The sequence below is a fragment of the Heptranchias perlo genome, chromosome 21, assembly GCF_035084215.1.
Source record: "Heptranchias perlo isolate sHepPer1 chromosome 21, sHepPer1.hap1, whole genome shotgun sequence".
NCBI classification, from domain to species: Eukaryota; Metazoa; Chordata; class Chondrichthyes; order Hexanchiformes; family Hexanchidae; genus Heptranchias; species Heptranchias perlo.
The window spans coordinates 4,076,168-4,652,883 of NC_090345.1; the positions used below are offsets into that span (position 1 = coordinate 4,076,168).

Sequence of the window (576,716 nt, forward strand, 5' to 3'; positions counted from 1 at the left end):
GTCGGAGGGTCAGTGCTGAGGGAGCGCTGCACTGTCGGAGGGTCAGTACTGAGGGAGTGCCGCACTGTCGGAGGGTCAGTGCTGAGGGAGCACTGCACTGTCGGAGGGTCAGTACTGAGGGAGTGCCGCACTGTCGGAGGGTCAGTGCTGAGGGAGCGCTGCACTGTCGGAGGGTCAGTACTGAGGGAGTGCCGCACTGTCGGAGGGTCAGTGCTGAGGGAGCACTGCACTGTCGGAGGGTCAGTACTGAGGGAGTGCCGCACTGTCGGAGGGTCAGTGCTGAGGGAGCGCTGCACTGTCGGAGGGTCAGTACTGAGGGAGTGCTGCACTGTCGGAGGTGCTGTCTTTCAGATGAGACATTAAACCGAGGCCCCCTCTGCCCTCCCAGGTGGATGTAAAAGATCCCATAGCCACTATTTCGAAGAAGAGCAGGGGAGTTCTCCCCGGTGTCCTGGCCAATATTTATTCCTCAACCAATCCCACTTGAACAGATGATCTGGTCATTTATCCCATTACTGTTTGTGGGATCTTGCTGTGCGCAAATTGGCTGCCAGGTTTCCTACATAACAACAGTGATTACTCTTCAAAAGTACTTCATTGGCTGTAAAGCGCTTTGGGATGACGTGGAAGGCACAATATAAATGCAAGTTCTTTCTTCTTTCTTCTTTCTTGACACTCATTGTCGGGACCCACTCACTGAGAACGGGTACAAGGGTGAAGTGCTGGAGGGCGACTGGTATCAGTGGAACTATTATTGCAGCAGAGAATTGGTACCTTCAAATCAAATAATACTTTCCCGTTTCTTCCATCTCTCCCGCAGCTATCGGCCGGACGCTGATTCCCCGCTACTTCCGCAGCATCTTCGAGGGCGGAGCCACCGACCTGTACTATGTCCTCAAGCACCCAAAGGAATCATTCCACAATAACTTTGTGTCGTTGGACTGCGACCAGTGCACGATGGTCACGCAGCACGGGAAGCCCATGTTCACCAAGGTACAGCCCGACTCGGGACCCCGCAACCGCGGCCCAGCACCCCCTCGCTGCTGAGGCTCACAGCGGGAACGGAGTGGGGGGGGGGGGAAGGAGGGAACGAGTTGCAATTTGTCTCTTGTCCGGGACGGGACGGGACGGGGACGGGGGGGTTGGGGGTTTGCACCTCCAGACGCGGATCCCTGCCCATTAAACGAGGCCGATTGATTCGCGTGGCGTCACAACAGCTCGAAGGAGCGGCCCCTCTCCCAGCAGTGGCAAGTTTCCATTCCCTGTTTCCGTGCTTGTGGCCTCTCTGAGTGTATTTGCCGAATTAAGATCAACTTTGCGCCGTGGACCCAGGAATTGCATTGAGACTGACCTAAACTCAACTCATAGGACCCCCCCCCCCACAGTTAATGTTGCCAAACCTCCAGGAATCAAAGATTAATCTCCTGGACACTGCTGCCAGCAAAACCCGGAAGAAAAATCATAGGGGCCTTAAAAAAAAACTTCACGAAATGTTCTTGGAACATGTTCGTTTATATCGGAGACGGGCGAGAAAAAAACTGTTTGACCGGGTGGGGGTTGGAGGTGGGAGGTCATGTGATAAAACCTCCAGGAATATGGCCAACCAGAGTTGGCAACCCTACTTACAGCCAATAAACAGGTGAGATTATTGTACTCAAACCCAGGTCCCATAGGGTGAATTTTCAGAGGTGGGGTCCATGTTTTTTTTTTGGGGGTTGAGGGTGTGACACCTTTCTCTTTCCTGTCCCCTCTCTGTGGCATCCAGGCGAATGGGTGGGTGAGTGGGCGAGTTAGATCCAGGCCTCTGCTGGTGCTACTCTGACACCGAGCACCATCAGGCACATGAGAAGGGTCCAGGAGCCAACAGTTCCATCATTTGCGCATCCCTCCCCCCCTTACCGGTTGTCCCCTGGCACCCAGTGGCGTAGCGCACTGGGACGCTAACACGTCGTCCCATCTTTGCAGGCTAATGTTCTGACCAACTCTGGCACACAGTCGACAGGGTTTGATCAAGAAGGTGGCCAGCTGCCATCTCCTCAAGGACAACGAGGGATGGGCAATAAATGCCGGCCTTGGCAGCGACGCCCACATCCCGAGAATGAAAAAAAAAAATCAGGGGAGGGTGTGTGAGAGTGTTGTAATTGATGGTGAGGTTTATCATAGAATCATAGAAATTTATGGCACAGAAGGAGGCCATTCGGCCCATCGTGTCTGTGCTGGCCGAAAAAGAGCCATCCAGCCTAATCCCACTTTCCAGCACTTGGTCCGTAGCCCTGTAGGTTACAGCACTTCAGGTGCACATCCAGGTACTTTTAAATGAGTTGAGGGTTTCTGCCTCTCCCACCCTCTCAGGCAGTGAGTTCCAGACCCCCACCACCCTCTGGGTGAAAAAAATTCTCCTCAGCTCCCCTCTAATCCTTCTACCAATTACTTTAAATCTATGCCCCCTGATTATTGACCCCTCTGCTGAGGGAAATAGGTCCTCCCTATCCACTCTATCTAGTCCAGTCATAATTTTATCCACTTCAATTAAATCACCCCTCAGCCCCTCTGTTCCAAAGAGAACAACCCCAGCCTATCCAATCTTTCCTCATAGCTAAAATTCTCCAGCCCTGGCAACATCCTCGTAAATCTCCTCTGCACCCTCTCTAGTGCAATTACATCCTTCCTGTAATGTGGTGACCAGAACTGTACACAGTACTCAAACTGTGGCCTAACTAATGTTTTATACAATTCTAGCATAACCTCCCTGCTCTTATATTCTATGCCTCGGCTAATAAAGGAAAGTATCCCGTATGCCTTCTTAACCACCTTATCTACCTGTCCTGCTACCTTCAGGGATCTGTGGACATGCACTCCAAGGTCCCTCTGTTCCTCTACACCTCTCAGTATCCTCCCATTTATTCTGTATTCCTTTGCCTTGTTTGCCCTCCCCAAATGCATTACCTCACACTTCTCCAGATTGAATTCCATTTGCCACTTTTCTGCCCATCTGACCAGTCCATTGATATCTTCCTGCAGTCTACAGCTTTCCTCCTCACTATCAACCACATGGTCAATTTTTGTATCATCTGCAAGCTTCTTAATCATGCCCCCTACATTTAAGTCCAAATCATTAATATATATCACAAAAAGCAAGGGATAGAACATAAGAACATAAGAAATAGGAGCAGGAGTAGGCCAATCGGCCCCTCGAGCCTGCTCCGCCATTCAATAAGATCATGGTTGATCTGATCCTAACCTCAAATCTAAATTCATGTCCAATTTCCTGCCCGCTCCCCGTAACCCCTAATTCCCTTTACTTCTAGGAAACTGTCTATTTCTGTTTTAAATTTATTTAATGATGTAGCTTCCACAGCTTCCTGGGGCAGCAAATTCCACAGACCTACTACCCTCTGAGTGAAGAAGTTTCTCCTCATCTCAGTTTTGAAAGAGCAGCCCCTTATTCTAAGATTATGCCCCCTAGTTCTAGTTTCACCCATCCTTGGGAACATCCTTACCGCATCCACCCGATCAAGCCCCTTCACAATCTTATATGTTTCAATAAGATCGCCTCTCATTCTTCTGAACTCCAATGAGTAGAGTCCCAATCTACTCAACCTCTCCTCATATGTCCACCCCCTCATCCCCGGGATTAACCGAGTGAACCTTCTTTGTACTGCCTCGAGAGCAAGTATGTCTTTTCTTAAGTATGGACACCAAAACTGTATGCAGTTTTCCAGGTGCGGTCTCACCAATACCTTATATAACTGCAGCAATACCTCCCTGTTTTTATATTCTATCCCCCTAGCAATAAAAGCCAACATTCCATTGGCCTTCTTGATCACCTGCTGCACCTACATACTAACTTTTTGATCCTCTTGCACTAGGACCCCCAGATCCCTTTGTACTGCAGTTTCTTGCCATTAAGATAATAACTTGCTCTCTGATTTTTCCTGCCATAGTGCATAACCTCACATTTTCCAATATTGTATTGCATCTCCACCCACTCACCCAGCCTGTCTATATCCCCTTGTAGGTTTTTTATGTCCTCCTCACTCTCTACTTTCCCTCCCATCTTTGTATCATCTGCAAACTTTGATATGTTGCACTCGGTCCCCTCCTCTAAATCGTTAATATAGATTGTAAAGAGTTGGGGACCCAGCACCGACCCCTGTGGAACACCACTGGCTACTGGTTGCCAGTCCGAGAATGAACCATTTATCCCAACTCTCTGCTTCCTGGTACTGAGCCCTGCGGAACCCCACTGGAAATAGCCTTCCAGTCACAAAAATACCCATAGACCATTACCCTTTGCTTCCTGCCACTGAGCCCATTTTGGATCCAACTTGCCACTTTCCCTTGGATCCCATGGGCTTTTACTTTTTTGACCAGTCTGCCATGAGGGACCTTGTCAAAAAGCCTTGCTAAAATCCATGTAGACTACATCAAACACGTTACCCTCATCGACTCTCCGAGTTACCGCCTCAAAAAATTCAATCAAGTTAGTCAGACATGACCTTCCCTTAGTAAATCCATGCTGACTGTCCTATAATTACTCGGTCTCCTTTCCTCCTTTCTTAAACAACAGTACAACGTTAGCAGTCCTCCAATCCTCCGGCACCATGCCTGTATGCAGTGAGGATTGGAAAATGATGGTCAGAGCCTGCGTTATTTCCTCCCTTGCTTCTCTTAACAGCCTGGGATACATTTCATCCGGCCCTGGTGATTTATCTACTTTCAAAGATGCTAATCCCCTTAATACTTCCTCTCTCACTGTGTTTATCCCATCCAATATTTCACACTCCTCCTCCTTAACTGCAATGTTTAGTACAGAGAATATTATAATTAACACTTGTAATGAGGGTGATTCATTGTTATTATTTATCCTGTCACTGGTCCTGTTGCTAGGTGTGTGTGGAGGGGCGGTTATATCTGGAGTTCATGTTTGATGATATGATGAGGATTAAGACCTGGCATTTTAACATCCGGCAGCACCGTGAGCTGATCCCACGCAGCATCCTCGCTATGAATGTGAGTATCTCCTTCCCCAGCCTGGTCTCTGGCTCCTTCTTCACACTCAGATCCGGGAACTCTGGTGCTTTTTTCTCAGCGGGCTGTCGCACTGGAGTGCCTGAACTAGGGAAGGATATCCCTCTCCGGCACTAACATCCCTCACCTTAATAAGCACTGAAATCCACAAGAACACGTCCTTCAAAGATTTGGTTCCTCTAAACCCAGTTCAAATACTTTCGGTGAGAGAAAAATCCCAATTTTGCCCGGAGGGGGACAAACAATGTTTTTTAATGTCGGCTCCTTGCAAAGTGATTTGAACTCCTTTACGTGAAAATACGATTCACGTGCGAGAAGTGAGTTAACCCGGTAACTCACAAGTGCCAAATTTGCGAGTGCATTTTGGTTAATGCCACAAGCTTGATAATATAATTTCCCATGGGTACCTATGATCTCTTTCTGTCATAAATGAATTCAGTAATTGATTAGGTGGAAGGGTGAAAAGCTCAGGTTAATGGTTTTCCTCAGTCCCCATGCTGATTACCTGTTGGGGTTTAAGGGATTAGGATGTTTAAACTTTGAACATTCTCTTCAAATTAATCATTCAAGGAAAAATTCTTCCAGTATTTAACGTGTGATGTAATCTCCATAAATGGATCATCACATCACCAATTTATTTTGTTGAGTTTTGCTCTAAGACAGGCCCTAGCTCAAGTCTCACAAACTTTGAGATTCTCTTGAGTTACTCACTAGGGAAGAGGAGCTGAGAAAGTTCCCTGTTGCCTTCCTCCTGGTTTTTGTCTTCGGAGTACCCTCTTCAAAGCCAAGGATCCCCACCTACCCTTTACAATGGGAGGGGGCCGCCCGCACTCATCAGACACAAGTACCCCGCTGGACATCAGTATTCAGAGCTGGCGCTCTGGTCTCTGCTCACCGGGGCTGTATGGAGTGGGGCTTAAACCCACCCCTGAGCTAGTGGTCACTCCGTCCGGACATGAGTATCCCGCTGGGATGTCACCCCAGTATTTATGGACCATATTCTAGTCTCCACTCGCTGGGACTGTCTGGAGTGGGGCTCGAACCCTTCACCTGACTCAGAGGCAGGAATATTACCCCTGAGGAAGATGCTTGCTCTTACATCATCACTAAAGGTGTAAAATTCTTTGTGGTACTGGTACACGCTGACTTTTCAAAGTGACAGCCCATTGATGGCCGTGTACCATTGATGGCCGTGTACCATTGATGGCCGTGTACCATTGATGGCCGTGTACCATTGATGGCCGTGTACCATTGATGATACCGGTCAGTAAGGGCGAATGAATAACAGCCAAAAAAACCCACCAAACTCTGAAAATAAACCTGTGACTCTGCTCCGAGTTTCTCGTAACCTGGGGGAATCTGTTGTTTTTGTATTAATCCAACCCAACCTCACCAACCTGCTCATTGATTTTCATTCCTTGTCGTTAACAGTCCCAGGACCCACAGATGCTGGACCAACTGTCAAAGAACATCACGAGATGCGGACTTTCCAACTCCACCCTCAACTACCTCCGAGTAAGGGCAAGTTTAAAGCGAAGCGTCCTCGCTTAAAAATCTATTAGGGAGAAACTGGGCCTCTTGCTGACATTTTAATCCGTATCGATCGCTAAATCCTACATGTTCTGAAGAATTTTACAATTTAAAGAAAATTTCAGCTTCCAGCTGAATCTTTTTAATCTTTAAGGCAGCGGTGATATCCAGCATTAGTTCATCATCTAACAATAAAATCATTTCCCACTTCCAATTTTGTCACCTTTCACGGGTGCCAGCAGTTCTCTGGTACATCGTCCAAACGGCTGCACTTAAGGTGTGAGCCGCAGACAGTGTGGAGCCAGCAAGCTATTTGACCATGGAAGGCATCAGAGTTGGATGCTCTGGCATGCAGCAACTAATTGCGGCGACAGAAAAAACGCATACCCAACGAGGCGAGTCCTTTCGGATTCCTCCTGTGCCCCCCTGACCCTCAGCCACTGCTCCGATTCACCACCGTTCTCCCACTATTCCGGGTGAGAGAATCCCAGTCTGTTACAAGACTACCAAGTTAGAGGGACCCAGTCCCCACAATAGCGAGCTGTCTTTTCATTAGAGAGCGGCAGACTTTAGCTGCATGGTGGCCAATTTGTTGAGCGCTGCACCACCAGCGATATCCCACGGCAAGAGCTCCCAAACTGTGGCTCCTGAGCTCCAGCCCGCAAAGCGAACAATCTCAGACAGGAAAAAAAAACCCCTCTGGTCCGTTCAGCCCGTCCCACACAACTGCAACGCTCTGTGTATCACAACGTGTACACTGCCCACCCCAACCCGAAAACCATGTAATCTGGGAGGGGCGAAAACCAGATAACAAACTCAGGCCAATTTGGGGGAAAAAATCTGGGAAATTCCTCTCCGACCCCCCCCCCAACTTAGGTGATCGAAACCAGTCCAGGAGGTCACTCTGGCCCTGATAATTCTATGCACCTGCCCCTTATACGAGGGGATCTCCACCCCAGCCAGAAACAGGTCCAGCTCTCACTTGAAGCCGGCAGCCTGATCCAGAGGCCCACTATTCTCTGGGGAAAGAACCACCTCCCGACATCTAACCTCGATCTGCCCTCGTACAAGGCCCCTGGCCTTCTTACTTGTTGGTTTATCTTGTTTGAATCTGGGGTCCTGGAAGCTTGGAATGAGCTGTCCTTAGTGCAGGTACCTCGTGGTTGGGTACAGTAGTTGTGTGGTTGTGGTTACTGGACCAGCAGCCAAGAGGTCACGAGTTCAAATCCCACCATGAGCAAGTTGTGAAATTGAATTTAATAAATCTGGTCATTTGTGGCTTGGCACCAGTAAAAATGACCATAAAACTGTTATATTATCATTAAAAAAACATTGTTAAATTGTCTTGCTGCAAAAGGAACTTGCCTAACAAGTGGCCACCACCAATAAAATAAGTATTTGTTTTCACTTACCATCCTCTGGAGCCAGGAGGAGCAGGTCCGTTCATCCGTGCTCGTCAGCCCTCCTGAGGACCGACGCTGGCCCACGATCGCTCCCCTCCATGTTCTTCTCCACCCCGCCCCGCCCACCTTCCAGGACTTACCTTGAGGCCACTGCCCGAGAGGCAAGCAGCCCAAATTGTATCAGGTGACAGGAGTGAGCTGCCTCTGGAGGCACAACAGGCATCTGCAACTCACCCCGATGATTAAAATGAGACCCGAGGCCCAATTTCGGGGCGGGTCTTGGACCTTCCAGTTTACACGCGTGCTGGGAGCGTGCCGCCATGTTATCGCGACCACAACGATGTTTTACCCCTTTGAGACTTTAGTTACCGGCTGATGATAAGGCACAATGTCCTGACAGAGTCTGCACATCTCCGTGGAGATTAAGGTGGAAACCCAATATCATGTACCAAGACGTGTAACTGGTCCTTCTCCTCTTTGTCTCCTTACGTCCCCCCTTTATCCAATTCTGCTTCTTCCTCCTCACCCCCTCTTCCTCCTCCTGCCATTCCTCCTGCCTCCTTCTCTTCTTTCCTCTTCTCCTTCCGCTCTCCCTTGCTCCCTCGTTCTCCTCAACCCCCGGCAGCTCTGTGTTATTTTAGAGCCAATGCAGGAGCTGATGTCCAGGCATAAAACCTACAGCTTAAGCCCCAGGGACTGCCTCAAGACTTGCCTGTTCCAGAAGTGGCAGCGGATGGTGGCTCCCCCTGGTAAGTGAATGAGAGGCTCTGTGACTCTTTAGTTGGTGCCTTTCTGTGACAGTGAAAGCAAGTGAGAAAAAAATTCCCACGTGGGGTAGAAACTGTACATCATTACGCGCATTTTACGGGGCGTGAAACAGCGCAACGAGGGACAATTTCAGGAGACAATGTCCCACACCTAAAGGACCTTAGCGTATCAACTGTGTCTCAGTGGGCAGCACTCTCACCTCTAACTCAGAAGGTTGTGGGTTCAAGTCCCACTCTAGGGACTTGAGTACAAAATCTAGGCTGACACTCCCAGTGCCAGTACTGAGGGAGAGCTGCACTGTTGGAGGTGCCGTCTTTTGGATGAGATAAAACCGAGGCCCTGTCTGCCCTCTCAGGTGGACGTAAAAGATCCCATGGCACTATTTTGAAGAAGAGCAGAGGCATTTGGGCCCCGACTATTCCCAATATATATCAATGATTTGGATGAGGGAACGGAATGTAACATTTCCAAGTTTGCAGACGACACAAAGCTGGGGTGGAATGTGAGCTGTGAGGAGGATGCAAAGAGGCTCCAATGTTATTTAGACAAGTTGGGTGAGTGGGCAAGAACATGGCAGATGCAGTATAACGTGGATAAATGTGAGGTTATCCACTTTGGTTGTAAAAACAGAAAGGCAGATTATTATCTGAATGGTGATTAGATTGGGAAAAGGGGAGGTGCAACGAGACCTGGGTGTCCTTGTACACCAGTCGCTGAAAGCGAGCATTCAGGTGCAGCAAGCAGTTAGGAAGGCGGCCTCGCTTCCTACATTACAACAGTGACTACACTTCAAAAGTACTTCATTGGCTGTAAAGTGCTTTGGGACGTCCCGAGGTCATGAAGGGTGCTATAGAAATGCAAATCTTTCTTCTGCCTCTGAAATGTAATGGGCCAGGTCATTTTCAGGCGTCCCTGTCGACTGCCTACAACAGGCATTAGGCCCTGTTACATATGTAAATAAGATCATAAGAACATAAGAAATAGGAGCAGGGGTAGGCCATCCGGCCCCTCGAGCCTGCTCCACCGTTCAACAAGATCATGGCTGATCTTCTACCTCAACGCCATTTCCCTGCTCTATCCCCATATCCCTCGATGCCTTTAATATCTAGAAATCTATCGATCTCTGTTTTGAATGTACTCAATGACTGAGCCTCCACAGCCCTCTGGGGGTAGAGAATTCCAAAAATTCACCACCCTCTGAATAAAGACATTTCTCCTCATCTCAGTCCTAAATGGCCGACCCCTTATTCTGAGACTGTGACCCCTGGTTCTAGATTCCCCAGACAGGGGAAACATCCTCCCTGCATCTACCCTGTCGAGCTCTGTAAGAATTTTGTACGTTTCAATGAGATTTCTTTTTTAAAATTTTTTTATTATTATTTAAATTTTTTTTTTATTAAATGAGGGGTCTAATGCCTGTTTTAGGCCCCCGTGCTGAGATTGGTCTGCGAGGAGTGGGGCAGGAGTCAGTCCTGCTCCGCCCAGGATTCTTCAGCGACTGCTGCGGCCTCAATACCAGTGGCGTGGGGCACAGCACCGCGGTGAGATTGGGTAGTTCCGCATCTGACACGTGCTGTACCTGCCCTGGGAGTGGGTCGGTGCTGGCACTGGGTGCCGCCTGAAATGGGAAAATGTTCCATTCCCCAACACGAGCATCTCTCACCCGGACAAAAGGAAAACTGACCCGGGAGAGGGGGGAGGATTTACCAATTAGGCAGGTTTAAGGGATTTTTAAAAATTCGTTCATGGGATGTGGGCGTCGCTGGCGAGGCCGGCATTTATTGCCCATCCCTAATTGCCCTTGAGAAGGTGGTGGTGAGCCGCCTTCTTGAACCGCTGCAGTCCGTGTGGTGAAGGTTCTCCCACAGTGCTGTTAGGAAGAGAGTTCCAGGATTTTGACCCAGTGACGATGAAGGAACGGCCGATATATTTCCAAGTCGGGATGGTGTGTGACTTGGAGGGGAACGTGCAGGTGGTGTTGTTCCCATGCGCCTGCTGCTCTTGTCCTTCTAGGTGGTAGAGGTCGCGGGTTTGGGAGGTGCTGTCGAAGAAGCCTTGGCGAGTTGCTGCAGTGCATCCTGTGGATGGTACACACTGCAGCCACAGTGCGCCGGTGGTGAAGGGAGTGAATGTTTAGGGTGGTGGACGGGGTGCCATTGATAAGATCACTCGTCGTCAATTGATACCGATTCCTTGTTTCGCCAGCGGAACCAGCCAGACAGGCACCGAGTAAACGCAGGAAAAGGAAAATGTCCGGGGGTAGCACCATCAGCAGCGGCACAAACTCCAACACCAACAGCAACAGCAAAAAGAAGAGCCCGGCCAGTAGTTTTGCGCTGTCCAGTCAGGTACCTGTAAGCATCCACGTTTCTTTGGCCTTCACTCACTGAGCTGTACGAGGACAGGAAATCACCAGATTTTCCTCTCTTTTTCTGGGAAATTCTCTTTACAGAGTTTGGATTTGATGGCGTTGTTTTCGCTTCGCTCTTTCCCGCCCAGCGTCGGCTTTGAACACTGGGCTGATGACCTGCTGGGCACTCCCTTGCCTGGGCTGACCACTCAGGCACCTCACTCAAGGGACCTGAGGGTGGGTCCCGCACCCAAAGAACCAGCAAGAGTCAACGCCTTCAGGAGAAGGAGGGAGAAAATTTAAGGGGAGGAATAATAAATAGCAAAGAGTTGGTGTATCAGGTGCTCTGGTGATTGACCTCAGACCCAGTGGGATGAGTTTCTGGTCATCTGGGTTGCTGGAGTGAGCAGGAACGTCACTGAGGAAAGGCCTACAGAGAGAGAGAGAGACTGTCCACCAGGCCTGGTCTCAAGCTGATTACAGGGTGGTACTGGCAGAGACTTGGGAATAGATTGTCCGCCTGCCCTCTTAACAATGTGTTGTGTGGATGGGAGGAGTTGAGGGGGGGGAAAGGATCCTAACGGTGGGGAGAAAACTTTAACAAATTGGGCCATGGGTTCCATCCCTACGGTCATTGGGTGGACTCATGTAAAAACCATAGGTGAGATATGATTCTGTGTCAGTGTATCTGGGTGTGTGTCCGGGGTTATGTGTGTGTCAGTGTATCTGGGTGTGTGTCCAGGGTTATGTGTGTGTCAGTGTATCTGGGTGTGTGTTTGGGGTTATGTGTGTGTCAGTGTATCTGGGTGTGTGTCCAGGGTTATGTGTGTGTCAGTGTGTCTGGGTGTGTGTTTGGGGTTATGTGTGTGTCAGTGTATCTGGGTGTGTGTCCAGGGTTATGTGTGTGTCAGTGTGTCTGGGTGTGTGTTTGGGGTTATGTTTCTGTGTCAGTGTATCTGGGTGTGTGTTTGGGGTTATGTGTGTGTCATAACGGTCTGCACCTGGCAGGGCCGGGGCCGCTGTCCTAGGAGGAGTGTTTGCTAGTGCTGTTGGGGAGGGTTTAAACTAAAGTGGCAGGGGGTTGGGAACCTGAGCAGGGAGAGAGAGGAAAGCGTAACAGGAAGGGACAGAAGGTATGGAGTAATAGGTAAAGTGTTAAAAAAGGAAAAAGCAGGAACTAAGCGTCACAAAACAGATTTGAAAGTTCTTTATCTGAATGCACGTAGCATTCGTAATAAAATGGACGAGTTAACGGCACAAATAACTACGTATGGGTATGATCTTGTGGCCATTACAGAAACATGGCTGCAGGGTGACAACGACTGGGAATTAAATATGCCAGGGTATTTAACAATCAGGAAGGACAGGCAGGAAGGAAGGGGAGGTGGGGTGGCTATGTTAATAAAGGAAGGAATCACTGTAATACAGAGAAATAATATTGGGACAAAGCATCAAGATAATGAAACAGTTTGGGTGGAGATAAGGAATAATAAGGGAAAAAAAACATTAGTGGGCGTAGTATATAGGCCTCCTAATAGTTGCAACTCTGCTGGAAGAAGTATTAATCAGGAGATAGTCGGGGCATGTAATAAGGGAACAGCCATAATTATGGGGGATTTTAATTATCATATTAACTGGACAAATCAAATTGGGCAGAGCAGCCTTGAGGACGAGTTCATTGAGTGCATCAGGGATGGATTTCTTGAGCAGTATGTAACTGATCCTACAAGGGGGCAGGCAACCTTGGACCTGGTCCTGTGTAATGAGTCAGGATTAATTAATAATGTCCTAGTTAAGGATCCCCTTGGAACGAGCGACCACAACATGGTTGAATTCCATATCCAATTAGAGGGTGAGAAGGTTGATTCTCAAACAAGCGTACTGAGCTTGAATAAAGGAGACTATGATGGTATGAGAGCGGAATTGATTAAAGTGGACTGGGAAAATAGATTAAAGGGTAAGACGGTACATGAGCAGTGGTGTTCATTTAGGGAGTTATTTTACAACTTTCAAAATAAATATATTCCACTGAGGAAAAAAGGGTGTAAAAGAAATGACAGCCACCCGTGGCTAAGTAAAGAAATCAAGGATAGTATCCGACTAAAAACAAGGACATATAAGGTAGCCAAACTTAGTGGGAGGATAGAAGATTGGGAATTCTTCAAAAGACAGCAAAAAGTAACTAAAGGATTGATTAAGAAAGGGAAGTTAGATTATGAAAAGAAATTAGCAAAAAATATAAAAACAGATAGCAAGAGTTTCTATAGTTATATAAAAAGAAAAAGGGTGGCTAAGGCAAACATAGGTCCCTTAGAGGATGAGACCGGGAAATTAATGGTGGGAAACATGGAGATGGCAAAAATGCTGAACAAATATTTTGTTTCAGTCTTTACAGTAGAGGACACTAAGAATATCCCAACACTGGACAAACAGGGGACTCTCGGGGGGGAGGAGCTAAATACGATTAAAATCACTCAAGAGATGGTACTCAGTAAAATAATGGGACTCAAGGCGGATAAATCCCCTGGACCTGATGGCTTCCATCCTAGGGTCTTGAGGGAAGTGGCAGTAGGGATTGTGGATGCTTTGGTGATAGTTTTCCAAAATTCCCTGGACTCAGGAGAGGTCCCGGCAGATTGGAAAACTGCTAATGTAACACCGTTATTTAAAAAGGGTAGTAGGCAGAAGGCTGGAAATTATAGGCCAGTTAGCTTAACATCTGTGGTGGGTAAAATTTTGGAGTCTATTATTAAGGAGACAGTAACGGAACATTTAGATAAGCATAATTTAATAGGACAAAGTCAGCATGGCTTTATGAAGGGGAAGTCATGTCTGACAAATTTGCTTGAGTTCTTCGAGGATATAACGTATAGGGTGGATAAAGGGGAACCAGTGGACGTAGTGTATTTAGACTTCCAGAAGGCATTCGACAAGGTGCCACATAATAGATTATTACTTAAGATAAAAAATCACGGGATTGGGGGTAATATTCTGGCATGGGTGGAGGATTGGTTATCGAACAGGAGGCAGAGAGTTGGGATAAATGGTTCATTTTCGGACTGGCAACCAGTAACCAGTGGTGTTCCACAGGGGTCGGTGCTGGGTCCCCAACTCTTTACAATCTATATTAACGATTTGGAGGAGGGGACCGAGTGCAACATATCAAAATTTGCAGATGATACAAAGATGGGAGGGAAAGTAGAGAGTGAGGAGGACATAAAAAACCTGCAAGGGGATATAGATAGGCTGGGTGAGTGGGCGGAGATTTGGCAGATGCAATATAATATTGGAAAATGTGAGGTTATGCACTTTGGCAGGAAAAATCAGAGAGCAAGTTATTTTCTTAATGGCGAGAGACTGGAAAGTACTGCAGTACAAAGGGATCTGGGGGTCCTAGTGCAAGAAAATCAAAAAGTTGGTATGCAGGTGCAGCAGGTGATCAAGAAAGCCAACGGAATGTTGGCTTTTATTGCTAGGGGGATAGAATATAAAAACAAGGAGGTATTGCTGCAGTTATATAAGGTATTGGTGAGACCGCACCTGGAATACAGCATACAGTTTTGGTGTCCATACTTAAGAAAAGACATACTTGCTCTCGAGGCAGTACAAAGAAGGTTCACTCGGTTAATCCCGGGGATGAGGGGGCGGACATATGAGGAGAGGTTGAGTAGATTGGGACTCTACTCATTGGAGTTCAGAAGAATGAGAGGCGATCTTATTGAAACATATAAGATTGTGAAGGGTCTTGATCGGGTGGATGCGGTAAGGATGTTCCCAAGGATGGGTGAAACTAGAACTAGGGGGCATAATCTTAGAATAAGGGGCTGCTCTTTCAAAACTGAGATGAGGAGAAACTTCTTCACTCAGAGGGTGGTAGGTCTGTGGAATTTGCTGCCCCAGGAAGCTGTGGAAGCTACATCATTAAATAAATTTAAAACAGAAATAGACAGTTTCCTAGAAGTAAAGGGAATTAGGGGTTATGGGGAGCGGGCAGGAAATTGGACATGAAGCTGAGTTCGGATCGGTCAATGCCCTGTGGGTGGCGGAGAGGGCCCAGGGGCTATGTGGCCGGGTCCTGCTCCGACTTCTTGTGTTCTTTAGATTTGTGGTTGGGATCAGATCAGCCATGATCTTATTGAATGGCGGAGCAGGCTCGAGGGGCCGATTGGCCTACTCCTGCTCCAATTTCTTATGTTCTTATGTTCTTATGTGTATCTGGGTGTGTGTTTGGGGTTATGTTTCTGTGTCAGTGTATCTGGGTGTGTGTTTGGGGTTATGTGTGTGTCAGTGTATCTGGGTGTGTGTTTGGGGTTATGTGTGTGTCTGGGTTGAGTTTAACCGTGTCTGTGTTTTGAATATTTGCACCCGTATGTCAGTATGCCTCAAATTTAAAATTCTCATCCTTGTGTTCAAATCCCTCCATGGCCCCTCCCTATCTCTGTAACCTCCTCCAGCCCCACAACCCTCCGAGATCTCTGCGCTCCTCCAATTCTGGCCTCTTGCGCATCCCCGATTTTAATCGCTCCACCATTGGCGGCCGTGCCTTCAGCTGCCCGGGCCCTAAGCTCTGGAATTCCCTCCCCAAACCTCTCCGCCTCTCTCTCCTCCTTTAAGACGCTCCTTAAAACCCACCTCTTTGACCAAGCTTTTGGTCACCTGTCCTAATATCTCCTTATGTGGCTCGGTGTCAAATTTCGTCTGATAATCGCTCCTGTGAAGCGCCTTGGGATGTTTTACTGCGTTAAAGGCGCTATATAAATGCAAGTCGTTGTTTTGTTTAGGTGTTTCTGTGCACACGTGTGTTTATTGGGGGGTCCGTCTGTCTGTCCTGTCGCGAGTTGTTCCTGAAATGAGCTGAGGTCACCTCCCTGTTGCAGGACGTGATGGTGGTGGGTGAGCCCACCCTGATGGGGGGCGAGTTCGGCGACGAGGACGAGCGGCTGATCACGCGGTTGGAGAACACCCAGTACGACGCGACCAATGGCATCGACGACGAGGACAGCTTCAACAACTCGCCCGCGCTGGGGGCCAACAGTCCCTGGAACAGCAAGCCCCCATCGAGCCAGGAGAGCAAGTCGGAGAACCCAACATCGCAGGCTTCCCAGTAAAGATGTACCGAACGTCGCTCGTTCAAAACCCGAAATAAATCGACCTGTCAAAGTAACCACAAGGGGAGGTACCAGGGAATTCACACCCCCCCCAACTTGTGCAACCAATAACAAAAAGCATCAGTGATTGGTCTCTCCTTCTTTCCACTCTGTCACAACCGTGATTATTGGATATAATACCTGCTTCTATTTTTTTTTTAGCTAAAAAGTATTTTCCTCTAACTCTCTCTTAAATACTAAAAAAAAAAGTGTTAAAAAATAAGTTGTAACTGAGAAGGATTGAAGTCTACGATTCCAGCTCCCTCCCTCCCTCCCTGCCGACCATTCTCTCGCCTGGCGCTGGGCGGGAAGAAAATTGGTGTTCTGGAAGGTTCCACAGCTGGCAGAGTGGGCAAACGCAGCACCTGTGCCGTACGGGCCAGGATATTTCCAAAGGTCGATTTCCCGGTCTGTCTTGAATTAGCTGGTGTCAGCGGGGACGGCAATATAGTGGGGTGGGGTGGGGTGGGGTGGGGGCGAGGGGGGGTGGTGGGTGGGTGGGTGGTGCTACGATGGTCCTCGTCCAGGGGTCCTGCTCCTCATCGCTATCTGGTGACGCCTTACAGGGAAAGTGCCCGTGCGTGGATCTCGGGTAAGGGCGGGACTGAGCTTGGCTGTGATGCCCCCAGTGGTAGAATAGCACCCAGACACACACACACACACAGACACAGACACAGACACACACACACAGACACACACACACTGCCTTAGATCGCACGAAGAATGGCCGCACGGACGGGCGGCTGGTGCCTGTGGAACCGTATCCCAGCGAGAGACAAGTGAGGAGGGGGACAAAAACTAGGGGGCGGGCCAGGGGCGGGGGGCGGTCAGTTACCGGTATGCAGATTTTCCACTGCCTCCCCACCCAAATGACTGCTACAATCCACCCCCCCGCCCCACAGAACCTGCCTCGGAGGGAGGGAGCTATCAACACAGAGGTCTACAGTAACATGCATCCTGAGCCTCAAAACCCACGAGTTTGTACAGCACCAATAGACTCCACAGTACAAGGACCTGCATATCCTTTGAAGGGGTATTCGTGATTTTATCGCATGGTATTCAAAACAAAAATTTAAGCTTTTTTTTTGCTATAAAAGTATTTATAGAAATTGCAATGACATTCTCCAGAGTTCCAGTAGGTTTATCCAGTGAACAGACCAAGGAGATCCCAGGTTCCACTCCCGGACCACACTGTGTTAGGCGTCTCGCCCAGAGTGACGGGAGGGGCCCTACAATTGGCCTCAGTACACCTGGGTTAGAGGGGAAAACATACTGGAAAATAAACATGTGTATGGCTGTTGAGTGAGGACACAGGATCCGGCTTGGTTATGATAACCCCCTCGGTTAAATAGCCTGCCTGGGTGAGGTATCGTCGACCGATGGGCCTACACACAAAACATTAAGCTGCCTTTTCTCCTTTCAGATGCTGACGGGCCCTTCCACTGCTTTCTGTTAATATTTCAGATTTAGACACTTGCAGGCTTTTCCTTTCAATTGTCCATCTTTGGCAGTGCCTGATCATTATATTCTGGAGGATCGTATCCTGCCGAGCTTTGTTTTAATCCAAGATGCCTCTCACAGTTCGGGGCGCAAATATTTCCAAATCAACGTAACAAACAATTTTTCTTTTTAACGTGCGCTGTGAAACTGTTCAAGGAACGCACTCGCTCCCGAGACCTGACCCAATTCCCCATTTGTTCAAGGGTCTTCTCTTATTTAATTTAAAACACTGAGACCGAGTCCAGTGTTGTGGACCTGGGACCCCCACAGAGTTCCAGTGTTGTGGATCCTGTGAGCCGGGATACTGGACCACGGAGAGCTCCTCCGTACCTGGCAGTACCTGGTTAAACCTCAGCAGTACTTCAGCAGTCTCTTTGCATTTCTGTAGCATCTTTCACCATCTCGGGCCAGCCCAAAGTGATTCACTGCCAATGAAGTACTTTTTGAAGTGTAGTCACAGCTGTAATGTAGGGAAAGTAAGTGAGATGTCTCCCAGTGGTGGTAGAAGATGCAGGTCCATATTGGACAATCAGAATCTCTACCGATGCGGATTTCTGAGTATAAATACAACAGAAAGAAATAGAAAAACATTCAGGATCTGAAATAAGAACAGGAAATGCAATAAGTTACAGCACATTCAGCAGAAAACACAAGTTAAGGTTTTGGGTACAGACTTTTCAGAACCCTGTTTCTGATGTGGAGCTTTATTAGATTCAGAGGAAGGCTCCACACCTGAAACATTAACCTGCCTTTCCTCTTTACAGATGCGGACGGACTTGCAGTGTTTCTCCAGTGTCTTTTATTTCTGGATAGTGAACGGTTTTCACCCCTGCCTCACCCCGGTCAAAACGTATTCCGAGTGGGACAGTTTCGAACCAGATCTGAGCCCTCGCACTGTTGATTTATGCCAGTGCAGTAATCTTGCTAGATCCAGTAGGCGGTGCTGACATTTGTTACAGAGTCTGCTAACGCCCACAGTGGGACTAATTTCCGAATGGGTCCGGGGCGGGAGGGGTGGGGGTCATAATTTCTCGTCTGCGGGTTATGCATCTCCGGCAGGTGAGGCTCCGTGCCAGGGAACGCATTCAGAAATGCGGCATTATCCTGCCCACACCCTAAAATGTTGGGCAACAGAATCACTAAGCTCAGTGATTGTAGCTCAGTTACTTCCGTGTTAAGTTAGCTGACCTCAGCCTGGGGCCGTGATTACATTGGGAGCCCAGCGTCCCTGGGTATGGGAGGGGAAATCAGCCGGGGTCCCTGCTCCCAGATCACCGTCTGGTCAACCCCTGCTGAAAGGTTCGTGCATGTTGCACATCAGACTTGATAGTGCTGCCTACGTAGTTGAATAGCTTGCTGGCACACATGAAAAACGGCATGGAACTTAAATGCCATTTAAGTTGCCTGTGGAATTGCAGCAGGGCATGAATCAGTCCCCTCCTGAGAAGGAGAACAAAACAAAGTAAACATTGGGGTGAAAGTGTCTTCTGTGCATGTTCATGAGTAATTCTGAGCAAGGGCTGAATTACAGGTGGTGATATGGGACAGGTGGATAGCAAGTGCTGAGGCCAACTTTCTGCACAGTCTCTGTAGATCTGTAAATGACCCGGTGCCATCTGTTCACCTGACCCGTGGCCTATCGAATTGCCCGTTTTCTGTCTCTAGTCTGCGTACGAGAGAGACTGTAATAAACATCGAGCAAAATAACTGGCTCACAGATTCAAACTCAGTGATAACTGCAGAAACTTTTAAAATCTGTACTGAAGGGCTGGCTGCTCCTGACACGTTCAAAATCAACAAATAAATCCATCCTGTGCTATTGGATTGTGTTAGTGACCTTGGGAGGGGCTTAACTGCACCAGCTATTGATGTAGACAGCTGCCAAGCACAGTATGCATGCACAAACTCTGACCATACCACTATCAGTCAGGCTTGTCCCCTTCCCCGCGCCCCCCCCATCTCACCCCAGCCAAGGGGATCCAGCTTCTGAAATATATAGATCTTTAATAGTACCTTTTTAAAAGTTTTTTTTGTTGACATCGAAGTTTTGCCTGAGTGAACTTTACCTGCCGCATTTAACCCTTGGTACCTCTGAACAGAGAGAGCAAGATGGAGACAGAGAATTCTTGGCTGCTTGACATGATTTTCTACTTGGCTGTAAATCTGTAGAGGCAGTAAGAATATAAGATGCACATTGTCTTGTTTTATACAGCAAAAGAAATCTGAAAAAAACTTTAAAAAAAGAATTAAAAAAAGGTGGAATGCTGAACCCTTTCCCCTCAGAATTGTTTGTAATGTTTTTTAATGTTAACTCGTGTAGGGGGAATGTGTTTTATTTTCTTTGTTTTGAAGCCTTTTCTTGTTCCGTGTATCTCTGCTTGTATATTAAACGCTAGTACTTAATGATCTGTATTGCCGTCATTAAACGTATTGTAAAACGTACAAAAAATGTCTCTGGAATTTTCTTTTCGTCGTTAAAAGAGATTGGGAAAAAATGAGAGTGCATGGAATTGGAGGTAGGCTTTTGATTTGGGTTGGAAATTGGTTGGGAAATAGGAGACAGAGAGTGGGGATAAAGGGGACGTTATCTGATTGGTGGGATGTGATTAGTGGTGTCCCCCGGGGATCTGTTCTGGGGCCTCAACTTTTCACCATATTTATTAATGACTTGGACGAAGGAATAGAGAGTTTTCTATCCAAGTTTGCAGATGATAGTAAGTTAGGAGGGACTACTAACCCACTATCATCTGTCTATGTCCCTTTGCAACTTCCTGCTCCCATGGGCATAGACAGATTAGGCGAGTGGGTAAAACTATGGCAAAAATGGCGTTCAATTTGGGCAAGTGTGAGGACATCCACTTTGGACCCCAAAAAAAATGAATTGGAGCATTTTCTAAATGGTGAGAGGAGCAAAGAGATTTGAGAGTCCAAGTACACAAATCATTAAAAGCCAGTAGACAGGTACAAAAAGCCATCAAAAAGGCCGATGGAATGTTGGCCTTTATCTCTGGAATACAAAGGGGAGGAAGTTATGCTTCAGCTGTACAGAGCCTTGGCTCAGACCCCGTCTGGAGAGACTGCGTTCAGTTCTGGGCACCTCACCTCACGAAGAATATATTGGCCTTGGAGACGGTGCAGCACAGATTCGCCAGAATGGGGGGCTTAGAGGGTTAAATTTTGAGGACAGGTTGCGTAAACCTGGTTTGTATTCCCTCGAGTATAGAAGGTTGAGGGGTGATCTGATTGAGGTGTTTAAAATGTTAAAAGGATTCGATAGGGTAGATATGGAGAAACCATTCCCTCTGGTGAGGGAATCAAGAACAAGGGGACATGATCTTAAAATCAGGAGTGAAATCAGGAAGCATTTTTTCACACAAAGAGTATTAGAAATCTGGAACTCTCTCCCCCAAAAGGCTGTGGATTCTAGGACAATTTAAGACTGAGATCGCTAGATTTCTGTTAGGTAAGGGTATCAGGGGATATGGATCAAAGGCAGGTCATTGCACTTCTGGGCTGGTCACGGATTCTGAGGTTAGATTATAGCCACTGTGTTCTGGCTGATATCCCCGGCTGAACCCAGTCAAACTGGCTGCTTCCTGCTCCTCACTTAATTCTTTTTAACTTGGTGACTGGTTCTCACAGGTTTCTCAACACATAAATAACCTGGGAATGGTGACCAGGATTAAATGCAGAGCCACTGGCCAATGAGCACAAAGTTCAGGGATAGGATCAGCTGTTCCTCGGGAGATTGTGTAAGTGAAGGTTTGCTCGTCTCTGCTGATGTCCGGGGGGGAACAGCAATGCCTCGATGATTCACGCAGTTTAACAGCGGCGAGAACTGAGAAAATCCAGGAGTCTGTTTGTATCAAATGTATAATAAAAATACTGGGTTTCACTTTTTGATTCACTTATTATACAATGGAGACACTCTAACCTCATGATCAGAAAATAATTACAGTTGGGGGAGGCACCCAAATCCCCATCTTGCATCCCACCTCATGTCAGTGAACATGCATAAGGGACTGAATTCTATTGGAAGTTCGCTTTGGGCACAACTTAAGTGTGAGGACAGTTATATGATTCAGCACTGAGTAGAGAGTTTACCCTGTACCATGTCAGCGTACATGTGATTGTGGGAAAGGGCTGAAAGGCTGACTGAGTTATTTGCATGTGGCCTCAGTCAAGCTGCACTTAGGTTAAGAGGGAATCTTTGAGCGCAAATGACCAACCCTCCTTCCCTGCACTTACTCCAGCAACATGTCTGGGGCCTCAATTTGCGCACAGCAAGGTCCCACCAACAGTTAAATCACCAGATAATCTGTTTTTGGTGCTGTTAATTGAGGGATGAATGTTGGGCAGGACACCGGCAGAATCGTCCTGCTCTTCTTCGAACTAGGCAATGTGACCTTTAACATCCATCCGAAAGGGCAGAAGTGGCCTCGGTTTAACATCTCATCCTGACTGATGTCTATCTTCACACTATCAGTGATCGGGCCAACCATCACACATAGAATCATAGGATTGTTACAGCACTGAAGGAGGCCATTTGGCCCATCGAGCCTGTGCCGTCTCTTTGTAAGAGCAATCCAGTTAGTGCCGTTCCCCCGCTCTTTCCCCGCAGCCCTGCAAAGTTTTTCTCTTCAATATTTATCCAATTCCTTTCTAAAAGCCACGATTGAATCTGCCTCCACCGCCCTATCAGGCAGAGCATTCCCGATCATTAACTTTAATGGTTGCAGATATTGCCCTTTTGATAACACAAATAAGACTTCATAATCAACCTATTTCCTGGTTGTGTTCACGTTGCTAATTCAGGAATGTTGGACTGTTGTTTCTGTCTCTGCTTTTATTGTAAAAAGGACAGGTTAATTGGAGTTGAGAAACGGACCATTCCAACTTTCCAGTGAGTCGGGCTGGTTGCAGTAACACCCTCTAAAAGCTAAACAGGCTGTAACGCAGATGAGAAAAATCAAGAAATGCTGTTAATCGGCACCAAGCTGGTGATTCAAGATTCCAGGTTCAATCAGGGATGTGCAGTTGCCTGAAACAGATCCATCGGGGGCAATGTGGACAGAGATGGAGAGACATCTCAATCCCAGGAGCCTCTCCCAGGAACTCAGCTGCCAGGCTCCTCACAGGCTCCAGAGACAGAGGCCCCAATATTTACGAGGGGGGGCGGCGAGGGGGGTGAGGGTGAGGCCGAAAACGGGCGAAGAACGAGCAAGGCCGGGGACGCGGAGGTCCTGCCGATCCTAATGGCAGGGCCTCATTTGCCTCCTGAAGGTGGTTTCTAGTTTTTCTTGTGTTTTCAGTCCGGTGGGAACACGGACCAAATATAACCAACTGTCCAAGAAGGAGTGAACGGTGAGCGCAGGCAGTCTGACCATTTTGTGAAGACAATGAAAGATAACTTCTGAAGTGACTTTTAGCGAGTGTTAAATGTATTTATTGATTGACAATAACAGTATAAATCAGGACATGCATCTGAATGACATTAAAAGGGTACAAACTTCCTTCAACCATCTGGTAAACCAGCTCTCTTACACTGCATGGCTTGAGTCCCTGTAAACTCTGTCTCCATCTTGCGATTTTGATGAGAATTTAAAATGCCACCTCCTTTTCCAATTGAGAGCTGAGAAATATAGGAACAGGAGGCCATTCAGCCCCTCGAGCCTGTTCCACCATTCCATTAGATCATGGCTGATCTGTATCTTAACTTCATCTATCCGCCTTGGTTCCATAACCCTTAAAACCCTTCATTTGTACAATAGATGGACTCATTTCACATAATATCCCCAGGGGACGAAGTAGTACACCCAATACACCAGTAACCATGTAATATCTAACACCAACTACACCAGTTTCACACAGTAAAGCTGTAAGAGCTTCATAATCAGTAACTGCTCATAAAAACACTGCAGGCAAATTATTTTTAGTGTCACTGCCCTGAGCAGAGGTTACAAAGTTGGTTAAGACTTCAGGACAGAATATTGAGATAATAGAAAACTACTCTTTTGCCTTAGTGACTCACATATTCTCTGGATGTTAAGATGATTTAGGGAGGAATTGGTCAGGAGGTGTCTTTGCACATTGTAAATATTCGCAGATGCCCCTCTGGTGAATGCTGAAAACGCTCTTTCTGATCCGTTCATAGTTTCACTGACTTTCCTAATTTAGCGTCCACATCGGGACTAGAAACAGCTCTTCCCCCTTTATTGGTTACAGCCAAAATATCACAAGGAAAAGTGGCTGAAGAACAGAATAAAGGCGAAGGATTGGAGGTTGGAACAAGTTTTTGAAAGGAGCTGTGGGGGTTAGTGCTGAGATGATCAGTGACTGGGTGTTGTCTCTCAGCCCTGGTCTGCTGATAACTTGGTTTTTTCTCCCTCCAGATGCTGGGTTTCTGCATTTCCAGCGTTTTCTGCTTTTACTTCGGTGGCATTCCCGGTTTCTTGAAGATCTCAATCAATCCCTGTTCGAATTCCTCCTCACCCACAGGGGAGGAACCAGGGAGATTTGGAGACTTATCTCACACAACGTCAGAGGTAGCTCGCCATCAGGCAGTTTGAATTCCTGGTTTTCCGGAGGGAGGCGGAGAGCAAAGCTCACGTGGTCCCACCGTCGGAACGTCGGGGAATTACCGGTTAAATCGGCCTCCACTTCCACCCCCGGTCTGAAACAGAAACATCAAAATCAGTCAGGACAATCCTGGGATGAAGAGACACCCGGAGGAAGATCAACACAGTGTGCACCGTCTCCTGGAAAACGGCCAACACTCGGAACTCTGGATTGTTCCTAGCACAGACTGAGATTTTATATGCCCCCCAGTGAGGGTCTTAATATCATGGGTGAACTTGAAATTTCCGTATTCTGGAAAGCGGGAGAGTTACGAAACTCTGGGAATAGTCCATCGGTGTCGGGGAGCCGAGGATTCTGAGCTATTTTCGCTCGGTACCTGTTTCTCTCACTTTCCTTTTGGTCCTTGTCTGTTTGAAAACTCCACCATGGGAAAGTGCCTCTCCGCTTCTCCGATTCTCTTTTGAATTTTTACTCCTGAATGATCCGTCTGCGATGATGCCTTTGGCTCCATCGGAATTCGAGGTGGGAGAGTTTTGGTGGGGTGGAGTGAAACACGGTCAGTTTGCTGGGCTCCAACTGTCCTGAGTTCAGGGATGGAATTGGTGGGGGAGGTGCGGAGGAGAGTGTGAACCAGCACCCCCTTTTTACCCGAGGGCTGATTGGGGTAAAAGGATTAAGCTCCAGCCTTTGCTGCGATGGTTTGGTGCCATTTCTCCATCGTTGAACCTGGTTCTCAATTGTTTGCAGGAATCGCCCGCTTTCCGAAGTGGTTGAGAAATGAGAGTTGATATCAGCGGCGGGTTGGGGTTTCCGGAGGGGGGAGAATAAAACCCCCCTCGAGCACCTCGTCTCCCAGCCTCGGGAAAGGTGACTCAACAGTTTAACACAGAGAGAGAGAGAAGATTGAAACCCAATAAATGATGGACAGTCAGCGGTGTGTGTGAAACGAAAACAGGTTCAGGTTTGGGCTGTGACCCTTCATTACAGCCGCGAATAGAATTTACCCAAATGTTCCAGTAAGATTGGGAAATACACAGAGACAGGGGGGAGAGAATCAACAGATATCCTGATCAGGACACGGAGTGAAATGACCCTCAAACACTTTCATAGAAAACTCTTCAATGAGGAATTCCCCCGCCTCTCGTTAGATCCTTTTGATCATCTCTCCTAATCTTTGATTTTGTGGATCAGCACCTGGATTTCCCGATGCACAAACACAAACACGAGGGGCGGGACTAAAAACACAAACACCAGGGGCGGGACTAAAAACACAAACACTAGGGGCGGGACTAAAAACACAAACATTAGGGGCGGGACTAAAAAACACAAACACCAGGGGTGGGACTAAAAACACAAACATTAGGGGCAAGACTAAAAACACAAACACCAGGGGCGGGACTAAAAACACAAACACTAGGGGCGGGACTAAAAACACAAACACCAGGGGCGGGACTAAAAACACAAACACTAGGGGCGGGACTAAAAACACAAACACTTGGGGCAGGACTAAAAAGCACAAACACCAGGGGCGGGACTAAAAAACACAAACACCAGGGGTGGGACTAAAAACACAAACGCCAGGGGCGGGACAAAAAACACAAACATTAGGGGCGGGACTAAAAACACAAACACCAGGGGCGGGACTAAAAACACAAACACCAGGGGCGGGACTAAAAACACAAACATTAGGGGCGGGACTAAAAACACAAACATTAGGGGCGGGACTAAAAACACAAACACCAGGGGCGGGACTAAAAACACAAACACCAGGGGCGGGACTAAAAACACAAACACTAGGGGCGGGACTAAAAACACAAACACTCGGGGCAAGACTAAAAACACAAATACGGGGGGTGGGACTAAAAAACACAAACACCAGGGGCGGGACTAAAAACACAAACACTCGGGGCAGGACTAAAAAACACAAACACCAGGGGTGGGACTAAAAAACACAAACACCAGGGGTGGGACTAAAATCACAAACGCCAGGGGCGGGACAAAAAACACAAACACTAGGGGCGGGACTAAAAAACACAAACACTAGGGGCGGGACTAAAAAACACAAACACCAGGGGCAGGACTAAAAACACAAACACCAGGGGCGGGACTAAAAACACGAACACTAGGGGCGGGACTAAAAAGCACAAACACCAGGGGCGGGACTAAAAAACACAAACACTAGGGGCGGGACTAAAAAGCACAAACACCAGGGGCGGGACTAAAAAACACAAACACCAGGGGCGGGACTAAAAAACACAAACACTAGGGGCGGGACTAAAAAACACAAACACTAGGGGCGGGACTAAAAAGCACAAACACCAGGGGCGGGACTAAAAAACACAAACACCAGGGGCGGGACTAAAAACACAAACACCAGGGGCAGGACAAAAAACACAAACACCAGGGGCAGGACAAAAACACAAACACCAGGGGTGGGACTAAAAACACAAACGCCAGGGGCGGGACAAAAAACACAAACACTAGGGGCGGGACTAAAAAACACAAACACTAGGGGCGGGACTAAAAAACACAAACACTAGGGGCGGGACTAAAAAACACAAACACCAGGGGCGGGACTAAAAACACAAACACTCGGGGCAGGACTAAAAACACAAACACCAGGGGTGGGACTAAAAACACAAACGCCAGGGGCGGGACAAAAAACACAAACACTAGGGGCGGGACTAAAAAACACAAACACCAGGGGCGGGACTAAAAAACACAAACACTAGGGGCGGGACTAAAAACACAAACACCAGGGGCGGGACTAAAAACACAAACACTAGGGGCGGGACTAAAAAACACAAACACCAGGGGCGGGACTAAAAAACACAAACACTAGGGGCGGGACTAAAAAACACAAACACCAGGGGCGGGAGTAAAAGAAGTTTTCTCGGCCTGCCGGTGGGACGTAACAGGAAGGGACAAGGGAACACTGGGGAAGGAGCTGTAACTTCAGGCCCTCCAGCACTGCTCTCCAAATCCTGGGCCGCAGACCATGAGGGATTGGGGGAGGGTGAAACAGGAGACCTCCCCCCAAGCTCAGGACTAACACGAGCCATTTCAGCTTGGGCCGATAATTCGATCGTCAGGATCGATATTCTTGCTGTGCTTTGTACATTAATGCCTGTATTATGTGACACAGAGACCTCTGGGGCATTGGGCACATTCTGCTCTTTATAAACTGCTTCGAAAGCGTTTACAGAGCTCAAATGCTGGACATTTTTGCAGAATTCCCCAAATATCCATTTACATCCATTGCTTGGCGCATTCTTGCCTCCGAGGCAGAAGTTTGTTGGTTGAAGCCTTGTTGCACCTTATCTCAGCTGAAACTTCGGTGTAGTACTGAGGGAGTGCATGGGGGACGGAGAGAAAGGGTGAGCGAAAAGAGCAGGAATGGGCAGGGAGAAGGGATGGGTCGCTGGGCGAGAGGGGAAGTCAGGAGGGTGCTCCTGATGTTTGTATTTTTATCAGCCCCTCTCCTGCAAGCCATGTATGAGTTATGCCACATACTGCAACCCAACTACAGCCGATCCCCACCATAGGTATCTCACTGCCAGTTGCTGTAAAACTCTTAACTGCCCGAAACCTTGATGATAACTTTACCCCAGGTGCCAATGGGAATGTCAGCAACACCACCCAATCAGCTGTGCACAAATGCATAAAGTAAATCACAGATGCATTGTCTGCCAATGCAAAACATTTCATCCCCTTCCCCATGGACAACTGGAGATAGTGTGACAGTGTGACGTGTGACGTGTGACAGGACACTGCAACTTTACAGAACGGCTGCATTCCCTAATATTCAAGGAATGATAGATGGCTCCCATTTGACCAAACCTGCTCCCTTGATCAATTCCAACCAACAGAAAAGGATTCCCTCACTCAACGCCCAATGCATTCAGTGAAGTGATGCTGTACAGGTAGACTATATTTCAACTAAACTACGCCACAGCTATGGGACCCTCCATATCAGTGACTCATCTGGATTTTCTTATCTTTTAATATTGATATCTTCATAGAATCATAGAATGGTTACAGCCACTCAGCCCATCAAGCCTGTGCCAGCTCTTTTTAAGGGCAATCCAGTTAGTCCCATTCCCCCGCTCTTTCCCCGTAGCCCTGCAAATTTTTTCCTTTCAAATGTTTATCCAGTTCCCTTTTTAAAAGCCACGATTGAATCTGCCTCCACCACCCCCTCGGGCAGTGCATTCCAAATCATAACCACTCGCTGTGTAAAAAGGTTTTTCCTCATGTCACCTTTGGTTCTTTTGCAAATCACCTTAAATCTATGTCCTCTGGTTCTTGACCCTTCCACCAATGGGAACAGTTTCTCTTTATTTACTTTATCTAAACCCTTCATGATTTTGAACACCTCGATCAAATCTCCTTGCACCTTCTCTGTTCCAAGGAGAACAACCCCAGCTTCTCCAGTCTATCCACACAACTAAAGTCCCTCGTCCCTGGAACCATTCTAGTAAATCTTTTCTGCACCCTCTCTAAGGCCCTCACATCCTCCCTAAAGTGCAGTGCCCAGAACTGGACACAATACTCCAGTTGTGGCCGAACCAGTGTTTTATAAAGGTTCATCATAACTTCCTTGCTTTTGTACTCTATGCCTCTATTTATAAAGCCCAGGATCCTGTTTGCTTTTTTAACTGCTTTCTCAACCTGCCCTGTCACCTTCAAAGATTTGTGCACATAAATCCCTAGATCTCTCTGTTCCTGTACCCCATTTAGAATTGCACCATTTAGTTTATATTGCTTCTGCTCATTCTTCCTGCCAAAATGTATCACTGCACTTTTCTGCTTTAAATTTCATCTGCCACGTGTCTGCCCATGCCACCAGCCTGTCTATATCCTCTTGAAGTCTATCACTATCCTCCTCACTGTTCACTACACTTCAAAGTTTTATGTCATCTGCCATTTTTGAAATTGTGTCCTGTACACCCAAGTCCAAGTCATTAATATATATCAAGAAAAGCAGTGGTCCCAGCACCGACCCCTGGGGAACACCACTGTACACCTCCCTCCAGTCCGAAAAACAACCGTTCACCACTACTCTCTGTTTCATGTCACTTACCCAATTCTGTATCCATGCTGCCACTGCCCCTTTTATTCCATGGGCTTCAATTTTACTGACAAGCCTATTATCCGGCACTTTATTAAACGCCTTTTGAAAATCCATATACACCACATCAACTGCATTGCCCTCATCGACCCTCTCTGTTACCTCATCAAAAAACTCAATCATGTTAATTAAACATGATTTGCCTTTAACAAATCCGTGCTGACTTTCCTTTATTAATTCACACTTGGCCAAGTGACTGTTAATTCTGTCCCGGATTATCATTTCTTAAAGTTTCCCCACCACCGAGGTTAAACTGACTGGCCTGTAGTTGCTGGGTTTATCCTTACACCCTTTTTTTGAACAAGGGTGTAACATTTGCAATTCTCCAGTCCTCTGGCACCACCCCCCGTATCTTGGAGACTAGTTGGTGGAGAAAAATGGAACACACCCTGCTGGAAAGTGCTGTGAAATATTCCCCTCATGGATTTAATCACTTAGGGAATTATCAAAGGAGATACTTCTGTAAAGTTTCTTCTCCATCAGTTTTGCCTTTAATCTGATTTTACGGGTGTGGGACTCCTCAATTCATTCTCAGCTCTTGCATCATTTTGCTGGTGTTTGTGTCACTGGATCACTCCCAGCTTCAGTGTCCACTTCTGTCTTTTTGTACCCCTTAAGAAAACTGGCATAAATTAGTAGAGTTAATCAGAGACCCTTTTACATATCTGTAAAATGAAGCACTATCCATTTATATTGAACGGAAATTTCTGACACACAATGGGGGCCATCGGGTGACGTTATTTAAAAAGTTGAAAAGTCGATATTCTGGGGGAGCTTTCTCACTGTGTAACAAAATCAGTAGAGTAATGACTAACTTAATTGGAGAGGTATGGACAGTAGAGAATAACACGAGGGAAAGAAAGACAGAAAAGGCACAACACGACAAAAAGGAAAGAAAAGATAGAAAATGAATGATAGGGTCTAAATTCAACATCGTTGTGCCAATTTTACGGTCATAAAACGGGCGTAACGATGACAAATTTAGCAGTCCACACGGACTGCAGCAGTTCAAGAAGGCGGCTCACCACCACCTTCTCAAGGGGCAATTAGGGATGGGCAATAAATGCCGGCCTCGCCAGCGATGCCCACATCCCACGAACGAATAAAAAAAAAAGTGGGAAGGCCCGAGCCACTGCTAAATTCCGCAAGGCCTTTCTTTAGGCGGTCATGGCAGTAGCCTGAAACTAGCGTTGACCTCATTTCAACATTTGAATGAGGCTCCTACGCCCGTTTCGGGGCCTGTTAGCAAAATTGGTTAAGGAAAGTCGGAGTTGTGTTGCCGCAAGGTCTGACTACTTTTCCAGGCTCTACAGCGACCTCGCCAGGGGTCGTTAAAGAGACCTCTGGAGGCCGCGTTAGAAGCCTGCAGGTAAGTTTTTTCAACTCACCTTAACGTGGAGCCAGGAGGAGCAGGAGTGCTCTTCCTGCCTCCACATGAAGACCGTGACCCGCACTCGGCCCGATCACCTCTCCCCTCCCCCCCAACCGCCCCCCCTCCCCGGACTCATCGTACCACGACCGACGAGCCGCACCGCCACGCCCGATTGGTGCCCGCAGCTCTCCGTAATTATGATGACGAGGTCTGAGGACCAATTTAGGACGGTTTTCGGGCCTTTGCGCTCTGGCGTGCCCTGGCTGCGCGTCACACAGATCGCGCCTGATTTCGGGCGCTAATGAATTTAGGCCCCACTGTCCCTACACATCGTGACTGGGGGAATCCATCGCCCCCCCCCCATGGCGGGTTCTTCAGTCCATCTGTGCAACTTCGGTTACGCCGTGTTTCCAGAGTTTCCGCGGCTCTTCCGCCAAAGCTACAGCAAACGAGCGAGAGAGGCCTGCGGACATTCACCCCCTTAGTAATGGTATCACAGAAAGGTCAAATGAGTTCAGAGGAACACATTTGTGACTCGGGTTTCGAAATGCTAATTTGAGTTTGCGGTGTATTTATGTGGTAGGAATAACTTTCTATTGAATGTAATAGATTTTATAGCCTAGGGATGCTCATCTCACTGAAAATAGTAAACAATTTTACAACACCAAGTTATAGTCCAACAAATTTATTTTTAATTCCACAAGCTTTCGGAGGCTTCCTCCTTCCTCAGGTGAACGGTGTGGAAATGACATTTTCGAATCCTTCGCATTTTAAAATCACAGAACAATGCCTGGTGATTACTGCCCGTTGCCAAGGCAATCACAGTGAGCATTTGTTCACTGGTGGGGTTACGTGTAGCGTGACATGAACCCAAGATCCCGGTTGAGGCCGTCCTCATGGGTGCGGAACTTGGCTATCAATTTCTGCTCGACGATTTTGCGTTGTCGTGTGTCTCGAAGGCCGCCTTGGAGTACGCTTACCCGAAGGTCGGTGGTTGAATGTCCATGACTGCTGAAGTGTTCCCCGACGGGGAGAGAACCCTCCTGTTTGGCGATTGTTGCGCGGTGTCCGTAACACGGGACGCAACCAACAGAGTACCCTTCGTCGTCCAGTACTTCCCCGGAGCGGAGAAACTACGCCATGTTCTCCGCAGCCTTCAACATGTCACCAATGATGACGAACACCTCACTATGGCCATCCCCACACCTCCACTACTCGCCTTTAAACAGCCACCCAACCTCAAACAGACCATCGTTCGCAGCAAATTACCCAGCTTTCAGGAGAACAGCGTCCACGACACCACACAACCCTGCCACGGTAACCTCTGCAAGACATGCCAGATCATCGACACAGATACCACCATCACACGAGAGGACACCACCCACCAGGTGCACGGTTCATACTCCTGTGACTCGGCCAACGTTGTCTACCTCATACGTTGCAGGAAAGGATGCCCCAGAGCATGGTACATTGGCGAGACCATGCAGACGCTGCGACAACGGATGAACGGACACCGCGCAACAATCGCCAAACAGGAGGGTTCTCTCCCTGTCGGGGAACACTTCAGCAGTCATGGACATTCAGCCACCGACCTTCGGGTAAGCGTACTCCAAGGCGGCCTTCGAGACACACGACAACGCAAAATCGTCGAGCAGAAATTGATAGCCAAGTTCCGCACCCATGAGGACGGCCTCAACCGGGATCTTGGGTTCATGTCACGCTACACGTAACCCCACCAGTGAACAAATGTTATCTGTTTTTAATATAATGGGTCATTGACTGTCTTCCTTCTCTCTCTCTCTCCTTTTTTTGGGGGGTTTGTATATTCGGTGGCCTTTTTAGGTGACACCTTTCTGTCTGCTCACTGTGATTGCCTTGGCAATGGGCAGTAATCACCAGGCATTGTTCTGTGATTTTAAAATGCGAAGGATTCGAAAATGTCATTTCCATACCGTTCACCTGACGAAGGAGGAAGCCTCCGAAAGCTTGTGGAATTAAAAATAAATTTGTTGGACTATAACTTGGTGTTGTAAAATTGTTTACAATTGTCAACCCCAGTCCATCACCGGCATCTCCACATCATCACTGAAAATAGACTGCGGAATGTGTTTTGCAAAATGTTCAACTCCCTCATTGATTGGTTCACAAAGAAGAATTTCTGTTTCACAATGTAGCATGTCCAAAGTCATGCCTCAATGTTCTAAGTCAAATTCCAGGGTTTTATGATGCGTCCCAGGCAAGTTTTTCAAGGTCAATTGTAAACAGTCCTTGTGGGAATGGAAATCTCATCAGGACAATAGAGGGACATTTCAAAAGGCATCACATGGTGCATTCAAATTCAAGAGGCAACTTGATTAACATTTGGCAGCAGCAACAACAATGACAACTTGGATTTCTACAGCGCCTCTAACATTGGAAAGCACACCAAGACACTTCACAGGAGCGTAATTTGACAAAAAATTGACACCAAGCCAAAGTAGATATTAGGAGGGGTTTTAAGGAGGGTCTTAAAGGAGTAGAGAGGGGGGTGGAGAGGCAGAGAGGTTTATGGAGGGAATTCCAGAGCTTAGGACCCAGACAGCTGAAGGCACGGCCGCCAATGGTGGAGCGAAGGAAATGGGAGATGCGGAAGAGGCCAGAGTTGGAGGAACGCAGAGTTCTCGGATTGTTGTAGAGCTGGAGGAGGTTACAGAGATAGGGAGGGGCAAAATCATGAAGGGATTTGATCACAAGGGCAAGAATTTTAAATTGATGGCTTAGTGGACCGGGAGCCAATGTAGGTCAGAGAGCACAGGGGTGATGGGTGAACGGGACTTGGTTCAGGTCAGGATACAGGCAGCAGAGTTTTGGATGAGCTGAAGTTTATGAAGGGTGGGAGATGGGAGGCTGGCCAGGAGAGTGTTGGAATAGTCGAGTCTGGGGATGACAAAGGCACGGATGAGGATTTCGGCAGCAGATGGGCTGAGGCAGGACGGAGACGGGCGATGTTACGGAGTTGGTAATAGGCGGTCTTTGTGATGGAGAGGATATAGATCAGAATCTCAGCTAAATGTTGAATTTAGTCTCCACTTCAACTTGAGTTGAAAGGTTTATACCCTTGGGATCTATATTGATCCATTCGCCTCTGTAAATGATTGATCCTGATATGGTTTAGGAAATTGTGCAGCCAAGAGCTGAGAGTGGTTTTATTCCCTTCTGTGGGCACCCTGGCTTGAACTCGTGGTGGCCACATTGGCATATTCTGGTCCCGTGCAGTATGTGACTGGTCAGCCTGTAGCCAGGTACTCTGTGCGTCCAAGTACTTACATAGTCAGCAATTCTGTCTACATATTCCACCCTAATCACACTCCTATCACCGCCCAAACTCTGCAGACTCTCCACGTCCCAGTGAGTTGACTTAAAAATTCTGATTCTTGCTTTCAAATCCCTCCATGGCCTTGTCCCATCCTACCTTAGAGTTTTCCCCTTGTCTTACATCCCCACACTTACCTCCACTGCCCTAGCTCTGGGCTTCATCTTGTCCTCTGCTCCCTTTATTCTGCCATTGATGACCTTTGTTTGGCCTCTAAGCTTCCTCTTGGCGCCCTCCATCTTGCCACCTGCCTCCATGTTTTTAAAACCCTCCTCAAAGCCTTTTTTCCGACCGTGCCTTTGGTTCCCTCTCAACTCTTTCTGTTTTTCCCTTTTCCCCTCCTGCTCAGCATCCACTCTTTTGCGTTCCTGACATTTTGTGCTTTGAGATGTTTTCCTGTATGTGAAGAGCACGACCGAAAGGCAAGTTGTTGTTGTTACTGTAGATGCCCCTCTCATTGTTGGTCATGTGATCTCATTAAAGTATAAAAATCTTTAAAATATTAAGAAAAAATTACAGCTTTAAGTCAAGGAGTGTTTATTATTCAATCTCAAGCAAAACATATTGAAATTCTGTAAAATTGATCCCAGTTATCAAGTATTAAAATGGCTCCCTCAGTCTCCCCTTCACCCTACAATCCACAGATTTTTAAAACCTGCGTTTGGCATCATTTAACCATCATTTCCTCATTGATCTTGTCTTCTCTCCAGCTCTTTCCAGCCCTGGTGGTGTCCAGCAATGTGTGTCTTGGTCCTGGGCTCCTCAATAATAAAAGCTTGTTAATGTTTAATGTTTGTCTTTTGTATGGATCATTGTAAAAAATATAGTGCTAGTCCCATTTTTGTTGCTGGAAAAATCCAGATATAAATGGATATGTTGACACAAGAGCTGATGCACAGTTAATCAGGAGCATCAGATTCCCCTGCACCTTAAATCTCAGGGGAAACGTCCATTGCTGGCTCGAGATCCATCCAAACAACTTCGAAAAATAAGTTTTCCGGAAGCACACCCACAATACCGTATAAAACGATAAATTTTGCACACTTGTAGTGCAAAGCCTCATCCGTCTGGGGCGGGGACCGAGAATTCACAAGGGTGCTCCCCCTTGATCTTCTGTCCATTAGTTTTAATGGGGAGGCATCCCCATGATTTCCCAGTATGGGTTCTGAAAGACAATGCTACACATCGAGAGCACACACTCATAAAATTTACACTATAGTCTGACCTCCTTTATCTATGTTCCAAAATCACTTCTACCAGTTCTCATCAAATAAACACAGACCATTAAAACTGCAGTAACCAGAGACAACAGGGTGGTGGATGGGGTGCCAATCAAATGGGTTGCTTTGTCCTGGATGGTGTCGAGCTTCTTGAGTGTTGTTGAGCTGCACTCATCCAGGCAAGTGGAGAGTATTCCCTCACACTCCTGACTTGTGCCTTGTAGATGGTGGAAAGGCTTTGGGGAGTCAGGAGGTGAGTCACTCGCCGCAGAATACCCAGCCTCTGACCTGCTCTTGAAGCCACAATATTTATATGGCTGGTCCAGTTAGGTTTCTGGTCAATGGTGACCCCCAGGATGTTGATGGTGGGGGATTTGGTGATGGTAATGCCATTGAATGTCAAGGGGAGGTGGTTAGACTCTCTCTTGTTGGAGATGGTCATTGCCTGGCACTTGTGTGGCACAAATGTTACTTGCCACTTATCAGCCCAAACCTGGATGTTGTCCAGGTCTTGCTGCATGCGGGCTCGGACTGCTTCATTATCTGAGGGGTTGCGAATGGAACTGAACACTGTGCAATCATCAGCGAACATCCCCATTTCTGACCTTATGATGGAGCAATAGAAGCCAAATCATAATTAGACTATATGTCACTCTTCATGTCCCCCTGTCGCCACTGATCCCATCATGCTACAGGTCCTTTTTGTTCTGACACTTAGCAGAGTTTAATACAGGGTAGAAATCTGTCTGTGCCTCAAGCCCAACCTCAGAAGAGGCCGCTCTATGTGTCGTTTCCTGATTTAGTTTTCAAAATGAGACTGTTAAATTAGTGCCAAATTATGGATGGGTTTATGCTGTAGGTCCAGACTCACAGTAAACTAGACCATACCTCTTTCAATTTCCCACCAGTTTGAGCGGGATTTGAATCATCCAGTAGTGAAAGGCCAATATTGCGTTATGCCTCTCAACCCTTGTCAATGAGGTACAAGCCTCACATTGGTTTTTGGTTTGATTTTGTCCCTAATTGGTGCAAGGATACAGACTTAGAAGGATTAACGAAGCAGGAAGGTGCTCCTGGGATAAATTATGTCCACTCATTGTTTTTCCATTATGTTCTCAATCCACAGATACTGAAAGAAGAAATTGAGGGCCTCTCTAAGAGGCAACGCTTACAAGAATTCTCCCTTTTCCAACTCACGGCCAGAGAAGCGAAGTCACGAACAGGGCAAACCTTTGGATCCTGAAAGGAGACGAGAAGATGGTGGGTTTGGAGCACCTGATAATAAGGAGGAACAGACACAGAGGGAAGTACGTGATGCTCTGGGGTGAACTAGAGACGCAATGAGAATCCTGTCACAAGTTAAGACACCGTGCAGCCAGAAGGCTCAAATCGTAATTGGATTAATGTGTCACATTTCATGTCCCCCCTGTCTCCACTGATCCCATTGTGCTATAGGTCCCAGAATATAACTGCCCAGAATCCACCCAGATCTGGAGCAGATTAAAAAAAAAACTGCAACTGCTGGAAATCTGAAATAAAGCAGAAATGGAAGAACACGGCAGGTCAGTCAGTATCTGTAAGAGAAAAAATGGGTGAATGTTTTAGGTGTGAAACCCTTGATCAGAACACTCAGGTCGACCATAGAATAGCATCTGACGATGGATTGTCAGATGGTGTAGGTAGCACACCAGGCAGGAAATGCTGAATGGCCATGTACTTTTATTTTTTAAAGATTTGTTCTCGGGATGTGGACAATCCCTGGCAAGGCAGTATTTATTGTTGTTCCCTAGTTACCCTGAGGACATTCAGAGTCAAATACACAGTGTGGGACTGGAGTCACGTCTTGGCCAGACCGGGTAGGGGGCGACAAGTTCCCTTCCCTGGAGGACGTTAGTGACCCAGTTTGGTTTTTACAACAATCTGGCTGCTGTGATGGTCATTTTCTGATGCCAGCCCAGATCCGACCAGATTTATTGAATACAATTCCATTGGGTGACCATACCTCCAGTGAGCCAGCAGTGCTGGGCCATATGATAAGCCAAGTATAGGATTTGAATGTTTTGTGATTGGGGGCAAACTCAACGGAGGTAAAATTAAGCTTTGGCGGGGTCGCAGAACTGGCGACATTGGACCGGTCTCCCATTATATACCCCGCCTGCTCTTCCATTCCATTGAAGGGCGGGTGATCCGCCCCTGCCAGTTGATCGCCTCTGCCTACGTTAAATCTTACCTCTGCTGTCCCTACGTGAGAAGGCAGCACAACGAGAACTTAAATCGAGTGGACGTATAACCTCTTCAGGTTGAGGGTCCTTGCTTTCAGCCGTGTTGTTAGGGAGAGGTCACTGAATGGAGGTCAAGTAACTCCTCACAGGGGGCAAAAATTGGAGGAAGTTATTCTGGGCCGGTGTCTGCACCATCTAGTGATTGGCTCAGCAATAGCAGCGGGAGGGACTTGTTGCCTCTCAGTCAAGGGGAGGGAGGGGAGTGAGAAAATAAAACAACTTACAAAAAACAGAGACAAGAACTGACAATCTACAATATATTAAAATTGATAAGTGGACTAGGCGTTTCATGGAAAAATGCTATGTAAACATTCCTGTGGAGATTCTCCTGTTAACGTGTCTGCAGGTAGTTGTGATGCTTTCCTTGACACTTCCCTGTAATGCCAGTATGTGGTGTCTAATGTTAAGCTCCAGGCCTCCCACTATTAGTGACATTGTGTAGTGCTTGGCTTCCATCTCCAGTACCATCACCAGTGATGCTGCTGTAACTGGCTTCCATCTCCCCTGTCCTAGATGTGTTTAGCCTGTTTTGTAAAAAAAAAATGCACCAGTTCCAACTTCTCCTCTCTGTATCACGGGCCCTGGCCCCTGGCTGTCCACCCTCACCCAGGCCCAGTTCTGCTCTTTGGAGCTCACCCCCCTCCCGCTCCTGAAATCACGAGCCTCAGCCACCTGACCTCCGACCGACCGCCCACCCACACCCCTTCCCGCTCCCAGGATTGCAGGGCTCCAGCATGTGCCTCAGGCGAACTGCCGTCCTCTGCTTCTTCCTGCAAGTCAAAAAAAATGGCTCCCCCAGCTCTGTAAAATTTAGGCTTGGCCTTCGACCCGTCGTCAAGCTCTGGACTCACCGTTTAGCTTCTAGCTCACTCTCGTCCTGCTCTCTGGTGTTCAATAAATAAACAAATGGCTTTCCACCTTCAGCCTGTGGCCTCGCACTCAGGCCTGCTCCCAGGTGTAAATAATTTATAAAATGGCTCCCTAGCTTGTCTATTGCTGTGCCAATTTGCCTCAGTATTTTTTCAGTCTTTCCTTCCAGCTGTGGGCTGTGGCAGTTGTAACTTTTGTTTTAGGCCTTGCCCAAGTTTCCAGGCCATAGGCCTTGAGCGGTAATAGTTGCTTTCATTTATTGATTGTAAACAATTTTACAACACCAAGTTATAGTCCAACAATTTTATTTTTAATCCCACAAGCTTTCGGAGGCTTCCTCCTTCCTCAGGTGAACGGTGTGGAAATAACATTTTCGAATCCTTCGCATTTTAAAATCACAGAACAATGCCTGGTGATTACTGCCCGTTGCCAAGGCAATCACAGTGAGCAGACAGAAAGGTGCTCACTGTGGCATAGAGACAGGAATGGGGGCAACAAAGAGGTCGGGGTTATGAGAGAAACCTCAAGGGAACTGCAGATAGTTGGAGAAACGGGGAGAAGAGGTCAGGGAATAGAGAGAGACGGGCAGGTGCAGATTAGCTGATAGAGAGAGGATGAGAAGAGATTGAGAGAAATAGAGACATCACAGGAGAGAGAGAGAGAGAGAGAGACAGATCAGGTCTGGAGTGGAAGTGCAGGGAAGATTTACAAGGACTTTACCAAAATTGAGAGGATGTATCGATCAGGAAAGATTGAACAAGATGATAAAGACTAAGATAGAGAACTTTAAGATTATGAAGCGGTTCAATAGGATGAATGAGGAGAGACTGTTCCCACTTGTGGGTGAGTCCAGAACAAGGGGGCATAAATATAAGATCGTCACAAACAGATCAAAGGAAGAATTTAATTACTCAGAGAGTGGTGAGGATGTGGAACTTGCTGCCACAAGGAGTGATTGAAGCAGATAGCATTGATGGGAGGGGATAGGGGGGCAGACTGGGGAGAGGTAATTAGAGTGGGAGGAGGGTCTAAACTCCAGCATAGACCAGTTGACTGAATTAGCTTTTCTGTGATGTAAATTCTATGTAATTCTATGTAATAGGTGAGTGGGAAAGAGAGTTATCGGGGGACAGAGAGAGAGAGAGAGAAATCAGAGGGGACAGAATGAGGGAGACACAAAGACTAGGGATGGAGGACGCAACGTGAGAGAACTACGATGATGCGTAGAGAATGTCCCAGTATGGAGTCTGTGCTTCCTGTGGAGAGCTTTGACTGACACATGAGGTAGGCGCTCTCCGCAGACGCACGGGTGTGCAATGGACACAGAGGGTTCGCTGAATTGCGAAAGAGGGTTCTGTGCCCATTTCCCACTGAGTTGCATTTCTGCGGCTGCTGCATTTTGTGGTGCTAGTGTATTCGCTCTCATTTTTGGGTAAACTTTACACTTTTGCACCACCTGGATCAGAGCAATTTTTATTAATTCTCATGATGTGGGCGTCGGTGGCGAGGCTGGCATTTATTGCCCGTCCCTAGTTGCCCTTCAGAAGGTGGTGGTGGGGCTTTTTCTTGAACTGAGTTCATTGCTCGGCCACTTCAGAGGGCAGATAAGAGTCAACCACATTGGTTTGGGACTGGAGTCACATATAGAAACATGGAAAATAGGAGCAAGAGTTGGCCATTCGGCCCTTCGGGCCTGCTCCGCCATTCAAAATGATCATGGCTGATCGTCTAACTCAATACCTTGTCCCCACTTTTTCCCCATATCCCTTGATCCCTTTAGCATTAAGAAATATATCTATCTCCTTCTTGAACACATCTAATGATTTGGCCTCCATTGCCTTCTGTGGTAGAGAATTCCACAGGTTCACCACCCTCTGAGTGAAGAAATTTCTCCTCATCTCGGTTCTAAATGACATACCCCGTATCCTGAGACTGTGACCCCTGGTTCTGGACTCCCCAGCCATCGGGAATATCCTCCCTGCATCTAATTTGTCTAGTCCTGTTAGAATTTTATATGTTTCGATGAGATCACCTCTCATTCTTCTAAACTCCAATGAATATAGGCCTAGTCGACCCAATCTCTCCTCATATGTCAGTCCTGCCATCCCAGGAATCAGTCTGGTAAACCTTCGTTGCACTTCCTCCATGGCAAGGACATCCTTCCTCAGATAAGGAGACCAAAACTGCACACAATACTCCAGATGTGGTCTCACCAAGGCCCTGTATAACTGCAGTAAGACATCCCTGCTCCTGTACTCAAATCCTCTTGCAATGAAGGCCAACATACCATTCGCCTTCCTAACTGCTTGCTGCACCTGAATGCTCGCTTTCAGCGACTGGTGTACAAGGACACCCAGGTCTCGTTGCACCTCCCCTTTTCCCAATCCATCACCATTCAGATAATAATCTGCCTTTCTGTTTTTACAACCAAAGTGGATAACCTCACATTTATCCACGTTATACTGCATCTGCCATGTTCTTGCCCACTCATCCAACTTGTCTAAATCACATTGGAGCCTCTTTGCATCCTCCTCACAGCTCACATTCCACCCCAGCTTTGTGTCGTCTGCAAATTTGGAAATGTTACATTTAGTTCCCTCATCCAAATCATTGATATATATTGTGAATAGCTGGGGCCCAAGCACTGATCCCTGCGGTACCCCACTAGTCACTGCCTGCCACCCAGAAAAAGACCCGTTTATTCATACTCTCTGTTTCCTGTCTGTCAACCAATTCTCAATCCATTCCAGTTGATTCCACCCAATCCCATGTGCTTTAATTTTGCACACTAACCTCTTGTGTGGGACCTTATCAAAAGCCTTCTGAAAATCCAAATACACCACATCCACTGGTTCTCCCCTATCCTACTAGTTACATCCTCAAAAAACTCCAGTAGATTTGTTAAGCATGATTTCCCTTTCATAAACCCATGCTGACTTTGTCAATCCCGTTAATGCCTTCCAAGTGTTCTGTTATCACATCTTTTATAATAGACTCTAGCATTTTCCCACGACTGATGTTAGGCTAACTGGTCTGTAATTCCCTGTTTTTTCTCTCCCTCCTTTTTTAAATAGTGGGGTTACATTTGCCACCCTCCAATCTGTGGGAATTGTTCTAGAGTCTATAGAATTTTGGAAGATGATCACCAATGCATCCACTATTTCCAGGACCAATTCCTTTAGTACTCTGGGATGTAGATCATCAGGCCCTGGGGATTTGTCAGCCTTTAGCCCCATTAATTTCCCTAGCACTATTTTTTTTTACTAATACTGGTTTCCTTCAGTTCCTCCCTCTCACTAGACCCTTGGTTCCCTAACATTTCTGGGAGGTTATTTGTATCCTCCTTTGTGAAGACAGAACCAAAGTATGTGTTTAATTGTTCTGCCATTTCTTTGTTCCCCATTATAATTATAATTTCCCCCATTTCTGACTGTAAGGGGGAAATTACTTCACTAATTTTTTTCTCTTGACATATTTATAGAAGCTTTTACAGTCAGTGTTTATGTTCCCTGCTAGTTTACTCTCATACTCTATTTTTCCCCTCTTAATCAATCTCTTTGCCCTCCTTTGCTGAATTCTAAACTGCTCCCAATCCTCAAGCTTGCCGCTTTTTCTGGCAATTTTATATGTCTCCTCTTTGGATCTAATACTATCCCTAATTTCTTTTGTAAGCCACGGTTGAGCCACCTTTCCTGTTTTACTTTTGCGCAGACAGGAATGAATAATTGTTGTAATTCCTGCACGTGTTCTTTAAATATTAGCCATTGCCTATCCACCGCCATCCCTTTTAGTAAAGTTCCCCAATCTATCCTAGTCAACTCACACCTCATATTTTCGTAATTTCCTTTATTTAGATTCAGGACCCTAGTTTTGGATTGAACTTCTTCACTCTCCATCTTAATGAGAATTCTATCATGTTATGGTCGCTCTTCCCTAAGGGACCCCACACAACAAGATTATTAATTAATCCTTTCTCATTGCACAATACCCAGTCTAGGATCGCCTGTTCTCTAGTTGGTTCCTCAACGTATTGGTCTAGAAAACCATCACGTACACACTCCAGGAATTCCTCCCCCACAGTATTATTGCTAATTTGGTTTGACCAATCCATATGTAGATTAAAGTCACCCATGATTATAGTTGTACCCTTCTTGCATGCATCTCTAATTTCCTGTTTAATGCCCTCCCCTACATCTCCACTACTGTTTGGGGGCCTATAGACAACCCCCATCAACGTTTTCTGCCCCTTGGTGTTTCTTAGCTCCACCCATACAGATTCCGCATCCTGATTTTCTGAGCCAATATCCTTCCTCACTATTGCATTGATTTCCTCCTTTACTAATAATGCTACCCCACCTCCTTTCCCTTTTTGCCTGTCCTTCCTAAATATTGAATACCCCTGGATGTTCAGTTCCCATCCTTGGTCACCCTGCAACCATGTCTCCATAATCGCAACTATATCATACCCGTTAATAGCTATCTGCGCTGTTAATTCATCTACCTTATTGCGAATGCTCCGTGCATTAAGACACAATGCCTTTAGACTTGTCTTTTTAAGATTGCTTGTCATCTTAGTTTTATTTTGCACTATGGCCCTATTTGTTTTTTGCCCTTGTTTTCTCTGCCTTCCACTATTGCTTCTTCCCTTTCTGCCTTTTGTTTCTATCCTTGTTTCCCCCTCCTCTGACTTCCCGCTCAGGTTCCCAACCCCCTGTCATTCTAGTTTAAACCTTCCCAACAGCACTAACAAACCCCCGCGAGGACATTGGTCCCAGTCCTGCTCGGTTGTAACCCGTCCCGTTTGTACAGGTCCCACCTTCCCCAGAACCGGTCCCAATGTCCCAGGAATCTAAATCCCTCCCTCCTACACCATCCCTGCAGCCACACATTCATCCTGTCTATTCTCCTGTTCCTATACTCACTAGCACGTGGCACTGGGAGTAATCCCGAGATCACTACCTTTGAGGTCCTGCTTTTTAATTTATCTCCTAACTCCTTAAATTCACCTTGCAGGACCTCATCCCTTTTTTTACCTATGTCGTTGGTACCAATATGGACCACGACTACTGGCTGTTCACCCTCCCCCTCCAGAATGCCCTGCAGCCGCTCCGTGACATCCTTGACCCAAGCACCAGGGAGGCAACATACCATCCTGGAGTCACGTTTGCGGCCGCAGAAAAGCCTATCTGTTCCCCTTACAATCGAATCCCCTATCACTATAGCCCTGCCAATCTTCTTCCTCCCCTCCTGTGCAGCAGAGCCACCTGTGTTGCCCCGAACCTGGCTCTTGCTGCTTTCCCCTGATAAGCCATCTCTCCCAACAGTATCCAAAGCGGTATATCTGTTTGAGAGGGAGATGGCCCCAGGGGACTCCTGCTCTACCTGCCTAGTCCTTTTACTCTGCTGGCGGTCACCCATTTCCTTTCTGCCTGTGTAATCTTCACCTGCGGTGTGACCACCTCACTGAACGTGCTATCCACGATAGTCTCAGCATCACGGATGCTCCACAGTGAATCCACCCGCAGCTCCAGCTCCGAAATGCGGTTAGCCAGTAGCTGCAGCTGGACACACTTCCTGCACACTTGGTCGCCAGAGAGACCGGTCGTGTCCGTGACTTCCCACATAGTGCAGGAGGAGCATATCACGGGTGTGAGCTGTGCTGCCATGACTTGCCTTAGATTTACACTGCGTTCACCTCTCCGACTCTCGTCCTGCTCTCGGGACTCTCCTTTTACACCGCGCTCACCTCTCGGACTCTCATTTTACACCGCGCTCACCTCTCGGACTCTCCTCCCGCTCTAGGCCCAGACCAGGTAAGGATGGCAGGTTTCCTTCTGTAAAGGGACCTTAATGAGCTGGGAGCTCCCAACGGGCAGTGAGGATTGCTTGAGATCCAATGAAAGAGCTGTAAGTTTGAGTGGGGACTTGACATGGGTGAAGAGTGAGTTTGGAACAGATTGATGGACATCACTTTGTGGCATGGAGTTAGAGAAACCATCTGCTCCGTCCATGGTACTGATCTTGCCAGATCCCTCGAAGTACACTTTCTTCTTATACACTTGTTCCCATGTCCTGCAGGTAGTGTACAGCTGCTGCCAGGGATGGTGAATCCTTCCACATACCTACCTCGCTGTGGCTCAGTGGGCAGCACTCTCACCTCTGACTTCAGAAGGTCGTGGGTTCGAGTCCCACTCCAGAGACTTGAGCCCAAAATCCAGGCCGACACTCCCAGTGCAGTACTGAGGGAGTGCTGCACTGTCAGAGGTGCCGTCTTTTGGATGAGACATTAAACCGAGGCCCCGTCTGCCCTCTCAGGTGGATGTAAAAGATCCTATCGCAGGGGAGTTCTGGGGCCAATATTTATCCCTCAACCAACATCGCCAAAAACAGATTATCTGGTTGTTACCACATTGCTGTTTGTGGGATCTTGCTGTGTGCAAATTGGCTGCCGTGTTTCCTACATTACAACAGTGACTACACTTCAAAAGTACTTCATTGGCTGTGAAGTGCTTTGGGACATGAAAGGAGATATGTAAATGAAACTTCTTTCATGCACTCGTACATCCACTTTACCAGCGATCAAACCAGCAGGGAGGGAGGGGGAGGTCAGGTGACCACAGATTCCATTTTGTGTTGGGATTTTTTTTCACTTTGCGTTTGCCTGGAACTTCTCCAAGCCCCGCACTCTGGCAAAGGCTAACAAATAGTAAAAATTCCTTTTGAATCTTTATAACGGTGGAACAATTCTTGCCCCCCTCCTAGTCAGTCACTTACCACTGAGCTGCTCGGCTAACTCCTTGCACAAAGCCAAATATGCACGGGCAGCTATGAGTAATCATTTATATGAGCTTACCCTACTCACTGCACTGCTGGTGCCGGCAGCTTGGCAAAAAAAAATCCTAAACTTAGCCTGGACCACAAATTGGCCCCTATTGAGGAGCCCAGTAGGACATCAGATTGCTAATATCGCCACATTGTTTAACAGTGCCCAGTCTCCTGGCCTGTGTCACCACCCAGCCTGAGCAACCTCCAGTCACCGGTGCTCCCTCGTCACTGTTGCTGTTCCTCCTCCAGAAGCTGGACAATCATTGGCATCGGGGAAGTCAACTCAGGAGGAAGTCAGCATCCGCCCAGTGGAATTGGAAGCATCTCCAGGTGTTTTCCCATCTGGCGCATTGCATGTCTGGCCGAAAGAGAAAGGTTGCAAATCTTATTAAATTATTGCTCAGGGTCCAAGTCCATTCTACAAGACTGAAAAGAGTAAAACAACAGCAACTTGCATTTATATAGCGCCTTTAACGTAGTAAAACGTCCCAAGGCGCTTCACAGGAGCGTTAGCAGACAAAAAAATTGACACTGAGCCAAAGAAGGAGACATTAGGACAGGTGGACAAAAGCTTCGTCAAAGTGATAGGTTTTGGATGAGCTGAAGTTTATGGAGGGTGGAAGATGGGAGGCCGGCCAGGAGAGCATTGGAATAATCGAGTCTAGAGGTAACAAAGGCATAGATGAGGGTTTCAGCAGCAGATGAGCTGAGGCAGGGGCGGAGACGGGCGATGTTACGGAGGTGGAAGTAGGCGGTCCCGGTGATTGGAGAGGATATGGGGTCGGAAGCTCATCTCAGGGTCAGGTAGGACGCCGAGGTTGCGAACAGTCTGGTTCAGCCTGAGGCCAGTGGTCAGGGAGAGGGGGGTGGAGTCCATGGCTAGGGAATGGAGTTTGTGGCGGGGACCAAAGAAATAGCTTTGGTCTTCCCAATGTTTCATAAGAGAGAATCTTGGTTCATCTCTCTGTCATTATCTCTCCGTCTCCCTCTCCCTATAGGTATATAAACCCTCTACATAGAGACAGTTTAGGGCTCAGGAAGTAGTGGTTAGGTGATGTTAATCATTAGCAAACCATAGATTGTCAGATGCGGAAAAAAAAAGAAGTTGCATTTATATGAGGCCTTATCGTGTTCTCGGGGCGTTGCATGCATCTTCACAGCCAATGAATTATACTTTGAAGTGCCGTCCTCGTTGTTATGCAGACAAAGTAAGTAGTTCCACAGTTTTGAAGTCATGGGAACAAATGAATTAGAGGAGATGGAAGTGAATTTCTATCTTGACACAGCACAGATGCAGCGAGGGGAAACAGCATCACGGACAACATTTCGAAAGAGCAAGAGAGAAACCAACAAAAAGCATTAACCACAACAGTGTTGATAGAAGATGCAAAAAAGGTCGCCAAAGAGTGTGTGGAGACTGGTGAAGGTGCAAGAGAGATTTACAAGGATGATACCAGAACTGAGAGGCTGGGGCTCTTTTCTCTAGAAAAGAGAGGGCTGAGGGGTGACATAATAGAGGACTTTAAAATTATAAAGGATTTTGATAGGGTAGAAAATGTTTCTGCTTGTGGGGGAATCCAAAACCAGGGGTCATAAATATAAGATAGTCACTAATAGACCTAATCATGAATTCAGCAGAAACTTCTTTACCCAGAGAGTGGACTAGAAAGTTATCATAGAATCATAGAGCACAGGAGGAGGCCATTCAGCCCATCGTGCCTGTGCCGGCTCTTTGAAAGAGCTATCCAATTAGGCCCACTCCTCTTCTTTCTCCATAATCCTGCAAATTTTTCCTTTTCAAGTGTATATCCAATTCCCCCTTGAAAGAATCTGCTCCCACCGCCCTTTCAGGCAGCGCATTCCAGATCATAACAACTCGCTGCGTAAAAAAAATTCTCCTCATCTTCCCTCTGGTTCTTGTATCCTCTGGTTACCGACCCTTCTGTCAGTGGAAACAGTTTCTCCTCATTTACTCCATCAAAACCCTTCATGATTTTGAACACCTCGATCAAATCTCCCCTTAACCTTCTCTGCTCTAAAGAGAACAGTCCCAGCTTGTCCAGTCTCTCCACATAACTGAAGTCCCTCATCCCTGGAACCATTCTAGTAAAATCTCCTCTGCACCGTCTCCAAGGCCTTGACATCCATCCTAATGTAATTTGCCCAGGATTGAACACAATGGCCCCGAATTTGCTCAAAAAAATAACGGTGAGGTTAACAGGGCTCACCGTTACCTCAGTGCAAACGGTAGAGTAGCTTCCGGCAACCGCACATGCGCAGTTAAACGCGGAAATCCGGAAGTTCCCCTGCCAGATGCCCTGCTCGTCCAGAAGCTTCGTGGGACGGTTATCTCGCTGGCTGGCTGCCCGGTCAAATGGCTGCAATGGAGCAAAGTTGCTCTCCTGCCCAGCTGGAAACAAATTCTTTTCCCCAGAGGAAGCTACGTCCAGTGTTTTTAGACTAACCAAAATTTTAACGGGACGGTAAGTCCTAGTGACTGCCTAACAACCTCCCTGGCACTGAAAATTTACTTTTACGAGGAGTCTCGTTCCTTCAGATTTTAATTGTTGCTGCACATTTTTTTTTTAAAAAGTTTAAATTTAAATTTTTTTTTTACTTTTTCTTTCTGTCACTTTTATCTCCGTCTTTTAATTCAATATTTCTTACCCTCTCTTTATTTCGCTTTCTCTAACTGGCTTTACATTGAATTCACTATTCTAACTAACACTTCCTGGTTCTGTGTCTGCGCGGCCTGTTAATGATGCTTCAATCTGATTGGTAAAGGGGATACACACTACCATGTGCCTCTCACACAGCTCACAGGTGCCCGGGAGAGGGTGCTGCACTGAAAAGCCCGTGGGTAGTTTGGGGGTAAGTTTAAATCTTATGAGCGGCGGGAGCTGATCATTTGCCGCTCAGCGCAAAATCTGGGCCAACATTCCAGCTGAGGCCTAACCAGTGTTTTATAAAGGTTTAACATAACTTCCTTGCTTTTGTACTCTATGCCTCTATTTATAAAGCCCAGGATTCTATGTGCTTTTCCATCTGCCTTATCAACTTGTCCTGCCACCTTCAAAGATTTGTGTACGTAACCCCCAGGTCATTCTGTTCCTGCACTCCCTTTAAAACTGGACTATTTAGTTTATATTGCCTCTCCTCATACTTCCTTCCAAGTTGCATCACTTCGCACGTCTCTGCGTTAAATTCCATCTGCCATGTGTCTGCCCATTTCACCAGTCTGTCTCTGTCCTCCTGAAGTCTGTCACTATTCTCCTCACTGTTTATGCTGATAAGGTTAGATGAAGTAGGGTGGGGGGAGGCTCGTGTGGAGAATAAATGCTGGCACAGACCAGTTGGGCCGAATGGCCTGTTTCCATGCTGTAAATTCTATGTAATTCTATGTGATGGAAGGTTCACCAATCAGATAACAAGCCTCTTCCTGTATCTTGCCCAGAATAGATTACTGACATTTAACGGTGAACAGAGTCTGTTCTACAGAGTGGGATTCACATAAAGATTGACAGAGATTGGTTCTTTGACTGTTTACTGGTACCATTGTGCAAATTTAACGTCCTGCGCCCCAAGAACGACTGACTGGAAATTAGGTCGGGGCAATTATCAGGCGTCCCTGTCAGCCGCCAACGATAGGTAAGTTATTTTTAAAATTTTTTTAAAATAAATCTTCCCCAACTCCACAGTCGCCCCCCCCCTCACTCTCCACCCCCCCCCAACCCCGTTGCCCTTGCCAACCCCTCTCCTGGGACTTGCCTCACTGGCAGTGGCCCAACCTTCAGTATTTGCAGCAGACGAGCTGCCTGCGGAGGCGCGACGGCCACTGGCAGCTTGCCTGTAAAACGTTAATGAGGTCCGAGGCCCAATTTTAGGCAGGCCTCAGGCCTCTCGGCTGGGGCGTGTGCTACCTCTGCGTCATCAAGCCTGGGCCCGAAAACCAGCCCAAACTAATTTTCACCCCATTATCTCTTGCTGCTTGCTTGGGCTCTTGTCCATTTTGTCAAGCTCCATTTATTACAAGTAACAAAAACAGCCGCAGTGGTTTCTTTGGTTCTATTTTAGTGTTTGAGGGGAAGCACCTCCCTATTTTCCCCTCCCCCACCATCTCCCCAGATCGTGAACGGGGGTCGGGGGAGGAGTTAGGTTGCCACTCAGTCTGGTTTTGTACTGAATAACTTACTTTCAAGAGAGCCAAAAAACCAGATACAGAGAGGCTGGAGACCTGAAATTGCTGGGCTGAGGAAGGGGTATCAGATTGGACGCTTCACCAGCGGGAGTGGGACCAGAGTTTGAAGTGGATGCTGGAACCATCGGGTTTTCACTCCATTTCCCAAGCATCCAAAATCCCGATAGGTGGAGACGGTGGCGGAGGGAGGAGGAGGGCTGGACGTCTTTCATCTGCATCCCGCTGCAGTCTCGGCAGTAGTTTGAAGACATGTCTGGTGGGCGTTCCTCGGCTATTTCAAGGATTCTTTAAAAAAAATTATTATTCATTCTCAACTCAGGCACTGGCAAAGCCGACATTTATTCCCCCTCTCTGATTGCCCTGAGAAGGTGGTGAGCAGTTTTGATACAATTGATTGGTTTTCTAGGTCACTTTGGAAGGTAATTAAGAGTCAACGATGTTGGCATGAGACTGAAATATAGAATGGGTCAGGTTTCCTTCCCTAAAGGACATTAGTGAACCAATTGGTTTTTATGACAATCCGACAGCTTCATGGTCACTTTTACTGAGACCAGATTTTTATTTTTTTTAAAAGTTGAATTCAATTTCTTAAATTGCCCATGGTGGGATTTGAACTCACACTGATCTGAATTATTGGGTTAGACCGCTGGGTTATACTAAACTAGTAACATAACCACTACACTACCATACCTAGCACCGCCTGCACAGGCCCTCTGTTGCCTGTTTACAGTTGTGGCCCATTTATCCTAAATATTAAAATGACTCTGTCCCCAGGATTTTTGGACAGGGCGAATGGTCTGAACAGCCAGCGGCCAGATGTCCTGCTCCTCCTGTATTTCCGGTGGCGGAGTGGGTACTCGCTAATTTCAAGCTCTGGAATTTTTTTCTTCTTTTTTCTGCCAATTCCCCTCCTCCTCCTCCTCCTCCTTCCCCCCTCCTCCTCCCTCCTCCTCCTCCTCCCTCCCCCCTCCTCCTCCCTCCCCCCTCCTCCTCCTTCCCCCCTCCTCCTCCCTCCTCCTCCTCCTCCCTCCCCCCTCCTCCTCCTCCTCCTCCTTCCCCCCACCGTTCCTGAAGGTGTTGACTTCCTGCTGGTAACATTGGGGCAGGACTTCTGCTCGCACATTTGTCCCCCCGTAGTCCCGAGCCAAGAGGGAGCTCGTTGTTGCAAGGGCGGAAAATTCTGGAGGTGCTGAAAACCCCCAAAGAGGAGAAGAGGACATTTGTTTTTGGAGGCCTAAAATGGTTAGTGGTTGGGGACTATACTGAGGGAGAGGAGCCCATCACTTGGCCCTCTCCCTCCATCCAGTCACTTTGGGGACTTATTGCCACTACCCCAGGAACTACTGCCACCCCTCTCCTGGCAGTCCCTACAGCAGCAAGAAGGGAAATCTGGTAGCTGGTCACGGCCCACCTCCCCACCAGCATCTACATGTAGCAGACAAGGATGGGGCAGCCCGCTGGGGCAGGGAGAGCAAAATTTAAGCAGTGGTAAGAACGCAGCGGTAGGCCTGACTTTCCCACTTTTCCCGACGCTATTCCAACTGATTTTGGGGGGGCCAATTGAGAAGGAAAGTCCAGCCTTCCCCCCCACCCCACCCAACCTCCCCCAATCTCCTCTAGGAACTAGGTTGAGAAGAGGGTCTGGTTTTTGTCCCTTTCCAGCTGATATCTCTGCATGTGGCCAGTGCTCGCCCTGAACTGCGTTGTGGTTTTGAAACAAGAGAGCGTTTAATTACACATTAGCAACGAAAGGAGAATTCCAGCCAGGGACTGAGGGAGGCGTTATCTGTGAAGGGAATAAATTTTCAAACGTCATTGTTTTGCTTGACAGCAGTTAATAGGCTTTAGTTAAACTGTAACCAACAACCTCCTTTTAAAAACAAAAGATTTAAGTTTGTGTATGCATAGTACCTGTTCTCTCCTCTCACACTCCGAGACCTCGACCGCAATAAGTCCAGGTAACATAGTTTACAGGAAAGTAAAAGTTTTTTTCTCACTTATTGTAAATGATATTTGTTGAATATTAATTTGTATATGAGTTTGTACATGTGCGTGAGGTGGAATTCAGTGCAAGCATGTGTGAGTTACCTGCTCTTTTATGCTCATTGATTTATTTTTTTCTTTCCGCGATTTTCTCCTGAAAGCACCAAAACCCGTCGGGTATTCCCACAACCCTTGCTGCGTCACCCAGGTAACCAGTTTTAATGTGTGAGCCCCACGAGTGGGTGTCGATAGGACTGATTTTCCCTTTTCCTTGGGTGGCGGCCAATTGTAGCCCCCCCACCAGCTGTCTCTGGCGAGATCACTGAGTTCAGCAAAGACCAGGGATCAAACTCGAGCCTTCCTGCTTTTGTATAGTTTATTGACACGTTACAGGCTGCACCTACCCACTAAGGCAACAGGGGAGTGCTTGTTAGTACTAGACACAGCTCACTTCTTTATTTTCTTGTTGTGTTTCTTTGGACCATTGGACCCTTAGCAGCAGAAATGCAAGGAATGCTTTCAAATGGTAAGGAAGTTCTTGCTTAATAATGTACCAGAGCCTGAGTGAGCTCGCAGTGCAGAGAACTCCTCGATGACATTTCTGCGGTCCAGTTACACTCTCCCACTCGAGGATTCCGGTCCGTTCCCACAATGTGCAGTGGGTAAAGGGAGCCATGCGCTGCTCCCACTCCTTCACATCATGTCAGACCTGGGAATTGTTACGCTCGACTGGATGGTGTACTATGGTTGCCAACTCTGATTGGACGTATTCCGGGAGATTTCCTCACATGACCTCCCGCCTCCAACTGCCCCACCCGGTCAAACAGTCTTTTTTCTCATCTCCAATATTTTAAAAACTAATAAACGAAAGCGTTCAAAGAAAATGTAAAAGACATAATTCTTTTTAATGCCTCTATGATTTTCTCCTGGGTTTGCTCACAGCAGTGTCCAGGAGATTAATTTTTAATTCCTGGAGACTGCAGGACAATCCTGGAGGGTTGGCAACCCTTTTGTGTACTGTTGCATTGGACCAATGCATACCAACATGGAGGGTGTTGGTTTGTACTTTACAAGGTTACTGAAATGAGCTGTTTGTGAAATGTTGTCAAATGGTTTCCCGTCAAAATGGCAAAGGGAGATTAAAAAGAAAACCTAACTCTAAAAAAACACCTGTCTCACTTGGATCAAAATGCGCGATTTTCTTTAGCAAATAAAGAAATTTACAGATCTATCATCCTATAATCATTGAGTCATTCAGTCTGAAGGAAAAGATTTTGAAGCCAAGTTGCTTTGCTATCTAAACTGCTGTTGACTCTTAGCTGAGGTGAGGCAGGTAACGATTATAAAGTAATTAAGAAGATTAGCAAGCATTTTATGCCTGGTTTCAGATTTTGTAGGAAGTGTCATATTTGACTTAGTCATTTTATGCAATGGGAAAAGGTTTTGTCCATTGGGAATCTGTACATTGGGATTGAACGGGAATAGGTTTGATCCATTGGGAATCTGTACATTGGGATTGAATGGGAATGGGTTTGATCCATTGGGAATCTGTACATTGGGAGTGAACGGGAATGGGTTTGATCCATTGGGAATCTATCCATTGGGATTGAACAGGAATGGGTTTGATCCATTGGGAATCTATACATTGGGATTGAACAGGAATGGGTTTGATCCATTGGGAATCTATCCATTGGGAGTGAACGGGAATGGGTTTGATCCATTGGGAATCTATCCATTGGGATTGAACAGGAATGGGTTTGATCCATTGGGAATCTATACATTGGGATTGAACAGGAATGGGTTTGATCCATTGGGAATCTATCCATTGGGAGTGAACGGGAATGGGTTTGATCCATTGGGAATCTATACATTGGGATTGAACGGGAATGGGTTTGATTCACTGGATCTGTACAATGGGAGCGAATGGGCTTGCTTTACTTGAGCTGAATTTTTGTACTCAAGCTGAGTTGGACTCAGAAAGACACATCGATGGTTAAATTAGGAGCTTCTCTTTTTTAATTAAGACCAATGACCTGGGCAGTGTGAAGGGATCTTTACTGTGCCTTTAGCCTGTGCTGCACCTCACCCGTGAGTGCTTGGTGGAGTAACGGAGGGAAAGAAAATAACTTGCTTTTATAGGGAACAAAAACAGAAGACGCTGGAAACGCTCAGCAGGTGAGGCAGCATCTGTCGGGACAACACAATCTGATGTTTCGGGCCTGGAATACATCCTCACAACTGGAAGATATTACAGGTGGACATCATTTAATGTCTTGTATAAGTCTTTTATTTCTCTTTTTGTGCATCTTTTTGTCCCATGTGCAAATCCCTTCTGCCATTTAACCATCTCCTGTTCTCCACCTAAGCACATTACCGGTCATTCTGTTTATATTGCCCCTATTTGAGTCGTTCTTTTATTTTTTACCCCCTCTCCCCTTCCCCTTGTTCTGTTCTTTTTAAAATTCTGTTCATCTGGTTGATTTCTCTTTCCCTGCCCTAGATCAGGGTGCTGAAACCGTTTATAACATCTCTACTTAGCCTGGACCAGTAATTGAGCCTGGGACCTGTCTGCTCCAGTTGGCTCTGGCCTCTTGAGCATCCCTGATTTTAATCGATCCACCACTGGCGGCCGTGCCTTCAGCTGCCTAGGCCCTAAGCTCTGGAATTCCCTCACTAAACCTCTCCGCCTCTCTACCTCTCTCTCCTCCTTTAAGACGCTCCTTAAAATCTACCTCTTTGACCAAGCTTTTGGTCACCTGTCCTAATATCTCCTTATGTGGCTCGGTATTAAATTTTGTTTGATAATCGCTCCTGTGAAGCGCCTTGGGAATGTTTTACTACATTAAAGGCGCTATATAAATGCAAGTGGTTGTTGTTGTTGTTGTTGTTGTTGTTGTTGTTGGTGGTGGTGGTGGTGGTGGTGGTGGTGGTGGTGGTGGTGGTGGTGGTAGTAGTAGTAGTGGTATCACGTTAGGTGATGCCTTCAACACACCAAGTCCATGCAGGGGACCCTACCTCCTTTCTTTCTTCCTTCTTGGATTTGCCACGCAAAGCAACAAACCAAACTTAGTTCAGGTTCATTGCCTGATCTTGGGTTTAAGCCAGGGTCACAGTCTGGGTTGCGAGCATATAAATAGTTGAGTGACTGTTTGCAGAAAAAGAAAGCCCATGATAGACACCGGGAACTCAATACTAGGGAAAGCTTAGAGGAGTATACAAAGTGCAGGGGTCAAGTTAAAAAGGAAATTAGGAAAGCAAAGAGAGGGCATGAAAAAATATTAGCAGGAAAAATTAAAGAAAACCCAAAGATGTTTTATAAATACATTAATAGCAAGAGGATATCTAAGGAAAGAGAACGGCCTATTAGAGACCAAAAAGGTAACCTATGTGTGGAGGCGGAAGATGTGGGTGTGGTTCTTAATGAATACTTTGCATCTGTCTTTTCAAAGGAGAGGGATGATACAGGGATTGTAGTTAAGGAGGAGGAGTGTGAAATATTGGATGGGATAAACATAGTGAGAGAGGAAGTATTAAGGGGATTAACATCTTTGAAAGTAGATAAATCACCAGGGCCGGATGAAATGTATCCCAGGCTGTTAAAAGAAGCAAGGGAGGAAATAGCGGAGGCTCTGACCATCATTTTCCAAACTTCACTGGATACAAGCATAGTGCCGGAGGATTGGAGGACTGCTAACATTGTACAGTTTTTAAAAAGGGGGCGAAGGATAGACCGAGTAATTACAGGCCAGTCAGTCGAAGTATTATAAAGTCTGTTATAAAAGATGTGATAACAGAACACTTGGAAGGCATTAACGGGATTGGACAAAGTCAGCATGGGTTTACGAAAGGGAAATCATGCCTAACAAATTTACTGGAGTTTTTTGAGGATGTAACTAGTAGAATAGATAGGGGAGAACCAGTGGATGTGGTGTATTTGGATTTTCAGAAGGCTTTTGATAAGGTCCCACACAAGAGGTTAGTGTGCAAAATTAAAGCACATGGGATTGGGGAGAATATACTGGCATGGATTGAGAATTGGTTGACAGACAGGAAACAGAGAATAGGAATAAACAGGTCTTTTTCCGGATGGCAGGCAGTGACTAGTGGGGTACCGCAGGGATCAGTGCTTGGGCCCCGACTATTCCCATTATATATCAATGATTTGGATGAGGGAACTAAATGTAACATTTCCAAATTTGCAGACGACACAAAGCTGGGGTGGAATGTGAGCTGTGAGGAGGATGCAAAGAGGCTCCAATGTGATTTAGACAAGTTGGGTGAGTGGGCAAGAACATGGCAGATGCAGTATAACGTGGATAAATGTGAGGTTATCCACTTTGGTTGTAAAAACAGATTATTATCTGAATGGTGATAGATTGGGAAAAGGGGAGGTGCAACGAGACCTGGGTGTCCTTGTACACCAGTCGCTGAAAGCGAGCATTCAGGTACAGCAAGCAGTTAGGAAGGCGAATGGTATGTTGGCCTTCATTGCAAGAGGATTTGAGTACAGGAGCAGGGATGTCTTACTGCAGTTATACAGGGCCTTGGTGAGACCACATCTAGAGTATTGTGTGCAGTTTTGGTCTCCTTATCTGAGGAAGGATGTCCTTGTCATGGAGGGAGTGCAACGAAGGTTTACCAGACTGATTCCTGGGATGGCAGGACTGACGTATGTGGAGAGATTGGGTCGACTAGGCCTATATTCACTAGAGTTTAGAAGAATGAGAGGTGATCTCATTGAAACATATAAAATTCTAACAGGACTAGACAGACTAGATGCAGGGAGGATGTTCCTGATGGCTGGGGAGTCCAGAACCAGGGGTCACAGTCTCAGGATACGGGGTATGCCATTTAGAACCGAGATGAGGAGAAATTTCTTCACTCAGAGGGTGGTGAACCTGTGGAATTCTCTACCACAGAAGGCAGTGGAGGCCAAGTCATTAGATGTATTCAAGAAGAAGATAGATATATTTCTTAATGCTAAAGGGATCAAGGGATTTGGGGAAAAAGCTGGAATATGGTATTGAGTTAGACGATCAGCCATGATCATTTTGAATGGCGGAGCAGACCCGAAGGGCCGAATGGCCTACTCTTGCTCCTATTTTCCATGTTTCTATATGTGACTCCAGTCCCAAACCAATGTGGTTGACTCTTATCTGCCCTCTGATGTGGCTGAGCAATGAACTCAGTTCAAGAAAAAGCCCCACCACCACCTTCTGAAGGGCAACTAGGGACGGGCAATAAATGCCAGCCTCGCCACCGACGCCCACATCATGAGAATGCTAAAGGGATCAAGGGATATGGGGAAAAAACGGGAACAGGGTACTGAGTTAGATGATCAGCCATGATCATTTTGAATGACGGAGCAGGCCCAAAGGGCCGAATGGTCTACCCTTGCTCCTATTTCCTATGTTTCTATGTTTCTAACCTCGGTGGTGGGCAAATTATTGGAATCAATTCTGAGGGACAGGATAAATTGTCATTTAGAAAGGCATGGACCAATCAAGGACAGTCAGCACGGATTTGTTAAGGGGAGGTCGTTTCTGACTAACTTGATTGAATTTTTCGAGGAGGTGACAAGGAGGATCGATGAGGGTAGCGCAATTGATGGAGTCTACATGGATTTTAACAAGGTTTTTGACAAGGTCCCACATGGCAGATTGGTCAAAAAAGTAAAGGCTCATGGGATCCAAGGGAATGTGGCAAATTGGATCCAAAATTGGCTCAGTGGCAGGAAGCAAAGGGTAATGGTCGTCAGGTGGTTTGACTGGAAGGCTGTTTCCAGTGGGGTGTCGCAGGGCTCGGAACCAGGTCCTTTGCTTTTTGTGATATACGTTAACGATTTGGACTTAAACGAAGGGAGCATGATTAAGAAATTTGTGGATGACACAAAAATAGGCCGTGTGGTTGATAGTGAGGAGGAAAGCTGTGGACTGCAGGAAGAGATCAATGGACTGGTCAGGTGTGCAGAAAAGTGGCAAATGGAATTCAATCCGCAGAAGTGTGAGGTAATGCATTTGGGGAGAGCAAACAAGGCAAGGGAATACACAATAAATGGGAGGATACTGGGAGGTGTAGAGGAGGTGAGGGACCTTGGAGTGCATGTCCACAGATCCCTGAAGGTAGCAGGACAGGTAGATAAGGTGGTTAAGAAGGCATATGGAATACTTTCCTTTATTAGCCGAAGCATAGAATATAAGAGCAGGGAGGTTATGCTGGAACTGTATAAAACACTGTTTAGGCCACAGCTTGACTACTGTGTACAGTTCTGGTCACCACATTACAGAAAAGGTGTAATTGCACTAGAGAGGGTACAGAGGAGATTTACAAGGATGTTGCCAGGACTGGAGAATTTTAGCTATGAGGAAAGATTGGATAGGCTGGGGATGTTTTCCTTGGAGCAGAGGAGGCTGAGGGGTGATTTGTTTGAGGTGTACAAAATTATGAGGGACCGAGATAGAGTGGATAGGAAGGACCTATTTCCCTTAGCGGAGGGGTCAATAACCAGGGGGCATAGATTTAAAGTGATTGGTAGAAGGATTAGAGCGAAAATGAGGAAAAATGTTTTCACCCAAAGGGTGGTGGGGGTCTGGAACTCACTGCCTGAGAGGGTGGGAGAGGCAGAAACCCTCAACTCATTTAAAAAATACCTGAAGTGCTGTGACCTGCAGGCCAAGGACCAAATGCGGGCAAGTGGGATTAGGCTGGGTGGCTCGTTTCTCAGCCGGCGCGGACACGATGGGCCGAACGGCCTCCTTCTGTGGCTTAATTTTTCTATGATTCCATGATTCTCTGATTCTATGTTGTGATTTTCCCCCTCGCTGGGGAGAAGTAGCTTAGCACGTCTCTAATTGATGTGAAAGTGGGCAAGTGACCCAAAGTTTGGAGATGTACAGCCACCAACACACACGCTGTCACATTTCATCCATAACTCAAAGATTTTTCTTGTCTACTTTTAACTGTTGTCCCAAACCTGTTACTAACTTTCAGCCTTTCTATTCTTGTCACCTATTTTTTTCACACTTTCATATTCCGTTGAGTTTAGAAGGTTGAGGGGTGATTTAATTGAGGTGTTCAAATTGGTTAAGGGATTCGATAGGGTCGATAGAGGGAAACTATTTCCTCTGGTGGGGGAGATCCAGAACAAGGGGGCGTAAAATTAGAGCCAGGCCATTTAGGAGTGAAATGAGGAAACTTTTTTTTTACACAAAGGGTAGTGGAATTCTAGAACTCGCTCCCCCAAAAAACTGTGCATGCTGGGGGTCAACTGGAATTTCCAAGACTGAGATCCACAGATATTTGTTGGGTAAGGGAGAGAAAGAGAAACCAGGAAATTATAGACCTGTTAGTTAACACCTGTTGTGGGGAAGTTATTGGAATCTATAATTAAGGACAGGGTGACTGAGCTGATTAGAGAGAGCTAACATGGATTTGTAAACGGTGAGTCATGTCTAACGAACCTAATTGAATTTTTTGAGGAAGTAACTAAAGTAGTAGAGAGGGGACTGTCTATGGATGTTGTTTATATGGACTTCCAGAAGGCATTCGATAAGGTTCCACATAAGAGACTGTTAGCTAAAATTAAAGCTCATGGAATTGAAGGCAAATTATTGCCCTGGATAGGAGATTGGTTAGGTGGCAGAAGACAGAGAGTAGGGATAATGGGTATGTACTCGAATTGGAAGGAAATGACTAGTGGTGTCCCACAGGGATCTGTGCTGGGGCTTCAACTATTCACTATATTTATTAATGACTTAAATAACACAATAGAAAGCCAGATATCCAAGTTTGCCGATGGCACAGAGATTGGTGGCATAGTAAGTAGTGCAGACGGGAGCATAAAATTACAAAGAGACATTGATAGATTAAGTGAGTGGGTAAAACTGTGCCAGATGGATTTCAACACAGGTAAATGTGAGGCCATCCATATTGGACCAAAAAAGGATCAATCCAAATATTTTTTAAATGGTGAGAAACTCAGAACAGTGGAGGTCCCAAGAGATTTAGGGGTCCATGAACACAGATCACTAAAATGTAATAGTCAGGTATGAAAAATAATCTAAAAGGCTAATGGAATGTTAGCCTTTATAACCAGAAGGCTAGAATATAAAGGGGAGGAAGTTTTGCTGCAGCTGTACAAAGCCCTGGTTAGACCACATCTGGAGCACTGTGTACAGTTCTGGGCACCGCGCTTTAGAAAGGATAAATTGGCCTTGGAAGGAATGCAGCACAGATTGATCAGAATGTTACCAGGGCTCCAAGGGCTAGATTATGAGGAGAGATTACATAAACTAGGCTTGTATTCCCCGGGAATATAGAAGGTTAAGAGGTGATTAGATTGAGGTTTTTAGGATTTTGGAAGGAATTGATAGGGTGGATAGAGAGAAACTTTTTCCGCTGGTGGGGGAGTCTAGGACAAGGGGACATAACCTTAAAATCAGAGCCAGGCCATTCAGGAGAGAAGTCAGGAAACACTTCTTCACACAGAGGGTGGTAGAAATGTGGAACTCTCTCCCACAAAAAGCAGTAGATGCTCAATTAATACTATTAAATACTGAGATCGATAGGTTTTTGCTATCCAAGGGTATTAAGGGATATGGAGCCAAGGCGGGTGAATGGAGTTAGGATACAGGTCAGTCATGATCTCAGCTGTGAACTAACTGAATGGCGGAGCAGGCTTGAGAGGCTGAATGTTCTACTGCTGTACATCTGCATTCCTGATTCCAGATCACCAGTTCCCCATTACACTCCCTGCTCACTGAGGACAAGGTGCAGGAGGTGTATTCAAAATGTTTTGATTGCCCCTGACCCCATGGAATCCAGCAGAGTCAGGAGACCTCAGGAACAGGGCAGAAACAGAGAGAGAGAGAGCTGCCTCGCAACACCCCACTCCACCCCCACCCCCCCCAATAAGGAATTGGCCCTGAACAGGCAGGCAGGACCTTAGTTTAACATGTCATCTGAAAAAACAACACCTTCAACAATGTAGCATGCCCTTAACATTGAACTGAAGGGTCATTTTAGGTTAGGCGCTCAAGTCACAGAGTAGGCTTGAGTCCGGGACCTTCTGACTCAGAGACTAGATTTCTACTAACTCAACCCTGACACTTATAGAGAAACCAAAAGAGGGACTATTTTTTTAACTAGAACAGTGGCCAGTCAGGGATGCAGTCTTCTTTTAAATTCGTTCTTGGGACGTGGACGTCACTGGCAAGGCCAATCCCTATCTGCCCTTGAGAAGGTTCGTTCATGCCATCTTCCTGTTTAAGGGCAGTTAGGAGTCAACCACATTGGTGTGGGACTGGAGTCACAGTTAAGCCAGATTGGATAAGGACACACATTCTCTAGATTACTACTCTAGTAACATAACCACTAAACTATCTTGTCTTGGGGGTTATAATGGTTAAACTGCTCAGTTAAAGGTGATGTGTTGCAGTTGTAGAGCGGTAGAACACAATTGAATCAAGGCTGTATTGGTAGCGTATGAGATTGTCAGTCATACCTTATGTGGAGCATTGTAGGCAGTTCTGGTCACCTGATCACAGGAAGGATATTATCACCCTTGAGAGGATATGGAGTTGATGAATCATGAAAACTCAGAGAATTTGAAACTCAAGCTAAGAGGAAAGGTTTTAATTTTGACCTTGTTCCCGTTGGAAAGGGGGAAGAGTTATTGAAGTTTTCCAGATTATGAAGAATGACAGAAACACCTTTCCTGATTGTGGGGACGAGCCAGTTTGTTGAAAGCATTGTGGAACTATTCGGAAAGAGAACATTGTGTTTTAAAACCCTCAACTGTCAGGAAGAACCTTTATTTTTCACCAAAAATTAATAATTTACCAAGGAAGGTTGGTAGAGCAAATAGTACCGTTGGGTTCAAGAGACAGCTGAGAGTAAAAATTAATCCATGTGCCGTTATTAAGGTTGAGTAATGCATTCAGGCCAAACTCCTCTGTTTACCATTTGAACAAAGCTCTTCAGTTTTAATTGGGTTAACAATCCCACTAAAGCAGCTAAATTTGAAAAGCTACAGAAAAATTAGAAGAAATGTGAAGAAGTTGGATCAAAGGAAGACATCAGAGAAGAAACTAAAGAAATGATCGGAGGGAAATGTCAAAGATTAGGGCTGAGCGCAGGGAAAGAAATGAGTAACAGTGTCCAGGTGAAGAAATGAAGCTGGAAATGAGGAGGAAAGGTAATCCCCAGCCCCTCAAGACAGGGAATTACAGTATTGCATTTTTATCTATGTTTTTATATTATAAACGTTGTTTATAGGTGCATATATTGAGCTGGGTCAGATTACATAAGGGGCTATTTTAGCCCTCACCCAGCGGTTGGGTTAAGATGATGGGGGGGTGAGCTCGCACTGCATTTCCCGAGCGTTCCCGTCTGCCATCGTTTGGACTAGCCTGAAATCAGGCATAGGAAGGCCGCCCGCCCCAGAGGAGCGGGCCTAATTTAAATGGCAAAGTCGTCTCCAGATGATGACATGGGGACGTGCACGCCATTTTAACCCTGGGCCCGACTAAGGCCCGCACGGCCTCGGGCCTGCCAGCGGAGGCCAGGATCCCGGCTATAGGAGGCCCAGGTAAGTCTCATGTAAAACATTGTTTTTTAAAGGATCCTTTCGGGCCAGCATGATCAGGCGGGCTTCTCCTGGCTCCACCAGAATACCTCGGGTCTCCCCTGCCCCAGGCCTCCCCCCTGCCAGCCCCCCTTCCCCGATTGAAGACTTGCCAATCCTCCCCCTCCCCCAATTCCTTGCTTACCCCGGTAAGGTCCCTGGCAATCGCCTGACCCCCTCGTGAATTTTGACTCCCGCCTGCTCCGGCCGGGAGTCAGTGTTGGGAAATGCACGAGGTCCGGGAGTTAAAATCTTTCAGGCCTCATGCTCCTTGGGACCAATAGTTTCACCGCCTGCTTCAACCCCCGTACTCCTGATTCCCGCCCCGAGTTAAAATCGGGCTATAGACTTATCTCCTGTTGCATTGGTGGTTTGGTGTCGGCAACATGGTTGTGATGGTTAGCTGCTGAGATGGAACTGTATTTAACCTCCCCTGTCCCCTTAAGGCCACGACTCAAGTACTCCCTGTGGGGCGTGGCCTAAATAGGACAGTTAGAGGCTAATTGCAAGGGGAAGTTTCTGTAGATTTTCAATTGGTTGCCAATCACCAGTTCTGGCCCTTAGGGAGAGACCAGGTTACCAAGGTCAAAAAATCTTAATTTTTTAATTAATTCTGGGCGTCACTGGCAAGGCCGACATTCATTACTCAACCCCTAGTTGCCCTGAGAAGGTGGTGGTGGGCCGCCTTCTTCTTGGTTTGCTTGGCCACTTTAGAGTCAACCACATTGGCGAGGGATTGGAGTCACATCTAGGCCCAGACCGGGTAAGGACGGCAGGTTTCCTTCCCTAAAGGGACGTTGGTGAACCAGTTGGGATTTCACAGTAATACTGACAGCAGCTTTTCATTTCAACTAAATTCAAATTCTCAACTTGCCATGATAAGATTTGAACTCATGTTCCCTGGGATTATTAGTCCAAAGTTCTAGTCCAGTAACATAACCACTACACGACCGTCCCCAGCAGCAGGGAACAAGTAACTTTGTTCCTTTTTTAATATATACTTTTGACACTTTGAAATGTGACATCTAAAGTTGCTGGATGCACGATTTATATCGAGCGAATTTTTGTGAATAGATGTTTGGTAAATTAAGAAAAGAAATGAATCTTTAGTAAAAGAAGCATCAGATGCAAATCAAAAAGTGGAAACAAAATGCATCGTTCAGTGACATTTATTTATTTATTTATTTTCTTAGCACAACTGTACATCAAAAAGATCCTCTCTACAGGACCGGACCTCGTATGTTGAAAAGAATCAAACCAGTGTTTGGAAAGAAGAGTTTTATCGTAAACTAGACTTTGTCAAAAAGAGAAAAGGAAGGATTAGCTTCGGATCATTCCCAGTTTCCTTCTCCGTGACAGTCATGGCTCCTCATTGGCACATCGCCCATTCCAGACTGGGATTATTTGGGTTTGTGACTCTTGCGTGTTTTCAGCTGTCTGCTGCCTTTCAAAACTGTGACAGGAAGCAGAACAATTTCAGCAGCATCCCTGAAGCCCGGTACAGCAGCAACCCGAGCCCCGTCTCCGGGGGGATGTTGGTCCTTTACCGCATGGTTCACACATTCCTTGATATGGTCCAACCGAACCCTTTCCCAACAGGTGAGGAGACTCCGATTGTACTGATAGAGCGCCGGGCCACACATAAATGTGACAAAGGAAGGGATGTAAAACAAGGAACCGTCCCAGGCTGCCCCGCTCGTCACAGTATTCATAAATAGTATGGGGGAGGTCTTTGGTGATGACACCGAGCTATGTGGCATGTTGGGGACATCGATGGGATCTGGATAAATAAAGTCAATTGATAAAGGAGTGGCAGATGGATATTAATATGGATAAATGTGAGGTGATGCAGAGTGGAAGAGCAAGCATGAAATGCAGAGAGATCCATCAGCATAAAAACTCTGCTCATCATTACCTCAGTCTGTGCGTGACATTACACACAACAACCCTTTAGTGAAAACTATCCATTTTCCTTTGCAGACAGATAGGGAATGATTTTAACATTGAAAAATGGGGGAGTTGTGGGCGGGGGGGGTGGGATTTCAAAATCGCAACCATTTCAGACCAGGCCCCAACCCGCCCCCAACCCGCCCACTTCCTGTTTTCACTGGGACGGGACAAGGGGTGGACAATCAGCCCGCTCCCAGGAGGCAGGTTGGTGACTAAAACCTTTCGAGGAGACTGCGGGCCTCCATTTTTGCAGAACTTGCAATTTCAACCCCTGGGGGCCGGGATTCCTGGGCCTTCTCCTTCACGCCACATGAAAGGAGGCGAGTAGGCCCGAAACTTCAGGTAAGAGCCTTTATAGCACAGCTTGTGGGCCTGGAGGAGCAGGAGTGCTTCCCCCAAGCCCAACAAGCCTACCTGCAACAACAACCCCCATCTCCGACCCCTCCCCCCACAACGATCACGGACCCCCCCCCGATCCCTGACCCCCCACAACGATCGCGGACCCCCCAATCCCCGACCCCCCCCCACGATCGCAGATCCCCGCGATGACCCCCAATCCCGACACCCCCCTGTGACTGACCCCCGATCCCATCCCCCATGACTGACACCTCCCGTGACTCCCATGCCCACTGGTGCCCCCGTGCCCACCATTGCTGCCGTGCCCACCCATGTCCCAGTGATCCCCATGCCCACTGGTGCCTGTGACCCCTATGCCCACCGGTGCCCCATGCCCACCCATGCCCACCGGTGCCCTGTGCCCACTCATGCCCATCAATGCCCCATTCCTCCCGTGCCCCTATGCCCATCATTGCCCCTGTGCCCACCCATGCTCCCCCATGCCCCGCCCCATCCATACAATCAAAGATTTATCTGGAGACTTACCTGAACACGTCCTCTCCCTGGCTGCTGTCCCGTCCGCCTGAGACCAGCCTGTCAATCAGGCCGGTCAGTCAGACTGCAAACCGACAAAAAAAAAAAGATGTCCTTACATCAAAATTGTAAGGACGTTCGGTAAACTCGTACTAATGGGTTTCCCGTCCTCAATTTGACCCTCCCTTCCTGACTCGGGGTCAAAATCATGCCCATAGTATCTCATCATAGCCACCAGCCACAGAGCAAAACATTGTAATAGCAGCTGTGACTGGAATTGTTGGGGGTGATTATAACCCTTCCCGCTCTGTGGGAACGGGGCGAGTGGGCAGTTAAATTTGCCCGGGTCCCTCCGTCTGCGATTTTAACTCAGGGCAGTGGATGGGCGGCTAAGTCGGCGGGGTCCTGATTGGCATATGCAGATCAGGGTCCAATTGTATCGTAAAGATTCTAGGGTTTCAGCCCCACTCCCCTATCCAAAACTCGACTCCACATGTGATCACTCTTTGTGTGAAGAACTTCCTGACATAGTATCATAGCAGGTACAGCACAGGAGGAGGCCATTCAGCCCATCGTGCCTGTGCCGACTCTTTGAAAGAGCTATCCAATTAGTCCCACTCCCCTGCTCTTTCCCCATAACCCTGCAAATTTTTTCCCTTCGAGTATTTATCCAATTCATCTTGAAAGTTATTATTGAATCTGCTTCCACCGCCCTTTCAGGCAGCACATTCCAGATCAGAACAACTCACTGCGTAAAAATATGTTTCCTCATGTCACCTCTGACCCCTTTGCCGATCACCTTAAACCTGTGTCCTCTGGTTACCGAACCTTCTGCCGCTGGAAACAATTTCTCCTTATTCACATCTGTCCTAAATTTGCCTTTTACTAGTTTGAACCTGTATCCCACTGTGCTACTTTCACAGTTCAGTTTGAAATAGTTTTCTAGATCTGTATATTTCATATTGTTTACTATCTATCTCAGCACATGATGTGGAGATGCCGGTGATGGACTGGGGTGGACAAATGTAAGGAATCTTATAACACCAGGTTATAGTCCAACAGTTTTATTTGAAAATCACAAGCTTTCGGAGGCTACCTCCTTCGTCAGGTGAGGAAGGAGAAAGCCTCCGAAAGCTTGTGATTTTCAAATAAAACTGTTGGACTATAACCTGGTGTTGTAAGATTCCTTACATTTATCTCAGCACAGTCATTGCTGTTCCAGTACAGCTACAACACTGGCCATCTACCTGACAATTTGGCATATTGTCCAGTTATGTCCTGTCTACAAAAAGCAGGGAAAATCCAACCCGACCAATTACCGCCCCATCAGTCTACTCTCAATCATCAGCAAAGTGATGGAAGGTGTCGTCGACAGTGCTATCAAGCGACACTTACTCACCAATAACCTGCTCACCGATGCTCAGTTTGGGTTCCGTCAGGACCACTCAGCTCCAGACCTCATTACAGCCTTGGTCCAAACAGAAGAGCTGAATTCCAGAGGTGAGGTGAGAGTGACTGCCCTTGACATCAAGGCAGCTTTTGACCGAGTATGACACCAAGGAGCCCCGGGGGATCAGGGGGGAAACTCTCCAGTCGCCGGAGTCACACCTGGCACAAAGGGAGATAGTTGTGTTGTTGGAAGCCCTGGACATCCCATCCTCTTTAACTGTCAAAAGCTTGTCACTTTGTTTATGCCAAAACAGCCTTTATTCTTCACTCCACACCAGTGGTAAACAGCGTGAACACCAGTCTCCTGGTTAACTCGATTGAGAGGGAAGTGAGCAAGAGTGTTGGGCATCTAACTATTGGGCCAAAAATTGCTCATAAAATAACAGTGAGCCTAACAACGCTCACTGTTATTAACAGGCAAATCGAAGAGCAAGTTCCTTTGACCGCACACGCGCAGTCAAACGCGGAAATCCGAACTTGTTCTTCCTGAATCATCGGTGATCTGAAAGCTTTGCGTTAAAGGAACCTCGCCGGCTGCAATCAATGGACCAGCGCCAACTTGCTCTCCTGCTCAGCTGGAAACTAACTAATCTTGGCACAAAAAAGGCATGCTGAGTTTTTAGGTCTAAACTAACTTTTAACGGTGCGGTAAGTATTAATGACGGCCAAACAACCTCCCTGGCACTGAAAATTTACTTTTAAAAATATGGAGTCTCATGATTTTAATAGTTTTTGGACATTTAAAAAAAATTTTAAATTAAAAACAATTTTTTTACTTTTTCTTTCTGTCTCTTTTATCTTAGTCTTTAAATCTCACCCTCTCTTTTTCTATCTCATTTTATTGTACATTTACTAACCTTATCGGGCATTTCCTGGTTTTTTGCTTGCTTCACGCTGATTGGTTGAGGGGACAGCCTGGGAGAGAACGCTGCTGCTTTTTTGAACTCGGATCTCGAAGGAAGGCCAATAAGAACGTGGTAACTTAGTGGGTGAATTTAAACCTCAGGAGCGGCGAGCACTTCTGGTTCACTGCTCGGAGCAATTCATGGGTCGTTATTTCCAAGGTGTGTCCGTGTGATTAGTGACGTAGAACTGCTCAACACTGCACACAGGAAATATCCCATCCAGCAAATAATGCCACGGGTAGAATTTCCATTTGTATTTATAAACAAGAATTCCAGTAACTAGGCTGCACCTTCCCTACACCATCATTAGCCTTGTTCTATAAATTAGTTTTCCCTTCTATTTCCTTGTCCATTGTTTTTTGAGAGTCCATGCAAGAGTAAACACCAGTAATTTATAGAACAAAGACACTATCCTGATCTTTCGCAAAATAGTAAAGAAACGTCTGATTCGAGTTACAGCTTTTTCTGTTGAAAATTGCTGGTTAAGTGATACCTGGTTACCTCCAAACAGGATACACTGATCTTACCGGTTCATTTTCACATACTGTAATGTTCTAGTTCTCAAATCAATGCACCCTGTTAATGGTACAGCAGGACACACCTTCTCTCTCTCTCCCTCTCCACCTGCTTCCTTTCCTCAGAACATAAGAAAATTCAAGAATGAAAAGAGACAATTCAGCTCCTCAGTAATTGGCCAAGTTTCATAATTACGGACAGTCAATTCGCAATCAGTTTCATGGTACTATATTTAGATTAGTTAGAAATTTTTATTAATATCTAAAGTTAATTAATTGAGTTTCATCCATGCAGAAACACATGCATATCTACACTGAGTCATACACACTATGAAAGACATACATCACACATAGAATGACGGACTCAGATATACAGAGTCCCACATACAGTGACAGACATGTACACACAAAATTGTTTGAGCCTCTCACACAGAGAAGCACAGTCTCTTTCCCACTCTTTCTGACTTACGTGAAAAGATGATTGAGAATGAATTATGCTTGTTAACAGAGTGTTTCTGTTCTGTAGATATAATCAAATTACTTGTGGAAAACACTGAACAAATACAGCACAACTACATAAAGGTAAGAACAGTTAAACAGTGAGTTTCAGTGTTTTTAGGTTGAGGGGAAAGTGTTGAAATTTGAAACTGTCGTCTTCTTTAATGATCCAACAGTCCCTTAACGAGCACAGGGAGGAGAAAAGCCAATTCAGCCCCTCCGGCTTTCCCACTCACCTGCCCTGACCATTTTCAGCTTGAAGCCAAAGACTAATTTTACTCTCTGTTAATAAGGAATATGCCCGTTTCCATTAACGATGTTTCAATTGAGTCCTCATTCACTGCACTGGGAGGCAATCTGTTTAATTGGGTCCACATCCATAGGGACAAAGATCTTGATTTTTACTCCCGGGTGGGAACGCACCAAAGCGAGCAGCAGTGGGCAGGATCAGCGTCGAGGCAGCCGAAAGCAATCATCAGGCCCTTCGCATGTGTCAGTTACGGGCCAGGGTGGGGGGGGGGGGGAGATTCGATAGGGCCTATTATTGGGCGCGGGTATCGCGATCTGCTATTAACCCGCACCCAATGGCCCTGTGCAGGCAGGATGAGAACTTTGCCTGGCCTCAGTACTCAGCGTCAAGCTGCGTTCAAATCCAGGTCTTGCTCGTCGACTCAATGCAATTCACACTTTACACCAGCAGGGGGAGCCCTAATCTCTTAAAGGGAGGATGTATCTTAAAATCTCTTAAAGGTAGCTGGTACCTGTTATTTGCTAAAAGTAACAGTCTGCTGTCTGCAAGGAGTCTGTTCAGATATCACACATGTAAAACACAGATGCAGGTCCCGTCCCTATGTTTACACACTGATGAGTTATGTTAAATGATACAGCAAAGACTATGGGCCCCAACAACATCCCGGCTGTAGTGCTGAAGACTTGTGCTCCAGAACTAGCTGCGCCTCTAGCCAAGCTGTTCCAGTACAGCTACGACACTGGCATCTACCCGACAATGTGGAAAATTGCCCAGGTATGTCCTGTCCACAAAAAGCAGGACAAATCCAATCCAGCCAATTACCGCCCCATCAATCTACTCTCAATCATCAGCAAAGTGATGGAAGGTGTCGTCGACAGTGCTATCAAGTGGCACTCACTCACCAATAACCTGCTCACCGATGCTCAGTTTGGGTTCCGCCAGGACCACTCGGCTCCAGACCTCATTACAGCCTTGGTCCAAACATGGACAAAAAAAGAGCTGAATTCCAGAGGTGAGGTGAGAGTGACTGCCCTTGACATCAAGGCAGCATTTGACCGAGTGTGACACCAAGGAGCCCGAGTAAAATTGAAGTCAATGGGAATCAGGGGGAAAACTCTCCAGTGGCTGGAGTCATACCTAGCACAAAGGAAGATGGTAGTGGTTGTTGGTGGCCATTCATCTCAGCCCCAGGGCATTGCTGCAGGATTTCCTCAGGGCAGTGTCCTAGGCCCAACCATCTTCAGCTGCTTCATCAATGACCTTCCCTCCATCATAAGGTCAGAAATGGGGATGTTCGCTGATGATTGCACAGTGTTCAGTTCCATTCGCAACCCCTCAGATAATGAAGCAGTCCGAGCCCGCATGCAGCAAGACCTGGACAACATCCAGGCTTGGGCTCATAAGTGGCAAGTAACATTCGCACCAGACAAGTGCCAGGCAATGACCACCTCCAACAAGAGAGAGTCTAACCACCTCCCCTTGACATTCAATAGCATTAACATCGCCAAATCCCCCACCATCAACATCCTGGGGGTCACCATTGACCAGAAACTTAACTGGACCAGCCATATAAATACTGTGGCTACAAGAGCAGGTCAGAGGCTGGGTATTCTGCGGCGAGTGACTCACCTCCTGACTCCCCAAAGCCTTTCCACCATCTACAAGGCACAAGTCAGGAGTGTGATGGAATACTCTCCACTTGCCTGGATGAGTGCAGCTCCAACAACACTCAAGAATCTCCACACCATCCAGGACAAAGCAGCCTGCTTGATTGGCACCCCATCCACCACCCTAAACATTCACTCCCTTCACCACTGGTGCACTGTGGCTGCAGTGTGCACCATCCACAGGATGCACTGCAGCAACTCGCCAAGGCTTCTTCGACAGCACCTCCCAAACCCGCGACCTCTACCACCTAGAAGGACAAGAGCAGCAGGCACATGGGAACAACACCACCTGCACGTTCCCCTCCAAGTCACACACCATCCCGACTTGGAAATATATCGCCGTTCCTTCATCGTCGCTGGGTCAAAATCCTGGAACTCCCTTCCTAACAGCACTGTGGGAGAACGTTCACCACATGGACTGCAGCGGTTCAAGAAGGCGGCTCACCACCACCTTCTCAAGGGCAATTAGGGATGGGCAATAAATGCCGGCCTCGCCAGCGATGCCCACATCCCATGAACGAATAAAAAAAACCATTGAATAAAGGTTGCGCACTACTAAATTCCGCATCCTCCAATCTGCATACCAGTCCTCACCAATTTGTCGATCTCCGTTTGTACCAGGCCTGCGAGAGTTCGTGCACCAAGGTTCTCCGATGATGCACTAGAGGCCTTGGTGCAAGAGGTGCACAGAAGAAGGGACATCCTATATCCGTGGAGGGGGGTGGGGGGGGCCGGGAGAGGGCAAGAGACCCTCCAGACAAATTATCACAAGGCAGTGGGAGGCAGTAGAGGATGAAGTCAATGCCAGGCGCATGGATGCAGTGCAGGAAGAAGTTCAATGCTTTGACACAAGTGGTCAAGGTGAGTGAGGTCAACTCTCAAGTGGCGTCTCCTACCAACTGCACCACTAGCCACATCCATAGATTGCACCCATCACCCACATACCAACAAACTCTTTCCATCAGCACTCAACTCTTCCAATCAGATGCTTCCTCTCGCCCTTACACATTACCACTGTTGCAAGCCGCCCACCCACAATTCACAGGCCACACACACTGGCAACTATTCAACCACGACAGGCATATCACCCAGACACAGGTCCCGCTTTTTTGCAGGAGAAGGTGGTGCATATCAGGAGGCAGCAAGTGGCCGTGGCATTTAGCCCCTCGAGCCTGTTCTGCCATTCAATGAGATCATGGTGGACCTGTGACCTAACTCCTGCCTTAGCCCCATATCCCTTAATACCCTGGGTTCACAGAAATATATCAATCTCAGATTTAACATTCACAAGTGAGCTAGCATCAACTGCTGTTTGCAGAAGAGTGTTCCAAACGTCTCCCACCCTTTGTGTGTAGAAGCATTTCCTAACTTCACTCCTGCACGTCCTGGCTCTAAATGTGAGGCTATGTCCCCATGTCCTAGTATTCAAGTGTAGGAGACCTCCAAAAACAGTTACAAATATCTCAGCAGCCAGAAGCAATAATCCAGCCACCAACCTGTAAATCCTGCATGGTCCCTTTAAATAGCGCTGGTGGGGGGTCCTCCAGACACTCTAAGACACGTTCAGATGGTCGGGGTTAAGACTGTGCATTGAGTTGAGCGTTGAGTGCCAAAATGGGGTCTATCACTTAAAATCAGCGTTGCACACTGATTGTATCCATTTTCTCCTTACTTTACATGCAGCCGGCGTTTGGTATTTGCGCCTGTGCTAACTCCTATACCAAGATGGCGTCCGGCGCATGTCACGCTGGAAACGTGCGTGCGCAGTCAAGACGCCACCTTGGCACCTCGAGAGACCATGTAGCGCCAAAACAGCCATCGCCCCCACCCCCCCACCACCATCCTGTTCTCCTTCCCCCCATCCTCTCAGGACTTACCTGAAGGCCGCTGTTGAGAGGCAGGAGGCCCATATTGGAACGCTGGCAATGGACGAGCTGCCTCCGGAGCGGCGACAGGTGCCGGCAGCTCGGCCAAATTATTCAAATGAGGCCCGAGGCCCAATTTCAGGCTCGCCTCGGGCCTACCGGTTGTGGCATGCGCTCCTCGCGTGCTGTCAGATACGTGCCCGAAAGTTGGCCGTAACCAACTTTTACCTCAACGTCTCTGTTTCTGAGTAAAATGATGCAGTTTTTAAGATCTCTTGATGTCCTTTCCCCAGCCCTTTGTCTTTCCCTAAGCCCAGCAACCAGAAACTGAACACGATACAACACTTTACTTGTGTTAGCAACCATTGCCTGACAAAAAGGTAACACTATGGCTCGTGTGGAGCATAAAACCAACATGGACCTGTTGGGCCGAATGGCCTGTTTCTGTGCTGTATATTCCATGTAATTCCACCTAAAATCAAACAATAAGCTGCCAGTCTCCCTGAATCTGCCATCCCCATTCAAATGTCTGGGCATCAATTACACAAACAGATCTGTGCTGCTGCTCACAGAGAGTCAGAAGTTTTATAAGAAAACGTGCAATGGCAAGTAGCATTACCAGAAACACTGGTTAGTCAGCGTTAAGGGCAGTGGGTGAGGTTGTGTAGTTATGGTATTGCAGTAATGTTCAGAGGTTATCAGTTCAAATCCATGGTAAATCGGGAAATACGGTCATTTGTGGGTGTGCACCAGAGAAACCCAACTGGTTCACCAATAATCTTCAAGATGTGGAGATGCCGGTGATGGACTGGGGTGGACAAATGTAAGGAGTCTTACAACACCAGGTTACAGTCCAACAGATTTATTTGGAATCACAAGCTTTCAGAGATTATCTCCTTCGTCAGGTGAGCACCTGACTAAGGAGGAAAGCTCCGAAAGCTTGTGATTCCAAATAAAGCTGTTGGACTGTAACCTGGTGTCGTGCGACTCCTTACAATAATCTTCAAGGAAAGGAACTACCATCCCGACCCAGTCTGACTCAACCACACTGCCTGGTAAACTTGAAGAAAGGCATTAAAATACAATTCAATGGGTGAATTTAATCACATTGCTTTTTAAAAAATTTAATTCATTCTTGTGGGCGCCGCTGGCAAGGCCGGCATTTATTGCCCGTCCCTAGTTGCCCTGAGAAGGAGGTGGTGGTCTTTTTACGACTGAATGGTTTACTGGGTCACTTCAGAGGGCAGTTAAGAGTCAACCATGGAGTCACATACAGGCCCAGACCGGGTAAGGACGGCAGGTTTCCTTCCCTAAAGGACATTAATGAGCCAGTTGGGTTTTTACGACAATCCGACAGTTTCACGGTCACTTTTACTGAGACCAGATTTTTGTTTCCAGATTTTTTTTTTAACTGAATTCAAATTCTCAGACTGCCCACGGTGGGATTTCAACTCCTGTTCTCCTTGGATTATTAGCCCAGGCCTTTGAATTATTAGTCCAGTGACGCAACTACTATACTAACTATACTAAGTTTGTAAATTATGTAATTTTAAAAATATATATTTTGTTTAAAACCATATTTTGCACAGAAGCCTTTTGACTAATTTTATTGGTTCATCAAAAAACTGTGCTAGGCGACTGTTTACATTGGGAAATGTCTTTAGAAAATGTCTTTGTCGGCAGTGTCAGTGTTAAAATCATTGTAAAAGATCATAACAGGAAGTAAGGTTTGTGCATGAGAACTGTATACGAGATTTTTAATAATAGATCAATTATGACAATCTTCCGTTACACCACATGGAAATGCTTTTCCATTCAGAAGGAAATTTAACCTTCCTGTTATTAACAACTCTGTTGAGGGAAGTGGATTCTATTGGATTGCGATTCTCCGCCCTCCCCACCACAAATATTCCCCCTTTGCCCCCTCCTCCTCTGAAGATGTTTACCTGGAATTTCCGGTTCCCCGGTGTGAATTCCGTGGAACTCCTGGGGGAACAAAGCAAATGGCCGTTTCTTACCGTTTACTCCCTTTCACCGGGGATTGTGCCGGTCGCTCGCCGAAGTTTGGGAAATTCTGCTCCCGTACCACGGGCAGCCGAAGCGCGGCGGTCTAAGTGGCCACGCCTCATCTGTGAGCGAGCAGACTCTTCAACCAGGGAGACCATCACAGTTGATCCCGTACTGATCTCACCCAACAATCACCTCCCAGGAGGAAAGTCCCAGGCTACTTATTTTTTCTCTTCTGTGGGCCAGGGTTACTGAGGTCAGTGGTGGCCACCCAACCCCCTCAGTAATAACCTGGTTCAAAAATTGGGCTTTCCTAATCTGACCAGCTCAGTTCCTCAGTTCTAATTGTTTTTTTTCATAAAATATACTTTATTCATAAAATTTGCAGCAATACATACAATCCAGTTGTCATATCACATTCCAAACGTACACAATACAGATCATACAATTTGCAGGTTACATCAAGTACAGTTCAACGAACACATTATACATAATTACAGTTCATGACACTCTGGGGTGCCTCATTGCATTACATTCAATACAGATTATTGATTACAGATTCATTACAGGTACATTACGGGTTCATTACAGGTACATTACATCAATTTAAATTTTACATTCTGCCCGAGGGGGTTTTTCCCTGATTGCAGCCCCTCGGTATACAATGGCGGGAAGGCTCCAAACGGTTGCCTTTCCCCACAGAGCCTTTGCGGCGGCCGCACCAATCCTCAGTGCGTCCCTGAGCACATAGTCCTGGACCTTGGAATGTGCCAGTCTGCAACACTCGGTCGAGGACAGCTCCTTGCACTGGAAGACCAGCAAGTTTTGGGCAGACCAAAGGGCGTCTTTCACTGAGTTGATGGTCTTCCAGCAGCAGTTGATGTCCATCTCAGTGTGCGTCCCCGGGAACAGCCCGTAGAGCACAGAGTCCCGTGTTACGGAACTGCTCGGGACGAACCTGGACAGATACCACTGCATCTCTCTCCAGACCTTCCTTGCAAAGGCCCATTCCAGAAGGAGATGGGTGACGGTCTCGTCTCCACCGCAGCCTCCTTATTGTTGCGGGAAAGTAGAGTTGAGGTCGAAGATCAGCCATGATCTGATTGAATGGCAGAGCAGGATCGAGGGGCCGTATGGCCTACTCCTGCTCCTATTTCTTATGTTCTTACTTCAAAGTAATTCAAATATATAATTCTGAGAGATAAAGTGTAATATAAATGCAAGTCTTATTGTTAAGTAAGAATTATGCAGAGGAGACACCACATTTAAAAGCCTGTAGACCTTGGGAGGTGAGGAATTCCACAGTTTGGAGGTTCTGGGAAGGACTGGGTTAGAGTGGGACAAGGTCAATGGGGGAAATCAGTCCTGGGCGTTAGTTTTACACGATTTTCTTTCCTATTGACTTCGATGGTACAGAAAATCGGGACTGGGTGTAAAACAGGCCAACGAACCTCTATTGCCCAACTGTACGACTGCCCAAGACCAATCTGACCTCGCTGAGTCTGCTGCTTCGAACTCTAGAACCAACAAATAATCCAGTTTATATCCTGGTCCCATCCAGGTGGTGGAGTATGAGGTCGGCTTCATCGTCTGTGCTGCCATCGGAATTCTCTTCTTCATCCTCATGCCCCTCGTTGGCGTTTGTTTCTGCTGCTGTCGGTGTTGTGGGAACTGCGGAGGAAAGATGTACCAGAAGCAGACTGAGTCGATGAACTGTAAGAGGAGGACCCTGGCTGCCAGCTTGCTCCTGGTTACAACGGTGATATTGTGAGTGGGCTGGTCACCTTTTTCTGAGATTATGGAGATTTTCATAAGTACTTACTTTTTCCACCTTTTCTGGGTGGATCTTTGTGCTCATAAGGGTGTCGAACATTAGCACTGGGAATGGAACACTGTTCCATTTTAGGCAACTAGTGACAGCATCAAACACTCCCAGGGCAGGTACAGCACGGGTTAGATACAGAGTAAAGCTCCCTCTACACTGTCCCATCAAACACTCCCAGGGCAGGTACAGCACAGGTTAGATACAGAGTAAAGCTCCCTCTACACTGTCCCATCAAACACTCCCAGGGCAGGTACAGCACGGGTTAGATACAGAGTAAAGCTCCCTCTACACTGTCCCGTCAAACACTCCCAGGGCAGGTACAGCACGGGTTAGATACAGAGTAAAGCTCCCTCTACACTGTCCCGTCAAACACTCTCAGGGCAGGTACAGCACGGGTTAGATACAGAGTAAAGCTCCCTCTACACTGTCCCATCAAACACTCCCAGGGCAGGTACAGCACGGGTTAGATACAGAGTAAAGCTCCCTCTACACTGTCCCATCAAACACTCCCAGGGCAGGTACAGCACGGGTTAGATACAGAGTAAAGCTCCCTCTACACTGTCCCATCAAACACTCCCGGGGCAGGTACAGCACGGGTTAGATACAGAGTAAAGCTCCCTCGACACTGTCCCATCAAACACTCCCAGGGCAGGTACTGCACGGGTTAGATACAGAGTAAAGCTCCCTCCACACTGTCCCATCAAACACTCCCAGGGCAGGTACAGCACGGGTTAGATACAGAGTAAAGCTCCCTCCACACTGTCCCATCAAACACTCCCAGGGCAGGTACAGCACGGTTATAGATACAGAGTAAAGCTCCCTCTACACTGTCCCATCAAACACTCCCGGGGCAGGTACAGCACGGGTTAGATACAGAGTAAAGCTCCCTCGACACTGTCCCATCAAACACTCCCAGGGCAGGTACAGCACGGGTTAGATACAGAGTAAAGCTCCCTCCACACTGTCCCATCAAACACTCCCAGGGCAGGTACAGCACGGTTATAGATACAGAGTAAAGCTCCCTCTGCTCTGCGCTGAACAATATACCTTAGACCTCAGACTCAGACGAGCGCTCCTTACTGCAGCTCTGTGACATTTGAAATAAATAGAGTGGCTGAAAGTCTGCGATCATTCTGGTGCATTCCCACATTGAGCAGCTTGGTGAAGATCTACGTGGGAAACTGATGTTGAGAATAATCTACAGGGCATCAGAGGCTGACAACCAGCGAGAGATCGATGGAGGGAGGGAATAGAATGACCTGGTGGTCGACCATATTGAGCCACCATTTGCTGTAGCGGGACAGGTAATGGCGTCTGCCGTTGGTTAGACTTGCCCTTTGCACATTTAGATTTCTACATTTTTTGCGTGGCAGGGTGCTGAAAGTGCGAGCCAATAACGTCGCAGCGAGGGAAACAGGGCATCTGGGACCTGAGTGAACAGGGCAAGATACCGGGTATCTCCTTAACCAATCAGATTGAAGGATTGTGAAATAAGCAGCACAAGGACTGAGGTGGAATTAATGTAGTGTAAATTAGAGTGGGCGAGTTCATTGTCATTCAATGAAAGAGAAATAAAAAGAGGGAAGGAAAGATTGGATTAAGAGAAAGAGGAAAAAAGACAGAAAGGAAAAGTAAAAAAAAAATTAAAATTAAAAATTTTACATTTTTAAAATCTCCAACAATTAAAACCTGAAGGAATGAGATTCCACAGTTAATTTTCAGCACCAGAGGGATTGATTGGCAGTAATTAACACTTATCCTGTCGTTAAAGAAATGACTTGTCTTAACTTTCTGTGGCGAGTTTTGTCCGTATTTACCGCGCAAATACAGGATCGTCACGCCGTTCAGTGGTGATGCAGACGGCGAGACGCCGTTTTCACGAAGTTAACGGTGGAACGGCGCAACTCGGACAGGAACGTTTGGATATTTGAGTTTATCCGCGCATCTGCCCCTCGCCTGAAGATGCTGTATCATTTGCACATAAATAATAACGAGCAGCATTAGCCTCACTGTTACATTGACAGCAAAAATCGAAGCCAATATATAATACATTGTTGATAAAACAAATAAATAATTAGAATTGCCTGTAAAGAACTCTTGGGTGTCCTGAGGTGGTGAAAGGCACGATATAAAGGCACGGTCTTTTTCCTCTAAAATGAAGAAACTATGACACTTGTTTTTTTGCTTTCTCCAACAACCCCCCAAACAGCGCGGGAAATGTCTGCATGTTTATTAGCAATGAGCAGATGACAGATACCATCGAGGACAGTGACAAGTTACTGAGCAACACCTTCGCTAACCTGAAGACCTACATCAATACAATCCCAAAAGTAAGTTTTTATTCTGCTGCGATGCTTCGTAACGGGTTAAGATTTAATTTTTGAATTAAGTAACCATGGCAGCCTGGTCCATGCTTCAACTCACCTCCTGTTCCCTCCGAAAGGAGAATTATCTTTATACAAAGGAGTTTTCTCTAACTCATTTCCACACGTGTTACCAACTGCTGCGGAAGGGACATTTCTCAGGGAAAGGCTCTGCCAATGGCTGAGCTGGTTAAGGGCAAGAGGCAGCTCAGCTGTCGTTGAAGCTCCCAGGTGTCACACCCGGTCTGTGCAGAGTTAGTTAACCTCACCAGTGCGGTAGTAGGGGATGCTAAAGAGTTGGCCTCAGCTCCCCGAGGTTAGGAAGGAGAAAATTGGATAGGTTTTCATTCCTGCTCGCTAACCAGTAACACCTGCTGGCAGTGTGTGTGTAATAATAACCGGCTTGGATTGGCCATGATGCCCACCACTGTTGAATAGCCTGCCAACACTCACTATCTAGGATCAGACTTGTGGAGTTGCTGATTGGTCAAGGCACTGGAGGGCAATCAGTGTTGTCACATTTTGGGATCTTTTAACCATTTTTCCATGAAATTGTTTGGGAAAAAGAGTTAGATTTAATGATTATGTTTTAAAGCAAAGTGCATTCACACACGTTTATGAAAAAAGGCACTGAGGTGGAATGTGATTAAAATGCTGGTGAGTTGGGCTTTGAGTTAGTGACTGAAGCAGAGGCCGGGTCAACTTTTAAGAATCGGTTAGATAGGTGATTAAAGAAAAGGGGGCTACAGGGAGATGGGAACAGGGCAGGCACATGGGATTAGGACTATTGCTCGTGTGGAGGATAAACACCAACATGGACTGGTTGGGCCGAATGGCCTGTTTCTGTGTTGTAATTTCAGTGTAATTCTGTAATATAATGTGTTGTATAATGTTTGTATTCCAGGGCTGGGTTTGTATTATAATAAGGGGGAATGGGACCAACTGGATTGCTCTAACAAAGAGCCGGCACGGGCTCAATGGGCTGAATGGCCTCCTTCTGTGCTGTGACCATTCTATGATTCTATATATATAGTCAAGATCTGGGTGTGCTATTTAATGTACATACTCTGGGACTGAGTTAATTATAGAACATTATATATACATATATTCAGGAACTGGCGTTCTTATATAATGTAACTTTCAGGAGCCGTGTATGTGTTAAGATTCAAATTTTTCTTTAAACTCATTTTTTTTCAGCAAATCACAGCCATCACTAATGCCAGCTCAGTCCCAGTAAACAATGTCATAGCTAACCTGGACAGTAAGTAATGATTTATTATTTATTTATTTAGCGTATGCAGGCTTGGCGTATAATTCTGGCCAGCTTCGAGCATTGCCATCACCAGTATATAAAGCGTGTAGGCTTCCAGATAATTTGGTTAGCAAGCGCGATTCAGCGAGGTGGGACATGGTTTGTATTCGTCCGCAAGGACCTTTGTCAATGTCACGAAGGCCTTGTGGGTGGAGATTTGAGACGCACTGTGCCTGTCCAGTTCGGAAGCTCTAACCTACGAACTCTATCTGGTGACTACAGTAATAACAAGTTATGACACAGAATTTTCTGGGGAACATAAAGACACATTGGGGCAGATTGTGCAGCGTAAGTTTACTAGAATGATACCCGGACTTCAAGGGTTAAGTTACGAGGAGAGATTACACAAATTGGGGTTGTATTCTCTCGAGTTTCGAAGGTTAAGGGGTGATCTGATCGAAGTTTATAAGATATTAAGGGGAACAGATAGGGTGGATAGAGAGAAACTATTTTCGCTGGTTGGGGATTTTAGGAGTGGGGGCACAGTCTAAAAATTAGAGCCAGACCTTTTAAGAGTGAGATTAGAAAACATTTCTACACACAAAGGGTGGTAGAAGTTTGGAACTCTCTTCCGCAAACGGCAATTGATACCAGCTCAATCGCTAAATTTAAATCTGAGATAGATAGCTTTTTGGCAACCAAAGGTATTAAGGGATATGGGCCAAAGGCAGGTATATGGAGCTAGATCACAGATCAGCCATGATCTTATCAAATGGCAGAGCGGGCACGAGGGGCTGAATGGCCTACTCCTGTTCCTATGTTCCTATTTACCTCTTCAGTGCTCGGGTACAAAGCATCGCATGGGTGGAGTGCACAATATTGTGATGAAGAAAGGCTTGCTGCTGCTGGAAGCTGAAGGGGATGGTGATATAGATGGGAGGGAAGGGTCTTCATCCCTCCAGCATGAGGAGTGTGCACAGCAAGGAGAGAAAGAAGGAGACAATTTATAGCCCAGTGCTGTCAATGAATATAGATTGACACACTATTTGGAATCATTGAATCAGAGAGAGGTTACAGCATGGAAGGAGGCCATTCAGCCCCTCGAGTCCACGCCGTCTCTATGCAAGAGCAATCCAGCTAGTCCCACTCCCCCGCCCTTTCCCCGTAGCCCTGCAAGTTTTTTCCTTTCAAGTACTTTTCCAGTTCCCTTTTGAAGGCCATGATTGAATCTGCCTTCACCACCCCCTCGGGCAGTGCATTCCAGATCACAACCACTCACTGCGTAAAAATTTTTTTCCTGATGCCACCTTTGGTTCTTTTGCCAATCACCTTAAAACCTGGTCACTTCACACCTGTTCTATCACAATTAAAGAAAGAAAGACTTGCATTTATATAGCGCCCTTCACAATCTCAGGATGTCCCAAAGTGATTTACAGCCAATTAAATATTTTTGAAGTGTAGTCACTTTTGTAATGTAGGAAACGCAGCAGCCAACTTGCGCACAGCAAGATCCCACAAACAGCAATGTGATAATGACCAGATAATCTGTTTTTAATGAAGTTGGTTGAGGGATAAATATTGGCCAGGACGCTGGGGAGAACTCCCCTGTTCTTCTTTGAAATAGTGTCATGGGATCTTTTACATCCACCTGAGAGGGCAGATGGGACCTTGGTTTAATGTCTCATCCGAAGAAACGACAATTCTTGTAGTGCCATAGACCTCATTATAACTGTTCTCCTCTGACAGCAGAAGCCTTACTGGAGTCATAGCTTTGACACAGGGGATATCCCTGATCACCAACCAACCATCCTGATCCATGGCTTTCAGTGATCAGGGCTGGTATGGTAAATTGTCACATGGTCAAAGTGTCAAGACAGCTTCCTCGGTAGCAGGCATTAACGTGCAGGATAAGGTGATATACATCACACACTAACTGCACATTAATACAATGAAAACCATCCCTGTTAATGAAATTGGTTTCTCATCTGGGGCTTTGAGTGCCACATGTTACAACTATTGCTTCGTATGGGAGCTCTGCCAGTGTGTGGAATTAGATAAGCCACTCTCTTTGGTTCCACTGAGACGGAAATGAATTGCATGGCCCAGCTAAAGAGAGCAAGTATCATTGACCTTCTTTATACAAGAGTGAGCTGCTGCCAGACTAATGTGACAAAGGTCACTAGATGCTGCCTGGAAGGATCCATTTGCAAAGGCAGTGGTGACATTGGCTGATGCTCTCTTGGTGGAAGTGGGCTTCAGCTAGTAGTTGACACATTTCCCAAATTGTCTCCAGGGGAAGCACGGCCTTCTGAGGAAGTGACGTGCAAAGAAATCCAAGTAACACCTTCTTGATCTATACACCATGTTGAGTGGGTATCTACATCAAGGAAACTTCTGTGATGCCTCACTATAAGACCCTCCAATCTAGCCGCTTCCATACTCTCTGCCAGTACCACCACATGTATCTGAAACTGGAGTTTCTTCAAAGGAGAGGTGTCACTAATTCTTGGCAGGATGACTAGACTAACAACCTCATAGGCGAGAGGAAAGGAGGATGAAGCATCTTGGGACATTTTGCTACGTTAAAGACGCTGTATTAATGCAAGTTGTTGTTGTTAATGCTGGCTGTCCCAAAGCAAAAGAAATATTTCTTCGACCCGTACTGTGAGAAGATTCTGTTTTTCACACTCTCTTCGTGGATCCAAGTGCATTTTTAATGGTGATTGGTTGGAATGGGATCTAAAGGGGAGGAGGAAAGGGACAAGCAATGGCCATTAATTTTCAGAGATGTTCTGACAGTAAATGTCAGTGATATCCCAGCAGTGAATGTCAGTGATATCCCAGTGAATGTCAGTGATATCCCAGTGAATGTCAGTGATATCCCAGTGAATGTCGGTGATATCCCAGTGAATGTCAGTGATATCCCAGTGAATGTCGGTGATATCCCAGTGAATGTCGGTGATATCCCAGTGAATGTCAGTGATTTCCCAGCAGTGAATGTCGGTGATATCCCAGTGAATATCAGTGATATCCCAGTGAATGTCGGTGATATCCCAGTGAATGTCGGTGATATCCCAGTGAATGTCAGTGATATCCCAGTGAATGTCGGTGATATCCCAGTGAATGTCAGTGATTTCCCAGCAGTGAATGTCGGTGATATCCCAGTGAATATCAGTGATATCCCAGTGAATGTCAGTGATTTCCCAGTGAATGTCGGTGATATCCCAGTGAATGTCGGTGATATCCCAGTGAATGTCGGTGATATCCCAGTGAATGTTAGTGATATCCCAGTGAATGTTGGTGATATCCCAGTGAATGTCAGTGATATCCCAGTAGTGAATGTCAGTGATATTCCAGTGAATATCAGTGATATCCCAGTGAATATCAGTGATATTCCAGTGAATGTCGGTGATATCCCAGCAGTGAATGTCAGTGATATCCCAGTGAATGTCGGTGATATCCCAGTGAATATCAGTGATATCCCAGTGAATGTCAGTGATATTCCAGTGAATATCAGTGATATCCCAGTGAATGTCAGTGATATTCCAGTGAATGTCAGTGATATCCCAGTGAATATCAGTGATATCCCAGTGAATGTCAGTGATATTCCAGTGAATGTCAGTGATATCCCAGTGAATGTCAGTGATATCCCAGCAGTGAATGTCAGTGACATCCCAGTGAATATCAGTGATATCCCAGTGAATGTCAGTGATATTCCAGTGAATGTCAGTGATATCCCAGCAGTGAATGTCAGTGATATCCCAGTGAATCCCAGTGAATGTCAGTGATATCCCAGTGAATGTCAGTGATATCCCAGTGAATCCCAGTGAATGTCAGTGATATCCCAGTGAATGTCGGTGATATCCCAGTGAATGTTGGTGATATCCCAATATAAACAAAATTTCATTGGTGCGTTTAAAATCTCAACTTTTGTGGCTTATAAAATTTACCAACTGGTATCTTGCCTAAATTTGCTGGACAGCAATGGCAACACAATGATATTGTCAAAAAGTTTATTTAAGCAGCAGAATTGCATTTTGTTATACGGTTCAGTCTAATTTTAAATCTGAAAAACCATATGCAAGCATATACTCAAAATGGCACAACTTGTATTAAAATGATTATTACAGTGATATCCCAGTGAATCCCAGTGAATGTCAGTGATATCCCAGTGAATGTCAGTGATTTCCCAGCAGTGAATGTCAGTGATATCCCAGTGAATGTCAGTGATATCCCAGTGAATGTCAGTGATTTCCCAGCAGTGAATGTCAGTGATTTCCCAGTGAATGTCAGTGATTTCCCAGTGAATGTCAGTGATATCCCAGTGAATGTCAGTGATTTCCCAGCAGTGAATGTCAGTGATATCCCAGTGAATGTCAGTGATATCCCAGTGAATGTCAGTGATATCCCTGATGTGGAGATGCCGGTGATGGACTGGGGTGGACAAATGTAAGGAATCTTACAACACCAGGTTATAGTCCAACAATTTTATTTTAAAATCACAAGCTTTCGGAGATTATCCCCTTCGTCAGGTGAATGAGTGGAAGGTTCTCAAATCGCATATCTTATATTAGGCTGGGACACCATCACACCAATCAAAAGATGTCGTTGTTGTTCAAACAGGCCCAGCATATCCCAGCAGTGAATCTCAGTGATATCCCAGCGGTGAATATCAGTGATATCCCAGCAGTGAATCTCAGTGATATCCCAGTAGTGAATGTCCCGTATCCATCTCAATAGCGGGATTGGGAAAGGCTGGGAGCAGATTTCCCATCTTAATAAAAGGGTGAAAAATAGCATGACATTTCAATAATGACTTTTCAAAATTTCCCATGGTTGTTTGTGTGTGTCCCTCCTTCCCTACTGGCATGTTTACACCTGCCCTGGTGAAGTACCTCACAGTGGTGATGGGATCAAATGTGACAGGAAGTTACATTCTATGTTTGTACTAGCTGATTATCACTTCTGTGTAATCTTATTTTAAATTATTTTCATGATTTTCAGATATTGGTTCAGGTCTTGGTGAAACAGTCAGGGAGAAGCTGGCTGAAACGGCATATCCAGCACTGACGTCAATATCTCAGCTGGCACAAGGTAATGGCCACAAGTGTGGGCACACTGAAGAGAATAACATGGCAAATATTTCATTTCCTGATGCTTTACTCTGTATCTAACCCGTACTGTACCTGCTCTGGGAGTGTTTGATGGGACAGTGTAGAGGGAGCTTTACTCTGTATCTAACCCGTACTGTACCTGCTCTGGGAGTGTTTGATGGGACAGTGTAGAGGGAGCTTTACTCTGTATCTAACCCGTACTGTACCTGCTCTGGGAGTGTTTGATGGGACAGTGTAGAGGGAGCTTTACTCTGTATCTAACTTGTGCTGTACCTGCCCTGGGAGTGTTTGATGGGACAGTGTAGAGGGAGCTTTACTCTGTATCTAACCCATGCTGTACCTGCCCTGGGAGTGTTTGATGGGACAGTGTAGAGGGAGCTTTACTCTGTATCTAACCCGTACTGTACCTGCCCTGGGAGTGTTTGATGGGACAGTGTAGAGGGAGCTTTACTCTGTATCTAACTTGTGCTGTACCTGCCCTGGGAGTGTTTGATGGGACAGTGTAGAGGGAGCTTTACTCTGTATCTAACCCTGTACCTGCCCTGGGAGTGTTTGATGGGACAGTGTAGAGGGAGCTTTACTCTGTATCTAACTTGTGCTGTACCTGCCCTGGGAGTGTTTGATGGGACAGTGTAGAGGGAGCTTTACTCTGTATCTAACCCGTGCTGTACCTGCCCTGGGAGTGTTTGATGGGACAGTGTAGAGGGAGCTTTACTCTGTATCTAACCCGTGCTGTACCTGCCCTGGGAGTGTTTGATGGGACAGTGTAGAGGGAGCTTTACTCTGTATCTAACCTGTGCTGTACCTGCCCTGGGAGTGTTTGATGGGACAGTGTAGAGGGAGCTTTACTCTGTATCTAACCCGTGCTGTACCTGCCCTGGGAGTGTTTGATGGGACAGTGTAGAGGGAGCTTTACTCTGTATCTAACCCGTGCTGTACCTGCCCTGGGAGTGTTTGATGGGACAGTGCAGAGGGAGCTTTACTCTGTATCTAACCCGTGCTGTACCTGCCCTGGGAGTGTTTGATGGGACAGTGCAGAAGGAGCTTTACTCTGTATCTAACCCGTGCTGTACCTGCCCTGGGAGTGTTTGATGGGACAGTGTAGAGGGACCTTTACTTTGTATCTAACTTGTGCTGTACTTGGGCATGCATAGTGGGCAAAGTTGAATGGAGCTTTAGTCTACGTCTAACTAGTGTGCTTGAACGTGTGGGCGAAGGCTCCTCATGGTGTGTAGTAATGGGCCTTACAGACCAGGAAGGCCACAGGCTCATTAAATTGCCTGTGCGGCGGCAGTTGGTATCAGACCGGGCCTCAGAGTCACTGAGTGAGGAAAGGAGAGACATTCCAAGGGTCTCTGCTTCTAATTGCTCTCCAGTGCCCACTGGTGGAACGTATGTGAACATTGGATGAGGCCAGCGTCTGCTTTCGCTGTGATGGTCCCCATGGTTCAAAAGCCTGCCGACGGGCACTGCCAACCCTTCCACATGAAGAATAGCCACGTCCCGGGGTAACCAGAGAGCTGCCATCGGCCGTGGGTCTGCACCCTGCCAGAACAGGATCGCTTTGAGAAGGGGAAGAAAACTGAAGGGAAAATGTGCTTTCTGTGGGGAGGGGGGTGGGTTGAAATTTGTGGGTTTATTTAGGTTTCTGACTGGTTCTTTCACCCTGTCACCTTCTGATTGTTTTTATTCACAGATATCAACGAGATGAACGACAGACTGGTGTTTATAAACTCGACAGCGGCAAGGCTGCTTCACCAACAGGGGGTCCTCCAGCGGAACCTGACTGTCATCCGGCAAGATATCAGTGGCACCCTCAATAAGTGTGGTTCACTCTGCGCCAACAGCCAGGACCTCGTGAACAACCTCAAACTCGTCGCCAACTTCAGCACGGTACAGAAACTGCCCGCAACTGGTTTCTACGATTTCGCAGAGTAACGGAACGATTTTTAACTCCGCCTCACTCATCAGTGCTAGAATGTTCTTCCTGATGCTGCAGTCCAGGTTGCTGTGGTGGATTCCTACCAGGCCGTTTTGTCAATGATTAAAATTTGCCCTAGAGGGAGTAGAGTTCTGGGACTGGTGCTCACTGCCGCACAGCAGGATGGGCACAGGTTCGAGACCAGCCCTGCTCAGTCTCCACAATCTCAGTTGTGTCAAGTGTTTGAGATAACATTACCCTGATACCAAGACACACACGGACTGTACAGTACCAGACAGGAGTGAATCGTTCCCTTTTACCCACTGTGTGCTGTACATGTACAGGAGCTGACACTGAGACACACATGGGCAGTACAGTAGCAGACAGGAGTGAATCGTTCCCTTTTACCCACAGTGTGTTGTACAATGTACAGGAGCTGACACTGAGACACACACGGGCTATACAGTCCCAGACAGGAGTGAATCGTTCCCTTTTACCCACTGTGTGCTGTACATGTACAGGAGCTGACACTGAGACACACATGGGCAGTACAGTAGCAGACAGGAGTGAATCGTTCCCTTTTACCCACAGTGTGTTGTACAATGTACAGGAGCTGACACTGAGACACACATGGGCAGTACAGTAGCAGACAGGAGTGAATCGTTCCCTTTTACCCACTGTGTGCTGTACATGTACAGGAGCTGACACTGAGACACACATGGGCAGTACAGTAGCAGACAGGAGTGAATCGTTCCCTTTTACCCACAGTGTACTGTACATGTACAGGAGTGGACACTGAGACACACACGGGCCGTACAGTGCCAGACAGGAGTGAATCGTTCCCTTTTACCCACAGTGTGTTGTACAATGTACAGGAGCTGACACTGAGACACACACGGGCTGTACAGTCCCAGACAGGAGTGAATCGTTCCCTTTTACCCACTGTGTACTGTACATGTACAGGAGCTGACACTGAGACATACATGGGCCATACAGTACCAGAGAGGAGTGAATCGTTCCCTTCCACCATAGTTGCTCCTCCCACTCAAGGAACGCGATTTTATCGTGGGGTGGGATTGGTGCATGCGGGGGCTGGGTGAGCTGTGCTGAGGCCCGGAGAAATTTTAGCTCCCGGGCCTCATTTGCATTAGCAAAATTGGACTCCCGCCCGCTGGAGTACGGAAGCAGGAATTTGGGGACAGGAGGCCGCTGGGAATTTTGGGTTCTCATCCTCATCCAGCTGTTGAAGTATCCAAATTAATATGTGATGTGAATTCTGATGTTCAGATCATTTACATTTACAGGTTCCTGATATGGACCAGGAGATGGAAGCCATGAAGATAATTATGGAGGCTAACCTTCAGTCGATTGTACAAGAGGTACAGCAGTTATCAACATGTCCTCCCTCTCACCAGCTTCCTGTCCTCATAATATTGACTATTTCCCAGATGTTCAAAGTAATGAAGCAAGTTGACAAACTTGGCCCCAGGCAGACTGTTCACTATTGGGAAGTACTGAAATCCCAGGGACACAAGCTAAAAATGGGGAATAGGAAGAAAGTTAGGGGAAGTTTTTCACCCAAAAGGTACCAAGGAAGCAGATTGACAGTATAATTGGGGGTCAAGAGACAATTAGGGTTGAAAAATGTTGCGTGACATGAAACAGAAGAAACTGTTTTTCGCTGAAATTAAACAGAGGAACAAACACATTCTCAGAAATCAAAGGGTTCGAAACCATAAGTTCCTGTGTTTCCATTAACAGATCCAGTATGGTCACTTTCTTGTGTTCTCGTTTAAAAATGAGAGTGGAGGTGGTGAGAAGGTGGGGAGGTGGGGCTCAAATCTATCAAAAAGAACCAAGCTTGTTGAGCCTGATGGCCATTGGCTGTTCCGACATATTCTAATATTCCTTATACATTCTGTCTCAGATAAAACACTACGGGAGTGAATTTCCGGGAGTTTCCCCACTTGTCTGCCCTAACTGGGAAAACCCTGGAAAAACATTCCCGGATATCCATTACTCTCTATAACTCATTCCCAGATATCCATTACTCTCTATAACTCATTCCCAGATATCCATTACTCTCTATAACTCATTCCCAGATATCCATTACTCTCTATAACTCATTCCTGGATATCCATTACTCTCTATAACTCATTCCCAGATATGCATTACTTTCTATAACTCATTCCCAGATATCCATTACTCTCTATAACTCATTCCCGGATATCCATTACTTTCTATAACTCATTCCCGGATATCCATTACTCTCTATAACTCATTCCCGGATATCCATTACTCTCTATAACTCAGTCCCAGATATCCATTACTCTCTATAACTCATTCCCGGATATCCATTACTCTCTATAACTCATTCCTGGATATCCATTACTCTCTCTAACTCATTCCCAGATATCCATTACTCTCTCTAACTCATTCCCAGATATCCATTACTCTCTATAACTCATTCCCGGATATCCATTACTCTCTATAACTCATTCCCAGATATCCATTACTCTCTAAAACTCATTCCCGGGTACCCATTACTCTCTATAACTCATTCCCGGATCCCCATTACTCTCTATAACTCATTCCCGGATATCCGTTACTCTCTCTAACACTCACTGTTAGCTATTACTCTATATCACTGCCAAGTATCCATTACTCTATCACTCTCAGGTGCATTTCTTTCTGTATCTATCAGGTGCTCAATATTCTTTCAGATATTCATTAATTCTCTATAACCCACTCCCAGTTATCGGTTGCTCATAATAAAGCAGAACTCAATCATTAACTACAATTACTCAGTCTCCACAGTCCAGTAAACTCGGTCTCCACAGTCCAGTAAACTCGGTCTCCACAGTCCAGTAAACTCGGTCTCCATAGTCTGCCCAGTAAACATAACACCTTGTCTCAATCCTAACTTGTGTCTGTTCCTTTCTGCAAAGGGTTACAAAGCTTTTAATGACACGCCAGCCCTGGTTGCCAACCAATCAGCCATCACGGTGTCAGGTGAGTGCAGTCCTTGATTAAACCTGTTGTACACTACAAACCTAACCAGTAATGATGCTGCTCCTTGGTGTCACTGTGCACAGTGTGGATGTCAGTAACATTCGATTATTACTTTCCTCTTCTTTGCTGCCCCATGGTATCTTGTCCAATGGGCAGTGTGTAGCTCCAATGTACCGTGTGAGCAAGAGGCATTACACAGCACTGATATATCAGCAATATGTCCTGCTGGTATGTAATACCAATGAGAGCTGTAATGCTAAGAACCATTGTACAATGACATTGTGCTATTCCAATATCCAATGCCAATATATGCAATGGATCAAGAACTGACTACATTCCCGTAGATGGCGAGTTGTTATTAACGGCTGTGGATCTGCTTGGAGACCTGTTACCAGTGGTGTCCCCCATGGATTGGAGTTAGGACCTCTGCTTTATACTATTTTCATAAATGACCTGGATGTAGGTGTTGGGGGAGTGGTCTGCAAGTTTGTGGACGATATGAAAATTTGTGTGAGTGTTAGGACTGCAGAGGGGAGCAGATCTCTGCAAGCGGATTTAAACGCGCTGTGGAAAAGGCCTATCACTGGTGAATGGTATTTAACCCAGAAAAGTGCACATGGGCAGGACCAACACCAAGTACACTTAATGTTTACACAGAACAGAACTGAAATCGGCTGAGAGAGAGAAAAGCGTCAGCTGATGGCTATGGCTTCACGGCATTGATCGTGGCCTTTAGATAATGATGTAGTCTGCCACCATTGGCGGCCGTGCCTTCAGCCGTCTGGGCCCTAAGCTCTGGAATTCCCTCCCTAAACCTCTCCACCTCTCTCTCCTCCTTTAAGACGCTCCTTAAAACCTACCTCTTGGACCAAGCTTTTGGTCACCTGTCCTAATATCTCCTTATGTGGCTCGGTGTCAAATTTTGTCTGACTGCCCTCCTGCGAAGCGCCTTGGGACGTTTTACTACGTTAAAGGTGCTATATAAATGCAAATTGTTGTTGTTGAGTCTGGAGGTAACAAAAGCAAGGATGAGGGTTTCAGCAGCAGATGGGCTGAGGCAGGAACGGAGACAAAAATCTATCGATCTCAGCCTTGAAAGCTCCAATTGACCCAGAATCCACGGCCTTTTGGGAGAGGGAATTCCAGATTTGCATCACCGTTTGTGTGAAAAAGTTCTTCTGAATGGCCTGGGTCTAAATTTGTTGTTCTGGATTCCCCCCACCAGAGGAAATAGTTTTTCAAAACACTTGTCATTTTAAACACCATTTTAAATCACCCCTCAACCTTCTAAACTCAAGGGAATACAGACCAAGTCTATGCAACCTGTCCTTAGAATTTAACCTTTTAAGCCCCAGTATCATTCTGGTGAACCTGCGCTGCGCCCCCTCCAAGGCCGATATATCCTTCCTGAGGGACGGGGCCCAGAACTGAACACAGCCTCTCCAGATGGGGTCTGGCCAGGGTTCTGTACAACTGAATCATAACATTCTCCCCCCTGTATTCCAGCCCCCTTGGGGTAAAGGTCAACATTCCATCAGCCGTTTTGGTTACTTTTTGTGTCTGTGCACTAGTGTTTAGTGAGTTTTTAAAAATTGTTTCATACCATCAATTTTAATCTTGTTTTTGTGAATGTGCAGAAATGAAGACAAGTATAAAAAGTATCGAAAATCAGATACAAAATGCCACGCAGGAGTTTCCGACATCAAGCACACTGATATCAGTCAATTCCCAACTGGACAAGGTGAACAGCTCGATAAATGAGTACCTCCCACAGGTCCAACAGGGAAATCGGTACAGGTAAGATTCAAAAGGGCCGACTGCACGTTCGACCTGATATACCCCACACCACTCACTGTAACACTCTGATATACCCCACACCCCCTCACTGTAACACTCTGATATACCCCACACCCCCTCACTGTAACACTCTGATATACCCCACACCCCCTCACTGTAACACTCTGATATACCCCACACCCCCTCACTGTAACACTCTGATATACCCCACACCCCTCACTGTAACACTCTGATATACCCCACACCCCTCACTGTAACACACTCTGATATACCCCACACCCCTCACTGTAACACTCTGATATACCCCACACCCCTCACTGTAACAATCTCTGATATACCCCACACCCCTCACTGTAACACTCACTTTTATACCCCACACCCCTCACTGTAACAATCTCTGATATACCCCACACCCCTCACTGTAACACACTCTGATATAGCCCACACCCCTCACTGTAACACTCTGATATACCCCGCACCCCTCACTGTAACACACTCTGATATACCCCACACCCCTCACTGTAACACTCTCTGATATACCCCACACCCCTCACTGTAACACTCTGATATACCCCACACCCCTCACTGTAACACTCTGATATAACCCACACCCCTCACTGTAACACACTCTGATATACCCCACACCCCTCACTGTAACATTCTGATATAACCCACACCCCTCACTGTAACACACTCTGATATATCCCACACCCCTCACTGTAACACTCTGATATACCCCACACCCCTCACTGTAACACTCTCTGATATATCCCACACCCCTCACTGTAACACTCTGATATACCCCACACCCCTCACTGTAAAACACTCTGATATATCCCACACCCCTCACTGTAACACTCTGATATAACCCACACCCCTCACTGTAACACACTCTGATATACCCCACACCCCTCACCGTAACACTCTGATATACCCCACACCCCTCACTGTAACACTCTCTGATATACCCCACACCCCTCACTGTAACACACTCTGATATACCCCACACCCCTCACTGTAACACTCACTTTTATACCCCACACCCCTCACTGTAACACTCTCTGATATACCCCACACCCCTCACTGTAACACTCTCTGATATACCCCACACCCCTCACTGTAACACTCTCTGATATACCCCACACCCCTCACCGTAACACTCTGATATACCCCACACCCCTCACTGTAACACTCTCTGATATATCCCACACCCCTCACTGTAACACTCTGATATACCGCACCCCCTCACTGTAACACTCACTTTTATACCCCACACCCCTCACTGTAACACTCTCTGATATACCCCACACCCCTCACTGTAACACTCTCTGATATACCCCACACCCCTCACTGTAACACTCTCTGATATACCCCACACCCCTCACTGTAACACTCACTTTTATATCCCACACCCCTCACTGTAACACTCTCTGATATACCCCACACCCCTCACTGTAACACTCTCTGATATACCCCACACCCCTCACTGTAACACTCTCTGATATGTCCCACACCCCTCACTGTAACACTCTGATATACCCCACACCCCTCACTGTAACACACTCTGATATACCCCACACCTCTCACTGTAACACTCTCTGATATACCCCGCAACCCTCACTGTAACACTCTGATATACCCCACACCCCTCACTGTAACACTCTCTGATATACCCCACACCTCTCACTGTAACACTCTCTGATATACCCCGCAACCCTCACTGTAACACTCTGATATATCCCACACCCCTCACTGTAACACTCTGATATATCCCACACCCCTCACTGCAACACTCTGATATAACCCACACCCCTCACTGTAACACTCTCTGATATACCCCACACCCCTCACTGTAACACTCTCTGATATACCCCACACCCCTCACCGTAACACTCTGATATACCCCACACCCCTCACTGTAACACTCTCTGATATATCCCACACCCCTCACTGTAACACTCTGATATACCGCACCCCCTCACTGTAACACTCACTTTTATACCCCACACCCCTCACTGTAACACTCTCTGATATACCCCACACCCCTCACTGTAACACTCTCTGATATACCCCACACCCCTCACTGTAACACTCACTTTTATATCCCACACCCCTCACTGTAACACTCTCTGATATACGCCACACCCCTCACCGTAACACTCTGATATACCCAACACCCCTCACTGTAACACTCTCTGATATACCCCACACCCCTCACTGTAACACTCACTTTTATATCCCACACCCCTCACTGTAACACTCTCTGATATACCCCACACCCCTCACTGTAACACTCTCTGATATGTCCCACACCCCTCACTGCAACACACTCTGATATACCCCACACCCCTCACTGTAACACTCACTTTTATACCCCACACCCCTCACTGTAACACACTCCGATATACCCCACACCCCTCACTGTAACACTCTCTGATATACCCCACACCCCTCACTGTAACACACTCTGATATACCCCACACTCCTCACTGTAACACTCTCTGATATACCCCACACCCCTCACTGTAACACTCAATGATATACCCCACACCCCTCACTGTAGCACACTCTGATATACCCCACACCCCTCACTGTAACACTCAATGATATACCCCACACCCCTCACTGTAACACTCTCTGATATACCCCACACCCCTCACTGTAACACTCAATGATATACCCCAAACCCCTCACTGTAACACTCAATGATATACCCCACACCCCTCACTGTAACACTCACTTTTATATCCCACACCCCTCACTGTAACACTCTCTGATATACCCCACCCCCCTCACTGTAACACTCACTTTTATATCCCACACCCCTCACTGTAACACACTCTGATATACCCCACACCCCTCACTGTAACACTCTCTGATATACCCCACCCCCCTCACTGTAACACTCACTTTTATATCCCACACCCCTCACTGTAACACACTCTGATATACCCCACACCCCTCACTGTAACACTCTCTGATATACCCCACACCTCTCACTGTAACACTCTGATATATCCCACACCCCTCACTGTAACACTCTGATATACCCCACACCCCTCACTGTAACACTCTGATATACCCCACACCCCTCACTGTAACACTCTGATATATCCCACACCCCTCACTGTAACACTCTCTGATATACCCCACACCCCTCACTGTAACACACTCTGATATACCCCACACCCCTCACTGTAACACACTCTGATATACCCCACACCCCTCACTGTAACACTCTCTGATATACCCCACACCCCTCACTGTAACACACTCTGATATACCCCACACCCCTCACTGTAACACTCTCTGATATACCCCACACCCCTCACTGTAACACACTCTGATATACCCCACCCCCCTGACTGTAACACTCACTTTTATACCCCACACCCCTCACTGTAACACACTCCGATATACCCCACACCCCTCACTGTAACACACTCTGATATACCCCACACCCCTCACTGTAACACTCTGATATACCCCACACCCCTCACTGTAACACTCACTTTTATATCCCACACCCCTCACTGTAACACTCTCTGATGTACCCCACACCCCTCACTGTAACACTCTCTGATATACCCCACACCCCTCACTGTAACACTCACTTTTATATCCGACACCCCTCACTGTAACACTCTCTGATATACCCCACACCCCTCACTGTAACACTCAATGATATACCCCACACCCCTCACTGTAACACACTCTGATATACCCCACACCCCTCACTGTAACACTCTCTATTATACCCCACCCCCCTCACTGTAACACTCTCTGATATACCCCACACCCCTCACTGTAACACACTCTGATATACCCCACACCCCTCACTGTAACACTCTCTATTATACCCCACCCCCCTCACTGTAACACTCTCTGATATACCCCACACCCCTCACTGTAACACACTCTGATATACCCCACACCCCTCACTGTAACACACTCTGATATACCCCACACCCCTCACTGTAACACTCACTTTTATACCCCACACCCCTCACTGTAACACTCCCTGATATACCCCACACCCCTCACTGTAACACACTCTGATATACCCCACACCCCTCACTGTAACACTCTCTGATATATCCCACACCCCTCACCGTAACACTCTGATATACCCCACACCCCTCACTGTAACACTCTCTGATATACCCCACACCCCTCACTGTAACGCTCTGATATACCCCACACCCCTCACTGTAACACTCTCTGATATACCCCACACCTCTCACTGTAACAATCTCTGATATACCCCACACCCCTCACTGTAACACACTCCGATATACCCCACACCCCTCACTGTAACACTCTCTGATATACCCCACACCCCTCACTGTAACACACTCTGATATACCCCACACCCCTCACTGTAACACTCTGATATATCCCACACCCCTCACTGTAAAACTCTCTGATATACCCCACACCCCTCACTGTAACACTCTGATATACCCCACACCCCTCACTGTAACACACTCTGATATACTCCACACCCCTCACTGTAACACTCTCTGATATACCCCACACCCCTCACTGTAACACTCACTTTTATATCCCACACCCCTCACTGTAACACTCTCTGATATACCCCACACCCCTCACTGTAGCACTCTCTGATATACCCCACACCCCTCACTGTAACACTCAATGATATACCCCACACCCCTCACTGTAACACACTCTGATATACCCCACAACCCTCACTTTAACACTCACTGATATACCCCACACCTCTCACTGTAACACTCTCTGATATACCCCACACCCCTCACTGTAACACTCTGATATACCCCACACCCCTCACTGTAACACTCTGATATATCCCACACCCCTCACTGTAACACTCACTTTTATATCCCACACCCCTCACTGTAACACTCTCTGATATACCCCACAACCCTCACTTTAACACTCACTGATATACCCCACAACCCTCACTTTAACACTCACTGATATACCCCACAACCCTCACTGTAACACTCTCTGATATATCTCACACCCTCACTGTAACACTCTGATATACCCCACCCCCCTCACTGTAACACTCTGATATATCCCACACCCCTCACTGTAACACTCACTTTTATATCCCACACCCCTCACTGTAACACTCTCTGATATACCCCACACCCCTCACTGTAACACTCTCTGATATGTCCCACACCCCTCACTGCAACACACTCTGATATACCCCACACCCCTCACTGTAACACTCACTTTTATACCCCACACCCCTCACTGTAACACACTCCGATATACCCCACACCCCTCACTGTAACACTCTCTGATATACCCCACACCCCTCACTGTAACACACTCTGATATACCCCACACCCCTCACTGTAACACTCTCTGATATACCCCACACCCCTCACTGTAACACTCTCTGATATACCCCACACCCCTCACTGTAGCACACTCTGATATACCCCACACCCCTCACTGTAACACTCTCTGATATACCCCACACCCCTCACTGTAGCACACTCTGATATACCCCACACCCCTCACTGTAACACTCTCTGATATACCCCACACCCCTCACTGTAACACTCAATGATATACCCCACACCCCTCACTGTAACACTCTCTGATATACCCCACACCCCTCACTGTAACACTCACTTTTATATCACACACCCCTCACTGTAACACACTCTGATATACCCCACCCCCCTCACTGTAACACTCACTTTTATACCCCACCCCCCTCACTGTAACACTCACTTTTATACCCCACACCCCTCACTGTAACACTCAATGATATACCCCACACCCCTCACTGTAACACTCTCTGATATACCCCACACCCCTCACTGTAACACTCACTTTTATATCACACACCCCTCACTGTAACACACTCTGATATACCCCACCCCCCTCACTGTAACACTCATTTTATATCCCACACCCCTCACTGTAACACACTCTGATATACCCCACACCCCTCACTGTAACACTCTCTGTTATACCCCACCCCCCTCACTGTAACACTCTGATATATCCCACACCCCTCACTGTAACACTCTCTGATATACCCCACACCCCTCACCGTAACACTCACTTTTATATCCCACACCCCTCACTGTAACACTCTCTGATATACCCCACACCTCTCACTGTAACACTCTGATATACCCCACACCCCTCACTGTAACACAGTCTGATATATCCCACACCCCTCACTGTAACACACTCTGATATACCCCACACCCCTCACTGTAACACTCTCTGATATACCCCACACCCCTCACTGTAACACACTCTGATATACCCCACACCCCTCACTGTAACACTCTCTGATATACCCCACACCCCTCACTGTAACACACTCTGATATACCCCACCCCCCTGACTGTAACACTCACTTTTATACCCCACACCCCTCACTGTAACACACTCCGATATACCCCACACCCCTCACTGTAACACACTCTGATATACCCCACACCCCTCACTGTAACACTCTGATATACCCCACACCCCTCACTGTAACACTCACTTTTATATCCCACACCCCTCACTGTAACACTCTCTGATGTACCCCACACCCCTCACTGTAACACTCTCTGATATACCCCACACCCCTCACTGTAACACTCACTTTTATATCCGACACCCCTCACTGTAACACTCTCTGATATACCCCACACCCCTCACTGTAACACTCAATGATATACCCCACACCCCTCACTGTAACACACTCTGATATACCCCACACCCCTCACTGTAACACTCTCTATTATACCCCACCCCCCTCACTGTAACACTCTCTGATATACCCCACACCCCTCACTGTAACACACTCTGATATACCCCACAACCCTCACTGTAACACTCTCTGATATACCCCACACCCCTCACTGTAACACTCTCTGATATACCCCACCCCCCTCACTGTAACACTCACTGATATACCCCACACCCCTCACTGTAACACTCTGATATACCCCACACCCCTCACTGTAACACTCTGATATACCCCACCCCCCTCACTGTAACACTCTGATATACCCCACACCCCTCACTGTAACACTCTGATATACCCCACACCCCTCACTGTAACACTCTGATATACCCCACCCCCCTCACTGTAACACTCTGATATACCCCACACCCCTCACTGTAACACTCTGATATACCCCGCACCCCTCACTGTAACACTCTGATATATCCCACACCCCTCACTGTAACACTCTGATATACCCCACCCCCCTCACTGTAACACTCTGATATACCCCACCCCCCTCACTGTAACACTCTGATATACCCCACACCCCTCACTGTAACACTCTGATATACCCCACACCCCTCACTGTAACACTCTGATATACCCCACACCCCTCACTGTAACACTCTGATATACCCCACAACCCTCACTGTAACACTCTCTGATATACCCCACACCCCTCACTGTAACACCCACTTTTATACTCCACACCCCTCACTGTAACACACTCCGATATACCCCACACCCCTCACTGTAACACACTCTGATATACCCCACACCCCTCACTGTAACACACTCTGATATACCCCACACCCCTCACTGTAACACACTCTGATATACCCCACACCCCTCACTGTAACACTCTCTGATATACCCCACACCCTTCACTGTAACACTCCCTGATATACCCCACACCCCTCACTGTAACACTCACTTTTATACCCCACACCCCTCACTGTAACACTCCCTGATATACCCCACACCCCTCACTGTAACACACTCTGATATACCCCACACCCCTCACTGTAACACTCCCTGATATATCCCACACCCCTCACCGTAACACTCTGATATACCCCACACCCCTCACTGTAACACTCTCTGATATACCCCACACCCCTCACTGTAACGCTCTGATATACCCCACACCCCTCACTGTAACACTCACTTTTATACCCCACACCCCTCACTGTAACAATCTCTGATATACCCCACACCCCTCACTGTAACACACTCCGATATACCCCACACCCCTCACTGTAACACTCTCTGATATACCCCACACCCCTCACTGTAACACACTCTGATATACCCCACACCCCTCACTGTCACACTCTGATATATCCCACACCCCTCACTGTAACACTCTCTGATATACCCCACACCCCTCACTGTAACACTCTGATATACCCCACACCCCTCACTGTAACACACTCTGATATACTCCACACCCCTCACTGTAACACTCTGATATACCCCACACCCCTCACTGTAACACTCTCTGATATACCCCACACCCCTCACTGTAACACTCACTTTTATATCCCACACCCCTCACTGTAACACTCTCTGATATACCCCACACCCCTCACTGTAACACTCTCTGACATACCCCACACCCCTCACTGTAGCACTCTCTGATATACCCCACACCCCTCACTGTAACACTCTCTGATATACCCCACACCCCTCACTGTAACACTCTCTGACATACCCCACACCCCTCACTGTAGCACTCTCTGATATACCCCACACCCCTCACTGTAACACACTCTGATATACCCCACAACCCTCACTTTAACACTCACTGATATACCCCACACCTCTCACTGTAACACTCTCTGATATATCTCACACCCCTCACTGTAACACTCTGATATACCCCACACCCCTCACTGTAACACTCTGATATATCCCACACCCCTCACTGTAACACTCACTTTTATATCCCACACCCCTCACTGTAACACTCTCTGATATACCCCACAACCCTCACTTTAACACTCACTGATATACCCCACAACCCTCACTTTAACACTCACTGATATACCCCACAACCCTCACTGTAACACTCTCTGATATATCCCACACCCCTCACTGTAACACTCACTTTTATATCCCACACCCCTCACTTTAACACTCACTGATATACCCCACACCTCTCACTGTAACACTCTCTGATTTACCTCACACCCCTCATTGTAACACTCTGATATATCCCACACCCCTCACTGTAACACTCTGATATACCCCACACCCCTCACTGTAACACACTCTGATTTACCTCACACCCCTCATTGTAACACTCTGATATATCCCACACCCCTCACTGTAACACTCTGATATACCCCACACCCCTCACTGTAACACTCTCTGATATACCCCACACCCCTCACTGTAACACACTCTGATATACCCCACACCCCTCACTGTAACACTCTCTGATATACCCCACACCCCTCACTGTAACACTCACTGATATACCCCACACCCCTCACTGTAACACTCTCTGATATACCCCACACCCCTCACTTTAACACTCACTGATATACCCCACACCCCTCACTGTAACACTCTCTGATATATCTCACACCTCTCACTGTAACACACTCTGATATACCCCACACCCCTCACTGTAACACTCACTTTTATATCCCACACCCCTCACTGTAACACTTTCTGATATATCCCACACCCCTCACTGTAACACACTCTGATATACCCCACACCCCTCACTGTAACACACTCTGATATACCCCACACCCCTCACTGTAACACTCTCTGATATATCCCACACCCCTCACTGTAACACACTCTGATATACCCCACACCCCTCACTGTAACACTCACTTTTATATCCCACACCCCTCACTGTAACACACTCTGATATACCCCACACCCCTCACTTTAATACTCACTGATATACCCCACACCCCTCACTGTAACACACTCTGATATACCCCACACCCCTCACTGTAACACACCCTGATATACCCCACACCCCTCACTGTAACACTCTCTGATATACCCCACACCCCTCACTGTAACACTCTCTGATATACCCCACACCCCTCACTGTAACACTCTCTGATATACCCCACACCCCTCACTGTAACACTCTCTGATATACCCCACACCCCTCACTGTAACACACTCTGATATACCCCACACCCCTCACTGTAACACACTCTGATATACCCCACACCCCTCACTGTAACACACTCTGATATACCCCACACCCCTCACTGTAACACACTCTGATATACCCCACACCCCTCACTGTAACACTCTCTGATATACTCCACACCCCTCACTGTAACACACTCTGATATACCCCACACCCCTCACTGTAACACTCTCTGATATACCCCACACCCCTCACTGTAACACTCTCTGATATACCCCACACCCCTCACTGTAACACTCTCTGATATACCCCACACCCCTCACTGTAACACTCTGATATACCCCACACCCCTCACTGTAACACACTCTGATATACCCCACACCCCTCACTGTAACACACTCTGATATATCCCAGACCCTCTCTTTAATCTCTGATATTCCACGTCCTTCCTGGATTTTAGGTGGCTGGTGGGATTGCTGTGTTTTATAAATTTCCTGAGTATTTTGGATCACTCTGTCCTGTTATTCCCATATTTCAGGTGGACAGTTGGGATCGTGCTCTCCTGTTTAATTCTCCTGGTTGTTGTGTGTAATTATCTGGGACTTCTCCTGGGAGCAGCGTGCCTCAAACCCAATGAGATTTCCACGGAACGAAGCTTGTTGTCCAACTGTGGAGGGAATCTCTTCATGGCGTAAGAAGAAACTGAACTTTTTAATATTCATTTTTTATTTTGGGGTTGCAGTGGATTCCTACAGCACCATTCACAACCTCGAGGCATCTGAAAGTGCTTTACAGCCACTTCTGAAGTGTGGGTAATGTCGGAAATACAGAAGCCAATTTGTGCACAGCAAGATCCAATAGACACCAATGAGATAAATGACCAGATAATCTTTTTTTAAATTGATGTTGGTTGAGGGATAAATATTGTCCAGGACACCGGGAGAACTTCCCCTGCTCTTTTTCGAAAAGTGCCATGGGATCTTTTACATCCACCTGAGAGGGGCAGACGGGGCCTCGGCTTTACCCGTTTTGCCAGCAACGCCCACATCCCGAGGCTGAATAAGAAAAGAATCCGTCTGGCAGGAGATGTAATAGAATCATTCCAGGATCCTCTCACCCGTCCTGTCGGAGTCACTGGGTCTCCACCCATTGTCCCTCCCCCTCACGGAGCTGAGATCAGCAACCTGACATGTACAGATTCTGAGGCATGTGCCCACTTTTGACAATTCCACTTTTGCTGTGAATGGGTGACATAGTCCTTTAGATAAATGACCTTCCACCTCCAGGGCCCAGGTTCCAATCCGCCCTCAGCTGATGGAATGAATGTTTTGTCTCTGCTGGTTGTGATGTTCCTAATTGAAATGAGTTTGGTCAGTCCCGTCCCAGTTACTAGACCTGTACCACAGAACTGCCCAACACTGATCACCAAATGGCGAACGGGGTCTAGGAGGCCACAAAGCAGGTCCTGTGGGAAATGAAATTGTGGTATTGGGACAGTAAAGAGTGCTCTTCATTGGTTAAGGTTATGGCGTGTAGTTGGGAGAGTGTAGAGGGAGTCTTACCCCATGTCAGACCTGTCCTGGCAGGGTTCGATCAAACAGTGCTGAGCTTTACCCATCAACACCTTACTCTGCTCCAACAGGGGAGTTGGCTTCAGCTTCATCTTCTCATGGCTCCTGATGCTCCTTGTCTTCATCGTGTTTCTCGTGGGCGGCAATGTATATTCGCTGGTTTGCAAACCCTGGTATAATGGTGATTTTTTTCAGGTAATACCCTCGTGTATTTCTGTCTGTTTATGGTATTCTTATTAGAAATCAGCAAACTAGCAGCCTAGGGCCACCTGAAGTAATTCTTCTTGTCTCTTTGAACTAGTGGTGGCTATTGTCTTCAAAATGGTCCTGCAGGCATTTTGCTTCAATCATTCACTGTCTCTACTCCTCATTTCGATCTGTTCAGTGCTTGTCGTCCTCTACCTCTGATCCTTTACTGTTTCTATCCCTTCATCTCCAATCCTTCACTTTCTCCATCACTCCATCTCCAATTCTGCTCACCCAATCCTTCACCAGCTCAATCTCATCATCAAATACAAGTTGTGAATATATATCACCTTCAACATAGGAAAACATCCCGAGGAGCTTCACAGGAACGTAGTCAGGTAAAAATTGACACCGAGTCAAAGAAGGAGACATTAGGACAGGTGACCAAAAGCTTCATCAAAGAGGGAGGTTTTAAGGAGCATTTTAAAGGAGGAGAGAGAGGTGGAGAGGTTTAGGGAGGGAATTCCAGAGCTTAGGGCCCAGGCAGCTGAAGGCACGGCCGCCAATGGGGGGGGGCAAAGGAAGTGGGGGATGGACAAGAGGCCAGAGTTGAAGGAACTCAGTGTCATCTCCAAACCTTCATTGTTTCTATCCTTCCAGCTCTAACCCTTCACTGTCTCCACCCCTCCTGGGGCAGAGAAGAGGGAAGTTTGCTCTGATCTCGCTGTGCTTTATCCAACCTGGGAGTGCTTGATGCTGACACTGGGTGCCTGAAACAGAATATTCACAAGCACTCGCATCCCTCACCCTGACAAACTCAAAATAAAAGGAAATCACAAAAGGGTAAAAAAATAGAAGTTGCCAGGGATTGTGCCAAACTTTTGTTTTGGACTTGGGAGAAAGTCGCAGTTTCACTCATCATTCCAGACGTAGCCCTGTACTGATAGAGGTAAAAAAAAATCTAAATAAAAACAGAAAATTCTGGAAGTAAACAGCCACGCATCACAAGCTTAGCATCGTCTGTGTTCTGATGAACTGAAGACTTCTCTTGTCTTTTCAGTTGCCGACAGATCTGCTGTATATTTCCAGCATTTCCTGCTTATATTTCATAGTTCTATACTGATGGACACAAACCGTTGAATATAGTGAGAGGGTAAAATAATCTCACCAGTCCGTGGTCTACACAACCCTTTGGAAGTCTGAAGATTTTTTTTTAGCTCTCCGGGGGCAATTTTAACTTTTGCCAATAATATAAATGGGCGATATCGGATTGGCCGCCTGTTAAACACCTCGCCGGAGTTTTCTTTCCATTGATTTCAAATAACGGTCGACTGATCCGATATCGTCCGGTTTACACTATCGCCATAAGTTAATATTGCCCCCTCCCTGTGTCTCACTTCTAGCAGTGTCTTGTTCTTACCACGAGGCGACAGTGAGCACAAACTTTAATGACAAAGAGCAGCCCATCGATGTAAAGGAGCGAAACCAAAGGGATGGGGGAACTGAGGGGCATCCAGAACATCAGAAAGGAACAGTCTTCTTTCCTTGTTGTGGACTGCACAGTGTGCAAGAGTGAACTGTACCCCTTTAGCCCTGTACCGAAGATGGCTCTATCTGTTCCATCTATACTCTTCCCCTTGTGTTGCAGATAATTGAGACCTCGGGGCTGATCGCTGACTTCAACTTGGGACAGTTCCTCGGATTGGAGAATACCAGCCTGAACATCAACGGTGTTTACAAGTGAGTAAAAACACCTTCAAAATTCACATTGGGAGCAAATACCTCTCATCTGAACTATCAAGGGCCATTAGGGATGGGCAATAAATGCCGGCCTCGCCAGCGACGCCCACATCCCATGAACGAATATAAAAAAAAATCCCCCCTCCCACCATAAACAGTGGTATTTTGCTGGCGTTGGAGTTAATAAGGAGTGTGGGCGGCCTATCAGGTTACAGCATTGTAGCCTTAATTCCATGTCCAGTGCTCCCTGCGATGTTGCTCCCCCGCTGGGAGCATGGGATCACGGAATTGCCACCTTTGTGTGAAGTTCAGGGGGCGCCTGACCTGCATCGGTGAGAGTTCACAGAGGGAGGAGAAAATAATTCCAGGATGTGGGGCTCTAAGTTATACAGGCCTTCAGTGAGTGGCACTCACCCTCATCTAACCCTGATGTGGAGATGCCGGTGATGGACTGGGGTGGACAAATGTAAGGAGTCGTACGACACCAGGTTATAGTCCAACAGATTTATTTGAAATCACAAGCTTTCGGAGCTTTCCTGACGAAGGAGGTAGCCTCCAAAAGCTTGTGATTTCAAATAAAGCTGTTGGACTATAACCTGGTGTCGTACGACTCCTTACATTCATCTAACCCGAGCAGCCCAAATGTCTCTCACTGCCACTCATTTGCTCTCAGGTAAATTTAAAATGATCCTCCCAAGCTCTAAATATCTCATCCCACACGATTGTTCCCCTCTCTGCATCCTCGCTGTATTGAAAACAAGACTCAATGCACCGTCTCCGACTCCAACTCATTCTCTCCCAGGACCTCAAAACTGTGGACCCCGTCACCTCCCTCGACCGTCCTTTCCCCCTACACTCTGTAGGTTTTAAATCTCAATCTTGGTGTCACCTACTTCCTCATCTACCTGGTCTTCTCTCCCAATCTTTTCTCAGTCTTGTTGCTGTCCAGCACCGTGGGCCTGGTTTCCTCAACAACAGAAATATATATTTCTCCAGTGTTACTCCTGTGACCTCTCATGTGTTCAATTCCTTCTCTGTACACAGTGACTGCCAGAACAACACACCTGTCTGGAAGGCTTTGGACCTAGGCCAGAACTTCAACTTGAATGAACTCTTCAACCTGAGTAAAGTACGTCAGCAATCAGTGGGACCCCAGTTGGATGCTAGCGATGACCCTAAAACCAGATCGGGTTGTTTCAATTACGTTTGGCTAATATCCATATCTTCCGATATGGGTTTGGAGCAATTTTTCAATCTGCGGAAAACTAACTGATTTGGGCTTTGTCACTGGAGGGGCTGCTACTGGTTGTTCTTTGGAGGCTGCAGAAACCCACAGCCCTCTCTTCCACTGTCAGAAGGATTGCAGCAAATTAAAAGTACCCCATCTGCCCCGTTGGCTGACCATGTTTGGTGTGGTAAATAAGCCAGGAGGATTTGGGTGCTGTCCGCGGTTAATTAATCATTCCAGCATTTCTATCATTTTCTGTTTTTATTTCAGGTCTTCAGCATTTGCAGTGTTTCTCTGTGGTTGGAAATGGGAGTGGAGGTTACAGGGAGAGGGATAGACTGCGTGAGGCATAATGCTTCCTGTGTTGCTGGGTTTGGGGGGAAAGAGTTGTCTCTGGAGGACAGCAGGCCAGAGTCGAAAAATGGAGATTGAGGATCGATGAACATTCTGGAGTTTTGCTTGATTCCCTTTGGAGAACTTTCCCTCAGCAGATTAAATGGGTGGTGTAGAGTCCATGATAGGGGAGAGTGTACATGGGCTGTGGGAGGAGATTACATGGGTGGGTAGAGTCCATGATATGGGAGAGTGTACATGGGGTGTGGGAGGAGATTAAATGGGTGGGTAGAGTCCATGATAGGGGAGAGTGTACATGGGCTGTGGGAGGAGATTAAATGGGTGGGTAGAGTCTATGATAGGGGAGAGTGTACATGGGCTGTGGGAGGAGCGGACCTGATTGACCAGGTGACTTTGTTCTATGATTGTTTCAAATGTTTTGATGTCCAGTCACTCACCCAACCTCTTATTCCATTTACCTCATATTGAGTATTATTTTTTTTTCAGGATACAGAGGAAATTACAAACAAATTTGATAAACTGAACATCAGTTTATCCGAGATTACCTTACTGAATGATAAGGGCAAGAAGATCTTGAAGGACTTGTTGAACACTGGGGTTGATGATCTAAACTTCACCAACATCTTGGAGCAGGTGAAGCTCTTTCTTATGGATTGATGTGATGTAGTGCAGTGGTTATGTTACTGGACTAGTCATCCTAGAGGCTAGTGGCCTGATTAATCCAGAGAGAGTGAGATCAAATCCCACCGTGGCAGTTTGAGACTGCAAATTCAGTTTTAAAAATCTGGAAATAAAAACCCATCTGGTTCACTAATGTCCTTTAGGGAAGGAAACCTGCCGTCCTCACCCGGTTCGGGCCGATATGTGACTCCAGCTCCCAAACCAACGTGGTCGTCACTTAACTGTCCTCTGAAGTGGCCCAGCAAGCCACTGAGTTGTATCAAACTCCTACAAGGGACTGCACCACATTCTTAGGGCAACTAGGGATTTTTTTTAAAAATGTATCTGCTGCCGTAAATGTTTTAAGATGTTTTAAGTCAGTTTAGTGACACAGATGTTGAGGTACAAGGTGAAATATGAGGTTAGATTTTAGACGGTGTCAAACTCCCCTAACTTTCTACTTTCTATTTTCCAGCTGGGAATGCCATTAATTCAGACTGAACTGCACATCGCTGAGGAGAAGCTACGGAACCTCTCAAACACTGTGGTGAGTTTATCAACCATCGCGCCATGCACGGGCGACACAGCTTTTTGTTCTTTTCTCAATTACTGTTTTTTTTTTGCAAATTTTATTTTCATCAAGTTGAAGGATGTTCGCGCAGGAGAGTCGAACATTTACCATCATTCCAGAGTCAAACTGAAACACTCTCAGATCAGGTACAACATAGATTAGATACGGAATAAGACAATCCCTACATTGGTTCAAACCCCAGTCAAAAACTTGAGCACAAAATCCAGGCCGACACCTCCGGTGCAGTACTGAGGGAGTGCTGCACTGCCGGAGGTGCCGTCTTTCGGATGAAATGTTGAACCGAGGACCTGTCGGGAGGACGTAAAAAGTCACATGGCACAATTTCAAAGAGTTCTCCCCGGTGTCCTGGGGCCAATATTTATCTCTCAACCAACATCACTAAAAACAGATTATCTGGTCACCAATCACATTGCTGTTTCTGGGATCTTCCTGTGCGCAAATTGTCTGCCGCATTTCCTACATTACAGTGACTGCAGTTCAAAAAGTACTCCATTGTCTGTAAAGCGTTTTGGGATGTCTTGAGGTTTGAAAGGGGCGAGATAAATGCAAGTCCTTTCTTTTTTTTGCCCTGTATTTATCCACACAACACTCGGGTCTCCTCCCAAAACTGGACAATTCAGTTTACAAATGAGGCTGGGTAATTGGCCTCTCCGATGGGCCCTGCTTCTCAAACAGTGTTGAGTAACACAGGCCAGCGATGCAAAGGATGCTGTGTCACTCCTCTTGGAATAACACAATGAAACATGAGACTTACTGCGAACAGTGGCACGGGGGAGCCGCCAGTAAACTGTGTAAAAGACTTTGTCGAGTTACCCCCACCCCGACATCATAACTCTGACTAATTAAAGAGCATTATGAGGGGAGTGTAGCTATGCGCTCGTGATGTCTCACTCTCTGAGTCTCCATATGTCTCCAGCAGCAGCAGCCCAGACAGGTCAGGTCAGCCTCTCCCCCCCCCCGTCCCCCGAGTGGTTAGATTTAGTCTGTCATTGCTAGAGGTCGGGGAGCAGCTTGCCCATTTGCCGAGATCATGGAGCAGTGTAGAGGGAGCTTTACTCTGTATCTAATCCGTGCTGTACCTGGCCCGGGAGTGTTTGATGGGACAGTGTAGAGGGAGCTTTACTCTGTATCTAACCTGTGCTGTACCTGCCCTGGGAGTGTTTGATTGGATAGTGTAGAGGGAGCTTTACTCTGTATCTAACCCATGCTGTACCTGGCCCGGGAGTGTTTGATGGGACAGTGTAGAGGGAGCTTTACTCTGTATCTAACCTGTGCTGTACCTGCCCTGGGGGTGTTTGATGGGACAGTGTAGAGGGAGCTTTACTCTGTATCTAAGCCGTGCTGTACCTGCCCTGGGAGTGTTTGATGGGACAGTGTAGAGGGAGCTTTACTCTGTAGGTTCACTTGATTAATTCCTGGGATGAGAGGGTTGTCCTATGAGGAGAGGTTGAGTAGAATGGGCCTATACTCTCTGGAGTTTAGAAGAATGAGAGGTGATCTCATTGAAACATATAAGATTCTGAGGGGGCTTGACAGGGTAGATGCTGAGAGGTTGTTTCCCCTGGCTGGGGAGTGTAGAACTAGGGGGCATAGTCTCAGGATAAGGGGTCGACCTTTCAAGACTGAGATGAGGAGGAATTTCTTCACTCAGAGGGTTGTGAATCTTTGGAATTCTCTACCCCAGAGGGCTGTGGATGCTCAGTCGTTGAGTATATTCAAGGCTGAGATGGATAGATTTTTGGACTCTAGGGGAATCAAGGGATATGGGGATCGGGCGAGAAAGTGGAGTTGAGGTTGAAGATCAGCCATGATCTTATTGAATGACGGAGCAGGCTCGAGGGGCCGTATTTGTCTACTCCTGCTCCTATTTCTGATGTTCTTATGTTCTTATGTATCTAACCCGTGCTGTACCTACCCTGGGAGCATTTGAGGGGAAAGTGTAGAGGGAGCTTTAATCGGCATCTAATCTAAGATTAACCTCCAGGACACTGCGGTAAGCAACCGGGGAGAATTTTTTAAAAAAAAATTTCTTTGAATGGTGTTATTTATTAGTTAGAAAATTATCGGAAAAATATGGGAAGAAAAGGCTGTTTGACTGACGATCAAGGATCATCCAATTGGGTAATGAAGAGTTTGTTCGCTTTCCAATTGTCCGTGGGAAGGTGGAGCGCCGTGGGGGTGGATGTGTCGGGCGACCAATGGCGGGAGCAGGAGGGCGGTTGGAAATGGCAGGTTAAGTGATAAAACTTCCTGGAATGGAATATTGTGGGGTACAGTATAAATCAGAGTATACTCGGGTAAGGCAGTGTCGTGCTTATGTTACTGGACCAGAAATCCAGAGGCCTGGACTGATAATCCAGAGAACGTGAGTTCAAATCCCACCATGGCAGTTTGAGGATTTGAATTAAGTTTAAATAAAAAAGCTGGTGTCAATAAAAGTGAAGCTGTCGGATTGTCATAAAAACCCAACTGGTTCACTTTAGGGAAGGAAACCTGCCGTCCTTACCCGGCCTGGGCCTATATGTGACTCCTGTCCCACAGCAACGTGGTTGACTCTTAACTGCCCTCTGAAGTGGCCCAGCGAACCACTCGGTTGTATCAAACCTTCTACCAGTGGTTCAAGAAGAAGGCCCACCACCATCTTCTCAGGGCGACTAGGGGATGGGCAATAAATGCCGGCCTTGCCAGCGATGCCCACATCCCGAGAATCAATTAAAAAGAGTTGGCAGCCTTGGATTGGGCGGTGCTGAGGCTGACCTGGGAGTGTTTGACGGGGAATTTGGGGCTTTATTCTGCCAAAGCTAGGTGTCTGAAATGGGAAAACTTCTAATTTCTCCGTGCTAATATCCCTCACAAAACTCACCCCAAAATATAGGACTGTCACCAGATGCTGAGGGTGCATATTAACACACATCCAATCACTGTGTTACAGTCAGACCCCTTCAAAACTGAATTAGACAAAGAGGCAGCAAGCCTGAAGGAATTGAACGTCTGGATCCACAGCAACATGTTGCCAAACATAGTAAGTTTTATGCTGGATGTGTTCACACATTTACTTCAGCGGCACAGCACCGGGACTATGGGAATAAACATGGGAAACACGTCAAGGACTGGAACGTATAGGAAGAGGAAAAGACCTTGAGCCCCAAGACCCCATCCTTTTATGACACATCAACCCTACCTACCCAGTTTCTCATGATATTGTCAGTCCCTTTTCTTTCCAGAAACACGTCTGAAGTTACCGTCACAGTGTAGGACTGATAAGGATGCTGGATGCATGATACTCCCACTGCCCATGGCACCCTGTAATGTAAAGGACAGGGTTGGGTGTCTCTTTATCACCATGAGCTGCTGCCCAGGTCTCCAGGGATCCTAAGGAGCCGGATTCCTATCTCTGGCCTCCAACGAGCCTTGATTTGGGGGGAGCAGCAGCAGCCAAAGTGAACCCAGGAAAGCCCCTCTTGTGAGTACATAACAGAGCCTTAAACAAAAAGAGAAATGCTAGGAATTCTCAGCCGGTCAATCAGTATCTGTGGAGAGAGCAGACAAGTTAATATTTCAGGTGTCACCCTTCAGTACACCCGAAACGTTAACCCTTCTGCTCTCTCCACAGATGTTGAATGAGCTGCTGAGTATTCCGAGCATTTTCTGCTTTTGTTTCCAATTTCCAGTGTTTGCAATTATTGATTTTTATTATAATGGACCGTTTACATAGAATTTTACAGCACTGAAACAGGCCATTCGGCCCAACCGGTCCATGATGGTGTTTATGCTCCACACGAGCCTCCTCCCACGCTACTTAATCTCACCCTGTCAACATATCCTTCTATTCCTTTCTCCCTCATGTGTTTATCCAGCTTCCCCTTAAATGCATCTACACTATTTGCCTCAACCACTCCTTGTAGTAGCGAGTTCCACATTTTCACCACTCTCTTTATTGGCCTTCCCTAGAGACTTACTCCACCATTGTATTGTGTGGTGGGTATGACATGGTGATGCTGCAATTGGTGTCAGTGGCCCTGGGCGTGTTCTCACTGGAGAGAGGGTTGAGAGGTGATATGATTGTTGTTTTTAGGATTCTAAAGGGACTGGATAATGTAGACCACGACAAACTGCTTCACCATATCCAGAACACTAGAACCCATACTTGGTCTCCATACTTAAGAAAAGACATACTTGCTCTCGAGGCAGTACAAAGAAGGTTCACTCGGTTAATCCCGGGGATGAGGGGGCGGACATATGAGGAGAGGTTGAGTAGATTGGGACTCTACTCATTGGAGTTCAGAAGAATGAGAGGCGATCTTATTGAAACATATAAGATTGTGAAGGGGCTTGATCGGGTGGATGGGCTAAGGATGTTCCCAAGGATGGGTGAAACTAGAACTAGGGGGCATAATCTTAGAATAAGGGGCTGCTCTTTCAAAACTGAGATGAGGAGAAACTTCTTCACTCAGAGGGTAGTAGGTCTGTGGAATTTGCTGCCCCAGGAAGCTGTGGAAGCTACATCATTAAATAAATTTAAAACAGAAATAGACAGTTTCCTAGAAGTAAAGGGAATTAGGGGTTACAGGGAGCGGGCAGGAAATTGGACATGAATTTAGATTTGAGGTTAGGATCAGATCAGCCATGATCTTATTGAATGGCGGAGCAGGCTCGAGGGGCCGATTGGCCTACTCCTGCTCCTATTTCTTATGTTCTTAACCCGAGGACACGGCCTGCGTTCGAAGGGGGGTCAATTCAAAACTAATCTGCGGAAACAATATTTCAGTGAGCGAGTGGTCAATCTGTGGAACAGGGGACCTGGGGAGACGATGGGACCAGTTCGTATCGATTCATCCAAACACAAATTAGATCAATTTCTTTCAGAAAATAATATTTTGGGGTACAGTATATGAGTAATTTGAGACCTGACGTGTGGGAGGCTGGGGAGGAACGGGTGACTTTGGACCTCTGGTTCCCAGAGCTCTCCCCCACTGGGGGGTTTCCTCACCTCATGTCTGGGTCTGTTGTCGACTCACTGATTGCTGTGATTGGTCAACAACTCCATTATCGTTGTATCACGTGGACTACCAGGATGGTAGAAGGAGAACTAGATGATGGACCTTGGTCTATTTTTGGTCTAGTAATTCCTATATTTCTGTGGTTTAGGGAGGGGAAAACCAGCCAGATATCCCACTCCTGATCATTAACCAGTCACCCCTGCTGAAAGGCACATTTGTGTGGACACTGGGTCAGAACAGGATTGGACTCCCCACAATCTAATACCCAATCAACAGCCACTGTCTGGACTCACACTTGAAGAATGCAAACATGGAGGAGCTACTGGGGGGTCTGTAAACCAGACCTGAGGTAATAGTTAATACTTCGAAGAGGGGAAAAACCAGGCAAAAATGGGGACAGAAATTCTTTCTCATAGGCCAGAATGTAAATGATTTCTGAGATGAGTTTCGTTGACTGTGTTTGTTTCTGTTTTCGTAGGAAATGTTGAATGAAAGCATTCGGGATCTTCAGCGTGTCACCTCACAGATGGAGGTACACCATTTGTTTGAAGCTGTTCCTTTGATGTTTTACAGATGTCACTTCTTGATCCCTCTCCTCCTCTCCCCTACTCTTTACATCCCTGGCTCAGGGCTGTCAAAATTGGGCAAATGCAACGTTTGAGATGCTCAGCTATGATCCAGACGCCTGGCTGAGATACTGAGCTGCATCCATCAATTGGGCGTTAGGGTCCTCATTCGTAAACACCTTGTGATCGCAATGGGACAGATTTTCCTGTGAGTGGTGACCGATTGGTGGCTGGCACTCGCCCATAGACTTTTCATGGGCTTTTACACGACAAGTTTCTCTGATCGGGCGCTCAGTCCAACATGGATTTTTGCTGGCCAAGGGCGTAAAGGGATATGGAGCCAAGGCGGGTGGATGGAGTTGGGATACAGATCAGCCCGTGGTCTCATTGAATGGCAGAACAGGCTGGAGGGGCTGAATGGCCTACTTCTGTTCCTGTGTTCCCAATTGGAAATCACTTCCTTATCTCCATTGATGAGGCCACTCTGAGTCATTGACATTCTTTGGTTTTTGTTGGAACAAACAAGTTCTGTATCCAGGTAACCGCAGAGAAAACTGTAGCGTCTATAGCTTTAATAGACGCCTTTCACAAGCACAAGGGATGCAGGTATAGCCCTTCCTCCACAACACTTGTTTGTCTCTTGTGTTCCATCCAGAGAAATTGCAACGACAGGATTAACCGGGACACTGCAGCCATGGAACTGCCAACCTGAAGGCAGGGAGGAAGTTAGGAGTCAAATGAGACACTCCTGTTAACTCTCGCAGTGTCCATTATTGTCTGATTATGCCCCTGTGAAGTGCCTTGGGATTTTTTTCTATTTTAAAGGTGTTACATCAATGCAAGTTGTTGTATATATATTGACTGTTTTATACACATTGGCCATATTTTTTTAATTTGCTCATGGGATGTGGGCGTCGCTGGCAAGGCCGGCATTTATTGCCCATCCCTAGTTGCCCTTGAGAAGGTGGTGGTGAGCCGCCTTCTTGAACCGCTGCAGTCTGTGTGGTGAAGGTTCTCCCACAGTGCTGTTAGGAAGGGAGTTCCAGGATTTTGACCCAGCAACGATGAAGGAATGGCGATATATTTCCAAGTCGGGATGGTGTGTGACTTGGAGGGGAACGTGCAGGTGGTGTTGTTCCCATGTGCCTGCTGCCCTTGTCCTTCGAGGTGGTAGAGGTCGTGGGTTTGGGAGGTGCTGTCGAAGAAGCCTTGGCGAGTTGCTGCAGTGCATCCTGTGGATGGTCCACACTGCAGCCACTGTGCGCCGGTGGTGAAGGGAGTGAATGTTTAGGGTGGTGGATAGGGTGCCAATCAAGTGGGCTGCTTTGTCCTGGATGGTGTCGAGCTTCTTGAGTGTTGTTGGAGCTGCAACTCATCCAGGCAAGTGGAGAGTATTCCATCACACTCCTGACTTGTGCCTTGTAGATGGTGGAAAGGCTTTGGGGAGTCAGGAGGTGAGTCACTCACCGCAGAATACACAGCCTCTGACCTACTCTTGTAGCCACAGTATTTATAAGGCTGGTCCAGTTAAGTTTCTGGTCAATGGTGACCCCCAGGATGTTGATGGTGGGGGATTCGGCGATGGTAATACCATTGAATGTCAAGGGGAGGTGGTTAGACTCTCTCTTGTTGGAGATGGTCATTGCCTGGCACTTACCTGGCGCGAATGTTACTTGCCACTTGGAGGGAAGGTCACTGATGAAGCAGCTGAAGATGGTTGGGCCTAGGACACTGCCCTGAGGAACTCCTGCAGCAATGTGCTGGGGTTGAAATGATTGGCCTCCAACAACCACTACCATCTTCCTTTGTGCCAGGTATGACTCCAGCCACTGGAGAGTTTTCCCCCTGATTCCCATTGACTTCAATTTTACTAGGGCTCCTTGGTGCCACACTCGGTCAAATGCTGCCTTGATGTCAAGGGCAGTCACTCTCACCACACCTTCTGCTCTTTTGTCCATGTTTGGACCAAGGCTGTAATGAGGTCTGGAGCCGAGTGGTCCTGGCGGAACCCAAACTGAGCATCGGTGAGCAGGTTATTGGTGAGTAAGTGCCGCTTGATAGCACTGTCGACGACACCTTCCATCACTTTGCTGATGATTGAGAGTAGACTGATGGGATGGTAATTAGCCGGATTGTATTTGTCCTGCTTTTTGTGGACAGGACATATCTGGGCAATTTTCCACATTCCAATTTCCCATATATATATATATATATATATATAGAATATGTTATATATACTGAATGTTTTATATACATACTTACAGTGACTATTACATACATTGCATTGTATATAGACTGACTCTGTTATACATACTATGTTATATACAGTGACTGTTACATACACTGACTGAGGTATATACAGTGATTGTTATGTACACTGACTGAGGTATATACAGTGAATGTTATATACAGTGACAGGTATATACAGTGACTGTTATGTACACTGACTGAGGTATATACAGTGATTGTTATGTACACTGACTGAGGTATATACAGTGAATGTTATATACAGTGACAGGTATATACAGTGACTGCATATATACAGTAACTGTTATATACACTGACTGCGTATATACAGTAACTGTTATATACAGTGATTGTTATATACACTGACTACGTTATATACAGTGACTGCGTATGTACATTGACTGCGGTATATACACTGACTGCGTATATACAGTGATTGTTATATACACTGATTGCGTATATCCAGTGACTGTTATATACAGTGATTGTTATATACACTGACTGCGGTATATACACTGACTGTGTTACATATACTGATGGTTTAACATGCTCTTCTAGGTAATGGTAAACAATACTTTATCGAAGATAGAATCCGCACAGACTGTGCTCCACACGGGAGCTTCAGACATTATTAAAAATGTGAGTATCATACAAGTATTTGTGTGGGATTCTAGAAAATGTCTTTAATTATATGTGTCTATTGAGGGCTAATTAATTTTGTGTTTGAAATGTTTGTAAATTGTACGGTGCAGATCAAAGCACCATTGTACCAGCACAATCCATGCAGTGGTCTGACACAGGATCACAGTGTATCGTCCCTCACAAGCTCAGATCTTGTTAGATATCTGGGCAAGGATTTAGGGAAAATCACAAACAGGAAATCTTCAGCGTCTCTGTCTGGGCTGGATTGAAAGCCAGAGGTGAAAGGGCAGTGTCTGACCCACTGCACCGTCCAGCACTCCTCCACCCCAGACAGGAGGCCTTCCACCTGTCTGACTGGGCTGGATATAAACTCAGGTCCCAGAGGTGAAAGGGCAGTGTCTGGCTCGCTGCACTGCCCAACCCCTTTGTCTGGGGTGGATTTGAATTTAGACCCCAGAGGTGGAAGGGCAGTGTCTGGCCCACTGCACTGTCCAGTCTCCATCAGAGACAGTGAACTTTCAGCCTCTCTGTGTGATCTGGATTCACAGGTCCCGGAGGTGACTGAGCAGTGCCAGACACACTGCACCATATAGAAGAGTGCCCATAGTGAGAGGAATCTGCAAACCATCTATCCATTTTTCTGAACCTTTCAAACATTTTATAGCACCTGAACTGGTAGACTTTGCAGAGTTCAGATTTCACACAGCACATCTGCACAAAGCACATCTGCACAAAGCACATCTGCACAAAGCAGTGAGTGAATGACAGGCCACATGAATGAGAACTCTGGATGGTTATTTAAGGGGTATTCAGGTTGCAGGGCCTTGCCAATGCATTATACATGTTCAGGGGCCACGAAGAGTAGAAAGCCTTCAGATGGCAGACAGACATGGCGCTGCACATTAATGCCGTGTTAGTTAAAACTCATTTCTTTGTTACTCTATATTGCTAAGATGAAGGAACGGTGATATATTTCCAAGGCGGGATGGTGTGTGTGACTGGGAGGGGTACTTGCAGGTGGTGTTGTTCCCATGCACCTGCTGCCCTTGTCCTTCTAGGTGGTGGAGGTTGTGGGTTTGGGAGAAGAAGCCATGCTGAGTTGCCGCAGTGCGTCCTGTAGACAGTACACGCCGCAGCCACGGTGCGCCGGTGTTTATCCCATTTAGTACTGGCCATAGGAGGCATCATGGGAACCCAAAGCTGGCCTGCAGGAACCCTAGCTGGTCATTTCCTGCCTCCCTGGCCCAGGGGCACTGAGATCAATTGTAGCCTGGACTGCTGCTCTGGCTGAGATCAGGTCACTCCGCACAGATTGCAGGTGGGCCCGGTGACCACCCTGGTCAGTATGGCTCAGGGACATGGAAACTTGCAGCTCTCCCCGACTTGCTCGGTACCACACCGTGTGACGTATTCACACACTGACCTGTAGACCAGTTTATCTTCCTTTTGTATCAAATTAAATTCTCGCACCACTGCAGATTTTGAACCTGCGTTCTTAGGATTGTGACCTCCTTTGTGCCAGTGAATGTTTTGAGACTTACCCAGTTCCTGTACAGACCACACCTTGGGTTTGAGACTCCGATGAATTAAGCCCCTTTTAGGTACAAACTAAAATTCTCATTTTTTAAAATAAAAATGAATATGAAACCACCATACTTTTCACCATGGCAGGAATCCAAGATTTTCCTGGACTGTCAGCTCGATTACTTCAGGCGATACGGGAGTTGGGCCAAGACAATGGTAAGGGCAGCACTGTCAGCAATTCTAATCTTCACGGTCAGGAATACTGAGCACACTTGCACTGTGTAACTGAGCACATCTTCTAACCCGAGCACGAGACAGCGGACACCTGGGTCTGAGATACAAAGAGTATAGATACCTGGGTGTGAGTTACACAGAGTGATGGGTGTCTGGGAGTGAGTTGCACAGAGTGATGGATGTCTGGGAATGAGTTACACAGAGTGATGGGTGTCTGGGAATGAGTTACATAGAGTAATGGGTGTCTGGGAGTGAGTTACAGAGTGATAGGTTTCTGGGAGTGAGTTACACAGAGTGATGTGTGTCTGGGAGTGAGTTACACAGAGTGATGTATGTCTGGGAATGAGTTACACAGAGTGATGGATGTCTGGGAGTGAGTTACATAGAGTAATGGGTGTCTGGGAGTGAGTTACAGAGTGATAGGTTTCTGGGAGTGAGTTACACAGAGTGATGGATGTCTGGGAGTGAGTTACAGAGTGATGGATGTCTGGGAATGAGTTACACAGAGTGATGGATGTCTGGGAATGAGTTACACAGAGTGATGGATGTCTGGGAATGAGTTACACAGAGTGATGGATGTCTGGGAGTGAGTTACACAGAGTGATGGATGTCTGGGAGTGAGTTACACAGAGTGATGGATGTCTGGGAGTGAGTTACACAGAGTGATGTATGTCTGGGAATGAGTTACTCAGAGTGATGGATGTCTGGAAGTGAGTTACGCAGAGTGATGGATGTCTGGGAGTGAGTTACACAGAGTGATGGGTGTCTGGGAGTGAGTTACAGAGTGATAGGTGTCTGGGAGTGAGTTACACAGAGTGATGGGTGTCTGGGAGTGAGTTACAGAGTGATGGGTGTCTGGGAGTGAGTTACAGAGTGATAGGTGTCTGGGAGTGAGTTACACAGAGTGATGTGTGTCTGGGAGTGAGTTACACAGAGTGATGTATGTCTGGGAATGAGTTACTCAGAGTGATGGATGTCTGGAAGTGAGTTACACAGAGTGATGGATGTCTGGGAATGAGTTACACAGAGTGATGGATGTCTGGGAGTGAGTTACACAGAGTGATGGATGTCTGGGAGTGAGTTACACAGAGTGATGGATGTCTGGGAGTGAGTTACACAGAGTGATGGATGTCTGGGAGTGAGTTACACAGAGTGATGGATGTCTGGGAGTGAGTTACACAGAGTGATGGATGTCTGGGAGTGAGTTACACAGAGTGATGGATGTCTGGGAGTGAGTTACACAGAGTGATGGATGTCTGGAAGTGAGTTACACAGAGTGATGGATGTCTGGGAATGAGTTACACAGAGTGATGGGTGTCTGGGAATGAGTTACATAGAGTGATGGGTGTCTGGGAGTGAGTTACAGAGTGATAGGTGTCTGGGAGTGAGTTACACAGAGTGATGGATGTCTGGGAGTGAGTTACTGAGTGATGGGTGTCTGGGAGTGCGTTACAGAGTGATGGGTGTCTGGGAGTGCGTTGTAAAGGCCAGACCCCTCACTTGTCAATTACTGTACATCCCCTTTATTTTGTGAAATTCTTGACACTGTTGGTTGTAATTGTGGACGATTGGTTATTAATGACGGTACAATCCCTGTCAGATTCTTGTTCTTCAGTGAGTGATTTTTTTTCATCAGATTACGGAGAATGTGGCTCGGTGCAGACCAGCAGCGGACGTTGTCGATTCTGTTGCCATCATTACTTGCTCTTACCTTTTGGACTCATTGGTAAGAAAGGCAATAGGGGCAGGGTAAGGGGGAGGGGCAGGATAAGGGGGAGGGGCAGGATTGATCCTCTGAACCATCCTTAGTAGGAACTTGAATTAAATCTCAGGCAATGAGGAGAAAATACCCTTAATCTGCTACAACAAGTCTGAACATTTCATGACCCATGGATGTTTGATGGGACAGTGTAGAGGGAGCTTTACTCTGTATCTAACCCGTGCTGTACCTGCCCTGGGAGTGTTTGATGGGACAGTGTAGAGGGAGCTTTACTCTGTATCTAACCCGTGCTGAGGCACTTAGTGCTGATACTGAATGGCCACAATGAGGACGGTGCCCGAGTGCCACCTGAAGCTGTGCGAGGGTTGAGGGTGAGGGCCAGGCTCCACTCTTGGTATTGAAAGAGAATGTATCAACCTCCTACCTCTAGGTGGCAGTGGGCCCTTCACTCACTGACCGACACTTGGCCCCATGTTCTCCCCCATGGGCTCCCTCCATCCCATCTGTGCATTTCCCCATGAGCCTTATATTCACCCTCCCCCCGCACCCTCTGGTCACAACACTCTAGTCTTGTGTGTATCCCCCCTCCTGTCACCCCACCACTGCTGGCGGAGCATCCAGCTGCTCGACTTTCTGGACCTCTCTCCCTAAACCCCTCCTCCCTTCCCCCTCTTCCAGGACCTCTCTCCCTAAATCCCTCCTCCTCTCCCAGGACCTCTCTCCCTAAACCTCTCCTCCTCTCCCTGGAAGTCTCTCCCTAAACCCCTCCTCCTCTCCTCCTCTCCCTGGAAGTCTCTCCCTAAACCCCTCCTCCTCTCCCCCTCTCGCTGGAAGTCTCTCCCTAAACCTCTCCTCCTCTCCCTGGAAGTCTCTCCCTAAACCCCTCCTCCTCTCCCCCTCTCGCTGGAACTCTCTCCCTAAACCCCTCCTCCTCTCCTCCTCTCCCTGGAACTCTCTCCCTAAACCCCTCCTCCTCTCCTCCTCTCCCTGGAACTCTCTCCCTAAACCCCTCCTCCTCTCCCCCTCTCCCTGGAAGTCTCTCCCTAAAGCCCTCCTCCTCTCCACTTCTCTCTTGAGTCTTAATTTGAACTCAGTGAGGATGCAGGGAGGAGGGAGCATGTGCTAAATTAGATAGTTGGAGATCAGGAGGAACAAAAAAAGAAAGTTCACAGGAACCCTGAGTAGTATTTGATGAAATAGAGTTGAGGAGTAATTACATGTATCTGTCTCTCACAGAACGCTTTCTGGTTTAGCCTGGGCTGGAGCATCATATTCCTGATTCCAAGCATCATATTTGCAGTGAAACTGGCCAAATTCTATCGACGCATGACAACTTCAGATGTGTATGAGTAAGTGACGATGGCCCAGTGGGTAGGAAATGATTGACAGAGAAAGACTTGCATTTATATAGCGCCTTTCATGACCTCTGGACCTCCCAAAGCGATTTACAGCCAATGAAGTATTTTTGAAGTTTAGTCACCGTTGTGATGTACGAAACGCGACAGACAATTTGCGCACAGCAAGATCCCACAAACAGCAATGTGATAATGACCGGATCATCTGTTTTTAGTGATGTTGGTTGAGGGATAAATATTTGGCCAGGACACCGGGGAGAACTCCCCTGCTCTTCTTCAAAATAGTGGCCGTGGGATCTTTTACGTCCACCTGAGAGGGGCAGACGGGGCCTCGGTTTAACATCTCATCTGAAAGACGGCACCTCCGACAGTGCCGCTCTCCCTCGGTCCTGCACTGGGAATATCAGTCGAGATTATGTCCTCAAGTCCCTGGAGTGGGACATGAGCCCACAGCCCTCTGACTCAGAGGTGAGAGTGCTACCCACTGAGCCGGGGCTGATATGGGGACAAGACAAAAGGATGCTAATGAGAATCAAAAATTTAACGGGCTCCTCATCCGTGATTGCATTGGTTTCAGTGGCGAATGCACTGCCCAGTGTGGCACTGAGCCATTCACACAAGGACTGCCTGGATTCAGTCCCTGGTCTGTGCTGCAGTGGGAGCGCTACAGTTAGTCTCAGTGTTGCTGAGATACCAGTTTTTTCTTCAAAAAATATACTTTATTCATAAAATTTGCAGCAATACATACAATCCAGTTGTCATATCACATTCCAAACGTACACAATACAGATTATACAATTTGCAGGTTACATCAAGTACAGTTCAATGAACACATTGTACATAATTACAGTTCATAACACTCTGGGGTGTCTCATTGCATTACACTCAATGCAGATTATTGATTACAGATTCATTACAGGTACATTGCAGATTCATTACAGCAATTTGAATTTTACATTCTGCCCGAGGGGGTTTTTCCCTGATTGCAGCCCCTCGGTATACAATGTCGGGAAGGCTCTAAACGGTTGCCTTTCCCCACAGAGCCTTTGCGACGGCCGCACCCATCCTCAGTGCGTCCCTGAGCACGTAGTCCTGGACCTTGGGATGTGCCAGTCTGCAACACTCGGTCGAGGACAGCTCCTTGCACTGGAAGACCAGCAAGTTTCGGGCAGACCAAAGGGCGTCTTTCACCGAGTTGATGGTCTTCCAGCAGCAGCTGATGTCCGTCTCGGTGTGCGAACCCCGGAAACAGCCCGTAGAGCACAGAGTCCCGTGTTACGGAGCTGCTCGGGACGAACCTGGACAGATACCACTGCATCTCTCTCCGGACCTTCTTTGCAAAGGCGCAGTGTCCTTGCTCTGGATCGCTATCCAGTGACTCCTGCTGGAAAATGTGGGGTGTCAGCGAGCAGAGGACCAGGCTCGGCCCAACACTCGATCGACACTCACTCTAGGCTCAGACGTACGAAGATTGGGAAGATACCGTCCAATGACCATCGTGCACAATGTATCACGGCAGGAAGTCAAAACATTGAGGGCAGCGAGAAAGTTTGCATAAAAAAACAATTTACAAGTTATTTTTTCGATAGTGTCTCGGTGCCAGATTCGACCTTTAATCCTAAGGTTGCACGGTGAACCGGTCAGTGTCAAACTATTGGGGTGAAGAAGTAGAACGTTCCAACTGACAATTCGATAAAGCAGCTGCAGTTTTCCGGACTGGAAATGGCAGCACTGCGCTGTGCTGGATTAGATAACCTTTGACAAAAACAGCGGGAAGTACAAATAAAATCTTCTCGATCACACTGCTACCTTGAAGTGCAGATTTTTTTTTTGCCTGCAGCCATTCTTGGACTGGAGTTTTTAATGTCCGAGCCGGCTCACCCTGAACACTGACTCCAGCTCGATAATCGCACCCCATGTGTCGTGTGCAACGCTCACCCATCTTTTCCTTATTGTTTCAGGAACGGCGACGCTCACTTCGAGATGTAAGTAGAACAGTTCATTGACTGAGATTACTGAATTCTGAATTCCCTCGGGATTTTTGGCGCACTGGGATCGTTATTGGAGTGGGAGAGGTGGAAATTGGAACGTGTCATGAGAACAGGAGTGGGCCATTCAGCCCCTCGAGCCTGTCCCGCCGCACATTCAGATCATGGCTGATCTGTAGCTCAACTTCATTTTCCCACCTTGGCTCTGTATCTCTTGATACCCTCACCCAACAAAAATCTGTAGATCTCAGCCTTGAGAGCTCCAATTGTGACCCCCAGCATCCAGAGCCTTTTGGGGGAGAGAGTTCCAGATTTCCTCGACACTTTGTCTGAGAAAGTGCTCCCTGATTTCCCTCCTGAATGATTTTAGTTCTGATTTTAAGATTGTGCCATCCTTGTTCTTGATCCGTTTACTCCAGGTCACCTACCCTTTTGGATGCGCTGGTGCTTCCTGGGAGGGTGGGGGAGGGAGGGGCTGTTCTTCTGTCTGCCCCCTACGCTCCTGAGGTAAGAGAAAGGGGCAGGACTGGCTGGATGATGCTATCCAGCAGAATTCCCCCCCCCCCAGTCCCGCCTCTGTTGCCCCACAGCGTACTGCGGGCCTGTATGAACCAAGGGTCCAGTACCGCCCAGTGGTGGCAGTGGGGCCCCAACCCAAATTTTCCTTACAAGAACGATCTTCCGGCAAAAAGGGACAACTCTTTTCAGCCGGCAGTTTTTCTTCAGCTGGACCCGCCCGTAACTGGCCCAGTGTCGTTGGTCCCTCCCCCAACCTGGCCGGCACCCAATACTGGACAATGGTGCCCGCCCAGGATATTCAACTATCCCCACCCTGAGAATTCACGACAGGCTCAGGGGGGAGAGTCTGGGGCCGTCGGGCGGAGCTCCATGGAACGGGACGGTGAGTCTTCGAGACCACGATCTGGGTGGCGAGGCGGGTGCGCAGACTGAGCATGTCAACACCTGCAGTTCCTCAAAAGCCGGGAACTCGGCCCTGTTCTCTTCTAACCAATCCGGTGCAGTGTCAATCTAGGGGTTGCCTTTCATTTATTTTTCGGGGCGGGGGGGTGAAACTGAGATTTTTTTTATATGTAATTTTTTTTCCAGTTCTCTCCTAAAGTATTTACTGCCCATCCCTAGTTGTCCTGAGACGGTGGCGGTGGGCCCGCCCTCTCCTTGAAACGCTGATAGCAGTTTTGATATAACTGAGTGGCTTGCTAGGCCACGTTGGTGTGGGGACTGGAGTCACATGTAGTGCCAGACCGGGTAAGGACGGCAGGTTTCCTTCCCTAGAGGGACATTAGTGAACCCGTTGGGTTTTTACGACAATCCGACAGCTAAAGGGAATTAGGGGTTACGGGAAGCGGGCAGGAAATTGGACATGAATTTAGATTTGAGGTTAGGATCAGATCAGCCATGATCTTATTGAATGGCGGGGCAGGCTCGAGGGGCCGATTGGCCTACTCCTGCTCCTATTTCTTATGTTCTTATGTTCTTCATGGTTGCTTATACTGAGACCAGCTTTTTAAAACTGAATTCAAATTCCCAAACTGCCATGATGGGATTTAGAACTCCCAGTTCGCTGCGTTATTAGCCCAGATAATCCAGTCTGGTAACATAACCACTACACTACCGGAGGGTTACTGATACCCATGAAACTGTTCACCAAATAAACTCAACACCCTCAGGGCAGGAAAGGAGGAGGGATGGGAGATAATTGGAGAGGAGAGAGACAAATAAATAATTTTACATCTGCTTTGATTTAGGAGGGACGTGCGTAAATAATTCGGCCTTTCTGAAGCCAGACATTGGGATTACATCGCGATACTGAAGGTCTCAGTGCCCACTGACCACTGACCACGGACAATAATCAACCAACCAAAGACTCTACAGCAGCCTCCTTTCCGTTTCAGTATCAGAGAAGTTTTGCCAAAGTGCAGAGAGTTGAGATTACACTGTGTGATTTGAAAGAAACAGAGGAGTTTTGGACAAACGTACAACACAGTCCTCGAACATGTTGTCGCCTCCCAAATCCGTGCCCATCTTTCCCGCAACTCCATGTTTGAATCCCTCCAATCAAGTTACCGCCCCTGCCACAGTACTGAAACAGCCCTTATCAAAATCACAAATCACATCCTGTGTGACCGTGGTAAACTATCCCTCCTCATCCTTCTCCACCTGTCCGCAGCCTTTGACACGGTTAACCACATCATCCTCCTCCAATGCCTCTCCTCCGTCGTCCAGCTGGGTGGGACTGCACTCGCCTGGCTCCACTCTTATCCATCCAGTCGTAGCCAGAGAATCTCCTGCAATGGCTTCTCTTCCCCCTCCGGCACCGTTACCTCTGGAGCCCCCCAAGGATCTATCCTCGGCCCCCTCCTATTTCTCATCTGCATGCTGCCCCTCGGTGACATCATTCGAAAACACCTCAGGTTCGACGTGTACACTGACGTCACCCAACTCCATCTCACCACCACCTCTCTCGACCCCTCCACTGCCTCTGATTTGTCACACTGCTTGTCCGACATCCAGTACAGGATGAGCCGAAATGTTCTTTTGTTCACCTGTTTTTATATCTCCTCCTTTGGCTCGGCCTCAATTTTTTTTGTCTGATAACGTTCCTGTGCAGCGCCTTTGGACGTCTTACTACTTTAAAACGCGCTTTTTATAAATACAAGCCGCTCATATTGTTTTAACTCTTGTAAACAAAGGGTCGGGTGTCATAACTGATCCGGTGCCAATGACACAAATAAAACTGTAAATAAGGAAAATTGCACACTTTTTGTCAACTATATCTGACGATTTTCTCTTTTTTTTAAAGAAAGAACTGTTTTTTTGTTATTTGTGCCAAAGGGTTGGTGTCAATAGTCGGGTGACTTGCAAATGATTTCCCAGTATTTGTACACGGAGTGCAGTGACACGATCAGAAAACAAGAGCAATGTCAGTCAGTGGCTGCAAATTTACTGCTTCATCTGATTTCGACCAGACGTTTATATTTTTTAGTATAGAACGCGGAGCTGGCCTGGTGCTTCAGTGGGCGAGCGCTCTCCCCGGTGCAGTCCTGAGCTGCACAGGTTCGGGAAAGCCTCAGCTTCACTCCCCCGGGATCTGCTGAATCACAAATGGGATAGTGACGGTGAGGCGGCTTGCATTTGGCCTTAGAACCCCTGGGTAGGGAAGAGAAAATTCAGCCAACATTCCCACTCCACAACCATCCAGTGTCTTTCCTGCTGGAGGGTGCACGGGTCTGGGCGTCGGGTGAGGGTAAGGATGGACTGCGATGCCTTCCTTGGTTGAATAACTTGCGGACACTGTCTAGGTTCACGCATTAAGAACGGGCACTGAGGTGAGGTGCTGGTGCCCATCTATCTGTACCCCAGCAAGAGCAAGAGCCAGAGAGGAGGGGAGGAAACTAAGGTACTGAAACAGGGCAGGCAACTAATGTGACAGTGGAGATTTCGGAGTGAGCTGTTTAGGGAACTGAGCTCAACCCAAGACTTTCCCCCCCAAAACCAGGTTAACAGAATCCGTTTAACATCCTCCTGTAACACAAACATTGAGATCAAATCAAAAAACAATCCAAATCTGTTATAAATGAAACAGAAAATCTGTAATTAAATGAATAACCTTAAAAGCAACTATTTTTGTTTACATGTTTGGGCCCCACAAGAGCCCAGATCTGGGTCCTTCTCCCTGGGATCCCTCGAAGCAGTTTGATTTGCTACTCCCGTCACATGTTAACACGTTTGCATTAGATTCCTCTGTTGTTTTAATTAAAATCATTTAACAGAACCGCTGAAAACAGCCCAAATTAGACCCCTCCCAAGCGTTACTATGGGTTCAGAGAGAAAAATAAATAAAATCTGCTTCCTGGACCTGGACCTCTGAGAATCGAACTTGTTTCCTTCGGAGGAACGGAGATGGAAGGGGCAATCCATCCAGGTTTTTAAAAGAGAGGCAGAGGTAATTGTTTTAACACCATGTATTAAGTGTGCATGTGCGGATGCTGAGTGAGTGCAGGACCGAGCTTGTCTGTGATGCTGCCTACAGTCAAATAGCCGACTGACACTCGCAATCCAGGCTCCTCACTTGTGAAGAATGGCCACTTTGATGAGGTAGCGGTGCCTGAGGAACCACATCTCAGCTGGCAGTCAACGTTTTGATGAGAAGTGGGGGGAAGCTATGTGGAGAGAAACCTTTCCCTGTGAGTGGAGATATTGTCCTGACACAGTCCCAACAGGTCAGTGGGATTTTCAGACGTCTACTGTGAACTGTCAGCCAATTTCAGAATCCAGATGCTTCAAACATCACTGAGGGATGTTAATTAAAACAGGCGTCGGATATGACTGGACGTCCTCCTTCAGTGTATGGGGTGTTCAAAGTCTTCCTTGTACTGCGGGCAGCTGGGTTCAGGAAACGTCTAAGTGATCTCTCTGGTACAGTGAACACCAAAACTTTCCGTCCGACACCAGACTCCTAGCAGTAACATTTGGTGCTGGCTTGGTGAATTTATTGATGAAAAGCTGCATTAAATATCTGGGTGTCCCATCTCCTCTGTTCATTGTTTTGTAGCAACATCATAAACACATTCTTTATCAACTCATTTCTGATTTTGCTACAATCAACACACAAAGGGATTCCTTCCCGAGTGGGTGGGAATGGGATTGGAGATTGTAGTGTGGCGATTTAAAATTTCTGTGTCCAGTGTTATTTGTCAGGTGTCAACCTTGGCTTACTTAGCTCAGGGAATCTCGCCTCTGAGTCAGAAGATCGTGGGTTAGAGCCACTCCAGAGACTTCAGCTCCATAATCCAGGCTGAGACTCCCAGTGCCAGTACTGAGGGAGTGCTGCACTGTCGGAGGTGCCGTCTTTCAGATGAGACGTTAAACCAAGGCCCCATCTCAGGTGGACATAAAAAATCCCACGGCCACTATTTTTAAAATTATTCGTTCATGGGATGTGGGCGTCGCTGGCGAGGCCGGCATTTATTGCCCATCCCTAATTGCCCTTGAGAAGGTGGTGGTGATGAGCCGCCTTCTTGAACCGCTGCAGTCCGTGTGGTGAAGGTTCTCCCACAGTGCTGTTAGGAAGGGAGTTCCAGGGTTTTGACCCAGCGACGATGAAGGAACGGCGATATATTTCCAAGTTGGGATGGTGTGTGACTTGGAGGGGAACGTGCAGGTGGTGTTGTTCCCATGTGGATGCTGCTCTTCTCCTTCTAGGTGGTAGAGGTCGCGGGTTTGGGAGGTGCTGTCGAAGAAGCCTTGGCGAGTTGCTGCAGTGCATCCTGTAGATGGTACACACTGCAGCCACAGTGCGCCGGTGGTGAAGGGAGTGAATGTTTAGGGTGGTGGATGGGGTGCCAATCAAGCGGGCTGCTTTGTCCTGGATGGTGTCGAGCTTCTTGAGTGTTGTTGAAGCTGCACTCAAACAGGCAAGTGGAGAGTATTCCATCACACTCCTGACTTGTGCCATGTAGATGGTGGAAAGACTTTGGGGAGTCAGGAGGTGGGTCACTCGCCACAGAATACCCAGCCTCTGACCTGCTCTTGTAGCCACAGTATTTATATGGCTGGTCCAGTTAAGTTTCTGGTCAATGGTGACCCCCAGGAAGTTGATGGTGGGGGATTCGGCGATGGTAATGCCATTGAATGTCAAGGGGAGGTGGTTAGACTCTCTCTTGTTGGAGATGGTCATTGCCTGGCACTTGTGTGGCGCAAATGTTACTTGCCATTTACGAGCCCAAGCCTGGATGTTGTCCAGGTCTTGCTGCATGCGGGCTCAGACTGCTTCATTATTTGAGGGGTTGCGAATGGAACTGAACACTGTGCAATCATCAGCGAACATCCCCATTTCTGACCTTATGATGGAGGGAAGGTCATTGATGAAGCAGCTGAAGACGATTGGGCCGAGGACACTGCCCTGAGGAACTCCTGCAGCAATGTCCTGGGACTGAGATGATTGGCCTCCAACAACCACTACCATCTTCCTTTGTGCTGGGTATGACACCAGCCACTGGAGAGTTTTCCCCCGATTCCCATTGACTTCAATTTTACTAGGGCTCCTTGGTGCCACACTCGGTCAAATGCTGCCTTGATGTCAAGGGCAGTCACTCTCACCTCACCTCTGGAATTCAGCTCTTTTGTCCATGTTTGGACCAAGGCTGTAATGAGGTCTGGAGCCGAGTGGTCCTGGCGGAACCCAAACTGAGCATTGGTGAGCAGGTTATTGGTGAGTAAGTGTCGCTTGATAGCACTGTCGACGACACCTTCCATCACTTTGCTGATGATTGAGAGTAGACTGATGGGGCGGTAATTGGCCGGATTGGATTTGTCCTGCTTTTTGTGAACAGGACATATCTGGGCAATTTTCCACATTGTCGGGTAGATGCCAGTGTTGTAGTTGTACTGGAACAGTTTGGCTAGAGGCGCAGCTAGTTCTGGAGCACAAGCCTTCAGCACTACAGCTGGGATGTTGTCGGGGCCCATAGCCTTTGCTGTATCCAGTGCACTCGGTCATTTCTTGATATCACGTCAAGTGAATCGAATTGGCTGAAGACTGGCTTCCGTGATGGTGGGGATATCGGGAGGAGGCTGAGATGGATCATCCACTCGGCACTTCTGGCTGAAGATGGTTGCAAACACTTCAGCCTTGTCTTTTGCACTCACGTGCTGGACTCTGCCATTATTGAGGATCGGGATGTTTACAGAGCCTCCTCCTGCCGTTAATTGTTTAATTGTCCACCACCATTCACGACTGGATGTGGCAGGACTGAAGAGCTTTGATCTGATCCGTTGGTTGTGGAATCGCTTAGCTCTGTCTATAGCATGTTGCTTCCGCTGTTTAGCATGCATGTAGTCCTGAGTTGTAGCTTCACCAGGTTGGCACCTCATTTTTAGGTACGCCTGGTGCTGCTCCTGGCATGCTCTTCTACACTCCTCATTGAACCAGGGTTGATCCCCTGGCTTGTTGGTAATGGTAGAGTGAGGAATATGCCGGGCCATGAGGTTACAGATTGTGCTGGAATACAATTCAGCTGCTGCGGATGGCCCACAGTGCCTCATGGATGCCCAGTTTTGAGCTGCTAGATCTGTTCTGAATCTATCCCATTTAGCACGGTGGTAGTGCCACACAACACGTTGGATGGTATCCTCAGTGTGAAGATGGGACTTCGTCTCCATGAGGACCGTGCGGTGGTCACTCCTACCAATACTGTCATGGACAGATGCATTTGCGACAGGTCGATTGGTGAGGACGAGGTCAAGTACGTTTTTCCCTCGTGTTGGTTCGCTCACCACCTGCCGCAGGCCCAGTCTAGCAGCTATGTCCTTCAGGACTCGGCCAGCTCGGTCAGTCATGGTGCTACCGAGCCACTCTTGGTGATGGACATTGAAGTCCCCCACCCAGAGTACATTCTGTGCCCTTGCTACCCTCAGTGCTTCCTCCAAGTGGTGTTCAATATGGAGGAGGATTGATTCATCAGCTGAGGGAGGGCAGTAGGTGGTAATCAGCAGGAGGTTTCCTTGCTCATGTTTGACCTGATGCCATGAGATTTCATGGGGTTCGGAGTCAATGTTGAGGACTCCCAGGGCCACTCCCTCCTGACTGTATATCACTGTACCGCCACCTCTGGTGGGTCTGTCCTGCCGGTGGGACAGGACATACCCAGGGATGGTGATGGAAGAGTCTGGGACATTGGCTGAAAGGTATGATTCTGTGAGTATGGCCATGTCAGGCTGTTGCTTGACTAGTCTGTGGGACAGCTCTCCCAATTTTGGCACAAGTCCCCAGATGTTAGTGAGGAGGACCAGTATAAAACACTGGTTAGGCCACAGCTGGAGTACTGTGTGCAGTTCTGGTCGCCACACTACAGGAAGGATGTGATCTATTTGGAGAGGGTGCAGAGGAGATTCACCAGGATGTTACCAGGGCTGGAGCGCTTCAGCTATGAAGAGAGACTGGGAAGATTGGGTTTGTTTTCCTTGGAGCAGAGGAGGCTGAGGGGGGACATGATTGAGGTGTACAAAATTATGAGGGGCACAGATAGGATGGATACTAAGGAGCTTTTTCCCTTCGTTGAGGGTTCTATAACAAGGGGACATAGATTCAAGGTAAAAGGCGGGAGGTTTAGAGGGGATTTGAGAAAGAACTTTTTCACCCAGAGGGTGGTTGGAGTCTGGAACTCACTGTCTGAAAGGGTTGTGGAGGCAGGAACCCTCACAACATTCAAGAAGCATTTGGATGAGCACTTGAAATGCCATAGCATACAAGGCTACGGACCAAATGCTGGAATATGGGATTAGAGTAGACAGGGCTGATGGCCGGCGCGGACACGATGGGCCGAAGGGCCTCTATCCGTGCTGTATAACTCTATGACTTTCCAGGGTCGACTGGGCTTGGTTTGCTGTTGTCGTGTCCGGTGCCTGGTGGTCTGATGCTGGGTGGTCCGTCCGGTTTTATTCTTATTATGACTTTTTTTAAGCGAGATTTTACAACTGAGTGGCTTGCTAGGCCATTTCAGAATCAACCACATTGCTGTGGGTCTGGAGCCAGACCGGGTAAGGACGGTAGGTTTCCTTCCCTAAAGGACATTAGTGAACCAGATGGGTTTTTACGACAATCCGGTAGTTTTGTGGCCACCATTACTGATACTAGTATTTTAATTCCAGATTTTTATTTTAATTAATTGAATTTAAATTCCCCCGTGACGGGATTTGAACTCATGACGCCAGATTATTAGTCCAGGCCTCTAGATTACTGGTCCAGTAACATAACCACTATGCTACCGTACCCTAGATAATGATAACTATTTTGAAGAAGAGCAGGGTAGTTCTCCCCGGTGTCCTGGCCAAAATTTATCCCTTAACCAACATCACTAAAGTAGATTAGCTGGTCATTTATCTCACTGCTGTTTGTGGGATCCTGCTGTGCATAAATTGGCTGTCGCGTTTCCTACAACAGTTCAAAAGTACTTAATTGGCTCTAAAGGACTTTGGGGCGTCCTGAGGTGGTGAAAGGCGCGATCCAACACAGAATCAGAAATTTAAATAGATGTTTTTGCAATGAATATTCCTTTCTTGATGTTCTTATTTTTATATATGCTGTAAAATAAAGTCTTAATGTTTTACGAATTCAAAACAGAAAATACCACAAATACACAGCAGGTGTGTCAGCAGCTGATAAAAGACAGATTATCGGTTTGGGTCCCGACCCTCATGAACAGTTTCCACCCAAAAGATTAACGTGTTTTGTTTTAACAGATGCTGACACATCTGCTGCGGATTGCCAGTATTTTATGTTTGTCTTTTTCATTTTATATTTTTAAGTTTGAGGATTATTTGCTTTGATTAAACAAACTAATGCCTGTTATTGCACAATCCAGCAGCCAATCACCCGGCTCGCTACTACACCGTTTATCAAACTGTTGAGAACTGCAACTAAATCTGAATATTTTTAGAACTAATAATTAAATGGTGACAGTCAGTGATCGGTGGACCAGAACGGCTCGTCTCACTTCTTCACATTCCCGTGTCACTATCGTCACAGCGCTCGGTGACCCGCTGTGTTCTGTCCAAGTGCCAGTGCTGTGCTGGGAGGGATTTACTGAGAGTGGGGATTACGGGAGTGCTCCGACGTCATGTTGCACTCGTAGAAATTCTGTACATGGGCTTGTGGGTTTCTTGTTCAGTTAGTGTTGCAGGGATACATGATAACTTGTGTTAGTAAAGGTCGGGTTTGTGGATACTGTCCTTCTGAGCGGATGTTAAATTGCCTGTTTTGATGGTTCAGTGGGTGGTAAAGGCCACATGGTGCTCCTCAGAGAGCAGCGAGTTTGCTTGGTGTCCGGGTTGACGCTCCTCCCTCAGTCAAAACCAGGTAACTGTTTTGGGCAACAAAACGCTGGAAACACTCAGCAGGTCCCGGCAGAGTCTGTGGAGAGACAGACAGGCGAGTTAATGTGGAACCTTTGTCAAAACTGCAGGATATTACAGATGAACAGCATTCAAAAAAATAACAGGACAAAGGGAAGGGGGAGGGAAACACAGACAAGAGAAGAAACAATGACTGGTAAAATTCTTAATTGGAAAACGGGATGAGGCAGGTAGAAATGGAAGCACAAAAAAAATGGAATTTTCGAAGAAGAGTGGGGGAGTTCTCCCCGGTGTCCTGGACCAATATTTATCTCTCAAGCAACAGCACTAAAACATTATCTGGTTATTTATCTCGTATTTGACCTCTCACATTGAGAAAGAATCTGTCGAGTCAAATCCAAACCAATCCTAAAGTCTGCATATCTTTGAAAATTATGTGTTCAACTGTCTCAAGTTTGCTACTGGGGAGACACGACGATAAACCTTGCAACACTGCACTGGGATAGGCCCTATTTGTGGGATCTTGCTGTGTGCAAATTGGTGCCGTGTTTCCTACATTACAACAGTGACTACACTTCAAAAGTACTTCATTGGCTGTAGAGCGCTTTGGGACATCCTGAGGTCGTGAAAGATGCTGTATAAATGCAAGTTCTTTCTCTTTTCTTAAATATCTCTTTAAAATGCAGCTAAAGGAATCCTGCACCGGGCATATCCCAGTGCAGTGTTGCAAGGTTTATCGTCGTGTCTCCCCAGTAGCAAGCTTGAGGCAGACGAAAACATAATTTTCAAAGATATGCAGACTTTAGGATTGGTTTGGATTTGACTCGACAGATTCTTTTCCTATGTGAGAGGTCAAATATTCAAAATCCAGGATGTCCCTATAACTCTATTCCCGCATATAAAAGAAACTATTTTGTTTGACTCAAGGCAGTTGAGGGTTGGAAAATCTTCATCCAAATATTATTAAAATCAGTACGTCTGTCACTTCTTCCCCTACGTAAACAATCCCGATGGGGTTTTCAATGTTCTGCGTCTCCACACTGACCTGTTATGTGTGTAATTGTTGTGATGCCTGTAGGCGGTACTGCCAGTTTACTTTCCCAGTTTACTGGACTCGGTCCCGTTTAGATGGTCACAAAGTCCTGTTCCCCAATCCAAAACAATAACTGGGCCAGAAATCACACAGAACGGCGAGGCGACACTCACTGCAGCTCCTGCAAATTAACAAAAAATACTTACTGCCGGCTCTGTGGCGTCGAATTGCTTGAATTTAAAACTTTAAAAATAATGTGCGCTATCAACCCAGCCTCCGAGCAGCGTGAGTGGCCGCGCGGCCGGAAACGTCTGTGAGGAGAAAACACGGCCACAGATTCTGTCAGGAAGAGAAGAAAAGTTGGGGCTTTTTCAATGATTTTCCTGATCGCGTTGTGCGATGGCCCTTTAATCCGAAGCTGTCATATCGCCAGCGAACCACTGGGAACAAGCTCCGGATTTCCGCGTTTCACTGCGCGTGTGCGAACTTGCTCCGTCAATTCACCGCTAAAAACGGAGATCGCTGTTCACCTCCTCCGTTATTTCGGGACCAATTTCTGGCCCGTGGGTTTGCGCCTGCATGTAGTTGCAGCCTCAGGCCACCAGATGGTGGGTTGGAGCATCTCAAGTGGGAAACGGGAGACGGTTCAGTGGCAGAAGTGATATCAGTGAAAATATAATATATCTACGAGAGAGAGAGAGAGAGAGAGACACACACACATCACAGTACAGACATTCCCCACCCAGCCTGGGGGGAGAAAAAAAAAAATAGAAAAACCCAGGGCCAATTAGGGAAAAAACTCTGGAAAATTAATCTCCGACATCTTTAGGTAGTCGAACCTAATCCAGGAGGTCACACTAACCTTGGTTTATATTACAGGATATCTCCCACTTGTACGAGGGGATCTCCGCCCCAGCCAGAAACAGGTCCAGCTCTCGCTTGAAGGAATTCAGTGAATCAGCGTCCACCGTGTGAGCCGGCAGCCTGTTCCAGAGGCCCACTATTCTCTGGCAAAAGGAGAGCTGTCTAACATCGAACCTCGATCTGCCCTAACGTTACTTGTAAGTGTGACCCTTGGTCCTCCCCAACCGAATCAGTTGAAATAATTGGTCCATCTAAATACAATCTAGTTCATTACTTTATAGACTTCGATCAAATCGCCCGAGTCTAAACTTCCCTAAAGTACACAGACCCAGCTCTTTAAGCCTACCTAGGTAACTAAATGACCAGATAATGTGCTTTCTTTTTAGTGATGTTGTTTGAGGGATAAATATTGACCAGGACACCGGGGAGAACTCCCCCTGCACTTCTTTGAAAAAATGCTATGGGATCTTTTACATCCACCTGAGGGGGGCAGACAGGGCCTTGGTTTAATGTCTCATCTGAAAGACGGCACCTCCGACAGTGCAGCACCCCCTCAGTACTGCACTGGGAGTGTCGGCCTGGATTTTGTGCTCAAGTCTCTGGAGTGGGACTTGAACCCACGAACTTCTGACTCAAGAGTCGAGAGTGCTGCCCACTGAGGCACGGCTGACACCTTGATCTGGCCGATTGTCCAGGGTGACCTGGAGTGCTGTAGTCCTACCTGTTTCGGACGTTGTTTGACCGGGTCTGGTACACGGGAGTAACTGCAATCCAATCTTCCATCACCAGGTGTGCCATCTTGCTTACCTTCCCTCCTAAGGAGAATAGTCAATCTGGTTGGTGTTAAACTAACTAGACTTTGGCAACGGTGGACAATTGTGGTTTCCTATAATTTATCTTCTGTAGGAAGTTGGGGGGGCCGGGGGGCGGTGCAGAGTGAAGACCAATTACAGGTCAAGCATCAAGTTTTCCCAGAAATTACTACCAATACATGGAATCTACAGCACAGAAACAGGCCATTCGGCCCAACTGGTCTATGCTGGTGTTTATACTCCACCAGGGCCTCCTCCCACTCTAATTACCTCTGCCCACTATCCTTCCATTCCTTTCTCCCTCACGTATGCATCAAGCCTCCCCTTAAATGCATCAATCCTATCCACTTCCAGCACTCGACGTGGCAGAGAGTTCCACATTCTCAGCACCCTCCAGGAAGTATTCAAAGGGAGAATATTTATTTAATCCCCACCCCCCCATCCCAACATTCTCCGCCCCCCTCTACCAGAGGTAGACATGGTCACTTTTAAGATGGGGCGGAGTGAAGCTGTGAGATTGGGACCCGGGGTAGGGGCAGCTCGGTCTGCTGCTCGCTCTGCCCATCCTTCGCTGTCGAGTCCAAAGGGTCAATCTTCAAACTGATTAGACCAGTAAAAATCATGACTAGTTACCCAAGAGTATGGTTTCATATCACTACTCGAAATCAACTAACGTTTCATTAAAAAAATGGGGACTAGGTTTCAGTCAGTTAAAATAGTCTTTTCAACTGTGCCCCAGGTTTGAATCCAGTCCAGACTGATGGGACTGAAAATCTTCACTCTGTCTGCGGACTGTAACGAGCTCCATGTGAAATTAATTTGAGGAAATTCCAACCCAGTTCAAGAGGATCACGAGTCCAGAGCAGAATGTGCACAATTTGGCATTAATTATTATTAGTCATGCTCAGCAGATAGCTGGTGTTTTGGTACAACACAGGAGATTAACATACACTGATTGAGGACAGTGTATCTAACCCGTGCTGTAGCTGCCCTGGGAGTGTTTGATGGGACAGTGTAGAGGGAGCTTTACTCTGTATCTAACCCGTGCTGTAGCTGCCCTGGGAGTGTTTGATGGGACAGTGTAGAGGGAGCTTTACTCTGTATCTAACCCGTGCTGTACCTGCCCTGGGAGTGTTTGATGGGACAGTGTAGAGGGAGCTTTACTCTGTATCTAACCCGTGCTGTACCTGCCCTGGGAGTGTTTGATGGGACAGTGTAGAGGGAGTGTCACATCAGTACACATTTATCCAATCAGCTAGCAGGAAACTATGTTTGAAGTATAAAGACATAATTTCAAAAGTGAAGGCGGTGTCATCAAAACCAGTGTCACATTTTATTTGGAGACTGAGGAAAGCTTCTCCTGATCTGTACATTGGTATAACATCACAAACACTTACTTTAAATTATTTGCAGAAGCAGCAACAGCGATTGTACAAGCTGTAATGACTAGAACATACACACGACCAGGCTATCTGCGGTACAGTGATAACTGAACACTCCTCAGACGATCATCTCTCATCGGCTGAGTAACCACCCTCAAGACCCAAAAAGAAAAGAGTTGCAGGAATTAGTGTTCATTCAAGGTACTGAGGGCCACTGCTCCTTGCAGACATGCAGAAAACAACTGCTTAAATATTTAACTCACGTGCCGATCAAGGGGCTATAGACTTAACATAAACTAAGTCTAAGTGGAGAGCAGCCCCCACCCCCAGACACGGGCGAGCGTCCAATAACCCCCTGACCCACCATTTACATCTCCCCTCTCTCAGATGCTAATTCACCCTGTGTTGTGGCTCCAGTTAGACAGAACCTCCCAACACCGCCTCAAGTGGCCATCCTTCACCGCTGAGCCTAAAGAGAAGGGGCAAGCTATTCAACTTCTTAGGGCATCACACTTCTGTGGGTTATTGTCGCTGTGTGACAATCTTTCCTCCCGTCTCCAAACTAGAGAGTGGTTTGCCAGCGTTGTGGTACTGTATAGTGGCACCCAGACCAATGGTATAGAAACATTGGCGGTTACTATTGGTGAGGTTAGTGGGCACATGCTTAATACCTTTCAGTGACATTGCTGTCTGCTATCTCTGAACACGAGTGTTAACTCTTTGAATGGATTAACACCTGCACTGAAACAGCAAGAGGAATATCAGAGGAACGGGTGAAGCATCTGCTAATAGCACCAACAGTAATTTCCAGATTCACTAATCAGTCCGTTCCCAACACGTGTTTGCAGCCTTCCACGTGGCTGATGGAACGTACGGCCAGAGCGCAGGCAGCGGACTCGATCACAATGCCGCGTCTCTTCCACTTTAGCCTCCGTGGGCTGCTTTTAGACAGGCAGAAGAATCAGTCTAGGCGAACCCCCTTTCATCAAAGGCACGGGCTGTTGCTGAGCTAATGGGTTATCACCAAACAGTAACTCACGCAGTTCTTCACTCGCTCAGATAGCGAGTGTCGGCAGCTATTCCACTGCATGGTGCATCACAGCAGTCTCCGATCCCACCCTCACCCGACATCCAGACACACCTGCACTTTCACGGGGGGCGGGGGGACTCATTGACGAGGCGCAGCAACCCAAGCTGTTCTGTCCCCTCCTTAACCCAGGGGCACTGAGGCCAATTGTTGTCCCCCCCCCCCACCCCGCCGTGCTCAGTCGACTCGGCCTAGACCAGGGATCGAGCCTGGATCGTTCTGGTCGGCCCGGCCCAGTTACACGGGATCTTCCTTACCCACATCTGGTGATCGCAAGGCTCTTTATATTCTGCTTATCCCAACCTAACCCTCCTTCATTTAAAAAAGATAAAAACAGATTATAGAACTGGACAAGGATAAGCAGATTTTCAAAGATTCGAGTCTGAAGTTTGATATAAAAGAGCTGGAACTGTCTACAAATCTAGGAGAGACCAAGAACAGCGATTGTCCTTTAAACATGGATATAAACATTCTGTGGAACTTTGGGGAGCTGGAAAGAGTAAGAATTTCCTCTCTCATTTTCCACCTGACGGACTAAGTTCCGAGTTTGATTCACAGTTCGACGCTGACAGTTTGAGTGCTTTCTAAAAAAAAAATCAGATGCATTTCATCCCTGTTTTCTCGCAGGCAGGGACCCAGGAAGTACAGACGAGGCCTCGCAGGCAGGGACCCAGGAAGTACAGACGAGGGATCGCAGGCAGGGACCCAGGAAGTACAGACGAGGCCTCGCAGGCAGGGACCCAGGAAATACAGACAAGACCTCGCAGGCAGGGACCCAGGAAGTACAGACGAGGGATCGCAGGCAGGGACCCAGGAAGTACAGACGAGGCCTCGCAGGCAGGGACCCAGGAAGTACAGACGAGGCCTCGCAGGCAGGGACCCAGGAAATACAGACGAGACCTCGCAGGCAGGGACCCAGGAAGTACAGACGAGGGATCGCAGGCAGGGACCCAGGAAGTACAGACGAGGCCTCGCAGGCAGGGACCCAGGAAATACAGACGAGACCTCGCAGGCAGGGACCCAGGAAGTACAGACGAGACCTCGCAGGCAGGGTCCCAGCTCACTGGTGGGTGGGGGAACCGTGTCTCATTCAATTGTGAAAGACCCTGAGGTGATGATACATTCAGTCCTTTCCAAACAGTCCCATCTGCAAAGAGCACTTGGACACAAGGGGGAAGTACCTCTGATTACAGATCTATTGCAGGCGGCAACTGATGGTGATAAATGAGGAGTTTTACACGAGACCTAGGGATGGGCAATAAATGCCGGCCTTGCCAGCGATGCCCACATCCCATGAACGAATAAAAAAAAAGATTCTTCGTGCAGTACACGTACAGCCCCGGTGACAACGCCATGTGGGGGGTGTAACTGGGGAGGAAGTTTCACCTCAGTCTGTACCCTCTCTGAAGAACCCAGTCAGATGGGCACCGTGTCTGACGCTATATCCCACCAGCCAGCTCAGGTAAGGAGGACTGAGGCAGGTTACAAACGCACCAAGGGGGCGTCATTTTCTGAGTGCGCAGAGGGGCCGAGAAACCGACACGTAGCAGGACAATCGTCAGTAGCGTGCTCGCCCGCCACTGTCCGACACGCCATGGCCTTGGGCCAAGCTCCCTGCTGGCAACGAGCGTCTAGGTTTGGGATACCACATTGACCAAATCAAAGACATCACACCGCAAACTCGTCCTGTGCCAATAAAAAGGACAAGCTTAGTGAAAAAACACAAGTAAAATCAGCAGTAAACATAACGACATTCAGATAAATACGACTCATTTCTGCACATTGTTCAGATGGCTTGTTTTTAACGCTCGTTGCTCAGTCGCAAGGCCACCCGTTTCCCAACCATCTTCCAAACCCAATCTCTCATCGTACTACGAGCTAGCCCGATGAAAACCAGGACAAGCACAGCACGCCACTTGATTAAAACAGAATCTCGAGGTCGGTCCTTGTCTGAATGCGAGCGCTGGCAAAACTGCTTAATGACCTGCTTCAAAGGCGACGCGCACTGTCCAGTAAAATGGGGCAGGGTTGCTTACATGGTTACTGTCCACCCAGTACTGCCTGCGATGGGAAACTTGCCCACCTCTCACCTGCCTGCCATATTAGCAGTGAGACAGAATGTTTCAGGCAGAGCGAAGGGAGCTTCTAAATGTGATTGCTCTCACCACCACCTCCCCCCCAACTAAAGTTGGGCATCACCTCTGACCACCCCCTGCTCGTTGTAAAATTTGATATTTTTAAACAGAAACATAAACAATATAATCGGGGAGTTTCCGACTTGACCACAGTGCAAAAAGTGCAAACCTTTTTGTATTTCACAGTGTTTATACAGTAGTGTTCACAACGGCTCGTCTGTCTCAGTGCTGGGTTCAGGGTTCAGGGGGTCAGAGGTCCGGGTTTCCGAAAGGTTGGCCGCTTTCTTTTGCCTGGGCGGCGTGGGCGGAGGGAACACCAGCGTCTTTGACCCCGCGGCAGTTTCCGCGCTCCGCTGGTCTTCGCCCCGGAGCAGCACTTTGGCCAGCAGCGGGCGCAGGAGTCCGACGGTCAGCTGGCTCCCGTCGCTCGGGTACGGCCCGGGCTCGCAGGCCGAGGCGGGGACGGGGACGGCTCCCAGCGCGGCCTCCAGTATATCCGCGGCCGTAGCCTCCTCGGGGCACAGCTCCCAAATCTCCCGGAGGTACGGGTCCAGGGCTCGGTGCCGGGAGATCTCGACCAGCATGGCGGCAAACAGTTCCTTCTTCAGCAGAGGGCCCTGTCGGGAGAAAGTCTTGGCCGCCTCCAGCACCCTCTGCCACATCCGGAGGTCGATCAGGATGCGAACCGCTTGTATTATAGCGTTCGGCCTCTCGCTGCACAGCAAGAGCTCGATGGCCATTTCCGTCGGGTTTCCGGGGCAGGCGGCTCTGCCGTTGAGTGCCGGGGGCAGCACCGAGAGCGCTCTCTTGTACAGGGGGACGTTCTCCGGCCCCTCGGCGGCCCCGTAGCTCCGGGAAGCCGCCAGGTGCTGCTGGGTCAGCTTGACGAACTCTGGCAGCCACTCGGGGCGGAACCGGTAAAGCAGCCGGCAGATCAGCTCGAAGACGGCCACCGCTCCGTTGCCGGTCACCTGCTGGTCGGGGGGGAGGGCCGGGCTCAGCACCACCCTCCACAGGTCGGCCGTGGCCCTGGCCGAGAGCAGCCCGTCGCTCCTCGCCTGCAGGTGCAGCGTCTTTTTCACGGCCTTCCACGCCTCCCTCGGAAAGGTGTTGAAAATGGAATTCAAGTAGACCAAACCCTCCCGGTCGAGGTGGCTGCGGAGGAGCCTCGTTATCTCCTGCTCCGTTATGTCCTCGACGTGAGTGGAAAACTCGCTCTCCGATGCGTTTACGATGCGGGATTTGGCTTCCTCCAAGCTGGCGTAGCCTTGCATCTCACCGGCCATGATGTTGCGCAGTTTGGTGCTGGTCTCCTGGTTGAGGCGGCCGGACTTGCTGAGGTGGAGATGGTTCTGCAGGATGGAGCAGAGGGCGAGGGGCGCCTGGAAGGTGGCTTCGGTCTTCAGCCTCTCCACCGTCAGCCTGCTGCTGCTCAGGCTCCGCTTCTGGTAATACTTGCAGGCCTCCTCCAAGACCAGCCGCTCCAGCATCTCCTCGGGCCAGCCCGCCCCCCGGGGGCCGGGGCCGAGCCCCAGGGCGTAGACCCCGTCCTCCGTCACCAGCTCCACCTGGCCCGGCTCCCGGCGGGCGGCCAGAGCCAGGGGCCGGGCCTCCAGGGACGCCTCCTCCACCACCCTCCCCGTGCCGGAGTCGAAGAGGCGCAGCGTCCGGCCCAGGGCGCAGGCCAGGGCCCTGCCGCTCAGCTCCATGGTCAAGCCCTCGGCCGGGGGGCACTGGCTCAGCCGGCAGAGGAGCCGGACGCTGCCGTCGCTGCCCACCAGGCTGACCTCCCCGGGGGCCGCGGCCAGCAGGAGTCCGGCCGGAGAGGGGGAGGCCGCCCGGACGTCCAGCGGCCGGAGGGCGGCCAGGAGCCCGGCAGCGTCCAGCACCAGCCTCCTGAAGTCCGAGTCCCCGGGCCGCAGCCTCCTGGTGCCGAGGGGGCCCCGGGCCGGGCCGGTCAGGGTCAGGGTGTCGTCCAGGGGGCCCCAGACCAGGATGAACTTGGTCAGGTTACCGACCGGGGGCCCGGGGCCGGGCCTGGGGATCAGGTAGACGGCCTCCCCCGCTGCCACCACCCGGTAGGCCGGGCTGTTGTGCAGGAGGATCCGGACTCCCCCCAAACCCACCCCGCCCACCCCCGGGGTCAGGCTCCGGCAGCAGACGCAGTGCTGGGCGGCGGCGGCGGCGGCCGGGTGGCCCTCGGACGGCGGCCTCTCCTCGCACCAGGTGATGGAGCGGCCGTCCCAGGCGGCCGACACCACCCTGGCCCGGGGGCTGTTGCACAGCTCGGCGGCCTGCAGCAACTCCCAGCCGCCGGCCTCCCGGTAGCTCCAGAACTCGGCCCGGCCGCGGTCGGTGATGAGGGCGGTCAGGGTCGGGCCCGGGGCCGAGGCCGGGGTCGGGGTGCCCGGGCCCGGCCGCTCCCCCAACTCCAGCACCTCGAGCAGCCGCTCCGGGCTCAGGAAGCGCTTGTCGAGCGGGGCGGGCGCCGGGCCGCGGCCGGGGAGCGGGTCGAAGCTCAGCAGCCGGCGCTCCCGCGGCAGGTAGAGGTAGAGGTGGCGGAGGTCGGGGCTGCAGCGGACCCGGGCCCGGGACAGACCGGCCTCGGCCCCGGGCTCCGGCCGCAGGATCTCCCGCAGCTGCTGGTGCCGCGAGTAGTGGCTGAGATCCGAGACCCGGCGCAGCGGGGAGCGCCTCATGCTGCGGCCGGGCCCCGGGCCTCGGGCTCTGGGTCGGTCCGGGTCCCGATCCCCACTCTCTCGGTCGGACTAGGCCCCGATCCCCGGTCTTTCGGTCGGTCCAGGCCCCGATCCCCGCTCTCTCGGTCGGACTAGGCCCCGATCCCCGCTCTCTCGGTCGGACTAGGCCCCGATCCCCGCTCTCACGGTCGGTCCAGGCCCCGATCCCCGCTCTCTCGGTCGGTCCAGGCCCCGATCCCCGCTCTCTCGGTCGGTCCAGGCCCCGATCCCCGCTCTCACGGTCGGACTAGGCCCCGATCCCCGGTCTCTCGGTCGGACTAGGCCCCGATCCCCGCTCTCTCGGTCGGACTAGGCCCCGATCCCCGCTCTCTCGGTCGGACTAGGCCCCGATCCCCGCTCTCACGGTCGGACTAGGCCCCGATCCCCGCTCTCACGGTCGGACTAGGCCCCGATCCCCGCTCTCTCCTCAGCCGCTCCCGGGATCCGCCGCTCGCGCGCCAGCCAGCAGAGAGATTGAGCTTCCGGGTCAAAGCGCGCTGCATCAATAATTACCGTATGCAAATTATTAGCAAAATATGCACATTAATTATAATAATTACCGCCCGGACAGGAAACATGCATAATATCTGCATAATTATAGTGAGATGGTGAACATGCTTTGCATTTCCTGTTTATTTGTATACAGTAATTGCATAGAATAGAAACAGGCCATTCGGCCCATCAGGTCAATGCAAGAAATAAAAACAGAAAATGCTGGAAAATCTCAGCAGGTCGGGAGCCTCTGTGGAGAAAGAAACAGAGTCAATGTTTCAGACCTTCCGTCAGAACTGTACCTTCGTCAGGTCCGTGCCGGTGTCCATGCTCCACACGAGCCTCCTCCCTCCCTCCCTCCCTCCTTCATCTCACCCCACCAGCATTTCCTCCCGTCACTTTCTCCCTCGTGTGTTTATCGAGCTTCTCTTTAAAGTTACTTTGTCTCCGTATTTACCAGGGAGTTAAACAAGGTGGGCAGGACATTAGAAGAAGAGATCGAGAAAGATATTAAAACGTTTAGGGTCGGAAGGTGGGGGAGATAATTGATAAACTAACCAGACGTAAGGAGGATAAGACCTCTGGTCCGGGTGGTTTGCATCCACGAATGTTAAAAGCAGTTAGAGAGGAGATAGCAGAGGCACTGTTACATCTATATAAAAATTCATTAGAAAAGGGAATAGTGCCAGAGGACTGGTGGACAGCTAATGTGATTCCTATATTTAAAAAGGAAGATAGAACCAGTCCCGGGAACTATAGTCCAGTTAGCTTAACGTCGGTGGTAGGAAAGATAATGGAATCTTTACTCAAAGTTGTAACAGAAAAACATCTAAAAAATAAAAATATAATAAAGAATAGTCAGCACGGATTTCACAAGGGAAAGTCATGTTTGGCCAACCTTACTGAATTCTTTGAAGAAGTAAGAGAAAGGGTAGACAAGGGTAATGTAGTAGATGTAATATATTTGGATTTTCAAAAGGCCTTCGATAAGGTACAGCATTATAGACTCATGACTAAGGTCAGAGTATGTAGAGTCAGGGGACAGAATGGACAGCAAGCTGGCTACAAAACAGAAAACAGAGAGCAGGGGTTAAAGGTAGTTACTTAGACTGGCAAAAGGTGGGAAGTGGTGTTCCCCAGGGATCGGTGCTGGGACCACTCTTGTTCACCATTTACATCAACAATTTGGATTTGGGAATCGGAATTACAATTTCAAAATTTGCGGATGACACCAAATTAGGGGGTGTAGTTAATACAAAGGAAGGAGTCAAAATGCAAGAAGACATTAATAAACTTGCAGAATGGGCGTGTAATTGGCAAATGAGTTTCAGTATGGATAAGTGTGAGGTGGAGCATTTTGGTAGGAAGAATAAGGAGGCCACAAACTGCTTGGATAATAAGAGTCTAAATGGAGTAGAGGAGCAGAGGGATCTGGGGGTACAGATACACAAATCACTACAAGCAGCGACGCCATAAAAAAGGCAAATCAAGCACTGGGGTTCATTTCTAAAGGGTTAAAATTGAAAAGCAAAGAAGTTATGTTAAACTTGTATAGAACCTTGGTTAGACCACACTTGGAGTATTGTGACCCGTTCTGGTCTCCATATTATAAAAAGGATGTAGAGGCACTGGAGAAGGTGCAAAAAAGATTCACAAGGATGATACCAGAACTGAGAGGATATCCTTATCAGGAAAGTCTGAACAGGCTGGGGCTCTTTTCTCCAGAAAAGAAAAGACTGAGGGGTGACCTGACAGAGGTCTTATCTTTAAGATAATGAAAGGGTTTGATAAGGTAGACGTAGAGAAAATGTTTTCACTTGTGGGGGAGTCCAAAACTACAGATCATCAATATAAAATAGTTGCTAATAAACCCAATAAGGAATTCAGAAGAATTTTCTTTACTCAGAGTGTGGTTAGAATGTGGAACTCGCTACCACAAGGAGTAGTTGAGGTGAATTGTGTAGATGCATTTAAGGGGAAGCTAGCTAAACACACAAGGGAGAAAGGAATAGAAGGATATGCTGATAGGGTGAGATGATGTAGGGAGGGAGGAGGCTCGTGTGGAGCATAAACACCAGCACAGACCAGTTGGGCCGAATGGCCTGTTTCTGAGCTGTAGTTTTGATGTAACTCGATGTAAATGCATCTACGCTATTTGCCTCAACCACTCCATGTGGTAGCATGTTTTGACGCGTCAGGTGAACATTAAAGATCCCGTAATTCCATTCGAAGAAGTATAGAGAGTTCTCCTGTTGTCCCGAGCAACATTCCAAAACCTTCAACCAACACTGACAAAAAAAATTTAACTTGTTATTCATCTCGTTGCGAGATTTTTGTGAGATCTTGCTGTGTGCAAAATGGTTGCCATGCTTGCCTGCAGAACGAAAGTCACTCCACGTCAAAGTAATTCATTTTATGTGAAGAGCTTTGAGACATTTCTGAAAGGTGTGATAAGGTGCTTTTGAAATACAAAACTTTTACTTAAACGGACGGAAGGTGCCCCTTGTACGGTTCACACATTCCTCTGTTGGGTTTCACAAACGAATATTTGCAGAGTGGGAGCAGGTACTTTGTAATCATAATATGGATCTGCACACGTAATTCTCTGACCTCAGCAAACTTGATCAGTTTGTTCCTACAACCCACTCGAGAGGGTGGGAGAGCAACTGGGTCCATGCGACCACTTCCTAAACATAACTCCTGGAACTTCTGCAGCAACCAACCACGAAAAGGAAATGACTATAATCTGACCATTGTTTTATTAACTCTGGTTCAGCTAAATGTCCATTTCTTTCTGCCATTTCCGTTAAATTATGCCTTTTCTAACAGCATTTGAAGAGTAACTAACTCCCACAGTGAGGTTACTTCTCCTTTTACACAAATTATAATCTTTCATGGTGCATTAACCACAGCAACTTGCATTTATACAGTGCCTTTAACATAGTGAAACATCCCAAGGCGCTTCACAGGAGCGTAATCAGACTGACACCAAGCCACACGATAAGGACAGGTAACCAAACGCTTGGTTGTAAGGAGCGTCTTAAAGGAGGGGGGAAGAGAGAGAGAAGATGGAAAGGTTTAGGGAGGGAATTCCAGAACTGAGTGTTATAAGTGGATAGCCAGGTGGTGAAGGATGGAATCCTGGAGCCTGGTCTTCAGTTGTTTCCAAGACTTTATTCACAGAGATCTCCCTTACACACACACACACCCTAGACAAGCTCTCATATAAAAAGGATACAAGAGTCCCCAATTGACACACACCACCTGAATATAATTAACACTAAATGATATAAATCACATGATACATTAACACTTAGGGCTGAGGCAGCTGAAGGCACAGCCGCCAATGGTGGAACGATGAAAATTGGGAATGTGCAAGAGTTGGAGGAGCGCAGAGATCTCAGAGGGTTGAGTGCAGCTTCTACTTACCGGGAGGGGGGGTTCTGCCAGTCTCTTGCTTACAAACCTGACCCTGTTCAAATAAATCCGAGCCAGGGTCATTTGAATGTTTTCAGTGGGCGTCTGCACCATGTCTGTCACAGAATGGGTCACCTGGCTGTGCTTGGGGATGGACGAAATTTGCTGCAGCAGTTTGTCACAGTGTTACACCAGGCCCATGGGGTTCTGAGAGGCAGAACAAAAATGTTTAAAATAATCTGCTTGTTTCTTCTGCTGGCCATTGAATTTTTAAATGCCCCCTCCATCATGGTCCTAGCAATATTGCATGATATAGATATGGACGTGTCCGTGACACTGATCGCTGCTGAGGAAAATACATCATGTAACATACCTCCCTCATTTACCTGGCATTTATAATACACCAGCTTCAACTGAGGGTCCTGGAGACAGAAAATAGTGTGAACCTGAATGGGGAGGGGAAGAATTGTACCAGTGTTAAGTAGTGGGAGAAGGGTTGAATTGAGGGAGAAGAGGGATAATGTGAACTGGGAAGGTTGGTGGAGGAGAGTGTCTCTGTGAAAGGGTGGGGATTTGGATGGGTTTTTGTGAACTGGGTCTGGAAAGGGAAGAATGTCACTGTAAACTGGGGCAATGGGGGGGGGAGGATAACTGGTGAGTGACTCTTGAGGAAGTGATCGTTTGATTAGTTTGTTCATTAATGTATTAATTTTGAAGTATAAAAGTACATAAAATAAACCAGAATGCATCATTTTTAATTATTCCTGGGAGCATATCCTGAGACTCCCTCAAGGAATGGACCTCCAGTTCTCTGCCTTCAGCAATTAAATTCTTCAGGCCTTCCTGTACTTATGTTTTTTCTCCTTTTCAGAACAAGTGAACGAATGCTGTGCATGCCCACAGCTCATGGTACAAAGCCTGCATCACTACTTGTTTTCCTGTTATAGAATTATCACGTTAGCTAATACTGTAATCCATTCCCTCACCTCAGGTTCTGGCCCCTTTCATTTCAAATCTGCTGTCATCACCCCCCTCCTCAAAATATCCACCTTCGACTCCTCTGTTCTTGAAAACTATCGACCCCATCTCCAACCTCCCTTTCCTCGCAAGTCCTTGAACGTGTTCTCGCCTCCCAAATCCATGCCCGTCTTTTCTGTAACTCCATGTTTGAACCTCTCCAATCAGGTTTCTGCCTCTGCCACAGCACTGAAACGGCCCTTATCAAAGTCACAAATGACATCCTCTGTGACTGTGACCGTGGTAAACTATCCCTCCTCATCCTTCTCCACCTGTCTGCGGCCTTTGACACAGTTGACCACACCATCCTCCTCCAACACCTCTCCTCCGTCGTCCAGCTGTGAGGGACTGCACTCGCCTGGTTCCATTCTTATCTATCCAGTCGCAGCCAGAGAATCTCCTGCAATGGCTTCTCTTCCCACTCCTGCACCGTTACCTCTGGAGTCCCCCAAGGATCTATCCTTCACCCCCTCCTATTTCTCATCTACATGCTGCCCCTCGGTGACATTATAAGACATGACATCAGGTTCCACATGTACACTGACGACACCCAGCTCTACCTCACCACCACCTCTCCACTCTCTCTATTGTCAGACTGCTTGTCCGACATCCAATGCTGGAAGAGCTGCAATTTCCTCCAGTTAAACATTGGGAAGACCGAAGTCATCATCTTCGGCCCCCGCTACAAACTCCGTTCCCTAGCCACCAACTCCATCCCTCTCCTTGGTCATCGTCTGAGGCTGAACCAGGCCGTTCGCAATCTCGGTGTTCTATTTGACCCTGAGCTGGGCTTCCGACCCCATATCTGCTCCATCACAAAGACCGCCTACTTCCACCTCCATAACATCACTCATCTCCGCCCCTGCCTCAGCCCATCTGCTGCTGAAACCCTCATTCATGCCTTAGATACCTCCAGATTTGATTATTCCAATGCTCTCCTGGTCAGCCCCCTATCTTCCACTCTCCATAAACTTGAGCTCATCCAAAACTCTGCTGCCCGTATTCTAACTCGCACCAATTCCCATTCACCCATCACCCTTGTGCTCGTTGATCTACATTCCCTCCCGGTCCGGGAATGCCTCGATTTAAAAATTCTCATCTTCGTGTTCAAATCCTTCCGTGGCCTCACCCCTCCCTATCTCTGTAAACTCCTCCAGCCCTACAATCCTTAAAGATCTCTGCGTTCCTCCAATTCTGGCCTCTTGTACATCTCAATTTTCTTAGTCCCACCATTGGCGGCCGTGCCTTCAGCTGCCTAGACCATAAGATATTGAATTCCCTCCCTAAATCTCTCCGCCTCTCTCCCCTCTTTTAAAAAGCTCCTTAAAACCTACCTCTTTGACCGAGCTTTTGGTCCCCTGTCCTAATATCTCCTTATGTGGCTCGAAGTCAAATTTTGTTTGATAATCGCTCCTGTGAAGCGATTTGGGACGTTTTACTACATTAAAGGCGCTATATAAATGCAAGTTATTGTTGATTATACTCAGGGCTGTTTTCAGGTGCCAGGTTTTTGAAGCTATCGTTCAGATTTTGAGAGTTTCTCCTTAGTTTGGTATCAGATTGAACCCGGTCACGGCTCAGTCCTACACCAGTCTCTGTGACACTTCATCCCCTCAGCTAGCTGGGCCTCCATCTTCTGGTGGTTGCTATGGGACCAGTTGCTGTGCTCGGTGTGAGGTCTGTCCTGATCTCGGGCTGGAGCCAAACATCAGGTCAGCGAGTCAAAAATCACAAAACCAACCGAAAAGTTAATTTCACTTCAAAAAAAAGACGGAAAAAACCATTCAAGAATCCTGCCTCAGTCGGACCTCCCGACTAGTCCGCCAGTATCCCACAATCCCCGATGTTCCTCCCAGCCTGTCCGCCAGTATCCCACAATCCCCGGTGTTCCTCCCGACCAGTCCGCCAGTATCCCACAATCCCCGGTGTTCCTCCCAGCCTGTCCGCCAGTATCCCACAATCCCCGGTGTTCCTCCCAGCCTGTCCGCCAGTATCCCACAATCCCCGGTGTTCCTCCCGACCAGTCCGCCAGTATCCCACAATCCCCGGTGTTCCTCCCGACCAGTCCGCCAGGATCCCACAATCCCCGGTGTTCCTCCCGACCAGTTCGCCAGTATCTCGTTCATCGCACAAGCTCCCGTCGGCCCATTGAGCAGCCGTACCTGGAATTATGGGATGTTGGCAGGCTGCCGAGGAGAGGGAGTTTCTAGAATTGTGGGATACGGGGGGGAACTAAATGGCGGGGATTGTGGGATACTGGCAGACTGACGATGTACTAGGGGATTGTGGGATACTGGCAGACCGAGGTTTGACGATGTACTAGGGGATTGTGGGATACTGGCAGACCGAGGTTTGACGATGTACTAGGGGATTGTGGGATACTGGAGGAGCGCCAACGATTGTGGGAAACGGGAGGAGAGTGCTTGGCAGAGTGCCCGGCATTGTGGGATACTGGAGGAGAGTGGCGGCCTGTGGTTGGAAGAGTGGCAGGTTGACGGTGGGAGTGTGTGAGCCGAGGCCGGGTTGGTGACTGGAATGGGTGTGACAGGTAAGATCCCGGGAGCAGGGGACGGGAGGAGACTCTCTCCCACCTCGGGGGGTGGGGATGGCGGATGAGCGAATGGCATCGGCTCCTCAGCCTGGCAGGCTGCAATGAGGAGCGGTTGGGATGAGCAGGAAAGGCCGAGGATTGGGGATCACTGCAGGCCGCGGCCAACGACAGCAGACAATGAGATTCGGTATTCAACTCACCCATTCGTAAAACAATTTCAGTGAAGGATTTACAGCCCGCGCAGAGGTTTTAATTACCAAATAACTATCTAAATCATTCAAATATTGAAGGACACATTGTCAATAATAACAAATAATAACAACCCCCTCCCCCCCTCACTCACCCCCCTCCCCCCCTCACTCACCCCCTCCCCCCCTCACTCACCCCCCCCCCCCTTCACCCCCTCCCCCCCTCATTCACCCCCTCCCCCCCTCACTAACCCCCTCCCCCCCTCACTAACCCCCTCCCTCCCCCCCTCACTAACCCCCTCCCTCCCCCCCTCACTAACCCCCTCCCTCCCCCCCTCACTAACCCCCTCCCTCCCCCCCTCACTAACCCCCTCCCTCCCCCCCTCACTAACCCCCTCCCTCCCCCCCTCACTAACCCCCTCCCTCCCCCCCCTCACTAACCCCCTCCCTCCCCCCCCTCACTAACCCCCTCCCTCCCCCCCTCACTAACCCCCCCCCCTCCCCAACCCCCTCCCTCCCTCCCTCCCCCCCTCCCTCACTAACCCCCTCCCTCCCTCCCTCCCTCCCCCCCTCCCCCACTAACTCCCTCCCCCCCTCCCTCCCCCCTCCCTCCCCCCCTCCCTCCCCCCCTCCCTCCCTCCCTCCCCCCCTCCCCCCCTCCCTCCCCCCCTCCCTCCCCCCCTCCCTCCCCCCCTCCCCCCCTCCCTCCCCCCCTCCCTCCCCCCCTCCCCCCCTCCCTCCCCCCCCTCCCTCCCCCCCTCACTAACCCCCCTCCCTCACTAACCCCCTCCCCCCCTCACTAACCCCCTCCCCCCCCTCACTAACCCCCTCCCCCCCCTCACTAACCCCCTCCCCCCCCTCACTAACCCCCTCCCCCCCCTCACTAACCCCCTCCCCCCCCTCACTAACCCCCTCCCCCCCCCTCACTAACCCCCTCCCCCCCCTCACTAACCCCCTCCCCCCCCTCACTAACCCCCTCCCCCCCCTCACTAACCCCCTCCCCCCCCTCACTAACCCCCTCCCCCCACTAACCCCCTCCCCCCCCCCCTCACTAACCCCCTCCCCCCCCCTCACTAACCCCCTCCCCCCCCCCCTCACTAACCCCCTCCCCCCCCCTCACTAACCCCCTCCCCCCCCCCCTCACTAACCCCCTCCCCCCCCCTCACTAACCCCCTCCCCCCCCCCTCACTAACCCCCTCCCCCCCCCTCACTAACCCCCTCCCCCCCCCCTCACTAACCCCCTCCCCCCCCCTCACTAACCCCCTCCCCCCCCCCCCTCACTAACCCCCTCCCCCCCCCCTCACTAACCCCCTCCCCCCCCCCCCTCACTAACCCCCTCCCCCCCCCCCTCACTAACCCCCTCCCCCCCCCCTCACTAACCCCCTCCCCCCCCCCCCTCACTAACCCCCTCCCCCCCCCCCCCCTCCCCTCCCCTCACTAACCCTCTAATCGCTAACGACACCCCCTCATAAGAACATATGAAATAGGAACTGGAGTAGGCCATTCGGCCCCTTGAGCCTGCTCTGCTATTCAATAAGATCATGGCTGATCTTCAACCTCAACTCCACTTTCCCGCCTGATTCCCATATCCCTTGATTCCCATCGAGTCCAAAAATGTATCCATCTCAGCCTTGAATATACTCAACGACTGAGCATCCCCAGCCCTCTGGGGTAGAGAATTCCAAAGATTCACAACCCTCTGAGTGAAGAAATTCCCCCTCATCTCAGTCCAAAATGGTCGACCCCTTATCCTGTGACTATGTCCCCTAGTTCTGGACTCTCCAGCCAGGGGAAACAGCCTCTCAGCATCTACCCTGTCAAGCCCCCTCAGAATCGTATATGTTTCAATGAGATCACCTCTCATTCTTCTAAACTCCAGAGAGTATAGGCCCATTCTACTCAACCTCTCCTCACAGGACAATCCTCTCATCCCAGGAATTAATCTAGTGAACCTTTGTTGCACTGCCTCTAAGGCAAGTATATCCTTCCTTAGATAAGGAGACCAAAACTGTACTCAGTACTCCAGGTGAGGTCTCACCAAAGCCCTGTACAATTGTCGTAAGACTTCCTTACTCTTGTACTCCAACCCCCTTGCAATAAAGGCCAACATGCCATTCGCCTTCCTAATTGCTTGCTGTACCTACATGCTAACTTTTTGTGTTTCTTGTATGAGGACACCCAAATCTCTCTCAACACCAACATTTAATCATTTCTTACCATTTAAAAGATATTCTGTTTTTCTATTCTTCCTACTAAAGTGAATAACCTCACATTTCCCCACACTATACTCCATCTGCCACCTTTTTGCCCATTCACTTAACCTGTCCATATCCCTTTGCAGACTCTTTGTGTCCTCCTTGCAGCTTACTTTCCCACCTAGCTTTGTATCATCAGCAAACTTGGATACATTACACTCGATCCCTTCATCCAAGTCATTAATATAGATTGTAAATAGCTGAGGCCCAATCACTAACCCTGACCCTTGCAGCACCCCACTAGTTACAGCCTGCCAACCTGAAAGTGACCTGTTTATCCCTACCCTCTGTTTTCCAATCCTCTTTCCATGCTAATATATTACCCCCAATCGCATGAGCCCTTACCTTGAGTAACAACCTTTTATGTGGCACCTTATCGAATGCCTTTTGAAAATCTAAATATACGACATCCACTGGTTCCCCTTTATCTACCCAGTTAGTTACAACCTCAAAGAACTCTAATAAATTTGTCAAACATGATTTCCCTTTCATAAAACCATGTTGACTGCCTAATCATATTATGATTTTCTAAGTGTCCTGTTACCACTTCCTTAATAATGGATTCCGGCATTTTCCCGACGACTGATGTTAGGCTAACTGGCCTGTAGTTCCTTGTTTTCTCTCTCTCTCCTTTCTTGAACAGCGGGGTTACATTTTCTACCTCCCAATCCGCTGAGACCGTTCTAGAATCTAGGGAATTTTGGAAGATCACAACCAATGCATCCACTACCTCTGCAGCCACCTCTTTTAGAACCCTCGGAAGTAGGGCATTGGGTCCAGGGGATTTAATCGGCTTTTAGTCCCATTAGTTTCTCCAGTACTTTTTCTCTACTGATATGAATTGCTTTAAGTTCCTCACTCATTAGCCCCTTGGTTCCCCACTATTTCTGGTATGCTTTTTGTGTCTTGTACTGTGAAGACAGATGCAAAATATTTGTTTAATCTCTCTGCCATTTCCTTATTCTCCATTATAATTTCTCCTGTCTCAGCCTCTAGGGGACCAATGTTTACTTTTGCTTCTCTCTTCCTTTTTACATACTTGGAGAAGTTCTTACAATCCGTTTTTATATTTCTTGCTAGTTTACTTTCATTCTATTTTCTCCCTTTTTATCAATTTAATCGCGAATGACTAACCCCCTAACCTTAAATCATGCGGTTTCAATAGTCACTCCGAATATTAAATTACACTTTGAAACCAGCTGCAGCATCTCTGGACGTTATTGGGGAGGGGGGAGGGGGAAGGTGTGAGGGGGGAGGGGGAAGGTGTGAGGGGGGAGGGGGAAGGTGTGAGGGGGGAGGGGGAAGGTGTGAGGGGGGAGGGGGAAGGTGTGAGGGGGGAGGGGGAAGGTGTGAGGGGGGAGGGGGAAGGTGTGAGGGGGGAGGGGGAAGGTGTGAGGGGGGAGGGGGAAGGTGTGAGGGGGGAGGGGGAAGGTGGGTGGGGGAGGGGGAAGGTGGGAGGGGGAGGGATAGCTGCATGACACAGCAACAGACTGTCCTACCGCGTCACCTGCCACAATTATTACTCCACGGAACTGCAGAACCCCCCAAAAATGGACGGAAGTCCTCTGGAAAAATAGTCCCAGAGGAAATTAGAACACGCATATCCAAAGGGCCACAGCTTTCATGGGATAATGTGGGCATACTGCACACGTGCACTGAGTTAGCTGTTCTCAGCCACGGCGGTGATTGGGTTGCTGTACATGGATCCAGGGATCTTGCCCGAGTGGCCATTCGTCATGTGTCAGTTCGATCCTGTTAACACAAGAACCTTTCATCAGGGGCCACTGCTTAGCGATCAGAAGTGGAACCCACGACCGATGTGCCCCCCACCCTCACCACCGAAGTCTGAAAGATCTTATGTGCTATTGTAGAATCATACAGCGTAGGACGAGGCTACTTGGCCCATCCTATCTGTGTCGGCTCTTTGAAAGACCTGTCCAGTTAGTCCCAGCACAGCCGTTGGAGGAGCTAAATCAGGTTTATAGTCAGAATCAGTTCAGGTTCTGTTAGAAGCTTGGTTTCAGCCTTGATCCAGATGTGGCCACATGAGCTGAATGCTACAGGGGAGTTGAGAGTAGTTGCCTTTGACATCAACATAATATTTGACTGAGAATGGCACCACGTGTCCCTCGCAAGACCAAAGTCAATGGGGGTCAAGGGGATAAAACTTCCAGTAACTGGAGTCACGCCTGACACAGAGGAAACTGGCTGTGGCTGTTGGAGGCTGGTCATCACTGCAGGAGTTCCTCAGAGAAGCAGCTTCTTCGATGATCTTTCCTCTGTCATAAGATCAGGAGTGGGGCTGTTCAGTAACATTCAGAACTCCTCTGATAATGGACTAGCCAATGCCAGCGTACAGCAGGACCTGGATAACATCCAGATTTGGGCTGGCAAGTGCCAGTAATGACCATCTCCAACAAGAGAAAGCTCAGCCACCTCTCCTTGACCTTTGATGGCATCACCATCGTCCAGTTATCCATGATCCACATCCTGGGGGAACCATCATTGACCAGAAACAGAACTGGACCGGCCATATCAGCACTGTGGCTACAAGATCAGGGCAGAGGCTGGGTATTCTGCGATGAGTGACTCACCTCCTGATTCCTCAAAGCCTCTCTATCATCTACAAGGCACAAGTCAGGAGTGTGATTAAATACTCTCCGCTGGCCTGGATGGGGGCAGCTGCAACAACACTCGAGAAGCTCGACACCATCCAGGGTAGAGCAATTCATAGAATCATAGAAGTTTACAACATGGAAACAGGCCCTTCGGCCCAACATGTCCATGTCGCCCAGTTTATACCACTAAGCTAGTCCCAGTTGCCTGCACTTGGCCCATATCCCTCTATACCCATCTTACCCATGTAACTGTCCAAATGCTTTTTAAAAGACAAAATTGTACCCGCCTCTACTACTGCCTCTGGCAGCTCGTTCCAGACACTCACCACCCTTTGAGTGAAAAAATTGCCCCTCTGGACCCCTTTGTATCTCTCCCCTCTCACCTTAAATCTATGCCCCCTCGTCATAGACTCCCCCACCTGCCACTGCACTCAATATCCACCCCTTATGTCACTGGCACACTGGCTGCAGTATGTACAAACTACAGAGTGCACTGCAGCGTCTCAGCAAGGTTACTTCAGCAGCACCTCTTACACATGGAACGTCTCCCACCGAGAAGGGCACGAGCGACAATGTTCTGGGAGCACCGTCCCCTCCAAATCACACACCATCCTGACTTGGAGATATATCGGCCGTTCCTTCATCGTCGCTGGGTCAGAATCCTGGAACTCCCCACCTAAAACCTTCATGGGAGCACCTTCACCACACGGACTGCAGCGGTCGAAGAAGGCGGCCCACCACCACCACCTCAAGGCAACTGGAAACGGGCAATAAAATACGGCCTCTTCACTCACAACTCGAGAACAAATAAAAGAAAAATAATTTAACTTCAAAGCAGGGCCACTATTTATGTGGCGCATGTTTTGTGATTTCTTTTATCACAAAGAGAACTTTGCATTTTCCAATAGAACAGAAATTGGGTGCAATTGTTTCACCCAAAGATATGTTGAGTTGTGGAATACGTGTCCAAGGGAAGATGTTACAAGTATAAATGGATCCCTGAGGGGGTTGGAAGTATTTCTGCAGTAATTAAACTCTCCAAATCTCCAGGAAAGAGGCCTGATCACCAGTACTGACTTGCAGTGTTGCACAGTGTCTCCATCAGAGCTTTGCAAGATCAGGAGCTGGTACAGCTGACCCGGGACCTTCCTGGACAGATTGGGATCGTTGTAAGGTGTAAAAGAGGAAGGGATTGAGGGATATGGGGCAAGATTTCCCTATATTGTGTGTTAGTGACAGAGTAAATATGGTTGAAAGATTCAATCCACTCTTTCTAGTGAAATTATAAAAGCTTTCAAAAAGAGTGCAAACAAACAGCGCCCGGAGGAAATGGCCCTCCATGTTGAGAAGGTGGGATTGTTCGCTGTAAAACAGACTGTCTTATTGGGCCTAATTCTCTTTGCCTGCCCTAAACCCTCAGTATTCTAATAGGCCTGTTTTGCTCATCCTGGCCTCTTTTCCCCCCCCCGCCTCGGGTCTGTAGGAACTGTTTTGTCTGTTACTGATGCTGCTGGACCCCTTTACCAACGACTACTGGATGAGGAAACAGTGCTGGTGGTGATCACGGTAGTAGTTGTGGGACAGTCGCTGTGTGGAACTCTGGCTAAAGATTCCTGGTGCGATACTGAGGTCTGTATAGCAGGCAGGTCCCATATAAGCAACTTGGCCTATGGTGACGAGCTGATCTGAACAGGGGTGGGTTCAGTGACCTGTGTTAGGTGAGGGGAAAAATATCAGACAGAGTTCTTCCTAGTTGCTGTGCAGTGATCCCTTCAGTGACCCCTTCAGTGGATGTTGGTGAGGACAGGGGCTGGTATTCCTGTAAAACATACACTGTCTGTGATGGTGGGGATCTCAGGAGGAGGCCGAGAGGGATTATTCACTCGGCACTCCTGGCTAAAGATGGTTGTAAACACTTCAATCTTGCACTCGCGCTGGGCTCCACCATCATTGAGGATGGGGATGTTCACGGAGCCTCCTTCTTCCTTTAGCTGCTTAATTGTACACCACCGTTTTGTGACTGGATGTGGCAGGACTGCAGAGCTTTGACCTGATCCGTTGGTTGTGGGAGAGCTTAGCTCTGTCCATAGCCTGCTGCTTCCGCTGTTTAGCGTAGCATGTAGTCCTGGTTATAGATTCACCAGGTGAGTGGTACCTCATTTTCAGGTATGCCTGGTGCTCTTCTACACTCCTCATTGAACCAGGGTAGGTCTCTTGATTTGATGGTGATGGAGGAGAGAGGGATATGCTGGGCCATGAGGTTACAGATTGTGGTGGAATATAATTCTGCTGATGGCCCACAGCACCTCATGGATACCCAGTTTTGAGCTGCTAGATCTGTTCTTAATCTATCCCACTTAGCACGGTGTTAGTGCCACATGACACGATGGGGGAATGTCCTCAAGTGTGAAGATGGGACTAGGTCTCCAGGAGGACTGTGCGGTGGTCGCTCCTACCAATACCGTCATGGACAGATGCATCTGCGACAGGTAGTTTGGTGAGGACGAGGTAAAGTTGAATTTTTTTCCTCGTGTTGGTTCTCTCACCACCTTTCGGAAGCCCAGTCTGGCAGCTATCTCCTTCAGGACTTGGCCAGCTTGGTCGGTGGTGTTACTACCGAGCCTGTCTCAGTGATGGACCTTGAAGTCTCCTCTTGTTCTTTTGCCAATTATCTTAAATCTGTGTCCTCTGGTTACTGACTCTCCCACCAGTGGAAACAGTTTATAGAATCATAGAATCATAGAAGTTACAACATGGAAACAGGCCCTTCGGCCCAACATGTCCATGTCGCCCAGTTTATACCACTAAGCTAGTCCCAATTGCCTGCACTTGGCCCATATCCCTCGATACCCATCTTCCCCATGTAATTTCTCCTTAGTCACTCTAGTAAAACCCTCCTTTTTGCTGGGTATGTTTCCACAGGCATCCTCCAGCATCGTACCAGCCTGATCCTTCTGCAGCTGCGAGTCCAGAGGGCAAGTGTCGGTGGGCTATTTGACCATAGGAGGCGTCACAGCCGAGCCCGATCCTGTTTTCACTCGATGTCCGCACTTCAACACGCGGGAACTCTGCCCAATTTCCCTCTCCCTAACTCAGGCAGTGAGGCCAATGGCAGTGCCTCTTGTATGGCTCTGGCTGGGATGAACTAACTCGGCAAACCTGAGACTGTTGCTGGCCTATGTCGCTCGGTTACGCACTGGCTTCATGAGCAGCGCAACTGAGGAGCTTAAATCTTCAACCTGGAAGTGGACCAAAGGTTGGGTCTCAGGAGGAAGCTAAACGAGAGCAGCACAGTAAGGGCACTGTTGTTAATGGGGTCGTGTCTACCAGTCCCTCTAGGGTGAATTACTGATCTCCGCAGGGGGAAAAGAATATGAGAGGATCATTGCCCACACCTCTCACCAGTCAGTCCCTCTGAAAAGAAAGAACTTGCATTCTATAGCGCCTTTCACAATCTCAGGACGTCCCAAAGCACTTTAGAGCCAATGATATCACAGAATCATAGAAAGGTTACAACATGGAAGGAGGCCATTCGGCCCATCGAGTTCACGCCGGCTCTATACAAGAGCAATCCAGCTAGTCCCACTCCCCCGCCCTATCCCCGTAGCCCTGAAAATTTTTTCCTTTCAAGTACTTATCCAGTTCCCTTTCGAAGGCCATGATTGAATCTGTCTCCACCATCCCCTCGGGCAGTGCATTCCAGATACTAACCACTCGCTGTGTAAAAAAGATTTTCCTCATGTCACCTTTGGTTCTTTTGCCAATCACCTTAAATCTATGTCCTCTGGTTCTTGACCCTTCCGCCAATGGGAACAGTTTCTCTCTATCTACTCTGTCTAGACCCTTCATGATTTTGAATACCTCTATTAAATCTCCTCTCAACCGTCTCTGTTTCAAGGAGAACAATCCCAGCTTCTCCAGTCTATCCACGTAACTAAAGTCCCTAATCCCTGGAACCATTCTAGTAAATCTCTTCTGCACCTTCTCTAAGGCCTTCACATCTTCGCTAAAGTAGGTGCCCAGAATTGGACACAATACTCCAGTTGTGGCCAAACCAATGTTTTATAAAGGTTCATCATGGCTTCCATACTTTTGTACTCTATGCCTCTATTTATAAAGCCCAGGATCCCATATGCTTTTTAACTGCTTTCTCAACCTGCCCTGCCACCTACAACGATTTGTGCACATAAACCCCCAGATCTCTCTGTTCCTGTACCCCTTTTAGAGTTGTGCCCTCTAGTTTATATTGCCTCTCCTCGTTCTTCCTACCGAAATGTATCACTTTGCATTTTTCTGCTTTAAACTTCATCTGCCATGTGTCCGCCCATGCCACCAGCCTGTCTATATCCTCTTGAAGTCTATCACTATCCTCCTCACTGTTCACCACATTTCTAAGTTTTGTGCCATCTGCAAATTTTGAAATTGTGCCCTGTACACCCAAGTCCAAGTCACTAATATATATCAAGAAAAGCAGTGGTCCCAGCACTGACCCCTGGGGAACACCACTGTACACCTCCCTCCAGTCCAAAAAACAACCGTTCACCACTACTCTCTGTTTCCTGTCCCTTAGCCAATTCTGTATCCATGTTGCTACTGACCCCTTTATTCCATGGCCGCAATCTTGATGATAAGCCTACTATGCGGCACTTTATTAAATGCCTTTTGAAACACCATATACACCACATCAACTGCATTGCCCTCATCGACCCTCTCTGTTACCTCATCAAAAAACTCTTATCAGGTTAGTTGAACACAATTTGCCTTTAACAAATCCATGCTGGCTTTCCCTCATCAATCCACACTTGTCCAAGTGACTGTTAATTCTGTCCCAGATTATCATTCTCTAAAAGTTTCCCACCACCGAGGTTAAACTGACTGGCCTGTAGTTGCTGGGAATATCCTTACACCCTTTTTTGAACAAGGGTGTAACATTTGCAATTCTCCAGTCCTCTGGCACCACTCCCGTATCTAAGGATGTTTGGAAGATTATGGCCAGTACCCTCGCAATTTCCACCCTTACTTCCCTCAGCAACCTAGGATGCATCCCATCCGGACCGGGTGACTTATCTACTTTAAGTACAGCCAGCCTTTCAAGTACTTCTTCTTTATCAATTTTTAGCCCATCCAGTATCTCAATTATCTCCTTTTTTACTGAGACTCTGGCAGCATCTTCCTTGGTAAAGACAGATGCAAAGTACTCATTTAGTACCTTAGCCATGCCTTCTGCCTCCATGAGTAGATCTCCTTTATGGTCCCTAATCGGCCCCACCCCTCCTCTTGCTACCCGTTTACTGTTTACATGCCTGTAGAAGACTTTTGGATTCCCTTTTATGTTGGCCGCCAGTCTATTCTCAGACTCTCTCTTTGCCTCTCTTATTTCCTTTTTCACTTCCCCTTTGAACTTTCTATATTCTGCCTGTTCTCACTTGTGTTATCAACCTGACATCTGTCATACGCCCCTTTGAAAGAAGTACTTTTGAAGTGTAGTCACAGTTGTAAAGTAGGAAACGTGGCAGCCAAATTGCGCACAGTAAGATCCCACAAACAGCAATGAGATAACTGACCGGGGACAACTCCCCTGCTCTTCTTTGAAATATTTTCACATCGTTCACCTGACGAAGGGGGAAGCCTCCAAAAGCTTGTGAATTTAAAATAAAATTGCTGGACTATAACTTGGTGTTGTAAAATTGTTTACAATTGTCAACCCCAGTCCATCACCGGCATCTCCACATCTTGAAATAGTGGCCGTGGAATCTTTCATGTCCACCTGAGAGGGCAGACGGAGCCTCGGTTTGATGTCTCACCTGAAAGATGGCCACTTTGACAGTGCAGCACTCCCTCCGTACTGTACCGGGAGCGTCAGCATGGTGAAGGTTACAGAGATAGGGAGGACATCAGTACCTTCTCACACACATGAATAAATGGGTTTGATATGTGATACAGCCCTTCTCAGTTCTCCTACTGTCCAGGACGGAGGTATCAATGGTGGGTTTGATTGGCATATTGAGTTGTTTCTTCAGCCACTCAGGCAGCTGTTTCATTTATTGGTGGAGCTTGTGCTCATTAACATGAAGCATCTGCCAGGGCTGGGAGTTTTCCATAACCGGTATTAATGTCAAACACTCCCCGGTTAGATAGAGTAAAGTTCCCTCCACACAGTCCCATCAAACACTCCCAGGGCAGGTACAGCACGGGTTAGATACAGAGTAAAGCTCCCTCTACACTGTCCCATCAAACACTCCCAGGGCAGGTACAGCACGGGTTAGATACAGAGTAAAGCTCCCTCTACACTGTCCCATCAAACACTCCCAGGGCAGGTACAGCACGGGTTAGATACAGAGTAAAGCTCCCGGTGCCCAGTCCTGAGCCTATCTCTGCTGCCTGGTTTTGTGACAGTTTTCCATTTCCCTCACCAGCCATCCTGTGGTCTGAGTTAAATTGCCAATTATCACTGAATTAGGCACAGATTTGTATTGTGCATTCATGCCGGGGACAAATTGAATTGAACTGCCCGAATCCTTTGACGTTGGATAGTTGCAGCCAGATTAGGAGACTTTGAATCATGGGTCTGGGCTGGTTTTGAACCCGGGTCCCAGAGGGACGTGGCTGTGTTTTGAAGGCAGCCTGTTCACAGGGGAAGAGGCTGGTGTCCTACACGTCCTGTAAAAGCAGCCTTGTTTTCCGTGAGACGCTTCTCAGTACGTTTTGTGAATAAAGTAATAGGATTGAGCCTCAGATGACCCTGGTGCTTGTAATTGCTGTCTCATGCTGACAGACTCAGCTTGTGATGGAGATGGGTTATATTCGTTTACCACTTAATCTAAAATTGAGAGCACACTGCTTTGTACAGAAGCATTAAATTATATCACATTTCTGTAAGACGGTCCGATAAATCCCTTGTTTTCTTCAGTATTCTCCCCCACTCTTCTGAAACCGCTGACTGTTGGGATGTTGTTACACGGATGTCGGCTGTCCTGGGGTACCTCACCTGTGAACCTCACCTGTGAACCTCACCACATCCCAAAGCGCTTCACAGCCAGTGCAGTACTTCTGAAGTGTAGTCACTGTGCTGAGGACAATTGCCAGATAATTTGAATAAATGCAGGTTGAATGACTGTTTCTAGGCTGGGACGTGAGGTTTACAAATTTCCCCCTCAAGTTAAACCGTAGCTGCAGGACATGGGACATGGTCCCAAATTCAGGACTGATGTGAGTGATTAATACCTGGAGCTGTCTCCTGGTAGGGAAATGGAGGCAAAGGCAACAGTCATTCAAGAGGCAGCCAGATGCTGCGATGGGCTGGGTGGCCTCCCTCCCTCATTGGTTTCATCTTTTGTGAGGTTGTGCTCGCTGTCTTTGCAAAGGAGACTTTGAGTTGCTAACTGAGGAGCACTCTGAGTTGCCTCCTTTGTCTGAAGCACGCTGTACATGTAAATACAGGATGTTGTTCACAAGATAACGGCTCCAGCTTTTAATCTTCTTGGCACTGGGCCTCCAGTCCTGCAAATTCTTGATTGCAGCCTTTCCGAGATAAAAATAACCAATGCCTCGTGCTAGGGGATAATTGGTGATGAGTTTCCTGAATACCTGAACAGTATATAAGGTTTATTATTTCAAAAACTTCAATCATGTCTTCTGTAACCTTTTTTCCCATGAGAATGAATTTAGCCCCCTCAGTGTCTCTACATAATTAAGTGATTTGCTGCTTTCCCCTCTGAATCCCCTCCCGTAAGGGCTCAGTTGGTAGCACACTCACCTCTGGGTTAGAAGGTTGTGGGTTTGAGACCGGTCTCAAGACTGGAGCACGTAATTACAGTGCGGTACTGAAGGAGTGCGGCATTGTCAGAGGGTGCGACCTTCAGACCAGCCATTAAACAGAGGTCCTGTCGGCCTGATCAGCTGCTTCTAATCAGTGTTAAAGATTACGTAGAATTACATAGAATTTTACAGCACAGAAACAGGCCATTCAGCCCAACTGGTCTGTGCTGGTGTTTATGTTCCACCTTACCTCATCTCCCCCTATCACCATATCCTTCTATTCCTTTCTCCCTCATGTGTTTATCCAGCTTCCCCTTAAATGCATCTATGCTATTCGCCTCAACTGCTCCACATGGTAGTGAGTTCCACATTCTCACCACTCTTTGGGTAAAGAGGTTTCTCCTGAATTCCTTATTAGATTTATTAGGGACTATCTTATATTTATGACCCCTAGTTTTGGGCTTAGTATTACACGCAGAAAAACAGAACGTTTAGCCCTGTAAATACACGCCATGTCTTCACATCATCCGATCAACAGGGAAACACATTTGGGGGTGACGTTTGACTGGGACGGGGACACAAAAGGGGCATTATTAAATCTGCAGCCCGCTTTTCGCCCTGCCCGATAATCAGCTGTACGGTCGGGGCGTATAACCGGGGGCCGGTGCCTGTTTTGTGTCCTGTCCAAGTCGGATTTCTCCCCCATTTGTGCCTGCACTGTGCTTGCAGCATCTGTTTGGTAGCTAAAGGTGATAAGAATTTCGCAATAGAAAATAGAACCGCAGGACATAGGAAATTGGAGCTATTCACAACAATGTGGCCAGTAGAAATTCAAAACTGTGATGTTGATTGAATTCGGACAACTTATTTAACCGCAGCCACTGACTCAGTCTTAATTTTGAATTGACCTGAGCAAAGACCACACATGAACCACACGGGAAGAATTGCTGGTCACTAGTTAGCGACCGGTTAGGCCGTGTGGTTGATAGTGAGGAGGAAAGCTGTGGACTGCAGGAAGATATCAATGGACTGGTTAGGTGGGCAGAAAAGTGGCAAATAGAATTCAATCCAGAGAAGTGAGAGGTAATGCATTTGGGGAGAGTAAACAAGGCAAGGGAATGCACAATAAATGGGAGGATACTGGGAGGTGTAGAGGAGGTGAGGGACCTTGGAGTGCATGTCCACAGATCCCTGAAGGTAGCAGGACAGGTAGATAAGGTGGTTAAGAAGGCATATGGAATACTTTCCTTTATTAGCCGAGGCAGAGAATATAAGAGCAGGGATGTTATGCTGGACCTGTATAAAACATTAGTTAGGCCACAGCTTGAGTACTGTGTACAGTTCTGGTCACCACATTACAGGAAAGATGTGATTGCACTAGAGAGGGTACTGAGGAGATTTACAAGGATGTTGCCAGGGCTGGAGAATTTTATCTATGATGAAAGATTGGATAGGCTGGGGTTGTTTTTCTTGGAACAGAGGAGGCTGAGGGTGATTTGATTGAGGTGTACAAAATTATGAGGGGCCCAGATAGAGTGGATAGGAAGGACCTATTTCCCTTAGCGGGGGGGGGGGTCAACAACCAGGGGACATAGATTTAAAGTGATTGGTAGAAGGATTAGAGCGGAAATGAGGGAAAATCTTTTCACCCAGAGGGAGGTGGGGGTCTGGAACTCACTGCCTGAGAGGGTGGGAGAGGCAGAAACCCTCAACTCATTTAAAAAAATCCCTGGACGTGCACCTGAAGAGCCGTGACCTGCAGGGCTACGGACCAAATGCGGGAAAGTGGGATTAGGCTGGATAGCTCGTTTCTCAGCCGGCGCGGACACGATGGGCCGAATGGCCTCCTTCTGTGCCGTAAATTTTCCATGATTCTATGATCGTAAATACATTCAGAAAGAACATGTTTGTAACGTTGCTTCACATGGTGCCCAGAGCATATCTGAAGTGTCAAAATGTCATACCCATCGTTCCACTTCACTGAAAACCTAGTGACAGCACTGTGGCAGTCATTCACACTGAGAGTGGGGAAAGGAATTGTAAGGAGTCAGAAACCATGGCCGTAATCCATTGATTAATCTGAATTGGACATGATCGAGCCAATGCATGGTCGGGGACAATGTGCAGGGCTGGATTTAGGCAGGTGTAAGTGTATACTAATATTTATAAATACTGGGGATACAGTTCTTGTAATGTACATGCTACATTATTATCACTGGGATTTCAGTGCAGTGTAATGGAGCGTGTGTAAAATCTTCATATTATTTCCATTTAATCTGTGGAAAAGTACCCAGAAGTACAATTATAGATTGTGTGTCCAACTCGGGTTGTGTCTGGAGAGAGTCTTCTGCTCAGTGCTATACTAAGGTGAAATATTGTTGGTTAGAGATTTGTCTCTGTTATAGTGAGAGCACTTTGGGTTGGTCATTTAATATCGCTCAAGTACGTTGCATAACATTAATGCACTTTGGCTTAAACGTGGTCTCTGCCTAAAGTGAATTGGTATGAATGAGCTGTTGACGATCCGGATTCTTTCCCCTCAGTCTGGTTCAGTAAAAACTGAAGTCGAATACATTTTAAAGTTCAGCACAACTTTAATAGCAGGGTCCTTAGTCTGCAGCATTGATTTGGACTCCTGATAGAGTCCCTCTATGCTGGCAGAGCAAGAACAATAAACATACAGAAATCCCCACGTTTTTATACAGATGAATAGGGGTTGGAACATACTTAACGAGGGTCAACACCAATCATAAGCCGGGCATAGGTTGCCATGTGAGGTTACATTATTGCCGGCCAATCATAAATCGTCCATGTGCCGATCATGCTGCTGTTAGACATCAAAGGGGATACTTCCTCACCTTCCAACCTGGAATGTTCTTTCCTGTTCCTTCTGTTCCTTATCTCCCAACTTGGAATGTCTTTCAACTTTGGCTAAGCTCGTTACCTATATTGATCTTCCATAAACATGGAGACATTCAGACCAGTCCTTGAATCACATCAAAGACTCTACATTGATAAGACAATGCAAACCTGCTGACTACGCAAACATATGGCCCAGCAGGAGGCCAGGCCACCTGTACCAATCTCAGTTACTAACTAATTAACCCTTTCTAACCATTTTGCATTCTGCTTCTTTGCCACGTAGGCATCTTAATATTTTACTGAAAACTGACCACGTAGGGATTCTCATTCCCCCCTTTTATCATTTCATGATAACCAATTATTACGGTGCTCACTGGTTCTGCAGGTTCTGCAGCGCAGCAACATTTAAGTAAGCAATAAACTATAAGAATGATAACAATTAATATGACTAGCCCTTGAACTAGAGAAGTCCCAATAGAACACAGACATGTTTCATCAATACGCCTTTGTATCTTATCTGTTCTCAGGAACAGACTCCTTCTAAACATCTCTCAAGTAAGCTGCGAATGTCCTTGGTCAGCTAAACCTATTCATGTTAGTTTGAAAAGGCTAACATAGTCAAATATCATATGGTGCTTTATATTTTGTTTCCAGCCTAACTAGACTGAATGGTACCTTTCAGACCATTTTACACCTGTGAATTGGTGCCCTCCCCATTATATCCCTTAATCCAAATTCTCACTACAATATCCCGTTAGATGCTGTACCTCATCTTAACCAGGTTCCCTTCGTGTTGGCCACCAGTCCGGGTGGAAGAGAGGCAGAGCATCTGATAATCCTATCAAACTATAATTGTCTTCCCTTTTACATGCACCTTACCCCAGCGGGTGCTACTCCCGGTACCATTAAGATGTGTTCTTAGTTGAAACCACAGAGACAATGGGGACATTCTCACCCAGGCTCTGTTTTACTATCTTTGCCAAACCCTTCATCCTCTGCTTACATTTATTACATGCAATGAAAATCAAGAAGCACATTACAACAAACTGCACTACGACTAATACATATGAAATTAATCTAATCCAAAGATGGATCTGTATATTCAGTCCCAAATTCCAGAGGTCATTTCACCAGGTGGTGACTTTAATTTGGTCAATGTCATGCTTAATGTTGTTATTGTCCTGTTGTAGGTTATAATAAACCTTCTGGGAGAGGCGTATCTCCATTCGCAATGCTTCCAAGTATTTAGGCAACAGGGGTGTCAGATACCCAAATGTGTCCTGATATGCTTTTAAGTCCTTTTTGACATTCTCAGAAACTTGTAAGGTGGTGAGGTTATGCCAGTGTATCTCTACCAGTTCCTCGGGTCCAATCCGAACCAGGACTTCAGAAATGGAGTAGAATTCTGGACTTAAAATATCACAAGTTAGATTGGCATATTTAAACGTTTTCAAATTAGTTGTAACACAATATTCGCCTTCTCCCGCATATGCCACTTAAGTGGGTTTTAGATCCGCCTCTAGGGCCTCCATGGTACAGTTAATATCCGGATTGGTACCGGTATTATTAAACCCACACTGTGCTTCTAGGCTGTGTCCAACACTATGTGGACACACAGTGACAGCATGTCTAGTAACACATCCCTTTAATTTTGTTCCAGCCAATCAGCTTAAATCTACGTCCTCTAGTTCTTGAACCCTCTGCTAGGGGAAACAGGTACTTCCTGTCTACTGTATCTGGGCCCCTCATAATCTTGTAATTTTGTATCCATCGTGCAGATATCTTCTAAATATTGTTTCTCCCAATTTTATTGTTAACTGATGGGAACCTAACCCTGAATTTTGGAAATCCAAATTACTATGTCCCTCTTTACTTTAATTTCAGTCCTTTTGATTGGTACCAGTGTTTCCTGACTGTTTCATTAATTAGTTGGTTTCTCTATGGACCATGTGTCAGTGCCTTATTTAAAAGGATTTCTCACTCGCTTGGACCACATTAACCATTTTCCTGTTGTGCTGTTGTCAAGTAACTGAGCCTGTCTGAGACTCATTCTTCACTGTATCTTCTTCATGTATCTCCGCATACTAGCAGCATCTCATAGGAATGAGCTTAGTGTTCTTGGATATTAACTTTCTGCTGGCCAGTCTCTTCTTCCTCATGGTATTTCCGAACATTTTCCATGGCACACATCATATGTCCTGTAGGATTCAGTCCTGTAAAAGCAACTGGTTTGTTTAAAGAGTGGTTGCAATAGCTCACCAGGCCATAGGCCTTTGTAATCATGTTCTTCATCCTGATCTCCGTTTCAGATGATGGCAACATACATTTGTATCTTTTATGTCCACTGTAGCCATTCTTAGGTTTTCAGGTTATCTTATCAAAAAGATCAGGGGTGTCTAGAGTGCTTATCTCCCCCTGCATGGTCCCGATGTCAGGGTAGTGGCCAGGCTATTGAGTGTAGTTTTCTCATTATTCATTATAGGCAAGGACACAAATATCTCCACGAGAAAGCTATCAATTTACTATTCTCAACTACACTTTCCTGACTTCCACTAGATTGTATATTTATGCCAGATTGATTTTTTATCATGCCCAATTCAATGACTTTAGAGAAATTCCCATATCTCCCCACCTCGAGCACTCTGTCTCGGAAGACAACAAATAGGTTAAAACAAAACAAATCAAAATGTTTTCAAAAGAAGAGAATCAGGTTGATATCACCATGCTGTGACATTTGGTATCCGCTGATGTCTGCAGCTAAAGTCTTAAATCTTTAACACCACTGGATCGTTTCCTGCCCCAAATTTCTCCAGCAAAGGTTGCACCGTAACTTTGTAACTACTCTGGGTAATCCTGCACCATCAACACTCACGTGGTCCCAAAAAAAAACCAGGGTCACCTGTTTTAAAAGAAACACAGAAAATCCATTGCGGCTCTTCTTGAGAGCCCACGTGATTAATTTGTCAAATCTTCATTTATTATTTATTTATCCAAAGGAATAATCCCTTTACCCGAAACAAATTCAGAAAACAAAACAGGAGAGAGAAATTGCCTAGTCCCTCTCTCGCTCTCTCTCTGAAGCACGCAGCCTGTCTGAAATAAACACTGTCTCTCCCACATACAGATGTACGCAGGGCTGCAGACTGGAATTTCTAACTCCAAGTCCTAATCTCTGTGTTTTCAAGATGTAACCACATTAAGCAGATATCATTAGCAGCCGCCTGCTAAGATACGTTATATTCCTCTTTTATTAATTTATTAATGGTTTTGGCATGTGTTTCTAGCACTGTAGCTATCCTTTGCAAATATATGGTCAGCATTTGATCCTCAGACAATTCCTTATCTGTATTTTCATTTATCTTTTAATATATCTTTAATGCGAGACCCTAAATCTCTGACCTTTTGATCTAATGTTGTCAAATCAATGGTGTTAACAACTGAGGCAAAGGCAGTTGCTATATCACTTATCACAGATCTTTACGTCTCCATATTTGCCTATCTCTTTTTACGATGTCCACCTCCATTCCATGTCGCTCTTTGTTTTAACACTTGAGTTAGGAGGTGTTGATCTAATTGTTGAGTTTTCTTAGCATTCTCAATGCGAGTTATATAATTTGTCAGGGAAGGTCTCCCCTCTTTGGTCAGATCTTGTATTCTACTATTAATTTCAAATAAAATTGAATAGCCCCAGAACTTGTCAAAACTTCCTTATCATACTGTGGCAGGGTAAAACTGATAGGCGTTTAGTACCCTGTGTCAGTACATAGCTCAAGTAATGGACTTCCAATTGTCTAACCTATGCTTCCTTTTCATATGATTTGTTTCACATTCCTTTCTTAGCAATTTTTCACTGTAGCGTGAAAACTTATATCTTAGTCAATTGTAGCCTTTGGCATTTCCGAGTGATTGGGACAATTTTACTAATATAACCTATACCAATTGTTACCTCATGTTCACCTGTGTTCTGGGCAAGCCTCAGACAGTTCTCAACCGACTGGGTCATTTCTATCTGTTTGAACTGCTCTTGGCATGACAGTCTGGCTTCTTGGGATGGAAGGGGTTAATATTAACTTGCTCTTGTGTTAGGAGTAACTTGATCCTTCTCCATTTGAGATTAAGTTTCCCCCTTCAAAATTTCTCTTCACACAGGTTTGACTGATTTTTTACTTCTCATATTTGTGGATTGCTTTATACTATATTTTTGCACACTATTTTTTCACATACTTTTAGTGGATGTGATTATAATCAACGCTCCGAGCTGTTCCAGCTTTCCGACTTTTCCTATCACAGTGATACCAGATAGTTTTTTAATCTATCCTGTTAATTTTTAACCTCTTTTTAAACCACAGCCAATCACAAAATAAACATTCAAAATGCCAATTTTTTGAAGATCCCATGTCTGGAATTTAACATGCCCACACTTTATAAGAACCAGAATTTAATAGGTCACTTAACCTCAATAACTCCAATTTTAATTCGGCAGTATCAGAATTAAACACACGACAAGACAGATACATTACACAAAGGAAGAAAACACGTAAGACACAGTAAGAAGGGGGCGTGGCCCACAACACCGACAAATAAAACACTGATCAAGACAGGCTTTTTAAAGGGACAGTACACTTAAACAACAGAACCTTTCTTTTTCGGGTCTCTGTCTTTTAAACATTTGTCTAGTCACTTAATTCTATCCATTTTTTTTTTACAGTACTGTCTCCATAAAGCAATTAGTTCTTTGGCTGTGGTACTTCTGTTATTTTTCCAAATTAATTCCTGAGCCTTTTTGGCGGCATCTAAGTTTTATCAATAGTTCCTGTTTATATCCAATCACCAGGAACGTAAACCCTGACTACCCTCAGTGATATTAACCACTGACCTACCGCTTACAAGTTATTCCCTCAGTACGTGCGCTGACCCTCAGCCGGAGCTGACCTTCAGTGATATTCTACCACTGACCTCTTCCTGCTATTTCTGTGTATTCGCCAGACTGACCTGAATCTTGTAAGGACGCCACACGAGCGTTAGCGATTGGACGATTCGTCGTCAGACTGACGGATTGGAGGAAAACCGACGTAGTAAATTAAGACTACTTACATCGGGGCGCCATTTCCTTCCTCCGTGTCTGAGACAATCCGCCTCTTACTCCGCGAACTCTCGGTGAACGACCGTTAAGATCCCCGTACGGGCCACCAAATGACGATCCGGATTCTTTCCCCTCAGTCTGGTTCAGTAAAAACTGAAGTCGAATACATTTTAAAGTTCAGCACAACTTTAATAGCAGGGTTCTTAGTCTGCAGCATTGATTTGGACTCCTGATAGAGTCCCTCTATGCTGGCAGAGCAAGAACAAGAAACATACAGAAATCCACACGTTTTTATACAGTTGGAACATACTTAACGAGGGTCAACACCAATCATAAGCCGGGCATAGGTTGCCATGCGAGGTTACATTATTGCCGGCCAATCATAAATCGTCCATGTGCTGATCATGCTGCTGTTAGACATCAAAGGGGATACTTCCTCACCTTCCAACCTGGAATGTTCTTCCCTGTCCCTTCTGTTCCTTATCTCCCAACCTGGAATGTCTTTCAACTTTGGCTAAGCTCGTTACCTATATTGATCTGCCATAAACATGGAGACATTCAGACCAGTCCTTGAATCACATCAAAGACTCTACATCGATAAGACAATGCAAACCTGCTGACTACGCAAACATATGGCCCAGCAGGAGGCCAGGCCACCTGTACCAATCTCAGTTACTAACTAATTAACCCTTTCTAACCATTTTGCATTCTGCTTCTTTGCCACGTAGGCATCTTAATATTTTACTGAAAACTGACCACGTAGGGATTCTCACTGTAATAAAGAGAGTGACAACACTCTGCGTTGCTCAGCTGGTATTAAGAAAAGTGCACAATTTCTAATGGGCGACATCCTTGTTTCAGAATCCACACAATGGCACAGGTAGAGAAGAAGGGAGGCCTTCTCCGCAAGGCCTCGTCCAACAAGAAGCCCCTGAAAGAGAAGGTGGTTTTAATGTATGACGAAATCTTCAAGGTATGTCTTGCAAAATGTGAATCGATTGAAGATAAGACTGTGCATTTTCATGAAAAGAACTGGGTTGGTTTCTTTGATTTAATTGATAGCAACATACCGTTGATTTGAAAGAAACAATTTGTTCCGTTAGATGGATCTGAATGCGATGCTGTCATGAGAGATATTCATACCTTCTGGGATTATTTGACCCTGTGCACACTTCCTGTCCCCCTTCGCCATTATAAATTCTGATGCCCACATTGGTAATGGATATTGAGGGGCAGGGTGTAATTATAACGTGACACCTTGTCATAGATGGTTTCCATAATCAATGTGGACATCGGAATTTATAATGAAAAAGATTAACAGAAAGTACACACAGGCATCAGACTTCTAAGACATTACTGGTCAGTCTCCTGTGGCGATGCACAAGGGAAATCAAGATCAAGTGCAGCATCCAAGTGAAGCAGGGTTAGAGGCAGGGGAATATTTGGACCAGGATGTGCGAATGTAATACATACATTGTCTTCATTTTTATATTTCTATTATAATTTCCTATATCCACATTTGTAATGGAACTAAAAAAAGAAAGACTTGCATTTATATAGCGTCTTTCATGACCTCAGGTCGTCCCAAATCTTTAGAGCCAGTGAAGTACTTTTGAAGTGTAGTCAGTGTTGGAATGTAGGAAACTATATGTCATAAAAATGAAATACTCTGTAATTGCACCCTCCTGCCAGTGGTGGCTCCACTGATGGGAAGGGAAATGGGGAAGTGCAGATGGGAAGGGAGGAGGTGGACAAGGAGGCAGAGGGATAGAGGAAAAAAGGAGGAGGAGGGTGTGGAGGAGAGGGGGCAACAGAAAAGGGCATGGTGGGAGGGAGATTGAGGAAGGTGGACTGGGGAACAGGGAGGAGAAAGCAAAGGGGGAGGCGCTAGAGGAAGTTTGGACGATTAATGGGGGGCGGGGGGCGCAGATTTGCAGGGGGAGCTGTATCCTGGTAACGTCTTTTAGAAGAAGATTAGAAATTGGCAAAAAAACAGTTATGAGTCTCGAGTAATGTGGTGATGCTATTTCACATAGAATGAAGACCCGTCCAAGAACTGCCCTCGATTCTGGGAGGAACTCTTCCTGATGAAGGTTAGTTGGGATATTTTACCTTTTCACTTGCTGTATTAGGTTGTACTGACCACTCTGTATATATTTTGTCTGGGTCAGGACAGAGTGGCGACTGGGTTGGGAGGACATTATTGTCTATGGAGGGCGGTAGGCCAGGGATTAAATGGTGCAGATGTGAAAATGATTGAATATTCTAGAGTTTAGCTTTGGGGATCAGGGAGATTTTATATCTAACTTTCAATTGGGAGATTAAATGGGTGAGTAGATTCCATGATAGGGGAGAGTGTACATGGGCTGTGGGAGGAGATTTAATGGGTGGGGAGAGTCCATGATAGGGGAGAGTGTACATGGGCTGTGAGAGGGAATTAAATGGGTGGGTAGAGTCCGTGATAGGGGAGAGTGTACATGGGCTTTGGGAGGAGATTAAATGGAGGAGTAGAGACTGTGTTCGGGTAGACTGTAGGCTATGGAAATAGCAGGCTTAATTGGGCGAATGGCCTTTTCTCATTCCGTGCTTTGTTATATCGTGTGGTTTTCCTCTTCAACTCATCCCAACATGTTTTGCGACCTCATCGCTGGAGCTCTCATCCATTAACTCAGTGGCAAAAAAGAAACAAAACCAGAGTTTCCTCCAGTTATCTAATGGGTGAAGGCACCTTTGATCCAGCACTGAGCTGGTTTAGTCCCCACTCTGTGCTCAGTTAAACCAATCTCAGTCAGGGCTGTGGTATGAGCGTTATAATTGATCTCTGCTCCCGGGTTAGGGATGGGGAAAATCAGCTGGGATTTCCTGCTGGAAAGGGAGCATCGGGTGAGGCAGTTCTCGTGACTCAGATTGGAAGCGGATTTGCGTGGGACTGAAACCTACCATTGTCCTCACGTGGTGGAATTGTGCATCACTGTGGTCAGCACCATACTCCTGGTCCTCGACCTCCACCACCCACAGATTGCAGCCCGTTCAGAATGTCACGGCCCTCGTCCTCACTCTCTCAAAGTCCCGCACTTCCGTCACCTCCATCCTCGCCAAGCTCCGCTGGCTCTTAATGGACTTTCAGACCGTTTTCTCTCTTTCGGCTATCTCCCTCTGATTCTCAATCCAAACATCTCCGCCTTGTCTCCTGCGGAGTTGGTGCTTATTCTCTGCTACCTCTACTCTTTTCCCCCCCCCCCCCCCCCCCCCTTAGGTGTCTGCTCTTTCAGCCACTACGCCTGTTCTCCGGAACTCCCTCCCTCAATACCACTGCCTCGCCACCACCTTCCTTTGGAAATGCTCCCGGAGACCCTTCCCTTCGGCCCTCCCTCCTGCTCACCGTCCACCCTCTGCTCCGTTGAAGGAGGAGCCCCATCTGAATGCACGTCCTCGGGAAGAAACAGCTGTGATGTGATTGGTGGTTGTTGACCTTTGTCTCGTGCCCTTTTAGGTGAATCTGGAGTATCTGGAGACCAAGCTGGAGTCTGTGGACGGGGATGAGCTGATGAAGCTGAAGGATAATATTAACAGTCTGTTCCAGCACTGCATAGTGTCCTTAAACGAGGAGCACCAGATCAAAGTGGTGAATGCATTACAGGTAAGCTGTGGAACGGTGGGGCAGATTTACATTTTATATGTGTGGGGACGCAGTGTTATTTTGTTCCAGCTCTTCCTCCTCCTCCTCTCCTGAAGGCGCTGACTCGTGCTGGAGTACGGTTTCACGGACTAACCTCTCCCAAGTGGCCATTCTCCACATGCGAACCTAAGACAGTGAGAGTCACCAGGCTATTCAACCGTGGAGGGACTGTGGTCGACCCGACCCTGTCCCCTCACTTGATGTCCTCACATGCATTTCATGTTGGGTCATGGGGTAGCAATTGGAGCAGGAGCCCTGCCTATCTCCTCCCCCAATCTAGGAGCTCCAGAGCCAATATTAATGCCTGTACTGTTGAGAGCTAACTCAGTACAGACCAGCGAGTGAACCTGGGATCTTTGGTTTCCCTGGCTCGGTTTGTATGTTGCTCTTATTTCAAAGACTCCCGTAACCTTTCTTCTCATGAGAATGAATTTAGTTCCCTCAGTCTCTCTCCGTAACAAAGTGATTTGATGCTTTCCCCTCTGAATCCTCCCGTAAGGGCTCTGTTGGTAGCATACTCTCCTCTAGGTTAGAAGGTTGTGGGTTTGAGACTGGTCTCAAGACTGGAGCATGTAACCCCAGTGCAATACTGAAGGAGTGCGGCATTGTCAGAGGGTGCGACCTTCAGACCAGCCGTTAAACAGAGGTCCTGTCGGCCTGATCAGCTGCTTCTAATCAGTGTTAAAGATTACATGGAAATACACAGCACAGAAACAGGCCATTCGGCCCAACTAGTCTATGCTAGTGTTCATGCTCCACACGAGCCTCCTCCCACCTTACTTCATCTAACCCTATCAACTTATCTTTCTATTCATTTCTCACTCATGTACTTTCTAGCATCCCTTTAAATGCATCTGTAGTACTATTCAGGGAGTTCTCCTGGCTGACATTAACCTACACCACCAAAAAAACAGATTACCTGGTCATTCACCTCTTTTCTGTTCGTGAGACATTGATGAAGCAAAACGACTGCCCACCTAACAGCAATCAATGCGCTTCAAAGTAATTCACTTCTGCAAAACATGTGATGACTTTCTATACAAAGGCAAGGTAATGGATGATATAAAAATTTGTGCAGGTGTATGGACCTTGGTATCACTCCCGTCTCTGAGTCCGAAGGTCGTGGGTTCAAGTCCCACTCCAGAGACTTGAGCACATAATCCAGGCTGACACTCCCAGTGCCAGTACTGAGGGAGTGCTGCACTGTTGGAGGTGCCATCTTTCGGACGAGACGTTAAACCAGACCTGGCTCTGAAATCCCCTCCCTACACGCCTCTACCTCCTGTCCACCTCCACCTTTTCTTTTTCTTTCTTTCTGTCTGGTGCTCCAGGTCAGGGGTAGGTGACATGGGGTTGATTTGTCTTTGCCCCTCGGGTTACAGTCTCTGTTCCTGTTTGTTTCCCCAGACGCTGTGTGCCCTGATTCGCGGGGTCCACCAGAAAAACAAACCAACCTCCGGCTTCGACATTATCAACATGTTAATGGGATTCGACAAAGCCGAACTGCGGATGAAGGTGAGTGTCGGGGAAGGGGATGAACGATAACCCCCAATTCTTTTTTTTTTTATTATCCGTTCATGGGATGTGGGCGTCGCTGGCGAGGCCGGCATTTATTGCCCATCCCTAATTGCCCTCGAGAAGGTGGTGGTGAGCCGCCTTCTCGAACCGCTGCAGTCCGTGTGGTGAAGGTTCTCCCACAGTGCTGTTAGGAAGGGAGTTCCAGGATTTTGACCCAGCGACGATGAAGGAACGGCGATATATTTCCAAGTCGGGATGGTGTGTGACTTGGAGGAGAACATGCAGGTGGTGTTGTTCCCATGTGCCTGCTGCTCTTGTCCTTCTAGGTGGTAGAGGCCGCGGGTTTGGGAGGTGCTGTCGAAGAAGCCTTGGCGAGTTGCTGCAGTGCATCCTGTGGATGGTCCACACTGCAGCCACAGTGCGCCGGTGGTGAAGGGAGTGAATGTTTAGGGTGGTGGATGGGGTGCCAATCAAGCGGGCTGCTTTGTCCTGGATGGTGTCGAGCTTCTTGAGTGTTGTTGGAGCTGCAACTCATCCAGGCAAGTGGAGAGTATTCCATCACACTCCTGCCTTGTGCCTTGTAGATGGTGGAAAGGCTTTGGGGAGTCAGGAGGTGAGTCACTCGCCGCAGAATACCCAGCCTCTGACCTGCTCTTGTAGCCAGACTCTGTTCCAGACTCAGCAATCTGATATTTTAGCTGGCAGAGCTCCAAGGCACTGACTGATGAGCTCGTATGGTTCATCGATAGGATGCCACCTGGGGTGGTATTCCTCCCACTCTGATCCGGATAGCCCTGCAGCCCAGTGCCTTCAGATGTACACTGGTCCTGGCTGGACAAGTGGCACGAAGCCGGTAAACTGTGTGGCTTTAGCCAGTTAACAACAACAACTTGAATTTATATAGCGCCTTTAACATAATAAAAAGTGCCAAGGCGCTTCTCAGGAACATAAATCAGACAAAAAATTGACGTTGAGCCAAAGAAGGAGTTATTAGGACTGGTGATCAAAAGCTTGGTCAAAGAGGTAGGTTTTAAGGAGGGTGTTGAAGGAGGAGAGAGAGGCGGAGAGGTTTAGGGAGGGAATTCCAGAGCTTAGGGTCTGGGCAGCTGAAGGCACGGCCGCCAATGGTGGGGCGAAGGAAGTGGTGGATGGACAAGAGGCCAGAATTGGAGGAGCGCAGAGACCTCGGAGGGTTGTGGGGCTGGAGGAGGTTACAGGATAGGGAGGGGCGAGGCCAGAGAGGGATTTGAACATGAGGATGAGAATTTTAAAATCGAGGCGTTGCAGGACCGGAAGCCAATGTAGGTCAGTGAGCACAGGGGGTGATGGGTGAACGGGACTTGGTGCGAGTTAGGATACGGGCAGCAGAGTTTTGGATGAGCTCAAGTTTATGGAGGGTGGAAGATGGGAGGCCGGCCAGGAGAGCATTGGAATAGTCGAGTCTAGAGGTAACAAAAGCATGGATGAGGGTTTCAGCAGCAGTTAGAATCATAGAATCATAGAAGTTACAACATGGAAACAGGCCCTTCGGCCCAACATGTCCATGTCGCCCAGTTTATACCACTAAGCTAGTCCCAATTTCCTGCACTTGGCCCATATCCCTCCATACCCATCTTACCCATGTAACTGTCCAAATGCTTTTTAAAAGACAAAATTGTACCCGCCTCTACTACTGCCTCTGGCAGCTCGTTCCAGACACTCACCACCCTTTGAGTGAAAAAATTTCCCCTCTGGACCCTTTTGTATCTCTCCCCTCTCACCTTAAATCTATGCCCCCTCGTTATAGACTCCCCTACCTTTGGGAAAAGATTTTGACTATCTACCTTATCTATGTCCCTCATTATTTTATAGACTTCTATAAGATCACCCCTTAACCTCCTACTCTCCAGGGAAAAAAGTCCCAGTCTGTCTAACCTCTCCCTATAAGTCATAGAGTCATAGAGTTATACAGCACGGATAGAGGCCCTTCGGCCCATCGTGTCCGCGCCGGCCATCAGCCCTGTCTACTCTAATCCCATATTCCAGCATTTGGTCCGTAGCCTTGTATGCTATGGCATTTCAAGTGCTCATCCAAATGCTTCTTGAATGTTGTGAGGGTTCCTGCCTCCACAACCCTTTCAGGCAGTGAGTTCCAGACTCCAACCACCCTCTGGGTGAAAAAGTTCTTTCTCAAATCCCCTCTAAACCTCCCGCCTTTTACCTTGAATCTATGTCCCCTTGTTATAGAACCCTCAACGAAGGGAAAAAGCTCCTTAGTATCCATCCTATCTGTGCCCCTCATAATTTTGTACACCTCAATCATGTCCCCCCTCAGCCTCCTCTGCTCCAAGGAAAACAAACCCAATCTTCCCAGTCTCTCTTCATAGCTGAAGCGCTCCAGCCCTGGTAACATCCTGGTGAATCTCCTCTGCACCCTCTCCAAAGCGATCACATCCTTCCTGTAGTGTGGCAACCAGAACTGCACACAGTACTCCAGCTGTGGCCTAACCAGTGTTTTATACAGCTCCATCATAACCTCCTTGCTCTTATATTCTATGCCTCGGCTAATAAAGGCAAGTATCCCATATGCCTTCTTTACCACCTTATCTACCTGTTCCGCCGCCTTCAGGGATCTGTGAACTTGCACACCAAGATCCCTCTGACCCTCTGTCTTGCCTAGGGTCCTCCCATTCATTGTGTATTCCCTTGCCTTGTTAGTCCCTCCAAAGTGCATCACCTCGCACTTTTCCGGGTTAAATTCCATTTGCCACTGTTCCGCCCATCTGACCAACCCATCTATATCGTCCTGCAGACTGAGGCTATCCTCCTCGCTATTTACCACCCTACCAATCTTTGTATCATCAGCGAACTTACTGATCATACCTTTTACATTCATATCCAAGTCATTAATGTAGACCACAAACAGCAAGGGACCCAGCACCAATCCCTGTGGTACCCCACTGGCCACAGGCTTCCAGTCACAAAAACAACCTTCGACCATCACCCTCTGCCTTCTGCCACTAAGCCAGTTTTGTATCCAAAGTGCCAAGGCACCCTGGATTCCATGGGCTCGTACCTTCTTGACCAGTCTCCTGTGGGGGACTTTATCGAAGGCCTTACTGAAATCCATGTATACCACATCCACTGCGTTACCCTCATCCACACGCCTAGTCACCCCCTCAAAAAATTCAATCAAATTAGTCAGACATGATCTTCCCTTGACAAAGCCATGTTGACTATCCCTGATTAATCCTTGCTTCTCCAAGTGGAGACTAATTTTGTCCTTCAGAATTTTTTCCAATAATTTTCCTACCACTGATGTTAGGCTCACTGGCCTGTAGTTCCCCGGTTTTTCCCTACTCCCCTTCTTGAATAATGGTACTACATTAGCGGTTCTCCAGTCCTCTGGCACATCCCCTGTGGCCAGAGAGGTTCTGAATATATGTGTCAGAGCCCCCGCAATCTCCTCCTTTGCCTCACACAGTAGCCTGGGATACATTTCGTCCGGGCCTGGGGATTTATCCATTTTTAGGCCTGCTAAAACCGCCAATACCTCCTCCCGCTCGATGTTAATATGTTCGAGTATATCACAGTCCCCCTGCCGTATTTCTCTGTCTCCGTCGTCAAACCATCAAGTCCCGGTAGCATCCTAATAAATCTTTTCTGCACTCTTTCTAGTTTAATAATATCCTTTCTATAATAGGGTGACCAGAACTGTACACAGTATTCCAAGTGTGGCTTCACCAATGCCCTGTACAACTTCAACAAGACATCCCAACTCCTGCATTCAATGTTCTGACCAATGAAACCAAGCATGCCGACTGCCTTCTTCACCACCCTATCCACCTGTGACTCCACTTTCAAGGAGCTATGAACCTGTACTCCCAGATCTCTTTGTTCTATAACTCTCCCCAACGCCCTACCATTAACGGAGTAGGTCCTGGCCCGATTCGATCTACCAAAATGCATCACCTCACATTTATCTAAATTAAACTCCATCTGCCATTCATCGGCCCACTGGACCAATTTATCAAGATCCCGTTGCAATCTTAGACTGTCCACAATGCCACCAATCTTGGTGTCATCTGCGAACCTTCTAACCATGCCTCCTAAATTCTCATCCAAATCATTAATATAAATAACAAATAACAGCGGACCCAGCACCGATCCCTGAGGCACACCGCTGGACACAGGCATCCAGTTTGAAAAACAACCCTCTACAACCACCCTCTGTCTTATGTCGTCAATCCAATTTTGTATCCAATTGGCTACCTCACCTTGGATCCCATGAGATTTAGGGGTGGAGGCCGCTGATATTGAGGAGGTGGAAGTAGGCGGTCTTGGTGATGGAGCGGATATGGGGTCGGAAGCTCATCTCAGGGTCAAATAGGACTCCAAGGCAGCAAACAGTCCGGTTCAGCCTCAAACAGTGGCCTGGGAGAGGGATGGGATTGGTGGCGAGGGAACCGGGTTTGTGGTGGGGAACGAAGACAATAGCTTCGGTCTTCCCAGTGGTAAATTGGAGGAAATTTCAGCTCATCCAGGACTGGATGTCGGTCAAGCAGAGTGACAACACAGAGGTCGAGGCACTCCTGTGCGCGCTAGGGGGTCTCTAAGCATTGGGTGAACCTGCACCAAAGCGAATACATTTACCGATCGTAATATCGATGGCAACCCGTCCATTTCAAATGGGTCACTGGCCTTGGAGGGAGAGAGTGCTCCTCCGTATCAGGCAAACAGAGACTCTACTCATGTGGATTGCTCAGTAGTTTGGCAATGAATGGTGATGGGTTCTGGCCTGTTTCAGACGCACAACTGAGAAAGAAATTTGTTTTCCATGTGATAATCCTTCTCTCTGACTCCCAGAACCTGATGGAGAGTTTGGACACGTTACTGTGCGGTGAGGGCTCCGAGAGTTTGAAGAGCCTCTGCCTGAAGCTGCTGCTCTGTTTAGTCACGGTGAGAAAAACCTTTCATCAGAGGTGGGGCAGTGTCTCCCCCCGTTCCCCCCCTCCCTGCCCACGATCCCCCCTCCCTGCCCACGATCCCCCCTCCCTGCCCACGATCCCCCCTCCCTGTCCACGATCCCCCCTCCCTGTCCACGATCCCCCCTCCCTGTCCACGATCCCCCCTCCCTGCCCACGATCCCCCCTCCCTGCCCACGATCCCCCCTCCCTGCCCACGATCCCCCCTCCCTGCCCACGATCCCCCCTCCCTGCCCACGATCCCCCCTCCCTGCCCACGATCCCCCCTCCCTGCCCACGATCCCCCCTCCCTGCCCACGATCCCCCCTCCCTGCCCACGATCCCCCCTCCCTGCCCACGATCCCCCCTCCCTGCCCACGATCCCCCCTCCCTGCCCACGATCCCCCCTCCCTGCCCACGATCCCCCCTCCCTGCCCACGATCCCCCCTCCCTGCCCACGATCCCCCCTCCCTGCCCACGATCCCCCCTCCCTGCCCACGATCCCCCCTCCCTGCCCACGATCCCCCCTCCCTGCCCACGATCCCCCCTCCCTGCCCACGATCCCCCCTCCCTGCCCACGATCCCCCCTCCCTGCCCACGATCCCCCCTCCCTGCCCACGATCCCCCCTCCCTGCCCACGATCCCCCCTCCCTGCCCACGATCCCCCCTCCCTGCCCACGATCCCCCCTCCCTGCCCACGATCCCCCCTCCCTGCCCACGATCCCCCCTCCCTGCCCCCGGTACCCCCTCCCTGCCCCCGGTACCCCCTCCCTGCCCCCGGTACCCCCTCCCTGCCCCCGGTACCCCCTCCCTGCCCCCGGTACCCCCTCCCTGCCCCCGGTACCCCCTCCCTGCCCCCGGTACCCCCTCCCTGCCCCCGGTACCCCCTCCCTGCCCCCGGTACCCCCTCCCTGCCCCCGGTACCCCCTCCCTGCCCCCGGTACCCCCTCCCTGCCCCCGGTACCCCCTCCCTGCCCCCGGTACCCCCTCTTGGCCCCCGGTACCCCCTCTTGGCCCCGGTACCCCCTCTTGGCCCCGGTACCCCCCTCTTGGCCCCGGAACCCCCCTCTTGGCCCCCCCCCGGAACCCCCCTCTTGGTCCCCCCCCGGAACCCCCCTCTTGGTCCCCCCCGGAACCCCCCTCTTGGCCCCCCCCCGGAACCCCCCTCTTGGCCCCCCCCCGGTACCCCCCTCTTGGCCCCCCCCGGTACCCCCCTCTTGGCCCCCCCCCGGTGCCCCCCTCTTGGCCCCCCCCCCCGGTGCCCCCCTCTTGGCCCCCCCCCGGTGCCCCCCTCTTGGCCCCCCCCCGGTGCCCCCCTCTTGGCCCCTGTCCCCGGTGCCCCCCTCTTGGCCCCTGTCCCCGGTGCCCCCCTCTTGGCCCCTGTCCCCGGTGCCCCCCTCTTGGCCCCTGTCCCCGGTGCCCCCCTCTTGGCCCCTGTCCCCGGTGCCCCCCTCTTGGCCCCTGTCCCCGGTGCCCCCCTCTTGGCCCCTGTCCCCGGTGCCCCCCTCTTGGCCCCTGTCCCCGGTGCCCCCCTCTTGGCCCCTGTCCCCGGTGCCCCCCTCTTGGCCCCTGTCCCCGGTGCCCCCCTCTTGGCCCCTGTCCCCGGTGCCCCCCTCTTGGCCCCTGTCCCCGGTGCCCCCCTCTTGGCCCCTGTCCCCGGTGCCCCCCTCTTGGCCCCTGTCCCCGGTGCCCCCCTCTTGGCCCCTGTCCCCGGTGCCCCCCTCTTGGCCCCTGTCCCCGGTGCCCCCCTCTTGGCCCCTGTCCCCGGTGCCCCCCTCTTGGCCCCTGTCCCCGGTGCCCCCCTCTTGGCCCCTGTCCCCGGTGCCCCCCTCTTGGCCCCTGTCCCCGGTGCCCCCCTCTTGGCCCCTGTCCCCGGTGCCCCCCTCTTGGCCCCTGTCCCCGGTGCCCCCCTCTTGGCCCCTGTCCCCGGTGCCCCCCTCTTGGCCCCTGTCCCCGGTGCCCCCCTCTTGGCCCCTGTCCCCGGTGCCCCCCTCTTGGCCCCTGTCCCCGGTGCCCCCCTCTTGGCCCCTGTCCCCGGTGCCCCCCTCTTGGCCCCTGTCCCCGGTGCCCCCCTCTTGGCCCCTGTCCCCGGTGCCCCCCTCTTGGCCCCTGTCCCCGGTGCCCCCCTCTTGGCCCCTGTCCCCGGTGCCCCCCTCTTGGCCCCTGTCCCCGCCCCCCCTCCCTTCCTCCCCCCACTGGTGCAGGGAGGGGATAATCAGCAGGATTCCTGCTCCAAATTGCTCACTAGCGACTTCTGCTGAAAAGCATGTAACTCTGACACGAGTAGGGTAATACCAGGAGAGAGTGGGAGGAAATTATCAAAAATGGAAATGTTTAATATAAAAGGTTTTCCAGATTCTCTCACACACAAACTAAATGGTACAAATTTAAAAGGAGTGCCGGAACAGAGAGACCTGGGGTGCACGTACACAAACCTTTGAAGGTGGAAGGACAAGTTGAGAAGGCTGTTCAAAAAGCATACGGGATCCTGGACTTTATTAATAGAGGCAGGGAGTACAAAAGCAAGGAAGTTATGTTAAACCTTTATAAAACACTGGTTAGGCCTCAGCTGGAGTATTGTGTTCAATTCTGGGCATCACACTTTAGGAAAGATGTCAAGGCCTTAGAGAGGGTGGAGAGGAGATTTACTAGAATGGTACCAGGGATGAGGGACTTCAGTTATGTGGAGAGACTGGAGAAGCTGGGATTGTTCTCCTTAGAGAATGTTAAGGGGAGATGCGATAGAAGTGTTCAAAATCATGAATGGCTTTCATAGAATAAATAAGGAGAAACTGTTTCCAATTGCAGAAGGATCGGTAACCAGAGAACACAGATTTAAGGTAAAAGAGCCAGAGGTGACATGAGGAAACATTTTTTTACGCAGCGAGTTGTTATGATCTGGAATGCGCTGCCTGAAAGGGCGGTGGAAGCAGATTCAATAATAACTTTGAAAAGGGAATTGGATAAATACTTGAAGGGAAAAAATGTACAGGGCTATGGGGAAAGAGCAGGGGAATGGGACTAATTCGATAGTTCTTTCAAAGAGCTGGCACAGGCACGATGGGCTGAATGGCCTCCTTCTGTGCTGTACCTGCTATGATACATCATCAACAGGTTTCTTTTTCATCTGTTTTTGCAGGTTACAGATAATATCAGCCAGAATACCATCCTGGAGTATGTGATGATTAACAGTATTTTTGAAGCCATTCTTCAGGTAAATACACACAGCTTCTATTATTACAAAGATTAAATTTGAGTTGTTTTCTGATTGTCCCATTCAGTCAGCGCTGCCTTTCTTGAGATATGATTGGTCTACCAATATTTATCCCTCAACTAACCTCACTAAAAACAGATGATCTGCTCATTATCACATCGCTTTTTGTGGGATCTTGCTGTGCACAAATTGGCTGCCGCGTTTCCAACATTACAACAGTGACTACACTTCAAAAAAAGCACTTCATTGGCTGTAAAGAGCTTTGGGACGTCCTGAGGTCGTGAAAGGCGCTGTAGAAATGCAAGTCCTTTCTTTCGGTGGTGTTTGCTTCCATTGTTCTTCCAGCAGTTTGATGGAACCTCGAGTTTCCTGGTCCTTGCGTCTCAGTGAGACGCAGAACAGGGAGAAATGGGCTGTCTTTGTTTCCCCCTCCCCCCTGCCTTTACATCCTGAATACATTTTTAGGTGCATGTGGGGCTGGGTGGTGAGAATGCTGTGCGTGTAATTAGAATGAAGCTGCATCTTGCCGTACTGCGCTAAACCCCCCCTTTACACCCGGGTTATCGCAGAGACCCTCGAGTCATTTGCGCGAGCTGGTGAGGAGAGGGACTCCCCACAATCTCCGAGTGTTTCTCACACGTGGGTATTTAACGCACGTTCGGTTTAATCCGCATCCAACTGATATAACGCACAGAGATCCGCATCCAACTGATATAACGCACAGAGATCCGCATCCAACTGATATAACGCACAGAGATCCGCATCCAACTGATATAACGCACAGAGATCCGCATCCAACTAATATAACGCACAGAGATCAAATCAACCATGAGCAAACGAGGCTGAAGGCCATGACATTTTTGTACTAGGAACTGACCATCCAGTCCCTCGAGCCTGGTCCGCCGTTCAATTAGATCATGGCTGATCTGTATCTTAACTCCATCTACCCGCCTTGGTTCCATAACCCTTAAAAACCCTTACCCAACAAATCAGTCTCAGTTTTGAAACTTTTCATGAATTCAGATTTACAAAACGATGACAAAACCGTGGACGGGCTGTGAATGGAACCAGAGAGCAGGTTCCAATCACTGTGCGGTATTGGGCGGCAGTGCTGCTGTGTGTCTGTGGGTGGCGCTGTTGGCTGTCATGGGGCTGCAGTACCACTACATTCCTACCGGCGGCGCCGTGGAGGGCAGTGATGCCCGTTAGCTCAGCACTGCCGCCAGCAGGAACGTTGCTGCACTGCAGCCATTTATTCTTGTTAATTCGAAGAAAAACTAGAGCAGAGAGAAAAAGAAACGGATTTTGAAGCTTGTGTGTGTGTGTGTGTGTGCCCATCATCAGAACTGAAGACTGGATTCATCCCATTTACACTGTGAGGCGAAATTCAGAGCATGGCAAAGGGGAGTGGAAATCAGAACTGTTTCCCCCCCCCGGCCCCGAAAAGCTGTTGACGCTGGGGGTCGATTGAAAATTTCAAAACTGAGATCGATCAGTTTTTGTTGGGTGAGGGGATTAAGGGTTATGGAGCCAAGGCAGGTAAATGGAGTTGAGGTGCAGATGCTGCAGGAGTTCCTCAGGGCAGTGTCCTAGGCCCAACCATCTTCAGCTGCTTCATCGATGACCTTCCCTCCATCATAAGGTCAGAAATGGGGATGCTCGCTGATGATTGCACAGTGTTCAGTTCCATTCGCAACCACTCAGATAATGAAGCAGTCCGAGCCCGCATGTAGCAAGACCTGGACAACAGCCAGGCTTGGGCTGATAAGTGGCAAGTAACATTCGGCGCCAGACAAGTGCCAGGCAATGACCATCTCCAACAAGAAGAGGGTCTAACCACCTCCCCTTGACATTCAATGGCATTAACATCGCCAAATCCCCTACCAGCAACATTCTGGGGGTCACTATTGACCAGAAACTTAACTGGACCAGCCATATAAATACTGTGGCTACAAGAGCAGGTCAGAGGCTGGGTATTCTGCGGCGAGTGACTCACCTCCTGACTCCCCAAAGCCTTTCCACCATCTACAAGGCACAAGTCAGGAGTGTGATGGAATGCTCTCCACTTGCCTGGATGAGTGCAGCTCCAACATCACTCAAGAAGCTCGACACCATCCAGGACAAAGCAGCCCACTTGATTGGCACCCCATCCACCACCCTAAACATTCACTCCCTTCACCACCAGCGCACAGTGGCTGCAGTGTGTACCATCCACAGGATGCACTGCAGCAACTCGCCAAGGCTTCTTCGACAGCACCTCCCAAACCCGCGACCTCTACCACCTAGAAGGACAAGAGCAGCAGGTACATGGGAACACCACCACCTGCACGTTCCCCTCCAAGTCACACACCATCCCGACTTGGAAATATATCGCCGTTCCTTCATTGTTGCTGGGTCAAAATCCTGGAACTCCCTTCCTAACAGCACTGTGGGAGAACCTTCACCACACGGACTGCAGTGGTTTAAGAAGGCGGCTCACCACCACCTTCTCAAGGGGCAATTAGGGATGGGCAATAAATGCCGGCCTCGCCAGCGATGCCCACATCCCATGAACGAATAAAAAAAAGATGAGCTGTGATCTAATTGAATGGTGGGACAGGCTTGAGGGGCTGAATGGTTTCCTCCTGTTCCTATGTTCCTTCCTATGTTTTCTGCCCATCTAAGTTTCTCTGTATCATGGTGGCCGTGCTCTCCACACTGAGTGCATTTATGTTTTGCAGAGTTGCTACTTCTCTGATAAGTTAAAGGAATCTGATTGTTTGTGTAGAAGTCGTGTAGAAAGTGTGCAGAACTCCTTTGAGGGAATCAGTGGGCCCCCTGAGCCTTAGAGAGCGTCAGGGACTCTGCAAAAAGGTGCACAGCTCCAGGTGTTGCCCTCTTTCTCTGGGCGCGATAAGGTGCGCGAGGGTGGTCCAGGGTCTTGCTCCCTTTATGTCCCACTCTCGCTCTTTGAGGAAGTGCGCTGCTGCACTTAGGATTGGGAGCATTTTAGAATTCAGCAAAGGAGGACCAAGAAATTGATAAAGAAAGGGAAAATAGAATATGAGAGAAAACTAGCGAGAAACATAAAAACGGACTGTAAAAGCTTCCAGATGTATGTAAAAAGGAAAAGACTGGCAAAGGCAAATGTGGGTCCCTTACAGACAGAGACGGGAGAATTTATAATGGGGAATGAGGAAATGGCAGAGAAATTAAACAAATACTTTGTGTCTGTCTTCACAGAAGAAGGCACAAAAAACCTCCCAGAAATACTAGAGAACCAAGGGCCTGGCGAGAATGAGGAACTGAAAGAAATTAGTATTAGTAAAAAAAAAATAGTACTAGAGAAATTAATGGGACGGAAAGATCGATAAATCCCAAGGACCTAATGATCTACATCCTAGGGTTTTGAAAGAGTGGCATTGGTTGTCATCTTCCAAAATTCTATAGATTATGGAACGGTTCCTGCAGATTGGAGGGTGGCAAATGTAACCTCACTATTTAAGAAAGGAGGGAGAGAAAAAACAGGGAACTACAGACCTGTTAGCCTGACATCAGTAGTAGGGAAACTGTTAGAATCTATTATAAAGGATGTGATAACAGAACACTTAGAAAATAGTAATAGGATTTGGCAGAGTCAACATGGATTTATGAAAGGGAAATCATGTTTGACAAACCTATTGGAGTTCTTTGAGGATGTAACTAGTAGAATAGATAAGGGGGAACCAGTGGATGTGGTGTATTTGGATTTTCAGAAGGCTTTCGATAAGGTCCCACACAGGAGGTTGGTGAACAAAGTTAGAGCACATGGAATTGGGGGTAATATACTGGCATGGATTGAGAATTGATTAACAGACAGAAAACAGAGAGTAGGAATAAACTGGTCTTTTTCAGGTTGGCAGACTGTGACTAGTGGGGTACCGCAGGGATCAGTGCTTGGGCCCCAGCTATTCACAATCTATATCAATGATTTGAATGAGGGGACCAAATATTTCCAAGTAATGTAATATTTCCAAGTTTGCTGATGATACAAAACTAGGTAGGAATGTGAGCTGTGAGGAGGATGCAAAGAGGCTTCAAGGGGATATAGACAGGCTAAATGAGTGGGCAAGAACATGGCAGATGGAATATAATGTGGAAAAATGTGAAGTTATCCAGTTTGGTAGGAAAAACAGAAATGCAGAGTATTTTTTAAATGGTGAGAGATTGGGAAATGTTGATATTCAAAGGGACCTGGGTGTCCTTGTACATGAGTCACTAAAGCTAACATGCAGGTGCAGCAAGCAATTAGGAAGGCAAATGGTATGTTGGCCTTTATTACAAGAGGATTTGAGTACAGGAGTAAAGATGTCTTACTGCAATTATATAGGGCCTTGGTGAGACCGCACCTGGAGTATTGCGTATAATTTTGGTCTCCTTACCTAAGAAAGGATATACTTGCCATAGAGGGAGTGCAACAAAGGTTCACCAGACTGATTCCTGGGATGGCGGGATTGTCGTATGAGGAGAGATTGAGTAGACTCGGCCTGTATTCTCTAGAGTTTAGAAGAATGAGAGGTGATCTCATTGAAATATACAAAATTCTTAGAGCTCGACAGGGTAGATGCAGGGAGGATGTTTCCCCTGTCTGGGGAATCTAGAACCAGGGGTCACAGTCTCAGAATAAGGGGTCGGCCATTTAGGACTGAGATGAGGAGAAATGTCTTTATTCAGAGGGTGGTGAAACTTTGGAATTCTCTACCCCAGAGGGCTGTGGAGGCTCAGTCATTGAGTACATTCAAAACAGAGATCGATAGATTTCTAGATATTAAAGGCATCATGGGATATGGGGATAGAGCGGGAAAATGGCGTTGAGGTAGAAGATCAGCCATGATCTTATTGATCTCGTGGGGCCGGATGGCCTACTCCTGCTCCTATTTCTTATGTTCTTATGAACGTACTGGGAGCACCCCCCACCGCCCTTTCCTCCCAGCACTGTGGCCGTGAATGGGACCTCAGCACCGCAGAGCGTCGTGGGCCTAGAAAGGAATAAGAACATAAGAAATAGGAGCAGGAGTAGGCCAATCGGCCCCTCGAGCCTGCTCCGCCATTCAATAAGATCATGGCTGATCTGATCCTAACCTCAAATCTAAAGAACACAAGAAGTCGGAGCAGGACCCGGCCACTCAGCCCCTGGGCCCGCTCCGCCACCCACAGGGCCTTGACCGATCCGAACTCAGCTTCATGTCCAATTTCCTGCCCGCTCCCCGTAACCCCTAATTCCCTTTACTTCTAGGAAACTGTCTTATTTCTGTTTTAAATTTATTTAATGATGTAGCTTCCACAGCTTCCTGGGGCAGCAAATTCCACAATCCTTCCGATTGTCTGGTTTCACGGGCCAGTGTTGGAATGCAGCGGATTGACGTGCGTCCAGCCTGAGCAGACCCCCAGTACAGGGGGGAGACCAAAACTAGGGGCCATAAATATAAGATAATCACCAATAAATCCAATCGGGAATTCAGGCGAAACTTCTTTGCCCAGAGAGAGGTGAGAATGTGGAACTCGCTACCACAAGGAGTGGTTGAGGCGAATAGTGTAGATACATTTAAGGGGAAGCTGGATAAACACATGAGGGAGAGAGGAATAGAAGGATATGCTGATAGGGTGAGATGAAGTAGGGAGGGAGGAGGCTCGTGTGGAACATAAACACCGGCACAGACCATTTGGGCCAATTGGCCTGTTTCTGTGCTGTAAATTCTATGTAATTCTGTGTGCATTTAGGGCAGAACTGGGTAATGGGCCAGATGGGCCAGTTTCTCTGTAAATAAACACCCAGCATCGGAGAAGCTGCTGTTCGAGGGCCAGAGTAAGAGCTGTCTTGAATATTCTGGAAGAATATGTCTGTCTGCTCGTGCAGCCATCAGATGGCGCCGTGCTCCACGGAGTGTTTTTCACAGTTTCAGACTCATTGATCCTGTTTCATAGAATCATAGAAAGGTTACTGCACGGAATGAGGCCATTCGGCCCATCGAGTTCACGACGGCTCTCTGCAAGAGCAACCCAGCTAGTCCCACTCCCATGTAGCCCTGCAAATTTTTTCCTTTCAAGTACTTATCAAGTTCCCTTTTGAAGGCTACAATTGAATCTGTCTCCACCACCCCCCTCGGGCAGTGCATTCCAGATCCTAGCTACTTGATTTTGCCAATCACCTTAAATCTATGCCCTCTGGTTCTTGACCCTTCTGCCAATGGGAACAGTTTCTCTCTATCTACTCTGTCTAGACCCCTCATGATTCTGAATACCTCTATCAAATCTCTCAATCATCTCTGTTCCAAGGAGAACAACCCCAGCTTCTCTGGTCTATCCACGTAACTGAAGTCCCTCATCCCTGGAATCATTCTAGTAAATCTCTTCTGCACCCTCTCTAAGGCCTTCACATCTTTCCTAAAGTGCGGTGCCCAGAACTGGACACAATACTCCAGTTGTGATCGAACCAGTGTTTTATAAAGGTTCATCATAACCTCCTTGCTTTTGTACTCTATGCCTCTATTTATAAAGCCCAGGACCCCGTATGCTTTCTTAACCACTTTCTCAACCTGCCCTGCCACCTTCAACGATTTGTGCACGTATACCCCCACATCTCTCTGTTCCTGTACCCCCTTTAGAATTGTGCCCTCTAGTTTATATTGCCTCTCCTCGTTCCTCCTACCGTTTGGGGGAATTACTTCCTTTCCATTTCACTTCTCTTGTGAATTATGACCTCCTCAAAGGGAGGACATTAGTGTTGGAGATTTACACCCTTCCCAGTACCACTTAGGGTGATTGAGGAACAGTTGGTGTTGCTGGTGTCTGCCCATTAGGATCTGCAACAGGAGTGCCCTCACTCATTTCATATAACAAAATAAGGGAGGCACTGCATGATATTAATCAGGGCCAGAGTGATCTCCTGGACTAGTTTCAATCGCCTAAGGGGGGTGGAGAGGAATTTCCCAGATTTCTCCCCCTCCCACCCCCCCCAAATTGTTATGATCTCTGAGTTGTGATGATCTGGAATGCGCTGCCTGAAAGGGCGGTGGAAGCAGATTCAATAATAACTTTCAAAGGGGAATGGGATAAATACTTGAAAAGGAAAAATTTGCAGGGGGGGTGGGGAAGTGGGACTTAATTGGATAGCTCGTTCAGAGAGCCAGCACAGGCCCGATGGACAGAATGGCCTCTGTCTGTGCTGTATGATTCTATGAAATTGGCTTGGGTTTTTAACCTGTTATTTTTGCCTCTCCCAGGAGATCGCATGGCTTTCTGGGTGGTGTGCGGAGTCTAAATATTGCGGCCGCAGTTGGGTGGGACAGGCTGGATGGACCAATGGGTCTTTTTCTGTCCCGTCATTGTTCGTGTAACAGAGACAGTCATCTTTAATCAGTGTCAGATTTTCTCAGTTGGAAGCACTCTCTGTGTCTGAAGGTTGTGGGTTCAAGCCCCACTCCACGTGGACCATGTAATCTAGACTGACACCGCAGTGCAGGACAGAGAGACTGCCATGTTGTACAAAGTACTGCCCTTTGGGTGAGAATTTAAACAAAGATCTCAGCCGTCACTTCCAGTGGTTCAGGTGGCCATTGAAGATCCCACGACACTATTTAAGGAAGAGCAGGGAGGTCTTCCGATGTCCTGGTCAACATTCCTCCCTCAATCAGCACCACCAAAAACAAATTAACTGGTCATTCGTCTCATTGCTGTAGTGGGATCTTCCTGTGCTGTGCTGACAAGTTCTGGGATTTTGTTGGATCATTTTCCCACAGAAAGGTTTTGAAACAAAGAGTCACTTTTAAATCTTGGGTTTCTAAATCAAACGTATTGAAACAAAAGACGCTGAGACAATGAGTGGTTAAAATGCTAAAGAGCTAAACTTTGATGTTGTTTCCCCGTAGATTCTCAATGATCAGAAATTCTGTTAGTGTCAGGAATCGATAAACTCCTTGCATCTGCTGTGTTGAGATCTCTGACAGTGAAACAGAAAGCTGCAAGGGGAAGCTGGGGGGGTAGTTGGGAGTTATTTTGTTTGTTTAAGTCAAGTAAGACAACTTGCTAATGTGAGGAAGTGTAGCGTGTTGATTATTTTGTACTATTACACTAAGACAGGCTGGACTGTTTGAATTAAGTGAATCTGACCATAACTGTTGCTCTGTGTGTTTACTCGCTATGAAATAAAGCAGCTTAACGGTTCCTTTTACCAAGTATTTCCTTTGAAGAATTTGGAGTGGCGCACGTGGGGACATGTGCGAAAGACACGGATATCAGTTATTACATTCCAGGGTTACGCTAGTGTATGGTTAGATATTAGGTAGTATGGGTGCATCCCTAAACATAAAGACCCTCAGACCACTTACTGTGGTGACTAGCTCCACTGTAGCACCTACATAGCAGCAGCGACTGCACTAATTCATTCTACGTGAAGTGCTTTGGACCGGTATTATAAAGCTGTGTATAGCTGCCAAGTTCCTTTCTGAAGTTCTGATTGGTACCAACGTGCCACAAATAAGCCTTGTGACAACACTGCAAAGTCTTGATCTGCAAGCCAGGAATTGTACATAAGCCGTTGTCCAAGCCTCTGTAATTAACCTCCACTCCCTTTCCCGTTACTCTTTTCCAGATTCTCTCCGTGGCCTCCAGCAGAGCACAGCACGGCTATGATGCTGTGGTCCTCCTGGCACTGTTGGTTAATTATAGAAAGTACGAGGTGAGCCGTTATCAGCGGACGGGGAGGCGGGAGGCCAATGATTCTCTTCTCATCTCCCTTTAAAGTATCATTTACCGGGGCTAAAAGGGTTAAATTATGAGCACAGGTTGCATAGACTAGGCTTGTACTCCCTCGAGTATCGAAGATTAAGGGGTGATCTAATTGAGGTGTTTATGATGATTAAAGGATTTGATAGGGTCGATAGAGAGAAACTATTTCCTCTGGTGGGACAGTCCAGAACAAGGGGGCATAACCTTAAAATTAGAGCCATTCAGGGGTGAAATCAGGAAGCATTTCTTCACACAAAGGGGAGTGGAAATCTGGAACTCTCTCCCCCAAAAAGCTGTTGATCCTGGGGGTCAGTTGAAAATGTCAAGACTGAGATTGATAGATTTTTGTTGGGTATGGGGATTAAGGGTTATGGAACCAAGGCGGGTAAATGGAGTTAAGATACAGATCAGCCATGATCTAATTGAATGACGGAACAGGCTCGAGGGGCTGAATGGCCTCCTCCTGTTCCTATATTCCTATTAGGTGTCATTCAATAAACAGTTCCCGACTTAAAAGAGAGAGGATTTTTCTATTTTAGGAAGGGGAATATTTTTGATACGAAGTAATTCTCAATATCCATTTAAGAATATCGATGTCTTTTTGTAAAAGACCTGTGTCTAGCGTGAGTCCCTCACCAGTCATTGCACCGTGTCACAGATGCAAATAAATCTTTAAAAAAAGGAGAAAGAAAGCCGGGCATTGCATCTTGATTTCGGACCTTGGGACAGAGATTTACAAGCAGCTGCGGCCTCTTGGATTCCCACATGGAGCGCTTGAGCAGTGGCTTTACAGGCCAGCTAACCGTTACAGTGATACTCCCGTGGGCAGCACCACCGGGACGTCTACTAATGTTTAGAATACCAGCCGATCTCCGGTGGCGGTGTTCGTGATAAATTGGAGAATGGGCCGTTTTATGACGACAAACTGACACCCAATGTATTATTTGACTTCTGTGGAGCTTGTGTTTAAGCTGGCTTGCCCCTTTAAGCTCAAAGTCTATGCACAACCTGGGGTAGTCAGAGTTTAATTGGAAGGTTTCTTGTAGATTTTCATGTCAAAGGAAAATAACCTCTAAGGATTGGTTCACTTTTTCTGTTTCTTGGTATGGTCCAGATAAATAAATGCGAGTTGTTGTTGTTGTAGAGTGTGTTACAGCCCAATTAATGCAGTGTCTGTTACAAACCAGTGTAGCATTACAGCCCAGCAGTGTCTATATTAGAGTCCAATGTGCAGTTCCGATATTACAGTCCAATTAATGCACAGTGTCAGTTACAAGCCAATAAATGTAGTATTACAGTCCGTTTAACGTGATGTCAATTACAGATCAATTAATGTAGTGTTTCAGTTACAATTCAGTTAATGTACGGGGTCTGTCTTACAATCCAGTTAACGTTCGGTGTCTGTGTTACAGTCCGTGAACCCCTATATTGTGAAATTGTCCATTGTTGATGATGAGACCACATTAAACGTGAGTATCAGCTTCTGCCGAACTTTACATCTTTTTCCTGTCATTTTACTTTTCATTATAAATGAGGATTTAACAATGCTTTCACAGGTGCGTTATACAACGAGAATTATGGCGGATTCAGGGCTGCGGCGGGGGGAGGAAACCTGATTGGAGAGGTTCAAACAGAGTTGCGGGAAAGATGGATACGGATTTGGGAAGTGACAACACGTTGAAGGACTTTGGAGAGGAAAGGGAGGTCGGATACGGGGTGGTCGCTGGCAAGGACAGAGGGGTCAAGGGTGGGCTTTTTTGAGGAGAGAAGTGACTATGTTCTGAAATGAAGGGGCTCAGTACCTGAAGAGAGGGAACTAGTTCCAATATCAGCTGGCGTGGGGGCCAGGAAGGGAAGTTGGGTGGCCGGCAGTTTAGTGGGAATGGGATGAAGGGAACGGAAGGTGGGCCTCATGGATGAGATGAGCTTGGAGGTGGCAGAGAAAGTAAAGAGAGACCGGGTTCAGGGCTAGGGTAGTGGGGATCTTGGGGGGGGGGAGGTTTGGTTTGTTGGGGAAGAGGAAGAGGAAGGGGAGGGAAGGAAGGAAGCAGCAAAGGCAGCTGAATGGATGGTCCCAGTCTTAGTGATGAAGAAGTCCATGAGTTCCTTGCACTTGTTGGAAGTGAGAGTGAAGGAGGCCAGGGGCAGGTGAAAGGGTTTAAGGAGACGGTTAGTAGTGGAGAAACAGGTGATCCTGGAGTAGTGGCTGGTTTGGATCGAGGAGACTAGCGATTGGTGTGGTTCAGCCACGCCTGGCAATGGATGGCTAAACCAGTTGTGTGCCAGATGCACTCAAGTCTACACCCTTTGGACTTGAGGGAGCAAAGAAGGGGGGCCATACCAGGGGAAATGAGCAGGAATGGTGGGAGAGAGTAAAGGATTTACTCTGGTACTGTACAGCTCATGTGTTTCAGCGTCAGCTCCGTTTATAAATACAGTACACACCGAGTAATTGGACGAGATTTGCTCCTCTGTGTAATGTGCAATTCATGTGTTTCTCTGCCAACTTCTGGCGTGCAGTACACAGCGGGTATGTGGAACAGTATAGGCCAGAATGACCAGTACCAACCAGTGTGAGGAATAAGTTGCCTTATAAAACATGCTAATTCCACCTCGTCTTTCTGTTGCAGGGGATGGGACTGGTAATCTCACAAGCTCTAACAGAATATAACAGGTTTGTATTACTTGTATAGGGTATTGAAGGAAGTGTGTGTTGGTGGTGTAGACCACAGCGTGTGGTCCTGAGCTGCTTATGGAGCCAGTCTGTCCTCGGCTGATGTTCCAAAGTGTTGGGGGTGCAGCAGCATTAAAAAAAATGTCACAAGACCAGTGATCGAACAAGTGGAGACCAGTGCACAGGAGGGTTTTCTCAACAAATTCTGCTGTGACTCACACATGAGCCAGAACGTTGCAGGTTCCAGTCTTGTGCAAGATCAACTTGTTCAGCCTAAGTGAGACATCAGGGAAAACTGGAGTCCAGGGGCAGGGGTGTCGGGACATGGATATTGGGAGCAGGGGTGTCGGGGCATGGATATTGGGAGCAGGGGTGTCGGGGCATGGATATTGGGAGCAGGGGTGTCGGGGCATGGATATTGGGAGCAGGGGTGTCGGGGCATGGATATTGGGAGCAGGGGTGTCGGGACATGGATATTGGGAGCAGGGGTGTCGGGACATGGATATTGGGAGCAGGGGTGTCGGGGCATGGATATTGGGAGCAGGGGTGTCGGGGCATGGATATTGGGAGCAGGGGTGTCGGGGCATGGATATTGGGAGCAGGGGTGTCGGGGCATGGATATTGGGAGCAGGGGTGTCGGGACATGGATATTGGGAGCAGGGGTGTCGGGACATGGATATTGGGAGCAGGGGTGTCGGGACATGGATATTGGGAGCAGGGGTGTCGGGGCATGGATATTGGGAGCAGGGGTGTCGGGACATGGATATTGGGAGCAGGGGTGTCGGGGCATGGATATTGGGAGCAGGGGTGTCGGGACATGGATATTGGGAGCAGGGGTGTCGGGGCATGGATATTGGGAGCAGGGGTGTCGGGACATGGAGTCCGGGGGGCAAGGATGTCAGGGCGTGGAGTTGGGCAGAGCTGCCAGCTTGGCTCACTGCAGCACTCTTGCCTCTGAGTCAGAAGGCCACGGGCACCAGTCTTGAGCACGCGGTCTGTCCTATATTACCTCCTCTCGGCTGGGACGTTAAATCCAAGGCCCCGTCTGCCTATCGAGGTGAATGTTAAAGAGCCCATGGCACAGTCGGGAGAAGAGTCGGGGAGTTCTCCCTGTGTCCTGGCCAACATTCCTTCCTGAACTGACCCTGTCACAAGCACAGATTTACAGGCCATTCCTCTTATTGCTGTTTCTTGGTGCAGAATGGCTGTCTCCACAACCAGTCACTGCACTTCCAAAACAAAGTAATTCATTGCCTGAAACACTTTGAGATGTTTCGACAGGGTGATAGAGCGTCTTTATAAATGCAGCTCTTGTTTTTCTTAAGGTAATATGTAGCACGATAGATGGAGAGTGTTTTATTGGACTATGCTATGATTGAGAGATGGCCTGTCCTGGTGTACAGTACGCACTAGGTCACTGCAGTCTAGTTCAACACATTCAGAGGGAAAGGGAACAATTGACCCCTGTCTGGTGCTCTAGGGCCCCCTCATGTTCCATTTGCAAGGTAACCTGTACCGATCACTCAGTGGCATACTGGATTCTTGCATCAGTACCCTGTAGCATCGAGCTGGAACCTGGGACATTGTCAGTTTGCTCACACACACAAAACAGATGGGATATCTTTCCTGTAAATTTTGATGTCACTGCATTTTCCTCGCCAAGTTTCCACCCCCACTTTCCTCTCTCCCAAGCCGTTGGCTCTTTGCTGGGATGTGGATACTCCCTGGTTCTTCCTGGGAGTCTTCCCTTGTACACTTCTACAGTAAGTATCAAGACTATTCCACTGCTGGGGAATCGCGGCTGAGCCTGAACACGCCCTCACCCAACACCCACGGACGTGTTCGATCGAGCCATTGGCATCGGGAGCACGGGCTGATTGTCTGCATCCCCGACTGCGGGGCGGTGAGGACGGTCTCAGCATCTCCACTGCAGCCCCGAGTTCAGCTAACGCAGCACAGACCGAGAGGTCAAACCCGCCACGCTTTTGGTCTATGCGGCTCAGCCACTTGCTGGGTGGACTCGCTGAACCGCACAGGGAGGCTGCCTGCACACGGTCTGATGTTTTTTTTTCTCCTTTCCCCTGATTTTCACAGGCAGTACAAAGATAAAGAAGAGGAGAACCAGGGAGGATTCTTCTCGGCTCTGACCAGCATGGTATGGACGCAGTAAATCAGGGAGCGTCTGCTTGCGAGTTTGAAGGCCAACCTCACTTGATGTGAGAATGTACCCCAGGAACCTTATACTCATACTCGCCATTTAAACCCCAAATTAAAGCCAGCCCATAATAATTTGATGATAAGGTGAAAAGAGGGAGAAATAAGGAGACGCAGTTCCCACTGGTAGGAGGGTCGGTAACCAGAGGACACGGATTTAAGATAATTGGCAGAAGAATCAGAGGGGAGATGAGAATTTTTTTTACGCAGTGAGTTGTTGTGATCTGGAATGAGCTGCCTGAAAGGGCGGTGGAAACAGATTCAATAATAACTTTCAAAAGGGAATTGGATAAATACTTGAAAAGGAAAAATTTACAGGGCTATGGGGAAAGAGCAGGGGGGAGTGGGACTAATTGGATAGCTCTTTCAAAGAGCCGGCACAGGGACGATGGGCCGAATGGCCTTCTGTGCTGTATGATCCTATGAGTGCTAGGGGTTGCAGTAGGTTAGAAGCTGTTTTTTTGCTTATGAGACATGGGGGTAATTTTAACCAAACTCACCGGGTGGGAAACCCATGGGATCGAGTGGAGCACTGGTTTTATATCCCACCTAATATTACTCTCCATTAACTTCAGTGGAGCGGGGTGTGAAACTAGCATTGTACCCGTCCCGTCAGTGTCCCAGTGGGAGGTTCGGTTGAAATTGCTCCCATAAAGTCAAGCTCAGACTGAAGGTGTGAAAGTCTCTTCTCTACGTTGTCTGTTAGAGTCCATTATAAAGCTCCCTCTACACTGTCCCATCAAACACTCCCTGGACAGGTACAGCACGGGTTAGATACAGAGTAAAGCTCCCTCTACACTGTCCCATCAAACACTCCCTGGACAGGTACAGCACGGGTTAGATACAGAGTAAAGCTCCCTCTACACTGTCCCATCAAACACTCCCAGGGCAGGTACAGCACGGGTTAGATACAGAGTAAAGCTCCCTCTACACTGTCCCATCAAACACTCCCTGGACAGGTACAGCACGGGTTAGATACAGAGTAAAGCTCCCCCTACACTGTCCCATCAAACACTCCCAGGGCAGGTACAGCACGGGTTAGATACAGAGTAAAGCTCCCTCTACACTGTCCCATCAAACACTCCCTGGACAGGTACAGCACGGGTTAGATACAGAGTAAAGCTCCCTCTACACTGTCCCATCAAACACTCCCTGGACAGGTACAGCACGGGTTAGATACAGAGTAAAGCTCCCTCTACACTGTCCCATCAAACACTCCCTGGACAGGTACAGCACGGGTTAGATACAGAGTAAAGCTCCCTCTACACTGTCCCATCAAACACTCCCAGGGCAGGTACAGCTCAAGTTAAATAAATGACTGGGTAGTAGATGGATTGTGTGACCATTTTGTTCCCGAATTGTGATGTTATTCAAGGGGTAAAGGTGATACTCGTTCTTTGCTCTCTACCCTCCTTATTCCTTTATCAACTTCTCTCACAAGTTGTTGCCTTTTGCTTTCTATCTCTCACTCTGTTACTTCTCATTCTGCTATTTTCTCGCTCTTTGACCAAGCTTTTGGTCACCTGACCTAATGTCGCCTCTTGGGCTCAGTGTCAGCTTTTGTCTGATTATGCTCCTGTGAAGTGCCTTGGGACATTTTACTATCCTTAAAGGTGCTGCATAAATGCAATTTGTTCCACTCTCTCCCTCTCTGTTACTTTCTCTCCCACTCTGTTACTTTCTCACTCTTTATCACTGTGCTTCTTCATCATTCCTTCTGTTATTTTATCACTTTTTTTTACCATTTCATTGTCTTTCTGTTACTTTCTCACTCTTGCTCACCATTGGGTGTTTGGGTGCTCACCACAGACCAGTATCACTGTGATCACAGTGTGACGTTCACAAGAGCCCCTTTTCTCCACCGCTGCCTCTTTCTCTTTGTGCTTGTTTCCGCTTTGTTTCTTCTTGTTCCATCTCGCCCTCCAGAATAAACACTAACAGCTGTTCCCTCTATGTGTGTGCAGGTGGGCAACATGTTCATAGCAGATGCTGAGGAGAAGATTTCAGTCCAGTGAGTAACAATCAGCAAAATATGAATACTTTCTCTCCTTGCTTCTCCTCCTTTTGTTTCATTTCAACCTTTTCTCCCCCTCTGAAGGCATTGGGAGGAATTCTCTTCCGCAGAACCGCGGAGAAGAATGGGGGAAGATTTGGATGGTGAGGCCTGCTGCTGCTTCACCACCACCTCCTGAGATTTCCCGACCTCCCCTGGGTGCCCCCTCCCCACCTGCTGCTTGCAAATAGTGGGGGTGGGGAGTAGGGTAGGGCCTGGGTCCCCGGTGGATTACCCTCCCGTCCGCCCCACTTGTTGTCACTTTCTGTCTTGTGGAAGATGCGGTGGGCAGTGGAACGTAACAGTGATGGAGGGACAGAGCCCTGTATCGGCCTCCGAGTCGAGCCCAGCACTTGGCTGAGACAGTCAGCAGGAGCGTTGCTGCCATCTTCGCAGCACGCCTACCCCTTTAAGGTCCCTGTCCGCCTCTTCTGGTGGTGTCCCCAATGCAGCACCATCGGTATTTTCCATCCTTGCTCCATCTTGATGGTGAATCCCGCTGGGAACCCGCCGTGCATATGGAATAAACCCCTGACCCAGGAAAATGGGCCGGATACAGAAGGGGGTTGCAGAAGACCACCCCGCCCTCCCTCCCACTGGACCCCCATCTCGACGATGAGACCCATCCCCCCATTGACTCCTCACTCAAGTGGCCATTCCTCATGGTCGAGGCTGTACAGTGAGTCTCAGCAGGCTATTCAACCTCTGGAGGGCATCGCATCTGAGCTCAATCGTGTCCTCTGCTGATGTTCACGCGCACGCACAAACGCTCACGCGCACGCACAAACGCTCACGCGCACGCACAAACGCTCACGCGCACGCACAAACGCTCACGCGCACGCACAAACGCTCACGCGCACGCACAAACGCTCACGCGCACGCACAAACGCGCACACGCACACACTCACGCGCACACGCAAACACTCACACGCACGCAAACACACGCAAACACACTCGCACTCGCACTCTCTCACTCTCACTCTCACTCTCACTCTCACTCTCACTCTCACTCTCACTCTCACTCTCACTCTCACTCTCACCCTCTCACACTCTCACACTCACACTCCGCCATCCAGCAGGGGTCACTGTGTCGGGATCAGGCGCTGGTATGTTGGCTGGTCTGTTTTCTTGCCTCTCTAGCCTGGGGTACTGAGGCCAATTGTTGCACCCTCACTGCCACCCTGACTGAAATCGGGCAACTCAGCCCAGAGTAGAGACCAAGCTTGCCACCGTTTGGTTTCAGCTCCGCAGTGACTCACCGACAGACTGGTGTTTGACTTTCCGTCGTCTCGACAGCTGCCGCAGGGTGTGGTCATGTGAGCTCTGTGTGAGAGGGCTCAGGCACCTTCCTCCACAGTGATCGGTTGATCATGGGTGACGTGACGTGACAGCGTGTTGGAGTTTGGCTGTGCCCTTCTGCAAATCTGTGGTGAGCAGGTTTGTACCTGCGATTGCCGCATGACCTGAAAAAAAATACAAAGGCCACTTCCCCCAAAGATGGGGCCAACGCTCTGTTGTCGCATGGATTTCAGTAAAATGTAATTTTTTGTTTAGTAGTTGACGGGACGTGGGCCATATTGGCAAGGCCGGCATTTATTACCCACCCCTAGTTTCCATTCGAAGATGGTGGTGGGCCTTCTCCTGTAGTGATTGTTTTGCAACTCAGCTGCTTACTAGGCCACTCAGGAGGGCATTAAGAGTCAATCAGGTGGTGTGGGATTGGAGACATGCGCAGGGCAGATTGGGCAGGTTCACCAAAGGATGTTAGTGAACCAGTTGTGATGATTTTTTTTTTTATGAGCTTTTGTGGTCCTGTTTTTTGGTTATAGCCCAAAAATGACCAGATTTATCGACAACTTGCCATTGTGGGATTTGACCTCATGACCCCCTGGGATGCTCATCCAGTACCATAACCACTAGTACCTGAACAAACTAATACCTGCACCTGTACAAATGGTGGATGTGTGAAATTTTCAGACTTTGTCCACCACTTGAACTTTGAAAAGCTCCCAGCAACACAATGCTGGATTCTGCCCTCCCGTTCTAGCATTTAGCACAAAGATGCAGCGCTGGTGTGTACAGGTTAGTCATAGGTGTGGCAGAGGTGGGAGCAATTTGAGGGGATGATTTGAGGACACGTGAGAAGGTATCGCACAACAGTAAAGCGCATTGACCATGGTGTGTGGATATTCCAGTGCTCTCCTGGCCGGCCTCCCATCTTCCACCCTCCAAAAATTTGAGCTCATCCAAAACTCTGCTGCCCCGTATCCTAACTCGCACTAATTCCCATTCACCCGTCACCCCCTGTGCTCGCTGACCTACATTGGCTCCCTGTCTGGCCACGCCTCCATTTTTAAATTCTCTTCCTTGAGTTCAAATCCCCCCATGGCCTCGCCCCTCCCTATCTCTGTATCCACCTCCAGCCCGACAACCCTTCGAGATCTCTGCGCTCCTCCAATTCTGGCTTCTTGCGCATCCCCGATTTTAATCGCTCCACCATTGGCGGTCGTGCTTTTAGCCGTCTAGGCCCTAAGCTCTGGAGTTTCCTCCCTAAACCTCTCCGCCTCTCTCTCCTCCTTTAAGACGCTCCTTAAAACCTACCTCTTTGACCAAGCTTTTGGTCACCTGTCCTAATATCTCCTTATGTGGCTCGCTGTCAAATTTTGTTTGATAATCGCTCCTGCGAAGCGCCTTGGGATGTTTTACTACGTTAAAGGTGCTATATAAATGCACATTGTTCTTGTTTGCTTATAGTGCAGTGTCATTGACTTTGTTGAGGGCCACAGTCCCAATCAATGTCTTGCCAGTGACACTTGTTGGTAAGTGCGCACATGGCCGTGGGGTTGAGGATGGGATCGGACTCATCTGTGGTGCCCTCCATGGTCAGATAGCTCGCTGGCGTTCAGTCTCTAGGCTCACGCACAAAGCCCCGCCTCTTAATTAAGAGCACCCAAGACTCTTGCAGTTAAACCTCTGTAGAAGTTAGTGCTTTCAGGAGAAAAATGAGGGTGGGGGGGGGGGATTGAAGAGTAAATATTCTGTTAATCATGAAGTGTCACACAGGGTGGAAGGGTCTAAAGGGAAAGAAAGAACGAACTTGCATTTATATAGTGCTTTACAGCCAACTAAGCACTTTTTGAAGTGTAGTCACTGTTGTAATGTAGGTAACGTGGCAGCCAATTTGCGCACAGCAAGATCCCACAAACAGCAATGACATAATGACCAGATCATCGGTTGAGGGATAAATATTGGCCAGGACACCGGGGAGAACTCCCCTGCTCTTCTTCAAAATAGTGGCCGCGGGATCTTTTTGCATCCACCCAAGAGGGCAGACGGGGCCTCGGTTTAATGTCTCATCCGAATGAAGGCACCTCCGACAATGCAGCACTCCCTCAGTACTGCACAGGGAATGTCAGCCTGGAATTTGTGCTTGGGCCTCTGGAGTGGGACTCGAACTCATGACCTGCTGACCCAGAGGCGAGAGTGCTATCCACTGAGGCAGGGCTTAACGGAGAAATGAACAACAAAAGAAAATGAGTGAAATAGCGTAAAGTGGTGGCTGATGGACTTTCTGCAGCGTTACTGACACATCCGAACTCAACGTCTCTAACTCTGACTTGTAATAAATATATTATCCAACTCTGTTCCGTCTTCTCCACCATCAGTACAACAGACTGACAGGTAATGAAAACATGGAGCTGGCACATTTTTTCCCCTTTCAAGTACAAGCTTAACCAGAAATAAAATCGAAACCATGATTTATATTGTTGATCTCACATTGAACAATTTGGAGCAGACATGGTAATGGAGAGGAAGGTGCAGATCTCACCTCAAACTCTGTGACTGAGCCCCGAGACACCGAGAACGGTGTTACGATACAGTTGTAGATTTTAATCGGGCTGCTAGCAAGGACTGGGTGAGTTTCAGCTGAGACTGAAGATTAGAGGAAGCTTTTCCTACTGGGCAGTGGATGTGGAATGGATTCCTAGTAACAGAAGTTGAGACTGAGACAATTAACTCCTTCTAAAAGAAGCCGGATAAAGACCTGGCTGGGAATGGAAGTGATGGGTTTGCAGCTAAGCTATAGGTTTTCAAACTGGTGTTTGTGGACCCTTGGTGTTTCAGGAGGAGATCCCAGCTTGTCCCCCAGGTCATCAGAATTCTGTTTTTGTTGACTTACCGACGTGTTATTGCTGTGCATTAATTGAAAATGTTTTCTGCAGTGATTGCACTGTTTTAGGAACAGGAGAAGGCCATTCAGCCCTTCGGGCCTGCTCCGCCATTCAATTACATCATGGCTGATCTGCACCTCAACTCCATTTACCTGCCTTTGCTCTGAATCACTTGATACCCTGACCTAAAAAAAATCTACTGATCTCAGCCTTGAAAGCTCCAATTGACCCCCAGCATCCACAGCCTTTTGGGGGGGAAGAGAGTTCCAGATTTCCATTACCCTTGGTGTGAGAAAGTGCTTCCTGACATCACTCCTGAATGGCCTAACTCTAATATTAAGGTCATGTCCCCTTGTGCACCCATCAAGTCCTCTGACTATGACCTCTTGTGTATCCGCTTTTCACCCCACTGTTGGCGGCCGTGCCTTCGGCCGCCTCAGCCCCACGCTTTGGAATCTCCTTCTTTACACCAGCTCTGCTGTGCATCTTGTGGCCAGAACAAAACCTGAGTAACCGTGCCAGCACAGTACTCTGGGCCTAAATTTTGTTCGTTTTGCATCTTCACAAAGGCATTTTACTGCATTTAAAATAATTGAGGTCAAATCCCTTGCCTTGCCACTCCAGGACTCAGTACTAAATGATGGCCTTACCATTGAATATTCTTTCCAACACTTTTTTAAAAAAAGTTGATTTCCGTAAGCGAGCATGAAGTTGTTGGATTGTTGTAAAAACCCAACTGGTTCACTAACGTCCCTTTATGATGTGGAGATGCCGGTGATGGACTGGGGTTGACAATTGTAAACAATTTTACAACACCAAGTTATAGTCCAGCAATTTTATTTTAAATTCACAAGCTTTCGGAGATTTTCTCCTTCCTCAGGCAAATGTTTTACATTTGCCTGAGGAAGGAGAAAATCTCCGAAAGCTTGTGAATTTAAAATAAAATTGCTGGACTATAACTTGGTGTTGTAAAATTGTTTACAAACGTCCCTTTAGGGAAGGAAACCTGCCGTCCTTACCCAGTCTGGGCCTCTATGTGACTCCAGTCCCCACACCAACGTGGTTGACTCTTAACTGCCCTCTGAAGTGGCCTAGCAAGGCACTCAGTTGTATCAACGGTACCAGTGGTTCAAGAAGGCTCACCGCAACCTTCTCAGGGCAGCTAGGGATGGGCAATAAATTGCCAGAAACGTCCACATCCTGAAAATGTATTTTAAAAAAAACATGCTCCCAGGGAGTGGGTCAGCGATGGGGTTATCGAACACTGGCAGCGATTCTCTAACCCGTTCTCCCCTTGAACTCGGCTCCTCGCTGAGAGTGCAGGATCACTGAACTTGCCCGACAGGAGGTCCCCGGTCTGGCTGTGCAGATCGCAGACTGCTTCACGGAAACTGCTCAGAAGACAGTCTCCCCGGGACCACTGACAAATCTTAATAAAAGGTTGAAGACGTTCTTCAGACACCCTGGTGTCACTTGGCCAGTGCCTGGCCCTGTGTAGTACGGAACCGCACAAACCAGTAAGGCCCCAAGTTCAGTTCACGGCCTGCGCTGAGTTAAAAGCCGGGGCAGCAGTTCAGGTGGAACAATTTCCCTCCACAGCCTCGCCCCTCCCTAGCTCTAACCTCCTCGAGCCCTACAACCGTCCGAGCTCTCTGCCCTCCTCCAACTCTCGCCTCTTGTTCATGCCCCACTCCCTTCGCCCCATCATTGGCGGCCGTGCCTTCAGCTGCCTTGGCCCCAAGCTCTGGAATTCCCTCCCTAAACCTCTCCGTCTCTCCTCCTTTAAGATGCTCCTTAAAACCTACCTCTGTGGCTAAACTTTTGGTCACCTGTCTTAATATCTCTTTATGTGGCTGAGTGTCAAATTTTGTTTGATAATCGTTCCTGGGAAGCACTTTGGGACGTTTTACTACGTTAAAGGTGTTATATAAATGCAAGTTGTTGTTGTCGTTGTGTTCCTCGATTAGGGAGGTGAGAAAAACCACAGCCAGAGGTTCCCGCTCCTGATCACTGCCCCGCTGGACAGTGGACGTTAGGTTGAGGACAGGGGCGGCTGTGTAAGGTCTTCCATGGTTGAATAACCTGCCAGTGTTCAGGGTCTAGGCTCGATGGGAATGGCCAGTTGGGCGAAGTACTGGAGGGCAGCCCATGCCTGTGAAACTACCCCAGCGATAATCGACAGCTTCAGGGGAGGAGGGGGGAGAACTGGTAAAATAAAGAGAGAGAGGGACAATGCTGATTGCCAGAGGAGCTGGTGCCTCGGAGGATGTCCTGAGATCTGCAGTGTGGGGGGAGTACAATTAACACGAGCTGTGACACAGCAATTAACCCGAGGGTGATTCAGTGTGGACCACGTGTGCTAATTCAGCCCTTTCGCAGGGCTGAGCTCAACACTGATGGCCACAGACCTCGATGATATAATCAGCAGTTAAACAGAACAAAAAAGGACAAAGCAGGAGAATGTCACTGAATCACAATCCTTTCTAACTGGTTTTTAAATTAGTCCTGATGGTGAGACTCCCTCTTTAACAGGGGTCCTGATGGTGAGACTCCCTCTTTAACCGGGGTCCTGATGGTGAGACTCCCTCTTTAACAGGGGTCCTGATGGTGAGACTCCTTCTTTAACAGGGTTCCTGATGATGAGACTCTCTCTTTAACAGGGGTCCTGATGGTGAGACTCCCTCTTTAACAGGGGTCCTGATGGTGAGACTCCCTCTTTAACAGGGGTCCTGATGGTGAGACTCCCTCTTTAACAGGGGTCCTGATGGTGAGACTCCCTCTTTAACAGGGGTCCTGATGGTGAGACTCCCTCTTTAACCGGGGTCCTGATGGTGAGACTCCCTCTTTGACAGGGGTCCTGATGGTGAGACTCCCTCTTTGACAGGGGTCCTGATGGTGAGACTCCCTCTTTGACAGGGGTCCTGATGGTGAGACTCCCTCTTTAACAAGAGTCTTGATGGTGAGACTCAGTTTAATGCCTCATCCAAAGGGCAGTGTAAACAGAAAGATTCAGAGACAGAATTTAAATTTGCTGGAAAAAAGACAAAGGAACAAAGGAAATGTGATGTAGGTTTTAAGAACAGTGAAAGTTATAGAGAAGGTGAGGTGAGCAGGCTACTTCGTCACAATAGCGAGCACAAAATTCACAAGCCTCGCCCAGTCAAGATGTCACTAACCTGCCCCCCCCCAACACAGGGTAGTGGAGACGTGAATAGACTACTGCAAAAATAATCAATTCTGGGCCAATCGATACATTTAAAAGGAATTAGATCAATACCTTCCCAAAAGTGTTAGAGGTGTTAACACGTCTGTTTGATTTACACAATAGAAAGGATAGAGAGCTTGGCTCTGCACGGATTAAGGACAGAGCAGGCTGACTGATGCTTTTGAACTGTGCTCTTGGGACCATTTCCACAGCACCAAGGCCCTCAGGCAATGTCCTGTAATCTCTTCTTGAAGCAGCTCTGCAATATAAGTAAAGAATTATTGGAACTGTAAGGTCATTCACAGGACACTAGAGGCTAAAGAGCGTGTGGGAGGGGGAAAAGTGGACATTGTAAACGAGTTGATAAATTGACAAAATAATAGGATAACTATAAGTCATGATCGATGCTTTTTGCATTGGACGCCAGCGACTGGCAGAGTCTCCCTGTGGGACTTGTGCTCTTCACTATATTAATAAACGATCTTAATAAAGGTATTAAAAGTAAAATATGTAACATTTTTAGATTAAAAGCAGAAAAAATTGCATTTGTGGAATACTTTGCCAAGTCTGATAAAAGTCTCGAGGCACTTAACGAAGATTGAATTACATTGCGCCGTCATGTTGGCAAACTTGGCAGCCAATTTGATGCACAGCAGGATCCCAGGAATTAAATGATTAGCCAGTCAATCTGTTTACGGTGGTGTTGGCTGAGGGAGATGTTGAAACAGTACTACGTGGTAGGGGAAGGCAGGATGCTCTGAGGACGAGGGACAGACAGAGACCGAGCAGGGGAATCACTAATGGAATTTAACATTGAGGAGTAAAGGAATGAAAGTAGTAAAGCAAATTACAAAATGAAGAGTGTGTACTGTTTAAACGGACGGGTCAGGAAAAAGATTCTGGTGAAACAGTTGATCAGACGTTGAAATTGTGGTCACAGTGCAGCGAGCAGTTGTGACCATCCATCTTCCACCCTCCGTAAACTTGAGCTCATACAAAACTGCTGCCCGTATCCTAACTCGCACCAAGTCCCGTTCACCCATCACCCCCTGTGCTCGCTGACCTACATTGGCTCCCGGTCCAGCCATGGCCTCGATTTTAAAATTCTCATCCTCCTGTTCAATTCCCTCCGTAGCCTCGCTCCTCCCTATCTCTGTAATCTCCTCCAGCCCTACAACCCTCCGAGATCTCTGCGCTCCTCCAATTCCGGCCTCTTGCGCATCCCCGATTTTCATCCTTCCTCCATTGACAACCGTGCCTTCAGCTGCCCTAAGCTCTGGAATTCCCTCCCTAAACCTCTCTACCTCTCCTCCTTTAAGACGCTCCTTAAAATCTACCTCTTTGATCAAGCTTTTGGTCACCTGTCCTAAAATCTCCTTATGTGGCTTGGTGTTAATTTTGTTTGATAATCGCTCCTGTGAAGTGCTTTGGGACGTTTTACTACGTTACAGGTACTATATAAATGCAAGTTGTTGTTGGATAAGCCATTGCTATCTTTGTTCAACTGCTGGTTGTGTGCTTTTTTCCGATCTAGAACCAATGAGGCTATCCTGCTGGCGCTGTACGAGGCCGTACACTTAAACAGAAACTTCATCACAGTATTAGCGCAGGTGAGCACACGGACCCTGCTCCACACCCACCGCCACACGCCCTGTTCAAAATCCACCGAGCCTGCTCTCCCAATGGCTTTGGGCAACACCCAGCACGATAATAGGTCAAATAGCCCAATACCCCTGAACTGTGCCGAGCTCGTTGACCTCTCCCAGGTGCCAGCAGTGCTGCCATTATTGCCTTCAGTGTCCCAGGGCTAAGAAATGGTTTTTAAAAAAATCAGCCAGGGTTCCTGCTCCTGACCACTATCCAGTGATCCCCAGCTGGAAAATGCATGTCAGTGTATTATGGTACAACTGCATGTTATGTTTTATATATCGTGTCAGAGGGCACAGTGCTGTATGAAGAGACTTTCACTTTCCCATAGTCTAGCAGCGCACCATAAAAGCAGCTCCTATAGGGAAGCTCCCCTCAGTTGAATAGCCTGCCAGCTCTCGCTGTCTGTGCTCACAGGTGAAGAATAGCCACTTGACGAGGTACTGGAGGCGTCTGTGAAACCCTGAGCACAGCCTGAGTCAGCGCCTTCAAAACAGATGGGGCGAAGGTTGTAAACAAGAACGTGTAAATTTCAGGTCCCAGTCAAGCACTGATTATTGTGTATGGATGTTCAGCGAGGACATAAATCGGCCCATTCCCACCTCCACAGCTGAATACCCTGCTGCCTCTCACTGTATAGGCTCACAGACAAAGGATGATCACCTGGGGGGGGGGTTATTGTAGGGCATCTAGTGATCCTGGAGCCCGGCCTCCCATCCTCCACCTTACATAAACTTCAGCTCATCCAGGACCCTCCTGCCCGTGTCCTAACTCACACCAAGTCCCGTTCACCCATCACCCCCGTGCTCGCTGACCTGCATTGGCTCCCGGTCCGACAATGCCTCGATTTTAACATTCTCATCCTCCTGTTCAAATCCCTCAGTGGCCTCTCCCCTTCCTATCTCTGTAACCTCCTCCAACCCTATAACCCTCCGAGATCTCTGCGTTCCTCCAATTCTGGCCTCTTGTGCATCCCCCACTTCCTTTGCTCCATCATTGGCGGCCGTGCCTTCAGCTGCCTAGGCCCTAAACTCTGGAATTCCCTCCCTAAACCTCTCCACCTCTCTACCTCTCTCTCCTCCTTCATGTCGCTTCTTAAAACCTACCTCTTTGACCAAGCTTTTGGTCGCCTGTCCTAATATCTCCTCCTTCGACTCACAGTGATGGGACGGGGGTCTGTGTCTGATTCCCCCACACGGTGATGGGACGGGGGTCTGTGTCTGTGATTCCCCCACACGGTGATGGGACGGGGGTCTGTGTCTGTGATTCCCCCACACGGTGATGGGACGGGGGTCTGTGTCTGTGATTCCCCCACACGGTGATGGGACGGGGGGTCTGTGCCTGTGATTCCCCCACACGGTGATGGGACGGGGGTCTGTGTCTGATTCCCCCACACGGTGATGGGACGGGGGTCTGTGTCTGTGATTCCCCCACACGGTGATGGGACGGGGGTCTGTGTCTGTGATTCCCCCACACGGTGATGGGACGGGGGTCTGTGTCTGTGATTCCCCCACACGGTGATGGGACGGGGGTCTGTGTCTGTGATTCCCCCACACGGTGATGGGATGTGGGGTCTGTGCCTGTGATTCCCCCACACAGTGATGGGATGTGGGTCTGTGTCTGTGATTCCCCCACACGGTGAGCTCCTGACTTGAATTGTCCCGCTGTGTTCAGTGCCAGGTGAAGATCGGCACCTCCTCCCAGGGAGTGGAAGAAACACTACATGCCCAATACCCATCTGTTAATGGGGCTCCTTGTATTCCATGAAAGTACTGGAGCCTCGTCTTCTAATTTCATTCCCTTCCCTCCTGTTCTTTTTGGACAGCAAGGAAACAAGCGAGATCAGCATTGATTCCCACTGTGGCCAGCATTCGTAACCAAGCAGGCTGTGAATGGAGGCCCAGAGATGCAGGGAGCAGTAGGACAGCCCAGGGCCACGGATGAAGAGGAGAAGTGCCTGGTCCCCATAAGGACCCTGATTTCGACAGATAGATGCCATTAATAGGGCGATCTTTTAAAAAAAATTAGTAATTGTCAGTGAATGTAAAGGTGCTTCGATGTGTTCGGGATAAAATCTCTGAAGGTCTAACTGCAATGTTCTTGTTTTTTTAAAACTCAGAGCCATCCAGAAATGGGACTGGTGAGTACTCCAACCACACCAACACTGCCTACAACTCCGACCACACCCTTAGGAACCACGCCTCCTTCATCAGACGGCAAGTCTTCCTGAAATTATTTTCTTCCTCCCATTTCCTTCTCCTGAAGGTGCTGATTCCTGCCGGGCTACGGGCTTCTCCAGGGGCCGGTCAAATCCGGTATTTTGCCCAAGTGTTTGTTCTGCATTGCTATTTGACTGCGAGACATTACGTGCGGGGGGTGGGGGTTTGACCCTGTCCTCAGCTCGATATCCCCACACCGATCAGGAATGGGAACCCTCGTTGCTTTTTCCCCCCACCCAGGGCGGGGGTCGCTGAGGTCCGTTTTAGCACCGCCGCTGATGCCTTGGCAGAGGTGGGGCAGCTGAGCACCTAGCAGGGGCAAAACCTGGCATCTGCCTCGTCAGTGACTGACTACCCAAACCACCTGAGCAACAGGGGCGGCGATCGCTAGATATTTTGAGGGGAGTTATTTCGTGGAGCACTTTCATTTCCTGGTACAGACTGGGAGCCGTCGTTTTGTGTTGCGTGCTGACTCCGCTACATAAACAAAACAGCACCAAGGCTGTGGGCACCGCAGGGACTCGGTTTATGGTGTCACAGGGACTGGGACCCTACACAAAATGTCTGCTCCTCCACCACCTCTCTCCGACAGTTTGAACATATACAGGAAGAAAAGGAAGGACAGAACAAGAACAGCCCAAGCGGCTCATTGAACCTGTTCCTCCAAACGATCACAAATGATCGACTCCTGCTCTGTTCTCCACTCAACTTAACCTCGAAAGTGAAAATTTCTGAAAAATGTTACTGTAAACCCCAACGATATTTGAGTAAAACTCTATGATATCTACCAACTCTCTCACACCTATGATCCAATCCTGGCTGGTTCCTTAGAACGGAGAAGATTAAAGGGAGATTTAACAGAGGTGTTCAAAATCATGAAGGGTTTTGACAAATTAAATAAGGAAAAAACTATTTCCACTGGCAGGAGGGTCGGGAACCAGAGGACACAGATTTAAGATAATTGGCAAAAGAACCTCAGGGGAAATGAGGAGAATTCTTTTACGCAGCGAGTTGTTTTGATCTGGAATGCGCTGCCTGAAAGGGCGGTGGAAGCAGATTCAATAATAACTTTCAAAAGGGAATTGGATAAATACTCGAAATGGAAAAATTTGCGGGGCTATGGGGAAAGAGCAGGGGGGAGTGGGACTAATTGGATAGCTCTTTCAAAGAGCCGACACCAGCACGATGGGCCGAATGGCCTCCTTCTGTGCTGTATTATTCTGTATGAATATACACGTTCCAGCAGGACGAGCTAGGTGGTGATTAGGAGTGGGAATTTTTCCCTCCCTAACCCAGGGGAGCTGAGGCTAACTATAGCAGTACAGGCGCTGTCCTGACTGAGACCTTCTGACTCGGTGCAGACTGGGGACTGACCTCTGGACTTTCAGGTAGAATTATGTGTCATTTAATTCCTCTCCATCTCTTTCTGCTGCAGTAATGAATTCTTCAGAACTGGCACTGGATCCAAACCTGCAGACCAGTAACCTTCTCATCACCTTCCTCAAGTATTGCTCCATTGTCATGCAGGATACAAAAGGTAAGGAAAGCAAATTATGTATAAGAGAAAAAGAGTACAGAACATTTTAGTACCGATGTCTCATAGGAGCACAGGAACAGGAGAAGGCCATTCAGCCCCTCGAGCCTACTCCGTCATTCAATTGGATCACGGCTGAACTGTACCTCAACTCCATTTACCTGCCTTTGCTCCATATCCCTTAATAACCCTTACCCAACATCGATCTCAGTCTTGATATTTTCAATTGACCCCCCCCCCGCCCCAGCATCCACAGCTTTTTTGGGGGAGAGAGTTCCAGATTTCCACTCCCCTTTGTGTGAGGAAGTGCTTCCTGACATCACCCCTGAACGGCCTGGCTCTAATTTTAAGGTTATGCCCCCTTGTTCTGGACTCCCACACCAGAGGAAATTGCTTTTCTGTATCTAGCCTATCGAATCCCTTTTAAACACATCGATTAGATCACCCCTCAACTTTCTGATCTCAAGGGAGTACAGCCCAAGTTTATGCAACTTGTCCTCATAATTTAACCCTGGCCCCTCCTTCCCGCCACTGTCGAAGGTGTTGCCTCTTTTCAGTGCTCTGGTTCCACAGCTCTGGGTCATTCCAGTGCTTCACCCGAGTGCCCGTTCTTTGTGGGTGAGCTTGACTGTGAGTGTCAGCAGGGTATTCTACCATGAGGGGCATCACCGCAAGCCAAATACCGTTCACACCCACAGGGGCTCTCTGTCGCAGATTGTGATCGAGAGCAGGAAAGCTGCTTTGACGTTTTTGCTGTCTAACCTGGGGCGCGGGCCGAGGCCGATGCCAAATACTGCTGCCGCTGTTTAGGTTCAGGCAGTACAGCATTGAGCAAGGATTGAACCTGCAACCTTCCTGGCCCCTGTGGCTCAGCTACTGCGGGATAAACTGCCTGATCCGCCCGGGGGGGGGGATCGTTGCCTTTAAAGGGGCTCATTGGCAATGACAAAATGTTGCTGAACCAGATTGCTGCTAGAATCATTGAATCACACAGCACAGAAGGAGGCCATTCGGCCCATCGTGTTTGTGCCAGCTCTTTGAAAGAGCTATTCAATTAGTCCCACTCTCTCCACCCACCCCTGCTTTTTCCCCATAGCCCTGCATATTTTTCCTATCCAATTGTCTTTTGAAAGTTATTATTGAATCTGCTTCCACCGCCCTTTCAGGCAGCGCATTCCAGATCGTAACAACTCGCTGCGTAAAAAAAATTTCTCCTCATCGCACCTCTGGTTCTTTTGCCGATTATCTTAAATCTGTGTCCTCTGGTTACCGACCCTTCTGCCATTTAAGACACTTTCTCCCCATCTACTCTACCAAAACCCTTCATGATGTGGAGATGCCGGTGATGGACTGGGGTTGACAAATTGCCTTGACAACGGGCAGTTGGAAAGATTATCTGTAATCACCAGGTATTGTTCTCTGACTATAAATGCGGTAACCTTCCATGGAATCCCACACTCGCCTGACGAAGGAGAAAGCCTCCGAAAGCTTGTGATTTTCAAATAAAACAGTTGGACTATAACCTGGTGTTGTAAGATTCCTTACATTTGAAAACCCTTCATGATTATGAACACTTCTATCAAATCTCTCCTTAACCTTCTCTGCTCTAAGGAGAACAACCCCAGCTTCTCCAGCCTCTCCACATAACTGAAGTCCCTCATCCCTGGTACCATTCCAATAAATCTCCTCTGCACCCTCTCCAAGGCCTTGACATCCTTCCTAGAGTGTGGTGCCCAGAATTGGACACAATACTGCAGCTGGGGCCTAACCAGTGTTTTATAAAGGTTTAGCATAACTCTCCTTGCTTTTGTACTCTATGCCTCAATTTGGAAAGCCCAGAGGTTTTTTACAGATTATGGTGCAAATGATGGAGAAAATAGTTATTTCAGTGTATTGCACGGGCCCTACTGGGTTTGTGCCACTAATTTCGTACAGGTCCTGACTTCCTTCAGCTTTCTTCCGCCGGCTGTGTGGGGGGCAAACCAGTTTGGTAAAGGAGTCATCAAACTTGGCGCTAGGACCCTGACTTGCATACGCAAAGGGTCCAACACCTGTTTCAGGCACGTGCCCTGGACCAATATGGCAGGCAGCGCACTTCCGGCTCAGAATGGAATATTTACATGAATGCCACCTGCCATATTTGATGCTTTCGCGCCCATTTTATGCCTGTAAATCGTCGTCGGATTTCCAGGCCTAAGTGCGCTCATCGAAACCCAGGAACGCCAAGAAACATGTGCAGGATTTCTTTCATTATCCCGTTTTCTTTCTATACGATCTCTGCGAGTCAGTGCAGCCCTGTCGGAATGGCTGCATTATGGTGCACTTTCAACATTTATGTTGGCTTCATTTCTTTGTGTAGATTATTGGGATCCCTGATTCCTGGGATGCGTGTAGAAATCTCAGCACAGAAGGAAGCCGTTTGACTCATTGTATCTTTGCCAGTGTAGCAGCTTTCGATCCCATCCTCCCCACCGTGTCCTCTCCCAGCAACCTCTTTTTTATTTCTTCAAGCGTTCAGCTAATTCTTCCTTAAACCTTGCGATTGACTCGATTTCAATGTCCTCCTGTATTGGAATAAAGCCTGCATGTTTAACACTTTGCCGGTGCCAGTTTGTTGACGGATATAAATGAGCCTTTGTTATTATCTCCCCGGGAGCTCACTGTGCATTTCAAGCATTGTTAAAGGGCATGGGGCAACTCCATTGAAGTGGCACATAATTCTAAATGCTGTAAAGGACAATAAACGGGCCTGTACTGGTGACTCAGTCTTTCCTTGTTATTGTGGTTTATGCATTCATGCTGCTGCTGCTGGAATGCAGCCAGTTTCTGTGCAGTGCCCTCTCGAGTGACATGAATTGTAAATGCTGCTCCGAGCCCGTAGTCTCCACTCATTATCTACAGCAAACAGTGACTGATCTGGGACAGTGGTAATCGCTCTTCTCATGTGCAAATGTAAAGTGATTTTTGTTTTATTTTGCAAGTTTCCCTCCCCCGTTTTGAAAACTCTGAACCTTGCGCTATGGTACGGGTTCCATGGGCACTGCCCGCCATGCAGCACCCCGCCCCAGTGCCCATTAATGTGTAGGCTTGGCTCAGTGGGGGCACTCTTTTTCCTCTGTGTCAGAAGGTCGTGGCTTCACGTGGCAGTTGAGCCAATAATCTAGGCTGACACTCCCAGTGCAGCACTGAGGGAGATGCCGTCTTTCGGATGAGACTTTAAACATCGAGGCCCCGTCTGGTGGACGTAAAAGACCCCACGGCACTATTTCAAAGAAGAACAGGGGAGTTCTCCCTGCTGTCCTGGCCTACAGTTATCTCTCAACCAACATCACTAAAACAGTTTATCTGGTTATTTATCTCATTGCTGTTTGTGGGATCTTGCTCTGTGCAAAATGGCTGCCTCGTCTGCTGAGAAAACTAACAATGATCAAACATCACAAGTAACTGGCTGTGAATCGCTTTGGGACATCCTGAGGCTGTGAAAGGTGCTATATAAATGCAAGTTCTTTCTATCTTCACATGTGTTCCTATACCTTGAGACTTGACTATTCAGCCGTGGGGTGCATTATAGCTGAGCCCAATCCTATTCCTATACCTACACGTGCACTTTCCAACATGGGTCATGGACAGTGATCAGGAGCAGAAACCTGTCTGATCTCCAACCCCCACCCTTCCTAGCTCACATTCAGGGCTCCCATTCGTTGTGTGGATCAGATTGTTTCCCCCATTCACTGCCTAGAATAGGTATCTCCCTGCTGCCTCGCACGTTTCTCCAGTTTATGCCGTCCATTCTCCTTTCAGATGAGCATCGGTTGAACAGTGCCAAACTCTGCCTGATCATCCTCACCTGTATCGCAGAGGTAAGTACAAAACATCTGTAACACTTCACCCCTATATCACTGCGAGCTCTCACAAAACACCTGTGACACCTGCACCCCCATATTACTGCGAACTCCCCCCAAAACACTTGTAATGCCTACACTCCCATATCACAGCGAGCTCTCACAAAACACCTGTAACACTGTCCCATTAAACACCCCTATTTCAGGTGCAACCCGCTCCCTCTACACTGTCCCATCAAACTCTCCCAGGGCAGGTACAGCATGGGTTAGATACAGAGTAAAGCTCCCTCTACACTGTCCCATCAAACACCCCCAGGGCAGGTACAGCATGGGTTAGATACAGAGTAAAGCTCCCTCTACACTGTCCCATCAAACTCTCCCAGGGCAGGTACAGCACGGGTTAGATACAGAGTAAGTCTCCCTCTACACTGTCCCATCAAACACCCCCAGGGCAGGTACAGCATGGGTTAGATACAGAGTAAATCTCCCTCTACACTGTCCCATCAAACACCCCCAGGGCAGGTACAGCATGGGTTAGATACAGAGTGAAGCTCCCTCTACACTGTCCCATCAAACACTCCCAGGGCAGGTACAGCACGGGTTAGATACAGAGTAAAGCTCCCTCTACCGTGCTGCAACAATATACTTCAGTCCTGTCCTTACAACTCTGGTGACACTTGCCCTATTCCGCCACGATTTGAACCCTTTCTAATTATTTTCTCACTTGGCATTTGTCTGCTCTGTTACAGGATCAGTATGCTAATGCCTTCCTCCATGACGACAACATGAACTTCCGGGTCAACTTGCACAGAATGGTGAGTATCGAGGTTGGGGCTGTACAGTCCGCCGCTGTAGAAATATCAGGCGATGTATTTACTCACCAGGCATTCCAAGGAGCCTGAGGAGAATTCATCATCAAGGGAGAAGGTAACTCGGCATAAGTACCCTCACAGGTCGGCACTAGTTAATACTGGTCAGAATACGGGAACACTGGAGAGTCTCTGCCCATCTGTAGGTACTTAACTGCAAGAATAAAGAAAAACTCAGTGAATACTAAAAATGATGCAAAATTAGGAAGTGCCTGGAAATACAGTACATTTAGGGTTCTGTGAGAAACATCAGCTTGTCCTTTATCAGTTACGGACTGACCTGTATTTCCAGCATTTTCTGCTTTTATTTCAAATTTACCTTCTCTTTTACACTACCCTTGGAAGAGGACAGCTGTTGCAGGAGAAGGAAAGGTCTTATTGGGACATGTGATTATCAGCCTCAGACAAAGCAAGTGCTTCCTATCCCAGGGATTGGTGGGTCTCCTTGTTCTTAATTGTTCTGCTTATCAAGGTGAGGAAAAGAAGATGTTCCACTGTCCCATCAAACACTCCCAGGGCAGGTTCAGCACGGGTTAGATACAGAGTAAAGCTCCCTCTACACTGTCCCATCAAACACTCCCAGGGCAGGTACAGCACGGGTTAGATACAGAGTAAAGCTCCCTCTACACTGTCCCATCAAACACTCCCAGGGCAGGTACAGCACGGGTTAGATACAGAGTAAAGCTCCCTCTACACTGTCCCATCAAACACTCCCAGGGCAGGTACAGCACGGGTTAGATACAGAGTAAAGCTCCCTCTACACTGTCCCATCAAACACTCCCAGGGCAGGTACAGCACGGGTTAGATACGGAGTAAAGCTCCCTCTACACTGTCCCATCAAACACTCCCAGGGCAGGTACAGCACGGGTTAGATACAGAGTAAAGCTCCCTCTACACTGTCCCATCAAACACTCCCAGGGCAGGTACAGCACGGGTTAGATACGGAGTAAAGCTCCCTCTACACTGTCCCATCAAACACTCCCGGGGCAGGTACAGGGTTAGATACAGAGTAAAGCTCCCTCTACACTGTCCCATCAAACACTCCCAGGGCAGGTACTGCACGGGTTAGATACAGGGTAAAGCTCCCTCTATACCTCTCTACCAGCGGGCCTCGGAACCAACCTCGAAAGAACGCTCACTATGACAGTTTCTTGTTTTGTGTCAAATTAGATACGGTTTTGTTCACTAGCAAGTTGATTGAAACTGCTCATACTGGCTTCATGGAGGCTCCTGATAGGCAGTCAACGAGAGACAAATTCAACCCAGAATAAAAGCAAAATACTGCGGATGCTGGAAATCTGAAATAAAAACATAAAATGCTGGAAATACTCAGCAGGTCAGGCAGCATCTGTAGAGAGAGATACAGTTAACGTTTCAGGTCGATGACCTTTCGTCAGAACGGGAAGAAGTTAGAGATTAAACGGTTTTTAAGCAAGTGCAGAGCCAGGTAAGGGGCGGGAGAGGGCCAGAACAAAGCGGAAGGTCTTTGATAGGGTGGAGGGTGGGAGTGATTAAATGACAAAAGGGATGATGGTGCAAGGCAAAAAGTGGGTGGTAATGGGACAAGTGAAGAAACAAAAACTGGGTCTAGAGGAGCTGGTCTGAGAGATGAACGGCAGACTCTGACACCCCTTCCATTCGTAGATCCTTGTCGAAAGTTGCCGCTCTTAGAGCTAAAAGGAAAAGCTGGAAATCGGAAACAAGACCCGGAAACATTGGGAATACTCAGCACGTCGATCAGCATCTGAGGGAGAACAAGAAATTAATGTTTTGAGTGGAGACCCTTCAGGACCCCATCAGAGTTCTCACCACTCATCCCCACTCAAAGTATGACTGTTCTCTTCTCCGATACAATCGACCTGCTGTGTTTTCCAGGGTTTTCTGGCCGCAGCTAGACATTTTTTTTTTGGTTGGTCAGTGCTTTTTCCGTAGGCCCTCAACTTATTAAAACAACTTCATTTTGATTGGAGTTGGGCGAGAATTGCAATAATGAGAAAAGAGTAAAAGCAGGATTTGAGTGTTTAATTTGTGAAGAGGTGAGGGAAGCGGTGAGGAGGCAGAGGGCAGAGTTCATCTCTCAGAAAGGGACCTGCATACTTGAACCTGAGGCCTCTTCGTGTTCCTAAAAATTGGTCTGTTCTTAACTTTTAGCCCATGAGACATCGGAAGAAAGCTGCAGACAAGAATATCCCCTCACGCCCTCTGGTCTGTGCCGTGTTGGGTGAGTGCGTCTCATTAATACCTTTAATTGTTTCTCCTCTCCTTGAATGACCAGATGGTTAAACAATGTCCTTTTTACAAAAAAAAGTAAGATTCGGGACCTAGCATTAACAATGGATGTTAAGAATACTGCCCGTTCTGCTCTGTGAATTGTATTAAAATCCGGGTAATCCGGCGTTGTATAGAGTGCAGATCGGTTCTCTCAAAGTCGGCTTCATTCCGAGGTATGAATGACCCGGGGTGTAGGGACCCCATGCCATCGCAAACCCTAGAAAATGTGCATCTACAACCCTGCGGCGGGGAGCTGGCCCTGCGGCGGGGAGCTGGCCCTGGGCGTTTGCACTCTATCGCAGTTGGGCCTGTGTATTCTACAAAAAGAGACCAGCGTGTCTGTGAAGGCTGACACCCATCACCAAATGTAACAGGGGGATCACAGAGGTCACTCTCCGCAGACAGGAACAAAAATAGATGAAGTGACACATTCAGTAACCCTTAGGGGAGAGTGTACATGGACTGTGGGAAGAGATTAAATGGGTGGGTAGAGTCCATGATAGGGGAGAGTGTACATGGGCTGTGGGAACAGCTAGTATGATGGGCTCAATGGCCTTTCCTCATTCCAGGCTTTGCTTTTTCCTTGCTTTTTCCCCAGTTTTCTCCCCACTCCTCCCCGATGGAGCTGACTCCTGTTGGGATGCGGTCCCCCCCCTTTGCTGGGATGCGGTCCCCCCCCTTTGCTGGGATGCGGTCCCCCCCCTTTGCTGGGATGCGGTCCCCCCCCTTTGCTGGGATGCGGTCCCCCCCCTTTGCTGGGATGCGGTCCCCCCCCTTTGCTGGGATGCGGTCCCCCCCCTTTGCTGGGATGCGGTCCCCCCCCTTTGCTGGGATGCGGTCCCCCCCCTTTGCTGGGATGCGGTCCCCCCCCTTTGCTGGGATGCGGTCCCCCCCCTTTGCTGGGATGCGGTCCCCCCCCTTTGCTGGGATGCGGTCCCCCCCCTTTGCTGGGATGCGGTCCCCCCCCTATGCTGGGATGCGGTCCCCCCCCCTTTGCTGGGATGCGGTCCCCCCCCTTTGCTGGGATGCGGTCCCCCCCCTATGCTGGGATGCGGTCCCCCCCCTTTGCTGGGATGCGGTCCCCCCCGCTGGCCGCTCTCTGATATCTCGAGAAAAATTTGCAGGGCTACAGGGAAAGAGCTGGGGAGTGGGACTAACTGGATTGCTCTTGCAGAGAGCCAGCACAGGATCGATGGATCGAATGGCCTCCTTCTATGTCGTAACCATTCTGTGATTCCCCAAATTGCCCATTCTTCATGTGTAAGGCCAGACGGAAAATGGCGGTAGGCTATGCGACTATTCAAGTGCAACTCTGAATCACAGTCAGGACCGGAAACCTGGGTTGATTTTATTTTCCTCTCGCTGTCCCAGGGTCACTGGGATCAATTGCAGTGCCAACACTGCTTCCTGACCAAAATCAGCTAACTTAGCTTCTGATCTGTGTGCCTCGTGGGTACCACACTGTTCAGATTTACTCGACAGGCTGCTGCACCAGATGTTCGTGGCTCGCTTGCATGTAATTTTCTTTGTCAGCACAAACCTCTTGCTATTTCTGGCAATATATGATGTTACCTAAGAACTGACAGACAGCTGCTTCGCATGAATCCTTAGTTGGAGTCCATTAGAGATTGCAGCGTTCGGGAATGCACTTCCCACAGCACGACTATTCGGCTGGGTGCGGTAGTAGGGGCACGGCAATTGTTCTCAGTGCCCCTGAGCTAGAGAGGGGTAAAATCGGTCAGAGTTCCTTTGCCTGATCGCTAACCAAGATTGAGGGTCACTGAATAGCATTTGAATAGCCTGCCGTCACTCATCACCTAGGTTCGCCCATGAAGAAAAGCCTCTTGCATGAGCCCACTGAGAAATAAAGACGTGCATTTCTACAACACCTTTCACGACCTCAGGATTTCTTAAAGCGCTTTACATCCAATGAAGTACTTTTGAAGTGTAGTCACTGATGTAATGTAGGAAACGTAGCAGCCAATTTGCGCACAGCAAGATCCCACAAACAGCAATGTGATAATGACCAGATAATTTGTTTTAGCGATGTTGGTCGAGTGATAAATATTGGCCAGGACACCGGGGAGAACTCCCCTGCACTTCTTTGAAATAGTGGCCATGGGATCTTTTACGTCCACCTGAAAAGTGGTTTAATGTCTCATCCGAAAGACGGCACCTCTGACTGTGCAGCACTCCCTCAGTACTGGCACTGTCGGCCTGGGTTTTGTCCTCAGGCCTTTGAAGTGGGACTTGAACCCGCGACCTCCTAGCTCAGAGGCGAAAATGCTACTCACTGAGCCATGGCTGACCCCTAACCGAGCGATGTCTGTGCAACTGCCATCCAGGAGGAGTTGGAGCCTTCAGGAGAGGGGGGGAAAGGGAGAAAAAGAAGAAAGTGAAGGCTTCAAATCATTAGCGATCACAGAATGCTTGTGGAGCAGCCCCGGACTTGATGCGGAACTGTGGTGACACCCTGTCTCATTTCACGGTGGGAGAATGCAGTTCATAGCTGGCTTCTGCACATGACGTCTCGAGGCTGTTACACACACTGACACCTCTTGATTGACGTTTCACATACCTCTCTTGACTGCTCTATAAAGGGGATGCGAATTCTACTGAATTATCATATAAATGTGTTCTTTGGGTTGCAAAGGAAGCATGTGTATTTCGGTGCCTGTGTCAGTATCCTGAGCTTAATGCAGCTCATTAGCTTCCCCGCTGGCTCAGTTGATAAATGCACGCTGTGGTACAGAAACATAGAAAATAGGAGCAAGAGTGGGCCTGCTCCGCCGTTCAAAATGATCATGGCCGATCGTCGGACTCAGTACCCTGTTCCCGCTTCCAGCACTCACATTTTCACACGCAGGTCCCAGGTTCAGTTCCAGGTCTTTGCCGAGTTACCTGATCTCGGTTAGGGTGGCAGTAGAAGTGCTACAAATATCCTCCGTGCCCCCTGAGTTACGAAGGGGAGGAATCGGTCTAGGCTCTATCTCCATTTTGATAGAGTAGATAGGGAGAAACTGGAGGGTCAGTAACCAGAGGACACAGATTTAAGGTAATTGGCAAAAGAACCAGGGGGTAATGAGGAGAAATGTTTCCACGCAGCGAGTTGTTATGATCTGGAATGCGCTGCCTGAAAGGACGGTGGAAGCAGATTCAATAATAACTTTCAAAGGGAATTGGATAAATACTTGAAAAGGAAAAATTTGCAGGGCTATGGGGAAAAAGGAGGAGAGTGGGACTAATTGGATAGCTCTTTCAAAGAGCCAGCCCGGTCACAATGGGCCAAATGACCTCCTTCTGTGCTGTAAGATTCTATGATTCCTGTGACTTCCACTACCACTCATTGTCTGGGCTCACTCAGGAAAAATGGCCACTGTGGAACTGGCCCACCTGCATGTTCCAACATCTACAGGAGTTGAATTTTGCATGATTTGTTTTTGTTACTCCAATGCTGTCCTGGCCAGCCAATCACCTTGCGTTCTCCGTAAACTTGATCTCATCCAAAACTCTGCTGCCTGTATCCTAACTTGGACCAAGTCCTGTTCTCCCATCACCCCAGTGCTCGCTGACCTACATTGGCTCCCAGTCCGGCAATGCCTCGACTTTAAAATTCTCATCCTTGCTTTCATATCCCTCCGTGGCCTCGCCCTCCCTATCTCCGTAACCTCGCCCAGCCCTACAACTATCCAAGATCTCTGCGCTCCTCCAGTTCTGGCCTCTTGTGCATTGCCTGATTTTAATTGCTCCACCATTGGCGGCCATGCCTTCATCTGCCAAAGCCCTAAGCTCTGGAATTCCCTCCCTAAACCTCTCTGCCTCTCTTCCTCTCCCTCCTCCTTAAAGTTGCTCCTTAAAACCTATGTCCTTGACCAAGCTTTCAGTCACCTGTCCTAATATCTGCTTATGTGGCTCTTGACAATTTTTCTCTGATTATGCTCCTGTGAAGCGCCTTGGGACAGTTTACTATGTCAAAGGCGCTGTATAAATGCAAGTTGTTATTATCTGATTGATTACATTCACTCACCAGAGCTGCACCATCTCTGTGACAAGATGATTGTCAGACTCACTGGAGATCCCACTGCGATCACAAACACATGGTGTTGCCTTTAAAAGTCCTTCCCACCACTTAATGCCTAGTCAGGCTCGCCAGCTTGTTTGTTTTTGCGTATATTTAAGGACAGCATAAAGCAGTAAATCAGGTGTAAACAGTTCTTATACGCCCCTCAACGATTCCTTCCCCATCTCCCATGGTGTTCTCCCCTCTTTGAGCTGCTGATTCACACAGTTATTCTGGAGCAGTTCTCCCGGGTCTTGTTCAAGTAGCCACACCTCGTCTGTGGAGCTAGACCAGTGAGTATCGGCAGGCTGTCCGAATGTGCCACTGTGGACAAGACAACTGAAAGAATGAAACAACTTGCATTTATACAACGCCTTTCACCACCTCAGCACGTCCCAAAGCAAGTTACAGCCAATGAAGTACTTTTGAAGTGTAGTCACTGTTGTAATGTAGGAAACACGGCAGCCAATTTGCGCACAGCAAGGTCCCACAAACAGCAATGTGATAAATACCAGATAATCTGTTTTAGTGGTATTGGTTAAGGGATAAATATTGGCCAGGACCCCAGGGGAGAACTCCCCCTGCTCTTCTTCAAATAGTGTCCTGGGATCTTTTATGTCCACCTGCAAGGGCAGACCAGGACCTCGGTTTAACGTCTCATCCGAAAGACGGCACCTCCGACAGTGCAGCACTCCCTCAGTACTGCACTGGGAGTGTCAGTTTGGATTATGCGCTCAAGTCTGTGGAGTGGGACTCAAACCCACGACCTTCTGATTCAGAGGCGAGAGTGACGCCCACTGAGCCGCAGCTGACCAACTGAGTCTGAACTCGTCCCCTTGTCCAGGGGTCACCGTTTAACAATTGGAAACCTCCCACCAAACCTCCTTCCGCTCTCTTTCCTCCCCAATCCCCCCCCCCCCCCCCCAGTCCAGGGGTGCTGAGACCCCTTGTAGTGCCCCAACCGCTGCCAGGAGATCAACTTGTCCAGCACAGACTGGGGACTGAACCTGAGCCTGCATGCTGCACACAGCTGATGCATATGCAAATCAAGTTAATTACGGGATACGCTCTCCTGAATCTGAAAAAAAAATTCCAACTCTAGGAGATTCAAAGGGTCTATTCATTATTGCTAGTGGTGAATATATATGAATGAATTATGCTAATTAAATCTAATTTGCCAGCTTGCATAATTAGGCTGTGGCCATTGCTCTGACGCCACACAGGAGCAAAACTGATTAGGGAAATTAAACGCTGTGAAGAGGAATCGAAATTATTCCAGTATCACGGAGATGTGATAGAAAGTGTTGAAGTACTTGAATAATTTGGTGGTTTCTTCATTTTTTAAAATATTCATGTATTTATATTGTAAATAAATGAAATCCATTTTTGATTTATCTTTTTTATTCAAAATGAGCTTACATTTAGCTTTCTAATTATGCCTGTAATACACCGGATCGGGTGTTGTGATGCTGCTAAAACACTGGCTGCTGACACCCCAGGAACATGGCTCTGTTTCCCCCTCCACCCCTAATAACATTGGTTCTGGTGTTAGACCCCGCTGTTGCCTTATTTTCCTATTTTCTCCCTCTCTTTTTTTCGCTGCTGCTGTTTCATGGGGTACGGCACCACGGCGGGGGGTGTCTGGCCAACCTCTGGTAGTCCAGCCAAGTGGCCAAGCTCGTGTCCAGCTCGTGTCAGCCGTGGCTCAGTGGGTAGCACTCTCGCCTCTCAGCCAGAAGGTTGTGGGTTCAAGCCCCATTCTAGGGACTTGGGCACATAATCCGAAATACGGCACCTCCGACAGTGCAGCACTCCCTCAGTGCTGGACTAGGGGTGCACCTCTCAGGTGCATGTAAAAGATCCCATGGCGCTATTTCGAAGAAGAGCAGGGGAGTTCTCCCGGTGACCTGGCCAATATTTATCCCTCAACCAACATCAATAACACAGATTATCTGGTCATTATTACATTGCTGTTTGTGGGATCTTGCTATGCGCAAATTGGCTGCCGCGTTTCCTATATTACAACTGTGACTACACTTCAAAAAGTACTTAATTGGCAGTAATGTGCTTTGGGAAGTCCTAAGGTTGTGAAAGGTGCTATAGAAATGCTAGTTTTTTTTCTTTCTTTCAAACTGTTTGACTACGAAAGACTTGGGATCATAGAATCATAGGTTGCAGCACAGAATGAGGCCATTCGGCCCATCGAGTCCACGTCAGCTCTGTGCAAGAGCAGTCCAGCTAGTCTCACTCCCCCGCCCTTTCCCCGTAGCCCTGCAAAATTTTTTCCTTTCAACTCCTTATCCAGTTCCCTTTTGAAGGCCATGATTGAATCTGCCTCCATCCTCGGGCAGTGCATTCCAGATCCCAACCACTCGCTGTGTAAAAAGTTTTTCCTCATGTCACTTTTGGTTCTTTTGCCAATCACCTTAAATCTATGTCCTCTGGACCTTGACCCTTCCACCAATGGGAACAGTTTCTCTCTATCTACTCTGTCTAGACCCTTCATGATTTTGAATACCTCTATCAAATCTCCTCGCAACTGTCTCTGTTCCAAGGAGAACAACCCCAGTTTCTCCAATCTATCCACGTAACTAAAGTCCCTCATCCCTGGAATCATCCTAGTAAATCTTTTCTGCACCCTCTCTAAGGCCTTCACATCTTTCCTGAAGAGTGGTGCCCGGAATTGGACACAATACTCCAGTTGTGGCTGAATCAGTGTTTTATAAAGGTTCATCATAACTTCCTTGCTTTTGTACTCTATGCGTCTATTTATAAAGCCCAGGATCCCATGTGCTTTTTTAACCACTTTCTCAACCTGTCCTGCCTTCAACGATTTGTGCACATATACCCCCAGATCTCTCTGTTCCTGTACCCCTTTTAGAGTTGTGCCCTCTAGTTTATATTGCCTCTCCTCGTTCTTCCTACCGAAATGTATCACTTCGCATTTTTCTGCTTTAAATTTCATCTGCCATGTGTCCGCCCATGCCACCAGCCTGTCTATATCCTCTTGAAGTCTATCACTATCCTCCTCACTGTTTACTACCCTTCCAAGTTTTGTGTCATCTGCAAATTTTGAAATTGTGCCCTGTACACCCAAGTCCAAGTCATTAATATATATCAAGAAAAGCAGTGGTCCCAGCACTGACCCCTGGGGAACACCACTGTACACCTCCCTCCAGCCCGAAAAACAACCGTTCACCACTACTCTCTGTTTCCTTCCCTTGGCCAATTCTGTATCCATGTTGCTACTGCCCCCTTTTATTCCATGGGCTGCAATCTTGATAAGCCTACCATACGGTAATTTATCAAACACCTTTTGAAAATCCATATACACTACATCAACTGCATTGCCTTCATCGACCCTCTCTGTTACCTCATCAAAAAACTCTATCAGGTTAGTTAAACATGTTTTGCCTTTAACAAATCCATAAAAGTTTCTCCACCACTGAGGTTAAACTGACTGGCCTATAGTTGCTGGGTTTATCGTTACGCACTTTTTTGAACAAGGGTGTAACATTTACAATTCTCCAGTCTTCTGACCGCACCCCCGTATCTACGGATGTTTGGAAGATTATGGCCAGTACCTCTGCAACTCTCCAAGGCTTCTTCGACAGCACCTCCCAAACCTGCGACCTCCACCACCTAGAAGGACAAGGGCAGCAGGCACATGGGAACAACACCATACCTGCACGTTCCCCTCCGAGTCACACACCATCCGGACTTGGCAATATATCGCCGTTCCTTCACCCGTCGCTGGGTCAAAATCCTGGAACTCCCTACCTAAAGGCAAAAAATGGCACATATCCTGGCGAATGGGAAAGATACAAAGATCAACAAAGGGTCACAAAACAGATAGTAAGAGCTATAAAAAGAGAGTATGAAAGGAAACTTGCAAGGGATATCAAAACCAATACGAAGAACTTTTATAGTTATATTAGGAAAAAGAGGGTGGTCAGGAGCAGTGTTGGCCCCTTAAAAACTGGGGAAATGGCAGACATGTTGAATAATTACTTTGCGTCAGTATTTACAGTCGAAAAAGAGGTTAGCATGCCGGAAATCCCAAGAAAACTAATATTGAATTGGGGACAGGGACTCAATAAAATTAACATGAGTAAAACAACAGTAATGAAGAAAATAATAGCACCAAAGAGTGACAAATCCCCAGGACCAGATGGTTTCCATCCCAGGGTTTTAAAGGAAGTAGGTGAGCATATTGCAGATGCCCTAACTATAGTGTTTCAAAGTTCTCTAGATTCAGGAACTGTCCCTCTGGATTGGAAAATTGCACATGTCATTCCACTTTTAAGAAAGGAGAGAGTGGGAAACCAGGGAATTATAGACCGGTTAGCCTAACATCTGTTGTGGGGAAAATGCTGGAGTCTATAATTAAGGATAGGGTGACTGAACACCTCGAGAATTTTCAGTTAATCAGAGAGAGCCAGCATGAATTTATGAAAGGTAGGTCGTGCCGGACAAACCTGATTGAATTTTTTGAAGAGGTGACTAAAGTAGTGGACAGGGGAATGTCAATGGATGTTATTTATATGGACTTCCAGAAGACATTTGATAAAGTCCCACGTAAGAGACTGTTAGCTAAGACAGAGGCCCATGGAATCAAGGGAAAAGTACGGACTTGGTTAGGAAGTTGGCTGAGTGAAAGGCGTCAGAGAGTAGGGATAATGGATAGGTACTCACATTGGCAGGATGTGACTAGTGGAGTCCCACAGGGATCTGTCTTGGGGCCTCAATTAGTCACAATATTTATTAACGACTTAGATGAAGGCATAGAAAGTCTCATATCTAAGTTTGCCGATGACACACAGATTGGTGGCATTGTAAGCAGTGTAGATGAAAACATAGAATTACAAAGCAATATTGACAGATTAGGTGAATGGGCAAAACTGTGGCAAATGGAATTCAATGTAGACAAATGTGAAGTCATCCATTTTGGATCAAAAAAGGATAGAACAGGGTACTTTCTAAATGGTAAAAAGTTAAAAACAGTGGATGCCCAAAGGGACTTAGGGGTTCAGGTGCATAGATCATTGAAGTGTCATGAACAGGTGCAGAAAATAATCAATAAGGCTAATGGAATGCTGGCCTTTTTATCTAGAGGACTAGAGTACAAGGGGGCAGAAGTTATGCTGCAGCTATACAAAACCCTGGTTAGACCGCACCTGGAGTACTGTGAGCAGTTCTGGGCACCGCACCTTCGGAAGGACATATTGGCCTTGGAGGGAGTGCAGCGTAGGTTTACTAGAATGATACCCGGACTTCAAGGGTTAAGTTACGAGGAGAGATTACACAAATTGGGGTTGTATTCTCTAGAGTTTAGAAGGTTAAGGGGTGATCTGATCGAAGTTTATGATATTAAGGGGAACAGATAGGGTGGATAGAGAGAAACTATTTCTGCTGGTTGGGGATTTTAAGAGTAGGGGGCACAGTCTAAAAATTAGAGCCAGACCTTTAAGGAGCGAGATTAGAAAACATTTCTACACACCAAGGGTGGTAGAAGTTTGGAACTCTCTTCCACAAACGGCAATTGATACTAGCTCAATTGCTAAATTTAAATGTGAGATAGATAGCTTTTTGGCAACCAAAGGTATTAAGGGATATGGGCCAAAGGTAGGTATATGGAGTTAGATCACAGATCAGCCATGATCTTATCAAATGGCGGAGCAGGCTCGAGGGGCTGAATGGCCTACTCCTGTCCCTATATTCCTGTGTTCCTAACAGCACTATGGGAGAACCTTCACCACATGGACTGCAGCAGTTCAAGAAAACGGCTCATTACCAACTTCTCAAGGGCAATTGAGGATGGGCAATAAATGCTGGCCTCGCCAGCGACGCCCACATCCCATGAATGAATTAAAATAAGAAATTTCCACCCTTCCCTCAGCAACCTAGGATGCATCCCATCCGGACCGGGTGACTTATCTACTTTAAGTACAGCTAGCCTTTCTAGTACCTCTTCTTTATCAATTTTTAGCCCATCCAGTATCTCAATTATATCTTCCTTTACTGAGACGGCGGCAGCATCATCTTCCTTGGTAAAGACAGATGCAAAGTACTCATTTAGTACCTCAGCCATCCCCTCTGCCTCCATGAGTAGATCTTCTTTATGGTCCCTAATCGCCCCCCCTCCCCCCTTTTACCACCCGTTTACTGTTTACTGTTTACATGCCTGTAGAAGACTTTTGGATTCCCTTTTATGTTGGCCTTCAGTCTATTCTCATACTCTCTCTTTGCCCCTCTTATTTCCTTTTTCACTTCCCCTCTGAACTTTCTGTATTCATTTTGGTTCTCACTTGTTTTATCAACCTGACATCTGTCATACGCCCCTTTTTTCCACTACATCTTACTCACTATCTTCTTTGTCATCCAGGGAGCTCTGGCTTTACTTGCCCTACCATTCTGCCTCGTGGGAATGTACCTTGACTGTACCCGAACCATCTCCTCTTCAACGGCCGCCAACTGTTCAATTACAGTTTTGCCTGCCAGTCTTTGATTCCAATTTACCCGGGCCAGATCTACTCTCATCCCATTGAAATTGGCCCTCCTCCAATTGAGTATTTTTACTTTAGAGTGGTCCCTGTCCTTTTCCATAGCTATTCTAAACCTTATGATACTATGGATCGCTGCTCCCTAAATGCTCCCCCACTGACACTTGCTCCACTTGGCCCGCCTCATTCCCCAGAACCAAGTCCAGCAATGCCTCCTTCCTCGTTGGGCCGGAAACGTACTGGTCGAGAAAGATATCCTGAACACATTTCAAAAATTCCTCCCTCTCTGTGCCCGTTATATTATTATTGTTATCCCAGTCTATATTAGGATAGTTGAAGTCCCCAATTACCGCTACTCTATGGCTTTTGCACCTCTCTGTAATTTCCTTGCAAATTTGCTCCTCTATATCCTTCCCACTACTTGGTGGCCTGTAGAATACACCCAGTAGTGTAATGGCACCTCTTTTATTTCTTAACTCTAACCAAATAGATTCTGTCCTTGACCCCTCCAGGACATCCTCTCTCTCCAGTACTGCAATATTCTCCTTAATCAATACTGCCACCCCACCTCCTTTCTTTCCTTCCCTATCTTTCCTGAACACCTTGTATCCAGGAATATTTAGTACCCAATCCTGCCCTTTTTTGAGCCAGGTCTCCATTATCGCCACAACATCATTATTCCCATGTGGCTATTTGTGCCTGCAGCTCACCAACCTTTTTTACCACACTTCATGCGTTTACACACATGCACTGCAAACCAGTCTTAGACTTTCTTTTACTCTCTCTTCGTCTGATCCCACCTGATACACCACTATTACTTGCTCTAGTGCTATTTTTCTCCCCCGATCCTTTGTGCCCCTTGTTTCTCCTTTCCATTGCTACATCCTGGTGCCCATCCCCCTGCCAAATTAATTTAAACCCTCGACCCCCCCCACAGCACTCGCGAACCTCCCTGCGAGAACATTGGTCCCAGCTCCGTTGAGGTGCAACCCGTCCGGCCTGTACTGGTCCCACCTTCCCAAGAACTGGTCCCAATGGCCCACGAATCTAAAGACCTCCCTCCTGCACCATCTCTCCAGCCACACATTCATCTGCTCTGCCCTCCAATTTCTGTGCTCACTAGCGCGTGGCACAGGGAGTAATCCGGAGATTACTACCTTTGAGGTCCTGCTTCTTAATTTCTTTCCTAACTCGTTAAAATCTGCCTGCAGGACTTCATCCCTCTTTCTACCTATGTTGTTGGTACCAATATGGACCACGACTTCTGGCTGTTCACCCTCCACCCCCAGAATGTTCTGCAGCCACTCAGTGACATCCTTGACCCTGGCACCAGGGAGGCAACATACCATCTTCACAGTGAAGTCCAGCTCTGGTGTCTCCTGGCTTTCGCACGTGTTAGTGGTTAGCGATCAGGGGTGGCTTTCCTGACTGATACCTTCTTTTCCTTTCTCTGGAACGTTGAGCCCAATTGTAGCCCTCTGCCGCCTCTCCCCAAATACTTTCTGAGATCATCGAACTCAGCAAATACTGGGGATGGAACCTGGGACCGCCTGGTCTGTTTGACCTCAGCACCACACTCAGTGCCTTTTGTGAACTAGGCTGTTGTTTTTTTTTCTTTTTAATAACTTTATTCTTCAGGTTTTCAGGATTTAGTGTCACAGGCGCCCAAGTACTGCAACTACATAGTTAATCAGACCTTCAGAAATGAAGTAAAGAGCAATTAATTCTTCTACAGGTTTCTTGTCTGACTGGCTCTCTTACATCTTTATCGTTAAGTTGATGTGAGTGTGTGTATTTATGACTTTGCAAATGGCTGTATCAGAGCAATAGCTCAACATTGCCTATAATTCAAGGGTGGCATCAATCCAAGACCACTCATCAGAAGCACAAATGTTGCCGTTTTGGAGAGATGGAGGAATTGGTGCTGGAGTCAGAAGAAGTTCATGTTTGGAAACCGTCCAAAATCCAGTCAGAACATTGAAGTCTGTGCCTCTGAAGATTTGCGAGTGGACCACGTCCTTGGTCTTGACCCTACAGCAGCAGTGGTGTAAAACCAGCAGCACTATTAATGCTGCCTTGTTAATGCTGTAATGGAAGATACTAAAAGATAAAGAAAAGGAAAGCCTTCCATTTGTAGAGCACTTTATTGCATCTGTCAGCGCCAGTTGATACAACTATAAGACCTGAACTATACTAACATCATGTCATTGGAAGAGCCAGTGAGGCAGAAATGATTCTTCCTGGGTTCTGTCGGCAGATTTCAGCCACAATACATTCCAATGCTTAACTCATTGTGTTTTGCAGATCTAATGGTGGAATTTATGGTCACGCACATGATGAAGGAGTTCCCCATGGACCTTTACGTGTAAGTTCAATGTCATTTATTCATTTCACCCTTTCTGCTAGCATGGGTGCCTCCCCACACCTTCACCAAGCTGCTGCTGCTGCTCATATTAGGGTAATGGTGAGCACCGGAATTCTATATGTGGGGAACATCACCTAAAGTCCACAGGAGTCACTGGGTAACGATCAAGATGGAGAACTGTGGCTGACCCATTTCCCTTTTACACTTATTGTCGCCACAATACAATCTGCTCAACCACTCCCTCATCTCCACTTTTGATGGCCTTATTCCCAGAAAAACCTTTATTCTCTTCCATCTTGGCTGTTCTTCCTGCTTTGGCCCCCAACTTCGTTCCCTCAAGTCCAGGGGGTGCAGACTTGAGGGTATCTGGCACACATCTGATTTAGCCATGCAACACAGGACCTGGCTGGACCGCATCAAGTGCTATCAGGCCTCACTCTCTTCTGCTTATAGTCCAGGATCATGCCCAGCTTCTTTTCTCCATTACCAAGTGTCTACTTAAACTCCTCTCCCCTGCCCCCTCCACCCTCATCTTCAACAAGTACGAGGAGCTCATGGACTTCTTTGTTCATTACATTTAGACCATCCATTCATCTGCCTTTGCTGCTTCTCCCCCTTCACAAAGCCAAGCATCCTCCCAGGCTCCGCCCGCCTCAGTGCTGAACCAGCATCTTAATCTAGTTTTTTTTTCCTATCTCCCCCACACCCTCCCTGAGCTCATCTTGTCCATGAGACCCACCTCCTACTCCCTTGATCCCATTCCCACCAAACTGCAGACCACTCAACTTCCCATCCTGGCCCCCATGCTGCCTCACATTGTAAATGATTCCCTCTCCTCAGGTACTGTCCCCATCCCTTATAAAACCGCTGTCATCACCCCCTCCTCAGAAATCCCACCCTTGATCCCTCTGTCCTTGCAAACTACCACCCCATCTCCAACCTCCCTTTCCTCTCCAAAGTGTTGATGCCTTCCAGATCCGTGTCCATCTTTCTCACAACTCCATTTGAATCTCTCCAATCAGGTTTCCTCCCCTGCTGCAGCACCCACTCAAAGTAAATAATGACATCCTCTTACTGTGGCCACGGTGCATTATTCCTCCTCATGCTTGTGAACTCTCTGCAGCCTTTGACATGGCCGACCACACAATCCTCCTCCAACGCCTCTCCTCCGTTGTCCAGCTCAGTGAGGACTGACTGGTCTCACGCAGTTCCGCAATTACCTATCCAATCACAGTCCGAGCTTCTCTAGCAATGGCTTCTCTTCCCGTCCCCGCACCGTTACCCCCAGAGTGCCTCCTTGGCTCCCCCCCCCCCCCCCCCCCCCCCCAATATCATCTACTTGCTGCCCCTTGGCGACATTATCCGCAGACGGGGGGTCAGCTGCCGCATGTAGGCTGACGCCAGCTCTTACACATTACCACCTCTTCCAACCCTCCGCTGCCTCTGTATTGTCAGTCCGCTTGTCCGACATCCAGTCCTGGATGAGTCGCAACTTCCTCGGGTTGAACATTGGGAAATCCAAAGCCATTGTCTTGGCCACCCCCACCGTAAACTCCGTTCCCTTGCCACCGATTCCAACCCCTCCCTGGCTATTGCCTCAGCTGAACCAGACTGTTCACAACCTCAGTGTTCTATTCGACCCATAGCTGAGCTTCCAACCCCATAGTCCCCTCTCTCTCTCTCTCTCTCTCATTTCTGTAACACCGCCCGCCACAACCTACCTACCTCACCTCATCTGCCACCTCCAGACCCGACTATTCCAATGCTCTCCTGACCGGCCTCCCATCCTCCACCCTTCGTAGACTTTTGCTTATCCAAAACTCTGCTGCCTGTAACATATCCCGCACCACATCCCATTCACCCATCACCCTTGTCCTCTCTGACCTACATTGGCTTCCCGTCCCCAAAGCCTCAAATTTAAAATTCTCATCCTCATATTTAAATCACTTCGTGGCCTTGTCCTTGCCTATCTCTGTAACCTCCTCCAACCCTACCACTCCCCTCCTCTGAACGCTCCATTCCTCCAACTCTGTCTTTTTGTGCAGCCTTCACTTCTTTAGCTCCACCATTGGCGGCCGTGCCTTTAGCCGTCTGAGCCCCAAGCTCTGGAATACCCTCCCTAAACCACTCCGCCTCTCTACCTCTCCCTCCTCCTTTAAGACCCTTCTTCAAACCTACCTCTTTGATCAATCTTTTGATCACCCCTCCCAACCACCGTTTCTTTGGCTCGCCGCCCATTTATTTCTGATTACGCTTAAAGGCTCTATAAATCCAAGTTGCTTTTGTTGTTAATGTAACACTTCCTCTTTCGGCTTGCAGGCGGTGCGTTCAAATAGTTCACAAGCTCATCTGTTATCAGAAGAAGTGTAGAGTACGGTTACATTACACCTGGCGTGAGCTCTGGTCAGGTGAGTGCCATGTTATACCTGGTTAGGTAGGAATATAATACACCTGGGAGGTCTGATCAGATAGGATTAGAGTACACCTGGGAATTCTGATCAGGTAGGAACATAATACACCTGGGAATTCTGATCAGGTAGGATTAGAGTACATCTGGGAACTAAATAGAGGATACACATTAGGTGCTTTACAGATAAAGTATTGAACACCCACATGTAAGTGTTCCACGTTTTGATATTTAAAGAACATTAGCCAGAGTTCTGCCGTTCCACGATTGCCTCGTTCCCCCATACCGTGAGGATGGAGTGGGTTGGGATGGGGATGGAATGGAATGGTATGGAGTGGGGTGGAGGTGGAGATTGGGATGGAGGTGGAGATTGGGATGGGGGTGGAGATTGGGATGGGGGTGGAGATTGGGATGGGGGTGGAGATTGGGATGGGGGTGGAGATTGGGATGGGGGTGGAGATTGGGATGGGGGTGGAGATTGGGATGGGGGTGGAGATTGGGATGGGGGTGGAGATTGGGATGGGGGTGGAGATTGGGATGGGGGTGGAGATTGGGATGGGGAATGGGGGTGGAGATTGGAATGGGGATGGATGGGCGGCAGCGGGATTGCACAGATTACCCCAGTCGGTCGGAGATCAGGGACTTTGTTGCTTTATTTACGGGTTCCTTTGTTCACGTTGGGAAGCTTCATCAAATCCATCCGCGATGGAAAGCAGCGGGGAGGCAGGAGCGGGAGAAGGGAAGGGCTGAGAAGACAGAAGACCTGAAGAAAGAGTCGGGAGGGAAAAATGAGTGTGGGGAAAAACAATGGCCAGGAATAAAACGCGACTGTGGGACAATCGGACTGAGGTTTTGGGGGTGGGTTGTGCAGAGTCTCATCGAGAAGCAGTGGCATGAAAAATTTGGAAATTGCTGATGTTATAAATTTCATTGGGAGATCGTGGTGCATGTGGGTCATTGTGGGCTTTTGCATGTAGTCCTTACCCCACCACAATATTCCCATCCCTTTCGCCTCATTCTGTTGGGGTCCAATTCCACAGGTGCCACTCATCTTCTGGTACTTCACCCAGATTCTCCGTGAGTGAGCCTAGTAAGTCAGTACCAGACCGATAGTGGATCATTGGTTTTAACCTTCCAGATTTCCCTAGATTCTAGAACGGTCCCCGTGGATTGGAAAGTATCAAATGTAACCCTGCTATTCAAGAAAGGAGGGAGAGAGAAAACAGGGAACTATAGGCCTGTTAGCCTGACATCAGTTGTCGGGAAAATGCTGGAATCTATTAAGGAAGTGGCAACAGGGCACTTAGAAAATCATAATATGATTGTGCAGAGTCAGCACGGTTTTATGAAAGGGAAATCGTGTTTGACAAATCTATTAGAGTTTTTTTGAGGATGCAACTAGCAGGGTAGATAAGGGGGAACCAGTGGATGTAGCATATTTGGATTTTTAAAAGACATTCGATAAAGTGCCACACAAGAGATTATTACACAAGATTGGGGCTCATGGGATTGGGATAATATATTAGCATGGATAGAGGATTGGTTAACGGACAGAAAACAGAATAGGAATAAACGGGTCACTTTTGGGTTGGCAGTTGTAACTAGTGGGGTGCCGCAAGGATCAGTGCTGGGGCCTCAGCTATTTACAATATATATCAATGAGATGAGGGGACCGAGTGTAATGTATCCAACTTTGCTGGCGATACAAAGCTAGGTGGGAAAGTATGCTGTGAGGAGGACGCAAAGATACTGCAAAGGGCTATAGACAGGTTAAGTGAGTGGGCAAGTAGGTGGCAGATGGAGTATAATGTGGGGAAATGTGAAGTTACTCACTTTGGTAGGAAGAATAGAAAAACAGAATATTTTTTAAAAGGTGAGAGACTAAGAAATGTTGGTTGTCAGAGGTATTTGGGTGTCCTTGTACACGAATCACAGAAAATTAACATGCAGGTACAACAAGCAATTAGGAAGGCAAATGGTATGTTAGCCTTTATTGCAAGGGGGGTTGGAGTACAGGAGTAAGGAAGTTTTGCTGCAGTTATATAGGGCTCTGGTGAGACCACACCTGGAGTATTGTGTCTAGTTTACCTAAGGAAGGATATACTTGCCTTAGAGAGGGTGTAACAAAGGTTCACTGGATTGATTCCTGGGATGAGAGGGTTGTCCTATGAGGAGAGGTTGAGTAGAATGAGCCTATACTCTCTGGAGTTTAGAAGAATGAGAGGTGATCTCATTGAAACATGCAAGATTCTGAGGGGGCTTGACAGGGTAGATGCTGAGAGGTTGTTTCCTCTGGCTGGAGAGTCTAGAACTAGGGGGCATAGTCGCAGGATAAGGGGTCGGCCATTTAGGACCGAGATGAGGAAAAAATTCTTCATTTAGAGGGTTGTGAATCTTTGGAATTCTCTACCCCAGAGGGCTATGAATGCTCAGTTGTTGAGTATCTCCACATTATGAGTATATTCAAGGCTGAGATCAATGGATATTTGGGTACTAAGGGAATCAAGGGATCTGGGTATCGGGCAGGAAAGTGGAGTTGAGGTCGAAGATCAGCCATGATCTTATTGAAGGCCGGAGCAGGCTTGTGAGGCCATATGGCCTACTCCTGCTCCTATTATGTTCTTAAAGGAAGAAAGACTTACATTTATATAGCGCCTTTAACAACTTCAAAATGCCCCAAAGCACTTTATAGCCAATGAAATACTTTTGAAATGTAGTGACTGTTATAATTAGGAAACGCGGCAATTTGCTCTCAAACAGCAATGAGATAATGACCAGTTAACCTGTTTTAGTGGTGTTGGTTGAGGGATAAATATTGGCCAGAATTCCCCTGCTCTTCTTCGAAATTGTGCCATTGGACCTTTTACATCCACCTGAGAGGGCAGACGGGGGCCTCGGTTTAACGGCTCATCCGAAAGACGGCACCTCCGACAGTGCAGCACTCCCTCAGTACTGCACTGGACTATTCAACTATAGAGGTGTCATAGCCAAGCACAATCCTGCCCTCTTGAGGACTTTCCAGCAGGATCACTGGATAGTAGTAAGGAGCAGAAAGTCAGGCTAATTTTATCCCAGGGGCACTGAGGGCAGTTTTCATGGCCCCACCTCCATGGCACTTGAGATTGCTGTACGAGCGTTAAACACCAGAAATTAAACTCAGGTTAAAAGTGATTAGCCTCTCAATTGGAGTGCTGGCTGTTTCCGTTATTTATAGCCCGAGTTTCTCCGTGACCTTCGCAGTTGAGAAAGCTTGGCTGTGAAAAGCACCTTCCGTTGCAAGTTTTAATTGCAGAAGCACCAGCCTCCTCCATCACCCTTAGTGCGTCCCAGACTGAAGTGGACTGTTAATGACCTTCCGTATGTGTTGGAACGTTCTCCGATCAGAGAGCTGCCTGTCGATCGCGAGGCCACAACGTGAGATGTCAAACCACTGAGATGTTTGCTGGATCAGGGAGGGGCTGCATTCACTTTGCACGGGCACAGTGGGTACAATCCAGGCATGGGGAGAGAGGGAGACGAGAATGGTGAGGGTTCACGCGCCTCGTTCCCATTCAGTCCCGCGGACGCAGTCTGTGCATTTCTGTCCCTCTTGCAGGATGCAGCTCTGTGCAATTCTACCCTCGATCCAGCTGTTGCCTCTCTTGACTCTCTGCATTTCACTAATTAAACTTTGAACCCAGCCGAAACACGCAGTAAAATAGCTTCGTGATTCGGGGCCCCAACCATGAGAGCTAGTGGCTCAGGGGGGACTGCTGTGTGTGTGAGGCAGTTAAGATGAGCCCTTGAATATTAAAATGAATCAGCGGGCACTGCTGTCATTGACAGCGTTGTGGCGACATGCATTTTATGTTGCAAAAAGTAAAACAGGCCTGCATTTCGTTTCATGCATGTGGCAGGGTTGTCCATGCTTCTGAATCATAAGTGCTGAGTGCCAGAACTTCAGTATTGTGAGGCTGTCGCTCACCATAAAGAAGGTTATGGTGAGTGACCCAGGAGAGGGTTAAAGGGAGATTCAGTAGAGGTGTTCAAAATCACGGAGGGTTTTGACAGAGTAAATAAGGAGAAACTATTTCCACTGATAGGAGGGTCGGTAACCACAGGACACAGATTTAACATAATTGGCAAAAGAACCAGAGGGGGAGATGAGGAGAATTTTTTTTTACACAGCAAATTGTTATGATTAGGGATGGGCAATAAATGCCGGCCTTGCCAGCGACGCCCACATCCCATGAACGAATATTAAAAAATGCACTGCCTGAAAGGAGTGGAAGCAGATTCAGTAATAACTTTCAAAAGAGAATTGGATAAATACTTGAAAAGGACAGATTTGTAGGGCTATGGGGAAAGAGCAGGGGAGTGGGACTAATTGCATAGGTCTTTCAATAAGCTGGCACAGACAGGATGGGCTGATGGCCTCTTTCTGTGCTGTAAGATTCTGATGAGATGCATTGCAGAACAGCCAGACATGCCCTCAGTTTAACATTTCATCTAAAGGGCAGCACCTCTGACGATGTAGCACTCCTTCAATACCACATGCTAAGGTCTTGGAGTAGCGATTGAACCCACAACCGTATGACTCCAGCGAGAGCGCTACCACAGCTGACATAGTCTGTCCTTGCTTGAGGAATAGACAGCCATCCAGCACAGTAGGAGCTGATTAAGTTGAGATGGCCAGAAGGGAGTTGGATGAGTTCCTGAATCAGAATTGAGTGAGCGGGCACTTGGGTTAGAGAAAAATGAGGAAAACAATCAGATTGGGTTTGAAATGGGATCTGGATGACGGTGAGTTGGCTGGACCGGATAACTCTCCCTCATTCCTCCAACAGGTCCCTTCCCCCGCCCTTCCTCTCCAAGCTACATGTACTAGAATTCAGAGGTCAGGCTGGTAACGTGTTTCCCTGGGGCTCACAGAATCATAGAATCTTACAGCACAGAAGGAGGCCATTCGGCCCGACGTGCCTGTGCCGGCTCTTTGAAAGAGCTCTCCAATTAGTCCCACACCCCAGCCTTTTCCCCATAACCCTTCAAATTAATCCTCTTCAAGTACGTGTCCAATTGCCTTTTGAAAGTTCCTATGGAATCTGCTACCACCACTCTTTCAGATGGTGTGTTACAGATCTTAACAACCCTCTATGTGGAAAAGATTTCTCCTCATTTCCGCTCTTGTTCTTTTGCCAATTATTTTAAATCTATGACCTCTGGTTACCGACCCACTTGCCAGGGGAAACAGTTTCTCTGTATTTGCTCCATCAGAATCCCTCATTATTTTGAACACCTCTATTAAATCTCCCCTTTAACCTTCTCTGCTCAAAGGAGAACAATCCCAGCTTCTCCAATCTCTCCACATAACTGAAGTCCCTCATCCCTGGTATCAGATAAATGCTACTCCAAATCAGCTGCTGGGAGCCCAGAAGCGACTGTCCCTCTGAGTTTCCCTTCTCCCCCTGTGAAGACGTCCTGCACCAGGCCACCCACAGAGCTGGGGCTAAGAGCCAAGCAGCCTTTCTCGCACGACTGCAGTGCCCATCAGCAGGGCTCCAGCATGCTGTCCTTATGATGCTGGCCCCAGGCTGTGACGTGTGAGTCAGTCATTGCCACCTCTCATCTAGCTGTATTTTCTTGTTACTAGTGAACGATTTTTAACTAAAAATAAACTCATGCTCATGCGTGGAGTTTTACTCACCTATTTCCCCTCTCTTCCTATCCTGTGCTTGCAGCTTTCCTCTCTCCCTCTTTCTCACTAGCAATTTCTATCTTGCTCACACCCCCCGCCTCCCCCTCGTTCTGGCCCCCCGTCTCCCCCCTCATTCTCGCCTTGATAGGCTGCGTTCAGAGGGAATTATTCACCATGGACAATCCTGCTCTTTCGTTCATGACTTTACCATCAGCCCCACCTCTCCTCCCCTCCTTTGACCACGTGTTGCTGGACTGTCCCCAGAAAGCGCTGCTTCCTGTAAACTCCAGGCGCACTGACTCCTTCATGAGCGTGGAGAACTTCGCAACTTAATTAACACTGACATTTCTTCCGTGAATGCAAAAGTCGGTGCAGGGCCACAAGCTTTTATTTTTAGAAATTGTAAAGGAGCCTCTAGGTAGCAGTGATCACAATATGATTGAATTTTGCATTCAGTTTGAGGGAGAGAAGAGTAAGTCTAAGACTCATGTTTTATACTTAAATAAGGGCAATTGTGAGGGCATGAAGACAGAGCTGGCTAAAGTGAACTGGGAACTTAGGTTAAGGGATAGGTCAGTAGAGATGCAGTGGCAGACATTTAATGAGATATTTCATAACACTCAGCAAAGATACATTCCAGTGAGAAAGAAGGACTCTAGGGGAAGGACGTACCATCCGTGGCTAACTAAGGGAGTTAAAGATAGAATCAAATTGAAAGAAAAAGCATACAATTCCGCAAAGATTAGTGGCAGGTCAGAAGATTGGACAGAATATAAAAAACAGCAAAGAGTGACTAAAAGAATAACGAGGGAGAAATTAGAGTACGAGAGAAAGCTGGCTAGAAATATAAAAACAGATAGTAAGAGTTTCTACAGGTATTTAAAAAGGAAAAGAGTAAGTAAAGTGAGCGTTGGTCCTCTAGAGAGAGAGTCCGGGGAATTAATAATGGAGAATAAGCAAATGGCGGATGAATTCAACAGATATTTTGCGTCCGTCTTCACTGTAGAGGATACAAATAACATGCCAGAAATAATTGTGAATCAAGAGGTGAAAGGAAGGGAGGAACTTAAAACATTTACAATTACCAGGGAAAGGATTTTGGAAAAATTATTAGAACTAAAAGCTGACAAGTCCCCAGGTCCTGACGGACTTCATCCTAGGGTCTTAAAAGAAGTGGCTGCAGAGATAGTAGATGCACTGGTATTAATTTTCCAAAATTCCCTAGATTCTGGAAGGGTCGCATCAGATTGGAAAATCGCGAATGTAACTCCTCTATTCAAGAAAGGAGGGAGACAGAAAGCAGGAAACTACAGGCCAGTTAGCTTAACATCTGACACAGGCAAAATAAAAGGTGATCTTATTGAAACATCTAAGATCCTGAGGGGACTAGAAGGGGTAGATGCTGAGGGGATGTTTCCCCTCGTGGGAGAGACTTGAACTAGGGACCACAGTTTAAAAATAAGGGGACACCCATTTAAATCGGAGATGAGGAGAAATTTTTTCTCTCAGGGTCGTGAGTCTGTGGAACTCCCTTCCCCAGAGAGCGGTGGAGGCAGGGTCATTGAATATTTTTAAGGCTGAGTTAGACAGATTCCTGATTAACAAGGGAGTCAAAGGTTATAGTAGGTAGACGGGAAAGTAGGGTGGAGGTCACAATCAGATCAGCCATGATCTTATCAAATGGCAGAGCAGGCTCGAGGGCCTGAATGGCCTACTCATGCTCTTAATTCGTATGTTTGTTAGTAAATTATAATTGCTCTTTTGTCGAGGCAGCAAATCTTTTCCGATCTCAAGTTTCTTGGCCTGTTTCGGAATTGATTGTATCTGAAGGACTGAAACATAATTAACTGAAAGTTCACATTGGTTTTCCTGAAGATATGAAAGAAGTCAAAAGAATAATGAAACAAAGCCACCTGCCACAGCATTAGGCAAAGCTAGTGTCTCTGTGGCCCAATTTATACACGCACTCTGTGATAAACAGTCAGGCTGGTACAGTCGATTGTGAAGACTATAGTCCAGTGCCTGGCACGCAGCAGCCCTCAGCATAAAACGGGTCCAGTATCAGCACTAATTGACGATCTCCCCCAGAGAGGCCACAGGGCAGCTGCTATCGGAGCTTAGGAACTGGAGGAGGCCATTCAGTTAGATCATGGCTGATCTGTACCTCAACTCCATTTATCTGCCTTGGCACCATATCCCTTAATACCCTTACCCAACAAAAATCTATCAATCTCAGTTTTGAAATTTTCAATTGACCCCCAGCGTCAACAGCATTTTGGGGGAGAGAGTTCCAGATTTCCACTCCCCTTTGTGTGAAGAAGTGCTTCCTGACATCACCCCTGAACGGCCTGGCTCTAATTTTAAGGATCTGCCCCCTTGTTCTGGACTCTCCCCACCAGAGAAAATAGTTTCTCTCTATCTATCCTATCAAATCCTTTTAATCATCTTAAATGCTTCTTATTAAACATGGGAAATGGAAAAATGTCACAGTTTTGTAGTAAAGGGACAATTTCTTTTGAGGTTGGGGCTGAAGAACATACGTCCCAATTAGTGCCAAATACTGAAGGAGTGCTGCACTGTCGAAGGTGCCGCCTTTTTGACGAGACATTAAATCGAAGCCCCGTCTGCCCTCTCAGGTGGTAGTAAAAGATCCCGTGACACTATTCGAAGAAGAGCAGGGGAGTTCTCCCCAGTGTCCCGGCCAATATTTATCCCTCAACTAACATCAATAAAACAGATTATCTGGTCATTATCTCATTGCTGTTTGTGGGACCTTGCTGTGCGCAGATTGTCTGCCGCATTTTCTACTTACAACAATGACTACACTTCAAAAAGTCCTTAATTGGCTGTAAAGCGCTTTGGATCATTGAGGTTGTGAAAGGCGCTATATAAACGCAAGTTCGTTCTTCCTTCCGTCATCAGTGGCAGAGCCTTCAGCTGTCCCACCACTGCCCTCTGGAACCCGTGCCAAGCTACACCCCTCTCAACCTTCAAAAGCCTCAAATCTACTACTCAACTGTGCCTCATTTTCTCCTTTCTTCTTTCTATCTTTTTTTACTTTTCTTTCTTTTTTTTTTCTTTTACTTTCTTTCTCTCTTTCTCCCGCTTTCTTTCTCTCTTTCCCTTTTACTTACTTTTCTTTTCCTTGTTCTATCCTTTCTCATTCTTTCTTTCTCTCTCCACCTGTAGTTTGATTAAACTCTCCTCCTGAACTCCTCTTGGGCAACTTCCATCCTGCAGTTTTTGCTGCTTTGCTGCCTGGCTCCAGTTCAGATTGCCTTGCAGCCAAATCTGAGCAGCAACCCAGCACGCACATCGAAGCTCAGTCGCTGCAGCTACATGGCATCTGTTACCACCATCTGCCGCTGTCACTTTTGGCTCCCTTTTGATGGAAATTATTTAGAATCAGCAAAATGAATACCTCACCATGCGTTATTGTCTGAGGTTAGTTTTCAAATTATTTCTTCAGTAAGAGGAAAGGTTTTGTAACCTCTCTCAGAAATGCCTGGGAGTTCTTCACTCAATAAATTACATTCAGATGCAGTGACCGTTCTTATTTGGCAACCATTTGACCATCTTTATGCGTACAGCAAGATTCCACAAACAGCAATGCGATGGATGACCAGTTGATCCGTTTTTAGTGGTGTTGGTTGAGGGAGGAATGTTGGCCAGACTCCCAGGAAGCTCCCTACTCCTCTGAGAATGGTGACCTGGGATCTGCAGCATCCCCCAGAGCCAAGAGGACGAGCGGATATCTGGACAACGCAGTTTAATGTCTCATCTGAAGGACAGATTCTCTGGCAATGCAACACCACCCCTCCTCTTCCCCCCCCCCCCCCCCCGTCTCCAGAATCGTCCTGCATGGTCAGCCTTAAGTTTTGTGCGTGGGAATTGAACTCTCAAACTTCTCACTATTGCTGGCACTGAGCTAAGCTGGCTCAGGGAGTCTGCACCGGTGAGTAGGTAGTGTAGTGGGTCAGTCACCGTCCTTTCGTCTCTGAGGCTCTGTGTTCGAATTCAGCCCAGGCTGCCCATTGTTCACTAATTTGCATTCAATTGACAATCTTACTAAGTCTCGAGGATGCTTGTTAGCGGAAATGGAAATGCCACACTGGTGCAGTAGGGGGGGTTCTATTCTGGGGTTGGGGGTAAAGTATATTGTTGAAGCTGTGTAGAGAGAGCTTTACTCAGCGTCGGACCTGGGAATAGGAACAGGAGAAGGTCAATCAGCCCCTTCTGCCTGTTCCACCATTCAATTAGACCTTGGCTGATCTGTACCTCAACTCCCGCCTTTCCTCCTTGATCCCCTTACCCTAACCAAAATCCATCGATCTCAGTCTTGAAAGCTCCAATTGACCCTCAGCATCCACAGCCTTTTGGGGGAGAGTTCCAGATTCCCACTCCCCTTTGTGTGAAAAAGTGCTTCCTGATTTCACTCCTTAACGGCCTGGCTCTAATTTTAAGATTATGCCCCCTTGTTCTGGATTCCCCCCACCAGAGGGAATAGTTTCTGTCTATCCACCCTATCAAATCCCTTTATCATTTTAAACACCTCGATTAGATCACCCCTCAACCTTCTAAACGCAAAGGAATACAAACCGAGTTTATGCAACGTGTCCTCGTAATTTAACCCTTTAAGACCTGCTATCGTTCTGGTGAATCTGCGCTGCACCCCCTCCAAGGCCATAACATCTTTCCTGAGGTGCGGTGCCCAGAACTGAATGCAGGATCTCCAGATGGGGCCTGACCAAGGTTCTGTACAACTTTACTTGAAATAAAGGCCACCATTCCATTAGCCTTTTTGATTACTTTTTGTACAGGTGCACTAGCTTTTAGTGATTAATTTGCTGCAGTGAACGTCCACTGGGATAGAATTAACGTCATGCATTGAAAAGGAACAGGACAGATTCCTGATCGTGCAGATTGTTGCTGATTCTGGAGGAAAATGGTACAAACCTCATTGTTTGTAAATCTAATGTAAAAGGTCCTAGCTTTGCTGCCCTGTCTGTTAGCCAATCTCTGCCAGGAAACAGAAGTGAAACAGGTGGGCCTCTGCTTCCTTGGGCTGGGGAGAGGTTCAGCCAGAGTTCCCTCCTGACCCCATGCTGGATCGTACATATGTTTGTGAGTGTCTGAGCCCATTAAACCATTTCCTAAGATTAGGCACCCCTATCAGGAGAGTAAGAGAGAAATTCAGGCGAAATGTTGTAGGAATTGTGTAGCTTTTTTGCTTCTTACTGTTCTGCTTCATGTAATTCCAGCGTTGATTAACCTGTTGAAGTTCCTGATGTCGAATGAGACTGTGCTTCTGGGAAAATACAACATCTTTGCCTTGGCCTTAATGGTGAGCCATTATTTTTCAATGTACATTTTATTGGCGTTCTCTGTTCTTGCATTGTCCCCTAGCCAACAGGACAGGGAGATGACTTACTGTGAACTTCTCTAAACAACTGCGATGTTGTTCGGGCCGAGTCAGAATTCTTTACTGTTTACCATTGTGTATGATACGGTGTGACTGACTGACCCCTCAATAGTGCACCCCTGTCACTGTGTGACCGACTGACCCCTCGATAGTGCAGCCCTGTCACTGTGTGACCGACTGACCCCTCGATAGTGCAGCCCTGTCACTGGGTGACCGACTGACCCCTCGATAGTGCAGCCCTGTCACTGTGTGACCGACTGACCCCTCGATAGTGCAGCCCTGTCACTGTGTGACCGACTGACCCCTCGATAGTGCAGCCCTGTCACTGTGTGACCGACTGACCCCTCGATCGTGCGGCCCTGTCACTGTGTGACCGACTGACCCCTCGATAGTGCAGCCCAGGCTGCACTTTGTTCACTAATTTGCATTCAATTGACAATCTTACTAAGTCTCGAGGATGCTTGTTAGCGGAAATGGAAATGCCACACTGGTGCAGTAGGGGGGTTCTATTCTGGGGTTGGGGGTAAAGTATATTGTTGAAGCTGTGTAGAGAGAGCTTTACTCAGCATCTAATCTGTGTTGCATCGGACCTGGGAATAGGAACAGTGCGATAGTGCGGCCCTGTCACTGTGTGACCGACTGACCCCTCGATAGTGCAGCCCTGTCACTGTGTGACCGACTGACCCCTCGATAGTGCAGCCCTGTCTCTGTGTGACCGACTGACCCCTCGATAGTGCAGCCCTGTCTCTGTGTGACCCCTCGATAGTGCAGCCCTGTCTCTGTGTGACCCCTCGATAGTGCAGCCCTGTCTCTGTGTGACTGATTATTGGGACGTTCCCACGGGAACACAGATGCTGCAGAAAGATCCTTCCCCTAGTTCTTGGCTACGATGAAAGCTTGGATCAAGGAAGACATTATGAATGGGTACTGAATTGGCTGTATAATATGAAACAGAGGGTATGGTTATCAGGAGCAGTAATTCTAATTGGACATCCTGCAGAGCCTCCTGAAGTTGGCTACCGAAATCCTGCAGCTCGTAATATTTATTAATGACAATAAAGAGGCACGACACTGCATGGAATGTTAAAGTTAGTGGACTGCAGAAAGTGGTGCTAAAAAGGGGGGTTTTGCAAGTGAAGGATTGCTCTTCAGAGTTACCTAGCAACAAAAACCTAGCAACGGGGCAGCTGAATGTCACACGAGAGTTGACATAGAATGTTTAGGAACAGGAAATGGCCACTGCCCGACAAGCCTCTTCTTTTTCATTCACCTCAAACTCAAAGACCCACCTCCTCACCATCTCCCTCAATCCCTACCCCTCTCCACAAATGGATCCAATCGTCCAGTGAGCCCGTTTAAACTGCCCACAGTAACGTCCTCCCCTGGTAACCTGTTCCACGCAGTTTTTGTCACGTAGAAATCATAGCATCGTAGAAAATTTACGGCACAGAAGGAGGCCATTCGGCCCGTTGTGTCCGCGCCGGCTGAGAAAGGAGCCACCCAGCCTAATCCCACTCTCCCGCATTTGGTATAGAACCAAGAAATTACTACCGGATATCAGCAGGCGATCAGTTCATGCACTTGTGTGTGACCTTCCTCTATCTGCTAATTCAGCAGAGACATTAACCCATTCAGAAGAAACTGGCTGTCGCTCAGGTTGGAATAGCACATAGAGAATGTAGGAACAGGAGGAGGCCATTCAGTCCCTCGGGCCTGTTCCACCATTCAATTAGATCATGGCTGATCTGTATCTTAATTCCATTTACCCGCCTTGGTTCCGTAACCCTTAATACCCTTACCCAACAAAAATCTATCAATCTCAGTTTTGAAATTTTCAATTGACCCCCGGCCTCAACAGCTTTTTGGGGGAGAGAGTTCCAGATTTCCACTCCCCTTTGTGTGAAGTGCTTCCTGACGTCACCCCTGAACGGCCTGGCTCTAATTTTAAGGTTATGCCCCCTTGTTCTGGACTCCCCCCACCAGAGGAAATAGTTTCTCTCTATCTACCCTATCAAATCCTTTAATCATCTTAAACACCTCAATTAAATCACCCCTTAATCTTCTACACTCGAGGGAATATAAGCCTAGTCTGTGCAACCTGACCTCATAATTTAACCTTTTCAGCCAGCGGAATGTCACACGAGCTGGTTTAGCTCTGTAATAACAGCAGCTGGAAATGTCTTAAAGTTTTGGAGATAGTCGGACTATGGCGACACTAACTGAGGTGGTGTAGGGACACGGACCCGCTGAGGAAGTGCAGTGTGTCTCTGAAAATCTCATTGACTCCCACCAGCTGAGACAGGGCAGGGCTGCTCCTGTTGTAAAGTGTTTGCCTGTTCCACCATCCCCTGAAGACTGTGTTGGAATAATTGGACGAAGTCTCCCTTTCGTTGCAGGTCGTCAATTTATTCAATGTGTTTATTACTTACGGCGACACTTTCCTCCCCACGCCGAGCAGTTACGATGAACTTTACTACGAGATAATTCGAATGCACCAGGTCTTCGATAATTTGTATTCAATGGGTGAGTTTAATTTTTTTTTAAACTGAGAAGCTCAATTGAAAGAAAGAAGGAACCTGCATTTCTACAGCACCTCTCACGACCTCCGGACATCCCAAAGCACTTTACAGCCAATGAAGTATTTTTTTGAAGGGTAGTCACTGTAGTAATGTAGGAAACGTGGCAGCCAACCTGCGCACTGTAAGATCCCACAAACAGCAATGAAATAAAATGACGAGATGGTCATTTTTTTTCGACATTGGCTGAGGGACAAATATTTGGCCAGGACACTGGGGAGAACTCCCCTGCTCTTCTTCGCAATAGTGGCCGTGGGATCTTTTATGTCCACCTGAGAGGGAAGACAGAGCCTCGGTTTAACGTCTCATCCGAAAGACGGCACCTCCGACAATGCAGCACTCCCTCAGTGCTGCACTGGGAGTGTCAGCCTGGATTTTGTGCTCAAGTCTCTGGAGTGAGGCTTGAACCAGAGACGAGAGTGCTACCACAAGTCCATGGACCCACACCAGCGAGGCTGAAAACAGTAGGTGGCTTGCCAAAATTTCAAAAGCCCTTAAGAGCCTGTCCATGTTCTGTAAAACCTGGTGTAAGATTTGATTTAGTAAAATTATTCTGCGCAGCCCCACGGGCTGGAGCCACTTACTGGTCTTCCCCTCGATGAGCCTTTCTCTTCCAGTTCAAGTTCATGCTGGGGACTCTGCTCCTTTCCTTTGGTCTCACGATTCCCCATGCGAGTGCTAACACTCCTTGGCCGTGGATCGAAGAGGGAAGAAATCAGGGTCGCAGAATCTGAGGAAAGCTGTCGGCACGCTAGGCCCTTTCTCGTGCCTTATCGATACAATGCCTCCAGCCTCTTGTACGTCTCTTCACCCCACCATTGTCGGCCGTGCTTTCCATTTCTCTAGAACTCTCTCTCCAAACTCCTCCACCCCCACTCCTCTCTCCCTTAAAGCTCATCTCAAGCCTTTGGTCACCTCTCCTAAATCTCTCCTTTGATTCGGCGCCCATTTTGCCCAGGCCCCTAAACTGTGGAATTCCCTCCCTAAACCTCTCCACCTCTCTCTCTCCTCCTTTAAGACGCTCCTTAAAACCTACCTCTTTGACCAAGCTTTTGATCACCTGTCCTAATATCACCTTATGTGGCTCGGTGTCAGATTTTTGTCTGATTTACGCTCCTGTGAAGCGCCTTGGGTCGAGTGCAGCGTTAAAGGCGCTATATAAATGCAGGTTGTTGCTGGACATGTGTCAGACACAAGCTTTTGTGTACATGGATAGATATGAATGTGTTCGCTGATGAGTTGGAAATGCGAGTGACTCACCTCCTGACTCCCCAAAGCCTTTCCACCATCTACAAGGCACAAGTCAGGAGTGTGATGGAATACTCTCCACTTGCCTGGATGAGTGCAGCTCCAACAACACTCAAGAAGCTCGACACCATCCAAGATAAAGCAGCCTGCTTGATTGGCACTCCATCCACCACCCTAAACATTCACTCCCTTCACCACCAGCGCACAGTGGCTGCAGTGTGTACCATCCACAGGATGCACTGCAGCAACTCGCCAAAGCTTCTTCACCAGCACCTCCCAAACCCACGACCTCTACCACCTAGAAGGACAAGAGCAGCAGGCACATGGGAACACCACCACCTGCATGTTCCCCTCCGAGTCACACACCATCCCGACTTGGAAATATATCGCCGTTCCTTCATCGTCGCTGGGTCAAAATCCTGGAACTCACTTCCTAACAGCACTGCGGGAGAACCTTCACCACACGGACTGCAGCGGTTCAAGAAGGCGGCTCACCACCACCTTCTCAAGGGCAATTAGGGATGGGCAATAAATGCCGGCCTCGCCAACGATGCCCACATCCCATGAACGAACTAAAAAAAAGAACACCAGTAACCTTTGTTTTGTTCTGTTCCAGTTTTAAGGTTATCAACGAACAGCGGGCAGTGGAAGGAGCCAGCGAGTAAAGTGACACACGCACTGATCAACGTCAGGTAAGAACACACGAGTAAAGTGACACACGCACTAATCAATGTCAGTGTAAGGAACCCAGGAGTAAAGTGACACACGCACTGATCAATGTCAGTGTAAGGAACACACACCAGTGGCGAGTGGGGACCCATTCACTGGGCTTCCTTCGGTTGGCCCACCTGAGTTTGGGAATGTTTTGGCACAACTGTTACATCACCTGTACAGTCATTAAGCCCAATAATGCACAAATTTTGTACCGCATTAACCGAGTGTATTGTACACTTGCATTTCTACAGCACCTTTCATGACCTCAGGACGTCTCAAAGCACTTCACAGCCAGTGAAACACTTTTTGAAGTATAGTCACTGTTGTAATGTAGGAAACCTGGCAGCCAATATGCACACAGCAAGATCCCACAAACAGCAATGTGATAATGACCAGATCATCTGTTTTTTAGTGATGATGGTTGAGAGATAAATATTGGCCAGGACACCGGGGAGAACTCCCCTGCTCTTTTTTGAAATAGTGGCTGTGGGATCTTTTACATCCACCTGAGAGGGCAGATGGGTGCCTCGGTTTAACTTCTCATCCGAAAGACGGCACCTCCGACAGTGCAGCACTCCCTCAGTACTGGCACTGGGAGTGTCCGCCTGGATCTGGAGTTGGGCTTGAACCCACGACCTTCTGACTCAGAGGCGAGTGTGATACCACTGACACATACTCTGTAAATCCCAGTGGAGCTGATGATGAGGTGGCGAGAGCCCATTAAGCTGGCATGTGCCAGGTGCAGGCTCCCGAGCACACTAAGTGCACTGCGGTACAACCGACCAGTGCGTATCCGACTAGGAACCTGTGTTCAGAGTTTGTGCAGGCCTCTTTATGCCCATTTTTTTTTACTGTAGTTAGACCTACTCCGTATAATGCACCCGGACTGCCGGAACAGCTCAGCGTCTATTAAAATTGGACACTGCAAGGGTGGGCCATTGCAAACATTTAAATATGTTTACCCGTGCGTTGACCTTCCACTAGGGCCTCCTAGATTACCTCCCTCTCGACTTTTGGACCTCAAAAGTCTCCTTTGCTGCTATGTTTTCTCTTCCCCGTCCCCCCACCCCTCACCCTTCCCACGAGAGGCCCTTTATTCTTGAGGTGCCAGCAGCTGATTAAGTGCTGCTGCCACCGGAAATTGCACCCCAAAAACTTCTCCTTTCTTTCTTTCTTTCTTTCTTTTTTTCTCTCTCTCTCTCTCTCTCTCTTCCCTCCCCCCCCCCCCGCCGCCCCCCCACCGAGCGAGGGGTTCCTGAGCAACAGGGTTGACTCTTAATCACCCTCTGAAGGGGCCTAGCAAGCCAGTCAGTCCCATCAAAACCGCTACACAGCGGTTCAAGGAGAAGGCCCCGCCACCACCTTCTCAGGGAAACTAGGGGATGGGCAGTAAATGCCGGCCTTGCCCAAATCCCGAGAATTAATTAGGAAAAAAATAATCCCGCTGGGAGCAAAGTTTAATATATAATGAGCTGACCTTGCATTGTGGGGCGCGGATGGGTTATGGCTGGGCTGACGAATCGAGTCTCTCTGGGGTGTTGGTGGCACTCTTCATGGGTACTGTGTACAGACATTCAGCCAGAGGCTGAACGAGTGTGGTGGTTCCTTGAAATCGTGTTCAGTCATTTGGCGCAGCTCCCCGAGCTCCTTGGATGAGCCCCTCTTTGTAAACGTTATAAGTTGCTCTGCGTTGTCTGGGGACAAAAGGTGTGTGCTTCACAATAACAGCTCAAGTTACAAATTAATTCATCAAGGCACTAATTCAGGCAGCTCATTGATTGGTAAAAATTAATTTAAGATATGGATTCTTGAAATTCAGCCAGTGACTTAATGATTAGATTTAGCCAATAGCATAATTAAATTCTGTCAATAATGCTCTTAATTATTGAATGCAGTCAGTAACTTAATAACGATGTTCAGTTGGAACTAATTTGATTATTAAATTAACTTAGTTACGAAATTCCTTCAGAATTGTGAGTATACTGAATATACTTTGAGTGTTTTACAATCCAAGCTCTTAATGTGTGTACATCAGTCCTCATCCCAATGCTCCAAAACCTACACCCTGAAGCTCTTACTCCCCCATGTTCCTTCCGCCTTAATGTCTACCTTTACTTTTTATTAATGTCCCCGTTTGATCCATTTTAATCTCTGCACACAGCTACTTCATTCCATTCACATGATTTATGTGTTTTTCTTTTAGTAAAACTTTATTACCGATTTTACTGGCGTAAAAAGAGCTACCAATTGTGACTATATAAAAAGAGATTTTCTCACTTGTGGCTGTACATCCCGAGGATACTATTTCTAGCTGTACAGATTCACACTCATTATTTGTAATAAATGAGGCAGTTGCAATCCCATCGACTGCTGTAACGTAATTGGAATAATTCACCAATAAGTTGGTACGGATGGCTCCACTGAAAAGCCACGCTGTTACGAGCTACAGTAAATAGATTGTTTCACATTCACGCAGCACCACTTGATCTCACATCTTCACCATTGCACGCTATGGTCCTCACTTTACTTACTTTTACTCAAGTCAGTGACCTCTCTGAGTTCCACACCGTTCTGCGTACATGTCCAGACGTTATCACAGAATCTGTACGCGTTCAAAGAGTCCCCTGGAGTCTGTCCTGTTTTTCTCACTCTCTGGACCAAGGCATTACTGATGGGTTTGTCAAACTGCAGCAGGATCTGGAGTGCTAGCTGATGGGATGACGATTTGTTGTATCAGGCACTCTCTCAACCTCTCTTCCCCCCTCCCTTTTTTAAGACGCTCCTTAAAACCTACCTCCTTGACCAACCTGTCCTAATATCTCCTGATGTGGCTCAGTGTCAAATTTTGTTTGATAATCGCTCCTGTGAAGCGCCATGGGACGTTTTACTACGTTAAAGGTGCTATATAAATGCAAGTTGTTGTCTTCTGCCCAGAGTGGTGTCCAAGTACAGCTTCAACTCCATCATTGTGGCCCTGTGCCTCCCGCTCGGTTAATGCACTACAAGCCATGTGAGCACATCTCCGCCCCTTCCTGGCACTGGCGCAGTTCATCAGTGAGTCCAATTTTTGAACGACTGCAATCTCCATAGAATGATACTGAGGCTTGTGCTCCAGAACTAGCTGCGCCTCCAGCCAAACTGTTCCAGTACAGCTACAGCACTGGTATCTACCTGACCATGTGGAAAATTGCCCAGGTATGTCCTGTCCACAAAAAGCAGGACAAATCCAATCCGGCCAATTACCGCCCCATCAGTCTACTTTCAATCATCAGCAAAGTGATTTTTGTTGGGCAAGGGTATTGAGGGTTATGGAACCAAGGCGGGTAGATGGAGTTAAGATACAGATCAGCCACGATCTAATTGAATAGCGGAACAGGCTTGAGGGGCTGAATGGCCTCCTGATGTTCATATGTGGACATCACTCTGCACAGATGGCAATATCTGTGGAGTATTTGCTTCCAGAAATGTGGAACCCTGTTTTAATTTAGTACCGTCTAACGCAGAGTGATGGAACCTAGGACCTTGCCTGCCTGTATGCCCCAGACATCACGTGGCACATTTGCTGTCTGAATCGTGACCACACATTAATCTACACATTTGTAACATAAGTGGTTTAATTTCCTCCAGTGTACTCACTCTGATCCGAGTTAAATTATTGAGAGGAGCTGACAGATTTGCTGGCTGGAAGGATTCTATGTGAAGCTAATTTTGACAGTCTCCATCCAGCTCCTAATGGACAACAGCTCACATTATTAACCTGCTCCTGATTCAGCACTGACTGGCAGACTCACTCCGAAACCTCATTGCAGCTGGGGCGAGAGATTGAAAATTGTCACACTGGTGTACTAGGGGTCCCAAACTGAGGCACAGTGTTTGATGGGACAGTGTAGAGGGAGCTTTACTCTGTATCTAACCCGTGCTGTACCTGCCCTGGGAGTGTTTGCTGGGACAGTGTAAAGGGAGCTTTACTCTGTATCTAACCCATGCTGTACCTGCCCTGGGAGTGTTTGATGGGACAGTGTAGAGGGAGCTTTACTCTGTATTTAACCCATGCTGTACCTGCCCTGGGAGTGTTTGATGGGACAGTGTAAAGGGAGCTTTACTCTGTATTTAACCCGTGCCGTACCTGCGCTGGGAGTGTTTGATGCTGACATTGTGTGCCATTAATGATAAATAAATTCCCAGCAGTGATATCCATCATCTTGATTAGCATAAAATTCACAAAAAATGGGCTGGCAATTTCAGTAAATCATTTGGAAAAAAACAGTAGCATCCATTTCACTAAAGGGTCTCAGCAGTCAGTCAATAACCGAGATAATCGATTAGTTAAATTGCCAGGTTCATGATTAACCTCCTCAACTTCCTTAGCCACACCAGCTCGTTCTATGTTCAGTGAGGAGAGTTCTGCTGCAACAAAGAATTGGTGTAATGGGAAGGTGTAGCAGTGCGGGCGGAGGCTGTCCCCGCCCCCAGTGCGGGCGGAGGCTGTCCCCGCCCCCAGTGCGGGCGGAGGCTGTCCCCGCCCCCAGTGCGGGCGGAGGCTGTCCCCGCCCCCAGTGCGGGCGGAGGCTGTCCCCGCCCCCAGTGCGGGCGGAGGCTGTCCCCGCCCCCAGTGCGGGCGGAGGCTGTCCCCGCCCCCAGTGCGGGCGGAGGCTGTCCCCGCCCCCAGTGCGGGCGGAGGCTGTCCCCGCCCCCAGTGCGGGCGGAGGCTGTCCCCGCCCCCAGTGCGGGCGGAGGCTGTCCCCGCCCCCAGTGCGGGCGGAGGCTGTCCCCGCCCCCAGTGCGGGCGGAGGCTGTCCCCGCCCCCAGTGCGGGCGGAGGCTGTCCCCGCCCCCAGTGCGGGCGGAGGCTGTCCCCGCCCCCAGTGCGGGCGGAGGCTGTCCCCGCCCCCAGTGCGGGCGGAGGCTGTCCCCGCCCCCAGTGCGGGCGGAGGCTGTCCCCGCCCCCAGTGCGGGCGGAGGCTGTCCCCGCCCCCAGTGCGGGCGGAGGCTGTCCCCGCCCCCAGTGCGGGCGGAGGCTGTCCCCGCCCCCAGTGCGGGCGGAGGCTGTCCCCGCCCCCAGTGCGGGCGGAGGCTGTCCCCGCCCCCAGTGCGGGCGGAGGCTGTCCCCGCCCCCAGTGCGGGCGGAGGCTGTCCCCGCCCCCAGTGCGGGCGGAGGCTGTCCCCGCCCCCAGTGCGGGCGGAGGCTGTCCCCGCCCCCAGTGCGGGCGGAGGCTGTCCCCGCCCCCAGTGCGGGCGGAGGCTGTCCCCGCCCCCAGTGCGGGCGGAGGCTGTCCCCGCCCCCAGTGCGGGCGGAGGCTGTCCCCGCCCCCAGTGCGGGCGGAGGCTGTCCCCGCCCCCAGTGCGGGCGGAGGCTGTCCCCGCCCCCAGTGCGGGCGGAGGCTGTCCCCGCCCCCAGTGCGGGCGGAGGCTGTCCCCGCCCCCAGTGCGGGCGGAGGCTGTCCCCGCCCCCAGTGCGGGCGGAGGCTGTCCCCGCCCCCAGTGCGGGCGGAGGCTGTCCCCGCCCCCAGTGCGGGCGGAGGCTGTCCCCGCCCCCAGTGCGGGCGGAGGCTGTCCCCGCCCCCAGTGCGGGCGGAGGCTGTCCCCGCCCCCAGTGCGGGCGGAGGCTGTCCCCGCCCCCAGTGCGGGCGGAGGCTGTCCCCGCCCCCAGTGCGGGCGGAGGCTGTCCCCGCCCCCAGTGCGGGCGGAGGCTGTCCCCGCCCCCAGTGCGGGCGGAGGCTGTCCCCGCCCCCAGTGCGGGCGGAGGCTGTCGCGGGCCCCAGTGCGGGCGGAGGCTGTCGCGGGCCCCAGTGCGGGCGGAGGCTGTCGCGGGCCCCAGTGCGGGCGGAGGCTGTCGCGACTGTGGTGTTCCTTCCCCCTCCCCAACAGCTGAACACTGCAGCTCCTGGATATCCGCTGTCTACCTTCACACATGAATAAATTCCTCCTGGGCCATATATTGGAGTATAGCTGGCACAAAGTGGCACAAGTCACCAACATCAGGAGAGGAAGGTGCGGGTGGGGGGGAGAATGGAGTTTTGTTGAGGAGCTATATTCTAAGTAGAAGTAACTCACCACTTTGCGTACAAGTAGCTTTCTGCGGATATCACAGTTAGAATCATAGAATCTTACAGCACCGAATCGGCCCATCGTGCCTGTGCTGGCTGTTTGAAAGAGCTGTCCAATTCATCTCACTCCTCTTTCCCCACAGCCCTGCAAATTTTTCCTTTTCAAGTATTTATCCAATTCCCTTTTGAAAATTACTATTGAATCTGCTTCCACCGCCCTTTCAGGCAGCGCATTCCAGATCATAACAACTCGCTCTGTTTATAAAAAAAAAAATTCTGCTCATCTCCCCTCTGGTTCTTTTGCTAATTATCTTAAATCTGTGCCCTCTAATTACCGACCCTCCCGCCAGTGGAAACAGTTTCTCCTTATTTACTCTGTCAAAACCCCTCAGTTGGAACTGCCCCTCGCCCAACGGTCCAGGTTCTAATTGCAGAGCAGGAAGAGGAGGGATGTCTGTACCCAGAACAGGGCCGAACATCAATTCCATCTGACGGAATCAATCTTACTGCAGCTGTTGCTTTCTGTCTCCCAGGAGCAGTAGGTTCTAGTCCTTGCCTTCTGTGTGTATGAATTTATAAATCTTACATTAGCAAACTATGAAAACACATTAACAGCCGAAAATGTTATTTTAATTATCAAATTTGTTTTCTGCCTGAAAGTTAATTCAGCAATTTGCACAAATGCCATTTAAATTTTATTTAAATGATGACTATTTGCAACAGCGTGAATCAGTATGCAAACTACATTCGATTCTTTGAACCCCACAAGCAACATCTGATGATATTTTTACTCGCGCTACCTGCTCCCTGCATTCTCACTGTGTTGAAATCAAGACTCATCGCACGTCTCCGACTCCATCTCAATCCTTCCCAGGACCTCAGACCTGTGAAACTCCTCACCCTTCTCTGTATCTCCTTGTTCCGACTGGCTGGAAGCTTTTAAAAGACCTTAAGCTTGGTGTCAACTCATTGCTAATTCTTGAATTAGCTCTCTAGCTCTTACAGAGAGGCCATAAATTATTTTAAAAGAGAATTTGATAGTTGCCTGGAAAAAAGGACTATTAAAGAGTGTGGGGAGAGAGGAGGAGAGTGGGATTAGACTGGGTGGGATAGTAAAGGGTGTGGGGAGAGAGGAGGAGAGTGGGATTAGACTGGGTGTGATAGTAAAGGGTGTGGGGAGAGAGGAGGAGAGTGGGATTAGACTGGGTGGGATATTAAAGGGTGTGGGGAGAGAGGAGGAGAGTGGGATTAGACTGGGTGTGATAGTAAAGGGTGTGGGGAGAGAGGAGGAGAGTGGGATTAGACTGGGTGTGATAATAAAGGGTGTGGGGAGAGAGGAGGAGAGTGGGATTAGACTGGGTGTGATAATAAAGGGTGTGGGGAGAGAGGAGGAGAGTGGGATTAGACTGGGTGGGATATTAAAGGATGTGGGGAGAGAGGAGGAGAGTGGGATTAGACTGGGTGGGATATTAAAGGATGTGGGGAGAGAGGAGGAGAGTGGGATTAGACTGGGTGGGATATTAAAGGATGTGGGGAGAGAGGAGGAGAGTGGGATTAGACTGGGTGGGATATTAAAGGATGTGGGGAGAGAGGAGGAGAGGGGAGTTGGACTTGGTGAGATATTAAAGGATGTGGTGTCGCAAACTTAAACTTAATATTACTTATTCTATACAATGCATTAACACCCAAACAAAAGTAAGACAAGCGAGAATTTATTAATTTACCTGTACAAGTGGAAGAGCACCTCAAAACAATGGTTGAGGATACATCTTCGCTGAGTTCAAGAAACAGCTCACGTTTACACAGTTCAGTAACAACGCCCACCTGTCACAGAATATGGGCGTACACGTACATTCTTTATTGGCTCAGGTAGTTAGTCAATCAAAATAGGGAAACCACCCTCCAGTTCCCATAGCCGTCTTAATATTTTGGACGCAGGCCTGGGAAAGTGCTTTTTCCCTAAGAAACTGTCTTTATTATCAGTAAGTCTGTAGCTAGTCTCAAGGCTATTCGGTCATCCATTCCTGTTAGTCAGCTACCTTTCTATCTAAGGGAGGATAGCTATCAGCATGAGAAAACTCAAAGTAATTACACAATTGTGCTTCTGTGTGTTTTCGTGAGAAACTATTATGTGAGTTTTAAAGTGAATTAGCTGGTCAGTTAATATGGTCAAATATCCCTTCATGCATTTCTTCATTCGTGCGTTAGGTGTATTAGAGAGAGTTAATATGGTCAGGTATCTCTTTATGCATTTCCACAGTGGGGAGAGAGGAGGAGAGTGGGATTAGACTGGGTGGGATATTAAAGGATATGGAAGAGAGAGAAGGAGAGGGGAGTTAGACTGGACTGGACTTGTAAAATCAGTTATCTGTGTCGTTTAAAGAGGGCCAGGATCGGGCTCGGCAGTGATGTCCTCTGTCCCAGTGACAACTGACCTGCCCCCACTCACTGTCTGGGCTCGCACATGAAGATCGGCCACTTGTGGGAAGATTTTGGCACCAAACCTCTTAAAGGATGTATTGGCCTTAGAAGGGGTACAACGCAGATTCACCAGAATGATACCAGGGCTTAAAGGGTTAAATGATGAGAGGTTGCATAAGATTGACTTGCGTTCCTTTAAGTTTAGAAGATTGAGAGATGATCCAATCGAGGTGTTTAAAATGTTAAAAGGATTCGACAAAGTAGATAAAGAGAATCTATTTCCTCTGATGGGGGAATCCAGAACGGGGGTTGGGTGGGGAAAGGGGTGCTGGTGGTGGTGGCGGGGGCATTCTTTAATATTACAGATTCGCCATTCAGGGGTGAAATCAGGAAGGACTTTTTCACACAAAGGGTAGGAACCAACGACATAGGTAGAACTAAGAATGGGGTTCTGCTGAGACAGTTTGAGGAGCTAGGGTCTAAATTAATAAGTAGAACCTCAAAAGTAATAATCTCTGGATCACTACCTGAGCCACGTGCGAATTGGCGTAGGGTCAAACTGATCAGGGGGTTAAATGTGTGGCTCAAACAGTGGTGTTGGAGACAGGAGTTTCGATTCATGGGGCACCGGCACCAGTATTGGGGAAAGAGGGAACTGTTCCGTTGGGACGGGCTCCACTTAAACCGGGCTGGGACCAGTGTCCTGGCGAATCAAATAACTAGGGCGGTAGATAGGGCTTTAAACTAAAAAGGGGGGAGGTCAAGTGAGAGGAAATTTAGAAATCTAATGAGAAAAGTCAAGGCAACAGCAGTGTAGTGATTTGGGTAAAGGTAAGCAGAGTGTGGCAGGAAGGGACAGAGAGTTTACCAATAATAGAGCATCCACAAGTAAGGTCAAAGCAGGAAAAAATGGTAAAAAATGAAAATTAAAGACTCTTTCTGAATGCACAGAGCATTCATAACAAGATAGATGAATTAGTTGCACAAATAGAGATAAATGGGTTTGATCTAATAGCCATTACAGAGAAATGATTGCAAAGTGACTAAGGTTGGGAACTAAATATTCCAGGGTACACGACAGGCAGAATAGAAAAGGAGGGGGTGTAGCCCTAAGAATAAAGGATGAGATAAGGACAGTGGTGAGAAAGGATCTTGGCTCGGAAGATCAGGAAGTAGAATTAGTATGGGTGGAAATAAGAAATAACAAGGGGCAAAAAACATTGGGAGTAGTTTATAAGCCCCCTAATGGTAGCAATACCGCTGGACAGAGTATTAATCATGAAATAATAGGAGCTTATAACAAAGGAAATGCAGTAATCACGGGGGACTTTAATCTTCATATAGACTGGGCAAATCAAAGGTAGTTTGGAGGACGAGTTCATGGAATGCATTCGAGACAGTTTCCTAGAGCAATACATCATAGAACCAACCAGGGAACAGGCTATTTTAGAACTTGTATTGTGTAATGAGATAGGGTTAATTAGTAATCGCTCAGTAAAGGATACTCTGGGGAAGAGCGATCATAATATGACAGAATTTCACATTGAGTTTGAGAGTAACGTACTTAAGTCTGAAACTAGAGTCTTAAACTTAAATAAAGCCAATTATGTAGGTATGAGGGCGAGTTGGCTTAAGGTAGATTGTAATATTAAATTAAAGGGTATGATGGTTGAAAAGCAATAGCAAACATTTAAGGAAATATTTCAACATTCGCAACAAATACACATTCCATTGAGAAATAAAAACTCCACAGGAAAAATGATCCACCCGTGGCTAACCAAAGAAGTTAAGGATAGTATTAGATTAAAAGAAGAGGCCTATAACGTTGCCAAAAAAAATAGTAAGCTTGAGGATTGGGAGAGTTTTAGAAGCCAGCAAAGGGCGACCACGAAAAATTGAGAAAAGGGGAGAAAATAAAAGATGAAAGTAAACTAGCAAGAAATATAAAAATGGATTGTAAGAGCTTCTCCAAGTATGTAAAAAGGAAGAGAGTAGCAAAAGTAAATGTTGGTCCCTAAAGGCTGACACAAGAGAAATTATAATGGGGAATAAGGGAATGGCAGATGCTTTAAAGAAATATTTGTTTATCTATATTCACAGTAGAAGACGCAAAAAGCATACCAGAAATAGTGGGGAGCCAAGGGGCTAATGAGAGTGAGGAACTTAATATCAGTAGAGAAAAAGTACTGGAGAAACTGATGGGACTAAAAGCCGATAAATCCCCTGGGCCTGGTGGCCTACGTCCAAGGGTTCTAAAAGAGGTGGTTGCAGAGGTAGTGGATGCATTGGTTATAATCTTCCAAAATTCCCTAGATTCTAGAATGGTCCCAGCAGATTGGAAGGTAGCGAATGCAGAACCATAGAAGAACCATAGAAAAGATACAGCACAGAAGAGGGGCATTCAGCCCATCGTGTCCGCGCTGGCTCGAAGAACAACCAGGTGCCCATTCTAATCCCTCCTTCCAGCACCCGGTCCGTAGCCCAGCAGCTTACAGCACTTTAGGTGCAGGTCCAGGTATTTTTTAAAAGAGTTGAGGGTCCCTGCCTCTACCACCAATTCGGGCAGCAAATTCCATACACCCACCACCCTCTGGGTAAAAAAGTTTTTCCTCATGTCCCCTCTAATCCTTCTGCCAATCAGCTTAAATCTATGTCCTCTAGTTCTTGAACTCTCTGCTAGGGGAAACAGGTACTTCCTGTCTACTCTATCTGGGCCCCTCATAATTTTGTACACCTCAATCAAGTCACCCCTCAGCCTCCTCTGCTCCAAGGAAAACAACCCCAGCCTATCCAATCTCTCCTCGTAGCTGCAGTTTTCAAGCCCTGGCAACATTCTTGTAAATCTTCTCTGCACTCTCTCTCTCTCGAGAGCAATTACGTCCTTCTTGTAATGCGGTGACCAGAACTGCGCACAGTACTCCAGCTGTGGCCTTACCAGCATTTTATACAGTTCCATCATTACATCCCTGCTTTTGTATTTTATACCTCGGCTAATAATGGAGAGCATTCTATATGCCTTCTTCACAACTTTATCTACCTGTACTGCCACCTTCAGGGATCTGTGCACATGCACTCCAAGGTCTCTCACTTCCTCTACCCCTCTCAATATATTCCCGTTGACTGTGTATTCCCTTTAACTGTTTGCCCTCCCTAAGTGCATTACCTCACTTCTCCGGGTTGAACTCCATTTGCCACTTTTCCGCCCACTCCACCAACCCATTGATATCTTCTTGGAGTGTACAGCTATCCTCTTCACCATCAACTACACGGCCAATTTTTGTGTCGTCTGCAAATTCGCCAACCATGCCCCCTGCATTCAAGTCCAAATCATTAATATATACCACAAACAGCAAGGGACCCAACACTGAGCCCTGTGGCACACCACTGGAAACGGATTTCCATTCGCAAAGACATCCATCGACTTTTATCCTTTGTTTCCTGTTACTGATCCAATTGGCCACATGTCCCTGTATCCCATGGGCTTTTACCTTTCTGACCAGTCTGCTATTTGTGACCTTGTCAAATGCCTTACTAAAATCCAAGTAGACAACATCCACTGCATTACCCTCATCAATCCTCCTTGTCACTTCCTCAAAGAATTCAATCAGATTTGTAAGGCATGACCTTCCCTGAACAAATCCATGCTGACTATCCCTGATTAAACCATGCCTTTCCAAGTGACAGTTTATCCTATCTCTCAGTATTGATTCTAATAGTTTGCCCACCACCAAGGTAAGACTGACCGGCCTATAATTGTTCGGCCTTTCCCTCGTACCCTTTTTAAACAATGGTACTACGTTTGCAGTCTTCCAGTCCCCCGGTACCTCCCCTGTATCTAGTGAGGATTGAAAATGATCCTCAGAGCATCCGCTATTTCCTCCTGGCTTCCTTCAATAGCCTAGGAAACAATCCATCCGGCCCTGGTGACTTATCAACTTTCAAGGATTCCAGTCCCTCTAGTACTTCCTCTCTCGTTATGTTTACCTTATCCAATATTTCACACCTCTCCTCTTTAACTACTACGTCTGGATCATCCCTTTCCTTTGTGAATACGGAGACAAAATATTCATTTAAGAACCCTACCCACATCCTCTGCTTCTACACACAAGTTACCCTTATCATCCCTGATAGGTCTCACCTTTTCCTTAGCTATCCTCTTGTTCTTAATGTACTGATAAAACATCTTTGGGTTTTCTTTAATCTTACTAGCTAATATTTTTTCATGCTCTCTCTTTGCTTTCCTTATTTCCTTTTTTACGTCATCCCTGTACTTTCTATACTCCCCTAGGCCTTCTGCAGTATTTAGTTTTCTGTGACAACTATTCAAGAAAGGAGGGAGAGAGAAAACGGAATTACAGCCCAGTTAGCCTGACGTCGGTCATTGGGAAAATGCTAGAATCCATTATTAGGGAAGTGATAACAGGACACTTAGAACATCATAATATGATTAGGCAGAGTCAACATGGTTTTATGAAAGAGAAGTCGTGTTTGACAAACTTATTACAGTTTTTTGAGGATGTAACTAGCTGCGTAGATAAAGGGGAACCAGTGGGTGTAGTAATTTAGATTTTCAAAAGGCATTCGATAAGGTGCCACATAAAAGGTTGTTATGCAACATAAGGGCTCATGGGATTGGGGGTTACATATCAGCATGGATAGAGGATTGGTTAACAAACAGAAAACAGGGAGTAGGGATGAAAGGGTCATTCTCAGGTTGGCAGGCTGTGACTAGTGGGGTGCCGCAAGGATCAGTACTTGGGCCTCAGCTATTTACAATCTATATTAATGACTTGGATGAAGGGACTGAGTGTAATGTATCCAAGTTTGCTGACGATACAAAGCTAGGTGGGAAAGTAAGCTGTGGGGAGGACATAAAGAGTCTGCAAAGGGATATAGACAGGATAAGCGAGTGGGCAAGAAGGTGGCAGATGGAGTATAATGTGGGGAAATGTGAGGTTATTCACTTTGGTAGGAAGAACAGAAAAACAGAATTTTTTTTTAAATGATGAGAAACTATTAAATTTTGGTGTCCAGAAAGACTTGAGTGTCCTGGACAAGAAACACAAAAGGTTAGCATGCAGGTACAGCAAGCAATTAGGAAGGCAAATGGCATGTTGGCCTTTATTGCAAGGAGGTTGGAGTACAAGTGTAAAGAAGTCTTACTACAATTGTACAGGGCTTTGGTGAGACCTCGCCTGGAGTACTGCGTACAGTTTTGGTCTCCTTATCTAAGGAAGGATATACTTGCCTTAGAGGCGGTGCAACAAAGATTCACTAGATTAATTCCTGGGATGAGAGGGTTGTCCTATGAGGAGAGGTTGAGTAGAATGGGCCTATACTCTCTGGAGTTTAGAAGAATGAGAGGTGATCTAATTGAAACATATATGATTCTGAGGGGGCTTGACAGGGTAGATGCTGAGAGGTTGTTTCCCCTGGCTGGGGAGTGTAGAACTAGGGGGCATAGTTGCAGGATAAGGGGTCGACCTTTCAAGACTGAGATGAGGAGGAATTTCTTCACTCAGAGGGTTGTGAATCTTTGGAATTCTCTACCCCAGAGGGCTGTGGATGCTGAGTCATTGAATATATTCAAGGCTGAGATTGATAGATTTTTGTACTCTAGGGGAATCAAGGGACATGGGGATCAGGCAGGAAAGTGGAGTTGAGGTTGAAGATCAGCCATGATCTGATTGAATGGCGGAGCAGGCTCGAGGGGCTGAATGGCCTACTCCAGTTCCTATGTAGCAGGCTTGAGGGGCTTAATGACCTACTCCTGTTCCTATGTAGCAGTCTTGAGGGGCTGAATGGCCTACTCCTGTTCTTATGTAAAAGGTTTAAATACCACAGGGTGCAAGTTAAAAAAAAAATAGGAAGTTATGAGTAAGAAGGGAAGTCAAGCAAAAGCTTTTGCCTAAAGGGTTGTGGACTAAATTTTCAGGGAAAGCATTGAAGCAGACAGTATAAATGAGCTCAAAACACAAGTAGATGTATTTTTACAGAGAGAAAGGATTGAAGAATATTGGTGAGAATAATTACATAAAATTACATAGACTGTACAGCACAGAAACAGGTAATTCACAGGTCTGTGCCGGTGTTTATGCTCCACACGAGCTTTCTCTCTCCCTATTTCATCTCACTCTATCAGCATTTCCTTCTATTCCTTTCTCCCTCGTGTGTTTATCCAGCTTCCCCTTAAACGCATCTATGCTAGTCGCTGCAACTGCTCCTTGTGGTAGCAAGTTCCACATTCTAACCACTCTTTGGGTAAAGAAGTTTCTCCTGAATTCCCTATTGAATTTATTGGTGATTATCTTATATTTATGGTCCCTAGTTCTGGTCACCCCTGCAAGTAGAAACATCTCTTCATCTAGCCTATCAAACCCTTTCACAATCTTAAATACCTCTATCTGGTCACCCCTCAGTCTTCTCTTTAGAGAAAAGAGCCCCAGCCTGCTCAATCTTTCCTGATAGGTATAACCTCTCAGTTCTGGTATCATCCTCTCTATCCTTTTTATAAATGAAGACCAGAACTGTTCCCAATTCTCCAACTGTGGTCTAACCAAGGTTCTATACAAGTTTAACATAACTCTCTGCTTTTCAATTTTATCCCTCTAGAAATGAACCCCAGTGCTTGGTTTGTTTTTTATAGCCTTATTAACCTGCGTCGCTACTTGTAGTGATTTGTGTATCTGTACCCCCAGATCCCTCTGCTCCTCTACCCCATTTAGATTCTTATTATCCAAGCAGTATGTGGCCTCCTTATTCTTCCTACCAAAATGTAATACCTCACACTTATCTATATTGAAATTCATTTGCCCATCACACGCCCATTCTGCAAATTATTAACGTCTTCATGTATTTTGTCGCACTCCTCCTCAGTATTAACTATAACCCCCAATTTGGTGTCATCCGCAAATTTTGAAATTGTACTTCCAATTCCCGAGTCCAAATCTTCTATGTAAATGGTGAACAAGAGTGGTCCCAGCACCGATCCTTGTGGAACACCACTTCCCACCTTTTGCCAGTGTGAGTAGCTACCCTTAACCCCATCTCTCTGTATTCTGTTTTGTAGCCAGCTTGCTGTCCATTCTGCTACCTGCCCCCTGACTCCACCTGCTCTGACCTTAGTCATGAGTCTACTATGCGGTACCCTATCGAAGGCCTTTTGAAAATCCAAATATATTACATCTACATTACCCTTGTCTACACTTTCTGTTACTTCTTCAAAGAATTCAGTAAGGTTGGCCAAGCATGACCTTCCTTTCTGAAATCCGTGCTGACTATTCTTTATTATATTTTCAGTTTCTAGAGATAGGTCTGATTGATCTCAATCGAAATGGATAGTTTTGCTGGATCCAATAGCCTTTTCCTGTTCATACAAGTTGTTACAGGGTAGAAATTCCAGTTGATGAAAACCTCATATGAAATTTCAATGCTCTCATAATACGTTCTCGAGGTTGGCACTCAGGATGTAGGACAAGTACGGGAACTTTGCTTATTGAAAATCCTACGCTTTTGATCAGAATTTTCAAGAGTTGGGGGGGGGGAGAAATTGGAAGGGGAGAAGAAAAATATGTAATAATGAAAGAAAAATCATAAAAGTCTTGGGTATCAGCTTGGCTCCATTGGAAGCTCTCCCGCCTCTGAGTCAGAAGGTTGAGGGATCAAGCCCCACTCCAGACATAATCTGGGCTGACTTTCGAGGGAGGGCTGCGTTGTCAGAGGTGCCATTCTTCAGACTCAACTTCAAACCAAGGTCTCGCCTGCCTGCCTGCCTGCTCAGGTGGATGTTGAAGATCCCACTGCACTGTTCGAAGAAGAGCAGGGGCGATCTCCCCGGTAACGCTTCTCTCCAAACCTATACCATCAAAAACATTTCACCTGGCCGTTCGTTCGCTGTTTGTGGGATCTTGCTGTGCGTAAATTGACTGCCGCGTTTCCTATATTACAACAGTGACTACGTTTCAGAAGTAATTCACTCGTTGCAAAGTGCTTCGGGATATCCTGACGACATGCTAAGGTGAAATATAAATACAGGTTCTTTCTTTAACATAAGACCAGAAAAGCTCTAATGATAAGGTCAGGTCTCACGTCCAACTGCTCCATAGTGAAATTCTACCCTACAAGACTGTCCTTTGTAAATAGTTCTACATCACGTAAGGCATCCCTAGTAACATCCTGTAATTATCTGGGCCACATTCGTTTTGTCTTTGTCTTTGACTGAATCCTGCTGTTTTTTCTGCTCAGCAAGTTATGAGTCTAGTGTCCCGTTGTCTCTTGCAACGAATTCATCTCTTCATAAATAAATCTAGTCTTAATGCACCCATCTGGCTCTCTTGAGCATTTCAGCTAAGAAGGCATGTACAGCGGGCAGACCGTGCTGCATTGCAGCTCACAAGCATGAGCGCGTATTATGGGGTATTTTTTTTGAGTCAGCGTTCCCGCTGCGGTGCTCTGTGCGGCGGATGCGCTCGTTGGAATAGCGGGCGCGCAGGTTAGCGTGGCAGTTCTGCGGCCCCCCTCGATTCTTCCATCTATTAGTTTTAGATGGCGGTGAAGTTACTCTGGCAGAGTGGGAGCAGCTCCAAGGAAATTCCCGACCATAATGATTCAGCCATTGAGCTGAGGGAGGACTGGGGATTTGAGTGTGAGAGAGGGCTGTCTGTAGGACATTGATAAATATGGAGTGGAATCATCAGCAAAGAGTGGATAGGGTTGGCTGGGCAGGTTGGAGACCAATGGTGAGACAGCCCTAATAGTGCTGAAAAAAATTTATTTAAAAATATGAGAAATGAAGGCGTACTCTATATACTTGAGTATAAGTCTAGAGATTTAGGTCAGTCTGCGACTTTGAAAGTAGTGCTTATGTATGGGGAGGGAGGCATCTTCTACAGATGATATTCTGAGGAGCTCACTCCCCTGTTTCTGGCCTGGTCTCACGTTATTGTCAGCCTTGGCTCAGTGGACACCACCCTCGCTCCGAGTCAGAACGTCATGAGACTTGAGCACAAAATCTAGGCTGACACTCCAGTGCAGTACTGAGGGAGTGCTGCACTGTCGGAGGTGCCGTCTTTCACATGAGATGTTAAACTGAGGCCCAGTCTGCCCCTTCAGGTGGGTGTAAAATATCCCACAGCCACTATTTTCTACATTACAACAGTGACTACACTTCAAAAGTACTTCATTGGCTGTAAAGCGCTTTGAGACGTTAGTGAAAGGCGCTATATAAATGCAAGTCTCTTTTTATTCTGAACTCCCAGCTGTGTTTGCCTCTCACCAGCCCAGTAACATGCTTTTCTCTCTCTCTCTGTCACCTTTGTGTGCATTGGTGCTACGGTATGGTAGCATAGTGGTTATGTTACTGGACTGGTAATCCAGAGGCCTGGACTAAAATCCAGAGTCGTGAGTTCAAATCCTGCCACGGCAGCTGGTGAATTTAAATTCAATTAATTAAATTCAATTAATTAAATTCAATTAATTGAATAAAAATCTGGAATTAAAATACTAGTATCAGTAATGGTGGCCATGAAACCACCGGATTGTCGTAAAAACCCATCTGGTTCACTAATGTCCTTTAGGGAAGGAAACCTGCCGTCCTTACCCAGTCTGGCCTATATGTGACTCCAGCAATGTGGTTGATTCTTAATTGCCCTCTGAAATGGCCTAGCAAGCCACTCAGTTGTAAAATCTTGCTATGCTGCAGCAGTTCAAGAAGGCGGCTCACCACCACCTTCTCAAGGGCAATTAGGGATGGGCAATAAATGCCGGCCTCGCCAGCGACGCCCACATCCCATGAACGAATAAAAAAAACATGGAACAGTCACTAGACATATTTCCTGCTCTCTGGGGAGTTATGATAAAGGAAAAGAAAGAACTTGCATTTATACAGCACCTTTCATGACCTCAGGATGTCCCAAAGTGCTTTACAGCCAGTTAAGTACTTTTTTGAAGTGGAGTCACTGTTGTGATGTAGTGATGACTGATGAGGGAACCTTATATGTGAGTCGTAAATGTTATTTTCCAGAGTTTTTTTTTAACTAAAACCCAGGGAGTTGTATTATACACAAATTGTCTTCTGCACCTGTGTGTACGGCAGTCCCGGAGGCTGTTTAAAGACACCGTGCAGCCTTTTGAAGGCAAAAAAAAATTCCCATTTGAGAATTTATTTTTTTAAAAAGCACCAACTGATCTGAACTAATTTAAATCACATTAATTGCGGATTTGTACGATTGACAGTTTAGATTGCTAACCACAGGCCGCTTTCTGTTTCAGAGCCATCATCAACCATTTTAACCCTAAGATAGAGTCGTATGCGGCAGTCAATCACATCTCTCAGCTCTCGGAAGATCAGGTATGGCCTGCTGACATTTTGAAATGTACTTCTGGTTTAGTTTTCTTTCGTCCCTTGAAGGTTCTGACTCTTGCTTTAATTTGGTTCTACATGTGCCATCAGCCTTCCGTTGTCTCAACTGGCCCATTTGTGAACTCGAACAACTATTCTAGCACAGAGGGCATCATAGCCGAGCCCAATCCCGTCCTCACCCAAAATCTACGCGCGCACCCTTCCAGCACAGGTCAGAGGATAGCGATCAACCGTGGGACTCCTGGCCGCCCCCTCCCACGCCCCCTCCCCCTCCCTTGCAATGCCCCTCTCCCTCCACCGCCCCGCCCCTTCCTCCCTCCCCCTCCCCCTCCTCCCCTCCCTCTCCCCCTCCCCTCCCTCTTCCCTCCCTTTCCCCTCCCCTCCTCCTCCAATTCCCCTCACTCTAACTCTCCCTCCATCCCCCTCCCTCTAACTCTCCCTCCATCCCCCTCCCTCGAACTCTCCCCCCTCCCTCGAACTCTCCCCCCTCCCTCGAACTCTCCCCCCTCCCTCGAACTCTCCCCCCTCCCTCGAACTCTCCCCCCTCCCTCGAACTCTCCCCCCTCCCTCGAACTCTCCCCCCTCCCTCGAACTCTCCCCCCTCCCTCGAACTCTCCCCCCTCCCTCGAACTCTCCCCCCTCCCTCGAACTCTCCCCCCTCCCTCGAACTCTCCCCCCTCCCTCGAACTCTCCCCCCTCCCTCGAACTCTCCCCCCTCCCTCGAACTCTCCCCCCTCCCTCGAACTCTCCCCCCTCCCTCGAACTCTCCCCCCTCCCCCCCCCACCCTGTCCCTCGCCCTCACTGCTGCCTCTGTCCTGAGATTTGCTAACTCAGCACCGATCAGAAATGGAAGCTGGGGCCTTTGCCTGTGTGGTTCAGCATCACACCGGGTGCGCACTGAGGTATTCCACCAAAGTACCATCTTCTTTCTATTTCTATATTTGATGAAGTTTTCCCCATATGGAGTTTGAAGGGAACAGCACGGAATGAAATGCTGACGTCTCTACCTCTTGATGTTCGTGTTACTGTGTTCAGCTGACTGGGAGGGGGTTGCTGTGCTTCCTGTTTAAGGGAAAGCTGCCAGCATTTCATCTCTGCGCAAACTGGGTTTCGATGTTTTGAACGATCGGTTTTAAAAGGGCATCCTTTAGAAATCACAGTCGGAGTTTTATTGCACGCAATTCACCCCTGGCTGATTCTGGAAGCATCTTTCGCCCTGCTCCAGGAGAACATTGCAACTTTTTCTGTTTTTAGTTTTATATTTTGTTTCGGTCGCTGACCATGGGGAGGTTAAACCAGGGCAAGTGATTTGCTTTCGCTCGGATTGGCTCAGAGATTGCATTGTTGTTACCTCTGGGACTTTTCATATCAGGCAGCAAACTACACTGGGTTAAAGTAGACACTTTTGGGATGTTATGCTCCACCACTTCACTTGCCCTCTCTGTTTCAAACTCCTTGTGTCCTTTGTCCAATATTCTACATTTCAATTTTCCTGTCGGTTCCTTGATCATTTTTATTGCAGAAATATCTTTTCCTAATGTTTTCTCCCCTGCTGTCCAGACGGCACTGATTCTTGTTGAGGGACCGTCCCACAGGCTGCACCTACCCTCTGGAACCTCACCCAACTGGCCATCCTTAACATACGAGTCCTGACCATGAGTGCGCGGAGATATTCAGCCATGGGGAGCATCATAGCTGAGCCCAACCCTGTATAAAGGAAGAAAGGGCTTGCATTTAATGCCTTTCACGACCTCAGGACATCCCAAAGCGCTTTAACAGCCATTGAAGTACTTTTGAAGTGTAGTCACTCTTGTAACGTAGGGAAACGTGGCAGCCAATTTGCGCACAGCAAGATCCCACAAACAGCAATGTGATAATGACCAGATAATCTGTTTTTAGTGATGTTGGTTGAGGGACAAATATTGGCCAGGACACAGGGGAGAACTCCCCTGTCCTCCTTCAAATAGTGCTATAGGATCTTTTGCATCCATCTGAGAAGACAGACGGGGCCTCGGTTTAACATCTCATCCGAAAGACGACACCTCCCACAGTGTAGCACTCCCTCAATACTGCACTGGGAGTGTCGGACTATATTTTGTGCTCAAGTCTCTGGAGTGGAATTTGAACCCACAACCTTCTGACTCAGAGGCGAGAGTGCTGCCCACTGAGCCTCGGCTGACTCGGTGAAGGTTCTCCCACGGTACTGTTAGGAAGGGAGTTCCAGGATTTTGACCCAGTGACGATGAAGGAACGGCGATATATTTCCAAGTCGGGATGGTGTGTGACTTGGGGGGGGAACATGCAGGTGGTGTTGTTCCCATGTGCCTGCTGCCCTTGTCCTTCTAAACAATTTTACAACACCAAGTTATAGTCCAGCAATTTTATTTTAAATTCACAAGCTTTCGGAGGCTTCCTCCTTCGTCAGGTGAACGATGTGAAAATGAAATCCTCGAAATGAAATCGCATTTATAATTCACAGAACAATGCTTGGTGATTACAGACAGTTTTTTCAACTGCCCGTTGCCAAGGCAATCAGTGTGCAGACAGACAGGTGTTACCTGCCAGGTCTCACAGAATATACAAATCACCAAAAAAAAAACAACAAACAAAAAAAAACAGAGATAGAGAGGTAGAAACATAGAAAAGACAGCAACTGACCCGTTATATTAAAAACAGATAACATTTGTTCGCTGGTGGGGTAACGTGTAACGTGACATGAACCCAAGATCCCGGTTGAGGCCGTCCTCATGGGTGCGGAACTTGGCTATCAATTTCTGCTCGACGATTTTGCGTTGTCGTGTGTCTCGAAGGCCGCCTTGGAGTATGCTTACCCGAAGGTCGGTGGATGAATGTCCATGACTGCTGAAGTGTTCCCCGACTGGGAGGGAACCCTCCTGTTTGGCGATTGTTGCGCGGTGTCCGTTCATCCGTTGTCGCAGCGTCTGCATGGTCTCGCCAATGTACCATGCTCTGGGGCATCCTTTCCTGCAACGTATGAGGTAGCCAACGTTGTCTACCTCATACGTTGCAGGAAAGGATGCCCCAGAGCATGGTACATTGGCGAGACCATGCAGACGCTGCGACAACGGATGAACGGACACCGCGCAACAATCGCCAAACAGGAGGGTTCCCTCCCAGTCGGGGAACACTTCAGCAGTCATGGACATTCATCCACCGACCTTCGGGTAAGCATACTCCAAGGCGGCCTTCGAGACACACGACAACGCAAAATCGTCGAGCAGAAATTGATAGCCAAGTTCCGCACCCATGAGGACGGCCTCAACCGGGATCTTGGGTTCATGTCACGTTACACGTTACCCCACCAGCGAACAAATGTTATCTGTTTTTAATATAACGGGTCAGTTGCTGTCTTTTCTATGTTTCTACCTCTCTATCTCTTTTTTTTTTGTTTGTTGTTTTTTTTTTGGTGATTTGTATATTCTGAGACCTGGCAGGTAACACCTGTCTGTCTGCACACTGATTGCCTTGGCAACGGGCAGTTGAAAAAACTGTCTGTAATCACCAAGCATTGTTCTGTGAATTATAAATGCGATTTCATTTCGAGGATTTCATTTTCACATCGTTCACCTGACGAAGGAGGAAGCCTCCGAAAGCTTGTGAATTTAAAATAAAATTGCTGGACTATAACTTGGTGTTGTAAAATTGTTTACAATTGTCAACCCCAGTCCATCACCGGCATCTCCACATCATGATTGTCCTTCTAGGTGGTAGAAGTCCTTGAATGTGTTGTTGCCTCCCAAATCTGTGCCCATTTTCCCCATAACTCCATGTTTGAATCCCTCCAATCAGGTTTCCGCCCCTGCCACAATACTGAAACAGCCCTTATTAAAGTCACAAACGACATCCTATGTGACTGTGACCGTGGTTAAACTATCGCTCCTCATCCTTCTCGAACCTGTCTGCAGCCTTTGACACAATTGACCGCACCATCCTCCTCCAATGCCTCTCCTCCGCCGTCCAGCTGGGTGGGACTGCGCTAGCCTGGCTCCATTCTTATCTATCCAGTAATAACCAGAGAATCGCTCCCGCACCATTACCTCTGGAGTCCTCCAAGGATCTATCCTTGGCACCCTCTTTCTCATCTTCATGCTGCCCCTCGGCGACAACACCCGAAAATACAATGTCAGGTTCCCCATGTACACTGACGACACCCAGCTCTACCTCACCTGTCTCCGATTTGTCACACTGCTTGTCCGACATCCAGTACTGGATGAGCAAGCATTTCCTCCAACTAAATATTGGGAAGACTGAAGCCATTGTCTTTGGTCTCTGTCACAAATACCGTTCCCTAGCCACTGACTCCATCCTTCTCCCTGGCCACTGTCTGGGGCTCAACCAGACCGTTCGTAACTGTGATGTCTTAACTTGACCCTGAACTGAGCTCCCGACCGCATATCCACTTTAACACCAAGAGTGCCTACTTCCACCTCTGTAATATCGCCCGTCTCCGCCCCGCCTCAGCTCATCTGCTTCTGGAACCCTGATCCGTGCCTTTGTTACATCTAGGCTCGACTATTCCAATGCTCTCCTGGCCGGCCTCCCATTTTCCACCCTCCATAAACTTGAGCTCATCCAAAACTCTGCTGCCCGTATCCTAACTCGCACCAAGTCCCGTTCACCCATCACCCGCTGTGCTCGCTGACCTACATTGTCTCCCGGTCCAGCAACGCCTCGATTTTAAAATTCTCATCCTTATGTTCAGTTCCCTCCAATGGCCTCGCCCCCTCCCGATCTCTGTAACCTCCTCCAGCCCAACAACCCTCCGAGATCTCTGCTCTCCTCCAATTCTGGCCTCTTGTGCATCCCCGATTTTAATCGCTCCACCATTGGCGGCCGTGCCTTCAGCTGCCTAGGCCCTAAGCTCTGGAATTCCCTCTCTAAACCATTCTGTCTCTCTACCTCTCTCCTCCTTTACGACGCTCCTAAAAACCTACCTCTTTGACCAAGCTTTTGGTCACCTGTCCTAATATCTCCTTATGTGGCTCGGTGTCAAATTTTGTTTGAAAACACTCCTGTGAAATGCCTTGAGATGTTTTACTACGTTAAAGGCGCTATATAAATGCAGGTTGCTGTTGTTGTTGAGTTGAGGTAAAAATCAGATCAGCCATGATCTCATTAAATGGCGGAGAAGGCTCGAAGGGCCGAATGGCCTAATCCTGCTCCTGTCTCTTATAGGAACAGGAGTGGGCCATTCAGCCCCTCGTGTCTGCTCCGCCACCCGTGGTCTTAAGTAGGTAGAAATACAGCATGGTTAGACACAAAGTAAAGCTCCCTCTACACTGTCCCATCAAACACTCCCAGGGCAGGTACAGCACGGGTTAGATACAGAGTAAAGCTCCCTCTACACTGTCCCATCAAACACTCCCAGGGCAGGTACAGCACAGGTTAGATACAGAGTAAAGCTCCCTCTACACTGCCCCATCGAACACTCCCAGGGCAGGTACAGCATGGGTTAGATACAAAGTAAAGCTCCCTCTACACTGCCCCATCAAACACTCTCGGGGCAGGTACAGCACGGGTTAGATACAGAGTAAAGCTCCCTCTACACTGTCCGATCAAACACTCCCAGGGCAGGTACAGCATGGGTTAGATACAGAGTAAAGCTCCCTCTACACTGTCCCATCAAACACTCCCAGGGCAGGTACAGCACAGGTTAGATACTGAGTAAAGCTCCCTCTGCAGTTTCCTAACAGTTTGCTTCAATGTAATCCTTCAGTTTTAATTGACTGAGGTTGCATTTGGCTCCTTAATTGCTTTGTTGGCACTGGTGCGACTGCTGTTGTGTGGCAAGCAGACGGGGATACGACTGTGCTATCAGTGCGGCAGGCCTGCCAAGAAACACGTCTGCAGTCAGTTTCTGAGAAATTCTGTGCCCAGCGCAGTTTACTTCCAACATTTGCTGACCTAGTTTGCATAGAATCGTTTAGGATTTGTGCAGTGGGTATGGATGGATACCAGTGAGACGGCTGGGAAGAGATTGCGACTAGCAGTGACAGTGGAACAGATCATTGACAGAATGTAGCTCTTGCAGAAACCGCTTTGAGATGATGGAACCTCAGGGGGGACCATTAATGTGTTTGGGGGAGGGGAGGAAGTGAGAGAAACCATTGTGGAGAATATTACTTCCCTTTAGCTGTTAGACGATGTCCCTTTTTTAATAAATAGTTTCACCTCTTCAGATAAATCATTCACGGTGTGCTGATATTTCACTTTAATGGCGACTGCCTGGACATGCTCGATGAAATCACTCACAGGCTCCAACAACAGTGAGTGACTTCATTGACCCAATAGGGATGAGCATTCACAGAGAAGAAAGATGAAATAAAAGTGGAGTGGAGCATGGGAACAGGAGGAGGCCAATCAGCCTGTCGAGCCTGTCCACCATTCAGTTATAAGGAATCTTACAACACCAGGTTAGAGTCCAACAGTTTTATTTGAAAATCACAAGCTTTCGGAGCTCACCTCCTTCGTCAGGTGAGTGAGTGACGACGGAGGTAAGCTCCGAAAGCTTGTGATTTTCAAATAAAACTGTTGGACTATAACCTGGTGTTGTAAGATTCCTTACATTTGTCCACCCCAGTCCATCACCGGCATCTCCACATCACCATTCAGTTAGATCATGGCTGATCTGTACCTCAACCCCACATACCCGCCTTGGTTCCGTAACCCTTAATACCCTTACTCAACAAAAATCGATCAATCTCAGTTTTGAAATTTTCAATTGACCCCCAGCCTCAACAGCTTTTTGGGGGAGAGAGTTCCAGATTTCCACTCCCCTTTGTGTGAAGAAGTGCTTCCTGACATCACCTCTAAACGGCCTTTTGAAGTTATGCCCACTTGTTCTGGACTCCCAGCAGGGGAAATAGTTTCTCTCTATCCACCCTATCAAATTCTTTGATCATCTTAAACACCCCAATTATATCACCCTGTAATCTTCTACACTCGAGGGTGGATTCTGTACAAAGTGTCCTGTTGTGACTACCCCCCCACCCCCGCCTTTTTCCCTCTTGCTTTTCAGTGATCTATTTTAAGGCCCTTTGTGATCACTGTTTCCTTCCCTGACCCCTCCCCCAGCACACCCCAGGGACGGAGATTATGGAGGGAGATCGCACGTGTCCAAGACTGCCTGCGTTTTCAATCTTCGATTCAGATTTCTATCACTTGTGCTTTTCTTCTTAACCTCATTTTTTTAAAAAAAGGACAGTGTAGCCTTGGAGACGCAAGTCTCCAGCAATGGCTTGAGCCCCAAGCTTTTTGCTGTGACAGCAGCGTCACACTTCAAAAAACAATCAGCCTGATTCCAGTGTGTTAAATAGACAGCGAGCAGATGCAACTAAAACCACATCTGGGCGAGAACCTTTTACAGTTAATTATTTAATTATTTTTGATTGAGAAATTGTAAGTGAAGGTCTGTGGGGCAGGAGAACAACCAGGGCTGAAGATGAGATCAGTGAGGAAATAGATGAGCCCCAAGTTTGGGTTTTGAAAGCCTGTAGATTGTAGGAAGGAGAGGTGAGGAGTTCCACAGTTTTGGGAGGAGCAGTGGTTCACTCTAACAACAGCTTACTGACGTCACAAGCTTTACTTTATCAGGAATCAGCTGAGTGAATGTCACCGATTGGCAGTGTGAAGGGGGAGTGTACAGTAACGCAGCATGGCCTTAACTTTGGGACCCTTACATTCTCACCATTAATTCAGAGACTCTGTGATCGAGAGGAGCTGCAGCATTAGGTTATTAGCCCGACCCGAGGCTGACAGTGCTTTGTTGAAAGGGATGGCGACCCTGAGACATTATCCCGCTCCCTGATCTGGGATGAATGCTTTCTTAAAAAAAAATGGAAGTATTAGTGTGAGATACTGTCAGATGACTGGTGCCCCTGGAACTGCACCCAGCCAGAGGGGGCAATAAGTAGAGGAGGGAAGAAAATGAATTAAAAGAAAGAACGACCATTAGCTTCCTCAATTTGAATTTTTTTAAAAAGTAAGATAAAATTCAGATAATTTATCGATTAAATTCATACATTTAAATGATACCTTTTAAGCTGTCTCTCAAATTTACCTGTTCTTCTTCTTTCCATTTAAGGCTGGGATTATATATGAATATTGTAAAAACTGTGATGAATCCCTTCCAGCTTCGTTTTAAAAACCGTCATAGTTAATGAGTTAGAAACAAAGTCTGAAATTATCCTTGCGCTTGGGGAGTGATAAATCTGCTGCAGGAGTCAGTAAAAACTGCCTGAGCAGGTCTTAACGCTCCCACATACCATTAGCAGCAGTTCTTAATTCACTCATTTCAGACGTATTCTGGCTGGCGCTGTACATTCATTTCCGTAAATGTCTTCCTTTTTAAAAGATCAATTATACCGCCCAACCGTGAGTCTTAAATCACAGAAACAAATTTGCTCTCCCTTTAGGTGCCCTGTTGATCCAGCGCTTTGGCACATTTTGCCCGTATCCTAACTCGCACCAAGTCCCGTTCACCCATCACCTCTGTACTCGTCGACCTACATTGGCTCCCGGTCCGGGTGAACGATTAAAAAAATTCTCATCCTTGTTTTCAAATCTCTCCATGGCCTCGCTCCTCCCTATCTCTGATCCTCCTCCAGCCCAACAACCCTCCGAGATCTCTGCGCTCCTCCAATTCTGGCCTCTTGTCCATCCCCGATTTTAATCGCTCCACCATTGGCGGCCGTGCCTTCAGCTATCTGGGCCCTAAGCTCTGGAATTCCCTCCCTAAACCTCTCCGCCTCTCTCTCCTCCTTCAAGACGCTCCTTAAAACCCACCTCTTTGACCAAGCTTTTGGTCACCTGACCTAATATCTCTTTATGAGGCTTGGTGTCAGTTTTTATTTGATAATCGCTCCTGTGAAGCTCCTCGGGACAATTCACCACGTTAAAGGTGCTATATCGATGCATGTTGTTGTGTGCTGTGCTGTGCTGTGCTGCCGATCAGCCCAACACTCATGCACGTGGAGTTGCTGGTCGCAGCCTGCGTTGTAAGAGGGAGGTGGTTGTTCTTGCAGGGAAGGGAGGGGTGATCTGCCTCTCGCCGTACCTCTCTAGTGTCCAGTGGGTGTCCTCGCACTAAACAGTGACACTGAGAAAAGGAGGGAACGTGTGTGGAAAACTCACAGGCGAGGCTGGTCTGAGTTTCTGCAGTAAACGACGTTCCCCCACGCCAAGTCTCACCCCACGTTCTGCATAGTTCAGCACGTTGCAAGTTGAGGTTTGTGTCTCCAGAATTCACTTTCAGAAGGACATTGACCTGAGACCTGGAAGCAGGCCAGCTGCTGACCTGTCACCCAGAGGAGGGGCAATCCGAAAAGGGCCGAGAAAACAATTTTTTTAAATTATTCGTTCACGGGATGTGGGCGTCGCTGGCGAGGCCAACATTTATTGCCCATCCCTAATTGCCCTTGAGAAGGTGGTGGTGAGCCGCTGCCTTGAACCGCTGCAGTCCGTGTGGTGAAGGTTCTCCCGCAGTGCTGTTAGGAAGGGAGTTCCAGGATTTTGACCCAGTGATGATGAAGGAACGGCGATATATTTCCAAGTCGGGATGGTGTGTGACTTGGAGGGGAACGTGCAGGTGGCGGTGTTCCCATGCGTCTGCTGCCCTTGTCCTTCTAAGCGGTAGAGGTCGTGGGTTTGGGAGGTGCTGTCGAAGAAGCCTTGGCGAGTTGCTGCAGTGCATCTTGTAGATGGTACACACTGCAGCCACAGTGCGCCGGTGGTGAAGGGAGTGAATGTTTAAGGTGGTAGATGGGGTGCCAATCAAGCGGGCTACTTTGTCCTGGATGGTGTCAAGCTTCTGGAGTGATGATGGAGCTGCACTCATTCAGGCAAGTGGAGAGTATTCCATCATGCTCCTGCCTTGTGCCTTGTGGATGGTGGAAAGGCTTTGGGGAGTGAGGTGAGTCACTCGCCGCAGAATACCCAGCCTCTGACCCGCTGAATTACTTCCTCCAACTTGCCCCTCCTCCAGTAAAGGGGAGACTGATTGATTAATGAGGATTTTCGGTTACTGTCCAAGATCCTGGAGCATACAGCAGGTCTAACAGGCTTGGTTAAATAGGTTAACGTTCTGAGTGAGGCCCTTCATTAGCGCGGTTCTGTTGAAGGGCCCTTGCCTGAAACATTAGAAAGGAGAAAGATATTGCATTGATTTGGCACCTTTCACATCCCCAGGACGTCCCAAAGCGCTTCACGGCCAATGAGGTACTTTTTTTTGTCGAGATGTCCAGTTGCTGTTGTGCTGTAGACAAATGCAGCAAGATCCCACAAACAACAAATCAGTTGAATGACCCAATTAATCTGTTTTTGGTGGCATTGGTTGAGGGAGGAATGTTGGCCAGGACACCGGGAGAAAAAAAGAACCATGAAAGTTTACAGCACAGAAGGAGGTGATTCGATCAACCATAAAGCTAATCTTACTGCTCTGCTGCCTTCTGCTAGCCTGTATCTCTCCTTCAAATGTTTATCTTCTCTTTCCTTAAAAGATACAATGGTTGCAGCCTCAAATGCGAAACATTCCATAATTATCCCAATTGACCAGTTAACCGAACCTGCGGGACCAGCCCGTATGTGTAATAATCTAATTGCACAGTTTATCGTTTTCTGTGCTGCATTACCATCATCTAATGCACTACAATGTGTGAACTAATATGTGATTCTCTGAGTTTTAAAAGCCAATGGATTGCAGGAGGAAGAACAGTCTGGGGGAGGTAAGGAAACCTGGTTCAATGGTCCTGAGAAAGAATGAGTTAAGAGAGGAGCTGGGAGATCACCTGCAAGTTCGGTCATTCTTCCTTCTGTTTGTTCTTTCTTTCTCTGAAGGGAAGGCAGCACCCAACAAGTTTAAAAATAGAAAGATTTACGTAGTGCCTTATTGTATCTCCCAGACTTCTGTTGTTATGGAAGTAAACTGTTGTGGAGGTATTGTCAGAAAAGAGATAAGTCAAGAAACTGTGGCTAGGTAACGGCAAGTTTGGGTCTTAAAAACCTGTAAATTTTTAAAAATTTGTTCTGGGGATGTGGGTGTTGCTGGCAAGACCGCATTTATTGCCCATCCCTAGTTGCCCTGAAAAGGTAGTTGTGGCCCTTCCCCTTGAACTACTGCAGTCCTTGTGGTGATGGTGCTCCCACAGTGGTATCCGGTCGGGAGTTCCAGGATATTGACCCGGTGACAATGAAGGAACGGCTGATATATGTCCAAGTCAGGATGGTGTGTGACTTGGGAGGGGAATTTGGAGGTGATGGTGTATCCATGATATTGCGGCTCTTGTCCTTCTTAGTAGTACACGTCGCGTGGCTGGGTGGTCCTGTCAGGGTGACCTTGGCGAGTTGCTGCAGTGCATCCTGTAGGTCATACACGCTGTAGCCACGGTGCACCGGTGGTGGAGGGGGTGGATATTGAGTGCAGAGGTAGGGGTGCCAGTCAAATGAACTGTTCTGTCCTGGATGGTGTTGAGCTGCTTGATTATTCCATCACACTCCTGATTTGAGCCTTGTAGATGTTGGAGAGACTTTGACGGTCAGGAGGTGAGCCACTCGTCAGTACCTAGGCTCTGTCCAGCTCTTGTAGCCACAGTACTGATCTGACTGGTCCAGTTCAATGTCTGTTCAGTGGTGACCCTCAAGATGTTGATGTTAGGGGACTCGGTATTGGTGGTGCTGTTGAAGATCATGAGGAGATTGATGGGTCTTTCCTTGTTTGAGATGGGCATTACCCAGCACTTAGGTGACGCAAATTTTAGGTAAAACTTGTCAGCCCCTAGCCTGCACGTCATCAGGTCCTGCTGTAGGCTGGTATGGCTGTATGGAGCTGAATACTGTGGAATTGTCAGCAAACACCCCATCTCACCCCACAATGACCTTATGACAGATGAAAGGTCATTGAAGAAGCAACTGAAGTTGTTTGGGCTGAGGATGCTTCCCTGAGGAATTCCTGCAGTGATGTCCTGGGGCCGTGACGATTGACCTCTAACAACCAGGACCATTGTCCGTTGTGTCGAGTATGACTCCAGCCACTGGAGGATTTTCCTTTGACTGCATTGACGTCAGTTTTGCTGGGGCTTCTTGTTACCACATTCTGTCGAAAAGCTGCGTTGAAGCCGAGGGCAGCTACTTTTCACCTCTCTTCTGGCATTCAGCTCTTGCGCCCATATCTGGATCAAGGCTGTGATGAGGTCTGGAGCCGAGTGTTTCTGACAGAGCTGAGCATCAGTGAGAAGGTCATTGGTGAGTAGGTGTTGTTTGATGGCACTACTGAGGACTCCTTCCATCACTTTATTGATTGGGAGGAGGCTGAGAGGGTAGTAATTGACAGAGTTAGATTTTTCAGAGTGAGGTAGGTTCTGTAGACTGGATATTCAGAGTGAGGGAGAATGTGTAGATCACCTTTGTGCAGAATGCTGACATGATTTTCCTCAAATGAAAAATGTTCCATTTCAAAGTACTGACATCTCTTATCTTGATGAGCACAAAATTTCACCCAAATATTTGAAAGAAGTCATTCTTCATGCTGCTTTAATCAACCAATACTCTGATTATCCAGAACATCTGGGCAAACAGCCAGTCCTACCAGACCTAGTGATATACAGCAGGACCGAGTAATAGCTTGGGTCAGCACAAACCCGTCGCAGCGAATGAAATGCCAGACTTTTCTGTTGTAGGACTTAGCTCAGGTCACCTTCAACTTCTCCATTGAAATCTGCCTTTCTCTGCCTATAGGGAAATTTCAGTGAGGCTGCACGCCCAGAATGGACTCCCATAGGTAGGGAGCCAGGGTCGAAGATAACTAGCTTCATTTTCTTTGGTCATCCAAGGATGGGAACTTAAGCACGCATTTATCTATATTTAATTTTCGTAATTTTTTATTTGCCCTTAAAACATTCTCTACTATGGGGTGTTTCATTGAAGTGCTTAACTCCGACACATCAAAACTAGCACCTGGTCTAGTCTGAGAGCACAACCAGTTCAACTGACCAATCAAGCTTCGTAATTGCTCTGCCTCTTCTTTAGATATAACATCACCTTTCTGTGATGACCTCGTCCGATTCACCGGGACGGGAGTAACACTCTAAATAGGACTGTTGATATAAAGTTATGCCAGACTCACTGTGCTTAATATCTAAACCAATATATTTAAAAGCCCCACAGGCTTGACTCCCAATTTTAAATTCTACTCTAATCTTATTTATGACGAATTTCTCAAATTCCGCAGTGCCATCCCATAAGAAATCATCAACGTGCTTCATGAAGATGCCTGAAAGTTGTCCGTTATGGTACCAATAAAACACTGCGGGATCTGATTTTAGTTGAACACAACCTATTTTCAGCAAAACAGATCTCACAAAAAATACCCTGGGAGCATCATTCAGGCCATAGACACATTTGTTTAGTTTCCATAGTTTTCCTTCCGCATCTGCTGCCTCTTAGGCAGTTTCAGATACATTTCTCTGAAAATTATCGCCCTGCAGAAATGCGGTTTTTATGTCAATTGATCTACACTCCCATGAATATGTTGCCAAAAGAGCCAAAAAGATTTTTAAGGTTACCTTTCAAGCAGTGGGAAAATCCACTCGAACATCTGTATCACCCAGTTTCTCTTCAAAACCCCCAGCTACCAACCTCGCTTTAGTCTTATAAGTCCCATCTATAAGGACTTTTCCAGTACAAACCCATCTATGCGACAAAGCTGGTTGACCCTTTTCTATTACCTCAGAATAAACTCCCAATTCTTTCCAACTATCTGACTCCCTTTGTTTTGCCCCTCTTACTCATTTATCCTCAAGTTTATTGGCAGTCACCAAAGCTTCACGATCATGAGGACTTCTGCATCTAGTTCTGTTATGTGACTGTTCAGTGGTCTTTGTTTCATTGTCTGACCCAGTCAAGCTACATCTTCTACTTTCACTTCTATGTCTGTAGGGACTGCTACTGCGAGATCTCCCTCTTTCATCTCTAGTTCGATTGTTTTCTGACGTGAGATTGATTTCCGGACTCCCCATCGCAACTTGTACTCCACTTTTGTACTCTCCACTCTTTTACCCCATTCTGCCAGTCCATGGACCTCGCTTCACGGCCATCATCCTGAACGTTCAACCAATATTTTGTTTCAGAAGGGCGGCAGGGAAAAGCCTGGGAACTACAGACCGGTGAGCCTGACATCTGTAGTGGGTAAGTTGTTAGAGGGTATTCTGAGAGACAGGATCTACAGGCATTTGGAGAGGCAGGGACTGATTAGGAACAGTCAGCATGGTTTTGTGAGAGGAAAATCATGTCTCACGAATTTGATTGAGTTTTTTGAAGGGGTAACCAAGAAGATAGATGAGGGCTGTGCAGTAGACGTGGTCTACATGGACTTTAGCAAAGCCTTTGACAAAGTACCGCATGGTAGGTTGTTACATAAGGTTAAATAAGAACATAAGAAATAGGAGCAGGAGTAGGCCAATTGGCCCCTCGAGCCTGCTCCGCTATTCAATAAGATCATGGCTGATCTGATCCTAACCTCAAATCTAAATTCATGTCCAATTTCCTGCCCGCTCCCCGTAACCCCTAATTCCCTTTACTTCTAGGAAACTGTCTATTTCTGTTTTAAATTTATTTAATGATGTAGCTTCCACAGCTTCCTGGGGCAGCAAATTCCACAGACCTACTACCCTCTGAGTGAAGAAGTTTCTCCTCATCTCAGTTTTGAAAGAGCAGCCCGTTATTCTAAGATTATGCCCCCTCGTTCTAGTTTCACCCATCCTTGGGAACATCCTTACCGCATCCACCCGATCAAGCCCCTTCACAATCTTATATGTTTCAATAAGATCGCCTCTCATTCTTCTGAACTCCAACGAGTAGAGTCCCAATCTACTCAACCTCTCCTCATATGTCCACCCCCTCATCCCCGGGATTAACCGAGTGAACCTTCTTTGTACTGCCTCGAGAGCAAGTATGTCTTTTCTTAAGTATGGACACCAAAGCTGTATGCAGTATTCCAGGTGCGGTCTCACCAATACCTTATATAACTGCAGCAATACCTCCCTGTTTTTATATTCTATCCCCCTAGCAATAAAAGCCAACATTCCGTTGGCCTTCTTGATCACCTGCTGCACCTACAAACTAACTTTTTGATTTTCTTGCACTAGGACCCCCAGATCCCTTTGTACTGCAGTACTTTCCAGTTTCTCGCCATTAAGATAATAACTTGCTCTCTGATTTTTCCTGCCAAAGTGCATAACCTCACATTTTCCAATATTGTATTGCATCTGCCAAATCTCCGCCCACTCACCCAGCCTGTCTATATCCCCTTGCAGGTTTTTTATGTCCTCCTCACTCTCTACTTTCCCTCCCATCTTTGTATCATCTGCAGACTTTGATATGTTACACTTGTCCCCTCCTCCAAATCGTTAATATAGATTGTAAAGAGTTGGGGACCCAGTACCGACCCCTGCGGAACACCACTGGCTACAGGTTGCCAGTCCGAGAATGTACCATTTATCCCAACTCTCTGCTTCCTGTTAGATAACCAATCCTCCACCCATGCCAGAATATTACCCCCAATCCAGTGATTCTTTATCTTGAGCAATAATCTTTTATGTGCCACCTTGTCGAATGCCTTCTGGAAGTCCAAATACACTACGTCCACTGGTTCCCCTTTATCCACCCTGTACGTTATATCCTCAAAGAACTCAAGCAAATTTGTCAGACATGACTTCCCCTTCGTAAAGCCATGCTGACTTTGTCCTATTAAATTATGTTTATCCAAATGTTCCGCTATTGTCTCCTTAGGTTATTACATAAGGTTAAATCTCATGGGATCCAAGGTGAGGTAGCCAATTGGATACAAAATTGGCTTGATGACAGAAGACAGAGGGTGGTTGTAGAGGGTTGTTTTTCAAACTGGAGGCCTGTGTCCAGCGGTGTGCCTCAGGGATCGGTGCTGGGTCCGCTGTTATTTGTTATTTATATTAATGATTTGGATGAGAATTTAGGAGGCATGGTTAGTAAGTTTGCAGATGACACCAAGATTGGTGGCATTGTGGACAGTGAAGAAGGTTATCTAGGATTGCAACGGGACCTTGATAAATTGGTCCAGTGGGCCGATGAATGGCAGATGGAGTTTAATTTAGATAAATGTGAGGTGATGCATTTTGGTAGATCGAATCGGGCCAGGACCTACTCCGTTAATGGTAGGGCGTTGGGGAGAGTTATAGAACAAAGAGATCTAGGAGTACAGGTTCATAGCTCCTTGAAAGTGGAGTCACAGGTGGATAGGGTGGTGAAGAAGGCATTCGGCATGCTTGGTTTCATTGGTCAGAACATTGAATACAGGAGTTGGGATGTCTTGTTGAAGTTGTACAGGGCATTGGTGAGGCCACACTTGGAATACTGTGTACAGTTCTGGTCACCCTATTACAAAAAGGATATTATTAAACTAGAAAGAGTGCAGAAAAGATTTACTAGGATGCTACCGGGACTTGATGGTTTGACTTATAGGGAGAGGTTAGGTAGACTGGGACTTTTTCCCCTGGAGAGTAGGAGGTTAAGGGGTGATCTTATAGAAGTCTATAAAATAATGAGGGGCATAGATAAGGTAGATAGTCAAAATCTTTTCCCAAAGGTAGGGGAGTCTATAACGAGGGGACATAGATTTAAGGTGAGAGGGGAGAGATACAAAAGGGTCCAGAGGGGCAATTTTTTCACTCAAAGGGTGGTGAGTGTCTGGAACGAGCTGCCAGAGGCAGTAGTAGAGGCGGGTACAATTTTGTCTTTTAAAAAGCATTTGGACAGTTACATGGGTAAGATGGGTATAGAGGGATATGGGCCAAGTGCAGGCAATTGGGACTAGCTTAGTGGTATAAACTGGGCGACATGGACATGTTGGGCCGAAGGGCCTGTTTCCATGTTGTAACTTCTATGATTCTATGAATAATAGACTCCAAAATTTTACCCACCACAGATGTTAGGCTGACTGGTCTATAATTTCCAGCCTTCTGCCTACTACCCTTTTTAAATAACGGTGTTACATTAGCAGTTTTCCAATCTGCCGGGACCTTTGCCGAGTCCAGAGAATTTTGGAAAATTATTACCAAAGCATCCACAATCCCTACTGCCACTTCCCTCAAGACCCTAGGATGTAAGCCATCAGGTCCAGGGGATTTATCCGCCTTGAGTCCCATTAATTTACTGAGTACCAATTCCTTCGTGATTTTAATCGTATTTAGCTCCTCCCCCCCCCCCCTAGAGCCCCCTATTTGTCCAGTGTTGGGATATTCTTAGTGTCCTCTACCGTGAAGACTGAAACAAAATATTTGTTCAGCATTTTTGCCATCTCCATTTTTCCCACCATTAATTTCCCGGTCTCATCCTCTAAAGGACCTACGTTTGCTTTAGCCACCCTTTTTCTTTTTATATAACTGTAGAAACTCTTGCTATCTGTTTTTATATTTTTTGCTAATTTCTTTTCATAATCTATCTTCCCTTTCTTAATCAATCCTTTCGTTACTTTTTGCTGTCTTTTGAAGACTTCCCAATCTTCCAACCTCCCACTAAGTTTGGCTACCTTATATGTCCTTGTTTTTAGTCGGATACTATCCTTAATTTCTTTACTTAGCCACGGATGGCTGTCATTTCTTTTACACCCTTTTTTCCTCAGTGGAATATATATTTTTTGAAAGTTGTAAAACAACTCCTTAAATGAACACCACTGTTCATGTACCGTCTTACCCTTTAAACTATTTTCCCAGTCCACTTTAATCAATTCCGCTCTCATACCATCATAATCTCCTTTATTCAAGCTCAGTACGCTTGTTTGAGAACCAACCTTCTCACCCTCTAATTGGATATGGAATTCAACCATGTTATGGTCACTCATTCCAAGGGGATCCTTAACTAGGACATTATTAATTAATCCTGGCTCATTGCACAGGACCAGGTCCAAGGTTGCTTGCCCCCTTGTAGGTTCAGTTACATACTGCTCAAGAAATCCATCCCTAATACACTCAATAAACTCTTCCTCAAGGCTACCCTGCCCAATTTGATTTGTCCAGTTAATGATAGTTAAAATCCCCCATAATTATAGCTGTTCCCTTATTACATGCCCCGACTATTTCCTGATTAATACTTCTTCCAGCAGAGTTGCAACTATTAGGAGGCCTATATACTACGCCCACGAGTGTTTTTTTCCCCTTATTATTCCTTATCTCTACCCAAACTGTTTCATTATCCTGATCCTTTGTCCCAATATCTTTTCTCTGTATTACAGTGATTCCTTCCCTTATTAACATAGCCACCCCACCTCCCCTTCCTTCCTGCCTGTCCTTCCTGATTGTTAAATACCCTGGCATATTTAATTCCCAGTTGTTGTCACCGTGCAGCCATGTTTCTGTAATGGCCACAAGATCATACCCATACATCGTTATTTGTGCCGTTAACTCGTCCATTTTGTTACGAATGCTACGTGCATTCAGATAAAGAACTTTCAAATATGTTTTGTGACACTTAGTTCCTGCTTTTTCCTTTTTTAACACTTTACCTTTTACTCCATACCTTCTGTCCCTTCCTGATACGCTTTCCTCTGTCTCCCTGCTCAGGTTCCCAACCCCCTGCCACAGCTTTGATGCTGGGTTAATCGCCTTACGCCTTCTAGTTTTCATTTTATCTGTCGTGCCTAAAGTACCTAAAGTACACTTTCTTTCCGCTGCTCTACGCTTTTCCCTTTCACTTGTTCTTGAAAAACTGTTTGTACTATTTGGATTGTAGATTTCCCCTGGGTCTTCCCCTCTCTTGCTGCTCTCAACTTTATTCCCTTCTGACTCCCCGCTCAGGTTCCCATCCCCCTGCCACTCTAGTTTAAACCTTCCCCAACAGCACTAGCAAACACCCCCGCGAGGACATTTGTCCCGGTCTTGCTCAGGTATAACCCGTCCCGCTTGTACAGGTCCCAATGTCCCAGGAATCTAAATCCCTCCCTCCTACACCATCCCTGCAGCCACACATTCATCCTGTCTATTCTCCTGTTCCTATACTCACTAGCACGTGGCACCGGTAGTAATCCTGAGATCACTACCTTTGAAGTCCTGCTTTTTAATTTATCTCCTAACTCCTTAAATTCACCTTGCAGGACCTCATCCCTTTTTTTACCTATGTCGTTGGTACCAATATGGACCACGACTACTGGCTGTTCACCCTCCCCCTCTAGAATGCCCTGCAGCCGCTCCGTGACATCCTTGACCCTAGCACCAGGGAGGCAACGTACCATCCTGGAGTCATGTTTGTGGCCGCAGAAACGCCTATCTGTTCCCCTTACAATGGAATCCCCTATCACTATAGCCCTTCCACTCTTCTTCCTCCCCTCCTGTGCAGCAGAGCCACCCGTGGTGCCCTGAACCTGGCTCTTGCTGCTTTCCCCTGATAAGCCATCTCCCCCAACAGTATCCAAAGCAGAATATCTGTTTGAGAGGGAGATGGCCCCAGGGGACTCCTGCTCTACCTGCCTAGTCCTTTTACTCTGCCTGGCAGTCACCCATTTCCTTTCTGCCTGCGTATTCCTTACCTGCGGTGTGACCACCTCACTGAACGTGCTATCCACGATAGTCTCAGCATTGCGGATGCTCCACAGTGAGTCCACCCGCAGCTCCAGCTCCGAAAGACGGTTAGCCAGTAGCTGCAGCTGGACACACTTCCTGCACACATGGTCGCCACTGGTAGTGTGCATGACTTCCCACATAGTGCAGGAGAAGCATATCACAGGTGCGAGCTGTGCTGCCATGACTTGCCTTAGACTCTTAGACTCTCTTCCCGCTCTAGGTCTCCCCTTTTATACTCTGCTCACCTCTCGGACTCTCCTGCCTCACCTGTGATGTCGCACAGTAGTTGTCTCTTGTTGCAGGTCTGCTGCTGCTTTTATTCCACAATCTCAGTCTTCTACTCTCAGGTCCACTGCCGCTCTGCGGGAAAAGTTCGGAAAAGCAAGGCAAAGCAGCACCTCCTTCCCCCAACTCCCACACTTACCAAACTCTCAGCAGCACACTGTGTATCCGCACACCATGCAGTTCGCACTGACAGGCCCCTGTATTTCTACAGTTGAGACTCAGATGAGTCAGGCCTGCCCCATCTTCAAGTACCAGATGAATCTAGCTAACCAATTAACTTGCTACAGCAGCTCTCTGCTGAAGCCTGACAGAAACTTAAAAATTTAAACTTTTAAATTGACCTTAAACAGTTGAAGCAATATGCACTAGATTTAAAGAGATTAACCCTTAATCTCACGGGATCCAAGGTGAGGTAGCCAATTGGATACAAAATTGGATTGACAACAGAAGACAGAGGGTGGTTGTAGAGGGTGTTTTTCAAACTGGAGGCCTGTGACCAGTGGTGTGCCTCAGGGATTGGTGCTGGGTCCGCTGTTATTTGTTATTTATATTAATGATTTGGATGAGAATTTAGGAGGCATGGTTAGTAAGTTTGCAGATGACACCAAGATTGGTGGCATTGTGGACAGTGAAGAAGGTTATCTAGGATTGCAACGGGATCTTGATAAATTGGTCCAGTGGGCCGATGAATGGCAGATGGAGTTTAATTTAGATAAATGTGAGGTGATGCATTTTGGTAGATCGAATCGGGCCAGGACCTACTCCGTTAATGGTAGGGCGGTGGGGAGTGTTATAGAACAAAGAGATCTAGGAGTACAGGTTCATAGCTCATTGAAAGTGGAGTCACAGGTGGATAGGGTGGTGAAGAAGGCATTCGGCATGCTTGGTTTCATTGGTCAGAGCATTGAATACAGGAGTTGGGATGTCTTGTTGAAGTTGTACAGGACATTAGTAAGGCCACATTTGGAATACTGTGTACAGTTCTGGTCACCCTATTACAAAAAGGATATTATTAAACTAGAAAGAGTGCAGAAAAGATTTACTAGGATGCTACCGGGACTTGATGGTTTGACTTATAGGGAGAGGTTAGGTAGACTGGGACTTTTTTCCCTGGAGAGTAGGAGGTTAAGGGGTGATCTTATAGAAGTCTATAAAATAATGAGGGGCATAGATAAGGTAGATAGTCAAAATCTTTTCCCAAAGGTAGGGGAGTCTATAACGAGGGGACATAGATTTAAGGGGAGAGGGGAGAGATACAAAAGGGTCCAGAGGGGCAATTTTTTCACTCAAAGGGTGGTGAGTGTCTGGAACGAGCTGCCAGAGGCAGTAGTAGAGGCGGGTACAATTTTGTCTTTTAAAAAGCATTTGGACAGTTACATGGGTAAGATGGGTATAGAGGGATATGGGCCAAGTGCAGGCAATTGGAACTAGCTTAGTGGTATAAACTGGGCGACATGGACATGTTGGGCCGAAGGGCCTGTTTCCATGTTGTAAACTTCTATGATTCTATGATTTAAACCTACCGGTAGCTTTGCCTGCACATCCCAAAATTGTTGCATCCCTCCATTCATCAGTCCCCTCTGGAACATATGTCACCTGTGTACCCACTTTGGGTAATTGTTCTGTGGATGTGATAGCTCTCCCATGTGTCTCTTGATCACTGACATTACCACTGTCCAGCCCTTGATCTACCTCATTCTGTACCTCAGGAACATCTGAGGCACAAGGTACCTCGTTTACTTCTATCAAATTCTCAGAGTCCAAGATTTTATAATTAATTCCAATTGATCGTGAGGAATGAACCTTAACAGTTTGATTGCCATGTTGGACAATTACTGTCTTACCATCATGACCTATTACCTTACCCGGGCCTTTCCATTCCCTATGACCCTCTCTTTTATAATATACCAAATCTCCTGAATTGAACTCTGTTTCAGATGGTCTAATACGATGCCCCAGTGCTCTACAAATTTTCTATACCTTGATAAAAGCCTGTCTCCCTGCATGCATAGCATTTAAATGCTCAGAAAAAAAATGGCACTAATTGTAGTGCCTTCTGGAGCAGGAAGATTATCACAAAGAACAGAAAGTAATTTGTGGTTGCGCCCATAGACTAGTTGGTAAGGACTCTATCCTCCAACTATCTGAAGAGAATTCTTTGCATGAACTGCCTATGCTAGAGCAGTTGACAATTTACACTCTGATCAGCCAAAATTTTATGCACAATGCTATCAATCACAGCATGATTCCTTTCACAAAGACCATTGCTGAAAGGGCTCCCAGCTGCTGTATTCATGACAATTGTATTCATATTCTCTCACACATTTCTGAACTCCGCATTCGTGAATTCACCTCCATTATCAGTCAAAAAACTTTGCTGGTGTCCCAAGTCCAGTCCCTATCCATTTTTCCACAATTTTACCTAGAATAACCACCTTCTCCTCACTATATATTAGTGTAGAAATACAAAATCTCATAGCCAGGTCATTAAAATGTTAGATGAAATCTTTTCTGTCTTTGTCCCATACCTTTTAGATCCATGGCAACTACCTCGATAAAGTCATGTGCTAACAGGACACTTACACTAGGTCATGGGGGTGTCCGTCTATACTTCTTACAGATTTCACAGTTCTCACTGATCTCTTCTGTTAGCCTTGTATACTCCTCATCAACTACACCTGCACCTTTTAGCAGGATTTTTAAAAGTTGACAAGTAGGGTGGGCAAATTGTCTATGTAACTTTAAGACAATTTATTTTTTTTCTCTCTTGTTGCCTGATGCCATTAATACTTGTCTAACACGCTGATGAGAATATTCAGGTTTTATTAAGGGGATACGATAATACCCTGACTGGGTAAATGGCAAATCAACTGATTTCCCAAAAATGATTGCCTCATCGTGTTCCATGCCAAGTTTCATTCTTGCCTTTTCCATAAACGGTTTACCCAAAAGCAGAGGTATCTCTTTGGAGACTACATCTGTACTTATAAAATGGCTTAAACCAGCTATCTTACATGGAATTACCACTCTCCTGAGTGACCTCAAGGTATTGTCATCTCCAAATCTAAAACATGTCGAACTTTTATATTCCTTAACCTTATGTCGATCCTCACTACTTAGTGAATCAAGATAACATTTTAACCAATCTGCCCTGCGTACAGTTAAAGTACATGCATTAACACCGCACAATTAAAGGACTTCGCGACTAATACATTTAACACAGGATTAAAACTCCTTGTCACTAGTATAATCTGTTCAGATTCATTATTATCTTCATTTCTCTTCCTCAGAACTACTTTCTTCATGCGTCATTTCAAAGACCCTACCTCTTCGCTCTGGGCAATTCGCCTCAATGATACTTAGAGCCACATCTAAAGCATCTACTGATTTTTCCTTGGGCATTCCTAGGATTCATTAGCCCATTATTACTGTCCCAATATTGCCTTCTGTTGATATAACAGGATTTGCTGTATCTGCTTTCATCACCAATCTGGCTGAGTTTAATCCTTCCGTCATTTTCCGAGAACTGAACGCCAGTTCGGACCAGTTGCCTGTCCATGAGACACCTTAGCACAATCTAGTAATTTAAATGCTCGTACCGATCCAGGGATTCCCAGTTTGAACTTTGCCAACCTTTTGTACAATTTGTTGTTAAAGTCATTGATATACTCTTCCATTGAATGACAGTTTTCCAAAATCTATCAACTGCTGACCGGGCCTCATAGGCACTTAACAGGTCATCTTTCTTGTAGATTTGATCCAGAAATTCTATTAAAGGTAAAACCTTCGTCATTATCCAAAAGATCTGCATCCATCTCAGAGAATACCTTACTTCTGATTTTACTTCATTCAGGAAGCGACAGTGCCTAGGCTATGCTTTGTTTTCTCTTTGGCAGAGTCGTAACCCGTGTCCACATATCAACCTCATTCTTCCACTGGTCATACGGTTCAAACTCTGAGAACATCGGAGGGGAATTGTACCTTGACGCTTTAAACTTACTTTCCACCATTTTCCACAATGGCCACTAGGCTTTCAAGTTTTTCTTTTTTTTGTCCAAAAAAAAATCGTAGTTTCCAAACTCCACCTTTAGGCAACCATCCTATGCTACCATGTTACAAATTGGATAGCCCAGTGGTGAAGGATAGACTATTAGAGCTGGGGCAGGGGGAGCTTTACTCTGTATCTAACCCGTGCTGTACCTGCCCCTGGGAGTGTTTGATGGGACAGTGTAGAGGGAGTTTTACTCTGTATCTAACCCATACTGTACCTGCCCTGGGAATGTTTGATGGGGCAGTGTTAGAGGGATATTTAATCTTTATCCATCCTGTGCTGTACCTGCCCTTGGAGTTCTTGGTGCTGATAATGCTCGTGAAATATTCTATTCACAAGCACTGACACCCTTCGCCTTGATAAACACAAATCAAGTTCTCTAAATTGGGTTGGTGAGGATCCGTGTCCTTGTGGGAGGTTTTCTGGCTCTCATCCCAGCTGTGACAGCTGACAGCATAGCCTGAATGCTGTTATATTTACTTCAATTCATTTTGAGGAGAAACTCAGTACAAGAGAAAAGAAATTCAAACTGTACTTACTGACATGATTAAAATTAATCTCTGAATATTCAGCTTTCATGGTAGCTATTAGATACAGCTCTCCGTTGGAGGGAGACTGCCATTGCTTGACTGACAGATTAGGAATGATTCTACTAATAGTCAGTGGATTTTACAGGCTCCCTTTGATGTTCCATATTCAATAGGCAACAGCAAGGGCTCGTTGAAATCTTTTCTTTCATCGTGACACTGATTCCCGTACAAACAGTACTGTTACGTTAAAGGAAGACTTACATTTATATAGCGCCTTTCACGACCTCAGGATGTCTCAAAGTGCTTCACGGCCAATTAAGTACTTTTTGAAGTGTAGTCACTGTTGTAATGTAGGAAACACGGCAGCCAATTTGCGCACAGCAAGGTCCCACAAACAGCAATGTGATATTGACCAGATAATCTGTTTTTTAGCGATGATGGTTGAGGAATAAATATTGGCCAGGACACTGGGGAGAGCTCCCCTGAACTTCCTCAAAATAGTGGCCGTGGGATCTTTTACGTCCCCCTGAGAGGGCAGACGGGGCCTCGGTTTAACGTCTCAGTCTGAAAGACGGCACCTCCGACAGTGCAGTACTGCACTCGGAGTGTCAGCTTAGATTTTGTGCTCAAGACTCTTGAGTGGGACTTGAACCCTTGACCTTCATGACTCAGAGGGCCAGATTGCTACCCACTGAGCTAGGAAGTTGGAGTGAAATAAGACTGGTTCCTAAAATGTTGGCCCTATGACAGTACTATTTGTGGATGCTCACTGACTTAAGTACTTACTGATGTTGCTTCCCACCCTTTTGATGCTTACCGTCAACTATGTTTGAGGTGAGTTGAATGGTTTCTCTTATGAATGTACCATGCAGAGCAGTACTGAGGCGCACAGATCAGGAAGGTCTAAGATTCAGTATCTGGACTGTGCTGCGTCAGCCGATGTGAGCCAGGGTTGCAGTTAGGAACAGGAGGAGGCCATTCAGCCCCTCGAGCCTGTTCCGCCATTCAGTTAGATCATGGCTGATCTGTATCTTAACTGAAGTTACCCGCCTTTGCCCCATATCCCATGATACCCTTACCCAGTAAAAATCTATCCATCTCAGTCTTGAAAATTTCATCTGAGCCCCAGCATCCACAGCCTTCTGGGGCAGAGAGTTTCAGATTTCCACTACACTTCCAGTTTGTGCACTGCAGTTGGCAGCAACTTTACTTTTCTTTTAAATATATCTCAACAAAATATCCTAAGCTGTATTGTAGGAGGGACGGTATGTGGTTTGCAGTGCTAGGGTATTGTGGCTGGAGTGTGACCAAATCAGAGAGATAGTCACAGGAAAAGAGAGGAATCGTTTTTTATTTTAATCTGTGAGCAATGCCAGGGGAGATCAACCAGTATCACAGTTTTAAGCTCGTGGGGAAAACAAATTAAGTCTCGAGAATGCAGGGAATAAGTGGGTGGCATTCTCACCTCTGAGTCAGAAGGTCGTGGGTTCAAATCCCACTCCAGAGACTTGAGCACAAAATCCAGGCTGACACTCCCAGCGCAGTACTTGGGGGAGTGCTGCACTGTCGGAGGTACCGACTTTCAGATTGAGACGTTAAACCGAGGCCCCATCTGTCCTTTCAGGCGGACATAGGAACAGGAGTAGGCCATTCAGCCCCTCGTGCCTGCTCCGCCATTTGATAAGATCATGGCTGATCTATGATCTAACTCCATATACCCGTCTTTGGCCCATATCCCTTAATACCTTTGGTTGCCAAAAAAGCTATCTATCTCAGATTTAAATTTAGCAATTGAGCTAGTATCAATTGTCGTTTGCGGAAGAGAGTTCCAAACTTCTACCACCCTTTGTGTGTAGAAATGTTTTCCAATCTCGCTCCTGAAAGGTCTGGCTCTAATTTTTAGACTGTGCCCCCTATTCCTAAAATCCCCAATCAGCGGAAATAGTTTCTCTCTATCCACCCTATCTGTTCCCCTTAATATCTTATAAACTTCGATCAGATCACCCCTTAACCTTCGAAACTCTAGAGAATACAACCCCAATTTGTGTAATCTCTCCTCGTAACTTAAGCCTTGAAGTCCGGGTATCATTCTAGTAAACCTACGCTGCACTCCCTCCAAGGCCAATATGTCCTTCCGAAGGTGCGGTGCCCAGAACTGCTCACAGTACTCCAGGTGCGGTCCAACCAGGGTTTTGTAAAGCTGCAGCATGGCTTCTGCCCCCTTGTACTCTAGTCCTCTATCAATATCCCTTTGTAATTTTACGTTTTCATCTACACTGCTTACAATGCCACCAATCTGTGTGTCATCGGCAAACTTAGATATGAGACTTTCTATGCCTTCATCTAAGTCGTTAATAAATATTGTGAATAATTGAGGCCCCAAGACAGATCCCTGCGGGACTCCACTAGTCACATCCTGCCAATGTGAGTACCTATCCATTATCCCTACTCTCTGTCGCCTTTCGCTCAGCCAACTTCCTAACCAAGTCCGTACTTTTCCCTCGATTCCATGGGCTTCTATCTTAGCTAATAGTCTGTTATGTGGGACCTTATCAAATGCCTTCTGGAAGTCCATATAAATAACATCCATTGACATTCCCCTGTCCACTACTTTAGTCACCTCTTCAAAAAATTCATTCAGGTTTGTCAGGCACGACCTACCTTTCACAAATCCATGCTGGCTCTCTCTGATTAACTGAAAATTCTCGAGGTGTTCAGTCACCCTATCCTTAATTATAGACTCCAGCGTTTTCCCCACAACAGATGTTAGGCTAACTGGTCTATAATTCTCTGGTTTCCCGCTCTCTCCTTTTTTAAAAAGCGGAGTGACATGTGCAATTTTCCAATCCAGAGGGACAGTTCCTGAATCTGGAGAGCTTTGAAAGATTATAGTTAGGGCATCTGCAATGTGCTCTCCTACTTCCTTTAAAACCCTGGGATGGAAACCATCTGGTCCTGGGCATTTGTCACGCTTTAGTGCTATTATTTTCTTCATTACTGTTGCTTTACTTATATTAATTTTATCGAGTCCCTGTCCCCAATTCAATATTAGTTTTCTTGGGATTTCTGGCATGCTATCCTCTTTTTCGACTGTAAATACTGACGCAAAGTAATCATTCAATATGTCCACCATTTCCCCATTGTCAATGACAATATCCCCACTTTCAGTTTTTAAGGGGCCAACACTGCTCCTGACCACCCTCTTTTTCCTAATATAACTATAAAAGTTCTTTGTATTGGTTTTGATATCCCTTGCAAGTTTCTTTTCATACTCTCTTTTTGTAGCTCTTACTATCCGTTTTGTGACCCTTTGCCATTTTTTGCCTTTTTGTATGCCCTTTCCTTATGTCTTATACTATCCCTTACCTCTTTAGTTATCCATGGCTGTTTTTTTTGGCAAGTAGAGTTCTTGTCCATCAGGGGTATAAACGTAAAAGATCCCACGGCCATTATTCAGAAGAAGTGCAAGGACGTTCTCCCCGGTGTCCTGTACAATATTTATCCCTCAACCATCATCACTAACAAACAGATTGTGTCTGGTCATTATCACACGGCTGTTTGTGGGACCTTAGAATAGAAAGTTTTGCCACATAAGGAGGCCATTCGGCCCATCGTGTCCGTGCTGGCTGAAAAAGCGCTGTCCAGATTAATCCCACTTTCCAGCACTTGGTCCGTAGCCCCATACGTTACGGCACTTCAAGTGCACATCCAAGTACTTTTTAAATGAGTTGAGGGTTTCTGCCTCTACCACCCTCTCAGGCAGTGAGTTCCAGACCCCCCACCACACTCTGGGTGAAAAATTTCACCTCAGCTCCCCTCTAGTCCTTCTACTAATTATTCTAATTCTGGCTATTGACCTCTCTGCTAAGGGAATAGGTCCTTCCTATCCATTCTATCTATGCCCCACATAATTGTATACACCTCAATTAAATCACTTTTCAGCCTCCTCTGTTCCAGTGAAAACAAACCCAGCCTATCCAATCTTTCCTCATAGCTAAAATTCTCCAGTCCTGGCAACGTCCTTACAAATCTTCTCTGTACCCTCTCTAGGGCAATCACATTTTCCCCGTAGTGTGGTGACCAGAACTGTACGCAGTACTCTAGTAATGGCCTAACCAATGTTTTACACAGTTCTAGCATAACCTCCCTGCTCTTATATTCTGTGCCTCGGCTAATAAAGGAAAGTATCCCATATGCCTTTTTAACCACCTTATCTACCTGTCGTGCTACTTTCAGGGATCTGTGGACATGCACTCTAAGGTCCCTCTGTTCCTCTACATCTTGCTGTGCACAAATTGGCTGCCGCATTTCCTACATTACAACAGTGACTATGCTTCAAAAAGTACTTCATTGACTTTGAAGCGCTTTGAGACATCCTGAGGCTGTGAAAGGCGCTATATAAATGCAAGTCTTCCTTTTAACATAACAGCACCGTTTGTACGGGAATCAGTATCACAATGAAAGATCTCAACGAGCCCTTGCTGTTGCCTATTGAACACGGAGCGTCAAAGGGAGCCCGTAAAACCCACTGAGTATTAGTGGAATCATTCCCTGTACGAATGAGTACGACAAAACAATAGTTAAAATGGTAAAGACAGGTTGAAATAACAGGAAAGACGAGAGAGAGAAGATGGGTGGAGTGTTTAAAATAGTATGGAGGTGTTGTTCTTTTCTTTGGGGCACCCTTCAGTCCCTTGCCCAAGTTCCGAGCGTACAAAATTGACAGGCAAGCGAAGACCAGCTGGCCCCATAAGCCTGCCTCACACACCATGATGGCTGGAACACCATGACTAGACATTTCCTCCCTCCCTAAATTGGGTGACCCAGGGAGCAATGGAATCCTGCGCAGCTGCTGGTGCTGCGGGGGTTAATGAACATTTAATGTCTTCCACATTGGGAAGTAGCAATCCTTTTGGTTGTCGACAGCAGCCTGTAATCCATAGCCAAATCCTTTATCCCCAGGATGAGTTTAGGAGATTAAAAAAAGAAATGGCACAGGTTCTTAAAAGTGTTGTCACTGGCTGGTGCTTGCTATATAAGTTCTTTCCAGTAATGATTTTAAGAGGAGTTGTCTCTGCTTCCCCGTTTAATCTGTTTTCTGCTCCTTATTCCCGAGATGCATTCAATGAAACATTTATTAAAGCTGTCACCAAATCTTTCCCGTCAGCCCTCTCCTCCTTCTGTTACTTTTCTCTTTGAAGTTCTGTTGATATTTTAATTTCACTTTCCAATTTCCTCCTCGTTCCATCTGGGGCTCAGTCGCAGTGGTGCTGGCTCCCTCTGCTATCTCTCTCAAGCCGCCATTCTTCATAGTGAGTCTAGACTGTGAGTGTCGGCGGGATATTTGACATTGGAGGGCATCATAAAGAAAGAAAGAACTTCCATTTCCATCGCGCCTTTCACGTCCTCAGGACATCCCAAAGCGCTTTACAGCCAATGCGGTACTTTTTGAAGTGTAGTCACTGTTGTAATGGAGGAAACACGGCAGCCAATTTGCACACAGCAAGATCCCACAAACAGCAATGTGACAAATGACCAGATAATCTGTTTTCAGGTGATGGTTATGAGATAAATATTGGCCTGGGGTTGTACAACTACACCTGAGCTGAGATAAAGTGTCCTGTGTATGGCATAGGATGGGCCATTTTAAAATTACTTCATAGAATCATACAGCATAAAAGGAGGCCATTTGGCCCATCGGGCCTGTACCGGCTCTTTGAAAGAACTTTCCAATTAGTCCTACTCCCCTGCCCTTTCCCTATAGTCCTCGCAAATTTTTCCTTTTTAAGTATTTATCCAATTCCCTTTGGTAAGTTATTATTGAATCTGTTTCCACCGCCCTTTCAGATTGTAACAGCTCGTTGCATTAAAAAAAAATTCTCCTCATCTCCTGGCTCTTTTGCCACTTACCTGTCCTCTGATTACTAACCCTCCTGCTAACGGAAACAGTTTCTCCTTATTTACTCTATCAAAATCCCTCGTAATTTTGAACACCTCTATTAAATTTCCCCTTAACCTTCTCTGCTCTAAGGAGAACAATCCCAGCTTCTCCAGTCTCTCCACATAACGGAAGTCCCTCATCCTTGGGCCCATTCTGGTAAATCTCCTCTGCTTACCATCTGGTAAATGTTTGACTCTCGCCTCCAAACTCTCTGATGCAACATTTCCTACCGTATTCTGTTTTATCGATATTTCCGGGGTCAGTGCCCCTTTGAAGATTCCTCTTTGTCCCTTCCAAACTCCAAATACCCAGTTCTGCACATTTTTCCTGCTCCCTGCATTCTCAAAACTTATTTTCTTTTCCCCACGTGCTTAAAACTGTGAATCTCCTCACTCACCGCCTCCCCGCCCTCCTTCAAAATGTAAGCTTGGTAACGCCTAACCACCAAGTCCCAGTTTACCTCGTCCTCTCTCCTACAGTTTTCAGCCTCTGTGCTGTCCAGTACCATGAACCTTTTACCCTTCACCTTGGTTCCTGAAAACAAAATAAAAAGGGACGAGTACGAAGACATAAAAATATTATTGGTCTATTAAATAAAAAAATGAGATGGTAAAATGCCCAGAAGTGGGATGTGGGAGTTGGTGGAGACCAGCGAGATCCCAAGCAACTACATCTGTATTAAGTGTCTGCAACTCGAGGAACTTCAGCTCAGAGTTGTTGAGCTGGAGTCCGAGCTGCAGACATTGCGATGCATCTGGGAGGGGGACAGTTACCTGGACACTTTGATCCAGGAGGCAGTCGCACACCTTAGGTTAGGTAGCAGTTTAGATTCGTTTAGTGGTCAGGGACACGACGGTGTGACTGTGAGTCAGGCGGGTATGGGGATCCAGGATGCAGTGATGCAGGGGCCTCGGCCCTTGACCTTGTCGAACGGGTACGAGGTACTTGCTACCTGTGTGGATAGGAACAAGGGCTACAGGGAAACTGACCACAGCACCGTGGTACAGGAGGCCACTCAAGTGTGAAAAGGAATGTGGTAGTGGTAGGGGACAGCATAGTCAGGGGGATAAACACTATTCTCTGTAGCCGCGACCGAGAGTCCCGAAGGCCGCGTTGCCTGCCTTGTGCCAGGGTTAAGGATATTTCCTCGCAGCAGGAAAAGAACTTGGAGCCTGAGGGGGAACCAATGACATAGGTAGAACTAAGAATGAGGTTCTGCTGAGGCAGTTTGAGGAGCTAGGTTCTAAATTAATTCGCAGAACCTCAAAGGTGGTAATCTCTGGATTATTACATGACCCATGCGCAAATTGGCATAGGGACAAACAGATCAGAGAGTTAAATGCGTGGCTCAAAGAGTGTTGTGGGAAGCAGGGGGTTCATGGGGCACTGGCACCAGTACTGGGGAAAGAGGGAGCTGTTCCGTTGGGACGGGCTCCACTTAAACCGAGCTGGGACCAGCGTCCTGGCGAATCGAATAACTGTGGCTGTAGATAGGGGTTTAAACTAAAAGGGGGGGAGGAGGGGGTCAGGTGATGGGAAATTTAGAAATCTAATGAGGAAAGTCAAGGCAACAGAGAAGTGTAGTGATTCGGGTAAAGATAAGCAGAGTGTGGCAGGAAGGGGCAGAGAGTTTTCCAATAATGCAGCATCAGCAAATAAGGTCAAAGCAGGAAAAAATGGTAAAAAGTCAAAATTAAAGGGTCTTTATCTGAATGAACGGAGCATCTGTAACAAGACAGATTAATTAGTTGCACAAATAGAGATAAATGGGTTTGATCTAACAGCCATTACAGAGATATGGGGCCCGATATTAGCACCCGCTATCGGGTGCGTTCTCGGCGGGGGGGGGCCTCGAAAATCGTAAAATCCAGGATCCCGACCGGAGCCCGCCTCGATCCCACCCACTTCCGGGTTCCCCGCTGACGCGCCGGCGTGCACGTGCAGCCCCCGCTGGTGGGAATCCCGCAGGCAATTAAAGCCAGCGGGATGCCACTTGAGAGTATTTATGTAGCTGTTTCAGGTCATTAACTGACCTGATTAAGGGACTGTGTGTGATTTTGGGGAAACATGGGACTGTTTCCCACACTGGGGGAAACACCCCCAGATCGAATGGACGTGTTGCAGCTGTCAGCCTGTGGCAGCTGCAAAGGTCCATTTGACAGGGGGGGTGGGGAGACCCTCACCCATTGCAGGAGGCCACTCTGTCACTTGGGACAAAGTTTGGCCTCCACCACCCTCCTCCTGACGGTCAAAGTCACCAACCTGCACACTCACCCCGGGGTCCGGAGACATGTACCTACCTTGCGGACCCCCTCAGATGTACATCTTGTGGATGGAGGCTGCCGTAGCTGTAGCCCTCGAAGGGCGAACAGTATCACCAGCCTCGCCGTCCACCTCTGACACGTGGAGCTCCACAACAGAGTGCTGTGACACATCCACCTGTACAGCAGGAGGGAGGGCTACCGCAGAGAGAGATGCGTCGCAGAGGGCACTACCCTCGCCACAGGTTCCACAGACCGAGGCTCAGCCTCCTGGACCTCTCTTAAGCAGCAGTACACACGGAGGCTCAGAGTCACTCGACATGTAGCCGTGGACATCTGCAGCCTCTTTCATACCGAGCTGCTCCTGGCTGGCCCGTGCACCATCTTACTACCTGTCGCTGTCAAAGTCACCACTGCCCTCCCGAACTTCTCCTCCACAGCCTTCCAGGGTGCAACCGGGGACATCGCCGATGTCCCTCAGTCGTCTGCGCAGAAGAGCCCTGCAAATAAACCGACACCCACTCTGCAGTGACACAATGTGTGGCATCAGTGGTGGGTCCTCATAGTGATACCCAGGAGCGGGCATTATTGCACAAACCGGACAGGATTCGCGAAGACATGGCAGTAGTGTTGCCAATATAATGTGTGATGTGAGTTGTTCTGAAATTCAATATAAGTAACAACCATGACAAACCCTCAAACACCCTTGTGCATCCCCTTCATGCTCACGACACGTTTGCCTTACGCTGCCTACTGCACATATGTGATGCATGCCCTGTGGCTGCAGCACAGGTGGTGGCAGGTTGAGTGAGGCTGACCGTGAAAGAGATGCACGAGAGGGTGAGTATGGGATAGAGCCATGAAATCATGTCTCACGAATTTGACTGAGTTTTTTGAAGTGGTAACCAAGAAGATAGATGAGGGCTGTGCAGTAGACGTGGTCTACATGGACTTCAGCAAAGCCTTTGACAAGGTACCGCATGGTAGGTTGTAACATAAGGTTAAATCTCACGGGATCCAAGGTGAGGTCGCCAATTGGATATAAAATTGGATTGACGACAGAAGACAGAGGGTGGTTGTAGAGGGTTGTTTTTCAAACTGGAGGCCTGTGACCAGCGGTGTGCCTCAGGGATCGGTGCTGGGTCCGCTGTTATTTGTTATTTATATTAATGATTTGGATGAGAATTTAGGAGGCATGGTTAGTAAGTTTGCAGATGACACCAAGATTGGTGGCATTGTGGACAGTGAAGAAGGTTATCTAGGATTGCAACGGGATCTTGATAAATTGGTCCAGTGGGCCGATGAATGGCAGATGGAGTTTAATTTAGATAAATGTGAGGTGATGCATTTTGGTAGATCGAATCGGGCCAGGACCTACTCCGTTAATGGTAGGGCGTTGGGGAGAGTTATAGAACAAAGAGATCTAGGAGTACAGGTTCATAGCTCCTTGAAAGTGGAGTCACAGTTGGATATGGTGGTGAAGAAGGCATTCGGCATGCTTGGTTTCATTGGTCAGAACATTGAATACAGGAGTTGGGATGTCATGTTGAAGTTGTACAAGACATTAGTAAGGCCACACTTGGAATACTGTGTACAGTTCTGGTCACCCTATTATAGAAAGGATATTATTAAACTAGAAAGAGTGCAGAAAAGATTTACTAGGATGCTACCGGGACTTGATGGTTTGACTTATAGGGAGAGGTTAGATAGACTGGGACTTTTTTCCCTGGAGAGTAGGAGGTTAAGGGGTGATCTTATAGAAGTCTATAAAATAATGAGGGGCATAGATAAGGTAGATAGTCAAAATCTTTTCCCAAAGGTAGGCGAGTCTATAACGAGGGGACATAGATTTAAGGTGAGAGGGGAGAGATACAAAAGGGTCCAGAGGGGCAATTTTTTCACTCAAAGGGTGGTGAGTGTCTGGAACGAGCTGCCAGAGGCAGTAGTAGAGGCGGGTACAATTTTGTCTTTTAAAAAGCATTTGGACAGTTACATGGGTAAGATGGGTATAGAGGGATATGGGCCAAGTGCAGGCAATTGGGACTAGCTTAGTGGTATGAACTGGGCGACATGGACATGTTGGGCCGAAGGGCCTGTTTCCATGTTGTAAACTTCTATGATTCTATGATTGTATGAGGATTGGGTTGCGTGGTAGTGGCGGGGTGAGTACTGGCGAGGTGAGTAGGTGCAGGTAAGATGAGGATGGGGTTTGAGTGGGTGTGAGGGGTGATGTGACAGAGTAGTGTTGGCAGTGCAGAAGGAGATGTGGGGTGGGGGCAGTGATGTGGCAGACGGAGTGTAGGGGAAAGACTACGTGTACTCACTGTGGCTGAACTACTGAGGTCATTGGACCGCCTCCCGCACTGTGTGCAGGTGGGCGATATGTTGGTGGCGCTGGTGACCTCCTGGCCTTCCTGGTGGCGGAGGCGGGCCGCTTCCTCCCGCCCGCCGGAGGGAAGATCTCTGTCCTCCCCCTCCTCCTCACCCCATGTATTGATACCTGGGGTGAGGCATCATTAAACTGGGAGCAGCCTTCCCCCTGGGCTGCTCCATGCAGTCATCTTTGCTATTTGTTGCAGCATCTGTCAGTGGAGGACTGCCCCTTTAAATAAAGCGCCTCCAGCTGACAGATCTTACTGCGCATGCGCAGTCCGCCCGACGCGCAGATCAGCAGCGGGGAACCCGGAGGAGCAGGTAAGTGGCTCCAATTAGTGCGTTGCCTGCTATAATCGCGCGGGAAACCCACTAATTTCACCGGGCGCGTTACCCACGCGCCTGCTTGCCCACCCGCCAAGAACCCACACCCCTGGTAAAATCGGGCCCATGGTTGCAAAATGACCAAGGGTGGGAATTAAATATTCCGGGGTACATGACGTTTAGAAAAGACAGGCAGAATGGAAAAGGAGGGGGTGTAGCTGTAAGAATAAAGGATGACATAAGGACGGTGGTGAGAAGGGATCTTGGCTCGGAAGATCAGCAAGTAGAATCTATATGGGTGGAAATAAGAAATAACCAGGGGCAGAAAACTCTGGTGGGAGTAGTTTATAGGCCCCCTAACAGTAATTTTTCTGTTGGACAGAGTATTATTCATTAAATAATAGGAGCTTGTAACAAAGGTAATTCAGTAATCGTGGGAAATTTAATCTTCATATAGACTGAGCAAATCAAATTGGCAAAGGTACTCTGGAGATTGAGTTCATGGAATGCATTCGAGACGGTTTCCTAGAACAATACGTCATAGAACCAACCAGGGAACAGGCTATTTTAGATCTTGTATTATGTAACGAGACAGGGTCAATTAGTAATCTCACAGTAAAGGATCCTCTGGGGAAGAGTGATCATAATATGATAGAATTTCACATTGAGTTTGAGAGTGACGTACTGAAGTCAGAAAATAGAGTCTTAAACTTAAATAAAACCAATTATGTAAGTATGAGGACGAGTTGGCTAAGGTAGATTGGGAAATTTGATTAAAGGGTATGATGGTTGATAAACAATGGCAAACATTTAAAGAAGTATTTCAATATCCTCAACAAATACACATTCCATTGAGAAATGAAAACTCCACGGGAAAAGTGATCCTTCCGTGGCTAACCAAAGAAGTTAAGGAGAGTATTAGATTAAAAGAAGAGGCCTATAATGTTGCCAAGAAGAGTAGTAAGCCTGAGGATTGGGAGAGTTTTACAAACCAGCAAAGGACGACCAAAAAAATTGAGAAAAAGGGAGAAAATAGAACATGAAAGTAAACGAGAGAGAAATATAAAAAGGGATTGTAAGAGCTTCTCCAAGTATGTAAAAAGGAAGAGAGTAGCAAAAGTAAATGTTGGTCCCCTAGAGCCTGAGACAGGAGAAATTATAATGGAGAATAAGGAAATGACAGATGCGTTAAACAAATATTTTGTATCTATCATCACAGTAGAAGACACAAAAAGCATACCAGAAATAGTGGGGAACCAAGGGGCTAATGAGAGTGAGGAACTTAAAGTGATTAATATCAGTAGAGAGAAAGTAGTTAAGAAACTAATGGGACTAAAAGCCGATTAAATCCCCTGGACCCAATGCCCTACATCCGAGGGTTCTAAAAGAGGGGGCTGCAGAGGTAGTGGATGCATTGGTTGTGATCTTCCAAAATTCCCTAGATTCTAGAACGGTCCCAGCAGATTGGAAGGTAGCGAATGTAACCCCGGTATTCAAGAAGGGAGGGAGAGAGAAAACAGGGAACTACAGGCCAGTTAGCCTAACATCTGTCATTGGGAAAATGCTAGAATCCATTATTAAGGAAGTAGTGGCAGGACATTTGGTGACTCATAATACAATCAAAGCGAGTCAACATGGTTTTATGAAGGGGAAATCGTGTCTGACAAATTTATGAGTTCTTTGAGGAAGTAACGGGCAGGGTGGATAAAGGGGAACCAATGGATGCAGTATATTTGGATTTCCAAAAGGCATTCGATAAGGTGCCACATAAAAGGTTACTGCACAAGATAAGAGCTCATGGTGTTGGGGGTAATATACTGGCATGGATAGAGGATTGGCTAACTAATAGAAAACAAAGAGTCGGGATAAAAGGGTCATTTACAAAATGGCAATCTGTAACTAGTGGGGTGCCGCAGGGCTCAGTGCTGGGGCCTCAACTATTTACAATATATATCAGTGACTTGGATGAAGGAACAGAGTGTATTGTGGCCAAATTTGCTGATGATACAAAGATAGGTGGAAAAGCAAGTTGCGAGGAGGACACAAAGTGTCTGCAAAGGGATATTGACAGGTTAAGCGAATGGGCAAAAATTTGGCAGATGGAATATAATGTGGGAAAATGTGAAGTCATCCACTTTGGGAGGAAAAATAAAAAAGCAAAATATTATTTGAATGGAGAAATACTACAAAATGCTGCCCAGAGGGATCTGGGTGTCCTCGTACATGAAACACAAAAAGTCAACATACAGGTGTGCAGTAGGTAATCCAGAAGGCAAATGGAATATTGGCCTTTATTTCCAAGGGGATGGAGTATAAAAGCAGGGAAGTCATGCTACAACTGTACAGGGTGCTGGTGAGACCACACCTGGAGTACTGCGTACAGTTCTGGTGCCTTTATTTAAGGAAGGATATACTTGCATTGGAGGCAGTTCAGAGAAGGTTCACTAGGTTGATTCCGGGTATGGAAGGGTTGTCTTATGAAGAAAGATTGAACAGGTTGGGTCCATACTTATTGGAGTTTAGAAGAATGAGAGGAGATATATTGAAACATATAAGATTCTGAGGGGACTCGATAGGGTAGATGCTGAGAGGATGTAGGGTTGAGGTCACAATCAGATCAGCCATGATCTTATCAAATGGCAGAGCAGGCTCGAGGGGCCGAATGGCCTACTCCTGCTCATAATTCGTTCGTATGTATTATGTTACCCCTCATGGGGGAATCTAAAACTAGGTGGCATAGTCTCAGAATAAGGTGTCGCCCGTTTAAGACGTAAATGAGGAGGAATTTCTTCTCCCAGAGGGTCGTGAATCTTTGGAATTCTTTACCCCGAAAAGCTGTGGAGGCCGAGTCATTGAATACATTCAAGGCTGAGTTAGACAAATTTTTGACCAGCAAGGGAGTCAAAGGCTATGGGGAAAAGGCGGGAAAGTGGAGTTGAGGTAAAAATCAGATCGCCATGATCGCTTTAAAAGGCAGAGTAGGCTCGAGGGGCCGAATGGCCTATTCCTGCTCCTATCTCTTATGGTCTTATAAGGGCTCATGGGGTTGGGGTAACATATTAGCATGGATAGAGGATTGGTTAACAGACAGAAAATAGAGAGTAGGGATAAACAGGAGATTCTCAGGTTGGCAGGCTGTAACTAGTGGGGTGCCGCAAGGAGCAGTGATTGGGCCTCAGCTATTTACAATCTATATTAAGACTTAGATGAAGGGACCGAGTGAAATGTATCCAAGTTTGCTGACGATACAAAGCTAGGTGGGAAAGTAAGCTGTGAGGAGGACACAAAGAGTCTGCAAAGGGATATAAACAGATTAAGTGAGTGGGCAAGAAGTTGGCAGATGCAGTATAATTGTGGGGAAATGTGAGGTTATTCAGTCGGAAGAGTAGAAAAACAGAATTTTTTTTAAATGGTGAGAAACTAATAAATGTTGGTGTTCAGAGAGACTTGGGTGTCCTCGTACAAGAAACACAAAAAGTTAGTATGCAGGTACAGCAGACAATTAGAAAAGCAAATGGCATGTTGGCCTTTATTTCAAGGGGGTTGGAGTACAAGAGGAAGGAAGTCTTACTACAATTGTACAGGGCTTTGGTGAGACCTCACCTGGAGTACTGTGTACAGTTTTGGTCTCCTTATCTAAGGAAGGATATACTTGCCTTAGAGGCGGTGCAACAAAGGTTCCTGGGATGAGAGGGTTGTCCTATGAGGAGAGATTGAGTAGAATGGGCCTATACTGTCTGGAATTTAGAAGAATGAGAGGTGATCTCATTGAAACATATAAGATTCTGAGGGGGCTTGACAGGGTAGATGCTGAGAGATTGTTTCCCCTGGCTGGCTGAAGAGTCTAGAACTAGGGGGCATAGTCGCAGGATAAGGGGTCGGCCATTTAAGACTGAGATGAGGAGGAATTTCTTCACTCAGAGGGTTGTGAATCTTTGGAATTCTCTACCCCAGAGGGCTGTGGATGCTCAGTCGTTGAGTGTATTCAAGGCTGAGATGGATAGATTTTTGGACTCTCGGGGAATCAAGGGATATGGGGATCGGGCGGGAAAGTGCAGTTGAGGTCAAAGTTCAACCATGATCTTATTGAATGGCGGAGCAGACTCGATGGGTCGTATGGCCTACTCCTGCTCCTATTTCTTATGTTCTAAGTCGTTCGGTCGCCAGTCCAGGTGCATTTGACCTCACGCTGCCCTTTCTGAGCATTGCTGTCTTGCTACAACGATGTGCTTTGGTCTTTAAGTTATTAGAGAACAGCTGGCATGGGGCACTGGCTGAATAATGTAATCGGAGCTCCTGGCATCTCATTCAGCAAGTTCTAATCTGTATGAAGTAGTTGCTGTGGTTCAGGTTTCCTGTGTTCCTTGTTTCTGGTTCTCTCCCCTCCTGTAAGTTCTGGCTTTTGCTGGGCTTCAGCTTTATCAACAACAGCAACAACTTGAATTTATATAGCGCCTCTAACGTAGGAAAACATTCCCAAGGCGCTTCACAGGAGCGTAATCAAACAAAAATTGACACCGAGCCATAGAAGGAGACTTAGGAGGGTCGACTTAAAGTTTTGTTAAAGAGATAGGAGGAGAGAGCATTGGAGAGGCGGAAAGATTTAGGGAGGGAATTCCACAGTTTAGGGCCTAGACGACAGCATGCACGGCCGCCACTGGTGGGGCGAAGGGAGTGGGGGATGCGTAAGAGGCCAGAGTTGGAGGAACGTAGAGTTCCCTGAGGGTCTATGGACACCAGCCACCCTCCTGAGCAAGACCCATGTGGAGATTCATCACGTGTGAGCCTAAACAGGGAGCCTTGGCTGGTTCTTCAAATATGCCCGGGGGGAGGGTGGAGGTGCAATATGACCTTGATCTGGTCCTCACCTGCTTCTTCTGTTGGGATCACTGGGCAGCGATCAGGAGTGGGAACCCTGGCTGTCTTTTTTTTTTGCCCCCTTCCCTAATTCAGGGACGTTGAGGCCAAAAATGGCAGTGGACCATCTCCACAGCTGAACTCGACATAGACCAGGTCTCTCTGGCTCTGAATCACTGGTGGGTGGTCCATCTGAGACACCAGGAGAACAAAGACCAGGAATTTCATTTGAAAGTTTACAGACCATTTTCACAGACCTGTAATACTAGCTCAGTCAGATGATGAGTACTCTGATTGAATGAGATGTCACTCAGTAGGGTTCCACTTCCGTCTCTCATGCTCCTGCAATTAATACGCGTTGAGTTCCTCAATAAACAACTAGATACAAAAGAAAAGAAAACAGTGATTTGCCCCCACATTGTGCATCAATCCAGTTTCCATTTGAATAACATGAGGGAGCAGCAAAGTGCATTTTCCGACTTAGCAGGTCAGAACAGTTCCTATTTGTGTGGGTAAAGAGGTGAGACTAGTTTTTCGCCATTTGCCAGCTTCTCATGTCCCTGTAGCTGTGATGAGCTTCGTTACTGACAGGAGCATGGGCGAATGTTTACTGTTTTTAAAAAAAAAAGATTGTTTTTGGGCCAAAGTTGGATTAATTCACCGTCCGTGTCTCTAATCTCTTGATAACCATAAATGTCTGCACTGGTTCATGTCTGTGTCTCCTGCTGCACCCAGTTGTAGCCTACCTGGGAGACATGAGATTGTGTTTATCGCACTGCTTCCCCTATGCATGTATGCGCACACGCACACACGTACAGATGCACGCACGTACACATACACGCACGTACACATACGTGCATGTACACATGTCACCATAGTGGCAGAAAAAAAGACCAGGCAAAGTAGGAAATAGTGATCAAGTGATGCAAAGTTTGGGTTTTAAAAGCCTAAATATTGTAGGGAGGAGGGAAGATTGAGGGCAAGAGTAGAGTTCCATAGTTTGGAGGTCCTGGTAAAGAATGTTAAGAGTAGGAGATGATATGAGTGGTGATTTGAACTTACTGAGGGTGCAGGGAGGAGGAAGAGTGTGTAGGGCAGTATATTTGGGGCTTAGGAGGAGCACTGGCCAGGGTGTTATACGTCAGTAGGGTAAAGATGAGACGGACTGCAGTGGAGAGGGAGGTTGGATTCTCGCGATGTGAAAGGTATTTGATAACAAGATTTTTCTTCTGTGCTAAGACAGAGCGTGAGAGAGGTGTAAGAAAACTCTCCCCAGATATACCCTATTCCTGTTTAGATTGAAATGCAGAGGCCAGAGTTAAAAGGGGACTTTGCTGTTAATCCTTCAATCCTTCCCCTAATCACTCGCCATGTGAGACTTGGATTTTGCTTGACTCCAATCCATAACCCAGATGAAAGGAATCACTGATATTCTGCCATGCAATCTCCGAGGTATCTTTGACATGAGAGTTGATTCCAGTCACTAACGTTAATGACCCTCGCCCGTAAGTATTTAAAAGCAACTAAATAAGCAGGATTATAACAGATACAATTAGGATTCTACATCCTGCGGCTAATGTACAGTGGCTGCTGCTCTTACAACACTTTTACATTAGCACTCGGACTCTGGGAGAGCGGAACCCAAGGCAAAGGTCACGACTTCAAAGTGCCACATGCTTCTTCTTGGTGTAGCATTTGGTGTTGGCCCTGGCGCAGTGGGTCGCACTCTTGCCTCTTGAGTCAGAGGGTCGTGGGTTCAAGTCCCACTCCAGAGACCTGTGCACAAAGTCTAGGCTGACGCTCCCAGTGCCAGTACTGAGGGTGTGTTGTCTTTCGGATGAGATGTTAAACCGAGGCCCTGTCTGCCCTCTCAGATGGGCGTAAAAGATCCCATGGCATTGGGAACAGTGAAGTTCTCCCCGGTACCCTGGGCCAATATTTATCCCTCAACCAACATAAATAAGCAGATGATCTGGTCATTATCACATTGCTATTTGTGGGACCTTGCTGTGCACAAATTGCCGGCCATGTTTCCTACATTACTACAGTGCCTACACTTCAAAACATACTTCATTGGCTGTAAAGTTCTTTGGGATGTCCTGAGGTTGTGAAAGGAGCTATATAAATGCAAGTTTTTTCTTTCTTACTCAACCTACTTGTAGCTCCCCCTCTCCACCCCTCCCACCTCCCACACTGCTTTGGCCATGATCAGATACATCAGCAGAGTTCAATCAACAGACTTGGGACCTTCCTGGTCTGTCAGCTACTCACTGCCATAACTACCTCAGCCATCAGGGCACCTTGGTACTATATTTGTCTTCAAGAGTAGGTGACACAGGGAAATAGGTTAGACTGATACAACTTGGCAATGAACTGGAGTCATTGCTCTCTCTGACACTAAGTGATATTTAGAAGATTAACTGCCTTCAGCCACCTGAAACAAACAGTAATATTCTGCACAAGTAAGTAACAGCAGACCTGCAGTTTTGGGTTAGTTGCCAGCGTCACAAAGCAAGTTTTCGGAAAAGAGCCTTCATAACGAGCACAGTGTGTGCAGAGAAATGTCTGGGTGAACTAGAATCACAGCGGCCATCTCGATAAGCCAGAAACCCAGCCATCTCCCCTTGACCTTCAACGGCACCACCGCTGCCGCACTCCTCCGAGGTCATCATTGACCAGGACCTTAACTGGACCGGGCATATCAACATCACGGTTAAAAGAGCAGGGCCGAGGCTGAACGCTCTGTGATGAGTGGATGACCTCCTGACCCCTCACCATCTACAAGGCATAAGTCAGGAGTGTGATGGAATGCTCACCACTTGACTGGATGGGTGCAGCCGTAACCATCCAGTACAGGGCAGTCGGGTTAAATGTCACCAGGCTCAATATTCATTCCCTCCACCACCGGTGCACAGTGGCTGCAGTGTGTACGATCTACAGGATGCATTGCAGCAACTCACCAAGGCTTCTTAGTCAGCACCTCCCTCTCCTGCGACCTCTACCACTGAATAGGACAGGGGAAGCAATGTTCTGGGAATACCACCACCTGCAAGTTCCCTTCCAAGTCACACACCTACCTATGTTGGACATATATCACCGTGTCTTTATTAATTTTGGTCAAAATCCCTCCCATTATGAGAGCGCCATCCATACAAGCATTCTAGTGGTTCCAGAAGATGGCCCACCACCACCACCACCTCAGGGCAACTAGGAGTGGGCAATAAATGTGGCCTTGCCTGTGTCGCACACATGCCAAGAACAAATTTTTAAAAAATTAATTTCTGTGTTCAGATATGGTCATAACTGGAGAGGGAAAGAGTGTCAGTGGGTAAGTTGACTGCCTGGTGTGGTACTGAGCCATCTAGACCACGAGCGTGACAGGTTCCCTCTCAGCTGCAGTGGCTGTGGGAAGCATTGCAATTGGCCTGAGTATTGTTGGGTGGAGAGGGCTACAGTCAGCCTGGACCCTCACTCCTGTTGTGAAATGCTACTATCACCCATGAACCTGTACTCCAAACTCGAGTCATTAGTTCTAAAGAGGAGAAGACTTGCTCGAGTACCAGTGTTAGGGGACTGCCATCCTGGCTGAGATTGACTAACTCAGCAAAGACCAGGGATCAAATCTGGGAACTTCCTGGTCTGTAGGGCTTGGTATCACACCAGGCAACGCAATTACCCACTGGACCATCAGGGAACCAGTTAAACTAATCCCAAAGGGAGACGAGCAGAGACACAGTTATGGGAAGAAAGAGTAACCATTTTTTTTTGGCCATGAGCAACGTTACAGGAGACCAGCTTGTAATTTTGTAAAGACAACAGACTAAAAGAAAAAGAAGGAAAGAATTTGCATTTATGTAGCGCCTTTCATGTCCCAAAGCGCTTTACAGACAATCAAGTAGTTTTAAAGTGTAGTAACTGTTGTGATGTAGCAGAAAAAGAAGTAATCCTGGCTCAACTGATTCCTTTATAACGGAACTAGTTCAGTACAAGTTAAGAAAGGGAATTGAGGTTTATAGAGCGAGCAGTAGATCTGACAGGAGGGTGGGGGGGGGTGAGCTGGAAGAGAGTATGGAGATATTTTGGAGGAGGGAGAGTCCATGATCAATGTAATGATGTCTGTGGAAGGGTCAGCCTTAATGGGCTGAATGGACTTCTCCCATTCCAAGCTTTCCAGTCTTCTTACCAGGTGGAGATTCTGTCTCAGCAGAGCCATTGGGAGGGGACAATATTGGGAAATGTCAAATTTGTAAACAAAAAGCACAAAACTTGTGTAACAGGATGTGACACGGTCATGGTGACTAAACTGTGTGCTGGAGTTTCCTGGAGAACGACATGGGGCTGTTACACTGCACCTTATTCTGTTTCACTCCAGTGCTGCTAATAACGTGAAGAGGTGGTAATGTCACTGCCTAGGAACCATCCATTAGGAACACATTACAGGGATTTGGCCCTGGCTCATGTTCAGACAGCTCGAAGAGGGCTAGTGCTGGCATTAATCAGGAAACAGCACAGCCATGAACATTCATATCACTGCTTCTTTGAACTTTCCCTTCTCATCGCTCCTCAGTTCCAAATAAGATATCCTTCCTCCCTACAGCCCCACTATGTTAAAATCAAGCCTCCGTGGAAGACTGCCAGTCTCTCTCATTCTATGCAATTCTCTTACCTACCTTAGCCATTCCCTCCTCCCACGACCTACAGGCTTTAAACCCAAGCGTGACCATGAAACTGTCAGATTGTCGTTAATGTCCTTTAGGAAAGGAAACCTGCCGTCCTTACCCGGACTGGGCCTATATGTGATTCCAGTCCCCACACCAACATGGCTGACTCTTAACTGCCCTCTGAAGTGGCCTTGCAAACCCCTCAGTTGTATCAAATTAGGGATGGGCAATGCCAGCCTTGCCAGTGACACCCACATTCCGTGAATGAATTTAAATAAACCTAGTCACTATTTTCCGACTTACCTAGTGCTTTCTCTTAGTCTTTGCCAGTGTCAGTTTGGCTCAGGCGGTAACACTCTCGCCTCTGTCAGGAAATTGAGGACTTGAGCACATAAGGGTTTATTTAGCGATCTTGCTCTCCCAGTCGGGAGCTTTGTTCAGTGGAAGTGCAGGTCTGAGAATCAGCATTTGAACTCATCTGGTTGCTGGTCCACTACCAGAACCACTAAGCTCCTGTTCCCTTAAGTTGAGTTATGCAGCCAGTCAAGGCTTCTGTCATGTTGCTATGAGAAACATGTCTGATCTAAGCAACGGAAGAGTATTTCCTCCCCACTGATGTAGCATTCTAATCCTCTGCAATTTGGCTCTCAATTACTGTATCGCTGTGACCAAAATGAGATCATTTAGCGTTGAATTTGAGGCCGGTTTTGTGTTATGGATTCACAGCAAATGGACTCTGGACTGCAACTGCCCAGAAAGGAGAATGTGATGCTTTCCCTTTGTGTTCGACTCAAGTCCTTGGTCCCAGACATGTTCTAACCCAGAGATGTTTTCAACTACACGTGGTCCTCGACTCCTGGTTTAACGCCCCCCCCCCCCAACTCCCCCATGTAGCCCGGGCCACTCAGTTGTAAATTCTTATTCACTGGTTTGTCCTGTTTGAATTTTGTGGGCCTGGAAAGAGTTGTTCTAAGTTCTGTTGCCTCATTGCTGGATAGGTTCCAAACCAGAACACCACGATCTGCTGGTATCAACAACTTGAGTTATATGGGATTGTGGGGTTAAACCTATTACCTGAGATTCGAGGCCCCACAGATGCGATAAGCTTGGATGTTCTGTTCTAACCCATTGTACCAATTCAGTGCGGATAATGTGATGAAAAGCACCGAAGTACTGCAAGGCTGAGCTCGCGCTCTGTATTGTTGGGCATCGAGGCCTGAGGCCGACTCGTGCCTCATATGGCCAGAGATGGATAACGTGGTCAAGCAGCATCTGGGGCATTAGGAGCCTGAGCGTTGACAGTGCGCAAGGCTTATTAAGGCAGCGACTGAGCTATGCTCAGCCTGCCAAGTGTTATATGGAAAGCGGGCGGTTTTGACAGAACCCACCGGGACACTAAATGGAGCTTTCCCTGGTACAACCTCATTAGCAGTGAATGCTGCCTTTAACTGTCTCAACTTTGATTTCTGCTCTACATTTTGTCATCAGTTTGACTTACGCTTACCTTGTTTGTGTAAGTTAGTTCACACTCAGACTCTTAATCCCCCAACAGTTCTGTTGTAGAGGCTTCAATTATTACCTTGTAATAAAAACATGAGATGAATGCCCAGTTAATCTACTGTTGGAAGTGGGTAGGAATGTTGTCCAGGGCACCAGAACTCCCTGTCCTCCTTCCAGTAGTGCCATGAGATATTTAACATCCACCTGAACAAGCAGATGGATCTTCAGTTGGACATCTCATCCAAAGATTTAGCACCTCTGACAGTGCAGCACTCCCACAGCACTGGAGTATTAAACCTAGATTGTGTGCTCAAGTCCAGGGGTGGGACTTGACGCCACAACCTTTCCGACTTCGAGGTGACAGTGCTACCAACTGAGCCAAGCTGGCACATGGTCACAGCATCTAATTGCATTTTGAATAATCCCAATGTTTTTGTTTCTGTTGCTATCATTGAGAAATGATTCCATGCTTTCTTTGGGTAAAGAAGTTTTGCTGATGCATGTTCTAAATTTAGTTTCCGCTGCTTTTCATTTCCATCTAGTCCCACTTTCCTGGCTTACTTTGAAGTAATATTCTGCCTTCATCATATGCATAACCATGTAATGTTTAATATACATACAGTAAAGTCAAAAAGAGATCCACTTTTTTCCTAGACTACACAGTCTGAGCTTCTCTAATCTTCACTCCTACTCTGGTTGTATTACTTCTTAATATCTGCTCTAGATTTCTCTCCACCTCAGTCTTCTCCTGCCCTCCCCTCCTGAAGGGGCTGACTGACGGTTGCCAGGATACGGTACCATGATCACTGTACACCATACGTGACTGGTCATTCTCCATGTATGAGTCCAGTCATTGTATTGGTCCTGTCCACACCCACATGTGGAATGGATGGCAATCGGTTGCAGGAGCTGCTTGATTTTCCCACCCTGTCTCACCCAGCACTGGGGAACTGAGGCGCCCACAACTGCCCCAACTGAAACTAGGGCGTAACTCAGGTTAACCTGAGTCCTTGCTGGTCTCTTTGGTTGAGCATCACGAGAGATGGTGCAATCACACATGGAGCCATTAGGAGAGCAGCCACTCACTTACTAAGTTTTGCCTGTGATTGTAATGTCTCTGTGTTATTGGCTAATACTGGAAAGGCATATAGTGGTGCGGAGAGAGCATCGAAGGTACAGGACCAGGCTTTCTCAGCCGATGTAAAGAAAAGAAAGATAGATCTTGAATTTCTATAGCGCCTTTCATGATCTCAGGACGCCCCAAAGCGTTTTACAGCCAATCGAGTGCTTTTTGAAGTGCAGTCACAGTTGTAATGTAGGAAACTACTCTGGATGGGTGTGTGCCTTCTCAGGGCAGCGGTAACATTCACCTGCCAGGAGTACAGCTTTACAGTAATGGTGCTTCGCAGCATAGGAACAGGAGGAGGCCATTCAACCCCTCGAGCCTGTTCGGCCATTCAGTTAGATTGTGGCTGATCTGTGCCCCGACTCCATTTACCCGCTTTTTGCTCCAGACGCACAGTCCTCTCCCCATCAGCTACACTGCAAAGTGCCAGCTCGACCTAACCTGTAGCACTCTTGCATCTGAGTCAGAAGGCTGTGGGTTGAAGCCCTGCTAAAGGGACTTGAGCACAAGACCTAGGCTACACCTCCCAGTGCAGCAGCGATTGCCGGAGGTGCCATTTCAGGTGAGGCGTTAAGCCAAGGGGCCCCGTTTGCCCTCTCAGGTGGACGTTAAAGATCCCATTGAAGAAAAGCAGACAGTCCTCCCATTGTAATATTGTGCGTGTTGCACCTTTAAAAGCACGATATACGTGCATTTCAGGACCTGATTTTGGGATGTGAAAGAGATGGAAGCTTTGGCATTCGTTTCTTTCAATGGGATCCCAATCTTCTTGTCCCAAATCACAGACATCTCTTGGTCCATGTTGATGCTTTCGGGTCTAAAACAGCAGCTTTAATTCTTTACACTTCTGTTAAATAATTGGATTTATTTTATGTATTCCTGCAGTTACACCTCCATGTTTTGTTATTTATTATGTGCCAGTTTTCTAATGACCTGATTTTATTTCCAAACATCTCAAATAATGCTACGCTTAGGGGAATTCGGGACTATTTTAATTACCGCATGCTCTCTTCTTTCCCAGACAGCACCATATGCAGTCTGATTCAGCAGCTCATTATCTTTATAAATCTGTGAAAATGTAGTGAGGACAGGCTGGTGTGCACTGGATTTTTTTTATTGACCAAACAGGTCACACACGCCCCGGCACATATCAAGCAGCTGTCTAAATTAGTGGTGTGGAGAGAAATGTTCGCATCAAGGACTGACAGGCATCCTGTGCAGCCGCAGTTGTGGTCGATACGGTTTTACAGGCAGCTAAAGGGAAATTGTCTTAGGCCATAAGCATCATTTGGGACAGTAATCAGCCATTAAAGCCCATCAAGCCTATTCCTCTTTCAAAGATCAGCCCCACTTCACCATATTTTTTTTTTAGGTACAGCACAGGAGGAGGCCATTCGGCCCATCATGCCTGTGCCGGCTCTTTGAAAGAGCTATCCAATTAGTCCCATTCCCTTGCTCTTTCCCCATAGTCCTGTAATTTTTTTCCCTTCAAGTATTTGTCCAATTCTCTTTTGAAGGTTACTATTGAATCTGCTTCCACCGCCCTTTCAGTGTAGAGCTCCTCCCCCATTTGACATCACTGTCCTCCTCCTGTGACGTCACTGTCCTCCCTCGGTGACGTCACTGTCCTCCCTCGGTGACGTCACTGTCCTCCCTCGGTGACGTCACTGTCCTCCCTCGGTGACGTCACTGTCCTCCCTCGGTGACGTCACTGTCCTCCCTCGGTGACGTCACTGTCCTCCCTCGGTGACGTCACTGTCCTCCCTCGGTGACGTCACTGTCCTCCCTCGGTGACGTCACTGTCCTCCCTGTGTCCACTGTATAACAGACCCAGAGAGTAAATAGGTGGGAGCCAGTTCTCTCTGTGCCCCCCACCACTCCATTTACTAACCAGGAATCTTGACCTGTTGGCACATTATATACACCCACATTTTCCTGGGCTAATGATTCTGGGATTTAAGAAAGATTTGCATGTTTACAGTGCCTTCGCACTAAAAATCAGCCAGTTTTTATTGCTGATTTAAAACCTGAGTTTTGGGTATTTTTTGGGTTATAGTTTTAGTATCAAAAAAATTGGAGAATTGGTAAAAAAAAGCCTCTTAATTTAGAATATTGCTTAAACTTAAAAGAAGTTGTTTTATTGAGGGAGTTAGATGGAACGAGAAGGGATTGAGCACCGTGATGTCACTGGGGGAGGACCGTGATGTCACTGGGGGAGGACCGTGATGTCACTGGGGGAGGACCGTGATGTCACTGGGGGAGGACCGTGATGTCACATGGGGGAGGAGTTCTACAAAAATGACTGTTCCCTGACTACTTCTGGACTGTTAGTTTTAAAGCATAAAGGCTGCTCCCAATGGAAATTGAAATTGTTGTTTGTAGAGCGGTAGTTTCTGTGAATATTTGGGACTACGTGATTCCTTATGATTCACACTCTTTCAAATATACAGTTTATGTACCTGAACCGATTGAAAAATTATGGTTAACGGCAGATTTTATTTTATTGAAGATCGCTATCGATCAGTACTGCTCTGAACTGTCCTCTCTTGTTCCTTCTAAGCTCCAAATCCCCCTCCTGTCATCCTCTTCCCCCTCCTGGCATCCTCTTCCCCCTCCTGGCATCCTCTTCCCCCTCCTGGCATCCTCTTCCCCCTCCTGGCATCCTCTTCCCCCTCCTGGCATCCTCTTCCCCCTCCTGGCATCCTCTTCCCCCTCCTGGCATCCTCTTCCCCCTCCTGGCATCCTCTTCCCCCTCCTGGCATCCTCTTCCCCCTCCTGGCATCCTCTTCCCCCTCCTGGCATCCTCTTCCCCCTCCTGGCATCCTCTTCCCCCTCCTGGCATCCTCTTCCCCCTCCTGGCATCCTCACTACATTCAAATGAAGACTCGTCACACAGTCTTCTTCTCTAACTCATTCTTTCGCAGCACCTCAAGGCTGTAAACTCCTCAATGCCCTCAGTTTTTCCTCCCGTCCCTCTACATTCCTCAGGGTTTTAAATCCTTGGCTTGTCACCATCGAACCAATTACTACTCGATTGATCATGTTACCTCTGCTACTCTCTTCGCTCCTGACGGTGCTGTGGTTTTAGCCTTGGTATCTCAGTAACCAGCGTATCCGTCTCCTCAGGTGTTGGAAGTGGTCCGCTCTAACTACGACACGCTGACGCTGAAGCTCCAGGACGGGTTGGACCAGTACGAACGCTATTCAGAGCAGCCGAAGGAGGCAGCCTTCTTCAAAGAGCTGGTAAGTCGGCAGCATTCACCGTAGCCGCCCGGACCCATGGCGGTTAAACCCACCCAGGCGCTCCCGCCCTCAATCGGTGCTCCCGGGAGAGGTGACAATTGAAGTTATAGATTGTTTTATCCTCCAGGGTTGATTTAGGGAAACTATTGGTGAGTTAGTACCTCGTTTATTGATCAGCTCCCCCCTCTCCCCACCAAACTCGGGCCATAAGTATAAGATAGTCATTAATAAATCCAATAAGGAATTCAGGAGAAACTTCTTTACCCAGAGAGTGGTGAGAATGAGGAATTTGCTATCACATGGAATGGTTGAGGTGAATAACATAGATGCATTTAAGGGGCAGCAAGGAATAGAAGGATATGTTGATAGGGTGAGATGAAGAGAGGTGGTGGGAGGCTTGTGTGGAGCATAAACCCCAACATAGACCTGCTGGGCCAAATGGCCTGTTTCTGTGCTGTAAAATTCTATGTAAGAATTGTAAGTGGGAATCTAGATCTTGCATGTCCCCTGCACCCCCTGAGCCAGCCACCTTTTTAAACATTTCACCTCATAGACTGAGAGATCCGAGATCCACATAATATTACGGTAACCCCTCCCCCCCCAGTCCCATAGCTCAGTTTGGTAAATGTCCTCCCTTGCGTGTTACTGAGTGGCACTGACCTGAAAGTGCTCGGTTCCCATCCTCGGTCAGTGCTGATTCAATTGACTTCAGCCAGGGTATCAGCAAAGACAGCATGAAGAAGAAAGAACTTGCATTTATATCGTGCCTTACACATCCTCCAGATGCCCCAAAGTGTTTTACAGTCAATTAATTACTAATGTGGGAAACACAGCAGCCAATTTGCACACAGCAAGATCCCACAAACAGCAGTGTGTTAATGACCAGATCATCTGTTTTAGGTCTTGGTTGAGGGATAAATATTGGCCCGGGACACCAGGGAGAACTCCCCTGCTCTTCTTCGAAATAGTGACCGTGGGATCTTTTACGTCCACCTGAGAGGGCAGACGGGGCCTCGGTTTAACGTCTCATCCGAAAGACGGCACCTCCGACAGTGCAGCACTCCCTCAGTACTGGCACTGGGAGTGTCCGCCTGGATTATGGGCTCAAGTCTCTGGAGTGGGACTCGAACCCACGACCATCCGACTCAGAGGCGAGAGTGCTGCCCACGGAGGGGAAAACTCTGGCAAAAAATAAGAGAGGTTTTAGCCACATTCTTTCAAAGTGACACCACTGGAGTATAAACCATTGCTGAGCTGATTCTCTGTCCTCCCGCAGGTCCGCTCCATCAGTCTTAACGTGAGGAAGAATCTTGCTGTGAACACACTGAGCCAGGAGATCCTGCTGAAAGAGTTCTCCACCATCTCCTGAAAATGGCCTGCCCGTCAGTCTTCTTCCCCCACCCTTGGTTGACTAGCACAGCATGACCCGATGACTCGATTTTTTTTTTCAGTGGATTATTGTGTAATGATTTCTTTTTTTAAAAAAAAACGGATTCTGCGCCTGACTTCCTGCGGTGCATGGTGTTTGTGACTGCGACCTGTTTCATTCTGAATTCAAACCAGGCCCGGCCTAACTCCACAGCGAGAGAGGAACCCAAACTGCGGATCTTCGCACTGCGTAACCAAGATGGTCCGCTCGATACCGAGCTGCGTTCAACTTCTTTAGTATTCCCGTGTCGAATTTTGTAGAGCTGAAAGCCTAGGACTGGCGTCACAGCGGAGTGAGGCAAACGTGCATTGCAGCCTCGCGGTCTCCTGAGTATTAGATTTTTTTTTTCTCTCTCCGCGGTTTCCCTCCCTTGGGGTCAAGAGCGACTGGGTGACGAGGTTCCGCGGCAATACGGGCACACGGATCGCTTAGGGTTTCGTGCGTATCAGAGTTATAAAGCCCCACCCCATCTCGCTCGCGGCAGGCTCCCGTGGTAACCCGCGTCACATGTTTACAAGGAAGTGGCCCCTTCCCCTTCCTGACCTGGGAATGAAATCCTGGTGGACAATCTGAACTCCACGTTGGAGAGGTCGGAAGGAGTTGATGTCGGGCCGGGCCAGTTTGCGATAGTGCGCTGTTAGCTGGCTCTAATTTTTATGCTGATCCCTAGTTAATGTGTTTACTGGAAGTGTCGATCGCTGCGCACAAGTGACGCAGCTTCCATAATCTTAGTGTGGAACATGCTTTAAGAATAAAGAGCTGCAACGTATCATCGTTTTCAGACAACCCCCTTTCTTCCAGTCAGGGTTGCGAGTGGAATCCGATTAAAAGTCAGAACTCCCAAATGTTGGAAATCTGAACTGAAAGGAGCAGAAAGTGCTGGAAGCATGCAGTAGGACTGTGTCAGGATCTGAACAGGTCTGTTTTCTGGGTCGCAGTCTGATGCGCAGATCCCCAGTGGAGATCTCATCATTGATTCCAGTCAGTGGTGAGTCAGCTGGGCAGCGATGGGGACCTGCCATTGGCCTCCGCAGCTGTGGGCTGGTGGCAAAAATCAGCAATGGTTTCAAACTCCTGATGCTATCCCGTGACCCCCTGCTGGGAGAGCATGGCGGATGGACCAGGATAGGCTCGGGCTTAGGCTCTCACGCACGGCCCGCGCTCTCACGCACGGCCCGCGCTCAGTAGCATAGTGGTTATGTTACTGGACTAGTAATCCAGAGCACTGGACTAATAATCTGGAGTCATGAGTTCAAATCCTGCCACGGCAGCTGGGGAATTTAAATTCAATTAATTAAATTTCAATTAATTAAATAAAATCTGAATTAAAATACTAATATCAGTAATGATGGCCATGAAACTACCGGATTGTGGTAAAAACCCATCTGGTTCACTAATGTCCTTTAGGGAAGGAAACCTCCTGTCCTTACCCGGTCTGGCCGATATGTGACTCCAGACCCACAGCAATGTGGTTGATTCTTAATCACCCTCTGAAATGGCCCAGCAAGCCACTCAGTTGTAAAATCTCGCTAAAAAAAGTCATAATAAAAATAAAACCGGACGGACCACCCGGCATCAGACCGCTAGGCACCGGACACGACAAAGGCAAACCAAGCCCAGTCGACCCTGCAAAGTCCTCCTCACTAACATCTGGGGACTTGTGCCAAAATTGGGAGAGCTGTCCCACAGACTAGTCAAGCAACAGCCTGACATAGCCATACTCACAGAATCATACCTTTCAGCCAACGTCCCAGACTCTTCCATCACCACCCCTGGGTATGTCCTGTTCCACCGGTAGGACAGACCAACCAAAGGCGGCGGTACAGTGATATACAGTCAGGAGGGAGTGGCCCTGGGAGCCCTCAACATTGACCCTGGACCCCATGAAATCTCATGGCATCAGGTCAAACGTGGGCAAGGAAACCTGCTGATTACCACCTACTGCCCTCCCTCAGCTGATGAATCTGTCCTCCTCCATGTTGAACACCACTTGGAGGAAGCACTGAGGGTAGCAAGGGCACAGAATGTACTCTGGGTGGGGGACTTCAACGTCCATCACCAAGAATAGCTCGGTAGCACCACCACTGACCGAGCTGGCCGAGTCCTGAAGGACATAGCTACCCGACTGGGCCTGCATCAGGTGGTGAGCGAACCAACACGAGGGAAAAACTTACTTGACCTCGTCCTCACCAATCTACCTGTCATAAATGCATCTGTCCATGACAGTATTGGTAGGAGTGACCACTGCACAGTCCTCGTGGAGACGAAGTCCCGTCTTCACACTAAGGACACCATCCAACGTGTTGTGTGGCACTACCACCGTGCTAAATGGGATAGATTCAGAACCGATCTAGCAGCTCAAAACTGGGCATCCAAGAGGCACTGTGGGCCATCAGCAGCAGCAGAATTGTATTTCAGCACAATCTGTAACCTCATGGTCCGGCATATTCCTCACTCTACCGTTACCAACAAGCCAGGGGATCAACCCTGTCTCAATGAGAGTGTAGAAGAGCATGCCAGGAACAGCACCAGGCGTGCCTAAAAATGAGGTGCCAACCTGGTGAAGCTACAACTCAGGACTACATGCATGCCAAACAGCGGAAGCAACATGCTATAGACAGAGCTAAGTGATTCCACAACCAACGGATCAGATCAAAGTTCTGGAGTCCTGCCACATCCAGTCGTGAATGGTGGTGGATAATTAAACAACTAACGGGAGGAGAAGGCTCTGCAAGCATCCCCATCCTCAATGATGGCAGAGTCCAGCACGTGAGTGCAAAAGACAAGGCTGAAGCGTTTGCAACCATCTTCAGCCAGAAGTGCCGAGTGGATGATCCATCTCAGCCTCCTCCCGATATCCCCACCATCACAGAAGCCAGTCTTCAGCCAATTCCATTCACTCCATGTGATATCAAGAAACAACTGTGATGCAGCAAAGGCTATGGGCCCTGACAACATCCCGGCTGTAGTGCTGAAGACTTGTGTCCAGAACTAGCTGCGCCTCCAGCCAAGCTGTTCCAGTACAGCTACAACACTGGCATCTACCCGACAATGTGGAAAATTGCCCAGGTATGTCCTGTCCTCAAAAAGCAGGACAAATCCAATCCGGCCAATTACTGCCCCATCAGTCTACTCTCAATCATCAGCAAAGTGATGGAAGGTGTCTTCGACAGTGCGATCAAGCGGCACTTACTCACCAATAACCTGCTCACCGATGCTCAGTTTGGGTTCCGCCAGGACCACTCAGCTCCAGACCTCATTACAGCCTTGGTCCAAACATGGACCAAAAAGCTGAATTCCAGAGGTGAGGTGAGAGTGACTGCCCTTGACATCAAGGCAGCATTTGACCGAGTGTGACACCAAGGAGCCCTAGTAAAATTGAAGTCAATGGGAATCAGGGGGAAAACTCTCCAGTGGCTGGAGTCATACCTAGCACAAAGGAAGATGGTAGTGGTTGTTGGAGGCCAATCATCTCAGCCTCAGGACATTGCTGCAGGAGTTCCTCAGGGCAGTGTCCTAGGCCCAACCATCTTCAGCTGCTTCATCAATGACCTTCCCTCCGTCATAAATCAAAAATGGGGATGTTCGCTGATGATTGCACAGTGTTCAGTTCCATTCGCAACCCCTCAAATAATGAAGCAGTACTAGCCCACATGCAGCAAGACCTGGACAACATCCAGGCTTGGGCTCATAAGTGGCAAGTAACATTCGCGCCAGGCAATGACCATCTCCAACAAGAGAGAGTCTAACCACCTCCCCTTGACATTCAACGGCATTACCATCGCCGAATCCCCCACCATCAACATCCTGGGGGTCACCATTGACCAGAAACTTAACTGGACCAGCCATATAAATACTTTGGCTACAAGAGCAGGTCAGAGGCTGGGTATTCTGCGGCGAGTGACTCACCTCCTGACTCCCCAAAGCCTTTCCACCATCTACAAGGCACAAGTCAGGAGTGTGATGGAATACTCTCCACTTGCCTGGATGAGTGCAGCTCCAACAACACTCAAGAAGCTCGACACCATCCAGGATAAAGCAGCCCGCTTGATTGGCACCCCATCCACCACCGTAAACATTCACTCCCTTCACCACTGGCGCACAGTGGCTGCAGTGTGTACCATCCACAGGATGCACTGCAGCAACTCGCCAAGGCTTCTTCGACAGCACCTCCCAAACCCGCGACCTCTACCACCTAGAAGGACAAGAGCAGCAGTCACATGGGAACAACACCACCTGCACGTTCCCCTCCAAGTCACACACCATCCCGACTTGGAAATATATCGCTGTGCCTTCATTGTCGCTGGGTCAAAATCCTGGAACTCCCTTCCTAACAGCACTGTGGGAGAACCTTCACCACACGGACTGCAGCGGTTCAAGAAGGCGGCTCACCACCACCTTCTCAAGGGGCAACAAGGGATGGGCAATAAATGCCGGCCTTGCCAGCGACGCCCACATCCCGTGAACGAATAAAAAAAAAAGAAAACGCGGCCCGCACTCGAACACTGTGCCAACTCTCATCAACTAGGCTCACATCTGTACGAGATAGCTGAGGTTACCAGCTGTCCGTGAGACCGTACCCCAGAATGAGTCCGCGACTTTAGGGGAGGAGGGAACTGCCAGGAAGGAGAAAAGTAGGAGGAACGCTTGGAAGAAAACCCGGCTTTCTCTCATGGAGAGAACACTATGGCTTCAAGGCTGCCCCAGGGAGGGGTCGAAGTTGAAACAATATGTTATCTGCATGTTTTCATTTTCATGCTGAAATTCAGGCTAGGAAAAGCCCTGTCATAATATTCAGCCCCCAACTATGTCTCTGTCAGACACATGCAAGTGAACTGTGTTGGATTATCATATACCATGGTGTACCACCTTGCGCTTTAATATACCAATGGGCACGTGTACTGATAATATCATTGTATGGTGACAGTAACATTATACACTGATGGTTTTGTTTGGATTGAAGCTCAGGTCTTCCCGTTCTGTATGTCTCTGTACCCACAACACTTGGCGTACTTACCAACTGAACCATCGGTAAGAGCACGCGAGCGACGGGTTAGAATTTACCGCCCGTCCATAACGAAAGGAAGAGCCAAAGAAAGACTTGCATTTATATAGCGCCTTTCACCACCTCAGGAGGTCCCAAAGCGCTTCACAGCTAATTAAGTACTTTTGAAGTGTAGTCACTGTTGTAATGAAGGAAACGCAGCAGCCAATTTGTGCGCAGCAAGGTCCCACAAACAGCAATGACATAATGACCAGATAATCTGTTTTTTTAATGATGTTGGTTGTGGGATACTGAGGAGAACTCCCCTGCTCTTCTTCAAATAGTACTGTAGGATCTTTCACCTGCGAGGGCAGACAGGGCCTTGGTTTGATGTCTCATCCAAAGAATGGCACCTCCGACAGTGCAGCACTCCCCCAGTACTGCACTGGGAGTGTCAACCTGGATTCTGTGCTCAAGTCATCTTTACTAGATGCAGGGAGGATGTTCCCGATGGCTGGGGAGTCCAGAACCAGGGGTCACAGTCTCAGGATACGGGGTATGCCATTTAGAACTGAGATGAGGAGAAATTTCCTCACTCAGAGGGTGGTGAACCTGTGGAATTCTCGACCACAGAAGGCAGTGGAGGCCAAGTCATTAGATGTATTCAAGAAGGAGATAGATATATTTCTTAATGCGAAAGGGATCAAGGGATATGGGGAAAAAGCGGGAACAGGGTAGAGTTAGACGATCAGCCATGATCATTTTGAAGGGTGGAGCAGGCCTGAAGGGGTGAAGGGCCTACTCTTGCTCTTATTTTCTATGTTTCTAGAGTGGGACTTGAACCCATGACCTCCTGACTCAGAGGCGAGAGAGCTACCCGCTGAGCCACGGCTGACACCAAGACAGGGCCCTCAATGTCTGTCCATCCACTGGATGGTGCAAACTCTCACATCGCCCTTTCCAATCGATAATAATGTGAACTCCTGCAGGAGACCAGTGGAAAGGATGTGGACAACTTCAGGAAAAACTAGGAAATTCCTTCAGACTCGACAAGGCAATCAAGCAAGCTCCTGGGAGTGTTTGATGGGACAGTGTAGAGGGAGCTTTACTCTGTATCTAACCCTGTACCTGCCCTGGGAGTGTTTGATGGGACAATGTAGAGGGAGCTTTACTCTGTATCTAGCCCGTGCTGTACCTGCCCTGGGAGTGTTTGATGGGACAGTGTAGAGGGAGCTTTTCTCTGTATCTAACCCGTGCTGTACCTGCCCTGGGAGTGTTTGATGGGACAGTGTAGAGGGAGCTTTACTCTGTATCTAACTCGTGCTGTGCCTGCCCTGGGAATGTTTGATGGGACAGTGTAGAGGGAGCTTTTCTCTGTATCTAACCCGTGCTGTACTGCCCTGGGAGTGTTTGATGGTACAATATACAGGGAGCTTTACTCTGTATCTAACCCGTACTGTACCTGCCCTGGGAGTGTTTGATGGGACAGTGTAGAGGGAGCTTTTCTCTGTATCTAACCCGTGCTGTACCTGCCCTGGGAGTGTTTGATGGGACAGTGTAGAGGGAGCTTTACTCTGTATCTAACCCGTACTGTACCTGCCCTGGGAGTGTTTGATGGGACAGTGTAGAGGGAGCTTTACTCTGTATCTAGCCCGTGCTGTACCTGCCCTGGGAGTGTTTGATGGGACAGTGTAGAGGGAGCTTTACTCTGTATCTAGCCCGTGCTGTACCTGCCCTGGGAGTGTTTGATGGGACAATGTAGAGGGAGCTTTAATCTGTATCTAGCCCGTGCTGTACCTGCCCTGGGAGTGTTTGATGGGACAGTGTAGAGGGAGCTTTTCTCTGTATCTAACCCGTGCTGTACCTGCCCTGGGAGTGTTTGATGGGACAGTGTAGAGGGAGCTTTATTCTGTATCTAACCCGTGCTGTACCTGCCCTGGGAGTGTTTGATGGGACAGTGTAGAGGGAGCTTTAATCTGTATCTAGCCCGTGCTGTACCTGCCCTGGGAGTGTTTGATGGGACAATGTAGAGGGAGTTTTACTCTGTATCTAACTCGTGCTGTGCCTGCCCTGGGAATGTTTGATGGGACAGTGTAGAGGGAGCTTTATTCTGTATCTAACCCGTGCTGTACCTGCCCTGGGAGTGTTTGATGGGACAGTGTAGAGGGAGCTTTATTCTGTATCTAACCCGTGCTGTACCTGCCCTGGGAGTGTTTGATGGGACAGTGTCGAGGGAGCTTTACTCTGTATCTCGCCCGTGCTGTACCTGCCCTGGGAGTGTTTGATGGGACAGTGTCGAGGGAGCTTTACTCTGTATCTCGCCCGTGCTGTACCTGCCCTGGGAGTGTTTGATGGGACAGTGTAGAGGGAGCTTTACTCTGTATCTAACCCGTGCTGTACCTGCCCTGGGGGTGTTTGATGGGACAGTGTAGAGGGAGCTTTATTCTGTATCTAACCCATGCTGTACCTGCCCTGGGAGTGTTTGATGGGACAGTGTAGAGGGAGCTTTACTCTGTATCTAACTCGTGCTGTACCTGATTTCAGTGTTTGACACTGAGTATTCATTCCTCAGTACTGACATTCCCCACTGTGCTCAGGTCTAAAAATGGAAAGGAAATGTAAAAGCATTGATTGCTGCTGGGAGAGAGGAGAACGGAAGGGAGCAAGTAACGGGGAGAGGAGGACGGAGGGGAGCATCTAACGGAGTGAGGATGTAACAGCCAGGGATTGTTATTGATGTCTTTTACTGTGAAATCAAGGATGTGATTCTCAAAAGATACTTAGGAGGGATTTTGATAGAGTAGATGGGGAGAAACTTTCCCAGCGATAGGAGGGTCAGAAACCAGAGGACACAGATTTAAAATAATTGCCTAAAAGCCTGGGGGGAGATGACGAGAATTTCTTTTATGCAGCGAGTAGTTATGATCTGGAATGCGCTGCCTGAAAGGGCGGTGGAAGCAGATTCAATAATAACTTTCACAAGGGAATTGGAAAAAAACTTAAATGGGAAAAATTTGCAGGGCTGTGGGGAAAGGGCAGGGGAGTGGGACAATTTGGATAGCTCTTTCAGAGAGCTGACACAGGCACGATGGGCCGAATGGCCTGCTCCTGTGCTTTAAGATTCTGTGATTTGATTCCGGTGCTTTTGTGAGGAGTCGGCGGTGATATTTAATTAATGCAGAAGCTGCAGCGGGAGGTGGGATGGCCAACAGCATTCACTGAGTGATCACCCCCCCACAACTGCCTGCTGTTAATTATAGGCTGTGTGTGATATGACTGCACATTTGTCTCCACTCCTGCTCTGCTCGACCTTGGGTATTTTCCTGCACCATGTGTTTCCGCCCTACACCTGGGCTTCTCTGGTGAGAGACTGCTCATTACTGCCACTCACAAAGAGTACTAATGCTTATTGTGCAGCTTTGATCATTTGGTTTCAGCGTCCGCTTCAGAATCTGTAATCTCCGATCACGCCTGGTGCAGCTTGGCAGGGCTCTGAGGTAAGAGAGCATTGCAGAGAATTCTTAACTCACCCACTATCACGGCCCATCCTGTTGCTGGTGGAGTACGGTTCCACCTGCACCCTTTGATATCTCGCCCAAGTCTCTGTTCTTCATGGGCAAACCCAGACGTGGACTGATGATGGGCTATTTGACTGTAGATGGCATCGCAGCCAAGATCAATCCTGTTCTCACCTGACACTCAAATAGTCCGCTGGCTAATAGTGGAGAGGAGGAAGCCTGGTCGACTTTTTCCCCTCGACAGCCCAGAGGCATTGCAATGAATTGTAATTCTTACTGAACCCCAGAGTGTGTGACGGATTGAATGTAGGTCTCACCTTGTATGTGTGACTCAGTCCCACACCCCATGGTGCAATTACCACCTGTGCCACCCATGGAGCTTGCTCCTGCATTTTAAAAACATATTTAAGGAGTGAGCCCTGGTTGCATCATCTGTCGAGCTGGCAGGGAGAGAGGGGTTATTGAGTGACAGTGTGAGGGAGAGGGATTAACATCAGTGGAGATACAGTCAGTAACACGGGGCGCTGGGGGAGAGGGGTTACTGAGTGACAGTGTGAGGGAGAGGGATTAACATCAGTAGAGATACAGTCAGTAACACAGGGTGCTGGGGGAGAGGGGTTACTGAGTGACAGTGTGAGGGAGAGGGATTAACATCAGTAGAGATACAGTCAGTAACACAGGGTGCTGGGGGAGAGGGGTTACTGAGTGACAGCGTGAAGGAGCTGGATTAACATCAGTAGAGATACAGTCAGTAACACAGGGCGCTGGGGGAGAGGGGTTACTGAGTAACAGTGTGAGGGAGAGGGATTAACATCAGTAGAGATACAGTCAGTAACACAGGGCGCTGGGGGGAGAGGGGTTACTGAGTGACAGTGTGAAGGAGCTGGATTAACATCAGTGGAGATACAGTCAGTAACACAGGGCGCTGGGGGAGAGGGGTTACTGAGTGACAGTGTGAGGGAGAGGGATTAACATCAGTAGAGATACAGTCAGTAACACAGGGCGCTGGGGGGAGAGGGGTTACTGAGTGACAGTGTGAAGGAGCTGGATTAACATCAGTGGAGATACAGTCAGTAACACAGGGCGCTGGGGGAGAGGGGTTACTGAGTGACAGTGTGAAGGAGCTGGATTAACATCAGTGGAGATACAGTCAGTGACACAGGGCGCTGGGGGAGAGGGGTTACTGAGTGACAGTGTGAGGGAGAGGGATTAACATCAGTAGAGATACAGTCAGTAACACAGGGCGCTGGGGGGAGAGGGGTTACTGAGTGACGGTGTGAGGGAGAGGGATTAACATCAGTGGAGATACAGTCAGTAACACAGGGCGCTGGGGGAGAGGGGTTACTGAGTGACAGTGTGAGGGAGAGGGATTAACATCAGTGGAGATACAGTCAGTAACACAGGGCGCTGGGGGGAGAGGGGTTACTGAGTGACAGCGTGAGGGAGCGGGATTAACATCAGTAGAGATACAGTCAGTAACACAGGGCGCTGGGGGGAGAGGGGTTACTGAGTGTGCGACACACAGAAACAGGCTGGAGTGTGTGACGCATAATTTTTTCACTCTTGGGATGTGGGCAGTCCTGGCGTGGTCACATTTATTGCCTATTTACCCTGAGAAAATGGTTGTGGGGCCACTGTATTAAAGTGATTGTTTTACTACTGGGTGGCTTGGCAATTCAGAGGGTAAGAAGTGTTCCACCGAGTGTAGGTTTGGAGTCTTGTGTACTTCAGACCGAGTAGGGGTGACAGATTCCCTTCCCTTTGGGACATTAGTGAACCACTTGGGTTTTTATAACAAATGGGCAGTTTTCAGAGTTGGTATTTTTATTGGTGCCAACCCAGAAATGACCAGATTTATTGAACTCAGTTTCACAACTTGCTCACGGTGGGATTTGAATTCACGACCACCAGTCCTATAACCTCTAGACTACCACACTCCAACCCAGGTTAACGCACTCAATGCTTGGACATCCCTTCTCTAGGGGCTCTAGTGACTGACGCCCCAACGAGAGTCGATGACCATGTCAAAGATCAGCGGTTTGGTTCGGTCACTCACTGTGCCGTACGTGCCAGGAAGGTTCCGAGCATCGGTCGCCAGCGTACGCTGTGCTAACCGATACCGGCAAGGGTGATGATGATTGGTATCGGTGTCCCTGGGTTAGAGAGAGCAAAATGGGCCCGAGGCCCCCCAGTCTCTGTGGTTACAGGGGAACCTCTGTCGGGAATTGGCTGTGTGTGGTCAGATCAGTCTAAGCTGTGATACTGTCCCGTCCCCGTCCCCCCCCCCAAACTGTTCAAAAGCCCACAGACACAGGAAAAATGGGATAGATGCCAGGGGGATTGTACCCCTCGAAGGGTCATTGCTTTCAGGAGAGGAGGGACCAGTATTTCTACTGCGCCTTTCACAAGCTCAGGATGTCCCATAGCGCTTAACAGCCGATGAAGTACTTTTTTTGCAGTGTCGACATTGTTGTAATGCTTGGAGTGTAACGCAGCAGCCAATTTGCGCACAGCAAGATCCCACAAACAGCAGTGTGATCATGACCAGATAATCTGTTTTATTGATGTTGGTTGAGGGATAAATATTGGCCCAAGGAAGATCTCACCCCTGCTGTTCTTTGAAATAGTGGCCGTGGGATCTTTTCTATACACCTGAGAGAGCAGACGGGGCATCGGTTTAACATCGCATCTGAAAGACGGCATCTCTGACAGTGCAGCACTCTCTCAGTACTGCACTGGAAGTGTCAGCCTGGATTACGTGCTCTTAGGAATGGGACTTGAACCCCGTTCTTCTAATTCAGAAGCAAGAGTGCGACCCACTAAGCCACGGTTTGACACTTAACTGACACATCCCTGGAGCCACCTGTCCTCTCTCTCACCTGAGGATACCATCGCATATCCTGCCCTTGCGCTGGTGTTTCATTATTGCTGCTGAATGTCTTCAGAGAAAAATTATCAGTTTATTTTTTGATTTGATTGCCCTGTTACCCATCACCCCCTGTGCTCGCTGATCTACATTGGCTCCCGGTCCGGCAACGCCTCGATTTTAAAATTCCCATCCTTGTGTTCAAATCTCTCCCTATCTCTGTAACCTCCTCCGGCCCTACAACCCTCCGAGATCTCTGCGCTCCTCCGACTATGGCCTCTTGTGCGTCCCCCGAATTCCTTCGCTGCACCATTGGTGGCCGTGCCTTCAGCTGTTTAGGCCCTAACCTCTCCACCTCTCTCTCTCCTCCTTTAAGATGGTCCTTAAAACCTACCTCTTTGACCATGGCTCGGTCTCAAACTTTTCCTGATAACGCTCCTGTGAAGCGCCTTGGGGCATTTTACTGCGTTAAAGGCGGTATATAAATGCAAGCAGTTGTTGGAGTTGTGAAGAGATAATGTGCTTTGGCGAAACACCCAGCTATCCACAGAGTGCCTATTTCACAATGTTCTGGAGGAGAACGGTGGCTTCAGTTAGAGGTAAGGAAAAGCAGATTCTCCAATCAGCTGGTACTGAGGGAGACGGGCCGCTATAATTAAACCTTAACACCCTCCAATGTCAAACTAGCTTTTATTTTTCCTCTTCTCCTGAAGGTGCTCCTTCATGCTGGGTACAGTTCCACAGGCTCTGCCACCTCATCCAGGTAACCAATCATCACACCCGAGCCTAGTCATAAACGCTGGAAAGTTCTTCCAAAGGCTGTTGGAATGTCGGCCTTTATCTCAAGGGGGCTGGAATATAAAAGTGAGGAAGTGATGCTTCAGTTTTACACAACCTTGGTCAAACTGTCAGACTTTCCAGCGTTTATGACTAGGCTCGGGTGTGATGATTGCTTACCTGGATGAGGGGGCAGAGACTGGAACTGTACCCAGCACGAATGTCCTGGAGGGGACAAGGACAGAATCTATTTGGTTAGAGTTAAGAAACAGTAGAGGTGCTGTTAAACTACAGGGTGTATTCTATAGGCCATCAACTACTGGGAAGGATAAAGAGGAGCAAATTTGCAGGGAAATTACAGAAAGGTGCAAGAACTATAGAGTAGTGATAATGGGGGACTTCAATTATCCTAATATGGACTGGGATAGTAATAGTGTAAAGGGCAGAGAGGGGGAAGAATTTCTGAAGTGTGTTCAGGAGAACTTTCTTGACCAGTATGTTTCCGGCCCGAGGAAGGAGACATTGCTGGATCTGGTTCTGGGGAATGAGGTGGGTCAAGTGGAGCAAGTGTCAGTGGGAGAACTTTTAGGGAATAGTGATCACAGCATCATAACGTTTAGATTAGCTATGGAAAAGGACAAGGAGCAATCTAGAGTAAAAATACTTAATTGGAGGAGGGCCAGTTTCAGTGGGTTGAGAACTGATCTGGCCCGGGTAAATTGGAATCAAAGATTGGCAGGCAAAACCGAACAATGAGCGGCCTTTAAAGAGGAGATGGTTCTGGTACAGTCTAGGTCCATTCCCATGAGGGGGAAAGTTAGGGCAACAAAAGTCAGAGCTCCCTGGATGACAAAAGAGATAGTGAGTAAGATGAAGCAGAAAAAAGGGGGCGTATGACAGATGTCAGGTTGATAATACAAGTGAGAACCAGGCTGAATATAGAAAGCTCAGAGGGGAAATGAAAAAGGAAATAAGAGGGGCAAAGAGAGTGTACGAGAATAGACTGGCAACTAACATAAAAGGGAATCCAAAAGTCTTCTATAGGCATATAAATAGTAAACAGGTTGTAAGAGGAGGGGTGGGGCCAATTAGGGACCAAAAAAGTGACCTACTCATGGAGGCAGAGGGCATGGCTGAGGTACTAAATGAGTACTTTGCATCTGTCTTTACCAAGGAAGAAGACGCTGCCAAAGACACAGTAAAAGTCACGGTAGTTGAGATACTGGATGGGCTAATAATTGATAAAGAGGAGGTACTAGAAAAGCTGTACTTAAAGTAGATAAGTCACCAGGTCCAGATGGGATGCACCCTAGGTTGCTGAGGGAAGTAAGGGTGGAAATTGCGGAGGTACTGGCCATAATCTTCCAATCCTCCTTAGATATGGGGGTGGTGCCAGAGGACTGGAGAATTGCAAATGTTACACCCTTGTTCAAAAAAGGGTATAAGGATAAACCCAGCAACTACAGGCCAGTCAGTTTAACCTCGGTGGTGGGGAAACTTTTAGAAACGATAATCCGGGACAAAATTAACAGTCACTTGGACAAGTGTGAATTAATTAAGGAAAGCCAGCACGGATTTGTTAAAGGCAAATCGTGTTTAACTAACTTGATTGAGTTTTTTGATGAGGTAACAGAGAGGGTAGATGAGAGCAATGCGGTTGATGAGTATATGGATTTCCAAAAGGCGTTTGATAAAGTGCCACATAATAGGCTTGTCAGCAAAGTTGAAGCCCATGGAATAAAAGGGGCAGTGGCAGCATGGATACAAAATTGGCTAAGTAACAGGAAGCAGAGAGTAGTGGTGTACGGTTGTTTTTTGGACTGGAGGGTGTACAGTGGTGTTCCCCAGGGGTCAGTACTTTTCTTGATATATATTAATGACTTGGACTTGGGTGTACAGGGCACAATTTCAAAATTTGCAGATGACATAAAACTTGAAAGTGTGGTGAACAGTGAGGAGGATAGTGATAGACTTCAGGAGGATATAAACAGGCTGGTCGCATAGGCGGACACATGGCAGATGAAATTTAATGCAGAGAAGTGCGAAGTGGCACATTTTGATAGGAAGAATGAGGAGAGGCAATATAAACTAAAGGGCGCAATTCTGAAGCGGGTGCAGGAACAGAGAGACCTGGGGATATATGGGCACGGGTCGTTGAAGGTGGCGGGCCAGGTTGAGTTAGCGGTCAAAAAGCATACGGAATCCTGGGCTTTATTAAATAGAGGCATAGAGTACAAAAGCAGGGAGGTTATGATGAACCTTTATAAAACACTGGTTTGGCCACAACTGGAGTATTGTGTCCAATTTCAGGCTCCGCACTTTAGGAAGATTGTGAAGGCCTTAGGGTGTTGAAGAGATTTACTAGAATGATTCCAGGGATGAGGGACATCAGTTAAGTGGATAGACTGGAGAAGCTGGGGTTGTTCTCCTTGGAACAGAGAAGGTTGTGAGGAGATTTGATCGAGGTATTTAAAATCATGAAGGGTCTAGACAGAGTAGATAGAGAGAAACTTCCCATTGGCAGGAGGGTCTGTACAGTTCTGGTCACCCTATTATAGAAAGGATATTATTAAACTAGAAAGAGTGCAGAAAAGATTTACTAGGATGCTACCGGGACTTGATGGTTTGACTTATAGGGAGCGGTTGGATAGACTGAGACTTTTCTCCCTGGAGAGTAGGAGGTTGAGGGGTGATCTTATAGAAGTCTATAAAATAATGAGGGGCATAGATAAGGTAGTCAAAATCTTTTCCCAAAGGTAGGGGAGTCTATAACGAGGGGGCATAGATTTAAGGTGAGAGGGGAGAGATACAAAAGGGTCCAGAGGGGCAATTTTTTCACTCAAAGGGTGGTGAGTGTCTGGAACGAGCTGCCAGAGGCAGTAGTAGAGGCGGGTACAATTTTGTCTTTTAAAAAGCATTTGGACAGTTACATGGGTAAGATGGGTATAGAGGGATATGGGCCAAGTGCAGGCAATTGGGACTAGCTTAGTGGTATAAACTGGGCGACATGGACATGTTGGGCCGAAGGGCTTGTTTCCATGTTGTAAACTATGATTCTATGATTCTAACCAGAGGACACAGATTTAAGGTGATTGGCAAAAGAACCAAAGGCGACATGAGGATAAACTTTTTTAGGCAGCGAGTGGTTAGGATCTGGAATGCACTGCCTGAGGGGGTGGTGGAGGCAGATTCAATCATGGCCTTCAAAAGGGAACTGGATAAGTACTTGAAGGGAAATAGGGCTACGGGGATGGGGCAGGGGAGTGGGACTTAACTGGACTGCTCTTGCAAAGAGCTGGCACGGGCTTGACGGGCCGAATGGCCTCCCTCTGTGCTGTAACCATTCTATGCTTCTATGACCCCATTTAAAGTACTGCATTCACTTCTGGGCCCTGCACACCAGGAAGGATATATTGGCCTTGGAGGGGTCGCAGCGCAGATTCACCAGAATGATACTGGGGCTTAAAGGGTTAAATTATGAGGACAGGTTGCCTAGACTAGGCTTGTATTCCCTTGAGTTTAGGCGGTTGAGGGGCGATCTAACTGAGGTTTAAAATGATTAAGGGAATTGGCGGGGTAGATAGAAACTCTTGCCTCTGGTGGGGATCCCAGAACAAGGGGGAATAACCTTAAAATTAGAGGCAGGCCGTTCAGGAGTGAAATCAGGAAGCACTTTTTCACAATAAAGGGTAGTGGAAATCTGGAACTCTCTTCCCCCAAAAGGCTGGGGGTTAATTGGAGCTTTCAAGCCTGAGAACGATAGATTTTTGCTAGATAGGGATATCAAGGGATAGGCTGGTAATTGGAGAATGATTCCAGGGATGAGGGACATCAGTTACGTGGATAGACTGGAGAAGCTGGGGTTGTTCCCCTTGGAACAGAGAAGGTTGAGAGGAGATTTGATAGAGGCATTCAAAATCATGAGGGGTCTAAACTGAGTAGATAGAGAGAAACTGTTCCCATTGGCGGGAGGGTCGACTTGGTACAGTGTAGACTTTTACGGGGATATGGTGAAGGCACATTGTAAGGGGCAGGAGACAGGGAGCTTTATGCTACCTCTAGCCCTTGCGATTCCTGACTTGCAGTCCTTGGTGACAGTAGCTGAAGAAATGGGAACAAATTGCAATGCCCAGCGCTGATATCCCTCACCTCAATGAACAGCTGGTGGCACTGCACCAGCTCTCTGACAGAGCTCTCGTAGACAAGTTGGTGTTCAGTGGCAATATCGCTGGGAGCTGTGCAACTCAGTCCCAAGGTAGAGTAGTCATAACAGAAATATAATTGACTTATGAAATTAGTTTACAGCTATAAATGTATTCAGGATCAAGTGTTATTTTTCCACTATCGCATAAACGTTGTATAAATAGTGAATGTTTTATTGGGTATAATGTGGGACTATCCAGTTGGATTTTATTGACCATGAATGATTAATTCTGCCGCTGATAATTTGTTTACACAAACTGCGCACGGTGCAGAGGATGGAATTCAGTAAGTAACAGAAAATCCGAAGGTACAAAGTAGGTTGGGCCTTCCCCTCCTGAAGCAGGTGACTCTTGCCGGAGTACATGTGTCCCGGAGCTGACTAACCTCCCTCCGGTACCTCGTCCACCCCCCCTAATGGCCGTTCTTCATGTGTGAGGCCAGGCCAGCTACTTGACCCGATGAGTCCCTCAGGGACAGGCCTCAGTGTGGGCTGGAGTTAATCCCTCAGGGACAGGCCTCAGTGTGGGCCGGAGTTAGTCCCTCAGGGACAAGCCTCAGTGTGGGCTGGAGTTAGTCCCTCAGGGACAAGCCTCAGTGCGGGCCGGAGTTAGTCCCTCAGGGACAGGCCTCAGTGTGGGCCGGAGTTAGTCCCTCAAGGACAGGCCTCAGTGTGGGCCGGAGTTAGTCCCTCAGGGACAGGCCTCAGTGTGGGCTGGAGTTAGTCCCTCAAGGACAGGCCTCAGTGTGGGCTGGAGTTAGTCCCTCAAGGACAGGCCTCAGTGTGGGCTGGAGTTAGTCCCTCAGGGACAAGCCTCAGTGTGGGCTGGAGTTAGTCCCTCAGGGACAAGCCTCAGTGTGGGCTGGAGTTAGTCCCTCAGGGACAGGCCTCAGTGTGGGCCGGAGTTAGTCCCTCAGGGAAAAGCCTCAGTGTGGGCTGGAGTTAGTCCCTCAGGGACAGGCCTCAGTGCGGGCTGGAGTTAGTCCCTCAGAAACAAGCCTCAGTGTGGGCTGGAGTTAGTCCCTCAGGGACAGGCCTCAGTGCGGGCTGGAGTTAGTCCCTCAGGGACAGGCCTCAGTGTGGGCCGGAGTTAGTCCCTCAGAGACAGGCCTCAGTGTGGGCCGGAGTTAGTCCCTCAGGGACAGGCCTCAGTGTGGACTGGAGTTAGTCCCTCAGGGACAGGCCTCAGTGTGGGCCGGAGTTAGTCCCTCAGGGACAGGCCTCAGTGTGGGCCGGAGTTAGTCCCTCAGAAACAAGCCACAGCGTGGGCTGGAGTTAGTCCCTCAGGGACAGGCCTCAGTGCGGGCTGGAGTTAGTCCCTCAGGGACAGGCCTCAGTGTGGGCTGGAGTTAGTCCCTCAGGGACAGGCCTCAGTGTGGGCTGGAGTTAGTCCCTCAGGGACAGGCCTCAGTGCGGGTTGGAGTTAGTCCCTCAGAAACAAGCCTCAGTGCGAGTTGGAGTTAGTCCCTCACGGACAGGCCTCACTGCGAACTGTGGGTTCATGGATTTCTTTCCCCTTTGCCATGATCGTGATCCACATCTCACCAAATCTGAAACCACTTTTGTTTTATTTACATTGACTTTTCTTCAGGAAAATTTCATTTGTGCAAAGAAAAAATTGAAGTGTGACCGACGACAGAGCTTCGAGCTCCAGATCATTAGAGTACAGATAGTACCTGGGACAATATCGCCATCTTATACCAACAGAGTCCCAGGGGATATAAAAACCCTTACTCACTGCCTGACAATATTTTAAGCCAAGCGAATTCCGATGATTCACTCTCGATCCCTGTCCATAGATGCCCATTCGTTCCACAAGATTAGCTTCAGGTTAGGTTGAAAACTGACGATGTTAATTTTAGGAGTTCTTAAGTTCTTCTTCACCCAAAGACCGATTAGCACATGGACTGGACACCTGGGTAGAATAATGGGGACAAACATTCAGACGCTGTTGTAGGAATTTCAGGATAGAAATAGGCCATTTGGCCCATCGTGCATCTTCTGGTACTAGCCTTCCCGCTGCAATCCCATCATACCCTTTACAGAGGGACTGTAGGTTTTTCAAAACGGAGCAGCTCAGATGAACCAAATTGGCCCTTTCTCATCTGGATCAATCTTGTGGTCTGAGCCTGTCGGAGGCAGCCATTTTTAACTTACCATCAGCCAGCTGATTGGTGCTCATTACTCCAGGGCGAGCATAGTCATAGAAATGGGAGCTTCCATTTAAAAAAAAGTCTCTCTCCTTCCCCCCGCCCCCCCCACCAATTCACCATGCCGACGAGGAACTGGATTGAACACAGATGCGAGTCTGGTTTCTCGTATCGGCCCAGATTTTGCTGGAGTGGGGCATTTTGCGGCGTGCCTCGTTAGCAAGACTTCGTCCCTCATCCTTCAGCTTGAAAATTTCTTTGCCCTGTGACTTGCTGGAAGTGCGAGCCGTTAACGGGGTATCTGGGACCTTAGTGAACGGTGGGATCAACAGTCTATCTCCTTAACCAAACGGGATTTAAGGATTGAGAAAGAAACAGAGGAACAACGGAGAAGGAAATCGGGTGAATTTAGAGTCAAATCAGGTACAGAAAGAAAAATAAAGAGAGGGAAAGAAAGATTGGATTAAGAGAGAGAGAGAAAAAAAAAGAGACAGCAATGAAAAGTTAGGAAATAAATTAAAATTTATAATTTAAGAAACCTCAGAGCAATTTGCAACCTGCAGGAATGAGACTCCACAGTTTAAATTGTTCCCCTCATGGGCCGGAGAGGTTGATTGGCATTGCAGGAACATTAATATCGTCATAACAGGGCCCTTACACTGTTAAGTAGCAGCCCTAACTTTCTGCGGTAATTGGTAATTTATGAGCAAATGTAGCAATTTCTTGAAATTCACGGTGGGGTTGAGGACGAGTTGCCGTTTTCACGAGGCTAACGGCATAAATTGTCCAGCCACTTGTGATGATTCGCAATTCACGGGGTATCTCTTCCTCGCCACAAGTTGCTGGACGAATTACACATTAATAACGCGAGTGCCATTAAACTCGACGTTATTTTGGCAGCAAATTCTGGCCCGTTATTGATTTTGGATAATGTTGCTCAGTTCAATACTTGTGATAAATCGATCGTGTTATTGCAGTCATTCCAAACGGATTGTTTGCAAAACCTTGCACTTGTAACACTTTTTTTTATAAAAAGAGAAAATAAAATTTATTTAAGTGGCACGTGCTAAAACACTTTGTACAGGAGGAACAAAGAGCGCAGGACCGAGCTCATTGGACAAATGCAACACCGGCTGTGATACTGAGTCATGCCGTGCAGGAGAGGCACGGGTTAGATCACCGGTCTGTGCTGAGTTGGCTGATCTTAGCCAAGGTGATACTTGAGGTCCTGCAATTGGCCTTATTGCCCCTGGGGTAAGGAAGGGGGGGGGGGGAAAAGCCAGCCAGGGTTTCCCCGCTATCTGGCGACTCCTGCTGACTAAGTACGGTTATTGGGTCTGAATGGGATTGGGCTTGCCAGTCACGGTCGAGTAGCCGACTGATATCCTCTAAATTGACAAGTGCAGGATTGCCATTTAGGCGAGGTAGAGAACGGCAGCCAGTAGCTGTGGGACCGGTACACAACCTGAGTGGATGCCTTCAGGAGGAGAAGTGTGATGGGTCAGGTTGACCCTGTCCCAAATCCCAAGAACGGGATGGGCGGCCCCCCACCTGTAGAGACTCGATGGAGGTGCCCACCTGGAACTGCCAGTGGAAAATCCCTACCCCTGGGGGCTGTGGATGCTCAGTCGGTGAGTGTATTCAAGGCTGAAATAGATAGATTTTTGGCCTCTAGGGGAATCATGGGATATGGGGATCGGGCGGGAAATGGAGCTGAGGTTGAAGATCAGCCATGAATGGCGGAGCAGGCTCGAGGGGCCGTCTGGCCCACTCCTGCGCCTATTTCTTATATACTTATGGAACAGCATTCCTCCCACTTAGCAGAGGGGACCAGAGACCCTTAATGGGCCGGAGGGGAAATAGAAACTATTTTATCTTCCCCCGCCCTGATTGGAACAAGTGGGTCAGTGATTACCTCACCTCTGCTTGGGGCCTTCAGAAGACCCAGTACGGAACCCATCCCAGTCCTGCCCTCAGCAGTCGTGGCAACCAAGGTGGGGCATGCTGGTCATAAATTACAGGGGTGGCCTGGGGTGTCAAACTGGTGTCAGGGGCATGGAGAGGGATTGGGCTGGAGATCTCCCCCCTCCCCTCAACCTCCCACTGGAATTTCTGACTGAAGACAAATAGATGAAACCCAACAAATCTAGGTTCATAGAATCTTACAACACAGAAGGAGGCCATTCGGCCCATTGTGCCTGTGCCGGCTCTTTGAAAGAGCAATCCAATTAGTCCCACCACCCTCCCGCCCCCCACCATCCTGCTCTTTCCCCATAGCCCTGTAAATGTTTCCTTTTTGAGTAAATATCCAATTCCCTTTTGAAAGTTACTATTGAATCTGCTTCCACCGCCCTTTCAGGCAGCGCATTCCAGATCAGAACAACTCGCTGCGTTAAAAAAAATTCTCCTCATCTCCCCCCCCCCCCGGCTCTTTTGCCAATTATCTTAAATCTGTGTCCACTGGTTACCGACCCTCCTGCCACTGGAAACAGTTTCTCCTTATTTACTCTCTCAAAACCCTTCATGATTTTGAACACCTCTATTAAATCTCCTCTTAATGTTCTCTGCTCGAAGAGAAACCATTCCAGTAAATCTCTTCTGTACCCTCTCCAAGGCCTTGACATCCTTCCTAAAGTTGGTGCCCAGAATTGAACACAATACTCCAGCTGAGGCCTAACCAGTGATTTATAAAGGTTTAGCATAACTTCCTTGCTTTTGTACTCTGTGCCTCTGTTTATGATGCCAAGGATCCTGTATGCTTTTTTAACAGATTTATCAACTTGTCCTGCCATCTTAAAATTGATACGGTTCTGCCCAAACTCTCCCCACCACCCGCCCCCCCCCCTGCTCCCTGTGGGCAATCAGCCCAAGTAGTTCCGTCCCTTACCCTAGGGGGAAGAGCAGTTTGTCTCCTGTTTGTGAAATGGGGCCAAGTCCAAACTAAATGGGAGCACGGTGGAAGAATCAGGAAGCAGGGTGGGGGATTCGGGGCTGGAGAGTGGGGGAATCAGGGTGCGGGGGGGGGGGGGGGGGTATTCGCGGAGCAGGGTGGGGTAATCGGGGATCAGGGTGGGGGAATTGGAGCGTGGGGGTATTCGCAGAGTAGGGTGGGAGAATCATGGCTTGGGATAGGAGAATCGGGGCTGGAGGGTGGGGGAATGGGGGAGCAGGGTGGGGGAATGGGGGAGCAGGGTGGGGGAATGGGGGAGCAGGGTGGAGGAATTGGGGAGCAGGGTGGGGGAATGGGCGAATTGGGGGAGCAGGGTGGGGGAATGGGGGAGCAAGGTGGGGGAATTGGCAGAGCAGGGTGGGGGAATCGGGGGCACATGGTGGTGGAATCGGGGGAGCAGGGTGGGGGAATGGGGGAGCCGAGTGGGGGAATCGGGGGAGCAAGGTGGGGGAATTGGGGGCACAGGGTGGGGGAATCGGGGGAGCAGAATGAAGGAAATCAGGGATGAAGTTCTCACCTTTGCTTTACTGCTGGTGAATATTGACCACCTTAATAATTAATAACTAACATCTCCACATCATGAGACTTGAAAAAATTGGAGCTCAGTTTTAACCATTAGAGCTGATCGAACCTCCACTCCAGCACTCACCAGTTAGGTTCGAGTGAAGGAGGCCCTACAGCCCATCAGGATCTCATCCAACCATCTCCCCGTTACACCATCCAGCTGTTTCTCGATTGCCCCGACGAAGAAGCGTAGGAATTGCTGGATGAAAAAAAAAACAAGGTCCATCTCGTTCACCTTTTACCACCCTGGTAATCGCATGATAATGGAGTTGTTGACTAATCATAGCAATCGATCTCAATCAATGAGTCTACAACAGACCCGGACATGAGGCGAGGAAAACCCCCAGTGGTGGAGAGCTTTGGGAACCATAGGTCCAAAGTCACCTGTTCCTCCCGAGCCTGTTACACTCACCACACGTCATGTCTCAAATTATTTATGTACTGCGTCCCAAAATGTTATTTACTGACACCCTGTTCCAGCTGTTGATCAATCCTTTGTGTAAAGAAATCCTTCCCATTGTCCCTAATCAACTTTCCGCTCACAACCCTCTTGATCTGCTGCCTTGCCATATTGTTCCAGGTTATTTAGCCTGCCAGGGTCACTGGCATGATGCATTGGGCAGGTGAAATTCTTGAAAATATTGTCCTTCCAACTGAAGAGGAAGCCAGCAGTCAGATCTCATTAGAGATTTCTTTGTGAGAGATAGAGAAAGGGAGCATTTGCAGAGTCCCACTGCACTCAGTCCTGCAGGAAATGCTTTGCAGGGTCACTGAGCTCAGAGTTCAAAAGGGGAGCTATCTAGTGGAGAGTGAAGGGTGTGTGTGTGTGGGGGAGGTTGCTATTTGGTGTATTATGTACCCTACTCAACCCATTTTAACCCCTGAGATAAAGTTCTTCAAGGTTCCTCCTTGCTCCCTCCCCAAAGATAAGTTGAGCAAAATTCGACGCTATCAGTTTAACCTCATTCATTCTTGACTGGTTCCTTTCCGTCACATGATATCTCCATGGACCCAACAGCTCAGGATCCATCATGTTCCACAGGTTGGGAACCATCTCTCTGTCCTTGCCTTTATAACCCTCAATCCTGTTCCCAGCCAGATATTTATTCAGCTCCTTTTTGAAGGGTTTATTCAAATTAGCCATAAGTTGCCATTTGGAGAAGGGAGTGGAATATTCCTTCTCATCTCATGTTTTTCTTGAGGTCTGTCCATTTTATTCTCATACCTTCTAGTTATGTTTTAATCACGTGTTAGTTAACCACCATTATCCATGCCTTGGAGCATTTTAAAGACTTGGACCATGTCTCCTCTCAATCTTATTTTTCCCCCTCAGTTCTCTGAGCCTCTCTGAATAACACAGTGCCTTCAGTTCCTTGGTACATGCTCCAGGGAACTCGCTCAGCATTGCTTGTAAGAGCAGACTGAACTAATTGGACCATCTCCTTCATTTTACCCCCTCCGTCAGTAGAATGATTGACATGCTGGTAACCAAAGCTTCTTGTTGATAGTGATTTGGCCAGAATCTCTTGAGGATGGAGAAAAATACGGTCAAATCACTGGTTGAGTTCAGGCAGTCTTGCTCCAGTTAGTTCCCAGTGTGCACAATCCACAGCGAAAATGTGGCTCCTTAGAAATCAAATAGTTCAGAAGAATATAATGATGATTTATACTTTTATCCTTTTGTTTCAATTTGTTAAGAAAGAGAAAGAACTTGCATTTATATTGTGCCTTTCACAACGTCTCAAAATGCTTCACAGCCAGTGAAGTATTTTTTGAAGTACAGTCACTATTGTAATGTAGCGAAACGTTGCAGCTAATTTGCGCACAGCAAGATCCCACAAACGGTAATGCGTTAAATGACCAGATAATCTGTTTTATTGATGTTGGTTGAGGGATAAATATTGGTCCCAGGACACCGGGGAGAACTCCCCCTGATCTTTGAAATAATGCCATGTGATATTTTAAATCCACCTGAGAGGGCACACGGAGCCTCGGTTTAACGTCTCATCCAAAAGACGGCACCTCCGACAGTGCCGCACTCCCTCAGTACTGCACTGGGAGTGTCAGCCTGGATTATGTGCTCAAATCCTGGGGGGGAGGGCTCGAACTCATGACCTTCTGACTCAGAGGTGAGAGTGCTACCCACTGACTCACGGCTGACACCTTGTTGGAGAGCTTTTCCTTCAGTAGTGCTGGTTTCTAGGAGCTAATGTGAGAGACAAGAGGAACATGCAACAAGCTCCCTTGGTGGTTCAGTGGCTAAATATACTGCCCAGATGGTGCTGAGTTACCTGGATCAGGTCCCAGCTTCAAACCTTGCTCTGTCTGAGTTGGCTGACCTCACCTGGGGCAATGCCCCTTGAACTAACAAGGGATTCCCAGTCCTGGGGGTTAATATTAACCTAATTCGCCGGGCGGGAGATCCACGGGATCGAGTGGAACACCGGTTTTACACTCCGCCCGATATTATTCTCCACTGACTTCAAAGATGAGTAGAATCGGGTGGAGCGCAAAAACCAGCGTTTGCACCCGATCTCGTCAGTTCCCCGACTGGCGGGTTAGGTTAATGTTACATAGGCGGTCATCAGACCAAGGAAAGGCTCAAGCAGCTCCAATCCTTCTTACGGTCAAGTAACCTGCCGACTAGCCTCACGTGAAGAATGACCATTTGGGCAAAGTATAGAAGCTGGTGCTGGAACCGTACACCTGAAAAAAAAATCAGCTCCTCCGGGAGAGGGAAAGGAGAAAACTGGAGAGTGCAGAACTCAGAGTGTATTTTTACATTTGCTTGAACAAGTTTTGAGCTCCCGTCTCATCCCGGAACTCCTCCTGATTAATAGCAGTCAGGCTCACTGCTGCTGTCCATTGATTTTTTTTTTTCTGGGCTCGATCAAGTCCGAGTTCCACTGCTGGAATCGCGATCGATACCAGGTGAAGACGGAGGTCAGACACTGGGTCCAGCATCATGCTGCTTTCTATTTTCTTCTTAATTTTCGCAGCACTGAAACCTCAGCCGACGAGGGACCCAAAGGAAAGATTGAGTGCAGAAGCAGCACTGCTGTTGTACCTCAATTCATCTCACTGTCATTGCTGCTGGCCCCACTTGCTTATCCTCATTTACTGTGATACATGACCAGAGCAAGTCACACAGAGCTGGCTCTCTTTGCAGAACTGTAATGATTTTTAGTCCCTCCCTCTCTCTACCTATATTTTTTTAATATTTAATTATTGTTATTTATTTGATTACTTCCTGGTCTCCACAAAAATCCCTCACCATCTAATAGGCAATACTTCTCTCACCTCCAACCTCTCTTCCTTGCAAGATTCCTTGTCTCTCGTTATTTTATTAGGTACATAGGGACAGGAGTAGGCCATTCAGCCCCTCGTGCCTGCTCTGCCATTTGATAAGATCATGGCTGATCTGTGATCTAACTCCATATACCTGCCTTTGGCCCATATCCCTTAATACCTCTGGTTGCCAAAAAGCTATCTATCTCAGATTTAAATTTAGCAATTGAGCTAGTATCAATTGTCGTTTGCGGAAGAGAGTTCCAAACTTCTACCACCCTTTGTGTGTAGAAATGTTTTCTAATCTCGCTCCTGAAAGGTCTGGCTCTAATTTTTAGACTGTGCCCCCTACTCCTAGAATCTCCAATCAGCGGAAATAGTTTCTCTCTATCCACCCTATCCGTTCCCCTTAATATCTTATAAACTTCGATCAGATCACCCCTTAACCTTTGAAACTCCAGAGAATACAACCTCAATTTGTGTAATCTCTCCTCGTAACTTAACCCTTGAAGTCTGGGTATCATTCTAGTAAACCTACGCTGCACTCCCTCCAAGGCCAATATGTCCTTCCGAAGGTGCGGTGCCCAGAACTGCTCACGGTACTCCAGGTGCGGTCTAACCAGGGTTTTGTATAGCTATTGATGTTACTCTGGACCTTGCTCCTCCTTTCTTGTTCCTCTGAGCTCCAAATTATGGGGGTGAAACTGGTCTTTGCCAAAAGCATGAAGCGGACCCTCGCCCCTATTTACACCCTGCCCCATATATACTCCTGCGAGAGGCAAAAAAACAGGGAAAAACCCAGGGCCAATAAGGGAGAAAAAAACACTGGAAAATTCCTCTCCATCCACCAACCCCCACCTCCCGCCTCGGGTGATTGAAAAAGAGCTGGAGAGTTCTCCCCGGTGTCTTGGGCTAATATTTATCCCTCAACCAGCATCACCAAAATAGATTACCAGGTCATTATCACATTGCTATTTGTGGGACCTCGCTGTGTGCAAAATTGGTTACTATGATTACCTGCACTTCGAAGCATTTCATTGGATGTCAAGCGGTTTGGGACGTCCTGAGGTCATGAAAGGCGCTAATGAAATGAACATCCTTTCGTTCTTTAAGGCTACTGAAGTCCAATGCATAGGAGCATTGGAACAGGAGTAGGCCATTCAGCCCCTGGAGCCTGTCCTGCCATTGAATCAGATCGTGGCTTATCTGTACCTCAGTTCCATTTACCCTCCTTTGATCCATGTCCCATACCTAACAAATGATGTTCCGCTAGAGGAGGCACTGTCACATACACATTGTGAAGATTATTAATCCTTCTTACTTGCATTCCCTTGACCTTCAATCAAACAGTTCACACTCTAATAAGTTCATTCATTTCAGTGTGCGAGTATTTAATTTGTTCACCATTTTTTAAAAAAATCTATGACTTCAATACATCCTCTCTATATTAAGATTGGCTGATTGTTAATTGTAAAATAATTCATTTGTGTCTGTGAACTATGAGTGGGGGTCAGATTAATAAGGTATCCCTGAAATGTACCACTGTTTATTTTCCACAGTGAGTGCCACCTGTCTCTAATATCTCCAAATCTTGCCGTCTACATATGACTAACCCCAGTTCTGAATAGGAATTCAGAATATCAATTTTCATTTCTATTCCCTGCCTCAAGTTGCACAATCTTATTCGGATTGACCTATAACCTTCATAGTCCTTAACGAGCAGGGTTTTTTCAACACTGGTTCCCTTTCGGCCCTTTTACAAAGAGATGAACACATCGAACAGCCGCAGAGACAGACTGCTCGGACTCTTTCCACTGATCACTGCCCTTGCTCACCTGTTTACTCACATCAATTTTTGTGTTTCACTTTACTCCCAGAGAGGATATACCTTGGGCTCGCTGGCCACGCTAATTCCCCAGGCTCAGCTGGTTGAGTTTTAGCCCCAGGTTTGGCCATCACTCTGACTTTCTCGCCTCAGTTGGGTGACTTGGAGATGTGGGACTGCTGATCTCATGTCTCAGTTGGTTACGCTTGAGTTCAGCAATGCTGGTCACTCACACTCTCTTGCCTCAGTTGGGTGAGTTTGGGGTCTAGGCTGCTGATCATTAACTCTCTAGTTTTCATTTGGGTGAGGTTACGGTCTGGACTGGTGATCACTAACTATCCTGCCTCAGCTGGGTGAGGTTATGGTCTGGGACGCTGGTCACTAACTCTCCTGCCTCAGTTGGGTGAGGTTATGGTCTGGGATTCTGGTCACTAACTCTCCTGCCTCAGTTGGATGAGGTTATGGTCTGGGACGCTGGTCACTAACTCTCCTGCCTCAGTTGGGTGAGGTTATGGTCTGGGATGCTGGTCACTAACTCTCCTGCCTCAGTTGGGTGAGGTTATGATCTGGACTGGTGATCACTAACTCTCCTGCCTCAGCTGGGTGAGGTTATGATCTGGGACACTGGTCACTAACTCTCCTGCCTCAGTTGGGCGAGGTTATGATCTGGACTGGTGATCACTAACTCTCCTGCCTCAGTTGGGTGAGGTTATGATCTGGGATGCTGGTCACTAACTCTCCTGCCTCAGTTGGGCGAGGTTATGATCTGGGATGCTGCTCACTAACTCTCCTACCTCAGTTGGGCGAGGTTATGATCTGGGATGCTGCTCACTAACTCTCCTGCCTCAGTTGGGTGAGGTTATGATCTGGGACACTGGTCACTAACTCTCCTGCCTCAGTTGGATATGTCTCATCGGCCCGCAGTGAGCTCACTGCAGGGAACGAAAGATGAAACTGAGGAATTCCATCAAGTTAATGGAAAAAGTGCATCTCTTGGTGAAAGGGATGAAAACAGAGACACACGAGAGAATAAATAGCCCTAAATAGACCAGTTAGGAATCTCTCCAAATGTTCTTGTTGCATCCTGTTTGCCTTGAGCACTGATGCCGTTTAATATGATTTACTCATTGTGTGACTTACTGCCATCTGTTCACTATCTATGTAGGAGATACATGCTCCTAAATGTCTAGAAAATTAATACACATATGGACCATAATGGAAAAAATTGGATAGAAATTAAATACAGCCGAATAAATTAGACGTGCTGGGCCTACGCATTAGAAAGGTGCTGCATTAGTGTTTTAATTTATTTCAACTTATTTTTCAGTTTGTAAGAGAATCAGCACTGTCCTTATTTCATACAAAAACATTATTTGACACAGGTATCAAAGGGAAAGGGGGATCTGACACTGCCTGAGGGGGTGGAGGAAGCAGATTCAATAGTAACTTTCAAAAGGGAATTGGATAACTGGAAACATTTACAGGGCTGTGGAGAAAGAGCGGGGGAGTGGGACTAATTGGATAGCTTTTTCTATGGTGGGATTTGAACTCAAAACCTGTTGCTGGTCCAGTCTCATAGCTACTAGGCTATAACATCCACAGTCGATGGCACAGCCTACCAGGTTAGCAAGAATAGTTACCAGGAATCTTGAGTCCCTAGAGTGATGACTTTGTTCTTGCTTTTCAATTATCCTGAATCAAGCCACAATATCTAATGTCCCAAAGACAGTACTGATGCTTTTAACGTTTAGTTGATGCTGACTCGATCTGAGCTTTGCAAAATCGAAATTTGGATTTCAAAACAAGCTGGCATAAGGACAGCAGCCACTGTGAGTGTCTGATAATGTACAGGTACTGCCCTCTATTTACTACTGGACTCCATAAGGAGATCAGCCACTGTGTGTGTCTGATAGTGTACAGGTACTGCCCTCTATTTACTACTGGACTCCATGGGGTATAAGAAGTCAGAAATGGGAAAAGATGGACAAAGGCAGGGAAAGATGAAAATGTGAGAGATAGAAAGGGAGAGAAAACAAGGGGGAGAGAAGGATAAAAGTACTAAATAAAGAAAAAGAGAGAGATCCTTGGATATCCATTCCGCTGTCGGTAGAAATGCCCCCAAAAGTGACCCCAAAACTGACAGTAGGAGAGATGTGAGGAAGGTATTGAAAAGAAGATTACTGAGTGGAGGGGTTTCAGTCAGTGTAAAAGGCAGAAAAATGGACAGAGAAGAAAGAATGAAGGAGAAAGCAAGGAAGTAAGAAAGAGCACAGGGATGGAGAATATTGAAAATACAGGGAAGGAAGGAGGGAGAAAGGCATTTCTTTGCTCCATGTCTTTTTACAGTTTCTTTACACTTATGTCTCTTTACCCCCACATACCTTTGCTCTCATGTCTCTGTCTGAGTTTGCCCCATGTCCATGTGGCTTCCTACGTTCCTTTGCTTCATGTCTCTTTGCCCCATACCCTTTGCCCATACCTTTCAGTCCGAATGTCCCTTGGCTTTCATGTCTGTTTGCCCAGGCCTCTTAGTTCCAATGTCCCCCTGCTCCCATATCCCTTTGCCCATATCTCTCAGCCCCATGTCCCTCTTCCCCCATGTCTCTTTGCCCCTTTTACCCCATGTCCCTTTCCCTTCAGATACATATTTCTGGTTGAGGATTTTGAGACACCTGTCACTGAGCAGCTGCGTGAGCCCCAGCTCATTATACGGAATATCAAATATTAACAATAACACCGGCTGTTGACATATTCTGACGCAAACAAAATATAGAACCCCATGAGTTAGACATTCAAATATCCAACATAAAATCACTTAGGCTACCTTGTTAACAATAAATAACGTTTATGAATGTCTCTACAAATAATTAGACTGAATAATTTAGCACCACAAGGACTGGAGGTCGGGAGCTTGTCACATGAGGTATTAATGAGGTTCATTTTCTGCTGTAGCACACTGAGGGCTAGAGAAACTCTAACTATTGGAATATTCTTTAAACGAGCGGTCCAGAAGATTGGCTGGTAGAGTTGTTTGGTCATTGGGCTTTTACCCATCGGACCCGGGTTTGAATCCAACCCAGAGTGATGTGATGAAGATCCCCTCTCTTTATTGATTATAAGGGACCTTAGTAAAATGCCTTTGGGCCATCTTGAAACCAGTTTCTATTGGGCCAGGTGGATTTAAAAGATCCCATAACACTATTTCAATGAAGAGCAGGGGAGTTCTCCCCAGTGTCCTGGCCAATATTTATCCCTCAACCAACACCACTAAAAAACAGATTATCTGGTCATTATCACATTGCCGTTCATGGGACCTTGATGTGCACAAATTGGCTGCCGCGTTTCCTACATTACAACAGTGACTACACTTCAAAAAGTACTTCATTGGCTGTAAAACGCTTTGGGATGTCCTGAGGTTGTGAAAGGCGCTGTAGAAAAACAAATTCTTTCTTTTACATTCAAATTTGCACACGTACACACACAGCAAACAGGAAGCTGGCACTGTCCCAGTCAGTCTAGAGTGATGGACTTAGTTGATGGTTGGTTGAGTGTGTTAGATTTGACAGCACTCTTTCTACATATTGCTCCCCATCTCGAGTGTACTGAGCCAGTTGCCAACTTGCAACAAATCCCGCTGAGATTGCAGGATGCTCAGAAGGTCCTCGAGCCACAAACCCGAAGTCCTGCACTCTTCGTTTCCCCCTCAGGTCTCACTTTGAAGGACTTCATTACAGACCAGGAAATAATAAACTAACAACCAGCTCTGGGCTAAGGACCTGTCAGCCAACAGAATCGTCCTCACATTTACTGTCTATCTTTCTTTTCATTTGCCCCAAGTGTGAGTTCAGAACAAGTGACAAAAAAAAAGACTCCTGCATGTTAGTTTGACTGGCTCGAACACACTGTGACAGGTTTGGTCTGTTGGGGTTTCTGACTGTAAGTGAGATTGCTCCTACCTGCCAGCCTTTATTCTTCTTTTATTTTCCCCGGTTTTCTCTCCATCCCTCCTGATGGTGTTGGCTTAAAATCATTAAAGTTAACAGGATGTTGAGCTGTATCACTTCAGGGACAGTGTAGAGGGAGCTTTACTCTGTATCTAACCCGTGCTGTACCTGCCCTGGGAGTGTTTGATCGGACAGTGTAGAGGGAGCTTTACTCTGTATCTAACCTGTGCTGTACCTGCCCTGGGAGTGTTTGATGAGACAGTGTAGAAGGAGCTTTACTCTGTATCTAACCTGTGCTGTACCTGCCCTGGGAGTGTTTGATGGGACAGTGTAGAGGGAGCTTTACTCCGTATCTAACCCGTGCTGTACCTGCCCTGGGAGTGTTTGATGGGACAGTGTAGAGGGAGCTTTACTCTGTATCTAACCCATGCTGTGCTTGCCCCGGGAGTGTTTGATGGGACAGTGTAGAGTGAGCTTTACTCAGTATCTAACTAGTGCTGTACCTGCCCTGGGAGTGTGTGATGGGACAGTGTAGAGTGAGCTTTACTCAGTATCTAACCCATACTGTACCTGCCCTGGGAGTGTGTGATGGGACAGTGTAGAGTGAGTTTTGCTCAGTATCTAACCCATACTGTACCTGCCCTGGGAGTGTGTGATGGGACAGTGTAGAGGGAGCTTTACTCTGTATCTAACCCATGATGTACCTGCCCTGGGAATGTTTGATGTTGAAACCAGATACAAATGTCTTTCATTCATCAGCAATGCAAATTTCCTAGCCAATAGTGAGATTTCCATGAGTTGGGCAGCTCCTGATCAGCCCTAGAATGGTCTATAGTCATCATCCAGTCACTTCCATGGAGAATCTTTGGGCACATCCCCATCAGTGATATCACCAGAGTGGAATAGCAGCGAGAGAGCCCCAACTGCTAAAAACAATTTGTTGCAAAGTTGTGCTCAGACTTTTTCTTTCTTGTATAACTTTGAATAATTTCTCTAATGTTTCCTTTCCTCTATAAATAATCACATGCGTTTGTCTTTTTTGTTTGCACTCGAGACTTTATGTTCTTCGAGACAAAGGACCCAACAACTACACAGTTCTAACTGAAGGTCATCAGCAAACCTTGAGGCCGTCAATTTGGGATGAGGTGGATAATGTAATTCTTACTCATTACTCAACAGTCAATTAGTGCTTGCATAGAAAAATAATTTACTTTGTGAATAATGATGTGAAAATCAATAGGAGTGGAATGTATTGGAATATTCTCTCTGGTGGAATTGTAGCATCTGCAGGAGGAATCATTTTCCTTCCTCTCCTGAAGGCACTGACTTCTGGCTGGGATACGGGTTCCACGGTGCCCTCGGTAGTGCCTGGCCTTCAGCGGGATATTCAACCGTGGGGGTCACATCACAGCGCGCCCTCACTATACATCCACAGGGGCAAGTTGTAGTGAGGTCATGGGATAGCAATCAGAAGCAGGAACCCTGGCTGATATTATTTTCCCCCACATCCCTAGCTCATGGACGGTTTTAGTCCAATTGTGCTGTCACCCAGATAGATAGCAGAATGGGGATGGGTCCTGATATGCATTGTACTGGATACTGGAGGGTTCCCTGATGGGAGTGAGTGCACTGCAGCAATTACACTCCAGGGTCTCCTCTAATATTGTGTGTTCTATCTGGAGAGAATGTTCCAGACGGCCTGAAATAAAAGCAGCCACTACATCACCACACCATCTTGAGTGTTTAATTGAACACAACAAAACCTGGGACATGCTTACACCTCCAGCAAAGCACAGCCTCACAGTTGGTCGTTAACTGTTTATGCTGCCAATTTCAAAAGAAAGACTTTACACAAGATATATTAGTGTCATTTTCACTCAATAGGTAGCACCCTTGCCTCTGAGTCTGGTCGTTGTGCATCCGAGTCCCACTCCAGATACTTGAGCACATAATCTAGGCTAACACTCCAGTGCAGTACTGAGGGAGCACTGCACTGTTGGAGGTGTCGTATATGGATGGTTAAACCGAGGCCCCATCTGCCCCCTCAGGTGTTACATCGAGTTACATCAAGACTACAGCACAGAAACAGGCCATTCAGCCCAACTGGTCTAGGCAGGCATTTATGCTCCACACAAGCCTCCTCCCTCCATCCTTCATCTAACCTGAACAGAACATCCTTCTATTCCTTTCTCCCTCATGTGCTTATCTAGCTTCTTCTTAAATGCATCTATACTATTTGCCTCAACTACTCCATGTGGGAGCGAGTTCCACATTCTAACCACTCTCTGGGTAAAGAAGTTTCACCTGAATTCCCGATTGGATTTATCAGTGACTATTTTATATTTTTGACCTCTAGTTTTGGACTCCCTCACAAATGGAAACTGTTTCTCTACATTTACCCTATTAAGCCCTATCATTATCTTAAAGACCTCTACCAGATCACTTCTCAGCCTTCTCTTTTCTAGAGAAAAGAGCCCCAGCCTGTTCAGTCTTTCCTGATAAAGATATCCTCTTAGTTCTGGTATCATCCTTGTGAATCCTTTTTGCACCTTCTCCAGTGCCTCTACATCCTTTTTATAATATGGAGACCAGAACGGTTCACAATACTCCAAGTGTGGTCTAACCGAGTTCTATACAAGTTTAACAGAACTTCTCTGCTTTTCCATTCTATCCCTCTAGAAATGAACCCCAGTGCTTGATTTGCCTTTTTTATGGCCTTATTAACCTGCGTCGCTACTTTTAGAGATTTGTGTATCTGTGTCTCATGATCACTTTGCTCCTCTACTCCATTTAGACTCTTATTATTCAAGCAGTATGTGGCCTCCTTATTCTTCCTACCAAAATGCACCACCTCACACTTCTCTATATTGAAATTCATTTGTCAATTACACGCCCATTCTGCATGTTTATTAATGTCCGGTTGCATTTTAATGCGTTCTTCCTTTGTATTAATTACACCCCCCAATTTGGTGTCATCCGCAAATTTTGAAATTGTACTTCCGATTCCCGAATCGTAAAAGATCCCATGGCCACTATTTCAATGAAAAGCAGGGGAGTTTTCCCCAGTGTCCTAGCCAATATTTATCCCTTGACCAACATCACTGAGAAAGCAGATGATCTGGTCATTATCACATAACTGTTTGTGGGACCTTGGTGAGCACAAATTAGCTGCTGCGTTTCCTACATTACAACAGTGACTACAGTTCAAAATTGGCTGTAAAGCGTTTTGGGACGTCCTGAGGTCTTAAAAAGTGCTATATAAATGCAAGTCTTTTATATTGTTCCTCTATCAGCTCTTTTAGCAGGGCCATTAAACCATGGCAGTGTGGAGTTGGCATGTGGAAGGGCTGGGATGGTGGTAATGGGAACACCGGGGAAGGAGAATTAATTCCAACCACTCCCCAGAAGTGTAAAAAAGAGTTTGCTCAGTACTGACCAGAGAATAACTTGTATTTACAATAGGTTCTGCTGACTGGATTGTGGGGGGGGGGGGGGATAAGGGGGAATGGCAATGGGAGGAGGGGCAGACGCCAAAGGCGGTAGGGCTGACAGGAGAGGAGGAATCCAGCATAGGGCCAGAGGCCTGATTTTCCAGTGAGTAGGAGAGTGGGATTAGACTGGGTGGGATATTAAAGGGTAGGGGGAGTGAGGGGGAGAGTGGGATTAGACTGGGTGGGATATTAAAGGATACGGGGAGTGAGGGGGAGAGTGGGATTAGACTGGGTGGGATATTAAAGGGTAGGGGGAGTGAGGAGGAGAGTGGGATTAGACTGGGTGGGATATTAAAGGATACGGGGAGTGAGGGGGAGAGTGGGATTAGACTGGGTGGGATATTAAAGGGAACGGGGAGTGAGGGGGAGAGTGGGATTAGACTGAGTGGGCTATTAAAGGGAACGGGGAGTGAGGGGGAGAGTGGGATTAGACTGGGTGGGATATTAAAGGGTACGGGGAGTGAGGAGGAGAGTGGGATTAGACTGGGTGGGATATTAAAGGGTAGGGGGAGTGAGGGGGAGAGTGGGATTAGACTGGGTGGGATATTAAAGGATACGGGGAGTGAGGGGGAGAGTGGGATTAGACTGGGTGGGATATTAAAGGGTAGGGGGAGTGAGGAGGAGAGTGGGATTAGACTGGGTGGGATATTAAAGGATACGGGGAGTGAGGGGGAGAGTGGGATTAGACTGGGTGGGATATTAAAGGGAACGGGGAGTGAGGGGGAGAGTGGGATTAGACTGAGTGGGCTATTAAAGGGAACGGGGAGTGAGGGGGAGAGTGGGATTAGACTGGGTGGGATATTAAAGGGTGTGGGGAGTGAGCAGGAGAGTGGGATTAGACTGGGTGGGATTTTAAAGGGTAGGGGGAGTGAGCAGGAGAGTGGGATTAGACTGGGTGGGATATTAAAGGGTGTGGGGAGTGAGCAGGAGAGTGGGATTAGACTGGGTGGGATTTTAAAGGGTAGGGGGAGTGAGCAGGAGAGTGGGATTAGACTGGGTGGGATATTAAAGGGTGTGGGGAGTGAGCAGGAGAGTGGGATTAGACTGGGTGGGATTTTAAAGGGTACGGGGAGTGAGCGGGAGAGTGGGATTAGACTGGGTGGGATATTAAAGGGTACGGGGAGTGAGCGGGAGAGTGGGATTAGACTGGGTGGGATATTAAAGGGTAGGGGGAGTGAGGGGGAGAGTGGGATTAGACTGGGTGGGATATTAGATGGTGCGGAGTGTGAGTGGGAACTCATTACATCATCACTGGAAGTAGGGCTCAGCTATAAGATAAAAGAAAATAAACAATGATATGAATATTAATTGGCTGGTGATGACCTTTCGTTCATATTCTCATTATTTAAGATTTTGTTGGCCTTTAATCCATTAGTTTTGTACCGCACGGCTCAATCACTCCTTTAAACAAATCCGGTACTGGAATCTATCTGCTCAATCCACAATCGGCCCATTAATTAAACAGTGACATCCAGATGTGTGTCCTTGGTGTCAGCCTCTTGAACTGGGCATTGAATGAAACCCAGACCATCAACGACTATTGGAAAGATGACTCATTTTTTTCTCCAAAACCAAGCTCATAAGAGCCACCTCCTCACTTATTAATCTGATCATCGAATTCCTTGGAAATACTTTCTCAAACCTGCTGCTGTCATCCCAAGTCTCACTCCGGTTATCTGTTCTTCAATCTCCCACAATCAGCAATGTGATAATGACCAGATAATCAGTTTCAGTGATGATTATATAGAATTACATAAAATGTACAGCACAGAAAAAGGGGAATGTCAATGGATGTTATTTATATGGACTTCCAGAAGGCATTTGATAAGGTCCCACATAGGAGACTATCAGCTAAGATAGAAGCCCATGGAATCGAGGGAAAAGTATGGACTTGGTTAGGAAGTTGGCTGAGCAAAAGGCGACAGAGAGTAGGGATAATGGGTAAGTACTCACATTGGCAGGATGTGACTAGTGGAGTCCCACAGGGATCTGTCTTGGGGCCTCAATTATTCACAATATTTTTTAACGACTTAGATGAAGGCATAGAAAGTCTCATATCTAAGTTTGCCGATGACACAAAGATTGGTGGCATTGTAAGCAGTGTAGATGAAAACATAAAATTACAAAGCGATATTGATAGATTAGGTGAATGGACAAAACTGTGGCAAATGGAATTCAATGTAGACAAATGTGAGGTCATCCACTTTGGATCAAAAAAGGATAGAACAGGGTACTTTCTAAATGGTAAAAAGTTAAAAACAGTGGATGTCCAAAGGGACTTAGGGGTTCAGGTACATAGATCACTGAAGTGTCATGAACAGGTGCAGAAAATAATCAAGAAGGCTAATGGAATGCTGGCCTTTATATCTAGAGGACTGTAGTACAAGGGGGCAGAAGTTATGCTGCAGCTATACAAAACCCTGGTTAGACCGCACCTGGAGTACTGTGAGCAGTTCTGGGCACCGCACCTTCGGAAGGACATATTGGCCTTGGAGGGAGCGCAGCGTAGGTTTACTAGAATGATACCTGGACTTCAAGGGTTAAGTTACGAGGAGCGATTACACAAATTGGGGTTGTATTCTCTGGAGTTTCGAAGGTTAAGGGGTGATCTGATCGAAGTTGATAAGATATTAAGGGGAACAGATAGGGTGGATAGAGAGAAACTATTTCCGCTGGTTGGGGATTTTAAGAGTAGGGGGCACAGTCTAAAAATTAGAGCCAGACCTTTCAGGAGTGAGATTAGAAAACATTTCTACACACAAAGGGTGGTAGAAGTTTGGAACTCTCTTCCGCAAACGGCAATTAATACTAGCTCAATTGCTAAATTTAAATCTGAGATAGATAGCTTTTTGGCAACCAAAGGTATTAAGGGATCTGGGCCAAAGGCAGGTGTATGGAGCTAGATCACAGATCAGCCATGATCTTATCAAATGGCGGAGCAGGCACGAGGGGCTGAATGGCCTACTCCTGTTCCTATGTTCCTATTTGGCCCAACAGGTCCATCTCGATGTTTATGCTCCACATGAGCCTCCTCCCTCCCTCCTTCTTCTAACCCCATCAACATATCCTTCTATTCCTTTCTCCCGCATGTGTTTGTCTAGTTTCCCCTTAAATGCATCTATGTTATGCACCTGAACTAGTCCTTGTGGTAGTGAGTTCCACATTCTAACCACTCTCTGGGTAAAGAAGTTTCTCCTGAATTCCCGATTGAATTTATTAGTGATTATCTTATATTTATGGCCCCTAGTTCAGGTCTCCCTCACAAATGGAAACATCTTCTCCACGTCTACCCTATCAAACCCTTTCGTAAACTTAAAGACCTCTATCAGGTCACCCCTCAGTCTTCTCTTTTCTGGAGAAAAGAGCCCCAGCCTGTTCAATCTTTCCTGATGGTTATACTCTGGTATCATCCTAGTAAATCTTTTTTGCACCTTCTCCAGTGCCTCTCTATCCTTTTTACAATATGGAGACCAGAACTGTTCACAATACTCCAAGTGTGGTCTAACCAAGGTTCTATACAAGTTTAACATAACTTCTCTGCTTTTCAATTCTATCCCTCTAGAAATGAACCCCAGTGCTTGGTTTGCTTTCTTTTATATTCTTGTTAACCTGCGTCGCTGCTTGTAGTGATTTGTGTATCTGTACCCTCAGATCCCTCTGCTCCTCTACCCCATTTAGACTCTTATTATCCAAGCAGTTTGTGGCCTCCTTATTCTTCCTACCAAAATGTAATACCTCACACTTATCTATATTGAAATTTATTTGCCAATTACATACCCAAGAGCACAATTTGGCACAAGAGCCCGTTCCTCCCTGGCATCCTGTGTTACTCTGCCCAGCGGAGGTAGTATTTAAATTATAAACAGCCAAAAAGCTCTTGCAACCAGCGTCTTTTCTTAAAAATTAAATTTAAAAAGTGAACTTTTAAAGGACAGCAGAGCTATACTGCACTGTGGGAGATCTTCCAAATTCTGCCGCAACTATTCTCCACTCCTCCCCCACACAAACTTCCCAGCGGAGGACAGCGAGTCTGCTAAATTTATTCAAATTACCCTGATCCCAGAACATTTGGTCGGGGTCTGGGACTCATCCTGGCAGAGCCCGACTGCGCATCCATTAAAATGATCAATGCTCAGAACTCACTTCATAGCTGTGAGTGGATTTTACCAATCTCAGAATATGGCACTGTACTTTCTTGGAGAGGCTATAAATAACTTTTCTTAAGAATTCATTTTCTTAAAATCGAGAATTTATGTTTTTTGTGCTTATGGTGAATGACATCTCATGAGGTCTTAAGATAAGGTTCCAGTGGGAAATGAAGGAGATGACAGTGTGGCTTTGGTTGTTATGATGTCCAGATCTGACTTGTACTTCATTGCTGGCTTGCCAGTGATGGTTGAGGGATAAATATTGGCCAAGACATAGGAACATAGGAACAGGAGTTGGCCATTCAGCCCCTCAAGCCTCTTCTGCCATTCAATGAGATCATGACTGACCTGTATCCTAACTCCATCCACCGCCTTGGTTCCATTTCCCTTAATACCCTTGGATAGCAAGAATCTATTGATCTCAGATTTAAAATTATTAATTGAGCTAGCATCTACTGCTTTCTGTGGGAGAGAGTTCCACATTTCTACCACCCTTTGTGTGAAGAAGTGTTTCCTAAATTCTCTCCTGAATGGCCTGGCTCTGATTTTAAGGTTATGTCCCCTTGTCCTAGACTCTCCCACCAGCGGAAAAAGTTTCTCTCTATCCACCCTATCAATTCCTTTCAAAATCCTAAAAACCTCAATCAATTCACCCCTTAACCTTCTATATTCCAGGGAATACAAGCCTAGTTTATGTAATCTCTCCTCATAATCTAGCCCTTGGAGCCCTGGTAACATTCTGATCAATCTGTGCTGCACTCCTTCCAAGGCCAATATATCCTTTCTAAAGTGTGGTGCCCAGGACCGTACACAGTACTCCAGATGTGGTCTAACCAGGGCTTTGTACAGCTGCAGCAAAACTTCCTCCCCTTTATATTCTAGCCCTCTAGTTATAAAGGCTAACATTCCATTAGCCTTTTAGATTATTTTTCATACCTGACTATTACATTTTAGTGATCTGTGTTCATGGACCCCTAAATCTCTTGGGACCTCCACTGTTCTGAGTTTTTCAGCATTTAAAAAAATTTTGGATTCATCCTTTTTTGGTCCAATATGGATGGCCTCACATTTACCTGGGTTGAAATCCATCTGGCACTCACTTAATCTATCAATGTCTCTTTGTAATTTTATGCTTCCATCTGCACTACTTACTATGCCACCAATCTCTGTGTCATTGGCAAACTTGGATATATGGCTCTCTATTGTGTTATTTAAGTCATTAATAAATATAGTGACTAGTTGAGGCCCCAGCACAGATCCCTGTGGGACACCACTAGTCATTTCCTTCCAATTCGAGTACATACCCATTATCCCTACTCTCTGTCTTCTGCCACCTAACCAATCTCCTATCTAGGGCAATAATTTGCATTCAATTCCATGAGCTTTAATTTTAGTTACCAGTCTCTTATGTGGAACCTTATCGAATGCCTTCTGGAAGTTCATATAAACAACATCCATAGACAGTCCCCTCTCTACTACTTTAGTTACTTCCTCAAAAAATTCAATTAGGTTCGTTAGACATGACCTACCCTTTACAAATCCATGTTAGCTCTCTCTAATCAGCTCAGTCACCCTGTCCTTAATTATAGATTCCAATAACTTCCCCACAACAGATGTTAGACTAACAGGCCTATAATTTCCTGGTTTCTCTCTCTCACCTTTCTTAGGGTAGAGAACTCCCCTGCTCTTCTTTGAATAATGCCATGGGACCTTTTGCATCCACCGGAGAGGGCAGATGGGGGCCTCGGTTTAATGTCTCATCTGAAAAATGGCACCTCCGGCAGTGCAGCACTCCCTCAGTCTCTCTCTCTCCCTGGCAGTCCCTCAGGGTCAAGGATGACTTGGTGGAAGATGCCTGTGCGTGGATTCTTTTAGCGTGGGGTGGTTGTTGCACCCCAACCACCACACGGGTCCCCAGCGGAGCAAAGTCTTGGCCCACTGTCAGGGGAATCCGAGACTATTGGAGACCAGGCTCTGCTGTAGGACGGGGACAGTGCAGCCCTTCACTGGGAGTGTCAGCCTAGATTTTGTGCTCAAGTCTCTGGAGTGGGACTTGAACCCATGGATCTTCTGAGTCAGAGGCAAGAATGATGCCCACTAAGCCGCGGCTGAGAACTAACACAGCCGAGACTGAGGATGGAAACGTCAAGTCAAGGTCTTGAGTCAATATGTTACCAGTTAGCTCAATAAGATTTTGACCTTGTATTTCATTCTACTGACCTGATACCAATCTGACTGGCAGTAGCTCAGGTCAGGCAACATCGGCACACCATTATGCACGCAGACTGAGCCAAGAGAGTCAAACTCGGATGGAGGACAGTGTCATTGTCAATACAGATAAGACCTCGCAGAGAACCTGTACCTGTGACAGTCTATTCCGTTATTTCCCGCCAGACTTCACTCGAGTGAGAAAGTGCAGTGCCCACAAATCTCAGAAGAAATTGAATCTGTCAAGCCTGAATTCCCTCACTGATTGTTGAAGTAATTTATTATTATTCTCCCAAATAAAGTGCCTGAGGCGTCAGATACAATTAGTTTCCAGTCCCCCCTTCCCCCGGCTATCGTTGAACTTTTCCATCTGGTTTTATTAAGTAAGAGTAATTATCCTGGCATCCAGCGGGTGTATCTTTTAAAAGGGGGGGATATTTTGGGGTCTAAATTTTAAGTAGTTGCACCCCGTTTATGGGCCTAACCCGGGCGCAGCGATGACCAATTTAACAGGGCAGAGGCCCCAATCTGTATGAGCGTTAGGGCCACTGCTCACTCGATTGGTCGCGGCCGTTGTTTTAGGCGATGCTGGTAACTGCCTGAAATGAGCGCAGGCTTCATGTCAATATTGAAATGAGGCTCCTTTGCAGAATTCAGACCCGGATTATTAAATTAGTTTACCCCAGTGGGAGTTTGCGATGTGCCAGGTCCGGCTACCATTTCCGGGTCTTGAGCAGCCAAACCAGCGACCCTTAAAGGGCGGCCGCTCAAAAAAATAATCGCCCCAAAAACATCCGATATCTTGGTTTTTTTCTGGAGTCGGAAGTAGCAGGAGCGCCTCCTCCTGGTTTCACAAAAACAACTGTGGGTCACTGCCAGCCCACCCTCTCCCCCCCCCCGTCCCGATCACCTCACCTCGCCCCCGTAGACTTAACATCTGGGCCTTGGCGCAGGGTGAAATTGGTATGGCCCCCAACTGGCGAGCAACGTTGGGGTGCCTGATTGGTGCCCGCAGCTCGCCTGATTTATTACGATGAGGTCTCGGGCCTCGCCGTACAGGCGCAAAGTCAGAATCGCAACCGGTTTGGGGCGCTATGGAATTTAGGCCCCATTATTTCTGACGGTAAGTATTTATGTCCAAAGTACATCGCCTTTCTCTGCACGTTAATCAGACTGACTGTGTATAATGTATCCCACCCAAAGACAGTTCCCCCTCCACAGAGTAGTGGATTTATTGAACAGGTTCCCAATAAAGTAGTAGCGTCCCCTCCCTATCTCTGTAACCTCCTCCGGCTCTACAACCCTCCGAGATCTCTGCGCTCCTCCTATTCTGGCCTCTTGCGTATCCCCCAAACTCCTTTGCCCCACCATTGGCGGCCGTGCCTTCAGCTGCCTAGACCCTAAGCTCTGGAATTCCCTCCCCAAACCTCTCCGCCTCTCTCTCCTCCTTTAAGACCCTCCTTAAAACCTACCTCTTTCACCAAGCTTTTGGTCATCTGTCCTGATATCTTATTAGGTGCTCAATTTTTGTCTGATTTACGCTCCTGTGAAGCGCCTTGTGACGTTTTACTGCGTTAAAAGCGCTGAATAAATGCAAGTTGTTGTTGTCTTTGCCCTTTGCCCGTAAGGTGTGTGTTTCTGGTCAGGTTTATGTCGGGCGTTGGAAGCTCCACCAGAAATAGGCGGGAACTTCAATACAATATGATAGTGTGCAGGATGTGATGCCATTTAAATGTCAATGTTATTTGTCATCCTTTATGCCGAAAGCACACGGTTACTTAATCTCATCTACAGAAAGCGGGGGTCCAGGGTTCTGAATATTTGTTTTAGAAGTGGTTTTTAGGAGTCTCGCAGTTCCTTTTTATGGCCAATTTAGTGACTGAAGAGCGTTTTTGGCTGGGATTTTGGGCTGTCCTTTTTTTTGTCAGCCAGTTACAAGTTTGGACAATGGGCGTTCCTATGGGAATCCCCCTTTATTTGTGCTGTTTGGAGGAAGAAGAGGAGCAGGAGGAATGGAATGATGTTCAGCTACGTCTGATTGCACCACCGGAGGACTGAATCCTTTCCCTTCCAACTGAAGTACACCTTATGCAAAGGCAGGCTTACCTGCACTTGTCTGAGGAACAGAGTATGCACAAGGAAACGGCGAGAGACTTGTGCAGGACGTTGCAATGATGTGACATGCAGCCAAACAACAGGATGAAGCGCAGCATCGCCAGTGGTTGTCAATGTCACATTAAAGCCCGAGACTTTAATGACCGAGGCTCATTCCAGGCTGCCACAGGGGATATCAGTCAATCAGCAGTACACAGATGTGACAAGCAGGTGACTGATGTGTTATTTGCCAGAAGTAGCAACTTCATCACTTTCCCCAATGGGCAATCAAGAACAGTACGAGAGTGCACTGCATTGGTTTTTCTCCAAATAGCAGGATTCCCCAAAGTCCAAGACATCATTCATTGATGGCTCCCATTTGTTGCTATGCACAATAACAACTGTGCATTCATGAAGCAGAAGGACTTCCGGTCCATCGATGTACAGCTCGTCTGTGCCAACCTGCAGAAGATCGTGAAGGTTAATGATCGCTTCCCCAACACAGTCCTGATGCTTTTATTTTTGAACAATTCTCTTGTGATCCATTATTTGAGCCAGAAAGAAAAGGGTATGGCTGGTGCCTTGGAAACCAAAACTACCCCCTACAGCCCTAAACTCATGAGACCTCTACAATCAACCAGACGCGGGTATAATGAGGTGAATGCAGCCACTTGAATCATTATCGAACACACCACAGGCATTCCTTTCAGTACAGATTGGGTGATCTAATTGAGGTGGTTAACATGGTAAAAGGATTCGATAGGGTAGATACAGAGAAATTATTTCCTCTGGTGCGGGAATCCAGAACAGGGGCTGGGGAGAGGGGGCAAAATCTTAAAATTAGAGCTAGGCTGTTCAGGAGTGAAATCAGGAACCACTTTTTTACACAAAATTCTCATCCTTGTTTTCAAATCCCTCCATGGCCTCGCCCCCTCCCTATCTCTGTAACCTCCTCCGACCCGACAACCCTCCGAGATCTCTGCGCTCCTCCAATTCTGGAATCTTGCGCATCCCCGATTTTAATCACTCCACCATTGGCGGCCGTGCCTTCAGCTGCCTAGGGCCTAAGTTCTGGAATTCCCTCCCTAAACCTCTCCGCCTGTCTCTCCTCCTTTAAGACGCTCCTTAAATCCTACCTCTTTGACCAAGCTTTTGGTCACCTGTCCTAATATCTCCTTATGTGGCTCGGTGTCAAATTTTGTTTGATAATCGTTCCTGTGAAGCGCTTTGGGACGTTTTACTACGTTAAAGGCGCTATATAAATGCAAGTTGTTGTTGTCGTTGTGTTCCTCGATTAGGGAGGTGAAAAAAACCACAGCCAGAGGTTCCCGCTCCTGATCACTGCCCCGCTGGACAGTGGACGTTAGGTTGAGGACAGGGGCGGCTGTGTAAGGTCTTCCATGGTTGAATAACCTGCCAGTGTTCAGGGTCTAGGCTCGATGGGAATGGCCAGTTGGGCGAAGTACTGGAGGGCAGCCCATGCCTGTGAAACTACCCCAGCGATAATCGACCGCTTCAGGGGAGGAGGGGGGAGAACTGGTAAAATAAAGAGAGAGAGGGACAGTGCAGATTGCCAGAGGAGCTGGTGCCTCGGAGGATGTCCTGAGATCTGCAGTGTGGGGGGAGTACAATTAACACGAGCTGTGACACAGCAATTAACCCGAGGGTGATTCAGTGTGGACCACGTGTGCTAATTCAGCCCTTTCGCAGGGCTGAGCTCAACACTGACGGCCACAGACCTCGATGATATAATCAGCAGTTAAACAGAACAAAAAAGGACAAAGCAGGAGAATGTCACTGAATCACAATCCTTTCTAACTGGTTTTTAAATTAGTCCTGATGGTGAGACTCCCTCTTTAACAGGGGTCCTGATGGTGAGACTCCCTCTGTAACAGGGGTCCTGATGGTGAGACTCCCTCTTTATCAGGGGTCCCGATGATGAGACTCCCTCTTTAACAGGGGTCCCAATGGTGAGACTCCCTCTTTAACAGGGGTCCCGATGGTGAGACTCCCTCTTTAACTGGGGTCCTGATGGTGAGACTCCCTCTTTATCAGGGGTCCCGATGATGAGACTCCCTCTTTAACAGGGGTCCTGATGGTGAGACTCCCTCTTTAACAGGGGTCCTGATGGTGAGACTCCCTCTTTAACTGGGGTCCCGATGGTGAGACTCCCTCTTTAACTGGGGTCCCGATGGTGAGACTCCCTCTTTAACTGGGGTCCTGATGGTGAGACTCCCTCTTTAACAGGGGTCCTGATGGTGAGACTCCCTCTTTAACAGGGGTCCTGATGGTGAGACTCCCTCTTTAACAGGGGTCCTGATGGTGAGACTCCCTCTTTAACAGGGGTCCTGATGGTGAGACTCCCTCTTTAACAGGGGTCCTGATGGTGAGACTCCCTCTTTAACAGGGGTCCTGATTGTGAGACTCCCTCTTTAACAGGGGTCCTGATGGTGAGACTCCCTCTTTAACAGGGGTCCTGATGGTGGTATTTGAGGCATCAAGGTGGAACACCCAAAGGAGGGAGACACTGGACAGCGGCAAGGAGATGGCCTAAAGGAGATGGGAGGGGCTGAGCATACAGCTGTTGAAGCTCCTCGGACAACTGCCAGAGCCATTCAGCAGCTTCTCATTGAAGAGGCCGTCTCTTAATTACCCCATTCGCCCATTGCAAGAAGGCTCTCCAGCATCATCTTCGCCATGCCTTCACTTCCTACCGAGTGGCTAAAGATACCATTCCTGTCACCTGGCGAAACAATATCTGACTTGTGCCAAGTGTTTGCATCTGATGCAAAACAATTAGCGTTTCAGGGGCACTGTTTGCTTGTCCCCATTGAAGGAGGTTAGTTAGCGTAGACTAAGCTCCTCTTTCCCCAAAAGCACTGCTCCGGAGCTCCCACTCCCTGTCCCTGCTGCTGGGCCTGGGAATTTTCAGAAGATCAGGAATCCCAGCCCAAAGTGTCAGGAATCACCATGGCATCGGTGACAGGACATCGGAGTTATGGAGCGGTGTTTTCATGTGGGGGGAGGTGTTAAGGGGAGAAGATGTGGGAGCAGTATCCTCAGGAGGTAGGAGAAGGAAAAAGCCAGGAGCAGTTTTAGTGGGGAGGAAGAGGGGAGAAGCAAGGAGAACTCAGGTGAGGCAGGAAATGGGAGGGGGCTGGAGGAGAGAGGAGCACATTGGGTGAGAGAGAAAGCAAAGAAAGAAAGAATTTGCATTTATATAGCGCCTTTCACGAACTCAGGATGTCCCAAGCGCTTTTCAGCCAATTAAGTACTGTTTGAAGTGCAGCCACTGTTGTAATGTAGGAAACGTGGCAGCCAATTTGCGCACAGCAAGATCCCACAAACAGCAATGTGATAATGACCAGATAATCTGTTTTTTTAGTGATATTGGTTGAGGGTAAATATTGGCCCCAGGACACCAGGGAGAACTCCCCTGCTCTTTGAAATAGTGGCCATGGGAATTTTACATCCACTTGAGAGGGTACTCGGGCCCTTGGTTTAACGTCCCTTCCAAAAGACGGCAGTGCTCCCTCAGTATTGGCACTGGGAGCATCAGCCTGGATTTTGTGCTCACCTCTCTGGAGTGCGATTTAAACCCACAATCTCTGACTCAGTGGCGAGAATGCTGCCCACTGAGCCATGACTGACACTCATCCGGACCGGAAGCTGAGAGCAGCGGTTTGGAGGGGGGCATGAAGAAGAGATCCGGCATTAACTGTGGTTTTACTACGTTAAAGGCACTATATAAATGCAAGTTGTTGCTGTTGTTGTTACCTTCTGTATGATGGGATCTCTGCCCCAGTCCAGCTCCCTCTCGGAGACAGAGAGTCGGCTCCCACCACACCAGCCGGGCAACACATTCCAGAGGCTCACTGCTCCCTGGGAAAAGGAGAAGTGCCCAACGTCCAGTCTATTCCCACTCTTCCATACTTTACACTCGTGTTCCCTGGTCCTCCCCAACCTGTTAAAACTGGAATAATCTCTCAATAAGGACGCTGTCCAGCTCTTTAATTATTTTATAGACCTCTATCAGGTCACCTCTAAATCTAATCTAAAGTAAATACTCCCGCACAGGACATTACAGTAAATCCCCTCTAAGTACCTGCACCTCTCCCAAGTGCATCGATTGAATGAGACACGCAATCTCATTGGACTAAACTCCCACAGCCTTTCCTCCGGCTAATGTAAACAGGATTTTCACTTTTCATTGGCTTAAATGTATTCCAAACAAAGACTAAGAATGGGACGAAGAGGTGGGAAGCAGCGATCGGTATCTGATAACAAAGGCATGAAGTTTTGACAGTAACTGAAGATCACACAGATATCATACACACCATAGTTGGCCCTAATTGACTGTAAGTAACTGCATATCACACATCTTTGTCGGGCGGCGCTGCAGGCAGCAACTTGCATTTCTATTGCACCTTTAACGTAGAAAAACGGCCCAGGGCGCTCCGCAGAGGGGCAATCACACAAACATGGACGCTGAGCCAAAGAAGGAGAGATCAGGAGGGGTGACCAAAAGCTTGGTCAAAGAGGTGGGTTTTAAGGAGGGTCTTAAAGGAGAAGAGAGGGGCCGGAGAGGCGGAGAGGTTTAGGGAGGGACTTCCAGAGTGTGGGGCCAAGAGGCTGAAGGCACGGCCGCCAGTGGTGGGCTGAAGGAAGGAGGAATGAACAAGCCTAGAATTGGAGGAACTCAATGTGTTTTGCGGTGGGGTGGGGTGGGGGGTTTGGTGGGAGCGGGAGTTCTGAGGCCGGAGAAAGTTACAGAGATAGGGAGGGGCGAGACCATGAAGGAATTCAAAGATGAGGATGAGGATTTCAAATTGAGGCATTGGAGGACTGGGAGCCATTGTAGGTCAGTGAGCAGAGGGGTGAGAGGCGAGTGGCACTTGGTGTGGGTTAGAATATGGGCAACGGAGTTTTGGATGACTTTTACAGAGGATGGAGGATGGGAGGCCGACCAGGAGAGCATTGGACGAGTCAATTTAAGGGTGACAAATTCATGACTGAGGGTTTCAGCAGCAGATGGACCAAGGCAGGAGCAGAGACGAGTGACGTTTCGTAGCTGGAAGTCTTTGTGACAGAAGAAATATGGGGTTCGGAAGCTCAGCCCAGGGTCAAATAGGACGCCGAAGTTCTGAACAGTTTGGTTCAGCCTGAGACGGTGCCCGGGGAGGGGGATGGAATCGGTGACGAGAGTCCAGAGTTTGTGGCGGGGACCGGAGACCATAGCTTCAGTCTTCCCAATGTTTGACTGGAGGAAATTGCGGCTAGATGTTGGACAAGTAGCCTGACAGCACAAAGTGGACGGGTCAAGAGTGATGGAGGAGAGGTGGAGCTGGGTGTCATCAACGGACATGTGGAAGCTGACCCCATGTCTGTGAAGGGGCAGCATGTAGATGTGGAAGAGGAGGGGACCAAGGATAGATCAAATGTGAAGTGTTGGAAGTGAATCTGGGGGAGTCGAAAGAGTTCTTAATGAGCACGGGCTCAGAACACTGTGCTAATTGGCAACTTCACTCAGACAGGAGACACGGATGGTTGATGTAAGAATTGCAAATGACGCAGTTATGCAGTAGAGAAATTAAACACCGTGTTAGGCTGGGGCAGGGGGAGCTTTACTCTGTATCTAACCCGTGCAGTACCTGCCCTGGGAGTGTTTGATGGGACAGTGTAGAGGGAGATTTACTCTGTATTTAACCCGTGCTGTACCTGCCCTGGGAGTGTTTGATGGGACAGTGTAGAGGGAGCTTTACTCTGTATCTAACCCATGCTGTACCTGCCCTGGGAGTGTTTAATGGGACAGTGTAGAGGGAGCTTTACTCTGTATCTAACCCGTGCTGTCCCCGCCCCGGGAGTGTTTGATGGGACAGTGTAGAGGGAGCTTTACTCTGTATCTAACCCGTGCTGTACCTGCCCTGGGAGTGTTTGATGGGACAGTGTAGAGGGAGCTTTACTCTGTATCTAACCCGTGCTGTACCTGCCCTGGGAGTGTTTGATGGGACAGTGTAGAGGGAGCTTTACTCTGTATCTAACCCGTGCTGTACCTCCCCTGGGAGTGTTTGATGGGACAGTGTAGAGGGTACCAGAGATGTATTTTAATTATTTGCTGGATAGATTACCATTGGTTGAAGTTCCTGTACACAGGAGGAGGGGGGAGGGGAAGAAATTGTCGGAGTCAAAAAAAACAATCCATTCACCGAGAGGCAGGAAACAACCGAAATATTGCCCTGAGCCCTGGACCACGGTATCTGAAGGGTTAATCTTACAGAGAGTCTAATAAAGAAATCAATTTAAGTCCAAGTGGCAATGTGCTGTCTCCCAAGTCACACCTCAGATATCAGCACAAGATAATTCCATCAAGCACGTAATTCTGTTTCCCATGAATTTTTTATCTGTGAGTCTCCACTTACCAAGGATCCATTTTAAAGCTTTTACAACTTGGTTTGGCCTCATACCTCGGGCACCTGTCACTAGTGTTAAAGTCACACTGCACAATATTCCTTCAAACTATAAATAGGGCCCTGCAATTTATTAATTCCTTACCTCCAAAATTCTCCCCTCCTCGCTTAAAGGCACTGACTCACGGTGGGTACAGTTCCACAGTCTCTGACTCACGGTGGGTACAGTTCCACAGTCTCTGACTCACAGTGGGTACAGTTCCACAGTCTCTGACTCACAGTGGGTACAGTTCCACAGTCTGTGACTCACGGTGGATACAGTTCCACAGTCTGTGACTCACGGTGGGTACAGTTCCACAGTCTCTGACTCACGGTGGGTACAGTTCCACAGTCTCTGACTCACAGTGGGTACAGTTCCACAGTCTCTGACTCACAGTGGGTACAGTTCCACAGTCTGTGACTCACGGTGGGTACAGTTCCACAGTCTGTGACTCACGGTGGGTACAGTTCCACAGTCTCTGACTCACAGTGGGTACAGTTCCACAGTCTCTGACTCACGGTGGGTACAGTTCCACAGTCTCTGACTCACGGTGGGTACAGTTCCACAGTCTCTGACTCACGGTGGGTACAGTTCCACAGTCTCTGACTCACGGTGGGTACAGTTCCACAGTCTGTGACTCACGGTGGGTACAGTTCCACAGTCTCTGACTCACGGTGGGTACAGTTCCACAGTCTCTGACTCACGGTGGGTACAGTTCCACAGTCTCTGACTCACGGTGGGTACAGTTCCACAGTCTCTGTCTCACGGTGGGTACAGTTCCACAGTCTCTGACTCACGGTGGGTACAGTTCCACAGTCTCTGACTCACGGTGGGTAAAGTTCCACAGTCTCTGACTCACGGTGGGTACAGTTCCACAGTCTGTGACTCACGGTGGGTACAGTTCCACAGTCTGTGACTCACGGTGGGTACAGTTCCACAGTCTCTGACTCACGGTGGGTACAGTTCCACAGTCTCTGACTCACAGTGGGTACAGTTCCACAGTCTCTGACTCACGTTGGGTACAGTTCCACAGTCTCTGACTCACAGTGGGTACAGTTCCACAGTCTCTGACTCACGGTGGGTACAGTTCCACTGTCTCTGACTCACAGTGGGTACAGTTCCACAGTCTCTGACTCACGGTGGGTACAGTTCCACAGTCTCTGACTCACGGTGGGTACAGTTCCACAGTCTCTGACTCACAGTGGGTACAGTTCCACAGTCTCTGACTCACAGTGGGTACAGTTCCACAGTCTCTGACTCACAGTGGGTACAGTTCCACAGTCTCTGACTCACGGTGGGTACAGTTCCACAGTCTCTGACTCACGGTGGGTACAGTTCCACAGTCTGTGACTCACAGTGGGTACATTTCCACAGTCTCTGACTCACGGTGGGTAAAGTTCCACAGTCTCTGACTCACGGTGGGTACAGTTCCACAGTCTGTGACTCACAGTGGGTACAGTTCCACAGTCTGTGACTCACGGTGGGTACAGTTCCACAGTCTGTGACTCACAGTGGTACAGTTCCACAGTCTCTGACTCACGGTGGGTACAGTTCCACAGTCTGTGACTCACGGTGGGTACAGTTCCACAGTCTCTGACTCACGTTGGGTACAGTTCCACAGTCTGTGACTCACGGTGGGTACAGTTCCACAGTCTGTGACTCACAGTGGGTACAGTTCCACAGCCTGACTCACGGTGGGTACAGTTCCACAGTCTGTGACTCACAGTAGGTACAGTTCCACAGTCTCTGACTCACAGTGGGTACAGTTCCACAGTCTCTGACTCACAGTGGGTACAGTTCCACAGTCTGTGACTCACAGTGGGTACAGTTCCACAGTCTGTGACTCACGATGGGTACAGTTCCACAGTCTGCGACTCACGGTGGGTACAGTTCCACAGTCTCTGACTCACGGTGGGTACATTTCCACAGGCACTGACTCACGGTGGGTACAGTTCCACAATCTCTGACTCACATTGGGTACAGTTCCACTGTCTCTGACTAACGGTGGGTACAGTTCCACAGTCTCTGACTCACGGTGGGTACAGTACCACAGTCTCTGACTCACGGTGGGTACAGTTCCACAGTCTATGACTCACGGTGGGTACAGTTCCACAGTCTCTGTCTCACGGTAGGTACAGTTCCACAGTCTGTGACTCACGGTGGGTACAGTTCCACAGTCTCTGACTCACAGTGGGTACAGTTCCACAGTCTCTGTCTCACGGTAGGTACAGTTCCACAGTCTGTGACTCAAGGTGGGTACAGTTCCACAGTCTCTGACTCACAGTGGGGACAGTTCCACAGTCTCTGACTCACGGTGGGTACAGTTCCACAGTCTGTGACTCACAGTGGGTACAGTTCCACAGTCTCTGACTCACGGTGGGTACAGATCCACAGTCTGTGACTCACTGTGGGTACAGTTCCACAGTCTGTGACTCACAGTGGGTACAGTTCCACAGTCTGTGACTCACAGTGGGTACAGTTCCACAGTCTGTGACTCACAGTGGGTACAGTTCCACAGTCTGTGACTCACGGTGGGTACAGTTCCACAGTCTCTGACTCACGGTGGGTACAGTTCCACAGTCTGTGACTCACGGTGGGTACAGTTCCACAGTCTCTGACTCACAGTGGGTACAGTTCCACAGTCTGTGACTCACATTGGGTACAGTTCCACAGTCTGTGGCTCACGGTGGGTACAGTTCCACAGTCTCTGACTCACGGTGGGTACAGTTCCACAGTCTCTGACTCACGGTGGGTACAGTTCCACAGGCACTGACTCACGTTGGGTACAGTTCCACAGTCTCTGACTCACAGTGGGTACAGTTCCACAGTCTCTGACTCACGGTGGGTACAGTTCCACAGTCTGTGACTCACATTGGGTACAGTTCCATAGTCTCTTACTCACAGTGGGTACAGTTCCACAATCTCTGACTTACAGTGGGTACAGTACCCTAGTCTCTGACTCACAGTGGGTACAGTTCCACAGTCTCTGACTCACGGTGGGTACAGTTCCACAGTCTCTGACTCACGGTGGGTACAGTTCTACAGTCTCTGACTCACGGTGGGTACAGTTCCACAGTCTCTGACTCACAGTGGGTACAGTTCCACAGTGTCTGTCTCACAGTGGGTACAGTTCCACAGTCTCAGACTCACAGTGGGTACAGTTCCACAGTCTGTGACTCACGGTGGGTACAGTTCCACAGTCTGCGACTCACGGTGGGTACAGTTCCACAGTCTGTGACTCACGGTGGGTACAGTTCCACAGTCTGTGACTCACGGTGGGTACAGTTCCACAGTCTATGACTCACGGTGGGTACAGTTCCACTGTCTCTGACTCACGGTGGGTTCAGTTCCACAGTCTCTGACTCACGGTGGGTACAGTTCCACAGTCTGCGACTCACGGTGGGTACAGTTCCACAGTCTGTGACTCACGGTGGGTACAGTTCCACAGTCTGTGACTCACGGTGGGTACAGTTCCACAGTCTGTGACTCACGGTGGGTACAGTTCCACAGTCTATGACTCACGGTGGGTACAGTTCCACAGTCTCTGACTCACGGTGGGTTCAGTTCCATAATCTCTGACTCACAGTGGGTACAGTTCCACAATCTCTGACTCACAGTGGGTACAGTACCCTAGTCTCTGACTCACAGTGGGTACAATTCCACAGTCTCTGTCTAATGGTGGGTACAGTTCCACAGTCTCTGACTCACGGTGGGTACAGTTCTACAGTCTCTGACTCACGGTGGGTACAGTTCCACAGTCTCTGACTCACAGTGGGTACAGTTCCACAGTCACTGCCTCACGGTGGGTACAGTTCCACAGTCTCTGACTCACGGTGGGTACAGTTCCACAGTCTGTGACTCACGGTGGGTACAGTTCCACAGTCTGTGACTCACGGTGGGTACAGTTCCACAGTCTGTGACTCACGGTGGGTACAGTTCCACAGTCTGTGACTCACGGTGGGTACAGTTCCACAGTCTCTGACTCACAGTGGGTACAGTTCCACAGTCTCTGACTCACGGTGGGTGCAGTTCCACAGTCTGTGACTCACGTTGGGTACAGTTCCATAGTCTCTGACTCACGGTGGGTACAGTTCCACAGTCTGTGACTCACGTTGTGTACAGTTCCATAGTCTCTGACTCACAGTGGGTACAGTTCCACAATCTCTGACTCACAGTGGGTACAGTACCCTAGTCTCTGACTCACAGTGGGTACAGTTCCACAGTCTCTGTCTCACGGTGGGTACAGTTCTACAGTCTCTTACTCACGGTGGGTACAGTTCCACAGTCTCTGACTCACAGTGGGTACAGTTCCACAGTCTCTGTCTCACGGTAGGTACAGTTCCACAGTCTGTGACTCAAGGTGGGTACAGTTCCACAGTCTCTGACTCACAGTGGGGACAGTTCCACAGTCTCTGACTCACGGTGGGTACAGTTCCACAGTCTGTGACTCACAGTGGGTACAGTTCCACAGTCTCTGACTCACGGTGGGTACAGATCCACAGTCTGTGACTCACTGTGGGTACAGTTCCACAGTCTGTGACTCACAGTGGGTACAGTTCCACAGTCTGTGACTCACAGTGGGTACAGTTCCACAGTCTGTGACTCACAGTGGGTACAGTTCCACAGTCTGTGACTCACGGTGGGTACAGTTCCACAGTCTCTGACTCACGGTGGGTACAGTTCCACAGTCTGTGACTCACGGTGGGTACAGTTCCACAGTCTCTGACTCACAGTGGGTACAGTTCCACAGTCTGTGACTCACATTGGGTACAGTTCCACAGTCTGTGGCTCACGGTGGGTACAGTTCCACAGTCTCTGACTCACGGTGGGTACAGTTCCACAGTCTCTGACTCACGGTGGGTACAGTTCCACAGGCACTGACTCACGTTGGGTACAGTTCCACAGTCTCTGACTCACAGTGGGTACAGTTCCACAGTCTCTGACTCACGGTGGGTACAGTTCCACAGTCTGTGACTCACATTGGGTACAGTTCCATAGTCTCTTACTCACAGTGGGTACAGTTCCACAATCTCTGACTTACAGTGGGTACAGTACCCTAGTCTCTGACTCACAGTGGGTACAGTTCCACAGTCTCTGACTCACGGTGGGTACAGTTCCACAGTCTCTGACTCACGGTGGGTACAGTTCTACAGTCTCTGACTCACGGTGGGTACAGTTCCACAGTCTCTGACTCACAGTGGGTACAGTTCCACAGTGTCTGTCTCACAGTGGGTACAGTTCCACAGTCTCAGACTCACAGTGGGTACAGTTCCACAGTCTGTGACTCACGGTGGGTACAGTTCCACAGTCTGCGACTCACGGTGGGTACAGTTCCACAGTCTGTGACTCACGGTGGGTACAGTTCCACAGTCTGTGACTCACGGTGGGTACAGTTCCACAGTCTATGACTCACGGTGGGTACAGTTCCACTGTCTCTGACTCACGGTGGGTTCAGTTCCACAGTCTCTGACTCACGGTGGGTACAGTTCCACAGTCTGCGACTCACGGTGGGTACAGTTCCACAGTCTGTGACTCACGGTGGGTACAGTTCCACAGTCTGTGACTCACGGTGGGTACAGTTCCACAGTCTGTGACTCACGGTGGGTACAGTTCCACAGTCTATGACTCACGGTGGGTACAGTTCCACAGTCTCTGACTCACGGTGGGTTCAGTTCCATAATCTCTGACTCACAGTGGGTACAGTTCCACAATCTCTGACTCACAGTGGGTACAGTACCCTAGTCTCTGACTCACAGTGGGTACAATTCCACAGTCTCTGTCTAATGGTGGGTACAGTTCCACAGTCTCTGACTCACGGTGGGTACAGTTCTACAGTCTCTGACTCACGGTGGGTACAGTTCCACAGTCTCTGACTCACAGTGGGTACAGTTCCACAGTCACTGCCTCACGGTGGGTACAGTTCCACAGTCTCTGACTCACGGTGGGTACAGTTCCACAGTCTGTGACTCACGGTGGGTACAGTTCCACAGTCTGTGACTCACGGTGGGTACAGTTCCACAGTCTGTGACTCACGGTGGGTACAGTTCCACAGTCTGTGACTCACGGTGGGTACAGTTCCACAGTCTCTGACTCACAGTGGGTACAGTTCCACAGTCTCTGACTCACGGTGGGTGCAGTTCCACAGTCTGTGACTCACGTTGGGTACAGTTCCATAGTCTCTGACTCACGGTGGGTACAGTTCCACAGTCTGTGACTCACGTTGTGTACAGTTCCATAGTCTCTGACTCACAGTGGGTACAGTTCCACAATCTCTGACTCACAGTGGGTACAGTACCCTAGTCTCTGACTCACAGTGGGTACAGTTCCACAGTCTCTGTCTCACGGTGGGTACAGTTCTACAGTCTCTTACTCACGGTGGGTACAGTTCCACAGTCTCTGACTCACAGTGGGTCCAGTTCCACAGTCTCTGACTCACGGTGGGTACAGTTCCACAGTCTCTGACTCACGGTGGGTACAGTTCCACAGTCTGTGACTCACGGTGGGTACAGTTCCACAGTCTCTGACTCACGGTGCTTACAGTTCCGCAGACACTGAATCACGGTCGGTACAGTTCCGCAGACACTGACTCACGGTGGGTACAGTTCCACAGTCTCTGTCTCACGGTGGGTACAGTTCCACAGTCTCTGTCTCACGGTGGGTACAGTTCCACAGTCTCTGTCTCACGGTGGGTACAGTTCCACAGTCTCTGACTCACGGTGGGTACAGTTCCACAGTCTCTGACTCACGGTGGGTACAGTTCCATAGTCTCTGACTCACAGTGGGTACAGTTCCACAATCTCTGACTCACAGTGGGTACAGTACCCTAGTCTCTGACTCACAGTGGGTACAGTTCCACAGTCTCTGTCTCACGGTGGGTACAGTTCCACAGTCTCTGACTCACGGTGGGTACAGTTCTACAGTCTCTGACTCACGGTGGGTACAGTTCCACAGTCTCTGACTCACAGTGGGTACAGTTCCACAGTCTCTGTCTCACGGTGTGTGCAGTTCCACAGTCTCTGACTCACAGTGGGTACAGTTCCACAGTCTCTGACTCACAGTGGGTACAGTTCCACAGTCTGTGACTCACGGTGGGTACAGTTCCACAGTCTGTGACTCACGGTGGGTACAGTTCCACAGTCTGTGACTCACGGTGGGTACAGTTCCACAGTCTGTGACTCACGGTGGGTACAGTTCCACAGTCTCTGACTCACGGTGGGTACAGTTCCACAGTCTGTGACTCACGGAGGGTACAGTTCCACAGTCTCTGACTCACGGTGGGTACAGTTCCACTGTCTGTGACTCACGGTGGGTACAGTTCCACAATCTCTGACTCACGGTGGGTACAGTTCCACAGTCTCTGACTCACGGTGGGTACAGTTCCACAGTCTCTGACTCACGGTGGGTACATTTCCGCAGACACTGAATCACTGTCGGTACAGTTCCGCAGTCTCTGACTCACGAAGCGTACAGTTCCGCAGACACTGACTCACGGTGGGTACAGTTCCACAGTCTCTGACTCACGGTGGGTACAGTTCCACAGTCTCTGACTCACGGTGGGTACAGTTCCACAGTCTGTGACTCACGGTGGGTACAGTTCCACAGTTTGTGACTCACGGTGGGTACAGTTCCACAGTCTCTGTCTCATGGTGGGTACAGTTCCACAGTCTGTGACTCACGGTGGGTACAGTTCCACAGTCTGTGACTCACGGTGGGTACAGTTCCACAGTCTCTGTCTCACGGTGGGTACAGTTCCACAGTCTCTGACTCACGGTGGGTACAGTTCCACAGTCTCTGACTCACGGTGGGTACAGTTCCACAGTTTCTGACTCACGGTCGGTACAGTTCCACAGTCTCTGTCTCACGGTGGGAACCATCGTGCGGTGGGCTGCTGAGTTTCTTAATGAGCTCAGTACCAGATGATGAAGCAATAGATGAAGTCTTTATTTCGAGTTTATGCAATCACTCTGACCAGCTAAAGCAGTGTTACTGAAACATTACTGAGAGTCACACTTCTGAGTGTTACAATGTACACCTGGAATATCCCATTGGTGAGCTATGGTCTGTTGCTAAGTGCAGGCCAGACTCCTCCCCACAGAAATCGACATCCAGGACCAATAGTTCAATGGTAATGGGGCCTTTTTAGGTCACTCTATGGAAGTTGAGGTAATATTTCCCCCCTAATATTCCTTTGCTTGTTTTGATGGAGATGAGGACATCGTTGGACTTGGCTGTGATGCCTCTCTGCTGCTACCCACAGTTGAATAGCCTCCCAGTACTCACTGTTCAGATCCACACAGGAAGAATGCCCATTTGGACGTGGTATTAGAGGTTTGCCAGTGCCCTCTGCCCTGTACCCCAGCAAATGCACAAGTAACTGGTGTAATTGGGAGAGTGTGGTTAGCTGAAAAGCAGCGTTAAATACAAGAAGGTCCTGGAGGCTCCTCTGTGCACACGATGCTCTGTTATGTCACATACTCACACCTCTGCAGATACGACACAGGAAGGGAGCAGGAGCTCTTCCCCCAAACCCCCCATTCTGATCCAAGACACGGGGACCAACATCCTGAAGAATTTGATCTTCAACAAGACTGAAGACAGGAGGAACCATGAAATCATGGAGATTGCAGTGTGTGCAGAGGAACTCCCTCGCACCACGTAGTATCATAAAACCTGCAGAGAAGAAGGAGGCCATTCGGCCCATTTTGCCTGTGCCGACTCTTTGAAAGAGCACCTGTGAAGTTATGGAACAGCAGGTGAAGAGCTGAGATGATGGATTAAAACACTCTGGAGAAATCACTCTTCAACAACAATGAAGATATGAAGGATTCTGAAATTGCTTGTTCTGGGTCTAGCTGTTTCTCCAGTTGCAGCTCTCTCATTACTTTTCTGGATGTATTCTCTCTCTGTCAGATCCTGGTGCAGCCCATCGGTGAGCTGCCAACTCTGGCCCTGGTCTACGTAACACGTATCGGTGCGGACACTCTCGTTTATCCTCACCTCTGTCCATCGGGTGTATTCCTTCCCACAATCCAGCACTTACGATACAAGAATCCGTCTCAAATCACTCTGACTTAAGGGGAAAATAATTGGAAGGACGGACCGCCTGGACAGATGTGGACATATTAAAGTGATACATTCATGTGTTTGTGAAGAATTGGTCACAAAGGAACCGAACCTCGGGGACAATTCTTTATTCAGTACTTTCAGATATGGCAGGATTGTTGGTTTATTGACAGAGGATTGGATTTGTAACAGAAAGGGGAGAAGAATAAGGATTACAGACCTGTTGGGTCAATGCAAAGTGGTGAAATATTAATAAATCTAGAAATTATGAAGAAGAATTAAAAAATTCGAATAACATTTTTAAAATAGAATTACGTACCATGCAGAAACAGGCCATTCGGCCCAACTGGTCTATCCCGGTGTTTATGTTCCACACGAGCCTCCTCCCACCTCTCTTTATCTCACCCTATCAACATATCCTTCTATTCCTTTCTCCCTCATGTAGTTACCTAGCTTCCCCTTCAATGCATCTCGACTACAAATATTAGAGCTAAGCATAGGATAATTTCGGAATGGACCATTAATGAGAGTTAGGGAGTGTGACTGAGTGTGAGTGGTTTAAAGGAAACAGGAGGCAGGGACAGGTTTCCCAGACAGGGGCAAGGCACCATTGGCGATAGAAAGAATGGAATTAGGTGCTAGGGATGGACCTGATCGTTGATCAGAATGTAATTGTTTTAATTGGAGGTTGTGGGGTTTGGGGGGTGGGGGAGAGTAAGACTCGGTGCTGATAGAGCATGTTCATCCCAGTCCTGTTTCCTGATCACATGCGTAATCTCTTTGACCAAGCATTCGGTTCCCACTCTCATTTTTCTCACTTCCTGCTTGGCATCCTCTGAAACACTCCGAAACTTTCCCCCACACGTAGGACGACCTGGAATTGCCAGTTGTTGTTGAACTACCAGTGCCTCATCTCAAAGGTCAATAAACTATTGGAGATCTCTGCATTGAACCCAATCATGGGTTCAAGAGACAACTAGATATGGGCTTCTGGAGAAAGAGGGGATTGAGGGGAGACAAGAAAATGGACTTGAGAGCAACCAGAAAAGGGTCTGACTTGTGACAAAGGCCTTTATCTTGTTGCTAAAATGCCCTAGTTTCCCAAACACAATTCATCTCCCAAAGGGGCTGAGTAATCGTTAAGGATACTTGAAAAAAAGATAAAACTCTTGCTGCTCCTCCAAACTTAATCAGACGAGAGCTTCAGGATGTGAACCTGTCATCACTCCTACATTATTAAAACCTGACTAGTTCTATTCCACAAATCCAAACAGGGTTGGAACCAAAATCTTTCATGGAGTATGTGACCCTCTCAATCTGGACTTGTCCTCATTGCCCGACGTACCCTGTAAAAGCAGAAGGTCTCACTTCGAGGAAAGGAAAATGTGACTAGTTCACCTCAACCCCGCAGTTGGTAGCACTCTGAGTCAGAAGGTTGTGGTTTCGATTCCCACGCCAGAGACTAGAGCACATAATCTAGGCTGACACTCCAGTGCATTACTGAGGGAGTGCGGCACTATCTGAAGTGCCAACCTTTGGACAAGACGTTAAGTTGAGCCTCTGACCGCTTGTTCCAATGGTTCAGAGGGACGTTAAAAATCCCATGGCACCACTCAAAGCAGAGTGAGGAGTTCTCCTGATGTCCTGGGCCAACATTCCTCCCTCAATCAACACCATCAAAAACTGATTTTTTAAGAATGAATTCTTGGGATCACTAGCAACGCCAGCATTTATTGCCCATCCCTAGTTGGTTTGTTGGACCACTTCAGAGGGCAGTTAAGAGTCAACCAAGACCAAGTTGTCTCTTTTCATGAGTTGGAAGTGTCCAATTCTCTTGCTTATTTAATGAATTAGCAGCAGGGAAATGTGATTTGAAGCTGATTGTGGATTCTTGCATCACGGTGCAGTCTCATATTGATGACACACAAGATTATAGCCCATGGTTCTTGGAAATATATCGGCCGTTCCTTTATCGTCGCTGGGTCAAAATCCTGGAACTCCCTTCCTAACAGCACTGTGGGAGAACCTTCACCACACGGACTGCAGCGGTTCAAGGCAGCGGCTCACCACCACCTTCTCAAGGGGAAATTAGGGATGGGCGATAAATGCTGGCCTCGCCAGCGACGCCCACATCCCATGAACGAATAAAAAAATAATGAAAGCCCCTCACTATCTTTCTGGCTGTGATCAGACCAACTCAACACATGGCCAAGCATCATAGAACTACATCCAATTACATCGAATCTACAGCACAGACACAGACCAATCAGCCCAACTAGTCTATGCCAGAGTTTATACTCCACACGAGTCTCCTCCCACTCTAATTACCTCTCCCCACCCTGGCCCCATTTCCCTCTATTCCTTTCTCATGTATGCATCAAGCCTCCCCTTAAATACATCAATGTTATTTGCTTCAGCCACTCCACGTGGCAGCGAGCTCCACATTCTCACCACTCTCTGTGTAAAGAAATTCCTCCTAAATTCTTTATTTGATCTGTCAGTGCCTCACTTATATTTATGTTGCTCTTGTTCTGGACTCACCCACAAGTGGAAACAGTTTCTCCACTTCCGCCCCATCGAACTCCTTCAGAATCTTAAAGACCTCTATCAGGTCTCCTCTTTTTTAAAAATTTTTTTATATTCGTTCACGGGATGTGGGCGTCGCTGGCGAGGCCGGCATTTATTGCCCATCCCTAATTGCCCTTGAGAAGGTGGTGGTGAGCCGCCTTCTTGAACCGCTTAGTCTTCCCTTTTCCGGAGTAAAGCCTCCCGGCGTGACCTTCCCGGTCTCTACCACTCCAGGTGATACATTTAACCACAGAAGCCATCTTGTGACTTCCTTGCAGTTGTGCAGTTCGGAGCTCGATCTTCAGTAGACCGGTCCTGATATATTTCAACAAACAAAATGTCGGGTTCAAACCAGGACTATGCTAAAACAAGTTCTGAGTCTAAGCCAAGCCATTCAAATGCAGGCAGCAAGCAATGCACAGGCATGTCCCTTGAGTGGGTGAGAAAGTCTTAGGGCAAATCACCCATTCCCATTGCCTGTGACCCTAACTCCTCCCTGCAGTCAGTTACAGCATTGCCTGCTCTCTTGGTCAGGGAACAGGGTTAAGTCCGGTGAGTGGGGTGCTCGTGGAGAGGGGAACGTACTTGGTTTCCAAAACAAACCCTGGAGTACAATTCCGTCAGTAGTTCTACAAGCAGCTGATATAAATAGCTGAGTGGAAGTCTCTGCAGCATAACTGAATTAATCATTCATTGAGCAATTAAATTAAACCGACACAATATACAACAGGGGGAGAAAACACAAAATTAACATAGACAGCGGGGAATGAGAAATAGCCGTTCGTTCAACCAATCAAACCCACTCCTTTCACAACCTAATAAATCCCCTCCCACAGCCCATGTACACTCCCCCCGATCATAGACTCTACCCCCCCCCATTTAATCCCCTCCCACAGCCCATGTACACTCTCCCCGATCATAGACTCTACCCCCCCCCCCATTTAATCCCCTCCCACAGCCCATGTACACTCCCCCCGATCATGGACTCTACCCCCCCCCCCCCATTTAATCCCCTCCCACAGCCCATGTACACTCCCCCCGATCATAGACTCTACCCCCCCCCATTTAATCCCCTCCCACAGCCCATGTACACTCTCCCCTATCATGGACTCTACCCCCACCCCCCCATTTAATCCCCTCCCACAGCCCATGTACACTCCCCCCGATCATGGACTCTACCCCCACCCCCCCATTTAATCCCCTCCCACAGCCCATGTACACTCCCCCCGATCATAGACTCTACCCCCCCCCCCCCATTTAATCCCCTCCCACAGCCCATGTACACTCCCCCCGATCATAGACTCTACCCCCACCCCCCCATTTAATCCCCTCCCACAGCCCATGTACACTCCCCCCGATCATAGACTCTACCCCCCCATTTAATCTCCTGATGGAAAGTTCTGTATAATTTCTTCAGTAACCCCAAACTAATCAGTAAAATTCCAGACTATTCATCCATCTTTGCCCTGACTTTTCCAGGATCCCATCAGCTAATGAGCCATCACCTCAATATGTGCTTCTGTCTTTGGGAGTCCAATCACTGTTGTTTAACATTAAAGGAGATGGGTTGTGCGAGAAGCTGGGAAAGAGTGGGATTGACGGGGTCTGGGCACTGATTGCTGAATTGTACTGAATAGTCTTGAGACAAATTGATAGGAATTATTTGCTCTTTATTGTCTGACGCCTACTTAAACTCACCGTAAATGAACTTTTGTACTCAACGGAATCGGATCATTGAAACATTCCGGAAGGAAAAATTTACAGGGATTTGAACTTAAAGAATGAGATTCCACGTCAGGGACTCTTTAAAGCAACAATTTCCCATCAGGATTCCATTTACAAAGGGAGTTTGCCCATGGGAATCCCTTTTTAAAAAGAGTCCCACCACTAGGACTTTGTTAAAGTTATCCCATTATGAACCCTTTTAAATGGGGAGTCTCCCAGTTAGAGAAGTTTTCTGATTTGGGCTCCTTTTAAGGATCAGCCTTCTACCACTACGTGCAATTGTTCTTTACTCATTCTATAACCCTAGTGTCAGTGTGGCTCAGTGGGTAGCACTCGTGCATCTGAGTCAACAGGATGTGGGTCTAAGTCCCACTCCTGAGCACATAATCCAGGCCGACATTCCCAGTGCCGGTACCGAGGGAGTGCTTCACTGTCGGAGGTGCCGTCTTTCAGATGAGACATTAAACCGAGGCCCCGTCTGCCCTCTCAGGTGGATGTAAAAGATCCCACAGCACCATTTGAAGAAGAGCAGGGGAGTTCTCCCTGGTGTCCTGGGCCAATATTTATCCCTCAACCCAACATCACTAAAACAGATTATCCAGTCATTATCAGCCATGATCTTATTGAATGGCGGAGCAGGCTCGAGGGGCCGATTGGCCTACTCCTGCTCCTATTTCTTATTATCGTATTGCTGTTTGTGGGATCTTGCTGTCGTATTTCCTACATTACAACAGTGACTAAATTTCAAAAAAATACTTCATTGACTGTAAAGCGCTTTGGGACATCCTGAGGTCGTGAGAGGCACTGTAGAAATGCAAGTCTTTCTTTTCTTCGATGTGATTCAGTAAAGAGGTGAACACCTCAATTTAAAAAAAAAACACAGCTCCATTTGCCGTAACTGCAATCTAAGTAAAATTTTTATAATCATGCAGATTGCTGACCAGGGTGTTTTTTTATCCTTATAATATTATAAGCCGTGATTTTCCTTTAACAGAAATGCAGGAGACGAGAGCATTGGCTCCAGCGCCCGCTGGAATACCTGGCTGCTTGGTAACCTAATTCCAAAATGGCTGACCTGACAAACTTAAGAAAAGGTCAGGTAAATAAAATCATATTTAATGCACAACCGCTATATTAAAATAAGTTGTGATTTGATAAGGGAATGCTCAGGCAGAGTCTGGACCTCAAATAACGAATGTTTTAGTGATTTGTAAGGGAATGGTTCACTCCTTTCTGACACTGAATCTGAGGTAACTGGATAAAATCTGTAAGTGGCAGATAAATCAAGTTAGAAATGTTTTTACACGGTGAGTTGTTAGGACATGGAATAGCCGACCAGAAACAGTGGGGGAAGCAGAATCCATAAGTGCTTTTGAAAGTGAAGTGGATAAATATTTTAAGAAAAAAAAATTAACACGGTATGGGTAAAGGACTAAGTGGACAGCTCTTTCAGAGAGCCAGCACAGGCAGGAGGGGTCGAATGGCCTCCTTCTGTGCTGCAAAAATTCTATAACAAGCCCAGTATGAATGAATATCAAGTGCACCACATTGAAAGATAAATGGGTGACAGACAGTGGCAGAGCCAGTGGGGGGAGGGGATGATGGCCTTGACCCCCCCCGCCCCCCCACCCCAATCATCGAGGTGGGTCAACACGGCTCGGGGGGGACTGCCTCCATTTCACTCCCAGGAACCTCTTCAGCCTCCAGGCGCGGCCTCCGAGTCCGTGTGGTTTTCCCAGCTCAGCCTTCGGACTGAGGTAAGTCAGCATTCCCCCAGTTCCCAGCCCAGACGAGTGAAGGGTGGAGTTGAAAGAGCCCCTAGGGGTATTTGGGTGTTTAACACGTTGAGTTACCGCGAGCCAGCTTAGATTCTTCGGCCTAGAAATTGGACCGCACTGTGCCTGTTTTTATCAGGCGCGATGTAGAATCATAGAATCATAGAAAGGTTACAGCACAGAAGGAGGCCATTCGACCCATCAGGTCTGTGCCAGCTCTTCGCAAGAGCAATCCAGCTAGTCCCACCCCCCCGCCCTTTCCCCCTAGCCCTGCAAAATTTTTCTTTCAAGTACTTATCCAGTTCCCTTTCGAAGGCCATGATTGAATCTGTCTCCACCATCCCCTCAGGCAGTGCATTCCTGATCCTAACCACTCGCTGTGTAAAAAGGTTTTTCCTCATGTCGCCTTTGTTTCTTTTGCCAATCACCTTAAATCTATGTCCTCTGGTCCTTGACCCTTCTGCCAATGGGAACAGTTTCTCTCTATCTACTCTGTCTAGACCCTTCATGATTTTGAATACCTCGATCAAATCTCCTCTCAAACGTCTCTGTTCCAAGGAAAACAGCCCCAGCTTCTCCAGTCTATCAAATAACTGAAGTCCCCCATCCCTGGAATCATTCTAGTAAATCTTTTCTGCACCCTCTCTAAGTGTCACATCCTGCCTAAAGTGCGGTGCCCAGAACTGGACACAATACTCCAATTGTGGCTGAACCAGTGTTTTATAAAAGTTCATCATAACTTCCTTGCTTTTGTACTCTATGCCTCTATTTATAAAGCCCAGGATCCCGTATGCTTTTTTAACCACTTTCTCAACCTGCCCGGTCACCTTCAACGATTTGTGCACATTTACCCGCAGGTCTCTCTGTTCCTGTACCCCTTTTAGAGTTGTACTCTTTAGTTGATATTGCCTCTCCTCATTCTTCCTACCAAAATGTATCATTTTGCACTTCTCTGCATTAAATTTCATCTGCCACGTGTCCGCCCATGCGACCAGCCTGTCTATATCCTCTTGAAGTCTATCACTATCCTCCTCACTGTTCACTACCCTTCCAAGTTTTGTGTCATCTGCAAATTTTGAAATTGTGCCTTGTACACCCAAGTCCAAGTCATTAATATATATCAAGAAAAGCAGTGGTCCCAGCACCGACCCCAGGGGAACACCACTGTACACCTCTCTCCAGTCCGAAAAACAACCGTTCACCACTACTCTCTGTTTCCTGTTAATTCCTGGTACTGCCTCTTTTATTACAGGGGCTTCAACTTTGCTGACAAGCCTATTATGCGGCATTTTATTAAACGCCTTTTGGAAGTCCATATACACCACATCCACCGCGTTGCCCTCATCGACCCTCTCTGTTACCTCATCAAAAAACTCTATCAAGTTAGTTAAACACGATTTGCCTTTACCAAATCCGTGCTGGCTTTCCTTAATTAATCCACACTTGGCCAAGTGACTGTTAATATTGTCCCGAATTATCATTTCTAAAAGTTTCCCCACCACCGAGGTTAAACTGACTGGCCTGTAGTTGCTGGGTTTTATCCTTACACCCTTTTTCGAACAAGGGTGTAATATTTGCAATTCTCCAGTCCTCTGGCACCACCCCCCGTATCTACGGATGTTTGGAAGATTATGGCCAGCACCTCCGCAATTTCCACCCTTACTTCCCTCAGCAACCTAGGATGCATCCCATCCGGACCGGGTGATTTATCTACTTTGGCCTCCCAAGTCCCCGAAATTGCAGGCAGGAAGCACGCACACACTTCCGAACTTGGAATCATTTCAGAAACGTCTGGAAGCTGCGATGAGGGGATGGTAGTTTCTTCCAGGACAGATGAACTAAAACAGCCAAATGGCCTCCCCCCATCCAGGCTTTAACCTTTGATCTTGGTCTCAGCTTCTGTCTGTGTGGCCAGGACAAGTTGGGCAAAACGGAAACAGCTCACTTCCCATCTGCTACTGGATGGTTTCACCCTGTGAGGTGATGTTCCTTTAAGAGATTAAACATTTTGAGTCCCGCTCTGAGGGTGAGAGAGGGTCAGTGTTGGATTTAGGCTCAGCTCAGCTGATGTGTTTTAAATGAGGCAGAGAGTGTAAGGAGATTTCCAATTCCAATTCCATTCAGTCCATTCCCATCCCTCTCCATTTTGTTGCCGATCAATTCGAGGGGTTTTATTCTCCATTATCTGCAGCTCTCTGTTCTGAGCTGGCTCTTGTACACCAGGGATTAATATCCTGCTCAGTAGAGTTTAAATGAGGTACACTTCTGAAAAAACACATTTAGCTAAAAAGCTCAGGCCTATCAGAAGGTCCACATGCAATGGAGAGCAGCTCCTTGGAATCTGTATAACACTGAGCCCCAAGTACTTCCTATTTATTTCAACCTTGGTACCAGACGGGAGTGAATCGTTCCATAAGAACATAAGAAATAGGAGCAGGAGTAGGCCATTCAGCCCCTCGAGCCTGCTCCACCATTCAATCAGATCATGGCTGATCTTCAACCTCAACTCCACTTTCCCGCCCGATCCCCATATCCCTTGATTCCCCTCGAGTCCAAAAATCTATCGATTTCAGTCTTGAACACATTCAATGACTCAGCATTTACAGACCTCTGGGGTCGAGAATTCCAAAGATTCACAACCCTCTGAGTGAAGAAACTCCTCCTCATCTCAGTCTTAAATGAGACTATCCCTTATCCTGAGACTATGTCCCCTAGTTCTAGACCCTCCAGCCAGGGGAAACAGCCTCTCAGCATCTACCCTGTCAAGCCCCCTCTGAATCTTATACGTTTCAGTGAGATCACCTCTCATTCTTCTAAACTCCAGAGAGTATAGGCCCATTCTGCTCAATACTTCCCATTCACCAGGGATCATGGTTCATGGATTTTTGGGGCCAATTGTCTTCGCACAGAGTGTGGTGAATGTGTGGAACAGATTGTCCAGTGGGACTCCCACACACAGGGACCATCTCCTCAAACTGTGCCATCTCACGGACCCTCTCCACCTCAAGGTCTCGATCCCTGTCTAGGGTTATGTCTGATTAGTTCCCTCATCACCATCCACATCCCCCCACCCCCCCCACACACCTTCCTCCAACACCACAACCTTCATCCTCTGCCCCTGGAGAAATCTATCCTCCGGCTGCCTCACTCCCAACCACCGAACTCTCAGCTCCCTCTCCTCTGGCTGGACACTGACTCCCTGTTCACCCCGAGACATTCCATTCAAAAGCCTCGTCCTCATTTTTAAACCCCTTTGCAGTGTTGCCACGTCTACCCCAGTATCACCCCCTCCAGCCACGTCACCTCCTGAACCCCCTGACCCTTCTGTGCACCCTTCCCCCTCTCCCTTCAGCAACAACAACTTGCATTTATATAGCGCCTTTAACATAGAAAAACATCCCAATGTGGTTCACAGAGGCCTAATCAGACAAAAATGGACGCAGAGCTAAAGAAGGAGATATTAGTAGTGGAGTTGGTCACAGAGATGGGTTTTAAGGAGGGTCTTACAGGAGAGGGGGAGATGGAGAGGTTTAGGGAGGGAATAAGGAGAGCTTAGGACCTAGGCAGCTGAAGGCACGGCCCCCAATGTTGGGGCAAAGGGAGGGGGGGGGAACCACGATTGGTGGCGGAACCATCAGTCACCTCTGCCTTATTCTCTGGAAGTCCCTCCCTAAACCCTTCCCCCTTTCCACTTCACTCTCCAACTTTAAAAACCTTCATAAAACACAAACTCTTGATCACCTCTGCACACCCTCCCATTCCCTGGATCCCCTCTGGAAAGCTCCTGAGGTGTTTTATTTTCTATGAGAAGGTGCTGGATGAAAGTAAATTGGTCTTTTTGTGGAGAGTTCTCCTCCTTTAAGACCCTCCTTAAAACCCACCTCTTCGACCAAGCTTTTGGTCACCTGTCCTAATATCTCCTTATGTGGCTCGGTGTCAAATTTTTGTCTGATAATCGCTCCTGTGAAGCGCCTTGGGACGTTTTACTACATTAAAGGCGCTATATAAATGCAAGTTGTTGTTGTTGTTGTTGTTGTTGTTGTTGTTGTTGAGTTAGCTGAGCCTGAACCTGAGCAGCTGTTGAATTGCTGTTAGCCTCAGTACCCTGCAGCCTAAGGAGAGGGAGTGGGGCGGGAGTTGGGAAAGGGGGAGGGGGGAGTGGGGAGGAGCCAGCCAGGATTCTAGCTCCTAGTTCACTACTCAGTGACTCCCCTGCTGGAAAGCACATCAGGTAAGGACAGCGTCTGATGCCTTTAATGTTTGAATAATCTGCCAACACTATGTATAAATGCCGTGTCTATTAGAGCAGGTCAGAGGCTGGGTATTCTGCGGCGAGTGACTCACCTCCTGACTCCCCAAAGCCTTTCCACCATCTACAAGGCACAAGTCAGGAGTGTGATGGAATACTCTCCACTTGCCTGGATGAGTGCAGCTCCAACAACACTCAAGAAGCTCGACACCATCCAGGACAAAGCAGCCCGCTTGATTGGCACCCCATCCACCACCCTAAACATTCATTCCCTTCACCACCGGCGCACTGTGGCTGCAGTGTGTACCATCCACAGGATGCACTGCAGCAACTCGCCAAGGCTTCTTCGACAGCACCTCCCAAACCCGCGACCTCTACCACCTAGAAGGACAAGAGCAGCAGGCACGTGGGAACAACACCACCTGCACGTTCCCCTCCAAGTCACACACCATCCCGACTTGGAAATATATCGGCCGTTCCTTCATCGTCGCTGGGTCAAAATCCTGGAACTCCCTTCCTAACAGCATTGTGGGAGAACCGTCACCACACGGACTGCAGCGGTTCAAGATGGCGGCTCACCACCACCTTCTCAAGGGGCAACTAGGTATGGGCAATAAATGCTGGCCTTGCCAGCGACGCCGACATCCTGTGAACGAATAAAAATGTTTTAAAAAAAACTGACTGTCTAGGTCCACATAGGAGAAATCTCCACTTGGGCAAAGAACATAGGAACAGGAGGAGGCCATTCAGCCCCTCGAGCCTGTTCCGCCAAACAGTTAGATCATGTATATTAACCCCATTTCCCCGCCTTGGTTCCATAACCCTTAATCCCCCTTAGCAACAAAAATTCTATCAATCTCAGTTTTGAAATTTTCAATTGACCCCCAGCCTCAACAGTCTTTTGGGGGAGAGAGTTCCAGATTTCCACTCCCCTTTGTGTGAAGAAGAGCTTCCTGACATCGCCCCAGAACGGCCTGGCTCTAATTTTAAGGTTCTGCCCCCTTGTTCTGGACTCTCCCCACCAGAGGAAATCGTTTCTCTCTATCATAGTATGTAACAGCACAGAGGGAGGCTATTGGCCCATCGTATCTGTGCTGGCTCTTTGAAAGAGCCATCCAATCAGTCCCACTCATAGAATCATAGAAAGGTTACAGCACAGAAGGAGGCCATTCAGCCCATCGAGTCTGTGCCGGCTCTATGCAAGAGAAATCCAACCAGTCCCGCTCCCCTGCTTTTTCCCCATAGTCCTGTGATTTTTTTCTCTTTAGTATTTATCCAATTCCCTTTTGAAAGTTATTACTGAATCTGCTTCCACCGCCCTTTCAGGCAGCACGTTCCAGATCAGAACAACTCATGTCGCCTCTGCTTCTTTTGCCGATCACCTTAAATCTGTGTCCTCTGGTTACCGACCCTTCTGCCACTGGAAACAGTTTCTCCTCATTTACTCTTATCAAAACTTTTCATGATTTTAAACGCCTCTATCAAATCCTTTAATCATCTTAACCACCTCAATTAGATCACCCCTTAATCCTCTATACTCGAGGGAATACAAGCCTAGTCTGTGCAACCTGACCTCATAATTTAACCCTTTAAGCCCCGGTAACATTCTGGTGAACCTGCGCTGCGCCCCCTCCAAGGCCGATATATCCTTCCTGAGTTGCGGGGCCCAGAACGGATCGCAGTCTCTCCGGACGGGGGTCTAACCAGAGCTTTATATAATCTGTAACATAACTTCCACCCCTTTGCATTCCAGCCCTCTCTGCGGCTTGAGGTTTGAGGAGTTGGAAGGCGGACAGCAGCCTGAGAGCAAAGGCTTTCAGGAGAGCAGGGGGAGAGGAGTCAGCAAACAAACAGGAATGACTTATTTAATAAAGTTACCCACTGAAATATTGAGTGGATTCTCGCAGTCCTGTGGAGCGTGCAGTCATTTCATTCCATTTTCATTAAATGTTGTGTCATCTCACTGATTGTTCAATAAACAATATTATAGCAGGTTTTCTCTTACGCCTGTTATTTCAATATTCTGATAGATTTACACTCAATCAAACAATTCGCTAACCTTGTTTTCTTTTTAAAAAAAAGTTTTTTTGATGCTTATTCAGTTAAGAATGAGAAGTGTGGAGACAACATGGGTGAGATACAGAGTTCCAGTGTCATCTCTCTCCAGTCCCCCCCTCACCCCACCAAGTGCGATTGCCAATTTAGAAGCAGATTTTTGCCGTTGCCCCAAGACAATAAAAAAATTTGACACCTCAAGTCCATGTTGTAATGATCTGGAATGCGCCGCCTGGAGCAGATTCAATAGTAACTTTCAAAAAGGGAATTGGATAAATAATTGAAAAGGTAACATTTGCAGGGCTCTGGGGAAAGAGCAGGGGTGGGGGGGAGTGGGACTAATTGGATAGTTCTATCAAAGAGCCGGCACAGGCACGATGGGCCGAATGGCCTCCTTCTGTGCTGTATCATTCTATGATTCCTTGATTAAACACCCTCAATATCTCACTCAAATGCACCTTCCATCATCTGGTTATAGGGAGACATTGGTAAATGGTGGGGGGGTCGTTAAACTGCCTGTCCACTCAATCAGTGTGAATCACCTGGAGAAAAACTAAGACTGGAAAAAAAGAATTTAAAATACAGAAGTACGCAAACGGCTGAGGTGAGGTGATGTGGCGGAATCAGGGATTCACGGTGTGGTGAAACTCACGGAAGGTCTGGTCTACAATCCCCCACACAAAGGCACAGGGTGTGCTGTGCCATTTGGCAACATAATTTAATTTCCTTTTAATGGTTATTTTAAAACTAATTGTCTCCACTTCTCAATTCAAAACACTTCAGGGAAATGGGTAAGTGTTAATTAAAAACCAAAGTAAATCTTTGTTTAATTTTTGATTAGATTTGACAGGACCGGGATTTGATGCTTTTTCGAGCTCAGATCAAAAGAGATTCAGGAAACTGGAAAAAGTAGCAACATTGTTGATTTCTTCCACATCTAATCCATGTTTTACCTGCCCCGGGAGTGTTTGATGGGACAGCGTAGAGGGAGCTTTACTCTGTATCTAACCCGTGCTGTACCTGCCCTGGGAGTGTTTGATGGGACAGTGTAGAGGGAGCTTTACTCTGTATCTAACCCCCTGTACCTGCCCTGGGAGTGTTTGATGGGACAGTGTAGAGGGAGCTTTACTCTGTATCTAACCCGTGCTGTACCTGCCCTGGGAGTGTTTGATGGGACAGTGTAGAGGGAGCTTTACTCTGCACTATAAGTAGAAACAGCTCTGCGTGGCCATAATGTACAACATGTCTTTCAATGTCCTTTTGATACTGACTTGCCCTGTGATTATATCTGATGCAACATAATGTTGTGACAGCTGGATCACTGCATTGTTATTCTTCTACATAACACATTATTATAATTTCTCAATTATGCATAAACCCAGAGTTACAAATTAAGACTTCAGGCCTTTGACAGTCGCCATTGCAAGCCCTGTCGTTAGACTCCTGACTGAAGTAAAGGGAACGGCCATGAGAATTCATACTTGGTTCTTTCCAGTAGCTGTCGGTTCTTGTTAGCTAATTAAACTTTTCCAGAGAAACTGTACCCAGGATTTGCATCTCCCTAAAGTTAGTTTTTTTCAGAATTTCCATTGCTTTTGTGATGGTGCAGTTGGAGCAAACCATCTCAGTTGGATATAGCTCAGGGCTAATGACATTTTACATCCCCTCCATACAATGGGGAGAGTCATGTTCATTACCCCTGGGTGACATCCTTGTCTCATTAATTATGTCTACTTAACTACCATGGTGATAAACCATTCATCTAGTTTAAGAATTACCCCTTGCTTCACTACAGACTATAGCACGTGACATGGATTCAAAAAACATTTGTTGAGGTACACAGAAACACAGGTTTGAATGATCCACACCACCTTATAATTTGAAATGTAATTTTAAAATTAGAGCCCGGCCGTTCAGGGGTGATGTCAGGAAGCACTTCTTCACGCAAAGGGGAGTGGAAATCTGGAACTCTCTCCCCCAGAAGGCTGTGGATGCTGGGGGTCAATTGAAACTTTCAAGATTAAGATCGATGGATCTATGTTGGGTGGGGGTATCGAGGGATGTCGGGAGCAAAGTCGGGCAAATGGAGTTGAGGTCCAGATCAGCCATCATCAATTGAATGGCGGAACAGGCTCGAGGGGCTGAATGACCTCCTATGTTCCTAATTTCATCAAGTAGCCCAGGTTCTGCTGCCCCGATGCCTCAGCTGGTGAAGGCACTGCCCAAATTGAAGCCGTGTCCTAGAAAGTCTCATCTTTGATCCCAGGTCTATGTTGAGTGACCTGAGCTCTGCCAATAGGTGCCAGGACAGGCAGGACTGGCGGACATTTCTGCGGTTTGTGCTAGCTGCAAGTTCCTGGGATTATGGGATAGCAGCAATTTTTAGAAAGAAATTAAAAGTTGAACCTAAGGTCTATTGGAGCTGCGCAGTTGTTCTAATTATCAAGGAGCTTGGACTGCTGCAATTATGTTTGTGAGTCAGACAGATTGACTGGAACGACTCGAGCCACCAACAAAGTGTGAGGGGAAGGGAGTTGAAATTTAATTGAGCCAAACTGACCGAATGAGTAAGAGGAAGGTTTAGTCTGTCATTAACATGGAGAAACATTCAGTACACACAGTGAATGCATCAGCCTGAGATTTTCCCGATATCTTTCCCAATGGGCCAGAAGAATGCATTCGGAAAATTGGCCCTTCGGTGTGTGAAATGGAGCAGTGTTACAATTCTCAGCACAAAAGTCCCTCATCCCGATGAGCGGAAAAATTCATACAAAAATTGTTTGCAGCAGACGTCCCATTGCTCCAGACGATAGAGAAGAGATCTCAGTCCCTCAGTGTCACTTGTCGCTGGGCAGATAACATGGTTGATCAGCACCTCAAAAACTGACAGACTGAGTTGAGTATTCCTTCACCATCCATCACTCTGGCAGACCCAACAAGGGAGTGTAACCCAGTGTCAGTTTTCAGCATCAAGTAATGATATTGGTGCATCCACAATGACATGTTTGTTTCATCATTACCTCTTTATATTATACTGCCTCAGTCACGGCTTTAAGAATTTAAAAGTTCCATTTGTAGCCTACACATAGGAACATAGAAAAATTTACGGCACAGAAGGCAGCCATTCGGCCCATCGTGTCCGTGCCGGTCGAAAAAGAGCTACCCAGCCTAATCCCACTTTCCAGCACTTGGTCCGTAGCTCTGTAGGTGACAGCACTTCAGGTGCACATCCAAGGACTTCTTAAATGAGTTGAGGGTTTCTGCCTCTGCCACCCTTTCAGGCAGTGAGTTCCAGACCCCCACCACCCTCTGGGTGAAAACATTTTTTTCCTCAGTTCCCTCTAATCCTTCTACCAATTACTTTAAATCTATGCCCCCTGGTTATTGACTTCTCTGCTAAGGGAAATAGGTCCTTCCTATCCACTCGGTCCAGGCCCCTCATAATTTTATACACCTCAATTAAATCTCCCCTCAGCCTCCTCTGTTCCAAAGAGAACAACCCCAGCCTATCCAATCTTTCCTCATAGCTAAAATTCTCCAGTACTAGGTCACATATATGGTCAACTCTTGATGAATACACACCTGATCCAACCATAGAATTCCCAGACAATCCCACTGTATTGAATTCCTTCCTATTCACTCCCATTGTACAGAATCCCAATGGACTAAACTCCTTTCCATTCACTCCCATTATATAGAATCCCAATGGACTAAACTCCTCCCCATTCACTCCCATTGTACTGAAGGGGGAATTTTAACTCTTTCCACCCACAGAAACTGGGTAGAATGGGAGTTAAAATGCAAGTGGTAAATTTATCACTTGTTTACCACCCTGCAGCCATTTTAACACCACTGTTTTCTTGAGCATTTGAGCTTGCTTGACTCATGCGAGAGCCCCATAAATAAATTGGGATCCTATAAGGTACATAGGACCCTGAAGCCATTTTGACAGCCTACTGGGCAGAGTGTCCTGCTGTAGTTGTTCCGCTCATTAAAACTTCGCAGGTAAGAAGCGAGGCCTTTCCATCTAAGTGTAAAAAGTATTTTTGTGGGGTCAGGAAGAGCAGGAGAGCCCCTCAGGACTGCAACAAGAAAGTTTGGGCCGTTGCTACCCCAAGCTCCCCTCCTTCCATGTTTGTGAAACCCGCCCAAACCCTGGCCCTGCCACCCCCCGGTCTACTGCGCCCCGCCCCCCCGCTGCCGACAACTTACCTGAGTGCCTGCCGGGTAGCCTTTGGGACACCCAATATTCACCAGCCAGAACCTGGCACACTGCCTCCGGACACCCGCTTTGTATAGGCACCTCACCGCATCTATGTTAATGAGGCCTGGCCATTAAAATGAACCCGCTGCCTGGGTGTTGAAATTCCCACTTGAGTCCCAATGTATCAAACCCCTTCCCATTCATTCCCCTTGTACAAAATCCCAATGGACCAAAGCCCTTCCCATTCATTCCCCTTGTACAAAATCCCAATGGACCAAAGCCCTTCCCATTCATTACCCCTGTACAAAATCCCAATGGGCCAAACCCCTTACCATTCATTCCCCTGTACAAAATCCCAATGGACAAAACCCCTTCCCATTCATTACCCCTGTACAAAATCCCAATGGACCAAACCCCTTCTCATTCATTCCCCTGGTACAAAATCCCAATGGACCAAACCCCTTCCCATTCATTCCCCTGTACAAAATCCCAATGGACCAAACCCCTTCCCATTCATTCCCCTGTACAAGATCCCAATGGGCCAAACCCCTTCCCATTCATTCCCCTGTACAAAACCCCAATGGACCAAACTCTTTCCCATTCACTCCTACAGTATAGAATTTAAATAGACTAAACCGCTTCCCAGTCTCTCCCATTGTATAGAATCCCAATGGTCCAAACCCGTTCTCACTCATTTTTGCATTAGCTATTGGTAAAGTTTGTATTGAAGTGGATGGGATATTGCAGCAGCAGCTTGATTTAGTTGCAGTCTCTTGATCACCTAAATTAGACTGACATGCAAACGTGCACCGAGGGAGTGTTGCATTGTCAGAGCTGCCAACCTTTGATTGAGACTTTAACCTGACATCCTATCTGCCTGTTTAGATGGCCATTAATGATTCCACGGTACTACTTGAAGGACAGCAGAGAGATCTCCTGTTGTCCTGCCAACATTCATCCCTCAACGAACACCATTAAAATACAGATTGACTGGTTACTCATCTAATTGCTGTTTGTGGGATGTGACTGGTACAGAATTGCTGACACATTTGTTTACACAAGTCATTGCAGTTCAAGAACAATTCATAACATGAAGTGCTTTGAAATGTTTTGAAATGATAAGACTTAAATGAATATAATAACAACTATATCCACTGCCGCACAAATGTTTGCGATACATTTTATTTAGGGCAGGATTAAGTCGATGCACGTTCAAGATTGGTGACATAAATTACACTGTAGGATTAACAATTTCTCTTACCACAACAACTTGCATTATATACAGCGCATTTGATGTGGTAAAATGTCCCAAGGTGCTTCACAGGAGCGATTATCAGACAAAAATTTGACACCGAGCCACTTAAGGAGATAGAATCATAGGAAGTTAGGGCACAGAAGGAGGCCATTCGGCCCATTGTGTCCGTGCAGGCCGAAAAAGAGCTACCCAGCTTAATCCCACTTCCCAGCACTTGGTCCGTAGCCCTGTAGGTTACAGCACTTCAGGTGCACATCCAAGTACTTTTTAAATGAGTTGAGTTTTTCTGCCTCTCCCACCCTCTCAGGCAGTGAGTTCCAGACCCCCACCACACTCTGGGTGAAAAAAATTCCCCTCAGCTACCCTCTAATCCACTTTAAATCTATGCCCCCTGGTCACTGACCCCTCTGCTAAGAGAAACAGGTCCTTCCTATCCACCCTATCTAGTCCCGCCATAATTTTATATATCTCAATTAAATCTCCCCTCGGCCTCCTTTGTTCCAGAGAACAACCCCAGCCTATCCAATCTTTCCTCATAGCTAAAATTCTCCAGTCCCGGCAACATCCTCGTAAATCTCCTCTGTACCCTCTCTAGTGCAATTACATCCTTCCTGTAATGTGGTGACCAGAACTGTACACAGTACTCAAACTGTGGCCTAACCAATGTTTTATACAGTTCTAGCATAACCTCCCTGCTCTTCTATTCTATGCCTCAGGTAATAAAGGAAAGTATCCCGTGTGCCTTCTTAACCATCTTATCTACCTGTCCTGCTACCTTCAGGGATCTGTGGACATGCACTCCAAGGGCCCTCACTTCCTCCACACCTCTCAGTATCCTCCCATTTATTGTGTACTCCCTTGCCTTGTTTGCCCTCCCCAAATGCATTACCTCTCACTTCTCCGGATTGAATTCTATTTGCCACTTTTCTGCCCACCTGACCAGTCCATTGATATCTTCCTGCAGTCTACAGCTTTCCTCCTCACTATCAACCACATGACCAATTTTTGTATCATCTGCAAACTTCTTGATCAAACCCCCCACATTCAAGTCTCAATCATTAATATATACCACAAAAAGCAAGGGACCTCGTACTGAGCCCTGCGGAACCCCACTGGAAACAGCCTTCCAGTTGCATAAACACCCGTCGACCATTACCCTTTGCTTCCTGCCACTGAGCCAATTTTGGATCAAACTTGCCACTCTCTCTTGGATCCCATGGGCTTTTGCTTTTTTGACCAGTCTGCCATGTGGGACCTTGTCAAAAGCCTTGCTAAAATCCATGTACACTACGTCAAACATGTTACCCTCATCGACCCTCCTTGTTACCTCCTCAAAAAATTCAATCAAGTTAGTCAGACATGACCTTCCCTTAACAAATCCATGCTGACTGTCCTTGATTAACCCGTGCCTTTCTAAATAACGATTTATGCTGTCCCTCAGATTTGATTCCAATAATTTGCCCACCACCGAGGTTAGACTGACTGGCCTGTAATTACTCGGTCTATCCTTCGCTCCCTTTTTAAACAATGGTACAACGTTAGCAGTCCTCCAATCCTCCAGCAATACGCCTGTAGCCAGGGAGGATTGGAAAATGATGGTCAGAGCCTCCGTTATTTCCTCCCTTGCTTCTCTTAACAGCCTGGGATACATTTCATCCGGACCTGGCGATTTATCCACTTTCAAAGATGCTAAACCCCTTAATACTTCCTCTCTCACTATGTTTATCCCATCCAATATTTCACACTCCTCCTCCTTAATTACAATCTCTGCATCGTCCCTCTCTTTTATGAAGACAGTCGCAAAGTATTCATTAAGAACCATACCCATATCTTCCGCCTCCACACATAGGTTACCTTTTTGGTCTCTAATAGGCCCTACTCTTTCCTCAGTTATCCTCTTGTTCTTTATGTATTTATAAAACATTTGGGTTTTCCTTAATTTTACTTGCTGGCATTTTTTCATGCCCTCTCTTTGCTTTCCTAATTTCCTTTTTAATTTCACCCCTACTCTTTCTATACTCCTCTAGGCTTTCTGCAGAGATACTAGGACAGTCAAAGAGGTAGGTTTTAAGGAGCATCTTAAAGGAGGAGAGGGAGGTAGAGAGTCAGAGAGGTTTAGGGAGGGAATTCCAGAGCTTAGGGCCTAGGCAGCTGAAGGCACGGCCGCCAATGGTGGAGCGATTAAAATTGGGGATACGCAAGATGCAAGAATTGGAGGAGCACAGAGATCTCGGAGGGTTGTAGGGCTGGAGAAGGTTACAGAGATTGGGAGGGGCGAGGCCACGGAGAGATTTGAACACAAGGATGAGAATTTTAAAATCAAGGCATTCCCAGACCGGGAGCCAATGTAAGTCAGCGAGCACAGGGGTGATGGGTGAACTGGACTTGGTGCAAGTTAGGATTCGGGCTGCAGAGTTTTGGATGAACTCAAGTTTATGGAGGGTGGAAGATGGGAGGCCGGCCAGGAGAGCATTGGAATAGTTGAGTCTAGAGGTAACAAAGGCAGGGATGAGGGTTTCAGCAGCAGATGAGCTGAGGCAGGGGCGGAGACGGGCGATGTTACAGAGGTGGAACTAGGCGGTCTTGGTGATGGAGCAGATATGTGGTCAGAAGCTCAGTTCAGGGTCAAATAGGACGCCAAGGTTGCGAACGGTTTGGTTCATCCTCAGAGTGGCCAGGGAGAGGGATGGAGTCGGTGGCCAGGGAACGGAGTTTGTGGCGGGGACCAAAGACAATGGCTTCGGTCTTCCCAATATTGGAAGAAATTTTTGCTCATCCAGTGCTGGATGTCGGACAAGTAGTGTGACAAATCAGACAATGGAGGGGCTGAGAGAGGTGGTGGTGAGGTAGAGCTGGGTGTCGTCAGCGTACATGTGGAACCTGATGTGTTTTTGGGTGACGTCGCCCAGGGGCAGCATGTAGATGAGGAAAAGGAGGGGGCCAAGGATAGATCCTTGGGGGACTCCAGAGGTAATGATGCGGGAGTGGGAAGAGAAGCCATTGTAGGTGATTCTCTGGCTACAACTGGATAGTTAAGAATAGAACCAGGCGAGGGCAGTCCCACCCAGGTGGATGACAGAGGAGAGGCGATGGAGGAGGATGGTGTGGTCACCCATGTCAAAGGCTGCAGACAGGTGGAGAAGGATGAGGAGAGATAGTTTACCACGGTCACAGTGGATGTCATTTGTGACTTTGATAAGGGCTGTTTCAGTACTGTGGCAGGGGCGGAAACCTGATTGGAGGGATTCAAACATGGAGTTACGGGAAAGATGGGCACGGATTTGGGAGGCGACAACATGTTCAAGGACTTTGGAGAGGAAAGGGAGGTTGGAGATGGGGCGGTAGTTTACAAGGACATAGGGGTCAAGTATGGGTTTTTTGAGGAGGGGGGTGATGACAGCAGATTTGAAGGGGAGGGGGACAGTACCCGAGGAGAGGGAACCGTTAACAATATCAGCTAACACGGGGGCCAGGAAGGGAAGTTGGGTGGTCAGCAGTTTGGTGGGAATAGGGTGGAGGGAGCAGGAGGTGGGTCTCATGGTCAAGATGAGCTCGGAGAGGGCATGAGGGGAGATAGGAGAGAAACTAGAGAAAGATGTGAGTTTAGGGCTAGGGCAGGGGGGAGGTTTGGCTCGGTGGGCGAGGGGAAGGGAGGGAAGCGGCAGAGGCAGCTGAACGGGTGGTCTCGATCTTAGTGACAAACAAGTCCATGAGCTCCTCGAACTTGTTGGAGGTGAGGGTGGAGGAGGCAGGGGAGAGGGGTTTAAGAAGACGGTTTGTAGTGGGGAAGAGAAGCCGGGGGTTATCTTTGCATTCCAGGATGATCCTGCAGTTTTGGCAGAGGAGAGCAAGAGTCGATGGTGCTTTGTGTGGTCCAGCCAGATCTGGCGATGAATGGCTAAACCAGTTGTCTGCCATAAACATTCAAGTCTGCGGCATACCCATAACTGCCCACACCCCATGGATTCATACCTGATCGAACCATAAAAATCTTACTGGCTCCTACTCAATCGAACTCAAATGGACCAAACACATTTCTGTTCATCCCCATTATGTGCACATCATTTGTGACCCACCATCACTGAAAAGGTTTGGCACAATTTGGTAAATCTATTCGGGGGTGTTGTATATAAAGGAGCATTTCCCATTGCATTGGTGCTTTCCAAAGTTATGGATCGTGCTGTTCAAGTTATCCATCACCTGGAAGGTTCTGGCCCAATCCGCGTTCACCAGTCTGGTTTTCAGTAGGACTGATGGTCTTGCTGCCTGCGTTACACATCTCTCAAACACTTTGGTGGGTCACTCTTTGGCGGGGGAGTGGGACCAGCTGGATTGCTCGTGCAGAGAGCCGGCGTGGACTCGATGGGCCGAATGGCCTCCTTCCGTGCTGTAACCTTTCTATGATTCTATGATTCTCTCAAGTTGCTCGACCTGTGTTGTAGTGAATGGGGTATCTTCTGACTTGTTTTCCATTATCTTATGGGTTCCCCAGGGTTTGACTGATATCCATCATCTCATCTTAAGGGTTCCTCTATCTCTCTTCTGTGTGCCCGTACCTCTCTCGTGTTTCTCTATCTCTGTGCTCTGCATGTGTGTGTCTCTCTCTGGTGTGTGTTTTTCTCAGTACTATTTCTCTCGTGCTCTCTTTGCCTCTCGTGCTGTGTCTGTCTGTCTGTCAGTATTTGTTGGTCTCTCAGTGTGCTCTGTGTGTGTGACACTCTCTGCTGTCTGCACCCCACTTTGTTCTGTTTATCCATGTATCTCATTGCTTTCTCTCTCAGCCGTGTGTGTTTCAGTCTGCGGTTTGTGCAGTTGACTCTCAGCACCCTGTGTGCCTGAGTCTTTCACTCAGTGCGGTCTCCATCTGTTTGTGATTCGTACTGTTTCTCCCAGTGCCCACACTCCAGCGCTGGAAGTGTCTGGTCTGTCTCCTGTGAGACTCTCTCAGACACTCACTCCCTCACACTCTCTGTTTCAGAGAGTGCTCCTCTCTCTCTCTCTCTCTCTCTGTTTCAGTGTGTGCTCCACTCTCTCTCTCTCTCTGTTTCAGTGTGTGCTCCACTCTCTCTCTCTCTCTCTGTTTCAGTGTGTGCTCCACTCTCTCTCTCTCTCTCTGTTTCAGTGTGTGCTCCTCTCTCTCTCTCTCTCTCTCTGTTTCAGAGTGTGCTCCTCTCTCTCTCTCTCTCTCTCTGTTTCAGTGTGTGCTCCACTCTCTCTCTCTCTCTGTTTCAGTGTGTGCTCCACTCTCTCTCTCTCTCTCTGTTTCAGTGTGTGCTCCTCTCTCTCTCTCTCTCTCTCTGTTTCAGAGTGTGCTCCTCTCTCTCTCTCTCTCTCTCTGTTTCAGTGTGTGCTCCACTCTCTCTCTCTCTCTCTCTCTGTTTCAGTGTGTGCTCCACTCTCTCTCTCTCTCTCTGTTTCAGTGTGTGCTCCTCTCTCTCTCTCTCTCTCTCTGTTTCAGTGTGTGCTCCTCTCTCTCTCTCTCTCTCTCTGTTTCAGTGTGTGCTCCACTCTCTCTCCCTCTCTCTCTCTGTTTCAGAGTGTGCTCCTCTCTCTCTCTCTCTCTCTCTCTGTTTCAGTGTGTGCTCCACTCTCTCTCCCTCTCTCTCTCTGTTTCAGTGTGTGCTCCAATCTCTCTCTCTCTCTCTGTTTCAGTGTGTGCTCCACTCTCTCTCTCTCTCTGTTTCAGTGTGTGCTCCACTCTCTCTCTCTCTCTCTGTTTCAGTGTGTGCTCCTCTCTCTCTCTCTCTCTCTCTGTTTCAGTGTGTGCTCCACTCTCTCTCCCTCTCTCTCTCTCTTTCAGTGTGTGCTCCTCTCTCTCTCTCTCTCTCTCTGTTTCAGTGTGTGCTCCACTCTCTCTCTCTCTCTCTGTTTCAGTGTGTGCTCCACTCTCTCTCCCTCTCTCTGTTTCAGTGTGTGCTCCACTCTCTCTCCCTCTCTGTTTCAGTGTGTGCTCCACTATCTCTCCCTCTCTCTGTTTCAGTGTGTGCTCCAATCCCTCTCTCTCTCTCTGTTACAATGTTTGCTCCACTCTCTCTGTCTCTGTTTCAGTTTGTGCTCCACTCTCTCTCTCTCTCTGTTTCAGTGTGTGCTCCACTCTCTCTCTCTCTCTCTCTGTTTCAGTGTGTGCTCCACTCTCTCTCTCTCTCTGTTTCAGTGTGTGCTCCTCCCTCTCTCTGTTTCAGTGTTTGCTCCACTCTCTCTCTCCCTGTTTCAGTGTTTGCTCCACTCTCTCTCTCTCTGTTTCAGTGTGTGCTCCACTCTCTCTCTCTCTCTGTTTCAGTGTGTGTTCCACTCTCTCTCTCTCTGTTTCAGTGTGTGTTCCACTCTCTCTCTCTCTGTTTCAGTGTGTGCTCCACTCTCTCTGTCTCTCTCTCTGTTTCAGTGTTTGCTCCACTCTCTCTCTCATTCTGTTTCAGTGTGTGCTCCACTCTCTCTCTCTGTTTCAGTGTGTGCTCCTCTCTCTCTCTCTCTCTCTGTTTCAGTGTGTGCTCCTATCTCTCTCTGCTTCAGTGTGTGCAAAACTCTCTCGCCCTATCTCTGTTTCAGTGTGTGCTCCACTCTCTCTAACCCTCTCTCTGTTTCAGTGTGTGCTCCACTCTCTCTCCCTCTCACTGTTTCAATGTATGCTCCTCTCTCACTCTCTCTCTGTTTCAGTATGTGCTCCACTCTCTCTCTCTCTCTCTCTGTTTCAGTGTGTGCTCCACTCTCTCTCCCTCTCTCTGTTTCAGTGTGTGCTCCACTCTCTCTCTCACTCTGTTTCAGTGTGTGCTCCACTCTCTCCCTCTCTCTGCTTCAGTGTGTGCTCCACTCTCTCTCACCCTCTCTCTGTTTCAGTGTGTGCTCCACTCTCTCTCTCTCTATCTCTGTTTCAGTGTGTGCTCCACTCTCTCTCTCTCTCTATCTGTTTCAGTGTGTGCTCCACTCTCTCTCTCTCTCTGTTTCAGTGTGTGCTCCACTCTCTCTCTATCTGTTTCAGTGTGTGCTCCACTCTCTCTCTCTCTCTGTTTCAGTGTGTGCTCCACTCTCTCTCTCTCTGTTTCAGTGTGTGCTCCACTCTCTCTCACCCTCTCTCTGTTTCAGTGTGTGCTCCACTCTCTCTCTCTCTATCTCTGTTTCAGTGTGTGCTCCACTCTCTCTCTCTCTCTATCTGTTTCAGTGTGTGCTCCACTCTCTCTCTCTCTCTGTTTCAGTGTGTGCTCCACTCTCTCTCTCTCTGTTTCAGTGTGTGCTCCACTCTCTCTCTCTCTCTGTTTCAGTGTGTGCTCCACACTCTCTCTCTCTCTGTTTCAGTGTGTGCTCCACTCTCTCTCTCTATCTGTTTCAGTGTGTGCTCCACTCTCTCTCTCTCTCTGTTTCAGTGTGTGCTCCACTCTCTCTCTCTCTGTTTCAGTGTGTGCTCCACTCTCTCTCTCTATCTGTTTCAGTGTGTGCTCCACTCTCTCTCTCTCTCTGTTTCAGTGTGTGCTCCACTCTCTCTCTCTCTGTTTCAGTGTGTGCTCCACTCTCCCTCTCTCTGTTTCAGTGTGTGCTCCACTCTCTCTCTCTCTGTTACAGTGTGTGCTCCACTTTCTCTCTCTCTGTGTTTCAGTGTGTGCTCCACTCTCTCTCTCTCTGTTTCAGTGTGTGCTCCTCTCTCTCTCTCTCTGTTTCAGTGTGTGCTCCACTCTCTCTCTCTCTCTGTTTCAGTGTGTGCTCCACTCTCTCTCTCCCTCTCTCTGTTTCAGTGTGTGCTCCACTCTCTCTCTCTGTTTCAGTGTGTGCTCCACTCTCTCTCTCACTCTGTTTCAGTGTGTGCTCCACTCTCTCTCTCTCTCTGTTTCAGTGTGTGCTCCACTCTCTCTCTCTATCTGTTTCAGTGTGTGCTCCACTCTCTCTCTCTCTCTGTTTCAGTGTGTGCTCCACTCTCTCTCTCTCTGTTTCAGTGTGTGCTCCACTCTCTCTCTCTCTCTGTTTCAGTGTGTGCTCCACTCTCTCTCTCTCTGTTTCAGTGTGTGCTCCACTCTCCCTCTCTCTGTTTCAGTGTGTGCTCCACTCTCTCTCTCTCTGTTACAGTGTGTGCTCCACTTTCTCTCTCTCTGTGTTTCAGTGTGTGCTCCACTCTCTCTCTCTCTGTTTCAGTGTGTGCTCCTCTCTCTCTCTCTCTGTTTCAGTGTGTGCTCCACTCTCTCTCTCTCTCTGTTTCAGTGTGTGCTCCACTCTCTCTCTCCCTCTCTCTGTTTCAGTGTGTGCTCCACTCTCTCTCTCTGTTTCAGTGTGTGCTCCACTCTCTCTCTCACTCTGTTTCAGTGTGTGCTCCACTCTCTCTCTCTCTCTGTTTCAGTGTGTGCTCCACTCTCTCTCTCCCTCTCTCTGTTTCAGTGTGTGCTCCACTCTCTCTCTCTGTTTCAGTGTGTGCTCCACTTTCTCTCTCTCTGTGTTTCAGTGTGTGCTCCACTCTCTCTCTCTCTCTGTTTCAGTGTGTGCTCCACTCTCTCTCTCTCTCTGTTTCAGTGTGTGCTCCACTCTCTCTCACTCTGTTTCAGTGTGTGCTCCACTCTCTCTCTCACTCTGTTTCAGTGTGTGCTCCACTCTCTCCCTCTCTCTGTTTCAGTGTGTGCTCCACTCTCTCTCTCTCTCTGTTTCAGTGTGTGCTCCACTCTCTCTCTCCCTCTCTCTGTTTCAGTGTGTGCTCCACTCTCTCTCTCTGTTTCAGTGTGTGCTCCACTTTCTCTCTCTCTGTGTTTCAGTGTGTGCTCCACTCTCTCTCTCTCTCTGTTTCAGTGTGTGCTCCACTCTCTCTCTCTCTCTGTTTCAGTGTGTGCTCCACTCTCTCTCTCTCTCTGTTTCAGTGTGTGCTCCACTCTCTCCTTCCCTCTCTCTGTTTCAGTGTGTGCTCCACTCTCTCTCACTCTGTTTCAGTGTGTGCTCCTCTCTCTCTCTCTCTCTGTTTCAGTGTGTGCTCCTCTCTCTCTCTCTCTGTTTCAGTGTGTGCTCCTCTCTCTCTCACTCTGTTTCAGTGTGTGCTCCTCTCTCTCTCTCTCTCTGTTTCAGTGTGTGCTCCTCTCTCTCTCTCTCTGTTTCAGTGTGTGCTCCTCTCTCTCTCACTCTGTTTCAGTGTGTGCTCCTCTCTCTCTCTCACTCTGTTTCAGTGTGTGCTCCTCTCTCTCTCTCTCTCTGTTTCAGTGTGTGCTCCTCTCTCTCTCTCTCTGTTTCAGTGTGTGCTCCTCTCTCTCTCACTCTGTTTCAGTGTGTGCTCCTCTCTCTCTCTCTCTCTGTTTCAGTGTGTGCTCCTCTCTCTCTCTCTCTGTTTCAGTGTGTGCTCCTCTCTCTCTCACTCTGTTTCAGTGTGTGCTCCTCTCTCTCTCTCTCTCTGTTTCAGTGTGTGCTCCTCTCTCTCTCTCTCTGTTTCAGTGTGTGCTCCTCTCTCCCTCTCTCTGTTTCAGTGTGTGCTCCACTCTCTCTCTCTCTCTGTTTCAGTGTGTGCTCCACTCTCTCTCTCTCTCTGTTTCAGTGTGTGCTCCTCTCTCTCTCTCTCTCTGTTTCAGTGTGTGCTCCTCTCTCTCTCTCTCTGTTTCAGTGTGTGCTCCACTCTCTCTCACTCTGTTTCAGTGTGTGCTCCTCTCTCTCTCTCTCTCACTCTGTTTCAGTGTGTGCTCCTCTCTCTCTCTCTCTGTTTCAGTGTGTGCTCCTCTCTCTCTCTCTCTCACTCTGTTTCAGTGTGTGCTCCTCTCTCTCTCTCTCTCTGTTTCAGTGTGTGCTCCTCTCTCTCTCTCTCTGTTTCAGTGTGTGCTCCACTCTCTCTCACCCTCTCTCTGTTTCAGTGTGTGCTCCACTCTCTCTCTCTCTCTGTTTCAGTGTGTGCTCCACTCTCTCTCTCTGTTTCAGTGTGTGCTCCTCTCTCTCTCTCCCTCTCTCTGTTTCAGTGTGTGCTCCACTCTCTCTCCCACTCTCTCTGTTTCAGTGTGTGCTCAACTCTCTCTCTCTCTCTCTTTCAGTGTGTGTTCAACTCTCTCTCTCTCTCTGTTTCAGTGTGTGCTCCACTATCTCTCCCTCTCTCTGTTTCAGTGTGTGCTCCACTCTCTCTCTCTCTCTCTGTTTCAGTGTGTGCTCCACTATCTCTCCCTCTCCCTGTTTCAGTGTGTGCTCCACTCTTTCTCTCTCTCTGTTTCAGTGTTTGCTCCACTCTCTCTCTCTCTGTTTCAGTGTGTGCTCCACTCTCTCTCTCTCTCTCTCTCTCTCTGTTACAATGTTTGCTCCACTCTCTCTCTCTTTGTTTCAGTGTGTGCTCCACTCTCTCTCTCTCTCTCTCTCTGTTTCAGTGTGTGCTCCACTCTCTCTCTATCTGTTTCAGTGTGTGCTCCACTCTCTCTCTCTCTCTCTCTCTGTTTCAGTGTGTGCTCCACTCTCTCTCTATCTGTTTCAGTGTGTGCTCCACTCTCTCTCTCTCTGTTTCAGTGTGTGCTCCACTCTGTCCTTCCCTCTATCTGTTTCAGTGTGTGCTCCTCTCTCTCACTCTCTGTTTCAGTGTGTGCTCCACTCTCTCTCTCTCTGTTTCAGTGTGTGCTCCTCTCTCTCACTCTCTGTTTCAGTGTGTGCTCCACTCTCTCTCTGTCTCTGTTTCAGTGTGTGCTCCACTCTCTCTCTGTTTCAGTGTGTGCTCCACTCTCTCTCCCTCTCTCGGTTTCAGTGTGTGCTCCACTCTCTCTCCCTCTCTCTGTTTCAGTGTGTGCTCCACTCTCTCTCCCTCTCTCGGTTTCAGTGTGTGCTCCACTCTCTCTCCCTCTCTCTGTTTCAGTGTGTGCTCCACTCCCTCTCTCTCTCTCTGTTACAATGTTTGCTCCACTCACTCTGTCTCTCTCTTTGTTTCAGTGTGTGCTCCACTCTCTCTCTCACTCTGTTTCAGTGTTTGCTCCACTCTCCCTCTCTCTGTTTCAGTGTGTGCTCCACTCTCTCTCTCTCTGTTTCAGTGTGTGCTCCGCAATCTCTCCCTCTCTCTGTTTCAGTGTGTGCTCCACTCTCTCTCTGTTTCAGTGTGTGCTCCACTCTCCCTCTCTCTCTCTCTGTTTCAGTGTGTGCTTCACTCCCTCTCTCTCTCTCTCTCTGTTACAATGTTTGCTCCACTCTTTCTGTCTCTCTCTCTGTTTCAGTCTGTGCTCCACACACTCTCTCTCTCTGTCCCTCTATCTGTTTCAGTGTGTGCTCCACTCTCTCCTTCCCTCTCTCTGTTTCAGTGTGTGCTCCACTCTCTCTCTCTGTTTCAGTGTGTGCTCCTCTCTCTCACTCTCTGTTTCAGTGTGTGCTCCACTCTCTCTCTGTCTCTGTTTCAGTGTGTGCTCCACTCTCTCTCTGTTTCAGTGTGTGCTCCACTCTCTCTCCCTCTCTCGGTTTCAGTGTGTGCTCCACTCTCTCTCCCTCTCTCTGTTTCAGTGTGTGCTCCACTCTCTCTCCCTCTCTCTGTTTCAGTGTGTGCTCCACTCTCTCTCTCTCTCTGTTTCAGTGTGTGCTCCACTCTCTCTCTCTCTGTTTCAGTGTGTCCTCCTCCCTCTCTCTGTTTCAGTGTGTGCTCCACTCTCTCTCTCTCTCTCTGTTTCAGTGTGTGCTCCACTCTCTCTCTCTCTCTCTCTGTTTCAGTGTGTGCTCCACTCTCTCTGTCTCTCTCTCTGTTTCAGTGTTTGCTCCACTCTCTCTCTCATTCTGTTTCAGTGTGTGCTCCACTCTCTCTCTCCCTCTCTCTGTTACAGTGTGCGATCCACTCTCTCTCTCTGTTTCAGTGTGTGCTCCTCTCTCTCTCTCTCTCTCTGCTTCAGTGTGTGCAACACTCTCTCGCCCTCTCTCTGTTTCAGTGTGTGCTCCACTCTCTCCCTCTCTCTGTTTCAATGTGTGCTCCACTCTCTCTCACTCTCTCTCTCTGGTTCAGTGTGTGCTCCACTCTCTCTCCCTCTCTCTGTTTCAGTATGTGCTCCACTCTCTCTCTCTCTCTGTTTCAGTGTGTGCTCCACTCTCTCTCTTACTCTGTTTCAGTGTGTGCTCCACTCTCTCCCTCTCTCTGCTTCAGTGTGTGCTCCACTCTCTCTCTCCCTCTCTCTGTTTCAGTGTGTGCTCCACTCTCTCTGTCTCTCTGTTTCAGTGTGTGCTCCACTCTCTCTCTCCCTCTCTCTGTTTCAGTGTGTGCTCCACTCTCTAACTCTCTATCTCTGTTTCAGTGTGTGCTCCACTCTCTCTCTCCCTCTCTCTGCTTCAGTGTGTGCTCCACTCTCTAACTCTCTATCTCTGTTTCAGTGTGTGCTCCACTCTCTCTCTATCTGTTTCAGTGTGTGCTCCACTCTCTCTCTCTCTCTGTTTCAGTGTGTGCTCCACTCTCTCCCTCTCTCTGTTTCAGTGTGTGCTCCACTCTCTCTCTCTCTCTGTTTCAGTGTGTGCTCCACTCACTCTCTCTGTGTTTCAGTGTGTGCTCCACTTTCTCTCTCTCTCTGTTTCAGTGTGTGCTCCACTCTCTCCTTCCCTTCTCTGTTTCAGTGCATGCTCCTCTCTCTCCCTCTCTCTGTTTCAGTGTGTGCTCCACTCTCTCTCTCTCTGTTTCAGTGTGCGCACTACTCTCTTTCTCTCTCTGTTTCAGTGTGTGCTCCACTCTCTCCTTCCCTCTCTCTGTTTCAGTGCATGCTCCTCTCTCTCCCTCTCTCTGTTTCAGTGTGTGCTCCACTCTCTCTCTCTCTGTTTCAGTGTGCGCACTACTCTCTTTCTCTCTCTGTTTCAGTGTGTGCTCCACTCCCTCTCTCTGTTACAATGTTTGCTCCACTATCTCTGTCTCTCTCTCTGTTTCAGTGTTTGCTCCACTCTCTCTCTCACTCTGTTTCAGAGTGTGCTCCACTCTCTCTCTCCCTCTCTCTGTTACAGTGTGCGCTCCACTCTCTCTCTCTGTTTCAGTGTGTGCTCCACACACTCTCTCTCTCTCCCTCTATCTGCTTCAGTGTGTGCTCCACTCTCTCCTTCCCTCTCTCTGTTTCAGTGTGTGCTCCTCTCTCTTTCTCTCTCTGTTTCAGTGTGTGCTCCACTCTCTCCTTCCCTCTCTCTGTTTCAGTGTGTGCTCCTCTCTCTTTCTCTCTCTGTTTCAGGGTGTGCTCAACTCTCTCTCTCTCTCTCTCTGTTTCAGTGTGTGCCCCACTCTCTCTCTCTCTCTCTGTTACAATGTTTGCTCCACTCTCTCTGTCTCCCTCTCTCTCTGTTTCAGTGTTTGCTCCACTCTCTCTCTCCCTGTTTCAGTGTGTGCTCCACTCTCTCTCTCTCTGTTTCAGTGTGTGCTCCACTCTCTCTCTCTCTCTCTGTTTCAGTGTGTGTTCCACTCTCTCTCTCTCTCTCTCTCTCTGTTTCAGTGTGTGCTCCACTCTCTCTCACTCACTCTGTTTCAGTGTGTGCTCCTCCCTCTCTCTGTTTCAGTGTTTGCTCCACTCTCTCTCTCCCTGTTTCAGTGTGTGCTCCACTCTCTCTCCCTCTCTCTGTTTCAGTGTGTGCTCCACTCTCTCTCTCTCTCTCTCTGTTTCAGTGTGTGCTCCACTCTCTCTCTCTCTCTCTGTTTCAGTGTGTGCTCCACTCTCTCTCTCTCTGTTTCAGTGTGTGCTCCACTCTCTCTCACTCACTCTGTTTCAGTGTGTGCTCCACTCCCTCTCTCTCTCTCTCTGTTACAATGTTTGCTCCACTCTCTCTGTCTCTCTCTGTTTCAGCGTGTGCTCCACTCTCTCCTTCCCTCTCTCTGTTTCAGTGTGTGCTCCACTCTCTCTCTCTCTCTGTTTCAGTGTGTGCTCCACTCTCTCCTTCCCTCTCTTTGTTTCAGTGTGTGCTCCTCTCTCTTTCTCTCTCTGTTTCAGTGTGTGCTCCACTCTCTCCTTCCCTCTCTCTGTTTCAGTGTGTGCTCCTCTCCCTTACTCTCTCTGTTTCAGTTTGTGCTCCACTCTCTCTCTCTCTCTGTTTCAGTGTGTGCTCTACTCCCTTTCTCTCTCTGTTTCAGTGTGTGCTCCTCTCTCTCTCTCTCTCTGTTTCAGTGTGTGCTCCACTCTCTCTCTCTCTCTGTTTCAGTGTGTGCTCCACTCTCTCCTTCCCTCTCTCTGTTTCAGTGTGTGCTCCTCTCCCTTACTCTCTCTGTTTCAGTGTGTGCTCCACTCTCTCTCTCTCTGTTTCAGTGTTTGCTCCACTCTCTCTCTCACTCTGTTTCAGTGTGTGCTCCACTCTCTCTCTCTCTCTCTCTGTTTCAGTGTGTGCTCCATACACTCTCTCTCTCCCTCTATCTGTTTCAGTGTGTGCTCCAATCTCTCCTTCCCTCTCTCTGTTTCAGTGTGTGCTCCACTCTCTCTCTCTCTCTGTTTCAGTGTGTGCTCCACTCTCTCCTTCCTTCTCTCTGTTTCAGTGTGTGCTTCTCTCTCTTTCTCTCTCTGTTTCAGTGTGTGCTCCACTCTCTCCTTCCCTCTCTCTGTTTCAGTGCATGCTCCTCTCTCTCCCTCTCTCTGTTTCAGTGTGTGCTCCACTCTCTCTCTCTGTTTCAGTGTGCGCACTACTCTCTTTCTCTCTCTGTTTCAGTGTGTGCTCCACTCTCTCTCACTCACTCTGTTTCAGTGTGTGCTCCACTCCCTCTCTCTCTCTCTGTTACAGTGTGCGCTCCACTCTCTCTCTCTGTTTCAGTGTGTGCTCCACTCTCTCTCTCCCTCTCTCTGTTACAGTGTGCACTCCACTCTCTCTCTCTGTTTCAGTGTGTGCTCCACTCTCTCCTTCCCTCTCTCTGTTTCAGTGTGTGCTCCTCTCTCTTTTTCTCTCTGTTTCAGGGTGTGCTCCACTCTCTCTCTCTCTCTCTGTTTCAGTGTGTGCTCCACTCTCTCTCTCTCTCTCTGTTTCAGTGTGTGCTCCACTCTCTCTCTCTCTCTCTGTTTCAGTGTGTGCTCCACTCTCTCTCACTCACTCTGTTTCAGTGTGTGCTCCTCCCTCTCTCTGTTTCAGTGTTTGCTCCACTCTCCCTCTCTCTGTTTCAGTGTGTGCTCGACTCTCTCTCTCTCTCTCTCTCTCTGTTTCAGTGTGTGCTCCACTCTCTCTCTCTCTCTCTGTTTTAGTGTGTGCTCCACTCTCTCTCTCTCTGTTTCAGTGTGTGCTCCACTCTCTCTCACTCACTCTGTTTCAGTGTGTGCTCCACTCTCTCTGTCTCTCTCTCGGTTTCAGTGTGTGCTCCACTCTCTCTCTCTGTTTCAGTGTTTGCTCCACTCTCTCTCTCCCTCTCTCTGTTTCAGTGTGTGCTCCACTCTCTCCCTCTCTCTGTTTCAGTGTGTGCTCCACTCTCTCTCTCTCTGTTTCAGTGTGTGCTCCACTCTCTCTCTCTCTGTTTCAGTGTGTGCTCCACTCTCTCTCTCTCTCTGTTCCAGTGTGTGCTCCACTCTCTCCTTCCCTCTCTTTGTTTCAGTGTGTGCTCCTCTCTCTTTCTATCTCTGTTTCAGTGTGTGCTCCACTCTCTCCTTCCCTCTCTCTGTTTCAGTGTGTGCTCCTCTCTCTTACTCTCTCTGTTTCAGTGTGTGCTCCACTCTCTCTCTCTCTGTTTCAGTGTGTGCTCTACTCCCTTTCTCTCTCTGTTTCAGTATGTGCTCCACTCTCTCTCTCTCTCTCTTTCAGTGTGTGCTCCACTCTCTCTCTCTCTCTGTTTCAGTGTGTGCTCCACTCTCTCTTTCTCTCTGTTTCAGTGTGTGCTCCACTCTCTCGTTCCCTCTCTTTGTTTCAGTGTGTGCTCCTCTCTCTTTCACTCTCTGTTTCAGTGTGTGCTCCACTCTCTCCTTCCCTCTCTCTGTTTCAGTGTGTGCTCCTCTCCCTTACTCTCTCTGTTTCAGTGTGTGCTGCACTCTCTCTCTCTCTCTCTGTTTCAGTGTGTGCTCTACTCCCTTTCTCTCTCTGTTTCAGTGTGTGCTCCTCTCTCTCTCTCTCTCTCTGTTTCAGTGTATGCACCATTCCCTCTCTCTCTCTCTGTTACAATGTTTGCTCCACTCTCTCTGTCTCTCTCTCTGTTTCAGTGTGTGCTCCACTCTCTCTCTCACTCTGTTTCAGTGTGTGCTCCACTCTCTCTCTCTCTCTCTCCCTCTATCTGTTTCAGTGTGTGCTCCACTCTCTCCTTCCCTCTCTCTGTTTCAGTGTGTGCTCCTCTCTCTCTCTCTCTGTTTCACTGTGTGCTCCTCTCTCTCTCTCTGTCTGTTTCAGTGTGTGCTCCTCTCTCTCTCTCTCTGTTTCAGTGTGTGCTCCACTCTCTCTCACTCTCTGTTTCAGTGTGTGCTCCACTCTCTCCTTCCCTCTCTCTGTTTCAGTGTGTGCTCCTCTCTCTCTCTCTCTGTTTCAGTGTTTGCTCCTCTCTCTCTCTCTGTTTCAGTGTGTGCTCCACTCTCTCTCACTCTCTGTTTCAGTGTGTGCTCCACTCTCTCTCTCTGTTTCAGTGTGTGCTCCACTCTCTCCCTCTCTCTGTTTCAGTGTGTGCTCCTCTCTCTTACTCTCTCTGTTTCAGTGTGTGCTCCACTCTCTCTCTCTCTGTTTCAGTGTGTGCTCTACTCCCTTTCTCTCTCTGTTTCAGTATGTGCTCCACTCTCTCTCTCTCTCTCTTTCAGTGTGTGCTCCACTCTCTCTCTCTCTCTGTTTCAGTGTGTGCTCCACTCTCACTTTCTCTCTGTTTCAGTGTGTGCTCCACTCTCTCCTTCCCTCTCTCTGTTTCAGTGTGTGCTCCTCTCCCTTACTCTCTCTGTTTCAGTGTGTGCTGCACTCTCTCTCTCTCTGTTTCAGTGTGTGCTCTACTCCCTTTCTCTCTCTGTTTCAGTGTGTGCTCCTCTCTCTCTCTCTCTCTCTGTTTCAGTGTGTGCACCATTCCCTCTCTCTCTCTCTGTTACAATGTTTGCTCCACTCTCTCTGTCTCTCTCTCTGTTTCAGTGTGTGCTCCACTCTCTCTCTCACTCTGTTTCAGTGTGTGCTCCACTCTCTCTCTCTCTGTTACAGTGTGCGCTCCACTCTCTCTCTCTGTTTCAGTGTGTGCTCCACTCTCTCTCTCTGTTTCAGTGTGTGCTCCTCTCTCTCTCTGTTTCAGTGTGTGCTCCACAGACTCTCTCTCTCTCCCTCTATCTGTTTCAGTGTGTGCTCCATTCTCTCCTTCCCTCTCTCTGTTTCAGTGTGTGCTCCTCTCTCTCTCTCTCTGTTTCACTGTGTGCTCCTCTCTCTCTCTCTGTCTGTTTCAGTGTGTGCTCCTCTCTCTCTCTCTCTGTTTCAGTGTGTGCTCCACTCTCTCTCAGTCTCTGTTTCAGTGTGTGCTCCACTCTCTCCTTCCCTCTCTCTGTTTCAGTGTGTGCTCCTCTCTCTCTCTCTCTGTTTCAGTGTTTGCTCCTCTCTCTCTCTCTGTTTCAGTGTGTGCTCCACTCTCTCTCACTCTCTGTTTCAGTGTGTGCTCCACTCTCTCCCTCTCTCTGTTTCAGTGTGTGCTCCACTCTCTCTCTCTCTGATTCAGCGTGTGCTCCACTCTCTCTCTCTCTGTTTCAGTGTGTGCTCCGCTCTCTCTCTTTCTCTGTTTCAGTGTGTGCTCCACTCTCTCTCTCTCTCTGTGTTTCAGTGTGTGCTCCACTCTCTCCCTCTCTCTGTTTCAGTGTGTGCTCCACTCTCTCTCTCTCTGTTTCAGTGTGTGCTCCACTCTCTCTCTCTCTCTCTGTTTCAGTGTGTGCTCCACTCCCTCTCTCTCTCTCTCTCTCTGTTTCAGTGTGTGCTCCACTCTCTCTCTCCCTGTTTCAGTGTGTGCTCCACTCTCTCTCTCTCTGTTTCAGTGTGTGCTCCACTCTCTCCCTCTCTGTTTCAGTGTGTGCTCCACTCTCTCCCTCTCTCTGTTTCAGTGTGTGCTCCTCTCTCTCTCTGTTTCAGTGTTTGCTCCACTCTCTCTCTCCCTGTTTCAGTGTGTGCTCCACTCTCTCTCTGTTTCAGTGTGTGCTCCTCTCTCTCTCTGTTTCAGTGTTTGCTCCACTCTCTCTCCCTCTCTCTGTTTCAGTGTGTGCTCCTCTCTCTCTCTCTCTCTCTCTCTCTGTTTCAGTGTGTGCTCCACTCCCTCTCTCTCTCTCTCTCTCTGTTTCAGTGTGTGCTCCACTCTCTCTCTCCCTGTTTCAGTGTGTGCTCCACTCTCTCTCTCTCTGTTTCAGTTTGTGCTCCACTCTCTCTCTCCCTGTTTCAGTGTGTGCTCCAATCTCTCTCTCTCTGTTTCAGTGTGTGCTCCACTCTCTCTCTCTCTCTGTTTCAGTGTGTGCTCCACTCTCTCTCTCTCTCTCTGTTTCAGTGTGTGCTCCACTCTCTCTCTCTGTTTCAGTGTGTGCTCCACTCTCTCTCTCTCTGTATCAGTGTGTGCTCCACTCTCTCTCTCTGTTTCAGTGTGTGCTCCACTCTCTCTCTCTCTCTCTGTTTCAGTGTGTGCTCCACTCTCTCTCTCTCTCTCTCTCTGTTTCAGTGTGTGCTCCACTCTCTCTCTCTCTCTCTGTTTCAGTGTGTGCTCCACTCTCTCTCACTCACTCTGTTTTAGTGTGTGCTCCTCCCTCTCTCTGTTTCAGTGTTTGCTCCACTCTCCCTCTCTCTGTTTCAGTGTGTGCTCCACTCTCTCTCTCTCTCTCTCTCTCTGTTTCAGTGTGTGCTCCACTCTCTCTCTCTCTCTGTTTCAGTGTGTGCTCCACTCTCTCTCTCTCTGTTTCAGTGTGTGCTCCACTCTCTCTCACTCACTCTGTTTCAGTGTGTGCTCCACTCCCTCTGCTCTCTCTCTGTTACATTGTTTGCTCCAATCTCTCTGTCTCTCTCTCGGTTTCAGTGTGTGCTCCACTCTCTCCCTCTGTTTCAGTGTTTGCTCCACTCTCTCTCTCCCTCTCTCTGTTTCAGTGTGTGCTCCACTCTCTCCCTCTCTCTGTTTCAGTGTGTGCTCCACTCTCTCTCTCTCTGTTACAGTGTGCGCTCCACTCTCTCTGTTTCAGCGTGTGCTCCACTCTCTCTCTCTCTGTTTCAGTGTGTGCTCCACTCTCTCTCTCTCTGTTTCAGTGTGTGCTCCACTCTCTCTCTCTCTCTGTTCCAGTGTGTGCTCCACTCTCTCCTTCCCTCTCTTTGTTTCAGTGTGTGCTCCTCTCTCTTTCTCTCTCTGTTTCAGTGTGTGCTCCACTCTCTCCTTCCCTCTCTCTGTTTCAGTGTGTGCTCCTCTCTTTTACTCTCTCTGTTTCAGTGTGTGCTCCACTCTCTCTCTCTCTGTTTCAATGTGTGCTCTACTCCCTTTCTCTCTCTGTTTCAGTGTGTGCTCCACTCTCTCTCTCTCTCTCTTTCAGTGTGTGCTCCACTCACTCTCTCTCTCTGTTTCAGTGTGTGCTCCACTCTCTCTTTCTCTCTGTTTCAGTGTGTGCTCCACTCTCTCCTTCCCTCTCTTTGTTTCAGTGTGTGCTCCTCTCTCTTTCTCTCTCTGTTTCAGTGTGTGCTCCACTCTCTCCTTCCCTCTCTCTGTTTCAGTGTGTGCTCCTCTCCCTTACTCTCTCTGTTTCAGTGTGTGCTCCACTCTCTCTCTCTCTGTTTCAGTGTGTGCTCCACTCTCTCCTTCCCTCTCTCTGTTTCAGTGTGTGCTCCTCTCCCTTTCTCTCTCTGTTTCAGTGTGTCCTCCTCTCTCTCTCTCTCTCTCTGTTTCAGTGTGTGCACCATTCCCTCTCTCTCTCTCTGTTACAATGTTTGCTCCACTCTCTCTGTCTCTCTCTCTGTTTCAGTGTTTGCTCCACTCTCTCTCTCACTCTGTTTCAGTGTGTGCTCCACTCTCTCTCTCTGTTTCAGTGTGTGCTCCACTCTCTCTCTCAGTTTCAGTGTGTGCTCCTCTCTCTCTCTGTTTCAGTGTGTGCTCCACAGACTCTCTCTCTCTCCCTCTATCTGTTTCAGTGTGTGCTCCACTCTCTCCTTCCCTCTCTCTGTTTCAGTGTGTGCTCCTCTCTCTCTCTCTCTGTTTCACTGTGTGCTCCTCTCTCTCTCTCTGTCTGTTTCAGTGTGTGCTCCACTCTCTCTCACACTCTGTTTCAGTGTGTGCTCCACTCTCTCCTTCCCTCTCTCTGTTTCAGTGTGTGCTCCTCTCTCTCTCTCTCTGTTTCAGTGTTTGCTCCTCTCTCTCTCTCTGTTTCAGTGTGTGCTCCACTCTCTCTCACTCTCTGTTTCAGTGTGTGCTCCACTCTCTCTCTCTGATTCAGTGTGTGCTCCACTCTCTCCCTCTCTCTGTTTCAGTGTGTGCTCCACTCTCCCTCTCTCTGTTTCAGCATGTGCTCCACTCTCTCTCTCTCTGTTTCAGTGTGTGCTCCTCTCTCTCTCTTTCTCTGTTTCAGTGTGTGCTCCACTCTCTCTCTCTCTCTGTGTTTCAGTGTGTGCTCCACTCTCTCCCTCTCTCTGTTTCAGTGTGTGCTCCACTCTCTCTCTCTCTGTTTCAGTGTGTGCTCCACTCTCTCTCTCTCTCTCTGTTTCAGTGTGTGCTCCACTCTCTCCCTCTCTCTGTTTCAGTGTGTGCTCCTCTCTCTCTCTGTTTCAGTGTTTGCTCCACTCTCTCTCTCCCTGTTTCTGTTTGTGCTCCACTCTCTCTCTGTTTCAGTGTGTGCTCCACTCTCTCTCTTTGTTTCAGTGAGTGCTCCACTCTCTCTCTCTCTGTGTTTCAGTGTGTGCTCCTCTCTCTCTCTGTTTCAGTGTTTGCTCCACTCTCTCTCTCCCTGTTTAAGTGTGTGCTCCACTCTCTCTCTGTTTCAGTGTGTGCTCCACTCTCTCTCTCTGTTTTAGTGTGTGCTCCTCTCTCTCTCTCTCTCCGTTTCACTGTGTCCTCCACTCCCTCCCTCTCTCTGTTTCAGTGTGTGCTCCACTCTCTCTCTCCCTCTCTCTGTTTCAGTGTGTGCTCCTCTCTCTCTCTCTCTGTTTCAGTGTGTGCTCCACTCCCTCTCTCTCTCTCTGTTACAATGTTTGCTCCACTCTCTCTGTCTCTCTCTCTGTTTCAGTGTTTGCTCCACTCTCTCTCTCTCTCTGTTTCACTGTGTGCTCCACACGCTCTCTCTCTCGCCCTCTATCTGTTTCAGTGTGTGCTCCACTCTCTTCATCCCTCTCTCTGTTTCAGTGTGTGCTCCTCTCTCTCTCTCTCTGTTTCAGTGTGTGCTCCACTCTCTCCCTCTCTCTGTTTCAGTGTGTGCTCCACTCTCTCTCTCTCTGTTTCAGTGTGTGCATCACTCGCTCTGTCTCTCTCTGTTTCAGTGTGTGCTCCACTCTCCCTCTCTCTCTGTTTCAGTGTGTGCTCCACTCTCTCTCTCTCTCTCTCTGTTTCAGTGTGTGCTCCACTCTCTCTCTCTGTTTCAGTGTGTGCTCCACTCTCTCTCTCTCTGTGTTTCAGTGTGTGCTCCTCTCTCTCTCTCTCTGTTTCAGTGTGTGCTCCACTCTCACTCTCTCTCTGTTTCAGTGTGTGCTCCACTCTCTCTCCCTCTCTCTGTTTCAGTGTGTGCTCCTCTCTCTCTCTCTCTCTCTGTTTCAGTGTGTGCTCCACTCCCTCTCTCTCTCTCTCTCTCTGTTTCAGTTTGTGCTCCACTCTCTCTCTCCCTGTTTCAGTGTGTGCTCCAATCTCTCTCTCTCTGTTTCAGTGTGTGCTCCACTCTCTCTCTCTCTGTTTCAGTGTGTGCTCCACTCTCTCTCTCTCTCTGTTTCAGTGTGTGCTCCACTCTCTCTCTCTGTTTCAGTGTGTGCTCCACTCTCTCTCTCTCTATCTCTGTTTCAGTGTGTGCTCCACTCTCTCTCTCTGTTTCAGTGTGTGCTCCACTCTCTCTCTCTCTCTCTGTTTCAGTGTGTGCTCCACTCTCTCTCTCTCTGTTTCAGTGTGTGCTCCACTCTCTCTCTCTCTGTTTCAGTGTGTGCTCCTCTCTCTCTCTCTCTGTTTCAGTGTGTGCTCCTCTCTCTCTCTCTCTCTTTTTCAGTGTGTGCTCCTCTCTCTCTCTCTCTCTGTTTCAGTGTGTGCTCTCTCTCTCTCTCTCTCTGTTTCAGTGTGTGCTCCACTCTCTCTCTCTCTCTGTTTCAGTGTGTGCGCCAATCTCTCCCTCTCTCCGTTTCAGTGTGTGCCCCTCTCTCTCTCTCTCTCTGTTTCAGTGTGTGCTCCACTCTCTCTCTCTCTGTTTCAGTGTGTGCTCCACTCTCTCTCTCTCTCTGTTTCAGTGTGTGCTCCCCCCTCTCTCTCTGTTTCAGTGTATGCTCCACTCTCTCTCTCTCTCTCTGTTTCAGTGTGTGCTCCACTCTCTCTCTATCTCTGTTTCAGTGTGTGCTCCTCTCTCTCTCTCTCTCTCTCTGTTTCAGTGTGTGCTCCACTCTCTCTCTTTCTCTGTTTCAGTGTGTGCTCCACTCTCTCTCCCTCTCTCTGTTTCAGTGTGTGCTCCACTCTCTCTCTCCCTGTTTAACTGTGAGCTCCACTCTCTCTCTCTGTTTCAGTGTGTGCTCCACTCTCTCTCTCCCTGTTTCAGTGTGTGCTCCACTTTCTCTCTCTCTGTTTCAGTGTGTGCTCCACTCTCTCTCTCTGTTTCAGTGTGTGCTCCACTCTCTCTCTCTCTCTGTTTCAGTGTGTGCTCCACTCTCTCTCTCTCTGTTTCAGTGTGTGCTCCACTCTCTCTCTCTCTCTGTTTCAGTGTGTGCTCCACTCTCTCTCTCTGTTTCAGTGTGTGCTCCACTCTCTCTCTCTTTCTGTTTCAGTGTGCGCTCCTCTCTCTCTCTCTCTGTTTCAGTGTGTGCTCCACTCTCTGTCTCTCTGTTTCAGTGTGTGCTCCACTCCCTCTCTCTCTGTTTCAGTGTGTGCTCCACTCTCTCTCTCTGTTTCAGTGTGTGCTCCACTCTCTCTCTCTCTCTCTGTTTCAGTGTCTGCTCCTCTCTCTCCCTCTCACTGTTTCAGTGTGTGCTCCACTCTCTCTCTCCCTTTCTCTGTTTCAGTGTGTGCTCCACTCTCTCTCTCTGTTTCAGTGTGTGCTCCTCTCTCTCTCTCTCTGTTTCAGTGTGTGCTCCACTCTCTCCTTCCCTCTCTCCGTTTTAGTGTGTGCTCCTCTCTCTCCCTCTCACTGTTTCAGTGTGTGCTCCTCTCTATCTCTCTCTGTTTCAGTGTCTGCTCCTCTCTCTCTCTCTCTCTCTGTCTCAGTGTGTGTTCCACTCTCACTCTCTCTCTGTTTCAGTGTGTGCTCCACTCTCTCTCTCCCTCTCTCTGTTACAGTGTGCGCTCCACTCTCTCTCTCACTCTGTTTCAGTGTGTGCTCCACTCTCTCTCTCCCTCTCTCTGTTACAGTGTGCGCTCCACTCTCTCTCTCTGTTTCAGTATGTGCTCCTCTCTCTCTCTGTTTCAGTGCGTGCTCCACACACTCTCTCTCCCTCTATCTGTTTCAGTGTGTGCTCCACTCTCTCCTTCACTCTCTCTGTTTCAGTGTGTGCTCCACTCTCTCTCTCTCTCTCTGTTTCAGTGTGTGCTCCACTCTCTCTCTCTCTCTCTGTTTCAGTGTGTGCTCCACTCTCTCTCTCTGTTTCAGTGTGTGCTCCTCTCTCTCTCTATCTGTTTCAGTGTGTGCTCCACTCTCTCTCTCTCTCTGTTTCAGTGTGTGCTCCTCTCTCTCTCTCTCTCTGTTTCAGTGTGTGCTCCTCTCTCTCTCTCTCTCTCTCTCTGTTTCAGTGTGTGCTCCACTCTCTCCTTCCCTCTCTTTGTTTCAGTGTGTGCTCCACTCTCTCTCTCTCTCTGTTTCAGTGTGTGCTCCACTCTCTCTCTCTCTCTGTTTCAGTGTGTGCTCCTCTCTCTCTCTCTCTCTCTCTGTTTCAGTGTGTGCTCCTCTCTCTCTCTGTTTCAGTGTGTGCTCCTCTCTCTCTCTCTCTCTGTTTCAGTGTGTGCTCCTCTCTCTCTCTCTCTGTTTCAGTGTGTGCTCCACTCTCTCTCTCTCTCTCTGTTTCAGTGTGTGCTCCACTCTCTCTCTCTCTCTGTTTCAGTGTGTGCTCCTCTCTCTCTCTCTCTCTGTTTCAGTGTGTGCTCCTCTCTCTCTCTCTCTGTTTCAGTGTGTGCTCCTCTCTCTCTCTCTCTCTGTTTCAGTGTGTGCTCCTCTCTCTCTCTCTCTGTTTCAGTGTGTGCTCCACTCTCTCTCTCTGTTTCAGTGTGTGCTCCACTCTCTCCCTCTCTCTGTTTCAGTGTGTGCTCCTCTCTCTCTCTCTCTCTCTCTGTTTCAGTGTGTGCTCCACTCTCTTTCTCTCTCTGTTTCAGTGTGTGCTCCACTCTCTCTCTCTCTCTCTGTTTCAGTGTGTGCTCCCCTCTCTCTCTGTTTCAGTGTATGCTCCACACTCTCTCTCTCTGTTTCCGTGTGTGCTCCACTCTCTCTCTCTCTGTTTCAGTGTGTGCTCCTCTCTCTCTCTTTCTCTGTTTCAGTGTATGCTCCACTCTCTCTCCCTCTCTCTGTTTCAGTGTGTGCTCCACTCTCTCTCTCCCTGTTTCAGTGTGTGCTCCACTCTCTCTCTCTCTGTTTCAGTGTGTGCTCCTCTCTCTCTCTCCCTGTTTCAGTGTGTGCTCCACTCTCTCTCTCCCTGTTTCAGTGTGTGCTCCACTCTCTCTCTCCCTGTTTCAATGTGTGCTCCACTCTCTCTCTCTCTGTTTCAGTGTGTGCTCCACTCTCTCTCTCTGTTTCAGTGTGTGCTCCATTCTCTCTCTCTCTCTCTGTTTCAGTGTGTGCTCCACTCTCTCTCTCTCTGTTTCAGTGTGTGCTCCTCTCTCTCTCTCTCTCTGTTTCAGTGTGTGCTCCACTCTCTCTCTCTCTCTGTTTCAGTGTGTGCTCCACTCTCTCTCTCTGTTTCAGTGTGTGCTCCACTCTCTCTCTCTGTTTCAGTGTGTGCTCCTCTCTCTCTCTCTCTGTTTCAGTGTGTGCTCCTCTCTCTCTCTCTCTCTCTGTTTCAGTGTGTGCTCCATTCTCTCTCTCTCTCTCTGTTTCAGTGTGTGCTCCACTCTCTCTCTCTCTGTTTCAGTGTGTGCTCCTCTCTCTCTCTCTCTCTGTTTCAGTGTGTGCTCCACTCTCTCTCTCTCTCTGTTTCAGTGTGTGCTCCACTCTCTCTCTCTGTTTCAGTGTGTGCTCCACTCTCTCTCTCTGTTTCAGTGTGTGCTCCTCTCTCTCTCTCTCTGTTTCAGTGTGTGCTCCACTCTCTCTCTCTCTCTCTGTTTCAGTGTGTGCTCCACTCTCACTCTCTCTCTGTTTCAGTGTGTGCTCCACTCTCTCTCTCTCTGTTTCAGTGTGTGCTCCACTCTCTCTCTCTCTCTCTGTTTCAGTGTGTGCTCCACTCTCACTCTCTCTCTGTTTCAGTGTGTGCTCCTCTCTCTCTCTCTCTCTCTGTTTCAGTGTGTGCTCCACTCTCTCTCTCTCTCTGTTTCAGTGTTTGCTCCACTCTCTCTCTCTCTCACTGTTTCAGTGTGTGCTCCACTCTCTCTCTCTCTGTTTCAGTGTGTGCTCCACTCTCTCCCTCTCTCTCTGTTTCAGTGTGTGCTCCACCCTCACTCTCTCTCTGTTTCAGTGCGTGCTCCACTCTCTCTCTCTCTGTTTCAGTGTGTGCTCCACTCTCTCTCTCTCTGTTTCAGTGTGTGCTCCACTCTCTCTCTCTCTGTTTCAGTGTGTGCTCCACTCTCTCTCTCTCTCTGTTTCAGTGTGTGCTCCACTCTCTCTCTCTCTCACTGTTTCAGTGTGTGCTGCACTCTCTTTCTCTCTGTTTCAGTGTGTGCTCCACTCTCTCTCTCTGTTTCAGTGTGTGCTCCTCTCTCTCCCTCTCACTGTTTCAGTGTGTGCTCCACTCTCACTCTCTCTCTGTTTCAGTGTGTGCTCCACTCTCTCTCTCTCTGTTTCAGTGTGTGCTCCACTCTCTCTCTCTCTCTGTTTCAGTGTGTGCTCCCCTCTCTCTCTCTGTTTCAGTGCGTGCTCCACTCTCTCTCCCACTCTCTCTGTTTCAGTGTGTGCTCCACTCTCTCCCTCTCTCTGTTTCAGTGTGTGCTCCATTCTCTCTCTCTCTCTGTGTTTCAGTGTGTGCTCCACTCTCACTCTCTCTCTGTTTCAGTGTGTGCTCCACTCTCTCTCTCTGTTTCAGTGTGTGCTCCACTCTCTCTCTCTCTCTCTCTGTTTCAGTGTGTGCTCCACTCTCACTCTCTCTCTGTTTCAGTGTGTGCTCCACTCTCTCTCTCTCTCTCTGTTTCAGTGTGTGCTCCACTCTCTCTCTCTCTCTGTTTCAGTGTTTGCTCCACTCTCTCTCTCTCTCTCTCTCTGTTTCAGTGTGTGCTCCACTCTCTCTCTCTCTCTGTTTCAGTGTTTGCTCCACTCTCTCTCTCTCTCTCTGTTTCAGTGTGTGCTCCACCCTCACTCTCTCTCTGTTTCAGTGTGTGCTCCACTCTCTCTCTCTCTCACTGTTTCAGTGTGTGCTGCACTCTCTTTCTCTCTGTTTCAGTGTGTGCTCCACTCTCTCTCTATGTTTCCGTGTGTGCTCCACTCTCTCTCTCTGTGTTTCAGTGTGTGCTCCACTCTCTCTCTCTCTCACTGTTTCAGTGTGTGCTGCACTCTCTTTCTCTCTGTTTCAGTGTGTGCTCCACTCTCACTCTCTCTCTGTTTCAGTGTGTGCTCCTCTCTCTCCCTCTCTCTGTTTCAGTGTGTGCTCCACTCTCTCTCTCTCTGTTTCAGTGTGTGCTCCACTCTCTCTCTCTCTGTTTCAGTGTGTGCTCCACTCTCCCTCTCTCTCTGTTTCAGTGTGTGCTCCACTCTTTCTCTCTCTGTTTCAGTGTGTGCTCCACTCTCCCTCTCTCTCTGTTTCAGTGTGTGCTCCACTCTCTCTCTCTCTGTTTCAGTGTGTGCTCCACTCTCTCTCTCTCTCTGTTTCAGTGTGTGCTCCACTCTCTCTCTCTCTCTGTTTCAGTGTGTGCTCCACTTTCTCTCTCTCTCTGTTTCAGTGTGTGCTCCACTCTCTCTCTCTCTGTTTCAGTGTGTGCTCCACTCTCTCTCTCTCTGTTTCAGTGTGTGCTCCACTCTCTCTCTGTTTCAGTGTGTGCTCCACTCTCTCTCTCTCTGTTTCAGTGTGTGCTCCACTCTCTCTCTCTCTCTCTGTTTCAGTGTGTGCTCCACTCTCTCTCTCTCTGTTTCAGTGTGTGCTCCACTCTCTCTCTCTCTGTTTCAGTGTGTGCTCCACTCTCTCTCTCTCTCTCTGTTTCAGTGTGTGCTCCACTCTCTCTCTCTCTGTTTCAGTGTGTGCTCCACTCTCTCTCTCTCTGTTTCAGTGTGTGCTCCACTCTCTCTCTCTCTCACTGTTTCAGTGTGTGCTGCACTCTCTTTCTCTCCGTTTCAGTGTGTGCTCCACTCTCTCTCTCTCTCGCTGTTTCAGTGTGTGCTCCACTCTCTCTCTGTTTCAGTGTGTGCTCCACTCTCTCTCCCTCTCTCTGTTTCAGTGTGTGCTCCTCTCTCTCTCTCTCTGTTTCAGTGTGTGCTCCACTCCCTCTCTCTCTCTCTGTTACAATGTTTGCTCCACTCTCTCTGTCTCTCTCTCTGTTTCAGTGTTTGCTCCACTCTCTCTCTCTCTCTGTTTCACTGTGTGCTCCACACGCTCTCTCTCTCGCCCTCTATCTGTTTCAGTGTGTGCTCCACTCTCTTCATCCCTCTCTCTGTTTCAGTGTGTGCTCCTCTCTCTCTCTCTCTGTTTCAGTGTGTGCTCCACTCTCTCCCTCTCTCTGTTTCAGTGTGTGCTCCACTCTCTCTCTCTCTGTTTCAGTGTGTGCATCACTCGCTCTGTCTCTCTCTGTTTCAGTGTGTGCTCCACTCTCCCTCTCTCTCTGTTTCAGTGTGTGCTCCACTCTCTCTCTCTCTCTCTCTGTTTCAGTGTGTGCTCCACTCTCTCTCTCTGTTTCAGTGTGTGCTCCACTCTCTCTCTCTCTGTGTTTCAGTGTGTGCTCCTCTCTCTCTCTCTCTGTTTCAGTGTGTGCTCCACTCTCACTCTCTCTCTGTTTCAGTGTGTGCTCCACTCTCTCTCCCTCTCTCTGTTTCAGTGTGTGCTCCTCTCTCTCTCTCTCTCTCTGTTTCAGTGTGTGCTCCACTCCCTCTCTCTCTCTCTCTCTCTGTTTCAGTTTGTGCTCCACTCTCTCTCTCCCTGTTTCAGTGTGTGCTCCAATCTCTCTCTCTCTGTTTCAGTGTGTGCTCCACTCTCTCTCTCTCTGTTTCAGTGTGTGCTCCACTCTCTCTCTCTCTCTGTTTCAGTGTGTGCTCCACTCTCTCTCTCTGTTTCAGTGTGTGCTCCACTCTCTCTCTCTCTATCTCTGTTTCAGTGTGTGCTCCACTCTCTCTCTCTGTTTCAGTGTGTGCTCCACTCTCTCTCTCTCTCTCTGTTTCAGTGTGTGCTCCACTCTCTCTCTCTCTGTTTCAGTGTGTGCTCCACTCTCTCTCTCTCTGTTTCAGTGTGTGCTCCTCTCTCTCTCTCTCTGTTTCAGTGTGTGCTCCTCTCTCTCTCTCTCTCTTTTTCAGTGTGTGCTCCTCTCTCTCTCTCTCTCTGTTTCAGTGTGTGCTCTCTCTCTCTCTCTCTCTGTTTCAGTGTGTGCTCCACTCTCTCTCTCTCTCTGTTTCAGTGTGTGCGCCAATCTCTCCCTCTCTCCGTTTCAGTGTGTGCCCCTCTCTCTCTCTCTCTCTGTTTCAGTGTGTGCTCCACTCTCTCTCTCTCTGTTTCAGTGTGTGCTCCACTCTCTCTCTCTCTCTGTTTCAGTGTGTGCTCCCCCCTCTCTCTCTGTTTCAGTGTATGCTCCACTCTCTCTCTCTCTCTCTGTTTCAGTGTGTGCTCCACTCTCTCTCTATCTCTGTTTCAGTGTGTGCTCCTCTCTCTCTCTCTCTCTCTCTGTTTCAGTGTGTGCTCCACTCTCTCTCTTTCTCTGTTTCAGTGTGTGCTCCACTCTCTCTCCCTCTCTCTGTTTCAGTGTGTGCTCCACTCTCTCTCTCCCTGTTTCAGTGTGTGCTCCACTCTCTCTCTCTGTTTCAGTGTGTGCTCCACTCTCTCTCTCCCTGTTTCAGTGTGTGCTCCACTTTCTCTCTCTCTGTTTCAGTGTGTGCTCCACTCTCTCTCTCTGTTTCAGTGTGTGCTCCACTCTCTCTCTCTCTCTGTTTCAGTGTGTGCTCCACTCTCTCTCTCTCTGTTTCAGTGTGTGCTCCACTCTCTCTCTCTCTCTGTTTCAGTGTGTGCTCCACTCTCTCTCTCTGTTTCAGTGTGTGCTCCACTCTCTCTCTCTTTCTGTTTCAGTGTGCGCTCCTCTCTCTCTCTCTCTGTTTCAGTGTGTGCTCCACTCTCTGTCTCTCTGTTTCAGTGTGTGCTCCACTCCCTCTCTCTCTGTTTCAGTGTGTGCTCCACTCTCTCTCTCTGTTTCAGTGTGTGCTCCACTCTCTCTCTCTCTCTCTCTGTTTCAGTGTCTGCTCCTCTCTCTCCCTCTCACTGTTTCAGTGTGTGCTCCACTCTCTCTCTCCCTTTCTCTGTTTCAGTGTGTGCTCCACTCTCTCTCTCTGTTTCAGTGTGTGCTCCTCTCTCTCTCTCTCTGTTTCAGTGTGTGCTCCACTCTCTCCTTCCCTCTCTCCGTTTTAGTGTGTGCTCCTCTCTCTCCCTCTCACTGTTTCAGTGTGTGCTCCTCTCTATCTCTCTCTGTTTCAGTGTCTGCTCCTCTCTCTCTCTCTCTCTCTCTGTCTCAGTGTGTGTTCCACTCTCACTCTCTCTCTGTTTCAGTGTGTGCTCCACTCTCTCTCTCCCTCTCTCTGTTACAGTGTGCGCTCCACTCTCTCTCTCACTCTGTTTCAGTGTGTGCTCCACTCTCTCTCTCCCTCTCTCTGTTACAGTGTGCGCTCCACTCTCTCTCTCTGTTTCAGTATGTGCTCCTCTCTCTCTCTGTTTCAGTGCGTGCTCCACACACTCTCTCTCCCTCTATCTGTTTCAGTGTGTGCTCCACTCTCTCCTTCACTCTCTCTGTTTCAGTGTGTGCTCCACTCTCTCTCTCTCTCTCTGTTTCAGTGTGTGCTCCACTCTCTCTCTCTCTCTCTGTTTCAGTGTGTGCTCCACTCTCTCTCTCTGTTTCAGTGTGTGCTCCTCTCTCTCTCTATCTGTTTCAGTGTGTGCTCCACTCTCTCTCTCTCTCTGTTTCAGTGTGTGCTCCTCTCTCTCTCTCTCTCTGTTTCAGTGTGTGCTCCTCTCTCTCTCTCTCTCTCTCTCTGTTTCAGTGTGTGCTCCACTCTCTCCTTCCCTCTCTTTGTTTCAGTGTGTGCTCCACTCTCTCTCTCTCTCTGTTTCAGTGTGTGCTCCACTCTCTCTCTCTCTCTGTTTCAGTGTGTGCTCCTCTCTCTCTCTCTCTCTCTCTGTTTCAGTGTGTGCTCCTCTCTCTCTCTGTTTCAGTGTGTGCTCCTCTCTCTCTCTCTCTCTGTTTCAGTGTGTGCTCCTCTCTCTCTCTCTCTGTTTCAGTGTGTGCTCCACTCTCTCTCTCTCTCTCTGTTTCAGTGTGTGCTCCACTCTCTCTCTCTCTCTGTTTCAGTGTGTGCTCCTCTCTCTCTCTCTCTCTGTTTCAGTGTGTGCTCCTCTCTCTCTCTCTCTGTTTCAGTGTGTGCTCCTCTCTCTCTCTCTCTCTGTTTCAGTGTGTGCTCCTCTCTCTCTCTCTCTGTTTCAGTGTGTGCTCCACTCTCTCTCTCTGTTTCAGTGTGTGCTCCACTCTCTCCCTCTCTCTGTTTCAGTGTGTGCTCCTCTCTCTCTCTCTCTCTCTCTGTTTCAGTGTGTGCTCCACTCTCTTTCTCTCTCTGTTTCAGTGTGTGCTCCACTCTCTCTCTCTCTCTCTGTTTCAGTGTGTGCTCCCCTCTCTCTCTGTTTCAGTGTATGCTCCACACTCTCTCTCTCTGTTTCCGTGTGTGCTCCACTCTCTCTCTCTCTGTTTCAGTGTGTGCTCCTCTCTCTCTCTTTCTCTGTTTCAGTGTATGCTCCACTCTCTCTCCCTCTCTCTGTTTCAGTGTGTGCTCCACTCTCTCTCTCCCTGTTTCAGTGTGTGCTCCACTCTCTCTCTCTCTGTTTCAGTGTGTGCTCCTCTCTCTCTCTCCCTGTTTCAGTGTGTGCTCCACTCTCTCTCTCCCTGTTTCAGTGTGTGCTCCACTCTCTCTCTCCCTGTTTCAATGTGTGCTCCACTCTCTCTCTCTCTGTTTCAGTGTGTGCTCCACTCTCTCTCTCTGTTTCAGTGTGTGCTCCATTCTCTCTCTCTCTCTCTGTTTCAGTGTGTGCTCCACTCTCTCTCTCTCTGTTTCAGTGTGTGCTCCTCTCTCTCTCTCTCTCTGTTTCAGTGTGTGCTCCACTCTCTCTCTCTCTCTGTTTCAGTGTGTGCTCCACTCTCTCTCTCTGTTTCAGTGTGTGCTCCACTCTCTCTCTCTGTTTCAGTGTGTGCTCCTCTCTCTCTCTCTCTGTTTCAGTGTGTGCTCCTCTCTCTCTCTCTCTCTCTGTTTCAGTGTGTGCTCCATTCTCTCTCTCTCTCTCTGTTTCAGTGTGTGCTCCACTCTCTCTCTCTCTGTTTCAGTGTGTGCTCCTCTCTCTCTCTCTCTCTGTTTCAGTGTGTGCTCCACTCTCTCTCTCTCTCTGTTTCAGTGTGTGCTCCACTCTCTCTCTCTGTTTCAGTGTGTGCTCCACTCTCTCTCTCTGTTTCAGTGTGTGCTCCTCTCTCTCTCTCTCTGTTTCAGTGTGTGCTCCACTCTCTCTCTCTCTCTCTGTTTCAGTGTGTGCTCCACTCTCACTCTCTCTCTGTTTCAGTGTGTGCTCCACTCTCTCTCTCTCTGTTTCAGTGTGTGCTCCACTCTCTCTCTCTCTCTCTGTTTCAGTGTGTGCTCCACTCTCACTCTCTCTCTGTTTCAGTGTGTGCTCCTCTCTCTCTCTCTCTCTCTGTTTCAGTGTGTGCTCCACTCTCTCTCTCTCTCTGTTTCAGTGTTTGCTCCACTCTCTCTCTCTCTCACTGTTTCAGTGTGTGCTCCACTCTCTCTCTCTCTGTTTCAGTGTGTGCTCCACTCTCTCCCTCTCTCTCTGTTTCAGTGTGTGCTCCACCCTCACTCTCTCTCTGTTTCAGTGCGTGCTCCACTCTCTCTCTCTCTGTTTCAGTGTGTGCTCCACTCTCTCTCTCTCTGTTTCAGTGTGTGCTCCACTCTCTCTCTCTCTGTTTCAGTGTGTGCTCCACTCTCTCTCTCTCTCTGTTTCAGTGTGTGCTCCACTCTCTCTCTCTCTCACTGTTTCAGTGTGTGCTGCACTCTCTTTCTCTCTGTTTCAGTGTGTGCTCCACTCTCTCTCTCTGTTTCAGTGTGTGCTCCTCTCTCTCCCTCTCACTGTTTCAGTGTGTGCTCCACTCTCACTCTCTCTCTGTTTCAGTGTGTGCTCCACTCTCTCTCTCTCTGTTTCAGTGTGTGCTCCACTCTCTCTCTCTCTCTGTTTCAGTGTGTGCTCCCCTCTCTCTCTCTGTTTCAGTGCGTGCTCCACTCTCTCTCCCACTCTCTCTGTTTCAGTGTGTGCTCCACTCTCTCCCTCTCTCTGTTTCAGTGTGTGCTCCATTCTCTCTCTCTCTCTGTGTTTCAGTGTGTGCTCCACTCTCACTCTCTCTCTGTTTCAGTGTGTGCTCCACTCTCTCTCTCTGTTTCAGTGTGTGCTCCACTCTCTCTCTCTCTCTCTCTGTTTCAGTGTGTGCTCCACTCTCACTCTCTCTCTGTTTCAGTGTGTGCTCCACTCTCTCTCTCTCTCTCTGTTTCAGTGTGTGCTCCACTCTCTCTCTCTCTCTGTTTCAGTGTTTGCTCCACTCTCTCTCTCTCTCTCTCTCTGTTTCAGTGTGTGCTCCACTCTCTCTCTCTCTCTGTTTCAGTGTTTGCTCCACTCTCTCTCTCTCTCTCTGTTTCAGTGTGTGCTCCACCCTCACTCTCTCTCTGTTTCAGTGTGTGCTCCACTCTCTCTCTCTCTCACTGTTTCAGTGTGTGCTGCACTCTCTTTCTCTCTGTTTCAGTGTGTGCTCCACTCTCTCTCTATGTTTCCGTGTGTGCTCCACTCTCTCTCTCTGTGTTTCAGTGTGTGCTCCACTCTCTCTCTCTCTCACTGTTTCAGTGTGTGCTGCACTCTCTTTCTCTCTGTTTCAGTGTGTGCTCCACTCTCACTCTCTCTCTGTTTCAGTGTGTGCTCCTCTCTCTCCCTCTCTCTGTTTCAGTGTGTGCTCCACTCTCTCTCTCTCTGTTTCAGTGTGTGCTCCACTCTCTCTCTCTCTGTTTCAGTGTGTGCTCCACTCTCCCTCTCTCTCTGTTTCAGTGTGTGCTCCACTCTTTCTCTCTCTGTTTCAGTGTGTGCTCCACTCTCCCTCTCTCTCTGTTTCAGTGTGTGCTCCACTCTCTCTCTCTCTGTTTCAGTGTGTGCTCCACTCTCTCTCTCTCTCTGTTTCAGTGTGTGCTCCACTCTCTCTCTCTCTCTCTGTTTCAGTGTGTGCTCCACTTTCTCTCTCTCTCTGTTTCAGTGTGTGCTCCACTCTCTCTCTCTCTGTTTCAGTGTGTGCTCCACTCTCTCTCTCTCTGTTTCAGTGTGTGCTCCACTCTCTCTCTGTTTCAGTGTGTGCTCCACTCTCTCTCTCTCTGTTTCAGTGTGTGCTCCACTCTCTCTCTCTCTCTCTGTTTCAGTGTGTGCTCCACTCTCTCTCTCTCTGTTTCAGTGTGTGCTCCACTCTCTCTCTCTCTGTTTCAGTGTGTGCTCCACTCTCTCTCTCTCTCTCTGTTTCAGTGTGTGCTCCACTCTCTCTCTCTCTGTTTCAGTGTGTGCTCCACTCTCTCTCTCTCTGTTTCAGTGTGTGCTCCACTCTCTCTCTCTCTCACTGTTTCAGTGTGTGCTGCACTCTCTTTCTCTCCGTTTCAGTGTGTGCTCCACTCTCTCTCTCTCTCGCTGTTTCAGTGTGTGCTCCACTCTCTCTCTGTTTCAGTGTGTGCTCCACTCTCTCTCCCTCTCTCTGTTTCAGTGTGTGCTCCACTCTCTCCCTCTCTGTTTCAGTGTGTGCTCCACTCTCTCTCTCTCTGTTTCAGTGTGTGCTCCTCTCTCTCTCTCTCTGTTTCAGTGTGTGCTCCTCTCTCTTACTCTCTCTGTTTCAGTGTGTGCTCCACTCTCTCTCTCTCTGTTTCAGTGTGTGCTCCACTCTCTCCCTCTCTGTTTCAGTGTGTGCTCCACTCTCTCTCTCTCTCTCTGTTTCAGTGTGTGCTCCTCTCTCTTACTCTCTCTGTTTCAGTGTGTGCTCCACTCTCTCTCTCTCTGTTTCAGTGTGTGCTCCACTCTCTCCCTCTCTGTTTCAGTGTGTGCTCCACTCTCTCTCTCTCCCTCTCTGTTTCAGTGTGTGCTCCACTCTCTCTCTCTCCCTCTCTGTTTCAGTGTGTGCTCCACTCTCTCTCTCTCCCTCTCTGTTTCAGTGTGTGCTCCACTCTCTCTCTCTCCCTCTCTGTTTCAGTGTGTGCTCCACTCTCTCTCTCTCCCTCTCTGTTTCAGTGTGTGCTCCACTCTCTCTCTCTCCCTCTCTGTTTCAGTGTGTGCTCCACTCTCTCTCTCTCCCTCTCTGTTTCAGTGTGTGCTCCACTCTCTCTCTCTCCCTCTCTGTTTCAGTGTGTGCTCCACTCTCTCTCTCTCTGAGTTCTGTTCTGTGTGTTTCCCAGTGGTGTTTTGCTCGATCGCTGCCTCAAGTGTTTATTTATCCAGTCGGCAGGTTTAAACAGATCGGGAGCCGCAGCCTGTAATTGCCCGGAGACACAAGATTCCCGGGGGTGAGGGAGAGGATCAGGAGTGAGAGAGAGGGAGAGAATCAGGAGTGAGAGAGAGGATCAGGAGTGAGAGAGAGGGAGAGAATCAGGAGTGAGAGAGAGGATCAGGAGTGAGAGAGAGGGAGAGAATCAGGAGTGAGAGAGAGGATCAGGAGTGAGAGAGAGGGAGAGAATCAGGAGAGAGAGAGGGGGGGATCAGGAGAGAGAGAGGATCAGGAGTGAGAGAGAGGGAGAGGATCAGGATAGAGAGAGAGAGGATCAGGAGAGAGAGAGAGAGGATCAGGAGAGAGAGGGAGAGGATCAGGAGTGAGAGAGAGAGAGAGGATCAGGAGAGAGAGAGAGGATCAGGAGTGAGAGAGAGAGGATCAGGAGTGAGAGAGAGAGGATCAGGAGAGAGAGAGGGGGGATCAGGAGAGAGAGAGGGAGAGGATCAGGAGTGAGAGAGGGGGGATCAGGAGAGAGAGAGAGGGGATCAGGAGAGAGAGAGGGAGAGGATCAGGAGAGAGAGAGAGAGAGAGGATCAGGAGTGAGAGAGAGGGGGGATCAGGAGAGAGAGAGGGAGAGGATCAGGAGAGAGAGAGGGGGGATCAGGAGAGAGAGAGAGGGGATCAGGAGAGAGAGAGGGGGGATCAGGAGAGAGAGAGGGAGAGGATCAGGAGTGAGAGAGAGGGGGGATCAGGAGAGAGAGAGGGAGAGGATCAGGAGTGAGAGAGAGGGGGGATCAGGAGAGAGAGAGGGAGAGGATCAGGAGAGAGAGAGGGGGAGAGGATCAGGAGTGAGAGAGAGAGGGGATCAGGAGTGAGAGAGAGGGAGGATCAGGAGAGAGAGAGAGGGAGAGGATCAGGAGTGAGAGAGAGAGGATCAGGAGTGAGAGAGAGGGAGGATCAGGAGAGAGAGAGAGGGAGAGGATCAGGAGTGAGAGAGAGAGGATCAGGAGTGAGAGAGAGGGGGGATCAGGAGAGAGAGAGGGAGAGGATCAGGAGAGAGAGAGGGGGGATCAGGAGTGAGAGAGAGGGGGGATCAGGAGTGAGAGAGAGGGGGGATCAGGAGAGAGAGATGGGCTGATGGACAGACAGGGAGAGGCTCCGTCTGACAGAGCAACCCAGGGCGGGGGGAGAGAAATAAAAAGAAGGAAGCAATCAGAGAACAAATCGAGAATGAGTGCACTCAGATATTGTCCATGGAGCACTCAGTGAGGCTTTGGGAAAGTCAAATCAGGAGTTGGCAATGTTTTAAAAATATATAAATCTATCTATTTCAAAAGAACCCGGCAGGAATGTGAAACAAACAGAACATCATGAAATAAAATAACTGCAGCTTCTCCGAGCTGAGGGATCATTGCGGGTGAGTGGAGGGAGGGGAGAGATCTCTCAGACCCTCCTTAGTATCGGAACCAACTCCAGGAGGCAACATCCAGGGTCTATCGCACCGGGATAGAGAGAGAGAGAGAGAGAGGGAAAAACCCAGGAATAACCGATCTACGACAGCATTAAATCCACCAAAACCCAGGATCGAACTCTGCAAGAATTCCAGAATTCTCCCCCTCCCTCCCCGCCAGTGAATCCTGAATTCTCCATCAGGCGGGATCTGTATCAGAAGGTAACGAACAGGCATCTCGCACTCTCTCTCTCTCTCTCTCTGTCTCCAAATTATTTAATTTTTATTTCCCAATTTCCCTCCTCCTCCTCACTCCCTTCTTTAAGTAACGGGACCATGAAAGGGAAAAGCAGGAAGTCGAGTGTCTCGATCTCCAACCCAGAGCAGAGGGACATGGATGGTTATGACCAGCTGGCAGGTAAGGATTTTGTCAAAACCAATGGCTGGAATTTGCTTTCAAGATTCTGCTTTCGGGCTGAATTTGTTTGAGATGCTCGGTGGATTGATCGCATGTTTGGGTCGGTTTACAATGTCCTGCTTTTTTGTAGCTTTCCCCTTGAAATTGTTTGAATTGTGGAATTCCCCTTTGCTTTGCTGTCCCAGGTTTATAGTAAATTCAAAAAGGACCATTGCACATAATTGCACCTTAATTCGATCTGAACACTTGGCGGGGCTCAGTCTGTTTTCCATAAACTGCACAGTCCTGAGATGGTATTTGGCACCGATCTGGGTTTTTGGGCAAAGGGCACACAGGCTCACAAAGGGTGGCAAAGTTTTCTGTCTCGTCAATGCCAACAGTGCGGCGGTGTGATTCATGTTAGGAGGACGAAGGCGTCACCCGCCAGTGAGGTCGTCGAGACCCAAGCTCGGCGGGTGCTGCCCCAGGGGTTGCCAACCCTCCAGGGTTGTCCTGGAGTCTCCAGGAATTCAAGATTAATCTCCAGGACGCCGACGTGAGCAAAAACCTCAGAAACAATCATCGGGGCATTAAAAAAAATACTGTGTTTTTCAATTTCTTTGAACACTTCTGTGTGTTAATTATAAAAATATTAGAGATGGGGGAAAAAAGGCTGTTTGACCGGGTGGGGCGGTGAGAGACAGGAGGTCATGTGATGAAACCTCCAGGAATATGTCCAACCAGAGTTGGCAACCCCTATGTTGCCTTTCACTTGTAATTCAAACAATAGATTATTTGAAACGTGTTTGTGTGTCTGTGTGTATCTGTTCTGTGTGTGTGTGTGTGTTTAAAACCAAGTGGGTGATTTCCCTAGGGTTCAGCTGATTAAAGCAGCGAGTAGCTGTGGGGTACAGAGCAGAAAGCACCCCAGTTTAATGCCCGGTCTGAGCTGTGTTGGCCTCACGTTACTGAGTTTGGGTGGCACGATGTCAGGTAGAGTTCCTGCTATCGATTGCTACCTGGCCATCCCAACACAGAGAGAACGTGTGTGGGCACATCGGGTGAAGAGGTGGTCAGGTTCTGCTCTGTTTCTCGTCAACAATCGCTGTCTAGACTGAATGGGGAAGGCACTGGAGTGCTAGTTCTCCCTGTAACCCGAACAAGAGTCAATGCCTTCCAGGGTGGATTAGGGGAGCACCGGCCCCCAAAAACAAATGGCCAATAAATGCCTGTCTGACTCTAGCAGGGCTTTATTGCAGAGAATTACAGCACAGAAACAGGCCATTCGGCCCAACTGGTCTATCCCGGCGTTTATGCTCCACCTGAGCCTCCTCCCACCTCTCTTCATCTCACCCTATCACCATATCCTTCTATTCCTTTCTCCCTCATGTTTATCCAGCTTCCCCTTAAATGTATCTACACTATTTGCCTCAACTACTCCTTGTGGTAGCAAGTTCCACATTCTCACCACTCTCTGGGCAAAGCGGTTTCCCCTGAATTCCTTTTGGATTTATTAGTGACTATCTTATATTGATAACCCCTAGTTCTGGTCTCCCCCACAAGTGGAAACATCTCTATGTCTACCCCATCGAACCCCTTCATAATTTTAAAGACCTCTATCAGGTCACCCCTCGGTCTTCTCTCTTCTAGAGAAAAGAGCCCCAGCCTGTTCAATCTTTCCTAATAGTTATAACCTCTCAGTTCTGGTATTATCCTTGTAAATCTTTTTTGCACCTTTTCTAGTGTCTCTATATCCTTTTTATAAAATGGAGACCAGAACGGTTCACAATACTCCAACTGTGGTCTAACCAAGGTTCTATACAAGTTTAACATAACTTCTCTGCTTTTCAATTCTATTCCTCTAAAAATGAACCTCAGTGCTTGGTTTGCTTTTTTTTAATGGTGTCTCTCAATTGCAGGTTCTAACTTTTCATAAATTAACTCTGTGCCTGGATTATTTTGAAAAAAATATATAATCCTACTTAATCCTCGGGTGGCCCTTTTGTCTGAATGAGTTCATTTTTTCTGGCCTCACTTAATTTGCTAAATACAGAATATCGCAAACAAACTTGCATTTATATAGCGCCTTTCACAACCTCAGAACACCCCAAAGCATTTTACAGCCAATTAAGTACTTTTGAAATGTAGTAATGTAGGAATCGCAGCAGCCAATTTGCACACAGCAAGCTCCCACAAACAGCAGTGTGATAATGACCAGATCATCTGTGATAGGTGTTGGTTGAGGGATAAATATTGGCCAGGATGCCAGGGAGAACTCCCCAGCAATTCCAGGAGGTCATGGTGACCAGGAGACACATCTCCCAATGACCCGTCTACCGTCTATATATGTTGGCCACTCTCAGGAACTCATCCAGATCCCCTGGTCAATACTTGCAGCAAATCCACACTCAGCACACAAACCGGCAACTTATTCCAGGGGTCGATGCCTCAGTCTATGCTTTCGTAATTCGTACTTATGTGCCCTGGTCCTCCCTAACCTATCTACCTCGAATAGTCCATCCACTTGGACTGACTCTAATCCTTTCATCATTTTAAAGACCTCAATTCGACCCTGTGGTAGTCTACACTTTTCTAGATATGTTGATAGGGTGAGCTGAAGTAAGGTGGGAGGAGACTCATTTGGAGCATAAACACTGGCATAGACCTGTTGGGCCGAATGGCCTGTTTCTGTGCTGTAAAATTCTATGTAATTCTATGTGAAGTTTGAAAAAAAAAAGCCCGAGCTTTCTCAGATTATCCTGACAGCTGTGGGCCCTTAAACTAGGTATCATCCCACTGCCCCACTTTGATCCTCGTCCCGGGCTTCTATGCCACCCACCATGAGAGGGGACCAAAACTGGCGACAGTATTCTTGATATGGCCTGGCAACAGTCTTATACGGAGAAAGGATAGTGTTTCTTGTTGTATTTTTAATTGTCCTGGCAACAGTCTCATGGACCTTCAAAGAAGGACCTAGCATTTATATAGCATCTTGTCACACCTCAAAAGGTTACACAGCCAATGAATTATTTTGAAGTACAATCACTGTTGTTCTGTCGCAAACATGGCAGTTTATTTTTTGCACAGCAAGATCCTACAAACAGCACTGAGATGAATGACCAGTTAATCTGTTTTTGGTGGTGTTGGTTGAGGGAGGAATGTTGCCCAGGACACCGGGAGAACTCCCTGTTTTTTGAATGGAGCTCCGAGATTTTGAAGGTGTGCCTGAACAGGTGCATGGGACCTCTTACTCTATGGAGCCTTATCCAGAGAATGGCTCTTCGTCAAAGCCGCACTCCCTCGACATTGCACTGATGCGTCAGCCTAGATTATGAGTTCAAGTCCTGGTGTAGGCTGAGACTGAACCATCTGGGCCAGAGGCAAGAGCAGTATCAATTGAGGCATGATCTAAAAGTTAAGGAGAATTTTTGAAAATGATGATGAGACAGTCATTCCATGATACAGTGCTTGCTTTTACAAAAGATGAAATATTCATGTGACTAGTCTATTGCATGCATTCTCGCAATTTAATCCTTAAGTACTGGTGAACAGATTAACATAATGAGCCACAGCTATTGTCTGCATAGTCACCGCCAATTTAAATATATCCCTGATGGAGCCACTATCACTTCAAGGCAGACCAACCTTTCAACTTAGAAACCTCCAGGAACAGTGAAACGATTAAATGCTTGTTGAGTCTCCATCGCACCCTCTCTCGTCTCTTTCTTTTATTGATACTACTATGGCCATTGTCCCTCCTAAGCTCTAACTCTCCTGTCCTACACACTCTTCCTCCTCCCTGTATCCTCATGGTGTTGCAATCGCCATTGGTTGTAACATCTCCGACTCCCAACTCATTCTTTCCCAGGATCTCACCTCCCTCTCTCTGCCCTTCCTCCTAAAATCTACATACGGGCTTTTTTAAAAAAAAAACACAAAGCTTGGTGTTACCTAGCGCACTTCTTGATTTATCTAATCTTCTACTCAGGAAAGAGTAGGCGAGAATATGCGATAAATTGCAAAGTCAAGGTGAGATGATGCCAAGTGGCATGGTGGTAGTGAATGGTAATTATGTGCCCATGTGGGGAGTCAAAGGGATGATCCCACATCTGATACTCCACAGTACTCCTATAAAACACCTCAATACTGCTTTGAAGGAATGTACCCTTAGGGGAGAAAAATTCTGTTGTAAAACTATCATTTGTAGCTACTATTCTTAAGTGTAGTAGGACTGTACGCATAGTCTTCATGATAGAGAGAAGAAAGAAAGAACTTGTATTTATGTAGCACCTTTTACGACCTCAGGACGTCCCAATATGTTTTACAACCAATGTAGTCCTTTTGAAGTGTAGCCACTGTTGTAATGTAGGAAACGCGGCAGACAAATTCTGCACAGCAAGATCCCATAAACAGCAATGCGATAATGACCAGATAATCTGTTTTAGTGATGTTGGTTGAGGGATAAAAATTGGCCCCAGGACACCGGGGAGAACTTGAGAGGGCAAACGGGGCTTCGGTTTAACGTCTCATCTGAAAGACGGCACCTGCGACAGTGCAGCACTCCCTCATAACTGCACTGAAGTATCAGCCTGGATTATGTGCTCAAGTCTCCGTGGTTAGACTTGACCCAACAAGCTTCTGACTCAGAGGCGAGAGTGCTGCCCACCGAGCTGAGAGTCTAATCTTTTGATGTGAAGTTGGGAGAATTGGTGATGTTCCAGTTTGTCCCAATCGATTGTCGAGTAGAATAACACAATGAACACATGGGTAATGAAGGGAGCTTCAATGGTGAAGGGATGCTGAAGGTGGGTCAGTGTCCACCTGGAACATTGTGTCCAGTTCTGACCACCTAATCACAGGGAGGATATTGCTGCCTTTGAGAGAGTACATTGAAGTACCCAATATAATTCCAGGAATTGGGAATTTAGGTGATGAGGAAAAGTTAAGGACGTTGACGTGTTCGTTGTGAAAAAAAGAGAGTTCGAGATGATCTAACTGGTTGTTTTCTAGATTATAAAGCTGAACAAGGAAAAATGTTCATGGTGTTGAAGAGTTCAGATCCCAGGGGATACAAGATAAAAATGAGGAAGTTAGGAACAAAACTGGTAATTGGAGGAACTTTTTCACCTGGGGAAAGCGAGTTTTTTAACAAATTACCGGAGAAGGACATTTAAGCAGACAATATAAGAGGGTTTAAGAGAGAATTAGACATGTTTTGGGATTGAGAAAAGGATTGAGGGATATGGGAGGATACAGGTGAAGGTGAGTAGGTGGGGTTGAGGGATATGGGAGAAGATGGGTAGGTGGGGTTGAGGGATAAGGAAGAAGATGGGTAGGTGGGGTTGAGGGATAAGGGAGAAGATGGGTAGGTGGGGTTGAGGGCTATGGGAGAAGATGGGTAGGTGGGGTTGAGGGATATGGGAGAAGATGGGTAGGTGGGGTTGAGGGATAAGGGAGAAGATGGGTAGGTGGGGTTGAGGGATAAGGGAGAAGATGGGTAGGTGGGGTTGAGGGATATGGGAGAAGATGGGTAGGTGGGGTTGAGGGATATCGGAGAAGATGGGTAGGTGGGGTTGAGGGCTATGGGAGAAGATGGGTAGGTGGGGTTGAGGGATATGGGAGAAGATGGGTAGGTGGGGTTGAGGGATATGGGGGAAGATGGGTAGGTGGGGTTGAGGGATATGGGAGAAGATGGGTAGGTGGGGTTGAGGGATATGGGAGAAGATGGGTAGGTGGGGCTGAGGGATAAGGGAGAAGATGGGTAGGTGGGGTTGAGGGATAAGGGAGAAGATGGGTAGGTGGGGTTGAGGGATAAGGGAGAAGATGGGTAGGTGGGGTTGAGGGATAAGGGAGAAGATGGGTAGGTGGGGTTGAGGGATATGGGAGAGATGGGTAGGTGGGGTTGAGGGATAAGGGAGAAGATGGGTAGGTGGGGTTGAGGGATAAGGAAGAAGATGGGTAGGTGGGGTTGAGGGATAAGGAAGAAGATGGGTAGGTGGGGTTGAGGGATATGGGAGAAGATGGGTAGGTGGGGTTGAGGGATATGGGAGAAGATGGGTAGGTGGGGTTGAGGGATATGGGAGAAGATGGGTAGGTGGGGTTGAGGGATAAGGGAGAAGATGGGTAGGTGGGGTTGAGGGATAAGGAAGAAGATGGGTAGGTGGGGTTGAGGGATATGGGAGAAGATGGGTAGGTGGGGTTGAGGTATAGGGAAGAAGATGGGTAGGTGGGATTGATCTGTCAAATAAGGTCAGTCTTATTTGTGCTGATGATCTAGCTCATGTTCCTAAAAACTCTGGTATATTCTTAAAATAGCAAATGGAGGTAGCAGTTTAATTTAAGAAACTAGTGAGAATCCGCACATTCAGGAGAGGAGCAATATAGAAGGGAGCCATTCAGCCCATCATGCTGAGCCGGTGCTAGCTCTTCAACCGGACCTGTCTCCCCATAATCCCCTTCCCTTGCCTTTTCCCCGTATCCTTTTATAATATTTCTTTTCAAATTCTTATCCAGTTCCCTTTTAAATGACGTCACAGTCTCAGTGGCCACTTATGGTAAAGGATTCCATGTTCTAGTAATCCTCTGGGTGAAGAGGAGATCGTTAAACTCCCCCCTTCAACCTTCTGGTGATGGTCCTCAGTCCGTACCCCCTTGTCACCCATTCACCAACCAGTGGGAACAATCTTTCACTGTTTACCGCTCTCAAAACCCTCCTTAGGGGAGAAAAGGGAAAGAAATGAGAGAAACGGCCACGGTGAGTGAAAGGGCTGGGGCACGATATGAACAGGCTATGTGATGATGTCCATCATTGATCTGCTATCACACTGAGCTGGGCAGAGATGGAATTGAATTTAAATTTAGCACGGCCAGGGATAGTCATAGGGGAACAGCAGGTCACTGATTATCAGAAATAGTTCAGGTTCAGAGAGGTCACACTGTTCTCCTGGTTAAGAGTTCGATCTAAACACATCAGGTCTCCCTGGAGAGGATTTGTGAAAAGTGGACTCAGGGACTGTCCTCAATGCATCTCTTCTTTAAAAAAAACCCAGTATGTTATATTTTTTAGAATTGGTTTCTCTATGTTGCCTTTTATTTCTTCTTCGAACTTTTTAATCCCCCTGCCACGTATTGTTCTGTTGCAATCACGCTGTGCGACATCAATATCAAACACGTTAATGAATCTGTATCGAATTCTTTCTCCTCTGTTTTGACCAAGGCATTGATCTGTTCCAAATGATACAGGGAATAAAGAAGTTTCACACTAACACGTACCTGCATTCCCAACCGAGGTCAAGGTGTGAGAGTTCAACTCACCACGGTCACCTCCTGTCTGGCTTTTTGAGTGAAGTTGTAGCAAAAATTTCTAAAATACAAACTGGATGCCAAAAGTTCAGGATTTTTACACTAGAACTGGTGGGAGGGTCGGTAACCAAAGGACACAGATTTCAGATAATTGGCAAAAAAATCCAGGGCGGGGGTGGTGAGGAGAATTTTTTTTAACGCAGCGAGCTGTTATGATCTGGAATGCACTGCCTGAAAGGTGGGAGCAGATTCGTGGAATCATAGAAAGGTTACAGCACGGAAGGAGGCCGTTCGGCCCATCGAGTCCATGCCGGCTCTATCCAAAAGCAATCCAGCTAGACCCACTCCCCCGCCCTATCCCCGTAGCCCTGCAAATTTTTTCCTTTCAAGTGCTTATCCAGTTCCCTTTTGAAGGCCACGATTGAATCTGCCTCCACCACCCCCTCGGGCAGTGCATTCCAGATCCTAACCACTCACCGTGTAAAAAAGTTTCTCCTCATGTCACCTTTGGTTCTTTTGCCAATCACCTTAAATCTATGTCCTCTGGTTCTTGACCCTTCCGCCAATGGGAACAGTTTCTCTCTATCTACTCTGTCTAGACCTTTCATGATTTTGAATACCTCGATCAAATCTCCTCACAACCATCTCTGTTTCAAGGAGAAAAACCCCAGCTTCTCCAGTCTATCCACATAATTAAAGTCCCTCATCCATGGAATCATCCCAGTAAATCTCTTCTGTACTCTCTCTAAGGCCTTCACATCCTTCCTAAAGTGCAGTGCCCAGAACTGGACACAATACTCCAGTTGTGGTCGAACCAGTGTTTTATAAAGGTTTATCATAACTTCCTTGCTTTTGTACTCTATGCCTCTATTTATAAAGCCCAGGATCCCGTATGCCTTTTTAACCACTTTCTCAACCTGCTTTGCCACTTTCAATGATTTGTGCACATATACCCCCAGATCTTTCTGTTCCTGTGCCCCTTTTAGAGTTATATCCTTTAGTTTATATTGCCTCTCCTCGTTCTTCCTACCGAAATGTATCACTTTGCATTTTTCTGTGTTAAATTTCATCTGCCACGTGTCCGCGCATGCCACCAGCCTGTCTGTAGCCTCTTGAAGTCTATCACTATCCTCCTCACTGTTCACTACACTTCCAAGTTTTGTGTCATCTGCAAAAATGAAATTTTGCCCTGTATTCTCAGTCCAAGTCATTAATATATATCAAGAAAAGCAGTGGTCCCAGCACCGACCCCTGGGGAACACCACTGTACACCTCCCTCCAGTCCGAAAAACAACCGTTCACCACTACTCTCTGTTTCCTGTTACTTAGCCAATTCTGTATCCATGTTGCTACTGCCCCCTTTATTCCATGGGCTTCAATCTTAAAGCCGATTATGTGGCACTTTATCAAACACCTTTTGGAAATCCATATACACCACATCAACTGCATTGCCCTCATCGACCCTCTCTGTTACCTCATCAAAAAACTCTATCAAGTTAGTCAAACACGATTTGCCTTTAACAAATCCATGCTGGCTTTCCTTAATCAATCCACAGTTGTCCAAGTGACTGTTAATTTTGTTCCGGATTATCATTTCTAAAAGTTTTCCCACCACCGAGGTTAAACTGACTGGCCTGTAGTTGCTGGGTTTATCCTTACACCCTTTTTTGAACAAGGGTGTAACATTTGCAATTCTCCAGTCCTCTGGCACCCCCCTCATATCTATGGAGGATTGGAAGATTATGGCCAGTACCTCCGCAATTTCCACCCTCACTTCCCTCAGCAACCTAGGGTGCATCCCATCCGGACCGGGTGACTTATCTACTTTAAGTACAGCTAGCCTTTCCAGTACCTCCTCTTTATCAATTTTTAATCCATCCAGTATCTTAACTCTATCTTCCTTTACTGAGACCCTGGCAGCATCTTCTTCCTTGGTAAAGACAGATGCAATGTACTCATTTAGTACCTCAGCCATGCCTTCTGCCTCCATGAGTAGATCTCCTTTTTGATCTCTGATCAGCCCCATCCCTCCTCTTACTCCCCGTTTACTGTTTACATGCCTATAGAAGACTTTTGGATTCCCTTTTATGTTGGCCGCCAGTCTATTCTCATACTCTCTCTTTGCCCCTCTTATTTCCTTTTTCATTTCTCCTCTGAACTTTCTATATTCTGCCTGGTTCTCACTTGTTTTATCAACCTGACATCTGTCATATGCCCCTTTTTTCTGCTTCATCTTACTCTCTACCTCTTTTGTCATCCAGGGAGCTCTAGTTTTAGTTGCCCTATCTTTCTCCTGCGTGGGAATTTACCCAAACCATCTCCTCCTTAAAGGCCGCCCTTTGTTCAATTACAGTTTTGCCTGCCAATCTTTGATTCCAATTTACCCGGGCCAGATCTGTTCTCATCCCATTTAAATTGGCCCTCCTCCAATTGAGTATTTTTACTTTAGAGTGGCCCCTGTCCTTTTCCATAGCTATTCTAAACCTTATGATACTGTGGATCGCTGCTCCCTAAATGTTCTCCCACTGACACTTGCTCCACTTGGCCCGCCTCATTCCCCAGAACCAAGTCCAGCAATGCCTCCTTCCTCACTGGGCCGTACTGGACAAGAAAGTTCTCCTGAACACACTTCATAAATTCCTCCCCCTCTTTGCCCCTTATATTACTACTATCCCAATAATAACTTTCTAAAGGGAATTGGATATATACTTGAAAAGGAAAAATTTGCAGGGCTATTGGGAAAGAGCAGGAGAGTGGGATTAATTGGATAGCTCTTTCAAATGAGCCAAATGGCCTCCTTCTGTGCTTTATCGTTTTATGATTCAATGACACAAGTCAACAACAGCAACAGAGCTCATCTTCTCTCTGGCTGTCTCTTTCTCTCTCTCTGGCGTTCTTCCTCTCTACAGAACTCACTGGATTTTGCCCTATATACCTAACTTCCCCATGAGTGGATAGAGCCACAGTTCCACCTTCCCCTCAGTCTAATCCTTCAGGCCAATTACAATGTTACAGTAAGATTATTGTATGTGAAGTTCTTTTGAGTTGATTCGTGATAAGGCGTGCTTAAATTCAAGACTTCCGATGCAACAACGCACTCCAGTGCAATACTGAGGGAGTGCTGCGCTGTCGGAGGTGCCGTCTTTCGGATGAGATGTTAAATCGAGGCCCCGTCTGCCCTCTCAGGTGGTCGTGAAAGATCCCACAGCACTTTTTGAAGAAGAGCAGGAGAGTTCTCCCCGTTTGTCCTGGGGCCAATATTTATCCCTCAACCAACATCACTGAAAAAACAGATTATCTGGTCATAGGATCATAGGATCATAGAAAATTTACTGCACAGAAGGAGGCCATTTGGCCCATCGAGTCCGTGCCGGCTGAAAATGAGCCAACAAGAAATAATCCCACTTTCCAGCACTTGGTCCGTAGCCCTGTAGGTTACAGCACTTCAGGTGCACATCCAGGCACTTTTTAAATGAGTTGAGGGTTTCTGTCTCTACCACCCTCTCAGGCAGTGAGTTCCAGACCCCCACCACCCTCTGGGTGAAAACATTTCTCCTCAACTCCCCTCTAATCCTTCTACCAATTACTTTAAATCTATGCCCCCTGGTAATCGACCTCTTTAATTATTACATTTCTGTTTGTGGGATCTTGCTGTGTGTAAATCGGCTGCCACAATTCCTTCATTACAACAGCAACCGCACTTCAAAAGTACTTCAGTGGCTCTAAAGCGCTTTGGAACGTCCTGAGGCTGTGAAAGGCGCCATAAAAATGCAAGTCCTTTCTCTTGCTTTCTGATTTTCTTTTACCGGAGATTTGGAAGCGTTCCCTTAATATGGAGAGTACATGTGCATGTTTAGCAGGGAGGTCAGCCAGGTCATGAGTTGCCTGAAATAGCTCCTGTTTGGGACATGAGCTGGATCTGGAGTTAAACCTTTCACTGACGTCTGAAACATGCAGCCTGCCTTTCTGCTAATCAGCAGAAGAATCTGCCTTGTGTCAGGGCTCGAATTCTTTGCTCATTTTTAATAGACCGGGAAAAAATGATGTAGTCAGCGCTGAATCTGGCAGGAATATTTCTCTCTGCCAATTTTTGCCTCCTCCTCCTCCTCCTCCGAATCCTCTGCTGGGGGAGGCACTCGCTCGCTGTGTGGGTTGACTGCGTCTGGGGTTCCTTGCCCAACACCAGTTGAACTGGGTGGCCTCATCTCAACCCAGTGTTACTTTTTTTTTAGACTACCGTTGATGTGAATTCCCTGCCGAATGAGGCAAGGGATGTTGGTGATGGAGAACGGACCACCTCACTGTTGGGAACTGAGTCGATACTGGCCCCAAAAGTGACTTTCATGTTAGGCCCTCATTGCCAGCAGACAGATTAAACTTTCATCCTATTTGAGCTGGAGGAACACACATTGTTTAACCCACCGCACCAACCAGTTTGACAGACAGAGTGGGCCGATCATTTTTTTTTTAGAAACACAAAAAGACCTGTAGTTCTAATAATCCTGCCAATTTTCATAGGTGTTTACGATAATTAAAGGATTCAATAGGGTAGATAGAGAGAAACTATTTCCTCTGGTGGGGGGAGTCCAGAACAAGGGGGCATGACCTTAAAATTAGAGCCAGGCCGTTCAGGGGTGAAATCAGGAAGCACTTCTTCACACAAAGGGGAGTGGGAATCTGGAACTCTCTCCCCCCAAAAAGCTGTTGAAGCTGGGGGTCAATTGAAAACGGAGGTTCCCCATCACCAACATCCCTTGTCTCAATCAGCAGGAAAGGTTGAACAGGCTGGGGCTCTTTTCTCTAGAAAAGAGAAGGCTGAGGGGTGGCCTGATAGAGGTCTTTAAGATTATGAAAGGGTTCGATGGGGTAGACGTAGAGAAGATGTTTCCACTTGTGGGGGAGTCCAAAACTAAAGGTTATAAATATAAGAGAGTCACTGATAAATCCAATGGGGAATTTAAGAGAAACTTCTGGTGAGAATGCGGAACTCGCTACCACAAGGAGTAGTTGAGGTGAATAGTATGGAGGCATTTAAAGGAAAGCTGGATAATCACGTGAGGGAGAAAGGAATAGAAGGATTTGCTGATAGGGTGAGATGAAGTAGGGAGGGAGGAGGATCATGTGGAGCATAAACACCAGCACAGACCAGTTGGGCCGAATGGCCTGTTTCTGAGCTGCAGACTCGATGTCAATGATAGATTTTTGTTAGGCAAGGGTATTAAGGGTTACGGAACCAAGGCGTGTAGGTGGAGTTAAAATACAGTTCATCCACAATCTAATTAAATAGGGGAACAGACTCGAGGGACTGAATGGCCTACTCTTGTTCCTATGTAACCCGACCTACCCACCTTATACATAGAAATACACGGAAGTTACAACATGGAAACTGGTTGTTCTGTCCAAACAGTCAGCGTTTACCCTCTACATGGGGGTACGGTCGTATAGTGGTTATGCAGAGGCCTGGACCAATAATTCAGAGAATATGAGTTCAAATCCCACCATGGGCAGTTTGAGGATTTGAATACAGTTTTTTAAAAAACTGGTCTCAGTGAAAGTGATCATGAAGCTGTCGGATTATTGTAAAAACCCAACCGGTTCATGAATGTCCCTTTAGGGAAGGAAACCTGCCGTCCTTACCCGGTCTGGACCTATATGTGACTCCAGTCCCACACCAACGTGGTTGACTCTTAACTGCCCTCTGAAGTAGCCTAGCAAGACACTCAGTGGTATCAAGCTCGCTCCTACAGCGGTTCAAGAAGAAGGCCCATCGTGGTGGGGGTGGGGGGCAGTTCTGGGTTTAGTTTTAGGGAATGAAGCTGGGCAGGTGGAAGGAGTATCAGTGGGGGAGCATTTTGGTGGTAGTGATCATAATTCAGTTAGATTTAGCACAGTTATGGAAAAGGACAAAGATAGAACAGGAGTAAAAGTTCTAAATCGGGGAAAGGCCAATTTTACTAAGCTGAGAAGTGATTTAGCAAAAGTGGACTGGAAACAGCTACTTGAAGGTAAATCAGTGTCAGAGCAGTGGGAGGAGCTCAAGGGAGAGATTCGAGGGGTTCAGAGCAAATATGTTCCCACAAAGAAAAAGGGTGGGTCTGCCAAATCTAGAGCCCCCTGGATGACCAAGAGCATACAGGGTAAAATAAGACAAAAAAGGGTCAGACACCGAGAGCTCAATACTGCAGAAAGCCTAGAGGAGTATAGAAAGTGCAGGGGTGAAATTAAAAAGGAAATTAGGAAAGCAAAGAGAGGGCATGAAAAAATACTGGCAAGTAAAATTAAGGAAAACCAAAAAATGTTTTATAAATACATAAAGAGCAAGAGAATAACTAAGGAAAGAGAACGGCCTATTAGAGACCAAAAAGGTAACGTATGTGTGGAGGCGGAAGATGTGGGTTTGGTTCTTAATGAATACTTTGTGTCTGTCTTCACAAAAGTCTCCGAAAGCTTGTGAATTTAAAATAAAATTGCTGGACTATAACTTGGTGTTGTAAAATTGTTTACAATTGTCAACCCCAGTCCATCACCGGCATCTCCACATCTTCACAAAAGAGAGGGACGATGCAGAGATTGTAGTTAAGGAGGAGGAGTGTGAAATATTGGATGGGATAAACACAGTGAGAGAGGAAGTATTAAGGAGATTAGCATCTTTGAAAGTAGATAAATCGCCAGGCCCGGATGAAATGTTAAGAGAAGCAAGGGAGGAAATAGCGGAGACTCTGACCATCATTTTCCAATCCTCCCTGGCTACAGGCATGGTGCTGGAGGATTGGAGGACTGCTACGTGTTACCATTGTTTAAAAGGGAGAAAGAGATAGACCGAGTAATTACAGACCTGTCAGTCTAACCTCAGTGGTGGGCAAGTTATTGGAATCAATTCTGAGGCACAGCATAAATCGTTATTTAGAAAGGCACGGGTTAATCAAGGACAGTCAGCATGGATTTGTTAAGGGAAAGTCGTGTCTGACTAACTTGATTGAATTTTTTGAGCAGGTAACAAGAAAGGTCGATGAAGGTAACGTGTTTGATGTGTACATGGATTTTAGCAAGGCTTCAAACAAGGTCACACATGGCAGACTGCTCAAAAAAGTAAAAGCCCATAGGATCCAAGGGAGAGTGGCAAGTTGGATCCATAATTGGCTCAGTGGCAGGAAGCAAAGGGTAATGGTTGACGGGTGTTTTTACGACTGGAAGGCTGTTTCCAGTGGGGTTCCGCAGGGCTCAGTACGAGGTCCCTTGCTTTTTGTGGTATATATTAATGATTTGGACTTGAATGTGGGGGGTTTGATCAAGAAGTTTGCAGATGATACAAAAATTGGCCATGTGGTTGATAGTGAGGAGGAAAGCTGTAGACTGCAGGAAGATATCAATGGACTGGTCAGGTGGGCAGAAAAGTGGCAAATGGAATTCAATCTGGAGAAGTGTGAGGTAATGCATTTGGGGAGGGCAAACAAGGCAAGAGAGAACACAATAAATGGGAGGATACTGAGAGGTGTAGAGGAACAGAGGGACCTTGGAGTGCATGTCCACAGATCCCTGAAGGTAGCAGGACAGGTAGATAAAGTGGTTAAGAAGGCATACAGGATACTTTCCTTTATTATCTGAGGCATAGAATAGAAGAGCAGGGAGGTTATGCTAGAATTGTATAAAACATTGGTTAGGCCACAGTTTGAGTACTGTGTACAGTTCTGGTCACCACATTACAGGAAAGATGTAATTGCACTAGAGAGGGTACAGAGGAGATTTACGAGGATGTTGCCAGGACTGGAGAATTTTAGCTATGAGTAAAGATTGGATAGGCTGGGGTTGTTCTCTGGAACAAAGGAGGCCGAGGGGAGATTTAATTGAGATATATAAAATTATGTCAGGACTAGATAGAGTGGATAGGAAGGACCTATTTCCCTTAGCAAAGGGGTCAGTGACCAGGGGGCATAGATTTAAAGTAATTGGTAGAAGGATTAGAGGGGAGCTGAGGAGAAATGTTTTCACCCAGAGGGCGGTGGGGGTCTGGAACTCAGAAACCCTCAACTCATTTAAGAAGTACCTGGCTGAGCAGTTGAAGTAACCTACAGGGCTACGGACCAATTGCTGGAAAGTGGGATTAAGCTGGATAGCGCTTTTTCGGCCAGCACGGACACGATGGGCCGAATGGTTTCCTTCTGTGCTGTAAATTCTCTCTGATTCTCTGATTCTCTGATCACCACTTTCTCAGGGCAACTGGAGACGGATAATAAATGCTGGCCTTGCCAGCGACACCCACATCCCAGGAATGAATGATAAAAATGCGCAAATTGTGCAAATCACATTTATCCACCTGCTCCCAGATCCCTTTAACCCTTTTCCTTCATCCACCTATCTAATCTAATCTTCAATGTTGACATAGTTAAAAACTTCAGTTATATCGCCCTGTAATCTGCATTGATCTAATGAAATAGGACTCAGTTTTCAAGTTTTTCTTTGTATTTATATTTCCAAATACCAGGCAGCATCCCAGTGAATTTGCAGCGTACCCTCTCAATATCCTTCCCATAGTGTGGAGCCCAATACTGCACACAGTACTCTAACTGAGATCGCACTAGTAAAATTATTAATAAAGATTGTCTCTCTCAATCCCTTCTCTCCAGAAAGGCATTTAGTTGCCTCTTAAACTTCTTGCAATTTAGATTGTTCACTTCAATGCCCTTCTCATGTAACTTATTCCACAATTTGGTCAAAACTTTGGGTGGAAAAAGTTCCCCCTGAATTCCCTTCTTACTCCCAGGATTTGAGCCCCTCATTACAATAAACACTTTGCCTGGATATATTTTGTTAATTCCCCTTGTGACCTTGGAAACTTTGATTGAAGACTTATGGCCCAGATCTTTAAAGCATAATGTTCTTATCCATGCTTGTCTCTGATGGCAGTTCCTGTAACAGGATCTCTTCCCTGAAGATCTAAATTCTGCATCTTTCTTTTTCTGCGTGCCAGAGGTCATGTAGCCCAGTGAAACAATTAACCCTGATTGCACAATTTGGAGTCCTGCAATTTACATATGGCTCCCATTGTGTCTCAGTCTATCAGATGGCGGATAACATTACAACCAAAATTTTTGGACAGGCTAAAACAACTGGTCAAATTTATTTACAATAATGTAATTACATAGAATTCAATGTATTCATCCAACACTGTAAAGTATAAAAAATTATTTTAAAATATAACCCTCATTGATTATGCATTAAAGCTCATTGATGTTCCAGCTCCTCCTCACAGTCTCTTCGAAAGAAGAATCTCTCATAGTATCAGTAAAGTCAGGAGTTTCATGTGAAATACATAAGATCTGAGTGATTGTTTGGTTTAAATCCGAACATCCTGCAGAAATTCAGTTAAAACTGAAAGACCTTAAATTTTACTCTCCCCTAGTTCCTTTGAAGGAGAGAAATTCATCGATGCAGAAAAAAAATCAAGTCAAATTTTAACAATCTTAACTTCAATTAAAATTCTGTGATATCAGAACTCAATATGACTCAATAGCATTGGAATATGACATGATTTACAACAAAGGACCATTAAAGCAGAGTCTATTACAACATTCGAAGGGGGAAACACTTGAAGGGAAATATTAAGGGGTACAGGGAATGAGCAAGGAAATGGGATTGGAGTAAATAGCTCCAGTATGGAGCGAGTTCCCCCACAGGTGCGATGAACCAATCGGCCTCCTCCTGTGCTTATGCCCCGATGTCTACACAAACCATTCCACCATTCAATCAGATCACAGCTCATCTGTACCTCAATCCCATTTACCCGCCTTTCTTCCATGTCTCTCGATCCCCTTACCTAACAAAAATCTATCGCTCTCAGTCTTGAAAGCTCCAATTGACCTCCAGCATCCACAGCCCTTTTGGGGGAGAGAGTTCCAGATTTCCACTCCCCTCTGTGTGAGAAAGTGCTTCCTGATTTCACTCCTGAATGGTCTGACTCTAATTTTAAGATTGTGCCCCCTTGTTCTGGATTTCCCCACCAGAGGAAATAGTTTCCCTGTATCTATTCTATCGAATCCCATTATTATTTTAAACACCCCTCAACCTTCTAAACTCAAGGGAATAAAATTTCTCTTTCAATCTCTTAATTATCTCCAAACACGAGCCAGGAGGAAAACAGGAGCAAGCTTTAACCACAAAGATATGTAATTAAGATAAAAGGCACAACCCAGAGACAGCTATCTGACCAGCCCAGATTTCACCGCAGTGGAGTCCTCTGCATGATACCGCCAGTATTCCCCCCAATACCTTCCTCATCACTGGTCCCAGTTGCCTGAAACTGCTCATTACCGTGAACTGTTCAACCACAGCAAGCAGTAACAGATAAAGACTCTCCAGGGAATATTGTTCAGGAGCATTAATGATGCATCCTGTCCGTTTCGGGATACAGTGTGTTTGGTGTAGTTTTTTTTGGTAAATTTTGTGTTTCTCAAAATGAGGGATATTCAAACTGAAGCAGTTTCCCCCCCCCCGTTTGAGGCACCCAGCACTTTAGGAGAAGACATTTCTCCTGTCTCCGTATCCTATTTGTGGTGAAATCGTAATTGTGATTACTAAGTTCATTACAAGTAAAATTAAAGATTTGTATTTATATAGCACCTTGCACGACCTCAGGACATCCCAAAGCACTTTACAGGCAATGAGCTACTTTTGAAGTGTAGTCACTGTTGTAATGTAGGAAACGCAGCAGCCAGTTCATGCACAGCAAGATCCCAGAGCCAGCAACATGATACTGACCAGATAATCTGTTTTAGTAGTTTTGGTTGAGGGATAAATATTGTCCAGGACACCGGGGAGAACTCCCCTGCTCTTCTTCGAAATAGTGGCCGTGGGATCTTTTACATTCACCTGAGAGGGCAGACGGGGCCTCGGTTTAACGTCTCATCCGAAAGACGGCACCTCTGACGATGCAGCACTCCCTCAGTACTGCACTGGTTGCGTCAGCCTGGATTATGCGCTCAAGTCTCTGGAGTGGGACTCAGAGGTGAGCATGCTACCCACTGAGCCACAGCCGACACCTGGGAAACAAAGTAACCCAGCGATTCGGGTTTAGCATCTGTATCGCTGGTCGTGTGATGGAATGGGATTTCACCAATCTACCTCCCCCAGCGATGCCCCTGTACAATGAGATGGGGCCATTTGCAGGGTAGGGGTGCCATTTGCAGTAGAGCAGGGGCACAGAGCAGTAATTTGCCACTCCCTCAGGGGAGAGAGGGGGCAGGAGGGATGGGCTGACCATTGTCGCCATAGCTCAAAACATCTGTTGCCATCTGCCCCAGTGATGATTTGCTGGTTTCATGATGTTCTGTTGGGATCTGGGATTCTGGGCTCCACCAATGGCCAAATACACCGGTCTCATGCAGGAACAATCACCATTGGCTGGATTCCCAGGGAGATCGGCTTCCCGCCAGTCCCCTCTCCTGCTGTGATGACACGATGGAGGGCCTGGCTAGAAACGGAACTGCACCCAGACCCCCAGAGTAACTGCGCCCAGACCCCTGGAGTAACTGCGCCCCCACCCCGGAGTAACTGCGTCCAGTGCCCTGGAGTAACTGCGCCCAGAGCCCCGGAGTAACTGCGCCCAGACCCTCGGAGTAACTGCGCCCAGACCCTTGTAGTAACTGCGCCCAGCGCCCCGGAGTAACTGCGTCCAGTGCCCTGGAGTAACTGCGCCCAGACCCTCGGAGTAACTGCGCCCAGACCCTTGGAGTAACTGCGCCCACACCCCAGAGTAACTGCGTCCAGTGCCCTGGAGTAACTGCGCCCAGCGCCCCGGAGTAACTGCGCCCAGACCATCGGAGTAACTGCGCCCAGACCCTCGGAGTAACTGCGCCCAGACCCTTGGAGTAACTGTGCCCAGACCCTTGGGGTCAGCGGCTATCTGCAGGATAGTTATAAACAGAGTCAGTGATATTTCGGGAGCAGATTGCTTTGAGTTGCGTGCCTAGAAATCTGTGTCTTGAAGCGTTTGAACATTGACGGCCTTTGATGTGTGTTGGTTGTTGCTTTAAGGAAATTAGTTAATTTACATAATTTCCTATTTGTGATATGCAAAAGGGTTTGAGTTTAATTGCTAGTTATTGCTTAATTAGGGCTCGTTTCTTGCAAATAGTTTTTCAGAAGTTAATGATTGTGCAGTGTTTAATGCATAATGTGGGAGAGGGAGAGAGAAAGAGAGAGAAACAGAAAGATAGCATGAGACGGAGAATGAGAGAGAGAGAAAAAAGGAGAGATAGCGAGAGAGAGGGAGACAAAAAGAGAGTGCAAGAGAGAGAGAGAGAGAGAAATAGACAGACAGAGAGAGGAAGCGAGAGAGAAAAAAGAGAGATAGCGTGAGAGAGATAGAAATGTGTATTGAGTAACCTAAATCTAAAGGTGTTGGGGGTCAGAGTTTCCTGTCACGGAGCTGTGCAAATTATAGTGCCACTGGTGAACCGTACTGGGGTTATGTCTTATTGCTTTTTTGGAGAGTGAAGTGCATTAAACATTCCTGCTCTTGCTGTACTGGTTGGGTTAGACCATTCATTGTGTGAAGCTCCATGTTTTTAGGTGGGTGGTGTTCATTACATCCTGTGTAGCTGTGTGGCGAGGTCTCACTGTATGGAGGTATTTAATTCACCCTTGCTGTCCTGGTTTCGTCCATTATTCTGTAATGGACGCAGTGCCAAAACCCACCAAATAAGTTCTCGGCAAGTCTCGTTTTGGGTGCAGTGCCAGTTTGGCTGTTTGCCTAACGGAGAGAAGGGTATTGACTACAGAACCATACGGAATTCCTTTTTAATCTAGCAGGGTAAGGGTTGATCCCTGTGTAAATATACAAAATTGCTATCCAGCAGGGTGAGGGTTAATCTCTCTGTAACTGTACGGTGTGTTCAGCAGGGTAAGGGTTAATCTCTGTGTAACTGTAAGGTATTGTGTTCAGCAGGGCAAGGGTTAATCCCTCTGTAACTGTATGCTGTTGTGTTCAGGGTCAGGGTTAATCTCTCTAACTGTATGCTGTTGTGTTCAGGGTAAGGGTTAATCTCTCTAACTGTATGCTGTTGTGTTCAGGGTAAGGGTTAATCCCTCTGTAACTGTATGCTGTTGTGTTCAGGGTAAGGGTTAATCTCTCTAACTGTATGCTGTTGTGTTCAGCAGGGTAAGGGTTAAGGCCGTTAAGTTTTATTTTTCCCTGGTTATAAACGCATGAATCTGGATGGTGTGAGGTGGAACCTGAGGTAATGCGGCCCATTCCCAGGGTGGAATTAATTCATTTTCTCCAGTAATAGGATGGAGATCGGCCAGCTCGTCACCATCACTCGCATTCCAGTCACTCAACACTGATTGGCTGCCATTAGCAAGTTTGTTTACTTATCTTTCTACCAGTGTCGATAAAAACAATGAATCCTGGTCGTCTGAGTGGCTCGTTCACGCTGTGCCGCCTATTAGCGATCTGATTGGTCAATAGCAATCAGGCGAACCACAACCATTAAAAACAAAGAAATTGTTTTTCTATCACACCTTTCACCACCTCAGGACGTCCCAAAGCACCTTACAGCCTGCAAAGTACTTTTTGACGTGTAGTCACTGTTGTAATGTAGGAAACGCGGCAGCCAATTTGCACACAGCAAGATCCCACAAACAGCCATGAGATAAAGAACATGCGATGATGTGTTTTTTAGTGATGTTGGTTGAGGGGTAAATATTGGTCCCAGGACATCAGGGAGAACTCCCCTGCTTTTCTTCGAAATAGTGGCCATGGGATCTTTTACATCTACCTGAGAGGGCAGACGGGGCCTCGGTTTAATGTTTCATCTGAAAGACGGCACCTCCGACAGTGCAGCGCTCCCTCAGTACTGCCCCTCTGACAGTGCAGCGCTCCCTCAGTACTGCCCCTCCGACAGTGCAGCGCTCCCTCAGTACTGACCCTCCGACAGTGCAGCGCTCCCTCAGTACTGACCCTCCGACAGTGCAGCGCTCCCTCAGTACTGACCCTCAGACAGTGCAGCCTTCCCTCAGTACTGACCCTCCGACAGTGCAGCGCTCCCTCAGTACTGACCCTCCGACAGTGCAGCGCTCCCTCAGTACTGACCCTTCGACAGTGCAGCGCTCCCTCAGTACTGACCCTCCGACAGTGCAGCGCTCCCTCAGTACTGCCCCTCCGACAGTGCAGCGCTCCCCCAGTACTGACCCTCCGACAGTGCAGCGCTCCCTCAGTACTGACCCTCCGACAGTGCAGCACTCCCTCAGTAATGACCCTCCGACAGTGCAGCGCTCCCTCAGTACTGACCCTCCGACAGTGCAGCGCTCCCTCAGTACTGCCCCTCCGACAGTGCAGCGCTCCCCCAGTACTGACCCTCCGACAGTGCAGCGCTCCCTCAGTACTGACCCTCCGACAGTGCAGCTCTCCCTCAGTACTGACCCTCCGACAGTGCAGCGCTCCCCCAGTACTGACCCTCCGACAGTGCAGCGCTCCCCCAGTACTGACCCTCCGACAGTGCAGCACTCCCTCAGTGCTGCCCCTCCGACAGTGCAGCACTCCCTCAGTACTGCCCCTCCGACAGTGCAGCGCTCCCTCAGTACTGCCCCTCCGACAGTGCAGCGCTCCCTCAGTACTGACCCTCCGACAGTGCAGCGCTCCCCCAGTACTGACTCTCCGACAGTGCAGCGCTCCCCCAGTACTGACTCTCCGACAGTGCAGCGCTCCCTCAGTACTGACCCTCCGACAGTGCAGCACTCCCTCAGTACTGCACTGGGAATGTCGGCCTAGATTATGGGCTCAAATCTCTGGACATTACATGCCCATCAATTTGATTGGTCCATATGAATTACATAATCCATGTTACTGTCAGCCTAATTGGTCAATGGGAATTGCAGGACTGATGGAGATGGGGACTCGCCGGATTTCTTTGCCCCCAGTAATGGCGGCCAGTCCAGGGCCCCCATCTCTTCCTAGTCCTGCCCCCATCTCCATCTCACTGGCCTGGGACTTCAGCTGTTCATGCTGGGGGCCCTAGAGCCCTCTGGACCCACCTCCTCACTCCGCACCACTCAGGAATTCTGTTTTCTGCATTGTTTCTGGCTGCCTTCCAGCTTGATGCTGTCTTTCAATAACACCTACAGACCCTGGACACCCAGTACCACCAAGGTTGCCAACTTTATTCCTGGAGGCTTCATCACATGACCACCCGCCTCGAACCGCCCCTCCCCCACACTCCCGCCATTGGTCTATCCTCCAGGCCCGCTGCCTTCCCACAGCCAATTGGAAAGGGAATAGACTCTTTGTTACCCAATTGGATTAATCTTGACTGTTGGTGAAACAGCGTTTTTTCCCCCATCTCCAGTATTTTTATAACTAATAAATAAAGGTCTTCAAAGATAATGAGAAAACCAATTTTTTAATGCCCCAATAACTTTTCTCCTGGGTTATTTGATTAATCTTCAATTCCTGGAGACTCCAGGTCAATCCTAGAGGGTTGGCAACTCTAAGTTCCCCCTCCCCTTACACATGCACACAGGTAGGCCCACACCAAGTAATATGCTCCTCTTCCAGGTGAGGCTCATTCCCCTCCACCCCTGCATGCTCTGCACCCTGGAGCATGCCTGAGGCTGGAGTGTTGGCCGAGAGGGGCTGGAGTTGGAGCTGGGCGGGCCTGAGGCTGGAGTTGGAGCTGGGCTGGCCTGAGGCTGGGCGGGCCTGAGGCTGGAGTTGGAGCTGGGTGGGCCTGAGGCTGGGCGGGCCTGAGGCTGGGCGGGCCTGAGGCTGGGCGGGCCTGAGGCTGGAGTTGGAGCTGGGTGGGCCTGAGGCTGGAGTTGGAGCTGGGCTGGCCTGAGGCTGGGCGGGCCTGAGGCTGGAGTTGGAGCCGGGCGGGCCTGAGGCTGGAGTTGGAGCTGGGCTGGCCTGAGGCTGGGCGGGCCTGAGGCTGGAGTTGGAGCTGGGTGGGCTGAGGCTGGGCGGGCCTGAGGCTGGGCGGGCCTGAGGCTGGAGTTGGAGCCGGGCGGGCCTGAGGCTGGGCGGGCCTGAGGCTGGAGTTGGAGCCGGGCGGGCCTGAGGCTGGGCGGGCCTGAGGCTGGGCGGGTCTGTGTGCTCACAAACAGTCTGCAGGAGATCCACTAATTATTACCAAACTTTACTTTCTTTGCTCATAATTGCGTCTGGTTTCCATTTAAGACTTAGAAGTCCAGCTATTATTGTTGGTGTCCCTCGGTTACCTTTCTGTTTGGCGGCTGATGCCCTGAAGCTAAGCCTTGGCAGGAACACCTCACTGAGTTGGACACTGGCAGTCACGCCCAGACTAGGCCATCCGGTGAGCTCCATCGCTGACCCTGGCCGAGTTTGAGGGGTCGTGTCAGTGGCAGGGTAGCTCATTTGAACGGGGCCTGTGGGCACCTACGCCCCTACAGGCATGCCGTGGCCAGCCGGCTGCCTCACGTTGCCTGGCCGCCATTGTGGGAGAGTGGGGGATCTCAGGTCCTCCCCCAATCCCAGAGCCCCCCCATCCCTAGAGGCACTGAGAAGGTGGCGGTGAGCCTCCTTCCTCTTGAACCGCTGCAGTCCGTGTGGTGAAGGCGCTCCCTCAGTGCTTATTCTTTGTAGTGGTTTGATATAACTGAGGGGTTTGCGAGGCCCCTTCAGAGGGCAGTTAAGAGTCAACCACGTTGGTGTGGGGACTGGAGTCACCTATAGGCCCAGACCGGGTCAGGTTTCCTTCCCTAGAGGACGTTAGTGAACCAGTTGGGTTTTTACGACAATCCGACAGCTTCACGGTCACTTTTACTGAGACCAGATTTTTATTTCCAGATTTTTAAAAATTGAATTCGAATTCTCAAGCTGCGACTGGAATATTAGCCCAGCAATTTAATGGTATCCGTGTATGTACATAAAGAGTGGTCACGTGGGTGAGGTAACAGAGAGTTGGCAGTGCCCGTGCATTTACACCCCAGCAAGAGTTGGCATCTTCAGGCAAGTAGCAGAGATCGGACAAATGAACGAACCCCAGAGCCTGAGGGGCACTGAAGAACTTGGAAAGTTTATCAAAGTTCCAGCACATTAACATTTATTTTAACCTTTGGCTTTGCGCCAGATGTCGTGGAGCAAAGTCAGCCTGCCAATAGTTGGATGACTTTTAATTAATGACTAATTAAAACATTATCTGCGCTCAAGGCAATGTCAGCCGCTAACTCTGTTATTGGTCTTCCTGTGAATTGTGTGATTGGCGGTAAGAATTGGGTCAATTAGTGTAACGACATCGTAAACAGGCTCTTGGGAAATTTGTCTGCAATATTGAAGTGAGGAACTGGTTCAGAACATCACTACACGCGGGGACCAGAGGAGTTCTTACCCCAATATAGGAACGGGTTTCACCTCATCTCCTCCTCCCCCCACCCCCGCCAGCCAGCCCTCACCCGCCCCTCATTCAGATACTCACCACTGCACTCCTCCCTGCGGAGTTTAATTCAATTTAAGCACAGTTCTTGACCATGACGTCGTGTTTGATCCAGTTGTCCATATTCCTGCATCTCTCCTGTGAAGAGCCATTTTTAACTCATGACTTGGAATAACTCCAGTCTGTTGGTGACCATCACTGGCTCTTATGGGCAAATTTCAGAGAGAGAGTGCATCGGATTCCATAGAATTTTGCAGCACAGAAACAGGCCCAACTAGTCCATGCCGGTGTTTATGCTCCACACGAGACTCCTCCCACCTTGCTTCATCTCACCTTTCTATTCCTTTCTCCCTTGTGTACTTATCTACACTGAGTTACATCAAGACTACAGCACAGAAACAGGCCATTCGGCCCAACTGATCTATGCCAGCGTTTATGCTCCGCACGAGCCTCCTCCCACCCTTCTTCATCTAACCCGATCTAGCTTTCCCTTAAATGTATCTATGCTATTCGCCTCAACCACTCCATGTGGGAGTGAGTTCCAAATTCTCACCGCTTTCTGAGCGAAGGAAGTTTCTCCTGAGTTCCCTATTGGATTTATCAGTGACTATCGTATATTTATGGCCCCTAGTTTTGGTCTCCCAACAAGTGGAAACATCCTCTCTAAGTCTACCCTATCAAACCCCTTCATAATCTTAAAGACCTCTATCAGGTCACCCCTCCTCTTTTCTAGAGAAAAGAGCCCCAGCCTGTTCAGTCTTAGGAACATAGGAACAGGAGTAGGCCATTCAGCCCCTCGTGCCTGCTCCGCCATTTGATAAGATCATGGCTAATCTGTGATCTAACTCCATATACCTGCCTTTGGCCCATATCCCTTAATACCTTTGGTTGCCAAAAAGCTATCTATCTCAGATTTAAATTTAGCAATTGAGCTAGTATCAATTGCCATTGGCGGAAGAGAGTTCCAAACTTCTGCCACCCTTTGTGTGTAGAAATGTTTTCTAATCTCGCTCCTGAAAGGTCTGGCTCTAATTTTTAGACTGTGTCCCCTATTCCTAAAATCCCCAACTAGCGGAAATAGTTTCTCTCTATCCACCCTATCCGTTCCCCTTAATATCTTATAAACTTCGATCAGATCACCCCTTAACCTTCGAAACTCTAGAGAATACAACCCCAATTTGTGTAATCTCTAGAGTATAATCTCTTTGCTAATCATTGATGAACATTTGCTGACCCCTCTCACCAGCTAACCAGTGGTCATCTAAAAGGTCTGGTTTGCTGAATTCATTGAAGTGTCAGCTGTGGCTCAGTGGGTATCACACTCGCCTCTGAGTCAGAAGGTCGTGGGTTCAATCTCCATTCCAGAGACTTGAGCCCATAATCTAGTCGGACACTCCCAACGCCAGTACTGAGGGAGTGCAGCACCGTCAGAGGTGCCGTCTTTAGGATGAGACGTTAAACCGAGGCCCCGTCTGCCCCCTCTCAGATGGACGTAAAAGATCCCATGGCCACTATTTCAAAGAAGAGCGGGGGTGTTCCCCCCCGGTGTCTTGGCCAGGGGAAGTCTTAGGACCGTGATGCTGCACGGAGCCCGGATCGGATCCAGTGAACGGATCGCCTACGCTCCGCGGGACACGCTGACGTACTGTATAGCGAGTTACTGGGCGCAACCAGGGCCGACGAGCACCGTTGGCCGGCTCCTCGGGACGTTGCCGCGGCATCAGAGCCCCGTTGGCCGCGATGCCCTTCGGAATGTGGGAGTGTGCCAGACTCGTGGGTCCCAGCATCGGCTCGGTGGGATCCGCACAGTCTCATGATGCCCGCTGTTTCCCAGGCAACGGAGGGCGATTCATTTCCCTTTCGTTCATTTTTTTGGCTTTTAGCAATTGTAACAGATTTCCTAAAACTTAACATTTGAATTGTGAGACCCTCGGGATGGATTATTGTCGTTTCTTTTCCCCTTCCAGCTGCTGCTCTGCATTTCCAGAATGTTCCGTTTTTATTTTAGATTTCCGGCATTTTGTTTTAGTTCTGTACCTACATTTACAGGAACATCAGGAAAGACTTAGAGAGTTAAATTATGAGGACAGGTTCCATAAACTCGGTCTGTATTCCCTTGTGTTTAGATGATCTAATCGAGGTGTTTAAGATGATTAAAGGATTTGATAGGGTAGATAGAGAGAAACTATTTCCTCTGGTGGGGGGAGTCCAGAACAAGGGGGCAGAACCTTAAAATCAGAGTTAGGCCGTTCAGGGGTGACGTCAGGAAGCACTTCTTCACACAAAGGGGAGTGGGAATCTGGAACTCTCTCCCCCCAAAACGGCCGTGGGCACTGGGGGTCAGTGGGAGCTTTCAAGACTGAGGTCGATAGATTTTTGTTGGGTGAGGGTATCAAGGGATACGGAGCAAAGGCGGGGAAATGGAGTTGAGGTGCAGACCAGCCATGATCTAATTGAATGGTGGAACAGCCTCGAGGGGCTGAATGGCCTCCTCCTGTTCCTATGAAGATGGAAAATTAGTTGGTAATTGTGTGAGATTTTAATTAATTTCCATGCCACCTCTTGACTGAAAGGTTGAGTGAACTTGCTGCATCCAAGTTAATTGGTCCTCATTGTTCAGTGCAATCCTCATGGGAGCAAGTTACTCTAGTTGGTTGAACGTGTGAATTGCTTTCATTTGGTTGTTCAGTGAGATCCTCCGTTATATACTATTTCCAGAGTGAATAAGGAAAATGTCTGAATTACTAAACAGTTATTTGTTCAGGGACAGAAGTGTGGAGTGTAGCTCTACAGCAACAACAACTACTACTACTACAACTCGCATTTATACAGCGTGTTTAGCGTAGTAAAACGTCCCAAGGTGCTTCACAGGAGCGTAATCAGACAAAATTTGACATCGAGCCACGTTAGGAGATATTAGGAAAGGTGACAAAGAGGCAGGTTTTAAGGGGTGCCTTAAAGGAGGAGAGAGAGAGAGGGAGAGGTTTAGGGAGGGAATTCCAGAGCTTAGGGCCTTGACGGCTGAAGGCACGGCCACCAATGGCAGAGCGAAGGAAATCGGGGATGCGCACAAGGCCAGAATTGGAGGAGCGCAGAGATCTCGGAGGGTTGTTGGGCTGGAGGAGGTTACAGAGATAGGGAGGGGCGAGGCCATGGAGGGATTTGAAAACAAGGATGAGAATTTTAAAATCCAGGCATTGCCAAACCGGGAGCCAATGTAGGTCAGCGAGTTCTGTATTAAATAAACACTCAGACTTGACTCCAGTGGATCAAGGAAGTGACCCACATGCACAGTAGTATCCCAGATCCCACCCTAGTTCCACGCTGAGTTAGCTGACTTTGGCTGGGCCAGAGTATAGAGACTAAAGATGCGTTCACTACCCTTGAACTAAGAAATTATAAAATCAGCCAGAATTTTGATGCCTCGTAACCAACTAGTGAACCCTGCTGGCAAATGGACCCATGTTGAGGACAGAATTATTGGGCTGTAATGTTCTCCCAACCCACCTTCATGATTAATTAGTCTGCTGACATTATCTCAGTTTGCCGCAAGGTGAATGTCCCCTCGGGCGAGATACTGGAGGGCTTCCAGTAAGCGTACCCCCAACATGAGTCACCACCTTGGAACAGTACCTCAACCCAACTCATTGACTTAGGACCATACCTCAACATGAGTCGCTGTCTTGGGATCATATCTCAACATCAGGGCAGCAGCCCTAGGATGTTCAGTTCCTTGTCTGTTTCCACATCGTGCTGGTGGCAGGGACACTGAGTGGGAGGAGCTCCAGGCTGGAGGGGCTCCATCGACCAATGCACCCACATTGCATTCATCGGAGATTCAGAGAAACGATTCTGGACTCTTGTTTCAGAGCAGCTTAAGTATTGTATTAGTACAATATTAAACTACTGGTTACTTGCTGTACTGTTTTGCTTCTTTGTAACCATTTTCCTTGGAAATAAATCACATTAGTAGTTTTAGCCAGAATGATACCTTTTGCGAGCTTGATGTTTTCCACCTTTAGAAGTGGGCAAGAGAGTGTAATGGACAATCCCTGCGATCTCGGGTGCCAAAATACCAAGGTAAAAGGGTGATTGTTCATATCATGATCAGAAAGCAAGTTTCAGTTCATTGGCGATGCAGATCTGCTTATGGAAACTGGCTTTTTGCCGTGAGCCTGAGTTTAAAGTGGTGTGAGTGAGCACAAATTGTTATAGTGGCCTCTATCGGCTTGAAGGGCCTCATTTGCTCTCAGGACATGGGGGACTCTGGCAAGTCTGACATTTATTGCCAATCCCTGGTTGGGCTGAGAAGGCGATGGTGGGCCACCTTCTTGAACTGTTGCAGTCCATGTGGTGATGATGCTGCCACCAACATTGTCAGGTGGAGAACTGCAGGATTTTGACCCAGCAACGCTGAAGGTATATGTCCAAGTCAGGATGACATGTGACTTAGAGGGGAACTCGGAGGCGATGGTTGTCCCATGACATGGAAGATCTTGTCCTTCTCAGTGGTAGAGGTCGCAGGAGATGGAAGCGCACCATTTTGGCTATCAGTTCACCTCAAGTTCCTGCGTGTCCTGTTTCAATAAAGTCATCAATCTCTGTGAGCGAGGTTGTCCGATTAATGGCGGGTTGGGGACAGTTTCATTGTGTGAGTCCACCTCCTCTTGGAACCAGACTGAGAGTGCCCCCAAATTCATGTGATTAGAACTTGCGGCTGGCAGGAAATGAAGACTCCTGTCCCATCAGTCTGGGTTAGATTCCAACAGATCGGCCATGATCTAATTGAATGGTGGAAAAGGCTGGAGGGGCTGAATGGCCTGAATCATCCTGTTCCTATGTTTCAAACACTGCTTCAGAAGACAGTGTGTTAACCCAATGTGCTAGCCAATCGCTATAACCTTGAACTTTTCTATACCAGGTGCTTAACATAGGGGGTGATCTAATTGAGGTATTTAAGATGATTAAAGGATTTGATGGGGTAGATGGAGAGAAACTATTTCCTCTGGTGGGGGAGAGTCCAGGACAGGGGGCAGAACCTTAAAATTAGAGCCAGGCCGTTCAGGGGTGATGTCAGGAAGCACTTCTTCACACAAAGGGGAGTGGAAATCTGGAACTCTCTCCCCCCAAAAAGCTGTTGAGACTGGGGGTCAATTGAAAATTTCCAAAACTGAGATTGATAGAATTTTTGTTGGGTGAGGGGATTAAGGGTTACGGAACCAAGGCGGGTAAATGGAGTTAAGATACAGATCAGCCATGATCTAATTGAATGACGGAACAGGCTCGAGGGGTTGAGTGGCCTCCTCCTGTTCCTACGTTCCAATGTTTCCTACGTAGCATCGCTAGGTGGGTTGTACAGTTTTAGAAGCCTGGCTGAGGAGAAAGGAACGTACATAAATTCCAGGCTTAATTTTAATACAGAAAATGATTGCTTTCTTTTGACCCAGATTTGACCTCCAGCCTGTGAAATTCCATTTCCAATCATTCCGAACCAGTGCAATAGTCCGTAGTACAAATTAAACCTGACTCGTCGAGCCAGCCATGCAGCTATAGGGCTTCCCGCCTGCCTCCGATCGACTTAGTCTCAGGCGCCTGATTAAGTAACACTTTCTGGCATTTGTAGTCAGCCTGGTGACGTGGCAGCGTTACCTGGCACAGCTCTCTCTGCTGGGCTTGCTGATCTCAAATGTTTGTCCTCTCAATGCAACAACGACAATTGTCATTTATAACAGTGCCTGTAATATAGAAAATGTGCCCAAAGAAGATGGCGGGGGGGGGATAAAAAAATCAAAAGAAATAAAGAAGCAGAGCCATGGCAGGAGAGATTTGGAGAGGCGACCAAAGTTGGATGGAAAAAGATGGGTTATGAGAAGGTTTTTAAAGATGAAAAAAGATAAAGAGGTAGTGGGGTTTAAGGTGGGGAGGGGGGGGGGGCGGGGGGAGTTCAAGTGAGGGGTGGGGGAGGTGGCAGGCCCATGTCTGAGGCTGCTTCATGTGAAGGCATTGCAGAACGCCTTAAAGAGGCAGGCCCATTGTTACTCTCCAGAGAGACAATTGAGAGAGTGACTTTGAGCAATGGTGGTGCTCGAGTTCTTGAAGCAGTTATACCCTTAGCAGAGGTTGAGTTTCTGTGACACCCGAGCGCTGAGGGAGTGTGAGAGGTCAAGAGGGGAGTGATTCTGCCTGAGGATGTGTATTGGCACCAAGGCCTTGGCCGCCCTTGAGAGGTCATTGAACCTCTTGCTGCCATGTGTGGTGGTGGAGGCTGTGCCGCACTTGACTGCATCTGGCATCTCCTTCCAGACAGTCTGTACTGGTCGCCAATGGGGCCTCCTGCCATCCGTGCCCAGCAGACTGTCCCTCCCGGCCCTCAGTTGTGCCAGCAGCACCTCCATTGACACAGCAGAAGATCTGGAGGCCCATCTAGTTGCTAATACCCCCAAGGTTTGATGCTCCTTCTGCCACCTTGCGGAGAAGTGACATCGTCCTTTAACAGCCTTTTAAGGGCCACATCAGAGATGTATCTCCCTCCATCCCTCCCTTTCTCCCAGTGGTGGTCAGCCAGTGAAGGGCTATTTTCTGGCCTCCAATCTACCACTGAGCCATGACTGAGCGACAGCAGGCAGATGAGGACAAGGAGGGGGTCAAGGACAGATCAGCAAGTTTGATGCCCTTTTTTCCCTTCTTCACCCAGACTATCACTTTGAGAACCGAGCTCCATCAGCCGAGCTATTCTACAGCGCACAAAGGTCCCCAGAAACTGCCAGCATCTGAGATAAAGCTGGAGGCTTCCAACAGAGTCTTTTTCATGTCTTGCTGCTCAGATACACTCAAGGTGTTTAAAATGATTAAGGGATTCGATAGGGTAGATGCAGAGAAACTACTTCCTCTGGTGGGGAATCCAGAACAAGGAGGCATAATGTTAAAATTAGAGCTAGGCCATTCAGGGGTGATGTCAGGAAGCACTTCTTCACACAAAGGGTATTGGAAATCTGGAACTCTCTCCCCCAAAAAGTTGTGGATGCTGGGGGTCAATTGGACCTTTCAACACTGAGATGGATGGATTTTTGTTGGGTAAGGGTATCAAGGGAGCAAAGGCGGGTAAATGGAGTTAAGGTACGGATCAGCCATGATCTAATTGAATGGCAGAACAGGCTCGAGGGGCTGAATGGCCTCCTCCTGCTCCAGTGTACACAGAGCTTTGAATAATAGATGCTCTTCCTCGCCTGCTCTGCTCTCCTGAAGGAGCTGACTCTTGGACTTTGGTTCCAAAGGGACCAGTTACCCTCTGGTAAACCACCCAAGAGGACCCAGGCAGTGAGTGTAGGCAGTCCAGTCGACCATGGTCAACGCATCATAACCGTGGCCCGATTCTGCCTTCATTTCTTGTCCGCCCATTGCACTTTCTAGCAGAGGTCAAGGGATGGTGATCAAGGAGCAGGAATGACTGCTTGGACGACAGGTGAGTTCAGGAATAAACACTTTGGGCTAAGTACTGTAGGCTTGACTGGCACTCGTAGAGCCATTCCTCAGTCTTCAGGAGAGGAAGGGGAGGTATTGAAGGAGGAGAAAAACTCACTGCCTGCCCTGAATGCTCCGTGAACACTTTATTCTTCTAACAGGGAGTTTGTTGCCCCCTTTGACCAACCCCTTTTTCTCTCAGAATTGTCTAACATAAGCCCTTTCTTGACATGTAATAGAGGGGGTGGAGAATTCTAGAACTCTGTCGCAGTGACGAGAGTCATCATCATGATATTTAATGAAACCTTCAGTTGATCTGAAGCCTCGGATCTCTGGAGATGTTGGTCTCTTGGTTCTCCAATGACTTCCTTCTTCCAATTTGCCAGCCTTCTCACCACTCACCTTAATGTGTGAGTCAGCAATATCCCGACTCACGAGAGGAGCCGAGGCGTTTCTTTCCATCCTGCACTCTCGATTGAAAGGACGGATTTTTAAAAAAATAAATCGCAAAGTGTTGAATCTAACTTATTTCTCCCTCCCCCCCCCTCCCCCTCCCCAAGCTGAACCCATTGGTACTTCAAAATTGCTTCGGAGTCTGATTGACTTTGTAAGACCCCGATTGGAGTGGGTTAATGAGGTTCCTACCTGTTTCTGGCAGGCTGCCCATTTTAAGGCCCCCAACCAAAATGGCAGCAACCTAACTGTCGGTGGGAATGGGGCAGTAAATGTTTCACTGCTCTTAAAATCGTGCTGCCATCCCATGTACAAAAGGCCATAAAACAGGCAAATGGGATTCTGGGTTTTATACACAGGGGACATTGAGCACAGAGATGTGGAAGTAATGTTGAATTTGTACCAGACTTTAGTACAAATTGGGTGCAGTTCTGGGCACCCCAGTGTAGGAGAGATGGAGCCATGGAAAGGGGCCAATGAAGATTAGTTTCTTTTTTCATTACCTAGCCCAAGTGACCACTCTTCATCCATGACCCTGGACAGTGACCGACGACCAACTGTTTGACTTTCAGGTGGCAACACAGCTCAGCCCAAGCTTGTTCTCCTCTAATTTCCACGCACACAGTTTCAGCGATCAGAAGCAGTAAACCTGGCTGGCTTTCCCTCTCCCTAAGCCAAGCGACCCTGAGTCAAACTGTAGCATACCCCTTCCCTTCCGCCTCAAAGATGTGATCAGCTGACTCAGCACAGAGCAGAGATTGAATCAGGGACGTTCCTGATCTGTACCTCACTGACCAATCACTCACTGACCCACCAAGAGATCTTGAAGCCACTTTGGTAGAATTCTGGTGCGATACTGCACTGAACGAAGGTACAAGATGCACATGACTTAGAACAGAAGTATATTGATTAAATAAATCTCAATTGGAGCCATTGAAGATTCACTAGAATGAGACCAGGAGTGAGAGGTTAGAGTAAAGAAGAAAGGCTTGAACAACTTGAGTTTTTTTCCCAACAACCTAAAGCACGTTTTCAAATTGATGAAAGGTTTTGAGAGGGATAAATGGTGAAAGGTCGCTCGCACTGGTTGGTGAATTGATAACATGGAGGACGGACTGGGGAAGTAGCTCCAGAAGGATGAAGGGGGAGGTTAAAATGTTTTCACGCAGTTATTTTAACCTGGAATACTTTACCGCAGGTGGCTACTGTAAGATCATTTAAAAGAGAACTGGGTAAGGAATCCAAAAGGAAGAATGCTAAAGGATACGGGGAAAGGCAGGGAAATGGGATTGGAGTTAGACAGCTCCAGCTGATGAGGTGGAGCTAGCACAGGCAGGATGGGTCAAATGGCCTCCTCCGACCACTTAATTTCTTTGAAATTGCTGACAAGGGAGAAAGGTTCAAACAACAGGGAACACAAGCTAAAAAAAAAAGAGCAAGTTAGGAGCTAGAAATCAGGGACAAACATTGTACTTATTTGTACTGCGCACAGTGCCAGTGTATCCCTGCTCTGATACGATGCCCAGAGCTATACACAGTACTGAAGGTGGCAGTCTTAGGATTGATGAGATGTAGCGAGAAGGTAAGGTTTAACTTAACCAAAACGGAAAGAGCTTGTTGGTAACTCACTCAAGCGTCCATTAATGGCCTTTGTGTGTTCCTAAACTTTCTTATGAGCACATCTGCACACAGTGTACTTGGTAGTGGTTGAGGAGTCTAATTGGAGCTGGTGAATCTCAGCTACATGTGAATTGAGGCAGCCAACCAGGCCCATTCAAACTGTTCACAGTTGCAATGATGGCTCCCTGTTTTGAAGGAGTTTGTATGCCCTCGCCTGCAGTTTCATCTAAAGGGACCTTTATCTCCGTTGGTCCATTAAACTGAAGATAATCAGCCATGCTACATAAAACAAAGGTGATTATGGCTTAATTTCCCTCCATACACACACATCACTAACACTGTATTAACAGTGTCATCCTTGCTTTGAACTCAGCAGTGTCTGAGTTTAACAACAAATCCTTCAAACGAGAGATGGGCACCAGGGGGTGAATTTGTTCCTCTTTGCGCAATTCCTTCTTCTCCTCATTGGTCAATTATTGGGAGTGCCCCTTTAATTGGCCAAACTTCATTGCTGCAGCATTATTTCTCAGCGAAGAGTGATGGGTAAATCATGTTTATAGTGTATCGACCTGTTCCACGTTTTGTATCTGACTTTAGTGCAGTCTAGTTTCAGGATTCCATTGATAGACTGCAGGCAACAGGAAAGGGAATTATTTCTATGCAGCTGGTTAGCTGAGATCAAAGGTTGAGGAGACCATTTGGCCCATCCTGCCTGTGCCAGCTCCATCTCATCAGCTGGAGCTGTCTACTCCGATCCCAGAGGGAGCTTTACTCAGTATCTAACCCGTGCTGTACCTGCCCCGGGAGTGTTTGATGGGACAGTGTAGAGGGAGCTTTACTCTGTATCTAACCCGTGCTGTACCTGCCCTGGGAGTGTTTGATGGGACAGTGTAGAGGGAGCTTTACTCTGTATCTAACCCGTGCTGTACCTGCCCCAGGAGTGTTTGATGGGACAGTGTAGAGGGAGCTTTACTCTGTATCTAACCCGTGCTGTACCTGCCCTGGGAGTGTTTGATGGGACAGTGTAGAGGGAGCTTTACTCTGTATCTAACCAATGCTGGACCTGCCCTGGGAGTGTTTGACGGGACAGTGTAGAGGGAGCTTTACTCTGTATCTAACCCGTGCTGTCTCTGCCCTGGGAGTGTTTGATGGGACAGTGTAGAGGGAGCTTTACTCTGTATCTAACCAATGCTGGACCTGCCCTGGGAGTGTTTGACGGGACAGTGTAGAGGGAGCTTTACTCTGTATCTAACCCGTGCTGTCTCTGCCCTGGGAGTGTTTGATGGGACAGTATAGAGGGAGCTTTACTCTGTATCTAACCCGTGGTGTACCTGCCCCGGGAGCGTTTGGTGCTGACACTGGGCGATTCAATGGAAAAGTGCTCCATTTCCTAAGTAATAACAACCCCCTTCTCTGAACACAAATTCACAAGAAAAAAGCATGAATGATCAAGGTTTGAAACGCTGTTCCTTTTTTATAAAAAACCTGTAACATTCTCCTTATCTCCATTTGCCAGACGGAAAATCGTTTACTCAGTGCTGCGTGAGTCTCTGCTAATAGGCTGCATTCAGCGAGGGATAACTGTGGGTTTAGGCCATCCCCATAACACTGCTTTGGACTGTGCTCGTTCACAAGGCCGAGCTGCTTTCATTCAATGCATAATTGTTTTTTTTAAATTGCATTGTTTGGGGATTTTTCAGTGATTCCAGGAAAACATTCATCCTAAAAGTTTTTCTTTAATGTGGGCCACCCAAGGAATAGAAGGATATGCTGATAGGCTTAGATAAAGAGGAGTGGTAGGAGGCTCATGTGGAGCATAAACACCAGCATGGACCAGTCGGGCCGAATGGCCTGTTTCTGTGCTGTAAATTCGATGTAATTGTACATAACAGCCATTAAAGGGGCAATGCTACGGTTAATGTAGTTAGCAATGCTTCCCTTTTTTGTTATATAAACATGAGATACGATGATGTCATTCATATTGAGACAAATTATTCCGTCACAATAAACACCACCACTGGCCTTAACTGCCATGGCAATTATATTCTAGATTCCTTTAGAAGAAAGCAGCACGTGCCCTTTGCACCTCGTTATAATTTACTCTGATTTTCAGAAGGCTTTTGATAAAGTGCCACATGTGAGACTTTTAAAGAAGGCTCTTGGAATGAGTGGTAAATTAAGAAGCCACATATTAGGACAGGTGAATAAAAGCTTGGTGAAAGAGGTCGGTTTTAAAGAGCATCTTAAAGGAGGAGAGAGAGGCGGAGAGGTTTGGGGAGGGAATTCCAGAGCTTAGGGTCTAGGCGGCTAAAGGCACGACCGCCAGTCGTGGAGTAAATGTTGACAGGAGATCCATGTCACTTGGCCTGTGTAACCTAGGCTGTTTCATTTGCTGTAGATTCACGGGAGATTTAAAACTGGACACAAAGATCTAACTGAGCTGCCAGGCTCTGATTAAAGAAGGTGATTTAACTGAAAGCATTGCTTTTAAATCTGGACAATCGTGGATTTTGGATTAATATAAAAATAAGCCTGGTGGCGAATACGTCTGACAGGAACCTTGTGAGAGAGCAACGACATCAGGCCCAGTAACTGGGTTCAGGAGCAATCAACAGGGGAAGAAATGAAGTAACAATCACAATTTAGCAATTTTGGCTTGGTGTTTGATATATTAAACTGGGTAATCCCTCCTCAATTTAAACTAATACTCCATGTTTTCAGGTATAGTTGGGCCAAAGCAAAATTACTTTCTTGAGTTTATCCCTTAGACAGTCAGTAGGTTCAAGGCATGATTGCACAGTGTTCAGTTCCATTCACAACCCCCCAGATAATGAAGCAGTCTGAGCCCGCATGCAGCAAGACCTGGACAACATCCAGGCTTGGGCTCATAAGTGGCAAGTAACATTCGCGCCAGATAAGTGCCAGGCAGTGACCATCTCCAACAAGAGAGAGTCTAACCACCTCCCCTTGACATTCAACGGCATTACCATCGCCGAATCCCCCACCATCAACATCCTGGGGGTCACCATTGACCAGAAACTTAACTGGACCAGCCATATAAATATTGTGGCTACGAAAGCAAGTCAGAGGCTGGGTATTCTGCGGCGAGTGACTCACCTCCTGACTCCCCAAAGCCTTTCCACCATCTACAAGGCACAAGTCATGAGTGTGATGGAATACTCTCCACTTGCCTGGATGAGTGCAGCTCCAACATCACTCAAGAAGCTCGACACCATCCAGGACAAAGCAGCCCGCTTGATTGGCACCCCATCCACCACCCTAAACATTCACTCCCTTCACCACCGGCGCACAGTGGCTGCAGTGTGTACCATCCACAGGATGCACTGCAGCAACTCGCCAAGGCTTCTTCGACAGCACCTCCCAAACCCGCGACCTCTACCACGTAGAAGGACAAGAGCAGCAGGCACATGGGAACAACACCTGCACGTTCTCCTCCAAGTCACACACCATCCCGACTTGGAAATATATCGCCGTTCCTTCATCGTCGCTGGGTCAAAATCCTGGAACTCCCTTCCTAACAGCACTGTGGGAGAACCTTCACCACACGGACTGCAGTGGTTCAAGAAGGCGGCTCACCACCACCTTCTCAAGGGCAATTAGGGATGGGCAATAAATGCTGGCCTCGCCAGCGACGCCCAGATCCCGTGAACGAACTAAAAAAAAAAAAAATCCTGATCTCCCTGATCACACCAGTTTTGTAAATTTTCTCCTGACACCGAGGCAGACTTTACAATATTACATTAATAAACAACATCGGTAGGTTTATTCCTGCAATATTAACCTTAAGCGATTAAACAACAACAACTTGCATTTATATAGCACCATTAATTTAGTAAAATGTCCCAAGGCGTTTCACAGCCGTGTAATCAGACAAAAATATGACACCAAGTCACATAAGGAGATATTAGGACAGGAGACCAAAGGCTTGGTCAAAGAGGTAGGTTTTCAGGAGCGTCTTAAAGGAGGAGAGAGAGCTAGAGAGACGGAGAGGTTAAGGGAGGGAATTCCAGAGCTTAGGGCCCAGGCAGCTGAAGGCACGGCCACCAATGGTGGAGCGATTAAAATCGGGGATGTGCAAGAGGCCAGAATTGGAGGAGTGCAGAGATCTCAGAGGGTTGTAGGGCTGGAGGAGGTTACAGGGATAGGGAGGGGTGAGGCCATGGAGGGATTTGAAAACAAGGATGAAAATATTAAAACCGAGGCGTTCCCGGACTGGGAGGCAATGTAGGTCAGCGAGCACAGGGGTAATGAGTAAAGTACAATCTAAGGGAACTGGTGCTGCTGTAGTCTAGACACTGAGCTTTGACCTCCAGCCCAGGATGATGGGATACTTTCTCTCTGCTGGCTGTAAGGGTCCTATGTGAAATGAGTTGGGCATTCTCAGCCCAGATCCTAGTGGGCACGGGCCTTGCATAAATAGCGCCCCACAATTTGACACTAGTTGGCAATGCCATTAAGACAGGCCTAAGGATGGTTAGTATGGAGATGGGAAAAATATCACTTTTTTTTGTCAAGTAGGTTATGGGGTACAGTCGTGTAGTGGTTATGTTACTGGACTAGTAACCAGCTTGCGGCAGGTAGGTTGGTGAAGGTGAAGCCAAGTAGGTTTTAGGGTACGGTAGTTTAGTGGTTATGTTACTGGACTAGTAACCACCTGACACAGCTAAGTCCTTCAGGACTTGGCCAGCTCGGTCAGCAGTGGCACAACCGAGCCACTCCTGGTGGTGCACATTGAATCCCCCTTACCCGGAGTACATTCTATGTTCAGTACTTCCCTTAAGTGATGTTTAGTGTGGAGGAATACTGATTCACCAGCTGGGGGGAGGGGATGGTAGGTGGGGAACAGTCGGAGATTTGTTTGACCTAAAGTGACTAGGAGATGCTTTTCTGGGGTTGAGCTGCACTGTTGGGGAATCTAGCTTTTCATCTGCAGTGAGGGGCTTAATGCTCAAACTAGTTACCTAAAGTGCTCCCCAGCACTAATGCTAGTGTAGTGGTTATGTTACTGGATTAATAATCCATCAGAACATGAGTTCAAATCATACCAGGTTAGTTTGTGAATTTTAATTCCGTTTAAAAAATCTGGAAATAAAAATCTGGTCTCAGTAAAAGTGACCGTGAAGCTGTCGGATTGTCGTAAAAACCCAACTGGTTCACTGATGTCCTTTAGGGAAGGAAACCTGCCGTCCTTACCCGGTCTGGGCCTATATGTGACTCCAGTCCCACACCAACGTGGTTGACTCTTAACTGCTCTCTGAAGTGGCCTAGAAAACCCTTCAGTTTGAAGAAACTTTGGGCAGTAAGAAAGAAAGAACTTGCATTTATATAGCGCCTTTCACGACCACAGGATGTTCCAGAGCGCTTTACAGCCAATGAAATACTTTTGATGTTAGTCACTGCCAATTTGCACTTTGGAACGCTCTGAGATCATTATATAAACCTAATTTCTTCCTATCTCACAAGAAAAAGAAAAATCACCTTTCTGATCTGTTTATGTAACTGTGTGTCTGCTTTATCTGCTCATCTCTAATCTTTGTTCCTTTCTGTCTCTTTTTTTTAACCTTCTCTGTATATCTGAGACACTAAAAATAGATAAGCTGAGTGCTACAGACAGACACGCAGCGGGTCTATTTAAAACTCAGAAATTATCTAGCAAATGAAATTAACTGTAAAATTGAAGTAATTATAAAATTATCATTTACTGGCTCTGTGTGTGTGTGTGTGTGAGGGGAAAGCCTGTGGGGATATAAATGTGGATGAAATTTAGTGATTTGATGAAGAGAGTGAAATGCAGAGGAAAGGTGGTTAGTCACAGTTGGATTTCCGACCTTCTGTTAGAGGCTGGCTTCGGCACAGAAGTAATGGAGCAAAGCTGATCCCAGGTCACGAGGAAAGAAAATAGCAAGAGAACAACTTTGAGCGGATAGATCAAAAATCAGATCGAAGAGCAGACGCAGTTTCCTTGCAGTATATGGGGGGGGGGGAATTTTGCTAATTATAGCAAGTCGTCAGCAGTGAAAATCCTGCCCCAAAGGTGCAGCAAGTTAGTCATTCAACTCCTGCCCGTTTTCCAGGCGATGGCCCTCCGAATTTCCCGTCACGATTTGCCGCGCCCCAAACTGGGCGGGATGCACACCGGACGCCATATTGGCTCAGGCGGCTTTTAGTCGTCTGGGGCGCCCGCCTGAAACAGGCACCGGGCTCCTTAAATATGCAAATCGGGGTCCTTCTGTGAATCATAGGAGCCCGATTGCGGAATTCAGGCACAAACGGGTGGAGTCTGTTCGGCCTGGTTCTCCCTGGCTTTCAGTGGCCTGGTTGGCGCTCCTTAAAGGGTCCTACTGCGCCTTCAGAAAAACTCTAGCCTGTTGCAGGCCAGTTCGAGGCCCCTCCGCCTCCATGATCATCTTCCCTTCCCCCTCCCGCCCCCCCTCCCCCACCTCCGCCCACGAGACTCGGGTCAGTATAGGATTCTGCCGATTTCCCACCTTCCCCGCCAATTTCCCCACCGGCGGTATTGAAACACGGCCTGAATTTGGCTCAAGTCTCAGGCCGGCGGGGAGCAGTCGCACCGCTGACTTTGCATCCATTTGTCGAATTTCTCAGCCTGTGAGCACTGGCCCTAGACTAAGGCCACGATTTTTACACGGGTAGGGGGGGAATGATGTGGGGGCACGTGAGACCCGGAGACATGGAGGATCAACTGACCTTAATGGCTGGGTATGACATTCCTGTATATATATTATATAATAACACACCGTGTGTTACTGGATATAACACTCCTGTATATATTATATAATAACACACTGTGTGTTACTGGATATAACACTCCTGTATATATTATATAATAACACACCGTGTGTTACTGGGTATAACACTCCTGTATATATTATATAATAACACACTGTGTGTTACTGGGTATAACACTCCTGTATATATTATATAATAACACACCGTGTGTTACTGGGTATAACACTCCTGTATATATTATATAATAACACACTGTGTGTTACTGGATATAACACTCCTGTATATATTATATAATAACACACCGCGTGTTACTGGGTATAACACTCCTGTATATATATTATATAATAACACACCGTGTGTTACTGGGTATAACACTCCTGTATATATTATATAATAACACACTGTGTGTTACTGGATATAACACTCCTGTATATATTATATAATAACACACCGTGTGTTACTGGGTATAACACTCCTGTATATATTATATAATAACACACCGTGTGTTACTGGGTATAACACTCCTGTATATATTATATAATAACACACCGTGTGTTACTGGGTATAACACTCCTGTATATATTATATAATAACACACCGCGTGTTACTGGGTATAACACTCCTGTATATATTATATAATAACACACCGCGTGTTACTGGGTATAACACACCTGTATATATTATATAATAACACACCGTGTGTTACTGGGTATAACACTCCTGTATATATTATATAATAACACACTGTGTGTTACTGGATATAACACTCCTGTATATATTATATAATAACACACCGTGTGTTACTGGGTATAACACTCCTGTATATATTATATAATAACACACCGTGTGTTACTGGATATAACACTCCTGTATATATTATATAATAACACACCGCGTGTTACTGGATATAACACTCCTGTATATATTATATAATAACACACCGCGTGTTACTGGGTATAACACTCCTGTATATATTATATAATAACACACCGCGTGTTACTGGGTATAACACTCCTGTATATATTATATAATAACACACCGCGTGTTACTGGATATAACACTCCTGTATATATTATATAATAACACACCGCGTGTTACTGGGTATAACACTCCTGTATATATTATATAATAACACACCGCGTGTTACTGGGTATAACACTCCTGTATATATTATATAATAACACACCGCGTGTTACTGGGTATAACACTCCTGTATATATTATATAATAACACACCGCGTGTTACTGGATATAACACTCCTGTATATATTATATAATAACACACTGTGTGTTACTGGGTATAACACTCCCGTATATATTATATAATAACACACCGCGTGTTACTGGGTATAACACTCCCGTATATATTATATAATAACACACTGTGTGTTACTGGGTATAACACTCCTGTATACATTATATAATAACACACCGTGTGTTACTGGGTATAACGCTCCTGTATATATTATATAATAACACACCGTGTGTTACTGGGTATAACGCTCCTGTATATATTATATAATAACACACCGTGTGTTACTGGGTATAACACTCCTGTATATATTATATAATAACACACCGTGTGTTACTGGGTATAACACTCCTGTATATATTATATAATAACACACTGTGTGTTACTGGGTATAACACTCCTGTATATATTGCACAATGATACATTTTTTTTAAATGATTCCTTTTTTAACAACACACCAATTATTTGAAATTTAACAAATAATCTTGCATTTATTAAGGACACACTTTGATGAACCTACTCATTTGTCTTTGTCAGGGATAGTTTGACAAGGAACAACTATCTCTAATGACCCCCTTGACTTGATTAATTGCCTTATGTGGAGACCATAATGAGCTGTGTGCGAGGACTCGCTCACTGTGCTCAACACAAGCCCTTGAAACATTCCCCTGTCTGGGGCCACAGAGAGATAATTGTATCTGAGTGTGAGCGTGTGAGATTGTGTGTCTGTTGTGGGTGAGTGTGTGTGTGGGTGTGTGTGTGTGTGCTGTGTCTGTGAGTGTGAGTGTGTGTGTCTGTGAGTGTGAGTGTGTGTGTCTGTGAGTGTGAGAGTGTGCTGTGTGTCTGTGTGTGTCTATGTGTCTGTGAGAGTGTGCTGTGTGTCTGTGAGTGTGAGTGTGTGTGTGTCTGTGTGTGAGAGTGTGCTGTGTGTCTGTGTGAGTGTGAGTGTGCTGTGTGTCTGTGAGTGTGCTGTGTGTCTGTGTGAGTGTGTGTCTGTGTGAGTGTGTGTGTGTCTGTGAGTGTGAGTGTGTGTCTGTGTGAGTGTGTGTGTCTGTGAGTGTGAGTGTGTGTCTGTGTGAGTGTGTGTGTCTGTGAGTGTGTGTGTGTGTCTGTGAGTGTGTGTGTGTGTGAGGCAGCACTCTTGAATGGGCAATCAGCGTTTGACCTTTCCCAGACACTGAGGTACAGAAAGCACTTCTGTAAAGAATATTAATCCTCGCACTGAATACAGAAATGCTTTTACAACATAAATATTAACGCTTTAAATAAAACACTGACCTTTTCATTATACAAGAATGTACATGTGTTAATGTGTTTGATAATGTTGCTCGGAAATTAAGCATTGATTTATTGGTCGTTGCATGGTGCTTCTCTTCATTCAATTGTTTTCATTATTTCGAGACTTGGATAAAGGACCCAGTGCATTGTGTGAGGCCCCACCACACCTGGAAAGAGTAGGAAAGGAGAAGAGGTAAATCTGGAGGTAGAGGAGGCGATTTTCACATCCCTACCGCCCAATTTGCAGTTCAAAAATAGGGCTGTAGCGGGACCAAAGTGGTGCGCAGAATGGAAACACCAAATCACTGCTCAGCTCCCCTCCGTTCCAGTTTTCAGGTAGTTCTTGAGCCTGTCGACCGGATCACCCACCTGGAGCAGGCGGGAGCCTCATATGCACTGTGTTGGTCAGTGTCAGACAATGCCCCTGTGACTCCCATTCTCCTCTCGGCCCCCCCTCCCTCCCCACCACCCTGCCCGATTTCCCGCCTCCAGATCAGCAAGCTGCCTATCGGGGAGGCCGTTCCGTGCTGGTAGCCGGGAGACCACGCTATAACGAGGACCCCCAAATGGATCGGGTCCCTCGCTGAATTCTCTGGGCCAACACCCGGCCCACTGCCCGTTCCAGTATCGCTCCAAATAAGAATCGTTCCCCGAGTCCATGATCGAGTGAACTGTGCAAGGAGTGCGGAGCAAATGGGCTTGATGTGCCAAATGGCTGCTTCTCATTCCCTGGTTCCTTACCTTCATCAAATGGCGAGAAAGGACATTCACCAGCGCTACTGGTCACAATCTGATATTCAAAGTCATCTCTGATCTTTATTTTATTGAGAAACCAAGGTTAAGGACCATGGCCCAGGGTACAGTGGACTGCTGAGGCTCAAGAGAGAAGATGAGGCAAAATGTAGAAGTATTGGTTAGGTGAGACCAGGCTTGGGTTTTAAAAGTCTGTAGACTGTAGGAGAAAGGGGAGACTGAGGGAGGTGAGGGGCTCCACACTTTTGAGGTCCTCGGAAAGAACGAGCTAGTGTCAGAGTGGGGTACGGTGATATAGTGATTATGTTAGTAATCCACAGAACGTGAGTTCAAATCCTACATGAATTTGAATTCAGTTTTAAAAAGCTGGAAATGTAAAGCTGGTCTCAGTAAAAGTAACCGTGAAACTACCGGATTGTTGTAAAAACCCAACTGGTTCACTAGGGAAGGAAACCTGCCGTCCTTACCCGGTCTGGGCCTATAGGTGACTCCAGTCCCCACACCAACATGGTTGACTCTTAACTGCCCTCTGAAGTGGGCCTAGCAAACCACTCAGTTGTATCAAATTGCTGGAAGGCCCACCACCACCTTCTCAGGGTCACTAGGGGTGGGCAATAAATGCCGGCCTTGCCGACGATGCCCACACATTCCCAGAATGAATAATAGAGAAAAGAGATGGTATGATGCAGGGAGGAGCAGAAATGAGAAGGACAGGTATTTGCGGAGGATGGGAGTGGGTGTGGGTATGGGGTGAAGTGGGGGGTGGGTGTTGGGAGAGATTGGGGCAGGGGGGAGATGCAGCAGGACCCCTTCAGGGAGATTGGTCTGAACAGACCCCAATTTCTTTACCGCTGTGCCTTTGTGAAGGGTTAAAGCCCAAAGGGAACGTTGCAGTTGGACCAACCGCTGAGTGACTGAAACTCTTCACCACGTCACACATGTCTGTGCCGATTGAGCTGCCAATTTGAAACACTAATCTCTCCTGACAACTCTCGCTTTCACAAAACCTTATTGCAATTTTAGCTCTCCGCACATGGAAAAAAAACTGTGCTCCTACACTCTCCCCCACCTCCCGACAGTTTAATAAACAGCCTGGATTCACAAACCTGGTTCCAAGCCAAAGTCTCTCCAGAGAATGTCACCAGCAGCAATTTGACTGGTTGAGGCATCTTCCCAGGCCACCTATAATTGGGGTCCTGTCAGCATCCATGTAATCCTTTTCCTTCCTTCTGTGAAGAAGGTTATTAAAACAGAGAAACAAAGTGGAACCTATTTATTGAGAGGGCCCAATATTGTCTTCCTTAGACCCACTTCAATAGAATATACAGTGATTTTAAAATAACAAACCCCTCGATTAGATTCCAGCCTGTAACTCACTCCCGGGTATCTGTTATTCTATATATAAACCACCCCGAACCCCTCGATTAGATTCCAGCCTGTAACTCACTCCCGGGTATCTGTTATTCTATATATAAACCCCCCGAACCCCTCGATTAGATTCCAGCCTGTAACTCACTCCCGGGTATCTGTTATTCTATATATAAACCCCCCGAACCCCTCGATTAGATTCCAGCCTGTAACTCACTCCCGGGTATCGTTATTCTATATATAAACCCCCGAACCCCTCGATTAGATTCCAGTCTGTAACTCACTCCCGGGTATCTGTTATTCTATACATAAACCCCCGAACCCCTCGATTAGATTCCAGCCTGTAACTCACTCCCAGGTATCTGTTATTCTATATATAAACCCCCCGAACCCCTCGATTTGATTCCAGTCTGTAACTCATTCCCTGGTATCTGTTATTCTATATATAAACCCCCCGAACCCCTCGATTTGATTCCAGTCTGTAACTCACTCCCGGGTATCTGTTATTCTATATATAAACCCCCCGAACCCCTCGATTTGATTCCAGTCTGTAACTCATTCCCGGGTATCTGTTATTCTATATATAAACCCCCCGAACCCCTCGATTTGATTCCAGTCTGTAACTCATTCCCGGGTATCTGTTATTCTATATATAACCCCCCCGAACCCCTCGATTAGATTCCAGTCTGTAACTCACTCCCGGGTATCTGTTATTCTATATATAAACCCCCCGAACCCCTCGATTAGATTCCAGTCTGTAACTCACTCCCGGGTATCTGTTATTCTATATATAACCCCCCCGAACCCCTCGATTAGATTCCAGTCTGTAACTCATTCCCGGGTATCTGTTATTCTATATATAACCCCCCCGAACCCCTCGATTAGATTCCAGTCTGTAACTCACTCCCGGTTACCTGTTATTCTATATATAAACCCCCCGAACCCCTCGATTAGATTCCAGTCTGTAACTCACTCCCGGTTACCTGTTATTCTATATATAAACCCCCCGAACCCCTCGATTAGATTCCAGTCTGTAACTCACTCCCGGGTATCTGTTATTCTATATATCACCCCCCCGATCCCCTCAATTTGATTCCAGTCTGTAACTCATTCCCGGGTATCTGTTATTCTATATATAAACCCCCCGAAACCCTCGATTTGATTCCAGTCTGTAACTCATTCCCGGGTATCTGTTATTCTATATATAAACCCCCCGAACCCCTCGATTTGATTCCAGTCTGTAACTCATTCCCGGGTATCTGTTATTCTATATATAACCCCCCCCGAACCCCTCGATTAGATTCCAGTCTGTAACTCATTCCCGGGTATCTGTTATTCTATATATAACCCCCCCGAACCCCTCGATTAGATTCCAGTCTGTAACTCACTCCCAGGTATCTGTTATTCTATATATAACCCCCCCCGAACCCCTCGATTAGATTCCAGTCTGTAACTCATTCCCGGGTATCTGTTATTCTATATATAAACCCCCCGAACCCCTCGATTTGATTCCAGTCTGTAACTCATTCCCGGGTATCTGTTATTCTATATATAAACCCCCCGAACCCCTCGATTTGATTCCAGTCTGTAACTCATTCCCGGGTATCTGTTATTCTATATATAACCCCCCCGAACCCCTCGATTAGATTCCAGCCTGTAACTCACTCCCAGGTATCTGTTATTCTATATATAAACCCCCCGAACCCCTCGATTAGATTCCAGTCTGTAACTCACTCCCGGGTATCTGTTATTCTATATATAAACCCCCCGAACCCCTCGATTAGATTCCAGTCTGTAACTCATTCCCGGGTATCTGTTATTCTAACCAAAGGTTCTTTGTATACGGGCAGAGCGATCATGTCCATCGGCCAATGAAAAATGCATATTATGTCGACAAGGACAGAGGCAAAATGGCCACCCTGGAATATTGTTGATTCCTGTTGAGAGCAACGGTGGAAGTCATGGGGGTTTGTGTTCCTGATCACTATCCAGTGTTTTCAGGGCGGGAGGAGGGTAGTGAACGTGGCACCTCTGATCTACAGAGTAAATCGTTCCAACACTTAACCAGCCGGCTGTGTGTGTCATCTGTTCTCCTCAAACCTCCAGCATAATTTATAGTAACACAGATACAAAGCTTTAGGAGAAAAGTTAATCACTTCACGTTAATGATACTGCGTGTTTTACACACTGTACAAGCTGTAATGAGGCATTTTGTAATTTTTGACACTCTCTCAGTTGGTGCCGATGAATCAGACCCGGTGACAGGTTTGGCTCGTGGCTGTAGCCACACAGGATGCGAGAGGGTGGCACACGGCACAAGGAGCTGGCACTACAGAGGGTGGGGTGCGGGCAGAGGGGCTGCAAGAACCATGAAACAGCGCTGTGTGAGTTTTAACAGAGAGGGTAGATGGGCCTTATAGACCAGTACAGTTTATAGACTGTCATTGGCAATCAGTACAGGAATGCAAAGTATTGGAAGACGTAATGGTTTGGGTCACTCTTAGCAAAAGCTAAAGGGTAAATTCCTTTCTCCCTGCCCCCTGCCCCCTGCCTTCTGCCCCCCAAACAAGCTTCCTGATGGAAGTTTGTATCACAGCTCCCTCAGAGACAGTCTGTGTGAGTTGGACGTTGGGTTTGAAACAGTCTGTGAGTTGGGCGTTGGGTTTGAAACAGTCTGTGAGTTGGACGTTGGGTTTGAAACAGTCTGTGAGTTGGACGTTGGGTTTGAAACAGTCTGTGAGTTGGACGTTGGGTTTGAAACAGTCTGTGAGTTGGACGTTGTCTTTGAGACAGACGTAGAGAGTCCCTTGGCCTCATTGATAATTTTAGCTTTTCAATTTTGCATCCTAGGACTGGGAAAAGTGTCCAATAAAACCTATAGTGGACAAGTGATGTGTCCAGTGCTGAGTGTCGGATCAAGCTTTGTGTCCAAGTGTTAGACTGCAGGGTGTCCCCCAAATTTGAGTAACAAGACGGATCCCAAGTTGCTGGAACCGTGGAAGTGTCACGTCAAGGAAGACAGCCGGTCAAGGATGTCCAGTGCAGGACGTGAGATTTAATAGATAACCTGCGGTTTTATCTGGTATCACTTGTTGGGGGCAGCGGGAGGTGGTTGTGCAGAGAGAAATCGTACCGAACCTTTCACTCAGGAGGTTAGGTGGCTGGGGGTAGAACATTTAATTGAGTAGATGCTCCAGTGTGTGAGCAAGACGTGGGCCTGTTGGGTTGGATAGCCTTTACTCAAGAAGTGATGTCTGGGTTTGTGGGATTTTTACTGGTGTTTTGGGAATCACATTCCATGATTCCATCTACCTCTCCATGAAAACCGTAAACCAGTGCTCTTGGTGAACGCACAGTGGTCTTGTCATGGCCAGGGACAGACAGCTTATCGTTTTATTTCCTTTCTTTAATGTGTTTACCTCTCCTGTTCTATCTCGCTGTTACCTTGCCAACAGATGCCCCCATGTTTGGTGAGTTAATTGGACAAGGGCATAATGAAATCCACCTGATCCCAGCCTCCCTTATTCTTGATAAACAACCACTGAAGCGACCCAAGGGACATTGCTAGAGATGTAATATGAGGTTGCTCAAGTCTTAATGTCCTGAAACGCATCCCTGGACTGACATAAAATCGTATTAGAAGCAGTGCACAGACAGAGCAACACTGGCAGGTGATAAATCAGTGCCCAGTGCCCTTGTGAGTGCACAGCCATCTCCCGGAGGTCTCTGTAGGCCTCACTCTTTCAGGTAGCCTTTCAATGGCATAGTAGTTTAATGGAGCTTATCACAGAGGCTACCAGTTGGGTTGCCAACCCTCCAAGGATTGCCCTGGAGCCTCCAGGAATTGAAGATTAATCTTCTGGACACTGCTGCAAGCAAAACCCGGGAGAAAAATCATAGAGGCATTCAAAAAATTATGAGTTTTTTTTCAATTTCTTTGAACGCTTTCATTTATCAGTTGTAAAAATATTGGCTATCTGGGGAAAAGGCTGTTTTTTACTGGGCAGGGTGGTTGGAGACAGGAGGTCATGTGATGAAACCTCCAGGAATATGTCCAGCCAGAGTTGGTAACCTGAGCTGCCGTTGAGTGTGATTGAGTGAGAGGGCGGCATACTGTGATGTGGGGACGTTTTATAAAGTGCACCGTCACGTACCAAGGCTGGAGTGCATTCTTTTTCTGCGTTTCAAATGAGGTAAAAGATTGAACTGTTTTAGATCATTCTCAGGCCTGCCCATTGATTCACTGATATTTTTAACAAGCTCATTAACGGGTTTAAGGACACCATAATTACAGGCTCTTTAAAACCAATATAGACAGGAAAATGTGTGTGTGTGTGTGTGTGTCTGTGTCTGTGTCTGTGTCTGTGTCTGTCTGTCCATCTCTTGCAAGACCAATACTTGTTTTGGGTGTCAGCTGTGGCTCTGTGAGTAGCACTGTTGCCTCTGAGTGAGAAAGTTGTGGGTTTCAAGCCCTGCTCCAGAGACTTGAGCACAAAATCTAGCCTGACACTCCCAGTGCAGTATTGAGGGAGTGCAGCACTGTCGGAGGGTCAGTACTGAGGGAGCGCTGCACTGTCAGAGGGTCAGTACTGAGGGAACACTGCACTGTCGGAGGGTCAGTACTGAGGGAGCGCTGCACTGTCGGAGGGTCAGTACTGAGGGAGCGCTGCACTGTCAGAGGGTCAGTACTGAGGGAGTGCTGCACTGTCGGAGGGTCAGTACTGAGGGAGCGCTGCACTGTCGGAGGGTCAGTACTGAGGGAGTGCTGCACAGTCGGAGGGTCAGTACTGAGGGAGTGCTGCACTGTCGGAGGGTCAGTACTGGGGGAGCGCTGCACTGTCGGAGGGTCAGTACTGGGGGAGCGCTGCACTGTCGGAGGGTCAGTACTGAGGGAGTGCTGCACTGTCGGAGGGTCAGTACTGAGGGAGCGCTGCACTGTCGGAGGGTCAGTACTGAGGGAGTGCTGCACAGTCGGAGGGTCAGTACTGAGGGAGTGCTGCACAGTCGGAGGGGGAGTGCTGAGGGAGTGCTGCACTGTCGGAGGGTCAGTACTGAGGGAGCGCTGCACAGTCGGAGGGGGAGTGCTGAGGGAGTGCTGCACTGTCGGAGGGTCAGTACTGAGGGAGTGCTGCACAGTCGGAGGGTCAGTACTGAGGGAGTGCTGCACAGTCGGAGGGGGAGTGCTGAGGGAGTGCTGCACAGTCGGAGGGTCAGTACTGAGGGAGTGCTGCACAGTCGGAGGGGGAGTGCTGAGGGAGTGCTGCACTGTCGGAGGGTCAGTACTGGGGGAGTGCTGCACTGTCGGAGGGTCAGTACTGAGGGAGTGCTGCACTGTCGGAGGGTCAGTACTGAGGGAGTGCTGCACTGTCGGAGGGTCAGTACTGAGGGAGTGCTGCACTGTCGGAGGATCAGTACTGAGGGAGTGCTGCACTGTCGGAGGGTCAGTACTGAGGGAGCGCTGCACTGTCGGAGGGTCAGTACTGGGGGAGCGCTGCACTGTCGGAGGGTCAGTACTGAGGGAGCGCTGCACTGTCAGAGGGTCAGTACTGAGGGAGCGCTGCACTGTCGGAGGGTCAGTACTGAGGGAGTGCTGCACAGTCGGAGGGTCAGTACTGAGGGAGCGCTGCACTGTCGGAGGGTCAGTACTGAGGGAGCGCTGCACTGTCGGAGGGTCAGTACTGAGGGAGTGCTGCACTGTCGGAGGGTCAGTACTGAGGGAGTGCTGCACTGTCGGAGGATCAGTACTGGGGGAGTGCTGCACTGTCGGAGGGTCAGTACTGAGGGAGCGCTGCACTGTCGGAGGGGGAGTGCTGAGGGAGCGCTGCACTGTCAGAGGGTCAGTACTGAGGGAGTGCTGCACTGTCGGAGGGTCAGTACTGAGGAAGCGCTGCACTGTTGGAGGGTCATTACTGAGGGAGTGCTGCACTGTCGGAGGGGGAGTGCTACACTTTTTTGGATCAGATGCTAAACTCAGACACCGTCTGCCCTCCTGGGTGGGTGTAAAAGATCCCATGGCACTATTCGAAGAAGAGCAGGGGAGTTCTCCCTGGTGTCCCGGCCAATATTTATCCCTCTATCAAAAACAGATTATCTGGTCATTTATCTCATTGCTGTTTGTGGGATCTTGCTGTGCTCAATTTGGCTGCCACGTTTCCTACATTACAACAGTGACTACACTTCAAAAAGTACTTCATTGGCTGTGAAATGCTTTGGGACGTCCTGAGGTGGTGAAAGGTGCTGTATAAAGGCAAGATCTTTCTCTCTTTAAACTTTCTCCCATGGACGCCTGCTGCCCTTTGGTCACCTTGTCTAATTGGATCATTCTCGACATGTGAGCCTATACAGTGAGTATCTGCAGGTTAGGGGGTGAAATTACAATGAGCGTCATCCTTTGCTCAATAAACAGCAGGAGTCACGGGACAGCAATCAGGAGCGGGGAACCCTGGCTAATCTTTTCCCCCCACTCTTCCTACCACTACCTGAAAGGGCGGTGGAAGCAGATTCAATAATAACTTTCAAAAGGGAATTGGATAAATACTTGAAGGGAAAAGATTTACAGGACTATGGGGAAAGAGCAGGGGACTAATTGGATAGCTCTTTCAAAGAGCCAGCACAGGCACAATGGGCCAAATGGCCTCGTCCTGTGCTGAATCTACTATGATACTAGCCTTGGAATTCCTCAGCCATTTTTGATGACTCAGCCCTGGGTGACAGCAGCGAACTCAGCAAGGGTCAGGATGGAAGCTCAGGACTGTATGGCTTAGTACCACACTCGGCTCTGAAATCTTTACCAATGGCACCTGCAGGTAGAACAATGCCAAAGGTGAAAAGAGTGGAAGAGAAGAGAAGATCAATCTAGCAGTGATCAGATGAAGTCAAGCTTAGGTTTTCAAAAGACTTAAGGAGAAAGAGCAGACTGCAGGAGGTAAAGGGTTCCATAGCATAGTGGTGCTGGGAACAAAATGAGTTAAGAACAGGAGACAGCGCAATGAATCTTGATTTCAACCTAGTGGGGAGAAAGAGGAGCAAATGGGACAGATGTCTGGAGCTTAGGAAGAGAGGCAAGTTTAGAGGAGCATTGATCATGGTACAAAGAAATCCGAGAATCGAGAGCGAGATACAGCCAGACTGTTAATCCTGCTCCAGACAGAGTCCGTGTCTGATTATCTCTCCGTTTCACGATCCCTGCTTTGGGGAACACTAATATCCTTCCTGAAAAACTTCTAGCAAGGCTGTTAAAATCTCTCTAACCCTCCATTCCCCTTCTCAAGAGATATCAATCCAGCTCCTTTTGTAAAGGTGCCAACTGGCCCTGAATCAACTCAATTCTCTGAGCCCACCTTATCCTTAACTCAAGGTTTGTGAATTTAAATAGTAATATCAAAGAAAAAAAGAAAGACGTGCATTTCTATCGCGTCTTTCAAGACCTCAGGACGTCCCAAAGCGCTGAACAGCCAATGAAGTACTTTTGAAGTGTAGTCACTGTTGTAATGTAGGGAATGCGGCAGCCAATCTACGCACAGCAAGATCCCACAAACAGCAATGTGATAATGACCAGATAATCTGTTTTTAGTGATGTTGGTTGAGGGATAAATATTGGCCAGGACACCAGGGAGAACTCCCCTGCATTCCTTTGAAACAGTGGCCATGGAATGTTTTACGTTCACCTCAGGAGGCAGACGGGGCCTCGGTTTATTGTCCCATCCGAAAGACGGCACCTCCGACAGTGCAGCACTCCCTCAGTACTGACACTGGAAAGTCAGTCTATATTTTGTGCTCAAGTCTCTGGAGTGGGACTCTGAACCGACAACCTTGTGACTCCGAGGGATGAGTGCTACCCACTGATCCACGGCTGACGCATTATAAAACAGCGAGGATCAAGAAAGATCGTGATGGAGGTAGAGGAGCTGGTGGTGAGGGAGGAATCGTATGTCGGACAACAAACTTTTTCTTGTAAAATTGATCCAAAAGGGCATATGCCTTTACCTATGTGTTGTAAGAGAGAGCAGATACACATTAGGATAATGAACTGTTTCAGCTGAACGAGTTGGCATTGGACAGGTGATTGATAGATGCCGTGTTAGGTCAGTCCAAAACATACCAGCCTCCATGTTGGTCAAGGCAAACTGACGTGTTGGCTGAATGCTGGAACCTTTAGAACACAGCGTACTCAGAGGGGCAGTTCGTGGCTATTAATGAGTGATTAATGGGGCCAGACTGCAGGACAGAAGAGAGTAAGGCGAGTCTCGATTGTAGAGAGGTTACTTTGCTGTTTAGGGATCAAGTACTTGCGAATAGAATAATTTATCAGGAATTCAGTAAAATGGATATGAATAGGGAATATTCAGTCATTTATATACAAGTGTGTTGTTAAAGAGCCTACCTGCACCTGATCCCAGGACTATCCGTCTGAGTCCTGGCATCAAATCTTTACTCTGTATCTAACCCGTGCTGTACCTGCCCTGGGAGTGTTTGATGGGACAGTGTAGAGGGAGCTTTACTCTGTATCTAACTCGTGCTGTACCTGCCCTGGGAGTGTTTGATGGGACAGTGTAGAGGGAGCTTTACTCTGTATCCAACCCGTGCTGTACCTGCCCTGGGAGTGTTTGATGGGACAGTGTAGAGGGAGCTTTACTCTGTATCTAACCCGTGCTGTGCCGGCCCTGGGAGTGTTTGATGGGACAGTGTAGAGGGAGCTTTACTCTGTATCTAACCTGTGCTGTACCTGCCCTGGGAGTGTTTGATGGGACAGTGTAGAGGGAGCTTTACTCTGTATCCAACCCGTGCTGTACCTGCCCTGGGAGTGTTTGATGGGACAGTGTAGAGGGAGCTTTACTCTGTATCTAACCCGTGCTGTGCCGGCCCTGGGAGTGTTTGATGGGACAGTGTAGAGGGAGCTTTACTCTGTATCTAACCTGTGCTGTACCTGCCCTGGGAGTGTTTGATGGGACAGTGTAGAGGGAGCTTTACTCTGTATCTAAACCGTGCTGTACCTGCCCTGGGAGTGTTTGATGGGACAGTGTAGAGGGAGCTTTACTCTGTATCTAACTCATTGTACCTGCCCTGGGAGTACTCAATACTGACACTGGGTGCCCGAAGTGGAAATGTTTTGTTCCTCAGTGCTGATCCCTTACGTTGATCAGCAAAACAAAAAGGTAAATCACTAAGGGAACAAAAAGCTTTTCAGATATTTTTGTGAATGGAACAATGTCTCCCAGCCAACCTCTCCCTGCAATATCAGCATCAGCCAGAAACAGAGAAACCGATTGAAATATTAATCACTTGGCGAGAGGAGATTGTGAAGAGATGATTTTTCTTGCCATATTGTTTAGTGAGTTGGAGCCTCTCTTTAATGTTTGGAATGTTCGGCACTATGGAGCTCAGTCGCTGAAGATTAATCAGCATCCTTTCTGATCAGTCAGCTCCATGTAAGAACTGCGAGCTTTTGTTCAATAATTGATGAGCCATTCCAACTGTTGGCTTTATTTGGATGTAATCAAATTTAGGTGAAGTGTTTTTCCGTAGATTATAGAAAAGTAAACCACTTTGATACAGTTGGAGTCTCACCTGCTCTTGTACTGTCACCAATTACATATCTCAGCTTGGAATAGGGGATGGGAAGACTTTCAATGGGATCTTGCCATCTTGGGCTCCCCGATAGCCTGGTGGGTAGCCACACTGAGTGGTCTTGTACTCAGCTGTACCAAGAAGGAAAGCACCCCAGATTCAGTCTCTTAGACCATAAGACCATAAGAGATAGGAGCAGGAGTAGGCCATTCGGCCCCTCGAGCCTGCTCCACCATTTAGTGAGATCATGGCTGATCTAATTTTTACCTCAACTCCACTTTCCCGCCCTTTCCCCATATCCTTTGACTCCCTCGCTGATCAAAAATTTCTCTAACTCAGCCTTGAATGTATTCAATGACTCAGCCTCCACAGCTTTTTGGGGTAAAGAATTCCAAAGATTCGCAACCCTCTGGGAGAAGAAATTCCTCCTCATTTCCGTCTTAAACGGGCGACCCCTTATTCTGAGACTATGCCCCCTAGTTTTAGATTCCCCCATGAGGGGTAACATCCTCTCAGCATCTACCCTATCGAGTCCCCTCAGAATCTTGTATGTTTCAATAAGATCTCCTCTCATTCTTCTAAACTCCAATGAGTATAGACCCAACCTGTTCAATCTTTCCTCATAAGACAACCCTTCCATACCCGGGATCAACCTAGTGAACCTTCTCTGAACTGCCTCCAATGCAAGTATATCCTTCCTTAAATAAAGGCACCAGAACTGTACGCAGTATTCCAGGTGTGGTCTCACCAGCACCCTGTACAGTTGTAGCATGACTTCCCTGCTTTTATACTCCATCCCCCTAGAAATAAAGGCCAATATTCCGTTTACCTTCCGGATTACCTGCTACACCTGTATGGTCACTTTTTGTGTTTCATGTACGAGGACACTGAGATCCCTCTGTACCGCAGCATTTTGTAGTATTTCTCCATTCAAATAATATTTTGCTTTTTAATTTTTCCTCCCAAAGTGGATGACTTCACATTTTCCCACATTATATTCCATCTGCCAAATTTTTGCCCATTCGCTTAACCTGTCAATATCCCTTTGCAGACACTTTGTGTCCTCCTCGCAACTTGCTTTTCCACCTATCTTTGTATCTTCAGCAAATTTGGCCACAAGACACTCTGTTCCTTCATCCAAGTCATTGATATATATTGTAAATAGTTGAGGCCCCAGCACTGAGCCCTGCGGCACCCCACTAGTTACAGATTGCCATTTTGTAAATGACCCTTTTATCCCGACTCTTTGTTTTCTGTTAGTTAGCCAATCCTCTATCCATGCCAGTATATTACCCCCAACACCATGAGCTCTTATCTTGTGCAGTAACCTTTTATGTGGCACCTTATCGAATGCCTTTTGGAAATCCAAATATACTGCATCCATTGGTTCCCCTTTATCCAACCTGCCCGTTACTTCCTCAAAGAACTCATAAATTTGTCAGACACGATTTCCCTTCATAAAACCATGTTGACTCTCCTTGATTGTATTATGAGTCTCCAATTGTCCTGCCACTACTTCCTTAATAATGGATTCTAGCATTTTCCCAATGACAGGTGTTAGGCTAACTGGTCTATAGTTACCTGCTTTCTGTCTCACTCCCTTCTTGAATAGGGGTGTTACGTTTGCGGTTTTCCAATCCGTTGGGACCTTTCCAGGATCTCATGACTCTCTTGTTGAGAAGCCTAGTTGAAGGGTTAAATCAGGAGACCACCAAGGTGAGAAATAGTAGGAGAGAAGATGATGTAAATCAGGAATTAAAGAACCTGCATTTATATAACGGCTTTCACAGCCTCAGGATGACCCAAAGCGTTTCATAGCCAATGACTTATCATTGAAGTGTTGTTTTGTAGCAGACAATACAGCCAATTTGCGCACAGCAAGCTCCCACAAGTGCAATGAGATAAATGACCAATTAATCTGTGATGTGTTGATTGAGGGAGAAATATTGGCCAGGACACCGGGAGAATTCCCTTGCTCCTCTTCAAATAATGCCTTGGGATCTTTTACATCCAACTCAACAGGCGAACACGACCTTGGATTAATGTCAAATCCAAAAAAATGGATTTTAGGTCAAGCGATGCTAATCTTGGGTTTTAAAAGTCTGTAGATTGCCGGAGGAAGGAGACTAAGGGTGGTCAATAATTTGGGAACTCCTGGTCAGTCCTAAAGTAGCTGATCTCATCCAGTGCAGTGGTGGGGAATGGGAAGGGCACGAGCAGGTCCTACAATGGACTTGAGCGCTCCTGGGTTGGTGGAAGCAGCCTTGGTTTGTATCGCCGATTACTATCCAGTGTGGGAAGAGCGTGTGTGTGTGGATGTCAGGTATGGGTGGGATGGAGTTTGTCTGTGAGGTCCCTGTGTAGTCACATAAAGAAAGAGCTTGCATTTATAATGTGCATTTCACAACTTCATGATGTCCCAAAGCACTTTACAGCCAATGAAGTACTTTTTGAAGTGTAGTCACTGTTGTAATGTAGGAAACGCGGCAGCCAATTTGCGCACAGCAAGATCCCACAAACAGCAATGTGATAATGACCAGATAATCTGTTTTGGTGATGGTTGAGGGATAAATGTCAGAATTTCCCTGCTCTTCTTCAAAAGTGGATCTTTTGCGTCCACCCAAGAGGGCAGACGGGGCCTCAGTTTAACATCTCATCTGAAAGACAGCACCTGCTGACAGTGCAGCACTCCCTCAGTACGGCACTGGGAGTGTCAGCCTGGATTTTATACTCAAGTTGCCAGAGTGAGGTTTGAACCCATGACCTTTCTAACGCAGAGGTGAGAGTGCTGCCCACTGAGCCAAAGCTGACACCTGCCTGCCCCAGTATCCACTGCTTTCGCTCACCGTAAAGAATTGCCACTTTGGAGAGTTCATGGATGAGAGGCGGCAGGAATGGGGTCGTTTGCCCGCCAGAAATAGGTCCTTTAAGAGATGGGGCTGAAGGGTTCGATCCATTTTTGTTCACTTGCGGAGAGGATGAGTGCTGGGGCCGATTCTTCGTACTAGTGAGAAGGAGCTGGATTTCTTATGGTTTTTTATCAAGAGAAACATTCAAAAAATTTCAACTTGAAGGTACCGACTGTCACGATTAGGACCATATTGTGTAATTGCACATACATCCAGCAGGTGGAGTCCAGTCAAGGAGGTGATGCTATCACAAGCTTGGTGGGATCTTGTCTGAGAGGTAGAACGGGAGTGGGAGGTGGGGGGGTCGGGGAGGAGTGAGAAGGGGTGGGGTCGGGGGGGAGCGAGAGGGGGTGGGGTCGGGGGGGAGCGAGAGGGGGTGGGGTCGGGGGGGAGCGAGGGGGGGTGGGGTCGGGGAGGAGTGAGAGGGGGTGGGGTCGGGGGGGAGCGAGAGGGGGTGGGGTCGGGGGGGGAGCGAGAGGGGGTGGGGTCGGGGGGTGCAAGAGGGTGGTGGGGTTGGGGGAGGAGCGAGATTTGGTGGGGTCGGGGAGAGCGAGAGGTGGGGGGGTTTGGGGGAGCGAGAGGGGGAGGGGTTGGGGGGCGCGAGAGGGGGAGGGGTTGGGGGGGCGCGAGGGGGTAGCATTGGGGGGATGCGAGAGGGGGGTGGGTTGGGGGTGCGAGAGGTGGGAGGGTTGGGGGGAGCGAGAGGTGGGGGGTTTGGGGGAGCGAGAGGGGGAGGGGTTGGGGGGCGCGAGGAGGTAGCATTGGGGGGATGCGAGAGGGGGGTGGGTTGGGGGTGCGAGAGGTGGGAGGGTTGGGGGGAGCGAGAGGTGGGGGGTCGGGGGGCGAGACGGGGTGGGTTTAAGGGAGAGAGGGGTGAAGTGTCTAGCCATGGTGCTCCGGCCATCATGAGTGAGGGGCAGGCTTGATGGTCCGGCTGGTCTTTATCTGCCCATCAGTTTGGTCTGTTGGTGAGTATCAACACCAGCTGTAAAAGGGAGAGTTCTATCGTCTGCACCCAGCCCTCCCTGTTCAGAGGACTCCTTGTGAGTTGGATTTGAACCTGTACCAAATGTGTCACACACTTCCAGGGAACCTGAATAGATTGTTGTAACTAAGAATGGCAGTGGAAGTATAGGAGCTGTGAGCATTCATAAATGATAAATTCTGATGAATTATGGAACACAAGCCTTTAAATTCATTTGATTGTGTTATTGCAGTCTCTCGCTGGAACATTCTTCCCCCAAATATGACGCATGGTTTTAAGAATTAAATTTCTGCTCCCTTGTGAGATGGATTTTCGTTATAAAACTGTTTACCTGTGGATCCACCTCTTTCCCATCGCAAGACAAATGCACCGGGTGTGAGTGTGTGTGCACTCGTCCAACTGAAAGAACACCACAGCGTGTGTATTTGTATGTTTGTGTGTGTGATTATGTATGTTGTATGTATCTGTATGAGATAGGCACACATGGCCCCTCCCTGAAGACAGCACCTCAGACAGTGCAGCACTCCGTCAGTCCTGTGTTGGACTGTTAGCCGGGATTGTGAGCTCGCCATGTTTCGAGATTGTTGCCTATTTAGCAGTGAAGAGATTTTCAGATTAATTTATTTGATGAGGTTGTTCTGAGATTAAATTCGGTTCACCCGCGATTAGCCCCAAAACCACATTGGTTATTCAGGGAGTGGGTTTGGATCTTCAGTGAGGAGTGAGGCTGGACAGTTACAGAGTGAGGAGTGCGGCTGGTCAGTAACACAGTGAGGAGTGAGGCCGGTCAGTAACACGGTGAGGAGTGAGGCCGGTCAGTAACACGGTGAGGAGTGAGGCCGGTCAGTAACACGGTGAGGAGTGAGGCCGGTCAGTAACACGGTGAGGAGTGAGGCCGGTCAGTAACACAGTGAGGAGTGCGGCTGGTCAGTAACACGATGAGGAGTGAGGCCGGTCAGTAGCACGGTGAGGAGTGAGGCCGGTCAGTAGCACGGTGAGGAGTGAGGCCGGTCAGTAACACGGTGAGGAGTGAGGCCGGTCAGTTACAGAGTGAGGAGTGCGGCTGGTCAGTTACACAGTGAGGAGCGAGGCCGGTCAGTAACACGGTGAGGAGTGAGGCCGGTCAGTAACACGGTGAGGAGTGAGGCCGGTCAGTAACACGGTGAGGAGTGAGGCCGGTCAGTAACACGGTGAGGAGTGAGGCCGGTCAGTAGCACGGTGAGGAGTGAGGCCGGTCAGTAGCACGGTGAGGAGTGAGGCCGGTCAGTAACACGGTGAGTAGTGAGGCCGGTCAGTTACAGAGTGAGGAGTGCGGCTGGTCAGTTACACAGTGAGGAGTGAGGCCGGTCAGTTATGCAGTGAGGAGTGAGACCAGTAAGTTACTCGATGAGGAGTGAGGCCGGTCAGTTACAGTGAGGAGTGTGGCCGGTAAGTTACGCAGTGGGGAGTGAGGCCAGTCAGTAACACGGTGAGGAGTGAGGCCGGTCAGTAACACAGTGAGGAGTGAGGCCGGTCAGTAACACGGTGAGGAGTGAGGCCGGTCAGTTACACAGTGAGGAGTGAGGCCGGTCAGTAACACGGTGAGGAGTGAGGCCGGTCAGTAACACAGTGAGGAGTGAGGCCGGTCAGTAACACGGTGAGGAGTGAGGCCGGTCAGTAACGCGGTGAGGAGTGAGGCCGGTCAGTCACACAGTGAGGAGTGAGGCCGGTCAGTAACACAGTGAGGAGTGAGGCCGGTCAGTAACACGGTGAGGAGTGAGGCCGGTCAGTAACACGGTGAGGAGTGAGGCCGATCAGTAACACAGTGAGGAGTGAGGCCGGTCAGTAACACGATGAGGAGTGAGGCCGATCAGTAACACAGTGAGGAGTGTGGCCGGTCAGTTACAGTGAAGAGTGAGGCCGGTCAGTAACACGGTGAGGAGTGAGGCCGGTCAGTAACACAGTGAGGAGTGAGGCCGGTCAGTAACACAGTGAGGAGTGAGGCTGGTCAGTAACACGGTGAGGAGTGAGGCCGGTCAGTAACACAGTGAGGAGTGAGGCTGGTCAGTAACACGGTGAGGAGTGAGGCTGGTCAGTAACACGGTGAGGAGTGAGGCCGGTCAGTAACACGGTGAGGAGTGAGGCCGGTCAGTAACACGGTGGGGAGTGAGGCCGGTCAGTAACACGGTGAGGAGTGAGGCTGGTCAGTAACACGGTGAGGAGTGAGGCCGGTCAGTAACACAGTGAGGAGTGAGGCTGGTCAGTAACACGGTGAGGAGTGAGGCTGGTCAGTAACACGGTGAGGAGTGAGGCCGGTCAGTAACACGGTGAGGAGTGAGGCCGGTCAGTAACACGGTGGGGAGTGAGGCCGGTCAGTAACACGGTGAGGAGTGAGGCTGGTCAGTAACACGGTGAGGAGTGAGGCTGGTCAGTAACACGGTGAGGAGTGAGGCTGGTCAGTAACACGGTGAGGAGTGAGGCCGGTCAGTTACACAGTGAGGAGTGAGGCTGGTCATTAACACAGTGAGGAGTGAGGCCGGTCAGTAACACGGTGAGGAGTGAGGCCGGTCAGTAACACAGTGAGGAGTGAGGCTGGTCAGTTACACAGTGAGGAGTGAGGCTGGTCAGTAACACAGTGAGGAGTGAGGCCGGTCAGTAACACGGTGAGGAGTGAGGCTGGTCAGTAACACAGTGAGGAGTGAGGCCGGTCAGTAACACGGTGAGGAGTGAGGCTGGTCAGTAACACAGTGAGGAGTGAGGCCGGTCAGTAACACGGTGAGGAGTGAGGCCGGTCAGTAACACGGTGGGGAGTGAGGCCGGTCAGTAACACAGTGAGGAGTGAGGCCGGTCAGTAACACAGTGAGGAGTGAGGCCGGTCAGTAACACGGTGAGGAGTGAGGCCGGTCAGTAACACAGTGAGGAGTGAGGCCGGTTAGTAACACGGTGAGGAGTGAGGCCGGTCAGTAACACAGTGAGGAGTGAGGCCGGTCAGTAACACGGTGAGGAGTGAGGCCGGTCAATAACACAGTGAGGAGTGAGGCTGGTCAGTAACAGAGTGAGGAGTGGCGCTTGGTGTAACATACAAGATTCCTCAGCTGTTTTGAGTAGACTGTAAATATATATTTTTTGTTAATTAGAGTGCAAAAATGAGTTAATGATATCTTCGGGGCAGAGGCTGCTGGGTTAGTGCTGAACCAGCTCGTCAGTCACAGAGAGAGAGATTAGATGGGATTTACTGCGGTGGCTGTTTGGGAGGACTTGCTGATCCTGCTTCTGCATCGCTGCCAATCTTTCCTTATTAAAGATAGATTTTTTCACCCTCATTTTGGTGAATTGAAATTAATTTTAAATCTGTAAAGTGCAGTGACACAATATGGAGCACCACAGCACTTGTTGGAGAGAGCGAGAACCATTCCTCCTCAGTCTCCACTCCCACTCTCCATTGAGTTCCCGATCTCAGTGGGTGAAGACGAGGAACCCACCAGAGGGGAGGGAGGGAGAATCTCCTTTTCGGGCTGAACCCACCAGACTGCGAGCGGCTGGTTTCTGGAGATCAGGGTATCGGGTCTGTCCCTGTGACCTGTGGGGTGAAAATCAGGGTTTACATCATCAGATCATCAAAGTGAGGGGACTGGATGTCTCAGTGAATTACAGTGTAAAGGGAGCTTTACTCTGTATCTAACCCGTGCTGTACCTGCCCTGGGAGTGTTTGATGGGACAGTGTAGAGGGAGCTTTACTCTGTATCTAACCTGTGCTGTACCTGCCCTGGGAGTGTTTGATGGGACAGTGTAGATGATGAAGAGAATTCCCCCCCCCGACCCCGCACAAAAGAACCAGAAAGTTTTAAAATAAGCAGAATGTAAAATGCAACCTGTTAATCTGAGACTGTCTTATTTCTACTTAACTCCTTGATTTCACAACATCATCGACTTTCCATTGAATCCCTGGTTCCCCGGTTGAATGGATAAGTGGTTTGTCGCAGGTTGTTTTGACCTGGGGGCGGAGATTGGCCTTTTGTCCATTGTTGCTGGCTGTACCAATCGCCCTGAGCCACCAACTCAAACCAGGGGGACATTGACGGATTGCCAGATTGGTCAATTTGACTGTGGATTCCATCACTGTGAATCCTCTGGCTCTCCGCTCTTGCCCTCTCCCCTCCCTCCTCCCCTCGCCTTCCTCTCTCCCCTTCCTCCTCTCTCCCTCCACCCCTCTATTGCTCTCGCCTTCCTCTTTCCACTCCCTCCTCTCTACCTCCTCCCCTCTAACCCCTCGCCTTCCTCCCTCCCCTCTATTCCCCTCCCTCCTCCCTCCTCCCTCCTCCCCTCTATTCCCCTCGCTTTCCTCTCTCCCCTTCCTCCATTCTCCCTCCACCCCTCTATTCCCCTCACCTTCCTCTCGCCCCTCCCCTCTATTCCCCTCGCTTTCCTCTCCCCCCTTCCTCCATTCTCCCTCCACCCCTCTATTCCCCTCACCTTCCTCTCGCCCCTCCCCTCGCTTTCCTCTCCCTCCTCTCTCCTCTCTCCTCTCTCTATCCTCCCCTCTATTCCCCTCACCTTACTCTCTCCTCTCTCCCTCCACCCCTCTATTCCCCTCACCTTCCTTTCTCCCCTTCCTCCTTTCTCCCTCCACCCCTCTATTCCCCTCACCTTACTCTTTCCCCTCCCTCCTCTCTCCCTCCTCCCCTCTATTACCCTCGCCATTCCTCTCTCCTCTCTCCTTCCACCCCTCTATTCCCCTCGTCTTCCTCTCTCCTCTCTCCCTCTATTCCCCTCACCTTACTCTCTCCCCTCCCTCCTCTCTCTCTCCACCCCTCTTCCTCTCCCTCCTCTCTCCTTCCTCCCCTCTATTACCCTCGCCTTCCTCTCTCCTCTCTCCCTCCTTCCCTCTATTCCCCTCGCCTTACTCTCTCCCCTTCCTCCATCCTCTTGTCTCTCCTCCCCCTCCATCTCTCCCTTTCCCACTCCTCTCTGTGTGCCTCCCCTGTCTGTTTATTTGAGTCTCCCTCTTTCTTCAGCATGTCGCAGACTCGATTAATTCAATGTCCCTCTCGCAGAACCGAGAGCTGTGAAATCTTCGAGCTGATCCTGGGCCACACTTTCCAACAGACTTATCGAGCGAGCTCACAGCATTGTCTTCCCGCTCACCTTAATGAGGACAATTTTACCAAGAGCGAGAGTGGAATGGGTTTACAGTGAGGAGCTGGTTGGCTAAACTGATCTGACACGTCCGCGGGAACCTGTGGATGGACTTCAAAAATCCAATCAGCTGCTTGTGATGAATGATGTGAGGCCTTTCCATTTTCACTAGCTTAATTCTTCTGATTAATTTTTGTGCTCATCAATCTGAGGGATGTCAGTGCTGGAGAATTGGAATTATTTACTTTATTTACACCTGGTATTTTTTTTTTTATTCGTTCACGGGATGTGGGCATCGCTGGCAAGGCCGGCATTTATTGCCCATCCCTAAGAGGGCAAATTAAGAATCAACCACATTGCTGTGGGTCTGGAGTCACATATAGGCCAGACCAGGTAAGGACGGCAGGTTTCCTTCCCTAAAGGACATTAGTGAACCAGATGGGTTTTTACAACAATCCGGTAGTTTCATGGCCACCATTACTGATACTAGTATTTTAATTCCAGATTTTTATTGAATTAATTGAATTTAAATTCACCAGCAGCCGTGGCGGGATTTGAACTCGTGACTCTGGATTTTAGTCCAGGCCTCTGGATTACTAGCCCAGTAACATAACCACTACGCTACCGTATCAGAGCAGAGTGCCTTAAAGTCAGGTACCAAATATAGTGTAAAGCTCCCTCTACACTGTCCCATCAAACACTCCGAGGGCAGGTACAGCATGGGTTCGATACAGAGTAAAGCTCCCTCTACACTGTCCCATCAAACACTCCCGGGGCAGGTACAGCATGGGTTAGATACAGAGTAAAGCTCCCTCTACATTGTCCCATCAAACACTCCCGGGGCAGGTACAGCACGGGTTAGATACAGAGTAAAGCTCCCTCTACACTGTCCCATCAAACACTCCCAGGGCAGGTACAGCATGGGTTAGATACAGAGTAAAGCTCCCTCTGCACTGTCCCATCAAACACTCCCAGGGCAGGTACAGCACGGGTTAGATACAGAGTAAAGCTCCCTCTACACTGTCCCATCAAACACTCCCAGGGCAGGTACAGCACGGGTTGGATACAGAGTAAAGCTCCCTCTACACTGTCCCATCAAACACTCCCAGGGCAGGTACAGCACGGGTTAGGTACAGAGTAAAGCTCCCTCTACACTGTCCCATCAAACACTCCCAGGGCAGGTACAGCATGAGTTAGATACAGAGTAAAGCTCCCTCTACACTGTCCCATCAAACACTCCCAGGGCAGGTACAGCTCGGGTTAGATACAGAGTAAAGCTCCCTCTACACTGTACCATCAAACACTCCCAGGACAGGTACAGCACGGGTTAGATACAGAGTAAAGCTCCCTCTACACTGTCCCATCAAACACTCCCAGGGCAGGTACAGCATGGGTTAGATACAGAGTAAAGCTCCCTCTGCACTGTCCCATCAAACACTCCCAGGGCAGGTACAGCACGGGTTAGATACAGAGTAAAGCTCCCTCTACACTGTCCCATCAAACACTCCCAGGGCAGGTACAGCACGGGTTAGATACAGAGTAAAGCTCCCTCTACACTGTCCCATCAAACACTCCCAGGGCAGGTACAGCACGGGTTAGGTACAGAGTAAAGCTCCCTCTACACTGTCCCATCAAACACTCCCAGGGCAGGTACAGCATGAGTTAGATACAGAGTAAAGCTCCCTCTACACTGTCCCATCAAACACTCCCAGGGCAGGTACAGCTCGGGTTAGATACAGAGTAAAGCTCCCTCTACACTGTACCATCAAACACTCCCAGGACAGGTACAGCATGGGTTAGATACAGAGTAAAGCTCCCTCTACACTGTCCCATCAAACACTCCCAGGGCAGGTACAGCATGGGTTAGATACAGAGTAAAGCTCCCTCTGCACTGTCCCATCAAACACTCCCAGGGCAGGTACAGCACGGGTTAGATACAGAGTAAAGCTCCCTCTACACTGTCCCATCAAACACTCCCAGGGCAGGCACAGCACGGGTTAGATACAGAGTAAAGCTCCCTCTACACTGCTCCAATAACGTGCTATAATCTCCAATCTCAGTAGAGTGCCTCCTGGTGAGTTAATTTGATGTGGTTCAGTGACTCTGATAATCTCACCAGAAATATCTGAAATTTCCCTGATATTTTAACAGGCTGTGCACCACACACTGAAATGGTACTTGTGAGTTTTTAGAGAGTATGTGTGGGGAAGTTGAATGTTCAGGGATAAAGGACTCCCTCCTTAACAGGGGTCCTGATAGTGAGACTCCCTCTTTAACAGGGGTCCTGATGGTGAGACTCCCTCTTTAACAGGGGTCCTGATGGTGAGACTCCCTCTTTAACAGGGGTCCTGATGGTGAGACTCTCTCTTTAACAGGGATCCTGATGATGAGATTCCCTCTTTAACAGAGGTCCCAATGGTGAGACTCCCTCTTTAACAGAGGTCCCAATGGTGAGACTCCCTCTTTAACAGGGGTCCTGATGGTGAGACTCCCTCTTTAACAGGGGTCCTGATGGTGAGACTCCCTCTTTAACAGGGGTCCCGATGGTGAGACTCCCTCTTTAACAGGGTCCCCGATGGTGAGACTCCCTCTTTAACAGGGGTCCTGATGGTGAGACTCTCTCTTTAACGGAGGTCTCAATGGTGAGACTCCCTCTTTAACAGGGGTCCCAATGGTGAGACTCCCTCTTTAACAGGGGTCCTGATGGTGAGACTCCCTCTTTAACAGGGGTCCTGATGGTGAGACTCTCTCTTTAACAGAGGTCCCGATGGTGAGACTCCCTCTTTAACAGGGGTCCCAATGGTGAGACTCCCTCTTTAACAGGGGTCCTGATGGTGAGACTCCCTCTTTAACAGGGGTCCCAATGTTGAGACTCCCTCTTTAACAGGGGTCCTGATGGTGAGACTCCCTCTTTAACAGGGGTCCTGATGGTGAGACTCCCTCTTTAACAGGGGTCCTGATGGTGGGAGTCTTTCTTTATTCTTTACCCAGTTGCGAGGCGCAGGAGTTAAAAGGGAACTAATCAGACAAATGTGTTTGAGATCTGATCGTTTCACAGGTTAGTTAGGAGCCCATTGTTGAGTTAAGAGAATAGCTGGATAAATAATTCATTCCGTGACTGTAGAGCCCAGGCCTGCCCTCCCTCTCCCCCTGCTCTGTCCATCTCTCATTGTCAGACTCTGTGTGTAAGATGTGATGAAAACCATTACTTTGGCACGTATCTCTAACCAGCATGAGGAATTCTTCAAAAACTCATCTGCAGAGCAGCTAGTAATCGATAGGCCCCAATTTCTGAGGATAGGACAAAATTGTCCATCAGTAATAAGTAATTGGAATGTAGCCATCTCTTCAGGATTAACTGCGACCGTGGAAACAACAGTCTTATAATCTTTCAGAGCTGCATTTTGTACCTTGCAAGCCTCTGACAGGCAGCCGATCTCTCATCCACACACTCTCTCTCCATCATAGCCTGATTCATCCCTCTGTTTTATCGATTACACAGAGGTCAATGCTCCTCCGAATTGCCCTCTCTTCTCCGTCCCACGCTTTGAATCCCCTGTCCTACATAGTGTCCCTCCTCCCTGCATCCTCACTGTATTGGTCCTACGTCTGGCCAAACAATTCTCCATCGACCTGCTCATTTAACCCAATGTTCTTTCACAGTCGCTGGTTAATAATTTGCTGTCCTTTATCGTGACATGGTCATATCCGTATCGGTTAAAACTTACCCCTTTCTACAGCTGTCGTATCATTCCTTATCAATAATAGAAAGCCTCCAGCTCTGTGTAAGTCTACACGACACACCTTATATCCCAACAGCTCCAGTTCTCAACCAACAGCCAATACCAATAATGCCCCTGGTTATGGATCCCTCAAACCCCAATTCAGACCTGGTTATGGTTCATTTACGCCCACCTGAGATCTCATCTGAAAAACGGCGCCTTCGACAGTGCTGCACTCCCTCAGTACTGCACTGGGAGTATCAACAACAACAGCAACTTGCATTTATATAGCGCTGATAATGTAACAAAACGTCCCAAGGAGCTTCACAGGAGCGAAATCAAACAAAATTTGACACCGAGCCACATAAGGAGATATTAGGACAGGTGACCAAAGGCTTGGTCAAAGAGATAGGTTTTAAGGAGCGTCTTAAAGGAGGAGAGAGAGGCGGAGAGGTTTAGGGAGGGAATTCCAGAGCTTAGGGCCCAGGCAGCTGAAGGCACGGCCGCCAATGGTGGAGAGATTAAAATCAGGGATGCGCAAGAGGCCAGAATTGGAGGAGCGCAGAAATCTCAGAGGGTTGTGGGGCTGGAGGAGGTTACAGAGATAGGGAGGGGGCGAGGCCATGGAGGGATTTAGACACAAGGATGAGAATTTTAAAATCGAGGCGTTCCCGGACCGGGAGCCAATGTAGGTCAGCGAGCACAGGGGGTGATGGGTGATGGTGAAAGGTGCAGATAATTGCAGGTTGTTTGTGTTAAGTATGTCAGAATGTAAAGAACGTGTGTGAGGATCGGTGACGGTGGGAAGGGATGAATCAATGGGCAGAGATTCCTCCCCTGTGATTAGGGAAAGGGTGGCGAGCAGCTGGGTGACAAGGTTGTGGCATGTCCCTGTTTGCCAGTGGGATCTTGCAGTCCCGCTGGTGGCTGTGGATTGCTCCGATTCGCTGCTAAAGAAAGAGAGGACTCGCACAGTAAAACCCACAAACAGGGATGAAATAACGACCAGATAATCTGTTTTACTGACGTTGGTTGAGGGATAAATATTTGCAGAGAACTCCCTGCTCTTCTTCGAAATAGTGTTGTGTACGACCCGTGTGTGTCTCAGTGTCAGCTCCTGTACAGACAGCACACAGCGGGTAAAAGGGAACGATTCACTCCTGTCTGGTACAGTACGGCCCGTGTGTAACATAGAAACATAGGAGCAGGAGTAGGCCATTCGGCCCTTCGAGCCAGCTCCGCCATTCAATATAATCATGGCTGATCCTCCATCTCAATACCATATTCCCGCTCTCTCCCCATGCCCCTTGATGCCTTTTGTGTCTAGAAATCTATCTCCTTCTTAAATATATTCAGTGACTTGGCCTCCACAGCCTTCAGTGGTAGAGAATTCCACAGGTTCACCGCCCTCTGAGTGAAGAAATTTCTCCTCATCTCAGTCCTAAATGTCCTACCCCATCCTGAGACTGTGACCCCTCGTTCTGGACCCCCCAGCCAGGGGAAACATCCTCCCTGCATCCAGTCTGTCTAGCCCTGTCAGAATTTTATATGTTTCAATGAGATCCCCTCTCATTCTTCTAAACTCGAGTGAATACAGGCTGAGTCGACCCAATCTCTCCTCGTACGACAGTCCTGCCATCCCAGGAATCAGTCTGGTGAACCTTCGCTGCACTCCCTCTATGGTAAGTATATCCTTTCTTAGGTAAGGAGACCAAAACTGCACACAATACTCCAGGTGTGGTCTCACCAAGGCCCTGTATAACTGCAGTAAGATTGTACAGAGACACCGGTGTATCTCAGTGTCAGCTCCTGTACACGGACAGTACACTGTGGGTAAAAGGGAACGATTCACTCCTGTCTGGTACTGTACGGACCCTGTGTGTATCTCAGTGTCAGCTCCTGTACACGGACAGTACACTGTGGGTAAATGAGGGTTAACAGGATTGGAAACAATGTAAGGATGAGGCAGGTTGTGATCTGGGCTCCAGCTCCAGTTTTTGCTTTCATGCTGAGGAGGTTTTGTTGAAAACCTGAATAACTGATGAACATCTGCACAGGAACAAAGGGGGACAAGTTAATCTCAATTTTAAAATTCACACATTTCTGGAAAGTCCAGAGACTCCACTTCCAAGTTGAACGTGTGATGACACTGCCCCCTGGTGAAGTCCCAGAATTAGTCTCTGTCTGTGACACCGTATCTGCTTTGGATCACAATCATCGTACAATACATGGGGATAGAAAGAACGCTGCAGAGAGACACAGAGACCGACTGGCATTTCTATCGCGCCTTTCACAACCTCAGGATGTCCCAAAGCGCTTTACAACCAATGAAGTACTTTTGAAGTGTAGTCACTGTTGTAATGCAGGAAACACAGCAGCCAAATTGCGCACAGCACGATCCCACAAACAGCAATGTGATAATGACCAGATAATCTGTTTTTAGTGATGTTGGTTGAGGGATAAATATTGGCCCCAGGACACTGGGGAGAACTCCCCCTGCTCTTCTTCGAAAAGTGGCCATGGGATCTTTTACGTCCACCTGAAAGGGCAGACGGGGCCTCTAACTGTGCAGGAAGTGGACCACTGGATCGGATTATTTAACCTCACAGACACTCAGGCATTCATAGAGTTTACCTCTCAACTAACTTGCACTGCCTCCTCCTAGATAAAGTATCAAATTCTCTTATAGGAACATAGGAATTGCTGGATGATCAAAGACCGCGGTCCATCTCGTTCACCTTCTACCTCCCTGGTAGTCGCTGATACAACGATAATTGTTGACCAGTTCTGGAATTACATAGAATTTACAGCACAGAAACAGGCCATTCGGCCCAACTGGTCTATGCCGGCGTTTATGCTCCAAACGAGCCTCCTCCCACCCTACTTCATCTCACCCTATCAGGATATCCTTCTATTCCTTTCTCCCTCATGTGTTTATCTAGCTTCCCCTTAAATGTATCTATACGATTCGCCTCAACTACTCCTTGTGGGAGTGAGTTCCACATTCTCACCACTCTCTGGGTAAAGAAGTTTCTCCTGAATTCCTGATTGGATTTATTAGCGATTATCTTATATTTATGACCCCTAGTTTTGAACTCCCCCACAAGTCGAAACTTGGGGGACCGGACATTGTTTGATCCAATGCTGATCAGCGACCAGCAATGAGTTGGTGTCTGCTGCCCTCTTGTGGGATTGTAATGGTGTGAAATCTTTCAGTGTAAGACACTTGTAAACAATTTTACAACACCAAGTTATAGTCCAGCAATTTTATTTTAAATTCACAAGCTTTCGGAGGCTTCCTCCTTCGTCAGGTAAATGTAAGACACAGTGTAAGACACAGGGAATAGAAAAGAAAATTGCTTCAGCAAGTAATTAATCAAGGCCTATAATAGATTGCAAGCCAGTAATTAATCAAGAGCTTCTGATAATGTCGTAAAATGTGACTGAAATCGAACACATTTTGATCAATGAGCAATCAGCGAAAATATCCAATCAGTGTGAGGCACATCAGGTATTGGTCAGAACCGAACAGAATCTAGCTGGTCATCCAATAAATAATAACAACAATAATTTGCATTTATATAGCATCTTTAACATAGTAAAACATCTCAAGGCCCTTCACAGGACTGTAATCAGACAAAAATGGACTTGGTCAAAGAGGTAGGTTTTCAGGAGGGTCTTACGGGGGGAGAGGGAGGTAGAGAAGCCGAGCGGTTTAGGGAGGGAATTCCAGAGCTTAGGGCCTAGACGATTGAAGGCACAGCCACCAATAGTGGGGCAAAGGAGGTGGGGGGGACACAAGAGGCCAAAATTGGAGGAGCGCAGAGATCTCGGAGGGTGGTAGGGCTGGAGGAGGTTACAGAGATAGGGAGGGGCGAGGCCACGGAGGGATTTGAAAACAAGGATTTTTAATTTGAGGCGTTCCCGGACCGGGAGCCAATGTAGGTCAGCGAGCACAGGGGGTGATGGGTGAACGGGACTCGGTGCGAGTTAGGATACGGGCAGCAGAGTTTTGGATGAGCTCAAGTTTGTGGAGGGTGGAAGATGGGAGGCCGGCCAGGAGAGCATTGGAATAGTCGAGTCTAGAAGTAACAAAGGCACGGATCAGGGTTTCAGCAGCAGATGAGCTGAGGCGGGGGCGGAGACGGGCGATGTTACTGAGATGGAAGTAGGTGGTCTTGGTAATGGAGAGGATATGTGGTTTGAAGCTCATCTCAGGGTCCAATAGGATGCCGAGGTTGCGTACAGTCTGGTTCAGCCTCAGACAGGGGAGAGGGATGGAGTCGGTGGCGAGGGAACGGGGACAAAAGACAATGACTTCGGTCTTCCCAATATTTAGTTGGAAGAAACTGTGGCTCATCCAGGACTGGATGTCGGACAAGCAGCATGACAAATGAGAGACAGTGGAGGGGTTGAGAGAGGTGGTGGTGAGATGGAGCTGGGTGACGTCGGCGTACATGTGAAACCTGATGTGTTTTCGGATAGTGTCGCCAAGGGGCAGCATGTAGATGAGGAATAGGAGGGGGCCAAGGATAGATCCTCGGGGGACTCCAGAGGTAACGGTGCGGGAGCAGGAAGAGAAGCCATTGCAGGTGATTCTCTGGCTACGACTGGATAGTTAAGAATGGAACCAGGCGAGGGAAGTCCCACCCAGCCGGACGACGGAGGAGAGTGTTAGAGAGGAGGATGCGTAACTGGGTCCTGTTCAGCTAACAATGAAAGAAGGAGAGCTTCAGGCAAACACAGAGGGCTTTACCTCAATACCTGAAGCCTCGTTGGAGCAATTGAGAATTGCTGCACAGGTGGATTATAACTAAGTGTGTTATGATCTATAAAAACTGAAAAACTTGCATTTCTATAGCACCTTTCAGGATGTCCCAAAGTGATTTACAGTCAATGAATTACTTTTGAAGTGTAGTCACTGTTGTAATGTAGGAAATGTGGCAGCCAATTTACACACAGCAAGATCCCACAAAGCAATGAGATAATGACCAGATAATCTGTTTTTAGTGATGTTGGTTGAGGGATAAATATTGGCCCAGGACAACTCCCCTGCTCTTCTTCAAAATAGCAGCCATGGGATCTTTTACATCCACCTGAGAGGGCAGATGGGGCCTCAGTTTAACCTCTCATCTTATAGACGGCACCATCCTACAGTGCAGCACTCCCTCAGTACCCCCTGGGAGTGTCGGCCTAGATTTTGTGCTCAAATCTCTGGAGTGGGACTTGAACCTACGACCTGCTGATTCAGAGGCGAGAGAGCGACCCACTGAGTCACGGCTGATCGAGGGGCTGTAGGGAGATGAAGCAAGATGAGTGGACTCTTCAACCACACCGGTGCACTAATATGATCCAAAGTCATTGTTTCATTGACGAGAGTCCGTCATTAACCGTGGTCGAGAGCTGTTCCGCTGGGCTAGTGTCAGGTCCTGTGCTCTCGAACAAACCAATCGTGATACCCTGGTGTTCTGGGGCGAGCTCGATACAGAGTTGGTGTTTGACCCAAGAGACATGATTAATTCTCAGAAAGTGCGAGTACAGGTAGATAAAGCTGTTTAAAAAAAACGCAGAGATTCATAGTATCATAGTAGGTGCAGCACAAATGGAGGCCATTCAGCCCATTGTGCCTGTGCCGGCTCTTTGAAAGAGCTATCCAATTAGTCCCATTCCCCTGCTCTTTCCCCGAGGCCCTGTAAATTTTTTCCCTTCGAGTATTTATCCAATTCCCTTTTGAAAGTTATTATTGAATCTGCTTCCACCGCCCTTTCAGGCAGCGCATTCCAGACCATAACAACTCGCTGTGTAAAAAAAATGTTTCCTCATGTTGCCTCTGGCTCTTTAGCCGATCAACTTAAATCTGTGTCCTCTGGTTACCGACCCTTCTCCTTATTTACTCTGTCAAAACCATTCATGATTTTGAACACTTCTATTAAATCTCCCCTTAACCTTCTCTGCTCTGAGAACAACCCCGGCATCTCCAGTCTCTCCACATAACTGAAGTGCCTCATCCCTGGAGCCATTCTAGTAAATCTCCTCTGCACCCTCTCCAAGGCCTTGACATCCTTCCTAAAGTGTGGTGCCCAGAATTGAACACAGTACTACAGCTGAGGCCTAACCAGTGTTTTATAAAGGTTGAGCATAACTTCCTTGCTTTTGTACTCTGTGCCTCAATTAATAAAGCCCAGGATCCCATATACTATTTTTAACAGCCTTCTCAACTTGTCCTGCCACCTTCAAAGATTTGTGTATGTGCACCCCCAGGTCTCTCTGTTCCTGCACCCCCTTTAAAATTGTACCATTTAGTTTATATTGCCTCTCCTCATTCTTCCTACCAAAATGTATCACTTCACACTTCTCTGCATTAAATTTCATCTGCCATGTGTCTGCCCATTTCACCAGTCTGTCTCTGTCCTCCTGAAGTCTGTTACTATCCTCCACATTGTTTACTACATTTCCAAGTTTCACGTCATCTGCAAACTTTGAAATTATACCCTCTATACCCAAGTCCAGGTCATTAATATATATCAAAAAGAGCAGTGGTCCTAATACTGACCACTGGGGAACACCACTGTATACTTCCCTCCAGTCTGAAAAACAACCGTTCACCACTACTCTCTGCTTTCTGTCCTTTAGCTAATTTTGTATCCACGCTGCCACTGACCCTTTAATCCCAGTGGCTTTAATTTTGCTAACAAGTCTATTATCTTTTACTTTATCAAATGCCTTTTGAAAGTCCATATACACAACATCAACCACACTACCCTCATCAACCCTCTCCGTTACTTCATCAAAGAACTCAATCAAGTTAGTCAAACACAAATCCGTGCTGACTTTCATTTATTAGCCCAGACTTTTCCAAGTGACAATTAATTTTGTCCCTTATTATTGTCTCTAAAAGTTTCCCCACCACCGACGTTAGGCTGACTGGCCTGTAATTGCTGGGTTTATCCCGCTCTCCTTTTTTGAACAGGGCTGTAACATTTGCAATCCTCCAGTCCTCCGGCACCATCTCCATATCTAAGGAGGTTTGGAACATTGTGGCCAGAGTCTCCGCAATTTCCACCCTTACTTCCCTCAGTAACTTAGAATGCATCCCATCAGGACCGGGTGACTTTTCTACTTTGAGTACTGCCAATCTTTTAAGTACCTCTTCTTTATTTATTTTTATCCTATCCAATATCGCTACTACCTCCTCCTTCACTGCTGGAATGGCAGCATCCTCTCCTCTAGTGAAGACCAATGTGAAATATTCAGTTAGTTCCTCAGCCATACCCTCTGCCTCCACAAGAAGATCTCCTTTTTTAATCTCCAATCGGTCCCACCCTTCCTTTGATTGCCCATTTACTATTCATATGTTTATAAAAGACTTTTGGATTCCCTTTTATGTTATCCGTTAATCTATTCTCATACTCCCTCTTTGCCCCTCTTATTCCCTTTTTGAGATCTCCTCTGTACTTTCTGTATTCAGCCTGGTTCTCTACTGTATGATGAACCTTACATTCGTCATAAACCTCCTTTTCCTGTTTCATTTTAATCTCTATATCTTTAGTCATCCAGGGATCTCTAGCTTTGGATTCTCTTCTCTCCCCCTCGTAGGGATGTGTCTACTCTGTACCTGAATCAGCTGCTCCTTGGAGCCTCCCATTGTTCAATTACTGATTTGCCGACCAATTTTTGATTCCAATCCACCTGGGCAAGATCCCTTTTTAACTCACTGAAATTTGCCCTCCTCCAGTTAAGCATTTTCACATTTGATTGTTCCTTGTCCTTTTCCATAACTATTCTAAACCTAATGATATTATGATCTTTGGGTTTTATTAATATGGGCGTAGGGCACAAGAGCAAAGGGGTCACACCAACAAATTGCACTTATGTCACACCTTCACAGAGAAAGATGTCAGAGAAATCAGACAAAGATGGATGCCGAACCAAAGGAGGAGATATTTAGGAGGGGTGACCTAAAGATTGGTCAACAAGGTAGGTTTTAAGGAGGGTGTTGAAGGAGGGGATGGAGTGGTGGAGAGGTTTAGGGAGGGAATTCCAGAGCATGGGACCTAGATGGCTGAAGATACGGCCACCAACAGTGGGGTGAAGGGTCGAGGGAGCAAAGGGGCAATGATGAGTTTGTACGAAACATTGGTTAGGCCACAGTTAGAGTATTGTGTGCAGATTTGGGTGTCCAATCACAGAAAGGACATTGAACCCATCGAGAGCTCACATCACTCGGATGATGCCAGTTTCGAGAGGCTTGACCTGCTGCTTCCCTTCTTTCTCCCCATCTCTCCTTATTCTATCCTTTCTCTCTATCCTCCCTCCATATCCTGCTCAGTTTTATGTCTCTCTTTCTTTCTCTTCATTTGCTAACTCATCTCCCACTTCTGATGACTGGTTGGCTGCTGGTTGTTGGTTAGTTAATCTATTATGCTGCTTAGCTGGTTGGCTGGTTACTAGTAGGTTCGTTGACTGGCTACTAGTTGGTTGGTTAGCTGGTTGGCTGGCTGCTGGTTGGTTAGTTGACTGCTGGTTAGTCGAATGTTTGGCTGCTGATTGGCTGGTTACGAGTTGGTTAGCTGGCTTGCTGCTGCTTGGTTTGCTGGTCGCTAGTTAGCTGGTTGGCCGGCTGCTGGTTGATTGGTTGACTGGTGAGTGGTAGGTTGGTTAGCTGGCTGCTAGTTGGGTGTTTTGGAATTTTTTCTGCCTTTCTTACTCTAGATATTCCAGTTTCAGTATTCAGATCACGTTCACAGCAGAGTCTTAACCTTGTAGATGAGAGTATCTTCACAGGCTCTGATATGTGCATAAGTCAAGACAGCATTCCCAGGCCAACAAACAGAAAACCTTTCTTTAGATTTCTTTATCTATTGGATCTAACCAGTGTCTCCACAGGAATCTCATTGTGTCTTTGAAGGTGGAATGGGAGGGGGTAGGAAGCTGAGCAGGGAGACAAAGGAGGGGGAAACAAGGATAGATACAAAAGACAGAAGGGGAAGAAGCAATAGTGGAAGGCAGAGAAAACAAGGGCGAAAAACAAAGAGGGCCATAGTGCAAAATAAAACTAAGATGACTAGCAATCTTAAAAAGACCAGTCTAAAGGCATTGTGTCTTAATGCGTGGAGCATTCCAATAAGGTAGATGAATTAACAGCACAGATAGATATTAACGGGTATGATATAGTTGCGATTATGGAGACATGGCTGCAGGGTGACCAAGGATGGGAACTGAACATCCAGGGGTATTCAATATTTAGGAAGGACAGGCAAAAAGAGAAAGGAGGAGGGGTAGCATTATTAGTAAAGGAGGAAATCAATGCAATAGTGAGGAAGGATATTGGCTCGGAAAATCACGATGTGGAATCTGTATGGGTGGAGCTAAGAAACACCAAGGGGCAGAAAACGTTGATGGGGGTTGTCTATAGGCCCCCAAACAGTAGTGGAGATGTAGGGGAGAGCATTAAACAGGAAATTAGAGACGCATGCAAGAAGGGTACAACCATAATCATGGGTGACTTTAATCTACATATAGATTGGTCAAACCAAATTAGCAATAATACTGTGGGGGAGGAATTCCTGGAGTGTGTACATAATGGTTTTCTAGACCAATACGTTGAGGAACCAACTAGAGAACAGGTGATCCTAGACTGGGTATTGTGCAATGAAAAAGGATTAATTAATAATCTTGTTGTGCGGGGTCCCTTAGGGAAGAGCAACCATAACATGATAGAATTCCTCATTAAGATGGAGAGTGAAGTAGTTGAATTCATAACTAGGGTCCTGAATCTATATAAAGGAAATTACGAAAGTATGAGGTGTGAGTTCACTAGGATAGATTGGGGAACTTTACTAAAAGGGATGGCGGTGGATAGGCAATGGCTAATATTTAAAGAACATGTGCAGGAATTACAACAATTATTCATTCCTGTCTGCGCAAAAATAAAACAGGAAAGGTGACTCAACCGTGGCTTACAAAAGAAATTAGGGATAGTATTAGATCCAAAGAGGAGACATATAAAATTGCCAGAAAAAGTGGCAAGCCTGAGGATTGGGAGCAGTTTAGAATTCAGCAAAGGAGAACAAAGAGATTGATTAAGAGGGGAAAAATAGAGCATGAGAATAAACTAGCAGGGAACATAAACACTGACTGTAAAAGCTTCTATAAATATGTCAAGAGAAAAAGATTAGTGAAGACAAATGTAGGTCCCTTACAGTCAGAAATGGGGGAAATTATAATTATAATGGGGAACAAAGAAATGGCAGAACAATTAAACACATACTTTGGTTCTGTCTTCACAAAGGAGGACACAAATAACCTGCCAGAAATGTTAAGGAACCAAGGGTCTAGTGAGAGGGAGGAACTGAAGGAAACCAGTATTGGTAAAAAAATAGTGCTAGGGAAATTAATGGGGCTAAAGGCTGACAAATCCCCAGGGCCTGATAATCTACATCCCAGAGTACTAAAGGAAATGACCCTGGAAATAGTGGATGCATTGGTGATCATCTTCCAAAATTCTATAGACTCTGGAACAGTTCCTACAGATTGGAAGGTGGCAAATGTAACCCCACTATTTAAAAAAGGAGGGAGAGAAAAAACAGGGAATGACAGACCAGTTAGCCTAACATCAGTAGCGGGGAAAATGTTAGAGTCTATTATAAAAGATGTGATAACAGAACACTTGGAGGGCATTAACAGGATTGGACAAAGTCAGCATGGGTTTACGAAAGGGAAATCATGCCTAACAAATCTACTGGAGTTTTTTGAGGATGTAACTAGTAGAGTAGATAGGGGAGAACCAGTGGATGTGGTGTATTTGGATTTTCAGAAGGCTTTTGATAAGGTCCCACACAAGAGGTTAGTGTGCAAAATTAAAGCACATGGGATTGGGGGGAATATACTGGCATGGATTGAGAATTGGTTGACAGACAGGAAACAGAGAGTAGGAATAAACGGGTCTTTTTCCAGGTAGCAGGAATTGACTAGTGGGGTACCGCAGGGATCAGTGCTTGGGCCCCAGCTATTCACAATATATATCAATGATTTGGATGAGGGAATTAAATGTAACATTTCCAAGTTTGCAGACAACACAAAGCTGGGGTGGAATGTGAGCTGTGAGGAGGATGCAAAGAGGCTCCAATGTGATTTAGACAAGTTGGGTGAGTGGGCAAGAACATGGCAGATGCAGTATAACGTGGATAAATGTGAGGTTATCCACTTTGGTTGTAAATACAGAAAGGCAGATTATTATCTGAATGGTGACAGATTGGGAAAAGGGGAGGTGCAACGAGACCTGGGTGTCCTTGTACACCAGTCGCTGAAAGCGAGCATTCAGGTGCAACAAGCAGTTAGGAAGGTGAATGGTATGTTGGCCTTCATTGCAAGAGGATTTGAGTACAGGAGCAGGGATGTCTTATTGCAGTTATACAGGGCCTTGGTGAGACCACACTTGGAGTATTGTGTGCAGTTTTGGTCTCCTTATCTGAGGAAGGATGTCCTTGCCATGGAGGGAGTGCAACAAAGGTTTACCAGACTGATTCCTGGGATGGCAGGACTGACGTATGAGGAGAGATTGGGTCGACTAGGCCTATATTCACTAGAGTTTAGAAGAATGAGAGGTGATCTCATCGAAACATATAAAATTCTAACAGGACTAGACAGACTAGATGCAGGGAGGATGTTCCCGATGGCTGGGGAGTCTCCTCCAAGTCACACACCATCCTGACTTGGAAATATATCGCCGTTCCTTCATCGTCGCTGGATCAAAATCCTGGAACTCCCTTCCTAACAGCACTGTGGGAGAACCGTCACCACACGGACTGCAGCGGTTCAAGAAGGCGGCTCACCACCACCTTCTCAAGGGCAATTAGGGATGGGCAATAAATGCCGACCTCGCCAGCGACGCCCACATCCCATGAACGAATAAAAAAAAAGAACCAGGGGTCACAGTCTCAGGATACGGGGTATGCCATTTAGAACCGAGATGAGGAGAAATTTCTTCACTCAGAGGATGGTGAACCTGTGGAATTCTCTACCACAGAAGGCAATGGAGGCCAAGTCAAGAAGGAGATAGATATATTTCTTAATGCAAAAGGGATCAAGGGATATGGGGAAAAAGCAGGAACAGGGTACTGAGTTAGACGATCAGCCATGATCATTTTGAAGGGTGGAGCAGGCCCGAAGGGCCGAATGGCCTACTCTTGCTCCTATTTTCTATGTTTCTGTGTCACTATGTTGAAGAGGAGGGGAGTTCTCCCTGGTATCCTGGCCAATATTTATATTTAGGGATATTTATGTGATCATTTATCTCAGTGCTGATTTGTGGGATCTTGCTGTGCGCAAATTGGCTGCCTGGTTTCCTATATTACAACAGTGACTACACTTCAAAAAGTGCTTCATTGGTTGTAAAGCACCCTGGGACGTCCTGAGGTCCCTACGGAAGTAAATGCAAGTCTTTCTTTCTTAATTCCTTGAAACAAGGAAAACAACAAATAACGGAGAGTGCTGAGAGCAGAGAGAGTGTAAACAGTGTGGTCAGGGCAGTATCCAGGTCAGCTATTGATGGTCTCCAACTTACTCTGTGTGGTTCAACTTTAGTTACGCGGATAGACTGGAGAAGCTGGGGTTTTTCTCCTTGGAACAGAGACGGTTGAGAGGAGATTTGATCGAGGTATTCAAAATCATGAAGGGTCTAGACAGAGTAGATAGAGAGAAACTGTTCCCATTGGCGGAAGGGTCAAGAACCAGAGGGCATAGATTTAAGGTGATTGGCAAAAGAACCAAAGGTGACATGAGGAAAAACTTTTTTACGCAGCGAGTGGTTAGGATCTGGAATGCACTGCCCGAGGGGGTGGTGGAGGCAGATTCAATCATGGCCTTCAAAAGGGAACTGGATAAGTACTTGAAATGAAAAAATTTGCAGGGCTATGGGGAAAGGGCGGGGGAGTGGAACTAGCTGGATTGACCTTGCAGAGAGCTAGCATGGACTCGATGGGCCTAATGGCCTCCTTCTGTGCTGTAACCGTTCTATGATTCTATGATTCTAAATTCAACAGGCAGGCACATTTGGGATTTGCATCAGTTATTTTGAACCATTCTACTGTAGGTTGCCTGCAGAGGGCAGTGTTGGTCTTCTGCTGTCCTGTAATTCCAGGAGCTGTGAGTCTCGTTGGGAATCTGTCAGATCCCTTCCCGGCACTCTCACCTCTTGTTCCTCCTGAACTCCAAATCCCACCTCTGACACGGTCTTCCTCCTTTCTGTATTCTCGCTGTGCTGAAATCAAGACTCATTGCACCGTCTCGTGCTCCATCTCAACCTTTCCCAGAACCATCCCTCACCTCCCACACTCCCTCCTGTCATCTACCAGCTTGTGAAACCTAAACTTGGCGTCACCGACACACTGTTTCCTGGTTTATGTCCTCTGAGGAGAGGTTGCACAGACTAGGCTTGTGTTCCCTCGAGTATAGAAGATTAAGGGATGATCAAAGGGTGTCGCTGAGCGGCTGCAGAACATTCTGGGGGGGGTTGGGGAGGGTGAACAGCCAGGGGTCGTGGTCCGTATTGGTACCAACGACATAGGGAGAAAGAGGGATGAGGTCCTGCAGGCAGATTTTAAAGAGTTGGGAAAGGGATTAACAAGCAGGACCTCAAGGGTAGTAATTTTTTTTTATTCGTTCGTGGGATGTGGGCGTCGCTGGCGAGGCCAGCATTTATTGCCCATCCCTAATTGCCCTTGAAATTGGCCCTCCTCTGGGTTACTCCCTGTGCCACGCGTTAGTGAGCATAGAAATTGGAATATAGAGCAGATGAATGTTTGGCTGGAGAGAGGGCTTTATATTCCTGGGGCATTGGGACCAGTTCTGGGGGAAGTGGGACCTGTACAGGCCGGACGGGTTGCACCTCAACAGAGCTGGGACCAGTGTCCTCGCGGGGAGGTTCGCTGGTACTGTGTGGGGGAGGGTTTAAACTAATTTTACAGGGGGATGGGCACCAGGATGTAGCAATGGAAAGGAGAAACGAGGTTCACAAAGGATCAGGAGAGAAGAATAGCCTTAGAGTAAGAAATAGTAAGTATTAGGTGGGATCAGACTAAGAGAGAGCAAAAGAAAGTCTAAGACTGGTTTGCAGTGCCTGTGTGTAAACACATGAAGTGTGGTAAACAAGGTTGGTGAGCTGCAGGCACAAATAGCCACATGGGAATAATGATGTTGTGGCGATAACGGAGACCTGGCTCAAAAAAGGGCAGGATTGGGTACTAAATATTCCTGGATACAAGGTGTTCAGGAAAGATAGGGAAGGAAAGAAAGGAGGTGGGGTGGCAGTATTGATTAAGGAGAATATTGCAGTGCTGGAGAGAGAGGATGTCCTGGAGGGGTCAAGGACAGATTTTATTTGGTTATAGTTAAGAAATAAAAGAGGTGCCATTACACTACTGGGTGTATTCTACAGGCCACCAAGTAGTGGGAAGGATATAGAGGAGCAAATTTGCAGGGAAGTTACAGAGAGGTGCAAAAGCCATAGAGTAGCAATAATTGGGGACTTCAACTATCCTAATATAGACTGGGATAACAATAAAAATATAACGAGCACAGAGAGGGAGGAATTTTTGAAAAATGTTCAGGATAACTTTCTCGACCAGTACGTTTCCGGCCCAACGAGGAAGGAGGCATTGCTGGACTTGGTTCTGGGAACGAGGCGGGCCAAGTGGAGCAAGTGTCAGTGGGGGAACATTTAGGGAGCAGCGATCATAGTATCATAAGGTTTAGAATAGCTATGGAAAAGGACACGGACCACTCTAAAGTAAAAATACTCAATTGGAGGAGGGCCAATTTCAATGGGATGAGAGTAGATCTGGCCCGGGTAAATTGGAATCAAAGACTGGCAGGCAAAACTGTAATTGAACAATGGGTGGCCTTTAAAGAGGAGATGGTTCGGGTACAGTCTAGGCACATTCCCACGAGGCAGAATGGTAGAGCAACTAAAGCCAGAGCTCCCTGGATGACAAAGAAGATAGTGAGTAAGATGAAGCGGAAAAAAGGGGCGTATGACAGATGTCAGGTTGATAAAACAAGTGAGAACCAAAATGAATACAGAAAGTTCAGAGGGGAAGTGAAAAAGGAAATAAGAGGGGCAAAGAGAGAGAATGAGAATAGACTGGCAGCCAACATAAAAGGGAATCCAAAAGTCTTCTACAGGCATGTAAACAGTAAACGGGTGGTAAGAGGAGGGGTGGGGCCGATTAGGGACCATAAAGGAGATCTACTCATGGAGGCAGAGGGGGTGGCCGAGGTACTAAATGAGTACTTTGCACCTGTCTTTATCAAGGAAGGAGATGCTGCCAGAGTCCCGGTAAAGGAAGATTTGGTTAAGATACTGGATGGGCTAAAAATTGAGAAAGAGGAGGTAATAGAAAGGCTAGCTGTACTTAAAGTAGATAAGTCACCCGGTCCGGATGGGATGCATCCTAGGTTGCTGAGGGAAGTAAGGGTGGAAATTGCGGAAGTACTGGCCATAATCTTCCAAACATCCGTAGATACGGGGGGTGGTGCCAGAGGACTGGAGAATTGCAAATGTCACACCCTTGTTCAAAAAAGGGTGTAAGGATAAACCCAGCAACTACAGGCCAGTCAGTTTAACCTCGGTGGTGGGGAAACTTTTAGAAATGATAATCCGGGACAGAATTAATAGTCACTTGGACAAGTGTGGATTGATTAGGGAAAGCCAGCACGGATTTGTTAAAGGCAAATCGTGTTTAACTAACCTGATAGAGTTTTTTGATGAGGTGACAGAGAGGGTCAATGAGGGCAATGCAGTTGATGTGGTGTATATGGAGTTTCAAAAAGCGTTTGATAAAATGCCACATTGGAGGCTTATCATCAAGATTACAGCCCATGGAATAAAGGGGTCAGTAGCAACATGGATACAGAATTGGCTAAGGGACAGGAAACAGAGAGTAGTGGTGAACGGTTGTTTTTCGGGCTGGAGAGAGGTGTACAGTGGTGTTCCCCAGGGGTCAGTGCTGGGACCACTGCTTTTCTTGATATATATTAATGACTTGGACTTGGGTGTACAGGGCACAATTTCAAAATTTGCAGATGTCACAGAACATGGAAGTGTAGTGAACAGTGAGGAGGATAGTGATAGACTTCAAGAGGATATAGACAGGCTGGTGGCATGGGCGGACACATGGCAGATGAAATTTAACACAGAAAAATGTGAGGTGATGCATTTCGGTAGGAAAAATGAGGAGAGGCAATATAAACTAGAGGGCACAATTCTAAATGGGGTACAGGAACAGTGAGATCTGGGGGTTTATGTGCACAAATCATTGAAGGTGGCAGGGCAGGTTGAGAAAGCGTTTAAAAAAGCATACGGGATCCTGGGCTTTATAAATAGAGGCATAGAGTACAAAAGCAAGGAAGTCATGATGAACCTTTATAAAACACTGGTTCGACCACAACTGGAGTATTGTGTCCAGTTCTGGACACCGCACTTTAGGAAAGATGTAAAGGCCTTAGCGAGGATGCAGAGGGGATTTACTAGAATGATTCCAGGGATGAGGGACTTAAATTACGCGGATAGATTGGAGAAGATGGGATTGTTCTCCTTGGAACAGAGAAGGTTGAGAGGAGATTTGATCGAGGTATTCAAAATCATGAAGGGTCCAGACAGAGTAAATAGAAAGAAACTGTTCCCATTGGCAGAAGGGTCAAGAACCAGAGAGCATAGATTTAAGGTGATTGGCAAAAGAATCAAAGGTGACATGAGGAAAAACTTTTTTGCACAGCGAGTGGTTAGGATCTGGAATGCACTGCCCGAGGGGGATGGTGGAGGCAGATTCAATCGTGGCCTTCAAAAGGGAACTGGATAAGTACTTGAAAGGAAAAAATGTCCAGGGCTACGGGGAAAGGGCGGGGGAGTGGGACTAGCTGGATTGCTTGTGCATAGAGACGGCGCGGACTCGATGGGCCGAATGGCCTCCTTCTGTGCTGTAACCTTTCTATAATTCAATAATTCTAATTGAGGTGTTTAAGATGATTGAAGGATTTGATAGGGTAGATGGAGAGAAATTATTTCCTCTGGTGGGGGGAGTCCAGGACAAGGGGGCAGAACCTTAAAATTAGAGCCAGGCCGTTCAGGGGTGATGTCAGGAAGCACTTCACACAAAGGGGAGTGGAAATCTGGAACTCTCTCCCCCCAAAAAAGCTGTTGAGGCTGGGGGTCAATTGAAAATGTCAAAACTGAGATTGATCGATTTTTGTTGGGTAAGGGTATTAAGGGTTACAGATACAGGGCGGGTAAATGGAGTTAAGGTACAGATCAGCCATGATCTAGTTGAGTGGCAGAACACGCTCGAGGGGCTGAATGGCCTCCTCCTGTTCCTATGTTCCTACTCTTTTCAAACCCAGTGATGTTCCGCACTGCGACCTTTAACCCTTCACCTCAGGTTGTGTGAATAAAATATTCTTTTGCTTATTAGAAATTACTTTCCAAGGAAGCGGCAGAGCTCCCTCTCCCCCTCCCCCTCCCTCTCTCCCTCCCCCTCTCCCCCTCCCCCTCCCCCTCCTCCTCCCCCTCCCTCTCCCTCTCCCTCTTCCCCTCCCTCTCCCTCTCCCTCCCCCTCTCTCCCTCTCCCCCTCCCCCTCCCCCTCCCTCTCCCTCTCCCTCTTCCCCTCCCTCTCCCTCTCCCTCTCCCCCTCCCTCTCTCCCTCCCCCTCTCCCCCTCCCTCTCCCTCTCCCTCTCCCCCTCCCCCTCCCTCTCCCTCTCCCCCTCCCTCTCTCCCTCCCCCTCCCTCTCCCCCTCCCCCTCCCTCTCCCTCCCCCTCCCTCTTCCCCTCCCTCTCCCTCTCCCTCTCCCCCTCCCTCTCCTCCTCCCCCTCCCTCTCCCTCTCCCTCTCCCCCTCCCCCTCCCTCTTCCCCTCCCTCTCCCTCTCCCTCTCCCCCTCCCTCTCCCCCTCCCTCTCCCCCTCCCTCTCCCCCTCCCTCTCCCCCTCCCTCTCTCTCTCCCTCTCCCCCTCCCCCTCCCCCTCCCCCTCCCTCTCCCTCTCCCTCTCCCTCTCCTCCTCCCCCTCCCTCTTCCCCTCCCTCTCCCTCTCCCTCTCCCTCTTCCTCTCCCTCTCCCTCTCCCTCTCCCCCTCCCTCTCCCCCTCCCTCTCCCCCTCCCTCTCCCTCTCCCTCTCCCTCTCCCTCTCCCTCTCCCTCCCTCCTCTCCCTCTCCCCCTCCCCCTCTCCTGATGCTCCAGTAAGTGAGGCACTGAGTTGTACAGAACAGGACGGTGCCCAGTTTGAATTATGCGAGTCGGCTGATCTCAGATAGTGTAGTGTCAGCCGTGGCTCAGTGGGCAGCTCCCTCGCCTCTGAGTTAGAAGGTCGTGGGTTCGTAGACCCCACTCCAAGAGACTTGAGCCCATAATCCAGGCCGACACTCCCAGTGCCAGTACTGAGGGAGTGCTGCACTGTCGGAGGTGCCGTCTTTCGGATGAGACGTTGAACCGAGGCCCCGTCTGCCCTCTCAGCTGGACGTAAAAGATCCCATGGGTACGGTAGCATAGTGATTATGTTACTGGACTAGTAATCCAGAGGCCTGGTCTAATAATCATGGAGTTCAAATCCTGTCACAGCAGCTGGGGAATTTAAATTCAATTAATTAAATAAAAATCTGGAATTAAAATACTAGTATCAATAATGGTGGCCAGAAAACTACCAGATTGTCGTAAAAGCCCATCCTTTAGGAAGGAAACCTGCCGTCCTTACCCGGTCTGGCCACATGACTCCAGTACCACAGCAATGTGGTTGATTCTTAATTGCCCTCTGAAATGGCCGAGCAAGCCACTCATTTGTAAAATCTTGCTTAAAAAAAGTCATAGTAAGGATAAAACTGGACGGATCGGACCACGAGGCACCGGACACGACAAAGGCAAACCAAGCCCAGTCGACCCTGCAAGGTCCTCCTCACTAACATCTGGGGACTTGTGCCAAAATTGGGAGAGCTGTCCCACAGACTAGTCAAGCAACAGCCTGACATGGCCATACTCACAGAATCATACCTTTCAGCCAACGTCCCAGACTCTTCCATCACCATCCCTGGGTATGTCCTGTCCCACCGGCAGGACAGACCGACCAGAGGTGGCGGTACAGTGATATACAGTCAGGAGGGAGTGGCCCTGGGAGTCCTCAACATTGACTCTGGACCCCATGAAATCTCATGGCATCAGGTCAAACATGAGCAAGGAAACCTCCTGCTGATTACCACCTACCGCCCTCCCTCAGCTGATGAATCAGTCCTCCTCCATGTTGAACATCACTTGGAGGAAGCACTGAGGGTAGCAAGGGCTCAGAATGTACTCTGGGTGGGGGACTTCAATGTCCATCACCAAGAGTAGCTCGGTAGCACCATGACTGACCGAGCTGGCCGAGTCCTGAAGGACATAACTGCCAGACTGGGCCTGCGGCAGGTGGTGAGCGAACCAACACGAGGGAAAAACCTCCTCGTCCTCACCAATCTACCTGTCGCAGATGCATCTGTCCATGACAGTATTGGTAGGAGTGACCACCGCACAGTCCTTGTGGAGACAAAGTCCCGTCTTCGCACTGAGGACACCATCCAACGTGTTGTGTGGCACTACCACCGTGCTAAATGGGATAGATTCGGAACAGATCTAGCAGCTCAAAACTGGACATCCATGAGGTGCTGTGGGCCATCGGCAGAATTGTATTCCAGCACAATCTGTAACCTCATGGCCCGGCATATTCCTCACTCTACCATTACCAACAAGCCAGGGGATCAACCCTGGTTCAATGAGGAATGTAGAAGAGCATGCCAGGAGCAGCACCAGGCGTACCTAAAAATGAGGTACAACTCAGTGAAGCTACAACTCAGGACTACATGCATGCTAGACACAGAGCTAAGCGATTCCACAACCAATGTGACGATCTGGATTCTTTCCCCTCAGTCTGGTTCAGTAAAAACTGAAGTCGAATACATTTTAAAGTTCATCACAACTTTAATAGCAGGGTTCTTAGTCTGCAGCATTGATTTGGACTCCTGATAGAGTCCCTCTATGCTGGCAGAGCAAGAACAAAAACATACAGAAATCCACACTTTTTATACAAATCAATAGGGGTTGGAACATACTTAACGAGGGTCAACACCAATCATAAGCCGGGCATAGGTTGCCATGCGAGGTTACATTATTTCCGGCCAATCATAAATCGTCCATGTGCTGATCATGCTGCTGTTAGACATCAAAGGGGATACTTCCTCACCTTCCAACTTGGAATGTTCTTCCCTGTCCCTTCTGTTCCTTATCTCCCAACTTGGAATGTCTTTCAACTTTGGCTAAGCTCGTTACCTATATTGATCTGCCATAAACATGGAGACATTCAGACCAGTCCTTGAATCACATCAAAGACTCCACATTGCTAAGACCATGCAAACCTGCTGACTACGCAAACATATGGCCCAGCAGGAGGCCAGGCCACCTGTACCAATCTCAGTTACTAACTAATTAACCCTTTCTAACCATTTTGCATTCTGCTTCTTTGCCACGTAGGCATTTTAATATTTTACCGAAAACTGACCACGTAGGGATTCTCAAATGGATCAGATCCAAAGCTCTGCAGTCCTGCCACATCCAGTCGTGAATGGTGGTGGACAATTAAACAACTAACGGGAGGAGGAGGCTCTTTCAACATCCCCATCCTCAATGATGGCAGAGTCCAGCACGTGAGTGCAAAAGACAAGGCTGAAGCGTTTGCAACCATCTTCAGCCAGAAGTGCCGAGTGGATGATCCATCTCGGCCTCCTCCCAATATCCCCACCATCACAGAAGCCAGTCTTCAGCCAATTCGATTCACTCCACGTGATATCAAGAAACGGCTGAGTGCACTGGATACAACAAAGGCGAAGGGCCCCGACAACATCCCGGCTTTAGTGCTGAAGACTTGTGCTCCAGAACTAGTCTGCGCCTCTAGCCAAGCTGTTCCAGTACAGCTACAACACTGGCATCTACCCGACAGTGTGGAAAATTGCTCAGGTATGTCCTGTCCACAAAAAGCAGAACAAATCTAATCCGGCCAATTACCGCCCCATCAGTCTACTCTCAATCATCAGCAAAGTGATGGAAGGTGTCGTCGACAGTGCTGTCAAGCGGCACTTACTCACCAATAACCTGCTCACCGATGCTCAGTTTGGGTTCCGCCAGGACCACTCGGCTCCAGACCTCATTACAGCCTTGGTCCAACATGGACAAAAGAGCTGAATTCCAGAGGTGAGGTGAGAGTGACTGCCCTTGACATCAAGGCAGCATTTGACCGAGTGTGACACCAAGGAACTCTAGTAAAATTGAAGTCAATGGGAATCAGAGGGAAAACTCTCCAGTGGCTGGAGTCATACCTAGCACAAAGGAAGATGGTAGTGGTTGTTGGAGGCCAAGCATCTCAGCCCCAGGGCATTGCTGCAGGAGTTTCTTCGGGCAGTGTCCTAGGCCCAACCATCTTCAGCTGCTTCACCAATGACCTTCCCTCCATCATAAGGTCAGAAATGGGGATGTTCGCTGATGATTGCACAGTGTTCAGTTCCATTCGCAACCCCTCAAATAATGAAGCAGTCCGAGCCCGCATGCAGCAAGACGTGGACAACATCCAGGCTTGGGCTGATAAGTGGCAAGTAACATTCGCGCCAGACAAGTGCCAGGCAATGACCATCTCCAACAAGAGAGTCTAACCACCTCCCCTTGACATTCAACAGCATTACCATCACCGAATCCCCCACCATCAACATCCTGGGGGTCACCATTGACCAGAAACTTAACTGGACCAGCCATATAAATACCGTGGCTACAAGAGCAGGTCAGAGGCTGGGTATTCTGCGGCGAGTGACTCACCTCCTGACTCCCCAAAGCCTTTCCACCATCTACAAGGCACAAGTCAGGAGTGTGATGGAATACTCTCCACTTGCCTGGATGAGTGCAGCTCCAACAACACTCAAGAAGCTCGACACCATCCAGGACAAAGCAGCCCACTTGATTGGCACCCCATCCACCACCCTAAACATTCACTCCTTTCACCACCGGCGCACAGTGGCTGCAGTGTGTACCATCCACAGGATGCACTGCAGCAACTCGCCAAGGCTTCTTCGACAGCACCTCCCAAACCCGTGACCTCTACCACCTGGAAGGACAAGAGCAGCAGGTACATGGGAACAACACCACCTGCACGTTCCCCTCCAAGTCACACACCATCCCGACACATAAAAGATTATTGCTCAAGATAAAGAATCACTGGATTGGGGGTAATATTATGGCATGGGTGGAGGATTGGTTATCTAACAGGAAGCAGAGAGTTGGGATAAATGGTTCATTCTCGGACTGGCAACCAGTAGCCAGTGGTGTTCCTCAGGGGTTGGTGCTGGGTCCCCAACTCTTCACAATCTATATTAACGATTTGGAGGAGGGGACCGAGTGTAACATATCAAAGTTTGCAGATGATACAAAGATGGGAGGGAAAGTGGAGAGTGAGGAGGACATAAAAAACCTACAGGCTGGGTGAGTGGGCGGAGATTTGGCAGATGCAATACATTATTGGAAAATGTGAGTTTATGCACTTTGGCAGGAAAAATCAGAGAGCAAGTTATTATCTTAATGGCGTGAAACTGGAAAGTACTGCAGTACAAAGGGATCTGGGGGTCCTAGTGCAAGAAAATCAAAAAGTTAGTATGCAGGTGCAGCAGGTGATCAAGAAGGCCAACGGAATGTTGGCTTTTATTGCTAGGGGGATAGAATATAAAAAACAGGGAGGTATTGCTGCAGTTATATAAGGTATTGGTGAGACCGCACCTGGAATACTGCATACAGTTTTGGTCTCCATACTTAAGAAAAGTACAAAGAAGGTTCACTCGGTTAATCCCGGGGATGAGGGGGTGGACATATGAGGAGAGGTTGAGTAGATTGGGACTCTACTCATTGGAGTTCAGAAGAATGAGAGGCGATCTTATTGAAACATATAAGATTGTGAAGGGGCTTGATCGGGTGGATGCCGTAAGGATGTTCCCAAGGATGGGTGAAACTAGAACTAGGGGGCATAATCTTAGACTAAGGGGCTGCTCTTTCAAAACTGAGATGAGGAGAAACTTCTTCACTCAGAGGGTAGTAGGTCTGTGGAATTTTCTGCCCCAGGAAGCTGTGGAAGCTACATCATTAAATAAATTTAAAACAGAAATAGACAGTTTCCTAGAAGTAAAGGGAATTAGGGGTTACGGGGAGCGGGCAGGAAATTGGACATGAATTTAGATTTGAAGTTAGGATCAGATCAGCCATGATCTTATTGAATGGCGGAGCAGGCTCGAGGGGCCGATTGGCCTACTCCTGCTCCTATTTCTTATGTTCTTATGTTCTTATGGAAATATATCGCCGTTCCTTCATCGTCGCTGGGTCAAAATCCTGGAACTCCCTTCCTAACAGCACTGTGGGAGAACCTTCAACATACGGACTGCAGTGGTTCAAGAAGGCGGCTCACCACCACCTTCTCAAGGGCAATTAGGGATGGGCAATAAATGCCGGCCTCGCCAGTGATGCCCACATCCCATGAACGAATAAAAAAAAACTATTCGAAGAAGAACAGTGAAGTTCTCCCCCGGTGTCCTGGGCCAATATTTATCCCTCAACCAACATCACTAAAAAAGCAGATTGCCTGGTCATTATCACACTGCTGTTTGTGGGATTTTGCTGTGTGCAAATTGGCTGCCACATTTCCTACATTACAACAGTGACCACACCTCACCATTGGCTGTAAAGCACTTTGGGAAGTCCTGAGGCCGTGAAATGTGCAATAGAAACACAAGTTTATTCTTTCTTTGCTGGAGAAGCTACAATCTGTCTCAATGGCCCTTGGGTTAAGCAGACAATGAAAATCAGTCAGTGTTTCCACTTACTGGTTCCGCTGTGTGGATGTCGGGTGAAGGCAAGCTGGGGTTCGGCTGTGATATCCCTCCATGATTGACGTCAGCTGACACTCATTGACCAGGCCTCTCATGTGTCCAGTTCTGACAGGACAATCCAATTTTTGAGTGCAATCGCCCATGAGTTTCTAGAACGTTAACGGGACAGTGAAAGTCTGCTTTATATAATAGAAGCTCACCTTCCAACTTCCATTAGTGTCTCCGGCTGTAGAGGCTTTATTAATTCGCAGGAAGTGAACTTCTGACCTCTAAATGATGTCCTTCTCCTGCTCTCCCCCACCCCCCCCTCCAATTTGGCAAATGGTGGCTCTCTTGGGCACTTGCAATGGGCAGCGGCCTAATGGACCTGTCCCCCAAAGATCAGTGCCTTCAGGGGAGAAGGTGACTGTACCCCAAGAGTCAGTGTCTTCAGGGGAGAAGGTTACTGTACCCCAAGAGTCAGTGTCTTCAGGGGAGAAGGGGACTGTACCCCAAGATTCAGTGTCTTCAGGGGAGAAGGGGACTGTACCCCAAGAGTCAGTGTCTTTAGGGGAGAAGGTGACTGTAGCCCAAGAGTCAATGTCTTTAGGGGAGAAGGGGACTGTAGCCCAAGAGTCAATGTCTTTAGGGGAGAAGGGGACTGTACCCCAAGAGTCAGTGTCTTTAGGGGAGAAGGGGACTATACCCCAAGAGTCAGTATCTTTAGGGGAGAAGGGGACTGTACCCCAAGAGTCAGTGTCTTTAGGGGAGAAGGTGACTGTAGCCCAAGAGTCAATGTCTTTAGGGGAGAAGGGGACTGTACCCCAAGAGTCAGTATCTTTAGGGGAGATGGGGACTGTCCCCTAAGAGTCAGTATCTTTAGGGGAGATGGGGACTGTCCCCCAAGAGTCAGTGTCTTTAGGGGAGAAGGGGACTGTCCCCCAAGAGTCAGTGTCTTTAGTGGAGAAGGGGACTGTCCCCCAAGAGTAAGTATCTTTAAGGGAGAAGGGGACTGTACCCCAAGAGTCAGTATCTTTAGGGGAGAAGGGGACTGTACCCCAAGAGTCAGTATCTTTAGGGGAGAAGGGGACTGTACCCCAAGAGTCAGTATCTTTAGGGGAGAAGGGGACTGTACCCCAAGAGTCAGTATCTTTAGTGGAGAAGGGGACTGTCCCCCAAGAGTAAGTATCTTTAAGGGAGAAGGGGACTGTACCCCAAGAGTCAGTATCTTTAGGGGAGAAGGGGACTGTACCCCAAGATTCAGTGTCTTTAGGGGAGAAGGGGACTGTACCCCAAGAGTCAGTGTCTTTAGGGGAGATGGGGACTGTACCCCAAGAGTCAGTGTCTTTAGGGGAGGAGGGGACTGTACCCCAAGAGTCAGTGTCTTTAGGGGAGGAGAGGACTGTACCCCAAGAGTCAGTGTCTTTAGGGGAGGAGGGGACTGTACCCCAAGAGTCCGTGTCTTTAGGGGAGGAGGGGACTGTACCCCAAGAGTCAGTATCTTTAGGGGAGGAGGGGTCTGTACCCCAAGAGTCTCTGGAGTGGGAACTGAACCCATAATCTTCCGAGGCGTGAATGCTACTCACTGGGCCACAACTGACCCTTTGCTGTTTAATTGCTGGGACTCGATTAGCAATTCAGTGCCCTGAAATCTGACTATTTCTGAGTCACCACCTGTTGCAAGTAGAAGAAGGAATGTGATGGGTTTCATATCTCTTAGATTCACATTTCACAAGTTCAAAAGGCCAATCTGAGAGGGAGAAGGTAATTAACAGAGAGACAGTGGTTATCAGCAGCTGGAGAGAGGAGCATCAATCATCGTAACACCAATTAAAGGGATCAATATAACACATAAAGGAAAGGCTCTGTCAGACCCCAGAAATCAAATCTCCCTGTCAGCTTCTGGCTAAACAGACTAATCCCTAAATAATAGGCAATGTGAATGGATGGGACATTGGTAGGAAAAGGATAGTGAATCTGTCAATAAGTCAACTGCTCACTAAACCCAAGACACCAAACCAATGTTTACTTTAAAAAAAATCTCCTCTAGTTGGCAGGACAGAAGGCTGAGAAACAAATCAACACAGCAACTTGGAAGAACAGTCTGTCCCCTCCCTCAGGCACCTGTCCCCTCCCTCAGACTCGCCCCTCCCTCAGACTCCTGTCCCCTCCCTCAGACTCCTGTCCCCTCACTCAGACTCGCCCCTCCCTCAGACTCCTGTCCCCTCCCTCAGACTCCTGTCCCCTCCCTCAGACTCCTGTCCCCTCACTCAGACTCGCCCCTCCCTCAGACTCCCCCCTGCCTCCGTCCGCCCCCTCTCTCAGACTCCCGTCTAATGATGCAGAGTCAACATAGTTTTTATGAAAGGGAAATCATATTTGACAAATTTATTAGAGTTTTTTGAGGATGTAACTAGCGAGGTAGATTAAGGGGAACCAGTGGATGTGGTTTATTTGGATTTTCAAAAGGCATTCGATAAGATGCCACATAAAAGGTTGTTACGCAAGATAAGGGCTCATGGGGTTGGGGGCAACATATTAGCATGGATAGAGGATTGGTTAACGGACAGAAAACAGAGAGTAGGGATAAACAGGTCATTTTCAGGTCGGCAGGCTGTAACTAGTGGGGTGCCACAAGAATCAGTACTTGGGCCTCAGCTATTTACAATCCATATTAATGGCTTGGATGAAGGGACCGAGTGTAATGTATCCAAGTTTGCTGATGATACAAAGCTAGGTGGGAAAGTAAGCTGTGAGGAGGACACAAAGAGTCTGCAAAGGGATATGGACAGGTTAAGTGAGTGGGCAAGAAGGTGGCAGATGGAGTATAATGTGGGGAAATGTGAGGTTATTCACTTTGGTAGGAAGAACAGAAAAACAGAATTTTTTTAAATGATGAGAAACTATTAAATGTTGGTGTTCAGAGAGATTTGGGTGTCCTCGTACAAGAAACACAAAAGGTTAGCATGCAGGTACAGCAAGCAATTAGGAAGGTAAATTGCATGTTGGCCTTTATTGCAAGGGGGTTGGAGTACAAGAGTAAGGAAGTCTTACGACAATTGTACAGGGCTTTGGTGAGACCACACCTGGAGTACTGATTACAGTTTTGGTCTCCTTATCTAAAGAAGGATATACTTGCCTTAGAGGCGGTGCAATGAAGGTTCACTAGATTAATTATTGGGATGAGAGGGTTGTCCTATGAGGAGAGGTTGAGTAGAATGGGCCTATACTCTCTGGAGTTTGGAAGAATGAGAGGTGATCTCATTGAAACATACACGATTCCGAGGGGGCTTGACAGGGTAGATGCTGAGAGGTTGTTTCCCTTGGCGAGAGAGTCTAAAACTAGGGGGCATAGTCTCAGGATAAGGGGTCGGCCATTTAGGACTGAGATGAGGAGGAATTTCTTCACTCAGAGGGTTGTGAATCTTTGGAATTCTCTACCACAGAGGGCTGTGGATGCTCAGTCGTTGAGTATATTCAAGGCTGAGATAGATAGATTTTTGGACTCTTGGGGAATCAAGGGATATGGGGATCGGGCGGGAAAGAGGAGTTGAGGTTGAAGATCAGCTATGATCTGACTGAATGGCGGAGCAGGCACGAGGGGCCGAATGGCCTACTCCTGCTCCTATTTCTTATGTTGTTGGGAGGCAGCAAGAGATCAGTCCATGAAAGCAATAAACTCGAATAAATAGTTAAAAGGCCTTGAAAATTGAACAATAAAAGTTCCCGTCTTTTGGCCTGTACGAGGCCCACCCTAGTTGATTTTCGAGCAGGCCTTGAAATAGGCAGCCCGAAACACTTAAGCCGGGGTCCTACGCTGCTTGTAAGACCCCCGCCCCCTTTAGTACCAGACGTTAAGCGGCCCCTGGAGACCCCTTGGAGAAACACCCCACAAGTTGTTTCTTCACAATGATATTTGTGCATTCAGAACAGGTCGTTTGGGACAGGTCGTTAGCCCGACTCACATCCTCCCCGACCAGACGGACCGGCTAGATACGATGTGGGGTGGGGGGGCAGGGTGGTTATCACTCCGCGCCCATCGAACCCGAGTATCCCGCTGCATGCCAACCCGGTATTCAGAGGCCGGAGCTCTGGTTTCCTGCTCTGCGAGGCTGTGCTTGAGACTGAATTACCAAAACAGATAATTCTCTCTCTTGCACACGTTACAGACCAATCAGCGAGAGAACTTCTTGAAATAGTGCCATTTCCCAGAGGGTTTGCTGCCATCTGTTCCATCTGAGCCGCTCAGATCTCAGAGAGAAAACCAGATAAACTGTCTAATGCTGCTATTTTATCTTTCACAGTATTAATACAGAACATACACACACACACATCAAGGTCCTATCGAGCTCCTCCGTCTTACAGGTCAAAAGCCCGATCGATTGATATTGAAGTGAGATTCTGTCCATCAGGGGCTCGAGATTCGTGGCCAATTAAAGCTTCTCGCTCATGTCAAATCAGGGATGTTAACACCAAAGAAGACAGATTTCCTTCTCATCTTGCTTCCCTGTGTCACTCACAGGGCAGGTACAGCACGGATTAGATACAGAGTAAAGCTCCCTCTACACTGTCCCATCAAACACTCCCAGGCCGGATACAGCACAGGTTGGATATCGAATTGCTCTCTTTATTCTGTTGCCTCAATGTATCTCAAATCTAATTTCAGAAATAGTCCTCTGCATATTCTTGGCTGGTACTTCAGTGCGGTACCATGGGAGTGCTGCATTGTCAGAGGTGCTGTCTTGGAAAATATTTTAAAGCATGGACCCATACAGTTGGATGTTAAAGATCCCGTTTTGAAGAGAAGTGAGTTCTCCTGTGCCCTGGTCAACATCCTTCCCTCAACCAACACCACGAGATTAAGTTGTCATTCATCTCATTTGCTCTTGCTGTGCATAAGATGGTTGTTATGAGCACCTACGTAGCAACAGTCTGTTAACTTGAGAAAAATTCATTATATGCGAAGCACTTGGAGATCTGCTGAGAGATGTGTTAAAGAGTTTGATAATTGCAAGTTTTTAATTTTCTCTTCTGTGTGACATTTTCCCACTTCCTGCGCCAGCCGTCCAGTCGCTTCTGTTGAGTGAATGGCCAGACCTATTGTGGTCTAGGTTGAGACAGCCCAAACTCCTTCCAGCTGTCGTCCCATCAGTCTGTGTTGCATTTGAACCCAGGACCTGTGTCTGACCTTCTGAAGAAATGGGTTCTCCCCCCACTCCCCCCGTTATTGTAGAGCTAAGGCCCATTGTAGCACCAAGGCCCATTGTAGCGCCAAGGCCCATTGTAGCACCAAGGCCCATTGTAGCGCCAAGGCCCATTGTAGAGCAAAGGCCCATTGTAGAGCAAAGGCCCATTGTAGCGCCAAGGCCCATTGTAGCGCCAAGGCCCATTGTAGCACCAAGGCCCATTGTAGAGCAAAGGCCCATTGTAGCACCAAGGCCCATTGTAGCACCAAGGCCCATTGTAGAGCCAAGGCCCATTGTAGCACCAAGGCCCATTGTAGCCATTGTAGCACCAAGGCCCATTATAGCCATTGTAGCACCAAGGCCCATTGTAGCACCAAGGCCCATTGTAGCGCCAAGGCCCATTGTAGCGCCAAGGCCCATTGTAGCCATTGTAGCGCCAAGGCCCATTGTAGCCATTGTAGCACCAAGGCCCATTGTAGCACCAAGGCCCATTGTAGCACCAAGGCCCATTGTAGCGCCAAGGCCCATTGTAGCACAAAGGCCCATTGTAGCACCAAGGCCCATTGTAGCCATTGTAGCGCCAAGGCCCATTGTAGCGCCAAGGCCCACTGTAGCCATTGTAGCGCCAAGGCCCATTGTAGCGCCAAGGCCCATTGCAGCCATTGTAGCACCAAGGCCCATTGTAGCGCCAAGGCCCATTGTAGACATTGTAGCACCAAGGCCCATTGTAGCGCCAAGGCCCATTGTAGCCATTGTAGCACCAAGGCCCATTGTAGCACCAAGGCCCATTGTAGCCATTGTAGCACCAAGGCCCATTGTAGCGCCAAGGCCCATTGTAGCCATTGTAGCGCCAAGGCCCATTGTAGCCATTGTAGCACCAAGGCCCATTGTAGCGCCAAGGCCCATTGTAGCACCAAGGCCCATTGTAGCGCCAAGGCCCATTGTAGCGCCAAGGCCCATTGTAGCCATGGTAGCACCAAGGCCCATTGTAGCGCCAAGGCCCATTGTAGCGCCAAGGCCCATTGTACCCATTGTAGCACCAAGGCCCATTATAGCCATTGTAGCACCAAGGCCCATTGTAGCACCAAGGCCCATTGTAGCGCCAAGGCCCATTGTAGCGCCAAGGCCCATTGTAGCCATTGTAGCGCCAAGGCCCATTGTAGCCATTGTAGCACCAAGGCCCATTGTAGCACCAAGGCCCATTGTAGCCATTGTAGCGCCAAGGCCCATTGTAGCCATTGTAGCACCAAGGCCCATTGTAGCACCAAGGCCCATTGTAGCACCAAGGCCCATTGTAGCACCAAGGCCCATTGAAGCGCCAAAGCCCATTGTAGCACAAAGGCCCATTGTAGCACCAAGGCCCATTGTAGCCATTGTAGCGCCAAGGCCCATTGTAGCGCCAAGGCCCATTGTAGCCATTGTAGTGCCAAGGCCCATTGTAGCGCCAAGGCCCATTGTAGCGCCAAGGCCCATTGCAGCCATTGTAGCACCAAGGCCCATTGTAGCGCCAAGGCCCATTGTAGCACCAAGGCCCATTGTAGCGCCAAGGCCCATTGTAGCCATTGTAGCGCCAAGGCCCATTGTAGCACCAAGGCCCATTGTAGCCATTGTAGCGCCAAGGCCCATTGTAGCGCCAAGGCCCATTGTAGCACCAAGGCCCGTTGTAGCGCCAAGGCCCATTGTAGCACCAAGGCCCATTGTTGCACCAAGGCCCATTGTAGCGCCAAGGCCCATTGTAGCCATTGTAGCACCAAGGCCCATTGTAGCGCCAAGGCCCATTGTAGCCATTGTAGCGCCAAGGCCCATTGTAGCACCAAGGCCCATTGTAGCCATTGTAGCACCAAGGCCCATTGTAGCCATTGTAGCACCAAGGCCCATTGTAGCGCCAAGGCCCATTGTAGCACCAAGGCCCATTGTAGCACCAAGGCCCATTGTAGCGCCAAGGCCCATTGTAGCGCCAAGGCCCATTGTAGCCATTGTAGCGCCAAGGCCCATTGTAGCCATTGTAGCACCAAGGCCCATTGTAGCACCAAGGCCCATTGCAGCACCAAGGCCCATTGTAGCGCCAAGGCCCATTGTAGCCATTGTAGCACCAAGGCCCATTGTAGCCATTGTAGCACCAAGGCCCATTGTAGCCATTGTAGCACCAAGGCCCATTGTAGCACCAAGGCCCATTGTAGCCATTGTAGCACCAAGGCCCATTGTAGCCATTGTAGCACCAAGGCCCTTTGTAGCGCCAAGGCCCATTGTAGCCATTGTAGCGCCAAGGCCCATTGTAGCCATTGTAGCACCAAGGCTCATTGTAGCGCCAAGGCCCATTGTAGCACCAAGGCCCATTGTAGCACCAAGGCCCATTGTAGCGCCAAGACCCATTGTAGCGCCAAGGCCCATTGTAGCCATTGTAGCACCAACGCCCATTGTAGCGCCAAGGCCCATTGTAGCGCCAAGGCCCATTGTAGCGCCAAGGCCCATGGTAGCCATTGTAGCACCAAGGCCCATTGTAGCGCCAAGGCCCATTGTAGCACCAAGGCCCATTGTAGCACCAAGGCCCATTGTAGCCATTGTAGCGCCAAGGCCCATTGTAGCGCCAAGGCCCATTGTAGCACCAAGGCCCATTGTAGCCATTGTAGCGCCAAGGCCCATTGTAGCGCCAAGGCCCATTGTAGCACCAAGGCCCATTGTAGCCATTGTAGCGCCAAGGCCCATTGTAGCGCCAAGGCCCATTGTAGCCATTGTAGCACCAAGGCCCATTGTAGCACCAAGGCCCATTGTAGCCATTGTAGCACCAAGGCCCATTGTAGCGCCAAGGCCCATTGTAGCGCCAAGGCCCATTGTAGCACCAAGGCCCATTGTAGCACCAAGGCCCATTGTAGCCATTGTAGCGCCAAGGCCCATTGTAGCCATTGTAGCGCCAAGGCCCATTGTAGCACCAAGGCCCATTGTTGCACCAAGGCCCATTGTAGCACCAAGGCCCATTGTAGCCATTGTAGCACCAAGGCCCATTGTAGCGCCAAGGCCCATTGTAGCCATTGTAGCACCAAGGCCCATTGTAGCCATTGTAGCACCAAGGCCCATTGTAGCACCAAGGCCCATTGTAGCGCCGAGGCCCATTGTAGCCATTGTAGCACCAAGGCCCATTGTAGCGCCAAGGCCCATTGTAGCCATTGTAGCGCCAAGGCCCATTGTAGCACCAAGGCCCATTGTAGCGCCAAGGCCCATTGTAGCCATTGTAGCACCAAGGCCCATTGTAGCGCCAAGGCCCATTGTAGCGCCAAGGCCCATTGTAGCGCCAAGGCCCATTGTAGCACCAAGGCCCATTGTAGCACCAAGGCCCATTGTAGCCATTGTAGCACCAAGGCCCATTGTAGCCATTGTAGCACCAAGGCCCATTGTAGCGCCAAGGCCCATTGTAGCACCAAGGCCCATTGTAGCACCAAGGCCCATTGTAGCCATTGTAGCACCAAGGCCCATTGTAGCCATTGTAGCGCCAAGGCCTACTGTAGCCATTGTAGCACCAAGGCCCATTGTAGCACCAAGGCCCATTGTAGCACCAAGGCCCATTGTAGCACCAAGGCCCATTGTAGCCATTGTAGCACCAAGGCCCATTGTAGCCATTGTAGCACCAAGGCCCATTGTAGCACCAAGGCCCATTGTAGCCATTGTAGCGCCAAGGCCCATTGTAGCACCAAGGCCCATTGTAGCGCCAAGGCCCATTGTAGCCATTGTAGCACCAAGGCCCTTTGTAGCGCCAAGGCCCATTGTAGCCATTGTAGCGCCAAGGCCCATTGTAGCCATTGTAGCACCAAGGCTCATTGTAGCGCCAAGGCCCATTGTAGCACCAAGGCCCATTGTAGCACCAAGGCCCATTGTAGCGCCAAGACCCATTGTAGCGCCAAGGTCCATTGTAGCCATTGTAGCACCAACGCCCATTGTAGCGCCAAGGCCCATTGTAGCGCCAAGGCCCATTGTAGCGCCAAGGCCCATGGTAGCCATTGTAGCACCAAGGCCCATTGTAGCGCCAAGGCCCATTGTAGCACCAAGGCCCATTGTAGCACCAAGGCCCATTGTAGCCATTGTAGCGCCAAGGCCCATTGTAGCGCCAAGGCCCATTGTAGCACCAAGGCCCATTGTAGCCATTGTAGCGCCAAGGCCCATTGTAGCGCCAAGGCCCATTGTAGCACCAAGGCCCATTGTAGCCATTGTAGCGCCAAGGCCCATTGTAGCGCCAAGGCCCATTGTAGCCATTGTAGCACCAAGGCCCATTGTAGCACCAAGGCCCATTGTAGCCATTGTAGCACCAAGGCCCATTGTAGCGCCAAGGCCCATTGTAGCGCCAAGGCCCATTGTAGCACCAAGGCCCATTGTAGCACCAAGGCCCATTGTAGCCATTGTAGCGCCAAGGCCCATTGTAGCCATTGTAGCGCCAAGGCCCATTGTAGCACCAAGGCCCATTGTTGCACCAAGGCCCATTGTAGCACCAAGGCCCATTGTAGCACCAAGGCCCATTGTAGCCATTGTAGCACCAAGGCCCATTGTAGCGCCAAGGCCCATTGTAGCCATTGTAGCACCAAGGCCCATTGTAGCCATTGTAGCACCAAGGCCCATTGTAGCACCAAGGCCCATTGTAGCGCCGAGGCCCATTGTAGCCATTGTAGCACCAAGGCCCATTTTAGCGCCAAGGCCCATTGTAGCCATTGTAGCGCCAAGGCCCATTGTAGCACCAAGGCCCATTGTAGCGCCAAGGCCCATTGTAGCCATTGTAGCACCAAGGCCCATTGTAGCGCCAAGGCCCATTGTAGCGCCAAGGCCCATTGTAGCGCCAAGGCCCATTGTAGCACCAAGGCCCATTGTAGCACCAAGGCCCATTGTAGCCATTGTAGCACCAAGGCCCATTGTAGCCATTGTAGCACCAAGGCCCATTGTAGCGCCAAGGCCCATTGTAGCACCAAGGCCCATTGTAGCACCAAGGCCCATTGTAGCACCAAGGCCCATTGTAGCCATTGTAGCACCAAGGCCCATTGTAGCCATTGTAGCGCCAAGGCCTACTGTAGCCATTGTAGCACCAAGGCCCATTGTAGCGCCAAGGCCCATTGTAGCACCAAGGCCCATTGTAGCACCAAGGCCCATTGTAGCCATTGTAGCACCAAGGCCCATTGTAGCCATTGTAGCACCAAGGCCCATTGTAGCACCAAGGCCCATTGTAGCCATTGTAGCGCCAAGGCCCATTGTAGCACCAAGGCCCATTGTAGCCATTGTAGCACCAAGGCCCATTGTAGCACCAAGGCCCATTGTAGCCATTGTAGCGCCAAGGCCCATTGTAGCACCAAGGCCCATTGTAGCCATTGTAGCACCAAGGCCCATTGTAGCGCCAAGGCCCATTGTAGCCATTGTAGCGCCAAGGCCCATTGTAGCCATTGTAGCACCAAGGCCCATTGTAGCACCAAGGCCCATTGTAGCCATTGTAGCGCCAAGGCCCATTGTAGCACCAAGGCCCATTGTAGCGCCAAGGCCCATTGTAGCCATTGTAGCGCCAAGGCCCATTGTAGCACCAAGGCCCATTGTAGCCATTGTAGCGCCAAGGCCCATTGTAGCGCCAAGGCCCATTGTAGCACCTGGGTCAATTGTAGTGTCCTCCCCAAGCATTCAAGGTATGATCTAATTGCCATTACGGAGACACGGCTGCAAGGTGACCAAGGCTGGGAACTGAATATTCAAGGATATTCGACATTTAGGAAGGAGAGGCAAAATGGAAAAGGAGGTGGGGTAGCGCTGTTAATAAAGGATGAGACCAGGATCTTGGCTTAGAAGATCAAGATGTAGAATCAGTTTGGGTGGAGCTAAGAAACAGCAAGGGGCAGAAAACATTAGTGGGAGTTGTTTATAGGCCACCAAACAGTAGTGGTAATGTAGGGCACGGTATAAAGCAGGAAATTAGAAGTGCATGTAACAAGGGTAATACAGTAATCATGGGGGACTTTAATCAACATATAGATTGGGCAAACCAAATTGGCACTAATACTGTGGAGGATGAATTCCTGGAATGTAAATGAGATGGTTTTCTAGATCAGTATGTTGAGGAACCAACTAGGGAACAGGCTATTTTAGATCTAGTATTGTTCAATGAGAAAGGGTAAATTAATAATCTTCTTGTAAAGGAGCCCTTAGGGAAGAGTGATCATAATATGATAGACTTCTTCATTAAGTTTGAAAGTGATGTAGTTCAATCCGAAACTAGGGTCTTAAATCTAAACAAAGGAAACTACGAAGGTATGAGGCGCAAGTCGGCTGTGGTTGATTGGGGAACTACATTAAAAGGTCTGATGGTAGACGGGCAATGGCTGGCATTTAAAGAATTAATACATAATTTCCAACAAATATATATTCCTTCAAGGCACAAAAACCCAACAGGAAAAGTGGTCCAACCATGGCTAACAAGATAAATTAAAGATAGTATTAAATCAAAGGAAGAGGCATATAAAGTTGCCAGAAAAAGCAGCAAGCCTGAGGATTGGGAGCATTTTAGAATTCAGCAAAGGAGGACCAAGAAATTGATAAAGAAAGGGAAAATAGAATATGAGAGAAAACTAGCGAGAAACATAAAAACGGACTGTAAAAGCTTCCAGATGTATGTAAAAAGGAAAAGACTGGCGAAGGCAAATGTGGGTCCCTTACAGACAGAGACGGGAGAATTTATAATGGGGAATGAGAAAATGGCAGAGAAATTAAACAAATACTTTGTGTGTGTCTTCACAGAAGAAGGCACAAAAAACCTCCCAGAAATACTAGAGAACCAAGGGCCTGGTGAGAATGAGGAACTGAAAGAAATTAGTATTAGTAAAAAAATAGTACTAGAGAAATTAATGGGACTGAAAGATCGATAAATCCCAAGGACCTGATGATCTACATCCTAGGGTTTTGAAAGAGGTGGCTATAGAGATAGTGGATGTATTGGTTGTCATCTTCCAAAATTCTATAGATTATGGAACGGTTCCTGCAGATTGGAGGGTGGCAAATGTAACCTCACTATTTAAGAAAGGAGGGAGAGAGAAAACAGGGAACTACAGACCTGTTAGCCTGACATCAGTAGTAGGGAAAATGCTAGAATCTATTATAAAGGATGTGATAACAGGACACTTAGAAAATAATAATATGATTAGGCAGAGTCAACATGGATTTATGAAAGGGAAATCATGTTTGACAAACCTATTGGAGTTCTTTGAGGATGTAACTAGTAGACTAGATAAGGGGGAACCAGTGGATGTGGTGTATTTGGATTTTCAGAAGGCTTTCGATAAGGTCCCACACAGGAAGTTGGTGAACAAAGTTAGAGCACATGGAATTGGGGGTAATATACTGGCATGGATTGAGAATTGGTTAACAGACAGAAAACAGAGAGTAGGAATAAACTGGTCTTTTTCAGGTTGGCAGACTGTGACTAGTGGGGTACCGCAGGGATCAGTGCTTGGGCCCCAGCTATTCACAAAATATATCAATGATTTAGATGAGGGGACCAAATATAATACTTCCAAGTTTGCTGATGACACAAAACTAGGTGGAATGTGAGCTGTGAGGAGGATGCAAAGAGGCTTCAAGGGGATATAGACAGGCTAAATGAGTGGGCAAGAACATGGCAGATGGAATATAATGTGGAAAAATGTGAAGTTATCCACTTTGGTAGGAAAAACAGAAATACAGAGTATTTTTTAAATGGTGAGAGATTGGGAAATGTTGATGTTCAAAGGGACCTGGGTGTCCTTGTACATGAGTCACTAAAGCTAACATGCAGGTGCAGCAAGCAATTAGGAAGGCAAATGGTATGTTGGCCTTTATTACAAGAGGATTTGAGTATAGGAGCAAGGATGTCTTACTGCAATTATATAGGGCCTTGGTGAGACCGCACCTGGAGTATTGTGTACAATTTTGGTCTCCTTACCTAAGAAAGAATATACTTGCCTTGGAGGGAGTGCAACAAAGGTTCACCAGACTGATTCCTGGGATGGCGGGATTGTCGTATGAGGAGAGATTGAGTAGACTAGGCCTGTATTCTCTAGAGTTTAGAAGAATGAGAGTTGATCTCATTGAAACATACAGAATTTTTACGGGGCTCGACAGGGTAGATGCAGGGAGGATGTTTCCCCTGTCTGGGGAATCTAGAACCAGGGGTCATAGTCTCAGAATAAGGGGTAGGCCATTTTGGACTGAGATGAGGAGACATTTCTTTATTCAGAGGGTGGTGAATTTTTGGAATTCTCTACCCCCAGAGGGCTGTGGAGGCTCAGTCATTGAGTACATTCAAAACAGAGATCGATAGATTTCTAGATATTAAAGGCATCAAGGGATATGGGGATGGTGCAGGAAAATGGCGTTGAGGTAGAAGATCAGCCATGATCTTGTTGAACGGCGGAGCAGGGTCGAGGGGCTGGATGGCCTACCCCTGCTCCTATTTCTTATGTTCTTTTGTTCCTATGATTAAATATTCAGGATGGAGCTTTGACCAACCCTGGGACGGACCTGTTCTGTAAGGCTCAATACCACACTGGGTAGTACAATTACCAACTGAGTATCTGGGAGAGCTACAATGGAAATCTTTAGCAAGAAGCATGGGACAAGGGTGTCCTGAGCTCAAGGGGAACACTGTTCCTTGTTCCTTGCAGCCTTCGCTCAAATTTAATTATTTTCACAGGACTGGTGTCATGGATGGTGACTTGGAATTACACCCTGGGGTGCACTCAGTGTCACCCCGGGGAATCATTTAGCATGAACTCTCTCAGCATTCAAGCTGTTCGCAGGCCGTATGCTTCCTCTGTGTGCTGGCATGCTCACTCTACTTGCACGTTAGTTTGAAGCTAAATTTCGAGCATCTCCTCTTCAAATTAAATGGCGACAGATCGAATGGGCCAGATTTCCCTTTGGATTGCCGTCTATTTTCAGACAGCCTTGGGGCATTAGAAGAGTAAAAGGTGTCGGTGATGGCAACTGTCTCAAATCCTACCCCAAAAAAATCGTATCTGAATTCTCTCAAAAATATTGTCTCCTCTTTGAATCTTCTGCTCCCAGTGGAGCAAGTGAGCCTCATTAAGCAGGTGATCCATTCCCCCTCAGACTGATTATCTTTCCCAACAAAAGCAACAACAACAACAACTTACATTTATATAGCGCCTTTAACATTGTAAAACGTCCCGAGGCGCTTCACAGGTGCGATTATCAAACAAAATTTGACACCGAGCCACATAAGGAGATATTAGGACAGGTGACCAAAAGCTTGGTCAAAGAGGTAGGTTTTAAGGAGCGTCTTAAAGGAGGAGAGAGAGAGGCGGAGAGGTTTAGGGAGGGAATTCCAGAGCGTAGGGCCTCAGCTGAAGGCACGGCCGCCAATGGCGGAGCGATGGAAATCGGGGATGCGCAGGAGGCCAGAATTGGAGGAGCGCAGAGATCTCAGAGAGTTTTAGGGCTGGCGGAGGTTACAGAGATAATAAAGGATTGGGGCCTTTTAAGGCCCTCAGCGGGCCACAAATCAGCTCCCAACTCCCAGTGAGATTTCCGCATAGGCCAATGGATTGAGTTCCCGAGATAGCCTGGGAACTCCCTTAAACACCCCGTTGATGTGGTTTGCCCACAGCCCCGCTACAGGAATTTAAAGGTTCCAGTGTAAACAGAGCAGAATCCCTGCGGAACCAGGTTGCTCCCCAAATTCCTGACACATCCCCCCCGACTCCCCCACCAGACGCGAATCAGGAATTTTGCCCTCTCCAAACCCAGGAATTTCGGGGCCCAAGTCTCTCATCTTCCCTCATAACTCAGACCTTGGCCGTTTAGGAACTCTCCACCACTCCCTCCCCCCACTCTTTCCCACCGGTCAAATTCCTGCAGACTGAACCATGACTCCTCACTTTGGTTTCTTAAAAAATAATCAAGTACAAGTGCATAGGAAGTAAAGAGTCTCGCCACTTACTAATCTCCTGTGATTGAACAAGTTGGCCGTCCAATGTAGTTAAGGGAAACACAGCTCTTAATTATTTTTTGTTGAGGAAATTTGGAGCTGTATCTTGGCCAAATTGTGACCAGACAGCAGTCGGTCTAAGCCAGCAGAGATACGGAAGAGCCAGCAACATCATGGCCTTGTAAGAAGTAAAGGAGCCGTGTTTAATGGGTTAGTTTTATGTTGAGAGTTAGTGGAATGGATCCACCTCTGTTGCAAACAGCCCAGTTGGTACTAACGGTGAATTGTTTATACTGAGCAATGTTGATTTACCTGTTTAATGTGAAATAAAATTGTTGGTTGCGTCACACCCTGAGCCTCAGTCTGATAGAGGGATATTCAACCCTTCAATCCAAGTCGAGGTGAGTACAGCGATAAGGGTTCGCTGTTCGATCCCTGGGCCCGGCTACTTTTACCTAAATACTGGGCAGGTGCACTCTCATTCATAGTGGACACGAGGACCGCTTACAGGAGTGGTCGATGCTGAACCACGAGGATGGTGTAAAATCCCAAAATGTAGCAGTGCTAGATTTGCCTGTGCATTTTTTTTCTCTAAGATCAGGAACAGTAATTCGCAGGCTCGTACCTTGAAGGAGTAAGTAAATCTAAGTTTCCCGCGCTTCTACTGTAATTGAAAGAAATGAGTGGACAGGAGCCACTACCATCTCGGACCAGGTCCAGCAACTGTCTAAATCTGTGTAAAACCACTGGAAATGTACAGCAGGCTCGTCAGTGGGTGAACCCAGAGAGAACAGGGCAGGTGGACCCTTCATCAAGTCTGTCGAAGGGTCCCCACCCCAAAACGTTAACCTGCCCGTTCATCTTCAGATCATTGAACAACAACTCGCATTTATATAGCGCCTTTAACATAGGAAAAGGTGCCAAGGCGCTTCACAGGAGCGTAATCAGACAAAATTTGACACCGAGTAAAGATGGAGACATTAGGACCGGTAACCAAAAGCTCGGTGAAAGAGGTAGGTTTTAAGGAGGGTCGTAAAGGAAGAGAGAGGTTTAGGGAGGGAATTTCAGAGCTTGGGCCTCGGCAACTGAAGGCACGGCCGCCAATGGCGGGGCGAATGGAGTGGGGAATGCACAAGAGGCCAGAATTAGAGGAACGCAGAGACCTCGGAGGGTTATAGGGCTGGAGGAGGTTGCAGAGATAGGGAGGGGAGAGGTCATGGAGGGACTGGAACATGAGGATGAGAATTTTAAATTCGAGGCGTTCCCGGACCGGGAGCCAATGTAGGTCAGCGAGCACAGGGGGTGATGGGAGAACGGGACTTGGTGCGAGTTAGGATACGGACAGCAGAGTTTTGGATGAGCTCAAGTTTATATAGTTTTCATTTCAGATTCCCGGGCGTTCCGCGTTAAACCGTACGGTGGGATCTGAAACGATGCCTGCCTTCCGCAATGTGTGGGACTCATTCCCGAGATCATTACAGGATCGATGAAATCAAATAATCCCGCAGCATGATTTGTGCCGCTCTTGTGCCTTTGCACAATCGATGATCGCTCTCTGTCTCTCTCTCTCTCTCTCTCTCACACACAGCAAGCTAGACCAGATACTACAAGTTCCTTCCCTGCTGAGCTTCATCACCACCTCTTGTATTTTTTTTTAGTTGAGGCTGGTATGAGCCACCGAGTCTGTGGTTCCCTTGGCGACTGTAGTCGTATTTAATTCGCTGTAACCACAAGCAGATGTTTTATGTGAGTGGTGCTCAGGCTGAGGGCTGTCTACACTTCACACAGAGGGAGAGAGAGAGAGAGACCCAAAGGCACGGAGATGAGGAGACAAGGATACTCCAATTAAAAAGAATAATCTTGGACTTCTGAGAAGCTTGGACTGCAATGTAGCTGCGGAGACCGTCACAGAATGGCTTCGTGACGAGAGAAACAATTTAAAAGGAGGAAGAGATTTACATCAAAAAGAGGGAGGGAAAAGCTTGAAGTTGCTTGGTGCATCGCAGAACTATTGCCCCCAGCCCCCATCTCCCCGCGCACTTCCCCCTTTAGATGGCTGTGTGAACTTTGCATTTCAAATTATAATTTTGTGGATAGATAGAGAGATATATATAAAAGCATCACTCTCGGCTTACAATCAGAATGAGCCGCTGCAGGAAACGGTGCAAGAGACAGCTGACCAAAGTAGCTCGCTTCTTCGTTAGGTTTCTGACTGGTACTTTGAGCCAAGGTAAGGGACCGTCTGACAATAGTTCAGATTTTGGTTAAAGGCTGTTTTCCCTCAAAGCGTTTTTTTTTTCTCTTCCAGTCAGTCCCTTGAGACGGCAGATGATAAATTTGCGAAGCTATGTTATGGTGATATGAAATTGATCTATTTTACAACGAAATGAAAGAGCAGGGGGGAGTGGGACAAATTGGATCGCTCTTTCAAAAAGCCAGCACAGGCACGAGGGGCCGAATGGCCTCCTTCTGTGTTGTACGATTCTAGGAAGTCTATCTGGGTTATGTTGAAATGAAGTCTATTTATTTTACGGTGATGTGAAATCTATCGATGTTACGGTGACAGGAAATCTATCGATGTTACAGTGAGATGAACGTTCCCTGTATCCAGGGAGCTGGTACTTGGTTCACCAGGTTTGTAAGTCTGGTTATTTTTGGGGAGGAGAACAATGTGTCTGTTTTTATCGGGGGATAGTCAGTTGTTGAGAAGGGGCTTTGCGTTGCCTGTATTTTGCTTCCTCATGTAACTACATTTTATAATAAATACAGTGACATCTGTGTCAGGAATGAGGAGGGATCTTGCTGTGTTTTTGTTTCTGTCTTGCCCCCTCCTCTCCTGTAGCTGCCGATCCCTAGCCTGGCTGCACACTTCCCCTCACCTACCCTCCCACCATCCCTCACCCATGTGTGAGCCGAGACTGAGAGAGTCGGGTATTTTTGACCTGGGAGGGGGGATGGGGAGGTGTGTGGGGGATGATTCCAGCTGTGCCTGATCTTGTCTGCACTCGATTTCGCACACCTGGATTTTCTAACAGGAGAGGGAACCCTGCCTGATTTTCACCCCCACCCCCCCAACCCAAGGGGTATTGAGTTAATTGTAGCCTCCACACACACCCCTACAGCCCCCTCACTGTTGCTCGGGCTGAGGTCAGCTAACCGGGAATTGGTCAGTGTGCTTCATCAATTCACCGTATGGCGCGACGATCTGCCGATCTCATCGGGAGGTGAGGAAGGGGGTGCACAGACAGTGATGGGAGCAGCCACGTGCCGACTGCTTAATTGGCTTTGTTTTAAAGGTGTGTTTACTGGGCCTGATGTAAAAGATCACATGGCACTATTCGAAGAAGAGCAGCGGAGTTCTCCCCGGTGTGCTGGCCAACATTCCTCCCTCAGACAACAGAATAACTGATCGGTCGTCGTTGCTGTTTGTGGGATCTTGCTGTGCACAAAATGGCTGCTGCGTTTGCCCGCGTGACACGGCGGCTGCAACTTCAGAGTAGTTCATGGTATGTGGTGAGCCGCTGTATCAACGCCAGCGTCACTTTCACTATCACTGTTGTAATGTAGGAAACACAGCAGCCAATTTGCGCACAGCAAGATCCCACAAACAGCAATGTGATAATGACCAGATAATCTGTTTCAATTATGTTGATTGGGGGATAAATATTGACCAGGACATCAGGAAGAATTCCCCTGCTCTTCTTCGGATAGTGTCTTGGGATCTTTTACATCCACCTGAGAGGGCAGACGGGGCCTCAGTTTAACATCTCATCTGAAAAACGGCACCTCTGATAGTGCAGCACTCCCTCAGCACTGCACTGCAGTGTCTTCTGGAATTCTATCAGTCAGTGTGTGTAAGAATGTTGTAAGTGATTTTCTGTTACAGACAGAGGAATTCTTCCTCCTGATAGGTAATTTTATGAGTTCATGCTCCCAGCACAGGGCATTGCCCACTGGGAGCTCGCATCCAGAATTTAGACAAGTGCTCACCCACAATTTTCTGTCCGTGGGCCAAAATAGACTAATTGGATGCTGTTACGAGCTCCTGACAGGTGAAGTACCAGACCACGAATGTTAACTTGTAAAATTCCCTCTCAAACCCCCCGGGCCCCCTCTCCCCCTCCCACTCCCCCACTCCCCACCTCCCCCTGATAGTCTCACACAAAATGTCTGAAGGGAAAGATACCCTATTTATACAGAGTGTTTGATGGGACAGTGCAGAGGGAGCTTTACTCTGTATCTAACCCGTGCTGTACCTGCCCTGGGAGTGTTTGATGGGACAGTGTAGAGGGAGCTTTACTCTGTATCTAACCCGTGCTGTACCTGCCCTGGGAGTGTTTGATGGGACAGTGTAGAGGGAGCTTTACTCTGTATCTAACTCGTGCTGTACCTGCCCTGGGAGTGTTTGATGGGACAGTGTAGAGGGAGCTTTACTCTGTATCTAACCCGTGCTGTACCTGCCCTGGGAGTGTTTGATGGGACAGTGTAGAGGGAGCTTTACTCTGTATCTAACCCATGCTGTACCTGCCCTGGGAGTGTTTGATGGGACAGTGTAGAGGGAGCTTTACTCTGTATCTAACCCGTGCTGTACCTGCCCTGGGAGTGCCTGGTACAATTATTATTTTGGATGGTGTGTGATAAGCTAACAGTTCAATTGGAAGTGAGGGATGAGCAGACTTGATCCCTCTGGTAAGAATATAAAACTGCAAATTAGGAATTCTGAAAAATGAAGGAGGCCCTGCGTCAAAAGAGAATATGAACCTATAAAATATTTAGTCTCTAATTAAAATACGACTTTCTAAGAATAGTTAATAACATCATCATTCTTTTCAAACTCCTCTGTTGAATGGGTCGGAAAGCAGATGGAGACAGCTTCATTATTTAAGAAAGAGGATGCATTGTTATAGCGCCTTTCACAACCTTAAGTGGGCATATTTAAATGAGGTGCGACCTCTTCTGCCATATTACCTTATTGGTATCGCTGTACTTGACTTACGCCTGTACACCACAGGCATCCAGTGTCGCTAGGCGATGGGAAATGCAAGTGTGAGTATAAATGGCCACACTCATGGTGGGGGGAACGCTGGGTCCTAGTGCCCTGTCTTGATGGAGTTTAGGTTTTGGGAGTTGAGCTGGTTGGAGATGTGTTCCGGCCCTTTTAAGCTGTGGCAGGCATTTTGATTTTTGAGTTGGCTATTACCCGCGATTCCCTCCCTCCCCGCCCTCTACCCACACCCAACCCCCACCCCCTCGCTGCAACGGTGAGTTTCCAATCTCAGCAGGCAATACGATCAAGAGGGCACCCAAAATATTTAACTTTAACCGACCCTGTAAAATTTGCCGGATTCTGTGCCGGCTCCATTGTGCCAGGAGAATTTCCGCATCACCACACTTCAGCCGGGAGGAAAATCTGCCAACAGCCATGGAGGAGATTACATTTGGCAGTGATGCCTGCTGCAGTCAAATATCCTGCCTGCATTGACTAGTTCTGCTCACACATGAAACATACCCACTTGAGTGAGTTACAAAGGGGCAACCAAAAACCTATGAGAGGTCGTGCCCTCCGCAGAGGGGCAGGAAAAGTTGCTCGACAGTGATGTCATTTCTCACACTATAAATAGGATAACTGACAGGTCTCGGTGTGAGACACCAATGGGCAGTGAGATCAACTGGGGCAATCTGTGACCACTGCCCCCAGCTGAGGTTATGAGAGGACGGGGGTCGAAGCTGGCTTGTCTTGGTTCGTATGACTGACTACAACACCAGGCAACCCTCTGAGCAATCTGAGGAGCTCCTCAAACTATCTACCTTACAGCAGGTAGATGCCTGATTCACCAATATCGCTCCCGATGGGCAAAGCTCCGCTCCAGGACTACACACTGAGAAAATCGGCCCGTTATATTTTCTTTCCTGGGCCGCAAATTAGGAACATGGGAACAGGAGTAGGCCATTTAGCCCCTCGAACCTGTTCTGCCATTTAATCCCCTCGGGCTTACTTGTCTGGGCTCGTCCCAGCCTCGTCTGCCACCTTTAATTGTGATGTGGAGATGCCGGTGATGGACTGGGGTTGACAATTGTAAACAATTTTACAACACCAAGTTATAGTCCAGCAATTTTATTTTAAATTCACAAGCTTTCGGAGGCTTCCCCCTTCGTCAGGTGAACGATGTGAAATGAAATCCTCGAAATGAAATCGCATTTATAATTCACAGAACAATGCTTGGTGAGTACAGACAGTTTTTTCAACTGCCCGTTGCCAAGGCAATCAGTGTGCAGACAGACAGGTGTTACCTGCCAGGTCTCACAGAATATACAAATCACCAAAAAAAAACAACAAACAAAAAAAAACAGAGATAGCGAGGTAGAAACATAGAAAAGACAGCAACTGACCCGTTATATTAAAAACAGATAACATTTGTTCGCTGGTGGGGTAACGTGTAGCGTGACATGAACCCAAGATCCCGGTTGAGGCCGTCCTCATGGGTGCGGAACTTGGCTATCAATTTCTGCTCGACGATTTTGCGTTGTCGTGTGTCTCGAAGGCCGCCTTGGAGTACGCTTACCCGAAGGTCGGGAGATGAATGTCCATGACTGCTGAAGTGTTCCCCGACTGGGAGGGAACCCTCCTGTTTGGCGATTGTTGCGCGGTGTCCGTTCATCCGTTGTCGCAGCGTCTGCATGGTCTCGCCAATGTACCATGCTCTGGGGCATCCTTTCCTGCAACGTATGAGGTAGACAACGTTGGCCGAGTCACAGGAGTATGAACCATGCACCTGGTGGGTGGTGTCCTCTCGTGTGATGGTGGTATCTGTGTCGATGATCTGGCATGTCTTGCAGAGGTTACCGTGGCAGGGTTGTGTGGTGTCGTGGACGCTGTTCTCTTGAAAGCTAGGTAATTTGCTGCAAACGGTGGTCTGTTTGAGGTTGGGTGGCTGTTTAAAGGCGAGTAGTGGAGGTGTGGGGATGGCCATAGCGAGGTGTTTGTCCTCATTGATGACAGGAGACTAACACGGGACGCAACCAACAGAGTACCCTTTGTCGTCCAGTACTTCCCCGGAGCGGAGAAACTACGCCATGTTCTCCGCAGCCTTCAACATGTCATCAATGAGGACAAACACCTTGCTATGGCCATCCCCACACCTCCACTACTCGCCTTTAAACAGCCACCTAACCTCAAACAGACCATCGTTCGCAGCAAATTACCCAGCTTTCAAGAGAACAGCGTCCACGACACCACACAACCCTGCCACGGTAACCTCTGCAAGACATGCCAGATCATCAACACAGATACCACCATCACACGAGAGGACACCACCCACCAGGTGCATGGTTCATACTCCTGTGACTCGGCCAACGTTGTCTACCTCATACGTTGCAGGAAAGGATGCCCCAGAGCATGGTACATTGGCGAGACCATGCAGACACTGCGACAACGGATGAACGGACACCGCGCAACAATCGCCAAACAGGAGGGTTCCCTCCCAGTCGGGGAACACTTCAGCAGTCATGGACATTCATCCACCGACCTTCGGGTAAGCGTACTCCAAGGCGGCCTTCGAGACACACGACAACGCAAAATCGTCGAGCAGAAATTGATAGCCAAGTTCCGCACCCATGAGGACGGCCTCAACCGGGATCTTGGGTTCATGTCACGCTACACGTTACCCCACCAGCGAACAAATGTTATCTGTTTTTAATATAACGGGTCAGTTGCTGTCTTTTCTATGTTTCTACCTCTCTATCTCTGTTTTTTTTTGTTTGTTGTTTTTTTTTTGGTGATTTGTATATTCTGTGAGACCTGGCAGGTAACACCTGTCTGTCTGCACACTGATTGCCTTGGCAACGGGCAGTTGAAAAAACTGTCTGTAATCACCAAGCATTGTTCTGTGAATTATAAATGCGATTTCATTTCGAGGATTTCATTTTCACATCGTTCACCTGACGAAGGAGGAAGCCTCCGAAAGCTTGTGAATTTAAAATAAAATTGCTGGACTATAACTTGGTGTTGTAAAATTGTTTACAACCTTTAATTGTATCACAGGTAAGAGTCCCTGCAGGAGCAGACGATGGCTGCTGATTGCACACCTCATTATCACTGTGCTCGTGTCCTGACAGGGATTGACTCCTTCACCAGATGAATGCTCCCAAAAGTGGCCTCTCAGTCACTCCCTACCTGACGATTTGTTGTTAACTTCTCAAGCATTCATTCACCGGACTGAAAAAGGACTTGTGTTGTAAGGTACCTTGCATGCAATGTGATGATGACCAGATAATCTGTTTTAGTGATGCTGGTTGAGGGATAACCTTTGGCCAGGACATCGGGCAGAACTCATAGTGTCATAGTAGGTACAACACAGGAGGAGGCCATTGTCCCCATGCCGGCTCTTTGAAATTAGTCCCACTCCCCCCGCTCTTTCCCCATAGCCCTGTAAATTTTTTCCCTTCATGTATTCATCTAATTCCCTTTTGAAATTTACTATTGAATCTGCTTCCACCGCCCTTTCAAGGAATGCATTCCAGATCATTATTACTCTCTGCTTAGGAACAGGAGTAGGCCGAGCCTGTTCTGCCATTCAGTGAGATCATGGCTGATCTGTGACCTAACTCCTTGTACCTGCCGTAGACCCATATCCCTTAATACCTTTGGTTAACAAAAATCTATCAATGTCAGATTTAATATTATTAATTGAGCTAGCATCTACTGCTTTTTGTGGGAGAGAGTTCCACACTTCTACAACCCTTTGTGTGAAGAAGTGTTTCCCAACTTCTCTCCTGAATGGCCTGGCTCTGATTTTTGTCCCCTGGTTCTAGACTCCCCCTCCAGCGGAAATAGTTTCTCTCTATCTACCCTATCAGTTCCCCTTAATATCTTGAAAACTTCGATCAAACCACCCCTTAATCTTCTAAATTTCAGGGAATGCAACCCTAGTTTGTGTGATCTCCCCTCGTAATTTAACTTTGGAGTCCGGGTATCATTCTAGTAAATCTACACTACACTCCCTCCAAGGCCAATATATCCTTCCTAAGGTGCGATGCCCAGAACTGAAGACAGTACTCCAGGTGTGGTCTAACCAGGGCGTTGTATAGCTGTAGGATAACATCTACCCCTCTGTATTCTAGTCCTTTAGATATAAAGGCCAACATTCCATTAGTCTTTTTGATTATTTTCTGTAGCTGCCCATGATATTTTAATGATCTATGTACATGGACCCTAAGTCTCTTTGGACCTCCATTGCTTTGACTTTTCACTATTTAGAAAGTACTCTGATCTATCCCTTTTAGGTCCAAAGTGGATGACCTCACACTTGCCTACATTGAAATCCATTTGCCACAGTTTTGCCCATTCACCTAATCTATTAATATCTCTGTAATTTTATGCTTCCATCTACACTGCTTACAATGCTGCCTATCTTTGTGTCATCGGCAAACTTGGATATGTGGCTCTCTATCCCATCATCTAAGTTGTTAATAAGTACAGTGAATAGTTGAGGCCCCAACACAGATCCCTGTGGGACACCACTGGTCACATCCTGCCAATTTGAGTACCTGCCCATTATCCCTACTCTCTGTCTCCTGCCGCTCAGCCAATTTCCTAATCAGTTCAATAATTTGCCCTCGATTCCTTGAGCTTCAGCTTTAGCTAACAGTCTCTTGTGAGGGACTTTATCGAATGCCTTCTGAAAGTCCATATAAACAACATCCATAGACATTCCCATGTCCACTACGTTATTACCTCTTCAAAAAATTCAATCCGATTCGTCAGGCATGACCCACCCTTTACAAATCCACACTGGCTCTATCTGATCAGCTGAAAACTTTCAAGGTGTTCAGTCACTCTATCCTTAATTATAGACTCTAGTAATTTCCCCACAACAGATGTTAAGCTAACTAGTCTATAATTCCCTGGTTTCCCTCTCTCACCTTTCGTGCAATTTTCCAATCTAAAGGAACGGTTCCTGAATCGATAGAACTTTAGAAGATTATAGGTGGGGCTTCTTCAATGTTCTCACCTACTTCCTTTAAAACCCTGGGATGGAAACCATCTGGTCCTGGGGATTTGTCATTCTTTAGTGCCATTATTTTCTTCATTACTGTTAATTTGCTTATGCTAATTAGGGTGAGACCCCGTCCCTAATTCAAAATTAGTTTCCTTGGGGTGTCGGACATGCTATCCTCTTCCTCTACTGTAAATACAGAGGCAAAGTAATTATTTAACATGGCCACCATTTCCTTATTTTCATTTACAGTATTACCATTATAAGTTTTTAAGGGGCCCACTTTGCTCTTGACCACCCTCTTTTTCCTAATATAATTGTAAAAGATTTTTGTGTTGATTTTGATATGCATTGCAAGTTTCTTTACACAGTCCCTTTTTGTAGCTCTTACTATCTGTTTTGTCATCCTTTACTGTTCTTTGTATCTCTCCCGGTCACCAGGATCTGTGCTGTTTTTTGCATTTTTGTGTGCTTTTTCTTTTAGTTTTATGTTGCTCCTTTACCTCTTTTGTCGTCCGTGGCTGTTTTTTTTTGGCAAGTAGAGCTCTTGCCGCTTAGGGGTATAAACTGGTTCTGTATCACATTAAATTCTTTTTTGAAAACCTCCCACTGATCTTCTGTTGTTTTACTCATTATCAGATTTGCCCAGTTTACTGTGGACAGTCTCTGTCTCATCTCGCTGAAGTCAGCCTTTCCTAAATTTAGAATCTTAGTAGTTGTTACGGGTTTCTCCCTTTCAAACACAATGTTGAACTCTATCGTTCTATGACCGCTATTGGATAAATGTTCACGCACCATTAGGCTGTTAACTAAATCTGGCTCATTACTCATTATTAAATCTAATGTGGCCTGCCCCCTTGTTGGTTCTAGGACATGTAATGCATCCCAGATCATTATAGCTGCATAAATGAAATGATTCCTCATGTCACCTCTGGTACTTTTGCCAATCACTGTAAATCTGAGTCCTCTGGTTACCGACCCTGCTATTCTTCGAAATAGTGTTGTGGGATCTTTAACATTCACCTGCGAGGGCAGACGGAGCCTCGGTTTAATGTCTCATCCAAAAGACAGGAGAGAAATTTTGAGCTGAAGAATTGTCTTCATATTTTTTTAAAGTTTTATATTTTGGTTTCCAGGACAACGATATCCCGCCTCGTCCCTTCCCACAAGCCCATCTCAAATCTTGGCAGCCAACATTTCAAACCATACCAATTTTCCTTTGACATCTTTTGACTCCTCAAGGGCATCGAGGGATATGGAGCAAAGGCGGGTAAATGGAGTTGAGGTACAGATCAGCCATGATCGAATTGAATGATGAGACTCAAGGGGCTGTTTTTTATCGGAAAGGTGATTTATTTTCTTAATACCCTGTGTGAGGAGAGTGGTCCATTTACTGCCCAGTATTTATTATATTCTGAAGTCTCCTTTCTGCAACATAGTCTGGCTGTTCCCGAACACCCTATTCAATACCTACAACTCACCTGTATGACGCACTGTTCTGTCCTTCCTACCCTCTGCCCCCCCGCCCCTGAGTGTAACGTACAGTTAGGTCCTTGCAGCTCGCCAGGTAATGCACTGTTTAGTCCAGGTATCTCATTGTCTCCCCCTCTCCCAGTGTAATGCACTCTCTCGTCTCCTCCCCTCCTCCATGTGCAGTTCATTCTGCAACAGTCTGTCAATTCGGGTGAAAGTTTCCATTCCTTTGCTTGTCAAGCAGTGAGGTTTAAATAATAACTCCAGAAATTAAATCATTGCTCAGCTTACACTCCCCATCGCCTGTTGGAGGCATTGATTTCCATCAACTTTTACCAAACAAAATAAGATTAGCAGCCAAATAAATTCTTACATAATATTTGGGCAAAAAAAGAAGACAACAACAGAGCATTGCGTATATTTTAGTGTTGAATCCATCTCTGCATAGGTCTGATCTGGCCGCATTGCTACATTAGCTCTCCTGACACCAGTCACAGGTTGACTCACATCCTTCCAGTGCCTTATGTGTGAGCCTAGACTCTGGAAGGGCTATTTTATCCTGGGCGGAGACCAAGGCGAGGGGGGACAGGGGGAGAGGGGGGGTTGCTGTTAAAATCATCAGAGAGGCTTACCTGCTGATGACTTGCTCTGTTCCTGCTGTCTTGTATTTTATTGTATATCAGCACAGTGTGTGTTAGTGGTGTAATGTCCTGTGTATTGTATAACAGCAGTGTGTGTTAGTGGTGTAATGTCCTGTGTATTGTATAACAGCAGTGTGTGTTAGTGGTGTAATGTCCTGTGTATTGTATAACAGCAGTGTGTGTTAGTGGTGTAATGTCCTGTGTATTGTATAACAGCAGTGTGTGTTAGTGGTGTAATGTCCTGTGTATTGTATAACAGCACAGTGTGTGTTAGTGGTGTAATGTCCTGTGCATTGTATAACAGCACAGTGCGTGTTAGTGGTGTAATGTCCTGTGTATTGTATAACAGCATGCGTGTTACTAAGTACAATGCACAGCTGTAAGCAGGGACACCAGATGTTCACTGTCACAAACTAAATTTATGCACATGTTGATCGATTGCACAGGAGAGTGAAAGGGACATTTTCCGTGGTGATTTTCACAGCTCAGACTCTCGCTTTGTAATTAACCCATTGTAGATCCCATGCTGTTTAATTTCTTGCCTGTTGCGAATACTGACAAATGAAAATTTCCATTTGAGTATTCTCTAGTTTTAATACAGTGTTACATTTAGAAAACATTTTCTGCTGTTGAAGGTGAGGGGAATGAAATGTTTGCTCACTTTTTACATCCACTGACAGCATCAAACACTCCCAGGACAGGTGCAGCACGGGTTAGATACAGAGTAAAGCTCCCTCTACACTGTCCCATCAAACACTCCCAGGGCAGGTACAGCACGGGTTAGATACAGAGTAAAGCTCCCTCTACACTGTCCCATCAAACACTCCCAGGACAGGTGCAGCACGGGTTAGATACAGAGTAAAGCTCCCTCTGCACTGTCCCATCAAACGCTCCCGGGGCAGGTACAGCACGGGTTAGATACAGAGTAAAGCTCCCTCTACACTGTCCCATCAAACACTCCCAGGGCAGGTGCAGCACGGGTTAGATACAGAGTAAAGCTCCCTCTACACTGTCCCTTCAAACACTCCCAGGGCAGGTACAGCACGGGTTAGATACAGAGTAAAGCTCCCTCTACACTGTCCCATCAAACAGATATTAGAATATATGACCAAAAGCTTGGTCAAAGATGTAGGTTTTAAGGAGCATCTTAAAGGAGGGGAGAGAGGTGGAGAGGTTTAGGGAGGGAATTCCAGAGCTTAGGGCCCAGGCAGCTGAAGGCACGGCCGCCAATGGTGGCGCGATGAAAATCGGGGCTCGTAAGAGGTCAGAATTGAAGGAGCGCAGAGATCTCGGAGAGTTGCAGGGCTACATAAAGGCAAGTCCTTTCTTTTTTGATGCTGGTTGCTGGCCCCTAAGCGGGAATTTGCTTCCTACAATTGGGATGAGCAGCTGTTTTCATGGTAGAGCGATTGAACGTGGACCCTGAAGTGACGGAGGTTGGCGCTTCCCGCCAGCGTTACTTGCCCCTGGAGTTCGCGTCCCCCTTTTAAAGGAATGACTCTGAGCCGTGTCAACGTTGGGAGAGGCACCAGGTCAGACACCAAGTAAATGATCACCTTCCAGAGAGACTGGCTCGTCATTGAAGAGCTGATTAAAGTATGCTAATTGGATCCCATTAGACAACAGCTGCACTGAATTAGCCTGGGACGAACCAGCCTCTGCACTGCTCAGCTTCCCATTAGTGTTCCCTCCAACTCTCCATTAACGTCCTACATTATTGATGCCAGGAAGAGTCTTTCAGTCTCTCTCGGTCACAGTCTTTCTCCTTTCTCTCGATTTATCTTCACTACGGTGCTCATTATTCCTCATGTTTTGAATACCCCATCCAGCACACTCTTCCTCCCCCTCCTCCTCCCTCCATCTTCACGGTGTTGACATTGAGAGCCATCGATCAGCCTCCTGCTCGAACTCATTCTTTCCCAGCACGTTGAAGCTGTGGAACCTGTGCATAGACACTGGCTACTTCTCAACACTCCCTCACCGACTCTATATCAGTGTCAGTGGGGGTTTTGTGCCATTCATTCCTGAATCATTGGTGTCCCTCGTGATCCCAATAGATTGTAGGAGGGAGCAGAGGCAAAGGGAGGCGAGGACTTCTGATGTGTTGATGAGTTAGAGGTGGAGACAGTGGAGTGAATCTTTGTCTTCCATATTCTTCACCTCCGTGCTCAGAATCTCTCCTCTCGCTGGGGAGCCGTGGTCTTTGTTTGGGGAGATCCAGTGAAAGTGAGGGGATGGTCTTAGTTTACATTAGAGTTTGTGCTGGAAGGAGAAAGGTACCAAGTTACCGACTATAATCCAATCAATCAGCCACTAACTATCACCCTATCAGCTGATCTCTCTTTTTCTTGGATCGAGTCATAACAAAATCAGTTTGTCATCTATTTCGGGATTATTTTCCAATGCAAGTGATGTGATTTACTCCATAATATCATGTGTCTGGAGCACTTTTCCGTGAAGATTGCTTTGAGATACCTCTTTTTAAAATTTGATGGCAAGACGCTTTTATATAGCGCCTTATCACAGCTCTCAAAATGTCCCAAAGTGTTTCACGGTCAATAAGTTACTGTTAAGGTTATTATGTAGACAAACACGGCAGCCATTTTGTACAAAGTAAGATCCCACAAACAGCCGTGTGTTGAATGAAGTTTTTGGTGGTGTCGGTTGAGAGACAAATGTTGACCGGGACACCGGGAGGACGGCCCATATTTCTTCGAATAGTGCCATGGGATCTTCAACACCCACCCGTCGCTTTGGAACAGGCAGATGGGGCAGTGGTTTAACTTCCCATCTAAAGGAGGGCGTTCCCAAAACCTGCAGCGCTCCCTCAACATTGCACTGAAGTGTCAGCATCCCTATCTCTGTAACCTCCTCCAGCCCTATAACCCTCCGAGATCTCTGCGCTCCCCCGATTCCCTTCGCTCCGCCATTGGCGGCCGTGCCTTCAGCTGCCTGGGCCCTAAGCGCTGGAATTTCCTCCTTAATTCTCTCCACCTCTCTACCTCTCCCTCCTCCTTTAAGACGCTCCTTAAAACCCACCTCTTTGACCAAGCTTTTGGTCACTTGTCCTAATATTTTCTTATGTCAAATTTTTATCTGATAATCGCTCCTGTGAAGGGTCTTGGGATGTTTTACTACGTTAAAGGTGCTATATAAATGCAAGTTGTTGTTGTTGTGTGGTTGGATCTGGGACGTTCCTGATCTCTATGGCTGAGCTAGTCACTGCCTTGACCAGCTGAGCCAACAGGTGGAGCTCCACCGTGGGGACGTTTAAAGCAGTAACAATGGGCTCGATTTTACCGTCGGGTTTCCTGCGGGTTTCCAGCGGGGGGGGGGCCCCGAAAATCCCGATATCCAGTCATGTGACCGGATCGCGCCACGATCCCGCCCACTTCCGGGTTCCCCGATGACGTGCGGGGGTGCGTGCGCGGCCCCCGCTGGTGGGAATCCCGCAGGCAATTAAAGCCAGCGGGATGCCACTTGAGGTTATTTATTTTGCTTGTTCAGGTCATTAACTGACCTGATTAAGGGACTTTGTGTGATTTTGGGGAAACATGGGACTGTTTCACACACTGGGGGAAACAGTCCTAGTTGAACTGGACGTGTTGCAGCCGTCAGCCTGTGGCAGCTGCAAAGGTCCATTTGACAGGGGGGGTGGGGAGACCCTCACCCATTGCAGGAGGCCACTCTGTCACTTGGGACAAAGTTTGGCCTCCACCACCCTCCTCCTGACGGTCAAAGTCACCAACCTGCACACTCACCCCGGGGTCCGGAGACATGTGCCTACCTTGCGGACCCCCTCAGATGTACATCTTGTGGATGGAGGCTGCCGTAGCTGTAGCCCTCGGAGGGCGAACAGTATCACCAGCCTCGCCATCCACGCCGTCCACCTCTGACACGTGGAGCTCCACAACAGAGTGCTGTGACACATCCACCTGTACAGCAGGAGGGAGGGCTACCGCAGAGAGAGACGCGTCGCAGAGGGCACTACCCTCGCCACAGGGTCCACAGACCGAGGCTCAGCTCCCTGGACCTCTCCGAGCAGCAGTGCACACGGAGGCGCAGATTCACTCGACATGTAGTCGTGGAGATCTGCAGGCTCTTTCATGCCAAGCTGCTCCCGGCTGGCCCCAGCACCATCTGCTTACCTGTCGCTGCCAAAGTCACCACTGCTCTCCACAACTTCTCCACCGCATCCTTCCAGGGTGCAACCGGGGACATCGCCGATGTCTCTCAGTCGTCTGCACGGAAGAGCCCTGCAAATACACCTACACCCACTCTGCAGTAACACAATGGGTGGCATCAGTGGTGGGTCCTCATAGTGATACCCAGGAGCGGGCATTATTGCACACAACAGACAGGATTCGCGGAGACATGGCAGTGGTGGTGCCAATATAATGTGTGATGTTTGTTGCTCTGAAATTCAATATAGGTAACACCCATGGCAAACCCTCAGACACCCTTGTGCATCCCCTTCGTGCTCACGACACGTTTGCCTTACGCTGCCTACTGCACATATGTGATGCATGCCCTGTGGCTGCAGCACAGGTGGTGGCAGGTTGAGTGAGGCTGGTCGTGAGGGAGACGCACGAGAGAGTGAGTATGGGATAGAGCCATGAGATTGTATGAGGATTGGGTTGCGTCTTAGTGGCGGGGTGAGTACTGGCGAGGTGAGTAGGTGCAGGTAAGACGAGGATGGGGTTTGACTGGGTATGAGGGGTGATGTGACAGAGTAGTGTTTGCGGTGCCGAAGGAGATGTGGGGTGGGGGCAGTGTTGTGGCAGACGGAGTGTAGGGGAAAGACTACGTGTTCTCACTGTGGCTGACCTACTGCGGTCATTGGAGCGCCTCCTGCACTGTATGCAGGTGGGCGATATGTTGGTGGTGCTGGTGACCCCCTCTGCCACCTCGAGCCAGGCCTTCTTGGTGGCAGAGGCAGGCCACTTCCTCCCGCCCGCCGGGTGGAAGATCTGTGTCCTCCCCCTCCTCCTCACCCCATCTGATGATACCTGGGGTGAGGCATCATTAAACCTGGGAGCAGCCTTCCCCCTGGGCTGCTCCATGCTGTAATTTGTTCCATTGGTTGCAGCATCTGTCAGTGGAGGACTGCCCCTTTAACTAGAGAGCCTCCAGCTGACAGATCGTACTGCGCATGCGCAGCCCGCCCGACGCGCAGACCAGCAGCGCGGACCCCGGAGGAGCAGGTAAACGATTCCAATTAGTGGATTGCCTGCTACGATCGCGCGGGAAACCCACTAATTTCACCAGGCGCGGAGGCCACGCACCCGAAACCCAACCCGCCGGAAACCCGCAGGCCTGCTAAAATCAGGCCCAATAAGTTTACGTTAGGAAGACATTGCGCTAAATTATCGAGAGCACCGACTTGAGAGCCGGTGAGAAATTAATTTCTCTGTGAGTCTCCCAGGGCACAATGTAAAAATCTGTTTGAATTGACTGACTGTCAGTTCCCGTGCATTGTAACCTGAGGATTAGGACAGGACAGTGGCTGCAACTTAAGTCATTCCATGGCCTCTCGCTACGGTACTCTGTCACGGTGCAGGAACAGGTGTTCGAGTTAAATAGCAACGTCAAATGTTTTAAAACCTTCAATGTGTTTCTGCCTACACCTTAAAACAGATGGGAATGTAAAATGTCACAGCTAAGGTGTGAAAGGTAACAGATCCTGATTACACAGTCGCTTACGATGGTGACTCCGAATCAGCCTCAACGCCTTCTCTTCCTGTCCTGAATATTTCCGCTTGTTTTTTTTTGGACTCTCTAAACTTACTCGTCAGCTGTGACTCCCTCTCTCGCCTCTGAGTCACGAAGGTCGTGGGTTCAGCCCCCACTCCAGAGACTTGAGCACAAAAACCCCAGGCTGACGCTCCCAGTGCCAGTACTGAGGGAGTGCTGCACTGTCGGAGGTGCCGTCTTTCAGATGAGACGTTAAACCGAGGCCCTGTCTGCCCTCTCAGGTGGATGTAAAAGATCCCATGGCCACTATTGGAAGAAGAGAAGGGGAGTTCTCCTCAGTCTCTTGGCTGATATTTACCCCTCAGCCGACATTACTAAAAGCAGGTTACCTGGCCATTACCTCATCACTGTTTGTGGGATCTTGCTGTGCGCAAATTGGCAGCTGCATTTCCTACATTACAACAATGACTACACTTCAAAAAGTACTTCATTGGCTGTAATGTGCTTTGGGACATCCTGGAGTCACAAAAGATGCTTCAGAAATGCAAGTCTGTCTTTCTTTTTACAATGGCAGATTTTCTTTTTTGGATGATGGAGATACCCTTGTGAAGCCCAGGCTCACAGGGTAGGACAGCAAGAAGCTTCCAGAGCTATTAGACTGTCAAGGACCAGGGAACAGAGGAAACCCACAGCTTGGTGGTTCCATCCCTTTAAACGAATGGTCAGAAAATTGCACAGGTTCCGTGAGGGGAGGCATACGCTCCTTCCAACTTTACCACATTCGTCACGCCCAGGGACGAGGGAATCAGCGCCCAATGACGAGGGAATCCGCGCCCAACAATGAGGGAATCCACGCCCAGGGACTAGGGAATCCACACCCAGGGACAAGGGAATCCGCTTCCAGGGACAAGGGAATCCACACCCAGGAACAAGGGAATCCACACCCAGGGACAAGGGAATCCACACCCAGGGACAAGGGAATCCGCTTCCAGGGACAAGGGAATCCACACCCAGGGACAAGGGAATCCACACCCAGGGACTAGGGAATCCGCTTCCAGGGACAAGGGAATCCGCTTCCAGGGACAAGGGAATCCACACCCAGGAACAAGGGAATCCACACCCAGGGACAAGGGAATCCGCTTCCAGGGACAAGGGAATCCACACCCAGGAACAAGGGAATCCACACCCAGGGACAAGGGAATCCGCTTCCAGGGACAAGGGAATCCACACCCAGGGACAAGGGAATCCGCTTCCAGGGACAAGGGAATCCACACCCAGGGACAAGGGAATCCGCTTCCAGGGACAAGGGAATCCACACCCAGGAACAAGGGAATCCACACCCAGGGACAAGGGAATCCGCTTCCAGGGACAAGGGAATCCACACCCAGGGACAAGGGAATCCACACCCAGGGACTAGGGAATCCACACCCAGGGACAAGGGAATCCACACCCAGGAACAAGGGAATCCACACCCAGGGACTAGGGAATCCGCTTCCAGGGACAAGGGAATCCACACCCAGGGACAAGGGAATCCACACCCAGGGACTAGGGAATCCGCTTCCAGGGACAAGGGAATCCACACCCAGGGACAAGGGAATCCGCTTCCAGGGACAAGGGAATCCACACCCAGGGACAAGGGAATCCACACCCAGGGACTAGGGAATCCGCTTCCAGGAACAAGGGAATCCGCACCCAGGGACTAGGGAATCCGCTTCCAGGAACAAGGGAATCCACACCCAGGGACAAGGGAATCCGCTTCCAGGGACAAGGGAATCCGCTTCCAGGAACAAGGGAATCCACACCCAGGGACAAGGGAATCCGCTTCCAGGGACAAGGGAATCCACACCCAGGAACAAGGGAATCCACACCCAGGGACAAGGGAATCCGCTTCCAGGGACAAGGGAATCCAAGCCCAGGGACAAGGGAATCCACACCCAGGGACTAGGGAATCCGCACCCAGGGACAAGGGAATCCACACCCAGGGACAAGGGAATCCACACCCAGGGACAAGGGAATCCGCTTCCAGGGACAAGGGAATCCACACCCAGGGACAAGGGAATCCGCTTCCAGGGACAAGGGAATCCACACCCAGGGACAAGGGAATCCGCTTCCAGGGACAAGGGAATCCACACCCAGGGACAAGGGAATCCGCTTCCAGGGACAAGGGAATCCACACCCAGGAACAAGGGAATCCACACCCAGGGACAAGGGAATCCACACCCAGGGACAAGGGAATCCGCTTCCAGGAACAAGGGAATCCACACCCAGGGACAAGGGAATCCGCGCCCAGGAACAAGGGAATCCACACCCAGGGACAAGGGAATCCGCGCCCAGGAACAAGGGAATCCGCGCCCAGGGACAAGGGAATCCGCTTCCAGGAACAAGGGAATCCGCGCCCAGGGACAAGGGAATCCGCTTCCAGGGACTAGGGAATCCGCTTCCAGGGACAAGGGAATCCACACCCAGGGACAAGGGAATCCGCTTCCAGGGACAAGGGAATCCACACCCAGGGACAAGGGAATCCGCTTCCAGGGACTAGGGAATCCGCTTCCAGGGACAAGGGAATCCACACCCAGGGACAAGGGAATCCGCTTCCAGGGACTAGGGAATCCACACCCAGGGACAAGGGAATCCACACCCAGGGACTAGGGAATCCGCTTCCAGGAACAAGGGAATCCACACCCAGGGACTAGGGAATCCACACCCAGGGACAAGGGAATCCGCTTCCAGGAACAAGAGAATCCGCGCCCAGGAACGAGGGAATCCAAGCCCAACGACGAGGGAATTGTTGAAATTTTTCTCAGCGAACTTAAGGTGCGATGAATCGGCAGGGGTTTTGGGGGGGGCTGGATAAAAGGAACGGGTGGGTCAAATTTGACCCATGGGCCAAATGTTGGACAACTCTAGGGTAGGTGTAAAGAGCCATGATTTCAACATAGGGAGGGAGGAGGAAGAGTGTGTCGGCCGATTTGGAGCTTAGGAAGAACAAAAGAGAATAGTTTGGAGAAGGCTGAGCAGAGTTGTATTGATTAAACATTGGGAGACAGGAAAGGTTGTTATGCCGACAGTGCAGAGTTGAGAGGAGGACCACCTATTGGATGGTGGGTCTTTTCTTGCCGAGAGAATGATTGATTATAGAACTGGACGCTGTGCTCAGTTTGGTGACACTCATTTGACTGGATGAAGGTCTCTCCTCTCCTTAATGTGGCAAAGACCACTGGGACCTTCTACACCCTTGGGTGCTGGGAGTGAAACCAGGTCAGAGAAAGGGATGAAGGTCTCACACTGTAGAACCTCAGCATACAATGTCATTAATGGCTGGATAATCGGGAGCACGGAGAGTGGGGCGGGACGGTCTCTCCGATCCGGGAGCACGGAGAGTCGGGCGGGACGGTCCCTCCGATCCGGGAGCACGGAGAGTCGGGCGGGACGGTCTCTCCGATCCGGGAGCACGGAGAGTCGGGCGGGACGGTCTCTCCGATCCGGGAGCACGGAGAGTCGGGCGGGACGGTCTCTCCGATCCGGGAGCATGGAGAGTGGGGCGGGACAGTCTCTCCGATCCGGGAGCACGGAGAGTCGGGCGGGACGGTCCCTCCAATCCGGGAGCACGGAGAGTCGGGCGGGACGGTCCCTCCGATCCGGGAGCACAGAGAGTCGGGCGGGACGGTCTCTCCGATCCGGGAGCACGGAGAGTCGGGCGGGACGGTCTCTCCGATCCGGGAGCACGGAGAGTCGGGCGGGACGGTCCCTCCGATCCACACTCCTAGTGATTGGACTTTGAGCTGGGGGCCTCTCCCACCATATTATTGTGGGCGTGCGCTCGAGACTAGAGGGGCAGGACGAAATAACCTGGGCGTTTTTACCGATTGTCAGATCCATTCGTGAAATTGTAGCTTCAAAGGTCAACTGTCTTAATAATTCGGGTTTATAAAACATTGGTCGCATTTTTCAAACGGTCTCTTATTTTTTATTTACTCGTTTCTGGGTAAAACACAACGTACTTTAGCTTCATAACAACAGAGTCCCTGTACTGCCTTCAAGTGGCTGATTGGCCATGGCAGCCGTCAACCTCGTAACTGAAAAAAAACAACAAACTTGGATTTAAAGGGGCGAACTTAAAGGGATGAAGAATTGGGAGTTGGGGCAAGATTCTGGGTGGGGGGGCAATTTGGGGCAAAACCCAGATCACACCCTGTTTCTGCCCCACTAGAGGAAAGTTGTGGAATTGTGCTGGGCCGGAATTAAGGGGCCGTCCTAAGCCCATCCCCATAACGACACAAGGCAACTTCACAACATAAACAACAACAACCTGCATTTATATAGCGCCTTTAACGTAGTAAAACGTCCCAAGAGGTTTCACAGGAGCGATTATCAAACAAAATTTGACACCGAGCCACATAAGGAGATATTAGGACAGGTGACCGAAATCTTGGTCAAAGAGGTAGGTTTTAAGGAGCGTCTTAAGGGAGGAGAGAGAGGCGGAGAGGTTTAGGGAGGGAATTCCAGAGCTTAGGGCCGAGGCAGCTGAAGGCACGGCTGCCAATGGTGGAGCGATGGGAATCGGGGATGGACAAGAGGCTAAAATTGGAGGAGCGCCGAGATCTGGGAGGGTTGTGGGGCTGGGGGAGGTTACAGAGATAGGAGTGGTGGGTCGAGGAGGTACAAGGAGGACCGCCCATAATTTGGTTGAGTATTATGGGCTGTATCCATATTGCGGTTGCTCGGGAGTGTTCAGGATTCGCCACCCCTGCTTCACAGGACGGGTGATGAACCAATCGCTTCCTCTGCAGTCCACAGCCGCCATCAGACTCACTCGGAATTCTACACACCACCATGTTCCGTCACTCTGTTGAGTGCCGCTAAAATATTCATCAAAACCCATCTCTTGGAGAACCTGCGACAAACACCTCAACGTCTGGTTCCTACATTTCATTTTATTCCAAAGACAACATTCAGACATGAATAAAATATCTCCCCCCCCCACCCCCCCTTGCCTTTTCTGCGATCAATATTTGAGTCGCTTCTGCCAGAACCATGAAAATAAATTCACTTCAGGCTCAATGAGAAGGTCTTGCAGTCATGTCTTTGAAATTCTCTGCTTGGGCAGGAGTCAACTGGGCTCAGCAAGGGGTCCTGGACAGTCAGCTGTTCAGAGGTGTCTGAGATACGTAAGCAAGCTGATGGTGTGTCAAACTTCTCTCCAGCTACAGCTCCAAGCTTCCCTTTCCCACATTGCGCCAAACCAATTTATCTGGATTGGAGACCAGTGGTTAGATTTTTTTTTTTGTTTTCGGTCCCTTGGAGTTGTGGAAATTTACAACAGACTCTCAGCAGGAACAGTTTGATACACTGTCCCTGGACTCTGAAAAACAAAGGAGCTGATCAGTTGTCTGGTAAGAAATAGAGAGGGGGAAAGAAAGAAAGAGTGAGAAAAGAAGGAAGAGAAAGGAAGAGAATGAGAACAAGTAAGAGGGAAGAGGAAGGAAGAGAGAGAAAGAGAAAGAATGGAAGAAGCTTTGCATTTCTCAGAAATATCTCAAGGCCCTTCACGTGCAATCAGTTACATAAAATTACACAGAATCTACAGCACAGAAACAGGCCATTCGGCCCAACAGGTCTGTGCCGGTGTTTATGCTCCACACGAGCCTCCTCCGTCTGACCCTATCAACATATCCTTCTATCCCTTTCTCCCTCACGTGTTTATCTAGCATCCCCTTAAATGCAAGTTACTTTTGTTGTTATGTAAGTAAAGACTAGGAATGTGACGGGAGGTTAGATGGAAAGGACCAGATGGAGATAATTACATCATTGCTGGAACACCATGGTTCCTGTTAGGAACACAGGAACAGGAGTAGGCCATTCAGCCCCTCGAGCCTGTTCCGCCATTCAATTAGATCATGGCTGATCTGTATCTTAATTCCATCTTAGTTCCATAACCCTTGCCTAACAAAAATCTATCAATCTCAGTTTTGAAATTTCTATTGACCCCCATTGGGGGGAGGAGGGAGAGTTCCAGATTTCCACTGCCCTTTGTTCTGCTGGGTGGGAATGTCAAAGGCCAAGACTGGGTAATGGAGGTGGAAATGTGGACAGGTTTTGTTCAACTCTCTAGAAAGGACTGAAAAGAATTTTACACCATTTTAGGAGATTAAATGAGTGGGTAGAGTCCATGATAGGGGAGAGTGTACACGGGCTGTGGGAGGAGATTAAATGGGTGGGTAGAGTCCATGATCGGGGAGAGTGTACATGGGCTGTGGGAGGAAATTAAATGGATAGTGCAGAGTCCATGATAGGGTCTTTCAGATCAGACATTAAACCAAGGCTCTATCTGCCTGTTCAGGTAGTTGCAAATAATCCCACGGCATTATTTGAAGAAGAGCAGGGAGTTCTCCCAGTGTCCTGGCCAATATTCCTCCCTCAACCCACACTAAACAGATTATCTGGTCATTCAATCACTTCCTTGCTGTGCATGGGACACGTCAGAGGTATGTGTTTTGGGACATCCAGAGGACATGATGAGGTGACATATAAATGCCTTAGGTGTCAGCCGTGTCTCAGTGGGCAGCACTCTCACCTCTGAGTCAGAAGGTTGTGGGTTTAAGTCCCACTCCAGGGACATCTGCACATAATCCAGGCGGTCACTCCAAGTCCAGTGCTGAGGGAGTGCTGCACTGTCAGAGGTGCCGTCTTTGAGATGAGATGTTAAACCGAGGCCCCGTCTGCCCTCTCAGAGGGACGAAAAAGATCCCACGGCCACTATTTCGAAGAAGAGCAGGGGAGTTCTCCCCGGTGTGCTGGCCAATATTTATCCCTCAACCAACATCACTGAAATAGATTATTTCATTGCTGTTTGTGGAATCTTGCTGTGCGCCATTTGTCTGCCGTGTTTCCTACATTACAACAGTGACTACACTTCAAAAAAAGTACTTTATTGGGTGTAAAGAGCTTTGGGACGTCCTGAGGATGTGAAAAACACAATATAAATACAAGCTCTTTCTACGTTTGTCTCTGACAGAGTGCTAATTGGCAATGGAAGACCATTTAAACATTAATTCTTTTGTTTTTTGTAACTGATAACAACTTTAAGTGGGTTTGAGGTGCTGATCCAATCTTGGTTTCATTCGATGGTAATAACTGCTCAAGCTTTGCTCTCAAAGTTCCAGAGTACATCTGACTCCCTCAATTAGATTCCTGCCGATCACTAACTTCCTGTTATCTCTGTTTCCTGATAAACCAAGGCGTCAGAGATAGACGCGAGATTGTAAAGGGACTCATAGAGGTTGTTCGGCCCAAAAAGCCTGTGCCTTTTTTGTTGATTTCATTCCCACCTGCCTGCTTTCTAACCTACAAACCCTTCTCTCTCTAGAAACACGTCCAATTGTCTCTTAACCCCTCTTACTCTGTGCATTTAAATCTCCTTCACATATTCCACAACTCGATTTCCCCCTTTGGGTGAAAAAGTTCCCCCTCGATTTCCCGTCTTACTCCTAATGTCCTGATTATTAACTCGTGTCCCCTGGGATTTGAACCCTTCGCCACGTGGAACAGTTTGCCAGAATTAACTTTTGTCAATTCCCTCCGTCACCTTAAAAACATCCTTTGTGAGCAGAGGATGCTGTGATGTAACATGTAGTGCTAACAGTCCCACCCTGACCTTGTCAGGTAATGATTAAACCAGGATTACCAACCCTCCAGGAATGTCCTGGAGTCTCCAGGAATTAAAGATTTATCTCCAGGACACAGCTGCGAGAAAAAACCCAGGGAGAAAAATCACAAGGGCATTTAAAATTGTTTTGTTTTAAATTTTCTTTGAACACTCCTGTTTATTAGTTATAAAAATATTGGAGATTGTGGGGGAGATTCAACAATCATCCAATCAGGTAGTGAAGTTCCCTTTCCGATTGGCGCAGGAAGACGGGATACCAGGAGGGTGGGCGTGTCGGGTGACCAATGGCGGGAGTGTGGGGGAGGGGCGATTGGAGGCATGTGATGACACATCCAGGAATATGTCCAACCAGAGTTGGCAACTCTAAATTAAACCCAACACAACGGCAACTTGCACCATCTGCTCTAATGCAGGACCTTCAACTGTGGACTCAGTCTTCCCCTCCTCCTGGAATCTTCAGATTTGTGAAACCCAAATTTGGTGTTTGCCCAATCGTTACTTCCTGATTCACCCCCATCTTTTTCTTTTGCATCGGTTCCTCAGTAGAAATGGTGCGGCCCCGATTGCTGTGTAACTGACCGTTCCCCCTCCCGCCCTCCCCGCGATCGGGCAGTTGCTCTCATCCTCGTTAATCATTTGGTACCTCTTTACACAAACTAGTGAACCTGCTGAAGAGTGTCACACGCACACTTTCAAAAATGCGTACGCACATGCACACTCTCAAATGCACACACACACACACACACACTCAAACACACACACACTCACACTCAAACACACACACACTCTCAAATGCACACACACACACACTCTCAAATGCACACACACTCACACTCAAACACACACACACTCACACTCAAACACACACACACTCTCAAATGCACACACACTCACACTCAAACACACACACACTCACACTCAAACACACACACACTCTCAAACACACACACACTCTCAAACACACACACACTCACACTCAAACACACACTCTCAAACACACACACACACTCTCAAACACACACACACACTCTCAAATGCACACACACTCACACTCACTCTCTCAAACACACACACTTCCCCTTCTCTCTCTCTCTCCCCCCTCACTTTCTCTTTCCCCTTCTCTCTCTCTCCCCCCTCACTTTCTCTTCCCCTTCTCTCTCTCTCTCCCCTCACTTTCTCTTCCCCTTCTCTCTCTCTCTCCCCTCACTTTCTCTTCCCCTTCTCTCTCTCTCTCTCCCCTCACTTTCTCTTCCCCTTCTCTCTCTCTCTCTCTCTCTCCCCTCACTTTCTCTTCCCCTTCTCTCTCTCTCCCCTCACTTTCTCTTTCCCCTTCTCTCTCTCTCTCTCCTCACTTTCTCTTCCCCTTCTCTCTCTCTCCCCTCACTTTCTCTTTCCCCTTCTCTCTCTCTCCCCTCACTTTCTCTTTCCCCTTCTCTCTCTCTCTCCCCTCACTTTCTCTTCTTCTCTCTCTCTCTCTCTCCCCTCACTTTCTCTTTCCCCTTCTCTCTCTCTCTCCCCTCACTTTCTCTTCTCTCTCTCTCCCCTCACTTTCTCTTCTTCTCTCTCTCTCTCCCCTCACTTTCTCTTCCCCTTCTCTCTCTCTCTCCCTCACTTTCTCTTTCCCCTTCTCTCTCTCTCTCCCCTCACTTTCTCTTCTCTCTCTCTCCCCTCACTTTCTCTTTCCCCTTCTCTCTCTCTCCCCTCACTTTCTCTTTCCCCTTCTCTCTCTCTCTCCCCTCACTTTCTCTTTCCCCTTCTCTCTCTCTCTCCCCTCACTTTCTCTTCTTCTCTCTCTCTCTCCCCTCACTTTCTCTTTCCCCTTCTCTCTCTCTCTCCCCTCACTTTCTCTTCTCTCTCTCTCTCTCCCCTCACTTTCTCTTCTTCTCTCTCTCTCTCTCCCCTCACTTTCTCTTCCCCTTCTCTCTCTCCCCCCTCACTTTCTCTTCCCCTTCTCTCTCTCTCCCCTCACTTTCTCTTCCCCTTCTCTCTCTCTCTCCCCTTACTTTCTCTTCCCCTTCTCTCTCTCTCCCCTCACTTTCTCTTCCCCTTCTCTCTCTCCCCCCTCACTTTCTCTTCCCCTTCTGTCTCTCTCTCCCCTCACTTTCTCTTCCCCTTCTCTCTCTCCCCCCTCACTTTCTCTTTCCCCTTCTCTCTCTCTCTCCCCTCACTTTCTCTTCCCCTTCTCTCTCTCTCCCCTCACTTTCTCTTCCCCTTCTCTCTCTCCCCCCTCACTTTCTCTTCCCCTTCTGTCTCTCTCTCCCCTCACTTTCTCTTCCCCTTCTCTCTCTCCCCCCTCACTTTCTCTTTCCCCTTCTCTCTCTCTCTCCCCTCACTTTCTCTTTCCCCTTCTCTCTCTCTCCCCTCACTTTCTCTTCTTCTCTCTCTCTCTCTCCCCTCACTTTCTCTTCCTCTTCTCTCTCTCTCTCTCCCCTCACTTTCTCTTCCCCTTCTCTCTCTCTCTCCCCTCACTTTCTCTTCCCCTTCTCTCTCTCTCTCCCCTCACTTTCTCTTCCCCTTCTCTCTCTCCCCCCTCACTTTCTCTTCCCCTTCTCTCTCTCTCTCCCCTCACTTTCTCTTCCCCTTCTCTCTCTCTCTCCCCTCACTTTCTCTTCTTCTCTCTCTCTCTCCCCCCTCACTTTCTCTTCCCCTTCTCTCTCTCTCTCCCCCCTCACTTTCTCTTCCCCTTCTCTCTCTCCCCTCACTTTCTCTTCTTCTCTCTCTCTCTCCCCCCTCACTTTCTCTTCCCCTTCTCTCTCTCCCCCCTCACTTTCTCTTCCCCTTCTCTCTCTCTCTCCCCCCTCACTTTCTCTTCCCCTTCTCTCTCTCTCTCTCTCTCCCTCCCCTGTCCTTAAAAGACTCACAATTTTAAATTCCTCCCTTTTGATAAAACCATTATGTATCTGCCTACTCCTCAATTAGGAAACTCTTAGCGAGAGAAATTGTCTGATACAAGATGTGTAATTAGAACCAAGGGCAGGAAATAACAGAGTGGGTCTTAAATTATGGGATGATTAGTCATAAAGAAGCATCAGTTTGGGCTAAAATTTAACGGCCATTAATTTGGAGCCTTGAGAGTCACTAAAAATATTTTGATGGCTCTGTGTCTCAGTCCTTCTGTTAGATTTATGAACACACATATTGCATGTCCAAGGGCTGAATTTTTAAGTGTAATTATCTATTTGTGTGATTAATAATATTTAGTCCCTCGTTGATTTCATTTAACTGTTCTTCACTGTCCTTTAACTCCAATTTTCTCCTCCCCTCTCCTGATGGAGCAAACTCTTGCTGGGATACGGGTTCCACTGGCATCAATCACCCTCTGGGATACGGGTTCCACTGGCACCAGTCACTCTCTGGGATACGGGTTCCACTGGCACCAGTCACTCTCTGGGATACGGGTTCCACTGGCATCAATCACCCTCTGGGATACGGGTTCCACTGGCACCAATCACCCTCTGGGATACGGGTTCCACTGGCACCAATCACCCTCTGGATACGGGTTCCACTGGCACCAATCACCCTCTGGGATACGGGTTCCACTGGCACCAGTCACCCTCTGGGATACGGGTTCCACTGGCACCAGTCACTCTCTGGGATACGGGTTCCACTGGCACCAGTCACCCTCTGGGATACGGGTTCCACTGGCACCTGTCACCCTCTGGGATACGGGTTCCACTGGCACCAATCACCCTCTGGGATACGGGTTCCACTGGCACCAGTTCACCCTCTGGGATACGGGTTCCACTGGCATCAATCACCCTCTGGGATACGGGTTCCACTGGCACCAGTTCACCCTCTGGGATACGGGTTCCACTGGCACCAGTCACCCTCTGGGATACGGGTTCCACTGGCACCAGTTCACCCTCTGGGATACGGGTTCCATTGGCACCAGTCACCCTCTGGGATACGGTTTGCACTGGCACCAGTCACCCTCTGGGATACGGGTTCCATTGGCACCTGTCACCCTCTGGGATACGGTTTGCACTGGCACCAATCACCCTCTGGGATACGGTTTGCACTGGCACCAGTCACCCTCTGGGATACGGTTTGCACTGGCACCAGTCACCCTCTGGGATAGGGTTTGCACTGGCACCAGTCACCATGTTGTACGTTGGTCAATTGGATGTTCTTTGTTTGAGGGCTACAGTGTGAGTGTTGGGGGCCTGATAAGAGAGTTATCACAGCTGAGCCCAGCGTGGTTGTGAGCAGAAGCAGGAGCCCAGGATGATTTTTCTCCCCCTCTCTGACTCAGTGAATGCTCAGACCAGTTTTAGCGTCGAACAGCCACCTGGGCAAAGATCCGCTCAGCCAAGGTTACACATCTAACCTGAGACTTTCTTGACTTGTAACGTTCAGTTCCTGCCTGTATGTTTTACCCAGTCAGGGGACCTCTGGGAAAGACTTTAAAGGGAAAGAGAGCCTGGTTCCCTTTAAAAACGGAACAGAAAGGATTATGATTCATTGAACATCACCAAGTTTATTTCTGTCCCTTTTTGGTTGTGAGGGAGTTGAACTAAACACAGTCATTAACCGGAGTGCATCAGTGACTCTGTTAATCCAGTTTCCTGTATCATCTTTGCTCAGTTGCTATCATCTGAGTCAGAAGGTGGTGAGTTCAAGCCCCGTTCCAGGGCTAGGCCGACACTCCCAGTGCAGTACTGAGGGAGTGCTGCACTGTCGGAGGGTCAGTACTGAGGGAGTGCTGCACTGTCGGAGGGTCAGTACTGAGGGAGTGCTGCACTGTCGGAGGGTCAGTACTGAGGGAGCGCTGCACTGTCGGAGGGTCAGTACTGAGGGAGTGCTGCACTGTCGGAGGGTCAGTGCTGAGGGAGTGCTGCACTGTCGGAGGGTCAGTACTGAGGGAGCGCTGCACTGTCGGAGGGTCAGTACTGAGGGAGCACTGCACTGTCGGAGGGTCAGTACTGAGGGAGCGCTGCACTGTCGGAGGGTCAGTACTGAGGGAGCGCTGCACTGTCGGATGGTCAGTACTGAGGGAGTGCTGCACTGTCAGAGGGTCAGTACCGAGGGAGTGCTGCACTGTCGGAGGGTCAGTACTGAGGGAGTGCTGCACTGTCGGAGGGTCAGTACTGAGGGAGTGCTGCACTGTCGGAGGGGCCGTATTTCGGGTGAGATGTTAAACCGAGGCTCCATCTGCCCTCTCAGGTGGATTTAAAAAAGATCTCTGGCCAATATTTATCCCACAACCAGCCAGCCAGAGAGAGAGAGGGCGACAGTGAGAAACGGGATAGAACGACAGAGAGAAAGTCCTAGAAATTCGGCCATGTGACATATGTTTTTCTGGCACTTAACGGTGGCCTGAGCCTCCAATATGGCGGGCAGGAACCGCACGCTTATTACGAGTTGCAAGTGCACAGCCCGCCATATTGGTAAAGGCCAAAAATTCGGCGGGCAGTGCCCAGGCCTGGAACAGGAGGTAGGCCCCTTATTTCAGTAAGGCCTGTTTGAGGCCCACACCACAAGGTTGGGTTTCCATGAGGCGGCTGCACTCAGGGAAACCAGGTCTACAGGCGGCCTAACAGGCTGTCCTTAAAGGGACCACTTCAGGCCCCAACCAACAAGGTAAGTGTTTAAAAAACAGACTTAACCTGAATCAGGAGCCGGGAGGAGCGGGAGTAATTCTCACCCGAACCAACATTGAAACCGCAGCCACCACTCTCTGCCAGCAACTGACCCCCCCCCTCGTGATCAACACTGCCCCCCCCACAATCAACACCCCTCCCCCCCGATCAACACCCCTCCCCCTCCACAATCAACACCCCTCCCCCCCGATCAACACCTCCCCCCCGATCAACACCCCTCCTCCCCCCGATCAACACCCCTCCCCCCGATCAACACCTCCCCCCCGATCAACACCTCCCCCCCGATCAACACCCCTCCTCCCCCCGATCAACACCCCTCCCCCCCGATCAACACCTCCCCCCCGATCAACACCTCTCCCCCGATCAACACCCCTCCCCCCCGATCAACACCTCCCCCCCGATCAACACCCCTCCCCCCGATCAACACCCCTCCCCCCCGATCAACACCTCCCCCCCGATCAACACCCCTCCTCCCCCCGATCAACACCCCTCCCCCCCGATCAACACCTCCCCCCCGATCAACACCTCCCCCCCGATCAACACCCCTCCCCCCCGATCAACACCTCCCCCCCGATCAACACCCCTCCCCCCCGATCAACACCCCTCCCCCGATCAACACCCCTCCCCCGATCAACACCCCTCCCCCCGATCAACACCCCTCCCCCCTGATCAACACCTCTCCCCCCGATCAACACCCCTCCCCCCGATCAACACCTCTCCCCCCGATCAACACCCCTCCCCCCCGATCAACACCCCTCCCCCCCCCGATCAACACCCCTCCCCCCCGATCAACACCCCTCCCCCCCCCGATCAACACCCCTCCCCCCCGATCAACACCCCTCCCCCCCGATCAACACCCCTCCCCCCCCGATCAACACCCCTCCCCCCCGATCAACACCCCTCCCCCCCGATCAACACCCCTCCCCCCCGATCAACACCTCTCCCCCCGATCAACACCCCTCCCCCCCGATCAACACCCCTCCCCCCCCCCGATCAACACCCCTCCCCCCCGATCAACACCCTCCCCCCCGATCAACACCCCTCCCCCGATCAACACCCCTCCCCGATCAACACCCCTCCCCCCCCACAATCAACACCCCTCCCCCCCCGATCAACACCTCTCCCCCCGATCAACACCCCTCCCCCCGATCAACACCCCTCCCCCCCCCCGATCAACACCCCTCCCCCCCGATCAACACCCCTCCCCCGATCAACACCCCCCCCCCGATCAACACCCCCCCCCGATCAACACCCCTCCCCCCCGATCAACACCTCCCCCCCGATCAACACCCCTCCCCCGATCAACACCCCCCCCCGATCAACACCCCTCCCCCGATCAACACCCCTCCCCCCCGATCAACACCCCTCCCCCGATCAACACCCCTCCCCCGATCAACACCCCTCCCCCCCGATCAACACCCCTCCCCCCGATCAACACCCCTCCCCCCCTGATCAACACCCCCCCCCCCCCCGATCAACACCTCCCCCCCGATCAACCCCTCCCCTGATCGACACCTCCCCCCCCCGATCAACCCCTCCCCCGATCGACACCTCCCCCATCCCCCGATCGACCCTATAAGCAAATCAGCTGCCGTCCTCCAAACGAGAGATTAAACCGAGGCCCCGTCCACCCTCTCAGGTGGATGTTTAAGATCCCATGGTGCTATTTCGAAGAAGAGCAGGGCAGTTCTCCCCGGTGTCCTGGGCCGATATTTATCCCTCAGCCCACATCACTAAAAAAACAGATTATCTGCTCGTTATCTCATTGCTGTTTGTGGGATCTTGCTGTGCTCAGATTGGCTGCCACGTTTCCCTAAATTACAACAGTGACTACACTTGAAATGTAATCCATTGCCTGGGCAGCGGTTTGGGACGTCCCGAGTGTGTATATTTTATTGATTCAGTTTCCTGGCTGAAATGTACGCCCTCCGTAGACGTCTGGTGAAGGCTCGTCTCTGATGTCCAAACGGCCGGATAAGATTCACCTCCTGGGCGATCCCGCGGAGAACGGCCACTTGAGTGAGGGGATGGAGGACGGTCCCACCAAGGAGACATCAGGTTCAGGAGAGAAGGGGAAACGCCAGCAATTAATCAAAAAGAAATCAGACAGGGATGAGTAAACAGAATGTGTAAGAGTTCACGGTCCAGTTAGTGGGATTGCTCGTGTATTTATGACCCCCGTGTATATTACTATTTATGTCAGTCTCTTTGAAACTGCTTTCCTCCCAAAGGCATCTCTTGAGGGTTCTCCCATCACACCACTGGAACTGGTTTCGTTGTGTGCTGGGGAGTAGATGAAGGGAGCTGGTCAGTACACAGGACAACAGTGGTGGGACTGGGCTCACCAACTCAACATCCCAAGAGTGGGGTCACAGCAGAATGACCAGCTGCTCCACCTCATACTGGAGGGAGTGTGCCTCATTGTGTCCTGTGGAATGACCATCAAGTGCATCTTTAGATTGAAGCACAAAGGTAAACCTCCATCTCTCTCTCCGTTCTTCCTTCCTTTTTGTTTTATTTATTTTTCTTTTCTGTCCTCCTCAGCACTGAGTAACTTGATGGATTTGGAGGCAGACGGGGAATGTGCGAAGAAAAGCAGAGTTACCTGTGATACTTGCTGTTCAGGGTGAAGGGACGGAACGATAGAGAGTTATGAACTGACTTTTCACCCATCTATATGTTTGTACGTTGCATCTCTCTGATGGCTGAATTGGGTTTAGCCGCAGGTCCACACCATAGAACTGGCATTGCACTGGCACCGTCAGCCAGACACTATCGAGCTTGAGAGAGTGAAATAAGACACTGGTGCAGGAGGAGTAGCTGTTTTGTAAAAGGGAGCTTTACTCTGTGTCTAACCCGTGCTGTACCTGCCCTGGGAGTGTTTGATGGGACAGTGTAGAGGGAGCTTTACTCTGTGTCTAACCCGTGCTGTACCTGCCCTGGGAGTGTTTGATGGGACAGTGTAGAGGGAGCTTTACTCTGTATCTAACCCGTGCTGTACCTGCCCTGGAGTGTTTGATGGGACAATGTAGAAGGAGCTTTACTCTGTATCTAACCTGTGCTGTACCTGCCCTGGGAGTGTTTGATGGGACAGTGTAGAGGGAGCTTTAACCTGTTTTGTAACTCACCGGAGAGTGATTGATGTTGATAATTAAGGCCTGTCCTGTGTTTGAATAATGTGTTTGGAAATTTCTAAAATGGAAATTAGACAGAATCCTATTTTTCCATTTATTTCTGTCTCTTACGATGTAAAGATGTTAACGAGTTATTAATTAGTTATTGAAGCTATCAAAAAATTTTAATCAATGGCAAAGACAGCATCAGAATTGAAACTCAAGCCCCCGCCTCATCCCTACCCAACACTGTACAGACCCTCCCACAGCCTCCCCTCCCTCCTCATCCCTACCCAACCCTGCACAGACCCTCCCACAGCCTCCCCTCCCTCCTCATCCCTACCCTTCCCCGCCGTCATGTGACCATTTTTCCGCATAAAGGATTTGGGTAATAAAGAGTTACATTTAAATGTTAGGTTTTGAATTTGGAGGAGGCCATTCAGCCCCTTGAGCCATTCACTCCCACTATTAAATTAGATCACGGCTGATCTGCCCCTCAACTCCATTTACCCGCCTTTGCTCCCAATCCCTCGATACCCTCACCCAACAAAAATCTATCGATCTCACTCTTGAAAATGTCAATTGATCCACAGCTTTTTCTGGGGGACAGAGTTCCAGATTTCCACTCCCCTTTGTGTGAAAAAGTGTTTCCTGATTTCACTCCTGAACAGCCCGGCTCTAATTTTAAGGTTATGTCCCCTCGTTCTGGAACCCACCCCCACCAGAGGGAATAGTTTCTCTCTATCTGGCCTATCGAATCCTTTTATCAGTTTGGTTTGTGAGAGACCTTTCACTGATTA

At 47.9% G+C, this 576,716-nt stretch overlaps 4 protein-coding genes across 12 annotated transcripts in view; 3 read left to right on the forward strand and 1 right to left on the reverse strand.

Moving 5' to 3' along the window:
- ldb1a (LIM domain binding 1a) overlaps window positions 1-16,690 on the forward strand; it is a 64,855-nt gene extending 48,165 nt beyond the window's left edge. For 3 of the 4 annotated variants that reach the window (XM_068001992.1, XM_068001991.1, XM_068001989.1), the window contains 6 exons: window positions 821-993; window positions 4,891-5,013; window positions 6,463-6,546; window positions 8,590-8,713; window positions 10,938-11,086; window positions 15,960-16,690. In XM_068001992.1, coding sequence (XP_067858093.1) covers window positions 821-993; window positions 4,891-5,013; window positions 6,463-6,546; window positions 8,590-8,713; window positions 10,938-11,086; window positions 15,960-16,190 — 884 coding nt within the window. In that variant the 3' untranslated portion in view covers window positions 16,191-16,690. The remainder of the gene's footprint in view (window positions 1-820; window positions 994-4,890; window positions 5,014-6,462; window positions 6,547-8,589; window positions 8,714-10,937; window positions 11,087-15,959) is intronic. The other variant, XM_068001990.1, reaches the window with a different exon arrangement.
- A 35,354-nt stretch (window positions 16,691-52,044) lies between these two features.
- prom2 (prominin 2) lies at window positions 52,045-125,677 on the forward strand. 2 transcript variants are annotated; one of them, XM_068001994.1, is made up of 25 exons: window positions 52,049-52,067; window positions 63,359-63,764; window positions 68,381-68,436; window positions 75,703-75,908; window positions 78,176-78,296; window positions 79,527-79,590; window positions 84,586-84,675; window positions 86,392-86,588; window positions 87,921-87,995; window positions 89,565-89,628; window positions 91,266-91,425; window positions 101,833-101,985; window positions 102,937-103,060; window positions 104,700-104,791; window positions 105,836-105,920; window positions 106,860-107,006; window positions 107,509-107,580; window positions 110,558-110,647; window positions 113,104-113,157; window positions 115,997-116,077; window positions 117,752-117,820; window positions 119,475-119,564; window positions 120,795-120,907; window positions 122,875-122,898; window positions 124,668-125,677. In XM_068001994.1, exons 1-25 carry the CDS (start codon window positions 52,065-52,067, stop codon window positions 124,684-124,686), a joined length of 2,655 nt encoding a protein of 884 aa, XP_067858095.1. In that variant the 5' UTR covers window positions 52,049-52,064; the 3' UTR covers window positions 124,687-125,677. The 2 variants fall into 2 exon arrangements, with proteins under 2 accessions (XP_067858096.1, XP_067858095.1); XM_068001995.1 differs by lacking the exons at window positions 113,104-113,157; window positions 115,997-116,077; window positions 117,752-117,820; ... (2 more) ...; window positions 122,875-122,898; window positions 124,668-125,677 and adding an exon at window positions 112,774-112,980 and having other exon boundaries at window positions 52,045-52,067.
- A 5,882-nt stretch (window positions 125,678-131,559) lies between these two features.
- On the reverse strand, window positions 131,560-143,294 carry LOC137339920 (BLOC-2 complex member HPS6). 4 transcript variants are annotated; one of them, XR_010966638.1, is made up of 3 exons: window positions 135,393-136,626; window positions 133,820-133,988; window positions 131,560-132,832 (listed from the first exon to the last, which is right to left on the reverse strand). XR_010966638.1 is itself a non-coding variant. In XM_068001997.1 (3 exons), the coding sequence occupies exon 1, from the start codon at window positions 142,784-142,786 to the stop codon at window positions 140,291-140,293; it is 2,496 nt and encodes an 831-aa protein (XP_067858098.1). In that variant the 5' UTR covers window positions 142,787-143,294; the 3' UTR covers window positions 131,560-132,832; window positions 133,820-133,988; window positions 140,257-140,290. The 4 variants fall into 4 exon arrangements, 2 of the variants coding, with proteins under 2 accessions (XP_067858098.1, XP_067858097.1); XR_010966637.1 differs by having other exon boundaries at window positions 134,670-136,626; XM_068001997.1 differs by lacking the exon at window positions 135,393-136,626 and adding an exon at window positions 140,257-143,294.
- A 6,815-nt stretch (window positions 143,295-150,109) lies between these two features.
- On the forward strand, window positions 150,110-322,613 carry armh3 (armadillo like helical domain containing 3). Of its 2 annotated transcripts, XM_068001998.1 has the most exons (26): window positions 150,110-150,299; window positions 171,928-172,039; window positions 173,103-173,159; window positions 174,560-174,706; window positions 176,153-176,260; window positions 181,109-181,201; window positions 184,346-184,420; window positions 193,029-193,115; window positions 194,578-194,634; window positions 195,796-195,839; window positions 197,934-197,994; window positions 200,018-200,064; window positions 209,018-209,093; window positions 211,250-211,346; window positions 212,785-212,886; window positions 216,685-216,743; window positions 217,475-217,540; window positions 219,746-219,815; window positions 232,733-232,793; window positions 235,113-235,201; window positions 246,136-246,218; window positions 248,693-248,819; window positions 250,737-250,812; window positions 269,571-269,649; window positions 320,299-320,415; window positions 321,692-322,613. In XM_068001998.1, exons 2-26 carry the CDS (start codon window positions 171,938-171,940, stop codon window positions 321,782-321,784), a joined length of 2,073 nt encoding a protein of 690 aa, XP_067858099.1. In that variant the 5' UTR covers window positions 150,110-150,299; window positions 171,928-171,937; the 3' UTR covers window positions 321,785-322,613. The 2 variants fall into 2 exon arrangements, with proteins under 2 accessions (XP_067858099.1, XP_067858100.1); XM_068001999.1 differs by lacking the exon at window positions 181,109-181,201.
- The last annotated feature ends 254,103 nt before the right edge of the window (window positions 322,614-576,716 follow it).

What these genes read in the sequence shown, in the direction of transcription:
- prom2 (XM_068001994.1), top strand. An exon ending in GGAGGGAATCTCTTCATGGC is followed by an intron (nt 101,986 to 102,936) that starts GTAAGAAGAAAC and finishes CTGCTCCAACAG; the next exon opens with GGGAGTTGGCTTCAGCTTCA. An exon ending in GTGTCACCTCACAGATGGAG is followed by an intron (nt 113,158 to 115,996) that starts GTACACCATTTG and finishes ATGCTCTTCTAG; the next exon opens with GTAATGGTAAACAATACTTT.
- LOC137339920 (XM_068001997.1), bottom strand. Translation starts at nt 142,786, where the DNA reads ATGAGGCGCTCCCCGCTGCGCCGGGTCTCGGATCTCAGCCACTACTCG.
- armh3 (XM_068001998.1), top strand. Translation starts at nt 171,938, where the DNA reads ATGGCACAGGTAGAGAAGAAGGGAGGCCTTCTCCGCAAGGCCTCGTCC. An exon ending in AGGAACTCTTCCTGATGAAG is followed by an intron (nt 173,160 to 174,559) that starts GTTAGTTGGGAT and finishes GTGCCCTTTTAG; the next exon opens with GTGAATCTGGAGTATCTGGA. An exon ending in TCTCGGCTCTGACCAGCATG is followed by an intron (nt 197,995 to 200,017) that starts GTATGGACGCAG and finishes ATGTGTGTGCAG; the next exon opens with GTGGGCAACATGTTCATAGC.